The sequence below is a fragment of the Salminus brasiliensis genome, chromosome 2 (assembly GCF_030463535.1).
Source record: "Salminus brasiliensis chromosome 2, fSalBra1.hap2, whole genome shotgun sequence".
Taxonomy (NCBI): domain Eukaryota; kingdom Metazoa; phylum Chordata; class Actinopteri; order Characiformes; family Bryconidae; genus Salminus; species Salminus brasiliensis.
This window is the reverse complement of record NC_132879.1, coordinates 46,769,259-47,345,974: the sequence shown is the minus strand read 5'-3', so window position 1 is coordinate 47,345,974 and position 576,716 is coordinate 46,769,259. Positions and strand designations below refer to the sequence as shown.

The following is a 576,716-nucleotide window of genomic DNA, read 5'->3' as shown; positions in this document are numbered from 1 at the left end:
TACTGTAACACATTCACATGTTACAAATTAATTGTATAAATGGTTTTATTTCTGAACAAATAAGCACTTACTAACCAGATACAGCTGAGTTGGGATGTTACTCTGGGCCTTCTGTTCTATTTCTGGGGCAGAATGATTGTACAACATTAATTTTCAATAGAAAAACATGCATTCTGTTTTTTGTTTTTTTTTTAAATAATGAATGATATTATAAAATGACATACAGCACACCTAAGATTTGGTTAAATGTCCCTTAGCAAGTTGCTTCTTGACCACATGCTTTTGAGAGTCATCAACCAGCTTCTGCAGGATTCTGGTTGGATATTTGACCACTCTTCCTGGCATAGTAGACGTAGTTCAATTAAATCTGATCATTTCCTGGGATCATTATCTTGTTGGAACACCCAATATTGTCCATGTTTCTACTGTCTAACTGATTTGTCTAACAGATGACTGCTTTGCCAATATGCTGAGGGAATTCTGATGTAGTCCTTATTTGTTATAATTCCATCTGCTTTGCACACCAGCACCAGTGGAATATACCAGTTCCCCCGGCAGCAAAACAGCTCCAGATCATGTTGCTACCAACACCATGTTTAACAGTTGATACAGTGGTCTTGGGGTTTAATGCCTCACATTTACTCCTCCATACATATTTAACTCATATGACCATAAACCTTTCCTCCAGAAGATTTTCTCTTTGTCCATGTGATCAGCAGCAGCCTCTTGGACAGCTGCCTCTCAGTCCATGGTGTTGTAAAACACTCGTGTTCCAGCAGCTTCCAGCTAATCACAAGCCATATGCCTTAATAGCTCTTGGGTTGTTTCTGACCATTTGAACCAGATTACAAGATTATTATTATTATTATTATTATTATTATTATTATTATTGACAACTACTACGATTGTTGTTTTTTTAGATCTGCTCTGAGCTCATTGGGCTTTCCCTTTGTGCACTGCATGTTGGTTAATCCAGTGAGTGTGAACAAACCCTTTTTATGAAGGCACAGAGAAGCTAAAAGCTGTAGTCAATCATGATCACTAACAGGAAGTTAAGAGGCCTTGGTCATGTCAAATCACAAGACATTTTACAGCTTTCAGTACCACTGAATTTCTAATCTAAAAGGTTTGTATATTTTGACCCCGTATGTATATTTGTGACCCTGCAATGGTTTTAGAAACCCCCCAAAAACGGCTTCTACAAGACTTCTAGAAAATACTTTACCACAGCCAGGCATGAGCACTGGTGCAGAAAAGTGCATGCTTTTCATGGCAAAGCAGCATAGACGTTTTTTTTTTTTTTATGTTTTCATTAACTGCGCTCCTACTTTATCACAAGGCCAAAACTGATTGCTCCTCGTGTGCCTTTTCCACTCCTCCGCTGGGTGTGTAAGAAGTCTCATTTCGTCTTGTGGTTACTTTATCCTTACCAAAGCCTGGTGAACAGCTCAGATCTGTCCCATGGAAACCAAACAAAAAAGCAGAAAAGAGCAGGATCTCCTTCTGCTCTTACCTGTCTTAAAATAACCAGGCACCAGAGTCTTTCACACCCATCGGCTACACTCAGTACACACAGTCTAGGATATTAAAAAGACAATAAAGGCCGCTTACCCTGTTTAGGCTTTGGCTTTGGAGTGTGAGGACACTGTGACCAAATGTTTGAGGCACCCTGCACCTGAACGTGTCATGCTAAGCCCATGATCTTTTCCAAATGACAAGGGTCATAAGACTTGCATTGTGTTTGTTTTTGCTGTAAATGCAGTATAATAAACGGCTGGTCTCTATCTACAGCCAGCGTGTGAGGATAACACAGTGTCCTGTTACAGGGAGTTTGTGTTGTGATCTGGACAACAGCACAATGGTGAGGCTTCTCCCGAATGATGCAACCACAGCTTGACATTGCTACTGAACTGTTGGAGGAGAGTCAGCTGATTGGAAAGAGATGCAAATGTCAAGTGACTCAAGGACTACAGACACTTTCACCTGTGTTTAAGTAGTTATTCATGTTGTATTTGAAGGACATGACTGTGTGTTCCCTTGGGTTGGGGTGCCTTAGTGTTGGTTTTAGAAGCTGATTCAGACGGTGTAGCATGTTATTTCAGTTCAGGATGAATGAAGGAGTTGGGAGGAATAAAAAATTGACATGTCACATAAGGACATCTGGGTTCCTGCATGGGATTCTAGTGTTTTTTTCTTTTTTTGTTTTTGTCTTTGTCCTACTACACAAAAAGTCCACACTGCTAAATTAACACCTACAATGTGAGACCAGCCTAACTACACAGTACTCAGTGAAGAGCAGAGCAAATGTCAATTAAACACTGGTGATTTCGCTGTGTGGGAATGCATGACCTACGAGTCTGCATGTCTTTTTAAAGGGAGCGTCCAGTGGCTCTTTCTTTCACCATATTCCTTCACCAAATTAAGCCACATTTCATGAGGGGCCACTTGGGATGCTTTTTTTAACTGGATTTCAAGAGTTCCTACATATATTGAGCACTTGTTGGCTACGAAAAAAAACCTGCTTGGTGCCCATCATGCTTTTATTTACATTTTGGATATGGAAAAAATCCATAGGCCTACACCAATACAACCCATTTTAACCACATTTTTACCACCGTTAGTTTCATATCAAATAGTTCTGGGTGTGTCTTATTCAAAGTGTGTGCAGTTTGAGGTAGGATACTGCTGTGGACACTAGCTTACTGTGCTTACTGTGCTAAGTCAACATGCCTACATGCTATTATACACCATTAGGAGCTATTTAGAGCATAGCTAGATAGCTAACAAGCTTTCCAACACAACACAACATATCCAGAAAAGAAGACCTGCGTCTATGGTTGGATTTGAAATGTTCGAACATCTGCTCTTATCATTTTGTGGAGGGGATACCAACACCAGAACGCCCTTACACAGAGAAATGGCTCGGTTATGAAGCTCCGGTCAAGCAGATGCATCACAGGTTTGTGAGGCTAATAGGTAAGATCTTAGCATAAGCACCTGACACATCACCAGAGCGTCAAAACGAGCCAGGGTGTTCTGGTGTTGATGTCCCCTCTGAAAAACGGTAAGAGCAGACGTACGGACGTTTGGATGGGTGTTTGTTTTTAATTCAGCGCCTTCAATCATGGATGGGGTCCTATTCTCTGGAAAGCGGTGGATATAAGTTATATGGTGCCCCACATAACCAAAATTCTACTTATCCTCCAATTATTTTGACATCTTCTAATTGGGCATGTGATAATTATCACTGTATGGTTATCTTTATGGTTATCATCACTGTGGCTGTGATCTGTATTAAAGTATCCAGAAGTTCTATCACAAAGATTGCACCCTATTGTTGTCATGGAAAATATTGTCAATATGACCAAATTTCACATTTGGTGACACATCCTCTGTAGCTAATCCAACATAACACAAGTGATGTGCCACTGTCTTGTATTAGCTCAACTCCTGCAGGTTCTTTTCTGTGGGTTTTGACTTGTCTTTCTTACCAGCATATGAGCAGTTCTTTTGGACAGTTTTCTTGGTTTCCCAGATCTCATCTTGACTTCCACAATTTGCCGTTTCCCAATAACATTCCTCACTGTAAAAACCTCAAACCTCAAACTTCTCATAGCCATCCTCTGCCCTGAGGGATTGATCAGTTTTGTGATTGCTTAGAGGATCCTATGGTTGCTGAGTCTATAAAGCTTTGAAAATTTGACTCAGCTGACAGTTACTAATTACAGTTGGTGACATGCCTCAGGCCTGATTTGCTAATGACGAACTAAAACTTTGCAATGCTTAGGGTGTCCAAACATTTGAACAGGTCACATTGATTTTCTACAATATTTGTTTTCATGAAAGAAAACTTTGCATTAGAATTTACTGAAAATATATATTTGTAATGTTGGATTAGCTACAGCAGCTGTGTTTACTGCTTCTTATTTTTAAAAAAAAGTGGCATTTGGCCAAGGGCGCCCGAACCTTTTGCAGACATTAGGACCTTTGGCAATGTTGTAAATGCAGTCTAATGGAAGGCTTCTATGGCCTCTATCTCTAGCCAGTGAGAGACAGTGGATAGTAAGTCACCCCACCATCACAGTGAGTCAGGCTACAGACCCACCTCCTTTCCATCTGCCCCGCTTTTTCTAGAGTGGCAGTGGAAAGTCGTGTGACCGTGTGACTCTGCTGGTAGTCACTTATTAATACTCTCTGAAAGCCACCTGAGATGCCTCCACCTCCTACCCATTACGCCCCCCCAACTCCTTCTACATGCTCATATGTGTTTAAATGGCCTGCTCTCCAGCACATACAGCTGCACTGCAAACATATTTGTCTGGTTTAATGACTAACTTGTGTCTGATGTCCAGACATCCGCTTTCCCTGTATTTCTCCTTTCTACCGAGAATTCAGGGTGATGTTGTTGGTGTGGGGTATAGGGTAAGCAATACAGGCTGCTGTCATCATCACTGTGTCCTACAGATTCATTTTTATGGCAAAATCGTAAGTATGCCTAAAGACTGCAATTCAGTATTAATTAATTCATTCAATTTTTATTTTCAGACAGATCAGCTATAACATTAAAACCACCTGCCTAATACTGTGTAGGTCCCCTTCATGCCACCAAAACAGATCTGCCCCATCGAGGCATGGACCCCACAAAACCTCTGAAGGTGTCCTGTGGTATTTGGCACCAAGGTGTTAGCAGCAGATCCTGTAAGTCCTGAAAGTTGCAAGGTGGGGCCTCCATGGGTCAATGAGCCTTGCCCATGACCGTGTAGCTGGTTCACTGATATTCCTTATTCAGAGCACTTTTGGTAAGTATACTATATGGACAAATGTATTGTATCGTTTATTTATTGTTTCTTCTGAAATCAAGGGTACTGAAAAATAGTGTTTCCTGCTTTTGTTGGGGTAACTGTTTTTACTGTCCTGAGAAGGCTTTCTATTAGATTTTGAAGCTTTAATTGCTGTGAAGATTTGATTGCATCCAGCGACAAGAGCGTTAGTGAGGTCAGGATGTTGGATGATCACCCCTCTCACCTCATCCCCAACTTCCCAATTCATCATAAAGGTATTGGATGGCGTGCAGTCATTTTAGATGACACAGTTCCACTGCTTCACAGCTAAATGATGGGGGCCTTTATACCCCTCTCCTCTAGTTCACAATTGTGGACATGTTTATCTTCTCCAGCGAGTCCTATTCTATCAGCACTACTTCTTTACAGGTTCTAGACAAGCTGTCTGTGTGCATTTGCACATCTGTGTCAGCAATAGGTGCAACTTAAAGTAGCTGAATGCATTCTTTAGAAGAGGTGTCCGCAAACTTTTGTCTACCAGGACCTGCCCTTTTGGAGATGCTCTAGCTGTCACAACTTGGCCCCTGTCAAAGTCATTCAGATTTGTATGGTGGGATGTTTTTGCTGCTTCCAACACCTCAGCTTAGCTCAGACTCATTATATGGAGTCCCACAGGGTTCAGTTGTGGGGCCTATAAAACTAATAAGGTACTGTAGATTTAAGAGTGACAAAACTGTGTGATTACATTACATTCTGGGTCTAAGAGCTTAGTAGTAAAATATTCAGGGTTTTTGTTATGGTCTGTAAAGATTAAAAATCGAGTAGAGCAGCACTGAAGTATTGCATTTGACTTGTTTTCAGGATTCATTCACAGACTGAAAATTCATTTAAAAGCGTTCAAATGAGAGGGACACACATTATATTATCTTTCTACAGTACAGTGCTTTATTTGACATAGAATTAGAAGAACATTACGATGGTGAACACACTGTAACTAAATGGAAGGCTTCCTTCAAGAATGCTCTACCGTAAGAAAATTGCAAGTGATAAATAAAGTCTTTGGCAACATACAAATACATAAATACAGGACTTAAATAGTATAGCTAATAATATTCACAAAGTGTACAGGTACATAACCATGACTCCTTTTACGTTTTCTTTTCTCCAACATCCTTTATAATACATTCACACAGAGGCTTGTTACACTTACTAAACACAACTCAAGTTTCATAGACATAATTTAGTTCAAGTTAGGACATAAATAAAGATAGATTCCTGCTATAAAGTGCTTCATGTTGTGGTTTCAACACCAACTGACCTTTAGTAACACGGTGAAATGCTAGTCTGGAGTGTGGCCGTGGCCCATGTGTCTGTAGAATCTACGTAATACCACACTCTCTGCCTCTAATGGACATCATTCATAATCTTTAAAAGTCCCTCAAAAGTCCTGCACAAATTCACATGGCTAAGACCACAGGCAACTAGCAGTTTACGACAGCAGTGTGGGCAACTGAGGCAAAATGTTTCTCCTGCCAATCAAGAATGGAGGCTTTGCTGAGAGGGCAAAGGTCCCACAAATAAGCCGCTACAAGAGGTGGGCCCAGTTTTCACACAAACACAGACATACACAAGGAATGATCAGGGTCAGGCAGTGACGCAGCGATTACGTTAAAACCCCATGTCACCACGCATTTTACAGCAAGTAGTCCAAAATAAATAAATAGATATAAACATAACAACAAAGGAAAAAAAAAAGGAAGAAAAAAAAACAGGCTTGTGGTCGTAGTTTGCAGGATGGATTAAAGCAGTCTTTGTGCACACACACTTTTGCGTTAGGCTCTTTAAAAAGTACAGAGATTCACCACGTTCTCGGCATTTCAAAAGCATTTTAATGATCAGTCACGAGACATGGATATAGTATTGATTACAGCAGAAGAAAATGGGGTGTGTTTTTCAGATCAGCCCGAAAGCACAAAGGCAGGATTATAGCTAGAGCAAGCCCTTAGGATCATCATAGAACTAAATAGAACTAAAGTCACTGACCAAAGCAAATACTTCCCCTTCTAAGATACACGGGCAAATTAGGAAGAAGTGATCAATGATTTAAAAAAAAGAGAGAGAGAAAAGTCAATTACAGTATGAATCAAATCAAGCGAATAACGTAAGTGTCAAGTATCGTCAGGTTTTGGTAGATTCTCTGCCTTTTGGAATGATTAGAAAAGCTGTGCAGAACGAGAATAAAGCCCATGACAATGGTTAAGTTGGACTGAGCTGGACTGGCTAAGTAACATACATCATCATCGGTAGCGTATCGTTGCTGCCATGCAAAAACCTCCAATCTCCAAAATGACAGCTTCTTAACCTTAAATGGAAGTCAGGGTAAAAAGGTAGTTTATTCCAAGTCATTTTGGAGCATTTCTATTGGTCCATTCACCATGACATTTTGGCACAATGTGAAGACAGACAACTGGCAGATTCACATTATGTCAAAAAGTGAGAAACGCTTCTTTTTTTGCATGACCGCGACGATATGGTACTCAAGTGACAGCTCTTTGTGGAAACACTAATCCAAGGCCAGGGGCAGTGAGTAAGCTGTTTGACATTGCAGTTGGCTTGTGGGATTATTCGGACTGTTATTTCCTCAACACTTCACGTGGCTTAAAGCATTCGGCTATGTATTTGTTTAAGCGATGGCGAGCCATGGCATCAGCCTCTGGTTATTTTCAGGTCTGTTTTTTTACGCCCGAAAGGCACTGGCGGGGTATTTTCGGGGCCAGCACCCGCCCACGAATTCAGACACAATCATTATGAGAAAAGGGAATCCTTAAAATACACACCAAGCATTTAGAGTGTTTCTGGGGCATGTATGGCACTGCACGGTACTAACAAATTTGGCATGCTCTGTCTAAAATTCTGGTAGAACTATAATTTTATAATCTTTAATTAGTGCAACAATAGAGGTCAGAATCTGCTGAGCCTGCTCTTGCATGCATGGTAGTTAGGACAAAAGAGATTTGCTTATGTTTAAGAGGCCATTCTAAATCACTGAAGTCCAGAAATATGTTATTTCTATGTTGTACAGCTGTGAACATTAAGACTCAGTATAGGGGTTAAGTGCACTGTGTGTGCTTATGTGCATGAGTGTGTGTTTTTAATCACCTGTTAGGATTTTTTGGGAAAAGGCCTTCCTCTTGTTTATAAAGCTAACCCCAGTAGGATTCTAGGGCTATTGTAGTGGGAAAGAACTGAAGGGATTAAAACCTACTCATTAAGTAGCCCTCACTGTTTTATGGATATTGAGAAGACTTATTCAGTTGGGCCACAGCTGTGATAATCCATGTTTAGTATTATCGTGTGTTACAGCACACACGCTACTTTTGTTATATTCAATGTAATGTATATAAAATATACCTTTATATAAGGACAAAATGGCACAGAAGCTTCCCCCCCAACAAACAATTTTCCATCAAATAAAACCAACGTGTAAACCTTCATAGCTGAGCTATCACCTGTCGGACTTGTCCTCATAAGTAAAACCGATCAAGCCTGAGAGTGCTGAATAGGTGAGGTTGGTGGGTGACTGTGAGCTGCAAGGTCGCTTGCCGGTGGTCTGGAACTCAAAAGCTCTGTCTTATGTACTCAACATGGTCATTGCTCTGCCATGCTGTCTTTTGGGGGGTTCCTTGCTCCTTGTGCAATGGTGTGGGTTGGACGGGAGGAGGTGAGAGGGTTCAAAACCAGTCTCTTGTGGAATGCATTGACATTGATCTGACAGAAATCCCATCTCACTCCTGGATCAAATCCACATTAAAGGCTTAGAGGGTTTGATCAGCGGTGTAGAAGTTAACAGCCTTAAGTGGGGCCGCCTTGTGTTCTGTAGGTAGTTCAGTATTGTAGCCCAGAGATCAGAGTCTGGAATGGCATTGTAAGGCAGTGAAGACCAGGGATTACAATGTCAAAAAACTCTTTTCGCCTTTTGAGGACCACTGAGCAAACAACTATTCAAATCCAAAGTGAAAGTCCATGTTTTGAGGGCAGAGACTAAAAGACTTTTAGCCTTGTCAGTAACATAAGATCCTTCCTCACCAAAAAAAGGCACTGGATATTCTCCAAAAAACTCAAGGCACAAAGCAGGAGAAATGTGAAGCTGTACATCAATATCTAAGGTAAGGGCAATCAGCAAAAAAAAAGAGGCAGAACAGATGTAAATAATGCTGTTTATGCTGGGGTTTGCTGGCAGTTTAGACCAACATCCATCTCATCCATAACTATGTGGACTGCGAGGGTTTACTGGAGAGGAGTCTTCACGCCCAGTCTGGCCCACTAGCTGGTAGAGGCGGTGACTGAGGTTCTGCACTTGGCAGGTGCCCAGGACACACCCTACACGCATCAGCTGGCCATGGTGCTGGTGATGTTGACTGCGTATGTAGGCATGACGACGACTTCTTGAGCCTCTCTGGTCCGGCTCCTCCCCTTGTCCAGAGGATGCTCCTTCTAAAGGCCTAGCTTTTGGATCCTCAAATGGTGCAGGTGGATTTCTGATCAGTAGGGCTCTCCATAAAGCAGTTCTATCCAAAGCTACAGCTGGGCCAGCTGTGGGATCAACAGAGCCCGGATCAGAATCTGGGGAGACAAGGCTTCCTTCTTTCAGCTGATGCAGCCTTGTCATGAAGTCCAACCTGTAGAGAACAGAAACAGAAATGGGTTAAATGGGCCACTGGATCAGATCAGGAGTCAACAATGTTGAAGTGACAGAGCTCTTTCATCAGGGGGTAGGCAAGTCATGTTGGTGTATTCAGAAAATGAATGGTCTAAAGCACTGTGTGGAGTTAGAGGTCAACTGCAAATATTTAGTCTATGAAAATGAATGTATCCATTAATTTCTAATGGCTACTAAATGTACTCTTTGTTAAAAACAAACAGAGCATCCACTGGGAACAAACTCTGAAGCGAACCCGTGTGTATTTGCGGCCAGCGCTCAGCCAAGAGTATGGCTCTCTAGGACAGAGAGTACAGCAAACACTTCAAATTTATACTGCTCTTCATGTAGTAGCCATCTGCTCTCTGTTTGATGGTAACACTGGATTTTCGGACTCGGCCCCTGCAATTTGCCCACAGCCATTATGCTGTGTTTGCTCTGGACACTAGTTCAGGTCTCTGCCACATGGCAGGTTCATGCTAAGGCATTAGTCATTTTCACTCTACCCAAAATGGCACCTGGTGGTTATGCCATGCCAAAATAATAATTTTCTATCTCCAAGGTTCTCTTCTTCTCTCTCAACAACTAATTGTGACATGTCTATCAATTAAAACAATAGGCAAAACATTTACCATGCACATTTCGATGACTTGGACATATGGTAATAGACGAAGCCTGAAAAAAAACTACGCTAAATAAGGGGAAAGTTTATTTTTTTAATTTGAGAAACTTGGTGTTTGAGGTCACTGTTGTTGGGGTTGCATTTTCAAGAGTTCCACATTTCATCACAGCAAGCACCACAGCACAGTCAATCTTATCTGTGGATCTGATCAGTTATTCCTAAAGCCAGTTATAATCCCTGAATTAGCATAATTCACAAGACAGATATCCTTCCTCAACTGAGCATCACATCTCACAGGCTTTGTATGATCACAAAGCTCATGCAGCGATGCTTCGTTTCTCTTTGAGCTTGATCCAGAAGGTCCCTGGCCCTCAGTTTAGAAGCTTAAGAAGAGCTAATCTCCTCATCTACCTCATTCCTTGTTGCGCTTTCGCCTTTCCTGGAGAGCCATCAGTAATCATCAACGTTTCCTAAATTCCTAAAAGTCTTCCACTCAGACCACCTTGGGTGAAACTGATCCATCGGCCTGACTGAAGCAGCTTGAACTGTGTTCTCCTTACTCCAGATGTGCTTTGATCAGCATTAGCATCAATGATATTTGCTGATAGCAAAGGCAGACTTGAAAAGCGACTAATGTGAAACGTGATGCAAATGACTTGACTGACCATTTGGTGGGACATAGAGGGTGTGATTTCAGAAGCTGGACATCTCCTTGAGAAGAACACAGTCCAACCGTTCATTTTATGTTACCTGTGAGAAAATATTAAAGCAATCGGCTGTGTCAGCCTGCTCTGCTTTGCCTCAAATTGGCTGGATTACCTTCAGTACGCTTTCAGCCTTCTTATAATAAGCAAGGTTGTTGAAGCATAAAATTTTCTCAATTACCTTTCGCAAACCACAAGGAAATTTGATCTGTGGTTCTGGTGGATTTCTGCTTTGTGTAAAGCATTCAGCGGAGAAAATTGCCACCTGCATTGGGAAACCCAATCCATCTACAACATAATGGGAAACGTTCATGCAGAAACTTCATTTGCCAGTCTCTGAAAAGCCTTCCCCCGCAGAACCAGAGGAGAGGTACAAAAAAACAACTCTCTGCTGAATCACAGTGACCAGGTTCATAACTGTAACATGTTTCATCATGGCTGATGTGCCATTATTGTTTGTTTCATTTGACTGCGCATTGGTAGGCACGTGCATTGACACAAGCCCCACTCTTTAAGTGCATTTTAAATGTGCTGCGATGAAACATGTCCCTTGTAAATCTTCATCCGACGGCTGCTAAACTCTCATCTCGACTGGGGATGGCAAGCTGCCAAGGAAACCCTGTGATGTCTATAGGGTACAACTGCTCAAGAGAATTAGTAGCTCAAGTGGAAAAAAGTAAGGGTATCTGGCATTTAATTAGCCCTCACTCTCGGAGACCATTGTCTGAGAGAGGGATCACCTGCTCACACGGGTCACACACCCAGCTGTGCCTCTCAACTAGCAGTGTGAAGCTTTGTTATTTGCGTCTATTCTAAGTGGACAAGTTGACACATGGAAACTTTTGAAGGCAAACATTAACGTGTGTTAGTTTGAGGCTACCAGCTGGGCTACTAATACTGTACTTTGCGGTCTTTGACCAAAAATGTGACCATGAGTCACTCAGCTAATGGTCTTCTCCAGTTACCATGAGATATTTTTTACCATCTCCTTTCCTATCCTATTCTACATTTCTACAAGAGGTAAAGCTCAAGCAATTGGAAACTTAGGAACGTCTAAAACAATTCTCTTAACAGCTTTGTAAGATGTAGAAAATTTCCTAAGAGATGTAGAACTTTCCACACTGTTGTATACGAACTGGTAAAGCCATCTTTAAAAAAATATTTCTATGCCAACAGCAAAACACTTAGTCTTTGAGAACTGTCCACTTCTGGATTCCACACTGTTTACCGCAGACGTACCATACAATAAGCTAGTCTGGACTTGGACATCCATCGGAGCGGATGGAGGAAAAAAAAAAACCAAAAAACTGAAACATGAAACAGTTATGAGAGTCTGCCACTCTCATAACTGCCCCTCCTAGGACTTGAGACTTGAGAGCCAGAATCAGGAGCCAGGCGTGTGTTACCTGATTGCTCAGGGAGGGACGGGGTTTACAATGGCCAGTTTAATCCATCTAAATACAGCAAGCCACATGCTCCCACCCACCAGTAAACAGTGTCCTTATTGTTTGGATGGAGAAATCAAGTGAGGAAAGGTGATTTGTTGGAACTTGCGTATGGTGGTCCTTGTTAGCTACGGCTAAAGGTGAGTCTCTTGTATCCATAGGAAGAGAAGAATAGCTGCATTAACCTATGTGTGTTTAATAGGTAAGACTAGAAAATGTTTTTGAACTAGTTTATTGAAAGACGTTAACGTAAACCTCAAGACCCTGTATGTAAGCCTACACCTCAGTTCTTCACTCTAATATCTATAGTACTGTCATAATTAACATCAAGTTCATAGGCCCTACAATAGAACCCTGTGGGACACCACAAGATATGCTTAAGCAAATGGTTGCCAAGTCTCAATAGTTTGCGCAGTATGATTAAGAACTGAATAATGGACATGGTCTTATGCTTTTTCTTTGACTATGAAAGACACTGCCATAAAAGTTCTTTAGAACCAAAAGACTAATAAGAGCCTCTCATAGTTGTCCCTATATGTGAGAAAGCATGTCTTGCACAGTGTCTAAGTAAAAGCCTGGCCTCTTGTTTTGCGGTCCAGACCTCTTGCCATGCCTGGGTTTCTGTGTTGAACAGAAGCCTTTGCACTGGGGACGAAGAGAGTGGAATGTAGGTCTTAGCCGCTAATCCACAGTGGAATTCTGCCTGGCTGCTGAATATTTCGTCTACCCACATGGCTTGGCCCTGGCTATAATGACCCCTAGACCAGTGTGAAACGTATTTATGCTGTAAAACAGGGAGAGAGAGGACTCTACAACTCTACTTCCTTCACCAGACCAGAGTCCTACTCAAAGTTACCCAAAAAAGCTTTGGAAATCTGTATTTTAAACTCACTTCTGAGTGCCATGAACCTCCATCAGTCCAAAAAAATACTTACGTTCTGTTCTTAACGAATGCTTTCAGAATCACATTAAAGTCACTAACCTACATTAGCTAGAATGTGACTAACTGTACAGAGTGGCAATGTCTTTTGACCTTTCATCATCTCATCCTACTGAACAAACCCTGCTAAAAACATCATGGCTTAAGCTGTTCTGTCACAAGACAAACAATACCCTTGACCTCAGAGTGTAGTAAATATTGATTTTAGACACCGTTTGACGTTACTCTAGGTTATTTCAGCACAGGTTAACTAAACTGTTAATGATGCTTTGTGAAAGTCATAAAATGACATCTTTTCAGTCAACAGATACACACGCATTGTTGACCTTGGCACACGAAAGGCATCCACCCACAGTCAGACCCATGTCAGTCACAGCAGGCAGCAACCGCATGAGGCGAATTTCAGTCATGGCAGACCAGCAATCCAGCAAACTAAGATATACACCCTCACTTTCAACTTGTTGCTTGGCTCCAGCTTCCACATCTTCACTCGCAAACCTCAATATGTTACGCAAGGCAGACAGAGCTGCCTAGCAGGCCAACTTTCACAGACAGTTACACTTTTACAGCTCTAGAACAACCATCTTTAAAGTGGATCTCTATCCTTCAGACAGATCAGAGAACTAGGGGACTGGATGTTACGTGGGGGGGGGGGTGTTTCCTAAGATTAGGAAGATTTAGCTTTTTACCAAATGGCAGATTCAACCAAAGGAAAAGATGAAAGAACAAAAATGGAGGACATAATATATCTTCAGAAACTGCATTTAAAAGAACGTGTGAAAGACCAAAGCACGTGGCAGGCTTTGTATTCCCTTTCCTACAAAGTAAGAAGCACAGAAGAGAATTCTGGGAATGCCTCCTACACCCCACTTTCTCTACACGAACAGGACATTCAGTCTTCCATTCGTGGATATTCCCGCTCATCGAAGCACACTGTGCATTCCACTGACATGCTGTTACAGTGTCTGCACGCATCTCTTCTTAGCTTTCGGACCCGAGTCTTAAAAAATAAACATGCTTCAAATGGTTGAGCGATGCCATAGAAGAATCACTTTTAGTTCAGTATAGAACCATGTTTGTAAGGTCCATGTGAAGCTTCTTCACACACACACACACACACACACACACACACACATGCAACTCTGTTACAACCATAGTGACTCTCCTATGGCAGCACTCGAAGAACCTCCCAGGTGCTACAAAAGTGTACCATGGGGGCACTAGGCTTCTTGGTGATCTTGGTAATGTATGAAGTCTGCTTCACTTACATGTAGAGGGAGGCATTTACTCATGTCCTCTCATTTTAAACCCTGAGGTATAAAACTATAGGCTAATACAAATATGGCAAAATCAGAGCAATTCTTTTTCAGGAATAGTACTGAGTCATCCATGTCCATTCTGCCAACTCATACTACAGGTTCTTTACTTTATATAGCATTCTGCATATGCCCAGTCACAATGAAGAGAAAGGATGTTTACTCATCACAAGTTCGTGCCAGTCCGCAAACATTCAAGGCCCATGTAATTTGCTAGGAGTGGTTTTAAACTGACCTTAAAAGTTACTGTTAGCAGTTAAAGTCATTCTTAGAAGCATTATTTATTGTGAATATGAATATGAATATATATATATATATATATATATATATATATATATATATATATATATATATATATACACACACACACACACGTCCAGGGAAGCAAGAAAGTATCTTGGTGAAAGATTAACATGAAAGTACATCTGAAACCAAGACACATGAGCACAATATCTCTCAGCCAGAAGAGGGCACACAGGCACTGCACCTTTGCCACTTTCATTAAACTGCCGGTTTACACACAGCACATGTAATATAGTCTTCCTACCTGCCCTTGTTCAGCCATATTAATAACTGATTACTCCATTAGTCAATGTCTCATGTGGGAATGTGTCAAAACGTTCGAGCTCATATATAAGTCCACATAAAGCAATCCTTTACAGGGTAGTCACAACTGAGAGAACTAGTTTGGCCACCTGAGCAGAGGAGAACAAAAGTCACACTTCACAATATGAAAGGTTTATTAATTAATATTTCAGTCCAGAGAACCGTTTCCCACCTGCAGTTACGTACCTCCAAGGTAAACTAGGCTAGGCAAAGCGTTCCCATTAGCCCCTGCCCTTTAAAGGTGAGACGGACTCACTCTCAGTCTATAAAGCTGAAAAGGCGCTGCAGTGCAGTTTAATTAACAGTAAACTCTGTACGAATCAGTTGTGAGAGAAATGCAGCCACAGAGAAAAGAAAAGACAAAATGATAACTAATGAAATGAAGTGTGTGCTCCTGCTACTTCATACGCAGATAAGATTCAGGGACTCTAGGTTATGAGGTGATAGGTGAAACATGTTTTTTCCAGTTTAAAAATGGATTTTTGTTTTTTTGTCCAGCTAATTCTTAAGAGCACAGTGAATCAGCAAAGGCGACAGGAAACAGCTTGATCAATTATAAAGTGATTTCAGCAGGAAATTATTATAAATTATTAATTAAATTATTTATTTTATTATATATTTATATTTTGTTTTTGTTTTTTTGTAGAAACATATTGTTTTCTATGACTGCAAAGAAATACATATTGTCTTCAAATATGCTGGAAAATTAAAAAAGCATTTTTGTATCAGCAGTGTGTCAAAACTGACTTATTTCTGACTTAGTATCTCGATTTAATGACACTGTATGTTGCAATACTTGGCTACATGTCAATACTGACTTCTTTTGCAAACAAACGATGCTTTACTATGTCAAAATATTATTTTTTAAAACTTAAAAAAATACCTTCAATCTCAATTTCTTATATTATTTTTAAAAGTATTACTTACTGACTTTCTTGACAATAAGTCAACAGCCTTTTTCAACAGTGGGTATTTCCAAACAATAGCCTGGCACTATTTCGGGACAAAGTCATTATTTCGAGATACTTGGCCAAAATCCCGAGAAAAAAGTCACTATTTTGACACAGAAAAGTAATTATTTGAAGATGAGCCAACATTTGAAGAATATACCAGTAACCCAAGTCAAAATTTGGGAATGGTAAAACCCAGGTGGCCTCTTCTACCTCAGCAGGCTTTCCCCCCGCTATGCAGGCGAGAGCAGGTTTGGACGGAGAGGCGCGCGCGTTTCTACCGGCACGTCTCACTCGCTCACTCTCTCACTCTCTCACTCCCACCGCTCAGCCCGTGACCACCTCAGCCTCTCACTCAGCGACACCCGGCATCGTCCACAGAGACCAAATTACTACCAACAGAAAATCAGTAACCCAACTTTCTAAAACTTTTCCTGACTAGTTTTCCAACAGGTGGGAAGTTTGAACAGACAGCGCGAGCGCCGGGGAGACCCCCAAACCTCGGAAAAAGAAACAGTCCAAGTTAACCAGCAACCGACAGCATTCACTCGATCCCGCCAACACGACCCACTTCATCTCCTGCGAGAGCACTGAAGTGCCTTAGGAACCGCCGGCTCCTGAACCATTCCCTCTCTCCTTAAAGCCCCTTCTCTTCCTCCTTGTGGATCCGCAGGGATCTCGTGAGCGGATTTAACCCATAACACAGGCTACTGCTACTCTTTACAGAAGAAACAGGAGCAGTGGTTAGCATTCCTACCTGTCGCCCACAGGAAGCGCCTGGAGCTGGAGCGAGAGCAGGCTGATGCAATACAGACTTAGCGGGAGAAGAGCCTTCATGGTGGGCCACGCTCCCTCTCACACACCCCCCGGGCAGCAGGGGGCCTGCACAAAGCACCTGGAGGACACGCGCGCGCACTCCCTGCCGGAGAAAAGCTCCAAGTAGTTGCTGGACAGCAGTCCGGTCTGAGGACGCCCACCTTTAAGAAGGAAAAGGAAAATCAGCTCAGATGACAACTGTTATGGGCACGTTTCCCCAGTTCAGTGTATGCCAGGCAAGGCTGCATGACAACACATACAAATTTGGCTTAATTAGATCGCCCCCACCCCCCACCCACCCCCACCCGTGTCTTCCACTGCGCTCCTAGACAAGGCCATAAGTCTATACGTTTCCCCTCGTGTTATTTGGTGGCTAGATAATAATAATAATAATAATAATAATAATAATAAACGTATACATCTTTATGCATGTATATATGTATTATTAAAGTGTTATTAAAGTGTACTGAGCGGTACACTAACCTTTGTATCAGGTGAGATGTATCGTCCCGTGTGTAAAACAGGCTTCTGGAGGTTTTCCCCCTCTCCTTTCTCCTTTTTGTCCTACGACCACAAACGTGCCAGTCCAAAGCAAAGTGCTGAAGTCTGGGGCAGGCTGACATTTGCTCCTTAAATAGGGAGTGGGCGGAGCCTTTACACACTACTTCAAAGGTACTAAGATACGATATTCATTAGTAATAGAATTTACTCTAACCCCCAAAATGGGCGGAGCGTGGATGGAGTTTGCAGGAGCGCTTATACCCTCAGTTAGAGCTTCCCCTCTGTTGTATGTGTGTACAGGACTAAGCTTGGGCTGTAGTCTGGGAAGTAGGAGAGGGTCTGTTCAGGTGGACAGTGGCAGGTGAGGTTGAGGCCAGACTGCATCATGTTCATACAGTCAGCATGCGTGCAGATATCCAGTCACTCCCGTTTGATACTTTTTGAGGAGGAACCTTTTGTATGGCTGACATGCTTCAGAACGGTGGCAGCATTACAGGGGCACACTATTATTAGCACACTAAGCTGTCACCATACTTTATATGGAGATGAGCTAGTTAGCCACAGTGATCAACAATACACCCAAGGCAGAATGTGTGCATTGTACTCACAATTCTCCCAGTTTGATCGACTGAATTTCTGTAGAAACAGACTACGCCGTGCCCTAGGTCATTATCTATAGCTGTAAGAGTGAGTGTTGGGGGAGGATAAGGATCCTGGTGGACCACTCAGCTTCCCCAGAACTCAAAGAAGGACAAGACCCACCCACATTGAGCCCTGCTGAGCCGTTATATTCATTCATATGCCTTTCAGTGTAGAGACAGATTCCTCTGCTACTCTGAACATTTCTGGTCAAAGGGAAACTTACACTGTGCCATAGAGGAACCACTAATGCTTGTATAATAGAGATGCAGTATGTAAGTGTGAAGAACCCTTTAAAGGTCTAAAGAACCATCATATGCTGCAAAGGTTCTTCACACACACAAAAATAGGTTCTTTACTGAACCAAAAGTGGATCTTTTATGGCATCACTCAAATAACAATTAACTAACTAATTAACTAACTAAGCCTACAGTTCAGTTCTTCACCCTCATAACTGAATTAATGGCATTTAACACATTTAACATCAGTTTTATTGGCTCTAAAATAGAACCCTGTGGGACTCCACGAGACTGAACCAAATGTTTACTAACTTCATTTAGCTTAAAAAATATAAAGATTTGAATAAAGCATATGGATCAAGCACCATATGGATCAAGCAGACACTAACACAGTGCATCACCTTAATGACTTGCAAAAAAGACACCACAATGGCACCTCTTGCTATCTATTTCCTCCTGCAGATCAGAACTGAGACTCTTCTGTCATCTCTTCCTGTAGCTCAGCTTCAATCTATAAAAAGCTCACACTTGTTCTTAATGGGAGTATTTACCTTGAAATATTGCTGAAATCCTGAATACCTCTCTGTTTCAATATCTAGATTTTCAATGTGATCTTAAGTATGATAGGCTAAAGTAAATATTGTGCCAAGCTTAAACAAAGGTTAAAGAACTACGCAACAACACTGCAATGTGGAGAGATGGTAGGATGCTGCATGGCCTGGAAGAGTGTCCATATGAAAATGACCTGAAATCAAAATTTCTTTATAGCATGTCTTAAAGAAACATTATTCCAATGGACAATAAGCCTGGTCATTTCTAAATTAGGTAACCAAGGAAATAAAGTGTGCCTTTTCTAGCTTTCCTTGTTCCTTCTAAATAAATATTCCCAGACGTAACATGAAAACACAAAAAGCTAAAGTTCACACAGAGAGAACGAGACATCTGGCACTGTCAGCATTTACGTTGGACAAGAACCCTGGCATTCCCTAGAAGTCACTGAACGGTGGTATGATTTCATTAGTGACCATGGTGAACCAAGAGGTTTCAAATCAACAATAATCTGTTGCCAGGGACAGAAGTGTCTTCTGTGGGACAGCATTTTCTTTGGGACTGGTTGTACTGAACTGCCCTAGCATTCACTAGTAAATTACATCTCTGGATATGTTCAAGTTTACAGGTGGTTAACAAAGGGTGTAGGGCCTCAGTGGTAGCACTGGCTGTTTGAGGTTGACATACTGTGTGCATTGTGGTTTCTCGTGGGATGTGTAGCTTTTTTGTTTTTTTGGCTGCCTGGACTGATGAAGCCAGGCAGCCAAAGTGATATCCAACGCACGTTTACAGTACATGTCATAAGTGTGACTGTCAGGAGTGCATGAGGCAGTGACTGATTAATTCAGTGACTCTTGTTGACCAGCAATCTGGAATCTACTGGAATCTACAGGACGTGTGTTTGAAGAGTCTGGAAATTCCTAACCAGGTCAGTTGGTGCTCCCATAACATAACCACAAAGGGCCACGTGACATCAAGTTTGCGGGTGGGTGAGCCGAATTGTCCCAAAAAGATAACGATCACCACTCTTGATCTCTCACTCTCTCTTTGTAGTCACCATCCTGATTAGTCCACATGAGTAACTACGTTCTGTGGAGCACGTCGTCCCACAAGTCTACTGCTGAGCCACAGTGAGTCTTTTTTGTAAAGTTGTGAGTAAACTGGCCATGTTCAACCACATCTGATCTGGCCCTTAATGACTTCACTCTTGTTCTGCTGCCGGAGGACCGAGGTGACAATTCATCACATGTTGCCGATGCCTGTTGACATCTGATAGAGCAAAGTTGATCTCTATGAAGCAGAGCTGAAGGTGAGTGCCTGGTGCATCAGAAAAATGAAAGTACGAGAAAAGACGTATTGAAGAAGGTGAATAGGAGAGTTTCGGACTTCAGAGAGGCCTTTCTGCTCATTTAACAAAGCAGAAACAGCGAGGAGCCCCACAGAGAGAGACTGTAATGGGTGTAGGGCTTGCAATAATGAACTTGCATAACGTACATAAGGTCACACACTCAGCATTCTCAATGCTTTATACCCTACAGTCTTTCTTTTTTTTGAGCAATGCCATAGAAGAACCACTTATGTTTCCAAAAAGAGCCATGCTTCTAAGAGAGATACAGTATGTGAATGTGAAGAACAATCTCAGCGGTTCTTCTATGGCATTGCTCAACAAACCATTTGTTGCATCTTTATATTTGAGAGTGTAACCGTGTTAGACTGTCTGTAAGCATACACTGCAGTTCTTTACTCTCATAACTGCATTAAAGTCACATTTAACATGGGTTTCATTGGCCCTAAAATAGAACCTTGTGGGACTCCACAAGATATGCTATACAAAAGGGTTACTAAATTTACAATAGTTTCTGCATATGGATTAAACGCTGAAATAAAAACCTAGGGTAAAGGTAAAAAGGTAAAGGTAAAGGTGCACGTCACTGTACAGTGTACACTGCACAGCGAAATGTGTCCTCTGCATTTAACCCATCTGTGGTAGTGAACACACACACACACACACACACTAGTGACCTAGGGGCAGTGGGTACACACACACACTCAGAGCGGTGGGCAGCCAACTCCAGCGCCTGGGGAGCAGAGAGGGTAAAGGGCTTTGCCACCTTACATCCTCTCTCTCATAACTATAAAATTTCCATATTAGCCATTTTTGTTGTTGAGCAATAAGCTTCAAAAGAAATAACTGAATCACAAAGCCCACATTTTAAAGAGGCACTTAGTTGGAAGCAATGACCAAATCACAAGCATCACTGACCATAAATGATTGCAATTGCAGCGTCTCAGTGAAGTGTGGGAATGTATTTAGACCTGCAGTGTTTAGCCCAGACAGGCTGTAGTTTGACTGATATTTACCATGTGATATCTTCTGGTAAAAGAGGCCGAGTTTCACTATCATTCATGTGCTTCAAGTTGTAAAACATGATGTGGCTTTTGACCCTAGTGGCAGGCTCTTGTAATGCAGCAGCAAAGAAGCAGTTGACTCTCGTGTGCTGCCATCTAGTGAAGCTCAATACAGCAGGGAGCATACTCTTATCAGTACACTTCAAGGAGAGCTGATGTGTTGGGATAACGCAGAGAGAGGGACATGCCAAGCTGGACGCTCTCTCGTGGGATAAAACTGAGATTACCATCCAAAGAAAAACAAACATTATTTCTCAAGCATTTATAACATGAAAACAAACTCCTTAAACTAGGGGATTTACTCGTAATGCCTTTGAGTGCCCTTCTTACTGGTCGGATGCAGCATCAAATCCCTACACAAAATCAATGTGAAAACATGTTGTATTCCCACTGTGCTTGTCCTACCCCCAACTCCCCCAACCCCAACCCTAGAGTTTGTTTACATGATCCATTTGCGATGGCTCACAACCAAGTTTGCATGCAATGTTCATTACACCAGAACACGCAGTGCATGCTCGGGTTCGTCTGCAGGCCGCACGTTACTATAACACTGGCCGTAGGCTCATTTTGGGCATTGGCTGTGGATCTGTGTGGGAAAAGCGATCTGGTCGGGCAATTGTTGCTGGGTGTGACCACATGGGCACAATGGCTGGGTTTCCAGAAGAGACTGGGAGTGAATGGAGTTGGGTACATGTGAGGCTGTGGACAAGTGGATCAAATGAACAACAGGCATAAAAGATGAATGAGAATGATGTCAGTGTGGCTGTATACTTACTTGGAGGTGTGTGTGTGTGTAGGGGGTGTGGTGTGCATGCAAATCAAGAAACAACCTACCTCTTCATTCTTCTTCTTAACATTCTGCAGTACTTCTCATCTCAACGACTTTTGCTCAGACTGTGTAGGGTCTTGTTTTACATATGTTTAGGGACACTGGTGTCACTGGTGGGCCAGGTCTGCCTCAAACAAGGTGCATTCCAATATCTGCTTTTTTTATGTGTGCTTTTCTCATGACTCATATGAGGGTGTGTGAGCCTGGAGAGCTGACAGGCCTCGTTTCACTTTACCCTGATTCATATGTTTTATATTGTCGCTGTCATGCAAAAACCTTGGACCTCCATTTTTACAGTTTTTCACCTTTTGACATTGAGTTTGGTGGTTGTTCTGTGCATTGTGTGAAAATATCTAAGTAAACTGACCAGTAGAAATGCTCTAAAAGTTTTCCATTGACTTCTACTGAAAGTTGAGAAGGTTTTTTTTTTCCCTTAAGTTCCTATTTTGGAGATACAAAGTTTTGGCGTGACGGCAACAAAATATGTCTGTTCTGTACTCATCCTGCCAAGCCCAGTATGATGGCACACATACTTTAGATGGGATGTAATTACATTCCTTACACCAGGTACCCTTCAGGCAAGCCTTGATACTCCATATTTACAGTGACAACACAAAGTAACATTGTCCAGATAGCCTGTATTTACACTACACAAAGCATCCTCTTAGTTGCAGCATTGTTTAAATGGGCGGGAGAAGGCAGGTGAAGCAAGTTCAGTGTGAAATCTAGGTGGTGTATCTTCCCCTGGCAGAGCTCTGTAAATACGAGTTTAACAAATAAACACTATTCTGATGTTGTGAAGTGTCCACATGCTGTCCTTCATTCCTTTCAAAAGACCTATCTCCGACCTAGTCCTGCCTAACTGCTCAATCAATTTCTTAGAAAATGTGAAAAAGCCCAATATTTCAAAGCCCAAGGCTCTCGTCACATGTAGTAAGATATCATAACCAAGATGAGTAAAGATTTTTACAGAGCAAGCAAACCTCTTCCTGTCTGTTGGTTTGTCTACAGGATGTCATGTGACCTCTGCATCCGGCCAGACACAGTTGCTCTTTGTGCTCCCCGAAGATTGCGTGTCATGCGTGTCAGATTCAGAGCCATATGCTGACCTACACGCACACACGCATACCCACTTACTGTAGTAAACATGCGCATCCACATACACCTTCCTCACAGAGAGATCTGCCCCAGAGCGGGCCACGGCTCATCCTGCGAGGAGATCATAAGACCAAAGTTTCTCAACCCTACACGTTGGGGAAGCACCGCTGACTCTGTTTCTTCACACCTGAAACCCAGGAGACAAAACCAGAATTGGAGTATTAGTAACACTGCTTCCAATTCCAGTGCTGCTCTGAGACCAATAAGCTTAGTTTAGTTTAGTTTAGAGTCATATTTATACATTGACTGTAATGCAACATATTACTGCTGTATTCAGTCCTAAGTAAGTGAACCCTTTGAAATGACTTGGATTTCTGCATTGATTTCTAATAATATGTAGTCTGGTCATTGTGTAAGTTAGAGTTCTTTGAAAAACACAGTCTAACTAAACTAATAACACAAAACAGTTCATACTGTTCATGTCTTTTATTGAGCACACTGAGTAAATATCAATAGTGCAGGCTAGAAAAAGTAAGTGAACTTCTGTGTTTCAATTAAAGTGTCTAAATTAACGAGATGAAATTGAAAATTATGCATTATTACAGTGATTGTTCTATTAAATAAAGACACCCAATCTTCTCTGAAAAGATTAGCCTCAATGCCTTTCAGAAGACTTGACAGATGATGTGTTACAGAGATGTATGAAGCTGGAAAGACTAGAAAAGCATTGCTAAACACTCTGGGTGTTCATTAATTCATGGTTAGACAATCTGTCTACAAATGTGGAAAATTCATGACTGTTGCTACTCTCCCTAAGGCATGGGCGTCCCTTTAAGATCACTCAAAGATCAAAAGAAGACTCCTGAAAGTGGTAAAAAAAAAGAACCTAAGGGTAACAGCAAAAACTACAAAAACCTTTGTTCATGTGTCCACTATTAGAAAACCACTGAACAAGAATGGTAGTCATGGAAGGACACCACAAATGAAGCTACGGCTGGCAAAAAAAAACAAAAAACATTGTGGCCTGTCTCAAGTTAGCCCAAGATCACCTGGATGTTCCACAATGATCTCAGGAAAATGTTCTACGGACTGATGAGACAAAAATGCAACTTTTTTAGCATAAATGAGGAAGTGTTGGCTCAGTGGTTGGAACACTAGGTTACTGATCACAACATTGTGGGTTTGATACTTGAGTTTGTTAAGCTGCCACTGATCAAGGCCCTTAACCCTGTCTGCTCACTGGGAGCTGCAGCAAGGGCTTCCCACCGCTCTGAGCATGTGTCCTTCTGTCTCACTCTATGTGTGTGTGATGGGTTCACTGCACGTATGGTCAAATTCCACCTGTGTCCAACACAAATGGTGAATGTTGGTTGTCTTTGTCTTTGTCAGTGCTATGATTGGAGGATAAATAACTCAACACTTCACACAAACAAAAAAGCCCACCAATACCTCATCCCAACTGTGAAGCATGGTGGAGGGAGCATCGTGATTTGGGGATGCTTTGCCACATTTCATTGGTTATCAGGCAATGGATTCAATTATTTTTTTTTTTGCAACGGTATAGGCCAAAAAAGCCCACCAATACCTCATCCCAACTGTGAATCATGGTGGAGGGAGCATCGTGATTTGGGGATGCTTTGCCACATTTCATTGGTTATCAGGCAATGGATTCAATTTGGTTTTTTTGCAACGGTATAGGCCAAGGCTATTTTAGCAGACAAACCTCTGAGAGGAGCTACATAAACTGCTCGTCAAACATTTCAGGACACCTTGTCTCATTATATATATATATGGGTCTTTTTTTTTTAAAATGCCACACAAAACCGCTAGTAGCCAATGCTCAGAGTACCTTTTGCAACGCATCATTTGCAGTTGCATGTTAATCAAAGTATCTAGTATGGTAAAAAGAACAAATGCTGCCTAAGCAATGGACCGTTTACTTCCCAAAGACTTCTTTAACACACATATTGAAACTCTTTTGGTCCAAGGTGGTTTAAACAGCTGAAAGGAGTGCTGATGAGAGCTCACATCACAACATGAGGATCAAACATGTGCAGTATGTTGTCATTCCCAAAGCTTTACTTTAGAAGACAGGCTACTAACTTTAGTTTGAAGGCCAAGGCTTGGTGTCCCAAAACTTTTGACAGGCGATATATACAGTCCTCTTGTCCAGTGGCTTGCAGGTGCAGGAGTAGGATCTGGCAGATTACCAGTGAAAGCTTCTGCAGGGAATTGGATATGGAGACAGTCCAGCTGCATGCAGGACTTCGTTACGGCTAGTGCTGATTTTTTCCCAAGGCGTTGTTGGAAACTCAATCACTGTGTGCATTGTTAAGCAAGGAGAGCATGGCCTGTCTTTGTCCTCCCTTTCCCTCTCTGAGCATTGCACGGTGCCGAGCATCCTGATCTCCTGTAGCCCTGGTGAAATTGGACAAGCCTCGATCAACCCCTCTGCACCTCAACAACTACAACAACATGAAATCACACAGTCAGTCCATTTACACTGCACTGTAGAGCAGTCCGTGTTTGCTGATGGGGGGCTTACTTGGGATATTTGATTACTGTAGATTACGGTCCCTTATGGGCCCTCGGCTCTGTGCTACTGTAGAGTTTCAAACAGAACCAAAAGCCAGGGGTAGTAAGTGGACAACCACACACTGGAGCACAAAAGACTGGCCTAATAGTGTAACATGGTGCATGGCGATGTTTTGAATCCTGGAGCGATATGTACTTTGGGTCAAAGGACTCAAACACAGGAAGCGCTGGAATTCTTTTAGAGGTGTGTCTGCGCTGACAGACAAGGACAACGGGCCTCCAATTCGAGGGATATCCGGAGGGGGAGTTTCAGCTTCTTCCTCCTGTGCAAGAGCATGGCTGTTTAATCTATGTAAACGCCAGGCACGTCACCTGCTTTTGCCTATCTTGTTAACAACCCACGGCAAGCATGGTACAAGTTCCTGCAACAGTTCTGCCAGTCCTGGTGTGTGTCTGTACATAAGACAGTGATGACATATCGCAGAAGTCTGGTTTGGGCGTTGCAGTGTTACATAACAGTGAGATCAACTACACCAGAGGATCTTCAAGTCGTCGGGTAAGCTGTAAACGCAGGTTTACACTTTGATGGTTACCATGGACAAAGGTGTCAACAAAATAAAGGATATGTAAAAGTCATGTTCATTCATCAAGCATTAAAATGGCCCCACCCTAGCCCTGAAATCCTGTCCTGCAAGGGGTTCACAGATGTTAAATGATATAGGGTAAAAATAACATACTGCTCTGAAGGTTCTGGAGCAGTCAGAGAGCCTCAGTACTTTCCTAGCTGCCCTGAAATCAGCAGAGGTGACAAATATGCTTAGTCTGTCTAGTATTTGAAAATATTGCAAGCACGGCACCTGCATGGCACCTAATTTTCAAATGTAGATTTTGATTAATTTAAATAACAGTCTTAAGTCTTAAAGTGTTGTAGGCCATCTGTCCAATTCAGTGTTGTTGTCAAAACTAGAAGCTATGGGAAATCATAGGGAGACTTTATGTCTCCGTTCTCCTGAAGACTTCTGAGATGTGAAAAAATAAATAAAAAATTTTATGAGCAGGATTTCTAAGTTGCAAAAAAAAATGTTTGGAAATTCAGACTGATTTATCATTAATGTTTTCTCCATATCCTGTGTAGTTTTACAGCAACACATCTATTTAAGAAAAAAATATCTAGACTTTATTTTGAATGATATATATTTTTTTCATTTATTTTATATATATATTTTTTGCCATTACAAATGTTATGTAAGGTGGTCAAAGTATTTTATTTTATTTATTTATTATTTTACATTTTGTTTTATGTAAGGCTATGTATCCAGTTTTTAAATTAAATATATTATTAATGAATAAATGTGTGTATATGCATCCTCCCCACCTGCACACACTGCAAGGGTCTAATGGGCTCTTACAAGGCCTATTTGAAGCCCCCCAGCCACAACATCCGCACCACGGCAGACACCTGTGTGTCTCCAGTTCATCTTATTAGTGACCAACATATATATTCATATAATAACACTAAATAATGGGAAGAATAAAAATATGCTGTGCTAATTTACACAGCACACGTTTAAAAAACGTAACTTTTTGTTTGACTTTAGCTACTTGTTTTTTAAAACACTGAAATATTCCATGCTACTTACAAAATTATTTTTTCTATACAGCACGCTATAAAAATATTAGACAGCGACGTCTGAGATAAATTTTATTGTATTATTATTATTATTATTATGTATTATTTTCGTTTTCTCATCGTTAGCCAAACGCCAACGTTCGTCTTCACTGCGCAAGCGCGCGGCTCTCCGCTGTCAGGGCTCGGCACGGCGACAGTATGGCGGCGAGCTGCTGCTGGAAGGATGCTGCTGTCGCCCCTGCGCTTTCTGCTGCCTCCGGCATGTGAACGGACCCCCGGCAGCAAGCGGAGAGTCGACGAAGGGAAAGGCCCTTGGCCGTGAACAGCGAGGATGACCAGACTCGCGGATTATTTCGTGGTGGTGGGCTACGATCTCGACAAGAGAGGTGAGAGGACGGCTGTACAGCTCCTTCCCCCCCTCGCTAGGCTAAGCTATGGCTAAGGCTAAGGCTAGCTTGGTTCAACCATGGCCACGGTAAACAGGCGGGGAGGCGGAGGGAGAGCAGAAGGGAGAGGGAGAGGGAGAGGGAAAGGGAGGCGGGGACGGCCCTGCCCGGACCGGGACGCGGCCACCTCCCAACACGGGTATGCGTTCAACTCTCAGCCCGCGGATACCAAAGGCCTCTGGAGCTTACGAGGCAGAATATCAAACGGCTGCCTGCTCCCTTCGTAGGGTTCTAGCTAATGTTACTTGGGTCGTGGAATAGCGGGCGCTACACCCGCTGTAGTTCACTGTGTCTGTGAAAGGGAGGGATTTGGGACACGACCCAAAGCGAATCAGGTCGCGGATTGGGGCGATAGCAGACGTGTCGACGTAAAGCTGCTGACTGAAAGTTGGACGGAGTTTTGTTGTGGTTCGTGTTGGGCTTGTTGTAGAGACTGAACAGCTTTCAGATGAGTGTATAGATGTGAGCTGAGGTTAGAAGGGTTTAGTGCTTCAGTGGGCGATGTAGAGCCGGGTAGATGCTTGGTTTGGGCTGGGACTTTGCAAGCAGATCAGACCATGGTTGCTGTTTCCCATAAGTACGGTTAGTTAACGTTAACCTCGCAGCTGGTTCTTGTTGACTGGACCGTCCTGCGTTTTCCATGCATATGGTGAGAGAGAGAGGGAGAGAGAGAGAGAGAGAGAGAGAGACTCCTGCACTGCATCCTCTCCCACCCTGCCGTGCCAGTCTCAATCAAAGGCGGCCAGCTCCCTTTTCTGTGCTCTGTTGTTGAGAGGCTGATTGTTTGGGACCGTTATATGAGGCTCCCCCTGTTTGTGGCCTAGATTCGGGCTTATAATGTCCCGTTCAGCATGCATTATTCACACAGCCTCCTCTCAAGCAAGCAAGCAAGCAAGTCACTGGAAATTGGGAGCCAACCTTGGAGGTGCTTATTTATAGAGAAAGGCTTTGGTACATATCTTATTCATGAAGCGGATGGAAAATGTTAACATGGCAAGTCCCCAAAGGCTGGCAGGAGCGCGAGAGGTCTTTCTTTAATGCATTATTCTGCATTTTGTCTCTCTTTTCTTCTTCTCTGGCTTACGAAAGTCATCTCATGTGGTTGTCTTCAGCCCTGAGCGTGTGGCAGGATGTTATATGGCTGTGTTCTGCAGAAGGCCTTCCCTTCCTGTTTCTAGTCTGCTACCTTGTTTCCACACATGCACTCTCAGACTCACACACACACACACACACATCATCTGGTCTGCAGGCTTGTACATCTAGGTGCTGTGAGCTGGAAACCGCACTCATTTCACTTCTCGTTCATTTAGGGGAGTGAATATTCCACAAATAGAAGTTTCGGTGTAGAGAAGTCCAGTTTTCTCTAGGACAGGTGGACGTATATACTCATACGTTTAAAAATAGGGGGGCAGGACGCTCTAGAACCCTGTCCGGACATCAGCTATATGCGTCATCTGTTTCCAGTGAAATTACAGAGCGACGTGTTTGTGTTTAACACCTAACGCCGACCCTGCTTAGAAGAACTGCTAGCCTGAAAATGACACAGTCATGCTCTGATCAATATCTCTTCTGAGCGACTGAAGCTAGAGATGGAGAAAGAGCCGATGCTCGGGCAGTGCAGGGCAACACTCGTGACGTCATCGGTCACCGAGGTGGCTGGACTCTCACTGAGTGGTCTGACCTCTCTGCTGGAGGTCACCAAACAGAGCGGTGTGGGTCTAGCACAGGTGCGGAAGTGTTGCTAATTCGGATTTCTGCTCTGTGTGACATCACAGGAATGTCTTACGGGCGGAGGCGTTGACAGACATGCATGTTTTTCACAGCAGAGCTGTGCGCCTGGGCTGCAGGCCCAGTTATCTGTCTGTGTGTCTGCTCATCTGAGTTCTGGGTTGCATTGCTGTGATAGCTGTTGATGTCCTGTAGTCCACACTGGACTCTATCCACAGGCCTTTGATAAAGATCAGTGTAAACAGTGTCTACCTGCCACACAGGTGATTGAGTTTCTGTTCTGCTGTTCCCGGTCTGCAGCTACACGCCCTCTGAGACGGACACCTTGCCCGCTTTTGAAAGTGGAATTTAAACTTGTGATTTTTCAGTTATAGGGGCAAATATCATGCAAATCTACATTTTTCGTGCATTTCAAAAGATTTAAGAGAGGTCCGTAACATATTTATATAGTCCATATATGTTGTTATAGTCCATATGTGTCACACAAGCACATGTATTTGCATAAATCCACCTATTTAGCTTGCTCTTGTTGAGCCACGCCCACTCGCAGTAAGTTTATATAAGAGTGTTTTAGCCCCGGCTGCTTTTTAACAAGGCATAAAGCAGGGCAGCCAGTTGGAATAGAGGTCATTTGCATAACAGTACTGTACATAAAGACAGGTTAGAAAACAGTCATGTACAAATCCATTGGTTTTGCAACATAAACCTAAATACCATCAGACATGACCGACTATGAAAAATTCCTGTGAAGGTGGTGTTGACTCAACACTGTTGAGGTCTTGTGCCGATCAATTGTCTCCAATTGTTTCAACTCTGGACGCCCTGACACTTAACCCATCCCTGTTCCTATCCGTGTAAAAGTGTGTACAGTTTGTTAAGCAGGCTGAAGTGTCATCCTTGGTAATAAAAAGTAATGAAAATGGAAACTCCCTTTAAACAGGAGTGTGAGTGCTGACACTACAACAAGGGGATAAAATGCATGGACAAGGGCATTATTCCCAAGATGGCACTGTTACTGTTATTTTCACGAATGTGTATATCGTTGCTGTCCACTGAAAAACATGCAGAAGGTTTCCAAAATACCGACTCACAAAAATATAAATGGACTTTGAATGATAGTCATGTAAAATTAAACATAATTAAAGTAATTTGGAGCATTTCTGTTGGTCCATTTATCCAGAAGTACTTACGCAGTGTACTGAGCAGTTACAGGGTTCAAACCATGTCGATAACTAAAAATGGGCAAAAATGTGAATGGAGATTTTTTTATTGGACAACAGTGATATGTAATATTGGCTTATTAAAAGCCTTGGGTGAAACTTGGTTTCCCCAGGATTTTTACAGGCAGTGTCAGGTTTCTAATAATCCCTCGACACCCCCCAACCATCGTCACAGCTCCTCCACGACAAGACAGCACAACGGCAGTGGCGGGAGTCCAGTCAGAGTGGAGTTTGCAAAGCTGCTTGTTATGAAACCGCAGAACATTGCTTGGAGAGTCGTCCTCCAGTCCAGTTGTGATTGTGAATCTGACACTGTGTCCGATTCTTTTAGTCTCAGACGTAACCTGAATGGAAGGTTACTCTCCAGGAGGTTGGCTGGAGATAACTTTCAAAATTCCTGATTTCTATTTAAAGAAATGAGTGGTGGGCATCATTTGGTTTCCAGATCATTGGCTAAAGGATGGAGGAGGAAGCAATTGAGGAGGCTTTAGTTGGAGATATGAGATCTACCATATCCTCTGATCAAGGAGCTTTCTCCATTTCCACCCAGAAACAATGTGTTGCAGTGTGGGCCTTTTTGGGGTGGACCCTAAATATGCTGGAGGCCAAGCTTGGATGGAATGCCTCTTGGGGTTCTGCTGCACACTTGGCCCACCCTGCCCCCATCTCCCTCTCTCACTTCCCTCACAGAGGAGCTCCAGCTGAAAACAGTGAAGCCCCTAAACAAAGAGATGAGAGCAATTGTTCCTCCAGACCCTCTTTCGGAGAGCTATTCCAGGCTGAGCTTGCTTTTTTTTTCTTTCTTTCTTTCTTGTAGCACTGCTTTTGTTTTCTGCTAGAGACTACATAGATACATGTTCAGGTTTAGTACCGTCTTCTGGTGGAAAGAGCAGCCTTTGACTCTTAGCCACTTCTTCTGTTTGTTCATTTATATAGATACAAGCCTGTCAGTGTCAGAAACCACACGTGGGTGTCTAAGAGTACTTTAAGGCTTCCTCTCTTTGTTTGTAGGTTGGGCTTTTTCTCTAATACACACATACTGTTATACACTATGTTCAAATGTTTGTGGACACCCCTTCATTCAGCTACTTTAAGTTGGACCTGTTGTTGCTGGACCCCCCCCCCGTGGAGCAGCTGTGGAGCAGTCAAACTGTGTCCTCTGGAATGCTGGTGCTTCATCCATAATTTTGGGATGAGTTAGGGATGAGTTTTGGTGGGGATCATCCAACATCCTGATCTCACTAACACGCTTACCGCTGAATGCAATGAAAATCTCACAGCAATGCTCCAAAATCCAGTAGAAAGCCTTCTTCCCTGCACAGTCGAGACAGTTACTTCAACAACCCTTGATTTTTGGAAGGAATAATATATAAATAAGCAGGTGTCCCAGTACTTTTGTCCATGTAGTGTATGCATGCATTTAAACACAACCATTTTCCTTTATTTCTCTGAATTGAAGCTGCTGTTTCTGTTACGCTGATGTTAAGACCGAGACAAGATAAGTGGCCTTTGTTCTGATTGGCTGCTGTTCACTGTGCCTCATTCAAAAAGCCATGAGGGTTGAAACGCTCCTTAGACCTGCAGTGTGAACGGGTGGGGCTAAACATGATAGGATGAATAGGCCGAGATATGTAAATAAGTGGGTTCTAGGGCTATCAGAGAAACAGTACAGTCTAAAATGGGGTGTTTTTGTAGCGTCATTTACGAAAGCAGTGTTTATTTATTACCTCAGACTTCTGAATTATAATGAAACAATTTAGTTTTCCATGCTGGGGACCCAACTTCAGTGTGCATGGGTGGAGCTGAACTGCTGTATTCTGTATACATATTCAGATAAGTGAATGTGTGTGTATATATATATATATATATATATATATATATATATATATATATATATATATGTATGTATGTGTGTGTAAATTTAGATTTTGTAACATTGTAAACATTTTGCAGTTGTGTAAATTTTGCAGTATGAGTGAATGGGGAGTAAACTGTACATTTTTTATATTTTTTAGTGTTTTAAGATGTTTTTTTTAAGCATTTTGCTTATAAGCTCCAAAGTTTCAGCCCATATCCAAAGAAGCAAACCTCCAACACGGAAAAGTCATTGCTATTCCCAACCTGTTACTTTTTATTGCTCTGAAAGCTTTCCCCTCTACAGCACAGTTCGGCACAGCTCATGTACGAGCCTCTAGTACTTCATATGCTCTTGGTCATGCCAGCTGCCTGTCTTGGCCAGTCGTCCAGCGACGTCCCCCGAAGCCGAATCCAGACTTCCTTTCACGCAGCCCCTTTTGAATTCCGACTTTATTTCATGAGGATGAACACTGGGTAAATAAGGGGGTTGTATGGCATGATTATGGGGGCTGCGCTGTGTTGCCATGGCACCCAAGCCTCTGGCTGTTCTGCAGGGCTCTATAACAGGCCTGTGCGGTGGGAGGCCGGCTGCTTGCTGGATCCGGAGGCTCGCTCTGGCCTGGCCTACAGCGGATGGATGAGGCTTTCTGCGACTGCTGGCTGTCTGCTAGATGAATGCCTCTTATTCATGTGGCAGCTCCCGGGCATGCAGGGCACTGGAGGCAGCCCTCGGTCTGGGAGCTGACGGTGTTCAGTGTACACACGCACAGACACAGAGTGTGTGTGTGTGTGTGTGTATGTAGTTGTAATATGCCTTTTTGAAGCCTGCCTAGCCGTTTTAATGAGAAGATCAGTTGGCAGGATCACTGACTTAATGCTGCAGTTTTCATTCTTCTTGGAGTCTCAGCGTCATTCTGCACATTCTTTAATGTGCTTGGTGTGTTTCGTGTGCATGTGTGCATGCAAGCCATAGGGTCTTGCTAAGGGTCTCTGGGTCAAACGGCAGGCTCTGGCAGTGACCGAGGTGGGTCAGACCAGTGCAGAGGGAGTGAACGGCTTTCGGCTGCAAAGCTTTCATGGTCTTCCCTGGAATTTGGAGAATGTGAACAACCCCCCCCCCCCCTCAAAAGCCTAAAGGCAGACACTGAGGCAGTGTGTTTCTCACCATGCTGTGTTCAAGTAGTTTTTTTACTCATTGCTATGTTTTAAGATTTTATTAAATTTTATTAAAGCGTGCCCGCTTCTGCCGTCATGCTTTTAGGCTGTGTCTGTCTCTTGTCGGGCTGCTGAAACCTCTGCTTCCTTTTGATTGGTTGAGAGTTGTAACACAGGGCTTGTGTAGCAAGTTTGGTTTTAGGTGTGAAATAACTGCCCTCCTTCTTTAATTTGGTGTTAAGCCCTACAGAAACCAAGCGCATTGTTGGTAAACATCAGAGATTGACCCGTCAGCATTAGCCTGTGTGGTGTGTCCCACGTTGTTGGTTCTAGCTGGTCCTTGTCAGCGCTTGAGAATTCCTAAATGTGGCATGAGGAGTAAAACTGCAGGTTTGCAGTACTCTTAGGACTGTACACACCTCCTGTTTCAGTGCCAACATCCTAGTGCGATGTTGGTCAGCAGAGCCGTCTCTTCGATGTTGTATCGTAGCTTGGGAGCCATGCTGTCCCCAGAGTGCACTGGCTATCTACCGGCAGTTCGAAAAAAAAGCGGCGGCTAGTGTTTGGGGGTGTCCCTAGTAATGGGGAGAGCTCACATGAATGAGGGTTGGGTAATTGGCCCTCCAAATTGGGTAGAAATGGGGGAAAATTAGAAATGCATTATTTTTTAAAGAGTGAAAAACAAAAACAGAGAGCGAGCAGTCAGCATTAGTTGTCTTGGTGTGTCTGGGCCCTTTTTTTTAGGTTGTCTCTGGCCTTTGATTTCTTTCTCAGTCAGAACCAGGGTCCCTGGTGTACTTTCAGAGAGCAGCTTTTGGCCCCTGTATTAGAACTTTAGAGCTTCAAGTGGTGACGTTGGAGCTTGGTATGGCCTGGCAATGTTGTCATTAGACACCCATGCAATATAATCTTCTGATTTTAATACGCAATCTTTCCTGCACAACACATTTTAAGCCTACGATGCCCCTTAGAATGGGCAGATCCAAGGCTGTTCAATTTTGGGGAACTATTGATTTTGGAGTGCTATGTGTTACTTCTGAATTGAGCTGTTCGGTGTTGTGTTCATTTGGATCCAGGAGAAAACTGAATTTACTACAAACCCAAAACTCATTAAGCCTGGACGTTTTATGGAAAATGGAACCAATGCACACACACCCACACTCAGACTGTGCAACCGGAAGGAGCCAGGGAATCTGTTGGACTTGTGCTGAACTCCAGTGAGCGGAAAGATTAGATGTTGATTACTTTTCTATTGTCTTTCCGTTTCCTGAGCCTCTCCAGTGTTCACGTTCAAGCCGGTGTCATATGGAGGCTTACTAAATATATTATGCTGTGCTGATACCAATGAAGGCAGATCAGCCTTTACGGTGGCATACAAAAGCTTGGGGATCCAATCACAATTTGTTGCTGTAAATAGTGATCTTTTTTTTATTATTATTATAATTATTATTTTTTTTAAATAAGGAAATGGGCCCAAAGTGGCAGTCAGTATTTAGACCCCCCCTTTTGCCAAGTATCACAGCTTGTAAATGCTATTTGTAGATGGCTGAAAGTCTTTCAGTCCTTGTTTAGGGCATTATTGTCCACTTCTCCTGTAGAAAGCTTCTAGTTCTGAGAGATTCTTGGGCCATCTTGCACGCTCTGCTTTGTCCACAGGTATTCACTGATGTTTAGGTCAGGGTACTGTGAGGGGCCACAGAAAAGTGGTCTGTTATGAATTTCTAGGTGTGTTTAGTGTCATTAAGCTGCTGTGGAAGCCGTCCTTTTTTTCCAGAAGTTGCTGGTATTTAAGTGAATTTATTCTTCCATTTTCAATTGAAATTAAGTTTGTTAGCCATGCAGGCTAGAAGTGGAAGCAGTCACATGACAAAATGAACCAATCACGTAACCCCACATTTTGCATCGGGAGCGGATAACTTCCACACGAACCCCCAGGTTTCAGGGGAACCAGAGATTGGTTCTCTAGCCCCCTCCTGGGCTCGAAAACAGCTTCCACACTTGTACCGAGCTCTCAGCGCAAGCAAGGAAGCACCCATAGTCTAAAGAAGAGTGATTTCTGCTGTGATACGATCTGCTCTCTGATAGAGAGCACAGTGTATGAGCTTCTCCAGTTGAAGGGTTTGTTTGTGTGGCGTCATTTTAGTTTCAAACAGATTCCCACTGGATGTTAACAGCGTCGCATGCCATCTGTGAAGAATAGCCCTTGTCCCAGTGTAGTGTCATGTGGGGCATCTGTTGGCAGTGCTGGGCATCGTTCTTGCGTTCTCTGCTTGCGATTGCCTGTAATCTCAGAAGCCTGTGCTGTTTGTCACCAGTCAGTCCTTGCTTGAATTCCCCAGCCTATAATCTCTGTTGAGTAGACGGTAAACACAGGTCAAGGCTTGATGTCTGGTGACCTGCTCTCTAGGCCAGCCTTAAACACACTCTGACCTAATACCTGTTTCGCCACCCTTTCCAGTCTGCGGACTTTTAGATGGGACAGGCGGATTGCAGATGTACTCATCTCAGGTGGAATTGTTGCGATATGGACATTTTGTAAGGCGCCACATTAGTTGTGTAAGGCAAGTCCTGTTTTGATTATGCGGCAGTCCCATCATTTATGGAGGCAATCGGTCGCTGATTTGAAAGTAGGCCAGCTCAGCAAACGCTGGTCATTGACACAATTAGGCATGCTTTTGAAATGATAGTTCAGTCTCCTATCTACCAGATGGCTGGGTGTGGGTTTGTGCGAATGCCACAGAATGGTGTCGTTCGTATCAGTTGGGGTGTGTGTGTGTGTGTGTGTGTGTGTGCTGGTGTTTGAGCTGATTCAGATCTGAAATCAGAAGTGACATGTTTGGACTTGAATAGAAGAAACTGTACCTGTGTGGCTTCTTTGTGTTGGGAAGTGCTTTGAGGAAGCTGCTGGTGCTGCTCCTGTTGTTTGGGCCTGTTCTGAATTGGCCAGCAGAAGCTGCTTGACCACTCCTAGCAGAAAACAAAAGCATGGCTTAAAATGTCATACTGCTCGTCTTCGAAGAACATAGCGTTTTGGGACAGCGGTGACTTCTGTTTTCTCTAGGAAAGAGTGGAACTCTGTGCTTTTTTTGGTCCTGTATTGCCGGGGTTTTTTTATGGCGGTTTTAAGTGTGTGTGTGTGTGTTGCTGGTGTGCAGGAAGGATGTGAGCTTGTTGAAGAGCTTTTTTGCACAAAGAAAACGTCACTCATGGTCACCCCGAGCGACAGTGATTTTTTTTTTTTTTGGCCGATGCTTTCTCTGCACATCCACCCAGAGCGGCAGGGCCAAGGAGAGGCCGAGGGAGGCTGGGGCCAGAGCTTTTTGGAAGGGGGGAGCTGAGCTGGGCTTCTGCCTGCCTGCTCTGCTCTGCTTTTAATCAGAAAGAGTGCTGTGGGACTGTGACTCATTGGCTTTCAGTCTTACATCAGCACAGTCACATTCTGTCTCTCTCTCTTTGCCTCTCTCTCGCTCTCTCTCTGTGGGTGTGTCTGAGAGCGAGAGAGCGGGACAGGGAGAAAGAGGCACATTCTCTCAAACACACTCACTGTGTCAGTATTCTCATAAATATGCACGTGTCCCTGTAGTATGCATTTTCGCATTTCACATGCATTATCGGAAGCTGGACTGTTGGTTTCAGTCAGTGCGGTCACTGTGCTGTTTACTAGTGATCTATAGTGAACGTTAGCGGTCAGTCTACCAATTAATAGGACAGCTAATAGAGGTACAAGGAGGTTTTTAAAGCCTAATGTGTAAAAATAAGCTTAACTAAATGACAAACTGCCTACTTGACCCGTTGTTATATACGTACTGTGCAGAGATCAGCAGAAAATGCTTACCATTTTAAAACCTTAAGGCCTGTATGTGGACACATGCTTCAGTTCTTCACCTTCAAATAACCTGAGTCACATAGTAGATTCCTGTGAGTTAGTCGGGCGTTTGACAGGGGTGTAAGCGACTTTGCCGACTAAAATGTGTGACCAAATGCGCCAGCAACTCCTCAATAGTCGATTAGTTGGTGACGTCACACGTTTCTCATGCTAACTATGAACGGTTCACTCAGTCTGGACGGGCGCTGCAGTGGAAACATGCTGACTGAGCAGCTGTCCGTCCGTCTGTCTGTGACGTGAACGGAACGCGTGGATAAAACTGTTATGGAGCCCGAACGCAACATGGCTACACATCTGGAGCGACATCACTCACTGTGTGAGTGGACAGCAGAGTTCTATTAGTGTGAGGCGTGGGAGTCTCATGTGGACACATGCTGAGTGTGAAAAAGGTCTTAGATCTTCAAGTAAGTCAACCAGCAGACGTTACTGATCACTGGATGAAATATGAAGTTGTCATAATGCCCAGCATGGATAAAGTCCCACCCTTGAACGGAAAGAGCCAGTCAGCTTGCTGAACCCCCCCCCCCCACTGCAGCAAGAAACCAATCAGTTTGCTGAGGACAGTCGATGATGTGGTTCTGGCCAGACTTTGCAGACTTATACAAACTAAGTAGTAACACAGAAGGCTTTCAAACTAAAAGCTAAAATGAATATCTCAAATTTGTTTCTATTTTTTCTTTTTAGCTGATCTGTAAAATCACGAGGAAATGTTTTAGTGCTGTATTTTATTGCTTCTATTTTGCACATCCTTTTACGTTTTGACAGGTCGTCTTCAATGTCCCAAAATTTAGCCATGTCACTCCACTGCTGCGTTCTCTCCACTGGCTTCCTGTAGCTGCCCGCATCAGATTTAAAACCCTGACGCTGGCCTACAAAGCCAAGAACGGACCTGCCCCTCCGTATCTGATGGCAATGGTCAAAAGCCAAAATGTCAAAATGTAAATGTAATGTAATGTAAAAAATTAAGTTTGTTTTATATTAGCAGGAAAGTTCCATGACAACAGTGAATTTCTAAATAAGTTATTCAGCTTTATCGTCCATATTGTTCATAAAACACCCTCAAGCTAAATTTTAAATCTGAGTGACTCAATTAATTAAAATAATTGATTATTTGCTTCAGTAATCTGCACATTATTCCACTATCAAAATAGTCAGTTGTTGCAGCCCTGATGTTTGCGTAGTTTAAACTTTTATCTGTACCTTTTTAAAAGCTATACTTTTATTTTTTTAAATGCTTTTTATTTTAATGAAAAAATATACCAGATCATTATCAACCAATATGTGTGATTTCATTATTGATCTTGGAAAGGAAAATGTGGAATGAACATGAATATGATATGAATACATATAAAAAAAGAGACCATCTGGTCTGTGTGGTGTTTTTGAGTGATGCCATAGAGGAACCACACTTGGTTCCATAAAGAACCAAGTTTGTAATACACTGTTAAAAGTTCCTTGAGGATCTTTTAGGGATTATTTAGTTTGAAACTGTGGAGGAACCTCTTAAGGTGCTTTGAGCAACTTTTATGGTACCTTAATAAAGGTATTCTTAAAGGTTACTCCACAGTTTTAAACTAAAGAACCCTTAAAGGTTCATCAAGGAATTTCTTCTTTTAACAGTGTATTATAAACTCCTTCAACCTGTAATCTTCTTTTCATCAGTTGAACACATTGAATCTTCATTGGGTCTTTATTTATGGGTGTAGGAAATTGTAATGCATTGTCTTTTAAGCTGTTGTATGTCGTTGAAGATTCATTGAGAAGGTGAATTTTGTTCAGTCTTGGTATTGGTATCTCAAGGCTCTGTAATTTCAGGTTTAAATGATTTCACGATCATGCAGTGCATATTGTCTTCACAGAGCTTTGAAGCCCTGCATTGCAGAGGAGTTGGACTCTGATGGTAGCGTGGCTTTGCAGTTGTTGACAGACTGTGGTTTCTGGTTTTGATTTAAAGCCAAGCGCAATTTCCTTATCAGCCCCTCTCTGCGTCGTCCTGGTCCAAACTCACAGCGAGCTCTTAAAGAGACAGTGATGATTTTTATTGCACACTTTTTTTCATGGTCTCTTATAGTTGTTATTCCCCGGTCTTGGCCCTGGACTACCCCTGCTTTGCACGCTGTTGTGCTCTAACGCACACAGAGCTCAGGAAACAGGTGGGTTTGAGCAAGAAAGCCACTGAAATGTGCAGGACAAGGTTACTCCAGGACAAGGGTTGGGAACCACTATGCTGGGGTTATCTATGGAAGCTTAAATTATTAACATCCAATTTGGTTGATTATCAACCGTTAAGGCTAGCATCTACTATGAATTTAAACGGCGCGGTCTGACATTTGTATTGTATGTGAACTGTAGGGGTGTCACGATACAGTCGTGACCGTGCTGGAGTGGAGTATTGGTACGGGTTGTTTGCAATCTTTGGTGTTTAAACAGTGAAGCTGCATTAGGTACCTACAGTTCCAAGAAACCGTAAATGACCCTTACTATTATTACTAATAAAATATGGTCTGATTGTTAAAGGAGTCAGAGTTATAGACGGTCACAATCTGTCTAAACTAATAACACACAAAACAGTGACCTGTCTTTTATTGAGCATGTTGAGTAAACATCCACAGTTCAGGCTAGAAAAAGTAAGTGGACCGTTGAATTGAAGATCCTGTAGATCCTTCTTTAGCCGCAATCGATTCCACCAAATGTTTTCTGTAGCTGCACATAAGATTTGCACACCGTTGAGAATTGTTTGCAAATGTGTTCCAGTTCATCAATATTTCTGGGATGCCCTGCTTACACAATCCCTGTTCAGGCTCTTCAGGTCATGCCATAGCATCTCAAAAGGTGTTAAGGTCAGGACTCCAAAATACACATGATCATCTTCCTTGCCATTCTTTACATTGATATGTTGCCTCATCCAATATCTTTTCAGCTTTAGGTTGTGGACCTTACATTGTCCTGTAAAATATTTTTGATACACCTTTTGAATTAATTATTCCCTTATTTGACTGCAATCCGTCCACATCCTGAGGCCTTTTATGTTTCTGGTCTTGCATGCAGAATCAGTGTGTGTTTTGAGTACTATTTCAATTTGTTTAGTAGTAGGTTACATATCAGATACTCGGTTGGTCGAGTGGACCATCTTCACCAGCACCTAAACAGCATCGTCAGCTATGTGCTTCCCAACCTTGGTGCTTCAACTAGAGAAAGGCTGGTTAATAAGCTGATTAGTTGAATCAGACGTGTTGGAGCAAGGAAAACGGCAAAATGTACAGGATAAGGATTAGGAAACACTGGTTTAAGCCAGTAATACCTAACAGTCTCTGAAGCTTATCGTCACTGTTTCACAAAAACCTTGAATCTTCAAAAATGGTGGCTTTATTGGTGGAGGAAAAACCTTTTTATCAGCCCATCTATTGTGAAATTTTGACGCTGTATAAAGGACAAGTAAAGAGTTTTTAACAACAGCCACGATATGCTTTTTGTAATTAAAAATCAGTGATGACAGAATTCAATGGTGCAACCTACTTCCCAGAGCGCTGGGCTCAAAACGTGCAGTCTGATCTTATCTCAGCACTGTGTTGCATAACCTGGATAGCAGGTGAATTCCTGTGAGATGGATGTTTAGAAAGCGCATTAGAGTGGTTTCAGTTTGAGTGGTCACCCAGAATTCTGGGCATGCCCTCGGTAGTTCCTGGCTCTGTGCATCCATGTGAATGTGGCCTTCAACGTAATCACTGTCTGTGAATCCAGCTGTCTTGCTGTAGGCTTTCAGGTAAAAGGGGGAAAAACCTGTTGGAAGAGGCCGCAAACCCACTGCCTGTGCATCGTGTTTCATGCAGACTTGCTAGCAGTATATCAGTAACATTTGTGGGCGTAGGCCAGAAATGTCCAGTTCTGAATCCAAAGGGCTGGTGTGACTGCAGGCTTTCTTTTAAACCAGGCACGACCACATCTGACTTTATTTGGACATTCAATCATTTGTTTGTCTTGGTGATATTTGCAAAGGCAACAAAACAAAAAAGCTACCTACAGACCTTCATCATCCACAAAAACCTATAGCCTAAAAAATGGTTGGTTTGCGGTGTGAAAACAACACATTTTTTGGATGGATAACTGTAGATGAACCCTTATTTATAAAAGTAAAAAAAAAGGGCAATCTGTTACGCTCATTCTGCGGTGTGATGCGTGACTGATTCTGACACTGAGGCAGACTTTGGCGCCACACCTGGAAAGGTAACTTGCTGAATTGACAACATGCCAACATAAGACGCAAGCCCTTCTATAAACCAGTCAATGTCCCGTATAGGGAGATGCAGCCCACAAAGCTGATGACAACGGAAAATAGCAAAGTTCTTTAGTGCACTCGTGAAACTGCAGTATGAAGCCAAAGCGACCTGGCAGAAACGTATCCAATGCAAAACTAATTGCAAACCTTGGTTTAGACCTTTGTTTAGACTTCTGTGTTTGTTCAGGTGTGAAAATGTCCTAAAAAGACTGTAATAGACCAATCAATAACATTGATAGGCTGACTTAACAACTTATTTTTCCTGTTATAATAAAGCAAACGTAAATTATTATTTTCATTATGTAATTAGGTCTCATGTCAGCGGCCCACACCGAAACAGCCGGGTACCAGGCTTGTAAAGCAGTTCACCACATGTGAAAGGGCAATAACCAGGTGCTTGATGTCAGCGTGATCAGTAATCTGTTTTAATAATCTCCACTGTTGGTAGCATTTTGGAACCGTGTGGGATGTGCACTAGCGGCAGCCAACTTGTTACCCAGATAGCCGTGTATTTAATCCGTTCAGACACTGCTGCTTACATTATTTCATAAAGTTAGTCATCTAACCTGGTTAGATGGCTGATAGCGATGGCGTGTTTTTGACTTCTGAGCACAGTTTTGGCTCTGTTTTAGGATATGCATGCTACTAGGGGAGGATGATTATGGTAATATATATATAAAATATGATTATATTGTGATATTTGATTTCACGATACACACTATTTTGACATGCCGACAAAATGCATTAGTATCGACAGATACTTAAAGACCGCTATTAAAGTACTCTCATACTGAGCACATCTAATTAAGATGTGTAGTTGCCCAGTGTTCTTTAAGCATATCCACGATAAAAGTTATCACAGTTTTAATAAAATATTGTCATATTGTCCATTCCTGTATGCTACCATGCTAAGTGTCTTCTGTAGATGCTGTAGAAGGATGTTTACTAGGTGTTTCTCTGTCACGTTCCTGTGGTCGCCTGATGTAGGTGGTATGCACAACCATAATTGAGCTGATATTGATATTGACATTTGTCAAATAGTTGTTAGAGCCCTTTTAATCTTTTTAAATTTGTGGTCTCAGTTTTCAGGCAGTCGATCAGGTGTGCTCCTGCTTTGCTAGAATGGGAATATGTAACTACACTGGCACTTAGCAGACCTGGTTGGACATCTCTGACCTAATCTAATCTCTAGAGATGGGCAATATGAGGATATTTTAGTGTATCGTGATGCACTATATTTTTTTTGGAGCATATCATGGATGCCGGTGCTTAAAGAACCATGACCAACACCATGTTTCATTACAGATACTGTTATTAGTTTTACCAAATCTTGGATACAATTGCTGCAATTTATATAGGCTAGCATATTGTGTGTTGTGCAAGTCTTTAACCCTTTGTGCTTTGTGACTTTGATTACATCCTATGGATTACTATTGTTGCTTATAATTTTTGTTGATTTTTAATAAATTCCTTTTCATCTTCCCAGTTTGGTACTTCCAGTTAACCCACCCTTTCATAGCTCCCCCTAGCACTAGCAGTGCTCCTTACAGTAGGAGGGTAAGGACATAACACATGTCTTCTCTGACGCACACCAAGCCACCAAAGCTGCACCGCTCTAACAGGCACATGTGCCGGCCAACTTTGCGGTTAACTGATTCTGTTCATAGCTCTTACTCCTACTTAAGTATCAAAATGAGTTGGAATGCACATCTCTAGTATGTATCTGCACACACAGTCAAACCGCTTTAGTCATTTTAAAGAACCCTCACTAAAACCAGACGCTGGGGGCTGTGCTATATTCAGCTTTTGACTCTGGCCTCTGTGTCTCGCTCTGATGAAGTTCTGCCATGTATATTATGTATTTTCTGCTCATACATGACAGTGGCGCTTTCTTGCTAGGTGCGTTTGGCTGTACATGTGTGTGTAAAATATAGTTTTTCCTTCTTGGGCACCTTTAACCAGTAATCTCATCCTCAACCTCCCAACCTCAGCCTCTCACTACCCCACCTGTTATTGAGCTGAGACCTCACTCGCGTTGCAAATACCTCAGTTTTTGCAGGCTCAAATAAAAATGGCTTAACTCCTCCTACAAATCTCCCTACTAGCCTTCTGGCCTATTAGTTGTTCATCACCCTCACCCAGCGCTGAGGCCGATGTGTGGTGTTGTAGGAGGCGAGTGCTCCTCCATGATTGCCTCTTGCTTGATACGGGTACGATTTAGTATATTGCGTTATATTGTGTATAGAGTGAGCAAGATAATATATTGCTATAGCAAATAACTGCTATAACAAAAATATGTATAAAAGTTCACTTTTTATGCAGTCAGAACAGTGGGATCAGGGCTTAAATGCAAAACAAAATTCCCCACTGCCCTCCATCATTCTTTATGTGTAAAAATGTTTTTTAAGAGTTGGCACAATGTTGCAAAACATATCGCAATACTTTGATATATAGATTTTTTTTTTTCCTTACGCCACTAGACGAAACCCAACCCTAGTCCAGGGTTTCGCGTTGCTTATGTCTACAGTGGGTTTAGTACAAGCTTCACTGGCTGAGAGTTTCACTTCACCTGTTGATGAGTTGAGGCTGACAGTCTCGTGGCCTCCTTCTCTGATCTCTCTGACAATTTCCTCAGAACTCACAGTCTGCTCATATGAGTCACAAGTGTTGACCAGAGCAAGCACCATTTACCCTAGTTTTCACACTGTCAGCTTGTTGGTTTTCTGGTTTAGAGCTTCCCCCATTCCCCCATTGATTTGACTATTCAGTTAATCAGTAGATCTACGTCTGCATTTATGACCTGTTACACGGGCTGGTGAATGTAGTATTGGGAGTCTTGCCCAAGGACTCTCATTAGTTTTGTGTAGCCTAATGGCTGGCCAAGGAATCCAACCCTGATCTGCCCCTGGAAAGGTGGTGTCTTTACCTTCAGGTATAACACACTGGTTCTGATTCAATGTATTGCGATAATGCAGGCAAGATTATATATTGCTCTATTAGGTATTCTATATTCTGCAAGCAGAATTTGTGGCATCTGAAGGTAGAGTACAGTCTTTAATTAAAAATCAGTGCTGGGTCTTTGGGAATCGATACATATTGCAATACTCCAGTTTATCAATATTTTCTTACACCCTTGTCTTACCTCTGCAGTTCCTCTGGCTTGATTTAAAAAGGGTCTTCTCAGAATATGCAGCACGTATGTAGAAGCCATATTAGCACTACCTGTAGCACATTGCAGTCTGTAGTAATGATCAGGTTTGTCATATGAGCATTTTATTATATTCCATAATTGACATCATTGAGTATTTAGTGAATGTTTCGACAGATTAGGTCATCAGTTTAATTGAACTCTCTCCTATAAAGAGATTTTGATGAAGTGGATTGGAGCTTCAGAGGTTGCATGACTAGCCAAATTGTGCCTTTTGCACGGTGAGCATAAAAACGCTCACTGAATGTTCTTTGCCCTAGTGCTGTACACTTCACAGACAGCTGTGGTCCACTGGAGGACCACTTTAGAGAGCAGGAATGGAATTGTTGGGTATGCGAATGTTCTGATAGCTAGTACTCCATGCCAAACTCTCACCCTGCACCGATGCCAGCTGATCATCCGAGAACATTCCTCATGCCTGCCATGCCTGGCCTGACCCAGTAAGCAGTCACAGTCTCACCGGTGGCACTCTGCACTTGCACTGTACAGTCACCCCAGTTAAAGTTGGCCAAAAGGGCGATGAGTGCTCGTAAGCCATAGCCCGGCCCTTATAAGTACTGTATGTGATATTTTGGCAGTTTGTTGTGATGTAGGGTTGATTGCACCATTTGAATTGCAAAACCAGGTTGTTGGGGACTTTTTTTGCAAGGCTTTTCTACTCCAATCAGAAACTCTCCTTCAACTTGTTTTACTTTCAGTTTCTTTGAACAGAAAGCAGGTGATATTTTTTTCCTATCTAGCAATTTGCTGTGTGTGTGTGTGTGTGTGCGTGTGTGTGTGTGCGTGAGCCTGTGTTTAAGCAAGGAGTGTCCTGAAAAAGCACGACTGACACATACAAATATGAAATGCTTTTTCCAAAGTTTCTGTCGTATATGAAGAACAATTTATGGATTCGTTTGAGTTCTTTGAGTTGTATGACTCTGTGTAGAACCATTGCCTAGACCATGGGTGGAGAACTCCTGGAGGATTTGGGCAGTCCTCTGGATTTGTGCTTTTCTTGCTCAAGCAAACATGTTAATTGCCAGGTTTAGCAGATGTGTTGAAAAAAGGAAATCGTCAATCTCTGCTGGACTCCAGCCCTCGGTTCCCAACCTCTAGCCTAGACTAAAGAACCCTTGAGGAACCCCTTGAAGAGCCTCTTTCCTCACACATTTTTATAAGATAAGATAATCCTTTATTAGTCCCACAGTGTCCCAGCAGAAAGGGATAGCAAGACACTCGTAGATAAATAGATTACGTAGATAAATAAATTACACTATATAGACAATATAAATAAGAAGTAAAAAAGCAAAAACTATATAATAACTATATTATATACAGGTTACTGCAAATGACCATTAGTTTGGGGGGGGGGGGTATTGCACATAGTATTTTTACATTGAGGGACCTCTGTTCCCTGAACGTGTGTGTGTGTGTGTAGTTTAAGTGTGTGTGTATGTGGTCTGCTGGGAGCAGAGCTGGTTGTGCGGTCTGATGGCAGCAGGAAGGAAGGACCTGCGATACCGCTCCTTCCCACACTTGGGGTGAAGCAGCCTGTCACACTGCTGCCCAGTGCTGCCAGAGTCTCATGCATGGGGTGGGAGCGACTCTCCAGCATGGATGCCAGCTTGGCTGTCATCCTCCTGTCTCCCACCATCTGCACTGGATCTAAGAAGCATCCCCGGACATAACTGGCCCTCTGAGTTTGTTCAGTCTCTTCTTGTCTGCTGTCGAGATACTACTGCCCCAGCAGACCACTCCAAAAAAAGATGGCAGATGCCACCACTGTGTCGAAGAAAGTCCTCAGGAGTGCTCCCTGCACTCCAAAGGATCTCAATCTCCTCAGTAGTATACGGTGTATGGTCACATATAGCCTATATCAGTGTGCAGAATCAGTGCTTTCTGTGATCTACCATGTTTTATATCGCTGTATAAAAGATGTACAAGGCTTTGGATCTTGTTGGATGCACTGTTTTTTTATTTATTAGAGAGTGTGAGAGCTTATTCAGAACACAGGTTGCATCTAAATGAGAAATATGAGGCTTATTTTCCCATGTGTGTTTTCTCTTGTTCAAAATGAAAGTTTCTGACTAACAAAATAAACATCAATGAATTGTTACATTTGGCAGAGCCCATTCATTACATATCATATAAGTGCAAGTACAAAATCAGGGTTTAGGGAGGAAAAGCTGTAGTGTTAGAAGATACTGGATTGAAATGAATAAATCATGTGCAGTATGGACTTTATTTAAACTATAAGACGTGAACTTTTACTTTTGGTTTCTGAAAATGAAAATGGGGGAAATCAGATATTTTAGCAGGGGAAGCATTCCTTACTCCTATGCTTACTCCTAGGAGGAGAAGGGCTGCAGGAAAACGCCATCAGGCACTCGCTTGGCTGCTGTGGTTATAAGCACTTGTTTTAGACATGCTGGGATTTCAGATGGATATTGTGACCAGCAGTGATGTTTGAGCTGCAGGCTGGTTTTGTGTTCTGTGTTGTTTGTTTTTTTATGTGTTTTGCCTCCAGAATTCCCAAATTGGGTCAAGACAGCATTTTAAGATTTGGTGAAAACTGAGCTCTTGCCTATTCTGCAGAAGTCATATTTAGCTTATGGTTTATTTATGGGGTGTGTGTGTGTGTGTGCATGCATGTGAAAGAGATTGTGAGCCATTTACACACTTGGTACATTAAGGGGGCTCTTAAGAGCATGCAGGCCTGTTTGCCAACTCAGCAGTGATATCGGGGAGCTAAAGGCTGGAGGCTTGTGGAAACACAGTGAAGTGGAGTGTAGCAGAATGTTTCTGTTTTAGATTTCCCGGAAAAGTGTCTGCTTCTGGGATTGAGGGAGGAGAGATGAGAAAGAGAGGCTGAGGGATGGAGAGGAAAGGGACAGATTTGGATGAGGTTTCAGGTCGACTGATCTGAGAAGGTGTGTTTGTGTACAGTAGGGGTGTAATGATACAAAAGTGTACAGGCTACATAGAATTTTTGATCCATGTGTGTGTTAAAATGTCTACCGATTAGGGCTGGGCGATATGGTGTGTGTATGTGTGTGTGTATATATATATATATATATATATATATATATATATATATATATATATATATATATATATATATATATATATATATCACAACATATGTAATCACAGACTAAATACAGTATTAATCAGTAGCGACTGATCCTTAAAAACTACTATTCAGATTCTGTCCCATACTGAACACAGTGATTTATATTCAACATCTACTGCTCATCTAATTAAACCAGTCTAATTACACTGTAATGAAACCTGCAGTTGATCAGTGTCTATTAAGCTCTAACAGTATCTTCGATATGCTTAGAAAAGCATATTGTTATCATGATGACGAAATTGATCACAATATGATAAAATATGGTCATGTTGCCCAGCTCTACTACAGATATTAGTTTGGATAACTACAGTTTTTTTTCCAGTGCATGCTTTACTCCCCCAAATCAGCCCCCAAAATGACACTTCCATAGAATGTATAAGCAAACTCAGACGGGAAAGCCCAGGTGTTTGAGCATGGGTGTGTCTGTAGCATTAGATCTGCGGCCTCCCGCCCACTTCTGAGAGTCCACCTAGATGCCTTGTTTTGAGATTTGACAGCAGGCAGGTCAAGGGGTGGAAATAATGCATTAGGCTGTCGCACAAAAACCTTGTAACTCCAAAATGGTAACTTTGCATGAGAACGAAAAAACCTTAACCTTTAATGGCAGTCAATGGAAAAACATTTTGGAGCATTTCTATTGGTCCATTCATTATGAACTACCAGATTCACGTGCCTATATGTCTTAATCTATTGTGGTATGGTGCCGGTTATCAGAATTATGGAAGTTAGATGTGTACATGCCAAAAATGATGACACAGATGCCAGAAATGATGACACAACCCCTTCCCCAAAACCCCCGGCTCATCACACTCCATTTCCCTCTTATTTCCAGGTTTTGCTAACTGGACATGGAATATCCCTTCTACATCCGAGCCCCTGGGATCTATGACCTTTGCCTACAATCATATTTTTGACACGTCTTCCCAAAACCACATCCCCCACAAATAATGGCTTTACAGTTCAGGAACCGGTGTCTTCCCCTAACCTTTTACTGGAAGTGAGAGTAGTCAGTGTAGTAAGTGACCTGGAAGTGAGAGAGCTTAGCAGTAGCATAGCACTGCCCCCGAATGGACAGTGGCTTTCCTATAAATTACACAGCAGTGTAATTCACCTGACCTTATCTTTGCTCGTATGAATCATAGCAGATAGGGGAGTGGTCCAGCCACTACCTGGACATCCATCATTCTTCTTGAGGTGTAGTTTTGTTTTAAATAGTAGCTGCTGTTTCAGCTGCTGCTGTTCTTTTTTCAGACTGGGTTTATGTGTTTTGGTAATCCTGTGGGTATTGTCTTTTACAGCTTGTTACATGAACCTTGGCATGGTATTACGGATGTGCTGCACGGTTGCCGCCATTCATCCATTCATGCATCCAGAATTTGCAACTGATGTTTGTGGGGATTTCCAACACACACTCACAGACACACATTGGCAAGACACCTTCTGAAAGACCACAGGGATTTTTTCTGTTTTTTTTTTTTAATACATTTCTTATCAGGTGGAGATTTCCTAGCATGGAAAAGGAGTCTTCCTGCACGGCAAGGCTGTGTCATTGACTAGATCATGCTTGTCAAAGGTGGGACAGATGTGACCAAGTTGTCATGGAAAGGGAGGGCATATTTGTGATATTTAATGAATGTGATCTAAAAAAAATAATAATAAAATAAAATAAAAACATTGCACCTAAGAACAAGCTCAGCAGAACATCTACGGTGGTAGATGGTGATTATTACTGCCGATGACTCCAACTTTTGTATTTTACTTTTGCTATATTTTGCTTTAGTTAGACAAGTTACACAATTGGCCTTAAGGACCATGTTGTACCTTGGAGGGTATATTTACATAGTTTGTACCTTGTTGAACAAAAACCCTGGACCTTGGTGTTACCTGTCCTGTCCTTTTTTCTTTCCAGGTAGCGTCTAATTCCTGATCTGCTCAAACACAAATCTCCTCGTTACCCCAGTAGTTGAAGGAGCATGATCACATCAGTATAAAACAAGCTGTTTACACTATTTATTAAGCCAGTATATCAATGGTAAGTCTCAGTGTCAGCATTTCAGCCTAGGCGATTTTCATCAGATGCTCTTCATAGATCCTCATAAAGCCATGATGGTCAAAGTCAACCACATAATCACGTAAGGAGTGAGCCAGGAAGTTCAGTGAATTTTAAATAGGAAACACAAAGCAGGAATAGAACAATTCCGCAAGGCCAGTTTGACGAGAACTCGCAGGATTAAGACTGTGCAGCTGTGTGGCCGAAAGAAACCCACTTGTCATTGAGGTTAGTAAGAGAGAAAGGCTTTCAGTTAGCTAGGGATCATAAAGACTCTGTGACAACAGAAAAAGGCCATAAGGTCTGATGAGTCCAGATTCATCATATTCCAGAGCGAGGAACATGTTTGTGTAAGATGGGAAGTGCATGAAGCCATGCAATCAGTCAATCAATCAGTCAAGCATAGTGGCCACTGTGCAAGCCAGTGGCGGCAGTGTTATGGTCTGGGGTTGCATCAGTTGGTCAGATCTTAGATCAGCAAATTTATGTGGCAGTGAAAGGAAGTCAGCGGAGTACCCGAATGTGCCGAATGACCAGGTTATTCAATTAGTGACTGACTACTTTTTTTTTTTTTTTTTTTTTTTTTTTTTTTTTACTTTGCTGATTGTATGGGCGTATTCCTGGACGGCAGTGCCAAGGTTCATCAGGCTCAAATTGTGAAAGCCTGCCTCTGGTAGCATGAGGAACCATCACTCGTGAATTGGCTACCACAAGTACTCGTCCTGACCTTAACCCTACTGAAAGTCTTTGGAATGTGCTGGGGAGGACATTATGGAGTGCTTCTACTGGATTGAAGTCTGGATGTTGCATAAGGTCGTGGAAACAAAAGCTAAAGGCTGTCCTACAAAATGTTAGGGTGAGAGATTGGCAGGTCGTGTATATTCAAATTTTAAGTACATTGCAAAAGAATCACAGCGACGCTTATTTTTGACCATGTTCCAGATAAGTAGGGCACCCCCAGAAGCACACAGTGTGCATGTGCATAGTGCATGGTTGTGGTTGTGTGTGACTAATTATGCTGTTTTATGCTAGCAGCAGTTCCAGAGGTATTGAAACCATCCAGTATTCTAGTTTTTTTGACAGTTTAAACTGCTGTGTATTGAAGCTTTCTGTCTTTTTGCCAGTGTTGGCATCCACCACCATCCACTGATATCAAGTCCATGTAGACTTGAGCCCTGTTATGACATTTCCAACATTTTTAGCCTTAACACTTAAATGTGTTTCCTTGAGCCCTTCAATACAGCTCTCAGAATGTCATAAATGAATCATTAAGAACGTGGGTGGATCCTTCAGATCCTTCAGTTTTTCCATTAAACAGCAGCTCAGCAGCTCTTGACGTTGAAGATTTCTGGATTCTTTGGCAGCTTGAGGCACAGTGTCATTGTTTTGGAGGATGGAGGAGGTTTTTGTGACCAAATGATGTCATACCTCTGACTTTAATTTTCAGTTCCACAGATTTCAGGGTACTTTTATTTTGTTGCTTCATTAGCTTACAGAAGTAATGGGGAACGTCCTTTTCAGCTTACAGCAGCTAAGAGCACATGGTGGAAGCCGAGCATGCCTTGTCTATGATATTTGCAGAAGTTTGATTGAAAACTGGGGACTGTTGCCGGTGGCTGCACAGCTCCAGTGGCCTGGGGTTGTGGATTCAGTCCTTGCATGTTTGGTGTGTTTTCCTCCAGGTCCTCTGGTTTCCTCCCTCTCAAAAACACACATGGAAGGTGAATTGGCTATGCTCAGTCGCTCAACCCCTAGGTGTGAGTGAATGGGTGTGGGGTACCCTGCAATGTGTTGGCCCTGTCCGATTAAGTATACCTGCCTTGTGCCCGGTGATTCTGAATAGCATTGGACTCCCTACGACCCAGAAGCCGATACGAGAATGTGGCTGGCTGGTTGGTTGACTGAAAACAGGCGCTCTCTCAACTGAGATTCCTGCTAATCGCAAAAGGCAGTGGAATTCATCTTGAGGTGTTTACTTAAAAGTCCCATTGACGTCTACCTCTATTCCTGCTCAAGGTGCATTCGTAAGCGGGATTTACGGCACATCTGTCTGAGTCATGCTTGAGCAGACGGCACGTGTCGGAGGCTCTGGGGGTGATATCATAGACTGTAGGTGTGGCGTGCCTACCTGCTCGTAGTCCTGCAGCCATTTGCTGTGTGCAGGTGACCGTGTTGTGCCTGCAGTGAATGAAACATACGTGCGAGAGCTCACATACTGAAAGCACTTAAAGAAGTTTACGACCACCTGGAGTCGGCAGTTACTACTGAATGTTATCGGTTTGCCATTTAAGAGTTGGCGCCAGCCTATAGAGTCGGAGGACAATTCTAAACTTAGACCGGTGTTTGGGCTGATGTGTTTTTTGGTCTGCCATGTTTTGCTGCTTCAGCTCTGCTACAGAAATGTGCTTATGCTGGTTATGGCTGCACCACACTGTGCTTTAGCTGCGGTCAGTGCAGCGTCTTGCAGGGTCACTGTAACTCATTTAGACTGGTGGGGAGAAGGACAGCTGTCTAAATGGACTTAGGAACAGTCCCATGACTTTGCTTCGGCTGAGACAGCGCGCACTGTCCAGCACACAGACCCTCGCTGTTCTTCCAACACACAACGCTGGCCTTTCAGACTGTATGCCTTGTACTGTATGCCTGGCTTCTGTGTGTGCGCATGCATTTGTTTGATTACTAATAGGCTTCCCAACATAAAGCAGAGGTGGTTTTCGCTCCTGCTGATTCTATCTACAGGTACATATATAGAGGATTCAGGTAGGGGGTACTTATTAATGTGACAAGAGATTCCATCATTTTGATCAGCACTGTAAGCCTGAATTATGTGTATTAATTTGATTGGTTATTGCCTCACCAAGAACTTTATGAGGAATGTTGTGCTGACACTGGTTAAGGCCTTCCTTTTGCTGCATGACATGGGTCCACACAATGCTGCAATCATGTCAACATGGGCCAGAATTGTGGATCAGCAACATAGACACAATTCCTGCAGATTTGTCTGAAGCGTTTTACACTGTGGACACTGAACTCATTGTTCACAGTTCGGGATGACTTCGCTTTGAGACGTGGTGCATAAGCATGCTAGAAGTAGCCTTTAGAAGATGGGTAAATTGTGGTCATGAAGGGGTATACAAGATCAGCAGCAATACGCAATTAGGCGATAGTTGATTGGTATTAATAGGCCCAAAGTGTGCCAAGAAAACATTCCCACAGCATTACACCATCTCCACCAGCCTAGACATTTAACTCAAGGCAGGTTGGGCCCATGGATTTTAGAAAGATGCTGGCGAATAAAAAGCTAATTCCAATAAATGTTTGTTAGAACTAGTGTCTGAGATTTCTCTCAGGCTTGATGGAAATGCTGTACAGCAGTTAAAGCTACAACCAAATGAAACAATGGGCAGGGGAATCTTCAACTGTGCAGTATTTAGTTACAACACCGGACGGTCTCGATTTAATCCCCTGGACTGGCAGGAAGTTGAGACAGTGGGAGTGAAGGACAGCATAAATGGCTGAGGTGTTCCCTTGGGCAAGGCATTTAGCCACCCCAATTGCCCGACTGCTCACCACTCAGTGAGGTGGCTGAGCCAAAGAATACTTAGGACGTCTTGCGCGTGTCTCTTGCTTCCTGAAGCATGTTGGCTGCAGCTGCGCGTGTGTGTTGGGGAGGGGGGGACGTTGGGTCTAGTTGGGTAAGGACCCAGTCTCTGTTCTTTGGCAAAGTGTACTTGTGATTTGTGGATGAGGAGTCAGAGCTGACAGTGTTGTCCTCCTGTACTGCTGGCCAGTGTCTGCTGATGTGTTCACACTGGCCTCTCCTGAACAAGGAGAGATGTGTTGATTATCGGCCTAGTTTTTTTTTGTCACCCAGTCTCTTATTAAAGTTATTGTAAGGGGCTTTTTTTTAAACTATATCATAATTTATTTTTTGTTTAATTCGATTTCTGTTGTGATATTTGTTCCAAAAACCATACTAGTGTTTGTTTACATGACCTTTTCCAACCTCTCCTTACCCATAATTACTGTGCCTTTAAGACTAATGCATATAAATGGTCTCTTCTGATTGGTTGTCTTTGGTGTAGGAGGATATTTGTAAATTCACTTACTAAATATATATATATATATATTATATAATTTTTTTTTTTTTTTTTTTAAATACCATTGTTGGCCCATTGTTGGCCATTTGTTCATATTTAAGATATTCAAACTGCTGGTAAACATCTGGAAATCTACCTCAGTGCCAGACGTTATGGACAACCTGTTAACCTCACCTCTATGACGCTAAATGGAGCACAGCAGAGCAAGGAAGCACTGGAAATGGATGGGATTGAATGTAACCAACGTGATTCATATCTCTGAAAGGGCTCCAAAATCTTATAGCACGGATCAGGACATTCCTGCTCATTATCGTTGTGGTGTTTTCACTGAAAGAAGCTTTGTTGCGTCATACCTGCTTGGTGTTATCACTTCATGTCCGCTCCAGCATGTGTTTGGGCACTTGTTAAATGTTTTGCTTGTGTTAGATAAGCATATTTCAGTACTCTGCCTGCCTGACTGTCTCTTCTCCGTCTCTGTGTCTCTGTTTAGGGGGGAGTGAGGGTCAAGGTCGGATTCTCCAGCGATTCCCAGAGAAAGATTGGGAAGACAACCCCTTCCCACAGGGCATAGAGCTGGTGAGCATGCATAATACACGCACACATGCACACACATACACACACTGGAGGGGTCCGTTTAAGCCAGTATTCAGTATTTACAGAGATCATGCCCTCTCTCATAATTGAAATAAGCTTGATAAACCTCGTAAATTCTCTGTGAACATTTACATATTTACATGTTTCTGTTGTGCGTGCCACATACAAATATTTGTGCTTATTTGCAAAGCCATTTTAAATTCGTTGTTCATAGGATGGGAGCAGGGAATGAGTTCAAGCAGGCTTGTTTTTAGTATCTTCCCATATAACAAGAAAGGTCCGGACTCTTGAAATAATGGGCCTGGTTTTATATGTGCTGTAATATGACATTGTTACTTGCTCAGTAGGGCTGTAGAATATATTGCTGCAGCATTGACATTACAATGTGTAAACATGTAATAGTCACATGGTAGGACGTGCAGGGTAATGTAAGGCTAATAAAATAAAAAATGCTGTTCTACAAATTGGGAAATTTGCTGAAAGGATTCAAAAGGAAAATTCGTCCTGTTCTCGTTTTCCATTATATATCAACCGGAGTCTGCCCAATATAATTTATTTTACTTATTTTACTCCATTTACTCTATTTTGCACTATTAATATGAGATGTTGGATGATTGACTTTGGAGAAATCTGGTAAAAACAATTATTGTCTTTTTTTAATATTGCCCTATTACTCAGAATGGTTAATGTCTAAAATGTGTTAAATTCTCTCCTGTGTGTCTCTCTTTCTCTCTCAGTTCTGTCAGCCCAGTGGATGGCAGTTGGTTCCTGAAAGGCTGCCCGCCTCCTTCTTCGTTGCTGTTCTCACGGACATCAACTCGGATCGCCATTATTGTGCCTGCTTCACTTTCTGGGAGACTGTAGAGAACCCTCAGGTGAGGAGATTGAAAGCACAGAGAAACAAAGATAGAAGGAGGGGCGGTCATTGGCGTCCAGCTTTCACTTCAGATATTTAATATTCTTGGTTTTGGGTGATTCTGTTTGATATGCAGTACTGAGATTAAGTTCAGAATTTCTTTATGTGTATATCTAGCTGCCGAAGGAAGAGCCCAGCGAGGCAGACGAGGATGAGACCCCGGAGCTCCTCCTGCCAGCACAGCTCTATGCCCCCAAGAGTCTGGTGTTGGTGTCCCGCCTGGACCACACCGAGGTGTTCAGAGTAAGTCCGCCCACACACACAAATGCACACACCCACCAACACGCCTACACAGTTCTGCTAGTCCTCATTTAAAGCCACACTATGTAGCAGTTTCTCCATGACGATGCTTCACTGACTTGCAATTATAGAATAGCGCCTCTTCTGCACTGTGGATCTGTGTAGAAGTGTGTTTATGATTTTATGAATATGCACAATTACCTAAATTAGACACCCCCTGCCTCCTGCAATCCTGCTTTAACTTTTACTAAGCTATACAAAGCTCCAACGCTCCTCCCCCTTTTTACTGTAATTGCTCAGCTACACTGAAAATGAGGTATCACTCAATAACCTTCCAAGTGAAAATGAAGGTTAACTTATTGATTCATTGATTTAATGGATTGATTGATTCTCTGCAGAATTGCCTGGGACTCATCTACACCGTGCACGTGGACAGCCTTAACGTTCCCTTGGAAACGGTGATCGGGAACCTCCTAACCTGCGTCATTCCCATCGCTGGAGGATCTCAGGTAAGATACACACCTACACAAATGGTGTGTGCCCATCTGCAGTTTTCCCAGCATGTTAGTAGATGCGACATGCCAGGCAACTAGCAGACTGTGTGTCCCAGAGCCAGTGCAGCAGGGCAGCCAGCACACAGGGGCCGGAGAGAGCCTAATGCTTTTAGTCATACAGAAATTGAAACTTCAAGGTTTCTTCCTGCCTAAAATGTCTTCGTCTCCCCACCCTCTGTATGTGTGTGTGTGTGTGTGTGTGTGTGTGTGTGTGTCTGTATGTGTGCTTGCACATCAATACAAATTAAAGACACCATTTTTTAAAATGTTGGATTAATTCCTCTCCTCAGTGGATGACACAGTTTTCTCTTAATGCCATAGTCTTAATCTCCCCATCTCAGTGCTTTTCTTATTACACACAGATAAACCATAAATCGCCCAGTGTAATTCTAGTCCTTTTTAACTCCCACCCCCATGTCTGTAGTGGTAATATTAGAGGTACAGTCATGTGGAAACAAACAGGACACCCCATGATAACCTTTTGTTTGGTTTTTAGACATATCTAAGCATATGGACATATGGTCTTTATTTTAACAGAGTTGAGAGATTACATTAGTAAACTGTAATTAATAGAAATGCAATTTTCATGTGAGGAAAAAGTTAGTACACCCCCACATCTGTGCTTAAAATGAGAGAAATTAACATGATATAACCATATTTTGGTGAAGTTTGTCTTATTTCAGTCTCAGATATTTAGCTTGGTTTCTTTTTGACTGTTAAAGTGAGTGTTAACGTCATGACCAGACAAGATCCAAAAAGCTCTCTGAGGCCTTCAGAAAGTCTGAGAAGGATTCTGGGAAGGGATTTAAAACGATCTTAGAACAATTAGGAATCATGCGTTCCAATGTCCACAAACTTATTTAGAAGTGAAGAACATTTGGTAGACTCTTCTTCACTTTTATTGGCATATACCATCTCCATCATGAAGCTCAAATGTCCAAATATCCCAGTATGTTTAAAAGGACAAGGGTTTTTGTGAGGCTTCCTTATTTTTACATGGTTGTAGTTTTTCAGTCAGTGTAATTCTTAATAGTGTGTAAATCCTAGTTACACCAATAACACTGCAGAATTCATTTTTTTCTGTGCTATTGTTTGCTATTAACAAAGGATTTATTCCGTTAATGCCTGTTATTGAACAATGATGACGACCGATTGATGAAGAACTGATTGCTACTGGTTCCAGTTTGTCTCGTTGTGCTGTGGTTAATGGGTTAACAAATGCTTCCTTGAAGTTTAAACCCTCCTCCTGTGTGTTACAGATAAATGATCCCCCAGTCTGTAGTTTATCTGACTGGCTTCTGGGTTGTTTCCAGGTAACAGTTACCTTTTTAGCCGCTTCAACCAATCAGCTCATCATGATTCTGCCTGTCAGTGATCAGAAATATGATTTTTAAGGGACTTTTATTTTTAAGGGATATTTTTTGAATTGCTGCGGTTTGTGACTGATTTGTGTTTGTTCGCTATTTATTTTGCACTCAATCAGTCAATCAATCAACCAACCAACCAATCAATGAGCATTTTGAAATTAATATTTCCTATCTTTTTTTCCCCTCTTATTGAAGATGTTTTTTCATTGCTGGTCTATAAGAGGTTTGCTCTCCCCACAAAAACACACAATCTGTCCTACTACACTGTTTTTCCAACACACACACACACACACACACACACACACACACACAGGCTTATGAGGGCACTGTTTGTATCTTGGCCGGGTGGACAGTGGGGGTGAACATATGGGCTGGCAGGGTGGCAGATGGTGTCTAAGCAGGCCACGGTGTGTGTGTTTGAATGGCAGTCTCAGAAATGCACACACACACAAACGTACATACACACAACCCTGTTCTAAGCTCCCCTTTGGCCCAAACACGACCACACTCCATTTTTAGCACAGAAAATGTTCAGTGTCACACTGAAGTGTGAGATTTACTTTGGATACAACCTGGATTCTCTCTGGTCCTATTAGGCTGCATTGCCTTTACTCAGTCTGGGCTTGGGCTGTACACACGTCATGGCAATGTGCATATGATGTATGTATATAGACCAGAGTAATGATTTCCTAAAAGGGGATTCCTGAGGTATTTTAACACTCGTTGCTTATCACATTTGAACAACTTCCCTCTCAACTCTCTAGGGGTGTAACTCGACATGTATAGGACAGTATGATGCAGTGGAGATGCCAGGGGCATATTGCGCATACAGAGAATATACAGTATGTAGTAAGCTATAGACTAGTGCTGCTAGCTCCCAAAGGACCCCTTGGGCTGTTTTCACATCCCCCTGATTTACAGTGTAGAGGCACATGCTATAAGTCCTATAGGATCTTTGGGACAGATTGTCAACCAGCCGAGTGTGTGAGACACCGCAGCTGCAATCACATTGCATTGTTGGACAGTTGTAGGGTAGCTACATGCTGACATTTACATGCTACAGGCTGTTGCAGCTACCTCGAGAAGGGTGGCTATACCACTGTGGGCAGAACAAGCTATTAACCTGCATGACTTTTGCTGATCTGTGAGGTCTGAGCTGTGAACCATTACACCGTTACACATCTATTCAGTTATTGAAGCACAAAGACATATGCAGCTATATAGAAAGCCATACCATTCTCCACTAAGCACTCAATCCCAGGCTGTGCTCAGTGAGTAGCTATGCTAGCAGAAAGAAGCCAGCAAAGCTCAGTTCAGCAGGGCCTTCAAGCGCTTTACTGCATGCCGACCTTTGGCACGCGTCACAGCCTGCATTGTCTTGTTGCCCACATCTGGGCCTGCTCTGAGAGCGATGGGGGAAAACCACGAGAGAGGAAAAAAAAGAAAGTAGAAGCTAGATAGCAGCTCCTGAGTGAGCTGTGGTTTACTGACAGAAGGGAGGGAATGCAAGACTGTCTATTTGTGTCTGTGCCTGATAGGCGAGAGAGAGAGAAAGTGAAAGAGGGATATTTATTAGCATAGTGGATCTGCAAATCCAGTTAGTCTCCTCTGCGATTTTCAACATCCTGGAGGGCATTTTTTTTCTGCTCGTTTGCCAGCGCCAGAGTCAGGGAACTCATCTTCTGTTTGTTTTCCCATAGAATAGCTTATTATTCATATCATATTTTTATATCAAACCGTCTCTGTTGCACATTTACAAAGTTCCTCGACCTCACTGGGTTGTGTTTTTGTTGTCTTTTTTTATTTAATTTTTTATCTATTTTTATTTATTTATTTTTTTTAAATGAGCCATTTGTAAATGTATTAATTAATGGTTTACTGGTATTTCTTTGTAATCTGGGAAAGCCCAGCTGTGTCCTTTAGTGTCATTGAACCACTCGAATGTCATGTCTCGTTCATACACATTTGTTGTCACATTTGTTTGCTTTTTTGCCTTTATTTTTCTTATGTGATTTATTATATTAGTGTGTGTTTTCCCTCTTTATTCAAACCCTGGTGTGTGTTTAACTCTCTCCTATGGTCTTTTGTGGGTGTATGTTGTGTATGCGCGTGTGTGTGTGTGTGTGTGTGCTTGTGCATTGCTAATCTAGCCAGACCAGGAGGACAGAGAGGAGAGCTCGGTACGCCGAACTTGTTTCTGTTTAGCCCTACCTGTCACTTTCAATGCTGCTGCTGCCACTCTCTGGGGTTCTCTCCTCCAATCCCAAAAAATAAAAAAAGACACCTTCAGAATCACTGAACCAATCAGGTCGCTACACCTCTGATCAGTCCAATTCTTTGGTGCAGTCTCTGACTAGCATTTATTTATTTTTTTTAATAATGAAATTAACCAGCATACTTTCACTGACTGGATCAAAGGCTGGACGTGGGGGATATGGCAAAGGTGTCCGGCTTTACTCTCATTGCTGTAACTTCAGATGCATGTGCTGCTGCTAGCCTAGCTTCCGCAGCCACAGTGCTCTCTACTGCTGGGTCTGGTGCACGGATACGGCTTTATCTAGACACGTCAGTGTGTTGACTGAGTGTGTCTGTGTGAAAATCTCACGCTTAACAAAAACGTGACTAAAGTCACTTGATTACTCATGAGTGCTTATGTCAAAAGGTGGGGTGAGATTGGGGGTGGGGGGGTCAGATGCTTCATTTCATGGTGATGAACTGTCTACGCTACTGTCTGCTGTCTAAGCTGGTACGTAGATGTAAATAAATAATGAACGCAGCAATTTTTGTCACGGTTTACTACACGCAGTATCACATAGAATACATGGTACTTGTAACTTATAGGTCTGTGCAGAGATTGATGGACGTAATGCAGAACCAGATTTCACAAGCACAAGTTTCACCCATAAACCAATTCGCTGATTTTGCCGGTTATTGTCTGGTCACTGGTTGTACACCAGTTGAATCCAATGCAGACAGTAAAGGGTGATCAGATACAGAGCAGCCAACTGACCCTAATTCAGTTTCTCAACAGCTTCACAGTATTAAGGTAGCCTAAGTGGTAGAGAGAGTGTAAGATGCGATGCTCGCTCTACCATTTAAAGCCAATCTTTGGTTTCAGCGAAGAGGGAAACATAGCCCTGTAGCTGACAGCACAGATCAGAACAAGCGTATTATACGCAATATTAAAGCTGAACGAATCGCAAATAAGAGTCATTGATTTTATTGTTTTAAAAAGGAGCAGCAAACTAAGTAAATGTACAGGTGAGTCTTGGCAGGAAAACCAATGCCGTAAGCTGTTAGCAACATGCAAAGCTAATTGGGTCTAAAGTGAGGGGGGGGGGGGAAGTATAATAAAAAGAAAATAGCAAAAAACTACAATAAAAAGTATATTATATTATTTATTTATTTATTTATTTTTTTAATGAACATTCCAAACCAAACTGTGATGTCCAGACTGCATTGTGAACCGCACTGTGACTTTTATATACCAGAAGTCCGTAACTTTAAATGCCTTTTAAATAATTCCATGAGCATTTTTAGCCAACGACACTGAATCAGCAAACAGACAATAAACATCTAAAGCAACGTGGAGCTCCGGTTCACCTTGGGAGCCTCCACTCTATTGTTAAAGCAATAAAAAAATCATGTGTTTTAATCATATTTAACTACTTAAATAAATTGCATGAATAATTTAACAGCAGTGATATACATACATACATACATACATACATAAATAAACAAAAATTCAGACCTAGTCCCCCTTTTTCAGAATTGTCCCTGCTCTTCTTCACACATGCCTAATTACACAATTAATATTTTTCGATAACGATGGATCAGCTGTTCAGCTCTTGACATAAGCAGTTATGAATGTTGGTATCATGCCTTGTGAACCTGTCCTGTAGTGCCCAGCTGGTTCTGTGATCTTGATGCTTCAGTGTGCTGCACCAGGCTTGTTGTGTGTGCGCGCGCACTGATGAGCTAATGCTCAGCCATTACTCACTTCTCTGAATGTTTCTTGATAGGCCATCTAATGCCATCATTCACACCTGCAACTTCCTGTCTTAACTCGGCGCTTCCTCTTAAAAGGGGTTTTTTGGTTTGCCCGCTATCTGCCAGCGCCTTTTCCTTTTAATAACGAGCAAGTGTCTGCTATTGCTATCATAATTAAAATTTTCATTTTCAAACTGCAGTTTCACTGTAAAAATGACATCTGTTGGCCTCGTTACATTCTAGGTGCACATTAACATAGCATACATTATCAACAATGGGGAAATTTAACCCAGTAACCTGTAGAGGAATTAGGTCAATCAGACGCAACTAAGAGTGTTACGATTTCGACATGCGAAAATTATGTTGAAATTTAGAACCGCATTTTGGCCGCATCAGAGTGCCTCAGTCTGTGGGCAGGGATAGGAAGGGACTTAAGCTACACATGCACCCAATCTGCTTTAATGGCAGAAATCAGTTATTAAGTTCCAGAGGGGTTGATTCTTGGCTTCTTTGCCTTGCAATATTTTAATATTTAAATAAGATCATTCAGCCCTAGAATGTAGTAATGTGTGCTTTGTTGCATGACGTATTTCAGTTTTGCATTAATCTCATGCTTAAGCAGTGGTTTGACCTGTGTTCAGGGTTAACTGTGGGTAATATTACTAACACACAGACATTACACATTTTGTAAGCTTTGCTGATCTATGGAACGGGGCGACAGTCATGATCTTGCTTACCATCTACATGGTGTAACGTCACATGACTGTTTCTAATGGAAGTCTTTCTAACCCCCTCTATCTGATGATCTTGACACCAGACTAGTACTTCATTACTTCCTTACTTCTGTATTTCACAAACTTAAAGATGGCCTCTTTTTCCGTAAGCCTTTGATAATCACGAACAGAATAATGGTAGACAAATCTTGCCTGGACCTGTTATCTACTAAAGCTAGGGGCAATTCATCCAGAAGCATGGCTGACCCCGTGCTTTGAGTTATGAAACGGATGGCTGAATTGTGGTGTGCTAATTGGGGAATGGCTTGACTGACATGTTGTAGCGTACCTGCTAATCCTACGGTCTGATTAACCTCCATTCGTTGTGGGTGCTGATTTTCACACGTTGCACAAACACTAACCCAGAGCTCCTGTGTCATCACGGACCTGTTAAACCTGATCTCTTTTTTTTTTTTTTTTTTTTTTTTTTTTTTACCTATATTTGTGTGGTTCTCCATTCTGACCCCCTTCTCTCTCCACATCTTTCTATTCATCACTTTCTTCTTAAAGAGGACCATCACCTTGGGGGCAGGCGATAGACAGGTCATCCAGACACCCATCAACGACTCCCTCCCTGTGAGTGGCTGCAGTGTGGCCCAGCTCTTCAGGCAGCTTGGTAAGACAGACGTCAATAGGGCTTTTCAGCAGTCATTGCATGGATTTCTTAATGCTCAGTTTTGTAATTCTAACTATGAACATGCATATTGAAGCCTGTTCTTGTGTAGTATGCAAAAGTATTAAAAAAAACTGGCCAAATTGGCAAGACATACAGCTACCAAGCTGCCCGATTACCCTCAATTTGGGTATCTGGAAAGCTGTATAACTTTTCAGAGAATTACAATTAATAATACATTTGCTGCCCAGGCTGTGTGGCCTTTATTGCACTGACCCCCTATTCTGAGGTTTTCTGAGGTTTTCCTCAACTTCTGGTCTTGTTAAGGCTATGGCTGCTTCATAGTCATTGTTTAAAAAAGACCAGACGCTGTAAATTTCAAAGCTTTATAAGAACTCTGACTCCTCAACAATCAGCAGCCATGGGCTCCTCTGAGCAGCTGCCTAGCACTCTGAAATATCATTCAGAATTGGTAGTCAAATGGAACAGTGGAGGTCAGCAAGACCAAGAGAAACCACCCCAACAAACTGCTCTCAGGACAGCTAGAACTCTTATATGTCTACAAAAGACATCTTACACTCTGCATACCCGTGCAGTGACACCCTCATAAATATGCAAAAAAAATTTTTTTTACCGGTTGTGCCCACCCTTGGATGCCACTGCAGCATTTAATGATTTAAATGATTGTGTGACTTGTATTGTTATTTAATTTCGGAGGCGCTTTGTTTAGTAACCTTATTAAAAAGTGATTTGTTTGGATTGGCTCATGCCTGGTTTGATATACTGGCATTCATGCTCTTTATGCAACTCTGAACAGCCATATATGTCCAGCTTTGCTGGTATGTTTAAAACCACTGGGAGGAGAAGGCAACTCTGCTGTTGAATCATTTCTGCTCTTTAGAGATGGTCATTGTCATAAGGAACCGCACAGGTTGACTGCAAAATGATTCACACGTGCACCTTGATGATCTCTTTGTCTGCAGGCATTGTGAATGTTCTGTATCTGTTCTGTGCTGCTCTGACTGAGCACAAGATCCTCTTCCTGTCGAAGAGCTACCAGCGGCTCACCGACGCCTGCAGAGCCCTGCTGGCCATCATGTTCCCTCTTAAATACAGGTATGTTTGGGTGTGTTTTTGAATGATATACGGGGGAGCTCACTTTCGGGATTACCAAACACCCATATGTGCTCAACAGTTAGTATTGATATCACACGCAAACGTTGTATCTCTGAAATGGTGACCAAGTCATTTTGGGGCATTCCTATTGGTCCCTTCCATCATGAAATTCTGACACAATGTAAAGCTAAGTTAATGTTGCCTCACGTTGTTTTGTCTCACACCATTGAAATGTCTTTTTCAGTTTCACCTATGTTCCCATCCTGCCTGGAAAGCTGCTGGAAGTCCTCAGCACCCCGACACCCTTCATCATAGGGGTCAACTCCTTCTTTCGCTCTGAGACACAGGAGCTGGTATGATGCTGCTTCTCTTCTTACCCATCTGACCGTCCTAAAGAGAGTTTTGCTGTATTGCATGATAAAGTTGCCAAACGGTCATGCCAAACGGTCATGCCAAACGGTCATGCCAAACGCTCCTGAGAGTAGGACTGTCAAGGTCTTTCATGCTGACTGTAGACCCTGAGAGTAGGACTGTCGAGGTCTTTCCGGCTGACCGTAGACCCTGAGAGTAGTACTGTCGGCCTTCCAGGCTAACTGTAGACCCTAAGAGTATTGCAGTCAGCCTTCCAGGCTAACTGTAGTAGGAGAGGTAGAGGTCTTTCAGGCTGACTGTAGACCCTGAGAGTAGGACTGTCGAGGTCTTTCCGGCTGACTGTAGGCCCTGAGACTAGGCCTGTCGAGGTCTTTCAGGCTGACTGTAGGCCCTGAGACTAGGCCTGTCGAGGTCTTTCAGGCTGACCGTAGACCCTGAGACTAGGCCTGTCGAGGTCTTTCAGGCTGACCGTAGACCCTGAGAGTAGGATTGTCGAGGTCTTTCAGGCTGACCGTTGACCCTGAGAGTAGGACTGTCGGCCTTGCAGGCTAACTGTAGACCCTGAGAGTAGGACTGTCGGCCTTGCAGGCTAACTGTAGACCCTGAGAGTACGACTGTTGAGGTCTTCCAGGCTGACCGTAGACCCTGAGAGTAGGACTGTCGGCCTTGCAGGCTAACTGTAGACCCTGAGAGTAGGACTGTCGGCCTTGCAGGCTAACTGTAGACCCTGAGAGTACGACTGTTGAGGTCTTCCAGGCTGACTGTAGACCCTGAGAGTAGGACTGTCGGCCTTGCAGGCTAACTGTAGACCCTGAGAGTATGACTGTTGAGGTCTTCCAGGCTGACTGTAGACCCTGAGAGTAGTATTCTCGGCCTTACAGGCTAACTGTAGACCCTGAAAGTATGACTGTTGAGGTCTTCCAGGCTGACTGTAGACCCTGAGAGTAGGATTGTTGAGGTCTTCCAGGCTGACTGTAGACCCTGAGAGTAGGATTGTCGAGGTCTTTCAAGCTGACTGTAGACCCTGAGATTAAGACTGTCCAGGTCTTTCAGGCTGGCTGTAGACCCTGAGAGTAGGATTGTCGAGGTCTTTCAGGCTTATTGTAGACCCTGAGAGTACTTAGAGATGCATGTTTTTGGACTGCAACTATAGCCAGCATATCACGTCCAAACAAAAGCAGGGCAGTGTCATTTGTACAGAAAATAAGCTAGTTCATAGAACCACACAAAAGTGGCTTAGATATTGCTCAGTGCAATGATTAATGCGTTGAGTTGCTGTGCCATATCTTGCATGTTTACTCACTGTTTTTCACTTAGAGGCGTGGACCGTGGACTGCTAATCTAACCATAAGTGGCAGTTTACTGTAACCACAAACATAAAGACAAATAGTTGATGGAAACTGCCTTTGTTATGTAAGAGGTGCTGACCGTTCGCCAGTACTGAAGGCCATAAGGTTACTGTAATCTTTCCTATATTACTGGCTCAGAATTTTAAATATTAACCACACACAAATTTTCCTTTGCAGTTCCTGACCCAAATAGTTTAAAAACTTCTCTTGTTGAGGAAGCATGTCCTGCTGGGTTTGGCATTCTTTAGCAGGTCGTTTGCAGTTTTAATATGAGCCTAATTGATTCTAAATGAAAAACTCATGAAGGATAGTTGAGCTTGTGTTCCTTTCTTCTACTAGTCACTGTAATTTCCTGTGACATTATGTGAACCATGCACTATTTCCAAAGTAGATAACTTTTGTGACCCACATTCGTAGTACACTGATCACGTTCTTTTACATGGATATAACTTCAGGACAGGTTCAAAGTGCAAAGATAATCTATTGGGTAAAAGCCTTGAGTTGTCCATCCTAATGTGAAGGTCTGATGTGCTGTGGGCTTTAATGAAGAGGCGATAACTGAGCTGAGGGGTTCTATATCTGATCAAGACAGATGGGTTCTGTATGTGCACAGCATGATGGCTCTTTGAATGGTCTGATATGATCTATCTTTGTTTGGATAGACCGTTCAGACCAGTTCTTGTACCAGCAATGTGAGTGATAAGCAGTATTATGAATCAGGGCTGCTTGGGTAAGCATTCATTCTTGTTTCTGTGTTTGTGTGCATTCTACAGTTGGATGTGATCATTGCGGACTTGGACGGAGGCACCGTGACCATCCCGGAATGTGTCCACATATCTCTGCTGCCTGAGCCTCTCCTGCAGCACACACAGACTGCCCTCTCCATGGTAATCCAACCTTAAACTTTTACCCCGTTGCATCCGTTATTAGATCTAATAATAAGGCAGAATCATGCATTGATATTGCAATGATGTATTGTTCTAAATTGCTTTAAGGTTTTCTGTTTTTTCAGAGACGGTGGTGTTGAGGGAATGTAAATTATAGTTGAGAAGTGAAACCTGATCTAATTTTTAGCCATTTGCACTTGCACTTGGTAGTCAGATTCATCTCTGATTCGCCAGACTGAAATCTGATCACTGTGTGGGACGAAATGTCTAAATTCGCTCATTGTGGGGCAATTATTACTGCCGTTTCGGTTGTACCGGGAGAAGTTTGGGTTGTGGGATGCAGGTATAAATGGTATACGTAGAGTAAATGGAGTCTTGGACTGCAGCACAGAGATTAAGAGGTAAGTTCCTTCCAACACTGAGGGCCAAAGATGCTAAAGCAAAGAGAACTAGCCTTACAAGCGTGCTTAGGTTTTAATAAAGAGTGTATCAATAGTCTGGAACTCAAAAACCTAAGCTGCTCTGGCTTTTCCAGTTCTCCCAGGCTGGTCTGGCTTTTCCAGTTCTCCCAGGCTGGTCTGGCTTTTCCAGTTATACTAAGATGTTCTGGCTATTCCGGTGTTCCAGTGGCAAGAGTCCTCTCCTACCAATCGGTATTGATAAGCCATATTTTATCAGTAGTTCAGCTTTTGATGTCCTCCCTCAACTGTTTCAAGCTGTTTGGCAATAATGAGGGTATTCCAGAGTGGGTACTCCAGAGTGGGTAGGAGATCCACTCAGATCCACTCACCTTCACAGGATTGTGGGTGCGGTACCCGGGCTCAGCAAGTTGCCTTGCTCAAGGGCCCAACAGTGGCAGCTTGCTGAGCCAGGGTATCGCACCCACAATCTTGTCATTTGCATGTAAAATCCTGTGAAATCCCATGAAGTGAGCTTGAAGGGGAGTGGATCTGGGACAGCAGGATTTACAGTTGAACCTTCCGGAGGTGTCGTTGGCTGAATTCAGCGAAACACTGACGAAGGGAGGTGTTCGTCTTGCTGACCCCCTGTAAAGAGCTTGCGATGTAGTGGGTGATTTGAGTATGGTGGAGGGGAGTTTACTGGGCTATATGTGTAAGGTGTAGGATTTTGTCATCCTCCTGTATTGTTTCCCATGGGTCAGTGGTGGTGATGTGTTGCGTGATTGAGGAGAGATCTAGAGCAATGGACTAAAATTCGCTGAATTTTGGGAACTGAAGCTCAAGTAACAAGAAGTGTTCCAGACTACCTTCTGTGCTGATAGCTACTTCAGATGTGCCACCTCTGTTAATAGCAGGGGAAAACCCCTGGTTCCATAGAAACATGCCATGAAAATAGATTTGAAAATGCTTCCCTAAACAGGTGTTTATATCCATGCAGCATTTTATGGCAGTGCACATGACTTGGCTATTTCCACAATCTTTCCCTGTTTAAGTAGTTACTGTAAGTATGGTTGTAATTACGTAGCTTTATTGTCCCTTTATAGTTAGCTTCAAAGTTCAGGTTGCGGACATAACATTATCGAATTGTGGCATTGTGCAAACAAAGCACAGGCGCTTATCAAAATGCTTAAATGTGCACTGTAGAACTCAGGAATGTTTAAGGACATTTTAATGATTCTAACCTACACTGCTACTCACAGCACCATCGAAATACAGAGCATACCCGTTTCTGCACCAGTAGTTATCTCTTCACTATTACATACAATTACACAACTTCCAGACAAGCTCACAAGCCAATGACCTACCAAGGAGTAAACTAGTGAAGATCCAAGGAGTGAATAAAAATGCTGGTCTGAATTCCCTTACTTGTGAATAAATGGCTCCCCACTGTGTCTCCAGAGCATGAAAGGAAGGGTTATTTACCTTGGCATTGTGCTCATCTTAAATCCACAAGGCTTGGCCGCTTTGATATGGAATTACTCAAGGTCCTAAATGGCGTTTGTGAAATATATGAAAGCTGCCATATGGTGAATTGAATTCAAGCGTTTGCGTTCCTGATATTTGGAGTTGTGCAAGAGGCGGGATGAAATTGTTTGCTCGAACAGTCAACAGAGGGATTTATGAGGCGTTTGTCTCACTCATGAGGGGTTTTTCAGCTGTGCTTTAATTCATTTCCTGTTTTCTCGATGTAATTAGACTTTAACCTCACTTCACGAGTTTTATATGCCAGTTGATAACTGCTGTAAATGGTAATGGTGGTATGGGTGTAAGGATGGTCTCTGCCCAGCTGTCTGTAATTAGTCAGACTGATAGGAATTATGCCAGAGATCCCGGAATGCCTTGAATAGATGCATGTCTGCAAACTGAGAATGCCGACCTGCGTGACAACACTGTGTGTGTTTGTGAGTGAGTGAGTGAGTGAGTGAGTGAGTGAGTGAGTGAGTGAGTGAGTGAGTGAGTGAGTGAGTGAGTGAGTGAGTGAGTGAGTGAGTGAGTGAGTGAGTGAGTGAGTGAGTGAGTGAGTGAGTGAGTGTTTCTGGGTGGGGATTGGGTTTTGTTCATGTGGGCGTGAGCATGAATTGAGGGTGTGTGTGTTGAGGGGGTAAATTGTGCGACTATTTTTATTTATTTATTTTTTAAGTTAAGATTAGCTTGAGGATTTGGGTTTATGCTTAGGAATGTTTTAATTTGTATAATATATGGACAAAAGTATTGGGACACTCGTAGTGTCATGTAAAATCAAAGGTCAGGATGTTGGATGATTACCACCCCAACTCATCCCAAAAGTATTGGATGGAGCACCAACCATCATTCCAGAGAACACTGTTCTTCCACTGCTCCACAGCTCAGTGCTGGGGGGCCTTTTACCCTTCTAGCCCTCATCTGGTATTAGACAGGGTGCCAGTAGGTTGATACCTACATCAGAGCCCATAGGTTTAAGTTGATGCCACTAAATTCTGACCTTAATGTGTGTCTGTGTGCTAGGGCTGTCATAGAAAACCAGTATACAGTACTTCATCATTATTCTTCTTTTTCTTGTTGTTATTATACAATGTGTACAGATAGCAAAAGTAATAAGTCTCCATTCCCAAAATAAATAAAAAGCAAATAAATAAAGAGAGAGAACTTTTATGAACTTTATGTTTTGTATCTAGTGTATGGTTGTTTTCGTTGTGGGCTAGTCTGCTGATAATTGTATCCGTTAATCGTTTGGTTTACAAAACTCTCCAAGCCCAAATTAAGCACATGTCCATGCTTTAGTAACATCAATGTTCATACCGTAGTATGCCTAAAACCAGTACACCACTGCAACCCTATTGTTTGCCTCAACAGAAATCAAGATTCGCATGACCAGGCTCTGTAAGGCTCCCAGTCTTCATCTGCCCTGTGCCCACTGCAGCCTCAGCTTTCTGTTCTTGGCTGGCAGAAGTGGAACCTGACATGGCTTTTTGCAGTTATAGCACATTTAGCCGTTTTAGCCCGTCTGCCTCAAGATTGGTTGAATGTATGCGATGCTGTTTCTCTTCCCACAGTTGTAGAGAGTGGTACTGTAATGAGTTTCTGTAGCCTTTCTGTTCGCTTGAATCGGGCCGTTCTCTGTCGACCTCTCTCATCAACAAGGTGTTTCCATCCGCAGAGCTGCCGCTCACAGGATGCTTTTTCTTTATTGCACCATTCTAACTAAACTCTAAAGTCCCAGCAGATCAGCAGCAGTTTAAGAAATATTCAAGTCAGCATGACTGGCACCAGCAATTATGCTACGTTCCTAATAACGGACATTGCCTTTGTTCTTTATTCTGATGGTTGATCCAAACGTTACATGAAGCTGCTGGTTCTTATCTGCAATCTGCTTTGCATTTTATTCGTTGCGCTGCTGCTACACCATTGGCTGATAAGATTAGATAATTTATCTATCTTATTTTATGTTTTTTTTTCCTAATAAGGTGTTGGTATAAGAGAGTATAAGTGCACGTTAAGTGCAGATGATGAAAATGAAATGAAGGGCAAGATGGTGTTAATCTAGGTATTGCTTGAAGAATTGAGTCTTCAGACCCCAGCTGGAACTTGTTGTAGACTGACATACTTGCCCACTGGTTTGAGTCTCGTTCTGAACAATGTCTTGTGTATAAAGGCAGTTTTTGTTTCGTTTTCCTTTAAACTCTGCTGTAAGGAAAGCTAATTAATACCACAGACACCTCAGTGTTTTTAAACTATTAAACGTCTCAGCATTTCCAGAAAGCTCTTTCTGGATGTGCTTGTAAACAACGCTGTTAGTCTCTGACCTGGGAAACCCCCCTGCCTAGAGGACTTCAAAACATTAACTCTGTCGCTCTTCCACCCCACCTCCCCCCCACGCGTGACCCTGACCCTGGCAGCTTATTTCCATGTTTTGGAAATTCTATTACTGCCTTGAGGTGAAGAGACTCGAGTTCAGCCAAGGACTGCTTTACAATGAGCCAGATATTTTCAGTAACCCATGAATCACAGAATAAGATCTTGCAGGCCTTTGACCTCAATTCCTACTGTTCCAATGGTCCGTTTCCAATCAGTGATGAGCCCTATCCTAACCTCTGCTCTGGACGTCATGCAACACAGGCTTACTTAACAACCTTGAACATCTGCAATATAAAATTGGCACATTGATTCAGTTTGTCAGTTTAGATTGTCAAGTAAGCAGACAGACAAATTCTGTTGTATTCTATAAAGGCTTCCAGTGCAACATTGTTAACCTTGTGCTAAAGATTGGGTGTGGATATGTTTTACATGCTGTTTTAAACATGATGGCGTTTTGGAATCAGGTTCACCAGTTCATACTGTATTTCTGAGGGTTGTATAAACATCTGGTGATGTCCACCTCAGTAATCTCAGTGGAAAGTTGTAGGGATACATTCAGTAACCATTAAAACACCCATAATACCTTCCCATACTGTATAGGTTGGATTTTCTTAACATTTTCTTAACATCAACCCCCTGATATATCAATAAGAAAGCTAAGATCTATCTGATAGCCTAACCATTTCCTTGCAGTTAGCTGAGTGTGGTTTCTCAGGCCTGCATTTTGGGCGTATAAAGCATAGAGCTGCTGCAGTGAAGGACGGGGTGCTCCGTGGTTTAGTGGACTGGCTTGCATGTTTAATTTATGGATATTGCACTTTGCGTTGCAGCCATTCACAGCAATAATGTAGAGTACACATGATGATGTCTAAGGGATTGAATGTATTGGTCGTGTAATATATTTGTAGGCCACAGTCAAATCATGGCATGTCAGGTATTTAGTATGTGACCATGGAATATAGTATAGGTGCATTTAAAAGCCATGTCTGATGAGTTTGTGGTTTGTATAGGTACTGGATCCAGAACTAGAGGTGGCGGACCAGGCCTTCCCCCCTTCCTCCACCCAGCCCTCTGCTCTCAAGATCCAGGTATGTTTCCTTTAGCACCTTGCTGTTCTTTTTTTTTTTTACTCTTCTGTATTTTATTTAACACCATATTGTACTGAAAAATGCTGATTTTGATGAGAAATTGATTGTTTTTTACCTTTAATATCTTTTCTCCATTTCATCCACAATGTAAATGGATCAAATCTGCATTGGCTGATACTTGGCATTAAGGTGCTTCATTCGATTTAGATGGCTGAAAACAGGCTCTCAGGATTGGCTAAATGATTAGCTGATGACTAATCGCATGATTTGATGATGTTGGACTGGAAAATCAGCCGATACTCGTACATAGCAGCTCGATGCGATTGCCTTCCATCTCTTGTGGCACACAACAATAATTTCATTTATATGAATGTGGTTCAGTGTTTAGTGAGCCCCCTAGAGGGGAGCTTGGACCCCAATTTGAACTGCCAATTACCCAACCTGTACATAACACACAACCTCCCCCCTCACACCCATCACACGTGATGTCCTCTTTCAACAGTAAGGGCGGACTGGCACATGCCCCCCCCCCCCCCCCCCTTCTGAACATTTATATTGTTTTAATTATTATATTTTCTTTTTATGCGCCATGAATCACAGGTGGTGGTTGTTGCTGCTTACAGATATACTGGCAGTTGCTTCTGATCAGCCCTACATTTAAGCAATTAAACCTGATGCTTCAGTACATCTCTTGCTTTCGCTTGTTTTTTTTTGTTTTTTTTTGTTTTTTTTATGGCGCTTGATCATTGAACGTTCAGCATGTTGCAATCTGTCCTTGTTTGCCTTATTGTCTATATGGGTGGTAAATACTATTTCTGTGCTTTCATCTTAGGACAAAGAGATCCGTGCCGTGTTCTTGTGGCTTTTCGCCCAGCTCTTCCAGGGTTACCGCTGGTGTCTGCATATCATACGCATCCACCCAGAGCCAGTCATCCGCTTTCATAAGGTACCACTATATGTCTGACTCTATATTCACAGTGCTTAAAGAATGCCAGTGATATTGGTAATGAATTTAAACTAATAGGAACCAGGTAAACAGTGCAAATAGGCTTAAGTACTAATTGGTCCCAGATGCTTTTCACATGCTGCATAGTTGAGCATTTTTCAGTGAAGTATTGCTCTAAAGTGAAACCCTCTTCGTACTTGCCTGTTGTGCTCCTCCGTCAGGCTGCATTTTTGGGCCAGCGCGCGCTTTCAGAGGATGACTTCCTGATGAAGGTGCTGGATGGCATGGCATTCGCAGGTTTTGTTTCAGAGAGGGGTCCCCCCTACAGACCCACAGACCTGTTTGATGATGTAAGTTTCTGATTTCAGCCTACAGTTGAAGTAATTGCTAGGGCATGAAAAAATGTGGCATGATCTGATGTGTAGGATCTCTCTCTGTTTTTGCTCCTCTAACACGTTCCTCGCCTTTTGTTTTCTGTAGCTCATTGCTAACGAGGTGGAGCGGGTCCGGCAGGAGCAAGGCGATCCCCACAAAGTGATGGACCACATAAAAGAGCTGGCTGAGCAGCTCTTCAAAAACGTATGTCTTGTTTTCCATATTTGGCTTTATTGTGCCTACTGCATTGTTCCTACAGAGGCCACAGATGTTTAGTGGAATTTAAAATTTTATTTTATTATTTTGAATAATAATTCAATCATGAATTGCACAAGTATAACTAATTCCTCCCAAATAATCCAGGAAGACTTTTAATTCTGCAGTATATTCTGCAAAATTTCATTAGAAAAGTGTCTATCTGTGTTTTTGGGGCAGATGCAGAATGCATTTTTCCCCTCAATTGTCCGGTTGCCGACACAGGTCGAGGGTGGGGCTGGGTGCCACATTAACTTTCGAGGCAAAATGATTGGCTGATGAGTAATCGCATATTTTGAACTGGAAAATCAGCCGATCCTGATGCATAGTTGATCTATACGATAGTCTTCCATCTCTACTGGTCACACAACAATAATTTCATTTATACGAATGTGGTTTAGTGAGCCTCATAGAGGGGAATAATTCTGAGAACCACATGATTACAAATTACAACCACATGACTCCAGTTTTGAAGTCCTCCACCTAGAGAGTTGTTATTTTGCATCTATTCTGTTAGTAATTATTTCAAAGAACTGTATCCAATCTCAATTCTGTCTTGTCCTACTCCAATCTTTCTTCTCGTTCCAGGAGAACCCGTACCCGGCTGTGGCCATGCACAAAGTGCAACGGCCGTCAGACAGCCCTCTGTCTCGGCCTCATGCCTCCCAGACCTCTTTTCCACACATGGATGAAGTGACTGTACAGCTGTTTGTTGACCATGCTGCCGCTAAGCTCAAAACGGCCCCTCCCGTGGTCAAGTCTGAACTGAAGGAGATGGTGCCCTCCGGACCCCCACTGGGTGAGTATGAGCACTTTGTCTTTATCACCACATACAGAGGTTGGTCCCTGACAGAGGGATAGCGCCCTGTGATTAGGGCTGGGTTTACCAGTACTGACACTTTGACTTCAGTACTGATTCCTGAACATTACGCTTTTATACCTGCTTTCTTAGTAATACTTAGTAATAAATATTACAGATTACTTAAAAATTACTGATAAAATGAAATGATTACTTTTTTTGAAAATGACATTACACCTACAAAATCTCAAATCTGTTATTTTGTTAATAGGATTTAATAAGAATAAAATTAAACATATATAAAATGTCAAGTCAAAAAATCAAGTTTAAAAAAAATAATTACATTACAACTGTTGGTCAAAGCTTAAGATAGTGCTGCATCAAATTTCGGAAATGTTAACAATAATATGGAATGCAATTTAGACAGTTACCAGACTAGATGTTAGAATAACCGTGCTCATTTTTGCTGACTGATAAAGCCCACTGCTTGGGATTGTATAACATGGAATATTTAATACTCAGTAGTAGTGAAGTAATTCTGTCTTGTACCTCGAGGCTCAGTCCAAGTTTTGATGAGCTCTCTTCTTGTAAATGTCTTTCCAATAAAGATCTGCTCCATTTTTAATTTCTGTCTTCTCTCTCATTCGCCCCGCAGCTGACATTGTGGACAAGAATGGCAGTGTCCTGGCTAACAGTGCCCGGAGACTAGAAGTGGTCAGGAACTGTATCAATTACATCTTCGATAACAAAATGCTGGAGGCCAAGAAGGTACGCGTTACATTTAGTCATTCATTCTGAATCTTTCTCCACCAGTACTGCCGCCCTCTCAGCTAATGGCCAGACAGTGTTGTATTTCATACTGTTGATAGCTGTGATGGGTGATGTAGCGTCTATGCTGGATCACTGTGCTGTACTATTGCTTTTCTGTCCTAGCAGTATATTTAGTGATAGATATATAGATGTGATAGATAATGAGCATTGTACGCACAAAATCTGTCCAGAATGGCAGCTTTACAAGAGGAGGAATTAGCCTTCCTTACTTTCATTGGAAAGTTGAAAAGAGCAAGGCATGAGCTAGAGGGGTATAGAGCTCATTGAGGAGCTGTGAACTCTGTTCTCTGGAATCATGGTGCTCTATCCCATACTTTTAGGAGAAGTTACGGATGAGGTGGGGTGGTGATCATTCAATATTCTGACCTCACTTATACTCTTGTCGCTGCGTGTAAAAATCCTCACAGCAATGCTCCAGAATCTAGTAGAAAGCCTTCCCTGGACAGTAGAGACAGTTACTCCGAAGAAATAATGAATGAGGTGGTGTCCCAATACTTTTGTCTATATTGTAAATGGGATAATATTGATTTGGTTGTGCATAATTGTTTGTGTGTGTGCGTGTGTATCTACAGTTGATGCCGGCAGTGTTGCGAGCGCTGAAAGGGCGTGCAGCACGTGTGTGTTTAACTCAGGAGCTGAACCAGCATGTGCTGCAGAACAGAGCTGTGCTAGATGATCAGCAGTTCGACTACATCGTCCGCATGATGAACTGCACTCTACAGGTACTGCCAGAGTCTTGCTCAGCTACATTCAATTAGAACTGGTCTTCAGGTGTCTAATCATGCTCTTATATATACATTTATATAAGCAGATCCTTTACTATTAGAACTGTGATGACACTGTGATACTGTGATAACACTCATTTCCCACATTATTTGGTATTGGGGGTAATTCAAGTTGGTGATGGGGATATTAGGTGTGTAACTCCCCTCTGGTAACTTGATTGTTGTGCTTGCGTGCATTTAGGACTGCTCTCACATGGACGAACATGGCATTGCAGCAGCTCTCCTTCCCCTGGTCACCGCCTTCTGCCGGGTATGTTCACCACATTGACCACAACACAAGTGTTTGGATGATGCAACTTCCTAGACAACAGACAGCAGTACAAATTTGCATCTGTAAGGTTGAGTGTGTAGTTTGAGAGAATGTTTCTCATACATCTGTGTCACAAGATTTGCCTGCTGCTGTGTAAAACGGGAGTGTAAATCGTTTCAGTAAAAACAGACAGACAAGCACACATCCTACAGATAAATTGCCCTGCCCACCCTAGTAAACGTAAACCTAATTTAGACCTTGCGTTTATCCCTTTATTACTTTTACTCCTAAATTATGGAGGCTTAGTCTGTTCCCTAAAGTACTTAAACATCTGTTTGTAATATTTTGTTTGTGTGTGTGTGTGTGTGTGTGTGTGTGTGTGTGTGTGTGTGTGTGTGTGTGTGTGTGCTGCAGAAACTTGGTGGCGGAATCACTCAGTTTGCCTACAGCTGTGTACAGGAGCATATGGTGTGGACCAATATGCAGTTTTGGGAAGCCATGTTCTACAGTGACGTGCAGAACCATATACGGGCTCTCTACCTGGAGACGGAGGACACGCCCAGCCCTGTAAGAGCCTCTGTCTACACCTTATCTGCCTGTCGTACAAAAACATAATATCTCTAAAATGGCAATTTCTTAAAAGAAAAAAGAAAAAAAAAACTTTCAGTTGATGGCAATTTAGAAAGATTTAATTACAAGGTATTTTGAAGCATTTATGTTGGTCCGTTCATCATAATGTTTTGGCATGATGTAAAAACAATTGGCAGATTCAAATTCAGATTCAAAGTCAAAAACTTATAATTTTTACATATATTCCTTTTTTAAAATGTGGCCCTTTTTTGCAGTAATAAATTTCAGTCATGCACAGATCTGGTCCTGAAGTGTCATTGTATAGCATAGTTGGGGGATTTCCTGCTCTCCAGGACTAAAGTTGTGCATTCCAGCTGTAAATTAAATTTTAAAAACTACTAAAACCATGAAGGGTTTTGCCATGGTGTGTATAGGCCTGCATTGGAGCCTGTATTTCAATTAGCCTATATTTTATCCCATAAATTATTCCATTTATTAGCGTAATGCTACCGGACTTCGTGCAGTTGTCATTATATTTAGCAGCTTTAGTGTTTTGTCTGCCCCTTTAGTCGTTCCCTGCTTTTATCAAAAGTAATGTTTGCCCCTTTTTGTTAGGATGAGGAGGGCACGAGTGGGCCGGAGCAGGTGAGTGCTTTGGAGCTGGCGTCAGAGCAGACCCGTCTGTGGCCTACGCTAACCAAGGAGAGCCAGCAGGAGCGTGTGCAGAAGGAGGAGAGCACAGTCTTCAGCCAGGCCATTCACTACGCCAACCGCATGAGCTACCTGCTGCTACCGCTCGACACCAGCAAGAACCGCCTGCTCCGCACTACCGGCCTGGCCGAGGTGGAGAGCGTCAGCAACAGCTACGTCACCAACAGGTACGGATGTTCAGATCTTAGAATGCAAGTGTGCTGCCATCCTGAGTCTTTGTTAGTTAGATATGTACGTCCCCTGTTGCTTAGTGTATGAGTGTTTGTGCAGCATTGCAGGCAGCATGGCAGAAAGCTACGACACTGAGAGCGGCTTTGAGGATGCGGAGAGCTCAGACGTGGCCAATTCTGTGGTGCGCTTCATCAACCGTTTCGTTGATAAAGTGTGCAATGAGAGCGGGGTGACCAACGAACACCTGAAGGCCCTTCACACCATGATACCAGGTAGAGACCACTTCCAAAAACACAACCGAGGAACTTAAGATGTTTCACAAAGCACAGTAAGGTTGCATAGCCACATGTATTGACTGAATATACAGTCCCTTATTGGACATAGTAAGAACCGATTCTATTGGTCATGCTATACTGAAGACATTTGGGTTTGAGATCTAAAGATGACTAGGAGATGGCAGAACAGATATCAGCTATTATTTCCTATGTTAACAACATAGTAGTGGTTGGGCTGGGTTAACGATTACAGGCTTGTGAGTTCAATGCCTGTTTCAGTTAATGGGAGTCTTCGTATGGCTGGCCCTGCTTGTGGCTGACCCCAACCTTCTGAAAAAGCTGGGATATAAACCATAATATACAAATAACAAAAATTAATATAATTAAATTTCTCTTTACCCCAAGCATGGTCAACATCTCTGATTTTCAGAGTTCAGCTCTTTAGTTTGGACTGGAGCTGCGAGTCTAATGTAGCAAAAGCTTCTGTCTGAACAATTAGCACCATGAGGTTGGCATGCATAAATCATCGCACAAGACTAAGACTGTATCGAGCTACTTATATTTTATATAGTTTCTGAGTACACTTGGCATATTGTTAGCCAAAGGAAACAAACAGAATTGATCTGCAGTGTGTGTTGGGTAATTGTTGTAACTTGTATTTTCTATTTTGAGGTATTTGACTGGAAGTCCGAGTGTTGTAGTATTCATATATTCACTGTTGCACAAGCCTGCCCGCCCCCGTATTTACATTTTTGCCTTTTGCATTTATTTGCCTTATATTATGTCCAAGTTTCATGATGATTGAACCAATGGAAATGCTTCAGAATTACTTGGAATAAAGGCGTTTTACATTGATAGTAAGTTAAGACAGGGTTTTTTTTTCCCTTCTCCTCTGAAGTTTTTGTTTTGGACACAACAAATGCTGTCCATTGCAGTAGGAGAGAGCAGGGTACATTTTATTTTTTTGTTCTTATTAGGGGAAAAATTACCTATTTCTGCTGATAATGAAAATAAGTTGCCTTACAAAAGTTTCAAACTATGAATGGAAGTCAATTCCAATTAATTTAATCCAAGTAATTTAGAGCATTTCTGGTGGTCTATTCATTTAGAGTTTTTTTTACAGAGTGTATAGACCAGCTACAGGGTTCAAACTATGTAGAAAACTAAAAATAGAAAATGTTGGGTTTTTTTTTTTGGATTGGACAGCAGCAAAATGTTATGACCACATAGATCTCTTCTTGAGGATTGGGCTGTAACAGTTACTTAAAGGCTGATAAAATGATACAAAAATGTATAAACCACATATGCTTTCCACCAAGTTCCAAAAATGTTCTCTATCAAGCTAAACTTAATTAGTGGAATGTGTCGAATGTGCCACTAAGTTAAACTTAAAGTTAAACTAAGGTTTTTGTAACAGCTCTATTTTTCCATATTTAACATTCACACTACCTTTACCTATACTACAAAAAATGTTATAAATGTATATGAAGAGGGTTATAGACTTCTCTCACTGTTTTCATGGAGTGGCTTAGTGGAGTCTGTACTTTAGCCTGGCTAGCTCTCTCTGTGGCTTATTTACATACTTACATACCTTGTTCATAACAGACTGCTCTAGGCCCATGAGAAGATGACCAAAAGCATGTTCAACTTGAAACTTGTTTGTTTAACTCTCTCTCATACTTGGTATTAACAGTAACTGAACCGAACAGCGTCATCCATCATCTGCTGTGTGTCTCTTTCTGTGCAGATATTGTTCAGATGCACATCGAGACGTTGGACGCGGTCCACAGGGAGAGCAAGAGACTGCCTCCCATTCAAAAGGTAACCAACTCATATTTTTACATTGGGCTGGACTCCAAAGACAAGCTAGAACCCCAGGCAGGCCCGCCTATCCCACGCCTACACCCTACCTCACCCCCACCATGCCACGTCAGGTATGTCTGACTGACAGCACACTGAGTGGTGCATGCTGGTCTTTGTAGTCCTTCCCTTCACTCACCTCTGCACCCTGCTGGAAAAAGCAGCACAGTCTAACCTAATATTTGTGGTTTTGAAGATTTTTTTTTTGTCGAGCATCTCCCTTTTTGTAAACTAAAGAAGCACCCATTAGCAAACATATCTTGGCTAATCGACTGCATCTGTAATCAGTGATCAGTCTTGTTCGTTTTGTTATTTTTTTTGGCCTGGCTTCCGTGTGCTGTGATGTCAAGTCTCTGAAAAGCTTTTAACAAAACTGCAGGCGGGTGCAGTAAAGCGTGGCCGAGCCGCCACAAACCTGCACTTCCAACTCACTGGATCCAGCACAACTGCCTCTCATTCATTAATCATTACTGATACAGCATTGCCAAGCTGCCACTGCATTTACCACACACTCCCACCAAATAACACAACCCACAACTTACATCACTCTGAATGCTTGTGAGTGTGTGGACAGGCCCCATCTGATTGAAGCCCCTCTCAGATCTCAGATCATCCTGTAAAGCATTGACAGCAGTTGCACAATACCATCAGTGCTGAGATTTTTATTTGTTTATTTATAAGTGTGGCCACTCTGCTGGCCGTCACACAGCTGCCTGGGTGTCCCGCAGGACCAGTGGCACCAAAAGTGGAGAAAGACGTAGAATATCTGTCTTTTTTTCCCCTGGAGAATGTGAATAGTTCCTAGTGCACTGACTCACCAGTTGTAGGTTTATTTGAAAAGCTCTGAATTCATGTAAGAACAACAAGCAGTTTCTACCTTTCCCAGATAAAATGACTCCCCCTAGCTCTCTGTGTTTCGCTCGTTTATCTTAGAATGTGGGATAGAACATTTTATTTCAAAATCTGTAAACATTTTTACATGGAAAAACCAGCGTTGCTCCTGTTTTGCTTGTTTTTGTTATGTTGTATTTGGTGAGTGGTGCCAAGAAGCTAGCGTATGACGTCAGCAAACACAGAAGAATTGGAGCCTATTAGTGATGAATGCATTGGTTTCCTCCTTTCTGTGGTGTGTGTGTGTGTGTGTGTGTGTGTGTGTGTGTGTGTGTGTGTGTGTGTGTGTGTGTGTGTGTGTGTTGGTCTCATCATACCTCTTTGGAGTGCTTTTTGAGCATGCTAGAGTAATTCAGAAGTGCATATCTGCTCTGACAAGAACGTTGTTTGGTCTCTTTGTGGGCAAGGTTAAAATGTATGGTCCCTCTCTCTCACTCTCTGCAGCCCAAGCTCCTGAGGCCCACCCTGTTGGCAGGAGAGGAGTTTGTGATGGACGGGATGCGAGTCCATCTCCTGTCGGACGGCCGAGAGGAGGCCACAGGTGTGATGGGTGGACCACCCCTGCTACCAGCCGAGGGAGCCGTTTTCCTCACCACATACCGCATCATCTTCAAGGGCACGCCCAACGACCCTTTGGGTACTATATTATTACTCATTCAGCATCTGCTCATGGCTGTCAAGTTCCTATAAAGTCATCTTTACCCAGATTCTTTTCTAAAAATATCTTACATATCTTACATTGCTGCAAATCACAGTTTGTTCGATGAAGAAACAATGAAACCAGCACCAAAACTAATAATTGCTGCAGGTATTTAGTCAAAGGTGTATCTACATCATTCTAAAGTATTACCTAGGGCTGGGCGATATGGTAAAAATACTATGATATTTAAAGAAATTTTCACGACACATGATATTTATCACAATACATGTAAGTACAGACTAAATCCAGTATCAATCAGTAGCGTCAGATTCTTAACTGCTATTCAGAGACTCTCCCGTACTGAACACAGTGATTTTTATTCAGCATCTGCTGCTCTTCGTCTAATTAAACCAGTCTAATTACACAGTATGTAATGAACATGTAATAAAATAATGTAATGAAACCTGCAGCTGATCAGTGCTTATTAAGTACTAACAATATCCTTGATATTCTTATAAATACATATTGTGTATAACAAAATGATCACTACGATAAAATATCGTCATATTGCCCAGCTTTAGTGTAACTGTAAAGTGTTTATTTTTACAAGGTTAGTGCTGCTTCCACCAGATGTTTTATGTGTGTCACCACAGTTAAGTACATTCAGTAAACAATTAGGGAAAGGAAAAAAAAATAGTTTGAGGTTTAGCATGACCGTGCCTGAAAGAGAGGGAATTTGCTGTGTGAGTTAATATCATCTGAGAGGTCTTGATCTCAACTGTTTTCTCTGTTTCTGATGTGTTAGCGTGTAGACGGTCGTGATGTAAGGGGGGTATGAATTATGAGAATGACTCTCGTCTAGCCGAGATGTAGGTCACAGTAATGAGATCAGTGCGTGTGTTTTAGCCACTTTGCAAAACCGAAAAAATGAAATGTGCCTGGCTAAACATCACAAACCACATGCACACAGTCAGCCCCTATCAATGTTAGCTCTGTGTAGGAAGTACATGCTCTCCAATCAGTAGCACACTAATGATTTTGTGTATATACGTGTTTGTGTGTTTAGTCGGAGAACAGGTGGTGACACGTTCCTTTCCCATCGCCTCCCTCACTAAAGAGAAAAAGATCTCAGTTTCTTTGCCCATGGACCAGTTCATCCAGGAAGGCCTTCAGTTACGTTCCTGTACCTTCCAGGTATTGCATTAGCCTCGCTCTTTCTCTCTGTGTGTTTCTCTGCCCGTCTCACCTCTTATTCTATCACTCTCTCTCGCTCTCTTCCTCCCTTGCTCTCATGCTCTCTGCCTGTCTGTCCTGATCTCCCCCCCCCCCAAGTCACTTTGAAGTTTCATTTATCATTAATTGTGAGACGAACAACTTCCAAATTCTAAATATGTCAAAAAGTGAAAAATGGTGATACAAGGTTTTGTGGGGCAACGACGAGATGTATTTAATATTATTATATGTTTTGTTGTAGCCCAAGCCTAAAGTAAGATGTCTACCTGCCTTATTTATTTTTAAATAGATATCATTTTTTAGGATTGTTTTACATACACATGGCAAAATGTATGCAGACATCCAAACATCCATGAGCGCTTTTTGATTCTCTCTCTCTCATTGTCCTCTCTCTTGTTACTGTAGCTGATGAAGATAGCATTTGATGAAGAGGTGGCTTCAGACCTGGCTGAGGTGTTTAGGAAGCACATGCACAAGCTTCGCTACCCACAGCACGTACAGGGCACCTTCGCCTTCACTGTGGGTCAGTCAGCCAAGCTGGTGGTGGAGCACAAGACCAAGGACAAGAACCAGTCTCTAAAGTGAGTGTCCGTCTACTTTACTCTCTGATTCATGCTCGCTCTCTCTCCTTGGTTTTGGTTGGATGCAGCTCTGTTTCTGTTCAGGTAACTGACTGAGTCTTTTTATAAGTTTTGCTCCTGGTGATTCTGCAGCGCTGCTCAGATTCAGCTTATGATCCTGATGCTGTTCCAGGCCTGATGAACTTAATTAGGTGTATGCAAATGAAGAACTTTGAATTGTGTTCTAGTGTGTTGTATTGCTTGTTAGCAAATTGTCTAAATTATTGATTGATATTGAATATTTCTGTTTTTTCTTTAATCTATTAGCATTGACTTGCATTGAAAGCTGAGATTGTGTTTTTTTTTTTCTCTCTCTCCTGTGAAGTTACCATTTTGGACATACAAAATTTTGCGATAAAGTTCTTGGAGACACATTTGTATAATCAGTTTTCCCCCTTGTTTTCTTCCCCAATTTTCATGATTGCCAGTTGCCACTTTCACTGGCTAGAACTCCCCTGTCACATGGTGCCTCCTGCACTAGAACATGCCTAATCATACATGTGAAGCCAGGCAAACTGCATCTTTTTAAACTCCTGCTCATTGTTCATTCAGAGGATGCCAGTGTTTTGACTGATGTTGAGTGATGGGAGAGGGGAGACACTGGGGTGAACACTTAGACAGTTGTGCCACTCCCATGATCAGTCCTTGTTTAAATGTGTTTCTGAATATTACTAGAGAGTTGTTTCCTTAAGAACTGTAGGTGAGTCAGACGTCATCAAAGATTTACAACCATCTGTATGATATGAACATGTATGTGTATTTTTGCTCAACTATGAGCAATAGGCCTTTTTTTCCTCCCCTTCTCACTCCATCAGCCTGTTTCCTGTGTAGAGCATGTGAGTGAGATTGCTTTGTCTGTGTGAGTCCCTTATGTGGCTGGGAAAGAAAGAAAGAGGGAGCGAAGGAAAGAGAGGCGCAACACAAGCCCTGAATTATTTAGCACTGGAAAATGTGACTCACACTTGTACACATTCCCTGCGGCTACACCTAACTGGTGTCACGACAGACACAGACCTGCTCTTCATCCTTTCACTTGGAAACTGTTCTGGTCCCTCCCTAGTTAACCCACTTGACCTGGCTGTTTTCAGATTCTATTAGGTGGAAAAACATGAATGCGGTTACTATCATATGCATCAAAATCTATAAAATACCACACTACAATGAGAGATATCAACTTTGTACCAGATAGGACAATTTATGACATCACAACATGCATAACTGACTCATTAATGAGGACAGATATCCCACATATTCACTTTTAATGAGGCACCCAGTAACTAGGATATTGCATTAGTAATAATTCACTTTATCTTGGAAGAAGGGCAACATTAATACCAGTGATGTGCATCCATTTATCTTTTACTGTAATAACCAATTATGTTCACATAATGATTGTAAATAATTGATCAACTGCTCAGACCCAAAGAGGGGTACATGACAGATTCATACGAAGAAGAAATGCTCAGCTACAGCCCCGTCACACTGCACAAAATGAACTGCCAGTGTTGTAACCATTAACATGGGCAATGGGTAATATATCAGCAACACATGGCTTATTAATTCAACTGCACGTATTTGTGACGTACCTGAGACTTCCTTTTTTGTGTTTTATTTTAAAAAACGCACAAACTATGTTTACTCTCTTGTGTAAACTTTGTTTCACAAGTGGATTTTAGCATCTGTTGTTCGTCCTTCCAAGTTTAAAGTAACAGTTTGTACAGCGGGCTTTAAATCTGATTACCTTAAGGAATGACAGAAGCCAGCTTTGTTTGTTTGTTTTTTTTTTTGTTTTTTAGATGAACATGCTGGGTGAAGTGTTGTGCTGAGAGTTGTAGATGATCTGCTCTGACTAAATGGCCACATAAAAAAGATACCAAAAATAGCAAATTTGAGCTACCATTAGCTGCAGTATGAATGTGCCTTTAATTAAAAAAATATGCATCAACAGCACCTACAAACCTCTAAAACTAGGGGTAGTTTGGGTGTATGTAAAACACTGTCAGACTGTAGGTATGATCCTTTTTGTCCAATTTCTTTCAGAACACTCTCCAAAAACCTGGTGAAGACCGCCAAGCGGACCATTGGGCGGCAGTATGTCACCCGGAAGAAGTACACTCCTCCAACCTGGGAGAACCGGAGTAGCATGCAGTCTGAAATGGACGAGGATGAGATCTCAGGTGCCACACACAGACACATACACATGATCTCATTCAGTCATTTTGTGTTTTTTTTATATATCTAAGTGTACAGTTACATATAAACCTTTACACTCATGCCTACGAATGTAAATTAGAAATGACTAATGACAATCAATTCCGATTGAATGATACAGGGAGGTGTCTATCATTTTTACACCTTCAGTGATAAAACTCCCATCCAGACAGCAATTAAATTAACAGTGGTTGAGTGAGTTTAGAACCCAGATGTTTACATCGTGTGCTACCATGATCACATTAACAACCATTGCATCCCACAGGGATGCAAATCTGGACAGGACTTTAATATTCAGACCACCGAAAAACACAGACATAACTGATTCAAGCAGAAATTACCCCAGGACTCGAATCTGTCTGAATAGGGCTATTGTGTTACTAAAATTAGTTATTAATGCATCATTGCATGAGAATTGCCATTTCTTGCTCCTGAGCAAGTGTCACACTTTGAACAGCCACTAAAGGACAAGCTTTACATATGCATTTCGGGCAAGCTGAGAGATATAGAACCATCACTGAAGTAAAAGAAGGATATGACAGTAGGGCAGTATGGCAGTAGGGATACTAAGGCAGTAGAGTAATATTACAGGATTTTACGCAAATCTGGTCTGCTCTGGTCCCACAGCATTACGCAGTTCTCACAACACTGTCTCTCCCTGCTTCGCCGAGGCCAGCGCAGCAACAATAGAGACAATGTTCTCCCTTCTAATTTAAAAGCTGTTATTTTACGATAAAATGCTACATAATGTAGCTTTAAATTGGACAAGTGAGAATTAGTGTGGTGTAATGATTCCTGTGTCCCCAGCTCTAATGTGAGGATCCACTCATTTGATCAACAATCTCTAACTCAGCCTTTCTCTCTGACCAGTGTCCGAGGAACTGGAGCCGAGCGCGCTCACGCTTTCCTCCACCATTCGCTCATCCGACCGCCAAACCATGAGCAACGTGGTGGAGCGGGCCTGTTGCCGTGACTACCAGCGGCTGGGCCTGGGCACCCTCAGTAACAGCCTGACGCGCTCCAAGAACGAACCCTTCCGCATCTCCACCGTCAACCGCATGTACACAGTCTGCAGGAGGTGAGGTCCCACAAACAACCTTTCCTGAAAATTCCTGTAGGTCATGTACACAGTTCCCACAACAAGTTGTATGATCGTTTGAATAGCTATTGGATTTCACTGGAAATGTGACTTATAGGTTAGGCCATATCTTATTGTTATTATTATGATAAATTACTTTGGTGTGGTAGCTTTCATAAATATATTGATAGTATTGTCAGTGAGGGAGAGCTTGGAAATTATTATTATAATTAAATTATAATTAAATATCATTAAGATATTTTATAAAATCTAGTAGACTGATTCAAGTACAGTTCATTCAGTGCAGCTTTTATTTAAACCTGCTGAGCTTTCCAACCTAAATACAATCTAAAAATATGTGCGTCCAAATAAATATGATTAGTAAAAACAAAAAAAGTGAAACATGGCAAATTTAGTTTTGACCACAAAGTTGGTGAATTACTACCTGTGCAATCAAAATGGAATATATTTCCATGAGATTTATGATGCGTTTCTGATGTTGAGAAAAGCCTTCAAACATTAAACTAATATGAATGTGGGTTTTTCTCAGCGTTTCTTCAGGGAGGCTCAGTTGTAACAGTGTGTTTGTTAAAATTAATCCCACCGTGTGGAGGCTGTACTTTAGCCTGGCTAGCTCTCACTCAGAGCTGTTTACATGATTAAGTGGTGTTAAAGTAGTGTAAGAGTTAATTCTCCAGTACACACAACTCTGTAATCAAAACCAGGGCGAAGCTCAAGAAATACACAGTCATACCAGAATATTACGACCACCCCTGGTTTGGAAAGAACTCTGCCTGGGACGTTTCAGGTGCCATGTGACAGGGTTTCCTAGCAAACACACAAAGTTATCTACTCTCTTAGACCGTTGCTACAATGTTGTCCAAAGGTTGCAGTGTTTGTTTTCTTAACATTATTTGTCACAATGTTGCCACATCCTCATCATTATGTAACACTGCCTCTTTTAGTCACACAACTACCTTTGGACAACTTTTCAAAATCATTCTCCTTTCAATCATGTTCCTTTATCCATGACTATCATATATTTTAGTGCATTTCAACATTGTGACAATGTTGTGGGTGCCAAAGCAATAGGTTATCACAACGTTACAGTGTGCCCTGTGTTAGTTAGCTCTGTGCCCCAGTCTACCCTACTGAACAGTAGACTATATAAAAAAAAATACTTAAATGTGGACTAATTATAGGAAGCCTATATTAGTAACTGTGTGAATCCTCATAGTAACACATGGGGAGTTAGATATCAACTCATGGATATCAACCCTGTTCAAATATTTTATCTTTATCAAATAAATATCTGTTATCATGAAGATGTCTTAAAATATGTTTTTGCATGATGACCCACCTTTTAGTTCACTCTGATGAAATCTAGCATCTTTCATTTGGACGATAAATAAAGTGTTTCTTTTCCCTAGAATGTGTACCATTTGTTTGGTCCTCATTTTCATCTCTTTCCATATTTGTCAGTGTGTTTAACTCCCCCCTGTCGGTCCTGCAGTTACCCGGGCCTGCTGATTGTGCCCCAGAACATTCCGGACTCCACCATCCAGCGCATCTGCCGCTGCTACCGGCAGAACCGCTTCCCTGTGGTGTGCTGGAGGAACTCCCGCACAAAAGCTGTGCTGCTGCGCTCCGCTGGCCTGCACGCCAAGGGAGTGGTTGGCTTCTTCAAGTCCCCCAATGCTCCAACTGCAGGTCAGAACTGCCAGCAGGGCTTTTGCTGTCTCTGTGGATCTTCTGATCAGTGTCTGATTTTAGGCTAACTGATAATATGTATCAAGGTTAATCATGACAGATAGATAGAATAAAGGAAGGAAGTGAAAATGGGTCTTGTCTGACAGTGGAGCGTGTCTCTGGGTGTGTTTCTCAGGTCCGTCCCAGGCTGACTCCACCAGTCTGGAGCAGGAGAAGTACCTGCAGGCCATCATCAGCTCCATGCCCTCCTATAGTGAGGCCAGCGGCAGGAACACCCTCAGCGGCTTCGCATCCACACACATGAGCGCCTCAGGTCAGACATGCGCACACACACACAAACGGGGGAGATCCGTAATGAAATAATTCATAATTAATCCGGTTTAAATTATGATGGTGGGTGGGACTGCCCTCTGACAAGCTAATTCAGTGCAAAGCTACACTATTCATACAATAGCTTGTAGACACCTGTTTCTTCAGAGTTGTTTTTGAAATCAAGAGGTATTGGCTGAAGCGTCAGCACACCATAGAACAACAGCCCAGTTCTGCGTAGCTTTAAAACCCCTTTATCTAGCAGATGGCAATGGTCATTGTGACTGAGGGCATCGGGCATGGTGACATGGCTGCTCCAGAGCATTTTATGTTGGCAGTGCTTTTCAATGGCAGTTAAACAAGCTGTGCATGCGCAATGCCTGTGTCAGTAAGAGCTCTCCGAGGCCTTCAGAAAGAAGGTTGTAGACGCATATGAATGAGTCTGAGAAGGGATTTCAAAGGATCTCTAAACAATTTTAAATCGGCCGCTCCACTGTCCGCCAAATCATTTACAACTGAAGATCATTTAAAACAACTGCCAACATGACCAAAGAGACCTACAGGTAGCTCTCAACTACAGTTGATGTCGAAGCACATGCATTTGATGTTCATGGCAGGTGTGCAAGGAGGAAAACATCAGGGCAAGACGCAAAAACATTTGTCCGAAAGCACATTGTTCCAGAAGCTGTGGTCTTTGGCAGTATTTATTTATTTATATATTTGGTTTGTATTTGGCAGCAGTGGTTTCCTCCTTGAAAACCCAAACACGCTCTTAAAAATAAAGGTGCTACAAAGGTTGTCTGAATAACGCCATAGAACAACCACTGTCTGTTCTTGTACTGTTCATCACACTCCACACACATCTCTTTCACAAACATTATTATTAATGGAATAAGGTCCTTCTATGGTTTTGCTCAAAGAGCCAGTTGACACACCTTTATTTTGAAGAGTGTGCAGCTTGTTTTCTTTACTGTCTGACTGGTTTTTGCCTGTGCTTTAGACTCATCAGACAAACTAAGGCAGCCTAAAATTGGAGCTCTAATGAAGCAAGTTATGGGCACTAAAGAGGATGTACCTGGAACCTTCAGTCGAGGAGGTGAGAAAGCTTGTTAGTCTGTGTCAGTTTAAGAGATGGGTATTCTGTCTGTACTATCCAATCCAGCATTGGATCCAGCCTTTCCCAAAAATTCCTTTCCTGGGGACATATTTCCTGTTCTAATGATCTGAAATCTCCTATGGGGGGGGGGAAAAGGTGTGCAATACCCATCAGATGTTTCTTTCAAGTTCAACCAGGAGAGACGGTTTAGAAGAAGTTAGATGTTGACTGTTTTTCCTAGTGTAGCTGTGCTAGCATAGTAGTTGTAGGCTTTAGGCATATAGTACAGCTTGGATGGTGCTAGTCTTTGTGCTGACAGTAATGGGTCTCTCTGTGTTCTCTGACCCTAGCGCTGGGTCAGAGGGCAAGGGTCATCTCCCTCTCTCAGCCTAAAGTTTCAGGCAAGGCCCGCAGCTCACCCAGAGGTACAGTAGAGCCTGTCCCCCCTGCTCTCCAATCTAACCAATCAGGTCTCTTTAACAGTGATGTCAGCCTGTCGCCTGGCGCCTGCCCAGCATCTGTCCTTTTTTCCAGGGCTAACTTTCTCTTTGATCTGTGGTGTGTGTGTGCGTGTGCGCGTGTATGTGTTTGTTATTGACTTTCTCTGTTGTCTAGCCTGGCATCTCTTTGCATGTCACCCACCAGACTCTGATAGAGCTTTGTTGTCTGACATGCTGTTTGTGTTTGATTTTTTTTTTCCCTTGATGATCTGTGATTGCATAGAAACAAACTCAGCCTGAATGTACAGAGCGAGTCAGACGTCATGCACTGCCCAAGTATATGTAAGAAACGTAATGGTGCATTAGGTATTGTTAACACCCATTATACTTGATTGGTTCCTGGCTTTGACTCGCCCTATAGATATCAACTGAAAACCTGCTCACATCAGTCTGCCACTGGGAGTTGAGTCCAAGACCATTAAAATATGTCTGCTCTGTGTGTGTATGATTCAGGGAAGTGGGGCAGTATCCGAGGCAGTGGGCGTCTCAGTGCCTACAATCCAGACGTGGGCAACCGGCTGGCAGGGAAAGAGTCCCCCCAAGCCAATGGGGGCCCTGCCGAACCATACTTCCTCCGGCAGCAGCGTGCATACCTTTACATCATCGGAGACAAGTCCCAGCTCAAGGTACCTTATAATCTCTCATGATGATGTATTTCTGCATCAGAACCAAAACCGCGTAGTAACCAGGTTACTAGTTCATTCACACTGTGGTATGCATAGAGGCGTAAGACGAACTACAGTTACCATAACGATACTCGTAAATCCACTACAATCCCCACAATACTATGCATATCCAGACTTTACTTGCTTACAGCTTAAGGTTTCCAGGTGTAACTTTCGCTTGTGAAATTTGGTTCCACATTATGTTCATCAGTCTTCAGTGCGTCATGTAGACACTTTGTCTGTAGCGCACACTGTAATGTGTGTTCTTAGAGCGCATGTGCACAACAAAGCATGATGACAGACCAGTACAAATATTTACGTACTAGTTACATTTACAGTACATATACTTAGATAGAATTTTTTTTATGTTCTTTTATGCATAAGAACTTATTAGGAAAAATAATTGTTCCATTTTTTCTATTCTCACTGAGGTACTAAGGGTGCGTCCCAATTGTATACTAATTACTAATACTAACTAGCTTTTGACTATGAACTATGTAGTGTAGATCAAAGTGTCAGTGTTGAGTACAATCAAATATCCAAGATAAAGACTCAGAACCGGTCAGTTTTTGAGTGTGGTTACGATGGATACCGTATCCCACAGTGCAATGTGAAACGGAAAGAAAGGAGCTACTGGAGCCTGGAACAATTAGTAGGAGAAAATGGCGGATAATGATGCGAGGGCAGTGGTGCATGTTGGCATAGCAATGCTTCATTACATCCTGTTAGTAGAAAATGGTTTAGTTTGTTAATATTTTGTGTTCTAACCTGCCAAAGCCATATATGTTAAAATTTGTATATTATCTATACCATATGGTATTATGGTGTAGTATGCAATTGGGACACTAAGGGTACTAAGGTGTTTAAAAAAAAATCAAAGGCACTGCTTTACTGTTGGTCACACCATTTCTGGTGCTTTACATTTCTGTAACTTTTCATTATGTAACTTCTCAAGATTTCTGTTTGGGGGAACATTAGTGTTGTAGCTACCCATAAACTTCATATGGAGTTTATGCCATATCCTTGTTCAGCTAACCTTCTTCCTTTTGTATCTGCAGGGGGGAAAGCAGGACTCGTTTCAGCAGTGGGAGGTGGTGCCCATTGAAGTATTTGACGTGCGGCAGGTGAAGAACAGCTTCAAGAAGTTGATGAAGGCCTGCGTACCCTCTTCTGCCTCCAGTGATCCTAACATGTCTTTCCACCGCTGCCTGGAGGAATCGGAGTGGATGAACCTGGTAAAGCACACGCGCGTGCACACACACTCTCGTTTAGCCTTTTTGTGAAGTTTAGTCAGTTAGAGAGTACATTTTAGTGGCAGGTATGCTTATATTTTATGCCAAACAGTCAATTACAGGAAGTTTTATAGGATCTTAATAGGCTATATAAAATGGTTGCGCAATGGTTAGTAAGCAGTGTTACTGTGTGGATAGACATCTCTGTATGTTTAATTACAGTATTCCAGGGAATATCAGTACATGGAACTAATACAGTAGAGGGATGTTAGTGGACATTAATAGTTTGAAACTAAAATACAGGGGTAATTGCTGTGGAATTATTATTGCAGTTGTATTACAATTCATATATATATATATATATATATATATATATATATATATATATATATATATATATATATATATATATATATATATATATAATTGAGTTCAACAACTAATATGTTATGTCCAAACATTACATTGTTTTCTAGATGTTACATGTTGCTTATTATACCAAGGTCAATGTCTCAATCTTTTGAGACCCCATGTTAAAAATAGAGGCTGTCCTAAAACTTCATTTGTGCTCTACTGGCATCATATTTGCGCAGTGTGATTGGACCCCAATTATCACCACTTGCAGTGTAATTTGTAGACTGTACCAAACTCTCCTAGCACAGAAATCAACATGTTCTAGATCTATTTCAGACCAAACCAAACAGACGCTGATTGTTTTGGTTGCAAGTGATGATATTAATATTAAAGCAACTGTATGTAGCAATTACCTTAGAATAACTGGCTTGTAATGGGGGAAGAGTACACACATACAGTTAGCAACCTCAGATTCAGTAAATGTGTTCCTCTAATTGCTTCTTCTAGTTGATTTAATGTGTGTTTGTATGTATATTGTAGCTACACAGGGTTCTGCAGGTCTCTGTTCTGGTGGTTGAGCTGTTGGACAGTGGGTCCTCAGTTATGGTCAGCCTGGAGGATGGTTGGGACGTCACAACGCAGGTACTGCTCTATTTGCTCTACACAGCCCCTCCTACGTACCGCAGTGTGATGTTAATGCTGTTCTTTTGTGAGACTGTGCCAGCACTAATGTTTCTCTGATGTGTTTAGGTGGTGTCCCTGGTGCAGCTGTTGTCGGACCCATACTATCGGACGTTTGACGGCTTCCGGCTACTGGTGGAGAAAGAGTGGCTGTCGTTCGGCCATCGCTTCAGTCACCGCGGTGCCCAGACACTGGCTGGTCAAAGCAGCGGCTTCACGCCTGTCTTCCTCCAGTTCCTTGACTGTGTGCACCAGGTGCGTGGGTAGAGACGTGCACTTCTGTGCGTTCATGATAATAAACATTTGGCAGAAATTATTGTTTCTAGATAAGGGGGTGATTTAACTGTAAGTGTTTGGTTTTCCTGTGTTTGTGTGTGTGTGTGTTTCCTTTACTAATCTGACATGCATTTGGTTCCTTATCACATGTCGCTGTATAGTAAGACATTTATGAGGCTATTTTGACAGCAGTAAAGTCATTTAAATGTTATTATTTCAGGCTACATAAATGTTTATTTCAGGTGATATTTTGCATCATCATGACAAATTTCTAGGGACTGCAGGAGGGCCAGCTTTATTAGATTCCTAGAAGCTTGCTAGTGACGAAACTGGGATATGTTTGTGTAGTGCATTTGTATAGCATATTTTGCCCAGTGTTTTAGCTGTTATAAACCCTCTACCCTTTCATCTGAACAGATCCATCTTCAGTTCCCTATGGAATTTGAGTTCAGCCAATACTACCTGAAGTTCCTGGCCTATCACTATGTTTCCAACCGCTTCCGGACCTTCCTGCTGGACTCTGACTACGAACGCATTGAGCTGGGTGAGTCACTGTATTAGTCAAGCGGAACTTGGCTGCATGAGGATTAATTTTTAGCTTTCCATGCTATTATTGGTAAACGAGCGGTAAGTGTAGTGTAGCAGGTAACAACAGCACCTTCTCTGTTGTGTACTAATGGTGTATGCACACTACAGCGAAGCAAATCGCCTCCTTTGCCATTTGGGCCCCTTTAGGGCAAGCAGGTTTGTCTGTCTTGAAGAAAGTGTGTTTAGAGTTGTAGTCAAATGCTGTATCCGGATGGAACACTACAGGTTCCATTTCTGTTGCCTTTAACCAATGTTTTTATCACCCGCTGAATGTTGGTATGTGATTGTGGAAAATATATATATAGCCCACCAGTAGGACAATCAATTCCACCCCCCCTCCATGTCTGTATATTCATACTGAGACAGACAGGAAAGTCTGAAATAGCTACAATCAGCCTCTCCTCCATTTTTATAAACTTGAGTTTAGCTCGTGACTTGAGTCATGATGAATCCCTTTCCATGCAGTGCTTCCTGTTTTTGCCTCTTGCTTCGCCTCGTTCGCAGTCCTTTGCGCAAAACATTCACAGGCCTCATAGAAACAATGGGAGAAATGCTTCACTTTGCTGCAGTGTAAATGCCCTGTAAGGTGCAATTCCCCGATCAGACAAGCATGCCACACCACTAATAGTCCTTTTGACAAGACTCTTAATGCTACATTCACCTACCTGTGTAACATTACAGCACAACTCGCTCTGCATGAGACTGTCAGCCAAATGCCAAAAGTATAAATTTACGTTAAATAGAGCAGCTATTTACTTACAAGAAAACATACTTATTTTCTGATCCCCTTTTAGCGTTTGCTCTTTACCTTTAAATGTGTTAACCCTTGGTCACACTGGGTTTTTATCTGCATATCTGCATTCCATTAAATTTGTCAGGATTCACAGTAACAGGTGAATTTCACATATACTACTTTTGCCTGCGAACGTTGTGTAAAATTCAACTTGGGTGACAAACGAGTTTGCATCCCCGACCAAAAGCACTACTGCTCTAGCTGTGTGTCCTATAATGCACGACTGTACTGTCTCTTCTCTGTCTGAGCCCACATGGAGGGAGTGCTGATTGTTGCAGTTTTTATACAGCTCTTTTCGGACAAGATGAAGGTTGTTTACAGTACTGTAATCAAATTCAATAGATCAGTGCTTTCTATATTCTATATTACAGTTGTTGAAGTTAATATATGCTCACAAGAGACCACTGATAAATTAACTTAGGAGTAACTACAGGAAACTGGAAAGATCCTTATTTGGGTCAGGTTTGGGCAAATGATTAATCTGTGGCTTCTTTGTAGGGGTCCTGTATGAGGAGAAGGGAGAGAGGAGAACCCCTCAGGTATGCAAGTCTGTGTGGGATTACATTGACCGCCTGCACAAGAAGACCCCCATCTTCTACAACTACATGTTCTCTCCAGAGGAAGAGGAGGTATTAAAGGCCTTGGTCTGTACTTAGACCAGCATATTTGGAGGGTCATGTCTTAGAACAACTCTTAATTCCTGTTTGTTTGTCTTTAGGTCCTAAAGCCCTACAGCTTCATCTCCAATCTGAAGGTGTGGGACTTCTACACAGAGGAGACGCTGTCGGAAGGGCCGTCCTTCGACTGGGAGCTGGTGCGGGGGAGGGCCGAAGGGCCCACAGAAGAAGCAGCTGCTGACAGACCTGAGACGGCAGCACCCAAATCACAACGGCGTGTGGTCTGGCCCTGTTACGACAGCCTGAGTAAAGTGCTTCCAGATGCCATCACCAAACTGCTGCAGGTTGGTATCACTAGAGGTGGGAAAATAAATATGGACTATATATTAGTGCTTGTAGAACAGAGCACTTCCACAATAGTTTTCTTCATAACCAGGCCTTATATCTTCCCAAATGGATATGATGGACTAAAATATGTCGTTGCACATCTACAACCAAACTGGGTGGTTTGGAAAGCGTGGACAAAAATGTATGGAAACATGAAGAGTTTAAATCCTCCTCTTCTGACAGATTAACTAAAACTCTTTACCTGCTGCTATGTGAGCTGTTTGTTGTTGCTGCGTCACGTTAAGAGCGTGGCTCTAAGCGGAAGTTTTCTTCTTCCCTGGACTTTTCATTCCACCTTAGAGAATGGAGCAGTAAGGTTCTGCTGTTGAAATGTACACACTTTATTTGTGTCACTATTTAAGGTGGAATGGAGAATCAGGGTTAGAAGCCAACTTCAGCTTTTTGTTTTGGCTTCTAAATGGTAATGTGGCAGCACTTAACAGTTTGTCTGCTGCAGCTGAGGATCGAGTCTATTAATGGTGCCTAGAGGATGCCAGATAGCACCCTGCTATAGCAAACCAAAAGATCAGAAGTGGATTGGAACCTTAAAACCTGATACACAATCTATCAAAAATGCCTTGACTGCCCCTGATTATAAATGACTGGATCGGATTGGGACATCCCAATAACACAATCTTTATAGCCAAATATGTAAATGTAGTACTCAGTCTCTTCCTATGTTTGTACATGTGCTGGTGTATAGGATGTGCAAACCCTAGAGGCTGAGCTGGGACACGTCTCTGAGAAGTGGAAGGACACCTGGGACAAGATCAAGGCGACCCAACGCACTGAGACCAAACTGGAGAGCCGGGTATAGATTACCTTCCCACAAACTCCTCTTTGCTAGCAGTTCCTCCAGCTTAGTTCTTAAAAAAAACACTGTGCTGGGGATGTCCTGCACTGCACATTTGAATGTTGTTCGAACCACCAATGCATAATTGTGTAATACGCATTTACTTGATGAGTGCAAAAATAAATAAATATAAAAATATGTAAAAAAACAGAACCACCAAGCTATCTCTCGAAGAATCAACACTACTCATCTCTCCCCAGCACTCGTTCTCCAGCTCCCTCCTGATGTCGTCCAACCTAATCCACCAGAGGCGCTCTCAGGGCATGTACCTGCAGGAAAGCAGTGTGGGCTCTTCCATCAACCTAGCTCTGGACTGTGAGGCCAGCGCCACCTCCACGCCCGCCGCTGGCCGCCCTAGCACGAGCACGCTCTACTCCCAGTTCCAGAGCACTGAGAGTGAGAACAGGTACGTACTTGACTCCCATGGTTAACCAAGAGCACATTCCTTCATTGATCCATCTACTTGAAAAAATATGAATTTTCAAAAAGTGTCCTTTTTTTGTCCTCATGATATTTTATATTTTGTCGTATGTGCTCTTCTATCAGGAGCTTTGAGGGAATCTTGTATAAGAAAGGAGCGTTGTTGAAACCTTGGAAACCACGCTGGTTTGTGTTGGACAAGACCAAACACCAGGTGCATGCATTAACTAGACTTGTTCTCATAGACGGATTTACTGTTGCAATTATTTATTTAACATACATAGATGAAATGACCTAAAGAGGTATGCCACTTTGCAACATTGTTTTTTTTTTTCTTCCTCTGTGCTCAGTTGAGATACTACGACACGAGGCAGGATAAAGAATGCAAAGGTGTCATTGAGCTGGCTGAGGTGGAATCTGTCATTCCAGGCACACCCACGATGGGAGCCCCTAAAAACATGGAGGAGAAAGCCTTCTTTGATGTACGTATTTCTGGTTATCATTATTTGAGATTGTTATGGTTCATGGTAAAGGTAAATTCCACGTTTCTGAATAATTTTAGATTTTGATGTGAAATGGTCCATTAAAGAGAAATGTGCTGATTTTAAGTTCCAGGACTACCAGTGAACCTACACTGATCTAATTTTTAAATGGAATGTATGTAATGGTATATATACAGTGGGGTAAAAAAGTATTTAGTCAGTCACCAATTGTGCAAGTTCTCCCACTTAAAAAGATGAGAGAGGCCTGTAATTGACATCATAGGTAGACCTCAACCAGGAGAGACAAATTCAGAAAATCACAAAAAAAAAAAAAAATGTCTGATTTTTACAGAATTTATTTGCAAATAATGGTGGAAAATAAGTATTTGGTCAACAACAAAAGTTCATCTCAATACTTAGTTATATATCCTTTGTTGGCAATGACAGAGGTCAAACGTTTTCTGTAAGTCTTCACAAGGTTGGCACACACCGTTGCTGGTATGTTGGCCCATTCCTCCATGCAGATCTCCTCTAGAGCAGTGATGTTTTGGGGCTGTTGGCGGGCAACACAGACTTTAAACTCCCTCCAAAGGTTTTCTAAGGGGTTGAGATCTGGAGACTGGCTAGGCCACTCCAGGACCTTGAAATGCTTCTTACGAAGCCTCTCCTTTGTTGCCCTGGCAGTGTGCTTGGGATCATTGTCATGCTGAAAGACCCAGCCACATTTCATCTTCAATGCCCTTGCTGATGGAAGGAGGTTTGCACTCAAAATCTCACAATACATGGCCCCATTCATTCTTTCATGTACACGGACCAGTCGTGCTAGTCCCTTTGCAGAGAAACAGCCCCAAAGCATGATGTTGCCACCCCCATGCTTCACAGTTGGTATGGTGTTCTTTGGATGCAACTCAGCATTCACTCTCCACCAAACAGTTCTACTTTGGTTTCATCTGACCATAAGACATTCTCCCAATACTCTTCCAGAACATCCAAATGCTCTCTAGCAAACTTCAGACGCGCCCGGATATGTACTGGCTTCAGCAGGGGAACAATTCTGGCACTGCAAGATCTGAGTCCCTGGCGGCGTAGTGTGTTACTGACGGTAGCCTTTTTAACGTTGGTCCCAGCTTTCTGCAGGTCATTCACTAGGTCCCCCCGTGTGGTTCTGGGATTTTTGCTCACCGTTCTTGTGATCATTTTGACCCCACAGGCTGAGATCTTGCGTGGAGCCCCTGATGGAGGGAGATTAGCAGTGGTCTCCCATTTTCTGATTATTGCTCCCACAGTAGATTTCTTCACACCAAGCTGCTTGCCTATTGCAGATTCAGTCTTCCCAGTCTGGTGCAGGTCTACAATTTTGTTTCTGGTGTCCTTCGACAGCTTTTTGGTCTTCACCATAGTGGAGTTTGGAGTGTGACTGTTTGAGGTTGTGGGCAGGTGTCTTTTATACTGTTAACGAGTTCAAACAGGTGCCATTAATACAGGTAATGAGTGGAGGACAGAGAAGCCTCTTAAAGAAGAAGTTACAGGTCTGTGACAGCCAGAAATCTTGCTTGTTTGTAGGTGACCAAATACTTATTTTCCACCATTATTTGCAAATAAATTCTTTAAAAATCAGACAATGTGATTTTCTCTTTTTTTTTCTTTTCTCATTTTGTCTCTCATAGTTGAGGTCTACCTATGATGTCAATTACAGGCCTCTCTCATCTTTTTAAGTGGGAGAACTTGTACAATTGGTGACTGACTAAATACTTTTTTTCCCCACTGTGTGTGTGTGTGTGTGTGTGTGTGTGTGTGTGTGTGTATATATATATATATATATATATATATATATATATATATATATATATATATATATATTGCATCCAAATGTTTGTGGACACCCCTTCAAATGTATGTGTTTAGCTACTGTAAGTTGCACTCATTTCAACAAATGTGCACTCATGTTTAAATGCATTCTTTGACACCTTTTGAAAATTTCAGTACGGTATCGGCTCCAAAACTGGTCAAACTCACTGGGTCAGATATGTGGAAGTAGGGGATTAACGGTTAAGAGAGGAAAAAAGATGGTATCGGATTGTTATCGTCAGCAGATACTCAAGGTTGCAGTATCGTTATCTGGATCAAACATGAAAAAGTGGTATCACCCCTATTTACTATCCCACCTGTTGTTCTGTCCCCAAGTTTCTGTAGAGCGAAGCATTTCACATTCAATTTAAATGCCTTTTTATACAGCTAAGAGTGGAATTGGTATGTTGGTTGTTTGTGTGTATTGCCAGTTTATTTACCCGCTGTTAATCAAGCCTCACGTCTTTCTCTCCCCAGCTGAAAACGACCAAACGAGTGTACAACTTCTGTGCACAGGACAGCCAGAACGCACAGCTGTGGATGGACAGTATTCAGAGTTGCCTATCGGACGCGTAGAGGGAGAAGCAGGGGATTAGAGACTCTATTAGTATTGAAAGGATTTCTGCTGGGCCCCTGATGGACATGGCTCTCGGCCAATGACAGGGCTCCCCCCCAAGCAGAGAGGGAGAAGGGGTGTCTGCCTCCGTTCTGTGTTGCGGTATTGGTCTTTGGAAGAAGAAGAAAAAAAAAAGTTGCACCTCACCACATTTCAGTGTTTTTGTTTTAAAAAAATGTGTATAAAAAGGAAGAAAAAAAAATCTAAGAATCCCTTCAGAGACATTTGGTAGTAGTCTAACCACTATACAACCCCATCTGTTGTGCTCTGTGGATACAAGGCATGTCGTCTCCCTTCGTTGGGTCTTAAGGTCTGCGTCTTTTCATGCAAGTCAAAGTCAAATGCAAGTCACGGGCATGCCCAGCAACGACTAATCTCCCTGCCACCCTTCCCTTTATTCCCTCTCCAACATACTGCCAACTATATGAATGCTATGCAGGAGCCTGAAGTTGCCCAGTAAACAGCCACAGCCAAGCATCTGCCTGCCCGAAAGTTCCCTTATAGTTTCAGATCTACACTGTCACCAAGTCACTACTTTGGGTTTCGGTTTTGTGAGCTACATTCAGAGTCAATCAGGCCATAGCTTGTTCAGCACACGCCCACTGCCCTGCCAGCTAAATCTGCTGGTATAATGATATAACGCTTCCCTCTTTGACTACTTGTATTTTGTCTGACTCTTCACAGGGCCATATGTTTGTCAAAGCGAGCAAAGCAGGGTCTCCTTTCAACGGTTCATGAAGGATTTTTTTTTTACGTTACAGTTTACTGATTTCATGTACAGTGACCTATGAAAATAATATCAGTCCTTGCCACAGATTTGCCGATTTTACTTGCGCTAGAATTATTCATTTAACCTCTTGATCAGTTAATCAGAATGCCAGCTGGAGATTATGTTCTCAGATTAGCCTGTTTACAAGCAAAACTATACACAACTCTTGCTAGTTTTCTGTTTCTCGAACACAAGTGATAAGCGCCACTGTTCACCGTGAGAATTTAAGGGATGCTGAAGGAAAAGGAGGGATATATTTTGTTGTGGTGATGATTAATTTATGCACAAAAAAGATGATTGTGTGATTTTTACGGAGAGAAATAAATAGAGAGCAAGAAACGCATATAATCAGGATGGTGGATAGAGGGGTGTCTGGAGCCTCTCTGTTTCAACACATGTCTGTTTACACCGGTCAGGGGCTAGCGACCTGGCTGTCTTGACAAATGAGCCCCATATATTGTATTTGCCCCACATTTCAATGGTTTCTTCCAAATTGGTCCCAATGTACCGGCTTTTCCATATCTATTAAACTGTGTTCAGTACATTCTCACTGAAGAAGCCATCAGTGTATGGGGCTGGACTTAAGGTAGCTCCATCCAGGACCCTCAATGTAACCTGACGAACCTTGTAGTCTTTTACGAGAACTGCTTGGATGAGGCTCAGTGTCCTGTACAGCCAGGCTGCGGTCACCAGGCCCTGTCATTGTCAGAAGCAGTGTTTTAGCTAGAGTCTGTTACCTTCTGTTTTTGAATCCTGTACATAGAGGAGTTTGTATTATTCCTTTTATTCCTTTGGAGAGAGAGCGAGAGGGAGAGAAAGTCTATTTAGCTGGACTTGGTGAAAATGCTAAAAATTGTCATCGTCACCCCCTGTTTCTTTTTTATTACCACCCCCCAACCTGCTTTGTGGTCCCCAATACAAAAACTAACACACATATACATATATACATATATATATATATAAATACATATATATATCTACACACACACATACACACACACACTGTAAAATAGGGTAATACCGCTGTCTTGTTGAGCATAAAATTTGAATTGTAGATTTTTTTTTGTTCTGATAACTCCCTTTTGTATATAATATTCAGATTTCTATGTTTGTTAGTAATTTATTTAACTTTGTCTCCTGAATGACAGTCCTCAAAGTACCACTTAACTTTTCAATTAGTAATTCCAATATGTGCCATTGTTTTTTTTTTTGTTTGTTTGTTTGTTTTCTGCATTAACGTGACTAATGATAACCTTTTTTGAGGGGGGGGGGGTTCAGATATGACTCAAATAAATCCTCAATGCTCTTTTTTCTAACATGGTGGTCCTCTTCCAGTATGGGTCATTTAAGATGTGGAGGAGTATATTGTCTCCTGGGACAAACTGGCGTTATGTGAGAATGATAAGAACAGATGGTTTTGCTGTTAGAGACCCACGTTCACTCACACTCTCACTCTCACTCAAACAGCAGACCTATCGCTGCAATAGATGATAATCCAGCTTCCAGAATATCCTTCAGAGCAAAACTGTATAACCTTTTATTATTTATTTTTATGTTCCTTTCTTTCTTTCTTTTTCTTTTTTTTTTTTAATAGATTTTTTTTCTGAGCCGGGTTCTGTTGTCATTCATGTAATATATTTTTTAGGATTAAAAGAAACACTGTGGGTTTCATTGTCTCTTGACTTTGTTTGTGTTTTTTTTTTTTTTTTTTTTTTTCTCTTTCTCTCTCTTCAACCTCAAAACCATGTTTTACGTTTGTGTCAATCTGTGGTTGGCTGCAGGTTCAGTATGATAGAGATTTCACTGCATCATAATATATTACACTGTCATGCAAGTACCAGATCAAAGTGGCAAATGGACAGGAGGTAGAAACCTAAATACTTTCAATGGAAGTCGATGGGAAAAGATTTAATTCCAAGTCATTTTGGAGAATTTCAGTTCAGACCCAATCATTATAAAATTTTAAAATCAAAAAGTGAAAAACAAAAAAGTTTTTTGCATGACAGCGATTATATGTAATGATTTACTCACATGCATACTTTCTTTTGTAAGACTTGCGTTACCAGAGAACTGGAACTAAAGGGTGGTGAATTTTCTGGTCAGTCTAAGGGCCAGTTTACACTTGGCATTAACGTGTGTTTTTGGATTGGATCACAGTGTAAACACCCCCAAGATGCATTGTGATCAGATCATTCAACCCACATTTTGAGGTCGTCAGAGACAGATCTTGTCCACATTTAATACGAGTGAAAACGGAATGCGTTTGTGATCAGATTCCATCAGAAGAGCAGGAATACGCCTTTTGGGGGAAAAATGGTTTTCTCGTGCAGTGTTTTTTTGTGTGTTTGTGTGTAGATGAGGGCAGTATCAGTTGTGGTTCAAATTGTCACATTTTCAGATGGCGCTGTCACAGGACAGGATCTATTATGCCACATTGTTGTAGAACCACCACTATTGCTCTGAACTCTTCACAATCTCCTGGAGCAGGACAGTTTAGATGAGAACTTGTGTTTACAGAAAGTAAAATGGAAATGATTAGTGTGCAAGCAAAATCAGATCTCCTCTGGTCACGATGGGGATTTATTTTAATGTCAAGTCTAAACCAAATTCAGATATGTCCCCTACTGTTTCCCTTTGAATGTTCTGAATACTTCACAAAACAGTGCCATTCATTACCAGTTTCCTTATATCTTCAGAAAAAAGGTAAAAAAACAAACAAACAACAACTGACATAAAGCATGATAGTTCTCTTGGTAGTAAAAAGCAAGGCTGTACAGATCTTCCTTTCCTGAACACAGATAAGGGGGATGGTCTCTTTATAGTGAGAATGTTTAGAAAGTACACCAGAAAGTACACATCTAAATGGCAAGCCAATCAGAAATCAGTCTTTAGCGTATACGCCCACTCATTCTTTCACATTCATGTAGTTTTACAGCATGTGTGTGTAAGGTTTGACATTGAGAGTGAGAGGATTGAGTGTGTGTGTGTGTGAGGCATGCATGCAATTTGGCCTAAAGGGCCTGTTATAATCTACACATGCTCACACTCACTGAGCATTGTTTGAAGAACTGTACAGCTACTAATTCATGCAATTATCCAATCAACCAGTGGTGTGCCAGCAGTGCAATGCATCAAATCATGCAGATATGGCCCTGTAGCTTCAGGTGATGTTCACATCAAGCATCAGAATGGAGAAAAATGTGATCTTACTTGATTTGGAGTAGCATGATGGTGCTGGATGTGCTGGTTTGTGACTTGTGGTCATCTGGGTTTTTGGCCAAAAACAGAAAGCCGAGGCTGCAGTGGGCAGAGACTCACCAAAACTGGACAACTGAAGACTGGATAAACATAGCCTGGTCTGATGAGTCATGACAATATTAATTCTGTAATATAAATCATATTCTGTGATATTAAATATAATAAAACAATTTCACCCTTTAGTAATTAAGGTATTACAATGCAGATGTATAATCTTTTGTGACACTCATTTAGAATACAAAAATTCAGCGTTGTCTTCATGGTTATGAGGGCACAATCAGAGCAGATAGAAATGTCTGCATACTAAGAAGGATTTCTTTTTATAGTGTGAATTTGATCTGTGGGCGGTGTGGCAGGCCAGGAAGTCTGTGGTCAGAAAGAAGCAGATGACCTGGATGGGTTTGTTTCTTCAGTGTTTCAGTCCTGTGCGGGAATAGGCAAATATTATGGAATTAATTATCCCTCATTCCGACATTAGGAAAGAGGATGCAATGGTTTTGAGTTTTTGAATTTACTGTAGCTGAAATATGGATGTGCATTATATTAGTTCCAGCTCAAAACAAAAGGAGCAGGCATGTCATGGCTGATCTACTACCAGTGGGGTAAGGATGGAAACTTATTAAAGGCTAAAATGGTGGGACACTTGGGATGCTTGGGAGAAGATTCATTGTCTGACAACCGGTTAAGTGTATAGAAGCACTTATATACAACTGCTTGTTTCAGCTCTGGTCTTTTAACACGTGCATGTGTTCTTTCATGGCTAATGTATTGTATATCTTCTGAATGTGCTCGTCTGTCTCATCATTGATGGAAACACTGTCCTGTACCACCACCTGCTGGGCTGGGTGTATCTGTGTAGCATCATCTGCTCTGTCAGCAACTGCAAGTTTACTACCACGCTGCTATCATAGATTAAGACCCAGATTAAGTCTAGTCATGGACTAAATGTTTCCGTTCAGGCTTAAGCTTAATCTAAGTCCGGGGAACCGTCACTTTACCCCACATTCTCACTAGAGATTCTGTTTTTAAAAAAAGATGGTCCAGGGAAGTGATCCTAGGGGTTTCTAGATCATATCACTGGTCCAGTCAGCTTTGAATCCGGTCTTTAATGAATGATCTGTCTGCGCCTACTTCTGCTTTAGGCTAGCTTTGAATTTGTCTGTTTTAATATGCAGTTTCATACAGATTGAAAATGTAAATGGATATTTTGAACAGTGCTGATGTTTGATGATGCATTTTTTTAAACTCTAGGAGAGCACAATGTTTAGGCATGGCTGGACTGCTGCACTAAATCACCTACGTGTATTTTATTAATGTCACTGCATGTGCAAGTCTGATCCAGGTTGTTGTAGTTCCATATTCTATGCATCAGTGTATTTGGCATTGGCAGATACATGTGAAAATACCAGATATCAGCCTCATATTTCTCATGTTCAAGCATCTCTTCTGAGCACCTTGTTCGGGGAACCGCTGCCCTGCCTGATGAAGCTTGCTTCCTGCTCTTACACGCCCTGTTTACCTAATGAAGGGCTTGTAAACTGGTTCCTTAAGTGCAATGGTTTACGTATTTGTTTAAGAAGACAGGGACCTGGGGTAGTGGGTTGGATTCTCACTCTGATCACTGTCTGTAAAGAGTTTGGTGTATTCTCCCCATGCCATGGTAGATGAGCCTCACACTATGAAAAAAAGACAGGAAAAAGAAGATTGTAAAGAATGTCACCCTCTTCTAAACCTTCAGCAGACTCTGCCCTCCAGTCATAATAGTAGAGGAACAAAGCAACGGCCAAAACATTAGGCGATGTCACAGGCTGTATTAGTACTGTTAGGACCCTCTAGCAGGAACCCCAGTAGACTTCAACTAGTTAAAAATGCTGCAGCCAGGGTTCTTACTAAAACTAGAAAATATAACCTTATCAGTCCAGTCCTGTCAGCACTGCATTGGCTTCCAGGAAAATTATATTAATTATAAAAAAAAATATTATATTAACATACAACGCCCTACATAGCCTTGCTCCTGATTAATCTTTATATACACGTAATTTTGTAATAATTTAGCATTTAATTTGATATCACGGCAACACACACGTACTGCCAAAGCTGTTAAATATGAAAAACCTTCACGTGAAGATGAACTTTCTGTTTCGTATTCGCCAGCTCTGTATTCCAATAATCCGTCCGTCCTTAAAGACGCAGCAGCTCATGCCTTTTCTGATTGGCTGATATAATACAGTGTCTCAAACCACACAGTGTCCCCTTGTGCTACCTAGCTACCTTCCTAGCTACCTAGCAGCAGTCCTGCTGTGTTTAAAACACACGGTGTCCGAGGTTAGTGTACTTGTGTGCGGTTTGGGACGCCGTGCGAATTACAGCGTCTCCAGTATTTCGCTTTATTTATTTTTTTTAATGACTAAAGTTACAAATATGAATTATTTTATTTGTGTTTTACTTGTATATTTATAACGTTGCCGATTTGTTATGGCTGGTGTTTTTGTCTTGTAAGCGATGGCGCCGTTGCTAGGTTACATGTGTGCGGCGGAGTAATACATGAATCGCTTCGGTCAGAAATTATTAAAATAAAATTGTGGAAAAAAAGTGAAAAGATGAACATATATTTCAGATGAAAATCTTTTTTTTTTTTTTTTTACATTTTTATAAATTAATACTCTGGACAAAAAAAGCTTGGTTTATATGTCGGATTTATATTTTTGTCCAACGATGGACCCTCTGAGGTGGATACTTGAGGGTAGAGAGGGTTTTTTTTAGCTAGATAACTCTGTATATCACTCAAGTGCTTTGTTACACCGAGCTAGGCTGCAGCATCAGGACTGACCGGGCACTGTAGGGATTCGCAGCCTGTATGACGTTGCATTGGCGTAATGCATGCTGGGAATTGTAGTCCTGTTGATGGATGAAACACAAAGGCATAACAAAACATAAATTCTGCCAAAACTATCAGGTGGAGGGAAGCAGGCTGTCCTACTTAACATACTGCAACGGCAAGATAAAATAGTAGGTGTGATGGTGACCGGTATTTTGAAGCTGTCCTAACGTTTCCTACCGTGATCGACTTCACACACAGAGAGAGAGAGAGAGAGAGAGAGAGAGAGAGAGAGAGCGAGAGAGCGAGAGAGAGAGAGAGAGAGAGAGAGAGAGAGCTTTCATTTACTGAGAAGCGCAAGTAGGTCCTGTAGCCTGCAGCAGAAGGAGGGCGTCTGCAGAAGTTGAGAAGGAAAATGTCGAGCTATTCGAGGGTAATTCACCACGCCACCAGTATCTTATGCAGCCACAAAGGCTCCATGGACCTGGCGCAGCTGCACAGGAAGGTCTTCCAGCGCTTCGACATCAGCGACGAAGATTTCTGGTACATCGTCAAAAAATGTCCGAGGTTCGCTGTTGTCCGAAACGGGCAGAAGGCGGAGACCGTGGAGGCTGGATACGTTATTGTGGCCAAAACGTCTCTCCGCCTGTGTAAGAACTACGCGAAACAGGAGTGCTTTGGCTGCCAGGACCTGCATTTGTGTAAATATTTTGTGTACGGGAACTGTCGATATGGAAAAGGAAGGTAAGAACCAGGAAAAGGGCTGGGCAGTCTAACGATAGCCAGTCCGTCTATTGTAGCTACTGTAACACTAACCTCCTCCTCAGACATGGCGAGCTCACGATTAATAATAAAAAACATAACTATAACTATAAATATCCCATTCACACCACACCACTTTACATCTGAACCGGCTTTCAGTCCACTCTGAGGTCTGAAGTGAGACATACTGTAGATTAGACTAGACATGGACAGATACTGCACAGCACACACACAAGATTTGGGTTGGTCTGGGACTATTGAGGCGGGCGTGGCTTCTAGGGGTGGGGTAGGGTAGGGTAGGGTAGGGTGGGGTGGTGTAAGGTGGGGTGGGGTAAGGTTGGTCTGGTGGGAGATCAGGAAAAATACCCAGTGACAATTTTCGTGATGCACAGATCGTACACAGTATTTGTATTTCATGTATGTCATTTGTATTTTGTCCCACTAGCTGTCAAAATAATCCATTATTGCTGTAATGATGAATTATTTGTTTATTTTGTTTTATTATTCTGTCCTTGTAATTAAAATATGCACTATGTAAATGTGCTTAATATCAGTGTATTGGAAGAAAAATGAAACCGAACAGAGATGAACTGTTTCTTACTATTTTCTGAGTTTTAAAAACCAAACAATCAGTCGAAAATAATGTACAGAAAAATCTGTAATAATGATTAAAATCAAGAGCTGGAAACAAACAGTTTTGCATCTACATCCATTCATAAATTATTTCAATAAAAAATACCCTATTTTCATTCATTTAATTCATATATTGTAATGATGTTGCTATAATAATAATAATAATAATGATAATTAAAAGAACAAGACCTAGAGGAATAATTGTGAAAAATCGTAAACTGTGACACAGGCCTGGTACAATGTGACATTATTTTATCATATTGTGATAATGTATGTTATCGTGATGCACAGTATGCTTTTCTAAGCGAATGAAGGATCTTGTCAGTGCTTAGTAAACACTCATTTCATCACAAACTGTGCAATTAGACTGCTCTAATTAGATGAATTGCTGCAGATGTTGAAGAATGGAATGGAGTCTGAAAACCAAACAATCAGTTGATTAATGGAGAAAATAATCCACAGAAAAATCTATAATAATGATAAAATCGTGAGCTGGAAACAAAACTGACATCCTAGTCAGTATGTAGTGACACCTCCTATATTGGCAGGTATGAAAGCTTATTAGCACTTTGTTGTAGTCAGTCTTCATTTCTGATGCTCAGGTCAGGGGACTGTGTGTTTCTTGAAGTAATTCTTATTTTATTTTATTTTTGTCTTTGTATTACAGTCCTGCTGTAGAAGCCATCCCCTTTCCAGCTTCAGTTTTATCAGTTTTTTGATTTGTGTCACATTTACCTCCAGAATAGGGCTGGGCGATAGGACCTCAAATCAGTATCACAATTAATTGAACATTTGACCTTGATTACAATAGTAATCAATTACATAAGTCGATCAAGTTGCTCAGTTGACTCTGACTTTGAATTCTCCTCCATGTTGCTGCCGTGTTGCAGTAGTATGTTTTAAAGGAGACTGTACAAGGGGACACAAAACAAAATTGACATGAGCAAGATTGAATGTTAGTTTTGATTAATTTTCAGTAAATTGCTCAGCCTTACTCCAGAATTTGCTGATATTTAGTTAAATACTTTCCTCCATCTGTCAGTGCGTACTGTGCCACTGGCTGCCACACAACCCCAAAGCATGATGGAGCCACCTGTTGACAGGGGGGGTATTTATAAAGACTGAGCCTTTGTGTATCCAAACATACCTTTTTGTGATTGTGGCTCTATTCTTACTTCATTATCAGCCCACAGAACTTTAAAAACACTGTCAGACTTCAGATATTGACATATGTGATAAGGTTGTGAGGAAGGTTTCGTTCTGATGACTTTTTATTTAGTGCAGATAATGTTTATGCGTGCAGCGCTGCACAGTAAAACAGTGCACCATTCATGTGTCAACCAAACTTTCCTCAGGTTCTTGGTCATGGTCAGCTTTGCCTCTGTGGCGGCCATACAAGCAGTCCTATCTGAGAATTTGCTTGTTCCAGGTCTTACCTTGACAGTAGAGATTGTAAGGTGTGAGCGTGTTGATATCTTGTATATTTCTCTGTTCTGTCTTCCCCTGCTTTGTCGGCTCGTGTACACACTAGAGAGTGCATCAGCTCATACTAACTATAAGGGTGTTTAAACACTTGCACTTTTTTCCTGGTCCTGGTGTTATTTTTATTTGTTTATTTTTTTAATCAAAAGTAAAAAATTAACATTGGCAGAAAAGTTTACTTCAGAAATATGTCATTTGATCAGGGCTGTACAAGGTTACAAGGTCCAAATTTAGCACATATGGAGGTAATTTGATGTCATTGCTGATGGTATATATATATATATATATGTATATGTAGATGTGTATATATATATATGTAGATGTATATGTGTGTGTGTGTTGCCCATTTAGGAAGGAGTGCAGATTCTCTCATAATATACAGTCTGAGCATAATTACCCCCTGCTCCGGGAGTGCACCCTTCATGAACTTCACGAGGAAGACCTCTTCCTCCTCCTGCTGCAGAATGACCCCTCTCTACTGCCAGAGGTGAGAGCACACGTCCTTAAACACACACCTGTTTTTAGACATATGCTCAGCAGAAACCCAGTAAGCTTTATGTGATGATTTATGTTTCGACATCACTGTTGCTCCCAGAAGCAGGTGTTGGTTGTTTTATATGAAACAGTGCTCAGTAAAAACCCCTCAATCCAAGATGTCTACAACAGTAGACTTCTGTGTATATGTGGCTGATCAGTGTGTTTCCACACAAAGTAACACATCGTCATTGTCCAGTCCATCATGATTTCATGAATTGAAATAAGATGTTATGGCCAGAATATCTGTGAAATACCTGTTTATTTTCAGTCGTTCTGAATCGTAAAGGTGTGAACAGTGAGGGATACAGAATTTAAAGAGATAAGAACAAGCACCTGAGTCACTCTCTCTACATGCGGCAGCGAGAGAGAAGGAAGAGGAGGGGCGGAGGGCACAAAAGGCTACAGTTACCGTAGCAGTACTCCTAAACCACAACTGTTTCTACTATTCTGTAAAAATCCAAAGGCATAAGGCTCATTTATACTCCCTTCACGTGCAAAATTTAATACCTTCGTTTCAAATGTACAGGTGCTGTTCATAAAATCATGAACTCACTGAAATCATGAAAAGGTTTTTTTTTAAAGATTTATTTCAGTAATTCCATTCAAAAAGTTAAACTTGTTTATTATATTCATTCATTACACACAGACTAATATATTTCAAGTGTTTATTTCTTTTAATTTTGATGGTTATAACTGACAACTAATGAAAACCTCAAATTCAGTATCTTAGAAAATTAGAAGTTAGTTGCACCGGCACTGCCCACATACTTCTATGTGCCCTTTACCTGGCATAGATGTTAAACAATACCTTCACTAGAGGGCAGTGGAGGGCAACGGTGGGGGAAATTGTGATAATGTACTTACTATAATTATTACAAACTGCTGTTTGAATGCCCCAGAAGGTGCTGCACTTTATCCAGTTCAACAGCACTAATTACCCTCTCTGTGATGAAACAGGCAGTTGGTCAGTGTTTTTTAAGTGCTGGGGATGTTCAGAAAAGTATACTGTGTATTACAATAGCAAAACTTATCGTGATACATCTTCCTGATGTAAAAACTGCTATATCTCATCTTGTATGATACTCACAAAAGTCAGATGCATATGCTTTATAATTTATAATATAATCAATTCTAAACACAATTGTATTATTATTAAAAAAAAAGAACAAGACTTAACTGGGGGGCTGGAGCCAAAAAAAACAAACCTGAAATGTAAAAATGATTATGAATAATGTACATTTGTTATATATGGCTTTGTTTAGATATATATAAGTTTTATTCTTCCTATCCATGTTACAGTCGGCCAGCTAGCTTCTGAGTGCAGCAGTGATGTTGCTCTAGTTTAATTGTATGTTAATCCCTAAGCCGGGTGCAGCTAATACAAAGGCCAGTGAGCATATTTTAAATTCAAATGTTTGTGATCAGATTCTCCCCTGGAATTTTAACTGATAATATTGTTGCGTAATGTCTGTATGTTCCTATGTGTTTGACTTACCTTTGGACATTTATTTAAGTTTCATTTCAAGCTGGGATATTTCTGCATTCTAGGTACCGCTCCTGCTGTTTGAAACTCTCCTCCACATTTTGTCTCAGTGCACTGATGAGAAATATTGTTCCAATAAGGATAAATAAAGACTTAGAACCTAAAACAGACATGTTTAGCTAGTAGCCTTAGTCCCGAGCTGCCGCGGCTGTTATGAGTCTAAAGAAAAAGTCAGATGATTAATAAAAGAAGATGTCCAAGTTGCAGTGTAGGTCAGTCGGCAAGAGTTGCTTTAAATGAAACGGATTGGAACAGGGTGCAGCCACCAAGTTATCTGTCTGAGCTGAAATAGGTCATGGCCAGTTTGTAGTTACAGTGACATTGTAATTAATGTGAGTTAAAAAAGAAAGAAAGAAAAAGGAAACGAAAAAAATAAAGAAGGAAAGAAAGAAAATGAAAAAAAAAACAAACAAAAAAAACAAGGGGGTGACCGAGAGAAGGAAGGTCTGTTGTCCTCTTGGATGAAGAGTTGCAGATGAACGGATGTTGGTGGATGTTTCAGAGGGAAGGAGCTTCAACCTGGGGAATGAGTGGAAGTTCACATTCGACGATATAAAAAAAAAAAGAAAAAGAAAAGAAAAAAAAGGAAAAAAAAAAAAGACCTGTTAATTTGTCGAGAGGAAATGCCTGTAAGTCTTGAGGTAAAGTAGAACACTCTGGTTTGAGGAAGAATTCGAGCGAATGAGAAATTGTCTAATATTTGCGAGCACTGTGCTGTAAATGCTCTAACTTTTGCATTTACATTTTGGGTGTGTGTGTGGGAGTGTGTATTGGTATGAATGGGCGTGCATGTGAGTGAGTGTGTGGTTGTTGTTTTTTTTGTTTGTTTGTTTTGTTTTTTCTGTTCTGTATTATTTGTATACGAATATTGTGGCGCTTCACTGATATTCTGTGCTGTGTCCGTGTGCAGGTGTGTTCTCACTACAATAAGGGTTCTGGGCTGTTTGGGGCCTGCACCTTTAAGGAGGGCTGCACTAAGGTGCACATTTGTCAGCACTTTGTGCAGGACGACTGTATCTTCGGCACCAAGTGCAAGCGACTACACTGTGTAGACGAGTACAGCCGCAGGATGCTGGAGGAGAGGGGTCTCAGCATCGACATCATCCAGGATCTGCCCTACCTGTACCAGAACGTTTATCGCCTCAACTTTCAAGGGCAAGACAGAGGTAGATATGCTGCCACAGGGAAGGCCTGAAACAGCATGTTTTCATTACACTGGTGGGGGAGAGTGGGGTCCAACCTAATGTGGGGGAACATGAGGGGTAACAGATTTTTATGTTTTTAATCCTCTCCTAATCTCATATCATGATCATTATCTGCGGATTTGGACTTAAATTGGGCAGACATTTCTCAAGATTCACTCTGAAATGAATCGGGAAAGTTATCCAGGTTAAGGTACAGCCTCCACAAAATGGGGTTAGTTTTAAGACAGAGTTTAAACTACAATTGTGGTCGGATGTTCACATATACTCATAATAGACTTATTGTTAGTTTTGACAGCACTTACTGCATTGTCGAATACACAGTACAATGAGAAAGTCCAACATGATCAGTGCAGATCTGAGAAGGACAAGCCAGCAATGTCTGTTGAGGCCATTATTAAACAACTATAGGCCAAGATGAAGAACTGAGGTTATGCTGTAGATTCCAAGAACAAGCTTTCTAGAGGAAATATGTTTGGTAAAACTAAATGTGAAACATCTAACTCCATGAACACTGTGCTTGCTGTTAAGCATGGTGGCGGTAGCAACATGCGCTGGAGCTGTTTTTCTGCCAGTAGAACTTGTACATAAATGGATGGAATAATGAAGTAGGAAGAATTGACTGCTAAACTTCAGTTGGTTGTTCCAACATGACCGTCATCCAAACAGGCATCAAATGTGGTTGTGGAATGGCTTAAGGAAGCTAAAATGACCTTTCTCCGGTCCTGACACAGTCTTAACCCGTTCACAAATATGCGGATTGTGCTTAAAAGCCAGGTTCCTGCCAGGAAATCAACAAAATTCTACCAATCCTGCCAAGAAGGGTGATCAGTTTTCCAACCGGAATTATGCCTTATTTTAAAAAAAAAAGTAAACACTGTGAACCAAATACTTCAGTTTTGTCATCCTGATATTCATGTTTTCATCTGAGCAAAGACTGTTTGCTAGTGTTAGGTTGGAGTGTAGTGGAAAGCTGTAATTACACATCTCGCAAAAACTATTATGTAAAGACTAGTACATGTTAAAAATTTAATTTAATTTTGTTTTTCAATGTAAAAACTTATGAAGATATCTCTGTGTGTTTGTTTCAGAGCGAGTAATGAGCCTTTCAGAGAGATCTCTTTTACAGATGGAGGAGAAGAGTGAGATCTGTCTCCACTTTATCAGGCGGAATTGCAGGTTTCAAGGTCTGTGGCACTTCTCTTTCCGTCAATCTCTCTCATTCAGTCTTTCTGTCTTTTTCTCCATCATGATGAGTCACTTGTTCTGATATTGCTGATGTTTAGAGCAGTGCAAGCGGGTGCATTTTAACCTGCCATACAAGTGGGAGGTGTATGAGGGCGATGGCTGGAGAGACCTGCGGGGGATGGAGGAGATAGAGAGAGCCTACTGCAACCCCAAGAACTCACACAGGTGCACACTCATTCATCTGATACACACTTTTACAACTTCATAGAAAAGTGTCAGTTCCAGCTATTCTCTTTTTAAGTCTACCGCCATCTTACTGCTTTTCCTTTTTTATCCTGTTTTAGTACTTTCCATTTTTAATTCTGTGCGTCTTCATCCCATCCTCCTTCCCTCTATTGTCTCTGTTGGTTCAGTCCGGGCTCGAAGCCAGTGGACTTCCTGTCCATGACACGAGTGAGTGACCCGGTGCGGCGTCTCTCCACCGCATCCTCTGTCACCAAGCCTGCCCATTACATCCTGACCACGCAGTGGATGTGGTACTATAAGGGAGACCATGAGAACTGGATAGAATACGGCAGGCCGGTGAGACCATTGCACTGCATTGCCTCAGACTGTTCATGAGGCAGTGCTTGTTCTGTGCATTCTTTCTGATCTTTTAGTGCACATACAAATAGTCAAAACAGTTCTTACCATGAACACACACCTGCCTTTCAGAAGGATATGTGTAGTGTTCTGCTGTGTGGGTTTATTTTTGTGTTCTCAATCCAGTGTGTCTTCTTCAGGACGATAAGCAGCGTGTGACATCTGTAACATCCCGTGATCTGGAAGAAGCTTTTCTGACAGACAACACAGCAGAGGTCACAGTTATAAAGGGAAACAGGCATTACTATGTCAGTTTCCAAGGTAACTACACACACACACACACACACACACAAGCTTTCTGTTCAGCTATCTTAAAAAATGGTGATTTAATCAATTAAAAAAGCAGTATCATTTTATTTGCATGATCATTACAATCCTCTACAAGGCCTTATTAATATGAACATTAGCATTTTTTGCAGAGATGGCATTTTTCTTATCTGATACTGATATAAAATCTTTTTTGCTTAAAGGATGTTTTGTTTGTGTTTTTTTTCTTCAAATAAGAAAGTTTCATGTAGCATGCAAACGAGCACATGCTCCACCTCAAACCATTGAACTGAAACTATGCAAACCACAAGCATGCAAAGCATTTCCTGAAGGAAACACAGAATGTTTGAGCATCTAAATTGGTTCCCATTGGTTACTCTGCTGTTGCTAAGTGGTGGCTATTGTGTTGCTAGGTGGTTGCTATGGTATCCCAAGTGGTCACTATATTGTTGCCAGTTGGTTGCTATAATCTTGGTAGATGTTGATAAGTGATTGCTAAAAGACTTATTGTTGTGTTGTAAGGTGATTGCTATAGTATTTTAGATGGTTTCCATTATATGGATTAGTGGTTGCTAGGTGGTTGCTATGGTGTCTCAGGTGGTTACTCAGGCCATGTAGTTGCTGTGGTACTTTATGTGGGTGGTTGGGTGTTTCTAGTGTATTTGTATCATCATGGCATTTAATGCATGCCAAAACTTTTTCACCCCTTTTATTTCTCTAGGAAAAAAACTTCCATAAGCATCTGTTGCTAAGCGTAAACCCTGCATTCAAGCAAAAAAGCTGCTAACAAGCTTTGCAATACCCAACCATAATCACTTCATTTTGTGATGTCACACAAAGTGTATTTACATATACACACACTATACACGCGACCAACAGACGTTTATCCCCACCCATAATCATGTTGAAGTTATAGGGGTGTTTCAGCTGGTGTTTCACTGCTGCATGAACAACACTAAAGACAATACAGAGCAAAACAGAGGCTGGTTATATATTTCAGCCTACAGAAAAGAGAATGATAATTATCTTATGAAAATAATTATCATTATCTTTTAATGAAAAAGTCTGTAATTTTAAGTGATAGAGGTTGGAAAAAGGTCCTGTAAAAATGATTACTTTAACATAAGTACATCAAACCACACAACCATTACAAGATGGTCCTCAGGGATTGTTTGTTCAGTACTCTTGAAATTGGTGAATTTTAATTATTGCAATTTAATGTAAAGTACAAAATGATTACCAATTACTGAAACAACAAATAAAATAATCACTTTGACCACTTTGCATTATCAGCTAATTTGGTCTTAAGGGAAGGAAATGTTGTGATTCATTTCCAGCACAGAATGACTTTGCCCCGTGTTAATTATAGGCTGTCTTGTTAATGTTAATATGTTTTTACAATATAACGGCACTGCATCTGGTCTGTTTTTACATTTTGCTATCTTTCTAAAGCACACTGTGCCCTGTGTTGCAGATATGTACCAGAGGAACCCGAAGCACAACACAAAGAGGAGAGTACGCAGACGGCCACGCTTTGTTCCCATCAGTGAGGTGGAGAGCAAAGTAGCACAGTGAAGCAGTGCACACAGCTATACATACTGACATTGTTTGCATATACAACAAGAGATGGATCCAAAAATAGCACTGGGCACCAAATAGTCAATGGTGGATACATATGCAGTGTGTTTCCCATATACACTTACAATGATTATGACTGGTTGGTAAATACTGGAAACACTGGACTTTCTAATCATAAACAAAAAGGGACATATTAAAGAAATGTAGCTCATCATGTCACAGGCAAGACTTTAAATGCCTGTTAATTCTCATCATTTCGTGGTTTTGCCAGTATGTTTGTTTTTATGGAGCTTGTTTTGTACAACTATGGCAAAATGTCTCATTGGAAAACAGTTGCATTTGTGTTAGGTTTTCAAACCAGTTATTATTAAAAAGAGAATCTGTAAAAAGAAAAAAGAATAACGCTGTTAACAGGACGAAAAGGAAAGATCCTGTCAAGATGTTTGATGTTACTGACAGATGGTAGGTGATACACCTATGTATAGAGAGCTGGCATTGTAAAATTAAAACACTGTGCATTTGAATTTCACAGGCCATGTTTCACTGTTCAGCAAATAATAATATAATAGTGTTACATTTCTCTTTATTCATGCTTTTATTTGTAACCTGACGTGTTAGTCTGCTTCTTTCCTATGTTGTGCACTTTATTTTCTACGGTCTATATTCACAATCCTCATCAATAAATATATTTTATGTCCATGCTGACTCTTTTTGATGATCTGTCTTCTGTTGTAATGCTTATCCATTCTGCAGAAACGGGTGTCAAAGCAGGCATTTTTGTCACTTCGCTTTAATTATTTATTCTGACTCGTTATATAATCAGTAACTGTTATTTAAATGCCAAAATCTAAATAGAAAATGTTGGCCATCTGGTAACCAGTGGGTGTGACGAGAATTCACACACAGCTCGTAATGTCCAGTCGCAACCGGTAGGTGGCGACAGTGCATTAGGGGAATATGTGAAAGGCTCCACGGTGCGTTTTCTCCATTATATCCAGTCAAAGCGCTACAAATCAGTAGAGACTGTAAATGAGGACCTCCACTCTTCTTCTTGACCGCTTTACTGTCCGGAGCTGAGCTGTAGCTCTAATTCAGGCAGTATCTTGTTTGCCGTGTGCTCTCATGATGGAGCATCTAGGGCGAATGACCCGGCTGTCTACTAGTGCTGCTGTTCTCCGGCCATTAAAACCCCTAACATTCATGCTGTAGTCGTTTTCCTAGCTGTTCCCCGTGACCGTGAGACCGCCGCGCGGCTTCAGCGATGCATGCGAAATCAACTACAGACGCATGGAGCTCGTGTTTGATTGACAGCGCCGGGAGCCAATCGCAGCGCCGCCCTCCTCTATACATCGCTGTGAATAGGGTAAAGTGGGCGGGGTTCCGCGCCGGCCAGCGACCACACCAACACAGCGGAGCCGTTATTTTTTCCGCCTCTTTTCTTTCACCACGGGCCGAAATGGGAGCGGGCCCACGTCGCCTCCGTTTAACCGACAGCCCTCGTTTAACCTTTCAGCCTCGGTACGTGGGGGACGAGGAGCCGGAGATATCCACGGAGGCGCCGCGAATGTCCCGGAGCTCCAAGGCAACGAGCGGACCGAATCTCGGGTAGTGCCGCGGAGCTCGTTTACGCTGTACCGTGGGAGCGCCAGGATTTTAGGGGTTCGGCTCGTTGCCGTTACGCCCCCCTGTTCAGGCTGTTTGTGCCCGGTTTTCGCGCCCTTCTCGGTTCCGTTTCGGTGCTGTGGGCTGTCGGAGGGGCTAGCTGTGCAGAACCGGAGAGGAGTGATATGAGCCCGGCCCTCTGCTGCATCTCTGAACCCCAGGTAAGCGAAAATACCCCCTCCTCAGCCCCCCTCTCCCTCACTAACCAGCCTCTCTGTAGCGGTGACGCCTGGTGCTAAGCGGTATGCTGAAGGTTTATCTGTAAGACTGAAGGTGTGTGTGTGTGTGTGTGTGTGTGTGTGTGTGTGACCCTCACACTATCTGTGGCATCTGTATGCGGATGAAACGCCTCCCTCCACCCTTTTTCTACCTCGACGGTCACACTGATGGAAATCTATACCGGGTCTCTAACCGAGGGTCGTTTATCACAGTAGCCTACATTTCCTCTCTGCGGGAAAACCCTAACCCCCCGTTCTCAAGTTCTCACGGTTTCTGGAGGCCTCACATGTTAATCTGTGCCTTTGAGCAGCAGTGAATCAGGAGCCCCTTGTTTTAACCGTCAGACTCGACGTTCCTCCACTGAATGGATGCTCTCCTCTCCTCTCTTTCAGAGATGCCGGCGAGGAGAACTCACCCTTCGCGCGGGAACGCGGTCGGCCGTCGTGAAGGAATCGCGTGCGGCTCGTGAATGACGAGCGCGATGGAGAGGTCGCGAGGCGCGGGCGCGAGAACGGCGCTGCTCGGCTCCTGCGCGCTCCTCGTCTCCACGGTGATGCTCGTCTCCGTAGCGATGACGGGCACACCTGTGTCAGGTACGGAATGACGCGGTGGGAGTGACTGGAGAGACTCCAGAGACACGTGCGGAGGTTGTTTTGTAGGAGGGTCGACTGTACACCCCCCCCCCCCCCTTCCCTTTCATCCTGCTGTCCTTAACCCCAGTGTCTTGGTGCTTATCTACAGTAGTGAATAGACCTATTGGACACTGGCTCTGATTAGGTCTGGGTCAGTATTCTTCAATACTGTCATTCTCGTCCTGGTCAGGGTAGCGGTTGGTCCAGAGCCTACATGGATACATTGGGCACAAGGCAGTAATAGGCTTCACCATCACAGGGCAACATACACTCACACCCAGGGACAATTTAGCATAGCCAGTCCACCAACTATATGTTTTTGGGAGGTGGGGAGGGAACCCAAGTCTACAGAACACGGAGCAAGGATCAAACCCACAACCTCACCAGCCTGGACCTGTGCAGCACCTCAAAAAATGCACTGTCACTTAATACCCAATTCCAATACCTAAGCAGTCAGTCTCATCAGCTTCAGTAGACTTCCTCCAAAATCTAAACTGGCTGAATTATGTAAATGAACAGTGTGTTTAATTACTGGTAATCTATTTAACATTCCATATCAACATGTATGGCATTTGGCTGATGCTCTTATCCAGAGCGACCTACATCTGGATCATGTTACACAGGCAGGAGAATGGAGAGTTAGGAGTCTTGCTCATAGACTCTTACTGGTATAGTGTGGCGTGATTGCCATCAGTCCGCCATGGATGAGGCAGCGTTGTTACTATACTACACTACACCAGCTGTTACAGAGATGCGTTAGGCTGCAATGCATTGGGGCCAATAAATACACTCTGTTCCAGCACCAAATACTAATAATTGGGATAAACCACATCCATGTTTGGTTTCTAATGTTATAAACAGGTGTCAAAACAAGTCATTTTGGGCAGTTGAAGTCAAGGTTTGAGAAACAAGCAGTGACTTTGCTGGCCCAGCGGTTTAGGTGTATCTCAGTATAATCAATTAAATTAACTTTTATTTATTTGGCACTTCTTCAGGAGACATTATCACAAAGCAGCCCACCAGAAATGTGGTTCCACACTCCCACAAAGTAGGCTGACAGTGACAGTGACAATGACATGAAAGAAACATTGGCATAAGGCGAAAACATTGAGAGGCCCCAAGACTAAACATGTTCCTGCTCCTACTGATCGTGTTAGAATGTTCAGTATGAAAACATGTCAGGTAAGGAGGTTATCACCAGGAATCGACCCTCCTAAAATTCAGCAAAGCTGAAGATTTTTTTATTATTACGTTTAGTAATGGGATGATGTTGACTGAAGTGTTGCTACAGCCAAACATACAACCCTCCTTTCAGCACTTTTTCAGCTCCAAACACCTGAATGCTTGTGTTCACCGCAGTGTAACTGGTTGACACAAACATAGAGCCTTGCTAACATGATCTAGTTTGGACTAAGTTTTTCGGAGGCCAGAACCTATTTTTAATTTATCTGTAGATGCTGTCTATAACTACAATTTTAAGCTTGGTTCACACAATTGCAGCTACACAATTTAGAACACAATGTGTAATGCAAAATAATTACCTGTCTAGCAGATGTACAGTGATGTCAGCATCACACATCAAACCTATCATCTCCCCATCCCTCAAACAGATATACCTCTTTGCCCTTATTGGTTGACAGGCAAGTAGATACGTCTGCTTCTCCTGATTGATTCAATGTCAGCGGCCTGCTTTATTAGTTTTTCCCATTTACTGAGCATGTGGCAGCCACATAGTTGAGATTTTATACCACTTAGCGCATCAACGCTGTCACACAAAAATCATGTATCTCAGTTTTAGCAAATTTTCACTTTTTGACATAATTATATTTGAAATAATTGACATCTGGCAGTTGTTCTTCACAATGTATTAAAATGTTACGGCCCAAAATGACGTAATAAAATCTCGAAAACATGGACTTCCATCAAGTTTTTGCTTCTTCTGTAAAGTTGCTATTTTGGAGATAACAACCAATGATATTCTTGTAATGACAACGGCCAGAATATGAGGACAATTTCTTCAACTTTCAAACTCACCCCATTTTCTTCTAAGACTTTAATCAAAGGTTATTAACTTGTGCTCATTTCTGATTGGAGGTACATACTATACATCATATGTAAAAATAAAGGTTTTTTTTTATCACAATTACAGAAGGTATGTTTGGAAAAGATGATCAGCTTTTGATGGAAAGAACCCCTTAACAACTGTTAAGCATAGGGGTGGATCTGTTATGCTTTGTTGGTTGTCTGGCAGACAGTGACACTGAAGGTTTCATGCCCCAAAATGACTGAAATAGCAACGATTTACACTGACTTCCACTAAAGCTAAGAAGATTTTTTTTACCATTTAGGAGATGGAAGCGATGACATACTTGTACTGACAGCTGCCAGAATTTGAAGAGAATTTCTCCCACTATTCCAATTTACCATGTCTGTTTCTGACTGGAGTAGGCTGTTAGTGACAGTGTGTGAAATCTATAAACTAAATGTCATATGACATGCTGGACAGTGTATTTTATTATTTGGCGAGAATGTTGATGTTAGAAACAGTTGATTTCTGTGTTGATGTCTTGTGGGACAAAAAAAGTCCAGTTCTGAATTTTGATATCTAAGCCTGGGACTGTTTGTGTTTATAAATAGGTATCATAAAGTGTATGAAGTGGTTTTGTGAGGAGAGTGTGAGACTGTTGGCATGGGTTTTGAAGCTTTAACGCTCTCACACACAGCCAGACAGTCATGGAGACAGCTGAAGGAAGAGCGTTTATGAAGGCAGATGGCTTTGTGGCTCTAGATCAGACACCATGGTGGCTATATGGGAAGGATGAACTCTTTGGTCTTTTAGAGTGTGCCTCTGTACCCGCTGGGTTTTGGTGGGGAAGCGCACAGTAGGGGCAGCTAGCAGGGTGATCATAGGGAGCATGTTTACAGTGACTCTTTGTCCCACACACACACTTAGACACACAGATGGCTGAGTGTGCCATGCGCGTGCGCACACACAGACACATAAACACGCAGATGGTCGAGAATGCGTAACAGGTGAATTATGTTGTCAGTATTCGTTGGGTAAGTGAGAAGTGGGTTCCTCATCTGTCGTTTTTACACTGACTCAAACACATGGGCTACATACAATTGTAAAGTCTCCGAACACCTGACCAAATTATATATTTATTTATTATATATTGTTTTACCTATTAACCAAAAGTAATCAAAATATCTGCGGAACACTTTCCACAAAGTGCAAAAGAAATTCTATAGCATAACATATTTTATCTGGAAGAAAGTTACAATCATATCATAAGAAATTGTCATCTGATAAAGATAATTCCATAGAGAGCAATACATTTTTAGACTCCAGTTCCAGGAACTCAAAAACGTAAGAAAATTTGAATCTGGAACACCACAAAACTGTCAGAACAGTGCGTATGCTGGAAAAAACAGCATAACACAATCTGTATGAAAAAGTCATCAGAAGGAAACCATACCTATTGACCTCATTATAAACGTCTAATAAATGTCTAAAGTTTGAACACAATATCTAGATAACCCAGATGCATTTTAACAGCAAGTGTTGTGGACCGCAGTAAAAATCCAGGCATTTGACCACACTAACTAAAGGTATGTTTCAAAAAAGGATCTGCATTAAAAGAAAAGAACTCCTTGCCAACTGTTAAGCATAGGGGTGGATCTGTTATGTGGGTTATGTGGCAGCCAGTGATACCTCAAACATTGCATTGGTAGATAGAAGAAGGTATTTAACTAAATGTCAGCAAATAATGGAAGCAAAGATGACACAGTCAGCAGGACAACAGGACAAAAGACCAAAGCATACCTTAAAAACCGCCATGAACTATATCCCTTGTCCCTTAAATTGAACTTCACTGAAAATCTGTGGGTAGATCTTAAACCTGCACCATAAGTTCATCAAGTAATGTTATTTGCATTAGCATTTGCAGAAAGGTAAAGAGATTTACTTCAAGAAGATATTCATGCAGCTGTATAACATGTACAGTAGTTACACTGGAGGGGTTCATTAAAGTTATGTCTTATCCACATCTGAATTTCCATCCTATGGTGCTACAAGCTCTACAAGCTGTCCAGTAAAGTCATTGATCTATTTAGGTGTGTTTGTGCATCTGTGTGTGTGTGCATGTTTACTGTAGAAAAAAGTAAAAGCAGCATGATTGGAGATTTCCACACTTTTATTTGTAACCAATGCGTTTCACCTCATGAGCCTTCATCAGGGTACACGCTTACTGTCCATTTGATCTGACACTCCTATCTAGAGGTGGACTATCAGTACTGATAGTTATCAGTAGTAAACCAGTATCATCACACAATGCTGCATCAGATTAGTTGATATGGTATCTGATATAGTATTTTCTGCTGACAAATGCTGCATCCTGATTTTATCAGATCCAAATTTACCTGAAATAGCTCTGGGGTGGTAGAGGTTTTGAGTAGTTTGAGCATGATCATGAGAAAGTTTTTTATATTTAAAAATAAACATTTGGTTGGTATCAGCTGATCCTCAGGGTAGAAAGGAAAGAAAGAAGTGGTATCATGCCATCTCTACTCCCAACTGTATCACCTTGTAGAGACTATAGAGAGACTGTAGTTCATCTTTTTGCCATGTAGTTTGTGTTACTCATCTTCTAGTGGCCCTTCATATGTGGTAGGTGCACTGTTGTCTGGGTAGCTTCAGGCCTGCCATGCTAACTATTTTTTGGAATAAATATTGTCCTAGAAAATATGAAAGGCATTAAATGATATTATTGTCATTTTAAGATCATTTTATGCCACTGATATACTGATACTGTTTTTTCAACCATGTTTAATGGCATAATGTTTTTGGCTATAAAGTGAGTGATTTCTGAGCATGCACCTTTTTGTGTTGTCACATATGTATTTATACTGTCGAGTAGGGCTGGGCAATATGGGGAAAATGTTCAAATATCACAATATGTATTGACATTTTACAATACACAATATTAATCATAATATTTTGACACACAGACAAAATTCACCAGTAGCTGCAGATTTACAATCCATGCTAAGTACAGTGATTTGTATTACTTTATTCAATTATTATTATTATTATTATTATTTACTCCACCCTGGTAAATCACTCTCTGTATTGAAACATGCAGTTGGTCGGTGTTTTTAAGTACTGATGATTAAAAATGGGTGATATGGTAAAAACACTATATCATGATATTTAAAGACCTTTTCACGATACACAATATGTTTCCTGACGAGAACTAATTACACTCTCTGTACTGAAACATGCAGTTGGTCAGTGTTGTTTAAGCACTGATGATTTCTATGATATTCTCAGAAAAGTATATTGTGTGTCACGATAACAAAACATATCATGATACAATAAAATATTGTAAATTTGCCCACCCTACTGATTATATTCATGATATACTCATAATCAAGTATCATGATAACAAAATGTATTGTGAGTCGATAAAATATCGTCATATTGTCCACCAATACTGTTTAGCTAAAGCATGTGTAATGGCCAACGGTCAAGAAGGCCTCTTTTGAACTTTGGATGTTTTAGATGTTCTTTTAGGTTAGTTGTATTGCCACTGTTTTAAAGTTGTCATATCGGCTCATTCATGGGCTCTCCTCACTTATTCAGCTAAATGCTAAACTGTTCCCACACCGGAGCTGTGGAATGCTCCTGCTTTTCCAAGCTTTCTAGCTGGAATTATGCAGTCTTTGGGAAAACGCCATGTCATCATCTGTCACAGTCTGCTCTGTGTGTATAAAGACACTGTTATTGGTGTACTGGCCATTGCAGGCACTGCACTCTTTTCATACACAATGGATGTCGCTGTGTGCGCATAGACTGGTGACCCACCCCCAACAGGGAGCAGATTAGAACCAGAAGAGTGTGACTGGCTAAAGTATTAGAGATGCCCAATAGGCAGTATCGGGGTGAGGTCATGTCCATATATTGTACGATAAGTTGATTACGTAACTTTTGTGACAGGCCTAGGTACTTGTGTTTAGACTCTTCACAACCCAGCAGTTGTAAAAGTTTTGAAGATTCCAGCAACACACACTAACTCGTCACCGAGAGTGGTTTACCACCCAAATAAAACCTGGCCAGATTCTGGTCTTGTGTATTCTTGGTCACTTGTAATATCTGGATGGGGTAGAGAGGAGCTGATTTAATGCACAGCAACAGATGGGCTACTGTCTGTAATGGTAAACCTACATTTACACTATATGATAGGTGTACCTTGTAAAGTGACCAGTAAGTGGAGGTAGATTGATTCGATCTGGAAAGATGAGGATAAAAGCAGTGGCCTCGCAGACAGCGATAATGCCATTATCCAGTGCTATTCTTAGATGCTTCTATATTTCCTGTATCCTCCTTTTTCTACCTTTGTGTGTGAGTGTGTGTGAGAAAGAGAGATAGAGGGAGAACTGATTCTGCCGGCTTTCGGAGAGAGAAATGCCTGTGAGCTCGCTCTACCGTGTCTCTGGAATACTGATGAGGCACTCAGCACGTGACACACTACTGCAACGCACTCATTCGCACAGTATTACCATGGAAACACCTCGCCCGGCCACGCCGCTGAGCCATCTTCAACACCGAGTCCTACGTACACTGTGATGTACATGTGTGTGAGTGTGAGTGTGTGTTTAGAGTTGTAATTTCCATGAGGGACACTCTGAGAATTAAGTAAGACGGGAGCTAATTACTGGAGTTATTCGCTGCTGCGTTCCCAGGAGTCGTTCATCCTGCGGCCTCAAAGTCACCCGCTACATTCGTTATTGCTGAGCTCGTTTTGACATCCAGTATGAGATCAGTCATGGTAGGGAAATACAAAATATATATCCCATCCCTTTACATTTTCTAATCAGGCTCTTGGGCAGTGTTCACACAAAGCACAGACCAGGACAGATCTAAGCGCTAGCTCTAGCTAGAGCTCTAGATCTAGCTGAGGTTGTTGTTGATACCATACTTTGATTCAAAGCTGGAAAGCCTGTGTTTATCAGCTCATCCATCTGACCTGTGCTGATAATAGCTGTCTAAAACCATTCTGACAGCCCAGAGCAGATAGATGAGTTAGAGGCTGGCTGGCTGTCTCTTATCTGAAGGTTGAGGCGGAATGACACACTGGCCCACAAACAGAGCACGCCACTGCAAGCTTCCTACACTCTGCCTGCTTCATTCACAGAGCTGTACTATCCAGTAAACCTCAGACTCGATCAGCTCTCTCTCTCTCTATTTCTCTCCATGAATCACCATGCCAGGGAGGAAGAGACAGCGTGCAGGGCAAGTTCTGTTATAGCGCTTACCAAATACGGTGTAGCCAATGAAACAGTGAGACAAGTTTGAGTTCTTGACTTCTTATGCGTCATCTTGTTTCGATGTGCTGTCACAGAAAAAGCCAGAACTAGGGGCAGTTTAAAAATGAGCAAAGCCAGTTCACTAGTTTAGCAAAACTAGAATACATAAAACCCATGGCTTGCTTTCACATAACCAATCGTTCTTTATTATTTCACTGTATCTGACCAGTTATTCTGCCGTGTTGTCATCTGTTGTGCTGCCCGCTGTCGACCAGAGGAGGATGGGTCCTTCTTTTGAGTCTTGGTTCCTCTCAAGGTTTCTTCCTCTTGCTCTGAAGAGACTTGGACCAAAGAGGATCAGACCTAGATATCTGTAAAGCTGCTTTATGACAACATCCATTGTGAGCTCTTTATAAATACAATTTAATAGTTGTAAGTTAACATGATTGTGGGATCTATTCCATTTTACTGGCCTTAAACAAGGGATAGCTGGAGTAATAGGGATAATAGGAATAATTTGGCATTTTGGCTCCAATGCCGCTTTGCCATGAGCAGCTGGAGTCCGAGAGAGCAAAATTGGCCATGCCCACTCTAAATGGGTAGATGGCGCTCTCTCCCCTCATCACTCTGAAGTTGGTCTGCACAGACGTCTGTTAGCTGGTGTGGTGGAGCTGCACAGTGATGCTGCATCGGCGGCAGTTCGAAAAGTGGTGGCACGTATCTGAGGAGACAAGTATTAAGTCCTTACCCTCTTACTGTTCAGAGTATTTCTAGTGGTAGAGAGAGTTACAAACAAGTGGGTTAATTGGCAGTATCAAATTGTGAGAAATAAATTACAAACAAACAAATTATAATTAAAAACTGTTTTATACAACCCTTCACCACAGCACAGACCACAGTAGGGGAAAAAACAATGTTTCTCTAAAGTATCTAAAGTGATACTGTTTGGTGTTTTCAGGTTTTCAATTTTGGAAAATCAAAAAGATCAAGGATTAATGAATTCTTGGTTGGTGCCTGGCCACTGGACTCATTGTTTTTTTTTTTGTTTTTTTTAATCAAACAAAGCTGTGCTAATTTTTTGGAATGAATAGCATCACGCTAGCATTTTAGTGAATGTGCTTTGCATTAGTAGACCTAGCCAGCCTGACTACTTTGTATGGACGTATTGATTTATGTTGGTCCCGGTTTCATTTATATGCCAGGCTCATCTCTTTCTTCATTTCTTCCTCAGTAGAGCTCCCATCCAATCTATCCAAACGGGACCTTGGTGACTTCTTAGCTAAGGCACGATTACCTCCAGCTTCATCATCCTCATCACAGCGCTCTGAGAGCCCCAGACGCCGAGCTCATCCAACATCAGGTGCCAAGCATCCTGTTCGCCCTGGTCGCCATGACAACACATCCAGCATAGCTCCCACCCCATCCCTTGGTACTGAAGGTGGGTCTGGTAACCTAGGAGATGGCGCACATGGCATTCACCTGCTGTTACGCCCACCGGATCTTCTGACACCCAGTCAGATGCCTCCTCTCCATGGCCACAGTCCACCTACGCCTGCCCCTCCCACTCTGGTTGCACCTGAGGACCTGTACCCCGCCCACTCAGCGGAGGTAGACTGGGGTTCTGGAGATTACCTGGAGACTCTAACCTTTATGGGCTCTGAAGGGGAGGAATTTTCTATGGTCACCACCCTCCCCAATCACGGTTATGACCCTTATGACGATGATGACTTCAGCACCGGGGTCAGCTACAACACCGCCTTTCCCTCCCGGCCTGTTCCATCCCTGTCCTCCAGAGTCCTCCTCCCGAGTGTAACCGTGGGATTTGGCACCAACCTAAGGACTGCCCATCCTACTGACCCACGCCTCCCCCAAGCCCCTGACTCCACCCAGGACACTAATGAAGATCTGGATTTTGACTGGGCAGAACTATACCCTATTGAGCCCACTGAGATGCTGCTTCCAGACATGAACAGTATGGAGTACTACAACACCCTGCAGGCCAAAGAGAATGCCAGCGCTGCTGGAAATCGCACACACCCAACTCATCCCAACATCAAACCTACAGCCACCCACCCACATCCTGCTGGCCCCACACACCCGCCCAGTCCCTCTCTAGGTGCAAGTCCTGGGGGAGCACGTGACCAAGTGGACAGCCATCATTCCATATCTGGGGTTACCCCTACACCACCGCAAAAACCTGCCTCACACCCTGACTCCTCTACAGACCACCAGCAGACTGCTAGAGCCCCCTCTTTCCCAGGAAAGGCACCTCCCCGCCCGTCCTTGCCTGGCCCTAAGCCAAGTAGTGCCCAGCCAACACAGCCCTCGGCTCAGACACCACCAGTCATCTCACACGGTCCCCCCATTCAGGCTGTCACGCTCAAACCCCCGACTCCTCCAAAACTCCGCACAACAGCCAAACCTACCACAACAACTGCTAGTACATCCACAACAACCACCCTCTCTACCAAGCCTCTGCTTCCACCTACTCCCAGAATCCCTCTCTCCATTGCACCCCGGCAGTACGTCTGCAACATCACCAAGCCAGACATGTACTTGGTCAGAGTTGGTGAGTCACTATTTTTCAGTTCGTTCTGAAATAGTGTGTAATGCATTGTGCACTGAAGATCGATTTACATCTGCAGAAAAGAGCAATTTGACAGTTACAATCAGAGTCAGAAATGCTTTATTGATCCCAAGAGTGAAATTGCAAAAAAACAGTTTGTATAATGAACACTCTATAACATAAACACTCTATAAAATAAAATACATTTCTGACAAAGAGAGAAAAAAATGAGAAAAACTTGTGTACATATAATAAACAAAAACAAATGTACATATATATATAAATTATATAAATATAGTAAAGTGGCATATTGGTAATATATATATAAATATGAAAAATTGCGCACATTAAATGAAATTTCAGTACTATTACTATTGCACATATGAACAGTATAATTTAAGTATTGCACAGCTGAACCATAGTGTCACACACTGCGGGCAAAGTTATAGAGTTTGATGGCCACAGGTAGGATTGACCTCCTGTGGTGCTCTGTGGTGCATCTCGGTGGAATAAGTCTTGCACTGAATGTGCAATGCATGCATGTCCACATTGGCCATAGTAAAATATAACAGCATGTAGAATCAGTGCTTTCTGTGTGCTACAGTGTTTTGTATCACTATATAACATTTTTTAGGCTGCCTGTATTGTTGGATGCACTCAAATGTTTTCTGTGCATAACCTAAATGGTATGTGCGTGGTGCACGGCTAATGGGATGTCCTACACACAACCACGCTTGAAGCATGTGTCTGTGTAAAAAGACCCCATTTGTTGCATGCTGTGAGTTCCCTGACACTAGAATGAAATCTGCAGAGACTGGTTATTTCCCAGTTATATTAGGGATGCGCAGATCTGATGCTAGGATCGGATATCGGCCCTGATACTTACAAAATTAGCTGGATCTGGTATCGGATAATTAAGCCGGTCCACCTCAGGATCAGATTAACCTATTATTAGTTTGATAAAGTCAGTAAAGTCATATTTAAGTAAGTGATGATGCCTTAAGTCTCTACAGCATTGAGAAATCATGTTATTAAAGAATATATTTTTTTTTACTTTTGACCTCTGCAGTCATGCCCAGTGCGGCCTCTGTGCCTTTCGCTAAGGCTCATGTAAAAGAGATTCTGAGACGAGAGTTCAACCGCTCTGTTGAGCTGCAGGTAAGTCCAGCAGTTCTGACCCATGCAGAGAATATCTATAGTTCTCTCTCACACTCTTTCTACCCCTCTCCAGCTCACTAAATTCAACGTGGATGACTCTATCCCTCCTTGACCTGTAAAGGGTGACATCTATATATATTTATCTTTCCTAGGTCCTTAAAGCTCCGCCCAATTTTGTCTTTCGGACAGTATCTGGACCACTGGTATACACAGCCGTGTCAGTCATCAATGCACTTCGCCAGTCAGCACGCAGCACCTCTTCCTCCACCATCCTGACAGTCACACCCATATTTGCAGTGCCTGACTACAAATACCAAGTGCACTCAGGTGAGTGGTCTGTACGTGTGCCAGATTAAGTGTTTCTTAGTTGTGTGTTATCATAGTTCTGGTATAACTGTTACTAAGAATGTTGTACGTATGCCATGTGGGGTTCAGTGCTCCAGTTCGTGCCGAGTCACGTGGACGTGCGCGTATGCAGCTTTAGTGAACGCGTGGAGAGAGGGCTGCTCATGGCCTATGCAGAAGTGCGCAGGCGATCGCAGGAAAGCGGGAACTTCACTGTCCACGTAAGGTCCACTGTCAGTTGCATGACACTTCTTCAGTGTGTGTTAATGCTCTTTTGTCAAAAATGACTCAGGAGGCGTGTTTGCAGTGTTAGGAAAACATTCTAAACAACTTTGGTGCTGCACAGGAGTTTGATGCATGCTGTGGTCAAACGCCACTGCTTGTAGTTTTTGTTTCTAGCTAAAGGGAAAAGCGCTTCCAGTGTTGTTGTTTTCACCTACTTTACCACTAGAGGTCATGTCTCTTGAATCTTGACAAATGCTACTTTTATTTGGGTAACAAGTGACTTGATTTTTGCATATCTTCTTAAATTCCCCTGAAGGCACTTGCATATAAAATAATACTCACATATTTTACATAAAAATTAACAATCTCAGCCCTCTCTATGATGAGATCCCATGTGACCTAAAACACTGTGTGAAGACAAATCTGACCCTAAACCGGAAGATTAAAGTCATAAAAACATACCTTTACTCAAGTGGACGAATTGTTCTGGTGCTTGAAATGGGTTTACCAGATTCTCAGGTTCACAGAAGTAGTGGAATGTATAAATAAATAAGTATATATAAATGCGGGGCAGAGTGTCCATAGGTCAGTTAAACACAAAACATAGACATGCACGAATCCACCATTTACAGATGAGAGGCAGATAAAGAGTATCTCAACCGGCCTTCATAGCCTTGTAACTCCAGATGTGAGTTACGTACAATTGTGCAATAAGATGCAATCGAAAGGGCAGACTCCACTGGACTGTATTTATGTGCTGTATAATCGTAAAGATTTTAATAGAAACATTAAGATTCATCATATTTGATGCACAGGACTGCAAAGGATTTCGTGCCTTTACCATTCTCTGTTTGGGTTTTTTTACAATTCTTTTTTTTTTTTGCAAAACCTATTCCCTTATGACACTGTTGGTGGTCTATTATTTTTGTGGTCCAGATTGTCAACATTACCATAAGCATCACGAAAGGCCAGCGGCAGCAGAAGACTCCAGTGGAAATCACGTTTGCTATTCGTGATTCCCATGGCTTCCTCAAGGGTTCAGATGTCAGCACACACCTGAGGCAGCTTAATGTGGTGGAGTTCAGCTTCTACCTGGGCTTCCCTGCCCTGCAGATCGCAGAGCGTGAGTCCACACACACGTTTATACAGCACTTACACAATTCTCAGCAGTGCTTACTTGCTCAGATTTTCATTAGTTACAGGTTGAAAAAGCCAGTGGTTCTGAGGAGTTTAAGAGGTTAACTGAATCTTTGCATATTTTCTCTGTTCTGCTCTTCTTCTCATAGCTTTTCATTACCCGGAACTCAATATATCTCATATAATGCGCTCCTCCTGGGTGAAGACAGGTATGTCCAGTTGATCTCTGTATTACAGGCAATTCAAGTCTGATCATTTTATTTGACTTACATTTGGTGTCACTAATATTTGAAACTTTATTACATTTATCATTTTTACATACATTTATCATAAAAATGTCTCATATAAATTCAGGCATTTATTTATTTATGAATATTATCTGTGTATTACATGTGTATGCACATTCCTTGTTTATTTGTTACAGTGTTACTGGGTGTGTTAGATCAACGTGTTAATGAGAGGACATTCCAGGCTAAGATGGAGAGACGATTGGCTGTGTTAGTGGGGGAGGGTCTCGGACTAGGCAGTGCCCGTCGGTGGAGACGAGCCACTACAGTGGGCAACAACAGCGTGCAGGTACTGCAAAACATAAATACCATGAAGCCATCCATGTCCATGAATCCAAAAGAGTATCATTGGCCTCGCTGTCTCTGGGTGGGTAGGATGCCCCCCCCACACACACTCACACATCCAGTGCTCAGCATGATGCTAACCAGTGTAATGACCTCTCAGCTGATGTAACAGAACTGGCAGTTAATGTGCTCCTTACTTTAGCAGGAGTTCAGGCTTCATGTGATGCAGAGGATGCACATGCTAGCTTTCAGTTCTGGTGGCATTGTGTGATAGGGAGAGTCACAACAAGTGGGCAGGAATTGAAATAGACTAAATTGAGGAGAAAATTTGAGGGGGAAAATAGCACACACTTCTAAACTGTATTTACTTAATACTTACCTACTCTTACTTTTACCCACTCTGTCTTAATGTACATCAATCATCAACATGCCTGTGTGTGTATGCATGCGTGCCAGATCGTGCGAGCTTCACGGATGGATGGAGCAGATAACCCTCTGGAGTTGGTTTACTTTGTGGAGGGGGTGTCTGGAGAGAGGCTGCCAGCTCAGACCACTGCTGCCATGCTCAACAGGCTCAATCTGCAGAGGGCAGCCATCGTGCTAGGCTACCGTGTGCATGGACTGCTGGCCACACGTAAGTCTTACACAGTAAGACTTGCTAAAAATACACATGCGCACACACATAGAATTAATTAACTAGTGACAGACAAATGACCATGTGGATAATCTCCATATTCACAAAAAAGATCTGCAATAATACCAATTTAAAAACTGTACTGTGAAAAAAGTGAAAGAAAAACTTTACTTCTTTATCATTCTCATGGTACTGTCTTACCATGAGACAGTACCATGTAATTCGTAATTCATAGAACCTGCACAGGGTTGTTTAATAACCTTAATTACTTGTTAAAATGTATTATACGATTCTTAACAGAATTCTCTGTTATTTTTTACTGACTTTACTGTTGATTTTTACTAGCTTTAGTATTAAAGGTGCTGTATCTAATTTAGCAAACGTTTCCTCACAGTTCGCTAGCTCTCTGGTCTGTTTGCATGCTGGAAACACATTCGGTATGCATACTCAGCCTTGGCTCTGCAAATGGGAAACAAACAAAGCCATCTCTCCTTACACTATTTCAGCCAATCAGCAACAGGGTGTGTTTGTGCTCGTGCACAGGACGGAGGATAAGGAGGGGGCGAATACACACGTAAACATTGGTGAGGCAGTTGGACAGTGGAGAGACCTCTGAATGTTGAAAGGCATTAAAAGGATGAGGATGCTGCTCTATTCCTGCTCAATAGTTAGGGGACATTGACTTCTTTTTTTCTGTTGTTTCACAGAAATAGCTCAGTTTTGTTTGGTCCCATTGGCGAATGCAAACAGCAACAGCAATTGTAGCAACAGCCCAACCCATTAGCGGACGGTGCTTCTGAAAGAGCATTGATTGTTTGTTTTGCTGTTGAGTTCGAATATCAATAGTCATTCTCCAGAATTATATACAGTGCCTTTAACTTGAATTTGCTTGGTATTGTACTTCCAGCGTTTGTTTGTTTGTTCTGTAAATCTAACTTGTCCAAAGGGAATAACAGGGCTCAGATTAATCGGTTACAAAGCCAATGTCAAAACTAGACAGCGTGCAAACACATCCTGTAATTGCAAATAAAGTCACTAGAATAAAGAATCATCCAAACAGTATAAAGAAAGGCTCAAACATGGTAAACAATAGGGGTGAAATATGTTAAACATTTCTCCTTTAATGTGGCTAACTTGGTGTCTTTGTGTGTGTGTTGTGTGGTTAAGCGGTGGAGAAGCTGGCTCTTCCCCCGTCAGAGACGCAACCCAGTAATGTGTGGTTGATCGTTGGAGTGGTGGTCCCTGTGGTGGTTGTCATCCTCATCATCATCATCCTGTACTGGAAGCTGTGCCGCTCAGAGAAACTGGAGTTCCAGCCAGATGCCATGAGCACCATCCAACAGAGACAAAAGGTCTGGGTCAATCTGCTTCACTTAAAGGAGGTGAAGAGGTGGAAGAGACTGTATTTGAAGAGTTTGTGTGTGTGTGTGTGTGTGTGTGTGTGTGTGTGTGTGTGGATATGGGCCACTCGCCAGCATTAAAGGTAGAGTATGCACTTGACTGTGTTCAGTATCCTCCCCCAGTTAAGGCTGTTTTAATCTAAGTGCACTACTTAGTGAGGTAACTTTTATATTACCTTGTCTTTTGGACTTCATTGTAAGTGTATGTGTGTTTAGCTTCAGGCTCCAAGCGTGAAAGGTTTTGACTTTGCCAAGCTCCACCTCGGACAGCACAGTAAAGATGACATCATGGTGATCCAAGAGCCTGCTCCTTTACCACAGCCTGTCAAAGAGGCAACGCCCTCTGAGGGCGGAGAATTGAACACACCCAAATCCAAGAGTTCCTCTACTAAAGCGTCACGTGCAGCTAGACGAAGGGGCAGGTATGCTACTGAATGAGAGTGTGGGCACATTGTGGCTGTGTTTTATTACTGTGTATTAAGGCCTTACACATGTGCCTCTAAGTTTAATCAAAGATATATGTGTGGTAACCTGTGTGTGGTTGTGATTTAGATTGTCCCCTTCGGATGGTGATTCGCTGGGCAGTGAGGCATCTAGTGGCAGAGAGTCAGCAGAGGAAAGCACCAGACCTGCAGTTACACCCAGCGACAGCAAACCTCACCACCGCAAGAGCAAGCATGGTAACACGCACAACACAGATGTACTTACACAGACTGAGGCTGAGGCTAAAATGAATGTACTCTGTGATTTAATATTCAGAAAGCAATTCTATGCAAGTTATATTAATCCAGCAACAACAGAACAATTGTTGTACCAGTTATATCAAATAAATATCAAATATCTCACTTTTAAATCTTCTCTGTCTGCTTTTTTCTTTGTATTTCTATATATGTCAATTTGGATCACAGCAAAGAACAAACTTGGTAATCTGCTGTCTTTCTCATTGAGCTAGCACTATTATCATATCACACTCTCTTCTGCAATCTAAATTACTTTTGACCTCTATCCCACTGATATTAGGTGCAGCATCAGGCAGTGGAGTGGATGAACAGTTATCTTCTTCATCCATATTTGAGCATGTGGACCGCCTATCTCGAGGTTCATCTGATGGTACGCGGCGAGTGTCCAATAAGATCCAGCTAATCGCCATGCAGCCCATGCCAAGCCCACCTCCTCATTCACACAACCAAGCCCTAAGCCCCGCCCTCACAGAACGAGTGCCTGATGGAGCCAAAGTTAACTCCGAGGTGAGAAAAACACCTTCACTCAGACATGCACAGAAACATGCTCTTCTAGAATGGCATGTGTCCTGTGCAGTTGTGGTTGGACGTTTCCATACATTCACCATGGGCATGACTGTCATGATAATGTTGGGCTTTCAGTGAATTCTTTGAACTGTTCCTTTTCTGGGGGAAAATTAGTGTGCAACACACATTTTTAACAGATGAATAAAATAACATAATGTCTTAAAGGACTGCAATGGGGAAAGTCCAAAAAATGTTCAAATGCATAAAAAAAGATACTCTGATTGTTCAGAACACTTCAGGAGGTCGTGTGAGCCACATTTGAGCCACATATTATAGCAGTGTAAACACATTAGTTAACTGAAACACCAGTTCTGCCCTACACAGTAATCTGATTTCACTCTGACTAATCTGGAGACGCATTTGACCACCCAAGTGTAGATGCTAAAATCTTTCCAGGATACAATCCAGATACTTGTCAAGTGACCAGGTGCAAACAGGGTCAAAAACTGAGTTGTTAGGCCACAATGACCAACGGTATGTTTGGAGGATTAAAGGCCTGTCGTATGGTGTTGGTAGCAACATGCTATGGTGCTGTTTACTGCCAGTGGAACTGGTGCATTGCACAAAGTGAATGAAATAATGAAGAAGGAAGACTATGTCAGGATTCTATAGCAAAATCTCAAACTGTCAGCTAGACGTGAGTAACTTAACATTAAGCTTTTGAAATGGCCTTCCCTGTCAAAAACATGTTAAAGTCCGTCATGAAGAATGGTCAAATATCCAAACAGAATAATTACAGATACTTGTTGATGGCTGGCAAAAGCATCTGATCAAGATGATTCTCGCTAAGGAACATTTAACCAAGTATTAAGTGTACTGCATGTATATTTATGACCCTGTATGTATAATTTTGACCCTGAGTTTAAGTAAGCATCTGACCACAACTGTAGTATTAGAGCATTATATTACATTTTTAACCATGGCATTTTGTTTTTGGATTCTTGTGGTTCAAGATTCAGGTTGCTCTGAGGCATAAGTCTGAGATTGAGCACCACCGGAACAAGATACGGCTACGGGCAAAAAGAAAAGGCCACTATGATTTCCCTTCCATGGAGGACATTATGGCAGCATTCGGGGACACCTCAGAGCAACAGCGGGTGTACCAGCAAGCCCAGGAGCAGATACACAAGATTCTGCATCCTGATGCCCAAACACCTTCACCCAGCGGGGAGCTTCACAGGAGGTCAGCATAATGATTTCCGAGATTAAACAGCAACAACGAAAAAGCTGTTAAAACACTACGCTCTACAATGAATGTGTTGGTATGTGTATGTGTAGCTCCAGAGGCAGGCGATCTCCTAGACAGAGGCAAAGGCAGCATTTGAGCTGTAACGATAGTCTGACTGATAAGGATCGCCTTATTACTGATGGTGATGCCACATACAGGAAGTACCCAGGAGTCAACAATGTGGCCTACGTGGTAAAATCACACATTGTACTTAAAACTCTTATTTTATTTAAGTAATGTATATTCACACTAGCTTCTCGCTCTTTCTCCAGTCTGATGCAGATCAGCTCCCTGATGCCAGTAGCCCCTCCCCCACCGATGAAGTGTTTGTTGACCCAGGGTCTCCACCTCCTGGGCCGGCTCCTGGTCCACCCAGTTACGTCCCACCTCAGCCAACCATTGAGGAGGCACGCCAGCAAATGCACTCCCTATTGGATGATGCCTTTGCCCTGGTCTCACCCTCTTCACAAGGGAGCTCCGCACCTCTGACACTCACTGGAGTGACGGCGATTACTGGAGTGGGCGGAGTCAGCCCTGTTGCACCCTCTAGCCCACCACCACGGCCTGTTCGCCAATGGGGCTCCTCGTCCTACCCAGCAGCCCCTGCACACAGCCCCTTCTCTGCCGTGAGTATGAGAGACCGTGTAGCATGAATGGGCCCACATTTTAACAGTTCACACTTTTTTTACACCGATCAGCCATAACATTAACACTGGTGAAAAGCATTGGTGATCTTCATCTACAGAAGCATTTATTGAATGATTAGGCTGCAAGCAAACAATCAGTTATGGAAGGTGATGTGTTAAAAACAGGAAAAATGGGCAGGCATACAAATCTGAGCCACTTTGACAAGGACTAAATTGTGATGGCTAGATTACTTTTTCAGAGCATCTCCAAAACCTAAGACAGGTATTGTGGGGTGTTTCTGGTATGCAATGGTCAGTACCTACCAGAAGTGTTCTAAGGAAGGACAACCAGTGCACCAGCGACAGGGTCATGGGCACCTAAGACTCATTGATGCCATCCACCTCACAAAATACAGGACTTAAAGGACCTGCTGCTAACGTCTTGTGGAGTGTTGTGGTGGCACCAGGGGGACCTACTCAATATTAGGCATGTTGTGTTATGGCTGATTGTGTTATGGCTGATTGGTGTATCTCTATATAGCATCAATTTGAGAACAGATTAGGGCTAAACGATTTGGGGCTAGTATTTAGTTGGATGTCCTTCACAGCACACCAAGTTTTTGGTTGCTTCTCATTGGTCTAACGCATGTTCAGGCAATTGGCAAGCTCATGGTTTTTAGGCTAACTGTCTTTGCAGGCTGTAATTAAAACTGCAGTTTTTGAGATTTGAAAAATCACAATGCCCTCATAAAATGATTAATCATACAGACGTATTAGAGAAGCACAAAAGAAACATTTTGTGATTTGTGTCATCGTAATATTTTCCTGCTTCCTTTGTAGAGATATGCTGAATTAGGAATGTCCCCGACATCTGTCCAGGGCTTACTACAGAGGTGAGCTGATATGGAATAGGGTCTGATAACCTCTTTGAGGGATTACAAAGACTGCTGTAGTGTTTAGGATTTCTCTGTACTGATAGGGAGTGTTATGTCTGTTATCAACATACAATTGACTTGCTTGATTGATTGACTATTTTTTTTACATGAATTGGCAGGCAGGCGCTGGGCTCTGGCTATCAGGTATCGGGAGAGCTGCAGTCAGACCCAGGTTACTCCAATAGGGGGCATTATGGAGATGAACTACCATCCTCCTCACGACCACGACCAGTAGGGGGTAGCACAGGTACATTTGTCTTCTGTGACTTTGACAGTGTATTTAGCCTGTGGCTATTTTTTAGAACTATGGTGTGTCGGTGTGTGTGTGTAGGTGCACAACTACATCAGCTGACGCAGGTGGGCTTGTCAAGTCGAATCGCTGTGTACCCCGGGGTAGGCCGCAGTGTTTCTGGACCCTCAGGATCCAGCTGGGCCCAGTACCGCTCAGACGAAGAGGTCTTGAGGCCAGGAGCCAGCCGTGAAACTGTGAGCGCAGCAAATACACAACAGATATTGTATGTGTGTAACTATGATCTACACCACTTTACACACATCAAAGTCTGTGTTTAAATCTATGTGGTATATATATATATATATATATATATATATATATATATATATATAATGCATATATATATATATATATATATATATATATATATATATATATATATTATAAATTTTTTAAAGCATATTACGCCATTATTTTTTTATTATAATTTTCTCGCTCTCACTTTTCAAATGTTTAATGGATCAAGACTTGCAATAAAAATGCATTATTGCCACTATAATAGTGATGATATCATAAATAAACATGACAAAAATGATAAACAAGATGAAAGCGAAACTGTAGCATGTTAGGAGGCCACGACCAACTTAGTCTTAGTTCATACTAACAATAGAAGCAACATGACACATTGCTGTCGCTTGCTGTTTAGTCAATAGTGTGTGTGGGTGTTGACATCCACTGACCTTCAGGCTATGGCAGGCTCACAAAACTGGTTCCTAAAAAGGTTGTGTGTTGTTCTCATTCCTGAAATGACTTCTTCATTGATAAGTTTGTTGAAATGTCCAACAGAAATGTCTAAATATTTTTTTTATATATATATATATATACACAACTTTTTTTTTTTAAATAAAACACAACTTTTTCTCTCTCTGTTTCTTCCTTCTCCATACCTATATATATATATATATATATATATATATATATATATATAATTAAACCTATATATCTATACCCAATATCTCTTTCCGACAGATCCTGTCGTTCCCTGAGTACTCCTCATCTCCCGTATTCCAGATGCCTAGGACGTCCCTGAGAGACCCTCTCACCCCACAGGCCCACTTAGACCCTCCCACTCCAGGCTACGCCGCCCCGGAGGAATCCTCTCCGTCGCCTCAGTCCTCAGCCTCTCTCATCAAGGCCATCAGGGAGGAGCTACAGAGACTGTCCCAGAAGCAAGCTGCTGTGGCCAGCTACCACAGCTGAGATCCGCCCTACCCAATCCCCTTCCTGGGTAACCTCCATTCACAGCTGGCTAAGCTGTGCGACACTAGTTTAAACATGCTAAATTATCTACCACTGAACACAGCTGCCAGAGATGACACAGCTTTGTTTATACCTTGTCTCCGTAGCCAACTACAGCTTGGCTAGCTGGACTGATACACAAGGATATATACTACCCTTATGGAGACCTCACTTTAAGGCCCTCACTTCTAGCACATCCTCAAACCAGGTACCAGAGCTAAGGTACGTGGACCTCCCATCCCCAGTCACACTCATGTAAGCCTTCTGCTTCGTCGCTAAGGGGAAAAAAACAGTCCAAGTCCGTCACACCACAGAGCACTATAGACGTCTCCGGTTTAGTCCCCTCACTACCCTATAACACAAGGCACCCTCTCTCGAACAAATATCCAGTAGAAGCTTCTCTCTCTTAAATTGCATGCTTTGAGAGAGCAGTGAAACGAAAGGAGAACAACTATTGTGACACCCCTCCCCTTTCAGTGCCATTACTACATGTCCGTCAAAGTGCTTCCTACAGAAGGGTCATCGTCCAGCCCCTCGACTTCCTCTGGTGCTAAATCTCATTTCCTCGTTCCACAGTCATGCCATCCAGTGGCCATGCCCAAAAACTCTGAAGTAGTGTCCTGCCCTGCTTTGTTCTTGTTTTCTACTTCATTTGTAATCTTTTGCTGCTCTGAAATGGTTAGATCGGCTGGTACGTTGTCAGTGAGCAGCTGTCATCTGGCCCACCTGACATTTCAGAACAGTTAAAAGTTTGCACGGGCGCTGCCATTCTACAGTGGTTATCATCTCTCGTGTAGAGTTCAGTTCCAGGCCTATCAACTGCATCTAATCCAGAAGATCTTCCGTCTGATTCCCTCTGTGTTTAACATGCCTTCGCAGACTTTGTAGCACTAGAGCTTTTCAGTAGCAGCACAGTTGCCCTCAGTGACCTAATTAGCTGGCTTAAGTCTGGTAAAGCAACTTACAGTCGGGTCCATATGCATTTGGACAGTAATTTAATTTTGTAATTTTGCACGTGGACACCAGTAAATTTGAAATAAAGCAGTCAAAATGTGAGCAATGTTTAGCTTAAATTCACAGAGTTTAACAAAACTACTGCATTGGCCATTTAGGTTATTCATTTTCACAGTTATTATTTCATGGTAAATTAAGGATGTAGTTTATTCCTAGTGTTGATTTGGTAGCAAATCATCTGTCAAACATGATGGAGGCACTGGCATTGCATTGTTGTACTATGGGTTGTATTGTCTGCCAATGGAACTGGGTTGCTGGTGTTTATTGGTGATAGAAGTAATAGGATGAATTCTGAAGTATATAGAGCTATACCTTCTGCACATATACAGTCTAATTCCACAAAACTGATGAGATGCGACTTCACAGTACAGATGGTACAGTTGGAAACTGACCTAACACATACTATGAAAGCAACCCAAGGGTTTCTAAAGATTTCTATGTTCTTAAATGGTTGAGTCAGTCACCTAACCTCAACCTATTTAGGCAAGTTGTTTCACTTAAAAAAAGGTCAGCTATTGGTGATGTCAGTGGGGTCAAGACTTCAGGTAGCACTGATTGGATTTGCAACCAAGTTTTAAAAAGAAGCCTGTTATCACATTACATCCTTAACAGTTAATGCTGTATTTGCGTTAAACCCTGTGAATATAATCTATGTCAGACCCATCTTATTTGCTTCATTTGAAAACCATTGTGGTGGGGTATGGAAGCAAAATTGCTAAAGTTGTTATTGCTCAAATACTTGAACACGGACCTGACTGTACATGCCTAGAATGAGAACTGTGGTGTATACGGTTGTTGGGTATATGGTTAAGAAAGGGCACTTCAGGTGGTATTAAGGTGGAGTTTAAGTCAACGATGGCATGTTATATACAGCACTGAAACAGGGCTTATTTTGTTGACCCCTGGTGTGTTAAGGCCAGTCCAGTGAGCACATTTGTAGTATGTCGATATGGACATCGAAGACTCTGGTGGCTGCCAAAGTTACCTCCTGATAAACTAGTATCCATAGTTTGGTCAAACATGTAAATAACCTGGTTCTACACAGTTCTTTTTTGGAACAATGTCAGAGTCAGTCACGTTAGTCAGTGCTCAAAAGGGGAAGAACACAACAACCAACAAAAAAAGGAAAAATGTAATTGTTCTGATCATCCAGATTTGGCTCATCAGTTCTATTTTACAGACAATTTAAAGACAATCGTAAACATCAGAAGAACATTGGTGTTTGCTGTTGAATGTTTGTTTGGTGACTCTACAGGAGGGTAGATCTTCTGGAAGAGGGTTGGTATCCACTGCCTCACAGAGTTGTTGTCCATGGTCACAGCCTTCTGTCTCGACTGTAAATGAACAAGACCCTCTAGGTCTACTGGGTCCCCGGGGCTGCTGAGCAGGCGCCCTCAGTCGCGGCCACAGAAAGGACCATCACCCCCAAGTTCGTCAAGATGCCAAAACTTTCACTCATTCCAGAGCAGGATTCAGCCTCGAAGCGTGGGCCAGAGGAAAAGCGTTTGTTCGTCATTTCCAAGTTCACCATGCCATCCATCCGGGATGCTGGCGTGTTTTCTTTGCTGCGCTTGTTTTCTTTGCCTGTGGTTCGTGAGAGTTAGGCTGTGCCATGAGCCGGTGTGTGTTGGTTTAGAGTAGAGGCTCGAGTAGCGCTTTTCCCTCGAGTGGATATCTCTCAGTTTACAGCTGTTTGTTTTGCACATTCTTCATCTTTGCACATTATTATCATGGTGGCAATGCTATATGCTCGAGCGAGCAGAAATCATGTAAGGGTTTACCTGGAAAAAGAAAGGGAGAAAATTATATGGTACCTATATAGATATATACAGATTTAAATGCTTATTATATAAATATGTGAAGTACATATTGATGTATACCCTATGAGCACAATATTATTGTATGTGTACGACCATATTAGATTTGATTTATTTTTACTGCTATACAAATATGAAGTATTTAAAATATGTTGAAAATGAGAAAGTATTGGTATGGGATGTAAAAAAAAAAGAAAAAAAAAGACCAAAACACTGTTAAGGCGTATCGGTGGTTGAACTCAGTAATCCAGTAGACGATCTGTTTGTATTTCCATGTATACAATCATGTAGATTTTCGCTGAGATTATGTTCATGGTTGCTGTGGGGTTTATGTGATAAGGTGGTTTTAAGGCCCTGTTACGTATTGTGTTGTACACGAGGCCTAATCTCAAGCCTTTCCTGTCTAAATCTCCCACTCTCTTTCTCTTACTGTCTTTTTCTATCTCTATTTCTCTCCAACTTTCTCACTTTCTCATTCTGTTGATCTTTCTCGGTCACACTCAATCTCTCTCTCTCTTCCTTTCTTGATCTCTGCATCTATCTCTTTTTCTCAGTCTCTCTATATAACTGTCTTGGTTTTTTTCTTTCTCACTTCCTTTCTTGATCTCTGCCTCTATCTCAGTCTTTCTCAGTCTCTCTTTATAATCTCAGTCTTTCTCTTGCTCTTTTTCTTGACATCTGTCTCTTTTTCAGTATCTCTGTAGTCTCAGTCTCTCTTGCAGCAATCTCTATCTCCATGTCTCAATTTAAATCTTAATCTCGCTACATAACTCTCCAACTATCTCATTATCTGTCCTTATTACTCACTCTCTAGATTCTTTATCTCTCTTTTGATATCTCTCAGCCTATCACACTCTTAATCTCGATCTTACTACATAACTGCCTCTCTCTCTCTCAACAACTATAACTTTGTGTTTCCATCCACTACAGTTCTGCAAAGAAACTTTCGATGATTAGGAACCGCATCAGAACAAGCTGAATTAAGCAGAATCATCTTTACAGCTGTTTGCAGTTTCTTTTATGGCTGTGTTGTTTGCAGCTCAGAGACGCTGAGCAGGACGAGCAGTGGCTCTCCTAATAAAGGCTGAAGTCTTTATGGCACTCCAACAACGTCCACCAACCCTCTGGGAGCACAAACACACAACAGTTCCGGGAGAGCAGTGCAGAGCCATTTTTCAGACCAGCTTTGCATTTGAAATTTCATAATGTGGAAAGCAACCTTTGAAAAACCGCTTGTCAGAATTGGACCATCCGTAAAGCCAGACGTTTCACCAGTGGCAGCTCATGAGGGAATCATATGACTTACGACTTGAAACCCTTTTACATCACTCATTTTCCTGTTTTCAAAATTTGCGAAAACTTGGTGGATGGAAAACCCTCTACTCTCTCTCTCTTTCTCTCTCTCTGTCTCTGTCATCAGCTATCTCAGTATTTCTCTCAGTCTCACTTTTGCTCACTATCGCTCTCTATCTCTCTCTCCCCCTGTCTTGCTGAGATGGAGGTTAGAGAGGTCTCAGCAGGCCTGAAGGTAATGCGCATGTGGAGTTATACTTTTTTTTTTTTTTTTTGATTATTATTTATTGTGTTAATGTCTTGATGGGCATGCTGATATATATGCTTAAAAAGAATTGTTTAAAAAAGAAAAAAAGGTGATAACCAAGTTTGATAGATTTTGTTCAAAATGAGTAAATACTGTGTATCGGTATAAGAGACTAACCACGAGAGGTCAAAGCACAGACAAAACCATCTTCTAATCATCAGAAAAAAGGAGCTTCAGTATTTTGCCGTTTATAAACCTGAAGTGAATAGTATTTTTTGAAACCACTCTAAAGTCAGTATTTATGATTAAAGTATAAACTATAGAGAGAGTTATAATATGTATATGGACCTATATTTCTTCACATTTGAAAAAGACAACGTGTAGAGGCAAACGTCATTGCTAGGACCCTCTTCTTCATCTGCGTTCTGCGAAGACCACCAGGAGAATTTATTTTTTATTTTTCAGTTTTTTCTGCGGGCACCACACCTGTCCACCAGGAGCGTGTTCGTTCATAAGCAAAGGGTACACTGTTATTCCTTTGTTTATACTGTTACATGTAATGTTTCCAACCACTTGACCGATATGGTGCTATTCAACAGTGTGTGTGTTTGTGTGTGTGTGTGTGTGTGTGTGTGTGTGTGTGTGTGTGTGTGTACGACCATAGCAAATGTCAGCAAAAAGACCAGTGAAACCTTACCGCAACTAAACTAAATCATATCAACAGCAAGGAAAATGTATAAACTCTGTGAAGAGGTAAAACTCAATCAGACTGAAGATTTCTGTGTGTGTGTGTGTGTGTGTGTGTGTGTGTGTGTGTGTGTGTGTGTGTGTGTGTGTGTGTGGGGCAGTATTTGAGAAAAAAGAGTGAGAAATGTCTCCCTTGGTCCCTATATACGAGTGCCATAGAAGAGGCCATGGAAACTATAATGAAAACTTAAAGAATGTTCATTTTTAGTTTTTTGGTTTCAGAGACTCATAAAACATCTCTATTCTTCATCCATGTTCACAGATGTTTCCTTGCCAGCACCTAGGAAATCTCCTCCTTTCCTTTCGTTTCTCCCCACCCCCCACTGTCTCTCCATTCCATCTCTCTCTTGGTCCCTGCAAAACTGCATCCCTGTATTTGATGTGTACTGTCTCTAGATTGTTGTGTAAATTTAACATGGGATAATAAATTACGTGCATTAAAACTGAAGTGGAGTCCATGTAAAGTACTGCAGGTGTAGGTGTGACACATATTAAGCTTTTCATAGGTCAGCTGAGCAGGTACATGAGTTGACCACACCTGCTGTGAAGTGGATTGCTGAAAATGCCTTGTTGACTGAGCGCACCTAGATCAACAGAGTACAAGACAGAGTAAACATGTTTACTCCACTGCTTTACCGGCCTTTACTGTGACTTGCCCTGCTCTGTGTTCACCAAAGGCCAGGTTTACAAAAGCTTTCCTCAGAAGCAACTTAAAATGACCAACAATAAGGAGTTGGGCCTTATTCACCAACTGCTCTTAAAAAAAGAAATATCTTCTTTAATCCTGCTTATGCAGTGTTCACTACCTGAGTCTGACACTCACCAATGTTTTCTTATTTGGGACTGATTTGTTCACTTTACCAGGACAATAAGATCATTATACCATCATCATAAGAAAACATCTGCAAACATCTCAAAATCTCTTAAAAACACATCATGAATCAGACGCAGACTTTTTGTTGGGACTCAGAATAAATTTAAGGTAGTTCTTAGGACGATGTTGGTTCATAAATGTTCATAAACAGTTCTTAAAACAAAAACTTCTCTCTCATGTAGACTTTTATAGCGTGCTGCATTTTACAGCATAGAAAATGTAGACGTGGCGGTGGAGAAAACAGCCAACACGAACAAAACTGTCCTAGGAAAATCTGATTCATGTGGCCAAACTCAGAAAAGACGTTATATTTCTAATGTAGACACTAACAATATATAATAACTAAAAACACTCAGTTTTTACTCTCGTTAAATGCTAATTAAACTGCATTTTAGTCGCTTGCCTTTTGAACTTACAGTGTAGACCAGCGTGAGGTTATTATAAGCTTTTACAAATATTGTTTTAAGAATATTAATCTTTCTTAAGACAAAAGAGTTTCTAAAAATCTGAATAATAAGGAGTTTTACAGACTAGTTTGTCTGTGTTGAACAGTTGAGATCAATCTTGCCGCGTGACGTCAACGCCCGGCTAGCTCAGTCGGTAGAGCATGAGACTCTTAATCTCAGGGTCGTGGGTTCGAGCCCCACGTTGGGCGAAAACTATTTATGCTTTCCATTAAAAGTGAGGGATCTGATATTTTATTCGGCATGAATAAAGTGCTTTTACTTACTTTTTAGCCCTTACCCCAGGTTTACACCACCCGGTAGGTCTACAGAGAAAATGCAGAGCCCTGTAGGACTGGCTAGTTAACGCCTCAGAGGTGTAATACATCAGAGGAACAGGCAGGCTAGCTAGCTATCTGCTAGCTCCACAATAAACACGCGGCAGTGACACAGGCCTTCAGCTTTTATTTCTAATAAAGACAACCTTTAGGGAAGGAGGTGCCGGGCAGGTTATTACACATAAGATAAGCTAATAGCTAATAGTTACTAATAGTAACTAATAAAACGCACCGTGCTTTCTCTATTAAATGCAATTAAATAACCTATTTAACAAATCTCCTAACATCTTAATAAATGATAAAAAAAAAAAAAATAAAGCTATCAAGAGCCACTAGCTAGCTACCTGTCCAGATTCTGGGGGTTTAGAGGGGTCTGTGTATTTTTTTTAAGAAGGTGCTCCACCTCTCCCTCCATGCCCTCTTTAGTAAGGGGCCCTGCGGCATGCTGTTCCAGACACTCCGGTTAGCAGAGAGGAAAAGCTGGACAGACGAAGACAGACAGGCTTAAAGGAACCTGTTTTACAGCTTCACTCCACCTGTAGATATCTAATTCCTCACCACCACAACTCAGCTCAGCCCAGCCCTGTGCATTCAGCCCCACAATGAGCTACAGTAACTGGATCCCGATGAAAAGCTCCATGTATGTCCCTTTAAAGCCCAGCCCAGCCTCCGCCTGCTGCCCAGTGACGCGAGTTACCTGTCGGCAGGTACATTGCGCTCGGTCCTGAAAGAAATGGGTGACTGAAGATGAAGCTGAAGCGGGATTTTCTTGAACACTTCCAGAGACAATCTTGTCTTGTTTCGTAGCTCCTTGAAGAAGGTGGGTGGCCCCTGTGGGTTTTTACTGGACTCCGGTGTTTCCTGAACGCATCGTTTGCATATCAGCGCTTTTGGTGTTTGGAGTGTTTTGGTTGGTGGTAAAAGTCTGGAGTGATAGAGCTGATCTCAGTCCAGTGAGCACTTTAGGTTCACCTGTGATTATATGAAGCTTTTTCAAGGAAGTAATAGACTTTATTTATTTATTTATTTATTTATTTATTTATTTATTAATTAATTATAGCTCTGGTGCTAATATGACACCTGAGTTCTGTGTGTCCTGTGTTCGGCTGTAGTCTGAGGAGGAACAAGGGCCACAGCCGCAAATCACACGGGAAGGTGTATTGCTTGTTCCTGTTTGCAGTCAGGTTTTCGTCTGAGGGCAGTGTGAGTGAGGGAGATGATGGCGGGAGGGCGCAGGAGCTCTATGAAGACTCAGCTGGTGAACGCCATTCAGCTGCAGGAGGTGGAGGTGGAGGAGGAGGCGCCGCAGCCGCAGCCGCAGCAGCCGCAAGAGAACGAGCACGAGCAGGGCAAGAGACATGCAGCGCAGAGCACAGCCAACGGTGGGCAAGGTGAGCGCGACTAGAGATGGACGGGGTAGCTGTAACCCACCCTCAAGTCAAAATAGGAAGTTGCGGAGAAGTTCACAAGTATCAGACAAATCTGTAGTGTGTCCAGCATTAACAGCATACTTACAGTGTGTTATTAGATCTTCTTCTCTTTTAGTTGACAATAAAAAGAGTACAGTACAGATAATGAAGCAGAAAGAAAGGCTGGTAGCTGAATGTAAATGAGTAAAACGTAGATAGCTGTCCTCACTAATGTATCACTATATAGAAATGAGAGAATTATCATTTTAAAATACACAAGAATGCACGATTCTGGCAAAGTATTGCATCAATGCATGTAATATGTGTCTTTGCACTGGGGGTCTGTGCAAAAAGGGGCTATGGGTTAGTGGTCAGTCTCCCAGTCTGTTTTTCCGTCTGGTTGAATAGTTTTGGGGGGTTTTTTTGGCCTGTCTTGCGGCCTGTCCTGTCTTCTGTATATTTCTGTATCTGTATATTGTTGAAGGTGTCACTGCACAGTTGGAAAGTGCACCAGCAATTCTGCCAAGTCTGTAATTTAGTATTACTTTATCATGGACACTTTTTTAAAACATTTGAATCCAATTTTCAGTTTTCACCCTCCAAATTTTACCAATTCCTGCCCGGTAGTGAGGACATCCCCTATGAAACGATGCCACCAGTGCTGGGAGGGTGAAGACTAGCATGTGCTTCCTCCGAGACACGTGAAAGTCAGTTGCATCTTTTCTAACTGACGCTAACGCAACATCATTGGACAGCTGAACACACAGAGAGGATGGCATTAACTGCCCATGCTGTTACATTAGCTAACAGAGGCCTGCACTGACCAGCATCACGCTTAGTGTTGGGGAAGAGGGAGGGCCATGCTACCCACCCAGAGTGAGCGAGGCTAATATGCTCTCTGAGACTCTGAGGATACCTGATTTTTGGAGCATTGTGATTGGTCCATTCATCATGAAATTTGGACACCATATAAAGAAAAAAAGTGTTTTTAAGACATTATATTAAAAAGTATAAAATAGAAGATAAGATACAAGGCTTTTTGCATTACAGCGACACTCATGCCCCCCAATCTAGGAAAAGTGAGAGTGCAGCTTCTCCACTTGCTCCATTGCACAGGTGCTAATGTCTCTCTCTTGTCTTTCTATCATTTATACATTATTCAGATGCTACTACTACTAGGTGCTAGGAATAGCTATAAATACCATAGAGTACTTCAGAATGATACAATATTTATAGATTTTTATTGTAGCTTACTACTGAACGGAATATTAATTAATTGGGGTGTAAAATTTGCCCACTTTTACTGACAGCAGTGTAGCAGAGGCAGGATGATGGTGAGAAAAGTCCCCATTTTTTCAGTAATGTTTGCTAGGTTTAGGACAGTACAGTACAGTGCATAGTATTTTGGGCTAGTAGTACAACATTGGCAGTACGAGGACACGAGGACATACATTTACGACATACATGTACGATCATTCTGCGCTTGAAGCGGTAGCATGGGGCGAAATGCATTCTGGGATATTTGGCTGTCCCAGGTCCACACAAGTCACCTCCTAATGCATTCTCGATAACACAAGAGGAGCAAGAACATATCCGGGCATTTTGAATGGAACTGTACTCATTTTTTGACGTTTCACAAGTCCTCAAGAACGCAGATTAAGAAAGACAGCGTGAGATCTAGGCTTGCATCCAGTCTTGTCACCTGTAGTGTAGTATTTTTGTCTATGTCGTGTCTATTTTTATTCACAATGTAATTAAGTGTGCAAATTGTATATAGTAATTCAAGTGAATTATAAGAAGTGAAAAGGCTTTGTGCAGATTTGTCCTGTGTGTGTTTTTCTGATCAGCATCCTCTGACCCCGTGACTTCTGCTTTGCCCCTTTCTGTTCTCTCAGATCAGAAGTGCTACAGTGTGGAGGAGGCGGTGGAAAGCATCGGCTTTGGCCGCTTTCACATTCTACTCTTTGTTATAATGGGCAGTGCTAACGTAAGACGTTTACTTTACCTTGTGCTCGTGTGTGTTCTCTCTCCACTGAAATATTGTCTGTTGTTTCAGTCATCCTGTGCACTTCATAGAACACTTGCTGTTAGTTTACTGTGTGTGTACGCTCACGCATGTGTGTGGGATACAGATTGTAGAGGCGATGGAGATCATGTTGTTGGCTGTGGTTTCTCCTGAGATTCGATGTGAGTGGCGTCTGGAGGATTGGCAAGTGGCCCTGGTCTCCACGGTGAGATTTTTTTTTAAACCAATCAGAGATCAGCATGCTTTTGCACTCATGTATACTGTAGACATAGTCTATAATAAACACTTTACAGGCAGTTTACACCTGGATACTGTTTCATGTTTTATTGAATATGTTTGTGAATTTGTGTGTGTGTGTATGGGTGGGTGTATTTAGATGGTGTTCCTTGGCTTCATGGTATGCGGGGTGCTGTGTGGATATGTGGCAGACAAATACGGCCGCTGGAAGGTCAGTCACATTAACGCCTTCATCAACTCTGTCCATCAACACTGTTCTTTACCGCTCTTTATTTAGTTAGTTAAGCATGAATGGCCTGTTAGTATGAAACAGCTATTTTCTTTGAATATACAGTGGCATGCAAAAGTTTGGGTACCCTACATGGTCCATACCTAGTAATACCTCATTTGTCCACTGTCGCAGCTTGTACATGCTTTTTGTAACCAGCCAAAGTGTTTCAGTTTTTGTTTGGGGGATTTCTGCACACTTGTGCAAAGGAAGCTCTGTGCTTCTAGGTATTGTGCTGTCTTGGATGCACGGCTCTTTTAGGTCAGACTTTGAGGGACATGGCAAAACCTTCAGTTTGCGCCTCTTGAGGTACTCCACTGTGCATTTTGAGGTGTGTTTAGGATCATTATTCTGCTGTAGAAGCAGAATGACAAAGTCATGTTTGCTTCCAGAATCCATTCTCTACCAGTGAAATATGTTCTTCTACTGACTAATTTATGAAGGTCATATTTGTGCAGGTGTAACCGTGCAACACAACTCCATATGTGATCATTTTTCGCAATCATAGTCAGTTGTCTCAGAAAGTTCTCTTGGTCTCCCAAGTCAATCAACTTGACCATGCCATTTCTTCAGTGCATTTGGAACTGGGGAAACCGCTACCTGAAAACGGTTTGCTATCGTCTTATAGCTTCTCCTACTTTGTGGGAATCAATTAGTTGTTCCAAAAGTTCCAAAATGTGTAAGCCAGCTGCGTAGAGGATTTGAGATTGCTGCTACAAGGTTTGAGAGGAGTTTATAAAGCCTTAAGTATTTGCATCACCTGGCCTTTCTTAACAACAGTTGTAAACACACATCAGCCCTAACAAACTAGAGACCTTGGTAAAAAGTTATCGGAGAGCTCAAATCTGTTGGGGTGGTCATACATTTGCTTGGTTCTCCTTTTCTTTTTCACTTTAAGTTGTACCAAACAGATACTACTATAATCTTATTTGTTATCTTAATTTTAAATGTTGAAAAGAATGTGTCATCTTTAACTTCATGAGTTTTGGAGATTTTTTATCTTCTACTCACTGAAATATTCACAGTCAGGGGCGCTGCCAGGGATTTTGGGCCCCACAACTCTAACAATTTTGCCAAAATATCTGATTACTAAATTTTTAGGGCTCCTGTCACAGGCCCAAATAAGGCACCCATGTTCACAGTAACAGACATTTTGAGTAAAGGTGCCCAAATGTTTGCATGCCACTGTATTAACAGCATTAATCCATTTTCAAAGATGCTAGTTGATGCTGGAGTTTGTGTCCAGTCATTTATGCTGCATGTGTCTTGTTTGTGGGTGTTTGTTTGCATGTGCATGCAGGTGGTGTTTGGAGGCTTTGTGTGGGCAGCGTATTTCTCTATGCTCACGTCATTCGCGCCGTCCTACGGCTGGTTTATTTTCCTGCGCAGCATGGTGGGCTGTGGAGTAGCAGCCACATCGCAAGGGTACACACACGTACACACTCAGGCACAAATGAACCTATTATGAAATCATTTCTATCTACACACTTGTTTTTCACTGTCTTTCACCGACCTCAAACAGGCAAGAACTGTGTGTCTTGATGTGTCATTGATGTCTAAAGCAGGCTATGATTCATCTAATCTCTGTCTTCAAGGTTTGTGCTGAAGACTGAGTTCATTCCCGCCAAACACCGAGCATTCCTGCTGCCTCTTGCCTCTGTGAGTGAGGAGTCAGTGGACTGATATAATAGTGGTCTTATTCTGTGGTGGAATAATGCTGTTATTCTGCTTGTGTTGACCCATTGCTCTTTCTTAACTGTTGATAGATCTTCTGGATGGTCGGATCGTTACTCATCATCATTCTGGGCATGACCGTGGTGCCCACACTGGGCTGGCGGTGGATGATTCGGTTCTCCGTCATCCCTAGCCTCATACTCCTTGGACTGTTCCAGGTGAACCCACACTGACAGATATTATAGGCTAGATTAAATTGTATTAATAAGCAACATTAAATAATTTGCATAATTTAAGTTGTTTTTGGGGTGCTCTGAGTGGTCGAGTAGACCGCTATGAGCTTAGGATCATGCCATCAGCAGTCCGAGTTAGAGAGAGCGCAATTGGCTTTGCTCTTTTTGGGTTGTGTTGATGGCACTTACTCCCCACGTCACTCCTAGTGTGTTGTTGGTCATCACAGGCATCTGTGGAGCCACTCTTTCCTCCAAGTGTGCTGGCCACCTAGCGCTGCTGCATACAGCAGCAGTTCGAAAAGAGGCAGTGGCTGGCTTCACATGTGTTGGAGGAGACATGTGCTAGTCTTCACCCTCCTAGTGTTGGTGGTGGCATTTTTATTTATGGGGGAGTTTGGCCTCACACAGCCTCGCTACCAAATCAAACATACAACACAATAGTGTTAGAAAAGCCTAATGCACAGTTAATCTGTGCATTACTCCCCAACTCATCCCAAAGTATGGATGGAGTACCATAATTTCAGAGAACACCATTCCACTGCTCCACAGCTCAATGCTGGGGGCTTTGTATGCACATGTGTGTGCATGTGCATGTGTATTTGCACATCTGTGTCAGCAGTGGGTGCAACTTAAAGTATCTGAATGCATTAATTAGAAGGGGACACATGCCCAGTGCATTATTGGGTATAGTGGACTATTCTCAGCACAGCACTGACGCAGGTAGTGGCATGGTAGTGTGTTTTGCGCTGGTATGAGTGTATTGGGGTCAGCAGCCTTGCTGGGCTTTTCATCACTGTGTACTGGATTTTCATCTTGGCTCTTCCCTGGCATCGACCAGAAGGAAGCAGGTCAGACTTTGAGTAGAGAGAGAGAGGGAAGGATCTTTTAATTATACTATATGGCTTCCTGAGCACAGTGTTTTAAAAAAAAAAGTCTCACTGAGCTATTTTTGTGGCCTTCTAATCATGTCCCCTTTTTTAGGACTCTCGCTTTAGCTTTATACACTTTAGCTGCCAAACCATGCTAAGGAGTAGATAATCGATCAATAATTATAAGCCGAAGTTGTCATTTGATGTTTTTTTTTTCTTTTTATATTTTCTTTTAGTTCATACCTGAATCAGCGAGGTTCCAGGTCTCAGCGGGTAACGTAGAAGGTGCTGTTGCCACATTGAAATGGATCGCTAATATGAATGGAGCCAGTTTGCCAGATGGGGAGCTACGGGAACCTATAGTGGTGTGTAAGCTCTTTTATATGCGTGCACAGACACAGGCACACACATGCACTCGGAAACTCATATATATCCAGTGGATTGTATTTGGCTGTGTTGTGTGTTTCCAGGAAGAGAGAGGAAACGCGGCCACCCTAATCAGCCCAACCTTCAGGAGAACGTCTCTGCTGCTGTGGTACTCATGGTAAAGCTGCTACTGTTCCCAGTACAATAGACTACCCCAGACCTCCAGATCATTGAGTGTATTTGGGATGGTAAAAACAGAACATGCTCCAACTTCTAGGACAGAACTTTAGAGGTGTAAAAACCTTTCCCTGCAGACAAAGCATAGAACTTCTGTAAAAATACTGCACTCCTTAAAAGACTAGCTGAGTTGACCTCCAGTCAATTACACAGCACTACTGTTACATTATTGAAAGACTGGCTGAATCGATCTCCAGTCAGTGCAACAGCATAGCCTCCACCAGCATCACTCTCACTTCTTTACCCCTGGCTGTCTCTCTGCAGGTTTGTGGCCTCCTTCTCCTATTATGGCTCAGTGCTGAGCAGTTCAGAGCTGCTGGAGAAGAACCTGCTGTGTGTGACGGATGCTGATGCAGAGCACAACATCAAACACAACCAGGCAGAGGCGCTGTGCTACTGCATCCCCTTCAACATGGCAGACTACCAGACCCTCCTCATCAGCTGCCTGGGAGAGGTGGCATGTGAGTTCCCATTCTCCTTTTCTATGCAGGATGTTTTTTTTTTTTCAGTTCCTTTTTTACCTTCCAAATGTGGACAACTACTGCCAATAGAATAGGACATTTTCTGTAGCAGACAAACATGAACCTACTGACACCATGCCTAACAGCAGGCGTGGGCTAGAAGGGTATAAAGCCCCCCAGCACTGAGCTGTGGAGCAGTGAAACTCTATTCTCTGGAGTAATGGTGCGTCACTCAGTCTCATCCTGACCTCACCAACACTTCTACAATTAGCTGCACTACATATGTGCTATATTACCCACCTTTAAATGACCATTTGCAACTCCTTACCCCACCCATAGCTACGCCTCTGGAAATGTCCCATATCAACATGGAATCTAGAGCAATATATATATTTTGATATTTTGCATATCTGATAATGCCCTTCTTAGTCATAGGGGGTGTGCAGAGTAAACACTAAGATGTGCGGAGGCAGGGGGGAGGGGGTTGTTTCATTACAGTGCTTCGTTACATTTTTGTGTTGAATTGGTGATTTCTGTTGTGTTTTCTCTGCAGTGATCCCTCTGAACATCGGCTTGCTGAACGTGGTGGGCCGGAAGTGCAGCATGGTCATTCTGCTTGTTTTCTCCGCCATATTCTTCATGCTGGTTAATGTCTGCACTACCATGTAAGTACACGCACCCTGTGATTTACCAAATACATTATTTAGCATACTAAGCTGCACTATATAGACAAAAATATTGGGACATCTGCTTATTCCTTGTTTCTTCCCAAATCAAGAGTATTAAAAATGAGCTTATCCTGCTTTTGTTTGAGTAACTGTCTCCACTATCCAGGGAAGTCTTTCTGCTAGATTATGGAGCATTGCTGTCAGATAAAACTGTTAGAAAGACCGTTAGTGAGGTCAGTATGTTAGATGATCACCACCCCCCACCTCATTTCCAATTCCACAACTCATCCTAAAAGAACAGTTCTACTGGCATTAGGCATGGTGCCAATATGTTCATGTTGATCTGCTCCAGAGAGTCATATTCTATTGTCAATGCTTCTCTACAGAGACTAGACACCTTAAAGTACCTGAATGCATTTATTTAAAAGGGGTGTCCACAAACAGTTGTACATATAGTGTATATGTATAACATGATGATTAGTATCACAATGCAGCTGGAATTCAACTGTCCATAAAGATGCCATAGAATGCATTCTTTGTCTTTGTCTTTGTCATCTGTATAGAATTGGTCTGGCTTTAGTTGTGCCAAAGAAATTAGGTTTTACACTCCCAATTTATAACCCTACGATTTGGACTTAAAATGAAACCATGGTTTTCTTTTAATGATAATTTCATTGCATATAATATCTTCTAACATCTATCGTTTTTAAGTCTCACCAGATAGCGCTGCTATCCTGTCTGTGCCAACTCCATGAACTGAACTCCGATTTATTCAACTGTGCCAAGACAAATATAGGTTTCTAGTCTGGGGCACATTTAAAGTGATATTTTAATGTAAATATTTTACACTATTTCCCCATAAGTTAGCATTCTGCAAACACTTAGCTATCTCAATGTGCTACAAAGCCCCTGTCTACTCATTTTTATGATTCTATTATACATAGTTGTTGTGATTAATTTAATAAAAAAAAATCTGTTAGATTTTTCTTACCATTTCTTTTGTTGTTTCTTCTGTTGGATTTAAGTTGGGCCGGACTAAATTTAGTTAATCTGAGATTTAGATATTTACAACCAGTAGACCAGGGCTTTATAAACTGATCTCAAGACAAGACAACCATATTCACCATATTCATTGTGTTGCCTTTAAACCCATCCGTGCAGTGACCCCACCCACCCACCCACCCACGCACCCACCCACCCACGCACCCACCCACCCACGCACCCACCCACCCACGTGTGAAAACACAGACCGTGACGGTAAATGCACCTCCCTGAACCTAGTGACCAGAGAGGGTGAAGGGCCTTGCTCGAGGGCCCAACAGCTTGCCGAGCCCGGGTATCAAACCCACATCAATAGCCTAGAGCTCCAAGCCACCATGCTACTCATCTCTGATCTCAGATAGACCTCCGTAATTGGTTTCTGACATTGTGTGACTTAATGTTGTCTGTAAAACTGAACAAAAGGACACAGTTCAGGCTTCACAACGGCTGCTATTACCGCTCTTAGCTATGCAGGGTAATTTTGATTGGTGGGTGTTGTGTATGACTGATTTTTCCCCCCTAAACTATTCAATAAAGGAATCATATCAGACCTGTGTTTCCTAGATTAACTGTTCTTCAACATTTAGTCAAAATGTTTGACTGTTTAAGATCATAGAAATGTGGCCCTGTCATAATATTACACTGCTGTTACAGACAATATAGCCCCACTCTATACTGCCCTCTTCTGTTACACTGTTGTATTGCTGTGATTTTTTTTTTTCTCTTGCAGGTTTGGTTTCACTGTGCTGCTCTTCCTTCTTCGCTCACTGGTCTCAATGAATTTTAATGTGGTTTATATTTACACTGCAGAGGTGAGCCACAGCAGACTGCAATTTCATTTAGAGTCAATAATCTGGAGTGTTAAGTTCTTGGACTTTTGCCAGTTTTCTGAGGGTGTGAAGTTGTGTAAGTTACAGTAATATAAGGAAAAATTGCTGAGATGTATGTTGAGTTGCTCTGGCATGTTGTTCCAGGTCTACCCTACATCAGTGCGCTCTATAGGAATGGGCTTCTGCACATCATTCAGTCGAATCGGGGGGATGATTGCACCTTTTATAGCCCAGGTACTGTTGCAAAGCTCAGTAAGTTTGAATTGGCCACCTTGAAAGTAATTGTAATAGTAATTGTGAGTAATTGCTCTGTTGTGTGTTTGTGTTTGTCTCAGGTTTTAATGTCCAAGTCTGTGCTGCTAGCCTTGTGTCCATTTTCTGTGGCATGTTGCTTGTGTGCTGTCGGGACTGTCCTGTTACCCATTGAGACCAGAGGACGGGCTTTACTGGTAAACTATTTCTCTTAGTGGTGTGCCTGTGATGGATGTGATGGGTTGGCCTTTGTCTTTCAAAGGCTTTAGGTCTGTCTTTTTTAGCTTTGCTAATACATGCCATAGTCCACTAAGGCTTTCCACAGTTTTACCATTATTCACGGTAGTTTGGTCTGCTCTGTTCTGGAGAAACCTACTGAGTCACAGTTGTTCACAGTGTTGGTGACAGGAACCAGACATCTGACATCCAAAACCACTATATCTTAGGTATCGTTATATAATATCTGTGAGAATTGCGGCCTAAAAATCTTTTCACGCTACACAATCAACACTCAACCAACACACACTAGCAAGGAGCTGCCGCCAATTGTGCGTGGTGTACACTCAGTCGGATACAACCGTCCATCTGGAGGACTGCATTGAGTGCTGGGGGGTTCACCCAGGACACATTGCCAATCCATATCTGGGCATACAGACATACACGCATTTACACACATACAAACACACTCATTCACACACACACCAGGTTAAAAAAAAAAACACCCTGGTTCACAATAAAATAGCCCAGTATTAGACTTTTAGACACCTGATCTCCATGTTTTTGGACTGTGTGTGGAAACGGGGATACCCAGAGGCAACCCACACGGATGCAGGGAGAATATGGAAACTCCACCCAGGTAGGCTGTTAAACCCATGAACCCAGTGGTGAGAGGCAAACATGCTAGACATTAAGCCACCCTGCATAGCATGACCTAGCATAACCTTGTTTTTAGCACTGTACTGTGTGCTGTTAGCTACCTGAAGAAGTGGTAAACCGGTCGGCTAGAATTTTAGCATTTATCCTAGCACTGATACCTGCTTTCTTCCACGGCCTTCGCTATCTGATGCATAGCTTCAGACTCCCTCTTCCCAAATCAGCCCACTTGCAGAGCCGGGGTATTGAGGCCTGGCTTACTTAGCAATGTGTTCAACTCTAATGAATCAAGACTGTTACGTAATATTTTCTGACTTTGAAATAGGCCCCTTTTACAGCTCTTTCTTTGGTCAGCCCGGATTTTCTTTCAATAAAGAGGCAGCGTTTATAGTTGCGGTATGTCACTTCCATTGCTAAGTTTGTCTGGAACAGAGCATTTCACGCCAAACTACTGTTTACATCGTAATCTTGAAATTATGAAGGACTGATAAACGAATTGTGTAATTCTCTTTACATATGAAGTTTGTAACAGCTTACAGATTGACTGAACTGAGGTGAAATATTAACAAGTCCAACATTTCGCTCCAGATCACCTACTTTCATGTTAATCTACAATCCCATAACAGGTTCATTTATTTTAGGGTGCACTTAATAACAAGTTGTTTCTCTGTTATTTTTTTTATTACTGCTTACAGTTCATGCATTTATTTAATCAATGTTCTTACTCTTTTGCAGCAAAATGAATGATGCACACCAGCTGAAGAAAAAGGAGAAACTACTTTGTCACTTTGATAATTTTATTAAACCTGGTTATTCTACATTTTTGTGTAGAATTGTCTTTCATTGAGACAATCATGCTGTCCTGTAAGTCACATATCCTCCACCAGGTGGAGACATTACTCTAATGTTTTGCTAGGCTATGGCAGAGCAGCTTGTGACCAGGACACAGCCACTGCAGTTTAAGACTTCTGATTGCTGCTCTGTTGCTCTTTTTCTCAGCACCCCCCCTCCCCCCCACACTCAGTTAATCCTATTACAGGGTCTCAACACAGGTGTAAAAAAGGGGTTGATTAGGACGAGGGTTGCACTGTCTTTGACCCCCTCCTTTTAATTGCTAATAGAACACTTTGCTTCTACTGCAAACTAATAGAGAGGTGACATAATATAGACATAAGTATTTATGAATAGACATAAATAGTAGGTATATAAAACAAACATGTATTCATAAGCAAACACTCAAACGCTATATATATAAATTTTTGTAACTGAGTGTCCTGCTATCCCTTTCTGCTGTTACACTGTGAATTTCCCCACTGCGGGACTAATAAAGGACTATCTTATATAGGGGGAAAAAAACGTTAAGGTCATTTTGGACCATTTTCATCATTCTGTTCTTCATACTATAGTGGTCATTTTTTACATGATACTGAAATACAAAGCAGAATAAATGAAGTTACAAGGTTTCGAGGGTGCTGGGGAAACAATAGGGATGTGTGTGTGAGTGTGGGTGAGCTAGTGTGTGCACATGCGTGTGTGTGCTGCTGGAGTCAGCAGGTGCTTGCTGTGTAGGAGGAGTCAGTGAGTGCCTGGCAGATCCTTCTCCTGACCTTGCCAATGAGAGCGAAGGAGGACAGTGTGTCTGTGTGTGTGCGTGTGTGTGAGTGACAGAAGGAGCAGTCCTAGTTTCTGCACTGCAGTTCTCCTGCATGGCACTGGAGTAAATGTGGCTGTAAGAGCAGAAAGACCCGCCTGGCAATCTGCCAGAGAGAGAAGATAGGATGTCAGCAGTGTGTGTATACTGCAGGAAGCCAGCAGTGAGTGAGTATAATGACTGCTGTAATGTATGGGGCAATTTATATGCATGTTTATGGGCAGTAATGTGTAATTAATTGTAATAATTGTTTGTATGTGTGTGTGTATGTGTGTGTAGCCCTGTATGGTTTGTGTGTGGTGCTGCTCGGTTCTGAACAAGGCACATTGTTCTGTATGCTGAAGGAGTGCTGCTCATGTGATCGCTGGCTATTTGACATCATTTTTGACAGGCTACAATTGGTTCTGAGCATAAAGTAGAGTTCAAATGAATGGATTTTGTGGGTCTGTCCATGTTGGTCAATGTGCTTGTGTCATAATGTACATTTGTTGGGGGTGGGGGAATGGGCGGTGGGGGTTCTTGCACTCTCATCAGTTTGTGGAGTGTACATATAGCTGATTGGAAGGCTCCATGATCGATCCGTGTTCTGCAGAACAAGCCTTTATCCACTCTAATCTGTTCTTGGAGATGGCACGCTGTCAGTCACACTCAGGACCTGGACCTGAGATACACTATCCGTCCAAATGTTTGCGGACCCCCCTTGTAATGAATGATTTCAGCTGCTTTATGTTGCATCTACTGCTGGACACAGATGTACAGATTCACACACATGCAGCGTATTGCCAATATAATAATTGCCTAATTAGCCTGGTGTGGGCTAGAGGGGTATAAAGCCCCCCAGCACTGAGCTGTGGAGCTGTGGAATTGTTCTCAGGAATGATGGTGCGCCATCCAATAACTTTTGGGTGAGTGGGGATTATTACCTAGTATCCTGGGCAGAAGAGATACTTACTCCAACAAAGGCAGGATACACTATTTAATACCTTGATTTTGGAAGAGATGATGACCATGAATGAGCAGGTGTCCCAATACTTTTATCCTAATGTTATATACCATCATTATGTAGCATTTTAGCTTAAAAAAACAGCGCTCAAAATGACTGTAATGCTCCTTTGACTATAATAAGGAGAATGGCATCTCCAGCATTGCCAGTCTAGGCCAGAAGACTACTAACAGCACTATGTAACTCTGGTGAAGCGGGCAGAACAATGAACTGTGTAATGTTGCGTAAGCATATTTGTGTAAAATCATATTAGTCCACATGATTATTTTGCTCCAGACGCCGGCTCTGTATCTCTCAGCTTGTCCAGAAATGCATGTGTAGAGCTTGTACTCAAAATGCAATTTGCTGCTTTGCTGTGAATTGCAGTGAATTACACTTCCCTAGTGGGAACCTAGGAGCAAAAAATAGCAATTCTCGCACATAACCATTTTCATAACAATTGCTGCTAAGGGTACTGTTAAAAACCTGACAAGATTATGCAGATTTCTTTTTACAAAATCCAGAGAATTACACCCTTTCTCTCTTGGGAGGTAACCCGGGTGTTTATTCAGTCCCTCGTTGTCCCTAGACTGACGCTGGCTTATAAAAATGGACCAGAACCTCCATCCGTACCTGATGGCCATTGTCAAAACCCAGACCATACCAAGCTTTAACCGTCTTTTTAGGCTTCAGGTACAGCTCGGCTTGACCCACCATCCATTAAAATGTGTGGGAGACGAGCATTTAGACGTTTGCTTGTTCTGGCGTCAAGGTGGTCAGGCTGCTTTCTCCTGGGTGTCCCAAACCCATCTGTTTAAAGAGCAGTTAACTCAGCACTAATCCCACACTTATTAATGGCATATTCTTGTACTTTAAACTGTAGGTTTTGGCTTTAGGTTTTGGTACAGTATCTAGGTGGTGAGTTTTGTGCATCTTTACTTTCTATGTATCCAGACTGACTTTGTTTGGCACTATCTAAGTACCTTTGGACTCTGGCCTATTCACACTAGCCTAGAGAGAATGCTGGTGGACAGAAAAGTACTTTTTGTAAGTCACTCTGGCTAAGCATGTCTATTAAATGCAATGAATGTAAATGTTGATCAGCTCCATGGTAGCGTTTTGCAGCCGAGTCCCCAGACAACAGTGTTTGTAGGTCAGTTTGTAGCCTGCTTGTTTGACCTCTGGCCAGGCCAGCCAGGACCCAGCAGGTAATCTCAGCTCAAACCCAGTCATCCCATAAGACCGCAGCTCCCACCTGTTTCTGTGTTTTCGTGTGTGTGCATGCGTGCGTGCGTGTGCGGGTGTGTGTGCTTGAGTACGTGGGTTCATTCTAGACTCGGCAAAAATACACTCTTAAAAATAAAGGTCTCACAAAAAGTTGAGAGATGCCATAGAAGAACTTTAAGGAATCATTTGTAGTGTGTGAGTGTGAGAGAGAGACTTTCCACGCTGAATAGTGGCTTGTGTGTGACGGTCACTCTAGCTCACCCATAATCCCTCCTTTTGTCTCTCTCTTTGGATGGCACTTCCCGTGGTTAATGTCTGTCTCGCACCTGCCGTTAATTCAGGGTCAACCCAGACTATGCAGCCCAGAAAGTCTGTGTGTGCTGTAACCATACCTGTGTTGTGACACACACTTTCATGAATCTCATGAACTTATTTATATTTATATCTATTCACCTGAGTCAAATGACAAATATGGCCTTTACTAGGACTTTTTTGTATAATTTTTTATTATACCTATTCTTAATAGTTTAGAAATTCTTATTAAAAAGCATTATAATGTGCAGTCTCTACCTTTAAGAATCAGTTTATGTATTCACATCACAGCCACACACAAGTAAAAATACTGTTTACTGTTTAATAGTACAGAAAATGTGTATAAACATTGTATATGGAAACACACACACGCACATCTAAACCATTTTTGGAAATAAATAACATTTCTAATGTTACAAAAATGCAGTTTCATATTTTTCAGTTTTTAAATTTTTTTTTTGCGGGGGTCACACTACCTTACTTAGTAAACAGATCCAGTCTAACCATGACTGAAAATAATGCCATTATTTCTGAAAGGGCCTGGTATTGCAACATTTTCAGTTGGGGTCCTAGGGTCATCTTTTGTAATTATTTACCCTGTCTGTTAGAGCTGGGCAATATGCCTTTAAAAATCATGCTATAGTATTTTTACCACATAACCCAGCTCTACTGTCCATCCCCCTTAATGTTGTTGTTGTTGTCATCAGTTTCCACTAGCTAGAAAACCCTTTCAAAAGGCATGTACTAAGTTTCTTAATTATTCATGGGTGTGTTTTGGGCATAACGTGCAGTAAACCAATCAGCATATCACTTGTCAGATGCTGTCTGACTTTGGCGGATTGCTATTTCAATCGGGGGTGTACGCGCACTGAGCACGCGCCTGTGTTGACAATTTACTGCCAAGATAGCAATGACCGTTTGACTGTGGATGTCTGCTTAGGTTGTTTTTGGTCAGTGGTGCACCTGTGTTTTCCATTGCCAAGATACACAAGATAAAATAAGCAATACAGCAGAAACTTACCTGAACACATTTCGAGATCACCACACCCATCAGAGTAGATATATTAGCAAGACCCACTTGCTCTTTAAACGATGCAGAAGGAAGGCATAGGAAAATAGACCGTTGGCGGGGTGTAAGATAGCAATGTGCATCGGCCTATAGAGCCCCCTGGACTCCTGGCCTTTCATGGAACTTAGGCCTATTATTGGGAGATCATAACACTCAGCTGCACAACTTGGGACCCCCATTTTCCTAAATGCTTTTGAATAAAAGCCCTTTTCAGTCACTTGTGCCACAAAATTAACAACAAATTGTACAATATATGATTGTAAAGGTTACAAATGTAATATATATATATATATATATATATATAGTAAAAAAAAATATATATATATTGTGTGGTTTGTAATGTATTTTTTAAATATGAAATTGTGGACACACGGTCAGTAGTACTGCCATACAAATATTCAGACAGTGGAGCACCTTTAAGAAGAGCACCCAACAGAAGCTGCTCAAGACTGGAGTGTGTTCATGCTGCTGCTGCTGCTGCTGCAATATCTCTCCTGAGAGCGCCCTCATATAGAACTGGAGACGAGCTCCAGATAACCTGCATCCGGCTGCAGTCTCCCTCCCTCCTCACTGCATACAGGAATGATGCACGTGTGTGTTTCAATTGATTTGGAGCAATTGGTCCAAGTATAGCTCTCTGAAAGCAGCAGGGGAATGCGTTAAAGAGACCAGAGGCGGAAGTCTGAAGATCTGCTGTCACTGCTGGGACATACACACTAAGACTTTGCTTAGATTCCAGATATGGTGGATTAAGGCAGTGCCTTTAATACTCACACTGACTAGATGTTTAACATTTTTCTTTAAGACTAGTTGATGGACGTATTATCACTTCATGAACGTGCCACATGCATCAACACCTCAGAGGAGCTGGTAACCTTTCATGACCATGAGATGAACAGTTCACATAATGTGTTTTATACAGAGATGGTGGCTTTATTTTCAGTCAGCTGAGAAACATCTGGCTTGAAGCCGACCAAAGTTTATTTGTTTGATTTGAAATGTATTTTTGAAGTGTTATATTAACAAAGACATAAAAATTTCTGAAAACTCCCTACCTTCCATATTTATATAATTATAGCCCCCACAGAGATTGCACCTTGGCGAGACAAGACAAGACAACCCCATTCACCATTTCTGTCGGAATTTGGCCTCCTCCTTTAACCCATGAACACACACATACACACTAGTGATCAAACACACACAGTGACAGTAAGCACATGTTCCAGGAGCGGTGGACAGCCACTGCTGCAGCAACAGGTGAGCAGAGAGGACGATGGGCCTTGCTCAAGGGCCCAACAGTGGCTGCTTGATCATCCCAGGTATCAAACGGAAATGTAGCTGGACATCCAAGACACTCCTGACACCTACATATATTACTTGTTAGCTTGCTATATTAGCCTTGTAGCTCCAGTTTAGAACTGAAAAAAGAGATTATATAACAATGTTTAATGAGTAACAGTAAACATTTTTAAACGTGTAAATAATTCTGTTAATTATTCTTATAAATGAATCTCTTAAAGCATGTCAATCAGTCGTGGTCAGTCATGAATGTTTACTGTGTGTAACATTGCTGGAGCGCCATCATTGGTGCAGTGAACGTACCAGCAAAGAACGTAGCTCCATTACTTTCACAATCTGTGGTAGCATTGAAAGACATAAAACTGGAGAAGCAGAAGCAAAGTCAGAGGATTCCAGTGGAAGATACAAGACTGTTCTAAAGATAAACTGTCCTCTACTGACCTGGCTACAAAAACTTAAAATGCTGACCCTGCATTGCTGAATCTTCTTTACAGCATACGTGCTCAATAAACCTTTAAACAGTTCCAAAGCTAGACTGTATACTTTAGCGCTACATTTCGTCTGAAGGACCGAGACAGCTCAGTCCTAGTAGCTGAGGTCAGCTAGCTGTAGTCAGTTTGCTAGCTAACTTTGTGCTTAGCATAGCAGCCTTCACTTGCATTCAGTTTTCCTCCCATTAAAGCAAGATATTACAAACATACTAGTGCTGCAGCTTTAAGCTGTAAATGATGATATACAGAATCATTGTTCAACCCATATAAATAAGTAAACAAGAGCATTTTACCACCATAAAACAAACCAGGGTCTATAGATTTAGGGTCTGATGTAGGCCTAATGTAAAACATAAAGTAGACTGTATGACAATTTGCAGTTTCACCATAAACCAGATTAGCCCCTTTCCGCTGCACTGCTGGGGTGTCTGTTTGCTAGCGTGGCTTCTCCAAAATACCACTAGCTACTTTAGAAGACAGAAACACAGAACAACACAGCACGATCGTACCATTTCCCCTATACATATAAGCGAACGAAAAGGAAATAATCGAGAGTTCACTACAGAACAGCCCAGTTATTTATCTATGGCCAGTTGACTCTACTTTCTCCTCTAGAGGGCCAGTTATCAATCACGCTAATGCAGTAGGCCTACACTATCACTTTCAAACAGTAAAATATGGCTATATTACTATATCACTATTATTGTAATAATCTTTTACATTTCCATTTAAGGCATATAGCAGATGCTCTTATCCAGAGCGACTTACAAAAGTGCTTCACAGTTCATTTAGAAAATACTCTTAGCTAGTTTGTACCAGCTAGGATCCAAAAGATACCTCCAAGCCTAGATGCTATAAATACAAAAGTCAGTATGGAGACCACAATACACTACACTACACTACACTACGCCTAAATACTCTTGGAAGAGGTGGGTAATCAGTCTGCATTTGAAGACGAGCGAGCGACTCTGCTGTTCGGACACCCTGGTGAAGTTCGTTCCACCACTTCGGTTCCAGGACAGAAGAAAGCCTGGGTGCTTGTCTTCCGTGGATCGGGTCAAGCCGAACTGTACTTGAAGAGCTTGAAGAGCTCTTTTCATGCTCATTTATACCCATTTTACTGAAGTCACACTTTAAACCAGGAATGGTTGTTCATTTCTGAAAGGCAAGCAGACTCTTTATGTGCCTGTGGTTTTATATCTTTAATAAATGACAGATTACAGCAAATTATACTTCTAATCCAATGCACGTTAGTAGATAGAAAGATTATATGGAGACACCCCTTTTTCATTTTCGGACAATCAACAGAACCCACCCCTCGCCTGCAGATTGGTAGATGGCTTGTTAGAGAAAGATGCTACTTCTTATGGCAGTGTCAGAGTCAGTGTATTCTGCTCATGCTCAGCTGCCTAAGGTAAGTAGCTTTCCTCCATGTAAGGAATGGCAGTGTGGCTACCCCAATACCTCTCATGGGGGTATAACGCAGTGTTTCCTATCTCCAGTTCTATAACAGCAGGTTGTGTTTTCCTTGCACACTACAAAAAGTATGTAAGCTAAATTTCCGCCTTAGGAAACTCAGGCCAGGCCAGGCCTTTACTGTAGCTGCCTTCAGTTTCTGCTTGTTTCTGCTTTCTGCCTTCAGTAAGTGAAAAGCTCTTCGGTTTCTCTCAGCTTTCTTTAGTGGTATGCTTTGGGTCATTATCAGTCTGTACTGTGAAGCACCATCTTATCAGTTTTGCAGCATTTGACTGAACCAGAGCAGAAAGTATAGCCTCCTGTACACTTAAAAATTCACTCTGGTACTTCCATCATCACTCACATTACATCACGTCCATAAACACCAGTGACCCAGTTCCCCTTGTCAGCCATATGCGCTCATGCTACAACAGTGCCTCCACCATGTTTGACAGATGATGTGATATTACTTTATCTATTTGAGAACTATTGTACTTTTGTAATTCTTCCTGACAATGGAAATATTAGCATATTAAAATAAGGCGCATTTACAGTAATGCTGAAAATGCAGATCTCCAGCATTTCCAGCTGACAGATACAGAACAGCTCAGTCAGTGGAAAAATCAGCGAAAGACTGGACTGCTCTCTCTCTCTCTCTTCCTCATGCATCCCTGTTCTTTAGTCCTTTCACAGGAATTACAAATATGTAGGCCTGAACATGATTGACAATATTCAGAATTGGCCTTGATTTCATACGCTACAATAAAGACAACATATGGACATATGTATATGGACAAAGTATTGGGACACTAATACATAATATGGAGTTGGTCCCTCCGTTGCAGCTCTAACAGCAGGTTTGGAACTCTGCACTTCCTGAGTCAGCAGAGCGTCTACCACTTTTATGCACCATGCTCCTCAGCATTCTGCATCCCCACTCTGTAACTTTACATGGTCTACTGTGTAGCTGAGCTGCCGTGTTTCCTAAATGCTTCAACTTTTCAATAATCCCACTCACAGTTAATGGTGGAATATCTAAGAAGGAAAAATTTTCACCAGCTGACTTGATGCAAAGAGTGGCATCTTATTACAGTACCACGCTAGAACAGGATGCCACCATTATAAAAATGCATCCATTATAGGAATAGTATCACCCAATCTGTCACTAATGTGTGTAAAGGCTGACTGCATGGATAGGTATTTGATTTTACACACCTGTGGCAATGGGAGTGAATGAAACACCTGGATTCAATGATTGGTTAAGAGGTGTGTCCCAGTATTTAAGAGGTGTGTCCATATAGTGTGTGTTAGCCTGCCTATATTCGCATGTTCAGTTGATTACAGAATTCAATGTAATGAATATGTATAAAGAGTCATTTTAAACCTGACCAGCTCATGACAAGCACATTGACCAGCATGACCTGCTCGACATAACTAGCCCACCCATTCAATCACCCTGATGATCAACTTGGTCAAGTCGGTCATAGTGATAGACCAGCTAGTCCATCAGACAGAAAAAAACATACCATTGCTGTTACATAAAAACATAAAAATCTAAATTTTTGGTGCTTTTTTACATAATAATGAATCTGGCAGTTGTTTGTTACATTATATTAGGTTTTCTTGATAAATGGACCAATCCAAATGCTCCAAAATGATCTAAACTAAATACATTGATTTCCATTCACATTAAGAAAGTTATGTTTTTTCCTTAAAGCCGTCTACCAGCAAAAGCTGGTCTTGAGCACTACTGACCTGTGATAAAACATATCTAGAAACGTACATATATGAATGTGTGAGTGGTCCTGTGTGTCTTGATTTACTTCCCTGTCAGTTTCCACTGATTAGCAGTGTTGTGTTAGTGCTACTGAGTTGGACATGTGGTCTATATTTGGTCTTTTTTAAATTCTTATTTAATCCAATAAAGCTAATATAACTCTCTCTCTCTCTCTCTCTCTCTCTCTCTCTCTCTCTCTCTCTCTCAGGTGTGGTCTGAGTTTGGTGGGATGAGATGGGTGACGGGCAGCAGGAGGCGGTGGTGGGGGAGTGCAGACCCCATGCCCTGTTTGACAGCTTTGTGCAGGCGTCAACATGCAGAGAGACGCTACGGGCTTTTCAGGAACTGTGTGAAGAGCTGAAACTGCAGCCTGGAGGCAAAGCGCTCTTCTACCACACGCTGAGGAGCAGACTGCACTACTGGAAGGCCAAAGCCCTGTGGGCCAAGCTGGACAAGCGAGCCAGCCAGAGGGAGTACCAGAGGGGCCGGGCCTGCACTAACACCACAGTAAACAACCACACACATACACACTCACACATGCACAGTTGCACATAATGCAATCAATAATTGACTAAATTGACAGTGCAGTTGTGAAGGTATTCTGTGCAAATGCTATTCTGTTGGGGTGATTTTCTGTTATCTAGTGTAGGCGTTACCGCTATAATGTTAACTCTATATCCATGCACTGTTTAGGCAATAGGACATGAGTGGGTAGCCAAATCATGGCTATGATTTGTTCGCTTCACAACTGTGATGTTATTCACAATAACACGCAACCTCTACTGTTCTATTACTTTTATAAAATGTAATCTAAGAAGAAGCACTGAATTTCATACTGAATATGCCTTAGTACTGTCAATTTTATTCTCCAAAAAGTAGTTTTATAATAAATGAGTAATTGCTATTCAATGGTAACAGTTCCAAAACACCAGGACTGACTAAGTGGAGGTTTGTTAAGTTCAGCCAGAGACGTTATAAATGAGGAGATTGATGGTTGAAATATGTTCTTGTAACAGTCAACTTGACTGTTTACAGATAAAATCGATGTGGGAATCTGTGCAAGTGCAGTAGCCAGAACAAGGCAAAAAACAAAAGTCAGATGTTATAAAACAGTAATCTGACCTTCAGTTTCCAGTGTTTTGGTCTCTCTTCATTCATAGAGCTGGGAGTCTGTTTTTGTGTGACTGGAAATAACTGCCCGGCGGCATTGCAAAGATGGTAGCAGGGTACACAGACTTGCCTATAAAGACTTTGGTTCAGCTCAGCCTTTTCATTTGTTGTCAATACGAGTACGACAGCCTCAGTGTGAAAAGGCTTTGCAAGTTAGTACGCTTCTCAACCAATCAGATTGTGAGGTCGGAACTAAATGTTGTATCATTTAGATTAGCCATGCTAGCAAATGCTAGATGTTGGCAGTCTTTCAGTTGAAAGGGAAGCACCCAGGAAATTTCTGTAGGCGTTATAGCCTAGTTTCAGGTTATGAGGTTGCCAACTTTTTGCAGTCAGGACGTCTGGATCAGTTTTTTTAATAGATGACAGTTAATCTAAAGGACATTCTCTGGCAATCTTGCTGAGGTTGTCTTGGTCTGATGTCTTCTCACTTTGCTTCTCCTGTTCAGTTTTAATGCTTTCATTGCTACAAAAGATTATAACAGTAATGTAACACTGTAACAATATCTCCAACATGGCGCTTCTGCGACGTTACACACCGTAAACACACAGGAATGTCAAAGACAGAGACACAGCATTAAACGTGGTAAATTGTTTAATTGCTAACTCACAATGACCCATCTAAGGCGTAGAGTTTTTTTTTATATTTATGTAAGATCAGATCATAGTTATTTAAATGTAATTCCTGTCCCAAGGGTGGGGAAATCTGGCCCTGGAGGTGCTGTTCCTGCTTAAGCACTACTTATTCAACAGAGCAGGCATATCAGCAACCTGTGCTGGCCTCAAACCCTCAATTCCCCATCCCTGCAGCCTACATGTAGCCTACATGATTACACGGTTATGGGGACTGCACTTCTTAGTTTGCACTTCCAACAGTTTTGAAAATGACAATGGCTATAAAAAGTATGATCTGTTTGTGTGTGTCAGTCAAAAGCGAATGTGTTGTGTGTTGTTCAGTGTCTGATAATAGGTGCTGGGCCGTGTGGACTGCGCACAGCCATCGAGCTGAGTTTCCTGGGGGCGAGGGTGGTGCTGCTGGAGAAGAGAGATGCTTTCTCCCGCAACAATGTCCTCCATCTGTGGCCCTTCACCATCCAGGATCTGCGTGGCTTAGGAGCCAAGAAGTTTTATGGAAAGTTCTGTGCTGGGGCTATTGATCATATTAGTGAGTGAACTCTATTTTGCTTATACAGTTGCAACCAAAGTTATCCTGCTACCATTGCAAATTAGGTTTATTAGCTAAATGTACAAACTTTCAGCTGCTGGCAATAAACCAATCAAACTAGAACAATTTAAATAGCTTGGCACAACTAATAGAACGAATGCCTTCGCCAAATTCGCCAAATTAATGACGACTGCAGTCTCAGAATTAATTAACCTCTTTATGACATTTAAGCGTCTTCAGTACTTAGTAGAGACACTTTTACTGTTATGACCTACTGCAAACATAATGCATAGCCAGGCAACAACTTCTGGCAGCATTCCTGAGGAATCTTAGCCCATTCCTCGTGGACTTTGGCCTCCAGTTTACTAGAATTCTTGGGTTTGCCAGCTGTAAACGCTGGGTTCAAGTCAGGTGGCTGTGGTGACCGCTCCAGAATCCTTCAGGACTTCTTTTGAAGCCAAACTGTAGTGGGCTTTGAGACATGCTTGGGATAATTGTCTTGCTGGAAGGTACAATAACACCCAAGCTTCAGCTTCTTCACAAAAATGGTAGGAAAAAGGACAAAATGTTATGCTTGGCTGTCACTGGACCTTCTAACAGGGTAAACCAACAAGGCAGAGAGATTGGATAAGTGCAAAAATCTGAATTGAGCAGTAAGGCTTGCAATGTAAATATAACCTAAAATTTCGTAGTGTACATAAATGTGTATGTGTCTGTGTGTGTGTGTGAACAGGTATCCGACAGCTGCAGTTAATGCTGCTAAAGGTGGCCCTGCTCCTGGGTGTGGAGGTTCATGTAAATGTGGAGTTCCGGTGTTTACGGGAGCCTCCGGAGAACCAAGAGAAGCAAAGTACAATCACATCTATAATCCCAGAGCACATCACGTCATCTCTCACTCACTCTTACAATGGAGAAGATGGATTTCAGCACTAATTATTGGCATGTTTTTGTGTCTGTGTTTTGTGCAGGTATTGGCTGGAGGGCTGAGGTCCATCCCACTCCTCACCCAGTGAGCGAGCTGCAGTTTGATGTGGTTATCGGGGCAGATGGCAGGAGGAACACCTTACCTGGTGCTTACTTTGTGTTTTGTATTTGACAATGAGCACAACCCTGTTTTTTTTATAATTTTTTTTAGTTTATTGTGATAATAAATTTTAAACATCTTAATAACCAACTCAATAAGGGGCCTTCAATCAAAGGAAATTATCCAATTAGCAGTTTTTGGGAGGGGCATTGAGCTGTGGAGCGATGCTTTAGGGATGGGGGTGGGGTGGTGATCAGCCAACATCCTGACCTCACTAACCCTCTTATTTCAATCAGGTCCTCACATCAATGCTCCAAAATCTAGTAGAAAGCCTTCCCTGGACAGTAGAGGCTCAACAAAAACACAAAAACAGGAGAAACTCCTAATTTCCTTGATTTTGGAAGAAACAATAAATGAGCAAGTGTCCCAATACTTTTGTCCACATGGTGTAGCGCTTTATAAATGAGCAATAATAACAGCATTGTAGCGTGTAGAAGGTGCCTAGACCAATAAAATTGTACAACAGTGTGGGATCACACATGACAACATAGCGGGAGCTTGTGAAACCAGTGCTGCTCTGCGTATATGAAAAACCTCATGATGGTGGAAACAGGACTATGTTAGGTATTTAAGCTAAGAGCTATGAGTGTATTTTCTCAGAACACACAGCATGGCTTTTTACCCTTCCTTTACTTCTACAGTCAAAGCATTCACATTGACTGATAATAACAGTCTCAATTTAACAGTAATGCTGCCTGTGAGGAACAGATATCTCAATTCATAAACTTTAAAAAGGCCATATTGTGGAAGCAGGATCACTGGAACCAAGGCAGTTTGCATGCAGCCAGAAATGCTTCAGTCTGCACTTGTGGTTACAGTGGATTCATGAGAAGACGCGTGTGTGTCCAGGTTCGATAACTTCTGCAGCAAATTTGCAGCAAGTGACAAATCTGTCCCTGACCGCATGACCAATCACACGTCACATGCATCCAGTCGATGGCATGGATTTCACAATCCTTAGACAGTTCCTCAATTTTGGTACATGAACTTCTCTTGGATCCGCTTGCAGCTCCATTTCCTGTGTCTGTGTGAACTTTGCATTTAATGTAAGGAATACTCTCTCTCTCTCTCTCTCTCTCTCTCCCTCTTTCTCTCTCTCTTTCTTTCTCTCTCTCTCTCTCTTTCTGACTTTCTTTCTGTCTCTCTGTTTGTTCATCGAGTAGGCTTTCACAGGAAGGAGTTCCGGGGGAAATTGGCAATAGCCATTACGGCCAATTTCATCAACCGCAACACAACAGCAGAGGCCAAAGTGGAGGAGATCAGCGGTGTGGCCTTCATCTTCAACCAGAGATTCTTCCAGGATCTACGAAACGCCACAGGTACAGAAGAGTTGCAGTCGTTAATAATATGAAAAATCATTATTTTAATAATGTTATTGTATGGTATTTATTTATGTTTTATAATATTATTATTTAAAGATTACTGTAAAAAATCAGAACTATTCATTTTGTGTTATTAATCGTATTTGTGTCATATTACGTGTCCAAATTTGACTTTAATAAATACATAAACAGAATGCTTTGTATAAGTGTAGCAGTGAACTGAAATACTACTTCAGGAGAATGTGGGAGCAAGGCTGAAAGGCTAAAAGCTAACACTAGCCGACCAAGTGAATCACCATGGAGACGAGTCGCGCGGTGCAGGGAAGTCGGGGAAGCTGGCCGTTTGTTATGTTTGTCCAGGGAGCAAAGAGAAGCACAACAGTCAAGCTAAGCAATGCTTTGAGTCTGTGGGCAAAAAAAAAACAATACATGTCCAAATGTTTGTGGACACCCCTTTTAGTGAATTTAAGTTACACCTATTGCTATGTAAGCACACATGCAGCTTATCTAATCTCTACTACAACTCTTTCTAGCACATAAACATGAACCTATTGGAACCATGCCTAATGCCAGACGTGGGCTAGAGGGGTATAAAGCCCCCCACCAAAGCAGTGGAACTGTGTTCTACTGAATGATGGAGAGTTGGGGATGAGGTGGAGTGGTGATCATCCAACATCCTGACCTCATATCAGTGTTCCAAAATCTAGTAGAAAGCCTTCCCTGGACAGTAGAGACAGTTACTTAAAAAACTTTAACAGTTTACAAAAAACTGAATGAGCACATGTCCCATTACTTTTGTCCACCTACACATATCAACCTATTTGGCCTACTACTGTTTATCTCCGCCAGTTTACACAGAAGTTATAAGGAGTGTTTCAGTTCGAGGCTGGTTTTCAGATGTGGCACAATACAGAGCAGCAAGTGGGTCATGCTGCTTCGCCATCAGCAGCCAGAGCCAGGGACAGCACAACTGGTCAGCTCTCTCTGGGTGGGTAGATGCTGCTCTCTCTCTCACCCCTCGTCACTGCCATTGTGATGCTGGCCGGCACATGCGTCTGTTGGCTCATGTCTCAGAGCTGGGATGCTTTACTGGCTGGCTGACTTCACACATATCAGTGGAGGCATGTGCTTGTCTTCACCTAGTGTTGGGAGCATTGCAAATGTAAGGCACAGGCTCTTTCATGTAACCTTCCTATTCATTATGTTGTTTTTCTTCCTTCCAAGTGAAAAACAACAGTTGGATGTTTCAGCAGGGCTGTAAAAAGAGTTATGGGGTTTGTCAATTAGAAAAACTGTAAAGAACTCAGACCTCAGTACATACACGCAGTACACACAAGCTTCATTACAGATGTATGTACCTGCTGATTATGCTGACCAGTAGTATCTGGGTCTTACTCAGGTATTGACCTGGAGAACATTGTCTACTATAAGGATGACACTCATTACTTCGTCATGACGGCTAAGAAGCAGAGTCTGCTGGAGAAAGGAGTCATCCTGCGCGTGAGTTTTCATTCACCTCTTAAACTCTCTGTGATACAGTTTATATTTTCATATATACTCCAACTTTGTTGATGATGCTCCTGCAGGATTATGCAGACACAGAGATGTTGCTCTCCCGAGGCAACGTGGACCAGAATGCATTGCTGGCGTACGCCCGGCAAGCAGCGGACTTCTCCACCAATCATCAGCTGCCGACACTGGACTTTGCCATCAACCACTACGGGCAGCCGGACGTAGCAATGTTTGACTTCACCTGCATGTATGCCTCTGAGAATGCAGCGCTTGTGCGCCAGCGCAGGGGGCATCCTCTGCTGGTTGCACTGGTGGGGGACAGTCTGCTTGAGGTAAGAGGGAGCAAGCATATCTCTTGCCTGAGCATGATTCACAGCAATAGGAGGCTTAGGATAGAGTCAATGCAGGGACAATGGTCAGTTCTTTCAGAAATTGAATTTATGACTCTAAATAATGTAAGTTTGTACAGTTCATCAGTGAGTCTTAGATGCCCATGACCATGCTGCCCATTGTCCTTTCTTGGACCACGTTTGGTAGGTACCGACCACTGCATACCATGGGCACTTCACAAGACCTACCTGATGTTCTGGAGATGCTCTGACCATGTTGTCTAGCCATCACAATTGGGCTCTAGTCAAAGTGGCTCGGATTCTCATGTGTGCCCATTTCTTTTGCTTTTAACACATGACATTTAAGAACTGACTGTTCACTTGTTGCCTAATATGTAGATCCCACCCCTTGAGAGATGTCACTGTAGATAAAGATATTCAGTATTTTCACTTCACATACACACTCTACCATGTCCATCATATCAGTGTGCCTGCAGTCCACAACTCAAAAAATGTCTCATCAGCAGAGGTCCTGTGCTCAGGGACCAGTGTTGAATGGGATAGAGGATGTCTGACACTTTGTCCATGACAATAGATGGTCTGCTGTCTACATTTATGCACATTTAGGTGTTTCTAATAAAAGTGTTTTTAATAATGTGCATGCTGAGTGTATGTGTATTACTCTTTTCATTCAGCCTTTCTGGCCAATGGGGACCGGCATCGCCCGAGGTTTTCTGGCTGCAATGGACACAGGGTGGATGGTTCGCAGTTGGGGATTGGGTGCCTCCCCTTTAGAAGTGCTGGCGGAGAGGTTGAAGCAGTCCTTCAGTTTGCTGGAATGGTTTAAGAAGTGTATGTCTAAAAGTTTGATGTGAACGAATGATGGCCTTCCCCTTTTATCTTTCAGAGAGAGTGTGTACCGGTTGCTTCCTCAGACAACGCCGGAGAATGTCAGTAAGAACTACAGCCAGTACAGCCTGGACCCTTCCACACGCTACCCCAATATCAACACCCAGCTTATTGGTCCAGCTCAGGTGAGTTACATACACTGTTAATATGCATATGTTCATATGATGAGGATGATGATGAACACAATGAATGTGTTTTACACAGGTGTGCCACCTCATAGACACAGATGAAGGGCCACTTGTGGGAATGCATGTGGCCCTCTCTCCAGCATCATTGCTAAACCGGCAAGGTGACTAAACGCATACACACAAAATCATAAATACACAGGTTTTCATAATTATGAAAACGAGCCAAAGTAAAATGGTGAGTTTGTATATATATATATATGTGTGTGTGTGTGTGTGTGTGTGTGTGTGTGTGTGCAGATTCCACAGCTCGTTCAAATAAGCTGCTGAGCTGGTGCCAGGAGCAGACAGAGGGTTACAGGAGCGTGTGTGTGACTGACCTCACTACGTCCTGGAGGAATGGACTGGCCCTCTGTGCTCTCATACACAGATACAGGCCTGACCTCATGTGAGTACAGTGTAGCGAATGTGTGTGTGCGTGTTTATACTATAGTTGGAAATCATTCATTGGAACTGTAATAGAAACTGGTAATTTTGGATTTTCTAATTTAACAGGGAAGATGGAGCTTCCCAGCATTGCTACAGGCTTTATGAAAGGTGCCATAGAATGCATTCTGAAGCCAAAAGATGGCTGGAAGCTTGTGCAGTAGAGAATAATTGGAGCCAAAGCATGCGCGGTAGAGACGGGAGACAAGGCTGCGTGACTACCAAACCCTGGCCCTATTTCTTAGTGGCAAGCCATGCCTAGAATGGATACCCACTCACTTCCCTGGTTTCGTTTTCCTCACACAGCAATTTTTAATTTCCTATTTTAATGTGTGTTTAGCTACGGTCTGAGTTAGAGAGAAAAGCTGGTCAGCTAGGAATTTAGCCTAGCACGGATACGGATACGGCCTCGTTTGGCCGGCTTTAGCTTTCTCGCTCACAGAGTTTTAGTTACCCTAATGTAGACACTGGTATCTATGACATACACTATATGGACTAAAGCTCATTCATTGTTTCTACCCCTAGATAATTCCAGAGAACACAGTTCCACTGCTCCACAGCTCAATTGTGGGGGGCGTTATACCCCTCTAGGTCACGCCTGGCATTAGGCATGGTGCCAGTAGGTTCAGGAGTCCTGTTCTATTGGCAGTACTTTTGTCCAGGGACTAGACAAGCTGTGTGTGTGTGTGTGTGTGTGTGTGTGTGTGTGTGTGTGTGTGTGTGTGCATTTGCCATTTGTGTCAGCAATTAATGTAACTTAACATAGTTTAATTAGAAGGGGTGTCCACAAACATTCGGACATATAGAGTCTTCTGACCCAATGAGTTGCTACAAAATATTGAAATAGTCACAGTAACAGAAATGAACATTTCCAGGCTCCTTCAACTTCAGTCATCTTGTGTGTTTGGTGTGTCTTATCTGTCTCTTGCAGTGATTTCGACTCTCTGGAGGAGAGTGAGACTGAGCTGAACTGGCAGTTGGGTCTGGAAATAGCTGAACGAGAGTTTGGAGTCTCCCCTATCATGACCATCCAGGAGCTGAGCATGCTGGACGAAAGCGACTCTCTCTGCATGGTCATGTACCTCAGCCAGCTCCACGACCTCCTCAAAGACACAGTGCCGCTCAGTGGTGAGGAGTCAAATCTGTCACTTCATAAAATCAGAAAGCAAACTGTGTGACCTAGAGTGTATAGAGATCTCCTTTCACTCCTTTCAGAGAGTCTGAGTCCAGAGGAAAGAGCAGCATTGCTCTATAGCACCAAGTCTCCAATGTGTTTGCTCAACAGACTGGGACAGAGTCTTTCCCGTAAACGCAACCCCAAGGTACGCTACACATATACACACACACCACATACTGAGCTCTGCCATTTACCAGTGCATGATATAATACATGTGTATCTGTCAGGATAAGAAAGAAAAGGATGCTGATGGAGTGGGCAAGAGGAGGAGAACAAGCCAAGCCGGCCAGTCAGAAGATGTGAGTTCTTCTGTGATGGAGTTCACTTTGTTTAATTGTAACACCTACTATTCAGTACAAATTGATTATTCAGTACTTACTAATTATTCAATATGTCATAATTAGTGAGCGGCTACTAATAATTTAGTACATATTTAGTACGTACTGATTAATCATTAGGTACTATTTATCTAGTATCTACTAATTATTCAATGAGTAGTAATTAATCAGTAAATACTCATGATTTAGAGTTTATTCAGAAAGCAGTAATTAGTCTGTAACTAATACTTATTCAGTAGGTACTACTTATTTACTATACTGAATATTCAATGAGTAGTAAGTAGTAAGTAATTCCTAATAATTTAGTATTTAATTAGCAAGTACTAATTAGTAACTACAAATTATTCAGTAAGTACTATTTATTTACTGCCTACTAATTATTTCATTAGCAGTCGGTCGGCCATTAGTAGGTAACTGCTAATTATTTAGTACTTATTCTGTAAGTACTAATAGTCAGTAACTACTAATTATTCAATAAATACTATTTATTTAGAACCTTCTAATCATTCCGTATCTACTCTAGACATATTTCATTGTTGCAATTTTATAGTTCTTCTTATTCAGTCAGTACTATTATCCAGTACCTACTAATTATTCAGTGGCAATTAATTATTTAGAATCTACAGGGTAGTCTGACCTCAAGAATCAAAGTAAATGTTTCTAATAAATAAAAGTTTGAGGTAAGCTTCTGAAGTTTTTGTATTTTCTTCATTTCGCCACAACAGGAAGAAAGTCCCGAAGACCACCATGATGACCACACCCAGGAAGTGTCACCTCAATCAGAGTCGAGGATGGCGACTGTTGTGGGCGGTAACCAAAGCAGAGTCAGGTCGATGGCCACCCAGCTGTTGGCCAAGTTTGAAGAAAATGCCCCATCACCTTCGGTCGCTGCAATACGGAGACAGGTGTTTGTGTGTGTGTTGGCGTGTATGTACATGTTGGTGTGTTCTAGGTCAGTCTGTGCATTTGTGTGCATTTGCATAATTGTTTGGATTCGTGTGTTTGGTCTTTGATGGCTGTCAGTGCTATGGGTCTCGAAGTGCTCCAGCGCAGGACTAAAGGCTTTTAGAAGATTCTGGTTGAGGTTGGATAGAGCAGACCAGGCTTAGAATGGTGTGTGCTATATAGAATAAAGGTGAGACCGGGTGATCATTGCTGTACCTGTGGTAGTTGGGCAACTTTATCACAGACAGATGTTGTGTGGTGTTTGCTGTAATATAGAAATGTACTGTAGCCAAAGAATCATTATCTATGGAAGTATTATGACTTGGTTTATTATTCTGTAGTCATGGTTTCTATATATCATGGTTAGTATCTAATGTTAGGACAAAAGGGCCTATTTAAGCTATCTTTTGGCGAGCCATCAACCACACACAGCGCGTGCTGATTTAGGGTGTGTCAATGTGTCTTTGCTATCGCAACGTCAGGTGTGCATGTACTCTATCTAGTTTCTTTATTAATCTTGGGTGTGTTTTGGGCGTAACGTGAAATAAACCAATCAGCTTGTCAATTGCTATTCCCTTTAAGAGCCAGGTGTGGTCTGACTTTGGCGGATTGCCAATGTCAGTTGTGTGCGTGCGTTGGGCACGTGCCTGTGTTGACAGTTCACTGCCAAGGTAGCAATGAACATCTAACTGTTGACGTCTGCCTGGGTTGTTTTCAGTCAGTGGTGCACCTGTGTTTTCTGTTGCCAAGATAGCAATACGCCAGAAATTGACCTGAACACACCTCATTTCAAGACCACCACGCCCATCAGCTTAGATATATTCGCAAGCACCAACGCAGACGGAAGGCGTGAAAATAGACTGTTGGCAGGATGTGAGATAGCAATGACCATCGCAACGCTCCTTGTGCAGGGTGAAAGATAGGGCCTATAGTGTCTAAGTTCAAGAGGAAATGTTACATTTTTTAAGTATTTAATATCAGCTCTAAATGAACCAGTAGTCATACCCATAGATTCACTTTTTTCCAATTCCAAATGTATCTTTTCTTTAGTCTGTTTTGTTGTCTCTTCAGATTTTCTTGTTTTGTTTGTTTTTGACTTCAGCATTTGTTCACCATGATTTCGAGTTAGGCCCCTGACCCTGGAATTACAACTAAAGCTAAAATGAACCTTAAATAAAAATGCAAATGATTAAATAAATAATGCTCATTTCAATGTGCTGCCCTCCCCAACCATGCTATGTAAGTGCAGATGTTCATGAAGTTGAGCAGACAGGCTGATGAGGATGATGGTGATGAAAAAACAAAGCAACCAAACAAGCCTAAATAGAAAATTGAAATGTACATTTAATAAACAGTCTGGTAATGTTTGCTTCACCTACGGAACTGGCAGACAGATGTTCTAACATTCCACGTATGTGACTTTATAGGTTGCTGCAGGAGGTAGTTTAATACAAATAATGTATTTTCATATTTGCAGTCCACCTTAGACTCAGATGACACTAGTGAGACGGAAGGTGTTCATTGTAGAGGTAAACTGGTCCACAGTGGCTTATTGATTGCCCTGCACTGCTTGCCAGATTTGTCGCTTCCCTCTGGCATCAATGGCCATGCGGCACCACTGTTATACCATTGAGAGACACTTCATATGCATCCCACGAAGTTAGTGGTTTCTGAAATGCCACCACCCTTCACCTGGCACCCTATTATCATGTCTAATCGCATCCTTTGGCCATGTGCGTCAAACCTTGTCACATGGCATCTGTGATGTTCAATCCCAACCAGTGATGGTCATGATGTTCAGAAATGACTGTGACAGTGGTCGAAAGGTGGTAGCATCTCGGAAACCACCAACATCAAAGGATGTTCTAGAAGGTGAGACTGGGTGATCATTGCTGTACCTGTGGTAATTGGGCAACTTTATCACAGACAGATGTTGTGTGGTGTTTGCTGTAATATAGAAATGTACTGTAGCCAAAGAATCATTATCTATGGAAGTAGTATGACTTGGTTTATTTTTCAGTAGTCCTGGTTTCTATATATCATGGTTAGTATCTAATGTCAGGACAAGGGGCCCTATTTTAGCAATCTTTTGGCGAGCCATCCACCATCTGTGGTAGCATCTCAGAAACCACCAACATCAAAGGATGTTCTAGCCGCCATAGGGAGGGTGTACAGAGAATGGACTTCTTACACATTGAGTGCCTCCCATTGGCATAACAGCGGGGCCTCACTGACCATTGATACCAGAGGGGAAATGGCTCTGGCGAGTGGTACAGATCAATCAACTTGCCACAGTGAAGCTAGTCTCTCGCTGCTCTTGCTAGTGTCATCCAAGCCAAGGGTGGTAGTCCCACATCTGCAGGCTCAAATTCCCTCATCTCATGATGTCCCCAAACTGGGAGGCTTCTGACAGTGGAGCATTAAACTCTTGCCTGGATTTGAACTTATGATCCGGTTTCACAGTCCAGACATGTAAAATTAAACTACATAAAATATAGTTCTGAGTAAATGTACCAACATGTACATGGTTTCACAACTCAGGCACAACTGTCAAACTGCCTGTTTCTTGAGAGACAGAACATCAACAGTTCAAATCCCATCAACACTGCAGCTCTCCATGGTCAGGAGTCTGAGAATAGGAAGGCCTTTTTGAGGTCATAGGGGAGTCCTAAATTTCAGATGGGAACGGTAAACAGTCGTCTCAATTTAACATGTACCATTAACCCAACTGAGAAGCTGAGAAACTGAGAGGCTGAGAACTAAGCGAATCAAAAATGCTTTAATAATCAGTTATTTTTAGGTTGGCCTGACATTTATTATTGTGTTTTGTTCCTCAGGGACTGGGTCAGATGAGTTATAGTAAGGAACTTACTCCAGTGGCTCCCTGACATGACTTTGGGAACCACTGTTTTTAATAATTGAGCCCCAGATTTGTGTCCTTTTGTGTTTTCATTTCAGCGGGTCATTTCATTTGTTTACATGTATTAAAAATCAGGGCAAGACTAAAGACAAACTAGCGTGACATTTTGGAATTAAATGAAAAGTTTTAATTTCACTGTTAAACTCTCCCTGACCTTCCTATTAGAATGAGGATGAAACTTGATTTGTTCTACAATAAACCATTAGTTTAACAGCAATAGCTCGATTTGCAACACTCGATCAGTTTTAGAAAAAATGCATTCGTTATAGTGAATAATTTAGAACGATCTGGAGTCATGTTGCTTGAATGCTACAATGGTGCATCTGTTAAATGTTATTCATCAAATTATAAGAATTCAGAGAAGCTGTAGCATCTTTTCTAGAAATAGTGCACTTCTTTCACAGTGATATCTTCTCCATAGTTATACCATAAAGCCAGCAGCAGCTCCCACAGCTCTCTCTGGTCTTCTGTAGCTCTTCTTCTTCCTTACTCTTGCTCACTTGGTTTGTCCATGTGATCTGCCATGCCCATGCCAGAGTGGCTCCATGCCAAATCTGGAGCAAATCGTGTGTGCTTCTCCTCTGCCTGAACCTCCGAGCGCACCTGTGCCCCCGGTCCCAGTTCCTGCATGGAGAAAGGTATGCGCTGAATGCACCCCCTAAACCAGTTTAAGGCATTGTGTGCTTAGAGGCTTAGGAATGGGAAAAGTCCCCGGAGTCATTTTGGATAACGGTTGAATGCGTTGTGGAGCAGGTGTGATATTTCCATGTGCTCTGTCTAGAAAAAGCGTACACAGCAGCAGGAGCTGATGAGCTTCCGCTACAAGGAAATGATCAAGGTGCAATCTCTGCCCTGCAGGAGCGAGCAGGTAAAGACACCTGTGCTGTAGAGTGGGACGGGTAGCGTAGACTAGAAGTTCCACTAGTGTGTCGATCCCACGTCTGGTAGTACCGTGTGTGTATTTGTGTAATGTTGACTGGTATAAATGCTCATTAGTGGCCCATTACAGAACAATGTGCTCCTGTTTGTGCAGCTTTCCGACCGTTATTTCTGAGCTGCTTTTTTATGACCTGCAGTCATCAAATTGAGTGAATGCCTTGTGAGGGAGACTCTGTGTAAGTGTGTGTGTGAAGGCATGTGTGTGTGTGCTTTACAAGCCTGGGGTGCTTTAAGTTGCAGCGAAGGTTGTGTACTGTTTGTGTTTGTCATTGCTGACTGCAAGGCAGTGGACATGTGATACAGAGTATTTTAACCGAACGTTTTCCCAAACTGGGAACCGACTGGTGGTGTGATCAACTCAAGGAGTGTGCAGGACACAACCTCACCACTGATAGAACCACTGTAGACCTGTTCTAGATAGGGTTGCCGCGATACCATCATTTTTGATGAGGATACCAAGTGCTGCATCTGTGATGGATACTAGATGAAACAATACTTTGGCCTAGTCTGCCATTGGGAGGCCAGTGTTGTTATCCACTACGCTACATCAACCACCACATTTAGTGTATGTCTAGTTGTAGTCAAGCAAAAGTAAAATGAGTTGATATTAATAATAATATATTAACATTTTTGGTATTATGTCCAAATATTTGTGGACCCCCTTTCTAATGAATGCATTTAGCTACTGCCAACAGCCAAGAGAATAGGCTGCAATGCTAACAGCCGGGCTCAGTAGGGTTTGACCCGCAGTGCTAACAGGAGCAGCAGCCAGACTTAGCAGGGTTGGAGCGGGTTTAAACACGAGATGTTAAAAGCCAGGCTCAACAAGGTTGGAGCCGCGATGCTAACAGGAGCTACAGCCAGACGCATCAGAGTTGGAGCGTGACTGAATACGAAGCATTTGTTTTGGCCTGATTTGCTGGTGCTCTATTGCGACACCTAGTGGCAGAAAGGATATAAGGAAAGGATGCTATAGAGAACCCTTTTTGCTTTGAATACAGAAAAGTAAAAATTGTTTGGGGCCTGTCATTATGTATCACTTCCATCTCATGCAGTTGTTCTCCATGTGTGTTTCTCATTGCTAGAAATACATTAAGATGTACACAGGTGGAGTGAGCTCATTGGCTGAGCAGATAGCCAGTCAGCTCCACAGACAGCAGGACGACCCCAAGCCCCTTTTTGACAAGAGGGAGCTGGTAAGCTCTTACCTATAGAGCTGGCTTTAGAATTTGCTTAATACCGTGTGCAAAATGTGTGCAAAGCTTTACTAATAGAACACTTTAGCTTCCTGTGTGTGTGTGTGTGTGTGTGTGTGTGTGTTTCTTTGGGTGTGTGTCTAATCCAATTTCTCTACACAAACTCTGGCTTTGTGAGATTTTACTTGTGCATCCTGTGAGAGTGCTGTAATGATATTTGTAGGCCTTGTGTTCTGCCTGTCATGCTGTCATGTTATGTTTATTTTTTTGTATATCTAAAGTAGTAAATCTAAAGTAAAAATCATGGGCCTATTTAGATAAAACTGCCTTGAAACCGCTATTGTTATTTTTAGTCGGTCCAAAGCATGCTGAGAGGTGAGTGATAGGTGATCTGCATAACAGATTTAGTTTTTTTCCAATGCATTTCCACCACCTACTATTTGTGTTCAGCTGGAAATGACATTAGAAAAAATGTTACAACACTGATCAACCGTAACATTAGCACCACCTGCCTAATATTGAGTAGGTCCCCCTTGTGGTTCTTGTCAAAGTGGCTCTGATCCTTTTTTTGTTTTGTTTTTAACACATCACCTTCAACTTGCTGACAGATGCCTCTGTAGGTGGTGTTAATGTTATGGCTGATTGGTAAATACCACATTGGCGGGGTTAATTGTAAACAAACTGAAAGGGCTTGTAAGAGTCTGCAGGCAAATAATCAATGCAATTAACGCAGTCAGACCAGGCCTGAACCAGACAGCCCTTCCAACTCTAATACATTACAGTTGGAATACACATATCTTAGTCAAATAGTCAAAATAAATATAATAAGTGAAACCAGGCTATATCAAACCATATTTCGACCACAAAGAGCAAATACCACAACAGTAATTTCATTTATTTGAGTACATTGTTTGACTGTGCATCACTGAGGCTCAGTTCTAACAGTGTGTTGAAACTAACCCTGTTGTATGAAGGCTGTATTAGCCTAGTTAGTTTGCATACTGAGAGTTGTTTACATGCTTTCACATGATACTGTACTACAGGCATCTAGAGAGTGTAAATAAATAATTAAATAATAAATAAATACATAATAAAATAAGCTATTGGCACCGCAGCGATCAACAAGTTACTACTTTTGACATATTTTAAATGCAGTAGTTGTCCTTTACATTGTGTCCACAATTTTATGAGAAATTGACCAATAGATATGCTTAAAAATGGCTTGGGATTAAATCCTTTTACACTGATTAAAAAGGTTAAGGTTTTTTCCTTCTCCTGTGAAGTTGCTGGCTTGGAGATACAAGGCAGTGACGATGTTCAATTTGAAATTATTGGACCATAAAATGCCCATGCTCTATTTTCCCCACATTAGTTATTGTGTCCTGCTCTTTGCCCTACTTCAGCATGCTCCAGCATTTGTTCTTGATCTGCTACATCTGTAGCACACAGGCGATTACCCCAGGCAGCGATTTCGACACCTATCCCTCTACAGAAATAACTGAAAACCCATTGTCTTGCAGAGTTATTGCAGAGGTCAACGTTTACAGTGTACAGGGGGAAAAATGACTGTGTTTGGTAATCAACTTTTCACTTTTGGTGTTGCAAATAGACAGGATTTTTGAAAAATGCTAAGGAAAATGGACTCTGCATGGACTCTGCCCTAGTAACTGTCCTAACTGTACCCTTTGACTCTGTGGTCTGCAGGGCTCTCAGCGAAAGGAGTTTCCTGTGAGCGTGGGAGGTAGTGATGTGTGTTATTTTTGTGGCCGGCGTGTGTATGTGATGGAGAGACTGAGTGCCGAGGGGAAGTTCTTCCACAGAAGCTGCTTCCAGTGTGACCACTGCAGCTCTACACTACGCCTCTCCAACTACGCCTACGACCAGCTCCAAGGTGTGTAGTAGAAAAGGAATGTGTGTTTACTGTCTTAGAGGCAGATTTACCTAAAGGGGTCTGACATGTTTGTGGCCAGTTTAGCGGGTTATCTATAGTAAATTCAATATAATGATCTCCTCCCAATATTTTGTGCTCTGAGGGGGAAATATAAAGATAGTTGTGGGTGTGTTGGTGTGTGTGCACATGAAGGTAAAGTCTGTCATTCACCTTTTGTGAAAAAAACATGCAAGTGATAATTTAGCTAATTGCTCAGCCAGTTATCAAAGTATACAGCTTCTCCATAGCTGGACAAACACCACTCAGCCATAACATTAATATTGTATTAGCTCCCCTGGTACCACCAAAACAGCTAAGACTTAAGTGTCCTGCTGTGGTGCTGAGAAACTAGAGCTTGACCCTCTGGTTCCTCCATCACTAATATTTCCTGTAGCCCTGGAGTCCACACAAATTGCATACTTCAGTATATTCTCGAATTGTGTCTATTTCAATTCATCAGATGATCAATACGTTGTCTTTATGGGTGCCACATTACACCCCAGTTGTGTTCAGTAGTCCATGGGCAGTGTTGCATGGCTCAGGCGAGCCTGCTTTCCTTATTTTGCCATCTTTGTATGACTTACTGCCGCTCCATCTGTCAAACCTGCAGCTACAAGTCTTCAGTGATTCCTAAATTTGCCACTCCCTGAAGTGGTTTGAGTGATGGGATTTGTATCAGGATTAAATGTGTGTTGGGTGTGTTTATACTAGTATTTTTATGGGGCTTGGTCTTATCCAGATATAACCCTGATACTCAACACACACAAAGTAACACGGTATAAACAGGGTCTTCTGATACTGTTGTTGATTTAGATCCTGACCTCTTACTTTTTTTCCAGTTTTCTTTATTAATTATGTGTAATTTCTCTCAGTACTGCAGTAGAGAGTGCAGTATCACTGTCTGTTCCTGCATTGCTTTTATACAGAGAAAGGGTTTGTAAATTATAAATTGTTTGAACCATTGTTTGCAGCATTTGAGGTCACTCGACTTTTTTTGGCACCATTTCAGGTTATGTACTGATTAAGTACATAAATGTCAATAAAAACTGAAAGAATTGAGGGTGGTCCAAGACTTTTGACAAGTCTTTATGCCATAGGGAAAACCTATGCAACTTATGACCATAAATTACAGCATTTGGCACCCATACTGTACAGGAGGTCACTCTGACAATGCTTTGAGCAATAAAGCTAATCACACAGCACTTACTGTGTAACGCCCGTAGCTGCACTTATTTTCTGCCGTTGTTTCTGTAGTATTTCTGTAGCTGTTTTCACAAAGACGGCTGTTACACTGTGTCAGCTGGGTCTTGCCGTGGGCGACACTCGTCCCTTTGGACAAAACGCTCTGTTGTTTTGATTCTGCAGTCATAAGGTCTGGCGTGTGTGTTAGCGTGGTCAGGAGCTGTATTGTCAACCACAAGTGACACACACATCCACACACACACACACACACCACAATGAGAGCCCTTGGCAAGATTCGTTTTTTGAAAATAAAAAAACAAAACATCTTACAAACGTTCCACCAATGGACTCTTCTGAGTCACGTGGGCTGAAGGTTTGAAAAAGAGGCGGTTTTAGTGGGTCCTCAACTGCAATATAAATATGACCCTCAGTCTCACTTGCTTTTTCTACTATTTCTTTTTGTACCCTCTGTCTACATAGGGAAGTTCTACTGTAAGCAGCACTACAGCTACAGGCTGGCGGGATTGGCTCAGAGGAAGAGGCCGGCTCCGACCCCGGTCACTCGCCCTGTCCAGGTACTGCTACTGCTCTACTGCTGTCTTTGGCTTTCACCAGTGGTTCCCACACCTGGTCTGGAGTAGCCGTGCCCTGCTGCACATTTAGGAAAACATGAAAAAAGGGAAAAGTGCAGCTGTACTCCAGGACCAGAGCTGGGAACCACAGGCTTAGGCATGTGACATACTCAGGGCCATAGCTTTGCTTAGTTTATTTAACATACCTACTGAGATTACTACAATGATATAGTTATATCACATAAAATATCATGTAGCCTGAGCCTGGCATATGACTTCAGGCTGTGTCCACTGCACGGACAAAAGTATTGAGACACCTGCTCACCTATTGTTTCTTCTGAAATCAGGAGTACAAAGAGAGTTTTTCAACCCTTTTTTGTTGGAGTAACTGTTTCTACTGTCCAGGGAGGAAGGCTTTCTACTAGATTATAGAGCATTGCTGTAAGAAATTTGATTGCAGTCAGCGACAGGAGTGTCAGTTAGGCCAGTAGTTTAGATAATCACACCCTACCTCATCCCCAAACCCCCCATCTGATCAAACGCTTTGGATGGTCCACACCTGGCATAAGGCATGGTGCCAGTAAGTTCATGTTGATCTGCTTCAGAGAGTCCTATTGGCAGTGCCTTTTTGTTTGTGTATTTGCACATCTGTGTCAGCAATGAATGCAACGTAAAGTAACTTCATGCATTCATTAGAAGGGGTGTCCACAAATATTTGGACATATGGTGTATCAAACTGCAACTCTGAAGGCCACAGCATTGCATATTTCAGTTTAGGGTCTTGTCTAATTCAGCCGGCTAATTTAAGTCTTCACATAATAAATCAGGTGTTCTTGGAAAGGAAGTTGAAATGCAAGACACTGCAGTGCTGAGGCCCTCAGGAACCTGAGCTTCATGAAACTGGATGTGTGTAGGTTAGAACACTACAGTTATAGAAGAACACAGGTTTACTTTAATGAAGTTTAATGAACTAATTAGATAAACTAGGTGTCGGATGTAGAGTTGTCACAATCCCAAAAGTCAGACTTCAGTACAATACTATGAAAAATCCCATTTTCAAACTTTCAAAAAGTCCCAAAGTTTCAAAACTGGCATGTCCACAAATTGTCAGTCACATGTACATTTTTAAAAAATGACTGCTAGCATCAGATGCAAGTTCAGGTAAGCTTAGGCTCTGAGTGTCAAACGTATTTACATTTGGAATAAAATCCAAATACTATCATAAACTATGTGGAATATGTAAAATATGTGCAATTTGCCTACTGTCTTACTTTAACCATAATTTGGGAAGAAAATTCTCAGTATTCAATGCTGTGATTAATGAGTATTCAGAGTCAATGTGTATCGATATATGGATGCTTTTGACAACGCTAACTGAATGATAACTACAGGTGCTAGCTTTTCTCAAGAACAGCTTTGGGAAGTGGTTAAGCTAACATACTCACAAACATACAGTCCTAATCAAAAAAGTTAATGTTAGTTGTATGCTGGTATTTTTAGTTAAATAACCATTACATACCATTTTTTTTCAGATATGAGAAAATGCCAAGATCAGACTATACAAATTTAGCGTGATTTTGACATGAATTTGTCGGAGCCAACAAATTTCCAATGCCAGGTCTGAATATGAGCATTGCGAGCAAATGTCTGGGACATCACATGATGGCAGAATCTTTGTTTGTTTCCACCCAGTTTGACATGTTTCTTGAAATTGACCAATAGGAGGACAGACTGCTCTCTGGTGCACATATGTAAACATGGTGAAGAGAAGGAGGGATCTAAAATTGATCAGAATATTAAATTTATTTAATTCCCAAATCCCATTCATTTTGTCCTCCACAAGACCTTCTGTTTATGTACAGTGACCCTAATGGCTAGCTAGATTTATGTTATTGACATGTTACCTCAAGTTCTCTTTGAAGGACAGACAGTTCATAATGTCCTCCTTGTGAGACCCAGACACAGGACCTCAGTCCTTTTTTCATATTGTTATTTTTTCTCTTCTGAACACAAAACTGCACACAGAGCTTCTGTAGCCATGACTGACAGTTTCTTGACCCCCCTCCCTAAAGACGTACTAACTCACACAAGTACGATCATGAATAATGATTGGTCTATGTCAAACGAATAGTGTTGCCAGTCCCCCAGGCAAGACCCAGCATGACGACATCTGACATAGTGAACATTGTGAAAGACAAAAATATCTTGTAGCCTGAGCCTGGCATACGACTTCAGCTCAAGGCTGTGTCCACTATGTGGACAAAAGAATTGGGACACCTGCTCACGTTTTGTTTCTTCTGAAATCAAGAGAGCTTTTGTTGGAGTAACTGTCTCTACTGTCCAGGGAAAAAGGCTTCCTACTAGATTTTAGAGCAATGATGTGAGATTTGATTGCATTCAGCGACAGGAGCGTTAGTTAGACCAGGATGTCGGATGACCCCACCCCACCTCATCCCCAACTCCCCAGTTCTTCCCAAAATGTTTTGGATGGAGCACCATCCATCAGCCCAGAGAACACAGTTCCATTGCTTCACACCTGGCATTAGGCATGGTGCCAGTAGGTTCATGTTTAACGGCTCCAGAGAGTCCAATTGGCAGTGCTTTTTTGTGTCAGCAATGAGTGCAACTTAAAGCAACTGAATGCGTTCATTAGAAGGGGTGTCCATTAACATTTGCACATATGGTGTTTTAAACTGCAACCTTAAAGGCCACAGCATTGCATAGTTTAGTTTTGGGTCTTCACTAATTCAGCCAGCTAATTTAAGTCTTCACACAATAAATCAGGTGTTGTTGGACGGGACAATACAAAACGGTTCCCCCACAAGTGTGTAGGAGCTCCTTATTTTGGTTGTGTCAGCAGAAAAGTTTCAGCATGTATTATCACTGACAGGCAGCTGGTAGTACATGAGCAATTCCAACCAGTGATGTCAGCCTGCCCTGCATTTCCTTTATTTTGCACCAAATACTTTTTTTTTATCATGGCTAAATCTTTTTCAATCCCTCCAGGCACCTCCTGGCCCTCCTCCCACGCCCCTGTCCATCTCTTCCCATGGATCTGTGGACACAGACACTCCCCCGGACAACTGGTCCTCCAGCACTCCTCCTGACCTGGCAGCCAAGCTGGCCAAGCGGCTGTGTGGCACGCCGGAGCGCATAGAGCTGGAGAACTACAGGCCATGCCTGCAGGAGCAAGGTAGCCCCCTACAGGAGGTGCCGGAGGAGATGCAGGCACAGCATAACCTCAGCCTCAGCAAAGGGAGTGAGGAGCAGTCCAGGTACCAGACACATACTGTACATACAGTCACACACACACACACGTTTTGTAAGCTGGGGTAACTTCACATAAACAGTTCATAAAAAGCAGCTCATTTTTCAAACTGCCATCGTGCCTGGAGGGAAGATGAGCATAAAGATGAGCAGAGAGAGGTAGAGAGAGAGAGAGAGAGAGAGAGTTGTTAGAATAGCTCTGTTTATGTTCGGTGTGGCTGGACACAGCTCTCTTCACTGTGTCTCAGAGCTGCTGATTCACAACCTGTCCTCTCGTAATTGCAAGTTAGCCAACAGTTAGCTGACAGTAGTTTTAAATCAGGCAGACGGGAAAAGTGTGTGCAGTGTGTGTGCTCTCTGGAGCTAAGCTCACTCACGCCAGAAACATGTTAGTGCAAAGTGTTCGGACTGACTGTGATGCTTCTAAATTAAGCAGCCATGAATGTTTTTCTTGATGGAAACAGTGGTATTACGCTATGTGAGAAACACGGAGCATAGGACAGATTTTAAATGGGATGTAGCGTGTAGCACTAGTTATCAACTGTGCTCTTTTAATGATAGTATTTACGAGTGTGACAGACCTTTAACTCCATATATAACCTGTAGATTAAGTGAAGGATCAGGATTTCAGACCTTTAGAGTTTCTGTCCTCTTTCACATCTCTATTACAAATATTGTTCTATATGCACTGTTAAAAGTACTGAAACTGTGGAGGAACTGTGGAGGAACTGTGGAGGAACTGTGGCGGTGCGGTGAGGAACCTTCGAGGAACCTTTTTTGTCTAAAAACCACCTTAAGTGATTCCTCCACAGTTTCAAATTAAAGAACCTCCAAATGTTACTCAAGTATCCTATTCTTTCAATAGTGTGGAACTTAAAGTGGTTCTTCTACACCATTGCTGAAAGATCTCACCTTTAGTTTTTAAGAGTGTAGTGCATGCCGGTCAACTCAAATCTGAATAGTAGCCAATTTAGAATGTGTAAAAAAATACATGTGATCCCTGGTTGATTTAGTGCATGGTCATCTTTAAAAATCTGCCAAAGAAATTATTATGGATTTTAAAGGTTGTATGATCCTGTCACTTTCAGACATTACTAATAGTCTGACTCTTTGCTAATAACAGCTCTCTCTCTCACATGCTCTCTCTCTCACTCTCTCTCTCTGTCTTGCGCTCTATTGCACTCTTGTTTTTCCCAGTAGCTCAGAGTCAGAGCTAGAAGATCAGGGGGAGGCGTCCTGGAGGAGGAGTGAGGAGCCACAGGCCAGGACAAATGGAGTGAGGGAGTCAGACAGAGGGGCGGAACAAAGAGTGGAGGAAGAAGAGGACGATGAGGAGGAACGAGGAGAGGAAGAGGAAGAAGAGGAGGTTTCTGAAGAAGAGGAGAGTGACGAGGAATCCAGCGATGGTAGGAAAGTTCCACAGCTGTTTTCATTTGCATATTCAGTTGTTGGGGTGAAGTGTGTCCTGAGAGTAGTTTTTCAACTGTTCTGGGGGAGTCTGGACCAAAGCCATCTTGTTGTTGCTTTTACTAGTCTAGCTCTTACCGCCTCTCTCTCTCTCTCTCTCTCTCTGTGTGTCTCTCTCTCTAATTGTGTCTGTGTTTGTATGGATGTGTGTGGCATTTCTATGCACTATACATGCGTGTCTGTGTGTACTTGTCTTAATGGTGATGTGGGTGTATGTCTGGATGGGTTTGCTGATCTGTGTTTGTGTCTATGTGATTGCTCATTTGTGTGTGCTTGTGTGTGATTAGAGGGCGAATATTGCCCTTGGGAAAGGGAGCGGCTTACGGGGGTGTGGCTAGAGGAAGAGGAAACAGGTGTAATCAAAGGTAGCACCGCCCCTCCAGGCCTTGATGGACAACTCGCAGTTTTTTTTTCAGTTGCCTTAATTTTTAACAGTTCAGTTCGGCAAGCTTTGGCCGTGACAGCATGCATGAGCAGGGGAATAAGGCATGCCTTATTTTGCAGTGCAATTTTTTTTTTTTTTCCATCCAGTTGCATGTTATTCAATTCACTACTGAAGGTCAGCACAGCTTTACACAATGATAGGTAAAGGACAAAGTCCACTGACTGCATTACATACAGAATTCACTGTTAAATGGATAACGAAGGGTCCGCTCAATATGAAAACTTTGTGGTCTATACCAATACTGATGTAATGGGGATAACAATCAGTTATAAAAATAGATTTTTATACTTTAATTCAATGAATGTTTTCTATAGTCATTGATTTAATAGTTTTAGTTAACCAGAGCTTTACAAATGAATGATTAGCTCTCCATTGCTACGCTTCTTAATTTCTTAAATAACTCAAATAAAAACAAAATTCTTAAATATTAAACCACTGGGGGGCATAGTTACTCATAATCATTTGTGATTTTGGTTTTATTTATTGATTTGAGTTAGGGTTGGTTGTTATACCAGTAATACTGTACACCGCTGTATTTGAAAATGTTGACATGTCAAAATGAGGACGGTATTTTAAAATTGCGACGAATCTGATGTGTCAAATTTCCATTCTGTGTCTGTCTAGTACACAGCCAAATAACCCCCCAATCCCCCATGTGCATTTAAGAGAGCCACAGGTTGGAGGCACTGTGGGAGCTCACTGATTGGTCATGTCATGCTCTGGTTATGGTTAAAAAAGCAAAAAAAAAAAAAAAACAAGCATATCTGAGTTTTGACAACATGTGAGTTTGATTAAAAGGGAGAGGAGGCAAACCTGGATTGACCAGTCTACTAAATGTACCTGAAAACAGACAAGACCATTCACTCAACTTTGTGCTTTAAAGTATGAGGCTTTATCCTCTAAACATTTGCTGGAACACGGTCTGTTCTGTGGTGTTTAGCCTGCTAGCTAACCTATCTAAGCCTAGATGGCCAGCTACGAGCCCAAACACAGTCTCATTTCACCTTTTTCCCAACACCAGTTGCTAGATTTTGCTCTCTCTGACACAATTTCGGAGTTTGATCACTTCATTTCACTATAAAGGCAACAAAACATGTTAGTTGAACAGGAGTATTCTCACTTTCACAAATGACTGTATATTAAGTTTAGAATCACTGGTTCCACCACTATTGAATTCACACAGTTCAACAGAGGGGTGACTCATGTTCGGGAGGTCCTGGCAATACGACAGTCAAAATCAAAGTCAGGTATTATCAGTGATATTTTTGTAGAATGAGTGACAAATATTGACTAATATTATTAGCCAACCAATATATACACTACATGTCACTACATGTTTGCGGACACCCCTTCTAATGAATGTGTTTAGCTACTTTAGGTTTCACCTATTGCTGACAAAGCTGTGCAAATGCACACACAGCTTGTCTAGTTCCTGTAAATAAGTACTGTAAATAGAATAGGATCCTCTGGAGCAGGAAAACATGAACCTATTGGCACCCTGCCTAAGGCCAAGCATGGGCTAGAGGGTTAGGGCCCCCTCCCCAGGCACTGGAGCAGTGGAACAGTGTTCTCTGGAATGATGGTGCGATGCTCCAAATCTAGTGACAAGCCTTCTCAGGACAGTAACTCAGGACAGATTTTTTTATTACCAGAGTAACCTGTCATTTTACAATAGAAAACACATCAAATGTCAAATATGGCCAAATCAGTGTCAGGTTTATATGAAGTATGAAACATACAGAAAGTCTAAATGTTCATAATTATGGCAAAATAATTTTTTTTTTTTTGCTCACTGCCTTTACCCGCTTACATACTTGATTATTTTCCTTTTGCTTCTTGGCTATGTTGTATGATACCATGATGCTACTTCCATCTGATCATGAGTCCCGAGATTCCTCATGCCAATGTAACTCCATGCGCAATTCACCTTTTTCCAGAGTCTTCTGAGGAGCATCCTGATGAGCCTGAAGTGAAGCGCTGCTCAGACAGAAGGGGTAAATGCTGTGAATTACAGGACATGGAGCCCTGCATCCCCCATAGAGACTGTTCTTCTCCATCTGAAAGCCTGCATACACCTCTCACACGTTCTGTACACACGTTTACGCCCACATCCGACCTGCCTCTGACTCCAGAGGACCCACTAGCCAAGAGGACGGAGGTTATCGAGGAATTCTGGCTGAAGAGTGCTCAGATCAGAAAGAGTCTGGGGCTTACACCACTGCCTCGTGATCTGACGAGTAACGATGGCTCCTCTACGCACAGCTCTAGCACTGGAGACACATTTTACACCTCTTCTATACACACACCATCCCTTTACACTACCGCCTCCGACTCCCCCTCAAGCACCCCTCGCAAATGTGACTCAAGCAACCCAAGCACAGACACACACAATATGAGCACATGCACACGCAGTACCCAGACGCCTTCACTTACCGACTTTGAAAGTGCACACACGCATTCCTCATCTGGCACGCCCTTGTCCATTCGCTCCCAAGCCTCAGAAGCAGGTGAGCCAGGGGCCGTGCTAGAGCAGGTGGTAGCTCGCTGTTCTGTGGTCCACAGACTTAACATCACTCTTGAGGGTCACGTGACGGAGGACAAGGTGGGCTTGGCATCTAACCACGCCTCTAGGATCACTGCAAACAATCACAGAGACTCTGCGCCAGGCTCAGGCCTTTTAACTCCTCCCTGCAGTCCGCCTGTAGCCAGGTGTTATCAGCTAGCAGCAGAACCAGCGGTAGAGAGGGAAATTCTGTTAACTTCTGGGTCACATCCAGGTGTGCTACAGCAGGACAGGCTTAAGAAAGGCCTGGTTCATGCTCAGAGCCTCCCTCCAGACGAGGTGGAGGTTTTATGTGCAGATGAAGCTCTCCCCTGCCACGCCATGGAAAGTCAGCTGCCACCGAGAGCTAGTCTCATGGATCACAAGACATCTAGCTACCCCAACAAGACCGCTGCCCCAGAGCATGCTGGTAAGGACAAGAGGGAGGGCTGGAGGACGCTAACAGAGGGCCCCCTGCAGGTTGGTGGGGCTGAGGTGTGGCTACGAAGGCCAGAGGTCAAGACAGGGGCAGAGGAGAAGGAGAAGAAGCGGAGCTCTCTGTTCTCACCGCGGAAGAGCAGAAAGAGCGGGGAGGCTCAGCAGGAATCCGCCAAGCACAAGTCTCTGTGGAAGAGCGTCTTCTCCGGGTATAAAAGGGAGAAGAAGAGGAAGGAGGCTGCAGCACTGGCTGGCACTTTGCCAGCCGCCACTGACCTGGAGAGCAGGAGGAGAATGCCTGGCCTAAGCAGAACCACAGGTGAACAACAGCACACAGTATTATTAATGCAAAGCACCACTTAGAACCAACTCCTTTTTTCTGGGTGGTCTTTTACACAAGCTAGCTAATGAATCATTTCTCGAAATAAATATAATAAAAACATTTCCCATAGCAGTGAACAGCAGCAGCGAATACCTTATGTTTTAAGCTTTAGATCTTTTACACATGAGCTCCTGACAGTTTCTTGGTTTACTTATGTACTTATGTAAAATCTTCTAATAGCTTCAAAACCTCGTTATTCAAGCTAAATATATGAACTAGCTAAATAAACTAGATAAACATATACATAAATATCTAAACAAACTAAATACGAAAATATTACATATAAAACCTAAAAAAGTTTTATATGTAATATAAAATAACATTTGATTATATATAAAATCTCAATTAAATACCAAGGAAAACATTTGTTCAAATAAAATGTTAGCACTAGGCTACCGTGTGCATGCAAACATTTTTGGCCATTCTAGATTAAACACTGACATTTTAAAGCTTGTTTAAGACATTTCATAGCTTTACTTGAAGTTTCCAACTAGATCTTAACCATCTTGGAACAAATAGACAAACGCATTTTGTTTATATTTGTTGTATTGTGCATTTTAGCATCATAGCGTAGTGATTCATAAGAATCTTTCAACTAAGCAGTTGTAAAAAAGGTTTCCTATTTTCTAGACTTGCGCTTTAAGAAGAACTTTAGCTTCTCTGAAGACACTGACCTGTCCTGCAATGCTGTGCTAGAGAGATCCCCACTCAGAGCTCAGGTAAAAACAAAGTCTGCTCTGCATCACCTCTTTGCATGACTCCCTTTCTTTCTTGTTTTTCTTCTCCTTTCACATTCTTACGGGCTTAATGTAATTTCCCTTTGCGGTTCTGTTGGTGGAGAACAGCAGCTGATGACCTTTATTCGAAAAGCAAATTGCTTATACTTATACTTATGTTAGCATTTGTTAATTTGTTAGAATAAACATTTTTTTAAATTATACTCAAGTATTGTTGAAATTGGATACTTGTAGTTTTACTCAGAAAGAAAAAAAACTTATGTCCTAATTGCATTTTCATATAGACCTTCAGTACTTCAGAGTAATCTCAGAGACCAGGAAAGTGTTTTATGTTTATTGTCAGTTGAGTTTCCACACAATTTATTTTATTATTTATTTACTAATATAAGGTATTATTAGTATTATTAGTATTCAGTGTAATAATGCAGGAATATTATATCATTGTAAAACATGCCCACAACTATTCATCTCTGTGAAAGGAGCAGTGTGGAACTACACCACACCTGTGGCCTGCACTGCTTAGGAAGATGAGGGAGCAGGAGCACAGTGTGCTGCTGCAGGACAGCGCTTGAGGAATAATACTGTGCAGTATGGTGGTTGTGACAGTAGTACACTATTTATGCATACAGTTTAATCCTAATGTGTAGGTGTATTATGATAGAATAATAATAGTTAATAGTTTGTTATATATATGTTATATATATAACAAACAGTCTGTGTCTTTTACAACCTTGCATGTAGAAAGAGAGCAAATATCTTTTTTAGTTAGTGCCGCAGAGCAAAGCAAAGTATCTAAACTGAGAATGTTGTTGCATTGGGCGCTTAATTGCCATGTGGCCCTATTTTCAGCTGAGTCAGGAGTTGTCTGACATCATCAGGTCAGATGTTCAGAAAGAAGCAATCAGTGAAGAGGAGGGTGATGTGGAGGAGCCTCAGGAGGTATATTACACAGTGTCCTTGTGAGAACACCACTAGTACACTTGCTAGAGTGTGTGTTTTGCTCAGTGAGTAGTTTTGTGCTGTGTTCTGGGGCTTTTAGATGTTCCTGGGAGTGTGGTAGTGATGTTCTCTGTGGGGGTGATGTTCTCTGTGCAGTGTTTTGTAGGTGCTAGTGGTTTGTGACTTGATGTTTTGGGAGTAGGCAGCAGTTTTGTTTATTTTCTGATCTGACTGTTTCATTTAGACTCCAACTTTTCTCTCCCAAGTCTCTTTACGTGCCTCACGCACTGGCATTCAGGAGAGCATATGCCGTTAAGGTAGTCCTGCTGTTTCCCATTCGCACATCCTGCCCACATTTAGCTCCCATTGGTCGAGAAGGTAGCGCTCAGCCCGCCTCTTGGCTCTGTTGTCCAATAGAAGCGCAGAGTGAAGTCGCGGCAGCCGGCCAAGGTGGGGACCCGAGAGTCGTCATGCCCGACTGAGGTGCTGGGGGTGTGGGTGGTGTTCCAGGACCCCTCCAGTATAAGCCTGTCTTCCACGCTGTTTCAGAAAACAGGAGCAGAGGAGGAGCTGGATGCCAAGCTGACCCGCAGAGTGCAAAGAGCCGCACGCAGGCAGGCCAAACAGGAAGAGCTGAGGAGACTTCACCGTGCTCAGGTCAGTGTGTGTACTTGTGTTTGGAAGCACTCATGAATGATGTAGAATGATGAGTGTCTTGGGGCAACCCTGGCCTAAAGGTTAGGGACACATGCTTGGGACCAGAAGGTTGCTGGGTTGATCCCCTGGACTGGCAGGTAATAGTCATGATTCTCTTGAACTAGGCACTTTACCCTGCTCAACACAGGTGTGTTCTCACTGCCATTCTGCACTCATGTGTGTGTGTGTGTGTGTGTTCACTGCCATAGATGGGTTAAATGCTGAGGTTGAATTCTTTACTTTCTGTCGTGGCAATAAAGTGTGCTTTCCCTTTCTTGAGGCTTAAAATAGATATGGACAAAAGTATTGAGACACCTAATTATTCATTGTTTCTGACAAAGTCAAGGGTAGTTTAGAGTAAAGTTTATCCTGCTTTTGTTAGAGTAGCTGTCTCTACTGTCCAGAAAAGGATTTCTACCTTTTTCTTTTTGGAGCATTGCTGTGAGGATTTGATTGCATTCAACGACATGAATGTTGGATGGTCATCATCCCATCTCATCTCAAAAGTATTGTATGGAGCACCATAATTCCAGAGAACACAGTTCTATTCCTCCACAGCTCAATGCTGAAAGGCACTATACCCTTCTTGCACACACCTGGTCTAATGGCGCCAATAGATTAATAGGTTCAGGTTCAACTGTTTCAGGTCACAGGCACTTGACAGGCTATGTGTGTGCATTTGCACATCTGTGTCAGCAATGGATGCAACTAAAACTTGTAAACTTAGGTAGGTTAGTGCTTACTGCTTAGGCTAACGTCCTACCTATCAGCCTCACAAACACCTGAGGTGTCCATTTCACCAGGGGGTCATAACCGAGCCATTTCTCTGGGTAAATTTAGTGCCTTCAACCATAGACATGAGTCCTCTTCTTATTTGGATGCAGCACGCTAAATAACTAGCTAGCTATGCTCTAAATAGCTCTATAAGGCATTAAATAGCCTGTTGGCATGTTGGGTCAGCACAGCGAGCTACTTTCTGATCAGTGTCCACAGCAGCAGCCTACTTCAGGCTGCGTTCACTTTCATTTAAAAACATATTTTGAGTTTTTTTCAGATGTTAGATTGTGATGACATCTGCTATGTGGTCCTTTCATGTATTTCTTTCTCATTACATTCACACTTTTCTCTTATGAATGTGTGTGTCTGTGTCTGTACCACAGATAATTCAGCGACAGCTGGAGCAGGTAGAAGTGAAGCAGAGGCAGCTAGAGGAAAAGGGCATTGCTGTGGAGAAAGCTCTCAGAGGAGAAGCAGGTACCAGACATTACCAAGCACATGTAGCACTAAGGCAAAATAGATGCATCTGCATAGGTGCCTCTCTTTTACTCTGGGACACTGTCTCTGTCCATTATGGTACTGGTTGTGTCTGGTCTAGTCTGTGTGATTCATCAGTCTCATGAAAAATACACTATCACCATTTCTTTTAGTATTACATGCTGTTACATTACATTTGCCCCAGATCTGTGTGTGTGTGTGTGTGTGAGAGTAAGTGTGTGTGTGAGTTAACTCAGACGGTTGTTTGCTGTTGTAGACTACTGGGAAGACTCTAGTATCTCCGACCTTCTGGACATACACCTTGGTGGTATGTAGCTTAACAAGCTGAAGAGCTCTTCAGGCTAATAGCGCTAACAAGCCAACCTGCTTCCTTTTACAGAGAAACATGTTTCCAGGCGGAGAGATGGGCTTATTAACTAACCTCCTCACTAAATGCTAGAACCCTGCTTCTTCCAGACCTTGTTATGGCTTTAGCTTCCGTCTTGCATAGTCTTACCTTTTAGCATCAGAGAGCCTAAACCAGTAACTGGTCCTTGCAAACGTCCATTGACAAAAGTTTGCATATTTAAAAAGACACTCCTTTAGCATTGTGCATACTAACATTGTTAGGTGCCAACTTGCTTATGTCTGTCCTGTGTGTGTATGTACATGTGGTTGTGAGTGTTTGTGTGAGTGTAAAGTTGAATTATTGGGGGACATTCATCTTAATTTTTTCCCACACACTGTTTTAGGGAATTTACATTATGCTACTGAGGTTCTCTATTATGCTTCTCTTCATTTCTAGGTCCTTTTTTCTGAAGGGCTGTATCCAGTCCCTGTGTCTCAAGTCAAGGATTTCCTTATACCATGTTTGGCCCATATTAGGGCTTCCTGTTATTAAGCTGGAATTCTTGCATTTAAGGAATTGGCAGGATTTTGCCCTGTGTTAAATAAACGTTTTTAGGGTATTCATATAAAAGGTACATGGGGGAAAAACACTGTTTTTGAAACCATATTACGCAATATAGCCTAGTGTTTTATTTATTTATTTATTTAGTTTTTTATGTTTTTTTTGTTTTTAATTTTTCAATTTTTCAATTTTCTACCCAAGGCCAAATGCACAAGAAACACAAGAAAAATGAATACTATGAAGCCAGCCACCGCCTCTTTTTTAATCTCGTTAGATAGCCAGCTTGCTCGGAGGAAAGTGAGGCTCCTCAGCTCCAATATAACAGCTAACAAATGCCTGTGTTGACCAACAACACATTAGGAGTGAAGTGGGGAAGAAGTGCCATCAACCCACCTCAATTGTGCTCTCTTAGACTCTGGATGACCCGAGATTCGACCCGAGATTTGAACCAGCGATCCATATATCATAGTGGCAGGGCCTAAGTCCACTAGTTAGTTTTATTATTTATGTATATGAAACTATTTAAAAGCTATTAGCTGAACTGTGTCCACTTGTGTCAGATCATCTGACACTGAAGGAGTTGCTCATAGTCTCAGAGGTAAATATCAAATGTTAGAGGGCCACTAATCAGCTCGGGAGCATGATGGGAATGTTTTGTTGGTTTATTAGAGTATTTTTGTAGGCCTGGTTCTCTTACTTCAGTCTGAACTCCAGAACTCCAGAACCCCAGACCCTGTACAGTGAGGTACATATGTGTACAGTGAGGATCTAGCGCATAGTGCTTGAATTGAGACACAGGGAGAGTTTCCCCCTGCTGGGATCGGCCCATAGGTGAAGATGCATGCACAGCCAGTGAGCACCTGCCTCCTCAGCGGTTCAGTCACAGCCATTGCCAGTTCCTCTGCATCTCCCAGTCATTCTCTCATCTCATCCTCACTCTCGTTCTATTATTCTACCCTTCTCCTCTTCTCAGTGATCCCAACTATGTACCTGAATCCCTCCTTCTGTCTTTTTATTCCTGTCTGTCTCTTTCTTTGTCTCTTTTTCTCTTTGTCTTCCTGGGGTGGTAGTTGAACCCTTTCTTGGTTCCCCTCGTAGAAGACCCGTCTCCCTCTGTCCTTGTTGTTCCTCAGAAGGTAACCGGTCCTCCCCCTTCGTCTTTTTTGTACAGGTGTCACCTGTAGTCCCTGTAGTACTTTTTGTATTAAAGGATCCATTCTAACCACCTTGGGTGTGTTATAGCCAGCAGTTTTCTAAACCCTCTCATTTTATTCCTCCTCTTTCTCCTTTTTGCGCACAGCTAGAGCCAAAGGCACAGAGCACGACCACTCTGTTTACGTCTGTACCGTCTTTTTCCTTTATGTAGTGCACGAGCCTCCTCTCCACCAGCTAAGTGCGTCCCTCACTCTCTTTCCCTCACTCTCCTTCGTTAGACTGCATGGGTATGGCAGAACTGCATGGGTTGTATGTGTTCCTGGCATTAAAGAGAGGTCCAGCTTAGGCCAGTACCCCAGAGGTCTTTCATTTAGGACAGTGCAGTGTGTGTGTGTGTGTGTGTGTGTGTGTGTGTGTGTGTGTGTGCGCGTACTGTATGTGTATAGATCTCTTCCCATCTCCGTGCATGTTTCTCAGTATTCTCATTCTCTGCCTGCTCAGTCCATACCCTTCTTCCATTCTCTCTCTCATTGTCTCTGAACTCTGGTCATCTATGCTCCTGCATTAGGGATGGGGAAGAAGGATGACCCCAGTCTCATGCAGCAGTGGTTCAAACTGGTCCAGGAGAAGAACGCTCTAGTGCGCTACGAATCTGAACTCATGATTTTGTGAGTGCCTTTTGTTTGAGTTTTACTTTGAATGTATTTAATATTGCTTACCAAGCAGGGGTGATGCCATGCCATTGCACTTCCATTGTCCTGACCCTTGCGAATTCCCCACATGCGGGAATCTGGGCCCTTGATCAAGGCCCTTAACCCTCGCTGCTCTCTGGACGTCACAGCGATCATGTGCGCTTACTGTATCTCTGTGTGTGTGTGTGTTTGCTCACTAGTGTGTGTTCACTGCACGGATGGGTTATTGTGAATGCGGTTGTTTTCTTCAATGGTGATGATGCTAAGTTCTAGCCGTCCTATGGAATTTGTAATAGTATGTCAGCACTAAGACTAAAGATGTCTGGTACAGGAAAAGGTCTGACAGACTCACATCCACAACATCATCAGAAGTGTCTGCGAGTCAACACCTTGTGTGATAGGCAGCTCACATGACAACACCTGGTAGCAAGTTTCACTGGACCAGTGTGGACTTTTCACACTGGTAAAACAAGCAAAGCAGGCATGTGTGGGCCATGCAACACTGAAAAAATTAAGGGTGTTCTAAAACTTTTGACCAGTAGTGTGTGTATGTATGTATGTGGTGGTCATGTTTGCTCTATGATTGTCTGTCTGTGTGGTTTGTGTGCAGTGCAAGAGAGCTGGAACTGGAGGACAGGCAGAGTCGGCTGCAGCAGGAGCTGAGGGAACGTATGGCAGTGGACGGTCAGTGCCTTTAATATACATAATATATCGTGTCTTTTTAAACTGTTTAGAGTTTACTCACTCACTTTTTGATATTTCTTATAAGTGACGGCCAGCAGCATCATGCCACTAAGAGGGTGCTTGTCTCTCTTTCTTTCAGACCACCTGAAGGGGGAAGAGGAGCTGGAGGAGGAGAAACGTATCCTGGGGGAGATGCTGGATGTTGTAGAACAGAGAGATGCTCTGGTAGCTCTCCTGGAGGAGCAGAGAGTGAAGGAGAGGGAGGAGGACAGCGACCTAGAGGCAGTCATGCTGTCCAAGGGCTTCAGCCTGCACTGGGCCTAACACACACACACACACACACACAAGCATGCAGATTCGTCCATGTAGAGGAGGGGGATGCAATTGAAGAATTTTAAGAAAGGGCTTTCCTTAACTCTCAGTAGATCTGCATCTACGTTGTTCTGCTTTGGGCCATAATTATATAAATGTAAAATAATCAAAGGTATAATAGATTGTCTGAGGCTTTGGCAACTGCACAGTGTAAATAGTGTATCTATATTCAGAGAGAGAGACCACCCTAAGAAAATGTCTCTCAAAAAGCTGAAGGGCCAAATAAAACTCCTGTAGAAACAGAATGGAGATGCCTTGCTGCCAAATAGTCTTCTGCTAACTGAGCTATGTCACTATGCATATGTACACCTCGCACTTCTGCTTTTCTACTGTCTTATTTCTATTGTCTTTATTTTAAACATACAGAAGAGCAGTGCAGCTGTATTTGAACCCTACTGACCGATTCTATTTATTTTTGTTGAGTTTTTGAGAGAGAGAGAATGATGCGGACATGAATAATAAAGCCACTGTGAGAGTTCAGGGTATGGGCTTAGGTTGGAAAATCGAATGCTTAATCCTGTTGTTATGAACTGTGCTAGGAGGTGTTGTGAAACTGATCCACAGTAAAGACTAATATATATTGTCCTCCAGAAATATTATATAAGGCTAGCAGAAACAGCTAACAAAAAAGATTTTTTTATTTATCAACTTATTTACTCGAAAGAATATGAAAGAAATTTAACCAGAGTGAGATAAAATTATTCAAAGAAAAAAAATCTATATATATAAAATAAACATTTTTATCAAAATCATGTGTCCACACTTATTTGATGGTGACAGTGGTTTCATTTCAAAAAACAGCCCAAACCCCCGGCTTTCAAACCTTCTAGGAATCAGGATTTCCGCATACTTTTGGACATGTGGGGCTAGATTCATAAACCTCACCAGGAACTGCTGTACACCATGCAAGAGATACAGCACTGAGTGTTAGTTCATAAAGCTATTGTTTTGGCCCTGCAGGTTTTTTTTACACCTCCATTAAGCAAAAGCACATATCAATGAGCTAATGGCTGTTGATAACCAACTCTTAGAACCTGTCAGGGTGTGAAAATGGACTGAAGAATCCGATCAGATTCACAGATTCTAATAAAAGTGGATTCACAGGTTCTAAAAGCTAATGATTTGCTGGTTTACAGCACTGCAATGAGCCAAACAGCATATCTTAACTTTGTTTTTAGCAATACTAATCTTAATAGTGGAGGTTTGGGAGGTCGGTGCACAAAATATTAATATACTAACCCGGTTTGAACTAACAGGAGATGAACAAGCAGTGTTATGCCAAAAGCCATCACTGCAAGTTCTCTTGCCGTCATCGCCGCTACACTTGCATTATCTTCCATTGTTTTCAGAAATTCTCAGACGCGAGTAGTACCTCTCTTTCTGTTTCGCATTGCATTGTGGGATAATAGTGACCATCAGTGTCAATAAAAAACACACACTAAGGAGCTGCGTCTGAAGCCGCACCCTATTCACTATATAGTGCATTACTTTGGGGTTCCGCCAATATGTAGTGGTGTCAGAAAACGTGGTGCCGAATTTTCAGTGCACTGTAACAATCCCATAATGCATTGCAATATATAGTGTACAAATGATGCACACTAACAGACATGGAATTCCCAGAATCCACTGCGTTGTTTGTTTTAAAGATCGGTACAGAGCTTTTCTGAGGAAGGCCAACGTCCCCACGGTTTAAGCGACGCACTCCGCAGTCACTCAGCAGTGAGTTCACACACATAACGAGGTGTCCGACATCGTCCACTACCATGTCGAATTCTGTTCCCTAGAATTGTGCTCTACGTAGTGATCTGGATTTTCATATGTAAAATGGGGCACAGTATCAGACACAGCTCAAGACTAAGAGGGCAGTGCTGATATCCTGTTGTGCTGATGAATATGAATGGTACATGAAAAGTCATACTGTACATGGTTAAATTTGCAAAAACTCTTCTATAACGAATGGGCCCTATCTTACACCCTTCACACCTTCCGCCTGCGCCGTTTAAATAGCGACGGTGCTTGTGAATATATCTACACTGATAGGCGCGGTGGTCTTGAAATGAGGTGTGCTCAGGTAAATTTCTGGTGTATTGCTATCTTGGCAACAGAAAACACAGTTACACCACTGACTGAAAACAACCCAGGCAGACGTCAACAGTCAGACGTTCATTGCTATCTTGGCAGTGAACTGTCAACACAGGCGCGTGCCCAACGCACGTACACCCCCACTTTTCGCCAATGTCAGACAGTACCTGGCTCTTAAAGGGAATGGCAAGCGACACGCTGATTGGTGTTCTGCACGTTACGCCCAAAACACACCCATGATTAATTAAGAGACTTAGTACATGACTTTTGCACGTTTTAAGCCGAGCAAGACATACTTTTCCCAGCCGTCACAATAGCAAATACACACTGAGACTGACACAGTTCACCATTTAGTCACAGAGCTTTTATATATATATATATTGACATCTGAACTTTTCCTTGCATTTGAAACACACTCATTGAGCATTTTCTTAGGAATAATAAAACATCTATTATTATTATGTAAATTATATGTAATATAAATATTATTACAATTTATTAGGAGCTATAATACTGGACATGACCACTGTATATTAGCAACGTTTTAGTCTGGTATTTTGCTGAATAAGCTAGCTAGCAAATTAGCTGCTGGTAAAACAGTCAAATGGAGTAAGTTGCAAATATACAAAAGATTTTAATGAACTCTGAATTTAACGAATTCTTCATTTTAATGTTTAATGTCAGTTTAAGGACTTTGTGGAAGAGGGTTTTTATGTGATGCTAATTTTGCATTAACAGGGTTGTAGTTTGGTTGAGTAAACACCAGGGGGCGAAAGGCCGGTTTTCTTTGTAGCTACCATAATAAGACTGTAATGCCTTTCAGCGAGACCAGCACATATACTCTCTCTCCACACACACACACACACACACACACACACACATACACACATACAGCACACTCAGACACACCCAGTCCCTCTTAATCCCAGCTGGTGGTGTGTGTTGAGCCTGTGATTTTGGTTGATGATAGCTAGCAGAGCCCCTGTGGTGTGTGTGTGTGTGTGTGTGTGTGTGAGCGCGCGCGTTCCTCTCCTCTCCTCCCTTTAGCGGACAGCCCCGCCTCCTCTGCCCTCCACTATTTCCGTTCTCGTTGTCCCAGAAAAGTTTTCACGATGGAGATCATCTGAACCTTAAAAAGTCGAAGGTTTAGAGTCAACCCGCGAGGCCAGATCGCCCAGATCGTCTCATCGTCCGTTTCTGGAGTGTGTGAGAGTCGCTCGCACAGTTGAACTACATGAGGGCGCAAAGAGAGGCGAGTTAGCCGACCGAGTTATCTAGCTTATCTTATCTTCTGAAGTTGGAAAACTACAGGCGCTCGAGCTGGTTTAGGGAGCCTGCAGCGAGGTGAGTACTGCCAACAGCACTCCAGCTTAGGTCTGATTTCACTTTCCTTTTGGCTGCTGAAGCAAATCAGTCGAACACAAAAGAAAAAAACACCACTAGCTGAAGGAGTCTACGTTTCTAGACTTTAAGCTGGAGTGTCCAGCATTCTCAGTGCTCTTGGATCATCGTGCTCGGTTTTGGCTCCAGCCGGCCAAGCGCCCTTGACCGCTTCTGACTGCGTTCCTGATGGATGATGATGATGATGATGATGATGATGGAAAATCTGCCTCTGCAAAACACATCCACTTAGACAGAGTACACACAGCCAACACAGCCCTAGCAAGTCCCTACTTCAGTTAAAGGGAGATTCCAGGAGTGTTGTGGCTAATTTAAATATTTAAATATCTGCATAATTAAAACACTGAGATGAACACTGGAGAACCCCCATTCATGTTTTATAAAATGTAACTAGTAGTGGTGATAGGAATCAGGATCATAGTACCTACACTGCAAATCCAGACATTATTAAATATTTTAATTATGTAATTATAGCATCCAAAACAAGCAATAGAGCTTAGAGCTGTACGATCTGGTAAAAATACTATATCACAATATTTAAAGACATTTTCACGATATATATAATCACAGACTAAATGCATCAGATTCATCTGCTGCACTTCATCTAATTAAACCAGTCTAATTACACTGTCTGTGTTTATTAAGCACTAACAGGATCCTCCATATGCTTAGAAAAGCATATTGTTCATCACAATAACAACATTTATCACAATACCGTCACATTGCCCAGCCGTATCTGATAATACACACTTTCTCCGGAGACTATTTTGCCTCACTCCTCCCTTCGTGGAGCTTTCCACGCAAAATGGTTTAAAAACAACACTTTTTAGGCCCAAACCTTCTAACGTCTGGAGTAACACTTGGGCCTCAGGCAGCATATTCAGGTGCTTTCTGTGATGAAGCTTTTTAGAGGCATTAAACACCGTCAGACGTCTGGTTCCTATCACCACCCCTCTTGACTCATTTCGCACCAAACCACTCTGGATCACTTCTAAGAAGATTTTAATCATGTAATTATGCAGAGCTTTTGAACAACCAGTGGAATTCCCCTTCAAGTAGTGACTCAAGTATAAATCGGGTATAATAATAAAAAACAGCAAAAACAACCTGAGTCATGAAGCGTCATGTCCAGAAATTCCTGAGACTGATCTGCAGAAGGTGTGAGCAACAATAAAGCGGTCCAGGTTCTGAACCCACAAAACAGGACGAAAGTAAATTAGAAATATTACTTTAATAACTAACAAAAATGTAACTGAGTGAAAGGGGATTATTTCCCTCACAAGAATACTGCTTTGATTTGAATACTTTAGCTTTGATTTCAGTACTTTAAAGTGTGCACACACACACACACACACACACACACACACACACACACACACAGCTGAGCTGCTGAGGCACAATGCAGGAATGTGTGGAACTGGTGCACATTTTGCACGTGTGTGATTGATAGGGGGCAGCAGGGTGTAAAAGTCAGGACCTGGACCGTTTTTCCTCAAACACACTCAATTCAACTCTACATTATCATGTTAGTTCTAAATCAAAGTGATCATGTTTATTACTTTATTAACCTTCTTTAAGTCAAAATGATCATGTTTATTACTATATTAAAACTCTAAATCAAATTGATCATGTTTATTACTATATTAAACCTCTTTAAGTCAAAGTGATCATGTTTATTACTTTATTAAACCTCTTTAAGTCAAAGTGATCATGTTTATTACTATATTAAAACTCTAAATCAAATTGATCATGTTTATTACTTTATTAAACCTCTTTAACTCAAAGTGATCATGTTTATTACTATATTAAACCTCTTTAACTCAAAGTGATCATGTTTATTACTATATTAAAACTCTAAATCAAAGTGATCATGTTTATTACTATATTAAACCTCTTTAACTCAAAGTGATCATGTTTATTACTATATTAAAACTCTAAATCAAAGTGATCATGTTTATTACTATATTAAACCTCTAAATCAAAGTGATCATGTTTATTACTATATTAAACCTCTAAATCAAAGTGATCATGTTTATTACTATATTAAACCTCTTTAACTCAAGGTGATCATGTTTATTACTATATTAAACCTCTTTAACTCAAGGTGATCATGTTTATTACTATATTAAACCTCTTTAACTCAAAGTGATCATGTTTATTACTATATTAAAACTCTAAATCAAAGTGATCATGTTTATTACTATATTAAACCTCTTTAACTCAAAGTGATCATGTTTATTACTATATTAAAACTCTAAATCAAAGTGATCATGTTTATTACTATATTAAACCTCTTTAACTCAAGGTGATCATGTTTATTACTATATTAAACCTCTAAATCAAAGTGATCATGTTTATTACTATATTAAACCTCTTTAACTCAAAGTGATCATGTTTATTACTATATTAAACCTCTTTAACTCAAAGTGATCATGTTTATTACTATATTAAAACTCTAAATCAAAGTGATCATGTTTATTACTATATTAAACCTCTTTAACTCAAAGTGATCATGTTTATTACTATATTAAACCTCTTTAACTCAAAGTGATCATGTTTATTACTATATTAAACCTCTAACTCAAAGTGATCATGTTTATTACTATATTAACCTTCTTTAACTTAAAGTGATCATGTTTATTACTATATTAAACCTCTAAATCAAAGTGATCATGTTTATTACTATATTAAACCTCTAAATCAAAGTGATCATGTTTATTACTATATTAAACCTCTAAATCAAAGTGATCATGTTTATTACTATATTAAACCTCTTTAACTCAAAGTGATCATGTTTATTACTATATTAAACCTCTTTAACTCAAAGTGATCATGTTTATTACTATATTAAACCTCTTTAACTCAAAGTGATCATGTTTATTACTATATTAAACCTCTTTAACTCAAGGTGATCATGTTTATTACTATATTAAACCTCTTTAACTCAAAGTGATCATGTTTATTACTATATTAAACCTCTTTAACTCAAAGTGATCATGTTTATTACTATATTAAACCTCTTTAACTCAAGGTGATCATGTTTATTACTATATTAAACCTCTTTAACTCAAAGTGATCATGTTTATTACTATATTAAACCTCTTTAACTCAAAGTGATCATGTTTATTACTATATTAAACCTCTAACTCAAAGTGATCATGTTTATTACTATATTAACCTTCTTTAACTTAAAGTGATCATGTTTATTACTATATTAAACCTCTAAATCAAAGTGATCATGTTTATTACTATATTAAACCTCTAAATCAAAGTGATCATGTTTATTACTATATTAAACCTCTAAATCAAAGTGATCATGTTTATTACTATATTAAACCTCTTTAACTCAAAGTGATCATGTTTATTACTATATTAAAACTCTAAATCAAAGTGATCATGTTTATTACTATATTAAACCTCTTTAACTCAAAGTGATCATGTTTATTACTATATTAAACCTCTTTAACTCAAAGTGATCATGTTTATTACTATATTAAACCTCTTTAACTCAAAGTGATCATGTTTATTACTATATTAAACCTCTAACTCAAAGTGATCATGTTTATTACTATATTAACCTTCTTTAACTTAAAGTGATCCTGTTTATTACTATATTAAACCTCTAAATCAAAGTGATCCTGTTTATTACTATATTAAACCTCTAAATCAAAGTGATCATGTTTATTACTATATTAAACCTCTAAATCAAAGTGATCATGTTTATTACTATATTAAAACTCTAACTCAAAGTGATCATGTTTATTACTATATTAAACCTCTTTAACTCAAAGTGATCATGTTTATTACTATATTAAAACTCTAAATCAAAGTGATCATGTTTATTACTATATTAAACCTCTTTAACTCAAAGTGATCATGTTTGACACTGTATTAAAACAATTCAAATATGTCATTGTTTAACACAGAACTCATGATTAGTACTTTTTTTGCTGTCATGTTTATTACTATTTAAATACAAATTAATTCAACTTGATAATGTTTATGACTATAATAAAATGCTTCAGCTAATACTATGTTTAATCTATATTTAAAATATTTATATAAAAACATGCTTATTATTATTTTGTTATTATTTACAATATCAAAATGATTTTTAAAACTTAAATAATTACGTGTAATATATTAAAACACTAATTCAGGTCATGTTTGTTACTATGCAAAAGCAGTATAATGTAGTTTTTCTAAAAACACTTTACTCAAATGTACAGCCATTTTTAATACTGTATTAAAACTCTTAAAATCAAAACTATGCTTAATAGAAACATCAAACCTCTTTAACTTGGTCATCATGTTTGTTACTGTATAAAACACTTTGAGGTGTAGTCGTTTATTTCAGTAATAACTCCTTGGTTAGTGCATAATATGATATTTATATAATATTATAATATAATATTTTACCTCTTCTATGTTTGAAAGGGTATTTCTGGAAACCTTAAACATTAAATACTTAATTTGATATGTTTTCATTTTAGGGGGAAACATATTCTGTAAGAAATGTGTAATTGCCAGAACATACCACTAGGGGGCAATGCATTGCATTTGCAGTCGGCTGAGTAAAAGCGTCCATATGCCTGTAATTAAACTGTCTTTGAGGGGAAACATGAGCCCAGAGGAGGCAGGATCTGTCTGATTAAAGAGCTGGATAAAATGCTTGTGGCACAGCTGTGAGAACAACAACCAGTTTTGAGTGTGTGTAGGGGAGCAGGGGTTGTTGTGGGTAGTGTGTGAGGAAGTATGTGATTTTGTGATTGTCAAGAAATGCTTTTTGAACTATTGAGCTTTCAGTCTAATCTCAATCCCACAGCACCTGAATTATTAAGACCTTGTTTACACCCTAGTGTTTAATGCGCGTTAATCAGGATTATGTCTGAAAATAAATCGTGAAAATGCCGGTGTAACGGACTCATTCGCATTTCATCTGTTTTGGTTACACTACTGCACCGCCACATTGTCAGTTGAAACTCCAGACCATATTCTCAGACCATGTAACGATGATAAGTGAGAGTGCTGGCTAGCGAGCTGCTCAGAGCTGGGGGAAAATTAGGGTACTTTCACACCTACCTTGTTTAGTCCAGACTTTTCAGTTTGGAACAAACAGAATAGCAGGTGTGAAAGGTGTCTCAGATCACAGTCCGGACTATTTTGTCCAACCAAAAGATGGTGGTCTTTTTCGGATGGTGTGGACTTTTGGACCAATTACAAGGCAGAAAAAGAACCAGGACAAAAAAAACACAATTACATCGCAAGAATTTATTTTTGTTAGTCTCAAGTACAGTGGCTGAAGTTGGTGCTGCTGGTAGTAATACTGTAACAGTAGAGGTAAAGTGGCAACCAAATAAATATGTCCATTGTTTTTTTTTTCCCAGGAAAGGCTACCCATTGAACTGACAACACATCAACATGTCAGATGCATGTCAGTGTCATTGTCAATGTCAGTTAGAGGGAGATGCAGCCCATGTAGGTGATGGCGGCAGGACCAAGGTATAGGCCTGTCACAATAACTTTTTTTTGTAATAGAAATTATTGTGATAAACAATAATGTCATAAACAATCTTTTAAAGACCAATTAAGGCCACTGATATAATGATTATGTAAAAACATAATAATTCAATTGCAACTTTTTAAAGAGCAATTAACATTTGATCATTAATAATGATCAGACATAACAAAATAAAACCACTGTTTTAACAGCATACCAGTCGTTTACATTAATGGGCTCTCCTCAGATCACAAAACACACCGTTCAGAATGAATCACGGGTTGTGAGTCACGGATCGGATTATTTTTTGGATCAGCAAAAAAACAAAAAAGGCAAAATTTGCTTTCCACTGACAGTTAGTGGTGTTAAGCCTTGGCTCTGCCTCTTCAAAAGGCTTATTCGTTTTACACATTTTACAGAGGCTTCAGCTGAGTTTCAGTTAGTTATGGAAAAACCTAAAGACTGATGACATGTTTTCTATCTGAGCGCGCAGAAAAATCCAACACAGTGGTTCTGCAGCCGGCCTGCGAGACGAAAAAGGTTTCTATTTGTCTTGCATCAGAATATAAGATGCAGATGTCTGTGTATGGCCTGAACAAACAGTGTGAAAGACTTCAGCAGTAATACTGTATTCGACACTGTTATGTCTTAACTCTGGCAGTTAATCCCTGATTCACATGCCTGCATGCTCCGGTATAAAGTGGTTGGGAACATCTTGGACGTCCCTGTGTAAAAAGGTACTAAACTTCAGTGTCAGGCCTAAACAAGCTGCTGAAACTCTTTGCTTGAACTTTTGGTTTCAGACCTTTTTGTGGAAACAAAAAGTGTAAAAGTTAATTAAATGTCTGTTTAATTGTAATAACTATTATGACTAGCTTTTACTGGTTATTTAATTTGGTTTCATGATAAAGTATGCACACAAAAATGTTTAATTAAAAAATTGTATTGTGGTTTGTTGTGTAAGTGTTGTGTGGTTTGTCCATAGACATACATAGTGGTGATGATCCAGATGAGATGTGTGAGTGACAGGCTTTGGACTGATACTCTGCTACTGGCTGTTCAGCAGCCTGATGGCCTGGGGGTAGAAGCTGTCGGCTGGTTCTGGACTTGATGCTTCTGTATCTCCCGCCGGTGGGGAGTTATAAGAACTAACAGTGGCTTGGGAAGTTGGACAGTTCCTCTGACAGTGGCTAGTGAATAATTGCAGGAACTTAGGTGATGTGCTGGGCTTGTAATGTGAGTGTTAGTTAAGGGCAGAATTGTGATGGCTAGACGACTGGGTCAGAGCATCTCCAAAACATCAGGCAGCGGTTATTACCTATCAAACGTGGCCCACGAAAGGAACCATTGGTGAACATGACCATGGGCATCATGGGGATCATTGATGCGATCTATGGAGGCCCCTTCTCACAACGTAAAGGACTTAAAGAATCTGCTGCTAACAGGGGTCCTACTCAGTATTAGATAGAGGTGTTAATGTTATGGCTCATCAGTGTACGTATATATTTTTATAAGGGCTTTTACACTGCTTAAATACACAAATACACAATTTATTTTGTGTAAATGCACAAATACTAATGCTAGTATTTTGCTGGTAGCTAGTTTCAGATGGCCTAGGATGTTTTTTTGATGGTCAAGGTGGTTAAAAAAACTGTCCATCCAGGAGAAAACATCCCTTATGCTGGTAAGCTATCAAGTAAACCTTGACTAGCACAGTGTATGTTGCATTTGATTTTGGTCAGACATGGTCATGTTGGCCGATCAGCTTGGTCATACTAGTTGTCTAGCTTGGTTACCAGCTATACCACCAAACTCCAAGAGACACATACCCTATACCCTAAGAGCTAAGCTGGTCAACCAGCTTCTGGGCTTTCCCTTACAGTTGGGGAGTATAATCTACTTTTACTCCACTGCACTAAATACACTAATCTGACACTAATATGGCTATGCAGCGATACACAGCTCTCTCAAGAGGTCTCGTTTAGCCTTGTCAGAGTTACGTCAGAATTCAGCCTTTAGCCGATTTAACTTGTCCTGATACCAGTTATTATAAACCCTCTTTCCTGCTATAGTAACTAACAGGACAGTGTGTGTGTGTGTGTGTGTGTGTGTGTGTGTGTGCGTGTATGTGTGTGTGTGTTCGTTCTCTTTCATGCTGGGTGATAATGTGTGTGTTGACAGAGTTGTCAGCGTTATAAAAGCACATTACTAATGTAAGTGGTACGAGCCCAGGAGAACGCCTTCAAAGGGCTGGAGTGTGAGCACTCGTACATGTATGTGTTAAAAACTCATGAGTGTGTATGTTTAAGGCAGGCTTTTATCTCCACACACACACACATACACACACACACACACACACACACATATACACACACACACACACACATACACACACACACACACACACACTGGGGTTTCAGTTGAGAGAGTCGCTCTCTCTCTCTCTGCTGGGGTAGAAGACAGCGATGGTGAGGCTTTAGATATGGGAGACATGCTCTACTCCCTCACTTTAATAGATGTGAGTTTGTGTAAGTTTGTGTCTGTGTGTGAGAGAAAATTGGTAAAACATTTTTGTGACAGTGTGTGTGTGTGTGTGTGTGTGTGTGTTTATGTGTGTGTTTTAGAGAGAGAGAGAGAGAGAGAGAGAGAGAGAGAGAGAGAGAGAGTCTGGTAAACTGGTAGAACAGTAAATACAATTTTGCTTCCACCAATGATAGATGAGATGGTGTGTGTGTATATGTGTGTGTGTATAACAGAGTGTTTATACACACATACCTAATAATATTCTTGGGTGCTCCAGTTGTTCACCAGATGTTTTCAGTTGTTTCCTGTTGCCACAATTTTACCAGAAAGTTTGTCAACTTATTATTATTATTATTTTTAAATATTCTGATCATTATTTTCTTGCATTTTATTTTCTTATTTACGTAATCATTGTTTTTATGTACTGTTGTTATTATTTATATATTTTATATATTATTTACTGTTATTTTGTAATCACACTTTGATGTTACAGAGGTATCAAATATGATACACATTTTACACAAGTGTTAATGATCTAATGGAAATCGATGAAAAAATAAAATGCAAGAAAATAATGATCAGAATATTAAAAAATAATAATAATAAGTGGACGAACTTTCTGGTAAAATTTCTGGTAAAAAAAGGCTTATCCTTGCTTATGACTATGCTGTTTTTAATAAATGGGTTGAGTGATGTCATCATCTGTTTCATTTTATACTATATGGACAAAAAGTATTGGGTTTCTTTATCCTGCTGTTGTTGAAGTAACTCTCTCTACTGTCCAGGGAAGGCTTTCTACTAGATTCTGGAGGATTGCATTCAGTGACAAGAGTGTTGTTGAGATCAGTATGATGGAAGATCACCACTCCACCTCATCCCAGACTCCCCAGCGCATCTCAAAATTTTGGATGGAGCACTATCCATCATTCCAGAGGACAGTTCTACTGCTCCACAGCTCATTGCTGAGAGGCTTTATACCCCTCTAGCCCACACCTGGCATAAGGCATTGTGCCAATAGTTACATGCATATCTGCTCCAGAGGGTCCTATTCTATTCACAGTACTTTCTTCCCTACAGGGACTAGACAAGCTGTGAGTGTGTGTATTTGCACATCTGTGTCAGCAAAGGGTGCAACCTAAAGCAGCTGAAAGTATTCATTAAAAAGGGTGTCCACAAACATCATGTTATCTTCAAAGTCATGTTTTAGACACTGCAGATGCCCCCTTATCTTGCAGCATATATGTTAACTATTCCTTCAGTGTACATTAACATGAAGCTGTGTGGTTGAGCAGCTGGTTCGGTGGTAAAGGAGATCGTCAGTGTGTTATCAGCAGGGCTTTTTTCCAACACTGTGGTAATGTGTGCATTCATGACAGGTTGGAGTTGATGAGGTAAAATCTCCACAGGCAGTTGGTACCACACCAGAGGGGACTTTCAACAGTGATGGAGCTTAGATAACCTGTGCTGCAGGGATGGATTACTGATTGGGCCAGTGCCTAGAGTCCTCTGACTGCCATGGGCCCTGGGGGGTGAGTTGTGAGTGGGAACAGTCTATCAGGTGCAACATTTAAATAAAAAATCTATACTTTTCCAAAGTAAATATTAAAATAATTAATAATAATCTATCAGCTGGCTTCTTAGCTCACTACCTGTCACCTCCTAATTTGTATTATTGTAAATCTAACAGAAAATTAAAAGACCACAACACAATGTGTAGAAATGCAGCTGCAGTAAATCAGCAGCCTAATGCACATGAAATGTGTACTAAAGGTGTCAAAGGATGCATTTATTGAGTCTTTTTTATGTTGTTTTCTGCCTCTAAAATCAGAATTATTATGTGACTTTCAGTGAGGCAAAAGTGTTAAAAAGCTGAAAATCAAACATTTTTACCACCGTTATTTTGCTTTTACAGAGAGCTTGTGAAAAAAAATGATAAGCACTGCTTTTGTTGGCTGGTTTACGTCACCGAACACTTTTCAGAGCTGCATATTATAGCATAGTTTCAACACTGTAACAGATACGCTGTAATTATTCTAGCATTTCACCGGACATAGTTGACATCCTCTCTTTGTGTCCTCTCAGCGCAATATGCTGTAAGCAGGCTGAAGACATTGTAGCTGGTGAGCTTTTAACCCCATCCCCAGTCGTTTACCCGGGTGTGTCTTGCTTGAGTCTTACTGGTTTAAATATGATGTGTTCTGATGTGTGTTTTGCTCTTTATCTGAGGTACATCAGTGAGTTTTTTTTCGAGTGAGTGGACGATGGATGTTAGCTTTTAGGCAAGTGCAGGTCCCTGTCTGCTTTCGCCCTTTTTCGTTTTGTTGTATGCTGCGTTTGGGCTCTAGTTCTGCGGACACTGGCACTGAAAAAGCTGCGGTTACAAGGCCTGGTTGTGGCGGCAACCCATATTCCCACAACTAGCCGAGTCTGGAGGTGATGTGCCGCTCTACAGTATCAACACTCTATTTTCTCTATTTTCCCAAAGTCGTGTAGCGCTTCACTGTTTCGCCAGCTTTGACTAAGACTTTTAACAGTGGGCAGGGTGTATGTAAATTTCAGAGGTGTTACTGATTACTGACTGCAGTTTTAACCACTTTGAATACATTTTGAAAGTTAAGTACCCCCCCCCCCCCATCATACACACACACACACAGTCTCACACTGTTAGCAGAAGTATACTTTTGCCCTGACTTGTTGGGGTCGTGGTGAGCAGAACTCAAGATGTTCTCTTGCAGTTATATAAAGCACAGAGCGAACCGTCCCCTAGGAGTTCACACACACACACACACACTCACACAAACACACACACACACACACACTGTCTTGCAGCAGGAACACCTCCTCACACTCCGGCCTGGAGATACCACCGCACCCAAGAGCTTTTGTGGGGCTGTAAGAATTGATTAATTAGTAATGAGGGATGGGTGGGTGTGGATGTGTGTGTGTGTGTGGGTGGAGTGGAGGTGATCAATTAGTCATTAGGTAGTGCGTAGAACGTCCTGTTATCAGAAAACCAAATCAACGTTCATGTAAGTCTAGCGCGATTGCTCCGCACCTACTGAGCATGGTAGATGTTTCAGTGTTCAGGGATGCACAGTCGAGCGGGTTTTAATTGCTGTTGTGCTTCTAAGCCGCTCAAAAAGCTCCAATTAACACCTTCCTGTCTTCAGACATTACTGAACAGAAGTACTGAGCAGAGTGCTCTTCTAAACAAGCTGCGGTGAGGTTTCTGCTGAATGTGCGCTTAGCATGTAGCTATAAATCACAAGAGCGTAGATGTACATTAATGCAATAAATATTTCCTGCTTAAATGTAACCAGGGTTGCAAGTATGTGTATTTTTCTGCAGTCAAGTCATGGCCCTGCTAGTGTGAACGAGCGGTAAGATTGGGAAGAGAGCTCTGCAGTCACCTGAGCAGTTAGTCTCTTATGTCATAAATACCTGTTGCTACATTGGCCCATTTTAATGGAATTGGGGGCTGATGCACCCCTATACTGTGCCAGTTAATAGCTTTTCTAAGAACCATAAGTCCTGCTCTGATGTCATTTAGTAAAGCCAATATTGTCACAAGGCCTGCAAGAGGGTCGTAGTGGAAACACCAGTGTATGGAAACATCTCTGTTCCCTGAGAAAACTCATTACCCCCTCGTTTCAGAGTTCGTCAGAGTTGCATAGTCGCTGTGGTCCTTCCTGGCTGTGCTCATTTCTCTGTTCTGTTTCTGAACTGGTCGAAGGTGAGCAGCATGCTAGTGGAAGTTGAGCAACGGCTTCAGAGCAGCTACAAAACTGAAACTGCCACAGATTTCTTTTTTAGCTTTTAGTCTCCAGACTCAGGAACTATTTTCTCATATTAGGGGCCGCTATCATTGATGTCATGTAAGCAGATTTCTTGAGCTGAACAACCCTTAGGTGTTTTGGTGTCACAAAGACTCAAATGAATGACTGTAGTTACAGAGAAACGTGTATAGAGTCGAGCTCAGCTAGTTTTTCATTTATGTGGATAGTGTTTTCACCACTGCACTTTTTTTTCCGATTAAATGGGTCCCTTTACAACCTTGGTGCAATCTTTTTGGGCAGGTGCGAATATAGTAGGCAGAACGTCTGAGACCACCTCTTTTCTTCTCATCTCCAGTCCCAAACAAACTCTGGAGCGGTTCATTTATGGTGAGAACCTCAATGTGTAGCTTAAATGTTAACTAAAGTACTTAAGAAATTGTGCTGTGGAGGAAACACGATGGCCGCCGATTTGCTCAATTAAAGGTTCATTTATATTTGAATACGAATTTAAACATAAAGAAGGACTGCATGTCTGCCTGAAAAAGTTAATGGCAGGTTAATTGTAGGAGAGGGTCTGGAACAGAGACTCTCCCTGAGGAGCTCAGGCTGCCAGCTGTGCGTGAGAGCAGAGCAGCCACCATTGAACAAAAGAGTCAGATTACAGCTGTAATTTAGACGCAGACAAGCTTTGCACTTTCCAGACTTTTGTACCTTGTACTTTTGTATCATTTCACCATGTAGGGAATATACAAACAATGTAGACGTGATGCATTTTGAAGCATTTGTATTGGTCCATTTATCATTACATATTTTCATACATATTTGAAAAAAATCTAATGCCAGATTTAGATTAAGTCAAAAAGTGAAAAGTGGCAAAAATGGAGATACAAGGTTTAGTGTGATACTAATAACTTGGGGAAGGCTATAATTGAATTTGTAGGATGTGTGTTACCTTGTCATGCATTACTTCATGATGGTCTAAGCTGGTTTATGCTGAGCTGGCAGAGTCTGGTGCTGGATTAGCTGGTCAGCCAGCATAGCCGTGCTGTTTGACCAGCACACCAGCATTAAAAACATCAAATGGCCTGTTGGTGGTGATGAGCTAGTCCAGTCTATTCAATTTTGTTTTCTTTAGCAAGGAAAGATTTGTACGATTGTACTCTGTTGCCTGGGACTTTGACCTAGCTATACTGATAGCAAATGATATCCTATGCTGTTTTTGCACACATACAATTTTGTAATGCCTCGAGTGTGAAATAGCTAGCTGTTTAGCTATGACTAGCTTGCTAGTTTAATAATTAGCTGACATAAAATTACATACAGTACTGGGCTGTGCACACACACACTCACACAAAGGTCAAAGTTTGTTTTTACCCCTGGTTTGATTCATTTGGGCAGGTGTGAATACAGTAATTACTCGGATGCAGACCAAAACAACCGCACAGAGACCATTGAGAAGAAGTGGTCACTGCCCGGTCCCAAACAAACTCTGGAGTGGTTAGTTTGTGGTGACCTCGATCTGACCCAACCATCAGGTGTACACAGGTTTGAGCTAAACGGCTCCCATTGCCAGGTGTTAATCTGGTATACTGCCCAGATAATTAACTACTACAGCTATGAACAGATTCCATCTCTGCCGTTACTCCATATTAAACTAGTCCAGAACACAGGAACTTCTTTCTGTATTTACTTTCTTACTCCTGCCCCAGACAGGGGGTTTTCTCAATGCTCTCACATTATTTGTGGTGATGCATTTTGGTGCACTTGAATTTTTTCCCTGTGTGAAAACAGACCAAACCATGGGGAAATGCTTCACATTTACACTCTTTGATTGAATCGAACCAGAACAACCTATTTATAGGTGTGAAAAGGCTCTTAGACTGTGCAAATATGAGTAAAACACATGTTCAGTGGCTGTTTGCAGAAATGCTAATTCACTTAACAAGCTTATGACACATTATGACACTGTTTACAAAGTGATGGTAATAAAAATACTATTGAATACTATAGAAATACTATAAAAACACTATATAAATACTATAAAATACTATACAATACTATATAAATACTATACAATGCTATACAATACTATATAAATACTATAAAATACTATATAAACACAATAAAAATGTACTACTATAAATACTATAAAATGCACAAGAATACTATTCCAGTTCACATTGTAGTGTACAGATGGGCATGTACTCATTCTTGGTGAATGAATTCTCTGTAAGAGTAAAGAATTCACTCCATTGTCTTCAGCTGCAACCATTAACATAGACGGAAGCGGGCTTTGGAGGCGAAGTTCTTGAGTTTCTGTGACAATTCTCATGGAATGTGTTTTTAAAGCATTGACTTATACTGTATTCGGTAAATGTAAGACATATGACTCCAAATTTAAGCCCACATAAAAATGAATCTCTGTGTGTGTGTGTGTGTGTGCACATCTATGCAGGCAGACTGACAGGCAGATGTTCATTAGTGTGTTGTGTGGCAGTGGCACATTCTGCCATCCTCAGAGTCTCTTTAATTAATCGTCCTCAAACATACACACTCAGCGGGACTGCTGCTGTCAGTGATGTGTGTGTGGGTGGGCAGGTAGGTGGATTTCTTGGCATATGATTGTCAGAGAAACATAAAGTTGTTTCAGAAACAAATAGTCCGAGTCTAGATCCTGACAAGCTAATACACACACTCACACAGACACTCGAAGTGTACAGAAGTGTGTTAATGCTTATGCTAGCCGTTGCTGTGTAAATGCATAAGGACTGTAGATTGCTGAGTGTGGTATCCTGTTGTTGGGTACAGCATACACACACAAACACTCATACACAGTTGGAGCTTTGCTTGTTTCACACATTTTTGACATCACAGAGCAGGTTTAAAGGAATCATGGTCCAGAGGTTAATGGCATTGCAACCAGAAGCTGACAGAACATGTGTGTTCAGCTAACGGCCATCCTAGTCTATTGGCAGTACTTCTCTACAGGGACTAGATCAGCTGTGCGTTTGTGTGCATTTGCAGATCTGTCAGCAATGGGTGCAACATAAAGTAGATTCATTCATTAGAAGGGGTGTCCACAAATATTTGGACATATAGTGTCGATTCTGAAATCATATTTTTGGTTGTGTTACTACACTCCAAGTCTGGCACTCCTATTTTCACTGAGTTGCATTGTGCCGTTTAGTAGTGCCTAAAACGGGTAGCAGGTTGTGTGTGTGTGTGTGTGTGTATGTATGGGGGGGAGGGGGTTCAGCTGGCATAATCATGCATATTCAAACGTGTTTGCAATCTTCAACCTTAAATCCAGTTTTCAGACTAGAAGGTCCGGGGGTTGACATCTGATATAGAGCATTTTGCTTGATTCTTGTTTCTTGAGCATAAAATGATGAAGTGAATTAGAAGGTACAGTTCCTTCAGGAACTGCGAGTGTGATTGCAGCTCAGCAGTGTTGCTGTGTTAGGAGGTTAGGTGGTTGCTAAGGTGTTGCTATGGTATAGGTGTTGGTTGCTAAGGTGTTGCTGTTGTATAGTGGATGGTTGCTAAAGTCTTGCAAGGTGTTGCTAAACTTCTGCTATTGGTTGCTATGGTGTTGCTAGTTATTTTCTAATAAGATAAGATAAGGTAATCCTTTATTAGTCCCTTAGTGGGGAAATTCTCAGTGTCACAGCAGAAAGGGATAGCAAGACACTCAGTTACAAATAATGTAGATAAATAATTTACACTATATACACAAAATAAATAAGAAGTAAAAAAAGCAATAACAATATTATTTACAGATTATTGCAAATGACTCTTAAATGCACATGTGGGAGGGGGTGGGTATTGCACATAGTATTTTTACATTGAGGGACCTCTGTTCCCTGAACATGTGTGTGTAGTTTATGTGTAGTAATAACTGCTAAGTGGTTGCTAAGGTGTTGCTGTGGTTGTTGCTATAATGTTAAAGTATTTTATGCTAAGACATACATTTGGTTAAATGGTGGAATGCAAATGCATTTAGCTAATAAAATTGTGTCCACAAACTTTTGGTCCAAAAGCTCCTTCATTCACAGAAAGTACTGGAGAGCAATGGGGCTACACACATTCTCTCGGCTGGTGTTCGGGGAGACTGATGTTATGATATAATTTTCACAATTCATTCCTAAAAAATAAAACAAAACAAAAACCGTGAGTTGGATCCGTTCAAACAGCATAAAGCATAAAACTCTGTGTTTGTTGAATGAGATGGTTGCTAAGGTGTTGCTATGGTAAAGGTTTTGGTTGCTAAGGTGTTGCTAGGCAGTTGCTATGGTATAGCTTTTGGTTGCAAATGTGTTGCTATGTGGTTGCAAAAGTGTTGCTTTGGTATAGGTGACGGTTGCTAAGGTGTTTTTTCAAAACAAAACTTGTTTTGTTGAAATTTGACTTGTAGAGTTTTTGGGTAAAAAGTTTACAGACACATTTCAATGCATTCCTATGGGAGTGTTTTGGCCACAGTGCTTTTATTTTTGGACGCTTACTTTATGAATACTGTTGCACTTCTCAAACTTCCCAAAAGCACACTATTCCAGATCATGTTTGTAATCACACTAATTACATATATATATATATATATATATATATATATATATATATATATATATATTGTAATAAATTATGAATTACATGGAAATCAGAATTGATCTTCATAGGTTCTCATATCAGAATTAGTATCTGAATGAACATCAGGGACGAACACTGTATTGTGCTTAGGTTTCCTGTTTGTGTGTGTGTGTGTATGTGTCGGGTTGGGGGGGCTCTCAGAGGTGGAATGAATTAATGAATGACTCAGGCCTGTAATTGGGTGTACTAGAGTTCAGGGCTGATGTACAGTTTGCTTCTCAGTTCCAACAAAATTAGCAACTCGTCCTTTTCTAATGAGATCCCTGAGAACCCTTAGAGTCAGGAGAAGACAGCGAGTCAGCATTCTGCAATAACACATTTCAACACACACTAACTAAAAGACGGTAACTTGCTGTTCCCAACACAGGAAGATGTTTATCAAGGGCATGGACATTCACCCACTTCAGCGCATGCTTGTGTTAAATTAGCATTAACAGTTTTCATGGTAAAAGGTGAATAGAATAGTGAAGAAATGTGTGAAAGTGGTAAGATGGCCCTCAGCCTCATACCAGGTCTGCTCCGATGCTTTAAACTCCAGTGCTTTATGCAGAAATCTCAAAATAATGCCTCTGAACCTGCACTGTTCAGTGGTCTCGTCATCAGACATTAATCATTAGCTACAAACTAAAAGGCGTCATCTGGCAGAGCAGAGGGAGCTTCCCTTAAATTATACAGCAGTTCTAGTTACAAACCCAGCCAACTAAAGCTGACTTATTACCACCAAGAGCATACTATAAGATTGGAGAGTTTGTTGTGTGTGTATGTGTGTGTGTCTGTGTGTGTTTTTCTCTGCCCTCATTACAGAATATCAGTTCTGTAAGAAATAGAGGACTCACACATGACCATGACTCATTGCCATGGCAACACACTTTTACAGGTCAGCAGACATCCTTGCTAGCGGTCAGATTCTCTCTGTCTCTCTCTCCTGTGTACACACACACACACACACACACTAACACACACACGCACAGACTGAAGAATAACGAAGAAACAGAATCTCTGTTCAGCGTCTGTTAGGACACATTAGGACAGTGTTACATTGTTGGTTTGGTACATTGTAACATTAGGACAGTGTTACATTGTTGGTTTGGTACATTGTAACATTAGGACAGTGTTACATTGTTGGTTTGGTACATTGTAACATTAGGACAGTGTTACATTGTTGGTTTGGTATTTTTACATTAGGACAGTGTTACATTGTTGGTTTGGTGCATTGTAACATTAGGTAAGTGTTACATTGTTGTTTGGTATTTTTACATTGGGACTGTGTTACATTGTTGGTTTGGTATTTGTACATTGGGACTGTGTTACATTGTTGGTTTGGTACATTGTAACATTAGGAAAGTGTTACATTGTTGGTTTGGTACATTGTAGCATTAGGATAGTGTTACATTGTTGGTTTGGTACATTGTAGCATTAGGATAGTGTTACATTGTTGGTTTGGTATTTGTACATTGGGACTGTGTTACATTGTTGGTTTGGTATTTGTACATTGGGACTGTGTTACATTGTTGGTTTGGTATTTGTACATTGGGACTGTGTTACATTGTTGGTTTGGTACATTGTAACATTAGGAAAGTGTTACATTGTTGGTTTGGTACATTGTAGCATTAGGATAGTGTTACATTGTTGGTTTGGTATTTTTACATTGGGACTGTGTTACATTGTTGGTTTGGTACAGTGTAACATTAGGACTGTGTTACATTGTTGGTTTGGTACATTGTAACATTAGGAAAGTGTTACATTGTTGGTTTGGTACATTGTATCATTAGGACAGTGTTACATTATTGGTTTGATGCATAGTATCATTGTTACATTGTTGTACATAGTAACATGGTAACATTGTTGTTTTGGTACACATTAACATTGTTACATTGTTGTTTTGCTACATTGTAACATGGTTACGTTTTTGGCTTGGTACATAGTTACATTGTTGGCTTGGTACATTGTTACATTTTTAGATTTTGTTACATTTTTACATGACTGTACACACAGGAAAGGTGTGAGTGTGTGTTCCTCATCTCACTGGACCTACTCCGACTGGATAATTCATACTGGCCCCACCCACCTGTGCTCTGTTCCTTCAGCAGTAAGCTTGCCGATTTCCTCTGAGCTGCTGCTTTTTGCAGAGAGATTACATTTCTTTAATTTATTCAGCAGAAGGAGTGTGTGTGTTTGTATCTCTGTGTAGACGTGTACAGTTAAACAGGATCACATCATACTTGAGTGAATGGGTATAGAGTTACGTACTAAAAAGCGAGAAATAATTTACACACATTATGGGATGCATGCCAACCCAATCTGTCTGTACAGCGGGAGTCTGAGTGAAAGACAGGGTCAGACACATGCAAACAAATGCTACCTACTCACAATAGAAAGTGGGGCAGCACCATAGATTGTTAGTTGCTAATATACAGTAGATTGTTGTGTAATACTGCTGTTGCAGAAAGCTGCAAAATGCTAGCTAATGCATTTCTAACCAGTCACTGTTGCTGTGTTACTGTGAACATCATGACCAATCTGATGATAAAATAAGGTATTTAAGTCAATCAAAAGTCAAATTAATAACATGCATTGTTACAGTGTTTGTTTGGTGCATTGTTATGTTGTAGCTTTGGTACAGTGTTTTGTTGGTGTATTGTTACATAGTGTAATACACTGGTACTTGGTACAGTTTTACTGTATTATATTGTGTAGTACATTGTTACATTGGTACAGTGTTGGTTTGGTGCCTTGTTATGTTTTTGGTTTTGTTACATTGTTTGTGTAGTACATTGTTACATTGGTAAAGTGTTACTCTGTTGGTTTGAGGCATTGGTACATTGTTGTTTTGGTACAGTCTTACAATGGCACATTGTTTCAATGTTTGTGTAGTATATTGTTACTTTGATACAGTCGTTTGTTGGTATGGTACATTGGTGCAGTGTTACATTGTTGGTTTGGCACAGTGGTACATTGTGTAATAAACTGTATTGGTACAGTCTTACTGTGTTTGGCTGGTGCATTGTTATGTTGTGGGTTTGGTAGAGTGTTACATTGCGTTACATTACAGTGCGTTGTTACATTGTTACGGTTACTGTGTTGGTATGGTACATTGGTACAGTGCTACTGTGTTGGTTTGATCCATGTTACATTGTTGGTTCAGTACAGTGTTACATTGTTGCATTGTTACAGTGTGCAATAAACTGTTTTGGTTTGGTGCATTGTTACAGTGTGTGTTTGGTGCTTTGTTTTGTTGTTGGTTTGGTACAATGTTACATTTGTGTATTTTTACAGTGTTTGGTGCTTTGTTACGTTGTTGGTTTGGTACAGTGTTACATTGGTGCATGGCTACATTGTGCAGTAAATTGTTGTATTGGTACAGTGTTACTGTGTTGCACTGGAACATTGTTACAGTGTTGGTTTGATACAGTTCTTAGTAAGCTGAAGCATTAAGATTTCCCTTCACTGGAACTAGCGACCCCGCTGTGTAACTTTACGTGGTGTGAGTTACTGTGGTTCCTAAATGCTTTTCAGTAATAGCACTCACAGGAATACCCAAGAGGGAAGAAATCTCAGGACCTGACTTGTTACAACGGTGACATCATATTACAGCACCACGCTGGAGTTCAGTGAGCTCTTTAGAACCACCCATTCTTTCACTAATGTGTGTAAAGGCAGACTGCATGGCTAGGTGCTTGTTTTTTACACTTGTAGCAATTGGGACTGAATAAAACACCTGGATTCAGAGATCTGTCCGAATAATTGTGTCCATATAGTGTATAAAGTATTAGATTTTATGAGAATACCACTGAATACCCCCCCCAAAAAAAACCCTGCCTGTCAACAGAAATTTGCACCCCTGAGGTCATACATACATACACACTCACACACACACAACCTGCTTCCTAATCTCACAGCACACTGTTGTAATACTATGATGTCGTCCCTTAAAGCTATTTCATTCATTTGGCCGTTTGTCCTGACTCCCCTTTCTCACTGACAAAACACACACACACACACACACACAAACACAGCATGTAGATGAATCCCCTTTAAAATATGACGTACCTTCTGAAGAGTATACCAAACCCACCGTCCTGTTGGCTGACCCGCGGGAGGAGGAGAGACAAGCAGAGAGACAGAGAGAGAGAGGGAGGAGGAGAGTGCATTAGTTGGGATGGGAAGCTGTGAGAGCTGCTCACTAATAATAGCACGCTGAGAGAGCACACACAGCATACACACACACACTCCGGAGTTAGAAGAAGGACGGCGAATGAATGGACTGAGAGAGGGAGAGAGAGGGAGAGCGAGAGAGAGAGAAAGATAGAGAGAGTGAAAAGTTAAAAGCAGGTCGCATGTGACTGTGAAGAGAGGGACAGGAAGATGTGATAGCGGTACTTTTGACGAGGAACCAACGGCCGTGGATCAGACAGGATACACACGAAGTGTTTACAGCGCATCCAAAGGGTCTCGTGGGATTTTCTTGGATGTGTGTGTTGTGTTTACTCTGAAGACCTGCTGACTCTGTTGCTTTTGGGAGTGTGTGCTGCTGTGAAGCCGAGTGCTGCCTTGTGTTGAAATGCGAGTGTGTGAGTGTTAGTGAAGATGAGAGCATCTGTAGTTGTTTATGAGTGTGTATGTGCATGTGAATGAGTTTTTTATGGGCGTGTGTGTGTGCTGGTGTATGAGTGTTTATGGATATGAGTTTATGGGTGTGAGTGTGACCGTGTAAGTCATGTCCTCGGGACACTCCGTCTCTCATGATGGAGCAGTGTGAGGTCAACGCAGCCGCATCTGTCCAGCGGAGCCCCTCTCTGGACAGTGCCGAGTTGGAGTTCGCTCGGGCTGCCCACCGGGGTCAGCGCTTGGCTGTGGGAGCCTTCTACGGCTCGAGAGGTTCGGGGGGCCACAGTCAGCCGGTCAGTCCGCCGGCCGCCGAGGACGCAGTGCAGGCAGATGGGAAAGCAGGGACTCAGAGCAAATCACGCCGGGGAAAGTTTCTGGTGTTTTATCTGGACCTGTCCTTTGTCTTCCTGCTAGAGCTGGAGAAGCTGAGGATGGCGCGCGGATGCCTGTGCTGCGTCAAATACATGATGTTCCTCTTCAACCTGCTCTTCTGGGTGAGTGACCTACCTGTACACTACATATACACTCCTTGAGTTTTAGGCATAGTCCACATAAGTTTAATAAGGTTGAGGTCGAGGAAAGACAATTTTAAGGGCTAAATGTTTGCCTGCTTTGTCAATTCCGCAACCACTTTTTGTTGCGTGTTTGGGGTCAATGTCTTGCTGGAACACCCAAGTGTGTCCACGTTTCAGCCGTCTAGCTGATGGTTTGCGATGACTTCTGAGGAATTCTGAGGTAGTCCTCCTTCTTCATTATTCCATCCACTTTGTGCAGTGTGTGCCAGTTCCACTGGCAGCAAATCAACCCCAGAGCATGAGGCTACCACCACCATGCTTAACAGTTGTTGAAATGTGTTCTTGCGGCTGAATGCCTCACATTTACTCATCTAAACAACTGGTTCAACACACATGGCTGGGACCCACTGACTGACCAAAATCACCAGATCGCAAACCTAGTTTGTTGTTTGTAGTCAACTCTAACTGAAATATGCCTAAATTTCATGGGTTGTCTAAAATGGGCAGGATCCCAAGAAACTGTTGTAATCCATACCTGAATAGATTGACCCTGTTTGGAGATGTGTAGAATAAATTATGATTTGTCCTATCCTATATTACACTGAAAGGGGTTCACTACACTGTGAAATAGTGCAATGGTTTAAGAATTGCATTTCTCAGCATAAAATATTTCATCACCTCTCATCATCTACACTTCATAATACCATTAAAAGATTCAGAGAATCTGCAGAAATCTCTCTATACAAGGCACAAGGCCAAAACCAATATTGGATGGCCATGATCTTTGGTGCCTCAGGCGACACTGCATTAAAAATGAACATGATTCTGTGGTAGAAATCACTGCATGGGCTCATGAAGCCCTTTGATAACCATTATCTGTTAACATAGTTTGGCGCTACATCCGCAAATACAGATTAAAACTCGACCATGCAAAGAAGAAACCACATATTAACAAACATGCTGTCTTTAGAGTTTAGATTGTCTGCCTGAGGCCAGGTTCAAGAAAATGGTCTGTGACGTAGGCCTAGGTTTTTAATGCTATTTTTAAAATGTTATATAAAGCTGTGGCATGATGATCACAATATATAACAATACAAAGTTAGAATGTTATAATCACCCAACTCTGGCCTGCGCAGTGCGCCACTACAGCTCCTCCACCCGACAGTGTATTTTGCCGTTTTTGCACTTGGACTATACACTTCATATAAAAATCTTTGTTTGTTCAGAAAGTATTTTATATTCTTAGACCTTGTTAAATTACATTAGAGTAAAGTCAACCACACATCGTTTTTAGCCTATTTTGACGATGTTTAGGTGTGTTTTAATAATTAGGAGTTCCATTCTTTACAGTTTTAATAAAAGGACTATGCTTCTTCCATGTTGCACTGTTCAGATTTCGGGCATTCAAACAACTCAGAATTGTAGTTAAAAAGATCAGTGTTAACTTTCTACTTACTGAAAAAATGTCGGGTTTAAATCGGGCTCGGGCTCATAATGACAGTAGGGTGCACTGAATGCACATGGCATTGGTGGCTGTAACGCACGGTTGAACCATGCTGTCTTCTTTGGGATAAAGAGGAGATTGATCGGCCAGCTTGGTATCAGCTGTTTGCAATCACAGTTTGAAAGGCAGTATCTGTGATGGTATAAGGTGCATGGAATGCACAGGGCATTTGGTGGCTGTAATACACAGGCACTGTCAGCAATGAACAATATATACAGGGTTTGAAGCAACATATGCTGCCATCCAGACAAAATCGTTTTCAGTGAGGACCTTTCTTATTTGGAAAAGACAATATCAAACCTGTTCATGTTCTGCACGTATCACAACAGCATGGCTTCATAGTAAAAGGGAAAATAGTCTGAGTGCTAAACTAGCCTGCCTGTAGTCCAGACAGACCATTGGCACATGGTGAAATGTAAAATATAAAAAAGGAGACCTCAACCTGTTGAGCAGCTGTGTGTATCAAGTAACAATGGGAAAACATTTCACTTTTAAGTTACAGCAGTTGATCTCCTCAGTTCCCAAATGCTTACAGAGTGTTGCTGAAAGAAGAGGTGATGCAACACAGTGGTAAACATGCCCCTGCCCCAATCTTTTCAGAATGTATTGCTGGAAACAAATGCAAAATAGGCAGAAGAATGTAGAAGAATGCACAGTGTTTTTTTTACTGTGTGTTGTTAAAGGATCATTTATACTCCCTATGTACCAAAAAGAATATGCCAGTTTAAAGACATGTAATAGTCACTGCCTACATCCTTACATATGTCCTTTACACTGGTATAGATGTTAAGCTACATCCGCTAGACCACTAGAGGGCAGTTCAGAGAACTCTCACAAATAACGAACAAAAAAGTAATAAATGCAAAAAAAGTATGGACAGAAAGCATTAATTAACCGTAAGTCTGATTTGTTTTATGTTTGTTTTAGAAAAGCAGTCTGGACTGAAATGTAATAGTTAGTGAGAGGCTTAAATTTCAATGTTTTACTGAAGAAGTTTCTGCAAAACTGCAGCACACAAAGTGTAAGATATGAATATTATTTTAAAAAGACTTGCAGTCCGTGGGGCGGCGCAATACCGAGTACCTGACAGTGGGTACTATTAAAGCCAGTGTGGCAAGGTGAACATACAGCACTGTTAGCTTACTGCTAACTTCACATTAAAAACTATGTAGAAGCACAAATTTAACATTTCCGCCATAACGTTTCCTATTTGAGCTTTCTGACGGTACCAGTTACTGCTCTGGACACCATGTATGTATGTGACTAGATTAATCTAATCTAATCTAATCAATTAATTTAATTTATGTTGTATTTTTGTTTTTGTTAAGTTTAAATTATTTTAACGTTGCCTTGCAGTGGATTTGTTGTCTTTGCTGAAATTAAGAACCCCTTTGTTGTCAAACATTTCTGTCAGTAATTTAGCAGTAGTTTGGTAGGTTTCGAGGTTTGGAAAAAGTATAAAAGATTATAATTATGTACTGAAAATAAGTAAAGAATCAGAAATGTGTCTTGACACCTGTTAGAGAACTACCCAAATCTGATGTATGTGTTCACATGTGACACACAGGAGTGTGAGCAACAAAAACACAGTGAATGTCACATCTATCATTCCGATTTGGCCACTTTTATGTGTGACACTGAAATCTGATATAATCTGCAATAGGTTGTGGGGGTTTGGTTTTAGCGGGATGAGCGAGACAGCGCGGGTGGTGGTCGTGGCAGTGCTGGCTCAGCGGTTAGTGCTCCGGGCTATTGATGACAGAGTTGCGGGTTTGAATCTCGGGCCCGATACCGAGGCCCTTTACCCTCTCTGCTCCCCGGGTGCTGCAGCAACGGCTGCCCACCGCTCCGAGCCTGTGTGCTCACTGCCACTGTGTGTGTGTGTTTGTTCACTGCACAGATGGGTTAAAGGCAGAGGCCACATTCCATCTGTGTCCGACACTGATGCTGAATACGGTTGTGTTGTCTTGTGTAGTGTAAACAGAGTCATTACTCTGCTCTTCAGAATCTGGGTTACTTCAAGAAGGAAAAGAGAGAAGAAAAGAAGTCAAAGCAGCGTCTTCATCCAGATCAGGTCTCTGTAGGTCTTCTCTCTGAGTCTGTGTGCCTTTGTCAGCATTCTTCTCCACGGCAGGTATACAAAACAAATGGGGGCTCTGTGAGCTGTATTGAGCGCAGTCCTTTCAGTCTGTGCAGTTTATCCTTCAGCAAGTATAAAAGTAACATTAGAGGTTGGCTCGGCTCATTTTCGCATCACAACAGAGGACAGCTGTGTGTGTTTAGCAGCTGTGTGATCTTTTCACACCAAAATCAGATACAGGCCACATTAAGAACAAGACAGTGTGAACAAACAAAGCCAAAAATCTGATTTTTTCAAGACCATACGCTGATCTACATTACACATAGTTCTGTGTAGTGCTGAAAACGGCTACTTTGAACCCTTTTACATTTTACAAGGTTCTATAAAGCACCGTCTACAAAAAGCTTTTCCACCAAAGTGAAGAAGCATTTAATCATTTAAGAATTCAGTTGGAACCTTGGTTTTGTCCTGGTTTTATGTAGTACCACTACCATTACTATAGATCTCCAGTAAGGTCTTTGATAATAAAGCTTCGGTAATATGCTGTGGGAACGTAGCCAAAATGTCAGGAAACCGGCATAGAGTTGGAGATCAAGATCATATGCCGCTATCTACACCGCAGTTCTGTGTAGTACTAAAAAAAATGGATTCCTTCCCCAATTGAACCCTTCTAGGTGCTGTACATAACCATTTTACAAGGTTCTATAAAGCACTGTCTACAAAAAGCTTTTCCACCAAAGTGAAGAAGCATTTATTCAGGCAGAGAACCATTTAAGCATCCATGTGGTTCTTTAACTTCTATGTGGAACCGCTATCTTTGCTAAAGAACCCTATAAGAGTGAATATTTTCTCACTCCTAAATGCCAGTAAGGTCTCCTATAAGGAGATTTGGGTTTAAGATTAGGGTTAGATTAGGGAAGAGTGTGTGAGGCAGGAAGTGTCTGGGTGTGAGATTAAAGGGCGAATTTCAGTTCGGCTTGAGTGAGAAACTGTCTGTTTGATCTGCGCTGGTTTATTCCTCCTCCTGACGGAATGTGTTTATTTACAGAAATCACAGGCGGAAAACCTCTGTAGCCGAAATTCCCTCCTGATCTCCGGATTCCTCTCCGAAATGTCACAGAATGTTCTCACACACAGATGTGCATAGGAGCTAAATAAGAAAGTCTAGTTCAGCGGCGTAGCTCCCACAGTGTTACAGTGGTCTGTTTGGTCGGTTTAGTAATAGCAGCTTCAGAGATGCTTTTCTTCGCACACACACACATATATATATATATATATATATACACACACACACACACACACACACACAAACACAGACAGAAAGTGCATCAGATCATCCTACAAACAGGATTCATTAAGTCAGAGTGTCGTTTCGCTGACGTTTGCAGTGGACCTGTCATGCTTTGCTTGCACTGTGTCAGTGACCTAGTTTAACTCGGAGCCTCTGCCTGCAGGACTCCAAGACTTGATTTGTCCCTTTCAGCCTCATTCTTTAATGCACTGTTAGAAATGTGTGTGTGTGTGTGTGTGGAGGTATCCGTGTGTAGACTTACGGAGATTGAATATCAACAGAAATATGGAAGAAAAAAGAAATTTTTACATCACCATTTTCCAACCTCGTTTTCCATCTCTCAGAATATGACAAGCTGTGTTTGGTACTGTACCTTCAAGACTGACATATGTACATTAACTCTGATTCTGATTGGCTACCTCTATTTTTCCTTCTATCTGCATAAATTTTTACATACATACTTTGTAGTGATTTGTCCAACAAAATTAAAGATTTGTCCAAGATTTGTCCAAGAAATTAAAATTCTGATTATCCAAACTTGGCTAGAGTGCCCTCTAGAGGTTGCATATTCAGCTCTGCTGCTTCTGTAACTCCTCCTCAATTGATGATGCAAGAGTAGGGCATTTCTCCCTCTGTTTCATAGCAGTGGGCAGTGACTTTCTGAATGCTGGCGCTTCCACTAGTCTCCGCAGCGATGTACGAAGAGCTTCTGATTGGCTCCTTTCTTCCCTCCCCTGCTCCTAACTAAGCCCCACCTCTGCACGCTTGTTATTGAGGCTATGCTGAAAGAGCTGTTGTGCGATTAACTTTAGCAGGAATTCTGAGCTCTTCTTTTACAGACTGCTGAAAGACTAATGGATTGCCACAATTCACAGAAACACAGGTCACGCCCTGAAAACAGGGGGGGGGGGACCAAGCCCACTGTAGTTGGGAATTTAGCAACATGCTAAGTTCAAGTAAGGGAGTAAGCCAGCGAACCTGGATGAACCAGTCTACTAAATGTGCCTATAAGCGAGTGTGATTTGTGTGGCGTTTGGTTTTCGGTCTGATGAAAGGGGGCGTGTTCCAGCGGGAACGTGGCATGAGTGCATGCATTTTATTATATTTTATAAGTCTTTACACCGGATTTATCACTTAACCCAGATGCAGTTCATTAACCAAGACATGTTTGCTATCTGAAATTTGCTTCTTTAGTTTCCTGTGTAAGATGCTTGGCTAATGTTGCTAACAAACACTAGACTCTGGACACTGGAAGTCCAGGCCTTTTTTTAAACACTTAAGCATTCAGCTCTGTTGAGAAGTTGATTTTTGTCCTAGCACATTCTATACCACATCAACACTTCGAAGGATGCATGCATCCATAAAGAGCCGTTTTTGTAAGATCTATGAATGGGAACGGTATTACTTCTCTAACTATGTGCTTTTTTAAACCTCCAACAGGTTCTTCAAGCATACACTGATCAGCCATAACATGAACACCACCTGCCTAATATTGAGTAGGTCCCCGTTGTGCAGCCACAACAGATCTGACCATTCATGGCATGGACTCCACAAGACTTCTGAAGGTTCCTTGTGTTAGTAGAACATCCTTTAAGTTCTGTACATTGTGAGGTGGGCCCTCCACTGATGGCATAATTTAGGTGGTTCCTTTCTAGGTGAACCACTTTACACTTACTGACCACTGCATACCGGAAACACCCCTGACGTTTTGGAGATGCTTCTACATGACCCGGTTGTCTAGTCATCACAATTTTGTCCTTGTCAATATGGCTCAGATCTTTGTGCTTGCCTTTCCTGCTTTTAACACATCACCTTCAAGAACTGACTGTGATGCCTGATGCCGCTGTAGATGAGGACGATCAGTGTTTTTCACTTCACCTGCCACCTGTGGTGCTAATGTTATGGCTGATCGAGTTAGACTTAAGATAAAAATGGTGGGTTGATTTCTGTTTAGGTTTAAGATTACAGAAATGTCATTACGCTGACATTAGGTTAACACTTGCCCATATGTAACAAGTGTGTGTGTGTGTGTGTGTGGGCACCGCATCACTGAGAATTCATATTTCATGTGTTTGACATTAGTGAGCCTGATGGCTCTCTGCTTCATCTTTAATACATGAGTCATAAAGCAGCTCTCCACACTTGCCGACCGGACGCTGAGAATATGCACACACACACACACACACACACACACACACACACAGACACAGTGGTGATCTAGAGCTGTTATCTTCTTTGAAAATGTGTGTGTGTGTATGTGATGCATGTCATTGCTGTAGACTGCAGAATCAGCACTCTGTCTATGTATTGCCTTTTACCCTTTTCATTATTTATTCATCTGCAGACCTAAAGCTCACTTAGAGTTCACTGCTCTCGTCTCCTTTCTTCTCCTCTCCTCTCTTCTCCTCTCTTCTCTTCTCCTCTGCTCTCTTCTCCTCTCTTCTTTTCACCTCTCTTCTCCTCTCTTCTCTTCTCCTCTCTTCTCGTCTCCTTTCTTCTCCTCTCATCTCATCTCTTCTCCTCTCTTCTCTTCTCCTCTCCTCTCTTTTCTTCTCTTATCCTCTCTTCTCTTCTCCTCTCCTCTCTTTTCTTCTCTTCTCCTCTCTTTTCCTCTCTTCTCTTCTCCTCTCTTCTCTTCACCTCTCTTCTCCTCTCTTCTCTTCTCTTCTCCTCTCTTCTCTTCTCCTCTCTTCTCTTCTCTTCTCCTCTCTTCTCATCTCCTCTCTTCTACTCTCCTCTCTTCTCCTCTCTTCTCATCTCCTCTCCTCTCTTCTCCTCTCTTCTCTTCTCCTCTGCTCTCTTCTCCTCTCTTCTTTTCACCTCTCTTCTCCTCTCTTCTCTTCACCTCTCTTCTCTTATCCCCTCTTATCTCCTCTCTTCTCCTCTCCTCTCTTCTCTTCTCTTCTCCTCTCCTCTCCTCTCTTCTCTTCTCTTCTCCTCTCCTCTCCTCTCTTCTCCTCTCCTCTCCTCTCCTCTCCTCTCCTCTCCTCTCTTCTCCTCTCTTCTCCTCTCTTCTCATCTCATCTCCTCTCCTCTCTTCTCCTCTCTTCTCTTCTCCTCTCTTCCTCCTCCTCTATTCTCCTCTCTTCTCTTCTCCTCTCTTCTCCTCTCCTATCTTCTGTTCTCTTCTCATCTCCTCTCTTCTCCTCTCTTCTCTTCTCCTCTGCTCTCCTCTCTTCCTCCTCCTCTCTTCTCTTCTCCTCTCTTCTCCTCTCCTTTCTTTTCCTCTCCTCTCTTCTCTTCTCCTCTCCTCTCCTCTCTTCTCCTCTCCTCTCCTCTCTTCTCCTCTCCTCTCCTCTCTTCTCATCTCATCTCCTCTCCTCTCTTCTCCTCTCTTCTCTTCTCCTCTCTTCCTCCTCCTCTATTCTCCTCTTTTCTCTTCTCCTCTCTTCTCCTCTCCTATCTTCTGTTCTCTTCTCATCTCCTCTCTTCTCCTCTCTTCTCTTCTCCTCTGCTCTCCTCTCTTCCTCCTCCTCTCTTCTCTTCTCCTCTCTTCTCCTCTCCTTTCTTTTCCTCTCTTCTCTTCTCCTCTCCTCTCCTCTCCTCTCTTCTCCTCTCCTCTCCTCTCCTCTCTTCTCCTCTCCTCTCTTCTCATCTCATCTCATCTCCTCTCCTCTCTTCTCCTCTCTTCTCTTCTCCTCTCTTCCTCCTCCTCTATTCTCCTCTTTTCTCTTCTCCTCTCTTCTCCTCTCCTATCTTCTGTTCTCTTCTCATCTCCTCTCTTCTCCTCTCTTCTCTTCTCCTCTGCTCTCCTCTCTTCCTCCTCCTCTCTTCTCTTCACCTCTCTTCTCCTCTCCTCTCTTCTCCTCTCTTCTCCTCTCCTCTCTTCTCCTCTCCTCTCTTCTCATCTCATCTCCTCTCCTCTCTTCTCCTCTCTTCTCTTCTCCTCTCTTCTCCTCTCCTATCTTCTGTTCTCTTCTCATCTCTTCTATCCTCTCCTATCCTTTTCTTTCTTCTCCTATCCTTTTCTTTCTTCTCATCTCTTCTATCCTCTCATTATCTCTTCTTTCCTCTTTCCTTGTCTCTCCTCTCCTCTTAACTTCTCGTCTCTTCTCTCTTTCAATCTTCTCTCTGCTCAACTTATCTCTAATATAACTATAATCACCTGCCCTACATGATCCATCACCAGTTATTTTCCACATGCACTGACTGTTTCATACATACACATGGGAAAGTAGCATGTGCATGTGTGTGAGAGAGAGAGAAAGAGAGAGAAAGAAAGAGAAACACACTTAATGGTAAGCCTTCATTGATCCACAGTCAACAGTAATTCAGCTTAAAAAAATGCTCATTAGGCTGCTTTTTCCAAAGCCCTGCATCATATATTTAGCCCAAGGTGTGTGCCTGTCTGTGTGTGTGTTTGTGTGTCTGTGTATGTTTGTGCACCAGGGATGCTGACTGAATTCTAAATTTTTGGTTAAGACTGTTTATCATCCCGGCTAGAAACACACACTGATATATCACACACTCTTTTGTGTGCAAGGACAAACATAGGCTGTCTGAACTCCTCCTCTCTGACTCTCACTTTCTTTTCATTTCCTTCTCCTTTACATTTTTACACAGCATTTAGGAAGTCACTTTTTCTACCTCTCATTTTCATTTTTATGAGTTTTTTGTGGTAATCTCACACTCTCTCACATTCTCTCTTACATTCTCTCTCACCTCCTCTACATGCGATTAACGTCTCATCTCGGGGTGAGGGGTGAGAGTATGTGCTGGGTATTTGAAAATGTGGCTTTTCTCTGTCATAAAGACACAGTCACAGGCCTGAGGCACACTCAATCACATGCGTACACACTGCTGCAATGTCATTTTGTCTTGCTCCAATGTATCTACTGTGTTCGGTCATATATAAAGTTAAAACTGTCGGAGATGATATTTTCAAATCACTCATTCCTAATTTTTCTGATGAGCTACAGAGCCTTTCAGAATTTGCAAAATACATTGCAAAGATGTGTGTGGCTCCAGTCTGGCAACAGGAGTGAAGCATTCCGTCATTGACCTGTGACATCTTCTTGTGCTTTTCCCGATAAAAATGTCTGAATGTTTTGTATAGTATTGTTGGAGCCGTTAGCCATCTGGTAAGGCCTCTGTATTGTATACACATAACACCCAAACATTCTTATTGTGATTAACCCCTGTGAATCTAAGCTGTCTTATATTTTATCCAAAAACCAATCCTTTATTCTGCCCTCATTAAAATAGACAGATATTAGATAACATTGCTAGCTAGCTAACAAGGCTAAACTGCTTTAACATATGGAATCATCTTTTTAATAATCTTTTTAATAATAATCTGTTACTATTGAATCACACGCTTGAAAGCCACACTTATGCTAGACACAAGCATCAGGACAAGCATCATCGCTAGCATAATACAGAAATCCCTGTCCGCTCCTGCGACAGTTTCAAGCTTTCCTTGACTCGATACACCTGATTCCAATAACTATCCCTTCGAGAGCTGGATCAGGAACCTATATGGCAGCAGCATTATCTGAAACTGCACGGCTGTGGGCCTCTAGCTGGACTGAGAAACACTGTCTAAAGAAATCAATGTTACTACCGCTGTAGCAGACTAAATGGGCTATTTATACAACAACAGGTTTTACATTAAGCATTGCCATACCGTGTCTCTCTCAGTGTAAACAAAACCATAAAACCATGCCTTATTTATTATCCACCAGCACAGCAGTTTCAGCCGATCTCTCAATAAAGGTTGTAGATTATGTGTTGGTTTATTGTTGAGAAACAGGGGAACCAGTTTTCTAGAGCATTTAACTCTAACTAAAGACTCAAAATGACTGAATGAGAGAGGGCAACCAAGAGAACAGGAGGTAATTCCAGCATATTGGTTTCCCAATCTGCTGTCCCGTATGGACTTGGATAAAATTCAGCTGTTGTAAAGTGAGTTTGCTGATATAACTAAAATGAGATTCACTTGGCTCATCTGGTTTCCTTATGTTTACCCTATATTCCACTCTCATTGTTGAGACTTTTATTTGGACATTTCTTCAAATCAATAAATCCACTCATCTGTATAATCACTCAAAGTTTGAAAAGGTAAAACAGGACAATGTCACCAATGTTGTCATGTTGTTATTCTTGAAATTCATGATGTTAAAAAAGAGAAATCAACACAGTGGATCAGTGGAATAAATCTCAGCTTCCATTGCCCAGATGTGTGCCCATCTTTTTGGTGACGTTGCTCATGAAACCATCTAGGCTCCAAAACATGGACATTACATTTACACTTAAGGCATTTAGCAGATACTCTTATCCAGAGCGACCTATTAAAGTGCATCACTGTTGACTCAGAAAATACCCTTAGCTAGTTTGTGTTGGATAGAATCCAAAAGATCCCTCTAAGCGTAGACTGCTAAATACAAAAGTCAGCCTGGAGACCACAACACAACATACACTACACTACGCCTAAGTGGAAGCGGAGGGTCTTCAGTTGGCGTTGGAAGACAGCAGGCATAAAATTATTGAAACTGATTAACAGTGGTACAGTAAAAGAAAAGTAAAAGTAAGCCTTACACTCAATAAAAGATTAAACCAGGAGTGAAGCAGAATATATAAAACAAGTCAAATGACTATTACTGTAAAACCTCCTGCATGATCACCTAAACATAACTAAACTTTATCCTAATGACCAAATATATGATAACTTGACAACATCAACAATAGTCAACATATGGGGTGTCACAGGAGCCCCCTGTGAGTTCAGCTTCAGTGGCCGTTGATGACTCCACTGTGTCTCTTCTGCAGAGTCTAAAAAAAGTGCAAAGAATCCACAAAAATCTCTACGGCCCGTCAAGTGCTCATCCTAACACAACAAAAAAGAACAGTCTGACGTCTTATCCCCGGTTTGAGCAAGCCGCTTACTGTGGTGAGAAAAAACTCACCCCAAAAAGTGAGGAGAAATCTTGTGAGGAGCCAGACTCTAAATGTGGACCCTTTTACAGCTATCCAATTATTCCCATTGCATAAGTGGCAGTTTAAAAAGCTGTGATTGGCTGGCTTAGTTGGCTGTGTCTCAGAGGAAGCACATGCTAGCCTTCTTCCTTCTAGTGCTTGTAGGGTCATAATGATAAGGCGAGCTAGGTAGTGGGTGAGAACTGATATGACTAAACTGCAAAGAAAACACAGAGAAAAAAAAGATTTCATATGTTTCCATTTAGCAAGGAAGAGCTTTGGGTTACACATTGTGCCTTTCCAAATTATGACAACAGTTGATTAAGAAGATTTAATACATTGACAAATGTCAATGTCAAATATATACATTTAAGGCATACATGAGTGGGGGTGTGGGGTCTCTGATCACTCCCTTCAACATAATACCACAATGCCACAAGTTTTTGCCTCAAGCTTTAAACCCTTTATTAGTCATACTACAAAATACAATCACAGGAAAATCATTTATTGGTAAAATTATGTTCTTGGATCGCCCAATGATCCATTCATGAAGTAAATAACACAAGTCAATCAGTTGGTTGACCAGTTAGGGTAATAATAAATATGAACTAGTATTGTATTATAGAGGGGTCACTGTAATACTAATCAAGTTTACTGTGCTAAATGAAATCTGGAAAAGCACCTTCAACTACAGCCATAGACACATGTTATGAGTAAACTGTACAAAATGCTTATAGCTACCTACATCTGGAACATTAAATTCAATCTTTTTTTTTTCTTTTGTTAAGTGTTCAACTGTCATAATCTGCCACCCAGTGAATTAATCTGCCACCCAGTGAATTAATTTGCCGCCCAGTGGATATAATCTACTGAAGATGGGTTTTACACAGTTTTTGTTAAAGCAGTTTAATTTCATAAAAAGGTCTACCATGCAGTTACAATGCCTGAAGTAAGCTGTAGTTTAATTACACTCTTCCTTAAAGATAAGCAATAAAGGCTAGCATATGTACATAACTACTCCATATGAAGAAACACTGTTTCAGGCTGGATTTGTTACAGAATTGGATTGGATTCACTCTTTCTTTCCTCTGATGTCTATACTCATCCATACTGATATGTCATCTCTGTACAAATATATACTGCATGGAGATTTCACTAGATAATACTGCAGAGACTGCATGGCTGGTATGAACAATGAATATAAATTCTTTATTATTATCTGTCATGTGCTCTTGTGAGTCTTGTCTAAACTGTTTTGCTTGGCCAGGTCTTATTGCATTTTGGACATCTATATTGCATTAGCGTGAAATTACTTGTATAAGCTCCAAACGTGGATTTTTGCAAAACGCATAAATAGACTTGCTCTGTTTCCCACACAGGCTCAAACTCGCACCAACAGTGATGTGCCACCAAACGGCGCAAACTGTCATTAGCATTTATATAACTTGCAGCTGGGAGGTCTGACACAAGTATCTCTCCTTTTTCTGAAAGTCTGTGAAAAACTGAAAGTCACTCGCTCACACACACACGTATATCCTTTTTACATCCTATACAAATGTGTGTACAAATAAGCATGTAATTTGAGAAATCACATACCCTAAATTTACTCTTGTATCTCCATTATAACCACGTCGCTGATAAAAAGGGGATTCTGCCTGATCGTCTGTGTAAGTGAATAGCAGGGCTGTTGCTATTGATACTTGATTTATAGGGCTATAGGAACATGCCTGAAGGCCACCTCCTCCCAATCCGACGTCCTATAAATTCCATCTCTACCTTGTTCACACGTTCATGTTCAACCTACCACCACTCTGTCATCTCTCGTTAACTCAGCCATATATCTCATTCATAGCTCCACCTATTAGGGCAGGGTCCAACCTTCTGCCACAACCAGAAGCCACCCCAACTCCCCATCACCCAGCAACTCATTTAAACCGGACACCTTTATGTTTACTTAGCAGATACTCTTATCCAGAGCGACTTACAGAAGTGCTTCACTGTTTACTACTATCCTTGGCCAGTTTCTGTTGGCTAGAATCCAAAGATACCTCTAAGCTTAGATACTACTAAACAGTATAAGTCAGTATAGAGACCACAATACACTACACTACACTTCCCCCAAGTTCTCTTGGAAGAGGTGGATCTTCAGTCAGTGTTGGAAGACAGCGATTGACTCTGCCGTTCGGACACCCAGGGGGTCTCGGTACTGACCAGTTTTTTACTATTGCCATCAAGTACGGAGGGGGTGGTACTTGTCTTGTCTTTGTAGGCCAACATCAGGGTTTTGAATCTGATGCGGGACGCAGCTACTGAAAGCCAGTGAAGAGAGTGCAGCAGAGGAGTTACCACTTCAGATACAAATCCGATCACTCAAACCTCTTTAGCAGGTGGTCCGAGATGCATTAGAGCCACGTTATAGCAAGGTAAACGCATCCGCCTCTCCAAAACGCATCCCACAACCAAAACCCATCCCAGTACACCCAAAACACCAGTAATAATTGCTGCACAATGAGCACATTTGCATATTCCGTTCCACACAGCAATCAGGAGATGCATTTGACTACCTAGTGTAAATGCAAGTGGCTAAAATCTCATCAGGATATGATGTAGATACAAGTCACATGGAGTGACCTGGTGTGAACGAGGTCTAGATTTCATTGTTCCCCTCTGAGATAGTTGCTACTGCTTGTAGTGTATTAAGCAGTAAAATGTAAACAGTGAACACACTCTCACGTAGGGCATTTTTTATGTTGGGCTGATTAAGAAGAAACAAAACAAAAGGCAACAAATCACTTTCAGGCACTCGGTATCGGGCCTTCCCCCGGGGCGATTCCTAGTTGCCGCCCACAGGCCCAAATAAGAACTTCCGCCTCTTTTACGTTCATGTGTTTGGTTCAGTGTATCAATTCATGTTCATTTGGTTCATGTGTTACACCTGGGACTGGGGGTACTTAAGGAGCCTCAACACCGCCATTCAGTGCCAAGAACTAAACCTTTTGGAGCCTTCAGGTCAGCTCAAGTGATTCACCCTCGTTCAGGAGTAGGTTTTCCCGGTTACTCACACGTCAAGCGAGGTTCGCTCGCTTCAGGTCTGGATACTCAAGTCACCCACCTCCCAGCAAGGTGACCCAGGTTAGGTCGGCCTTGTTGTTTGGTCTAGCTGTTGGTTCCCCAGCTCTCCTTGTCTATGTATTGAACGCTGCTCTATTTCCCGCTCAGCTCCCAACTCCTCCCAGCCCCAGGTTTGTTATGTTCGTCATTTGTGTTGTCACGTTTCGGTTGTGTTCATGGTTTTGCCCTTGCTGCTAATGTATTTTTCGTTCCCTTGGTTTTTGTGTTTGTTTTGTTGAATAAACCCTTTTGCATTTGGTTTCATCTCTGCAAGTGTTCATCCCTTCACGTCTGGCCTAGCACGCCATGACAATCACTACAAAACTGAAAAGCATCTGTTATGGTATAAAAGTACAAAATAAATTATAAATATATATAAACCACTGCATTAAAAATATATATAAACCAATGCAGTGATTCCGCTTGTTTCACGTAGTCTAGAATTAAACACTCAAAGCTTAAGCCCAACCCTCTTGACTGAAAAGAAGCAGGAAGGTCTTCTAGCTCTTGTTTATCATTTGCACTTGCCATAATCAGACACCAGTCAGCTTGAGCTAAGCTTAGCATGACATGTTCCTAACTTGCTAATGACTTTGCAGGTTGTGAAATGTGGTTCCACGTTACGGTTATCAATCTTAGGCTACTGTGCGTTCTCTAACTGTATCCAACTGTAACACCTGTACTGTACACCCCTAAGTAGCGGTGACACAAGCTATTGTCCAGTTCAGCTCAAGTTTCCACAAACTTGGAGCACATTTCAGCTAGATTCCATGTTTGCCTATTTTAAACAGGTCACCTGCTGCTATATACTGAGAATTGGGATTGAGGTCTGCTGATTTAGCTGGTCAAAGCATCCCAGTGTTTCATCAATGTTGAATCGGTCACACACAGACTGGAATGTGGGAGTGTTACTGGACCAAAGTTTCTGTAAGACTAGACTAGACTCTGGAATCTGGTGTAATCCTTATCTGACAGGATGGGTGCGTAACCAAGTTCTAGAAAAGAAACAATGTAAGTTTTTGTTCGTGGAATTTACTCTACTGAAAAAAGATAATCCAGGAAGCTTTTAAAAATGTAAATATGCAGAAACACCAGAGCCGTGTCTCAGAGTCAAGGATGCATTTCTCAGCTGTCATGCCATTGAAGGCTGTCCTGTTTTCTGTGATCCTTCAAAAGCAGCTGAAAAATGTGTCCTTCATTTCTGAGAAATCGAAGCATGCTGCTGGTGTATCCTTTGAGACCTTCAGTCACCCACAATTCCTTTTGAAAAACACTAGAAACAGCTGCGAGGGTGCGAGGGAGTTTAAAATGAAATGTACATTTAACATTTTTTAGTATTCACCGATCAGCCATACCATTAAAACCACCTAGCTAATATTGTGTAGGTCCCCCTTGTGCCCCGAAACAGATCTGACCTGTCTGGTCATGGACCCCACAAAACATTAACGTTAGCCAGCATTAACCTTTTCAACGGTTTGTGCTACAGTAGCTCTTCTGTAGGATCGGAGCTGATGGGCTAGATCTTACTCCCTACGCTTATCAATGTGCCTTGACCCTGACCCTTGACCCTGTTGCCTGTTCACTGGTTGTTCTGGTAGGTACTGACCACTGCATCCCAGGAACATTCTGCAAGACCTGCCTAGTGTTTTGGAGATGTTCTGACCCAGTCGTCTAGCCATCACAATTGGGTCACTGTCAAAGTGGGTCAGATTTTTAAGCTTGTCCATTTTTCCTGCTTCCAACATATTAACTTCAGGAACTGACTGTTCACTTGCTGCATTTTATAACATATTATAACATATTATATATCATAATGTATATCATATATATAACATATGATATATATACCTAATAAGGTAATCAATGTTATTCACTTTATTTTTTTTACACAGGTTTTAATATTATGGCTGATTGATGTATTATTTACTGTATTTTAGTAAATTTTACTAGGGAGGCCCGGCAGAAGAATATGTTGTAAATGTTGTCTTTGATGTGTAAATACTATTTTGTGACTTGTGTGGTGAAAAATGCAGTTTTACAAGCCTGTTTACCACCTTGTTATTTAGTTTTGTTTTTGTTTTATTTTTTTTACATTTAAAAAAAATGTTAGTCATAGCTCCCCCCCAGCACTAGCAATACTCCCGATACTAGGAAGGTAAAAACTTGTCTCCTCCGATACGTGACAAGCCAGCCACCGCCCCTTATCAAACTGCTGCTGATGTAGCATTCCCAGGAAAGGTTCAATGTTTGTCACTTCAACTATCGTATTCAACTCTGCCAAGTACAAATACAGTTTTTTTTTATTCTAGGGCACCTTTAAAACTGTGCATTATCATTGCTGATCATAATTGAAAAGCCCTAGTCAATATCACACAGCATGTAACATTGCACAGATTGCTATGGTTGGTAGAATATTGGTAGGGTGTTTTTCAGTGCAACATTTCACCATTATACTGTAATAATCTGCTCTACATGATCCCTCACCCCTCCTCTCCACTGCTTTTAACTTTAGCTGACCTGCTGTGTTTGGAAATTAAACCATTACACTTCAGTAATAAATAGTAATACCCCTCTCTCTCTCTCTCTCTCTCTCTCTCTCTCTCTCTCTCTCTCTCTCTCTCTCTCTCTCTCTCTCTGTCTCTCTCTCTCTCTCTGTAGTTGTCTGGCTGTGGATTGCTGGGCGTGGGGATCTGGCTGTCCGTGTCTCAGGGCAGTTTCGCCACTTTCTCGCCCTCTTTCCCCTCCCTCTCTGCCGCCAACCTGGTCATCACTCTGGGCTCCATCGTCATGGTCACAGGATTCCTGGGCTGCATGGGTGCCATAAAGGAGAACAAGTGCCTGTTACTGAGCGTAAGTGGTGTCCCACGTAGCCCTCTAGGCTACTTAGTGGACATGAAAAAGTCATACAGTGTGCTTTGAACATACATGGCATAGATATAGCAATTTACATAATCCCAGTATTGCGAGTAGACTTCATTGTATAACTCCCTCAACTTCTCTCTCCCACTCTCCCTCCTCTCTCTTTATTCCCTGCAGTTCTTCATTGTCCTCTTGATAATTCTGCTGGCAGAGTTGATTCTCCTCATCTTGTTCTTTCTGTATACAGACAAGGTAAAGCAAAACACACGCATGCCAAGCAGCACACTCAGCCACAATGACGGAGAGACAGACATAAACAGCGTTACTGTAAAGGCTTTTTCAGACGGTGGTAATTGTGTGCTCTGTTGCAGGTGAGTGACAATGCAAAGCGGGATCTGAAGGAGGGTCTGCAACTGTACAACACTGACAACAACATCGGCCTCCGCAATGCATGGAACATCATACAGGCAGAGGTGTGTGTGTGTGTGTGTGTGTGTGTGTGTGTGTATAGTTACGAGCCAATTTGTTCTATTGCGTGCCTGTCAAAAGTTTGGGGACACTTAGCTTTTCTAAATGTTTTCTTTCGTCGCCTTGCAACAATTTGTCATATTTGATTTGATTACATTCATCTAATTTAACTAATCTAACATCCTATAAATTCCATCTTTACCTTTCATGTGTCTAAGACAACTCTGCGCAAAGCTCCATAACCTTGTCATCTCCCTTTTAACCCTGTCCTCTGTCATTCCTAGCTCCACTCATCATAGGGAGTACTGGCTTCATACCACAAAGCAGAAGCCACCCAAACTCCAGCCCAAAACTCCACAGAGCTCCTCCCAGATTATTTTAAGATGAAGACATGATCCAAAATAGCAAATGATGATTTATGTATTTGTGTACTGGAATAAATGTTCCAGTCTCTTTTATCATTTTAAATTGAATTAGGTTGTTTCTGTTCATGAACGTTTATTACTGATATGTGTCAGTGTCCTCTGTTCCGATTGGCTGTCCTGTGCCTTGTGCACACGTGTTGTTAAGTAAAAATGTTTGCATACTAAGTCAAACTATTTTAGGTTAAAAAATACACTTTTCCATGAAATTGGTTTATTGCAGATTTGATTGTGGTGTTGCTTGTTAATATTGAAGTATATTGCCAGTGTTACTTAAAAACCTCGCTCCCCATTGGTAACTTTACAGGAGAGGCATGAGTCACATGACTGGGGGGCCGTGCAAAGCTCAGAGACACCCACAAACAGTGATGCGACTATTTCTCTAAACCCGAGGCTCCGGGGTTGGCTCTCGCTATGTGGCCAGAAGGCTAGCATCCTCTCTATTGGCTTTCCGTGCTTAGCCATGAAGCTAGCGTCCCCTCGACTGGCTTTTACTACTTAGCCGGTAGGCTATCGCCCTCTCTACCGTCTTTCCCTGCATAGCTGTGAAGCTAGCATCCCCTCTGCTGGCTTTCACTGTATTGCTGGGAGGCTAGCATCCTTTCTCCCGTCTTCTGGAGAGCTTTTCTTTAAAAGGGGCTGAAAGCATCTTCGGGCTCCCAGCCCGGAATGGCAGGTGTAACGGTGACTCCTGTCTTCCTTCCACCACGCACCAGAAAGGTTTTTTGCGCAACAGCGTTGATTAGAAGTTTATACAAAATTATGACAAAAACATGAGATTTTGCTATGGACAAGTAGACGGGAATAGTTCCTTTAACAGATATAATAAATAATCAGAAATAAATAATAGAAGAGAAAAGATGGGACTTACTCTAATCTGTGTCCATGTTCCGAATATAGCAGTGCTATTTCCTCCAGCTTCTCCTTTATCGCTCTGTGGAGAGCGATCTTGTACAAGTCATCTTTTCAATGGATGTTGTTCCATAGTTGACAACTCCTATACATAGGTCCATGGCTCTTGGTGACTGCTTTTTTACATGCATCCAAGAGAATCTTTAGTAGACAGGCATCACCATTGCAGAAACCTTCATTGTTTTTGTAGTAATTCTAAAATTCTATCATCTCAGATGACTTTTGCACAGTACTGTGTGTGTGTGTCTAACCTGTGTGTCTGTGTAAGAGCAAGCCAGTGTAAATTTAAACTAGATTATATTATATTACTGCATCAGACGTGGGTAAGGGTCTCAGACATTAGACATTTTAATACTATTGATTAAGCAATATAACTGCATTACACTGCTGTTGATATTGATCCTGTATAAAGATCTCCAAATACCTTCTGCAGAGCCGTCTACCATCTTATATAGGCTTCTTAGCCTCCTGACCACTCTTCTTCCCCCCGTCTCCTTTATTTCAGCAAGCACAAACATTCCACCTGCAAAAACCTTACAGAGATTGCAGCCATTGCAAACCTGTTACTGCTGTTAAGAAATGTTCCTATAAATATTGGATGAAGCAATAATATCTCTCTGCCTCCCTCTCCCTCTCTCTCAGTGGCAGTGCTGCGGCGTGACTGGGCACACAGACTGGCATGATGCCCTGCCAGATAAGACAGTGCCAGACCGATGCTGTCAGGAGCATTATAAGGAGTGTGGGCGCAATGCCACTAATGTTTTCTGGTCCCGGGTGAGTTACTAGCTGAACAGAAGCAGAAAATCTGAGCAGTGTCTGCTGTGCTACAAGGCTGACCTAATCCTTTAATGCTGGAGCGAGAAAGGGGCATTTTCTGCCCTTTTATGAACTCTTTACCTTTAATAACATGGATTTTTAGATGCTGTCCTCAAGTGTATTTTTATATCTCAAGGCCATTGTGATCTAGATGGCAACATTTAGATATTGCAAATAAATGCGTTTAAATACACACTAAATGACCAAAGGTCAAAGGTGCTCATCCACAGTTTCTTTTGAAATTGAGGGTATCAGTACGGAGTCAGTAATCCTACGGAATTAATAGCCTGTACTCTTACAGGAAGTCTTCACACTAGATGTGCGAGCAAAAGCCAATTATTGACATCGGTACAGACATCCACACGCCCATCTTTGTCAGTTTTAAAGCCTTAAAATGTTTTAAAGCATTAAAAATCTAAAAAAAAGCTCAAATAAAATGGATAAAACCCGATACAGACGTTGCATTCTAGTCTGTGCTAGAATTTCAGCCCTGTTTTACACACACTACGCCTTGCAGTGGTAAAACGTCTGAGTGTTCTCACAGCCGTCAGTATGTCCCAGATGCTTGTCCCAGAAGAAGCATGGAATCTAGAGAATGGAAGCTCCGCCTTTTTCCCGGTGTCTACACTGAAGCTACGAAAACCAGTGAAACCAAAGAAACTCTGTGATTTATACCTGCCTAGTTCACCACATTGTGCTACTTACACATTTTCAAGTAGATCTGCAAGCTGAGCAAAGAAAAAATAACTGATTTGACTGTTTATCTGTTTGTGAGTTCAGTCCGTGCCCTCATGCCCTTCTGGTGTGGGTGGAGAAAGTATGACTGTATGGGGGAGGGAACTCTGAGAACTTAGGCTGGAGCTCAGACAGCTTCCACTTTGAGCTAGAAAGCTAGACCCCTCTTTGATAAATCGATCTAGGAGTGGGAGGAGTGACTGAGTTAAAGGGACCAGACGTGTAGTGGTGGGATGTGGAACGTTGGTCATAGGAAAATTTATAGGACGTGGGAGAAAAATTAGCTTCAGGTAGACTGTATGTCCAGATGTTTGTGGACACCACTTTTAATGAATGCATTCAGATACTTTTGGTTGCACCTATTGCACACATACACAGCTTGTCTTGTCCCTGTAGAGAAGTACTGCCAATAAAATATTAATCTCTGGAGCACATAAACATGATCCTTTTGGCACCATGCCTAATGCCAGGTGTGGTTTAGAGGGGTATAAAGCCCCCCAGTATTGAGCTGTGGCGCAGGCGAACTGTGTTCTCTGGAATGACAGAGCTCCATCCAATGTATTTTGGATGAGCTGGGGAGTTAGGGATGAGGTGGAGTGGTGATCATCCAGCATCCTGACCTTACTAACACTCTTGTCACTGAATGCAGTCAACAAATCATCACAGCAATGCTCCAGAATGTAGTAGAACGCCTTCTTGCCTGGACAATCGAGACAGTTACTCCAACAAAAGCAGAACTCTTTCTAATACCCTTGATTTCAGAAGAAACAATGAATGAGCAGGTGTCCCAATACTTTTTTATAACCCCATATTTTTGGACATGTGGTGAACGTCACAAATCAGTCACCTTTTATTACTAGTCTTATATAAGGTAAAGGAGACAAATCCTCTGAATATATTGCTATATATATAGGCCTTATTGTGACCTTGTGCTTTGACCACTAGGGGTGCTACGAGAAAGTTGTGGACTGGCTGGATGATAACAAGCACCTGTTGGGCACTATTGCTATGTGTGTCCTGGTCATACAGGTATTTGGAACAACACACACACACAAACCAGACTCACCCTGCTACACACATGGAAATGTGCTTGCGACATATTATCACTGTCACGCAAAAACCTTGTTTCTCCATTTTTGTTGTTTTTCTCTTTTTGTGATCATGTGAATCTGTTTGTGAATTTTATGATGAATGGACCAATAGAAATAATCCAAAATGGGTTGTTACACTGACTTCCATTAAAAGGTTGATTTCTACTGTAAACTTGCCATTTACTGTTCAAGGTTTTTGTGTGGCTGCGATGATTCATATGTAATTAATTGACACTGACATTATGCATTGATCTGTTTAATTACAAATCATCATCCAACAACTTAAAGTGACAGTGATATTTTAGCCAAAATTCAGTTTCAGGTTTGTTCTGGAATTGTAAGGCTAATGTAGCCAACAGGTAATGGAAGCTTATCCTCCAACAAATAGCTGTCTGCAGACTGTATTTACCTTGAGTAAGTTGAATGATCTCGGACACACAACAGTACAGACTAGTCAGGCTCTGAAATGACTGCTACCACTGTTTTTAGATGTGCAACATGCTTTTGTCTATTTTTTATATACATAACAATATGGCATACACAGGTCTGCTTGAGGTGACTTGTGGTGATGTAAGGAGTGTGTGATGGTTTAGGCATGTTTTTAACTACAATTACTATTACTATAACTTTGCTATGTTAGCTGCTGTAGCTTATCAAGATGATACATTTTGATTTGCTGAATGATGAATTAATTTTCTGAATTTCTCTTAACTTCAGTGGTTATGAGTGCTTTAACGTGCTAGTGATAGAGACCCTGGGTCGCAAGCTTTACAACACAAACATAAAATTCGAGTTATAATTTACAAAAATAGTAAAGTAGTAACAATCCAGAGCCCTGCATGTAATGTTTTAGGCCACAATTATCTTAAAACCATGATAAAACCAATTCCTTACTCAAAGCCAGCTTACTCAAAACCATTTCAATGACAGTAGCTTTCTGTGATGTAGCTTTTAGAGGCATTAAGAGGCTCTTCAGGCTTACAGTTTCTATCACAGTCATCATTAATTCTGACTAACATGGTGAGTTTCACGTCAAGAATAGGTGTAATTCTCCTTTAAATGTTATGTCTAATCTCTGCTCTGATGTCATTTTCCATGTCCTGCAGCTTCTCGGCATGGCGTTCTCCATGACCCTGTACCAGCAGATCCACAGAGCGGGGAAGAAGTATGATGCCTAGAAGAGCTGCCTAAGGTGTTAAAAAAACAAACAAAAAAAAACAACCAACACAAAAAACTACAACTCCCAGAGCCCCCGTATATGCCATTTCAATTCCTGCTTCTTTCCGTTCCTGGATATTTTACCATATCTGAGGAACGTAGTCTCTGAAATCCTGTAACTGTAATTTTTTTTAATACTGTACATTGAAAACTTATTTCAAAAACCGCTAAAGCGCTGTTCAAGGGCAGCAACGGCCTTTGAGGACTGTCGGGGGGGCGGGGAGAAATCCTAAATGAAAGGAATTTTAGAGAAGCAGAGATGGCTTCTGGTTCGCGGGAGGATTACATTGGGCATTGGGAGTTTTTCTGCTTTTATTAAAGTATTCTCTTGAACTTTGAAGTGACGTACCAGCCGAGGAGATGCAAGAGTTCCTAGATGACGCAGAAGTCTGTCCACCAGTAGAAGAATGTACCAAACACTCACATTCTCACTTTTTCTTTCTCTCTCTGTCTCTCATCCACACCCACACACACACACTCAGAATTTGCTTATATGTACAGTTTGGCACTTATTCACTTGACCTATGTATCCTATAAACATAAGATGAATATACTGCTGTTTATCATAAGCGCTGTGTGTCGGCTCGTTTGTCTGTGTGCATATGTCATGAGTAGGCAGACAGAAAGCGAGAGAGAGAGAGAGAGGTCTGCTGCACGCTGCTGCTGACTGACAATCATGTTGCCTCGGGCCTCTGTTGACCACTGACTCTCGCCGCAGCTCTTTTGTTCCTGCATTCACTGATCTTTTCAAAGTGCGCCTTCCCGGCTGGGGCCAACGAGCCATCCCAGCCTAGTCATTTGGAAGGACAGATCGTGAAACGCTTGGTGGAGAGAGCGAGATGGAGAGATCGATAGAGAGCTCTACTCAAAGCAAACATGAACAAACAGAATGACACTTAGGTATTGGGTATTATTAGAAATAGCCTCATGAGTTCATCTACCATGAACGCATTGAAATGCAGAGGACATATGGATTGGAAACTGTCCCCAGTGTGTTTGTGAAGTCAGTATCTGAGACCGGTCAAAGACACAGGCCTCCCCGGAGAGCGAAAACGATTTGTTTTCCCACTTCCTCGCTGATAATTTCTCCTTTGTTGGCTGCTCCTGAGCTGCGATCGTTTCGTCAGTTGTCTGAAGTAAGTGGAGTCAATAGAGGGATATAAAGGAGATCTATCTGGGAAGAGACTTCCAGTAAAACTTGAACTATGAGAAAAAACTCTAAAAGTTACAGGTGCTTGTTCATATAATGCTCATTTAGCCATTCATCATACTAGTGCTACTCAGAAAATGTAAAAAACGTAAAAAGACCACAATATAAATACAAATGTTTTATATTTATATATTTACACCTAAAGTGATGTATTTCAATCCTTTTTTCTTTTATTTATCCCTCATGAAAATCAAAAATCCAGTATCTCACATTATTATAACATTATATATACATATACACATTAGAAGACTTCAAGTTTGAGTAATTTACTATTCAAACAGTAGAAATACTTGAGTTGACAGTTACCCATGTGTTGTGCCAAGTATTCAGTATTAATGGACTGTTGTCTGGAAGAGGGAAACGTGGTAGGAAAGGGTGCACGAGCAACAGGGATGACCTCAGTTGTGAGAGGCTTGTCAAGAAAAGTTGATTAAAGAACTTGGACTGAGGCTGGCGGCAGTGTATCAATAGCCACCACACACAGACGTCTCCAGGAAATGGGCTACCACTGCCGCATTCCTAATAGCAAGCCACTCCTGAACCAGAGGCAGCGCCAGAAGCGACTTGCTTGGGCTGAGGAGGAAAAGGACCAGACTCTTAATGCTTCCATCTGTTGACGAGCTTTATGGAGATGCCACTTTCCTTTTTTCCAGTAGGACTACTCACGAGACCTGAACCCCATAAAGAATCTAAGCTGATTGCCTCCATGCCATGCTGCGCTGATTTAGTAAACTGTAGTAAAGGAGCACCTGTAATGTATGGGTTGAGGCAGGCTGTATGTGCAGAGAGGCTTCATTACAGCTAAAGCAATACTCTTATTATCAGGACAGGCAGAGTTTAGGAAACAGGGGAGTTTAGGGAACAGGCAAATCCATGATCCATACAAATCAGAGGGTCAAAACCAGAACAAACATGGAGCCGCAACCATTTCAGAGTAAGCAGGGTAACACGTCACAACGAACACCCAAAACTGAGATGCTTACGAGGAGGAGAGAGGGGAGAGATGAAAGGCGGAGCTTTGCTCATGCATAGTGTGGCATGAGCTCCCAACTCAGGCCAGCAGAGGGATACATCACAGTCCCAGCCAAGTATTTAGTGTATAAATGAACTCACTTGTCAGTGGCTGGACAGTTCTGTATTATACATAATTTTCTACTGGATCTTAAGAAATATTTGAATAATTTGAGATACTAGATTAATGATCTTTATAAGCTATACACAAAAAAGTCACTTCACGTGTAATGAAAATAAAATATGACAGTTTACCTTTTTTAATTAAATTATGAGCATTTAAAAAAACATTGCACTAGTATCATCACTGTCAAAAATGACCAATTGTTTGACAGTATCTCCAAAATAACAATTTACAGGAGAAAGAAGAAACCTTAACTTTCAATGAACGCCCATGTAAAAAGATTTTATTCCAGGTCATTTGGAGCATTTCTATTGATCTTTTCATGAATTTATGACAGCCAGATTCAAATTATGTTAAACAGTGAAAAATGGCAAAAAGATATATACCTTTTTTTTGACAGCGTGACAGCATATGCCTCTAAAATGTTGTATGATTTTTATATATCAGCATGCATCAAGTTGGAGGGAAAACACTTATTATGAACCAGTAATTATATGCTTTCCCTCCACTTCTCCAACTCCCCCAACCCATTATGAAGCAAAAACCTCCAGCACACATTTACGCTGACGTCATCTTTCAAAATGTCTGGATAGGGTGTTGTTGAGATGTAAACAGTCATTTCTTTGAGTGCTTTATTGTGAAATGGTTCATTATAGAGAAACTTGACTCAACTTATAGCAACTACCCCTATCCAACTATCCAACACTATCCAATAGTTCTACTGTATTCTGAGTGTCTATATGCAGTGTTGTTCATAGTAAAAGTGTTCAGTCTGAAAAAGGCACTGTTGTACATCTCCACCATGAACACATTTTAAAAATACAATTTCTGCTGCTGGGAAAGAGATGAGATCTTTAGAGTAACAGTGTTAGGATTGCCTGCTTCTTATTTATCTTCTCTGTACTGACAGGATCCTTCCTGTACCCGGCCCTGGTACTTCCTCCCTCCTTTGTGCTCGCTGGAGGACGTTTTCAGCTGTACCTAAAAAGAAGGCTTTTTACTAATTCATTTTTTAGAGGTTGCAACATACTCCACTGACTGTTTTGCTGGTGAATACTTGAGTTGCTTGCAGATGTGAGCAGAACATCTAGCAGCTGCTCTGCTTCAAGACTGACCTGAGCTTTTAAGGAGGCTCAAGTGGCCATTTCTGCCTTGTCCTTTAATAAATGTATTCCTCAATTCCATCATCACGTATATATTGCTATATGTTGCTGTCACTGTAGGCTTACATACATATATACAGCTGCCCAGCACTAACTGATGCCCACAAAGCAGAGAAGGCTATAAGAAGATAGCAAAGCCTTTTAGGAAGCTGTTATTCCTTTCATTTGTGATGTAATAAAGAAATGGCAGTTAACAGGAACTATGGAGGTCAAGTCGAGGTCTGGATAATAGGGGAAACCTCCTGAGAGAACTGCTCCTAGGATTGCTAAAAAGGCAAGATTTTGCACTCTCTTGAGTGGTGGTGGACTGTTTTAGTGTGCAGCATTTCCTGCATGAATATTACCTTTCTAAAAAAGTCTTCAAAAGAATGCCTTTTCTGCATCCTCACAACAAAACTCAGCACCTAAAGTTTAAAGTCTAATGCAGTAGGGAAACAAGCCCTGTTGACTGATGAAGTTTTTTCTCCTGCGCTGAGCAAATGCATGTTTGGGGAAAAATATTTTTTTTACTTTAATTACTTTTATGCAATTCCAGGTCAGGTCATTCTTTTACTTGTTTACCTATTCACAGTTACAAAACTGCAAGGGGTGGCGAAACGCTTGCATGCCACTGTATGTACAGCCACGCATATACACATGTGGACACCCCTTCTGTTGAATGCATTCAGCTACTTTAGGTTGCACCCATTGCTGACACACACACACAGCTTGTGTAGCCCTTGCAGAGAAGTACTGGCAATAGAATATGAAGCAGATAAACAGGAACCTATTGGCGCCATTCCTAATACCAGGCTTGGGCTAGAGGGGGTATAAAGCCCCCAGCATTGAGCTGTGGAGCAGTGGAACTGTGTGTTCTCTGGAATGATGGTGGTGCTCCATCCAGTTCTTTTGGGATGAGTTAGGGAACTGGAGAAGAGCTGTGATGGTGATCATCCAACATCCTGACCTCACTGACACGCTTGTGATCACTGAATGCAATCAGATCCTCACAGCAGTGCTCCATCTAGGCTCCAACATTCCCTGGACAGTAGAGACAGTTACTCCACCAAAAGCAGGACAAACTTTTTTTTTTTTTTTTTAAACATGAAACAATGAATGAGCAGGTGTCCCAATACTTTTGTCCATATAGAGTATACATTGACACTTGAATAAGGGAACGAAGATCATGATGCAAAGAAGTGTTCCCACATTGCATGTAAAACCTGAGACATTCTGTGGACTGTTTCAACCTAGTTAAAAGGCGTGGACGTTCAGTAGAGGGTAAAGCGCTCTAAAATTTATTAAAGCATTAGCTGAACTTTACTCAGGGAGGGGGAAAAAAACAATTAGAAATATTTTCAACAATAACTCTTTACAGCTCAAAATACACAACGATACAAAATAGAAAATAGAAAACAGTACTGGCTCTTGTCCTCCACAGTATCTATGGTAACAGAAGAGGGGTGGGGCTATGGGTGGAAGTGCAGCTTGCTGGGTTGAACCAGTGCTGCCTCTGCCGCCCTCTGTTGGCTGAATGCTGGATGTAGACTATGAGTGAGAACTAAAAGAGGGTTCCTTTAATCACCCCACCTGTTTCAGACACTCTTTTACAAGCCTGAGTTTCAGGTTTGAACATGCACACGGAAACAAAATGACTGGCATTTTTGGGAATGAGCGAAGACGTCTTCAGACGCATTTCAGCTCATGAGCCCTGACTGCTTGAAATATTCAAAAGTGACAGCCGTGTTCTGCAGTGGTTGCTAAAATGGGACTCAGAGAGGATTAGAAGTTATTGCACAGATTTTGCTTCAGATCATCTGATCTGTGTGACCATGCAAAAAAAATGAACAGCGTACTGAAGCAGCACACAGCAGGTTCTCTGAAATAACACACCGGTGTACTCTGCTGAGTTCTGTCATAAAGGGGAATCTAGGCTGTCTTGTAAGTACTCAATAATGGATTACGTTACTGTATATCGCTCATGTCATGCAAAAAGCTTGTATCTTTAAAATGAAGCATTTTGGAGCATTTCTATTGGTTGAGTCATCATGAACTTTTGACCCAATAAAACATAACTGCTAGATTCGAAATTGCCAGATTATTTCTAAGCGTGAAAAACAAAAATGTAGATACAAGGTTTTTGACAGCGACAATATGTTCATGTGTATGTATCCTGTTGAATGCAGGGCTACTTCGCGGCAAATGTGACTTCTGTGACAATCGACCTTGCGATTCTGTTTGTGGGCTCAACAAAACACACTGTTCCAGTTTCTGTTTTTAATTATTTTGGTGTTTTTGTTTTGTGAAATACATGCATTTCAAGTAAGCAAGAATAACCTCCAATAGATTTCCGTGGTACATAGGGCAACATTCTGGTCTTCTACAACTGTAATCAGTTAAATGAATCAGTTTATTTTGGAATTTAGTGTTTTTTTTTCAGTGTCTAAACTTGTTATTATAAACAGGATATTTGCTTGGTAGCTTATATGTATATAGTGAATACAAACACTTTAAACACAATTACCGATACTGCTCCAAATGAGAGGATGGAGTGATGTTAAGAACACCGGCACAAGACTCTGAAGCAGTAGAAGTGTATTTTGTGGGTTCTTCTCCATTTGGCAGTCTGATAGATATGTCTGGGTTTGGCAAAAGCCAGAAAAATATTACCTGCAAGACTGCTCTGTGTCCACAGTAAAGTTTGGTGGAGGAGGGATAATGCTCTGGGGTTTTATGGGGTTGGCCTATGAGCATCTTAGTTCCAGTGAAGGGAAATCTTACTGCAGCATCAGCAAGACATTGGACCGCTGTAAATTTCCAACTTAGTGGAAACAGTTTGGGGAAGGCCCTTTTCTATTCTGGCAAGTAAACAAAGTAAGGTCCATAAAGGCATGGTTGGGTGAGTTTGGTCTGGAGAACGTGACTGACCTGCACAGAGCCCTAACCCCAATCAACACCTTTGGGATAAACTAGGATGGAGATTGTGAGCTTGACTAACCTTAGTGTCTGGCCTCACAAATGCTCTTCTGGTTGAATGAGTAACACGTCAACAGCCACAATCCAAAATCTTGTAGAAAGCCTTCCCAGAGGAGCTGTTATAGCTCTAAAAGGGAGGATCGGCTCCTTGTTAATGCTTATGAATATAGAATGGGATGTCATAAAAGCACCCAATGTGTAGGTGTCCCAATACTTTTGTCCATTTAGTGTTGGCATGATGGCACAACTGAGGAAATATTGTGCTGTTTCCTAAACCGTGTTTACTCACTCATTCTATGTCCCCATTACAAACCTAGCATATTTACATAATCCTGCTGTGGACGCATGCATTTCACAATAAACCACCAAAACCATTAAAAATCTCTACAAACTGGATAAACTGGAAGTTTGAGGAAAGAATGTTACACTATTCGTGTAGAAAATCTATTTGTGCGTATGCAAATATATACACAGTAATGAATGCTTGGATTTGGGAGCCTCTTGCCTCTTGGGAGTCCTGAATTTAAAGTGTTCCCACGCTGCATATGGAACCTAAAGAGATATGTAAACAGTTAAGACATTTCTGAGGATTGTCCCCAGTTGGTCAAAGTGGGTTAGGACAAGTACAGAGAGATGTGGGAGTACAGAGATGTGGGAGAGCCCAGATGATCCCAGCAAGCAGAAGAGAGTCTCTGTCTCTGTCTCCTCCGTCCTGTGTGAAGTGTGACCTCCTCCTGCCTGCGGTGCACTATCCCCACACCCATCTCTCTGCCTGAGAGGACTTCAGCTGAACGGACTCACTGCTCTCGCCTTCTCCCTGCTTTCAGACAAAAAGAGTGTGTTGGTATGATGCTTATTGCATCCAGAATGAATGACACTTTCTGATATTTAATACAGATATTTAACAGAATGACCAGTTCCAGTCCATGTCCTCTAAAACGCCTCATTTGTTTCCTAAACTTCAACACAAAGTTTTTACATCTGAATGAGATGTACAAAACTGAATTTCATTGTATAATAATTGCTACACGGCAATATAGAAAGTTAACCATTTAAAAAAGAAAGTTAGACAAGTGAGACATCAGTGTGATAAATAAAATTAATTATCTTAAAAATATGTAATAATATATAAATAGTAATAATATATAATGAATAAATCAATGAGAAATAATTATATAGCATAAGAAAATTCTATCAGATGCATGTTTTTTGCTCCCTGGTGGATTATTTGTGCCTGGCATGCACCAGAAAAATACATACAGACTTTTATGTTTTAAAGACTTTTAAAGGCAACTTGTATAAATTCCTGTTGTATCAAATATAATACAAAATTGAAGTCATATATGCAAAGTGCTATTTCATTTCTTTTTCTAAATAGCTGGTCAGAAGGTCAAATAAACACTCCAGTTTTAAAGAATTTGAATTTTCTGGCAGTTATTTGATGGTTCAGGCTTTGAAGGGTTAAACGTGTACGTGTCAGCTACACCCCAGTGAATGAGTAGTATAACGCAGTGCAGTTTCTAACCTTGCTGGCAATGGCCTTCAGTTTTCCCAGTAACGATGGCGTGTTTGAGTAAACGACATCATCCTCGTTCTCCTCGCCCTCGCCTTCCACCAGTGCACAGCTGTCTGCGGCTGGCAACTCACACTCTTTATTAGCAGACATTACAAGGCGGGAATATTTATACTCCAGCCTGTTGGAAAGAGGCACAAGAAGTCAATGAGCAATTAAGCGAAAAAAAACAATTACATGAATTACTACTTTTTTTGACATGGGTTACTCACTTCTTGTTTTTCTTCCAGAAGTAACATGTGAGAGAGATGAGGAGGACAGCCATAAATGCCCCACCCCCTATCCCAACCTTCAACCACAGGGGGACTGCTTCACAGGGGGTGGAGCTCTTCTCAGGGAGGGAGACCCCTTTAGTGCAAAGCTTTGGCTCATTCCACACATACAGGGTGTCCTGGTGCCAAAGAGAAATTTCATAAGAGAATGACAGTTAAGGCTAGCTGGCATTATGTTAGCATGCTGACATGACTGGTTGAACTAATAAAGAATTGAATTTATTCACATAATCATGAATATTTTAATACATTAATATTATAAAACACACGCCGCTTAACATTAAAGCAGCATTATGGAGAATTAGTATTTGTGGCTCCTGGGCTCCCCCTACAGTCACAAAGTGTAATTTGCGCTTTAAGCCACCACCAAAGGACACAAAAGACAAGCTAAGTGATAAAGAACTTTACACAAATATGACTCGTGTTACGCAGTTTCTACAAGCGATCACCTGCACACTTTACCAATGTTACATAGTGCAATTGCTGGCGTGATGAGCCTGGAGGAGCAATGATAGTGTCGCTAGTCTCCGTTTTCGCTAACCAATTTGAGCCCCCTGCCTGATTTGTACCAAACACTTGTTTATCTGCCTTAAAATGAGAGCCAAAGGCATCAATGAGAGCATAGCAACAACAGTAAAACAGAGCACTAAAAAGTTAAACTAAAGAGTTGTCAGCTACCTGCATGCCTCCCTTGCACGCTCCCTCTATTGAGTGGTAGTCTGCTTCTGTGCAGATTGGACAGGCACTGGAACTCTCCCACAGAAAATAAAACATACATCCATCACAGGTACCTGCAGGACACTTACTGAACACACACACACACACACACACATACACATAAACACATTTTAAAGTCTAGTATATATATATGTATATATGTATATACACATACTACGTATGACCAGGCTTACACTAAAACACACACACACATACACACACACCTTGATACTGTCAGTTCTCCACGCTCTCCTTTCTCAGGGTTGCAGCGCAGAGTAATGACGGCACTGCGGCCGTGCTCACATGAAGCAGTGACCAGAGGAGAGCTTGGATAAAGAGCAAAGCACACTTAAATAAAGCAATCAATCTCTGGGATATGTATTATAAGCACTCATACACTCTTAAGAATAATGGTATTAATACTCAATATTTATTAAGAGTATCTTTCCATATACGCATCTTTTGTTTCTGTATTCTTTGTGTTCTACGTGTGTGTATTCGCAGTGTTTTCCTGCTGGCTGCGGGTGTTGTTTCCCCCATGGCTTTGAGTGTTTGCCAATCACAGTCATGAGGGTTTGTGTGTCGGCTACCAGAGTGACTTTACATTGCTAGAGGGCTTCCAGGCCAGCCGCTGGAGCTTTTCTGTGTTGTGTGTAAGTGGATTTGGAACTGGGTTGGCCGATTAAGTATTTCTTTTCTGGGCCCACCACTGGAGTCAGTCTACATCGTACCCCAGAGGACTGTTAAGTTTGGCCTTCTATGGTGACTCTTTACAGCAACTCAGAGGCTCTCTGGGCCTGCCACTCAGCTAGCAGTTTTTTTTGAGCTGATCATAGATTAGCCCCTTTTAGACATGCGCAGTTACCTGGAACTTCTCAGACTTTATCCTGCCAGGTGCCTAGTACAAAGTCCATGAAATGTTCGATTAAGCCCATGTATGAACAGAACACATCATTTTCCTGTTCAATGTTAATAGGTCATTATTATTGTGGACCATGGATTTTTTGGATCTCCTGCTACGAGAAAGTGAGAACCATCTATTGTTTCACCACACTGTAGAACCCCAGCTGTTAATCTAAGCTGTTCACAGTCTTCCTGAGCAGTCTCTCCAAGAGAGACTATTGCCGCCAGGTGTAAACAGGGCCTTTGCGTCATGCTGTACCGAAGCACTACACAGGCACTCACCTGTAGTGAGAACGTATCTGACACTAAAAATCTTTGCCTGTACGCTAAATGTGCGAAAAGGCCACTCAGGATAATGTCTGGACCTGATTCTCTAGATATTTTCAGAAGTTCACGTGTGAAAAGAACTTTATATGGTAGCGATCAGGCCTTTCAGACACCCCCCCCCCCCATAAGAATTCTATCTGGGCCAGCTAAGGACGCTTTATGCCAAGGCTAGGAGCCCAGGCTGTTTCACTCTTCCTGCTGGGAAATGTAAGTTTTTGTGTGTTGACTTTTGTTTTTGTTGTGGTTGCTAATGTAAAGCATCTTTGGGTTAGATAAAAGTGTTATATAAATGGTATTATTATTATTATTATAAATGACACAACTGACTCACCGAAAGAAAAAGTTGATGTCTGGAAGTTTGTGTGAGGTTCCAGGAAAGAGGTCTGGTCTTACACTCACTCCATCTAGAGTGCTATCCACTGTGGTTCCTGAGAGAGAGAGAGAGAGAGAGAGAGAGAGATAGAGAGAGAGAGAGAGATATTGATTGGCATAAAGAGAGAGAAAGAGAGGGAGAGACCCTTATTGGTGTATAAAGACGAGGCTCAGATTATGTCAGCTTAGAAACGATTAAGGCCCTCGCAGCAGGCTGTCCTGCAGGAACTGATAGCTCTGGATCCAGGCTCAGTGGCCTACTCCTTCTGACTCTATCTAACAAGGCTGACAACAGCTTCCTCAAATATTGTGTGTGGTGAAAAACAAACAATGTTGTCTGTAATAAACAAGCAACTGAATGCACAACTACACTAAAAATGAGCACTATTAAGAAACAGTGGGGATGGCACTTCTCCAGAGTAAGAAACACATACAGATGGAACTGCTGTAGGAAAGCAAACATAGCCAAATGTCTTCGATCCTTTTCAAATCTGAGATTGTGATGACTCTCTAATGTTTAAAATAAAAAATGGCAACTGGGGCATTATAATTACTACATTACTACATTACTGACAATACTGACCATTTTAATTCCAGTGTCACAATGGAGCTTCTGAAGCTGTATCTGTCAGAACAGGCTAAGGCCTGCCAGCTGGTTGTGTTATTAAAAACTTACTGAAAAATACGCCTTAGTGTGCAACAAGCCTTTCTGTGTTAAGGGGTTAAATTATATGAAATTATTAAATGATACTCAATCATGCTCCCACTCACCAAGGAAGGTGTCGGCCAGACTGATAGACTGAGAAGAGAGGGCCGTCCGGAAGCCCCGCCCATCTGCTGGGATGATTGTGGACTGGCAAACAAAAGTCTGCACGTAATTGTTGAGGCCAGCAGCCTCGCTCTGCAAGTCCTTGGTGGACAGATCTGTGACGTTGTCTGTACAGACAGCCACCTTCCTCCCCTGCAGTGAAGCGACACAGTGAAGTGACAGACAGATCGTCAAAAAGACTGAAACACTTCTGTGTTAGGGGTGGGTAATGTAAACTCAAATGTATGTGACAATATTTTTCATAATAAAGACCATCACAATAAAAGCCATATACAAGTTATTATTATTAGTTAGGAGTATTGGAGTTTAGTAGTAATATTCTTGTTGCTTTTATATTCAGATTTATTTAACCGTCAAAGTTGTATTAATTAATTTATTTATTGTGCTTAAATTACGCTTTTTTGAAGTCTATAAGAATTTACAATAAATTCTTTAGGCTGTTCCTGTGTCATGGATATGATTAAATCATTATAGTAGGATAAATCTTTAGATTCTTCATATGTTTTTCTTCTAGGAAAGCTTTGTGAATAGGCTTTCCACACATACTGTCTAAAACTGTCCACATTTGGGCACAGTATGTTTTGTTAAATCATTCTGCAAGAGTAAACTCTGTTGTCAGGCATACTCGAAGTACACAACCGCTTAGGGCCCCAAAGCTATCAGAGGGCCTCCAAAAGCAACAAGATATCATGATAAAAAATATATATTTTAAAAATCACATTGAATTCTAAAATGAAATGGTATTACACAGGTAAAATCCATTTTATATTAATTTATTCTCATTGTTGGCACACCAACACTAGGTTAATCAATTTCTGCTGCTGGCTGCTGCCACTGTTGGGCAAATGGAAATGTGCGCCGCTTGAGTGCTTAATAAAGGCCCGGGCGCTTCAGCATATTGCACAATATCTCTCTACCTATGGAATGAAAATAAAAATGAATGAATGAATAAAAATCTGGTGCTGAGGTAGTGGTATGGGGGGCCCCAAATGAAAATTTGCTTAGGGCCCCATTAAGGCTATACCTGTCTGTTGTAAGTCAAGCATGCACAAGTTAACTGCATGATCAACAGCATTTTCAGCATTTCCAAAAAGATGAACACCGAAAACAGATCTCAGAAATATGTACCTCTGCTCCACACAGGCTGATGTTAAACTGGTGGTAGTATTTGGTTCCCTTGGATGTGAAACTTGGCCCATTCATGATGGATCCCACCGAACTTAAGGCACTGAGGTCATAGGTCAACGTTCGGTTCTGATCAGTGTGGGAGAAGGAGCAGTCGTTGAAGCAAACCGAATGTTCCTGCAAACAAGAAACACACACACTTAGTGTACAGGTTTGTATCTACTCCTGTCTTATGGTCAAATCCATGTATTTAGACACACGCACCTTATTGCTTTTGCTTCCAGGGCCACATGACTGACAGGCCTCTTGGCCATAGATGTGGTGACCAGAGAGGAAGGTGTTGGGTGGGCACTCCTCGCACTGGTTGGTGTCTTTGTCTATGAAGTGGCCGGGGGGGCAAGGCACACAGGACGAGCCGCTCTCCTGACTCACCAGCGCACAGGCGTGGCAGGAAGAGGCTGAGCCGTCCAGAGCGTTCGTGACTGTGATGGAGTAGATCTTCACTATGTCATTCACGTAGTGACGCACCTGATACAGAGACAGAGAATGAAGGACCACTGATTGGGTAGAATCTTAACAGTTTGTAACTTGCACACTAACAGTTTTTAAAGGATTTTCATTAAGTGTTTATGTATGTGCTACTTGCACATCTTATCTTGTAATGTAAAGACAGTTTAACATGGGGAGGACGAGTAATGCAGTTACTGGTGTTTCTGAAATTACTGGTGTTACTCAGTTATTTTGGCCTCATCTGAATCTATCAGTACTAAAGAAATATGATCATAAACTAACACTTTTACATATTCTAAACAACGCTAGACTGCACATTTTTTTATTGAGTATATAAGTTTCTATTTGGTGTATAAACAATAAGTATGACTTTGGTTGATGTGAAAATGCTCAGATGTGGTTTTCCAAGCCTATTTACAACCCTGTTGTTTTGCCCTAGAATTAAACATGCTGATTTTCCTTTTATGGTGGAAAAAAAATGCCAAAAAAAATAGAAATATAGCTCTTCTTTTATTGGCTGGTTTACATCCCCAACACAACCCACAGCTGGGTAGTACAGTCTAGCTTAGTGTAGCCTAGCATAGCAAATGCTGTACAAACAAAAATCTTTTGCAATTAATACCGGACCGTGTTGTTGGATTGTAGCCTGTCAGCTGAGTTAGCTTTCAGCCTAGTACCTTTTCAGTCAGACCTTCCCCCTTTTCCAGCCAGCTTAGCGTTAGTTTTCAGCCTTTTTAGCCTGACTTCCATATTCTCCCTCAGTAGTTGTTGCATTTAACCTTAAAAAGCTTTCACTAGTGGGCTGGGCTTTTGTTAATTTTTTAACAGTGTGAATAAAATTAGCCAAGACTGTTACATAACAGTTTTGGAATTGGCCCATTTTCTTATTTCACAGATTTCAACAGCTGTTGTAAAATTACATTACCTTTGTATCCTCCTCATGTGAAACTAATTTAGTCTGAATAATGTGTGCGTGTGTAAAGAAGTAACTTACATCCGAAGGCTTGTTGGTGCGTTGGAAGGCCCATGTATAAGACACTGATGCATTCTTAGTCATGATGTGTGTGTATGCTCGTTTGGTTTTGGTGCCTTCCCACGACTCCACCACATTAGTGCTCTTCCTGTTCACATCCTGCAGCAAAGACCCAGAGGATCAAACACACCTGATACTAAACTGCTGGGATACACATAACAATTCATTTTGTTTTTTTATTCACTGCTATTGGACATACGTATATCCCTAGGGCTGCCACTTCTGAGACTATTTTCTATCAATTAATATATTGATTGTTTCATCAATTAGTCGATTAATCTAAAAAAATAATAAATTGAGCATTTAAAAATAATTTTAATGTAAATAAACATTTACATTAATCCATTACTGTAGGTTCAGCAAAAAATATTCAGCAGTGCAGTATTTATACAAAATGTATCTGGTCTACTGTATGTATACTATTCTCCACACAAACAAATGGGCTACAAATAATGGCAGAGTAGAGAAATTAGATATGGTTTATATCCAGTCAAACCCAAAGTGCACAAATACAGACATTGGCACAGTCAATCAACGTAAAGCTCACATACTAGTCTTAACATTTTCTCTTTGTCCCAAATTCACTGGACGAGCAGACAAATATATTGCTTAAATAGCAAACAGATTTAGCGGCTACAAGAACAAAGATCCCTACCAATAGTTACTAAAGGCTGGTCACAACTACTGCAGCCACAAGGCCAAAGTGACAAAAGGGTATGGACACAGAGCAATGCGGACGTCCGGCGCTGGTATCAACCAGCACTCAAATATGAATAGACAACAGTTATGGTGGTTCTGCTGTTTCTGTGGACCTATCGTCCAGAATAGCGCCTCTGTGTTTTTATCTAAATTCATCTAAAATAACAATGGGAATACGACTACCTTCACTCAAACACCATCTGGCAGTATAGTGATCGTTAGACAATGCCTGTCTTTCATCAAAAATGACCACTGACTTTACAGGAGAAAGAAAAAATGCCCTTAATTTTTAATAGAAGTTGATGTAAAATAAGAGTTTACGCAAAGCAATTCTATTGGTCCATTCATCCATTCGTTCATTCATCATTTTCATGGAGAAAACAGATGGAGATCATGGACATCTTTCATTGGACAGCAGGGATATAATAGTTGACGGGTGTGATGATTCATCAAATTCATAATTTAATAGCTAAAGTAAGCAGTGGATTTTTACTAAATCAGATTACTTTGGATACTGTGCTGTTATTATCCTTATCCAAATCAATTCCAGCCTGCACAATGAGTTTACCATCATAAAGTAGAGTTCACAGTCAGCACTGCAGATGGTCTCAAAAACAAATGTGATTCGGCCAAACTCGCTGGCTGTCACCCCAGCTATGGAAGTTGGGAGTCTGTGAAAGTAAAAGTGAGAGAGGAACAGTAAATGCATGTTGGCACAAGATGAGCCTGCAAACAACAGCAGCTGGGCCTCTATTGGTTCAAACTCTGTGTGACTATGTGTTTGGCTTATTTGAACAATTTAGAACCATTTTAATGAGCTGCACTTCGCAGGGGCTTTGTTTCGTCTTCAGTCAAAGAGGATTCAGACTCACTTAAATCCAGGCACTCGTAGACTCAGAATGAGATAATCATTATCGGAACCTCCAATTCCACTGTGGATGTGGTCCCCAGCCACCTCCCAACCTGAACACAAACTCATATGAATCAGTAACAGAAGGATTTTAGTACACTGACAGTCGACGGTCTCACCGAGTGATCATAGTAATTCTGTAAAAGTACACTAATTTTCAGATTCAATGCATTTAGAAATTCCAAGCATTCAGTTCTTCATTCATTCAAGATTTTTATGTATTAAAAACATCAATTGACAAAAAAAAAATAATAATAATAATATATATATACAAGTACGAGTAGTCCCGACTTGGCCTTGTGTCGGCCTCGTTTTCTAGTTGCGTCTCTATGCTCTACCTTTATCATGAGCTGTGTCTTTAACTGTTCCCTATTCGCAGTATCCTACATGTGAAAATCCAGATCACTATATAGAGAACTATCATAGGAAACAGAATCCGACAAGCTACTGGTCGATTTGAGCTGTGAGCACACTGCTGTGTAACTGCAGAAGGTTTTGCATGAACAGTCTGAACATCTGCCTTCCTCAGAGACGCTGCACACAAATCTTCAATCTTCTACATTTTCGGACATCACTACGAAATGGCGGAAACGCAGAAGTAGTGCACAATATAGTGAATAGGGCACAGTTTCAGACACAGCTATGGTCTAGCTGTTTGGGCCCTATCTCTGGCCTCTCCCTGCTTTCTCCTTAGTGGGTTTTGTTGCAAAACACATTAAGGTGTCCTAGAATGGAAAACTGTACTTATCTAGGCAGAGTTAAATAACGAGAGTTCGGTACATGGAAGTGGCATACCTTAAAACATTTAAACACTGTTGTCTCCTAATCCAAGCTAGGCTAGGCAATACTATGCAACTGTGGGTGTCATGATAATGTAAATCAGCAAATAAAAAAATCCACCAAAAGAAAAATCAGTGTCTTACATTCTAAGGCAAAATAACAGGGTTGTAAATAGGCTTATGAAACATTTTTATTCCAAAAATCATTTCTCTAAAAGCCACCAATTTCTTTGTTTTTTTTTGTCATAAAGTGGCCTTACACAAGATAGTTCAGTGCTATATAAGGGCTCTTTTTTAATTTCATTACAATTTCTGTGTATAATTAATAACCAGAATTGTAGTGAATAAATAGGCTATACCAAAATGTACCAGAAGTAAAATTAAAACACAGTATATGCTCAAATGTTTGTGGACACCAACAAAATCTTTTTAATATTCTTGATTTCTAAAGATACAATGAGGCGTCCCAATACTTTTTAAATATGCAATGAATTTATTTAACTTTCTTACCATTCATGTCATCACATTTGGAGTTTCCCACATTGAAGCAGGAAGTTTTCATGTTTCTGGGTAGAATGTTCCACCATTTGTACTCGTATGCCAGTGACGGCTCTGTTCCTGCAGGACATGCTTGGCACTCTGGACATAAAGGGTGGGCTTGTCAATTACACCACAATCTCATATGAAGTTGCATCAATGACTGTAGAAAAGCACAGACAGTGCAACGTCTCTCAAAATGAAGCCACCTCAGGTCTAATGCTTCTGCTGTCTGGTTGCAGTATGATGTGTAGTTCTGCCCAACCCCAAATGTTTCGATGACAGAACAGCCCTTTTTCTCATCTCATTTTTCCCTGCTAAACTGCTTTTCCATCTCTAGTGTCTAATTCCAACAGTTGTCCAACAGTCCTGGTCTAATATTGGCACATTTGTCATTTTCCCCAGAAATCAGTTTTTTTTATTCTGCTATATCATAAAAAGCGGAGTTACTTATTAGGTGGTGTTGTGCTGCTGGTTGCATTAACAGTCAAGGGTTTTTTTCAGATAAGTCTGATGTTAGTGTAAAATGGATAATGTGATCTAGTTAGTTGTTAGCCAGCCATCTAACGTTAGTGTACTTAGACCTGCTGGACTCTGTAGTATTTGTACTCCATCTGGTCAGCACTTCCGGCAAATTTATTTTCTGGTCTGGACAGAGTCCAAATTTTCTTTGAAACATAGCTTTGTCTTTGTCTTATTTTAATTGTCACTGGTGCGTGCTGACTGACTCTCTCGCAGCAGCGGTCCTTTGGCTGCACTCTAAACTGAGCTATCTGAGAGGCTTGCTCTGGGAGAAGAGGGCGGAACTACCAAATGTGTAGGTGAGTCTGGTTCAGCCTTTGGTCTCCACTGCGCAGGCTCTGGTTGCAAGTTTGACACCATGGCTGACAATTTTGGCTTCATTTCTATAGAACGAATGGGAATGGAACCATTGCGCCCATGTTTTCTTCAGTCATTGGCTTGCACAGCATGCCTAAATTATTGCACACTTGCCTTAAACTAGGCGGAGCTGCTTGGTGATCTTAAAAAGACTATGTATGACAAACTGATATCAGTAAAAATAACCAAAGGTATGCTGCACAGCTAAACACAGCAGTAACTGCCTTCTTGAAACCAGAATTATATTACTTTTGTCCTAAAGTAGAAACTTCAGCCACCGACCTTCATCTTGTTATTTGACTAGATCTAGGATATGGGCAAAACTGTGTAAAAAAACACTGACCTATATATAGTACATGCGCCACATGGATTGCTAAATGAATGTGTCTTTATACCTGTGGTGCCATCAGAAAACGTCCCAGGTGGGCAGGGTAAGCAGGTGGACGAGTTATGTGTGTAGAAGCCTGGGTTACAGGGCGGGCAGTCTTCTTTCTCCCCTGAAGGGGGCAGTGTCACTGCTCCTGTTACATTTTCTTCCACACAGACCTTCGGCTCCACCCATCGATACAGCACCTGTGTCTGAAATGATACCACAGCATTGAAAACATCGGAGCACTGATAAACAATAACCTGGTTTCATTTCTGTGTTTGCTTATGAATGCCCTACTTTGCCACTGCTGTCGCAGGCGGTGTGGATCTGAAAGTAATCTTTCTCTGAGCATGGTGGCCTCTCCTTACACTCCGCCCAGCCTTCCTCTAAAACACACAGAGATGGTACACTCACCACACACACTTACAAATACAGCACTCTGATGAATATGTAGTTATAAAATATACCCAAAAAACTAGGATGTCACTAGGATGTCACATGTTGAAAAACATATAGCACAAGAAATTTGACAAGATCATACACTGTATGATGTACACTATATGTCCAAATGTTTGTAATGAATGCATTTCACTACTTTATTTTGGACCCATTGCTGACACAGCTTATCTAGTCCCTGTAAAGAAGCACTGCTAATAGAATGGAACTCCCTGGAGCAGATAAACATGAACCTATTGGTACCATGTCTAATGCCAGGCGTGGGATAGAGGGGTGTAAATCCCCCCAGCTCCCCCCAGCTCTGAGTTGTGGAGCAGTGAAACTGTGTTCTCTGGAATGATGGTGCACCATTCAATTATTTTGGGATCAGTGTACACTATATGGACAAAAGTATTGAGACACCCACACATTATGTCTATAGACGTTTTTATGACACCCCATTCTAAATCTATTAGCACTGAAATGAAGTTGCCCCCTCTGCAGCTCTAACAGCAGGTTTGGAACTTGGCGACTCCACTCTGTAACTTTACGTGGTCTGCCACTGTGTTGCTGTGGCTCCTAACACTTTTCGGTAATGCTACTCACAGTTGATTATGGTTTATTTAGGAGAGAAGAAATTTTCCCAACTGCTTTGTTGCAACGGTGATATCCTATTACAGCACCACGCTGGAAGTTAGTGAGCTCTTTAGAACCACCCATTCTTTCACTACTGTGTGTAAAGGCAGACTGCATGGCTGGGTGCTTAATTTTATACACCTGTGGCAATGGGACTAACTAGAACACCTGCATTCAATGATTAAAAGGTGTGCCCAATAACTTTGTCCATATAGAGTATGTTGAAAAATGCTTTGTGTGTTTGTACCTACCTGCGTACTGTGTCCCTGGGCAGGGTGTGCATGAGCTTGCTCCTTTGTTGGAGTAGGTGTTTCTGGGGCAGAGATCACAAGACGAGGAGCCTGGAGTTTTACTGAAGGTGCCTGGTCTGCAAGGGAAACACTCTGACATGTATGCCACACCTGCAGATATCACACACACACACACACCGACATCTGACTAAATAAAATATAAACTCAGTTATCTGATCTTACATCACTTTGATACATGTAAAACAAATGCAAAAATGTGTAACTCTCTCACCTTCAATCTGGATATTCTTCAGCAAGACTGGCTTCACAGGTTTCCCTCCCAACAAAATACCAGTGGTTCTCCAGTACAGAATATTAGTGCCTGATTTCAGATTCACCTACAAAGAACACACATATAGAGACGTACAATCTGAAATCCCAGCCCTTTACATTGGTCTCTTTTCCACTCCAGGGCCAAATCAATACTAAGGTTGCACCGTTAGACCCCTTAGACTGATTACGGCTTGCTAACTTGCCGTATTTCATCTGTTAGCATCTACAATTTGCATGCATAAATCACACTGGTATCAAACCACATCAAGGAGGCCAATTTATAGATGTAGTACGCCAAATAGTTGGAATCCACTTAAAGCTGGAATCCACTTAAACAAGTCTGTTTGAAACTAACTCAATAAGTTTAGGCGAGGTATGAGGTTAGCACTATACTAACAGATAGCTATAGCCATGGTCCTGGTATATCCTTTGCGATATACAGATGCAAAAATTATGAACACAATCTATAACAGCTGTTACACATCAACTTTTAATACAGAAACATTGCAATTCACTTTTAAGGTAATGCTAGTTTCCACGAGCCGAGTGTAATGCTGGACAAGCCTGATAGCAATCATGTGGCATCTGTGATGTAGTGGACAAAGTCTATATTTTTGATGTATAATTTTGATTTCTGTAAAGCAGTAGAAAAAGCTGAAAGCTCACTCACTGTATGTGTTCCCCATTCACCATTAGAGGTGAGTTTGATCCACTTCTGGTCTGCTGTTTGGTCCATTTCCTGGCACTGGTCATTCTGAATCTGGATCAAGAAACAGGCCCTATTACATAGACCTACCATTTCCCTAAACCATACCGGTGCACTCTGTGGGTACATGGCACCCTCCGCTCCATTCCACTATAACCACTAATAGAAAAGAACACCAAAGAACTGCCACTGATCAGATGTCATCTGGATGCAGGGAAATTCTCAAGTGAAGAACATTCCACCAACAACATCCAGCCAACAGTGGTCCTAAAGAGTCATGAAGGGCTGCAGTCCAGCACAGTCAGGTTTAGTAGGTGTACTTGAGCACGAAAAGCTCCAAAATGTGCAGGGACAAGGAACCCTAATACTGGATCTAAACAGTGTATGAATAAAGTAGGTCAACAAAGTAGTGTGACACATAAGTTGGCTAGTAAGTGTTGTACACCAATATGCACACTACACACAAGACTCTCTCTTTGTCTCTGATCTATGTGAGCCTTTGCACATATGGACATAACACAGTGGCAAGAATGAAAATTTATATTTTTCTACTGCAACTGCCTATTAAATAATAAAAATATTTAAAAAAAAAAAACAGCAAATTAATGTTTTAAGAGGACTGTAAAATGTGACTGTTTTGCTCATATTTGAGAGTATGTATATTAAAGTGCCCCTATCATGGAAAGACTGCATTTCTTCACTTTTTAAAATAAAGAGTTTATTATAAAGTAATATGTAAATTCTCATTTTAAGGTTTCCTATTCACTGTTTCTTATTTAGCTTACCACAGTTTAGCACTGCCAAACTATATTGCAGTTCCCTGGAGTGTTTCAGCTCTGAGTGCTTTTTAAATGAGGCTCAATACAAGGCAGGCATTTGAAACAGACCTCATTTATCGCATATCAGTCTGAACAGCACAGTAATAGAAACAGCCTGTTTAAACCTGAAGGATAAATAGGGGCTGGAAACAGTCATATAAAAATTAATTTCCCTAAGTGGCACTTGAGGAAAATGATTAAATGCAAAAAATAAGATATGGGCCTTTTAATTTACACTCTTCTACTTCTACCGGTTCACCAGTATGTTAACATGAGCATGTAGGCTAAGACGCATTGTTAACCTCTTATGCACTGTTTTATTACATCCTAAGGATTACTATTCTGTAACTACATGGAAAGCAATGCAAACTGACTTTGCAAATTCCGAAATTAAACAGGTGAGGGGAAAAAAAGCCAGGCACCACTGGTGGCTCTGCAGAGTTTAAGGGGTAAAAGATGTGACTAAGTAGGCAGGGATGGCGCAGCTGTAATGACTCATGAGTTTTTATTTCTCTAACAAATTTACATGTTGGCATTTCATTCACTGAGGAGAAAATACTATGTATAAAAGACCTTAACTCCCTAACTTACAGTTACTTGAAGTTTGTCTGAATACAAATCCCTATATTGTCACTTTCTTTTTTTGCTGGTGAATGGAAAGAATGCAGACTAACTACTACCTGTTTCACCGGTCACATGACAATTAACTCAGGCAACTATCCTGGCTCTTCCCCAGTACTCTAAATGAAGGCTGTAGAGATCTGTGCTAAGTGTGTATTGCTGTTAAAAAGCATTCAGACTCACAAAGAACTCGAAGAACACGTTGTTGTCAACATATTGGTAGTCGAATGAGACAGAACCCTGTTTCATCAGATGAACTGCATACACCAGCGAAACCGTGCACTCGTCCCGATTCGACTCCAAGTGACTACCCTGAGGTGTCCACGACGAGCTGATATACACAAATATACAGTAGTAAGTACAAGAACTGAGTGAATGAGACTGATAATGATAATACAGTATTAGAGCAGATTAGTGTGTGGACATTTCAGAGTGACTGACTTGTTACAGGACAGAGACTCATCCCCAGATCCCTCAGGCTCCATGTAGGTGGCCAGACTGCTGAAGCCAGCAGGAATAGAGTCCCACTGGTCAAAGCGCACCCCACTGCCCAACGAATAGAAACCTTCAGTACAAGCTGTACACTGTTGCGAGGACATCTCCAAAAACTTTCCCACCTCACAGGAGAATGCTGCAAAATGCACACACACACACAGACACACACAAAAACAGGGTAAAATATCCCAACCTATTCCCATATTAGAACTGCATGAGTTCCAGCTTGGTAATAAAGTACTATACATCACACTGATTAAATTTATGCAAGATTGATGGAGCCCAGACCTACTTGATTGATTGTTAGTGTAAATCAAACAGGCTTGGCTCCATGTCACATTTTCTCTAAAACGCCCACTCACAAGCGGTTTGTGACTTACTGCAGTCAGTGCCTCTGACAGGCTCCGGGAGGCCACTGCAGCTGCCCTGTCTGTGAGGGATGGCCACTCTCCAGCGCGCGCCTGTACTGTCACACTCTGTGTACTTAAAGTGGTAGTCTGTCTGGAACACACACACACACACACACCAGTAAAGGTCACTGATCACAAGAAAGACAACACATTTGTGCATAGTTGGTTTGGGTTGAGTAACTGTAATAAGCTTTATGCTCCTTCAGCTCCGCAGCAGTAAGGAACGGTACAGGAGATCGTTTCTCCCAACAGCGATCTCGCTGTACAACGCCTCGTCACTGTGCCGGGACATTATTGTGCACTGAGTGTACTAATAGAACAGTCCCGCTGTTTCTCAATCGGACACTATTCTGTTCATCAGTATGTACTGCCACACAGCTCTGTCATCTGCACTGCCACTTTACAACTCTATACTGTAATGATACCCCAGGATGCCTTACATCACTACATTATATTAATGTAGTTACTGCACTGTTACATTACACATAATTCATTCTGTATATTACATTATATTAATGTAATTATTACTGCACTACAATCACTTTTTACGCTTTTATGCCTCTATCATGCTGCTCTCTTGTTTGATTTTGCTGCTGTAAAAACTGACTTTCCCTGTGGGATAAATAAAGTGATCTATCTATCTATCTATCTATATATACAAGAGGGACATAAGAAAATATTCATTTATCGAAATATCGCAATACTTAGTTTTGCAATACTGTATCGATTCTCAAATATACAGTATTGATTTTAATGTATTTAGTTTATATTCTTATAGTCTAATTTATATAGTTTATATGTAAATATTGGTGGCAAACAGTGGTTCATTTTGTGTTGTGTTTAAACCCGGACCGCTAGATAGCAGTGGATAAAATATTGGATAAAATCGTAACCCCTGTATCATCAGGTTCTTGCCAATACACAACCCTAATATATAATCTGAAAACAATGCCATTTGTTATTGTTGTGGCCCCTTTAACCCTTGTTTTTTTTATTCGGTTATTGATCCTTATGAAGAAACTATTCTAATTATATCTTCCCACACATCCCACAGGGCCTCTAAAAACTTTGTGTTTAAAATGTTAATTATGATAAAATCTGCGACTGCATCTCATTTTCCTCCTTGAGATTCCTGGTCAAATCTGGTCAGAATATCTGAATATCTGTATTTTTTTGTTTATCTGTTTTTTTTTCCAATATTGTGCAGCCCTATGCCGTGTTACATTATCCTGGTATCACATACATAAGGAAATCTTAAGGACCCAAATTTGAATGGAACAGTTTTGTCCTGTTCTCCTTCTCTTAACTGTAACTGTAATAAGCTTTATGTATATATTCCAAAGTGGTGTAAGAAAATATCAATATATCAAAGTATTGTGATATTATGTTTTGCAATACTGTATTCTCAAAAACATGATTTATTTTTAATTAATAGTTTACATGTAAAGATTGGTGGCAAAGTGTGGTGTGTTTAAACCCTGACCACTAGAAAGTGTTCTACATCTTAAGGACTTGAATTTGAATTTGTTTCTCCTGTTCTCCTTCTTTCAACCCTTTTACACCAAACCAAGTACAACACTAAAAACCACATTTACAAAAAGCCAAATAAATATTTCTTAATATTTATTACATATTGATACATCTAAAGCATACGAGGAAAGGCATACACTTTGTTTGTTACTATCAAATCATTAACACTGAAAATCAATTCCTTGTTGTGACACTAACACTGGTATACAGGTAGGGTTGCAGCAGTATGAGATCTTCACAGTATCATAACTCTCTTAGAAAATATCACAGTGTACAATATTTCACAATTTTTCCTCTTGTTGTTGTTGTTCTTCTTCTTATTATTATTATTATTATAGTTACTGCCCCTTAATTATAGTTAAAGCTTAAAGCAAATTATTGTTGGACGCAGATGTAAAACATTTGAAAGCTGCATGTGAGGTTGAGCTCTTTCGACATATTTTGTTTCCAGCAAATAATAAAAAGTTTTTTTTTGGATAGATTAATTTGCTTATTATTGTCTCTATGCTTGGTTTGTAATCTCTGAAAAAAGTATAGTATATTGTTCGGCACTAGTTGAAGAACCGACAGCAGTATACCTAAGACTATGGTAGTATCTGGAAGTATCTGACAAGCCAGAAATTCCTAGCTAGCCAGGTGATGTACTGTGGTAAAAAAAAGGCCTAATATAATTACCCTAAGCAAGCTACTTGAGAAATCTCTGCGATACATCAAGCACACACACTCTAACGCACCCTCTTTAGGAGAAGGGCGGGGAACAGTAGCCCATAGTCGCCAGGGAGACCACTGAGAGCCCTGTGACTGTTGTCATGACAATCACTCTCTTCTGTCGGCCAGTGAGCGAATGGTAATGAATTGGAGCCTGACTTTCACTGATAACAACCCTAAATAATGAGGCTACGGAGCACCTTGCTGCCGTACACACGCCTCACTGTGTGTGAGTAAATGTGGGGAGATAAGGCTAAGCTTTGTCATGCTAATAAGCGCTCCCTCCTGTAAAACAAACGGGAAAACTGGAAATACATTCTCCTACTCGTCCAGGTACACAAACCTGCAAACGGTGACAAACAGCAACTGACAAGCCTGATATACATCTCTCAGTGGGACAGTGGGGTTTATCTCAGTATACCACCACCACTTCATTCCAGAGATACGAATCAGAGGGGACACTTTTATATGGGTGTTGTAAGGAAAATATTCCATACTATACATTCAGCTTTCACACACTGATCACAGATTAGTGCAGTGATTGCACTGGTTTATGTAGCACTGAAACCAGATTGTTTCTGTGAATAGAGAAGTGGCTACCCAGAGATATCATTCATCGTAACATGATAACACACCATTCACAGACAGGTCATGCAGTCATTAGCAGTGTGTAACTAAGCTAAATGGCAAAAGCACTGCTAATGGCTTTCTCCCCTTTCACCAGAGAAACACAGATTACACAGAGCCAGGTGCTGCTCCCTGGGGAATGCTTGGTTACAGCACACCATGAAATGATGGGTGCATTGAACTCGCAGTGCACCTGCTGTTCCCCCTGCCCCCACCCAGGATGCATGTGTGCATGTGTCATCCAGAGAGACAGAGAGAGACAGAGAGCAATAATGAGAGAAATGTGCATAAGTATGAAAGGAGACCTTTGCCCTATATTAGTGTACACAATGCCTAAAACAATGGAAATGAGACAGAAGTGTGTGTCAACTTACTAATTTACATCTACAGCTATCAGATTTATCCACTAGCAGTGTGTGATCAGCAGCGTACACGCGTTTGTGCCATTTTACGCACATGCGTTTCCACTCACACACGTAGAGAACGTTGATTTTATGATTTTATTTATGAGTATAAATAAAAATAATAATAATAATAACATAAAACGTTCCCTAAATTTAACAATACATTTTTAGCATGGGCGCTTTAGTTAAATTAACGGGCTTTAAATCGAGGAAACGATTTATTTATTAATTTGTTAATGTCTGCTAAATATTATTTTTCTCCCTTAATACTTTTGGGCTCTTTCTCGCTGACACACACACACACACACACACACACACACATCACAACGTAAACACGATAGACAACAGCAGCTTTACCCGAGCTGTTCGCTGATTGGTCAGCCGCGCCGCGTCATCTTATGATAGGACCCTCGTTTTTATAGGCTTTCTATTTATTAATCCAACAACAACAAACCAGCCATGTCTATTTTCCACACTTTCAACACCACCCGTCCCTGTAAGTCTACTATAACAAGCTCGCTACGCCTTTCATCTCTCATTTGCACCGATTTAGGTTAGCTTAGCTTATTTCTTATCCTTTCCTAATTTCAGTCAACAGGCCCAACATTAATGCGTCTCCGTTTTATTCAGCCCTCTGACGCACAATAACACCATAAGGGCCAGCAGTGTGTGTGTGTGTTATAGACGGTAGCTAAATTCTCAGTAATCTTAGTGTCCGTTTACCTCCTGACACGGCGGCAGGTCTCCAGTCGCGTGCAGCCGCGGGAGCGCGCACAGGAGAAGCGTTACCCAATGACACACCAACCGGGGCTCCATCTTCTGAAGGAGAGGGAAAAGGAAGAAAGAGAGAGAGAGAGAGAGGCAGCAGGTGGAGAGCTGAATTAACACAGAATTAACGCCATGAGCTTGGTGCGGGTCCGTACAGCGCGAGCTCGGTGCCGTCTGTGTTCTCGGTGTTAAAGCTGCTGCCGCTCAAACGGCTCCGAGTGGCGGAGAGAGACGTCACGTGACGCAAGTGTGGCGTTGCTAATGGTGGAAGGGCCACATGGAGAGAGGGTTAAAACATTCATGTACATTAAATAGTTAATGTGGGGCTGGGGAAGACCAACACCTGAGCAGTTCAGATGTACACTGAACACGATTACAAATACGAGAAACTACAGATATGATGATACAGAAAAAAACAGAAACAGTCGAGACACTTGGCCTGGTATAGTGTGGGAAAGTGTCCATGCATTAAAATCCACCTTCAGTTATGAAGCTTATGTGTAGCCTATATACTAAATCCAGTGTATACCTTTTTACCATTTCATTTTATTTATTTATTTTTTTTACATTTTATCACCTTTCAGACTTTTTTTTTTTTACAACCGTTTGAGTGTTTTGTAAATTTATTAACAAATAAAAGATGTGTTGGTGCAGCATAGTGGGTAGCATAGGGTTTGATTCCCCAGCCAAGCATAGTGCACTACGCTACATCAACAACAGTCCTTGGGCACGACTCCTAACTCTGCATTCTCCTACCTGGGCAAAATGATCCAAATGTAAAGCACTCCGGATTAGAGCTTCTGCTAAATACTGTGAATCTGTGAAATCTTAAATATGTAAATATTCAATTTCCGAAAGTATTCAGACTCTTCTTAGGACCCTCACACTTGGGCTCTGGTGCATCCTACTTCTATTAGTGGTCCTTGAGGTGCTTGTACAACTTGATGGGAGTTCGCATGTGTTGTATGTAATTAAAGTATGGCACAGACCTATGTGTATAAGGTCTCATGTGGTGTATGTCAGAAGTGAAAAGCAAACCATGAGGTTGAGAGAATTGTCTGTAGGCCTGCGAGACAGGATTGTTCAAGGAACAGATCTGGGGACGGATACAAGGACATTTCTGCAGCATTGAAAGTGTCCAAGAGCACAGTAGTCTCCATCATTAAATCATAAAACGAAGAAGTTTGGAACTACCAGCAGTCTTTTTTAGATTTGGCCACCCAGCCAAACTGAGAAATCAGGGATGAAGGGCATTGGTAAGACAGGTAGCCAAGAACCCAATAATTAATATTAATGACATCCACATTTCTTTTTGGAGATGGGTGAACCTTGCAAGAAAATGGACAAGCACCAGTGCAGCACTCCACCAGTCAGGTCTTTATGGTTGAGTGGCCAGACCATAGCCATTCCTCACTAAAAGGTACATGCCAGCACTTTTGGGAGTTTGCCAGAAGTCACTTGAACTCCAGACTGTGAGGAGTAACACCCCCTGATAAAATGAAGTGGAGATTGACCACAATATTTAGCCATAGTTCCCAATAGTGTATTTTGGAGGAAACCATGCAGACACTTAGCATCACCTCATTAATTCCATCCCTGCAGTCAAACATGGTGGTGGTAGCATTCTGTTGTGGGGATGCTTTTCTGTCAGGCAAAAAGATGGCTACAGGCCTTGCTGCCCCACAGAGAGTATGCATTTTCTCTCCAGCAAACTCATTTCACTGTTCTAATTTCATTGCTTTGGCTTCAGAGATGAATAAGGCCTTCACTATGTTTCAGTTCTAACTGCATCTCATTAAAGAGATAATTACATTTTAAACTGAATTAGGCGTGTCTAAGCAGGAAGACACAAAAATGTGCAGTGCTGGTTCTGAACGTCACTGCCTACATCAAGAAAATTCAACTAAGGAGAGAGAGAGAGCCTGTCGCTACTCTGAAGGAGAAATCTGTTATATGAGGCCAGAGGTTCTCAATTTGGTTTAAATTTGGGCTTGGACAAAATAATATAATAGTTCAACATATATATATATATATATATATATATATATATATACACACATATATATATACATACATACATTTATTAGGGAACCCTACTTATTCATGCAGTTATCTAATCAACCAGTTTTGTTGCAGCAGTGCAATGCATAAAATCTTGCAGAATGGAGAAAAATGTAATCTGTGATTTTGTGTGGCATGATTGTTGCAAGATTGATGGGCTTTTAGTATATCTAGAACCTTTTAGTATATCTAGAATCCTCTCCTGGGAGTTTCATCACAACAGTCCCTAGAGTTTACTCAGAATGGTGTAATAACGAAAAAGCACCCAGTGAACAGCGGTTCTGCAGTTGTTGATGCAAGAGGTCAATGGTCAGACTGGTTGGAGCTGACAGAAAGGCTACAGTAACATCTCACACAATAACTGTACAACTGTGGTGAGCGGATCAGAAAAGCGATACAGAACACACATACCCAACCTTGAGGAGGAGGGACTACGACAGCAGGACATCATGTCAAGTTATGTCCATGTTAAGTACCTTATAAAGTGCTTAGTGAGTGTATTTCACACACGTTTGGGCTTTGAGAACAACATAATTGTCCTTATTCAGACTCTGTCTGCCATTATATCATAGCTATATACTGGTCATGAGTACGTAAGTTTGTATGTATACTTTCCTTGTCAAAGAGTTATGCATTGGAATTTTATTTTAGCTAAAAAAAAATAAAATAAAATAAATGTGTAGTGTAGGTGTCCCCTTTGACCCTTTTTGGCATCTTAAAAATGCGGCCACATAGGATTTTCAAAATTGTGTGAAATGTCCAGAATTTCACATTGATTTCATGTCAGCCCTGGACACAGATTCATACAGCTTTAAAGACGTCTCTATAAGTCACACCTTCTTACTGCCGCAACTAGTCTGAATATATCTGCACCTACATCCAACCATTGGTCAAACTGCCTCCCACGTCTAAAATGCAGTGTACATATACACACACCAGTTACAGAAAAACAAGCCTGTGGGCTCGTCATGATGGAACCAAGTGGAGCAAATATATTAAAAGATAAAAAATCAGTATATTTTCCAGTCAATAATCAAATCAGTCTTACACACACGATTACAGCGTATCGGACACACCAGGAGGACTGAAAAGTGTATTTTTTAAATACCAATTAGAAAAGTAACACTATTTTTTGCTAAGTTAAAACTGAAAGCAGATTATTTGGCAATCAAGCTTTATTAACATAGTTGCCTGATCCTCGAGTATTTAACTAGCTGCCTCCCACATCCTCGCTGCCACAGTCCTACAATTTAGGCAACATCCTGACCCCAGCGGGCACCCATATGTCCCCTTTTTTTTAAACCCAAAATACGATCGCCCTACTTTCTGTACTAAAAAATGTTGTGACACTCTCAGGCCTGGATACAATTGCGGCCTATTTCTGCCCCCCACACCGAACGGTCAGCCAGTGACCCCGTTCACTATCAGTAGACGGCGCTGTTGTCATACAAACGAGTTGAAGCTGTAGGCGGTATTAACCCTCGCGACCAGCTCACCCCCCGCGCGGTGTACGATCTCGCAGAGACTTTATTTTAACCCCACTCCCATCTAAAGTCAGGAGCTATAGTGCAAACCACCATTAGCAGGTTGTAGTAATGCTCATTTATCACAGCAGCGAGGCCACATTTGTGTCGGAAGTGAGCGGTGCTGGTTTCCGCCGTGGTGCTCCTCCATCCTGGCACTTGTCTCCATCCTGGTCCCTGTGAAGTGCCCGGACCCAAAACAGGAAGTAAGTAGCCCGTTCTATCTCTAAATTCGCTTTCTGTATCCGCGGGGAGACGCTCCGGCTCCGGCAGCCCCTCTCCGACACTAAGCTACTTTCTTTACACATTAAACTCCTCCGCAGCGGTTGAATGTCGCCGACATTGCTCAGCTCAACTTCCAAACGAAAATGGCGTCTGAATTTTCTCCTGTCTCTGCTACATTTTCTAAAAGCACAGAGATTAGAGGACAGTGGGACGCAGTTAGACACACAACACTGCCATTGGCTGAATGGACAGCTTTCCGATGACTGATCTCCATTAATTGTTTTAGCCATTCAGTCGTTCACAAAAATGACTTTAACTGACCTAGTTGTCGAGGTTGTAGAAAAGTAGCATTAGCTAATTGCAAAACTGTTCTTGGCTGGCGCTGCATCTCTGATCAGGACCGGCGTGATGACGTGAGGCCAGCCAGCAGAGCAGAGCAGAGCAGATTTCTCGCAAATATCTTGAATATTTACATTATCTGCATTTAGCTGACGCGACTTACAAGGTTACTCATATTACAGATGTGGGCTAGTGTAGTGTTAGGAGTCTTGCCCAGGGACTCTTACTGGTGTAGCGCAGCATAGTCACCCAGACTAGGACTCGAACCCCAGTCTCCCACATGATGTGGTAGCTCACTGGCCGGTAGTGGTGTTATCTGTTGCGCCACACCAACCACTAAATAAACCATTGACATGTCCTTCTTAGGCTGGTCCTTGCTGTGCCATCTGCCCGTTTTGTAACAAACAATGTCATTTGTATTCAGAAATGAAGAAAATAAAGTCAAAAAGTGCTGAACTTAATCCTGGAATTAGTGCCAGGCACCGTAGGACCACCAATTATATTATCTCTGATCGCCCACGGACTGATGGCAAGGCTAATATCTTGATGCCGATAACTTTAAAAGTCTTCTCATGCTTGGTGTTAAAAGAGGAAATCAATCTGTACTTGTGGATCTCAAAAATGTTATCCAAAAACCCTTTGCATTACAGTTAAACTGCCTAATAAACTCCATATTATCTTCCTCTATAGAGTGTCCTCGTTGTGTTATGAGACCTTCTGTGCCTGTGTGTGGGACACAGGAGGAGAGTAAGGATGGGAAAAGTAGTAACATCCTTTTTTATTACCTTTCAGTGCCAATGTCACGTTCAGTTTCATGACAGCTATTCAATTTACTGCTTAAAGAAAGTTCTTAGTATCCACATTTTCATGTGAGGATCAGTTCTCCAGAATAAACAGCAGGGTTGCATGTTTCGTTACTTAAGTAGCAATCCGGCCCATGCCTGATAAACACGTACTGTAGTCCAGTGATCAGCAGTAACTAGTCCTGCATGGTTTAGCGTTTTCCAGAACAGAAGGCCCCTGCTGTAGTCTGTAATCAGGTGTATTTCTTGTTTTCGTCTGTTGTTCTGGACACTGTATGCATACTGTAGACTGTTCATGTCTGTGAAATAAGCAACATTTCTTCTGACTTTCCAGGCTGAGCATGAACACAGGAGATGTCTCAGGTGCTGTGACTCTAGACTCTGTCAATTCTGTCACTTTCACCCAGGACACTGATGGCAACATCATCCTGCACTGCGCTCAGAACGGTGAGGGAACATTTTGTGGCTACAAATCCTGTGACTTACACAAGTTACATTTCACAGAATAGTTGTAGGTTAGCAGATAAGAAAAAAAAAACAGTGTACCAGATGAATCAAATCAGATTTAAGCAGCTGTGTAAGTTTTGAAGGATTCTTGGTTTAATCCCTGGTGATGCCACGGCCACCTGTGTCCACGAGTCTTAGAGAGTCCCAGAGAGCACAATTGCTTTAGCGACTGTTTGAAAAGAAGCTGTAATAAATCCTGACTTTCCCTCTGGGATTAATACTTAAAAAGTTATCTATCTAAGCTGTGGCTGGCAATATGTGACTCTGAGGAAGCTCATAGTAGCTGTCACCCTCCCAGCACTGTTTTTACCTTTTACATTTCTCTGTCCCTAGCGCCGCTAGAGGTTTATACCTTAACACAGAGTCAGACAGTAAATCTTTGTTAATGTGTATTGCTGTATTTTTATAATTAAAATGGCTTGAATACTATGGCACACATTTTGCATGTTTTATGAACCTGGCTTGGTTTTCTTGATGCTTGTCTGAAAGCTGTGGAATCACATGGCTAGGTGTAGCACATAGTTACGTGTTTCTATACATGGCACATGCAGATGATGGAGGCTTGGGATCAGATGAGGAAGCTGAGTCTACACCCAAGCGATTGCGGCTGTCCAAAGACGACACTGACGACTCCCCTGACACTCCATCCAGCTACTCCGTGCTCACGCTTCCAAGTGAGTACCCAGCAATGTGAATACACAGGGCACATGTGTAAAACGGGGCTAAATCGCTCAAAACACGTATTTCAGTTTCAGAGAGCGATGAGAGCTTTGAGGTGACAATGACTGCAACAGAGATGAAGGATGAGCTAGAGGAGCAGGCAAGCGAAGCTCAAACACAGGTACCATCCGCCTTGGCCACACAGCTCCTGTAAGAGTTGTTTTTAGGCTTTTAGACTTTTAAGCCAAGCGTGTGATGTGTATATTCTCAGGAGGATGAGAACCTGTCCTCCCCACGCAAAGGCAGTGACGTGTCCGCAGTAAGTCAAGCCTGGTTTACTACAAAAGAAGACAAAGACACACTAGTGAACAAAGGTACAATTCTCTGATGGGCTGTAAACAATAAGCAACAAAAGTGCATATTGGCAAGGAAGAAATTCACAAGATGTTCTTCTTTCTTCAGGTCACAAATGGAAACAGGGTATGTGGTCGAAGGAGGAGATCGATATATTGATGAATAACATTGACAGCTACCTCAAGGTAAGCATTCTTGGTTTAGAAAATAAGTTTTGGGCCAGACCAAAGAGATGTGCTGCTCATAAACAAAGAAAGCAAATTTACTTTTTAGTAGCAGTTTCTATAATAAGACATTCTAAACTGATTTGTTGAGTTTAGTTGAGACTTTTCTGAAAATGACTATAGGTCATTATACACTATAGGGTGTTTAATATCTTATAATCCAGTCTCACTCCCTCCCTGACCATTCAGCTCCCAGTTTACACTCTGGACTGATATCTGTTGTTGTTGGTCTACTGATGTGAAATAACTGGTTTATAGTGGGTGAATGTGCTATTATTTGCGTGTGTGTGTGTACTAACATTAGCGTTACTGTACTAATGTCCACTCGAATGTGTTCTTCAGTGCTGGTTTAAAAACAAAGAAAGGAAGGCGGTTGTCCTGCTTGTAAATCAGAATGTTTCAGTGATAGTTTTATTAAATGACCGATAAGACACTGCAGACTCTAAACTCTTCATTTACCTTCTGAAACCGCCCCCCAGTGTTGCCGACTGGGCAATGATATCCGTTAGTGGCGCCTTGAGGACACCAGGTGGCACTTTGAATTCTGTGGTTAAAACACAGATTCGGAACAGGATTGGGATTAACATAGCCAATACACGATCCATTAAAATATACCTGGATTGGCATAGATTAGGACATTTCTAGTTTTAATAAAAAACAGTGCTGTACTGATCAGGGGGGAGTGTCCCTAAAACAATGAATCATCTCCAATAAAAACAAATTAAGGAAAAATGTGAGAAAAGAATGAGTCAGTTTTGAGAGTTTTCCTGAAGGGATTCATAAACTGGAACATAACAAATTAAATTAACTCTGTTCTTCCAAATGCAGAACCGGGGCATCCAGGACCCCACAGAGATCATCTTTGAGATGTCCAAAGAGGAGAGGAAGGATTTCTACCGCAGCATTGCATGGGGTTTGAACCGCCCCCTTTTTGCTGTGTACCGGCGCGTGCTGCGAATGTATGACAATCGCAACCATGTAGGCAAGTAAGTATCCAGGTGTACAAACACTCTACTTTAATAATAATAACTATGTTTAAGCATTTTTTCGGACCTGTTTTTCAGATACACTCAAGAAGAGATTGAAAAACTAAAAGAGTGAGTCCCGTCTTAATAGTTCTCCTTTTGGACATAAACCCATTATTTAATTTTGCTGTTATTTTTTAAAATAAATGTAAGAGAGGTTTCTCTGTGTGTGTGAGAACAGGCTCAGACAGAAGCATGGAAATGACTGGGCCACCATTGGGGCAGCTCTTGGCCGCAGTGCTTCATCAGTGAAGGACCGCTGTAGACTCATGAAGGACACCTGCAATACAGGTCAGCCCACACCTAATCTACACTTAAATCGTAGCTCAGCTGAATGGCCCAGGCATGTCAGTTAAGTAAGTTAAGTACAGTTGTCGTTTAGAGCTGACTAACATTATCTGTGGGTTCAATTAAAGCCCCATGGCCCCTAAAACCATGTCTTTTGTCCATTCATTTGTCTGTCCATCCATTTATCTGTTTAACTGTACTTTAGTAGTGTCATACAAATCCCAAGGACTTTAGGGCAACTTCACACTGTTCCTGTCCAACTCAGGTAAATGGACAGAAGAGGAGGAGAGGAGGTTGGCGGAGGTGGTGCACGAACTGACCGGCACTGAGGCAGGTGACGTGGTGACTCAGGGTGTTTCGTGGGCATCTGTGGCTGATATGGTGGGCACACGCTCAGAAAAGCAGTGCCGCTCTAAATGGCTCAACTACCTGAACTGGAAACAGAGTGGAGGGACAGAATGGACCAAAGAGGATGACATTAACCTAATCCGTAGGTCTGTGCATGTGTATGACAAAATACATTAGATACAGTGAACAAGATGCTTCTTAGTCCTTGATAAAAGAATGAACTCACTTGTACAGCAGATGATGTCTTTGGGTATAAGCTAATAAATCTGAGCAGGATGGTCAGTGGTGGAGAAGAGCAAAGGTAAATGGCTTTCTGTTTGTGTAGGATAGTTGAGCTGGACGTGGAAGACGAGAATGACCTTAACTGGGATATTCTGGCTGAGGGGTGGAGCAGCGTTCGCTCACCTCAGTGGCTTCGCAGCAAGTGGTGGACGATCAAAAGACAAGTGGCTAATCACAAAGAACTTCCCTTTGCTGGTAAGCCAAGCTTGAAGTATAAACTTGTGTCTGTCAGACATTTGTGGGACACTGAGCATTTTAAAATGCTTTAAATAAATAAGCAGTGTTTATATATAAAAAACTAAATGCTTGATTTGACATAAATTAAAAATGGTTGAGTAGAAGCTAGTTTTGATATTGGCAGAAAGGGTCTCTGTCATTGCAACTTCACTATGTAACTTTAGATGAGCTGCATGAAACCCTGTCATGAGAAATGTGTGACACTGTGTAACCTGAGTGAGTCATACTTGTGTAAAATCCTGTGATATTACATGCAGGTTCTGTTTATCTGAGCTTGTCAACAACTACACGTTTGTAGCTGTCTATTCGGGGGAGCTCATAGCACGATTAGTATTTATGACAGCAATGTAAAAGCAAACTACCCAGGAGCAAAAATATAAATTATTATATGATTTAATTAGGGAATGAGGCCAAAATGGCTCAAAAATCTTTTTTTTTTTTTTTTTTTTTTTTTTTAGCAAAGTGTTGAGTTTGATTAAAGACCCTAGTCTACACTTCTAAGACTATTCACTCAACTTCAGATATGGGCCTTAACTCTCTTAACATGTGTGATTTGAGCCTCAGTAAGCTGAAACATGGTTTGTGCTTTGCTGTTTAGCCTGCTTATGGAACTTACGAGTTACAAGATTTTACTTATGTTTACTTATGTAAAGTTTCAAATTCAGTTGTCAGTCATTTTTAACAGCAGTCGCAGCTGTCATTCTCATTTATAAGTGGGCTTTCTGTCAGCCAGAATTGAATTTGTTTTGTGGTGGGTAGATTGATATCCTGCTAACTAAGCTAATGCTAATTAGCTTCTCTTTCCTGATTCAGAGCAGTTTAACATTTGGCGGGTTAACATTTTCGATTGGTTTGATTTAAAATTGCACACATTTGTTAACTTTCTTTGTTCCTGTAAGTAACCCGAGCCCCCTGACACCCTCCACCCGCTGCGGTACAACTGTGTATTGTGGAAATATTTAGAGATGGTATGACTATGAAAAAAGTGGATGCTGCCCCACCTTAAAGAGAAGTTAAGAAGTGCAGTGTTGCAAAATGTACCTAAAGTATAAAGGAATAGCTGCTTTATAGAAACAAAACCTTTGCAGCTATTCTTTGTACTTGAAAGTAACTGTGAACATCAAAACTGCTAAAAGAAGGCAAGGTGTCCTTGACGTTTTGACAGACAGTGTATGTGTCAATGTTCATTTAGTTATTACTGTGTGTGTGTGTGTGTGTGTTTGTGTGTGAGAAGTCTTATTGAAAGGACTGCAAGATGTTGTGGAAGCTCCATCGCCTCCAGTGAATAAGGTTGTGGTGGTGGGTTCTCGCTCTGCTAATGCCTCTCCCAGCCCTGTCACAGCACTGCAGATCCCTGTGCAGATCCCTGTACAGATTACACATGTCTGTGAGTACCAGTAGTCTTTGGGGTAGCTTTGTGTGTGTGTTTAACCCGTTTAATCACATCTCAGTTTCTCACACTCATAACTACAAAGCTTACGTTTGACCATATCAATTTCTAAAAGAACCTTCACTTGATACAAAGGTTCAGTTTAGACTTCACACTCTTTAGACTTGACGCTTCTATTACAAACGTGATCCTTTGTAGAACCAATCTTCTGAGGTCTTACAAATCTTGAATCTAGCTTCCAGTTATGGACTGTGTAACCCTTGGTAGGTGTGACTCTATGTGGCCAATAAGTTACATCAGTTGTTCCCTTAACTTTCAGTTTCCAGGACTGGAAACTGGATTCAAGGTCCAGATTTGAAGACCTGTGTTCTATGGCATAACCCAAAAAATCATTAGAAGCACCTTGTTTTTAAGTGTTTTTAAGAGTGTATTTAAGGGATAGTATTAAGCTTAGTATCTGAATAATAAGGGCTGAAGTTAAGATGTTAACTTGTGTCTCTGGTGTGTTTTAGCTTCTTCAGACAATGCGACTGGTACCTCTGAAAGTGGGACAATCACCCTAAACTCTGGAGCTCTGCAAGCCTTTGAACTTCTACCAGTGAGTGACAAGTACTATCATGTGCTGTCTCTCGGTCACTGTCAAATCAGAACCTCTTAACTCTTCATGTTATGTAACTATTTTAAAACAAATTGAATAGCGGCCTGGATATCTCTCCTCTTCCTCTGTAGTCTTTCCACTTGCAGCCCACTGGCACTCCCGGTACTTATTTCCTGCAGACAGGGTCCAATCAGAGCCTACCCCTCACGCTCACGGCCAATCCCACTGTGACTCTTACTGCTGCAGGATCGCCAGGCTCCCCAGACCAGATTATCTTACACAGCCTCTCTGTGAGTGTGATTGAGCTTATGTTGAGCTTATTGTGTGTATAAGCAGAAATGAATGAGACAGAACCAATTAATTAATTAATTAGTTAATTATTTGCTTTCTTACACACACAAATCTTGTGCCAACTGTCCAACAGACGGACAGTTTGAGTGAGAATGTTACAGTGCAGATGTCTCACCCTGGCATCATCATCCAAACGGTGACCTCAGAAGACCTCCCCGACCCGCTCAACCAATCGGAGTTGTCCACGGAGCAGGACTTGGCGAACGAAGAGCCTGCTGAGAGTCCAGACAGCTCAAAGCACGGGGGGGAGTCAAGTGAGCCAAGCTCAAAAGCCATAACAGATAAGGTACTGTAGATGGACCAGCAAGTTCAGAAATCATCACTGTACCCTTGTTTTTACTTACACAGCAGCGCTTCAGTACAAGTCTGTGGGCTTTATTTGACAGATTTTACTATAATGAGAGCTTTTTGAGACCAAAAAATGTTTTTTGTTTGTTTTGTTTTGTTTTTACGCACCCTTTTAAACTCACCACTGTGAAGTACATCACTTTCATGTTTTACAAGTGGCTACTCACAGCATGAGGGGAACAACAAGGAATGGATTTTTTTAATCAGAACACACTCAAACATGAGTCACAAAAAGGCAAAAAAGCCACATTTTATTAGAGATTATAAGACGTCCCTTATGGACCAAGATTTGTCAATCGTACTACTAGATATTTAAACAGAAGGAGAAAAATGAACACAGATCTTTCATGGGAATGATGGGAAACGTGTCAGTGTGTCATGGAGGGGTGTTTACAAGAGCTGTATGAGACTAGTCCCTTTATGGTCTGACTATAAAGCTAAATATATTTGTTTCAGTCCAGTTTCTTAGACTCACCAAGAACTTCTGGGCTATTAGATGCATGTAAATACCTACTTTTATGTGCTGCCATTATAAGCTTGTGGGAATCTGCCACATCTGTAGCACATGGCACACATCATGATGTGTTTCCCTGTACTTAGAAATAAACAGAAACCTACCTAACTGACCATTGGTTGCAGACCAAACAAATGAGAATCAAGACTCCAGCAGAACAGCTAATCTTGTTCATAGCACACAAAAGCTTATATGATGAGTTACACACTGAGGGGGGTGGACCTGAAAGGATGGGGAATGACTGTGAACTGCAAACTATATCTTCCCTCTCTAATGAGTACTCCTGTGGAGGAGGGGAATTAAAGAGAGCAAGTGGACAGGGAGTGGAATGAGGAAAAAATGTGAGCCTCACATTTTTATCCTCATTCTGATGGTTGATGTGAACATTACCTGAATCCGCTGACCCCTATCTGCATGATTTTATTAACTGTGCTGCAGCCACACGATTGGCTGATTAGACAATTGCATGAATAAGTAGGTGTACAGATCTTTTTAATAAAGTCATATCATTTAGTTTTTTGTCAATTCCGTTTCATGTGCTCTTTCCAGACTCAGGGATCTAAAGAGAAGGAGAACATATCTGGCATAAGTGAGGGTGCGGTGCTTATCGTCCCATCTCCAAGCAGTTTCATCCCAACCAGTGACATCACCACAGACTCGGTTCTTCCTGTTGGAACACTGACAGGTCAGAGTCTATAGCAGCTGCTGAGCTGAGCATGGAAGGTTGATACTTTCAACTAGATCTGCTCTTCCTAACATTTTCTTTCTCTTACTTACACCCACTAGATCCCATTCTGCAGAACCAAGAGGAAGGCTCAGACTAAGGGCTCCCATGGGCACGTGGAAATGTTTGTTGACCGTCATGAAAGCCGAGCCATAGATCAGTTATAACTCCAGTCCAGTACAGGAGAACACTGCGTATTATGGATGAGCAGGCAGCCATCTGTAATTCATCTTGCCGATATAGACATATTGTAGTTGGCAAGCATTAAGCACTAATGTCAAGGCTTTTAGCTTGCCCCTTGCCACATGCACAGGCTGTTGGTTAAAGCTAGAAGACAAGTGTGCGAAGTTGTTTCATTGAAATAGAAAAACCTCAGTTTTATACAGTCTTTGGCATCAGAACATTAGTTGCACCTGATTCTAACACCCATGAAAGAGTGTTAGAAGTTCACAAACTGACTATTCAAGTATTTTTTTTTTTAACATTATGAGCCAATTCCCACAACACAAGTAAAACTGTGGGGCACACATACAAACAGTTTACTTGTATACGTTCTTGTATTAATCTATTCATCAGTATAGTATCTGTACATTTGTCATAATACAGTTATGGACATGAAGGTACATAGAGCAAGACATTTTTTATGGTCCATTAAAAAGTAAATTCTTACACTGTTTTTGAAATATAACTATTTTAATGTATTTCAGAATACTGTTTTCCCAGTTATTATTATACATATTTTATGAAATGTGTCAAGATGCACTGGTTCCATGTTCGGGTATAGCACCAGGATGTTAGCCAAACTCTAAATGTATGGACATCTGTTAATTTATCAAAGGGTTACATTTTTTTCTATGTGAGTTTCTGCATTTGTGTTTATTTATTGAATAAACAAAATGTTATTCAGCATTTCATTAGGTGGCTGGTGTACATGTTTTCCACAGGATGCCATGCTGGGTCAAATAAGCTGAGTCTTAATTGTCCAATCTGTCTCCCAGACTCCCTCCATGCCTTGGGAGAGGCAGGCTTCCTTTGAGCTTTTATCTACAAAAGGGGGTTCTCATTTTTCTCAAGAATAGACGCTTATTCAGGTATTCTTTGCCTCCCTGCAAAGGTCAGTACAATTCCACTAATGAGCTCTTCTGAACAAAGAGTGGGGCCTAATCAGAGGGACTTTGTGGTGTTGGAAAATATATACCACTGAAAATCATTGCTGCTGACGGACTGGCCTTGATTCTAATGCTCATTGTTTCAGTCTTAAAATAAAATTAACATGATTACTTACCCCAGATATGGTCTATGAGCAAAGACACCAAGATTGCAGGTGCTAGGCTTATGTTGCTAACAAACACTGGGCTTAAACGTACTAACCTCCTTAGGGCCTCCTATTGGATAATTATTGCATGGGTGATCATGTTTAACCCTAACCACTCCTAAATTCCATGTATGTCGGACGCACATGGTGAATATGGTGGTCTTGTCTTGTATTGTCTTGATACAGTAAGTAGCTTCTAATTTGTTTAAACAACCATGTCCAAAAACCCTTCCTGTGGTAGTGGAAAAGAATTATTGGCCTGCATCAAGCAGAGACAACATCGTGGAAGGACAGTGGGGAAACATCATCTTCGAGGAAGAAATGTGGTCAAAAAAAATGTTGATCGTGATCAGCGATCACTTGAACATATGGTGAAATCAAATCATAGAAAAACAGTAGAAATCAGAGCAAGAGCATTTCCACACGCACAATGCGAAGGGAACTCAGGACTAAACAGTTGTGAACACCTAAGGAAATCTTTTGTCAGTGAGGCTAACCGGCAAAAACGGCTGTAATTTGCTACTTTGGAGCAATGGAAGTAATGGATTTACCCTGTAAATAAACTTTTGCATACAGCAGCTACGTCTGCAATAGCAGAGCTGTTGAAGGCAGCCAGTGGTTAAAACATGAATGGGAGTTGTCCTAACGCTCAACATGGCGTTCATTTGCAGATAAAGTCCTGCCTTTCCTTAAAAAGAGCCAGATTGTTGGTCACGCCACCAGCAGAGGAACCGCCAGGTTAACAGACTTGCCTAAAAGAACTTTGGCTATAGCACTGCATTCTTGCCTACGCAGGAAATCAAACCCCAGTCTGCCACATAGAGGGCAGTGATGCTATCCTCCACTAGGCAATACCAACTTATAAAAAAAAAAAAACAAAGTGAGCTGCTGAGTGAGTACAGCTTCTTACTAGAACTTTGTTTAGGTTATTTTGGCTGAGAAGATGAAATCTCACTTATTACCCAAAAGAGAAAATACATACACATATCAAACAATGGTAATACATATTTATTTTGTACATGTAAATGCACATTATATCAACTTATCAACAATCATTGATCTTTACCATATCAAATAACACAGTGTCCGGTGATTTGGAAACAGAGTCTGTTTTCATAAGTGCTAGAATTTCAAGATTGCTTTTTTTTATCCCCCATAATCAAAATCGCAAGTAATCTCAATTGGGAATGTATGTTTCTTGTGTAATGTACAACAAATATAAAAGCTTTATGCAGCATAACCATGGCTTATTCCAGAACTTGGTCTCGCAATTACATTGGCATTTTTAGCTATGCAAGCTGTGTACAGAAATCAGGGTGCAAAATACCTGCATAAGCTCCCAGAGTGCTATTGATTTATGCATATGTTTGCATCTATGATACATTGGTCCACTTCAGAAGGCAGACTGGCCTGGCCCCCCCAAGGGGCTGTAGGAAGAAATACTTCTCCTCCCCCCCCGCCCCCCCCAAAGACTTTTTTAAAACCCACACTTGAGAACTCTTCAGTTCTAAGTGTGGTGTTCTGGTCGACCCGCATGGATAGGAACGGTTCTCTACTGTGAAAAAGTTCATGTTCCCATCATAAGGCATTGCTCTGTTTGTCATGTCCCACATCGTGAAAGTACAAGTTGGCACAAATGCATAGCAAGATAATGGAACAGAGCATGTAGTAGATCAGGTTGCGGAACTTGGGCTCCAGTTCTCCCTGTCTGTACCAGAAGATCTGAGAGAGAAACAGAAATCGAATTTCTCAGTTACACATTTCAAAACACACACACACACATACATACACACAATTGTGTTTACATAGTTATCATCAAATATCAAGAACAACAACAACAACAACAAAAACGTATCCATGTGAAGAGATTATTAATGTTCCATTAAAGCTTCTGGGAACATTTTTTTGATATGCAGATTTTTTTGTATATTACTAAACTCGATTTCTGAGGTGTTCAGTGAGTCTTGCAGTTTAAACAATCCATCGCATTTTCTGATGGAGCCGTTTTAGAAATGCAAGAACCATCTACTTTTCCACAGCACTGCAGAAACCCCACTATAACTCTAAACTGTTTACAGTCTCCTGTGCTTGGGAAAGTAAAATCTGATCTCGTCTGGTTACCCTGGGGATGCATATACCCAGATATTATTTGAATGTTAAAAACTGATGTTAATACCAGGTCTTAAACAGGCCCTAAACTGACAGTACCACATATTCTTCCCTGGAAAAAACTACTGCTACTGCTTAACGCAGCATTATGCAAGAATTGTAATTGTTTTGCTCAGGCTTCCCTCTACAGTTGCACACCTGTTTGGTCAATACTAATCGTGCTTGGAGCCCCCTCCTATGGACATGCTCAACATTCATTTGTTGACAAGCTGAGAGATACACAACATCATCTGAAGTAAAAGAAGCAAGTGCCCATGAGAGCATTAGAGTAACAATACAGGATTTTTTACACAGTGTTACACAGTTCTCATTAGAGGTCCTGTGCAGCACCACCAACATTACACAGTGTAGTTGTAGATGTCCAGCCCAGAGTGGCAAAGATAAAGACCCCATTCTCCCTATTACAAGTCAGCGGACCATCAACATGATTTTGAAGCCGTTAAGATACATAATAACAAGGCTATAGTGTTTTTATAGGTACACTGAAATCCTTTAAGAATAGGAGCAGGTGTATTTTATGCATTTTACTTACCAGAACCATCACTGAGCCACACACCAGCAAGATACAGATGGCAAAGAAAATGTTCAGTGGCTTTGGTGGCAGCGAGGGAAATACAAAGGAACTAATTATGGTCACCTGTAGAAGAGTGGAAAAACAGGATTCATCAGAAGTTACATCATTTTACACAAAATCATACTTGTAATTTTTCAAAATATAATAGATAGAACTTACTATCACAAGTAAAGATGTAATTCCACCAAATACTAAATTGATGAGCCTATCCTGAAATACAAAGAAATACAGGGTGAAATACTGGTCTTCACCTGTCTTTACAGCTAACAGATTACGAATACAGAATACGATGGGCTCAATTTCATGGAATTGAGCCAAGCCTTCATTTCCTAGAATCAAGACTTTGAACCGGCTATTCCGCTGATATCAGTGCACAAAGACGACAACAAATCTGATGTGTTTTTAAGGTGGATCACCTAATGATCTACACACTGCCCAAGAAAACAAGTGGAATTTTCGAGAGACTTTTATTATTTATTTATTTAATTTTTTGCACCTACCCTTGCTGAGGTCTCCCCAAACAGAGGTCTGTCATCCAGGCCACTTGTGCCGTAGGTACGTGCATTAAAGTCATCCATGGCCTGATTTGTTCACTCCCAGCACCCTCTTTTCTTCTAGCAGCAGTGCCCCCTCCTGAGTGGAGGCTGGCACTGCATGCTCCTTTCTTCCACAGGCGGGTTAGCTCCACAGTGAGGTTTACTGCCAGCACATCACCTACTGGGGGCTACCTGATAAAGATGTCATATGACTATTTTACAAACAATTCAGAATAAAACACACTACAATACTGTTGATACAGATACAAATACACAAATTTCAATCCCAATCTAGTCTTTGTTTTAACAAAGGTGTTCAGAGCATCACCGGGTATCCTCAAAATGCCAATAACGAAAAATACTGCAGAGCAGACATTCTCAGAAGGTAAATAACAGAGTTTAGAGTCTGCAATGTGGAGCTATTTTCCAGAAGAATATAAAAACAGACTATAGTATCTGACACTTTATAATACTATCACTAAAACGCTCTGTTTTACCAGCGGGAGAACCACACACCTTTCCTTGTTTTGAAATCACAGCATTCACCCACAATAAAAAGTGACTTGACTGCATTTTGACTGGGAGCTGTATGGATTATAAGATATTAAACTTATAAAACAGTAATGTTAAGAAAAGATTAATCAGCCCAGGTCTCATTATAGAAAATGTTACTAAAAATACTGAACGAATTAATCATCAGCACATCTTATCTAAACTGTGTGGCTGTATTATTCATACTAACACAAATATTGGATTAGTATCAGCCGATACTCAGCATTTAGACACTTGGACAGGACCGGGGCGCAAAATAACCTGATTGAGCCAAATTAGCTTTACAACATAAATACATAAACATATCTGCATCCCAATTGAACACAATTACTGAAGATAATTGAAATTACTGAAAATGTTATATGTTATATATATAAACTTTACAAAAATTTTACATCTATAAAATCTGTGCATAAGACTTCCAAACTCTTTCTTTGCAAGGCTTGATTGTGAACTAACCCCACCGTGTGGAGGCTGTACTTTAGCTTGTATAGCCCTCTGTTATAGTTGTTTATGTGCCTGAAAATATTGCTATGTTACAGACACCAAAAGTGTGATTAAAATCAATAATGTTTTACACAATAATGTTTACACATTACACATTCTTTAATGGTTCAAAACAGTTTGCAAGGACATACGGCAGGAAAATGAGTGGAGACACAGTTAAGGAATGAGCTTCTGTGCAAAGACACCAACACTGCACCGGTTTCTCGGCTGACTAGAGCTGAAATCACTTTACAGTGGTTAAATACAAGGAAATATTTTCTGTGAGTGGCTTTAACTGTGCTGCATGTTTGGAATTTTGAGCTATAGTTATTCACTGTACCGCTGGTTTAATGAACAGCACAATATGTTTAACTGGGACGTTAATGGTCTTAGTTTTAGTTTATATTAGTGTGCACATAAAAACAAGACGTACATCTGCTTTCGCGTAAGGATCGTCATGTGAAAATTAGTATTCTAATAGTATTCGAATAGAGTACTATTGTCACCTTAATGTCTAAGCTTAAAGGTATCTTTGAATTATTAGTCTATTCTAACTAGCTAAGGTTTTCTTGAGTAAATAGCAAAGCACTTTGTAAGTCGCTCTGGATAAGAGCGTCTGCTAAATTCCGTAAATGTAAATTTATTCTAATTACTTTCTATTTTTATTGTTATAGTATTACTTATATCGCTAATGGGCTTGATCATTTGAATGTAAAAGAACATTTTTACGTTTTTTTAACTCACATACTTAAATGTACATGCTCGCCAATCAGACAAGAGTCTGATCATACATGTACACCAAAAATAAAAGTGATGCATGAATGTTAAAGGATTTTCACCATATACAACAGATGAATAAGGGCCGGTATGTAGTAATCCAATCCTAATATGGAGTTCTGCGCATACTGTGCAGCCATATCACACCATAACATCACCATCAAGCATGATGAAAAATGAATTATACACCAACATCCTCAGAGCAACATCCGTACACTTAGACAGGATTTCTGGAAACACTGCACAAACTCCCTTTTCTTAGGAAATATCTACAGTAATACAAAGGGGCTACTGACTCACAAAACAAGGGAGGGCTTTCTCCCAGCTGTTTGGCCGAGGGCTAGTTCTTGAGGAGTGGATCATGAAACCATAAGCGCAGCACTAAAACTGTGTGTGATCAGTCATGTGAGCAGCTGATCTGAATCAGCACAAAAGCTCTCCAAATTCTCTTCTGTTTGTCTTGTACAGTTGTAAAGTCCTGAATACTTGGCAGCATAACAGGGATCAGCTTGAACTACACAACTTAAGTAGCTAGCTAACGTCATATTCACAAACATGGTTCACACCCGTGAAGGATGCAGGGCTAGCCACTCAGTTTCACATGCATGTGCCCTGTTTACCATTATTGCCCTTCCACATTATATCAGCACTTACCTTGGAAAAGGATGAAGAACTTCATTTTAATGTAATTATTAAAGCACGGTGTATCGGAGCAATCCAAGGGAAGACCATTTCGTTAAAACCAGCGGCTCCAACACCTGGAAGCAACAAAAAAACAGTATTAACATTAACTGCTCGTTAAATGTGTGCTATAACCATATCGGGATAAATCTGATATGTCAGTTTTAACAAGCTTTTCCTCATCTTCCCAAACCAGCAGCAGCATATGAAGAGCACAGCCCGATATCGAGCTACATAAGCTGGCTAGCTAACTTTAGCGATACCTACTATTGCATTTAGGGTAGCGCATTTATTATGCAGCCAAGTTAATGAATTAATTAGCTAGATAAAATCAATATTCACTTTATTATTAACTTAAGGTGCGGGTATTCAAACAAATAGACTAATAAACGTGCATAATCCTCAAAATGTAACACGCTGTGTGTGAGTTGGCTGTCAGCAGCGCTGGTAGCTAAAACTGTTATTTGGTGTTTTGAGCAGAGCGGCTCAATCACTGTGGCGACCGTTAGCCACTCACCGTTAGCCACTCACCGTTAGCCACTCACAGTTAGCTAACGGGCTCACCGATGGCCGCATGAAAGCAGGAAAACTAAATAACACAGGGCAAAATCTGCCCGGTTAAAGCACTAAATAGAATGGCATCTTACTTACCCCCAAAAAAATTTAATAACCTCTAGCGGGCACGATATTAAAGCCTGGTAAACTTCTTAAAGCCTCGTTATGATCATAACTTCAAAGAGCAGAGTAAATCGCGGATGTATTGCAGCGAGAGGACATGACGTACTCTTAAAGGCACACTGTCCTAAACACGGGCTGTGAACACAGCATGTCTCCTATACTCATGGGGAAGATGTCAAGCAATCGATTACTGCGAATTCTTATCACGAAAGTATCAAATAAACACAATTTTTTTTTGTTATTTTTCTCACTAGCCTGGAGGTGTAACATAAACAGACAGATATCTGGAATTGGATGAGGAATCCATCATAGAAATGCAATGACTTTAGGATAATATTACACAGACTCGCTACCAGCACCATAAGTATTTGGACAGTGACACTCTTTTTATGAGTTTGACTCTGTTTCCTTTGTCATATATGATAAATTAAGGGGAAAAAAGGTCTAATGTTGATTCCAAGTGCTAAATTTTAGTCAATGCAACTGAAGGAGGCCATTATAAGACTGAAAAAAAAAGGTTTGGTATATTCTTACAAAGAAGAAATGCACTGGCAAGCTGGAATATCCTGGAGGACAACTAAAATGAATGAACACAGAATTATTTCCACTCTCGAGGAGGTAGGCGTATAGCTGTCAAAGTCTACAACGAAGAGGCACCTTCATGAAGGGTGTAGTTCAAGATGCAAACCACTGGTAACAGAACAGAACAGAAAGGCCACATTAGACTTAGCAAGAATACATCTAAAAGGGCCTGGCCAGTTAATGGACGGATGAACAAAATGAACATAGACCAGAATAATGGGGAAAAAACATATGAAGGAGGAAAGGAAGGGCTCAGGATCTGAAGCATACCACATCCTCTGTCAAACATGGTGAAGGCACTGTTATGACATGGGCATGTATGGCCGCTAATGGAACTGGGTCACTGGTGTTTACTGATGATGTGACTGCTGATAGAAGTAGCAGGGTGAATTCTGAAGAGTATAGAGCTATACCGTCAGCTCAGTCATTCAAATGCTGCAAAACTAATAAGGTGGATGGATACAAACCCAAAACATGCTGCAAAAGCAAAACAAGCGCATCTTAAAACAAAGAAGTGTTCAGAAATGGCAGATTCGGTCATCTGACCTTGACCCAACTGGGCATACTTTTCACTTACTGAAGACAAAACTAAAGGCAGAAAAACCCACAAACAAGCAGCAACTGAAGGCAGCTGAAGCAAAAGCGTGGCAAAACATCTCAACAGAGGAAACTCAGCACTTGGTGATGTCTATGGGTTCCAGACTTTTGACTGTTATTGACTGCAAAGATTTTGTGAGTGTTTTTTGTTAAACCCCTTGAAAGTAAAGCTGAAAGCTGAAAGGCATCTTGATTGATTCATTTATCTGCTGGAACTTTGCTTTGAAACTCTTGGTAGTCGGTAGGAGCTCTACCAACTTCCCACATTTTAACACAGACAGAATGGGCAATATCAAACTACAAGTTTATTTTCAGATAAATTCCTACTGTGATAAAGACAGATTCAAAATGATATATATATGTATAATGTAATAAAATAGTTTAAAAAGCAAGACAAGAGAAAAGACTGGAGAAAAGAGGAAGTGCTGTTGAGGTCAATGGTGTCAGTATGCATACACTTTGACTTTGTGAACCTCTCTGTCCTCACACTCCCTCTTTTTGTTATAGTAATAAAATGTGTTGTCTCGTCTCTGAAGCTTCTTCACAAACCCTGTTTCTGGCCACCGGTCAATCTGAAAGTACAAAATGGAGCATTTTACAGGCAATTTATATATATATATATATATATATATATATATATATATATATATATATATATATAAACAACCACTGCTTATGGCTAAACTATCAGCTAGGCCTGTTTGATACTGAAGTGAGTGATAGTTACCTCCACCTGTTTGATTTGTCTGTACTCCATCTCATCCCTGTATCCTGCCTGTTGGAATCTGTAGAGGTTCTCCACCTCATCCGTCCACTGCTTTGCTCGGCTCATGGACTTGGGTTTGGCGTTGCCGTCTAACAAAGCTGTGCAGGACATTCTGGATATTTGGACAGTTGGATATCTTCCTGTAGAAATATGGAGCTAGTCAGCACTACGTTTTATTTGGCAACATCTACACAGATTTTGCAGGTAACCAGATTATCTAGCCTTATTAACAATTAACACCAGAGCTTAAAACATATTTTCATTTAAGGAGGTATCTATAGCCAACTTCTTTAATTCTTTTAAAGTCCAATAATCCAGTCCTCAAATGGTTTAAAATGGCTTTGCACGATCTTTTTAACTAGCAAACACGATTTAGCAGGTAATGCTAGCTAGCTAGATAATCTTACTATAGCTATCACCTAGCACTAGATTGCACGCTAGATTATCACGTTTTTGGATTTAATTCAAGCCTATTTCACTATTTCACTTGATTTTCACTAGCTGGTTAGTTTGCTAGTGATCTAGAGTATCTGTTCGTGTGATTTTGATCATAAAACGATGTCTAAATAATAAACGTGAAGATATTTTCGTACTGGTAGAAGAACAGACCTGTATCAGCCTTGTTGTGATCTTGCAGGCTGTTGTAGGTTGCCTAGCAACACCAATGTAACAGGAAGTCTCCTGCTTGTGTTGGTGAACCATAAACGAACCAGGGGGTTACCAGCTGTTTTGAACAGAGGGAGATTTGGTATTTTCAGTACATCATCATCAGATGCCTCACAATGAAAACATGTACCCATTTAGTTTTCGTTCTTATGTTTTTGTCCTGATATTTTACAGCACCAGCTAAAATAATAGTGACAGAGCTAGACCGCTGGATGTCGCTGTACTGCGCGGTACTACTCGACACTCAGTGTCAGCCCGCCTCGATGCTGAAGTTCTCGGTCGATGATTTTGAGTTGTCTCCAAGGTTTATATTTCAGTATGGTTTTGGACGTGTGTGTGTTTCGATGACAAAGGGAAAGCGTGAACGTATTTCGGTGACATAGTTAACCGTTTCTCATTGCGCTGCTCAAAGACGGAAGCTAGAAGGGCTAGCTAGGCTAGCGTTAGTTGTCAAGATGAGCTCTTTTCCTGGTCGGATGAAAGAGTACTCAACCATCTCCATCGATCGTTTTGACAAAGAAAATCTACACGCCAGAGCTTACTTTCTGTCTCATTGCCATAAAGGTAACGTAGCTAACACATTTCTCACATACGCGTTACAGGCTTAGGGCATGTATTTATTGTTGCTTGAGAGGTGGATCCATGTGATTAGCCAGATGACCCAGATGTTTACATACTTTTGGTTCCCTGTCAGTGCTCTGGTGTGATATGACTCTGTTTCTACAGATCATATGAAAGGATTAAAGGGACCTTTGCTAAAAAGGAAACTAAAGTTTTGGTAGGTTGCAACCTATGTCTTTCCAGATCTTTCCAGATGTGATCTGCCTATTATTTGTTGTGAACCCTGCACTTTTCTGTTTCTGTAGTTTAACTGTGAAGCTGTACTGCTCGTTTGTCACAAAGGAGCTGCTGCTGAGTAATCGAAAATATAGATTCTGGGAAGACCACATTGTAAGTTGTAAGCTAGCTAATATACTTCTTGAACCTGTTTATAAATGTAGCTAGTTATGTCATGGAGCTGCGATCGGTGCGTCGTATGATTGTAACGTGCAATTTCAGGTCGCCCTTGAATTGGACAGTCCGACCCATATCTCGTTGATTGATGAAGTCACAGGGGAGGTGAGTGCTGCTCCTGCCTGATTCTGAGCAGATTATAGCATCTAGCTATATATGTATAGTGGGGCTGGGTGATATGGTCAACATACATCTGCTGCTCTTCATCTAATTAAACCAGTCTGATTACACTGTCTGTAATGAAACCTGCAGCTGATCAGTGTTCATTAAGCACTGACAGTATCCTCGATCTCCTTAGAAAAGCACATTGTTTATCACGATACGCTAAAATATCGTCATACTGGCCAGCCCTAATGTATAGTCACTATAAAAAACAACTTCACTGGGTGTAAAGAACAGCAGTGGGACTTGCATTGGTACTTCCAGCAGCAGTCAGCATCTCATCCCTGTATCCTGCCTGTTGGAATCTGTAGAGGTTCTCCACCTCATCCGTCCACTGCTTTGCTCGGCTCATGGACTTGGGTTTGGCGTTGCCGTCTAACAAAGCTGTGCAGGACATTCTGGATATTTGGACAGTTGGATATCTTCCTGTAGAAATATGGAGCTAGTCAGCACTACGTTTTATTTGGCAACATCTACACAGATTTTGCAGGTAACCAGATTATCTAGCCTTATTAACAATTAACACCAGAGCTTAAAACATATTTTCATTTAAGGAGGTATCTATAGCCAACTTCTTTAATTCTTTTAAAGTCCAATAATCCAGTCCTCAAATGGTTTAAAATGGCTTTGCACGATCTTTTTAACTAGCAAACACGATTTAGCAGGTAATGCTAGCTAGCTAGATAATCTTACTATAGCTATCACCTAGCACTAGATTGCACGCTAGATTATCACGTTTTTGGATTTAATTCAAGCCTATTTCACTATTTCACTTGATTTTCACTAGCTGGTTAGTTTGCTAGTGATCTAGAGTATCTGTTCGTGTGATTTTGATCATAAAACGATGTCTAAATAATAAACGTGAAGATATTTTCGTACTGGTAGAAGAACAGACCTGTATCAGCCTTGTTGTGATCTTGCAGGCTGTTGTAGGTTGCCTAGCAACACCAATGTAACAGGAAGTCTCCTGCTTGTGTTGGTGAACCATAAACGAACCAGGGGGTTACCAGCTGTTTTGAACAGAGGGAGATTTGGTATTTTCAGTACATCATCATCAGATGCCTCACAATGAAAACATGTACCCATTTAGTTTTCGTTCTTATGTTTTTGTCCTGATATTTTACAGCACCAGCTAAAATAATAGTGACAGAGCTAGACCGCTGGATGTCGCTGTACTGCGCGGTACTACTCGACACTCAGTGTCAGCCCGCCTCGATGCTGAAGTTCTCGGTCGATGATTTTGAGTTGTCTCCAAGGTTTATATTTCAGTATGGTTTTGGACGTGTGTGTGTTTCGATGACAAAGGGAAAGCGTGAACGTATTTCGGTGACATAGTTAACCGTTTCTCATTGCGCTGCTCAAAGACGGAAGCTAGAAGGGCTAGCTAGGCTAGCGTTAGTTGTCAAGATGAGCTCTTTTCCTGGTCGGATGAAAGAGTACTCAACCATCTCCATCGATCGTTTTGACAAAGAAAATCTACACGCCAGAGCTTACTTTCTGTCTCATTGCCATAAAGGTAACGTAGCTAACACATTTCTCACATACGCGTTACAGGCTTAGGGCATGTATTTATTGTTGCTTGAGAGGTGGATCCATGTGATTAGCCAGATGACCCAGATGTTTACATACTTTTGGTTCCCTGTCAGTGCTCTGGTGTGATATGACTCTGTTTCTACAGATCATATGAAAGGATTAAAGGGACCTTTGCTAAAAAGGAAACTAAAGTTTTGGTAGGTTGCAACCTATGTCTTTCCAGATCTTTCCAGATGTGATCTGCCTATTATTTGTTGTGAACCCTGCACTTTTCTGTTTCTGTAGTTTAACTGTGAAGCTGTACTGCTCGTTTGTCACAAAGGAGCTGCTGCTGAGTAATCGAAAATATAGATTCTGGGAAGACCACATTGTAAGTTGTAAGCTAGCTAATATACTTCTTGAACCTGTTTATAAATGTAGCTAGTTATGTCATGGAGCTGCGATCGGTGCGTCGTATGATTGTAACGTGCAATTTCAGGTCGCCCTTGAATTGGACAGTCCGACCCATATCTCGTTGATTGATGAAGTCACAGGAGAGGTGAGTGCTGCTCCTGCCTGATTCTGAGCAGATTATAGCATCTATATATGTATAGTGGGGCTGGGTGATATGGTCAACATACATCTGCTGCTCTTCATCTAATTAAACCAGTCTGATTACACTGTCTGTAATGAAACCTGCAGCTGATCAGTGTTCATTAAGCACTGACAGTATCCTCGATCAGCTTAGAAAAGCACATTGTTTATCACGATACGCTAAAATATCGTCATACTGGCCAGCCCTAATGTATAGTCACTATAAAAAACAACTTCACTGGGTGTAAAGAACAGCAGTGGGACTTGCATTGGTACTTCCAGCAGCAGTCAGCATCTCATCCCTGTATCCTGCCTGTTGAAATCTGTAGAGGTTCTCCACCTCATCCGTCCACTGCTTTGCTCGGCTCATGGACTTGGGTTTGGCGTTGCCGTCTAACAAAGCTGTGCAGGACATTCTGGATATTTGGACAGTTGGATATCTTCCTGTAGAAATATGGAGCTAGTCAGCACTACGTTTTATTTGGCAACATCTACACAGATTTTGCAGGTAACCAGATTATCTAGCCTTATTAACAATTAACACCAGAGCATAAAACATATTTTCATTTTAATGAAAGAATGGATTTGTCTGTAGGAATCTCCTTGGAGTTTGAATACAATGTGAAAGCTGAAAGTAAGAGATGTTTGCAGCAATGTTTAACAAAAAAAGAATAAATCTAAATGGACAGAAAATGACTTGGAGAAATAGAGTTGATTCCTTTTGTGGACAAAACATTGTATTGTTTTTTTTTTTGCCATCTTTTACTTTTTAACATAATTTTAATGTGGCAGTTTTAATATTTTGCATGTTGGACCAGTAAAATTTACATGTAATAATATATTTTGTACTTTGACTTCCATTGAAAGTTAAGTTAAAAGCAGCACATTTTGAATAGTATGGAAGAGTGTTTGAATATTAGTTTTTAAGACTCGCAACTGATGCATTTGGTCTGTGTTCACGTGTATTGTGACAATGTCTTTAAATCTCATGCTATAATATTTGTACCAAATCACCCAGCCCTAGATGACGGCCATGATTTATTATGTTCTTTACACACAGTGCTCGAGTTTATTCTGTATTATCAGCTGAAAATACTCATTCTTTATGGCATTTGGTGATGCTCTGATCCACAGTGAATGTAGTGTAATGTAGAGTCTTTCATAAGTGTAGCGTAGTGTTCTTGCCAGGCTGGAAAATGCCATGACTGCAATGTTACTTGCATGCTCTCTCTGTTTTTCAGTCAGAGGATGTAGTTGTCACTCTGCTTCCAGCTGGACACTGCCCTGGATCGGTTATGTAAGTAATTGCCATTCAGGGTTCCACATTTTGCACCTGACAGCCTTTTTTAGTGTGCAGATTTAAAGATATTGATCGTGCTTAGTTGTTTTACTTCCAAATCGACTTGTTAGCCAACTATGGCTTGATTTGCCAGTATATGCCCTTGTCCTTTGCAGGTTTCTCTTTGAGGGAGCTCAGGGCACAGTGCTGTACACCGGAGACTTCCGACTAGCTATGGGAGATGCAGCAAGGATGGAGCACCTGCACTCTGGAGACAGGTGTATAGCACAAAATTTTCACTTACTTTGGTGTGACCCATTTTTACATCCCCCTGTTCCACGTAACCTATTTATATGTAGCTTTGTTGTAATGTGTTAAAAAAAAAAAAAAAAAAAAACGTTACCAGTTTATATCCAAAGGCAACTCCCCAGATGTACTGAATTATTTCTAAAGCAGTTGTGCTGTACTTTAATATAAGTTGTCAGAACTACACTGTCTCTAAATGTCTTTCTCCTTCTTCTTTCAGAGTAAAAGACATTAAGAGCGTTTATTTGGACACTACTTTTTATGACCCCAAGTTCTATCAGATTCCTAGCAGGGTAAGCATTTGGGGCAGGGTCCTACACTCACAGGCCCATTTGTGTGGCTTTATGCCAATGTTATGAATGTTAATAGTTGTTATGTCATTATACCACATTGCTTTGATTTAGGAGGCTTGCTTGGTTGGTATAAGGGAGCTGATTCAAGATTGGATTACTCTAAGCCCATACCATGTAGTTTGGTTGAACTGCAAAGCAGCATATGGTTATGAATACCTCTTCACCAACCTGGGAGAGGAATTCACCTCACAGGTTAGTTTGTCTTGCAGAGAAACCTTTATAATCCTTTCCAAATACTACCTACTACCTAATAATAGGGCAGTGGTGGCTCGCTGCCCACCGCTCTGGGTGTGTGTACTCACTGCCCCTAGTGCACTAGTGTGTGTGTGTGAGTGTGTGTTCACTACCACAGATGGGTTAAATGTGGAGGACACATGTGTACACTGTACAGTGACAAATATGTGCACCGTTACCTTTTTACCTTTACCAATAAAGGAAAAGAAACAATGCATTAGGTATGTGGCTAAATATTGGCTAAATATTGATTGAATCTCTGTCTTTGTGCTGTAGGTGCATGTGAACAGCCTGGACACCTACAGGAAAATGCCAGAGATTCTGTGTCATGTGACCACCAATAGAACAACACAGATCCATGCCTGCAGGCACCCCAAGGCATGTTACCTTTCCTGCTCTACTAATCACCTTTCCTTATGTATCCCTCGGTGATGCTGATGTTGTGGTCTTGTTACCTTGGTTTTGTGACAGGATGAGGAGCTCTTCAGAGCAAACAGGCTGCCATGTGGCTGCACAGCTCCGGACGGCACACCGCTGCGCATTATCAGTATTAAGCCCTCTACCATGTGGTTTGGGGAAAGGACCAGGAAGACCAAGGTTATTGTACGGTAAATGCAATATTCAGCAGTAAAGTTATTTTCATTTATTTTTGTCATAAAACTGATAATGAAAGTTGACTCTCAAATTGATCTTCTATTTGTCAAAGCTATGTTTATATTCAGTCTTGGTGATTTCAAACCTTTTCTCTATGCTTACAAAAGAGCAGAAAATGTGAAAAACAAGAAGTCGTCACAGGGCCAATGTTTCAGCTTCATTGGACCATATAATTGACCATATAATGGGCCACTATGCGTTACATTGTGTCATGGTAAATGGATCAATAGAAATTGATTGCAGGCAGAGTTATGAGTTGACTACTGTAAACGTTTAAATAACATTAAGAATGCCTTACAGTTACAGAATTGCCTTGCCTTATTATCATAAGCTGAAGGCAAGGTAGAACATCAAAATAGCAATACTGTTTTTGCACTAACTCTGCCATGAGTGCAAAAACAGTATTGTTATTTTGATGTTCTTCCTTTGCTAGTTTGGACCTTGCCTTCAGCTTATGATAATTCAGAAGAAGGCTAAGGAGGGGGTCTCAGAGGACTTTGTGCTGGAGTTTGAGTGGCTTCTGCTTTGTGGTAATAAGCCCATCAAATAAGCGGAGCCAGTAATGCTAGATGGTAGGGATCAAACGGAGGAGGTCGGGTGGTGGAGGGCTGCGAAGACACATGACCAAAGTAGAAATGGAAGGAGGGGCTTCAGGCATGTTCCTATCCCAAGATTTTGTTCTTTCATGACACCACTTTGATGTTGTAGGTGCTAATTGCTGCATTTACATGAGTCCTGAGTACCTGCTGTATAGGCATATTTAATAGTCTGTCATGAGCCAAGTAACCTAGTTGTGAACTCTAGGCTACGCCTTCTTTTGAGACTACAGCTGTGCTCTGGATGATCATCAAAAAAACTTATTTTTTTATTATACAAAGTATAACTATAGTACGGCATTCTTAATGTTATTTAAACGTTTACGGTAGCCTAACATGTATTACAATACTGGTAAAGGGAGCACTCAATTTGTGTTTTCAGGATGGGTGGAAGTTCTTACAGGGCATGTTTTTCTTTCCACTCCTCGTACTCAGAGGTGAGAAACGTTTTAACACCAAGAACATCAAAGCACTACAGTATGTAATTTGTGCATTACTTGGGCCTAATCACTATGTTTCCATTGTTCTATTTTCAGATCAAAGATTTTCTCTCCTACATCGGTCCCGTGAATATTTACCCTAATGTAGTTCCACTGGGTCGAACAGTAGAGGAGGTTACTGAGCTGTAAGTATTCCCTGTTTTCTTTGTGTTGCACAGTTTGATCAGGTTGTTTACTCTAAGAGTTGCTTCGTTTGTTCAGGTTGAAGCCTATGTGCAGGAAACATACTGGAAGGAATGGGGTGATCTATAAGCCACTTGGAATGCTGAAACGAGCCAGGAAAGAGTGCACATCAGAAGGTATTACCACCCGTGTGTGTGTGTGTGTGTGTGTGTGTGTGTGTGTGTGTGTGTGTCATGCACCATAATCTTTTACTTTTGCCTTATTTCAACTGTTTTACCAATTACACAGTTTGAATAAGGTCTTTCATGCCTTTAATGAAACGAGTAAATTATGATAAGATAATGACTTTATCAGAACCCTTCATCTATCAATATGCAAATTCACTATGGCTGTGAAATAAAAGATCAGTCTCCATGAAAATGTAACCACACTATCATATCTATTTTGTGGTTGCTAATAATAGCATTGCAAGTCATTATAATAATAGCTTAAGAACAGCTCTCTAATGCCTTTTCAGTAGCCCTATAATGGCTTTATTATAGCACAGACACATAGCCTTCACATGGTGTCATTTCCTAATTAAATTTGATTATGTAACACTGAAGGATTTGAATACCAGATTTGAAAATGTTTGTTACATAATATGCCTTTAAAAAATTCACAAGACTTGTGTGTCTCAGGCTCGGACAGTGAAGACGAGCTGTTTGGGAAGGTTGCTGTGGCACCTAGGAGAAAGAAGCAGGCAGTGAATGAGGTCAGACTACACTGTAGCCTGGAAAAAACGGTTCCCAAAGACAACCAAGTGCCAACTCTTCCAGAGCTGGGGCCCATAGTGCAGTCGTCCAACTATATGGACTGCACTGAATCCAATGACGATGAAGAAGATGAAGATGAAGAGGAGGAGCTTTTAAATTCCAAACCTGCATACCACCCGTCTAGTGATGCCCCACCGACTCCAACTTCTTTGCAGTCAGACAGGCCTAGTTCGGAAATGGCCCCACCCCATTCTGATTCAGACCTGCCCCCTCCACCCTGCTGGGATACGTTCTTCAAAGCGGAGCCGGTTCTGACCGACGACAGCTGTGAACTGGACAACTGTCAGACCAGCCAGACGCGATCCTCATATTACACAACTTCACAATCTCCGGAACTCTTTGATGGCGATGAGGAGTCAGAATCTGTTCACATGGCGTCATCCCAGTCTACCCATATATCAGACGAAGGTATGGAAAATCCCAGTCAACTTGACACAATAGTGTTCCAACCAGATCACAACAGTGCCAGACAGTCCAGCAATCAATTTAACAGAAAGTCCAGCCACTCATCAGAAAATCGTTCTCACACGCCGCTTGAGACAGAACCAGCAATCAGTGAAGTTCGTAAGGACCAACCAGAAGGAGCGGGCTGCACAGAAGTGATGTCTGACTCGCAGGTGTCGTCTGATTTTGACCTGCCACAAACTCCAGGTTCCAAGGCCCCACATCCTGAAGAACTGAAGGAGCTGTACAAGAAGTTGGCGGCTGGAGAGGAGGTCATTATGCGAAGAGGTCAACAGGGCTCTATGTGAGAGGGTCTGAACTTGGTCACATCGTATGGTAACAAATTTCTAGTCCTACTTAAAGTTGGCATTCCAGAAAAAATGACAGCAGGACATCACTGTCTAGAACAGGGGCTTCCAACCCTACTTCTGAAGGGTCCACTGACTTGCACATTTTGGTGATTTCCTGCTCTAAGACTAATTATCTAATAAGCATTCCTATGTAATCAATGCTGTACAACTGAATTTAACTCATTTTGTTATTGCCATTTTCAGAGTAGACCCTTCAGGGTGCTCCTTATAATTCAGAAATGCTACTGGAACTTGCAATGAACTGTTAAAGCGTTTTGGGGGCCATCCAGTTCTTTTCAGTCATTCCTAGTGATGACTTATTCTCCCAGTCTTTTGTGTGCTTATTTTTAGATACTGCTATGTGGCAAATTATTAGTGACCAGTCTAACTTAGCACAGAGCAGAAGATGAGGAACAGTAATTACTTGAATGATTTAGTATAGTGAAGTAGTGCAAAGCAGGGGTCAGACATAGTGTTTGGGATTCAAACTGCTGCCCAGAAGTATTTTTAGCCCTGCTCTGATGCATGCAATTCACAATAAGCTGTCAAGCTAATTAAGAAAAACTAAACTGTGAACCAATTGTTGTCCCCAGGATTTGGAATTAAACTTGTTAAAGTTTCTGTGATGAACGAGATGTTAAAGTCAGTATATGTTCCAATTTATACTACAACCATGTTACCTCATTTTTTCCCCCTCTACAAAGCTATACATGTATGCACACCACATATACCGATCAGCCATAACATCACGCAACACCACCAATATTGAAAAGGGTCTCTCCTGTGCTAAAGGCAAGAACTCTGAAGGTGTTCTGTGGTATCTGGCACCAAGACATTAGCATCCTTTAAGTCCTGCAAGTTGTGCCGTGAGTCCTCCATGGACTGCATTCATGAACCCTTTCGCCTTTACAATGGTTGTCCTTCCGTGGACAACTTTTCTTGGGCATCGACCACTGCATACCACAACAAAACCCCCCAAGACCTGCCTGTTTTGGAGATGCTCTGACCCAGTTGTCTAGCCAACACAATTTGGCCCTTGGTCAGAGTGGCTCGGATTCTTATGCCTGCGTTTAACACATCACCTTCAAGAACTGACGGTTCTCTTGCTGCCTAATATGCAGAACCTACCACTTGACAGATGTCACTGTAGATGAAGCTAATCAAGGTTTTTCACTTCACGGGTCAGTGGTGCTAATGTCATGGCTGATCTGTGTATACATATTACATAATGAATCTCATATCCAATGTCCCTGTGCTTTAATATGATATTTAAAAAAAAAATTATATTATACACACTATTTGACCTGCATCAGAAGCAGTTTACAGAGCTCGGTCAGAGATCAGGAATTACACCTACATTTAGGTGGAAACTTAGATTGGTCACAGTCTGCTGAATTCCACATTAGGGTATTGGTCACAAATCACTTTTGTCCATGTTGGATAGGGGGGGGGGTGTTGATGATAGTCATATCATCAACATCATGATTACTGTTACTGTTATGAGCATTCTGGTATCTTCCGTGACCTTAGGAATGAGAGAGGCACCATGTGAAATATTTTGGTAAAAGACTTTTCATGCAGGTTTTCTACATTCAAATAAACTCAGAATATGCTGTGTTCTGTACAGAGTGGTGTTTGTATCTTGGATTACTACAAATACTTGCCATCCTAATCTAAGGTAAATGTTGCATCTGTTCAAAGTTGATGGTATCAGTAAACCACACACACACACACACACACCCTTACTGAGGGAACATCTGTTACTTAAGATAAACTCATATGTCAGCCCAGAACTAGAGCGCTCATAAACATGCGTATGCAAAGTATGCAGAAAGTCAGTGCTATACCTCATTTGTCTTTGTGATCACACAGATACTCCATCTCAATTCACTTGATACATATTCAATTTACACTTAATTTCATTTGTTAAAGCACCAGTACTCCACTCACTAATCAAGCAATCAAGCTGCAAGTGATTTCTTTTAGCTGTACTGCAGAATGGAACTGTGGCACAGTTATTCATTTTAAAGTAGTGCACCATCTGGGGTTTTTGTGTTTACTGTTAAATAATAGATGTTTAATGAAAAAAACATTTATTCAAATGTCAACACTGAAAGAACAGGGGCTTGAGTGAACATGTGATCATATGGAAAGCAAGACGTTGCTACTAGTCCCACACGTCACAGATGTTGTGGTTTTCAAGCCACTATAGTGGAAAACCTATGATGCTGCCGCAGCTGTTGCTATAGTAACAGCCTCTGATCTGCCGCTACATTGCTCTGTACAGGTAACATGTAGTGAGCCATCCCTGAAAAATCAAACAGATCAAAAAGTTAGTTAAAAAAAGGCTGCCAAGACACCCAAGTAACAGTGGTTTAACAACAGTGTATGTAAAGTGGAACTTTACCTCTTCATTGTAACCACTGTGACAATGTCATGCATCTCCTCCTTGGGTTCTAGGTCTCGAAGAATAATCTGCAGGACACAGAGGAGATGCTCTTAAATCCTGTTTTCAGCAATCAGGCTCATAAACACAAAATGTACTGGAGTCTAAGACAGTGTGTGGATGTAGGTGTCTAACCTGTGCTAGAGGTTTCTTGGCTTGGTACAGCTCAAGACACACCGATGCCAGACTGCCAGGGCCCTGTAGAGTGTGCTGTCGACGGGCAGGGAGGGGTGTGCCAGACGGAAACAAAACTGTGAAAATGTCGGCTCCTGACTCATCCACTTCCTGTGGGACAGAAGAATGCATCAGTCGGCTGTGTACATCATAAACTACTTTGGGATATCACAACTGTACTGGATTCTACCCTACTGGATAACTACAACCTACTGGTGGCAGACAGAAATTTCAGCAAGTGATTTATAGTTTACCTTGACCAGTATGTCACTGGCACAGCAGTCCACAGTGATGGAGTCCTCTCCCAAGACCAGACTCTCTTTGCCTACCAAGATTCCAGCTTGCATGGCAGCCCCCACTGGGATCACCTCATCAGGAGGGATAGAGCAAAGCAGCTCTACGTCCGTGAACATGTCTCGGATCATTTGCTGCAGTTTGGGAATCCGTGCCGAGCCGCCACTTAAGACCACCTGCAATACAGATTAGAGATGAGCATGAGTGCCAATTTAAATGATTGCACCTCTTGAAGATGGGTGGCTGATGGATAATCAACATTAATTATGAGCTCTATTCACACAAATTATGTAGTTGAGTTTTTCTTTGGGACTTGAAAATGACAATCTTTTCCTGCCTTTTAATGTGTTGAGGTGCTTAGCAAGCAATTTTAGCTCTGCTGACCCTTGAACAATACACTCTCTCTGGGAACTGAATCTAAATGCTCATCACGTATTGCGGCCTTGAGGTTTTTGTGTTTTTTTACAAAGCAGCATTTCCCATAAAACCAAAAAGTGTCAAATGTCCTGAACAAAATAATGGTATGTTCATAATTTTCACAATTTTAGCCTCACCCCAAACTTGTTCAAAATTACAAACAATAGACTTCCATTACATTAGCAACTTTAGCTTTGTAAGTCCAGTGCACAAGTAAAGAAGGAAGCTTTGGACACCTTACATGTATTGGCTGATCAACCAGGTTTGGTTGAAATTGTTTGTTTTTTTTCTCTTTTTTTTTTTTTTTTTTTTAAGTGAACCATGCATTTAAGGCAGAATTGTGTGTCCTCCTTGTGTGCTCCTGGGGTCCCACTACAGTTGGAGAGTGTAATTAAATTAAAATTAAATTAAATTGTAATTAAATTTTACATCACGGTCATAAATACACATCACACTTTTGAGTTCTTCCTCATGGACAGCTATAAACATGCATTTGTTAACAAGCTGAGAAACACATCACGGTAGGAGTTATATAACTGGCACAAAAATTACTTTACATAGTACATAGACATTATGCAGTTCTTTCAAGAGACACATGTCTGCTCTACCAGTAGCTGTGCTTTGGGCCGAGTGGAAATGACAGATGCAAACTTATAAGTAGAACATGAACATGATTTTAAAGTTGTTATTTTAAGTTTAAATTGCCACGTAATGTTTCCAAGTGTTTATTACCTTGTTGATATCTGTAGTGGAGAGGTTGACTTGCTCCAAGAGGATTCTGATTGGTTGGATGCTCTTACTGAAAAGGCTGGAGCAGATCAACTCAAAGCGAGCTCTGTGAACAAATAGACCACTTAGATCTACAAACAAGAGAAAGAACATCAATGTAGATAACTGTGTAGAATGACTGTGCACACCTTGATACATTACACTCAAAGTCCATGCCATCATAGAGAGAGTCCACAAAGCAGTTGGCGCTGCCCAGCGTTGAGAGGCTGTGTTTAGCAACGTCAGCACTGTTCATCAGTTTCATCATTGCTCTAGCGTTACTGCTCACATCTTGCTTATACAACCTGTACACATAGGTATGCACATCAGTTAGCATATACACACATAAATACACACAGATTTCCCTCCATATAAGCGGCCTACTGACTTTTTGAACTCAGCAGCCAGATGTTGTGCTAGTGCATGCGTGAAGCTCTCTCCCCCGGTGCTGTGGTCTGTGTGCGTGGCAAGGACTCTGTACATCCCACTGTTTACCTCCAGAGCTGTCACACTCAGCGACGTGCCACCAAGCTTATAAACCAGAGCATGACTAAAAGGAAGAACACAATGTTGGTTAGCTGAGAGCATAATTCAACTTAAAAACGAATGTAAACATCTACATTTGACTAAACTTCAAGTATGTTCTTAATGGAACGACTTTGTGCTCTAGAGTATGAGGCTTTATCCTTTAAACGTGTTTTAGCCGCCGTTAGCTGGAACACGGTCTGGTGTTTGGCCTGCTAGCCAACTTTTCCAAGCCTAGATAACTGGCTATAGGTCCAAACACGACAGCACTTAATTTACCTTTCTGTTACTCCCAACACCAGTTGTTCGACTTCACTCTGTCAGACAAAGCTCCGGCCGGTAATGCCGTATACCGTGGTAATATTTTGAGAAGGTATGAAAACAGTGAATACCATCCAACACTAATGGCATGGAGACCATGATACAGCTTGCCGAGTTTCCATATTTGGTAAACTAAGCATGCAAAAAATATTGCACAGTAACTGTAATCACAATACTGGCCTTTGTAATGCTAATATGGTAGAGATTTTAGAGAAAAGAAAATCATCTTCAAAAAACATGGGTTTCTGTAGCTGTTATGAGGAGCCATTGTGACAGTGATGCAACAAGCCAAAAAAAAATGGGTAAAATCATGTAATTTTTCCATGTGAACGCTTTATAAAGATACTGCAAGGTATATCTTGTATTAAAGGTCTATAGCATGAAGGCCTAACTTGAAATGGCTCAGCAGTTTAACTTATGACATAGCATCGGGTAAGAATAAATTCTCTACCTTTTCCCTGAAGGCGAGTCCTGACCAATGCCATAGGCCAGAAGGGCAGCAGAGGGTTCATGGATCAGCCGAAGCACGTTGAACCCAGCCCCCTCTGCAGCATTCCTGAAACAAAGCAACAAACACACAATTGCTTCACATACAGCCCTCCTCCCAAATGTTAATGCACAATATTTGCACAATACATCTGTTGAATGAGCTGAATAATTGTGTCCTTTAGTATCTACAACAGTACCACACCTTAGTGCATTTTTCTGCATCTCCCCAAATTCAAAAGGCACAGTGATGACTGCATCTTTAACATCAGAACCCAGAGCTGACTGGGCCGTCTCTGCAGAAAGAGGACAAACATCCCTGTCAGCTATACAAATATTACTACAGTTCTACTTTAGTTACAGTTTTGCATCTAAGGATTCCTTCCAACTTACCCTTCATTTTGTGGAAGACCAGTTTGGCTACCTCTTCAGGAGACACATACTTGGTTGTCTCTCCTGTGTCGAGTTCATACAAGGGCATATCACCTTTGCTGACAATCTTAAAAGTGACAGGGAGAGCATTACCCATTAATAAAGTTGAGGTTTGTGCATGCCTTTACAGGAAAAATATTGTATTCATCCCAGTGTAATCCAGCAGAGTTCTAAAGCAAGGTGTTTGCTGCTTCTACCAGTATTGCATGCCAACTTCAGTTTTGATACTTACTGTGCATTTGCTTTCCTCTCTGTGTGCCTTAGCCTCTGGGTCATCATACCTAAAACACCACAATGTGATAAATAATTAAAGGCAATTACACTACCAGTCAAATGTTTTGGAACACCCCCCCCCCTTTTTTTTTGTTCAGTGGTACACTGGCAGTGTTGCATGGCCCAGGCAAGCCTGCTTTTCTTATTTTGCCATTTTTGCAAGGACTTTTTGAATGCCATTCTACCTGCCAAACCTATAGCTCCAAGTTTTCTCTTTAAAGTTGAAACTGACAGCTGGTCCAGTGTTAAACTGAGCTACAATATGTTATGTGAGCCACCCATCAAACAAGCTTTTGCCTCTCAGAAACTGTTGTGGATTTGAGTCTGTCCAGGTTTAAGCTATTTCCACTCTCCCTGACATTCTTCCCTTTGAACCATTTGAGGTCACTACACTTTGTATTATTACAGGTTGGACTTGAAATACTTAAAAACTGAAAACAATGGTAGTGTTAGTAAAATGAAGAGCTATTAGTTCAAGGAAGCTGTGCATAACAGCATGCATAAAACAAAATCAAAAATTTTAAAAATATTCAATATGGCTGCTGCCAGTCCCTTTTGTAAGTGTTTGACTACCTTTTAAATAAATAGCAACCTTGTCTAAACACTCATGTTTTAAATTACACGAGTCATTTGTGTAGGGAGCAATGTGCGGCGTGACATACCTTCTGCCAAGAATCTGCTTCACTTTCACTACGGTATTTGCAGCGTTTCGTATTCTGCCCTGCTTTGCCGCAATGCCAACAATCTGTGAAAACGCAAGTTAAGAAAAATTAGAAGCATAAATAGAAGCATAAATGCTGCAGTGCTGCATGATAGGTAGGGGACAGATCTTTTCCTGCCAGGTGCCGGCCAGGATCCACTTGGCGCTTCAACCAGCAGTTGGGTGGTGTGCAAGATGTGGTGTGGCAGTTAAAGCAGCAGAAAAGGATTCAACCCCTTCCGTGATTTGTATAATTTTAACAACGAGAAATGGTCCTCATCCAGCGTTGTGTATTATGGAAGCATAAATGTGTTTATGTAAAAGTAAAGGAATCTCATATCATTTAAACTAGCTACATGTACTGCCTTCATTAAAACCAGGATTTTCCTGAGGAAACCTTATTATCTTATGTCTGAGCCTGGGTCTGTTACTGATGCTTCTCCAACATCACTCTAACGCAGGTAGTGGTCACCTTCTACCCCAGTGCCTTATGAAAAGCTTACCTGCTCGGTGTCTCTGTACGCCACTACAGCGGGCGTGACTCGGTCTCCTGCATCGTTGGCCACCACATCTGCTCGCCCGTCCTGAGAAAACGAGCCCAACTTCTTTATTAGCAAGCTACTGCAGCTGGAAACTTCATTTAGCCAAGATAACACCTTAAATATTGTTCTTTCTTCACTGAACGTAAGCGAGACAACTACTACAAGCTACGGTGAGCTCATTATTATGTCTTGCTAGTGTTCAGGAACACACATCACTGAAACCAATGACTGAGAGCGACCACACGGTTAGCCGGCGAACTCAATGCTAACTAGCCAGCTAACTAAAAGCACTCCGTTAGACAAGAAATTCAATCGGCAGAGTAAAACTGACACGTGGTTGTAGCTTTTTAAAGACTCACAATGAGAATTATTCAGAACGTAGCTACACAAATATACACACGCGTTACCTTAAACACTGCAACACAAGCACATGTGTAGCCAAAGTGCACCCCGATCGCAGCCATGTTCACTGTAAAACCCTCCCAGGCTACCGGAAACCAACCAGAGAAGGCGGAGACTTCTGGTTTAACTAAAACGCTCACATTTTTAACCGAATACGTTTTGCGTTTTTTGCGAATAATTTGGTAGCATTTTAATGGACTAGCTAATTGACTGAGTAGCGAATGTTCTGCTTTTATATATATATATATATATATATATATATATATATATATATATATATATATATATATATATATATATTTATTTATTTATTTATTTTTTTACTGATATTAAAAAGCTGCTTACATCACGCCCATCGTAACCATAGCAACAGAGCCCTACAACGAGATGAACTGTAACTCCAGTGTCGTGTGTTGAAATATGGCAGAGCTTACTAATGGAACTATTCACCTAAACTAAAACAACCTGTCAATTGGTACTCTTTACAGGGGTCTTTCTATGTTAGCTAGCATATCGTGGTCGACTCTTGGCCAATGAATCTGTTGGAGTCAATGAGTCAATTCAATTACCATCATTATGCTACACCGGTTCCACTCACCAGCAACTATGAGCAAAAAATTAGGACGCCTCATACGTATTTAAACTTTAAACGGGCATGTGATATTTGTTTTAACACGAGGTTTAGGTAATAACGCTAAACAAATTTAACTAAGTAAAGAGATGTCCTTTAAAAATAATTGTACAGTATAATGTTTTGCCATTTCTCGAAGGCACGTGGTTGGAATTGGCGCTGAATTCAGCAGCAGCTCGCGCGCATAATCACCCACTTCAAATTTAAAATTTAACGGACGTCTAACGGACGACCATTTGACCAGCGGCATGTAGGATAAATGACCGGCCTTTCTAATCATTATTCCCCCAAAATGCCGAGACATAGCTAAATAACTTATGTAATAATAACGTAGAATTACATATCATTAAGAGTATATATTTGTTAAATTAATATGAGCTGATTATCATCTTTAGTTTGTCAGCTAGCTATAATTGCTAAAATGGAAGACAACGGTAACGTCAGGTAAGGATCCCTTATAGCACTAGCTACAGCCAAGCTAGCTTAGACTAACATAGCAGGAGTTCATATTGAGGTAGCTATGATAGCTAAATACCAGTAAAATATATTTATTTGTTTGTGTGTTTGAAAAACATTTGCCGTAGTGGCTAACAAGTTAGCTAGTGTAGCTACGTGAGTTTTATACGGTTAATACAAACCGGATTCCAAAAAAGTTGGAATTATTCACAAATTGTGAATAAAAACTGAATGCAATGATGTGGAGATGGCAAATATCAATATTTTATTCGTAATAGAACATAGATGACAGATCAAAAGTTTAATCTAAGTAAATGTAACATTTTAAAGGAGAAATATGTTGATTCAAAATTTTATGGCATCAACAAATCCCAAAAAAGTTGGGACATGGCCATTTTTACCACTGTGTGGCATCCCCCCTTCTTCTTACAACACTCAACAGACGTCTGGGTACAGAGGAGACCAGTTTCTCAAGTTTAGAAATAGGAATGCTCTCCCATTCATGTCTAATACAGGCCTCTAACTGTTCAATCGTCTTGGGCCTTCTTTGTCGCACCTTCCTCTTTATGATGCGCCAAATATTCTCTATAGGTGAAAGATCTGGACTGCAGGCTGGCCATTTCAGTACCCGGATCCTTCTCCTATGTAGCCATGATGTTGTGATTACTGCAGAATGTGGTCTGGCATTATCTTGTTGAAAAATGCAGGGTCTTCCCTGAAAGAGATGACGTCTAGATGGGAGCATATGTTGTTCTAGAACCTGAACATAGTTCTCTGCATTAATGGTGCCTTTCCAGACATGCAAGCTGCCCATGCCACAAGCACTCATGCAACCCCATACCATCAGTGATGCAGGCTTCTGAACAGAGCGCTGATAACTTGGGTTATCCTTGTCCTCTCTGGTCCGGATGACATGGTGTTCCATAAAGAACTTCAAATCGTGACTCATCTGACCACAGAACAGTCTTCCATTTTGCCACACTCCATTTTAAAAGACCCACGGCCCAGTGCAAACGTCTGAGCTTGTGGAGCTTGCTTAGAAATGGCTTCCTCTTTGCACTGTAGAGTTTCAGCTGGCAACGGCGGATGGCACGGTGGATTGTGTTCACTGACAATGATTTCTGGAAGTATTCCTGAGCCCATTCTGTTATTTCCTTGACAGTGGCATTCCTGTTTGAGGTGCAGTGACGTTTAAGGGCCCGGAGATCACGAGTTTTACGGCCTTGACCCTTACGCATGATAACTTAAAAGTCTTTGCTATTTTACGCTGGGTAACACCATTCTGGTAATGCTACACTATCTTTCTGCGCAATAATGGTGAAATTGGTGATCCTCTTACCATCTTGGCTTCAGAGAGACACTGACACTCTGAGAAACTCTTTTTATACCCAATCATGTTGTCAGTTGACCTAATTAGTGTTAATTGGTCTTCCAGCTGTTCGTTATATGCTCAATTTCCTTTATCCAGCCACTTATTGCTACTTGTCCCAACTTTTTTGGGATTTGTTGACGCCATGAAATTTTGAATCAGCATATTTATTCTTTAAAATGTTACATTTACTCAGATTAAACTTTTGATCTGTCATCTATGTTCTATTACGAATAAGACATTGACATTTGTCATCTCCACATCATTGCATTCAGTTTTTATTCACAATTTGTTTAGTGTCCCAACTTTTTTGGAATCCGGTTTGTACAATCAATGAATGAGAACTTAACGTTAGGCTTCCTGGGTAGCTAGCACTAGCTATGTAGATAGCTAGCAAGCTAGCTAGACAGCACAGCTCGTTAGAAATGAGGAATAGGAATTAAAAAGCTGTTGTATTATGCGTGCAATGCAGCTTATGTGAAGACCATGAACGTATTTCGTATTTCTCTTACAGTCATTTCATATGTGATGTAGCTAGCTAGCTATTATATCCACCAGGGTTTCTAAACAGTGCCTTATATCCCCTACACAGTGTACTGTGTTAAAAACACGAAGATGTGCTAGCTCTCTTCCTACTGGACGTATTTAGCTACTCCCTATGGTTTGGAAAAACTATTGAACTCTGTAGTCTGCTTCGTAAATAAACGCACCACATGGGTGCGTCCAAAAAGGCATGCTACCACACTAAGGAGTATGCCAAAACTAAGTACGCAGTCGTTAGGGGTCTATTTAGAAGTGTAGTATGTGTAACATGTGGTTTTGGACGCACCCACGAAACTAGTGGCCGGAGATTGACAGCAATTTCAGCAAACCAAATCCCAGAGAAGGTGCGGCACTTGCTACAACCAGTGAATGACCAGCGCCGAATTTAGAAACAGATGATGATGGGAGCAGGTGGTCTAGGGGGTTTGGGAGCTGGAGTCCGTACCAAGTAGTCGGTGCGTCAGCTCGGAATAAACTTTAACCGCCATGTCTTTGACGAATACTGTCGCCGTCCTGTTACTGTCATGGGGTGTTTTCACAGTTACCGATGCGGAGGAATGCGAAGGTGAGGTGGACTTCTCAAACTCGCCGCGCATGAATATGCGTGTAAAAATAGCAACTCCGCAAGCGTGAATGTGGCACTGACTCTAGCTAAGTGCATCAAGTTTTAAAAGCAAAATGTGTACTTGTTAAACTGCTATTATGTTATTGTGAATATATGTGAAAGATGAAATCGTCTTAAATACAAACACACGTTCTTAGTAACATTTACTTAATTTAAATGGAAATTGCATTCAAGATTTGTGGAGAGTTATTGGCTGTTAAACGTGGGTTATATATGTATTATAAACGGAGGTGTGTAGTATCACTGTAGTTTGCAGGCTTTTGTTATTTACAATTAAAACAGAGCCTAACATTTGCTATGGTTTCTTCGACAAGCTTACACTGATTGCTAGTGTCAATTTAATATTTTGTAATGTGTGTATGTGTTTCATGCAGTGTGTGTGGGGTTCTTGGAGCGCCTCTACAGGTCTCTGGTGGCCACTCATAGGGAGCTGTCCGCAGCACTTGTGGAGGAAGAGCTCATGAAAGCATGTGCTGAAGCTACAGGGAAGGAGAACCGGCTAGTAAGAGCACATACATACGCTTCACTTAAATACACTGGAAGTCAAACATAATTGCTCTGATGCATGTGTCATACCCTAATAATAAATTTAGCTACTATTTAGAAGTTCATGTGATGTCATGGACGGTCACTAAATACCAATGAGAACATGTGTGACAATGTTGGGAAATGGTGTGAAGAAGTGATCTGTGGAAAGCAGTGAAGAATGTGTTAAAAGCAATTAATTACATTTCGGCAGTTAATTACATCAATTAATTAATTAATCATTTATAATAAAATGTTATGGAACCGTGTAATATTAGTCTTCGGTGCCCAAGGAGGATCATAAAATACTGACAGACAATTTTATTGACGGTGTTGGTGTTCATTTTAGACCTGTTTTCCCTTTGAGGTTTTGACGTTGGCAACTGACCACAGCCAGGGGTGCCATCAGGACAGTTCCAAGGGCCTGTGACTGACAGGGGCTTAAAAAGTATTAGAACATCAGATAATTTGTAAATGTCAAATTATTAAAGCAGCTTCATATTCAATCATGTTCCACTGACCTGTAATCGGTAGAATAGCATCTCTATCGTTGCTACTCCAGTCTCAACTTGATGCTAAATGCACTATGTAAGTTTGTAAGTATCCAAAAAGGGCACAAACAGAACTTGCTAGCATTGATTTGTGAGTGTGGAGTGGCATGTCCCAGCTTCCTAAAGATAAATCTGGCTTCCGAAAACATAATGAAAAACATTAGATAGAAAAGTAAGGGTGACAGTGTCTCACCCACCTTTGCCCCCCCCCCACCCATATTAATTACTGAATATCTTCACTGACAATTCTTCTTACATTTTACTTGCCTTTTTGTGAACATTTATTCTGTGCAGGAGAAAAGCTGTTCAGACAAAATCAGTTGTCCCTGCCCATAACCCAACCAATGAACCAGCTCTGTGTCCATATCCCCATAACCCTACCAGAGAACCAGTACTAGTGCCATTGTGTTAAAGGCGGTCAGTTGGCATAATTGCGGGAGTTTTACAAGAAATGCATTTTTAAATAATGTTAAGAGAATTTTTCATTCAATACATTTACTAATAAATTTACATTTAAACTGTGAAAGATGGTATTTTGCACATTATATTATGCTTATAGAGCAAAGCAGTCTTGCATCAAATAGTGAATTCAATTGTGTGCAGAAAGTGTATGCTATATGCCTGTACAGTGTTATATTTTTAGGGTTGGCATGGACTGCAGTGGTCCTGTATCTTCATTTTGGGACCCAAAATCCCTGCCGGCGCCCCTGATCACGGCCAATGCTCGTGATGACTGCTGTTGTAGTGTGATTAGTACAGTGATGCAATTTTGCCAGACTGTGAGCTGTCCAGCCAGCTCAATCAAATATTTTGGAAAATGTTGGCTCTGAAGTTAGTGTGAGCTCCTCCACAGTAAGCAGTAGGAGCAGTGATGAGTAGCAGCAAATGAGAGTTTGAGTAACCAAAACATTAGCAAACATGGCAAAGAAGATAAAAGTTGGGTGTAGGAAAATATATGCATACAAATTAGCTGAGACTGCCAGTCTCCACCACTGCTTGGGTTTGGAGCATTTGAGTAAATATTTAGCTTTCCCCCTGAGCTACTCACATGCAGTGTAAAGACCTAGGAAACAAAAATAGGGTTGGAAAGTGTATGAATCAGATTTTTGCTACTGTCATGTTCTTGGCCAGGGTAGGATGCAATGGATGGACGCATTTACTTCCCTGAGACAGCGGGATTTTGTGATCAGGCATGCTTTGTCTTGGATCTCTCTAAGTGAAAGGTTGTGATTCTTATCTGTAACCTCTTGTGTAGTGTGCACACCGCTACATCCACTTAACAACAGGCCACAGGCAATTCTAAGAATTTTAAAGTTGTGTAGTGCTTTTGTCCAGCCCTAAGCCGTTTTTTCTCTTTATCCCTCGCTGCCTCCCTCACTCTGTCTCACAGTGTTATTACCTTGGAGCCTCAAGTGACGCAGCTGCCAAAGTGACAGGGGAGGTGAGTCGGCCCCTCAGTGCCCATGTCCCGGTGCAGAAGATCTGCCAGCGCCTCCAGCACAGAGACCAGCAGATCTGTGAGCTACAATATGGTAAGTCCTCCTACTCCATCCCTCCCCCAGTCAGTGGCCTCAGAGAATGCTGGGTACAGTATAAGACATAATGCGAGACCAGGTGATTGCTTGTAAATGTGTCAGAATAGTTTCTGTTAATTTTTTATATTAGCAACACACATTTGACTAAACAATAGTGTAAATGCACAAGTTTCCTATAACCATCCAGCCTTTTCTGACATCGACTAAAATAATGTTTTTCACTCCACCATTCAGAATTCAAAATCTTCTTTAACAATGTTCTTATCATCTGCAGCTGATGTGCTGCATCTAATTCTAAGTATTGACATTTTAAGTAGTAATACATGTGGGAGCTTACTTATGTCCTTACTTTTTCTTCACAAAAAAAATAATTAATCACATTAATTAAAATAAAAATTATTTAATTAATTTAAAGATGTTTTCTGTTTTGTCTTGTTATTTATCCTCCATCCTTCAGTAATCTTGAAGATCAAATGTCCATATGTTTAAATGTGTTAACCCCTTAAACAGCCTATAGCCCACCAGCGGTCCTGAAGTGTTATTACAAACTTCTATTACCAAGGCGTAGCCCCAGCAGTTCGTACAGAAGTCCCGGTAGCTACTGAATAAAACAACTTAGTGTGTAATAAACCTTGCTGTGTTAAGGGTGTAATAAAGAAAAAGGTTTTGATTGGATGTCTTAGTTTGTTCACATAATTGTGCACAAACATTCTTTTAAACTAGTGTTCACGCATCCATCTAATGTGTTCTAGAGCAACAGGTGCTGGACTGGAGCCGTGAGGCACTGTCAAAGATGCGGGTATTGGAGCTTAAGCGGATGCTGGCTTCATGGGGAGAGGAATGCAGAGCGTGCCTGGAAAAGAGCGACCTTATAGATCTCATCCAGGAGGTGGCCCCCAAACACAACACAGCACAGCCTAGGATGCATTCGGATGAGCTCTGAGAGCCCCCTCATGCAGCTCTGTGCTGGGGACATATAAATGTAGATATGGAAGGGGGGACACACTGCTCCTTACATGTCTATACGGTTTTCAATTACATGTTGGTCTACTGTGATCTGAATATGCTATTTATTGGTGTGTGAAATTAGTGGTTTTACTGATCTCAAGAACACAAGCAGGAAGCTTCGAGGAAGCCCTGAATGGTTCTGTGACCCACATTGCCTTTTGGAATAAACAGAGGGAACACTATTGCTGTTTCTGATATACACGTATATATATTTATATAGATGTATACATGTCAGCTGTGTATGTGTACGAATATTCACCTGGGTTTTTGTGTCGTTAGTGTTGTTTTGTATGCACATGTTAAAGTGCATGTGTCAGTAGAAATTACATAATTGTGTGTCACACTTTTGACCTTCAGTGAGATTTGTATTGTTGTGATCAGAACATCACACACACACACACACACACACACACGCTGAAAGATTCACGCCCACACACCGGCAAACTGCTGATGTTTACATTTGGTGGGTTGCCATGGTGATGATTAGATATTTGATTTCCTATTTCTGATGATCTACCCATTCCTGCTGACAAAGTTTCTGTGTCACTGAGCCAGTCAGTCACTTCACCACTGCTTACCACTAACCTCTCTCTCTCTCTCTCTTATTCTCTCTCCATCTCCCCTTCTCTGCCCTCTTCTTTCTCATTCATTCCCCCTGTTGTTCTGACCAGTTCCTCTCCTCTCTTATTATAGCTGTTGAGAGAGTGAGAAGGAGGGAGAGAGAAAGAGAGAGAGAGGGAGAGAAAAGAGATGCAGGCCTTGCCCACGCAGTGGAGTGGGAGACTGAGCCTGCCTCTCTCTCTCTTGCTCTCTCTCTCTCACACTCGCTCTCTCTCTTTCTGAACAAGCACACACACTCACTCACACAGCTAGTCAGTGTATCATGCTTGCACTGTGTGGGCTGAGCTGAGCATTCCTGTCATACAGTAACAGTCTTTCTGCCTCCGCACTCACTCTCTCTCTCTCTCTCTCTCTCTCTCTCTCTCTCTCTCTCCCTCTCCCCCTCTCCCTCTCTCCCTTTCTCTCTGTTTCTCTTTCTTTGCTCTCTCTCTCCCTCTGTCTCTCTCCATCTTTCTCTCTCCCTTTCTCCCTCCCTTTCTCTCTGTTCCCCTCTCTCTCGCGCATACACACATACACTTACAAATACGTACACACTCACTTGCATGCGCGCACACACACACACACACACACACACACACACATTCACACACACATATACACACACACTCACATAAACACACATACACACATATAGTCACACAGAGCAGAGACGGATTCTCTGAGAGGAAGCCGAGATGGTATGCAATGAGAGTCCTGGTTATTTAGGGTAAGTTTTTCTGCACTTTGACTGATTTTAAGTTGCTTGTAGGTAATAGGTTTGTGTGTGTGTGTGTGTGTGTGTGTGTGTGTGTGTGTGTGTGTGTGTGTGTGAGCACGCGTGTGTGTGAAGGGAGAGATTGTGTGGATGTGATGGTGCTCCTTAGGACTGATTTTTACCATATACACGTTTGGTGGGTGTACACTGCCACATTATAAGACACTCTTACCCAGCAGGCGCCCTGTGCCAGTGTGTGTGGTGGGGGGAGTTCTAAATAGATTTTTAGTTCTTGTGACGAAGGCGCCAATCTTGTTAAAGGTTTGTTAGATATCCCTGCCGGCGTGAATGAATTTTACATGTTGGGGTTGTGTGTTTGCAGCATTTATCATGGTACAAAATGCTAACTCACACACTTCTGCTCTCTTCAGCCTCATTACCTACTGCTACCTTGTGTCTTCCTGAATTCTGTCGTGACTGAGGCCAATCCTCACAGCCCCAACGCCTACACACTCAACCGTCACTCTCCCCCTTTCCTATCCTTCCCCTCGCTCTCTCTCCCTCTCCCCTGCTCTTTTTCTCTTTCTTGCTCTCATTCTCCCTCCCTCACTCCCTTTCTATCTCTCACACTTACCTTCTCTTCTATCTCTCTTCTTTTTCTCTCTCTCTGTCCCTTCATTGCCTGCTCTTTCTTCCTCTCTCTCTCCCCCTCCTCATTTCCCCATCCTCTCTCTCTCTGACCACCCCCACTTTCAAGCATCTTCTCCATGCGTTCAACCGGTCTTCTGCATCTCTGCTGCGCGCGTTTGCTTCACATCGCCTCTTTGGCCCTTTAAAAGAGAGAGAGTGAGAGAGAGAGAGAGAGAGAGAGAGAGAGAAAGAAAAAAGAAAAAGCAGGCAAAGTTTCCCAGCTAACCATTTTTTCTCCCCGGTTGCCATAGCGATGAGCGAGCACTCGGAGAGGTGCGGCGGTATTGGGATGCAGTGACAGCACTTTGCTAGCATGTGAATTCACACGCACCGCGAGTGATGGAGGTTCTCCGCGCGCTGAGGTGAGACGCGCACGCCCACGCGCGCTCACAGCCCTGCCACAGCGCAAACCACTCTACATGGGCGTGTTAAAGGGGACACAAATTAAAGGAGCCCTGCTTCGGAGTGTGAGTAGGAGGGCGAAAATAGGGGGTATGGAGAGGGTGTGTGTGTGCATGTGTCGGTGTAGGCGTGCATGTGTGTAAAAATGCGGTGTAGTTGTGGTGACTTACAACATATAAGTCAGTCTGTGAAATTTCAGGTGTGTTGTTATGAGAACAGTATACTTCAATATTTCAGGGAGACAGCCCTCTAAAATCATTGGGCTTATTATTCAGTACTTCTTACATTATACATCAATTACAAATGGTTTAGTTACTTAAAACTGAATGTGTAAAACTGAATGCACACTATGCAGTTATAAGAGTGAGAAATTTAAATTGCATGTGAAGGGGTTAAGCAAATCACACATTAAATAACTGGATGGTTACATAACATATGCCATCTACTGAAGCCCTGCAAATGAATCATGTAATGTAACAGTCCAGATTGTCCTTAAAATGTTGCATTACCTTGAGAGTATATTTTATTTGTAGGTCATGATAGTCTCATTTGAAATGAAGGATTCAAGGCCCATTGATTTCAGTTAGCTTAGGTCTTGTAAGGACTCTGAGCAGGTGAAAAGAACAGGTGAAAGCATCAGCTGTTGGCAGGTGCAATGTTCTGCTTTAGAGAGGATCTCTCTGCCTATTTACCCCCCCACCCCTGAACGCTTTCACTGATTTCAAGGCAGTTCTTATGTAACAGAGTGTGCATGGCTGCTGCTATGACTTTCTCTGATAGCATTTTTAAATGAGCTTGTTAATGCTTCCTAAAGCAACATGTGAGAACCTGGTAACACTTGTAGAGATCCTGAAGATTTACCTATGCATAATATTGATGAGCGGACTTCGAAGCATCGCTTGATAGTAGAAATTGAGGCTGTAAGTGTGCTGTTGGACATGGACCTCTCTCTGCGGGTTTTCATGAATGTGCCACAGAGTACTCATGTGCTGCCCCTTCAGCCAGAGGAGATATTTTTAAGCCTGTCACTCTGTATGCATTTAGGATTGATCAGGGGTGTATGTGGGTGGGTGGCAGCCGCTTTTATTTCTGTCTTGCTGTCAGTGTGTGTGTGTGTGTGTGTGTGTGTGTGTGTGTGTGTATGAGGGGAATGTTTGCGCTGCTGAAGGAAAAGGCGAAGCTATCAGCAGAGCACAGCCTTTCCTTAACTTCCTGTCAAACATCCCGAGGAGCCTCGGCTCGGTCCAGCTGGGAAGAGGGACAGGAAGTGGTGCTGAGATCACAGGAAGTGAATTGCGTGGCTAGAAGGACTGAGGTTGAAAACAGGCCCAATGGAAGTTTCAAGAGACTAAGTTTTTGGGTGAATGGCCCAAAGCCTGCAAATATGGGTATTGGGCTTCTTTTCCAAGTAGTCATAACACGTTTCTTTTTTTGGGTGAATGTGGGAGAAAGGGTGTGTAAGTGAGTGGGTGTGCCTTTAATATATAAACAATGGACGGCCACTGAGCAATACTTTATATTCTTTATAATATACTACTTCTGCTATATGGACAAATGTATTGGGGTGCCTTCTTATTCATAGTTTCTTCTGAAATGGTAAGGTATTAAAAAATATATATTCTGCTTTTGTTGAGTAACTGTCTCTTGTCCAGTGATGGGTTTCTACTAGATTTTTTGGAACTGATTGCATTCAGCAACAAGAGCATTTGTGAGGTCAGGATGTTGGATGAACACCACTACACCTTATCCCTAACACCCCAGCTCATCCCAAAAGTATTGCATTGAGTTCCATCATTCCAGAGAACACCGTTCCACTGCTCTACAGCTTAATGGTGGGGGTCTTTACACCCCTCTAGAGAAAATATGAAGTTTGCAGCAGTAACATGTTCTACTTTTGAACTTATATTCTACTGCCTTTCAACTGGAAGGCATTGACCTGGCATTAGGCATGGTGCCAATAGACAAGCTGCATGTGGGTTTGTGCACATCTGTGTCAGAAGTGGGTGCCATCATTCCAGAGAACACCGTTCCACTGCTCCACAGCTCAATGGTGGGGGTCTTTACACCCCTCTAGTCAATGCCTGGCATTAGGCATGGTGCCAATAGGTTCATGTTTATCTTCTTCAGAGAGTCCCATTCTAATACGTGGGGCTACAGGAACTAGACAAGCTGCATGTGGGTTTGTGCACATTTGTGTCAGAAGTGGGTGCAATTTAAAGTAGTGGGTCCATACACATTTGGACACATGGTGTACCTAACCCATATAAACTGCATGTCCAAAATGATCTAGACACCTCAACTTATTAGAGAATTCAGCTACTTTAAGGTGAACCCATTGCTGACAGGTCCGTATATGCTATATAAACTAAATTTTGCAGCTCTAACAGTAGGTTAGTAAGTCAGCAGAGTATTGGTGACTTGTGTACACTATGCACCTCAGCACTTGTCGACCCCACTGTGTAACGCTATGTGGTTATGTGGTGAGTTACTGTGGATCCTAAACACTTCCACTTTTAAAAATACCATTCACAGTTGATGGTGAAATATCTAGGAGAGGAAGAACTTCCATGAACTGACATCCTAATATAGTATAACGCTGGAAGTCAGTCGAGCGCGTCACTTCTTTCACTAATGTTTGTAAAGGCAGACTGCATGCATGCATAGGTTCTTCATTGTATATGCCTGTGGCAAGGGGACTGAAAGAAACACCTGAACTCAGTGATTAAGAGGTGTGTCCCAATGCGTTTGTCTGTATAGTGTATGATCCCATAGAAACGTACTGCCAGCAGAATTAGCACAACCAAGTGCTGAAGCTAAAGATATACCTAAGTTTAGATGAGACCCAAGACCAATGCCAAATGTTGGCTAATGGGGGAACCTCCCATTGGCTGTGCAACTTCACAATTTTGAGATGTGTTGGAACGCTGTTTTGAACCTGAATGTTCACTAATATTCTTTACTAAAACACTTGAGGTTGAATGCAATCAAAGTCTTACAGCAATGTTCCAGCATCTGTTGAAAGGCAGTAGAATATAAGTTCAAAAGTAGAACATGTAACTGCTGCAAACATCATATTTGTGCCAATCTTTCTATTGACAATAGAAAACACATGAAAACATGAGTTTTTTACTCAAGCAACTTGTCAGCATTGTGCCATTATTTCACGTTTGAGACAAGCAGTAGCAAAAATGCCTGCTGCAGAATCTGAAATAAAATCTGTAAATTGCTCCGTAAACAGTTCCACTACAAATTTGAGAAGGCTGTAATGCTTTGTAATGATACTAGTAAAGAAGAAGAATCATCATTCTGCAGCATCCCTGAAGTGGCACAATTGGCCTTGCTATCTCCAGCGTGGGTAAATGACACTTTCTCCCCACATCATTCTAGTGCAATGCTGGCCAATGCATCAGAGCCGGGTACATGGTTCTTTCCTCTAAGCGTGTTAGTTGCCTGGTGGCGTTGCATCAGGTAACAGTTTGGAAAGAGAGGTGACAGAGGAGGCATGTGCACCCACTTTCGACCTACATTTTCGACCTTTACCCTCCCAGTGTCGGAGCATTGCATGTGGTAGGGGAAGAATATATATGGGTTGGCTAATTGGCGATCCAAATTGGGGAGAAAATTTGGAAAATAAATAAATAAATAAAGGTGCCAAAACGGCTTCTATGGAGTGATGTCATTGGAAACATTTGCCTAAAGAACATTTCAGCAGATGGCTCTTTGGGAAAAAAAATAATTTCACTTGACATAAGTTTGGTGCATAGAAAAAAAACATATAGGCAACATATAGGTATGCTCTGCAACTTTTCAGAAACCTGGTGCTAATGCTAATACCAACAAGAACCGCAGAAAAATTCATTATCACTTTATTAACAAACCACAGCCAGTCAGACATTCAACTAATGAACTAATTAAGCAAACATTTTACAGTGAGTAAAAGCAATAATGTTTTAGAAAACTGCCTGTGTATAGAAATGGCTCAGAAAGACATTCCTGACATTCTTGTGTAAATCTATGATCATCCTTCTCAGATCAGCTCTGAGCTTCTTGGACTTTCCCAGTAAACTGGGTGTTTGTCAGTCCAGTGAGTGCTGTCAAACAAACCTTTTTCATGTGGGCACTGAGAAGCAACAAGCTGTAGACAATCATGATAACTAATACGAAATTCAGGCCTGCAAGTAAAATACATTTTGGAACTTTAAGTACCACTAAAACAATTGAGTGTTGTATATGTATATTTCTGAACATGTTTATTTCATACTCCCCCCATGTTTTTTATAGAACCATACATTTAAGCCAATTTAGGAACCTAATGTATAGATCAGTACTCCCTAGTGCTTCACACAGGGTTATAGTAACATTGATTATTTGTCTGTGTACCTCATGTCCACTGAGTCATTAAATAGTGAAAAGTCATAGTCATAGAACCAGCCTCCAATGTAGCTGATGTACTGAAGCAGAGATTGGATAGTGGTCTGTTTTTTTCTGCAGGCATCGGTTATTGGTTAAAGTACCAAAAACAAAGTCTCTTATTGGCAGAGGTGTATGAATGGAGCCAGCTGGTTGGTTAAAGTGTGCAAAGCTGGGACTAAAGTGTTTCCTGTTCCAGTTTCCTTTTTCCTGCTAGTTTTCCTGCTCTCTACCATGCACCTTCAGGGTTGGGCTTTAAGCTTCCTGAAGTCTCAGAGTTCACAGGAATCACTGAGATATTCAGTTGTGCTACTTGTGACACGAAGACAGAATAACAGGCAGAAAACTGCAAAGACGCATTTGGGACGTTGGAGTTATCCTGGAATATTTTGGAGTTTTCTAAAGATTTCAGGGCTGCAGACATAGCCTTAATCCTTCGGTTGTCTACAGCAATCTTCATATGGGAAGCTCAAGTCAGAGGTGAATATAATGACATCCTTATGCAAAATTCTTGTAATTCTTAGCTGATATTAATTACTTGTTAATTAACATGTGAACATGATTCATGTGGTTATTGAAATTGGTGTGTCACAGTTGTTTTTAACTGTCAATAATCTGACAATCGTCTTCAGGGAGACGCGATATTCCAAGCTGAAAAATGCTGTGGGTGGTTCTGTCTGTCACACAGAGGTCCACATCATGACAAATAGGCCTATTAATATTATGACAGGATAAGTATGAGCATTTGTGGATGTTTTGAAGTGCTCACAAGTTCTCTCCAACTGTTGGGTGTATTTTTGGTAAGATAGTTATGAGCGGTAATGATGATGATGATGATGATGGCAGCTACTTATGATGAAGGCCAGCTCACCTCTTGGCCTTCTGTTTTTTTTTCCCTCTTCCCTGTTCTCCTGTTTCTGTCTGTTATATAATAGAGGACTTCCTCTCTGCCTTCCAGTACAATAGCGAGGGACTTTCTTGCATGGTGCTGGCGGGTGTGTGATTGCACATGTGAGAAAGTGTGGGTGGTGGGAGACATGGCTGTATGAGGTAATAGTGGCAGGAACAGGTGTGTGTGTGTGTGTGTGTATGAATTTAAATATTTCTGGTTGAATAGTGTGTTAGTGTATCTGTGTGTGTGTGGTGCATCAGTGCAATGTTCGGTGTCTGCTGGAGTGGTAGGGCCAGCACAGTGTGTGGCTTCTCAAAGGAGGAAGTGTAGGAGCCGTAGCTCAGCAGAACAAGCACAGTGCAGCGTTGCCATGGTAACATGGATACAGGGTTCCCTGAAATTCCATTATTCCCAAATGGATATGTTTCACAGTGTCCATGGCAACCACTCACAACCAGTGGACTTCAAGGCGGTCTTTCTTACAAACAAGCAAATGCAGACTCAAAGAAAAATTAAAATGTGCTGATCACTGTGAACATGCAAAAAAAAACGCAGTATGACCTATTTATAAGACACACTGAGAAGCTCTGTGTGTGCTATGTTTGTAGGGTTGTGAGGCCAGCGTGTTGAGCAGTGCACACACCCACCCACCCACACACACACTCGCATTCCCAGAGCATGCCTATGAGTCCACCTGCCGACGGCAAACATGAGGCTCCCGATCGGCCGCGGCAACAACACGCCCCTACCAACAGTAACCACGGAGACGACAGCATTCGGGCCTCTCCTGGGACCAAGTCCTCCTCTACCGAAACCATGGAGGATCTCCACGGAAACGCTGTCATTATCCGCATCGGAATCCCCGACCTTCAACAAACAGTGAGTGCTCCGCGTATTCTCTCTGATTAAAGTTTTGAGGCGTGGAGGAGATTGGCTGAAGTTCAGGAGAAGAAATGGCATCAGCATACTGCATAATGCTCTCTCTCTCGCGCTCTCTCGCCTCTATCTCTTTTATTCATGCACACACAGCGTAAATGTTTTCTATTCTATCCCTTGCTTGAAATGACAGACAAATGCAGAGAAAGTGCTCTCATGATGGGCAGAGACACAGCTGGTAGCTGTGTTTGTGTTTGTGTGTGTGGCTGCAGAATGCATGTTATTCCCTGAACAATATTACATCAGTTCTCTGAACATTTGCAGTTCTCTGAATATTTGGATTACTTCTGCAGTGTACAAAATCATTTTGTAGTGACAGAATATATAGTGACATGCTTTGGGTACCCCTGCTCAAAATATGTGTTTGTTTGCATAGGTAAGTGGGTAAAAGGAGAGTATATTTCCCAAAGGCATTTAGTTAAAGATGGCACATTTGTTAAAAATGTATGCAATATTTACCTTTACTTTCCAGCTTTTACAGTTTCAAAACAGCAAAAAAAAAAAAGGGCCTGAACAAAAGGTTCAGCACATAGTAACGCTCACTTTGGCAAGTATCACAGCTTGTAAATGCTTTTTGTTCCTGTTTGGGGGTTTCACCTATTTTTCCTGTCAAAAGACCTTGTTGGGAGATTGTTGGGCCTTTTTGCATGCACTGCTCTTTAGAGATTTATCTACAAATTGTTGGTGATGTTTAGGTCGGAGGCCTGTGAGGGCCATGGCAAAAACCTGCAGCTTGTGCTTGTTAAGGTAGTTCATTCTGAATTATCCGATTTGTTAAAGATCATTATCTTAGCCATCCACTTTTCACTTTCATCTTTTTTCATGTGTGATGTTTGCTTTGTGTGATGTTTCTATTTTAGTTTAACTTCATCAGTCCAGAGGATTTTCTTAAACACGTCAGGCTTGTTTAGATGTTGCTTTTAAAACATCTAATGCTAAACTTGTGGTGAGGATGCAGGAGAGGTTTTCTTCTGATGACTCTTACATGAAGGCCATATGTGCAAGTGCCACTATATAATAGAAATTTGTAATGACAGTTTCGGCCCGCCAACGGGCCATAGGTGTTTTAAGGAGTTAAACTTCAACTGTGCTACCTGAAAAAACTTTACTTTGTTGTTGTGGCCCTCTCCTCTTTTGCAAACATCAACTGTTTTCGTTGCCGTTCCTATTAATGATTGTGCATAGGCCATAGCCCTACCAAGCAAATAAAGGTCTGAGACCTTGGTAAAAGTTATATGAGAGCTCAGATCTCTTGGGGTGCCCAACATTTGCATAGTGCATCTTATACTCACTTAAACATAAACAGTTAATTGTGTCCAGGAGTGCACACTTTGTGCGCCTTTGTCAGTGTACATAGAATTCAATGTAGCATAAATCACTGCATAGTTTTATGTTTTCCTTGCTGCAACATACTTTAGAAATTGGCTAATAATTCAAAGGACTTCTTAAAGGCGTGGCACTTTTAGCAACTTTAGGCAAGTCATTATGTAGCGTAGTCTATAGCCTACATATGTGTTATGAACATGTAGCTGCTCATTTTCAATCTAAAATCTATTAGTTATGAACCAGGTCATGTTTTTTGGTGGTGGAGGTGACGGCAGTGCGTAAATCGAGTAGCCACTCCCATCTCATTTCTGCAGAGATTAATTTTCCTGTGCGAATCGGAATCCCTGGCATCGGTCATTAATTTTACAGATGTTTTGTGGTGAAATTACATTACTCCACCTGCAAAACTACTCCTGTTCGAATTAGGCATTAGAGACTGAACGATCTTCATGGCCAAATGGCAACTACCAAGTAAAGACAATCCAAACCCCACTCCTAACCCAGCACAAATTGAACCAATTGCTCTGTATCACTTTAAAAGTGTGTATGCATGTGTGTTTTGTTTTTACAGAAATGTCTGCGTTTGGACTTGGAGGCTCCGGTGTGGGTTTGCAAGCAGCGTGTCCTGGTCACTCTGACTCAGAGTCTGACAGACGTACTAAACTATGGCCTCTACCTCCCAGCTTTTAACGGCAGAGCTGGCAAGTTCTTGGATGAAGAGAGACTGCTCAGGGAGTACCCCCTCCCTACTGTCACACCTGTACCTTACTTAGAGGTATACACACACACACACCAATGTACTCTGCTCTTCTAAGTAAACATCTTACCTCAGCCTAGACTGCATTGTTATTCTACTATCAGCCATAGACAATGATTTAGATCTGTTTTCGAAACAAAGAAGTAAGGAAGAAAGGGACCTTAAAGCTATAATTCTTACACTCTAACAGTATCTCTAATCTCTTGGGACGGATCAGACATGGGAAAATGCTTTACCAAAGCTGTAAAAACAGGAGCAGTGTAAGAAATATCAGATTACTTACACTTACATTACTCCTACACTGTGACAATCTGTCAACAGCGGGGTTTTTTTTTCAAGTTTTTTTTTTATCATAACTACTGTTTCTTGATACTGCATCTCAAAACAAATCAGATTTTTATATGGTAAAAAAAATATGTATTACAATTTTGCTTAGATTATAAAGATTATAAAATAGAATTATGTAAAAAGGAAGGGGTCTAAATGCTTTCTCACAAAAGAATAATAAGAAACTTATTTAAAAGTGTATTTTTATTATAATTTATATTGAATGAATTCAGCAGTTGTCCATTGGCTTCTACTACAAGTGTGTTTTGCGTAAACAGGTTTTCCGTTCTTTTGTTAGGCATAGATGCTGCACAAAAAGATTAAGCCAAAAACATAATTGTATTAAAAACAGCTGTATTCCTTTAACACTTAACCTCCCTGGCATCTGTGTGTTTGTCTGTCTGTCTGCCTGCCTGCAGTTCCGCTATAAGAGACGTGTTTACACTCAGAGCCATGTGGATGACAAGCAATTAGCCAAACTTCATACTAAGGTAGGTTCACAAAGAAACTTTGAATTCAGATGGTAAACTTCTGTGTGTTATCAAAGCCTGAACAGTACATTCATTCCTTTCTTGTTAATTCTGTGTTTATATCTTTTAGGCCAATCTGAAAAAATTCATGGAGTACATTCAGCAAGGAAATGTGGAGAAAGTCTGCAGGTTCCTGGAAAAAGGGCTAGATCCCAACTTCCATGATACAGATAGTGGAGGTGAGAGGAGGGTTTATTTTTGTTATTTGGTATATAAAAGTAACATTGCACTATTCTTTATTCAAAACACCATGCCCAAAGCTTGTAAATGTTGAAACTGGGTCTGTCAGTTCACGGATTTTGCTATAAGTGATGTTTTTAGGTATTGCTGACTCCTGCTTTATTTATCCATCAAAGTCCACCCTTCAATCTAAGCCTAACTTCAAAGCCACTCTCTTTAAAGTGCACAGTACCAGAAAGTTACAGCGTAGCATCATAATCCACAAAGTCCCAGTGTAGTTGCAGAGTTTTTCACAAAAATACAGATTTTGCTAAGCACAGTTTACAAAGCGGAAGCATGTACAAACAAAACTAAGACTAAACCAATGGACCTGAGGTCCAGCATATTTTCTGCTCCCACAACTAGACTGTAGCTAATGTCAGCTCAGTAAAGTTAATGTTAGGCTGCATATTGGAAAACAGAACGTCTCGTGGAATAGACGAATGATTCACTGAAGTTAATTACAGTGTAATAAAATTAATGCTATACAGAGGGAGCAGTTCAGTAATGAAATGGTAAGGCTACAGACTTATGCCGTCCAGTCATCCCAAGCAGACTGAAAATAGCACACTGAACATTGTTATATCTGTTTTAGGATGCTTTTGCGACAACGCTGCTGTGTTCAAGCCAACTGTAAACATTAGTGTTTAATGCAGAACCCTTTAGCCAGTGATGAATGAGTTGTTGCCAAGACAGACAAGCCCAATTCAGAACCATAAACATCACATTTTGTAGCTCAGTTTAGTCAACAATGCATTTTAAATTAAGCCTCAAAAACACTGCTGCAGCTAAAATTGCTTAAATATTGTTGAAAGATTTTTAGCCCCTCCATCTGCAGGTCAGAACGTCCCCTATCACATGGGGAAGGCCCTCTTATTCTCAGACTCCTAATCATGGAGGCCTGTGGTGTTGGTGGGATTAGACCTTACTGATGTCCTGTTTCTTGTCAGTCAGAAGGTTGTGTCACTCTAGCGCTGTGAAACTATGTGCATATTTGTCTCTGAAAAAGAACAGAAAGGTAGATTTATTCAGAACTATGTTTTTATGTAGTGTAGTATTGCAGCTAGAGTGACACAGTGGTCTAACTGCCTGCTCATCAAATGTGAGAAGATCATAAGTTCAAATCCAAATAAGTTTAAACGTGTAATCAGTTACTTTTTCATTTTAAATGAATTTGACTTAAAATATTTTACAGTGTAATATTTTGGATAATTAATTTTTAAACACAGATTTCACTGCTCACAGAATCAACCTCTGCATTTAACCTAATTCGTGGTAGTGAACACACACATCACAAATTGGAGAATGAACCAGCAACCTTCTGGTTCCAGGCCTGCTTCTCTAACCTTTAGGCCATGGTTCCCGCTATGAATGGATAGCATTTCATAGTCATTTAATGTGAGTTAAATTCTCTCCATTAACTTCCAACTGACACAGATCAACTAAAAAAAAAAAGAAAAAAGGTAAAGATTCAAGTATTTGTCGTTGTACAATGTACAGTCAAATGTTTCCTCCACATTTGACCCATCCATGGTAGTGAACACACACACTAGTGCACTAGGGGCAGTGAGCACACACACCCGGAGTGGTGGGCAGCCAACTCCAGCGCCCGGAGAGCAGTTGGGGGTTAGGTGCCTTGCTCAAGTAGATTGAGGGAGGAGGCAGCCTTCACTCTCCCCACCCCCAATTCTTACCTGCCGGTAGATTCTGAACCAGTGATCTTCTCTAACCATTAGGCTATGACTGCCCCCTAGGTACTTAGGCACTATGGGAATGCTCTAGCCTCTCTTTTTGGTTGCAGGCCCTATAAAGTTATTCAGATACACAGACTGTAGACTGCTACCGTGTCTCCTTCAGTTTTTCTCTCCATCACCTTGTCTTTAGTAAGACAACCAAGATTTATTATTAACCTCAGGTTTACTTAGGTTCTTAGGTCCTCACCTGGGAAACTTTCTGAGCTGCCTCCTCTATTAAAGAGATTTCTTATATCCATCTACAGGTTGAGAAATGTAAAACTGTGTTATAATCAACACTGTGACCTTTTCACTGACATAAACTAAAAAGAGTCTCTGGCTACTGATGGGATTGTTTCAAAATACAGGAATAAAAGCGAGAAATGTAAAGTGCTGTCAGTAACATTATTTTTGTCTGTGGACTTTCAATTAGATTGCTAAATTAGCTGGCTTGCCATGTTAAAGTAAAGTTATCTAGCTAACAATCAGATAAGAACAGGGTTAAAACACTTGCTATATTGGTTTTAATTTGCCACAAGTTGATATTATTCTTCATAAAAACATTTTGATATGTATGCCTCTACACCCAACTTATATATATTTCAGATTTCAAATAAGTAAGGACCAGAAACTCTACAAGGAACAAAACAAAACCAGAAGCTAGCAATATGTTTAACCAAACATTGTGGACAGCAGTTACAAACTGGCAAATATGATTAATTGAAACTAAATAAATAGGATTACAACTAGAAAAAGACTTTCAGACTTTCTAGAGTTCACCGTTCTATCTTTGTATAAATGTTTGTTTATGATTATAAAGTACAGGTATTTAGCTGAAGAGCAATTAGGGGTGGTTAAGCCCAAAAGCCCTAAAACTAGCCTAGCGGTGTCTCTGAACATAATTGTTAGATTAGTGGATTTAAAAAAAAAATATGAATAGATATCGGTCAGCTGAAAGCTCTTTTAATTTGTTGTGTGTTTAAAGAATGAAGGACACATCAGTACATATAGCGCTGAATTGGATTGTACAAAACAAATGTTAATGCCAGGTGTAAACAGGCCCCTTTTAACACCTGACATTAACATGCGTTTTGAACCTGGATAGTATCTGGATCTACTTTGAATGGATTCTGTTTATACTTGTCATTAAAATGCCTTCCCACTGTGACCAAATGAGATCCGATTTTACTTTCTTATGTAGAAAGCACACCAATGCACAGTTTAGAGGAATGGTAGGGGTTCTACAATGCGGTGGAACAATAGATCACAAAATGTGACATACTACTAAAACCATAAAGGGAACAAACTCTGTAATACCGCTCTCACCAGTAAATAAGCATGGGCACAAGCATGCACATGCATACACACAAACAGTGTACCTACTGTATCATAGTTGTATCATGTCGTTCTACACACTTAGACTGATTCAGACACATGTGCAACTGCTTGGTTGGGTCAAAAGTACTTTCTGAAAGCTACATCCAAGCAAACAGCCCAGCTGAACACAGACAGATTTTGTCACTGTCACACAACAACATTGTATCTCAGTTTTAGCATTTTCCCCTTTTTTGACATAATGTGATTCTGGGAGTTGTTCATAATGAATGGACCAATAGAAATGCTCCAAAACTACTTTTATTATGGAATAAAATTGTTTTACATTGTTGGAAGCCAAGATGTGTTTTTTCCTTCAGTAAAATTTTGGAGATACAAGGTTTTTGTCTGACAGCAATGGTATGCAATGGTTTAGCTAATATAAATTAGAGCCTGATCATGATATTATTTCTCAGAGCATCTATTGTAGTTCAAGTGTGCACTATTATTTGTGAGAGGTAAAAATATATGTTTGTGTTGAATTTTGTGTTTGTGTGTCGTATACCAGAGTCCCCTCTCACCCTGGCAGCCCAGTTGGACTCGAGCGCTGAGCTGATTAAAATTTTGAGAAGTGGAGGATCTCATCTGGATTTCAGAACCAGAGATGGCATTACCGCATTGCACAAAGCAGTGCAGACGCACAATCACGTAGCTCTTACTGTGAGTTAATGGCAAAATTCAAATGTGTACTTGTAAACCATGTACGTGTAAATGGTTGTGTGAAAGAAATTCTTATGTGCTTAAGGTTCTTTCAGAAGGTATCTGTACTCCATGCGAACTGTTCCAATAGAAAGAGCTATGAAAAACATTTGGAATCTTGGAGATACATTTGTGAGAAGGTTGTTTTAGAGGTAGAATGTGGTCAGATCATTGTATTTTTATATAATATATTAAGCTGGGTGTTAAAGGTAGCAATCAAACAGTGTTTTTTTTATTTCCATTTACCTGTTTTTATTTCTGCTCCTCCTCCTTGGCAGACACTGCTGGATCTGGGTGCATCTCCAGACTATAAGGACAGTCGTGGACTGACTCCTCTGTACCACAGTGCCATGGTGGGGGGGGATCCTTACTGCTGTGAGCTCCTGCTGTACGACCACGCTCAGCTGGGCTATAGTGACGAGAACGGCTGGCAGGAGATCCACCAGGTAGTGCATTTAAGAACATATGCATGCTCCTTATTTTACCTAAAGCAGACAGCTAATGCCACTGGGTGTGTTTGGGTTTGCTTCTCAGGCTTGTCGCCATGGGAATGTGCAGCACCTTGAGCACCTGTTGTTCTACGGAGCAGAGATGAGTGCGCAGAATGCCTCAGGAAACACAGCACTGCACCTGTGTGCTCTCTACAACCAGGTACATGCACACTTACATACCAAAGGCCACATGTATGTGCACACCCATTCTAAACAGTGGGTTCAGCTCTTTTAATCACACTCATTGCTAACAGGTTTTATTACATATAAAATCATGTAGCCATGTAATCTCCATTCATATATAATTGAAGTAGAATGGGTAATTATATATATTAATAAAACAATAATATATTAATAAATCAATTAAATAAATGTATGTCCAGCTAGAGCTAGCCCAGTCAACTGTAAGTTATTGTGAACTGGAAAGTTGAGGAGCAACAACGGCTCAGCCTCAAAGCAGCAGCCCACATAAACTACCACATAGAACAGGACCACTGAGTGCTGAAATACATGATGAGAAAAAGGTCATTGGTTGGAGTACTCATCACAAGATCTAAACTGTATCTCAAAGCTGGGGATTTGGAAGCTTCTTTGGGTTTACATGGTCTACAAGCACAATGCCAAGCATTAGCTGGAGTGTAAAGCACACATCCGTTGGACTGTAGGAGCAGTGGAGATGTGTTCTCCAGAGTGATGAATCACAAAATCACGCTTAACCATCTGGCAGTCTGACTGGTGAATAAGGTTTTGGCAAATGCCAGGACAGTGCTTCCTGTCCAAGTAAAATGGTGCCATGTTTAAAGTTAGGTAGAGGTAGAATAATCATCTGGGGATGTTTTTATGTTTTGTGTTCCTGAGCTCCATTGAAGGAAAATTGTAACTGTCTAATAAGAGAATTGTGAGTTTCCAAATTTGTGGCAGCAGTTTGGGAAAGCAGTTTTTCTGTTTTACTACTATAATGCCCCTGTGCACAATATGAGATCCATAAAGAAATAGTTTGCCATATTTGGTATGGAAGTGTGGAACTTGACTGGCCCACACAGAGCCCCAGCCTTATTACCATTTGGATGTATTGAAAATGTAATGCATATTAGGCCTTGCCCAATACCAGTGCCTTACCTCACTAATGCTCTTGTGGGTGAAAGACAATGGAACCTAGCCACCATGTTCCGCAATCTAGTGAAAAGTCTTCCCAGAAGAGTGCAGATAGCAGGGACTAACTCCATATTAATGTCATTAAATTTAGAATTAGACCCTTAGCAAGCACATATGGATGTTATATTCTGGTGTCCACATACGTTTGCACTATGGCAATGGTATAAGCAATGGTTTGGAAAGAACATAATAGTTTTTGTACCTTGTCCCAATTTGCTTACCAAAGTTTGTCCAAAGTCTGAGACTAATGTAGATTTACACTATATTTAATGTAGTAATCTTGCCAACTGCATGTCTTTCGCCTAACCATGCTGAGTTAAGTAAACTCACCTCATTACTTAAATTTACCTAACTGTGAGAACACTACAGTCCTGTACATGCCTGTTCACATTTGATTCAATGTGTATGCCATATTTAACAAGATGTATATACATGTCTTCAACCCTACACCAGTATACCCTCTCCTCTCTCTGTGGTCTGCACCCGACCCTTTTCTCCCTTCACCTATCCCCTACCTCCAATCCCCCATCCCCTCCCTGCAGGACAGCTGTGCCAGAGTGCTGCTGTTTCGAGGTGCAAATAAAGAAATCAAGAACTACAACAACCAGACAGCATTCCAGGTAGCCTTTGGAGGAATTTTACCACTGCTTTCAACAGTTTTGTAAAGAAAAGATATTAAGCTTCAAACCTAAAGTGCATCAACTTGACACCTGAAAAATGGCTTAAGACTTAATAAGAATAAGGACAATAAGTGCAATCACAATTATCCTTATGCTTATTCTTGTCTGTCAATTAATAGGTGGCACTCTTAGCCAGAGTGCAACATGCATTACGTTTATCTCTTATTTGTAACTTTTCTTTGTTATTTGTATTTATTGCACAATATCTGAATGAGTTTCGTGAATATTTGTATCATGGTTCATAATATATGCCATAATACTACTAAAAAGCTTTAACTTGTAGGTGGCCATTATCGCAGGGAATTTTGACCTGGCAGAGATCATAAAGATCCATAAAACCTCAGATGTAGGTAAGTAAGACCTATTTTGACACACCTTGTCCTTATTACCTTAAAGACCTAGCATTCTGAGGTCAGAAAGTATTTACCAATGAACTCTCAAACACAAACTGCTCTCACAAGTGGCCCTTTCTACGTCGTTGGTAAATCTGACATGCACAGGTGAAAGCAATCAAAATGCTGCCTTTTGGCTGAGTTTCAATAATCCAGTTTGTTCCATTAAGTGGACCAGAACAGGGAGCCTTTTAACAATAATGGAATCGATGAGCACATAAAAAACACTCAAACATGTAATTGACTGCCTGGATTGCTGCATTAGTCCCCGTGTCAGAGAGAGCCAAACTGAAACCCCAAATCATCTGCCAGCTTCGCTGTTGGAGAGACTGTTAAAACTCTTACTCATGTTAGTGTCTTGATAGAGTCATGAACCAGATGGAATGTGTCTGAGAAAGACAACCCAAATCCATAAGTATGTGCCCTGACACCTCAGGCAGTGTATTCTAATATGTAAGTAAAAGAGTGTACTGCTTTTATAAAAGTTGCCTGATTGAATTATGTCTAATGGACAAAGTTAAATTTTGTTAAATGTTAAATGTATTATGCATTTTTAGGAACCCCATCAATCACAACCAATCCAATCTTCCCATCCCCCAATATGGCACCCCCCCACTACAAACTGTCATTTTTTAACTACACCAAGATAAATATATTTTTTCATTCTAGAGCACCTAAAACAGTCCAATATTATTCAAATTCATATTTTCATATCAAAAACTTAATCATTCTTGAAACTAAATAGGCTATTAATTTTTGCAGTGTCTTTATAATCTCTGTGTGCTCTCCTTGTAAATCAGTGCTCCTCTGTGTGATCTTGATGTAATCTGTGAGTCATCTGTTTGTAATCTCTATATGGTCTGTTTGTGTGTGACTGTGTGGGTGTGTGTATGTGTGTGTGAAATACTATATATGTATTTCTGTGTATTCTTTGTATCGTGAAGTTTTTTCTGCTCAATCTCTGGGTTGTCCATGAATCTTTTCTGTAACACCTGTTCAATCCCGTTTTTGTTACCCCTTTGTGTAATTTCTGAGTATGAAATGGGCATCATTCTTGGTGGCTTTAGACTATTCCAGACTATTTCATGACAACATGATATTTCAAATGACTAAATAGCATAATTATTACCCAGCCGTTTGTGATTTGCCCCTTATCACTTAAGGCATGCAGAATAATGCCCAAGTATTTCACATCTATGTCTACTTCTGTTTTTGAGTGTGCAGTTGATGTGTGTGTGTCTGTGTGTATGTGGTGTAAGTTCTTTGTTACCTGCATGTTTGCCCCTTCAACAAATGCTCGGTGTTGTGCACCGGGATCGCAGAGAATACACAGACACAGACTCTGTGTAAACGTACGTGACCCTGGGTCGATGGTGTGTATGTGTGTGAGACTGTCTCTCTGTCGCAGTGCCTTTCAGGGAGAGCCCCTCATATTCATCACGACGCCGCGGGGTGTGTGTGTCGCCGCGCCGCTCCCTGATGCGTTCGGCCAGTGACAACGCTCTGGATGAGAGTCTGCCAGCTCCCTCGCCAGCCCCCTCTTTGCACAGCCTGCCTCCGCTGGAACCTGACGACACATCACCTGTCCAGCGCAGCCCACAGGGCGCACACACACACACACGCAGCCTCAGGAGACAGACCCGTGGACACCTCAGGTGGGCCTAACCTGTCATATTGTGTCCATAAACATCACATCATAATACATGGTAAAGAAATCTTGCTTCTTAAATTTTGTTACAGGGGTCTGAGGGTATAGCTAACTGGTGGAAGCAGTGGTAACTTAGACCTCACCTATTAGTCTATTATAATTATAAAAAGCTTATTCTTAAATCATGAATGAATTGGATGGAAAAGGTCTGATTGACAATATTTGGAATAACCCTACCTAAACACCAGCGTTGTTTACTTTTACATACAGATATTTCACTTTCAGATATTGGCATCTACACTATATGGACAAAAGTATTGGGACCAAGCTGTTGAATAATTGAATTCAAGTGGGTTTAATTTGGTCCCATTGCTACAGGTGTATAAAATCAAGCACATTATCCCATGTCAGTTTGTGAAATTCTCCTCCTAGATATTCAACCATTAATTGTGAGTGATATAAATGAATGTCATAAACGCTCCTGTAGGTGTTCATAAATAAAGGATTTCATTTTATAACACTGTGGCAAGTTTTTACAGTTATTGCAGATACGCAGTGTGGTTCTGGTTTCAAGGTAGCAGTTTAGTAGTATTTTTGTTCGTATGTGTGTCTTTTGCAGCCCTGGCAGTCCTGTGCAGAGGGAGCCCAGTCCCCCTGCTGTATCGCGAGGGACAAAGCGGAGACTGTACAGTGCTGTACCTGGTCGTACCTTCATTGCTATCAGCTCACACACTCCGCAGGGTGAGGGTGAGATCACACTCAACCGCGGGGAGAGGGTCAAAGGTCAGTCTGTCTTACAATATGTTAGGGACACCCATATTGAGTGTTCCAAAACAGGTTGCCACTGAATATACGTTTTGTAAAGGATCTTATATAGGATCTTATCATATTAAATCCATATACTTAAAGTACAAAAAGGAATATACTGTGAATGAATCATGTTAGATGACTCATGATTCATACCTGCATGCTAAACATGAGTGGCATGTTTAGTAGCATCCATATTTAACATGCACCTTATTTTTAAAGGAATGTTTGAAATTGTCACAGTACTGCAGTAGACAGAAACTGCAACTGATGTAAAGATACAATAAGGAGAACATCTCATTAAAATATGAATACAAAATCAAATATTCTTCATGCACCATCATTAGCCATGCCACAAGACAACAACATGCAAGCTGCATGTATGGTGAAACATTGCCAAAATGTGAAAAGCTAGGTGCAACATTGGTCTCAGGAGCCGTTTTAAAATTTGAAAACCATGTTTGACAATCCCATTTGTCTCTCAGTGCTGAGCATAGGTGAGGGAGGATTCTGGGAAGGCTCAGTTAAAGGACGAACCGGTTGGTTCCCTGCCCACTGCGTCGAGGAGGTCCAGCTGAGACAATATGACCCACGGCTTGGTTAGAGCACACACACACACACACCATTTCACATATACTCATTGCTTTCTTGCTTTACACCCTAAAAAATGTTAGCTTTTTGATAACATACTCATCTATTTATCCTATAATATATGTTACAAATATATTGTTGCAACCAAATTACACCTAGATTACAGTTACATGTTAGTTACATGATTTATAACATATTTACATTTCATGATACTTACATACTGTAAGTATTATGATACACCATTTAAACATATATTGTTCCATGTGCTCACTTGTATTGCAGAGACAAGAGAGGATCGCACCAAGAGGCTTTTTAGGCATTACACTGTCGGCTCCTATGACAACTATACCTCCTACAGGTACGCAATCTCTGTTTTGGCTTTACTCATCATTTATTATTCGGGCTTATGATAGACATATGGGGGATTTAGCAGTATAAGAGTGTAAGGACAGAAAATTTATGTGTTACTGCTGACCTGCGCCTGTCCCCCAGTGATTATGTGATAGAGGAGAAAAGTGCCACGCTGCAGAAGAGAGACAGCGAAGGATTTGGTTTTGTTCTACGAGGGGCTAAAGGTTGGCTACTCCTGAAAACATATGCACTTATACTTTCATGTGCACTAATAAATGTGCAAGATACTGACATTTAGTGTGTACATTTTCTGTTATTAGCTGAAACTCCCATTGAAGAGTTTACACCGACTCCTGCATTCCCTGCCCTGCAATACTTGGAGTCAGTGGACCTGGAGGGAGTAGCATGGAGGGCAGGACTCAGAACGGGGGATTTCCTTATAGAGGTGAAGGCCTAAAGTGTTTGAACAGTCTGGGCATAGGAATTCTGAATCAACCTGGGATCACATAATATGTTTTTACATGTGTGTACAGACCATGCCCAACAACTTATTTTACTGAAATACAAGCAAAGGAAATTTTTTTAATGCATTTTTCTGCCAAACCCAATTACCATTCTAATAATACAGTATTAATTAGGGGGGGGGATCAGTAGGCATCACATAATTGGATTTGAAAATCTTTCAGAGGGCTGTGATGTGATGATAAAACAATTATCGTTGCATCAAGATGTACCCAGTTCGACAGCAGCAGCCACATTTGGTGTGTTATCAACTAAATTTTTCTTAGTGATCTGCAATTCCCCTGCTACATTCTTTAACAGCTCAGCCATATCTGCACCATGTAGCTCTAATTTACTGCTGTTGTTTGGAGCATATGAGACGCTAGTTGCCACTCATCAGTGATAAAATGCGCAGTTATGGTGAAGTGGATGTCCACACATTGCGTTACAGGTATCCTACCTGCTTTCTTCAGTTTTGGTTTTGTTGTAAAGTGTGTGGATGGCTGTGTCAGTAAAATATAGAGATGGGCTACTTTGGCTCCAAAGTGCACAATATCTAACTGAATATGAACCCAAATCCTTGGCAATAAACGTTGCAATAGAGCAATAGAATGTTGAAATAAATTTGTAATTGGCATCACCCTTTCCGAGTGGAAAAAAAATCAACCAACCAACCAGACACCTACTACCAACCAGAGATCGAGCAAGCAATATCAAAGCTTTTACCCAACTCCGTATAGAAGTCAAGTGCTTCCATAAACTAATTTTTAATGCAGATGGGAGCCCGTTGGATTTCTTGCCTTGTGATTGTGATTCACACTTTGCAGACTGTGCGTCCAAATCATTACACAGGTGTCTCAAACCATATTAGCTTGTTAAGTAATCTCAAGTAGATTTGCCCATGTAGTTTCTGACAGATATGGACACGAATAAATAAAGATGAATTATGAAGAATTAAATTAAATTAAATTACAATGAAATAAAAAGAAAATTAAATAAGTCTCTCTCTCTGTCACTTGCTCAGGTGAACGGGGTGAGTGTGGTAAAAGTGGGACACAGGCAGGTGGTCTCTCTGATTCGGCAGGGTGGGAGTCATCTCCTTATGAAAGTGGTGTCAGTCACTCGCAAACCTGACACTGGGGATGTTGTCCGCAAGAAGGGTAAATGTTCAGATGCCTTGTTAAAAATAAAGCCATAATACTTCATACACGGAACCATTGCTTACTGCAAATTGACGTTTCCCTTAGCTTTACCCCCTCATTCCAAACTATTCTGTTAAACTGTGGTCTATCTGTTCATGTCCCATTGCCTGCCTGATGACCATCCAGCTCCTCCACCTCCCAAGAGAGACCCCAGCACCAGTCTCACCCTGCGCTCCAAAAGCATGACTGCAGAGCTGGAAGAGATGGGTAAGATACACACATTAATACATACACACATACACATAATTTTACCATGTCTTTGCGTTTTACCAGAAAAGTTGATGGTGCTCCCCTTTTTCTAGCTGTACTTGGAAAGAAAACAGCCTAAAGGATGGCACACATGCTTGCAGAAATATTCTTGTCTTTATACAGCAAAGCACAAAGTGCTGTGTTTTATCTCATCTCCGTCTTCGGGGTGACTGAATGTGGCCCACTGGGAGCAATGCAGCTTCACAAGAAAACCCTAAGTACTTGCAGGTGGCAATTTTGACAAATTAGCTTAGATACTGAGAGCGACATCTTAGCAGAGAGCAGTAAAGTGGCAAATTGCATGTGAGACCAGCTGCAGTTGTCTGTGAATGTTTCCTGTTGGTCTAAGAAGTGTGAATTACAAAGGGACAGGTTGTTTTGGGTTTATTGTTGGTATAGGTAGATAATTCTATCACAAATCTCTAAAGACAGGATTTTGTTTTTCTGTTTGTTTTTCAGTTTAAGCTTTTTTTTTTTTTTTGTCTACAGTGCTGTATGTAAAATAAATTCAGCCATATTTTAATATTGTGTCATTTTATCAATAATTAGATTTATGGCATTTAGCTGATGCTCTTATCCAGAGCGACTTACAAGGTCACTTGTATTACAGAGGTGGGCCAGTGTAGTGTTAGGAGTTTTGCCCAAGTACTCTTATTGGTGTACCACTGCATAGTCAACCAGACCGGGAATCTAACCCTAGTCTCCCACATGGTGTGGTAGCTCACGGCAGGTAGTGGTGTTGTCTGTTGTGCCACACCAACCACATAATAATAATATGTATTACTCATAATTCATATTTAACCATTTAATACAGCCTACGGTAGATGTCTAAATTAGAACAAAGAAAATTTAAATATGAGAGATATTTGGTGTTATCATAATGGTATTTTTTGGTATTTAATTCTTATTCACAAAACTTCCAGATCATACATAATTTGATATTACAAGAACAATAACAAATGTACAAAACTATGTATCAATGTTGTGTTACTAATGAAAACAAAAAGTTCTGTTATGTAATACTAATAGTGACAAGGGAAAACACCTGTGGACTATAACATAGCCTAGTCACTGCGAGACTATTCTTTGCCAACACTGAACAATGCATCAAGCACACAGATTGTTGATTTCACAAGCTCAATCAGGCACTGTAGATTTGTTCCTGCTTCTTATCCACAAGCGTCAAGGAGAAGGAGGGGAGGTAAGACAAGACATTATCAACATGTCTTGATTCTAAGACTGGTTCTGTGTACTGGTGCTATTTGCTGTTCAGCATGTCATGTTGTGGGCATACTTCTCTTCATTTTGCTTGTGGGTGGTGTCAAGAATTGTGAAGTTTTTGTGTTAAGTATTTGTGTGTTGTTTCCTGAAACATGAGTAATAATGTGCGTTTGCAGACGTATGTGCTTGTATTCTTTGTTTTTGTATGTTTATTACTCCCAAGGGGATCTGTGAATGATCAGTGTTTTTTGTGAAGTTTGGGACTTTGTAAGGTGTGTGTTTCACAGGTGGTATGTCTTAGGATTTGTTTTTGAGTATGTGTTTGTGTGTATCCCTTACAGAGAAGTTGGATGAGATGCTGAGCTCACCAAAAGAGCCTGTAGTGGTAATGAGGCAACGGCCCTCAGAGGACTCCAGAGCAGCCACTGTGAAACAGAGACCGACCAGCCGACGCATCACGCAAGCCGAAATCAATGTAAGACACGCAAAAGAGAACATTTTCTTTAACTTTTTACTTTTTAATTGAATTTAATAAATTTAAATTTACTTATCACTATAACTATTTAATTGTGTGCGTGTGTGTGTGTGTAGAATTTGTTTGAGAGGCAAGGGATGCCAGTTCCTGCTGGAATGTCTCTAGGTATAGACAAAAGTCACATGCAACTGCCCCGAGGGATGTCCAGAACCAAATCGTTTGGTAAAACAGTTACAGAAATCATGCACATTCTCTTACCGTCCTTTTTTCACACAGTGTGTGTATAGGTCTAATTATTTAATAATTGCAATTCATTTTGTTCAGGTGCACCAGAAGATGAGAGAATATCTGCTTTGATTGGGGAGCATCGTTTCCCGAGAAGCTCTTCAATGACTGACAGCTTCCGACAAGACAGCATCCCTCCCCCTCCACAAACCGCACCACCTCCACCTCCGACACCTTACTTTCTGGACTCAGGTCCTCCTCCATCTTTCTTGCCACCTCCACCCCCAACACGCACAGCCAATCAGACCCGTTCAAGCTTTCGGCCTGGGGCAGAACCCAAGCTCCATGGTCCAGTCACAACGGACCGTCAGCGTAAAGCTCGCTCTATGATTATTCTTCAGGACACAGCCCACCTGCCAGTAGAGCCCGCTCCCATTCCCCGGCCAGCGACACCTACCTCTGGGGCTGTTCCTCCTGAGCGTGGTCGTAGGCGTGGCCAGCCTGTAGAGAACCCTTACGCCAATGTGGGCCGCTTAAGTGCAGTCTATACCCCTGCCAAGCCCCAACGCAGGAAGAGTCCATTGGTCAAACAAGGCCAGGTGGAGGAGGGGGCATCTGCCCAGGCTGGTCGGGATCCCTCTCCTCTAGGAGGACCACGGATCCCCCATAGCAGCCGAGCTGAGCAGTTCCAGCAACAAGTACTCTCTGAGAGAGCCAGGATAACACCTCCAGGGGCTCGACGCAGACCCAGCGTGTTCCTCTCTGTGGAGGGGAGCACCACAGAACCTCAAACTGCCCCCTTGCTGTCGCAGTCACATTCAGTGGATGAGCTTGCAGAGCTGCCTCCACCAGCACCCATGCTTTCCCCTGGCCCTCCACCTGGGGGTTCCACATTTATCCATCCTCTCACAGGCCGGCCTCTGGACCCCTCCTCTCCCTTAGCACTTGCACTGGCGGCGCGAGAGCGTGCCCTCAGCGGCCGAACCACGCCCACGCCCACGCCCACACCCTCACCATCACCCACTCAGGGCAGAGCAGTAGAGAGACCAGAGACAGAGGGAGGTGTCACGCCCCCTGCTGCTCTTGAGGCCCCATCCTCTGACACATGGAGGGAGGAACCTGTCAGTATTACCACAGAAACAGCTAGTCAGGTAACTAGTGGCAGCCCTGGATCTGGGCGAAGTTTGGAGGAGACGTTGGTGCCACCAACCGTGCAGATTGTCCAGCCAGCGCTAATGGACACAGAGCACAGTCAGCCTGCAGTTCCGCCTTCCATGCCTTCACCTGCCCCAACCCTCTCAACCCTGGCAGGGCGGAGCATGACCATGAGCTCCGAGGAGGAAGCTGAGCCCTACACAGTTACTTTGCCCCCTGCACTTCTCTCATCCAGCGATGAGGAAACTAGGGAGGAGCTCCGCAAGATTGGCATTGTCCCGCCCCCTCAACCCTTTGCCAACGGCCTTCTACTAAAAGAAGCACCCAAAGCCACTCTCAGCATTTCTCCAGGGGTGTCACGGCCTTCTATAGCCAAGACATCCTCTGGCAAAGCAAGCGATTCCACGGCAGACTCCGGCGTTGAGGACCCCCACATGGAGACCACGAGTACTGTATCCACAGTCTCCAGCATGTCTACTTTGTCTTCGGAAAGCACGGACTCTGCCCATGCCAGCAAGCCACGTTGCGGGGTGGGGCGTGGCCGCCCCGCCCATCTCAGGGACCCACTGCTTAAACAGTCATCAGACAGTGAGCTGCTTCCACATCCGCCCAGCACAGGCCCTGCCCGCCCACGTTACCTGTTCCAAAGACGCTCCAAACTCTGGGGCGAGGAGCCCAGGGCTCAGGTGGGCCTTGGGGATGATAGTAGACCAGCCGCAATGGGAGCAGAGTTACTGAGTAAAGACACACATTCTTTAGGAGAGGAGCCACCGATGGGAGCACCACTCGATCCTGGCAGGAGATCACCAGTGGGCGGCGCCAGGTAAGACATTCCTGTGAGTCACACAAATACCTGCACACATTTGGAGACAGTTGGCACACTTGCATGTAGCACAGCAAAACTTTCTACACCTTACATAGTTACATATCCTCAATGTACACAGCTGTTGAACTCCATCACACATATCTCGCCTTTAATTGTATAACACACTTGTGTGTGTCTCTATATGTGCTTGCAGATGTGAGGAGAATGGAGAAGAGAGTAAATCGTAGGTTTTTAGCTCTGTGGGTAAAAACAACTCTACGTCCAACTAACTTTCTATTTCACTAAAACTCCTTAACTAAACTGAAATAGTCAAGCACTGCTCTCACTGCAGGACTAATTAACTTGCGCTCTTAAAGCAATGCATTTATCATGTGTATCTACAGCTTACCCCATTAGGCCTTTCTGCCTAAGCGTACTGCAAAGTGCAGTATTTCACTAAATCTCGAGCTGAGGTGGGTTTTAACTTCTAGTTGATTTCATGTTTGCAAATTATATATGTAGTCTGTTTTAATCATAGATAGAACTGCATACTAACTTACATCACCGATTAAATGGGCTCTGCACAAAGGATGTAAGCAACTAAACCTCTTCTGCTTCCTGCACTTTAACTGGCTTTAACTGAGTATTTGTGTTCAACAGTCATACTTAAACCCCCTCTTTTTCACAACCAATTTGTGCCTGTCAGACTCTTCAGCAGCCTTGGAGAGCTTCACACCATCTCTCAGCGGAACTACGGCACCACTTTCACCATCCGTCCTGGCAGCCGGTATCCAGTGACTCGCAGGACACCCAGCCCTGGAGCCACGCCAGAACGGAGCGAACCCCTGGGACCTGTGCGCACTTTTGGCCCCCACCACCACCACCACCACCATACCATCCTCAAGTCGTCCAGCCTGAGCCTGCCACAGGAGCCCAAGGAAGTGCGCTTCGTCATGCGGAGTGCCAGCGCCCGCGCCCGCAGTCGTTCACCTTCCCCGTCACCCTGCGCCTCCCCTTGCCCTTCCCCAGTACTGGGCGCACCCCTCCTGGCCCTGCGGCCCTTCAGACAGCGTCCCCTGGCACTGTGGAGTAAGTATGACGTGGGTGAGTGGTTAGAAAGCGTGGGACTAGGGGAGCATCGTGCTCGCTTCTTGGAGCACGAGATCGAAGGTGCCCATCTACCAGCCCTCACCAAGGACGACTTGGCGGAATTGGGGGTGACACGAGTGGGCCACCGGATGAACATAGAGCGTGCACTCAAACAGCTGTTGGAGAGCTCAGGAGCATGATGTGTTCTAGAGTATTCTGTTGAACAAAGTTCTTTCCAAATTGTACCACTTTTACTTGCAGGCCACTTACAAATGTTCTACTCAAACCTCAGCTAAATGTGTCCTTAACTTTACACAGCCCCACCTTTTACTCACTTTACAAATTGCTTTCTATCAACTACCACACAATTGATCCACTACTGAATATCCACCCTACTTACCAAACTTAATTTTTTACTTAACACTGATATCAAAGCACATTTCCAAATCTGAAAGGCCTATTAAATCTGGAATGTGTATGCTGTGTTGTGGTCCACAGCTGCAGCTGGAAAACAATGTGACTAATGGGCATTGGAGCTAGGGATATTATGATTACAACTGAACAGACAGAATAGCCATTTTCAACTACCTTGACACATAATGTCAGCGGAATAGTATGTGTGATTATACTGAACAAAATACAAGTAGATAGTGGGTGCTGTATTGAAAAGGAGAAATTTATGGATATTTGTATTTCGAAAAATTTGGGAGCAAAAAAGCCTATATACCTGTATACCTATAATGCCAATGCTTCCAAGTGCCCAGGGTTTACAGTTTATGAGATTTACTTACAGTATTGTTGGTCAAAAAATAATGCCATGCTGGTACCTTCATAGACAGCATCTAGACTAGGCATGTAGTGTACATGTCAGAGCGTGAAAGAGTCAAGTGACAATCTCCCCTTAAAGGTGCACTATGTGGAAATATACTTCTAAGCATTGTTTTGCTTCCAGATTAAGTCATTGTTGTTGATAAAATGAGCTAATGTTCTGGTGTGTATGTTTGGTTAAACTGATTCCATAATAATTTACCGTTCATACATGATATTTGTAAAAATGCACACGTTTGTAGCATTGATAGAAATTTGCTAAAGAAATGTCCAGAGGCAGGAGCTGACTCTTAGTTCATTCCTTTGACAATTTATGATGTTTTAACTTTAGTGTACTTCAGTGTACAAATCCAACATAATGCACCTTTAATCCTGACACAACCTTTCATAATACAAGTGTGGCCTTGATATAATACTGCCGCCATCTAAATTTGATAAAGAAGAATATTTTCAGTGAATACAGTCAATTTTATATGTATATGATATATATGGGCTTATATATTCAAAGAGGAGAATGTATGAGTGTTATCGGAAATGTGTGTCTTATGCCATGTGCGATTGTGTTCATTTGGTCATATTTTATCTTTGTTATAATTAAATATTAAGTAATGACTTAAGCCCAAACATAGTTACTCTCTTCCCCATAGTATTCATTGTGATTTCTTAGAGCTAAAATATCTACAGTAAAGAAAACACATTTCTTCAACATGGAAATGCTTAATTTAAAAATGTTGAAACACCCTTTGGTTTTGTCATGTATGAATAAATGTGAGGTGAGATTGTATATTGACTACTTATTTATATCAGAGAGGCACTAAAATACTATGGGGAGTAGGTAGCACTTTTTGTTACCTTTTGTCTTCTTTATGGAATAACAAGGTAATTTACTGTCATGATTTAATGATAATTTGTAACACTTGATTAATGGAATGTTATTTTGTGTATTTGCTAAATTTGGAAATTTCATTTCAATATAGGCTTTGATTGAGATTAATTAAGGTTCTGCTACTTAAGGGCTTAAAAAGTAATAATCAGAAACCATGGTCGTTATTACAGTATTTTTATGCAGATGTGAACTGATACTTGGACAGCAGTGTCTCAGGAGAAAAGAAGGATGTGTGTATGGTATTCTGTTTAGGCTTATTACTAAACAAGAAAACTAAAGACATTTTTAGCTACCAGAGTCATGAATATAAGTAATGTCTGAAGAGCAATGTGAAGCTTTCAGTTTATGTTGGAAAAGAATCTAATTGAAACTGTGAAAATCAAGCTCTTTGTAATGATGTGTACATTAGAGCCATTCAAATCTAAAGGTAAACGTTATTATTGTTGATAATTCTGTGGATAGCCCTAAACTAGCTAACACTATTTTCGAAGACATCTGAAGTCCAGCGCAGTGATGTGCAAGTTTTCCAATCCTTTTACAATAACCAAAGTTCTTTGAGAGTTGTTCTTTAACTAGAGTAATTTAATCATAATGCTAAATACAGGACACATTCCACTTCAGATCTGTCCTTCCATCAGTTTGGCATCAGGATGCTACCACGTAAATCAATCAGACCCACACTTGTCTGTCGTCCAGATGATAAATTTGCACAACGTGGAGGGTGCTACTTTTTATAAGCCATCTGCATAGAACACTGCTGTTCTCTCTCTCACTCTCTCTTGCTCTCTCTATCTCTTCCTGTCAAATGCACGATCTGCTCAAGCACAGAACGAGACAGATTAGCTTCATCCACAGCACCAGTCAGTGGTTTGAACTTATTCAACTGTGTTTTTCATCATCATTTCGCAGTGGCCTATTACTAAAAGCTAAATGACAAGTATTCCACTAGAAGCATATACAGGTGTGGCCAGAAGTTAACATACGTTCATGTCATACCAATATTGAGCTTTCAGTGAACTGTTCTTTTTCTGGGGCAGAATGAGTGTACAACATCTTTAATAGAAACAAAACACAGAAAAACAGGGTCAGCAATATACATGCAGCACGCCTAATATTTGGTTATGTCCCTAGCATGTTGCCCCTTGACCAGATGCTTGTGGGAGCCATCAACCAGCTTCTGGCAAAATTCAGGTTTGATTATTATTATTCTTCTTGGCAGAACTTGTAAAGTTCAAATACATTTTGGCGTGGACCAGATTTTGAAGCACTGTCCACATGTTTTTGGTAGTGTTGAAGTCAGGACTTCCAAAAGAAGGAATATTATTTCTCTATGTGGTCAGCAGAAAACTGTTCAAACTTAAAGATGTCAATTTTGGAGCAGGGGCTTCTTTCTTGAATGGCAGCCTCTCAGTCCTTGGTGATGTTAAACCTGCTTTAGTGTAGACAGTGACACTGGTGTTCCAACGGCTTCCAGTTCGTTGGCTGGCTACATCTCCCAATAACTTGTAGTTACATATTAATAATCTTTGAATCTGCAGTTGTTTAGAAATGTCTAAGATCATCTTTCTGCTTATTGATCTTTTTGATCTCCTTCCCAGTGTACTGTGTGTTGATCAATCCAATGAGTGTAGGCACAGGGAAGTTAAGCGGACTTAGACGTAGATCTAGGTAAACCTAGATCTATACAATTTTAAGCTAAGCTAAGTGGGTGTATGTATATTATGTATATTTTTGACCCTGTGTTGTTTTCAAAGACCCCCAAAATTGAAACGTGTTTTAAATCATTTTTTTCCCTGTTAAAGATGTATGCTGTACTCTCAGTCTACCTCAGAAAAAGAACACTTCAAAGAAATCATTGAAAGCCCAATAGTTCCATGATATCCAGGTCCATGGTGAGGATATGTAAGCATCCGACCACAACTGTAAATATATATATTTCATTTCATTAACTTCATTAGGAGCCAACTGGGATGCCTATATATATATATATATATATATATATATATATATATATATATATATATATATATATAGGCATCCCAGTTGGCTCCTAATGAAGTTAGTTGTGGGATCTTTTTGGACATTTCCCTGTGTTTTAATATTATTACTTTTATAATACACTTTTATTCACAATTATTCACTATCAGTCAAAAAAAAAGACATTTTACTAAGTCCAAACTCCTGACTGCCACTGTATGTTTGCACCCCTGCCAGTTTTAGTACACAACTGTCAACCTTTGTATGTATGTATGTAATGCCTAGCAGGGTATGGAAGATCTCCACAACTCCAAGAGCTGATGAGCTGCTGAAACAACTACTAGGATAAACAGCCAGTGTGTGGCACCATCCGCACTATATTTAACAACTCAAAGGACAACTCCTCCTTTGGACTTTTGATGTTTTTGTATTTGTTGTACAAGTTCTGAACTTGTATAATTTCAGAGAATATTGTACCCTAATAATAAGTTGACTTGTTTAGCACTGACAGTTGCTCAGCCTGTGAAAGTAAAAAGTAAGTAGGTGATCTAGCACCCTCTTCTGGATGGAATGAAGGAGTCAGGTCCAATTTTTTTTTATGTTGTGTTAATCAAATTCCAAAGTTTCAGTCCTGGAGTACCACAGAATTGCATTGTGTTTGAACACACCGGATTCAGCTAATGAAGGGCTTGATAACTGGCTGGTGAGCTGGATTTGGTGTGTTAGAGCAGGGAAAAACACTACCTTTTGCAGTGTTCCGGATGGCCAGGACTGGAACTACAGAATCATATTCTAAAGCAATCAAGGAATTCAAGCAAAGAGCAAAATTGATGTTAATGAGTATGTCTGTGAACTGTAGTTGATCATGTTAGGTTTAAACGGTGTTGAAAGGTCAGTCACTTTCACTAGCAACAATTCAAATGTTTTACTTAGAAACTCTAGTAAGTAAGCGTGAGTAAAACATCATGGCCTTCAAGGACCGCTCAGTTTCTATCCATCTCCATTTCTATTTCATCTATCTATTCCATACTTAATTTATGACTCACAATCCAAGGGAGGTGTTTATGTTGCAAACACTGTCCCTACCCACCATGTAAAACAGTGTTTTTGATAAAGGAAACATGATGAAACCTTGATGAAAAGTCTGAATGCATTACCCTCTCATTTGGAGAAAAAGAGACTATTCAAGCTGCTGGGCAGAGTGTGTCCGTGATGATGCAGTATGAGTCATTGCTTGCTCCCCTCTGATGACGTATTTAAGTATTTCAACCAGTGACTGAAGAGTGCTTCATGTTCAATGAAATCAGCAGAATTAGCCTACATTAACACTTACATGCTGGGGTGTTATTCACATAGCATCTTAAAATAGGCCACAAGTCCAGGATCAGATTAGCTCCACTCTTTACAGACCTCCATCACAATGTGGTCAAAAACGTACTGGTCCAGAAACAGCACTCCTGAATGGAGGTGCTTTTTGAATACCACCACAGCCTCAAATCTAAACTACATGGTACAGTTAGAGCTACACAGTCATGTGATTGTATGTGTATGTGATTGTTGTTGGGTTTATTTTTGTTTTTTTGTTTTTTTCATTTTAATAACTTGAAACATAAATACAGAATCCAGTTTAGTTGGGGTGTGCAGCCATCTGGTACAGATCCATCTCTGTCACAATACATATACAGCCTTTTGCAAAAGTTTGCCGCCCTTGTTTAAGTGATACTTTATTTTAATTAAGATGTAGTAAAACTACTCAAACTAATCAAACAAACACAGTATTGTCAGCAAATCCTAATGCAGTTACTCTCAGTAATAACTTAAAAAAATGAAAAAATCATCAATGTAAACTTCCACCCTAAGCATTGCAGAGCCTTATATATAGGTCTCAGATCTTGATTAGCAAATCGCCCTGAGGCAAACGTGCACTCCTCTAAACAACTAAAGACCTGACAACAAAAGTCATTGATGCCCACAATTCAAATAATTTCAATTCATATTTTATTTATATAGCGCTTTACAGGGATCCGGGTCCACGTCTCTTATGAGCAAGCACCACAATGGAGATGGTAGCCACAGTGGCACAGAAAAACACCCTCATACTAAGAGAAAGAAACCTTAGGAGAAACCAAGACTCTACTAATCTCCTACTAATGTACGAACAGGTTATGAAGTATGAGTTGGTGCTGGACAGAGAGATAATGAAGAGCTGTAGCTAATGTAGGAACAGGTTATGAAGTGTGAGTAGGTGCTGGACAGAGAGATAATGAAGAGCTGTAGCTAATGTAGGAACAGGTTATGAAGTGTGAGTAGGTGCTGGACAGAGAGATAATGAAGAGCTGTAGCTAATGTAGGAACAGGTTATGAAGTATGAGTAGGTGCTGGACAGAGAGATAATGAAGAGCTGTAGCTAATGTAGGAACAGGTTATGAAGTGTGAGTAGGTGCTGGACAGAGAGATAATGAAGAGCTGTAGCTAATGTAGGAACAGGTTATGAAGTGTGAGTAGGTGCTGGACAGAGAGATAATGAAGAGCTGTAGCTAATGTAGGAACAGGTTATGAAGTGTGAGTAGGTGCTGGACAGAGAGATAATGAAGAGCTGTAGCTAATGTAGGAACAGGTTATGAAGTATGAGTAGGTGCTGGACAGAGAGATAATGAAGAGCTGTAGCTAATGTAGGAACAGGTTATGAAGTGTGAGTAGGTGCTGGACAGAGAGATAATGAAGAGCTGTAGCTAATGTAGGAACAGGTTATGAAGTATGAGTAGGTGCTGGACAGAGAGATAATGAAGAGCTGTAGCTAATGTAGGAACAGGTTATGAAGTGTGAGTAGGTGCTGGACAGAGAGATAATGAAGAGCTGTAGCTAATGTAGGAACAGGTTATGAAGTGTGAGTAGGTGCTGGACAGAGAGATAATGAAGAGCTGTAGCTAATGTAGGAACAGGTTATGAAGTGTGAGTAGGTGCTGGACAGAGAGATAATGAAGAGCTGTAGCTAATGTAGGAACAGGTTATGAAGTATGAGTAGGTGCTGGACAGAGAGATAATGAAGAGCTGTAGCTAATGTAGGAACAGGTTATGAAGTGTGAGTAGGTGCTGGACAGAGAGATAATGAAGAGCTGTAGCTAATGTAGGAACAGGTTATGAAGTATGAGTAGGTGCTGGACAGAGAGATAATGAAGAGCTGTAGCTAATGTAGGAACAGGTTATGAAGTATGAGTGTAAGTAGGTGCTGGACATATGGCTCAGTGCTAATGTTAAAGTCCATGCTGATTAAGTATGTGTATGTATAGCAGTGGAGTGTGGTAGGAGTGGAATATTGCAGAACTGTAACACAGCAGGGCAGTGGAGAGCCAGCCTGAGCGAACATCAGGGCGCAGCAGGAGGAGCAGGGCACCTCAGCACATGCAAAAGAGACTTGTGTCAAAAGCTCTGCTGAGGAGAGGAACAGGTCTGATTTCAGAAAATGGAGAAATGGACACCTCCAGACTGGACGACAGGGTATCTCAGTACATGTAAAAGAGAGAGAGAGAGAAAGGGGTTAGGGTGTCTGTGTTGGAACTCTGCTTTATAAGGCAGGTATAGGCAATAAGAAGGTAGTCAAGCATTTTAAGCTTATTATTTCTACAGTACAGATGTCATTGGGAAATGAGAGCTCAGACCTGTGCGGGTACATATGAAATCTGTAAGACCAAGAAAGAATTGCTTGTAAGTTGGTAAGAACCTACATGAATGTTTAGCATTAAGAGGGTGGTGCACTGTTCCACTGTGCAGTGTTGCTTCATGGAAGACTCATAAGAAGGAAATCTCACCTGTGAACTTGTCACAAACTACAGAACATCTAGAGATGAGTTTTGGATAGTGCCGTGAACTGATGAGTTCACTTTAGTAGAACTCTTTGGCAAAAATCAGCAAAAATGCATTTGGAAGAAAAAATGGAACTGCATTGCATGAAAAGAAAACCTTGCCAACTGTGAAGAACGGGGGTGGCGACAAGATTGGATTTCACAAATACCAGCAGATTCTGGATGCAAATGTCAAACCAAAAGACTAAAGCTGAAGAGAACAGCTTAAAATGCACCTCAAAACCACCATTAGCTACCTGAAGACACAGAAGCTTTTGAAATAGCACCCACTGTACTCTAAAGATAAGATAAGATTTTTAGCCACATGCATTGGTAGTCAAATGCACCTCTGGTTAGACAGACTGAAATCCAAATATATGACAATCCCTGGTTGTACAACAGTTGTGTTTCGGTTGTATTGGGAGGGGTTTTGGTTGTTGGATGCATCTTGGAGAGATGGATGTGTTTACACTGCTATAATGTGGCTCAAATGCGTCTCAGACCACCTAAATGTGTCTTGGGTGTGTTTACACTTGCATTTTTATGTGGCTTGGCCTTATCCAGATATAATCCTGATACTCAAGATACATGAAACATGGTCAGAGTAACTGTGCATTAGGATTTACTGAAGAAGTTGTGTTTTCTGGTTTTATGTTTTAATAGCCTCAGGGGCTTTGTTACTACGTCTCAATAAAAAAGTCTGTAGCCGTTTACACTTTTGGACCAAAGGACCAAAGTAAGTGTTCCATTTCTATATTATGTAACATGTATTACATCAGTCTCTTGTTGCATTCGTTAGACAAAATGTATCACATTCTTTTTCTTGTACATTGACTATAACAAATGTTTAGGTTTGGCCTGGCCAATATCTACAAATGATGATATTTGGTTAAATAATTAAGGATTATCAATAATATATAGCTTACTTCTTAACTTAAGATTTACAAAAAAAAACTGAAAGTTTATGGATACATAAAAAAACAATATGGATATCAGGTATGTTAACTTGGTCATCACCAAATCTATCTTCACTACTTTAAATAACTTTAAATAACAATATAATAATAAATATAAGCATTTAATGTTTAATGCTTAATACTATTTACACATAGAAATATACACATAAACATAAGCCACACCTAGAGACCAAGGTCTGTGGGCTGGGGTTTTTTTTGGGAGTAATGAAGCTCCTTCCAATATCTTTGAGTGAGTTGGAGTGGTGTGTGTGATCCAGAATGCTCTTGTGACTAAATGCAATCCAATTCTCACAGCAGTGTTCCAACATCTTGTTTAAAGCTTTCTCAGTAGAGGAACAAACTCCCTAATATATATTAAGATCCCCTCTAACAGGCTAAGGATGGGTGTACAACGTCTCACGGGGGACATCAAATCCATATTCTCCACTTTTACTTCAGCTCAGCCCTATGGGTACAGTGGTACATCATCCTCCCTATTGTGCTTTACTTCTCTATGTTTTTCACATATATCCTTATGGATCCTTATGGATAGGAAAACAGGAGCACAGACACAGCAGAGCACACCGTGATCCCCAGTCATGCCAAAGCCATCAGTGGCCAGGACCTTCTAGAAAGCATAAATGGCTTTGCTCTCTCTGGGTGGGTAGGATGGGAACAAACTCCTTATAATATCCTTGTTATTAAGATCCCCTCTAACATGCAGAGGACCTGGCAGTCCATCCCTTTGGATAGGAAAACACGAGTACAGATATAGCAGAGCACACCATGTAGAGCACAACCAACAGTGTATTTATTTATTTATTTAAAAGAAGAAATCAATATTCACAGCAGTGGATTGCTCAGAACTGGAAGTCTATGTATTATACATGCATGGGGAAACATGACAATGGTGCCATGGTAGCAGAGCCTGCACACTTTGCCAACCTGTCTCCCCATCATTTGTCCCTTAACTGACCCAGGAGCCTAATTAAATTTCTCAACAGCCGGAAAAAAACATTTTTTTTTTATTGTACCTTTAGAGAGCTTATTTCATTTACAGAAAGAAATTTCCACAGAAACATTGCATGGCTCCCTGCCTACATGGTAGATCCCAAACTCCCCTCTAGTGGTACGGTCGCGCTGGACAGCAGCACTGGCGACCGACTGTAAGACTTTTTTTCTTCCAAAATGTTCTGTTTTCACTTTGTTTGCAACTTAATCCGAAGTAAAACTCAGACTATAGACATATGGTGGGGCTACGCATTTTGTTTAAATGCAAGTTCAAAGCTTCGGAGGCGAATCGCGTTTCCAAAATGGACGGAATCGAGGAATCGACTCTTTTTTAAACGATTCCCTGCCCTGCTTACCAGAGAAGTGACTACAGACGGTATGTAGCATATTGGAGCAACGTACAGTAGTAAAATCAAGCAACAAAAGGGTTTGGACGGTCAGAATGGCTGTTTGTGTGTGTGTGTGTGTGAGAGAGAGAGAGAGAGAGAGAGAGAGGTGGACTCTCCACAGACGAGCTCTTGATCAACCTGTAGTTCAAATCAAAGATTCACTTTGAGACTCTTCCTAATGAATGGGCCAATCCGTGTCATCCTCAAGCTGCACCATTGCAGATGACTTGGCCAAATACAAGCCTTTGTTTGGGGCTATTATTATTCCTGGGTTACCATGAAATATGCATTGTGTAATTGTACAATGAGGAAAAGGAGTTTGTAACATCATGCATTTGAGGGTTATGCAGTTTTTGGCCTCATACTGCACATCTACTCAAGTTGTTTTTGAAAAGTGCTTTTGCTTGAGTCATTATTTTACCACACAGGGGCGTCGCGAGGCTATAGCCCACAGTCCCAAATCTTTATTAAATGATTATATTAAATGCATGTTCTCATTACTCTCCAAATTACAAGTACAAGAAAATGAGAGTAAGACCTGTGGGAGGCGCTGCTCGCTCTGTGGTACTGCGAGGGGACTCCTAGGAGTCGACTCCGACTCTCGACTCTTGCCGCTGGAGTGAACTAAACTGTTATTAAGCAGTGAAACGTTATTTTTTATTATTTGTTAAATTTTTAGGTAAGGTTTTCACTCCGGAGCATTTGGAAGTAATGTTGTTGCTTCGTCTGCGTGTTGTTGAAATCTTTTTTTGTTGGAATTTTTTCTTTTGCCAGCTGCTCCAGGTCTCTCAGATTTGAATGGTGCCTTTTCCCAGCTGCTGTTTTAGGATCTCTCCACAAATGTTCTTTAGGGTTTAGATCTGCACTCATTGCTTTGGGTCATTGTCCTGTTGGAAGACCCATGTCCACTGATGGAGGCCCAGCTGTCTGACACTGGACCCCACACTTCAGAGTTCATAAAGGCATGCATACAGTCATACAGTACAGGCCTCCAATACCAGAAGCAACAAAACAACCCCAAAACATCCTTCAACTTCCATCATGTTTGACCTTAAGGACCGTGTTCTTTTCTTTAAAGGCTGCAATGGTACAATGAAGTGCTTTACCAGAAAACTCGACATTGGTCTTATATGTCCACAGAATGTTCTCCCAAAAGTGTCTCTGTGTCAACAGTGGGTCCCTTCCATTTCGTTCAGAAATGTGATGGGTGGCACTGTACCTTGTGTCTGCAGCTTAGCTCGAATTTGTTTGAAAGTTGGCTGAGACAATTCCCTTGCAGTCATCCATCGCTTTTAGTCTTCCATCCACGTTCAGGGAGGTTAGCTACAGCGCAGAGGGCTGTTACCTTCTTACTTTGTTACTTTTACTGCTGCTTTCTTAATGATGCTGTACACAGACAGACTTGTAGCCTTGAGATTGTCTATACTTTTAGACAATTTTGGTTCTGACATCATCAGACAAATGGAGTCAGTCATTGTCTTCATGTGTGATTTCTATTCTATTATTTCTACAAATTAAAGAAGCATGATGGGATTGCACGTATGTATTATGAAGTTGAAAAGGTGCGGTTAGTTTTGGCCAGGCCATGTCTGGAGTTCTGTGGGAGTTGATGTCAGATTTCACTTTTTCCAGCTTTTTTGTGTTGTTCTGATGCAAACAAAAGAAAGAAACATGTTAATAACAAAGCATTTATTACTGCAGCAAATATCTGAGAAAAGACCATGGCCATGTCCATGACTATATCTCTAAGTTCCTTGACCTGTTGTTGGAGATATGATGTCATTGAGAAAATCTGACAAGTAAGCAGATTTGGTCCAGTCAACAAAAAAGCAAACAATATTACAAGACTCAAATTCTGGGCATCTGGGTGTCTAACACTGACAAGAAAAAACAGTCAAGTCTGGTTTTGCCGGACTGCCTTTGGCTGTATAGAATCATCAATGACATTTTAACAATGAAGAGTTTGAGACTGAAATATCTACTCTTAATTTTGACCCTGCCTGCAAAAAGAGACTCGAGCCTTGCCCTCAGAGCCTTAAGATGTGGACCATATATTTTTAACCTAGTTTTTAGATGTAAAGGGCCCAGAACCTCTGTATCGATGCTGGATGAGGCTGGCATCTGGTATAGTAGCAATGCTGGGCAAGGTCAGAGGCCGGCAGTTGGCGCTTACGCGCCAACGCGGCATCGCTAGGCCATCGCAAGGCCATGGCAGCTATGACATTATTTTGAACAATTATATATCAGTTGCTACTGTAAACAGTCATGATGAACAGGCTTTTTATTTATCCTGAGGGAGGCCCCTAGTAAAGGGTTCATCCCATCCATAAATCTCACTGTAATAATGCTTTTACTTGAGTACGGTTTAAACTACTCTACCTACCTCTGAGGGTGCTTTATTGTTCAGAAATAACATTAACAACGAGTATTGATGGAGCTTTAGTTTTTTTTTATATCACAAAAAAAGCCGCGACAGTCAAAGTGAAATTCACTTTTCATCGATGAGTTAAAAATGCCACGTCTGCTTAATTAAAAGGTGTATCTGACTGTGCTGTTCAGAACCTCACTTGCTCAGACATCTTGCTTTACAGGTCCCACAGGACAGTCCAGTTACTATAAGAAGCAGCAAGTGACCTTAACCTTCAAATTCTGAAACTGAGCTAGGTCTTCACCATTATATCAGCTGCCAGAGAGTTCAACACAGCAAGAAAAGTGTGGAGGAGTTTTCCTGCTTCTGGGAAGCATTTCAAAGCAGACTGAAGCAAGATCTCACAGTGATGCCCAGATGTGGGTTAAGAATAAACCAATGGAGGTTTTGTGCCGGATTTGGTACATATGAAGGCTGCTTTTTGGGAACTCTGCAGCCTTTTCGCTTAAGCTGTAGAGAACAGAAAAATTGCTGGGAGGGAAAATCAACAAAAGCTCAACTAGCTCTTTTGGTGATGTGGTTATTACTGATAAGACAGGTGTGGTTACTTTGTCCATCTGCTGAGGCCCTTTCAGAAGTCCAACTGATGGGAAATTTGTCTTATTTGGTGAAACTGATAAGCACAAGCTGATCACATTTCCTGGTGAGGTTACAGTTTCTTAATCGCTTTGGTGCAAACAAACAAAAGCCATCTGTAAAAAGTGGTTCTTGGGCTTGTGGAACCCTTAGTGGAACCCTTTTTCATACAGAAATCTACACCTTATTCATGCAATTATTTAATCAGCCAATCAAGTGGCAGCAATGCAATACATATGTTCATGCTACAATGGCCAACAACTTAATCTAATGTTCACATCAACCATCAGAATAGTGAGAAAATGTGATATCTGTGATTTTAAGTGTGAGACAGACTGGTTTGAATATTTCTAAAACTGGAAATCTTCTAGGGTTTTCAGAACTGGACATTTTCCAGGATTTTCAGAGGTAAAATTAAGAAAGATGGGAAGGATGGAAGGAGGGAAAAAAGCAAGAAAGCACATTAGAAAGTGTGTTTACCCTGTTGACAGGGTAGCAAAGGGTTTATGTCAGTTCAGTGTACACACCTGTACACTCATTTTTTAGTGCAGACGGGCAGTTCAGTATGTGTGTTAGAGCATGGGAATCACTAAAATGTGCTGGACTGTAGCTGTCCAAGACCAGTTTCTAGCACTAGTCATTCAATGGCAAACAGTCTATTTTTTTTATACAACTGAGTATAGTAAAAATAAAGCTTTCAAGCTCAAGGGGTCAAGGGTTTGGGAATTCATCAACAAAAACGATATTTTAAACCTACATAAAAAAGAGGTACCATAGAATGAATTTATTGAGTACTTTGTGTATGAATAGTAAGTATGTGACTTTGGTTGGGGTGAAAATGCTCAGACGTGATGTTGCAAGACAATTTACAACCCTGTTTTTGTGTCTTGTGAATGAAACACTGTTTTTCTTTTTAATGAGGGCTTTTAATTGGCTGGTAATCCGTACTACAACGGGTTAACACTGTAATTATTCTTGAATCTTACTGGATAGTGTTGCTGTCCTCTCTTTGTATCCTCTCAGCGTGATGTGCTGTTAGCAAGCTTTCCTGTCTAAAGTGTGTTTAGCTCCAGTTTGGGAGTCAGCTGAGGTTAGCCTAGCACAGATCTCTGTTTGCCTCCCTCTCATCTTTCACTTCACCGAGATTGAGCTCCACTTCTGCGGACACTAGTCCAGGAAAAGCCGCAGAGTCTGGAGGTAATGTGCTGTTATCTAGTATCAACAACACCATATTCTCCCCATGTCACAATCACACTTTACGGTTTCGCCACCTCTGACTAGGGACTAGTGTAAGCTAGGGTTATGTCAGTTTTGGTAAAAGTAACAAGTCAAGACTGTTAAGAAACAGTATTAGAGTTTTGGAATTGGTCCGTTCTTCAGCCTTGTTTTGGCTATGCTAGAAAGTACACAAGAGTGTTACATTTTTTATGTTGCAAACGCTCATATTGTTCAACTATGGAAGGACAGTTTTTTATTCTTGGGCTCCTAGGCAGCTTTATAGAAGTCAGTACACCTCACTAGCAAGGTGAGGCCAACAACTGCCACAAAAACACCCTTAGATGGTATGAAGAAACCTTGCAAGCTCTGACTCCAAAGGAGTGTCCTAGCTTACAGAAGTTCTTAAGGAGCTCTTGTGGGCGGCATCGGATAGTGAAGTTATAATAAGAGATGGAGCTTTATGAGTGGGATTTAACAGAGACGGTCATCGCTGAAGAAGGATCTGCAAGACAGTCAAGTTATCAGTGATAGAAGCCTATTAGAACTGACGTCTGGACTCGCAAGGAAGACAAAGAAGACTAAACAGCAGGTTTGGAGCTGACAGGGTCATTTGACAGTAGGCTATGATAAATGTTTCTCATGTCACATTAAATATTAAACATTAATCATTTGGAATTAAAAAAATAGAAGTACTGGCGGAGACCAAATCACTGTGTGGAGTATGAATCAATGTGCCTGTTCTATAGTTTAGTAATAATACGTTTGTGAAAAATGTCGCACCTGGAAACGGATTTTAATTTCAGTGGTTTTCTGTACTGTAGTGTTTACCTTGCTTAATGTTGTGCTTTACAAGATCAATTGTTCAGTTGCTGTGGTAATTAACAGCAAGCTTGTTTTGATGGCTGTTGTGCAACAATAAGAGTAGCAATAAAGGAATTAGAAAAGGATAAGACAAAGGAATAAAGTATTATGATTGGTGCCAAGCTTGGTGTTATGTGATGTAATTGAAGGTGTGGCCACAGCTTGCTTTATTATTCTTTAAAAGGGAATTCTATTCCTATTTCCACATAATTCAATGGTTAAGATGTAAACAATATGTAAACCATTTGCATTGGTTTGGTGTGAAATGCTATTATTTGGAGTAACTTACTGAGTGTGAATTGTTCACAGTGGTGCTGATACCACTGAGCCAGAAGAGACTGGAGTTATATATATTATATATATTATAATGCATTACATATTTTGAACATGTTTTACAGATCGCTTACAGAGCTTATCATATGTTATACATGATTTGTCACATTTTTGTGAAACAGATGGAATTTGGCTTTCGCTTTTAACCCATCCATGCAGTGAACACATGAACACACCCTTGAGCAAGGCCCTTTACCCACAACCCTGTTATCAATAGCCCGGTGCTCTAACAGCGAGTCACCACTGCCCCAAACTTGGTTGTGTGTATATATATATATATATATATATATATAGGACACAGATGGAATGTCGTATCTGCCTATCTGTCCTACCCATCCGTGCAGTGATCAAACACACACAGTGACTGTGAGCACACATGTCCGGAGCAGTGGGCAGCCATTGCTGCAGTTTCCAGGGAGCAGAGAAAGTAAGCCTTGCTTAAGGTCCCAACAGTGGCAGCTTACCGAGCCCGGGATTTGAACCCACAAAATTATCATCAATAGGCCCCTGCTCTCACCGCAACTGCTGAGCCACTACTGCCCAGAGAGAGAAAGAGAAAGAGAGACGTCTGGTTTAAGTTAGTCGAGTTTTATTATATTACAAGTATATTTACAACCCTGTTATTTCTCCTTTTATGGTGGTCTTGTGAAAAAAAAAAAAGATAAGCGCTGCTTTTATTGCTGGTTTATGGGATTGCGACAGCTTACAGAAGTCGCATGGCATAGCATAACATAGCACAACTTTGTTTTAGCACTGTAACAAGAACATTATTATTATTATTATTATTATTATTTCCTAGTGTTACCTGACAGCTTGGCAGTCCTCACCCATTCGGCTGTGGTTAGCTTTTAGCTGATATCTATGACAGTTTTCAGATTCATTCCCTTTGAGTTAGGCACTTTAGTGAGCAGTGCTCATGTAGCAACTCATTTTCAGATAACCTGGTGAGTCTGCTGGTGATGTGCATCCTGGGGAAAGATTTTTCAGAGAACTGTCTGCAAGAGAAATGTCAAAAACATCCCAAAGTGCTTTGGAATTGGCCTTTGTGACAGCCCAGTTTTAGTTATGCTAGATTTTTCTTTGGAAGAGAACACAACTGTGTTTGAGGTTCATGGTACGTCACTTCCAATCTCAGAGCTATCCCAAAGTAAATACAGTCATTCATTGTAGTGCACCTTTTAGGTTTAGCCATTACTTACTGAAGCCAGGTTGAGGAAACATTGATCACTTTAAACAGCTCATAGAGACATGGCTTTTAATTGATCCCATATTAAAATAAAGGATATAAAAAAAAAAAAGCTTGTGTTTTGGGAGATTTATGTTTGAAATGTGAAATATTGCTTCTCTTTAGAAGCTTTTGCAAAGTGGAGTCCGAAGTTCACAGATGCAGGAAGCGCAGTACATGCAGTACACTGAAGTCTGGTTATAACGGAAAGCTTGTGACTGCCATCGATTTGCTTTGTGTACTGTACATCAGCGGCATGTGTGTGTGTGTCTGTGACCCCAGAGAGCAAAGCGGTGGTTGACATGGTTAATGTGTGACTGACAGGTGGGCCTGAGAGACACAAGTGATTGGATGATAGGCCACTAGGGTTAGCACATGGTCTTGAACTTGAGATTTTCAGTCCTGTGGTGCACATTTTGCAGCCTTTTAAGAAATCTAAAGCTCTTTTTGGGTTAATCACTGAGTCTCACTACTTCTCAAGAAAACTAAGGTAAGGCTACACCTCTTTTTGGTTGAATCCCTAAATTAAACACAACCAATCCCTGCTGTTATAACTTTGTATTATGATTCATGCTTGGCTACTGCTACTCATAGTCAGTAAGCAACAGTGTTGATGAAACACTGGTTCTAAAACCGGTGCATCTTGCTCTGTGTCGTACACAGCTGACACTCCATAAGCTGAAGGATGGCACAGACGGAAAGTGTTGTCAACTACCAGGAGATGATCAGGCGGAAACGTGATGGTGGTCAGCTCAGTTCCGCGGAGATCCGTGCTTTTATCCAAGGAGTAACATTGAACACCATTCAGGAAAGTCAAATAGGTGGGTTCACACTGGGTAGGGATACTCCACACAAGTTGCCAGTCTCAACACAACTCAAGGTCATTTCTGTAAAATTTGAGGTTATGTCAAAGGTAAGACAGGTCAAAGGTAGGATCCGATATGATGTAGGAAGTTGGGCTGTATCATAATATTATTGGAATATTGGAATAATGTCCCTAATGTAGGGGGCAGGAGAATTCCATCCTTTTTTTAAAAACCTGCATAATTTAATCCAGTGGTCTCCTGGAGAGCTACCCTCCCGCAACGCAACAGCCTCTTTTAATTTTTTTTTTTGTAGTGATGACACCGGCTTCCTAGCTATGATGCACACTGAAGCAATGTGGGGTGAGAGAGCCATCTACCCACCCGAAGAAAGAGAGGAGAGGAGAGTTAAAAAAAAACACTGATTTAATTATTACTATATAAACAAAGACATTCAGAGTGGTTTTATGTGAATGATGTTCCAGAGAAATGCACCCTGTGATTATTGTAGACAGTGGTGGTGGCAGGAAGTTCAGTTCTTCTAAAAACAGCAATTAAAAAAGTTACAATTGGTTACAATTATGTTGCACAATTATCTACATTACATATAAAATTCAACTAAAATGAAATGACTACTTTTGCATTAGAAATCATGGTTCCTACCGTCACCATCATAAAGAAAATACAGTTGAAGGAAATACAATTCATAATGAAATACAATTCATCATTTCTTACAAAATCAAGGGTATTTAAAAGAGTTAATCCTGCATGGAGGTCAGGATGTTCGATGATCAGCACCCCACCTCATCCCAAACTCCCTAATTCATCTCATAAGCATTTGTTGGAGCACCATCATTTCAGAGGACACGGTTCCACTGCTCCACAGCTCTCTGCTGGGGGCTTTACACCCTTCTAGCCCACGCATGGCATTAGGCGTGACACCAACAGGTTCTCTCCTCCAGAGAGTCCTGTTCTATTGTAAGTATTTCTCAACAGGGCCTAGACATGCTGTGTGGGTGTGTGCATGTGTGCATCTTTGTCAGCAATGTGTGCAACCTTAGAATAGCTGACTGGATCCATAGAAAATATTTGGACAGATAGTGTATTTCAAGATGCAAAATCCATGGGATGGAGTAGAAAGGGTAGAGAGGTGATTACTGTTGATATGAACTGATTATTAATTTAGGAGCTCAGTTGAAACTTGAATTTATTCAATGGTGTATTTTGAAGGTGCCATGCTTATGGCCATGTGGATGAAGGGTATGGTGGCAGAGGAAACCCTAGCGCTGACAAAGGAAATGATGATGTCAGGGGATGTTTTCCATTGGCCTGAAGAGTGGGCGGGACTTGTGGTGGACAAACACTCAACAGGTGGAGTTGGAGACAAGGTCAGCCTGCCCCTGGCCCCTGCTTTGGCTGCCTGCGGATGCAAGGTAAGAAAGGGTGGTGGTTTCTTGTGAATGTACTGAAAGTAATGTAACAAAGATTATCACAAAGTAATGTCTTCTGTCCGGGTTCCTCTTCCGGCCAGTGTCCTCTCTCTTGTCACATGTGCAATTCAGCCCCTTTGTCTGATCTTGTCTGATCTCCTATCTGTCTCCATCCAGTCTCCCATTAATTTCCCATGCCCTATTCTCTCTAGGCTGACTCACTAGCTGGGTTTTATTTCCTGCCTTACCCCTGTCAGTACCCCTGACAGGCAAAGGGAAAAACATTGATTATCTTCATCTACAGTGGCATCTGTCAGAGGGTGGGATTTATTAGGTAGCAAGTCAGTTCTTGAAGGTGCAAGTCAAGACTGCAAAGCAGCAAAAATGACGGCTAGACGACTGGCTCAGAGCATCTCCAAAACATCAGGCAGGTCTTGTGTGGTGTTCCTGGTACGCAGTGGTCACTACCTGTTAAAAGTGATCTTATAAACGACAACCGCTGAACCGACAACAAGGTTCATGGGCTTTCAGGATTCACTGATGCGATCCATGCAGGACTTAAAGGATCTGCTGCCAACGTCTTGGTGCCAGATACAACCAGATGCCTTTAGAGGTCTTGTGGAGTCCATGCCTTGAATCTCGTCAGATCTGTTGTGGTGGCACAAAGGGAGACCTACTCATTATTAGGCAGGTGGTACTACTGTATTGGCTGAACGGTGTAGCTTCCCCTAGTCTTCGAGCATTTCGACATTTCCCCACAGGTGTTGGACTGGAGGCCGCTGATGTTAGATTAGGATTTGGTAAGATTGCACTCAAAGGCTTAAGGTGTATTACTTAGTAACTACATGGGTGTCTGTAGAAACTGGTGGAGCTTTTTTTTAATATAAGTTTGTAATAACACTTTTGGCCAACAAACAGGCCAGTGTTTCTAGACATTACCATTTAATAATATTGCTTATACTGCAATATTACCAGTCAATATATAGCAATAATTCTCTGTGTTCTAACAGCATCTATAGATGGTCATATTATATTATAATAGATGTACCAGTTTTATCATTTGCTGGATCCGGCAGGTCCCTATGATAAGTGGACGTGCACTAGCACATACTGGAGGCACACTGGACAAGCTGGAGTCCATCCCAGGGTTCAACATCCACCAGACTGTAGAGCAGGTACAGATCACACACACTTTCGAGAAACTGTTGTTGTTAGTTAATCTGTTACTAACTTTAACTGATGGTGCTTGTGAGCAATACTAGACATAAAATGTCATGTACTGACCTCTTGAGCAGTGCTCTTCCAAGACGCAATTCTGAACTAGCCTGTGTTTGTGTGGGTAGGTGAGGCAGATACTGCAGGATGTGGGCTGTTGCATTGTGGGTCAGACGGAGAATCTGGTGCCTGCAGACAGAGTTCTGTATGCTCTCCGAGACGCCACTGCTACCGTGGACAGTCTGCCACTTATTACGGGTGAGATCAGTTGCAAATTTTGTGCTGATGGAATAACACTTATCACAGAAGCCAACAGGCAGCTGCTGAGATTAGTTCCTAGGACTGATAAAAGTGCTCATGCAGACGGTCTAATCTCCATAGAAAACCATTACTAATAGAATGGGAAGCTCTGAGCAGCTCTCTGTAGACATGGAGTCCCATGGAATAGATCTGGGATGTGTTAGAGTGGCATTTGTGATCCAGAAGTAATTATCCAGCATCAGTACACTGACCTCACTAATCTTTTTGTCGCTGAATGCAATCAAATCATTACAGCAATGTTACAACATATAAGACTGGTTTCCTGGAGAGGGATTAAGTTTTGGTTCCAAAAAGAACCAGAGGTGTGTGGAAAAACCTTTTAAAAGCCTAAAGAAATCTTAACCAATTTAAAGGTTCTTCACACACACACACAAACACACACATCTCTATTACAAACATGGTTCTTTATGGAACCAAAGTGGTTCTTCTATGGCATCGCTCAACAAAATATCATTTAAATAACTTGTATTTTTAAGAGTGTGGTATTAAGCCTTCCCAAAAGGTGTAGAGGCTGCTATTGGGGCAAAGTGGAGACACACTATCTATGATTGCCCTTGATTTAGTAGAAAACACTGTAGGGGCAGATGTCTGCTCACATATATAAAACAGAGTTACTACTGAGTAATTACTGAGTATTATTATATATTTAATTTTAATAACATTTAATAGCGTAAATCTTCCCAGAATGCTCAAAATATAGAAAAATACCATTTGGCCTCTAGTTTATTATATTATATTTACTCCTGGATTGTACTCCTTATTGTAATAAAAAAACATATTTTAACAGCACCTCTTGTGTTTTTTTTAATCAGGCTCTATCATCTCAAAGAAAGGAGCTGAGCGTCTGTGTGCACTTTTGTTAGATGTGAAGTTCGGTAGGGCTGCCCTGTATAAAGACCTGAACAGCGCTCGGACCCTCGCCCAGTCACTGGTGAGACACAGTTAATCAGGTGTATGTGTGTGTCTGTGTGTGTGAACGTACTGTACTTTCACAGACAGTAGGGTACTCCCACAATTAGTGTACTTTATTTGCAGGTTACCGTGGGAAACAGTTTAGGTATGAAGACAGGGGCGGTGCTCAGCAGAATGGATGCTCCCATTGGCCATTGTGTGGGAAATGCTTTGGAGGTATGTGAAGCCTTGAAATGCCTCAAAGGGCAGGGCCCTGATGACCTGAAGGAACTGGTTAAATCATTAGGTAAGTAAGATAAGTATCAGCTGATTCCAATCCGATATCTGTATTTTCTGTACAAATTAGTATTCGTTTTAAAATAAGCTGTTTTTAACTGAAGCACTTCAGTTGTGCATCTCAAAGTTAGGCTGCTACTCACACACTTGACTACCTCACAGGAAGATCACAGTCTGCATGTGAGCTGTCTTATGTTAGATTTATGACATGGATCAGATTCATTCTTATTAATCTCTGATAGACAACACAGGATTTTCTGATTTTCAGCCCAATACCAATTCCCCCTGATGCCAGCTCCACTGGTTAAACTCCAGCCTAATACCAATTCCCTTTGATACTGATATGCCACCTATACTGGTTTGGCTCCAGCCCAATAACAATACTCAATACCTGTTTATGCAAATATGCCACCTTTACTGATCAGCTGGCTGTAGATAAGATGTTATTTCAAATATCTGGGAAAATCACTGTGAGTAAGCAAAGTAACCAAAGTTAGTGATGACACCTTTGGCCCTCTGGCTGTTTAGGGGTAAACATGAATAGGCTTGTACCTCCTAATACAGAAACAGGTAGAGGCTAATACACAGCCTATGGTCTTGATTCAAAATACAAAGACGGTGATATTGGCTCCTTAATGAAAAAAGATCTTTAATATTACATTTTCTAAATAAGAATCTTGTTTTCTGTAACTAATTAAACATTGTATCAGATTATCTTTATGTAAAATGTTGAATAAGATCAAGAGGATCACACTGAAAACTCTTGATTGAACCCTGATTGTACCTGTGTGCCTTATTGTTCTCATTTACTTTTTGCTGGTGACATTATTTTTAGAGGTGCTGATGTCTGATTTTTTCATCTGCACAAAATGTAGAAATTGGGAATAAACATATATGGATTAGTACTGTCTAGAAATATAACCTGGATTTCTATAAGGTAAAAGACCTCCAGTCAATCCTCAGTGATGTCACAGCCATCTGCGCCTGCAATCCCGAGAGAGTGTCATTGGCCTTGCTCTCTCTGAGTGGGTAGGGTGGTCCTCTCTCTTCGATAATGGTGCATTAGCAGCAGTTCAATGAGAAGGTGCACCAACCTAAAACAGCACCAGCAGCAATCGCTGGTGTATTCAGTGCCACAAAACGGTCTGTTCTGTCTTGCTTCTGTGTCTTGCTTTAGTAGCATTTGAAAAATCGGCCCCAGGTTCAGGACAAAACCTCAGGTGGGCTTAATACAAGTTGCAGAACAAGAAACAGCAGTGACTACTCACAGCATGTGGTTGTGTGTAGGTGGCTTCCTGCTGTGGATGAGCAATCGATCACCTACTCCAGAGAGAGGACAGATGATGATTGCAGAGGTCTTGACAAATGGGGCAGCCCTGCGCAAGTTCCAGGCCATGCTGGAGGCCCAAGGGGTGTCCACACATATTGCCCACTCCCTCTGCTCAGAAACGACTGATTACTCCAAACACCTAAGACCTGCAGAGTATCAGACGCAGCTTCAGGTTCTGGATGATGGTAATATGTCAAGAACACTCATTTGCTGTAAATCACTCACTTAATCACTGACTAATGTGGTACTGCTAGCACCATAGCCACCATCCAGAGGACAGTTGTTGTACTGAAAATAATCTATACATATATATATATATAATCTATACATAATTATTTTATATTGTTCATATAAAACCTCTTGAAATATAAAAACACTAGAAAATATAGAATATGGCCCCTTTTCAATACACCTGCTGTGAGGCGTTTTAATGCCCTAGCACAACCACTGTACAGCACACTAAGTGATTTTCTCAGCGGTCAGCATGGCACTATATGATTTCCAGGGACCGTTCTGGACATAGATGGCATGGTCATAGCCACAGTGCTGCACAGATTAGGAGCTGGCCGTACCAGGGCTGGGGAGTCAATCAACCACAGCGTGGGGGCGGAGCTTCTAGTGGACTTAGGTCAACAAGTACATAAAGGTGAGTATTAGGACCAGTCTGTGTGAGTATGTGTGTGTGTGTGTGCATATGTTTACCAGAAAAGACAATGACAAACATTGATTTGCTTGGCAGGTCAGTCCTGGATCAGGATCCATCATGACTGTCCAGTTCTGAGTCCAGATCAGCGCGCGGACCTGCAAGGAAGTTTGATTATTGGAAATGGAGACAGTTACCAGGCCAATGTCCGAGTGGTAGAGTTCATCCAACCGAACTGACCCTTGTCTTTTCCACTGCAGCCAGCTGGAAGAACAATGGAGTCACTGTGGTCGCTTTCTTTATTTCTGATAATTTGAAGAGCCTTTATGGAAGAGGATACAGTACTGTGTATTATATGCTTGGAAGAGAACATATATTTGAGCATGCTATTTTGAGGACTGCTGTTATTTTATTTAATAAGTTATACAGCGTAGATTGAAATACTACAGGTTAGAGACACTATTTTATTTTAAGACGTTTTATTCAATATTTTTAAGATCACCAAGAAGCCACTAACTGCTCAATCACACACTGTATTTTATCTAAAGATTTTAAAAGTTTATTGTCATTCTAGTTGTTACACACCTTTTATAATTAATTAAGAAATTATCTGTAGCTCATCATTCTGATCTCATTTGTTTAACAGCTCTAAAATATGAGTGGAACTCATTTATAGTATAGGGAGTCGTAGGGTGGATCACAATAAACTAAAGTTCTGAACCTTCAACAAACCGGCTCTGTATTTTGGGAAGCTTTTGGACAGTAGTGTGTTATTTTTCCTGCGCTTTAAACTGTTACTAACATGGTGTTATGGTGCCACCTGGTGGTAATATTTAACTCTTCAGATGCTTTATTATTATTGTGTTTGTTTGTGTGTTTTACTTGATGACTATTCATTCGTTTTGGTTTATTTTTGTTTATACAGTAAATGACAACTTTAATGTCACTTCATTTTCTGTGGGGTTTTAGCATATTATCACACAGTCAGAGTGAAGCCTATTGTGATTTTAGCATGTTCTGCTGTGGGGGAACAAATCTAAATATCAGATGACCAAAACAACTGCCCTGTGCTTTACTTTTCACTTGACCCAGTTTCATTTTTAGTATGCTTTTAAAGTTCTCCTGAAGATCTGGTGCCTTGTTCCAACACTCTAACGACTCAGAACTTACATTTAAGCATATGTGACAGACTACGACCAGGACTCAGCTCACATTGTCCTCACTAATCTCTTTCTCCATCTTTTTCTCTTCTGATAGCATGGTGGTCCACTGGCATTTTGCTCAGCCTTTTTCAGGGCAGCCCACAGGTGGTTAAGCAGAGTATTAGACATAATGCCACTTTTCATCACTTGTTTTTCACCAACAGTCAGTTTTTACTTGCCTTTCCTACTTTTGCTATCCTTAAAAAACTTTATACATATTTTTCTTCAGTTTCAGCAACATTTTCAACTAAATAATTTAATATCAGACCTGGTGAGAAGATTAAACTAGTGAGATCTTGAAGGCATGGCAATTATCTGGGTGGCTGAAGCTAGAACAGCAGTGGCAAACGGTCAGATGGGTCCATATATGCTCGCTATCTGGGTATGCTGTATGGACAAAGGTATCAAGACACCATTACTGGGTATGGTGCCAACAGGTTTGTGTTTATCTACTCGAAAGAGTATTGGCATGACCTTTCTACAGGGCCTAGAAAAAACGCATGTGCATTTGCACATCTGTGACAGCAATGGGTGCAAATTTTACCCAAACTGCTGCCAAAGACTTTTAAACAACATTCAAAATAAGACCAAAACACTGATCAGGGTGGAGGAGGACATAAAAGCAAATTCTTGTGAGCTGTTTTTGGATGAGGTGGTCTCTGCGGAGAAAAACTTCTCAGCATTACTGCTGGACTGAGAATTGTCTGTATATAATAATGAAATATTTAGCCAACAATGTCCTGTGACCACTAATGAAGGACTAGAGGATGTCCAACTCAAACTGCAGCAGCAGATGAGCTCCTGTCTGACTTTACATCTACAAAGTGGAGCAACGAGATATAAGTATCTAACGAAAGTGGACAGTGAGTGGAGTTAAAAAAAAACACTCCAGCAGCACAGCTGCACTAGCACAATACACACCAACACCACCATGTCAGCGTGTCGCTGCAGTGCTGAGTACCTACTCTGTGGTGGTCCTGTGGAGTCCTGACCAATGAAGAACAGGGTGAAAGGAGGCTAACAGAGTATGCAGAGAAACAGATGGACTACAGACAAACAGAACTACAAATGGCGCTGATCAAATGGCCCAAGCTCATTGAAACCAGGGTGGTCATAACATTCTGATTGGAATTGTGCTTAATATGACCAGGAAGAATTCACATTTGTGCAGAACTAAGCTCCATATAAAGAAAAGCATTGTTACACCAAATACTTCCACATTTTATTTTCTCTTTTTTTCCAAACACATAAAAAGTTAAGCATTAAAGTCTATTTTCTACAGATTAAAAAAAAAAAAAAGGAAAAGAAATGAAGCAAAATGGAAATGGTTTCTGCCCCACTGGGATAATCCACTGGTATGATGTTCAGTTGAGAGGAAGGAGGACCTACTCAGGCAAACATTTCCATTTTCTAACCTCAAGGAATGAGTCCTTTCTTTTACCCGCTTTGGGGAAAGTTAATGCACCACAGAGTTAAGTGGTTCTGCCCTTATGTTGCCGAGATCCAGCGCTGAGTCTGTTTCCTCATCGATTTCACCAATCACAGCCCTGCAACACATAGACAAGTGTTTTCACACGCAATCTCACTTGCTGAAAGAGGGGATAAACATCAAAAGAGATCAAGTGGCATTAAAATAGCCTGGCTTTAGTAATGTTGCATTCGCATTAACTTTCAGCCCAGCTTAATGATGCACTTTTCCTGTACACCTCTTCTGAGAACTCCATTTACATTTGTATGTCCAAAGATCTCCAGACACCCCTTCTAAGTAATGAATTCAGCATTAAGCCCCCAAGCAATGAACTGTGTTGCAGATGAACTACATTCTCTGTAATGATAGAGCTCCACTAAATAGCTCTGGCATGAGCTCCCAACATCAATAACTAACCTCACTCATGCTCTTCTGCTTAAATGCAATCAAATCTTCACAACAAATGTTTAAACACCTAGTGTAAAATCTTTATAGAAGAGTAGAGGCTGAGAATGTAGCAAATAAGGAACAAACTCTCTGTTAATACCCTTGATTTCAGAAGACACGTCGGATGAGCTGGTGTCTACAGACATGTAGCAAAGCAAAGGAGCAATGCAGTTCTTCTGCGGTTTATTTTTCTAAACATCCCCACCCTAAATTAGCCTCCTTTTCTCCTCCTTTCATCACAGCTTTAGACGAAAAAAAAAGGGAAAAAAGGAGACACTCATTTCCTCAGAGTTACTGATGTTCTTCATCTCCACTTTTTAAACAGCTTTACTGGAAATCTCTGTTTGCCCATTTGGTGTAGAATAATACTTGCAGATGTCGGGATCCATGTAAACATATGGCAGAGCCCTTTCATTGTGAATGACTTACACATTATCTCCTCGAACAATGTACAGTCCCAGCACAACCTGCTCCACTCCCTGGGTAGAGCTGAATACACGCTCGTGGCTTTCATCGAGGATAAGGTTGATTGTCTGGTCGAAGCCCTTCAGCGTTCCCTGAAAAGTACAAAAGACTTCTGAAGCTTTTGTCCTCTGACATTATCCAAACACACAGTCAGCTGTACTGATCATTCACATACACACTACTCTACTGACAAACCCTGAAAACTCTAAAGCTGTATTTGCATTGCAAGCCTCACTGCTCAGTTCCGATCTTCATAGGTCACATTTGTGTGGGTAAGTGACTTTGTATTAGGGGTGGTGCAACAACACTTTTTCATGTCCAATACAAACACTGCAACCTAGAGCATCTGCCAATACTGATAGCAGTCTAATACCATCTTTATCCTCTTTTAAACCCTAGAACAATTTTGTTTTGACCGTTTCACATGCCTTAATACACCTAAAAAAAAGAGAGATGCTAGGCTACTTAAATGTCTGAATCTGGAATGTAAATAAACACAAATTTACTTAACGCCTGCAACTGGAGGTGTTGATGGTAAAGACTACACAACCTCGGTTAGATAGGGTAGGTATTGCTACTTAGTGTAATACGAGCATCTGCCTGTACGTTACAAGGTTTGCAGGCTTGCATTGTGCATTTACAATTCAATGTTTTTGGCCAGTATCGGACGGAGTTTTAGTGACCTGGGTGTGCACAGGTCGTTTCAGGGTTCTAATTGCAGGTACAAAGTGGGAGTGTGCCGATCCAGTATACATATACATATACATCCAGTATATATAATCATGTGCATCAGCAAACGAGCAGCAAAAGCATTCGTCACAACGATATTTGCTTTGAACAGTTCTTAGCTGTAATTATTTGACTGGGAAAGGTTGGCACCACTGGTACATTAACACTGAATGACACAAAGTAGGGCTGCACGATAAGATCACGGTCATATTGGCATCAGTGGATAATTGCATTAAAATACATAAATACATAAACAAACAAAAAGTATTGGACAGATGATTTGATTGGCCTGGTATTAGATGAGGTATTGTCCTCCATAACAGCAGCATGTTTAGGTTATGCTGAACTACTGCACGAAAAAATCTGCTTTTTACTTTTTTTTGTAACTCTACAGAAATGTATCTGTAATGCTAACCTAGGTGGGTTCAGTCCAACTTCTTACATCTAGTCTTTATACAAACATTATGTTTATGCATCTGTATCAGCAGATATGTACATGAATAAGATCAGACATGCCATACTGACATCAACTGCCATATTGTTCCACTGCTGAGCAACTCTGACTAGGGTCAAGAGTGTGATGACTAGACGAGTGGATCAGAACATCTCCAAAACATCAGCCAGGTCTTGTGGGGTTTATCTGGTATGCATGGGTCAGTACCTACTAAGAGTGGTTCAAAAAAGGACGACCGGTGAACCAGTGACGGGATCAATGGCACCTCAGAACTCACAGGATACCTTCAGAAGTCTTTTGGAGTCCATGCCTCAGATAATCAAATCTGTTCTGGCGGCACAATGGGGACCTATTCAATATTATGAACGTATTGCTAATATGATCGCTGATCGGTGTACGAAAATGATCAGATCTGATCTGAAAAAACAACACATGTCCACACAGCTCTCTAAAAGCTAAACAGGGACGGAAAATTCTTGGCCAACAAAATCTTCCCAAACTGAGGACATCATGTACTGTGACAGCGATGATGGGTGTAATAAAGAATGAGTGGTTGGAAGTGCCACAATAATGCCAAAATTGGTGGAGAGCCTTTCACAACACAGTAATACCGTTATTTAGGCCATAGATGCTCTTACAGTAAAGTACAGCTTTTGCAACGAATGCCTGAAAGCACACACCGCATTGGTTCGGTAGGGTAATGTACAATAACAGTACACTTGCTTGAAAAAGTGAAAGATACTCACCACAATCATTCGTCCATCAGATGTGATGATGGCCACAGTTCCTTTAGAGACGAGTTAAGGTTGTTTAACACGTCAATTAACATATTTACTGCACAAATGACACTTCATTTCCTGCTTCTATGCAAACGGCTTGAAGGAAATACCAACTGGACAATAGAACTGTAGCTGTAAACTGCTCCACTACAAAATCTTCAGCTTCCACACAGAAGGCATAACTTTTTCTCCTAGAATTTCCTAATACTTGACAAAATCCATACACAAGCTGCTGGTTTCCAGGGCCAGAGGAAGCATATTAGCCCCAGAGCATTACTGAGCTTCACTGTTGGACATTGTGTACGTTTAAGCATATGCTTCGTTCTTCCTCCTCCAGACATACCGCTGATCCAAACTTATCAGAAAAGTTCCACAGAAGTTTTGGGATTCTGTTCTGCCGGAGCGAAGGAACAAAACTGGAACTTCTCAGGCCTAAAGATCAGAGGCATGTCTGGAGGATGAATAACACAGCACACACTGATAAGGAACACCCTGCGTACAGTGAAGCATGGCGGTGTCTCAGAGATACTCTGGGGCTACTTTGCTTCCTCTGGAAAACGTCATGCCTTGTCAGGAAGATGAAGCTCAGGGTATCAGTGGACCTTCCAACAGGACACAATCTCAAGACCACCAGTGCTTGGTTTCAGAAGACCTCCTGGAACCTCACAAAAAAATCTGTGGTGGGATTTGAAGATAGTTGCAGCACACAAATCAAAGAATATTAGTGACCTGGAAGTCACTGCTCATGAGGATGGGCTAGGATTACTCAGGAACGCTGTCTGGCTATGCATCACATTTGCAGCAGATCAAAACAGCAAACAGGTGCTTTATTATGAATCATTCTGAGACTGCAGTATGCAATAATGCCATTTTGTGCTGAATTGAGAGAAAGCATGTTCTATTACTTGTGTTGAGCTACTTAAATTGTTTGATTGGATTATTGCAAGAATAACTGTTACAGCATCTGAATGATGTGAGTACTGTCAAGTATCTCCTCTTCTACCTGACCCTCTCCTGGTGGGGTGGCCCTTAGTTGCATCAGACAAGGTAACAACTGTAAATCAATGTTAAATAAGTAAAAAAAACAACAAACATCTCAATGTAAGATTCTTACTATAAGCTGGGGGAAAGGATTAGTGTAGTAAAGTATTTAGTAAATTCTGTAACTTCAGTGCACATGTTGTGGACACAAGCATTCAGCTGCACACATAGTTTGTATGATCTCCTCAGAAAAGCACTGTCAACAGAATTAGACCCACTGGAGCAGCAACACCTAAAGTAACCATGTCCAAAGCCATGCACCAAACCCCCCCCCCCCAGCTCCGAGCTGCAGAACAGTGGATTCTGGGTTCTGTGGGATGATGGCGCTCCATCTAATAGCTAGCCTACCTTTTGGGATTAGCTGGAGTGTCGTTTAACGCTAATCCCAGACATCAGTACCTAATCCGGTAACCGTAACGTTAATGCTGCTGTGTTTTCTTGTGTAGGACGAGCAAGTGACTACAGTCCCCATTCAGCACTCTTACGAACACACAACGCAGCCGGCTAACGTAGCCAGCTAGCCAGCTAACTAGCACTGGCATGCTAACGGTAGCGCGCTACTATACTATCCAGCTATCTCAGATTTTAGACAATAATATTGCGTTTGCTATTTGACACAGCCAATGAGCCCCCTTAACATTCCCAAATAAACATCCAGAGCCACCTTAAAAAAACAGAGCCAACCGGAAGCTGGCTAACATTAGCAGGCTAGCGTAAGCCGGTGCCGGACGGCAAGCGAGTTAGCTAGCAGAGTTAGCACTAGCTTATCTTAGCTAAGCCCTGGGTGCGTAGTGCCGAGGCCGACTGCACGACATTCTGTGCGAGATCATTTGAGACCAGCTCGCAAAGGATACGGTTGATGTAACTCTCCAGAGCGGTAGACATCTCCACAGGCGTTTCTTCTTAATCACCAAAGCTCCTGTGTTTCTCCTACAACGCGCCTCCGACTCCGCAGCTACTGAAGAAGAGACTCTACTAGAGGATCATCGAGAGGTTACGGTGGGGCAGTGTGGAGTAACGGCAGGGGGCGCTCTTCACCTGCTGCTCATGAGCCCCACTGCCTCAGCCTGTCTGTTCACTAGCAGGTCTCCGCCTGCGCTGAAGACGTGTTTCTTAATTTCCCTTCTGATCAAGAGCAGCAAAATCACTGTTTTGCACATTTTGCACACTTTACATAAACCATGCTCATCTCTGTGTTGCACACCAGCTGTTCACTTCACCCATATTGCAATTGTCTATATGATCCACTGCATGTCTCAGATTTTAAAGGCCTTTTTATACCTGTATATTATGTGCATTTGCATTTTTGCCTGCTTGCACTTTATTGATGTTTACTGGTGTTTGCACTGATATGACAATGACAATAAAGACTCTATTCTGTCCTAAAAGTTTGTGGACACCCCTTCTAATAATTTAAGTTGCATCCATTGCTGACATAGATTTGCAAATGCACACAAACACACACACACAGATTGTCCAGTCCCTGTAGAGAAGTATTGCCAACAGAACAGCACCATACTTACAGCCAGGTGTGGGCTTGAGGGGTGTAAAGTCCCCCAGCAGTGAGTGTATGGAGCAGTGGAACTGTGTTCTCTGGAGTGATGGATGGTGCTCCTTCCAGTTCCTTTGGGATGAGTAAGCAAGTTGGGGATGAGGTGGGGTGGTGATCCTCCAGCATTCTGACCTCACTAATGCTTTTGTCACTGAATGCAATCAAATCCTTGTAGCAATGCTCCAAAGCCATCCCTGGACAGTACAGACAGTTGCTCCAACAAAAGCAGGATAAACTCTTTTTTTAATACCCTTGATTTCAGAAGAATGAATGGACAGGTGTCCCATTACTTTTGTCAATACATATGTATACAATATGTATACTCTTGATTTTAGCCCACATTTTCTACAAAGGCATGTGTCTGCACATTCTACGGCACAACTGCTGTTTATTTACAGACTTCAACTATTCCATACCAAAATGTTATGCATTTTTTCCCAATAAATATTTAATTTAGTAAATAAACAGGAATGTTTGCTGAATATTGTTACATTTTACATTTTAGCTAGTTTCTTTCAAAAGATTTATTCGCTCATTTTCACTTAAAAAATGTGGAAAATGTCTAATTTGACCAAGGGTACCAAAACAATGTGTAGACTTTATAATTTATTTACTTACTTATTTATTTATGTCTAATGACTGTAAAAAAAAAAAAAAAAAAAAAAAAAAAACAGTCATTGGTTGACAGGCACGTAAGTGAGGGGTTTACACAGATAAATAAACAGACTAAAACAAACAAAGGAACAGAAACCACATAAAGGGAAGGGAAAGAAGAGAGATCACACTTTGTGTGTGTGTGTGTGTGTGTGTGTGTGTGTGTGGTAGTGTGATGTAAAGTGAAGGGTTTCTAGTAAGTGGTTTGGCACGGGGGGGGGTGTGTAAAATTCTGGATAGATATATTATTGAAGTAGTTATACTCAATATTCTTAAAGAAATTCAGTTAATATTAATTTAATTTCATTATTATTTAAAAAATTAAATAAATAAAAGCTGTGACTCTTATTTATCTTCACAGATGACGATGCTAAGGATAGTAATTATGAGGCCACAACCATTAAAATCAGAACACACACACAGAGTGATGGTAAGAGGTTAATGATTGGTGTCGTTATCAGGAAGTGAACTTCAGTCTTAAGCTGTACTGGAGGGCTTCTGGTAAACTAATCCACAGAGAGCGGTGAAGACTTGATAAGGAGAAGGAAAGCTGAACATTAAGAAAACGTGAGCTTTTTCCTCAAGAAAATCGGTTTTCCTTTGAAAGACACCAAGGCCAACACAGTCAGGTAAAAACCCACTAAATTAACTGTAAACTTTTCTTTTATCACTTGTAGTCTAATGTTTTGAATAGAAGTTGCTAACCTTCATTGTTTGGGTTTGATCTTGGTTACCAGCTTTCGGTCTCCAACAACATGAAGGCAGAGGATAAACTTCAGATACTGACATTCCTTTTAATGCTGGTCAATTCCCTGTTTGTGGTAAGATGGAATAAATACTCAATCAATACTTTAACCCTTATTTATTTATTTACCTATGTCCCTACCTACCTACCTCTACCCATCTAACACGCCTGGGTACCCAAATGGGTACTTGACGTTTTATGTGGGATGTGTGGGATGCCCACCAAGGTCAGTGATGGGACATGGAGGGGTTAAACATGGGCCCCATCTGGGGCCTAGCTAGGACCCATGTGAGATTAAGGTAGGCTGTAATGACAGGGTTCATTATTGCTGGGTCCCAGTAATAATCCATGTACAAACCCACTCAGAGCTCATGCCCATCTGGAACCCGCCTAGACCATGTTCCATCCATGTGAGCCCCACATGGGCAAGTTGACTGGGTATTTATTTTGCAAATAGTCAAATAGGAAGTGAGGTATGGATAAACACTCTCATCAGCTGTTGTGATCATTTAGATATGAGCATATATGATATTTAGAATATGAATTATGAGAGTGAGAGATGTGGTTAAAGTAAGCCGATAAGATCTTTATTATTTATACTTCCAGCTCATTACACGTCTAAGTGCCATAAATACATTTACCTACTTACTGAACACGTAACAGACGTCATCATTCTTCACAGATTCTCGGTATCAGCCTTTTTGGATGTTCTGCATGGATCCTATTTGATAAAGACAACTTCATAACAGTTTTAAACAGTGGTAAGCTTCTGTTTTTTGTCCTGCTTGGAGTCTGGAATGTAGTAGTGTTAGTACTGCTTTTCACTTGCACACAAATAAGTGAGTGAAGAAGAGCCTGAGGGAGTGTGAGCTGATTGCTATTGGCAGTGGTTGGGAAAGTCGCTTTGTGTACAGCTCAGGCTGTGTTGGTATGAACACATTTAACTGTGTGCTGACTCATATTTTTGTGTGTGGTCACCAATCATCAATCACAGACGGTGACATCAGGGTGGTTGCTGGAGGGCTGTTTCTTATTGGCCTGGTGGTCGTGGGGGTCTCCGTGCTGGGCTGCATTGGGGTCTGCTTAGAAAATCGATGTTTCATTGCCTTTGTAAGTACTGTTGTATCAGTGTCACACAATACTATAAAATTCCTTCATAAATCAGTCACAGTTAAGGTCATGTGGTACACACATTACAGGGCCTACATACAATAAGGCTGTTAAGAAAGAGGAACATCTTAAATACAGTAAAGTAGATGTTTACAAAGCAGTGTGAACACAATCAAATAGGGGTTAAAAAATGATAATAGTCGGGTCACGCTGCCTGCCTTCAGCAACCAGAGCCCAAGAGAGCACAATCGGCCTTGCTCTCTCTGAGTGGGTAGATGGCTCTCCCTCTTTGCCCACGTCACTTCAGTGTTGTAAATTCCGATGCATCAGAGCTGGGTACCTGGTGCTGTGTCAGAGGAAGCATTACATGTGATAGGGGAGAGTACTAATAACAAGTAATAATAATAAGTGGGTTGGGTAAAATTTAAGGAGAAAAACTGGGTAAAAAATATAAGTAATAAAACAATAAAAGTTTAAGATACATTTCAGTGCCGTTGTCCTTTGGTCACAACTTCTATTTTCACATATGAAATGTTCTCTGTGTTTAGTTTACAACCTCATAATCTTCATTTCTTTTCCAGTACATGGGCATGTTAATTGCCATTGTCTGTGGTCAACTTTTCATCATCATTTTACTGTTGCTAAAAAGGAACAGAGTAAGTCTTTTCATCCAGCTTCACTTTTACATATTGCTATAAACTTACAGTATAGAGTGATCTGAAAAAGTATGGGCATCAAAAAGGCATTTCAGATCTGGATTAGCTTGTTATGGCTATAGAAAGTTTATAGCTGTCATTAATTTTTTTCTGTCATTAACTTTTTAAATACTGTCAAACATTGTCTGAACAATCCACAGTCATGTGCTCATCTGAGGCGCTGCCTAGCACTTTACAAATTAACGTATTTAATGCCCATAAAGCAGGAGAAGGTCATACAAAGATAGTAAAGTGATTGCATCCTCATCACAAACTTCATCTTTAGAAATAACATCTAGCCTGGTTCATTTAGGAAACAAGTCCTGTGAACTGATGAAGTTAAAATAAAATGTTTTGGCCACAATGAGAAAAAGTATGGGTTGGGAAAAAGTGCAGAATTTCATGTGAAGAACACCTTGCCAACTGTTAAGCACAGGCATGGACTGATCATGCTTTGGGACTGTGTTGCAGCCAGTGGCACAGGGAACATGTGTATATATATATATATATATATATATATATACATACTTAAAATAAAAAAAAAAAAAAAAAAAAAAAAATATATATATATATATATATATATATATATATATATATATATATATATATATATACTTAAAAAAAATGAGAGAGGCCTGTAATTGACATCATAGGTAGACCTCAACTATGAGAGACAAAATGAGAAAAGAAAATTCAGAAAATCACATTGTCTGATTTTTAAAGGATTTATTTGCAAATAATGGTGAAAAATAAGTATTTGGTCACCTACAAACAAGCAAGATTTCTGGCTGTCACAGACCTGTACCTTCTTCTTTAAGAGGCTTATCTGTCCTCCACTCATTACCTGTATTAATGGCATCTGTTTGAACTTGTTAACAGTATAAAAGACACCTGCCCACAATCTCAAACAGTCACACTCTCCACTATGGTGAAGACCAAAGAGCTGTCGAAGGACACCAGAAACAAAATTGTAGACCTGCACCAGGCTGGGAAGACTGAATCTGCAATAGGCAAGCAGCTTGGTGTGAAGAAATCTACTGTGGGAGCAATAATCAGAAAATGGGAGACCTACAAGACCACTGCTAACCTCCCTCAATCAGGGGCTCCACGCAAGATCTCAGCCCGTGGGGTCAAAATGATCACAAGAACAGTGAGCAAAAATCCCAGAACCACACGGGGGGGCCTAGTGAATGACCTGCAGAAAGCTTGGACCAACGTTACAAAGGCTATCGTCAGTAACACACTACGCCGCCAGGGACTCAGATCTTGCAGTGCCAGACGTGTTCCCCTGCTTAAGCCAGTACATATCCGGGCGCGTCTGAAGTTTGCTTGAGAGCATTTGGATGTTCTGGAAGAGTATTGGGAGAATGTCTTATGGTCAGATTAAACCAAAGTAGAACTGTTTGGTAGGAGAGTGAATGCTGAGTTGCATCCAAAGAACACCATACCAACTGTGAAGCATGGGGGTGGCAACATCATGCTTTGGGGCTGTTTCTCTGCAAAGGGGCTAGACGACTGGTCCGTGTACATGAAAGAATTAATTTTGAGTGCAAACTTCCTTCCATCAGCAAGGGCATTGAAGGTGAAACGTAGCTGGGTCTTTCAGCATGACAATGATCCCAAGCACACTGCCAGGGCAACAAAGGAGTGGCTTCGTAAGAAGCATTTCAAGGTCCTGGAGTGGCCTAGCCAGTCTCCAGATCTCAACCCCATAGAAAACCTTTGGAGGGAGTTGAAAGTCTGTGTTGCCCGCCGACAGCCCCAAAACATCACTGCTCTAGAGGAGATCTGCATGGAGGAATGGGCCAACATACCAGCAACGGTGTGTGCCAACCTTGTGAAGACTTACAGAAAACGTTTGACCTCTGTCATTGCCAACAAAGGATATATAACAAAGTATTGAGATGAACTTTTGTTATTGACCAAATACTTATTTTCCACCATTATTTGCAAATAAATTCTTTAAAATCAGACAATGTGATTTTCAGATTTTTTTTCTCATTTTGTCTCTCATAGTTGAGGTCTACCTATGATGTCAATTACAGGCCTCTCTCATCTTTTTAAGTGGGAGAACTTGCACAATTGGTGACTGACTAAATACTTTTTTCCCCACTGTAGAGAGAGAGAGAGATAGAGAGATAGATAGATAGATATAAGAGCAGTGCAGCAAGATGGCCCAAGACTCTCACAGAACTAGAAGTCTTTTGGAAGGAAAACATTCTTGGGCAAAAATCCCACAAGAACTAAAAGGTTCAAAAATTGAAGCTGTGATGATCGTTTTGTTGTTTCAAACTGTAAAAGCAGGAAATAAAAAGGTAAGCTTTCTTAAAATATTAAAGAAATGTGTAATTTTATACATTTTTATATGATAAAAAAACAGATCATCATCTACTCACTTAGCTATTCACAGTAGCAGATATTTTCCCAGGGCCGCCCAAACCTTTGCTTGGCACTGTATTTAATATTTAACTACCACAGAACGGCAGGGGAAAACATGAAAGTGGACTTCTCTTAAGCCATTCCTGCCAGATTAGTGTCACCACATTTCCCTGTTGACATTTCCCCACACACCCTGCAACATGTTTCCATTACATTTCAGCCAAAAGACCAAAAGAAAGCCAACAGTAAAAAGTGTTTTTTGTCTTAACAGATCGAGGTGGTTTTGATTGAAAGTATCGATGCCATCATCACTGAGTACGGTGGAAATAATTCAGAAACAACATGGAGACTTCTGGACAGCATGCAGCAGTCCGTACGTGTTATGTAACAGTAACCGCTGACCATCAGATCAACAGTAGAGACAAAAGTCTGCTAATAAATTGATCCTTTTTCATTTGTAATAAAAAAGCACAGCTGGGTTCCATCATCTGCTAGTTTGTGATGAATGTGTTTCTCTCCACAGGCCAAATGCTGTGGCAGAAAGGACGCCAGCGACTGGAAGACAAATAAACTTATTCAGACCCTGAACACGTCAGACGTTTACCCGTGCTCCTGCTTCAATGTTAGCTGCCCCGTATTCCTGCCTAGTAAGATGTACCCGTTAGGAAATGGCTCCGATATCTACACAACGGTATTCTAACACTTGGCACTGGGTTTGTTGTTTGCAAAGCGCTATTTACTCTGTGAGTAAAGTGACATCATATGTGGCCTCTGGGAACTCTGAACTGCATGATCTAACGTGTGCTGTTGTTTCTCACTGCAGGGCTGTGGGGTGAAACTAAAAGAATGGTCTGAAACTAATATATTTGTCATACTAGGTATGGACCTTGGACTTCTCGCCATTCAGGTAACTGTACAACCCTAGGAGAGTGATTTAACCACATCCCTTTGGGAATATGGTGATCAGTTTGGATCAATTGATATAATCAGCACAACAGTCCCTAGAGTTTACTCAGGAAGACCACAGTAATTCAGATAACCACTCTGTACAACTGCGGTGAGCAGAAAAGCATTTCAGAACAGCCAATACAATTCAACCTTGAGGTAGATGGGCTACAATAGCAAAAGCCCACACTGGTTTCCACATCTGTCAGCCAAAACCGAAAAGCTGAGGCTGCACCAAAATTGGACATTGGAGGAATGGAGAAATGTAGCCTGGTCTGATGAATCTCACAGACAGTAGGGTCAGAATATGGCTCGAGTCCATGGACGCAAACTGCGTTGTGTCAACAGTGGGGGAGGTCTAATGGCATGGGGAATGTTTTCAGGGTACACTATGGGCCTGTTGATACCAATTGCCACAGCCACAGCCTGTTTCAGCATATATTCAGTTTTTCATTCTTCAGTGGCCTTCCCAGTCACTGAATCTGAACCCAACAGAACACCTTTAGGGTTGCAGTAGAAATCATGGCAAAGAACAACATCTCAAATCAGATTGAGATTTATATGAGATTTAATGATATACTAAATTATTTTCGAAAGAACTGTGAGTAAATCAAATGTCTAAGCAAAATACCTAAATTGGAATTCCACAGTTATTTCCAAATTTCTATGTATTTAAATGGTTAAGATGCAAACACAGTCGTTCAGAATGATTTGGTGTAAAATGCTCTATTCTAGAGAAACTGACTTATGAAATATGGAATTGTTTACTTATGCAAATATGCTGCCTAATGTCAGATAATTGTTTTATATATAATTTAATTTGTTAATTTTTTTTAGTTTTTTCTACCAATTTAGTACTGCCAATTAACCCACATGTCAGTAACTCCTCCTAGCACTAGGAGGGTAAGGACTTAACATGTCTCCTCCGACCCACGCAAAGCCAGCCACTGCCTCTTTTAAAACTGTCGCCAGGCACCCCACACACTCTGGGGAAAGTGCTGGGTCACTAGCTCCACCACACCAGCTAACAGACGCCTGTGTCGGCCAACATTTTTTAAGGCCGATGATGAGAGGAGAGAGCGCCATCTACCTCCCCGGAAAGAGCATGGCCAGTTGTGCTCTCTTGGATGCTGGTCGCTGATGGCAAAGCGTCAGAGGCGTTGTTTTACGCTAGTTTTGGATAACTTTGTGGCCTTAGAAAGATTTTCAATTGATTCAGAGTAGAGTGGCACATGCAGGGCACTGTAGAGCAAAATAGTCTGTAAAGAGTAATTCTTTGTTATTATTTTATGATTATCATTATACATGAACTCGTTTAACAGCAAATCAAATAGCTATCTCTGCACTGTAGCTATTGCGACCACTTTTTCCTGTCACTTCACTGCTGTAATTTACTGTTTTTTACAGTGAGCAACAATTTGAACCACAAATTGAAGGAATTCCCCCTTTATGTGCATGATGCTAAAAAAATCCATATAATTTATTCATCTGTATACTATAGAACTCTTGCTTTTGCCTCCTTGTTCAGACTCTGCAGTTTACCTTGGGAGTTTACATCTACCGGACCATAGGTCTTAAGATCAAAAATCGTCATCCCAAGAACCTGCTGAATGCAACGGAAGAGACTCCTGACCTTCAGCAGAGTAATCAAGAGTACTACCAGCCTGCCAATCACACTTTCGACCAGCAGCTTCCCGGTGATTACGATCAGGAATACGCCAGACAGGGTTATCAGTACGAAGATCAACATTACCAACACTATCATGACCTTCAGGACAACAGTGACCTTTTTGACCAGCAACATTACGAGGCGTATGCTCCGGAGGATTCTGGACAGGTGTATGATCAGTACCAGCACCACCACTATGACCCTGAGCCTTCCAGTCACTCTTATGACTACAAACATGACCACGCTTCCGATCCAAAACACATTAGTCAGAGTTACGACCAGTCTCCAGACCAGTACAACACTGATCAGGCCTACCCACAGACAGGCAATTATAACCAGGGTTATGTTCACGATTATGACCCTAGGAATCAGTTTGATGATTACTAGTCTTGAACCCAGAGAACTCTTGTACATGTGGGGGGGGGGGGGGGGGGGAGTTTCACAACGTAATGTGGGGTAAAAAGTAACATTAGGTAGTTAAACAGGTTTGAGTAGAACATGCTTCTGATCACTTTCTCATATTTCACTCCAGTGTGCTGTCAACTACCTCAGTGACAATGTCCTGAGTGTATAAGTCACGTAAGTCACTCCTATATTACTTTAGTCACCTTCTTGGTGGCTGTGATAAAGCACTTTTTTAAAGCATGCAAACAACTCGGAGTGAAAGCTAGCCAGGCTAAAGTTTAACAGTTTTAACAGTTATAGCCTAAGCCTTCACAATGAGGAGACTATATCTTCCCATTAAATCACACCAGTTAATCTTTGGGAACCTTTCTTTGGGAACCTTTTATTCACATAGTATACCATCATACATCCCATAGATGTCATGTTATTAATAATATATATTGAAATCCACTGTTTTACTTAATTACATACATAATAATTTGCCTCATTTCACACAGCCACTTCTTTCTAATGCAAATGTTTTGTATTTAGGCTGAAAAGCTTATTTGCCTAAAATAACACTGGAAAGTACTGAAATTACTGTGTTTGCAGTCATCTACGTACCAAATGTCTCTAGTGACTGTTACAAGCAGCCCCTCAGTGGCTTTATGAACCTCATCTATGGGGTAAACTGTAACTGTATAGTTTGCACTCCATCCACTTTTTGCTGAATTGTTCGCAGGTAGAGTTGTGGTCGGACGTTTACATCATGGCAGTATGGTCATAATTTACTACAGCTGGTAGCTTCGCTGGATGGTCAGGAACAACCAAGGCACAGGCCATAAACTGGTAGCTCACTGGGCTGAAACTTACATTTTGAACATGCTCTGAAACTGACACCTTCAAGTCCGACTACACATTGCAGCTGACCACATGGGCAAAGAAGAGCTTACTGTCGGGGTGTTTTGTGGTCAGATGAACACTGTATCCACTGTTTTTTAATACATTATTTCAAATTTTATACTGTTGTCTCCCCCTATGATTAGCAATGCCCCCAACATTAGGATGGGGACTAGCACATATCTCCTTCGACACATAAAAAAAGCCACCCAGCGCCTCTTTTTTTTTAAAACTGCTACACCATCGCTAGGTAGCCAGCACGTTCTGAGGAAAACATGACTCCCAGACACCTGTGCTTACCAACATCACACTAGGAGTGATGAAGGGAGGAAGTGCCATCAACCCGCACATGAGAGAGCAAGGCCAAATGTGCTCTCTTGGACTCTGGCTGCTTATGGCAAGCAGCAAGACACAGTATGCTCTGGGACTGTTTAGCTGCCAGAGGAACTGGTACGTTGCACAGACTGGATTTAATAATATCTCAGAATTCTTCAGCACAACCTCAAACGTCAACTAGATGGTTGAAACAATTGTAACCCCAAACTCACATCACAGGTGGTTAATATTACTCTACCAATTCTGCCAAGCAGAGTGGTCAAACATCCAAACAGAGTTTGGCCAGAAGATTGTTGATGGCTAGCAAAAGCATTAGGTGTGCATTAGGTAGCAACTATTAGGTGTGCTGTATGTATAATTAAAAGACCCTGTGTTGATTTCAGAAAACCTCAAAAAATCATTCTTTCCCACATAAGCACAGATCATCATTGACATTCATGTCCATAATGAGAGTATGTAAACTCCGACCACAACTGTAGGTGCTGAAAACAACATTTACAATTGATTCATTTTAATAAAATACTTCAGAAAAAATGCGTTGGGCCTTGCTCCATGTGGAAATATACACTTGGAAATATCTGATTATTCATTTAGAAAAAACTACTTAATAAAAAACAATTATTATTTTTTATTGAATAACAATTAGTATTCTATAACAATTATCACCCAATTCCCATAAACCATTAGTTCATGATGTGTTATTTAACTTGGCAGAAGTCCAGGTATGCACTTTACAGTGCAGTTTTCAGTTCACTCGAGTTGGTTTCCCTTAGATTCACCGAACTGCCTGAGATAGCGTACACAATTAACAGGAGAATTTAAGGCTTCCTTAACTCAGTTTATTTACTTAATATAATACCCCCTTATTTGCTTACAAATACTGTAAAAATGTGACAACACTGGGTTTATTGACATGAGCAGTACATGAATCTGGATTAGTGCGATGAGAAACTAACACTGGCTTCAATTTAAGGAAGCTCTCATTTTAGCTGAACAAAATGTCACAAGTTACACCAGGTCTAATGTATCTACTGAATCCAGCTTTGTAGAATAACCTCCTAGTTACATAGCTATGGACATTACAATGAGATTTACAGTAAAACACATAATCGGTAGGATAAATAATGCATAAAGTCAAGTTTCAATGAAAATACTGTCCATGATGAAGAGAGTTACCCTTGAGGAAGTTGTATGAACATGATCATGGTTCCTGCGAAAAACGTACAACAGTCTATGTGCCAGAAACCCGTCAGCTTTTCTGTACATCATTAACACGCTCTCCGCTTTCACTGGGAATTAATAAATAAGTTCTACTCTAAATAATGTGCCTTTTGTCCTTTTAGCTCCTTTGGCTCACTTGGAACCTTTACACGAGCTATGATGTTGTAGTGAAGTTATCTTTGTGAATCACCGAGTTCTTTCCCTACTCAGCAACACGGCCTGACTCAGGAGGTACTTGGATGATGTTAGCATCATACGGTTTTGATTGTTAGTGTCTGGAGTGTGAGGGTACGGGCGGTGTATGTGTGCCTTTCTTGTGTGAAGCCTCACTGTTCAGAGTCGAGTTGGTGTGTGGAGAGTGGGCTTAGCCTAAAGTATGACTAATGACACTCTCTCCACCATAAAAAGCGGCAAGTCTGTGGGGATGAGAAGACCCTTTGTTAAAGTCTTGCTGCGGTTGATGATAGCCAGTCTGCCATACTGACCTCATATATCGTGAGCTGGAGGTCATGCTTTATGACAATGGTGGACAGCGCTCGCATTGATCGCTCTAGAGGGAGAGTGTTGATGAGTTATAGAGGAAGAAGATCTTCAGACTTCCCCCACCTAAACCTGAAAGATTCTTGAGCTGAGAATGCAGCTTTCTAATACCAGGACTAACAAGTCTGACTCAGTGAGCAATTACTCAGCACAACTTTGTGTGCTGGGGGTCTTTAGAGATATCCAAGAAATGCATGGCTGTGGTGCTTTTAATGGTGATGGAAGAGGACATCCTCATTTCATGCCATTTCCAGTGTAGCCTACAGGTTTCCAGACACAGATTAAGCCTAGTGCTGGACTATGAAGCATTTTTTAGATAAATCTGACATTTTTACGAAACTGACAACTTGGTAACCTAGTAATGCATTAATCTGTAAGCAAAAAAATAACCCTTAATATCCCATAATATTCACAGCAGGCCCTGCTCGCTGTAGGCTTTGGCCCAATCGCTGGGACCAAAACCATCATCAGAAGCAGAGACAGACACACAGAGTGAGAATCAAATTATGGGATATGACTCATGTTGGTATGACATCTTTATCATGTGACCTCAATTCTCAGGCTCTCTGACTCTCCCATTTATTGTCATGAAAACAAGCAGCTCTTTCTCCTCCTGCACAGATGTCTGTGGGATTGTTTCTGGACAGTTAAGTGTGTTTGTTAGTGAGTTAATCGGATGTAGGCCCGGACAGTGCCTACCAGGCTGCTTCATTGACAGCGAGGCCTAACCTCCGCTTCCCCTTCTGCCTAATGTTTAGTGTTTCTGAGCGGGAGTGAATTTCGGGTTAATGGGCAAATGCTTGGCTTTGAAAGCCGGGTCATTGGGTTGTTCACTGATGATCTCTGATGAGCTACGCAATAGCAATGTACAATGTAACTCTCGGCTTATTTTTCACAGTTATTAATGTTAATCTTAATTATTAAGCCAGTAGTATGAACTATTTGCTTAATGTTATGACACTATTATGTAAGCTATGCGAAGTTATGGGAGTTCTGAACTAAAGTATGGGTCCGCATAGTGCTGGGCGATACAGTATATTATTTATACCATGACACTGACATACTGTAATACTGTGGCTGGTCAATTAATCAAAAATATATAAAAAAGTACATTCAGAACCTCAAATCAGTGTAATCTTGCCCGTGTGGGTTATTTTGATGTTTTTTTTTAAATAATTAATTTTTTTATTAATTTATTATTGTAATTTTTGTTTTTCAATTCTGTTGGTACTTTTCCTATTGTGTATGTGTGTGTTCATATACTGTTCCTTTAACAACATAATACTGCGTGTGTGTAGTCATGTCACTCCGTGCCTTTCAGTCTGCGACTTGCAAACTCAAATACTGAGTCAGCTAAGTAACTTGAACAGCTTATATAATCATTCATTAATCGTCATTAAGATAAAATGTTCAATTAATCATGATACTGATTTGAGGTCATATCGCCCATTACTACGTAATACTGCTTTTTTAGTTGCGTGATAATGAATAAAAAAAATTACTGCAGTGTATTTTATTATATTGCATCATTACTAGCATGTTAGCGTGTGGCTACTCTGTTAACTAACTAGCCTATTAGCTTGTGGTTGAGGTATTAGATTGGGGCACTATAAGGAACAGCTTTTGTTTTAAAAATTGTATTTTTGTTATATGAACTAAAACTTAATTTATACAATATAGGTGACCATTACAAAAACAAATTCTGTGCATTTTATATGGCTTTCATTGGACTGGAATTTTACAATAACATTAATTCAGTTACAATATATATGTTATTGAAATTAAATTTAAAAAAACAATCCCAAATATATAATAATTAATATAATAATAACAGGTAAACCGTTTACATGATTACATGTAATCATGACAAGTGATTACACACAAATAAAATATCTTGCACCAACATATTTTCTATCTAAAAGTTAGATCTTTTTATCAAGAATTTTGTTAATGTAACATATTTTATTTATGCGCTACCCAACAGGGATTTGGGTACATTGGGTGCTTATGTACTGAATATGTACAAATGACTATAAAAATTATATTAAAAGAAAAAACTTCATCTGTTCTTGGACCCTGCACATTTTCTATTGACAATTTAGTATTACTGTTCCCTATAAAAGCAAAAAGTGTTATAAAGTAGACACATTAGTATATTGCACATTAATAACGCTAATTTTGTTTATTTCTAAAACAATCTTGGGGTTGTGGGGGGGTCCAAAGATGCTCAAGACCCTGGTCAGCAGGGAGAACCACCACTGCAGAAGCGTGAGTTCATTAACTAAATAACATCTGACACCAGAATACTGTGACACTAATTTTTATTATTTTATTATTATTTATTACTATTTATAATGCCCAGCACTAGGTCCACACACTGGCCTATAGGGGTTAACCTGCTCTGTAAAACGCATCTTCCACATGAAGTGACTTTGCCTTTACTATTCTCACCTCCTCGACTCCTCCACCCCTTCCAAAATCATCCAAACATCCGGTCATTAACAATGCAACCATCACCACACTCCATCTCTCAAATCATCAGTGGCTCCGTAACCACAGAAATCATACATAAAACTCAATGAATGAGTTGGAATCCCCCAGCAAATCTCGGTTCTGTCGTCCAGCGCACCCAACCGCACATACCTCAGGACAAGCATGCTCTCTGTTCTGCAGCAGTGTTTTGCTGCAACATGGAGTGAGCCCCGAGCCACCATGTCCATGCGGGACAGCGCGGGACACAAAAAAGCCATTTATCCTCCGAGCGGTGGCCTGCAGCTCCAGCGGCTGGCCTCAAAGGCACGGACCTGCCGCAGGCACTGCAGTGAACATGCCTCCACCACCCAGCGTCCTCTTCAAAAAGACCCGCGTTTCCTGTCTTGAAGACGCTGCCGGATCACCAAAGCGTTCCACCAGGCTGAACTAGTCTGTTTTCAAGGACGCCATCCTGTGCGTGCATTCTACGGAAATACAGATTCATTCATTATTTACTGGATGGCTGGGGGCTCAGGATGTCAGGCTTTTTGCAAGCAAAGTTATTCATTGTGTAACTGGAGACATGGCTAACTGCTTTAGCTCAAATGGTAATTAGAGTACAACAAAGATGATGTTCTCATTTGGTAAGAGCAGTAGGTCCAGTGCATCTGTATGTCCCACTGCCTTGGCACCGCTAAAAAGACAGAGCCTTGTGCAAATGAGCCCACAAGAGGCTGTTCTTTGCTTGTTTATGCACTTCATGAATCCAGAGACAGCCAACAAATGCTTTAGCTCTGATCGGCTCCCACAGGTGTGCTGGATTAAACTGCAGTGTCTTCTGAACCCAAAGTTTCCTGCTGCGCCCTGAGGGAAAGCAACAGGAATCAAAGAGAGGCATCTGTCAGGTCTTGCTTACAACACAGAAAACAAACAGTTGGTTTGTTGTTACTGAAAGCATTTTCTTCTGTGGTGATGTGTCCAAAAGAGACCTTACCTGCATTGACTGTTTAGGGGGGATGATTCAGGGTCATTGTGTGCGGCTCTGCTACCATCCTCAGGGTCACTCTGTGTCTCTGATCTCTCAGGTCCGGGAAATCTGCTCATGTCTGTTTCACATCTCCTTTCTGCACAGCACACTTTCCGGCGAAGCACCTACAAGAACGAGAAAACTGGCATTGAAATCAGATGTGCAAGACAGAGTGCCTAAGTGCAGGGAACTCCAGCTTTCACCACACACCAACATACTGTGGAAAAGGAAGCTTAACTGTTCTTAGAGCGAGTGCCAGCGCGGCAACACAGGGGACGACGAGCAGTGCCAGAAGGCTGGGAATCACAGCGTCATTCACATGCTTCTGGCTACTTTGTCCTGTCAACACATAGCAGCATAACACCCATTTAGTCACAGTGGAGTCGTGTATGGGCTTGAGGACTGATAGACATAATAGTGGTGGCGTTTGCATTATATCGTTGTCACACAAGCCACCATTTATAACTGGGTGTGTTTGTCATTAAGTTGGCTTGGTGTACTCCGCAAATGGTTTCAGTACAGCATGTGCATGTGTGCATACAAGACCCACCTGGTGTAATGGGTGGAACTGTAGGGCAGGGGGGAGGGGTACAATGAAACTGGCGAGGTGCCAAGGCAAACGTCACAAGAACCTCCTTAACATGGTCAAAATAGCGCCTGGTGGACCAGCTCACACTCTGGTAATGGCACTTGAAGACCTGCATTATTGCCTCCTGGGGAAAGACAAAAATAAGCTCATTTAAGTGCTGTTTCTTTGAAAGCTTTAACCATAGGCTGAACTGTAAACAGAAACTGAACTGAGTAAACAGAAATCAGACAGCTTTATTCGCAATCACATTTTGTGATCATAAGACAAAGATATATTTAAAGCTATTTAGGTTCAGTCGGTAAGAACATAGAACAGACAGGAAATCTAACAATCACAAAACAGTTGTCATCTTGCGTGTTTAAGGTGGTAGTAACATCAGGCTCCTCCAGATGCTGCTGCACAAAGGTGGTTGGGTTATAAATACCTGCAGGGTGTGCAACAGGATTCAAAGATTAAGACTGTAGACGGCAGAGTGCAACAAATGTCTTGTTCGATGTGTGTAAAATGGGTTGATCATGCAAAAGGACGCTGTGTGAAGGAAGTAGCGGAATTTGCAGGTGAAACGAAGTATGAGTCTACAAGCAGTGTCAGAAATCCTAGTCTACAAGACATTCTCATCAGAATTGTGGCTGAAATATGAAACTGACAGGCAGGGAATGCATGCATTGGGTTATGGCTTGTGGTAGAAAACTTAAGTCCTTGCAGAGTGTTCTTTTAGAAAATGGTTGTTGAGCACCTGCGTTGACTTCTAGAAACAATTCTTGCCTAGAAGACGAAACACATCAGTGGTCCCTGTCCGTCAGTTTCGTTTTACAACCACAATTCTGACGAGAGTTTCCTGTAGACTGGGATTTTCACCACTGCTGGTAGACCCATATGACTGTACACTTCGATATACATGCAAATTCAACTACTTCCTTCACATTATGGCCTTTCACACGTACAAACGAAATCACCTTTTTTTTGCCAATCATTACCATCTGCTTTGCGATCCATTTTCCTCACTTCCAACAAGACATTCACTGCACTGTGCCACCTCAATATATGAACCCTGTTGCACATCTCGCAGGGATTTATATCCCGAGCATCCTCGTGCAGTGCCATTAGCAGGAGCCTGAAGTTACTACCACCTTAAACATGCAAGGTGACTAATGTTCTGTCCGGGTTCACATAAACCACTTAATATAATAGAAACCCTTTACTTACCACACAAAAAGTAACTGTGACAGTGTGATTAAATGCAGAATGTATGATAATGTATGTCATGTACCCTGTGTATAGTGTGTATATCTTATTTATTTAGTACTGTGCTAATGTAACGGTATAGACACTTAAGCTTCTCTCTCCCCTTCCCACCTGTGATGTGATGTGAAGTAGCAGAATGTAGGGAGTGATGAATGTGAGTTACCAGCTCTTCGTTGTCAACGGTGAAGCGAAGCCCTTGCAACATGGTGATGAAAATGGTAATGTTTTCTCTGTTGGTGGACAGGTTGCCAAACTTGAGGGCTAGCATCTTTAAACTGCTCTCTACTGGATACAGGTTTAGATGAAGCCAGCACGTCCCTCCCTTACACAGTAGGACAAGAGAACAGACGTGAGAAAATCTGAAGCGCACCATAAGAAGCAATTTTGTGGTAACACTGGCATGTAGCTAAGATGATATCTGACAGTAAATACAGTACTGTCATTGTTACCGCTTTCTACCCCAGCAAACAAGCCTGTGAGTATAACTGCGAGCAAAACTTGTGGGTAGCATCTTCAGATACTTTAGTTCTAATCACGATGAATCATAAGAAATGAATCAATCAAACGTCAGCGCAGCTGGAAGACTCACCACGTCTTTGGAAACGTAACGAACAGGAATTTTGTAATCCTTTGGAAGATTTTCTCTCTGTCAGATGGCGCAGGAGACAAAAGCGTGTAAAATAAACAGCACTCGGACACTTATTCCTAAATACATGTCTACTAATGTGACATACTAATACTGAGAAGTGACAGGGAAGCCAAGACTCACAAGTGTGTCTAAAGTGGCCACATCATCTGTCAGAGGGCTCCCGAACACACCAGAACAGGTTACAAGGCTCGAAAACAGCAGGACTAACACACATGCACTTCCACTGATCTGTGGAGAAAGGTGAAGGAACAGTTATCAGACATATGAAAATAATTAGCAATGTCACATCATCCATAATTAAAGTGCTAGCACATCGCCTACTAGACCTAAATACCACAGGTGAGTACTCACAACTTTCACTTCCTCAGTTGCACGTAATTAAGTGAGGGTTTGAATTATTTTTTAAATGACGAGACTTTTATATGGTCATTTATGTCAAGAAATTGATCTGTTCACGTTTACCATATTTTCTTTTGGTTTTTATTTTTTTTATTTAATTCTATTTTGCAGGTTTAAAACATGGACTCTTTGCCTTAGCTTGAATCTCTCACTACTAAACTTTATCTACTTATTATTATTTAGTTATTTTAGATGAAAATGACCAACAACAAGAGACGAACCACACACTTCGGCTCCTGAGCTGATGTATGGCGGTACTAGAAAGTTCTACTGCAGTTTTTTAGCCTTGTCCCCGAACTCAGTACCTGCTCAGTTTCAGGACCTGAGGCTGTTTTTTCACTTCTACTTGAGTCACTATATTAACGACACCTCTAGAGTAAGCTTTTACGCTTCTCTGCCACCTGTAAGGATCTTCTTACCTCAGCACATAAGCAATAACTTAGCTGGGAACCAACAGAAGGCGCGTTTACGCGTTTACGAGCCAAAAAACAGGTCGAGCGTGTGCGTGAGAGTGCGCGCGTCCTCGCGCGGTGGTTCGCGCGGTGGTTCGCGCGCTCTCCAGCCCACTTACCTTAGCCTCCTTCATGTGGAACAGGGGATGTCAGGCCGAAGTTGGTCGAGCTCTTATTTCCTCCTCTTTCTCTGTCGGCGGAATGCAGGCATGATTCCACTTGCACGTGTTAAAGGCGGGTAGAAGCCAAGCGGGCCGGAACGTGGCGCGAGCGCAGCGCGAGCTCCACCGAGTTTCTGCCTCAAGGCGCCGCTTCAAACGTCAGACACACAACGTGTGTGTGTGTGTGTGTGCGTGCGTTCGTGTGCGCGCGCGCGTGTGTGTGTTTGCTGAAGGAGATGGACATGACTAATAGCGATGGGAGGCTCGATTCGGTTTAGCGAACCGATTCTTTTAGACCGTTCGGTCAACGACTCGTATGCTGATGAGCTACAAATGAGCGCGACTCCGTGTCGGTACTGAATCGGCTCTACCGGTTTAGAACCGGTTCGAAAAAAAAAACCAGTCAGGGTGAAAAATTCTGAGAGACGCTCATTACCAGTGCTTAAACTCCTCAAAAATGATGAAATATTAATCTGTACACAGATTGGAGAGTTGGGAGGTTCAAAACTCTTCAGCAGCCTGTGGAAAGTGGAAAATGGTTTTGGAAAATATATTTTTTCGTATGAAATATGGAGTTTCTAATCTTTAACACCAAATATCGCACACAAGTCTAACCCTAGTTCTCGCTCTTGTCCTAAATAGGAAATCTGGTAGAAGAGGAATTTCAGTTTAATCCTGTAGGGCTTAGTTTCTCTGATTTATGATGTGTTTAAGAGACACTAATATTACGTATGAAGTGTGTAAAGGGGGGCGTTGTAGATGCTGGTGGTGCTCACTTCGCTGTCAGTGTCACATAGCATTAAGGGACATGGCCTGTAGTCTCTAATCTGATTATAGCTTTCACTTATCTTTGTCAAAAAGCCTTTTTAGATTATCTTACCAACAGATAAGGACGTTTCTCTGGGGTGAAGTTAAGTGAACATGACATAAAAACGAATAGGCCTCCATTGAAAGGGGAGGGGGTTGCCATACTCTTGCCAAAAAATCCCTTTTCCTTTTAAAACTGCTTAAAATTCAGGTTAGGTGACAGATGCCTTGTTCTAACACATTTCTATTCCATCCAGAGTTACCTGCCAAGTTTCCACAGATGTTCTGTTATACAGGAAGGTAATAATTGAGGATTTTAAGCAGTTTCACATCATCTTCATTTCACTTCATAATTGTTTTATCTGTTGATCTGGAAAGGCTGCTGACCCCATCATTTACTTAATTATAAATTGCCAGTACCACCCACTGTACTGTCTCGCCTCTCTACTTCCATCTGGGTGTAGATACAGGACATGCAAGATTTGTTTCCTGTCATTTACATACTCATTCCCCACACTGCAGTTTAAAAAAGCACTCCTTGTTTAGTTCTCTTATTCTGAGATGATACTGTAACACTCTGGCCTCGTCACACCAATCAGCCGACCCATGTGCCACTGAAACAGCTCTGACCCATTAAGGCTTGGACACCACAGGACCTGTATTGGCATCCTATGGTACTTGGCATGAAGACATTAGCAGCAGATTCCTCTGAGATCCTGTACGTTGTAAGGTAGGGCCTCCACAGATCTCATGAGTGAGCTTTAAGTGTCCATGACCTGGTTGCGGATTCAACACGGGTTGTCTTTCCTTGTACCACTTTTGGTATGTACTAACCACTGCATACCAGGAACACCCCACAAGACTAAAGCCTGATGGTTTGAGGATGCTCTGGCCCAATAGTCTGGCCTTCACAATTTGTATCTTGTCAAAGTGGTGCAGAGCTTTTCACTTGCCCATTTTTCCGGCTTCCAACACATCAACTTCAAGAACAGACCGTTCACTTACTCCCTAATATGTATATCCTTCCCCTTGGCAAGTGCCATGGTAACCACATAATCAGTGTTATTCATGTCATTTGTCAGTGGTATGTTATGGCTGATCATGAATTATTTCGGTTGTGAATTATGCCTGTTTATGGAATCACTCGTATCTGCACTATGAAAGGAATTGCCTCCAAGGGGGGCAATAAACTGGACTGGGGGTACGGCCCCTCCCAGGGGTCAAACTAATCATTTCTTCAAAAACTCACAAGTGGCATGACTAAACAGCATGTTTGATCTCCTTCTTATAAGCCCCTAAGCCCGCTACACTTATACTGCCATCTAGTGGCGATTAGAAGATTCTCAAAATCTCAAGCACACTTGGACATGATTCCGACATCTCAAATTATTAAAGTCTGAAATGAATAATTTAGTAAGTTTTGATCACAAGCTGAAGAAGCAAGCACATATTCAATGAAAAACACTTGGTTATGAAATCACACTTTTATAGTTGTCAACCGTTTACAATGTGGGACAAAATTATACATCTCAACATTCATTTATGGGACACTTGTTACACAAAACCTTAGTAGAAACAGAAAAGTGCTTTTACACTTGATTACAAGCTATTTCTGATGATACATGTAACTTAAACATGGTAAGAAGACATCAATGGCTCAGTCTCTGAACCACTACAAAGACATGTGTAACAATTTTCCTAAGATAAGAAATCATTTAAGAGCCCCAGCACATTTTATCGCTGAGGAACAGGTCTAAACTGTCAGACAGAGAGTGATGTAAAGCCTGTGGTGGGCAGAGCAAAGTAACTTTGGGGACCACAGAAGGGTGATTAGGAACGTAATTTAAATGAATGTAAGGACTGGATGGCAACTGTGGCATTAGATAAACAAATACACGAGAGCAAGATCTTCCCTCGTGTCTTTTTTCCTGAGAAAGAGAGTGGTGAATTGCGGCTGTTGGAGCTCACTTTCTCTTGCGGGGGCTTCTGTCCGAGGAGTCCAGCTTCCTCTCTTCGGAGTTGTCCTTCTTTCCTCCTCGATTGTGAGACGCACGGCTTTTCTCAGAGGCCTCAGCGGCCTCTTTAGGTTTCTTACTCTTGTGCTCAGAGGCAGCAGGTTTTGACCTCGGGCCCTTAGGGGTGTGGGTCCGAGAGAAAAGGGCTTTCAGGAGCAAGATGGAGGCCACAGTGGCAAACAGGGTTAAAAGTACCAAGGGCCCAGAAATTCCCCTCACTTGCCCCCGCAGGACACTCAGGGCCTGGGATACAGGTGTGTCTGAGCTAGGCTGAACTGGGAATTTCTCCTAGATGCAGAAAAACACACAGACACACACATTCTCAGCAATTTGACATAAAAAATATATAACAGACATATATTGTTGCAGTCACACAAAACCTGTGCACTTGCAAAAAGACAGCTTTACAGGAACACAAAATATTTTGGAGGACTCCTACTGGTCAATTAATCATGAAACACTGAACACACACACACACACACACACACACACACACACACACACACACACACACACACACACACACACACACACACACACACACACGGTCAATCAAATTCCTGTATATAAATAAAAGCAACCTACACCTGTACTTAAACCAATAGAACATCCCAGTCAGATTAGTACTGAGAACCATCAAGAGCCTATGTTACCTTCAGTCCAGCCTCACTCAGCAGCCCCTCAAGTGTAGAGTCACCCAACTGCACTACAGGAAAGAACTCCCTCACATACTGCCTTTTCCACCAGGCCTGCGGATGAGTCCTGTCAGAGGCACACAACACAATTGCAAAATTTTGATATCACCCATCAGAGATGTGGAAGAGCATGACTAGTTTGTCATGTGTCTGAATTTTGTCTGGGCAGGTGTGAATACAGTAATCACACTCCAATGCGGACCAAAACAACCACACCGAAACCCTTGAGCAGAGGTGGTCTCGGTCTGGTCCCAAACAGACTCTGGATCTGTTTGCAAGTCGTGAGAATGTGATCTGACCTCGATCCAACCTAACCATCAGGTGTACTAAATCAGTTTGAGCTAAACGTCTCCCTTAGCCGGGTGTGAACCTGGTATGTTGCCCAGATAATTAGCTACTACAGCTATGAACAGATGCCACCTCTGACCTTACTCCTTGGTAAATTACACATAAATATGCACTAGTCCAGAACACAGCACCTTCTTTCTGTATTTACTTTTTTGCTCCTGCCCCAGACAGGTCGGACCAATAAGCGGAGACATTATTCTCATGTGGTTTGTTGTGACGCATCCGAATTTTTCCCTGTGTGAAAACAAACCAAACCAGGTGGAAACTGACCAAGTTTACAACCTCTTTAACGGACTCTGACCAGAACAAAGCAACTATAAGTGTAAAAATGACAGGCAGCAGGTTTATAAAATGTTTCAGTAATGTACAGCCCAGCAGTAATGGTCTTTATCATATGTCTATAGCTGCAACTACACATTGTGTTCTATACAGGTGCTCCAGAAAGTGTGTGCTCATTGTTCAAGCAGTGAATGTCTTTGCACTGGTGCTGTCCTCCACTTTCTCCTTTGTATGTTTTCGTTGTCAGACGGCATTTCAAGTTATTTATTTCAATCCTAAAAATATGTTAGGCTGCTAGCGATATTAAATTTGTGGTTAGTCACATAAACATGATACTGTGTTAGCAACAGTTCAAAAACAAGCAGTTGACTGGCTTCATGTGACTGAGAAAGAAAATGCAGGCCTTCATCCCCCCCAGGACTGATGGGGAGAATGCTAGCTACTCAGTGGGATTTGGAAGTGTATAATAATTGGAGTCAAAACTGGGTGCTAAAAAATAAATATATAAATAGACAGTTAAAGAACATTAAGCATTTTTCAGTCAACACACATTGTTTATATCCATTACTTGACATTACTAGAACCTTGTGTTGTACCATAATGTGTGTGTGAGATAAGGAATCTAAATATTTATGTATCAAAACAAGTTATTGTGTAAAAATACTACTCACCCATCCTCAGTGGTCTGGGTAAAGTGGTAGTGGTAAACCTTTGCTCTAATGAAAGCTGGAGGTGTTTGGCTAAAAGGGTACTGAGCTTCATCCACCTGCAGCAGACTCACCACTACAATAGAACAGAGACAGACAAAATGTAAACTTACTGAATGCAATTATAATCGATTCCAAAAGGGATGCAGTCGAATCGTCACATTCAGATTGATGAGTCAACCATGCATTTGTGCATATGCATTTTCACACCCCTAGTAAATTACACCTATTCAAACACAGCTTACCATCCCGTTTGCCCTGCAGCAGACGGTGCATTAGACCTGTAAACCAGGGGTTTTGGTCATGTTCCCCGCGAGCAGCCTCCCACAGCAGCCAGTCTAGCCGAGGCTGGTAGGGCCCAACAACTGGAGGAACTTCGCTCAGACTCTCCGGCTTGTAACTGAAGCTCAGTTCCTGCAGTGGGACAGGAAGACAGAGTGTGTGCATAACACAAAAAAAAACCCAAAACATTGGCAAAGGCAGTTTCCTGAAAGGCAGAGCAGGATACAGTGTGATTTTTATGTTCTCTCATGCCTACGTGAAGTTAAAATTACACACAAATAACTCAGTGCTGTGAATCGTGTTTAAGACGAAAAGGCTAAACGTGATGAAGTGGAATCAAGTCAGTTTTAGCACTGGTTTGAGCAGGGTTAAGTGGGCAGTTAGGGAGAACAGTGTATTTACTACTCAGGGCTCAGCACACTGCTACTGCACTGTGTAACTCTGGAGAAGAAGTCCGGAAAATGCTTACGTGAACAGCTTAACTGTATCTCTCAAAACTCCCGAAATGCAATGCAAGTGCATTCTTCTTCCCAACTGTAGGGGGAGCCCAGGAGCATGAAATACCAATTCAGTTTATCTACTGTGCAAGTTTATAAATCTTTTTTATGCTTGTTCTCCAATTGTACTACATTGGTTTATCACAGTTTAAACAGTATTTGACACACCCACACACCCACACCCCATGTGGCTGGAATTAAACTAGTTTAAAGCTTTGCTTGGAGACAATATTGCAGGAGAGCTTTTCTTCTTTTCATGACTTTCCACTGCGTTTTATTCTGATTGGGCCTCACTGGAAGCATACTTCGGTCTTTGCTGGGTATAAATGCCCATTCATAAAGACTATAAACAATGACACAGATGATAATGTATTAATCCATAATCTCTCTTTTAAGCCCTAGAGAACCTAACCAGCGCTTGGATTGTCCCCAGGTCTCATCTACACAGAGTTACAGGTGCTGTTATGATTATTAAAAAAATGTTTTATTGCACTCAAACCCACACAGCCTAGCACTAGAATTCCACAGCACAGGATGCTTGTTGTCGTTACAGTGCATTACAGGACATTGTACCATCCTCATTCAATGTCTCCCTTACCGTCCACGACTTCTTATCCGCGCTGCCTTCGATGATGAGCTCAGGCCGTCCTGCGGGAGGGACCATTCTGTGTTGGATGCCATACGCTGCAACCAGCTGATAGTTCTCCACAGCGCTGTAAGCCTTCCTCACCTCTGGGAAAATTTTGCCAGGCGGGCCTACCACGGCAGTGTATGGAACCTCAAGGTAAAAGACAGACAGCCAAATAAGTGACACTGAATATGAGGGATAATGTTTGTGAGAAAATAGAACATCTGTCTGACTGTCCGTTCTGAAAGATTGGTAGATAAGGTGTCTCCACAATAATCAGCAGAAAACATCCTTAATATGGCACCTCGGTAGAATGATCATGAGTATCAGTTCTAGAGCTACATATCAGTTTATTTTTGCACTTGAAACTATTAGAGCACAGGTTACTGTGGATACAAAGCCTTAATCAAAATAATGAATAAATAAACCCTACTTTGTAGACAAATCAGACTTCTATAATTACCAATGGGGCTGTAAAAAAAATATATATTGAGAGTATCGCCATGTTCTGCAGTACATTTAAAGATTGGTGGCAGACAGTGGTTTATTTAGTGTTGCGTCAACCTTGATCGACTGATAGCAGTGTTGGACTGTTCTCTACGGTCAGCTTCTTAAATTTTAATACTACACATTGTCTTGCTTACAGTACTGTAATATATTAAATTATACTCCCAAATAACCAAAGATGTCCCATTCTACCGTTTTTTGTAATGTTTCTATTTAGAAAACAAATAAGTAAAAACACTGCCCCCCAAAAAATCGTAATGCTCAAGTACTCAGTACATTGATATTCAATCTCCATTTAGTATTTTGAAAGATTTGGGAGGGAGGGGCAACACATGAGCCTCAACTACAAAACAGTTCATCAGCAAATGGCTCGATATAGGACACTAGTCATCACAGAAAATGTTACAAATTAATATATTACAGATGATTTAGCTGAATGCCCTTATTAATTCATGCACAATACCCCAGTTCAGAGTGCAACTACGTAAAAGCTTTAAAAGTAGATCTCCAGAGATCTCCATATTTATGCTGAAGACCAGCTGTATTTAAGTGTGTAAAAGTCACAGAACACATGTTGATACTATTTTATGAGCTGATTTCATTCTATTAAAAATAGTTTAAAGGTTTTAAGAAAAAGGAGGTGGGGTGGGTGATGTGATGGAATCTCTACAGAGCTTTTATAAAATAAATAAATAAATTAATTAAATTAAATTAAAAAGGAGCGCTTAGGAAATCATTCTAGCATGGAACTTTATTCCAGATCTTGTTTGGAAATAGCAAATACTTTTCGAAGCCTGTAAAAAGGCATCCAGGCCGGCTCTACTCTTCTGCATAAAGTGGGTCAGACATAACTGAATCTTTTCATGTGGCTACTTACTAGACTGAGGGCAAATACACCCACAGTAGCAGCAGTGAAGATGGCCCACTGAACGAGAGCCAAGAGCTTGTTCAGGATGCCTCGGGCACACACACATCTGCAACAGAGAACATTCGCAATGACTTGGTAACATTCTCACTAACTGTTAATAAAACCAGAAAAATAAACCAAACAGATCTTACTTAAGCATAGTGGCTACTGCTTCCCAAGTCAGGGAAAGCACTCCCACCCAAATGGTCAGAGCCTGGACATGCATCACAAACCCATCAAAGTCCTTACGACGGAAGTCTGTCGGAAAGAAATGGTTAAATCAGTATTGAATACGCATCGTTAATAACCAATGAATGAATAACCAATAAACATTTAGCAACTTTAAAATCACACCATCAACAACATGTAGTAGGGGACAGTTGGGGAAAGTAATATTTTTTATGTAGTCAATCAGATCCAAGTCGACTGTGCTTTTGGTCATCTTTTTAATTTCTCATGGCAACACCATCTGTGAAATCTGACTGCATTTGGGCAAACATGTCTACTGATTCACCCCGAAGACCATTTTAGAAGTTGCTTTTTTCAATTAGGTGTTTTTGGCTACTGCTATATTATTACATCCACGATACAAGAGGAAGATTTAAATAATATTTTAAGGCTGTAAACAGGGAGAGCTTGCCAAGCTAAAGTACAATCTCCACACAGCAGAGTTAGTTGGAACACATTGCTTCATAAAGCATTATAATATTTATTTGAACACAGACATTTGTACGTACTTAGGTTTAGCTCTTTCAGCTGGTACAACTGCGCTAAATTTAAGTGCGCTTGTAGCAATTTACCAGACTGTTTAGCCAGTTACAACTAGCCTCTGTTCCCACTTCCCCTGTCCACTGTATCTGATGAACATGTTGGGCTGCTACAGCTATTGTGACATTTGGACACACATTTACTGTTATTTGGCATATTTTTCATAAATGCTTGATTGTGAGTTTCCCTAAATACTTTTTTAAACCTTTATTATTATTTGGCAAAAAAACACAAACAAGGTTAGGTTGTGCCCTGCTCTATCCTATGCAAAATTCAAAAAATAAAATAAATAAAAGGTGCCAAAAGAGCACTATAAATGATCCCACACTTTTCTTACAAAAATAAAAAAGTATATTTATTTTTTAGAACAACCAAAAACTGCACACTGGCCCAATTCTGCAACTTAGTGTATACCAACGGATTTAGGAGACCCTGCACTGAATCGCTCAAATGTTAACTCACCTATTTTAGAGGAAACAAGCTTCTTTTCCCAGTTGATCTCCAGTTTGAAGAGTTTTATGGCAACAACCACAATAAAGATGTAGACAGCCAGCTTCACCAGAAACAACAGACCTGAGCTTAAAAACTGGCTCCAAGCTGAAAGTGGAATGCAAGCACAGAGAGAATTTAATAGAAGTTCTAGGAAGTCTGTTTCACACAATAATCTATCACCACAATTTAGCACATAACACCCACAACACTCCTCTTTCCAGCTCAACAGCACAAGTGTGGTCAACGGCACTTAGCTGTGGGCTCAAAATGACCACATTTACAGCAAAATCCATATTTCAGATAAGGGCATACTCTTAGTCTTAGCCTTTTTCTTGGGGCAGCTGAACTGCTCATCATCCAGCAGAGAAAAGCTCAGTGCAATGGTCAGCAAGTGCAACAGGCTGAAACCACCCAGGAGGATGAAACACAGCTGCAGAAACACCTAGAAGGAGAGAAAAAAAACCCCAATAACAAACACAAATACTGTGGTTTTGTTTAAATGAGAATAATGGCTGCCTGAAAACGTGTCTGTCTGTCTCTCTAGTGTGATGCTGTCTAAAAGCAGGCATCTGCAAGGTGGTGACTGGTTGCACATGTGTTGGAGGAGGCATGCATCAGTCCTCCCCTTCCCAATGTCAGAAGCATTACAGATAGGGGAAGAGAACGAGTGGACTGAGTAACTGGCTTACTAAAAGTATGGAGAACTGGGTAAAATAAATAAGTATATATAGCGCCAACATGGCGACTGTGGTTAGCATTGCGCACAGTGATCGGGAGGGCCATGAGACCCACTTGAGAGAGCCAGACCGATAATGCTCTCTGGGACTCCTGACTATTGATGGCTTTGACATCACCAGGAACCAAACTAACAAGGCCATGACAACAGGACCAGTTGGGCGGAAAAGTGTAAGGCGCACTCTTTAGCGAGGGAGGGTCTACTTGTGTAATGGCTATGGTGATGGAGACAGCATGCTAGCTTGCAAGTTTATTTCAGAGGTTACTTCCCCTTAGCTAGTTTAAATCCTGGTAACTACAAACCTGTAAGACCAACAGACACTTGCCTCCATGCTAAATCTTTTATAATCGGTCCCATCAGGTTTTCAGACTGGTATCGTACAGCTTGTGTTCAGAAACAGATAGCCTTTCCTCCATGTTGAAGGAAACTACCAGACACACCCACAGCTCTCCTACATCCCTCAGCTCGGCCGATGCTTGGCACGCCACAAGTTGAAAACGCCTGAACTTCATATGACCCTGTACGTCTGCTGTGGCAGAACATTTAATGCTGCACTTGCTGCTAAGTTGTACGCAGTGGAAATCTGCATCTGTGGTGAATTCTAAGCAGCTTTAAACAGTTGCACCACTTGGGAGCCCTAGGAAAAACGTTACACAAATAACTTACCTGGATGTAGAAGGCGGAGATTCTCAAACTACGAATTGGAGCAAAGAACATCAGCAGGGGAACGACAATCTCAGCTTCAATTATGCAAACTGCACCAAGCTTTGACAGCCAATCCGGGAGCTGGTGGGCATACCAGGCCAAAGGGGTGGGGCTAGCTTGAGTCTCATAATGCCGACCCAGTGCTGTAAATGAGGTTGGTAGATGGTGGATGATGAGAACCCCCTGGACTCAGAGTGAGGCTGAGGTAAAGTCTTTCACTGATCTGTGTAGATTATGTTTTGAATTCTGATCCTAGAGAATGTTTTAAGATTTTATTTTTTTTTACCAATAGTAGCAGGAAACAATAAGACCACATTCATCTTGAGCACAAAAATACACACCTGTGAGGTCCCACCAGGAAGGGTCACCGCTGGCTAGCTTGCTCACACCTGTACAAAACACAAGCCTGAAGAACAGCCAGCGGGTCAGCCAGAAGGTCACAGAATCGTGGTGCCCATGACTAGAGAATTTTCGGAGAAGGCCAAAGGGGGCTACCAGGAAGGCCAGAAACCCCGCCTCCAACAGCAGGCTGTCCCTGTAAGAGAAGAAGCTTTCTTTATTAAGGTACCTCAGGGCTGGTCCAGTGTTTTTCTCTCCAACACACTCACTTCCACTAAAAGGTTATTAGATGGATTAGTTCTTTAAGAGCAGGGAAAACCCTCATATTTGCATAACTACTATATTCTCATGCTTTTAATTCCTGCATTTCCCCTTAAAGCATCTAGTTCTGTGACCAAGCATATTTTATTTATTTATTTATATAAATAGTTGACTGTTTTCTTGTTTTTACATCACATTTGTTTATTTTAACTCTAGTCTAGTCTTTTAAACACACTCTAGAAATGGCAGTCCATACTTAATCCATTTGTATAAATATTATACAGAAAGCTATTGTGTGTTTCTGAAGGGTTAGACATGTAGTATAATCAAATTTCAGCATAGTTTTCTAAAGTCAAGGTAAATATTCTGCTCATCCAAAATCCACTAAACACAACAACAGATACCAGTTTTGAAATATCATAAGGGCAAACTGTGTGAAACTTGTGAAGGACAAGGTTACTGATTACTAGAGCAACAACTGCTCGATACACACACATAATATCTATTCACTAAGATTTGTATTTATGCAACTTGTTAACATAGCCAGGGTAGCATCTAATGTACTTTTGGGTTCTGCATAAAGCTAGGTAAACAGCCTGGGGCATGTGCAGACAAAAGAAAGTTATTCTCTGTCACACACACATGCGCAAACACAGCCTTGAACTGCTGCAGGTGTTGATCATTTCATTTGCAAATAATTCAATGGATTAGTGAGATTACAACTGGTTTCTAAAACCTGGCTGATGGATGCATCAATGACCTGGGGCAAATCCACAAGTGAAGCTCATTATCAACACTTAAAGGACAATACAGGACTTACCATTCAGAATGAAGGAAGTCTCCTCCAACCTATTAATAACAAAAAAGAAATTAAACCAGTTAACAGAAATAACGGAGACACAGAGGGAACGAACTGATGTTTACTAAAATTCATCATACATTTACAAATATCCTTGTTGTCACACAAAAACCTCAACTAAAAACAACGTAAAAGGATTTTATTCCAATATTGATCATTTTTATTCAGCAGGACATTCTGGCACAGTGTCGGATGGACATGATGGACTTGACAGATTTGCATCATGCCAGGAAGGTAAATAAATAATAATAATAAAAAAAGACAAAAAAGGATTTATGCAAGAATATGCTGGGGTCACTGTGGAGACTACAGAGTCTGAGGTCTAGCACATAACTCCAGGAGCTTTCAATCACTTTACTTCAGACTCTAGATGCTATAGTGGTCTGCAAAATAAACACACTGGATGAGGGTCAGAGAAACACTGTGATGGAGATGCTACTCACAGTGTAGAGAGAGAGGTAAAGGGCCCAGAGACAGAGGTAGACCAGGCTGTCTCTGAGTGCTCCTAGCAGTACGGCTCCCAGGCTCAGGAGCACCCCCAACAGGCAGATGATTTCCAGGCACTGCTGGGGTCCAAGGCCCAGGGTCGGACCCAGCCAGAAAAGGGACGGGGCGGCCTGCAGCTGCTCCAGCAGAGGACTCGGTGTACGGGGCACCAAGAGACGCACAGGCACCACACCATCATCTCCACATAGACCTGGATTCATACACACAAACACAGTTTTAAGCAACAGTGGACAACTTTCCATTTAACAGTTTACAAATGTAACCAATTTTGTTGTCAATCCTTTAAAAGATGAACAACTAGAGCTGGGCGATATGATCAAAATATTGTATCACGATATTTAAAGAAATTTTCACAATAACTGCGACAGACGTGATCGCAGAAATAATGCTTTGGTAGAGACAGGCTCTTAAAACTATTCAGATACTCTCTTGTACTGAGTACAGTGATTTCTACTCAAAATATGCAGCACTTCATCCAGTTAAACTAGACTAATTACATTGTTTGCAATGAAAATGTGAAGTTGATCAGTGTCCTTTAAGCGCTGATGATATCCTCAATATGCTTAGAAAAGCATCACGATAACATTTTTTACAATATGATAATTTGTCATGTAGCCCAGCCCTATAAACAATGGATTCAATTTTAGAGCTGCAACACCAGCAAAAATGAAATTTTAGAATTCATATAAGTGCAATTGTGGTTTTACTGAGGTTGTGTGAAACAGCACAAGCACAGGGATCATCACACACTGCGCATGCTGTGGAACAGCAAAAAGTTCGGAGGCCAGTTGCACAAAACCAGAGGCCAGAGCCAATTTTTTTGGGGTGGGCATATTTTTGTGGAGGATTCAGGTTAATCACTAAAAAAAAACCCAGACAACAACAACAACAACAACAACAACAAGGAAGCCATTCTTCCCCATTTTTGGCAACAGCATTCCGCGGCAGTAGTGACGCCTTTACGGAGAGTGTGTCTGGCAGCTTGGTACCAACGCACAAACATGTATACCGCGTCAAGGCCAACGTGTGAGTCATGCCGTTTTCATTCAGTTCTTGCTCTCTCTCTCTGACCTATTCACTATTCCTCTCTCCCTAATTCTCTGGCACAGGATCTTGCTCTGCCTTAAGCCACTCCGCCCAAGCAAGAGAAACGTACATTATAATCAGAGCGGAAGACTTTCAGCCCTCAGAGGAATGCAGCAGTAATTGTACAGCATGCGTAGTAGTAGTAGTCAAACCTTTAAGAGGTCGGACTACTTGACTGCTGAGATGCCAATGATTTTTCCCATAGCAGCTTGAGGATTACATATTAGGGGTGTAAATCTTTGCCCCAAGCAAGATGACTATGATTCATTAGGGAATGATTCAATGAATCACAAAATCTCAAATGATTTGATTCCGTTGCTTTCGGGTAATTCAGAGTTTTGCATATTAAACAAAAATGCACTGAATACGCAAATGTGACAAGAGGAAGTACTTAGCGTTGTGCAGTGCAGTAAGATATGAAGGGGAGGGAAAAAAAAAAGCAACAAAAAAAACAACACTTACATTAAATTACTTTTCCATAATTTCATTTTTTGTAATGCTGGTTTCTTTTAGTAGCTAATAATAAACCAAAAGACCAGATATCTGCATAGTTTTGTGCTTTTCCTGCTCAAGCTCACCTGTTTCAACTTGCCTAGTTCAGACTCACACCAACAAATTAAAGTAAAAGGATCGGTTCCATGGATCAGCCTAATTATCTGATCCCCGATCCAGCTAATTTTGTTAATATCGGGACCGATATCCGGTCATAATATCGGATCGGTGCATCACTATAAATAAATAGTGTAAATAAATAAATGTGGCGTGCACAGGTGCAATAGCACAGATGCAAATAGGCCTACATTGCTCCAAACTGTCAATCATTTGAACCAGGTGCCCAAACTAGCCCACAAATCACATACTGGTGCCATTGATTATAACAAATCCTAACATTCACAGGTCACAGAACTTAAACTGCCACCTTCAGACTGATGCATCATGGTGTATTATTTTACAGTTAACACACGCATAACACAGAGCAATCAGACCCAGTGCACCAGAACTAACAACTATTAGAACTAGACTGTCCATCTATATTAGATCAGAGCTGACAGGGGAGCACGTGGAAAGAGCAGAGTCTAACCCCAGTTGTGTCTTATATTGAAATGCAACCATTTTCTGCAGAGCCAACACCTCACCCTGATCTACCCTCTTGAAAACAGGTAGTTCCAGGTTAGTTTTGATTTCCTTTTCACTAACAGCTAACCGCCAAAGATAGAGGTGTATAAAGCAAGCAAACAGGAATGACAGCCTCCCCAACGTACGAGTGAGGTACTGTAAATCTCGGTCACTGTAACATCTTTGTGCATGCTCAATCCAAACAGCCCTGGGCAACCCCAGCTAAGCTATGTAAATCATTTGAGTTGTTTGTATATATGTATGTATGTATATCCCGATACATGTCTCTACGTAGTGTTGCTGTCCAATTAAAAATAAAAACAACAACAACAACAACAACAACAACATGCATCTCCAAAATGGTGAATTTACAGAGGAAGGCAAAAATGCTCTTAACTTTGAATAGAGGTCAATGTAAAATGTAATTAAAATCTTTCTATAATTTCTATTGGTCCATTTATCCAGCAATATATTTACATATTACACAGGCCAGCTACAGGTCTCAAATGATGGAGAAAACTAAAAACAGGCAAACGTCAAGATGCATGGTTTTATTGGACAGCAGTGCGCATTATGGCTAGTGCTCAGGGTTACGGTGCTATTAAGTTCTGCTTATGTTCAGTGTTTAGACACCGGTGTTAATAGAATAAGCATCTCTCATTATAAAGTTTACTACTGAACTAATGCTAGTGGATGACAGGTGGGTCAGTTCTGACAGTGACCGTTTTCTGGAATCACACAATATTTGGGCACAAGGCACAAATATTCCCTAGACAGAACGCTAGTCCATCATAGGGTACTGCACACATCCGCTGACTGACACACCCGCATGGGGCAATTTAGCATAGCCAATTCAACTACCATGTGTTTATGGGAGGTGGGAGGAAACCAGAGCACCCAGAGGAAACCCATATTCTGGTAACTGTAACTGGCAGGGACATTTTTAGGCATTCCTTATATATTTGCATTATATACTGCTTTTAAAAATTTGTATCCAATTGAATCAGGAGCTTTGTAGTTAGTTTTACTTATTTAAACGTTAATATTATTAATGTTTTGAAAGACGTTATTCAGAACTATGGCTTAATATTTAGAACCACCATTCTGCTTTCCTGGGGGCAGGGCTTGGTTGTGCCACTGCTCCTAGGGCAGCCTTTTCTATGCATGCCAGCACTGCCTGAACAAATACCGAGTGTTTTCAGTGTATCACGTTTATCACTCTGTTGTGTAGATTGGAGTTGTGGTGTTGGGTAACGTTGCTGAGAGACACTTATCCTCAGGCGATTTTTTTCTGGAAGAGGTCCTAAACAGTCACTGGGACACCTTGTTTGGGTGGTTATGGATCATACATCATCCTGTAGTCCATGACTTCGGTCTACAAGTTTATGAAAAACAGAGACACGCCGAGCTGTGATGAACCTACAGCTGGATAACTGTGAATTTCCATATATATATCCCACATATCACGGCTGCAATGCAACCCAGACGGCAAATGAGTCCGAGCCCATGTTAGGCCCACATTTATACATAAATACACCTTCGTCCAAATCTGGATGCCAGAACACAGCTGGCATAGTCGTGCCAGTTATGGTCCACAAAAATGCTCTACAAGCAATTTACATGGCCGGTTGCATATGGGCCACGTGTGACCCAGTGTGCAGATGACATTACAAGCCTTAAATGTGGCCTCTCCAGCTGGGCCTCAGTACACTTGCTGCTGCCATATCTGACCCGTAAGTGACTCCTTGCAATCAAGCGCTAGAAGGGGGAAAAAAAGCATTGACCGATCTCCAAAATTGCAGTGTTCCTCACTTTCTATGGAAGTTAACCACAAATGGCACAGTTGCCCAGAATGCTTACTGTACAAACAATATGCATGGTAGGTTGCTTGAGGGCCCAGAGCTCAAATGCCATTGGAAACCTTAAACGTGGCTGCTATTGGGGGCCAAAACTGGCCCAGCTATTTACTTGCTGTTGCCATAATGAACCACGGGGGCTTTAACTGGACCCAGGATCATCTCCTATTGAGGAAAAACGTTGCATCTCCAAAATGGCTACTTTACAGGAGGAGTAAGGAGCCTACTACAGCCTTCTTAACTTTCAATGGAAGTCAAAGTGGAAAGATTTTCTTCCAGTCATATTGCAGCAGCTCTTGAAAAACGGCAAAAACGGAGATACGTGTTTATTGCAAAGACAGCGGCTTTTGTTTTTACAGCAACGCGATTATATGCGCCCTGCTCCAGAGCCCATCTCTCTGTCTCCAGCTTCCGCTCTGTGCAGGATAGGAGGACACGTCTGGTTAAGGGGGTATAAACGTGGACACGGGGAGTGATGACGGGTCATTTTCGCACGTGCCGCAAGGGGATGCTGAGTCTCCTCCCCCCCCCCCCCCAATTTTCCGAAATCTGCTGAAGTGACTCGACTTTGCTTAAACTCTTCCACCACTACCGCTTTCGGTTAGAAGCAATGCCTTTCACAACCTACTCGGTCAAGGCGAGCTTCAGACCGCCAGCAGATGCCCTGGCTGTGGTCAGGTTACCAGCTGGCACCGGTCTGAGCGCTAGCATCAAGGCTGAGACCGCGGCTGCCACGAGGAAACAGAGAGAAGTTAGCTCGCCTCGGCAGGAATTTCAGTTAGTCAAACATTCAGCCACCCTCCGGTCCTTCCCTGGACCCCGTCCCCTCCATTAGGCAGAGGGGACCGGGTCAGCCGGGCGCGCGCACGGTTAGTAGCCCAGCTATTAGGTGTCTGCAACGCTCCTGAACAGCGGAGAAAGTTTGGTGTCGACTCTGCAGCCCGACCACGGCTATGAGCGCCGCGCCCAAGCCCCACTACCGCCCTCTGAAAGAAGTGACACTTCCTACCTGGTATCTGGATGTAGATGGATGCAAAGGCGAACAAATACACGATCGCCAGACTCCATAAAAACATCTGCGCTGGGATCCGGACTTCTCCCATTTTTCCAGACTTCACTCCGAGGACCGCGCTGACACTTTTTTCCCTCAGAAAGTCGAGGAATTTGAACGTCTGAGCGGGAGTTTGGGCTTTGAGGGGGAAAAGGCCAGTGGGAAGAGAGGGGTGGGGCTTATTCTGCACATGGAGCACATGCGTACAGGCCCGCCTGAGAAACGAAAGCAGCTCCTTCAGCGCTACGCAGAGAAGCGTCCAAATAGCCCGGAATGAATCTTGAATCTTCCTTGAAAGTCCATTGGCTTTGCTTGATCTGTGCCTAATGGGCTCAGATGACAAATATAGAGATGTTGGGATCCACATAGCTAATAGATCAGGCGAAAATACAGGAAACAAAATCTGAATCTATGATCTATTCGGGTCGGACTCTCTAGAGTCGGTTCTTTTCAGTGAATCGTTCGAGCCGAGTCTCACGGCAGATTAACAATTATTCACGTAAATAAATACATTGTAACGTCTGCGTAATGTGTTTACAGGTCCGAAAAAAGGTTTATTGAAAAATATAACAACTTTAAGCATATTTATATATTTATCCATAATGTCACACGGTGGAAAAAAGAAACACTACCCCGCTTAACAAGTAATTAATGAATAACTAGTATTTAATATTTGAATGAAATGAATGAATCTCGTGTTCGCTCAAAGTATGAACAGACAAACCACATTTATCGCAGTGTACGACGACTGCTAGCCGTATGCATGAAATTGTAGAAGAGTGTAAATGCCTGGTAGAACCTGGTAGAAGGTATAAATGGCCATGTCACTGCACAAGTGTAAGATGTCTATTTCTGTTGTGAGCTGCTGTAACTGCTGCAAATTCCTTAAAATAGCCTGCCTGTTGATTCCGACGTTCCGTTCATTTGAACGGTTCGAAGGAATCGGTTCCGTCAACTGAATCGAAACGTCATATCGCTTTTCTAGGGTGGTGTGGCACATTGTGACACAGCTGGCGGCGTCTACACGCTCAGAGGTCAGTCAAGGTCACTCCTGCGTCCGCGTTGTGGCCTAGCTTAACACATTAGACTAAAAGCAGTCATTTGGAAGACTGAAGTACTGAAGTAATGGTTAAATTAAATTCTTTAAACATATTTTGCATTTTATGTTTAATGCTTAGGCCTTAAAAGTGCACAGATCCAGGCCAGGAGATTTTGCTAAATTTCTCTTGATGATGTATGTTGCACATTTTATTTATTTGTTATTTGATTTTTAATGTAATATTTTTGCTTTAGTTAAAATAAACAACAAAACTAAAACTTGTAAAAGCTAAAACCGCATCATACTATCAAATAAAAAATAAATATGCTTATTTCACAAATTATCAACATGAGCATGTTTAAATATTGATTTAGGCAATATTTAAAGTCAATATTGAGTCCAGCGATACCTCCAAGCTTAGATACTGCCAAAAACGTCAGTATGGATACCTAAAGACTAAAGATGCACAATACTCAACAGCTACACTATATGGACAAAAGTATTGGGACACCTGCTCATTCATTGTTTCTTCTGAAATCAAGGGTTATAGTGTATCCTAAAGTCTATCCTGCTTTTTTTGTTGTTGTTTGCTGTCGTTTGCGGTCTCTGTAGGGAAGGCTTTCTACTAGATTTTAGAGCATAACATTACTGAGGTCAGGATATTTTGACGATAACCACCCCACCCCATCTTATCCCAAACTCCCCAACTCATCCCAAAAGTTTTGGATGACGCACATTTGGACGTACAACGTATATGCACTTCATACACAACACTGTGCTAAGACATATTAAGAGCAATAATCACAGGTATTAAGTGCAAGATTAGTGTTGACTTACAGTAAGTGCTCTTAAAAAGACATGGTATTCAGTCTGCATGTAAAGACAGCAAGTGACTCTGCTGTTCAGACACCCAGGGTACGTTGGGTGCCAGGACAGAGAAAGGTCTGGACTGAAGGATGGCAAGTCAAGCCGAGCTGTACTGGAAGCATAATGGATCAGGTTTTAACCATTGCCTTCAGGCCAGGGTCAGGGTTTAAATCTGATGTGGGCAGCTACAGAAAGCCAGGGAGGGGAATGCAGTGGGGGAAATACATGGCTCCATATTTCCACATTCCTTTTTTGAATGTAATATTTTGAATAGGGTATAATTTCTCTGAACTTTTTCCAGTCGTTGACTTTGAGTTTAATGGACTTACTTTCTTCACACAGCTCTGGAGTGAAGGTATAATGTCCATCATGCTGGGCTGGATGTTGAGGTGAGGGTAGCATCACAGTCATCCTAGGAGAATGAAATACTGATTAGAGAGACGGGGCACCTTCAGAAAACATAGAAAATACACCTACCTTCTATGATTTTGATCAGAAAAATGCACATGTATTGAGCTACTTAGTTTTCAGTTGGTTTAATAAGTTGGACCACTGCACCAGTGTCGCCATAGCAACATGAGTACAATGATTAGAAATCAGTGTTTCACAGACTGTACACTGACACGTCCGATTAAAACAGTATTATGCAGGATTTGGTATTTCTATGCTCCTGGGCTCCCCTTACAGTTGCAGAGTGTGGTTCATTTTTATTTCAAACTGAAATCAAATGTAATCTTTTTAATGTTAACCATCATTTACACACAATATGTCCAAATGTTTGTGGACATGTTTGTGTAAATGCACACACACAGCTTGTGTATTTTCTGTAGAGAGGTAATGGCAATAGATAGGACTCTCTGGAGCAGTTAAGAGCTGTGGAGCAGTGGAACTGTGTTCTCTGAAATGATGGATGGCGCTCCATCCAGTACCTTTGGGATAAGTTGGGGACGAGGTGGAGTGGTGATCATCCAACATCCTGACCTCACTAATGCTCTTGTTCTTAAATTATATCAAATCCTCACAGCAATGCTCCAAAAGGTATTAGAAAGCCTTTCCTAGACAGTTTCTAATACCCTTGATTTAGGATGAAACGATGAATAAGCAGGTGTCCCAATACTTTTGTCCATGTTTTTCCTTAACATTCCATCAAAACTGAATTATGTTTTTGTCACCTCTAAAACATCTTATGTTTGGTGCTTTGGTGCTTATGTTTGGTGTTTTTTATTGTAAGCTCTATTAGCTCTGGTAGCATTTCTTTTTCACCTTACAGGCTGAAGAAGCGTCTGCTTTTATAGACACAGGTGGGACTTACTGCTGAACTACCATCCCGAGTGAAACACCTCATCTATCTTCCTCACTCTGTTCACTGTCAGAGAGCTGCAAACCCGTAATGGCAGAGTTCCAGCTCAGGCTGCCTCTAACTGATCTCTCTCAGACGTCTGTGAAGAGAACAACAGACCATGCGGAATCTAGGTACGTATATCTGTGCTTTAAAGGATCAAGCATGTTCAAGCACAAGATGCTAATGGAATCATCCGGACATCTGCAGTGCCAAACAAGTGTGTGGGTTCTGAATGTTAATCAACATGAAGCCATTAATGCATTTCAGAAAAGTCTCTCAGAGGAAGCTTAAGCTGAAAGATAATAGACAGAAGTATTGAGACACCTGCTCATTCATGGTTTCTTCTTAAAATATAGTGAAGCAACTGTCTCGACTCGTCCAGTAATGGCTTTCTACTAGATTTTGGAGCATTGCTTTAAGGATTTGATTGCATTCAGTCACAAAATCATTTGTGAGGTCAGGATGGTCAGGAGGTCACCACCCTACCCCACCTCATCCCCAAAGTATCCCAAAAGTATTGGATGGAGTACCATCCATCAATCTATCAGTACACAGTTTCACTGCTTCACAGTGGACTCAATGCTCAATGCTGTCATATGCCCCTTTAGCCCACGCTTGGCATTAGTCATGGTGCCAATAGGTTCATGTTTATCTGCTTCAGAGAGTCCTATTCTATTGGCAGTACTTTTCTACAAAGACTAGACAAGCTGAATTCATTCATTAGAAGGGGGTGTCCACAAAATCTGGACAGATAAGGTATTGTAATTTTATCAGTTTTACCATATCAAGCCAATCAAAAAGATTAATGAAGATAATTAATTCATTCATTCATTCATGTTGTGGGTCAGGGTCGAGGTGGGTCCGGAGTCCTCCCAGAATCATCAGGCTCAAGGCCATTGCAGGGTACCCTACACAACCATTCACTCACTATTTTGCTCAAACAGCATCAGCATACCTAGAAGCTTATCTATCTTCTTTTCTGCCAATAGTAGAAGTAGACGCTGATTTCAGGGCATGCCCTCAGTCTACTCCGTATTGGCTTCCAAAATAATAATGTTACTCTGTTGGAGGGTGTTGACACAGGGGTTGTCTGAGAGTGTCTGACATTGCTATGATAACGAGTCTTGGCACAAAATTTATGATGGCAAAGAGTCACTATGGATGTTCTCCAACTATGTCAGTGGGAGAGAGCAGGGGGTGAGATGAGAACATCAATCAGTCTGCCAAGGCTGTCCAGTATCAAATGCGGAATATCAACAACAACATTCGGCTCAGTCCTGTATTCGTCTGGTGAATCACTTACTCTCTGATGGAGACTCGACAAGTTACAATACCTTTTAGTGTCCTTATTTTTTTGTTTATTGGATTTTTATTTTATTGTTTTGTATTTTATATTTTATTCATAAAATGTATATTTATGTTGTTATTTATTCATTTCATTATTATTTTACACATTTGTATTTTATCATTTATTTAGTTGTTTATTATTATGAATATTTTATTCCATTACTTGTTTTATATTTGATATTTTATTTTATAAGTGTATTTTATTACTATTTTTTAATTATTGAAAAAACAATCTGCACAAATGAGTGCAGATGCTGCGAGACAGGTGTACTGCATGATACAACGCTGTTGGTTTATGGTTATGCTGAAGATTTGTGAGAGTCCTCTTCTTCATTATTACATCCACAGTGCAGTGTACCAGTCCTAAAACAGGCCCAGAACGTTATTACCACCACCATGCTTAACAGTTTCTACCATGTTCATGGAGTCGAAATCCTCACATTTACTTCTCATCTTAGTCTCATCTGACCAGAAATTCTTCCTTCCTCCTTGTGTTCAGATGCAAACTGTAGTCGAGCTGGAAGATGTTGATTTTGGAGCAGGGCTTTCTTTTTTGGACGGCAGTCTCTCAGTCCATGGTGATGTAAAATTTGCTTGACTGCAGACAGCAGGAACACTGGTGTTCCAACAGTTTTCAGTTAATGTGTTACAGTGATATTACTAATAATAATTACAACAATAACAACAACAATAATAAGTAGTAATATTATTACTAACTTCAATCGGAAAATTATTGGGGAAGCAACGGGGTACAGCTGTGCCCCTTTAAATTCTGTGTGTAGTAATCTAATCTAGAAACGGCCATGGATCTGGCCCTTGGTTTCTGCATTTGTTATGGCCACATTCATTTAGACATACATACATAGACAATTAAGACATGCACGCTGTTTATTGTTTATATGCTCTTTTCTGTTTACAGCTCTTTTATTTTGATACACTGGCTGTTTTTTTTTTGTATTATTCCTCCTTTTTATGTGTTTTTATAGTTGTCTTTTTACAGTCTACTCTTTCCTAAAACACAGTTTGTAATTCCACACCCTCAAGGCCTGACCACACAACCCCTGCGAACAGAACCCCAAACTTCCATTAATGCAGGATTTTGCTACCACTATGTTTTGGGCACAGAATGTCAAAGTGTCAGAGAACAAACAGTCTCTAGCCCATGCGTCAGCTGGTGCTGATGGCACCCCGCCCACAGTTTGAGTTCATCGTCAAATGCTTCCTGTAGCATGGGCCACCAGTTTAATGTCGTGGACTGGCTTGGTTCTTTTTTTCAGGTTAAAGTCCCAAGATGTTAACCGAGGAATAATCTAGGAAATGTCTACAGACCCCTCCTTTCTATACGTACATTGAATACACCAATTTAGCCACAATTATATCCAAACCAGACCTTATTTTATCATCCTTTAGGCGGCATCATCTCAAAGTGAAGAATGCCTGAAAAATTAGCTTCTCGTTACATTCTTGGCTTAACGCACATTAGCATTAGCACTGGTTTAAGGGCTTTTACAATATAAGACTAAAAGACTGTTATGAGCTCAGAGTTAAAATCCATGCATTCACTATAGTGTGACCTTCATTTCACTCCCAAGAGACTCACACCATAGTAAACTCAGGGATTCTAATCTGGGCTCTTATCAGTTGAGTCTCTTCTATTGTTAATAGCCTACATTCAGTGTTTCACCTTTTTTATTACACCACTGGCTAAACACACAGACTCCAACACATAGACTCCAAGCACTGGAGAAAAGTCTACGAAGTGTAGTAAGATTATTTCAATAATAATAATAATAATAATAATAATAATACTCATTTGTACTATTTAATGACATTTAATCAGGGTAAATAGTTTCATTATATTTGCAGAGAACTTTTAGTGTTTTTTAGAAAATATCTCTTGCTAGAAATCAGCTGAATTATCTGTATAATATAAAACTGCCCTGAAATAAGTCAAATATTCCTAAAATTCCATAAAATAATCATAAAATTAGAAGTTGATAAACAGATTGATCATTCTAATGAATGCATTCAGATACTTTAAGTGGCACCCGTTGCTGGTTTGGTCCCTGTAGAGAAGTATCTGCAATAGAATAGGACTCTCTGCAGCAGATAAACATGACCCTCTTGGCACCATGCCTAATGCCAGGTGTGGGCTAGAGGGGTATAAAGCCCCCCAGCATTGAGCTGTGGAGCAGTGGAACTGTGCTCTCTGGAATAATGGTTGGTACTTCATCTGATACTTTTGGGAAGAGTTGGGGAGTTGGAGATGAGGTGAGGTGGTCATTATCCAACATCCTGGCCTCAGTAACACTATTGTCGCAGAAAGTAATCAAATCCAAACGAAGTAGAAAGCCTTCATCCCAACAAAAGCAGAATCAACTTTTTTTAATACCCTTGATTTAAGAAGAAACAACGAATGAGCAGGTGTCTCAATACTTTTGTCCATATAGTGTATCTGCTGTTAGCCAGTGGTAGAAATTCAGCTTTACGCCACAGTGGGGCAGCAAAACATTGTGTTATGGGCCTCCATCACTTTAAATGAATCAGATAATTAATGGAGACGTACACTATATATATATATATATATATATATATATATATATATATATATATATATATACACACACACACACACACACACATTGTTTTTATTGTATTTATGTTTACCTGCATCTGTTCTAGTGTAATCTGGAGCTTTAAATAGTGTATTTAGGTGCTTAAAACCTTTTTACTGTTTTAGCACGGCTATTCTGTTATTACTCCACATCAGACACCCCAAGTTAGAAGCATCATTCTGTGTTGTACATATTGGATGTATATATGTTTTTTATTAAATAATAATACAGCATTTCACATTGGCTTTTGTAATGACGTGAACTACTGAGAGAGCTGGGTGAAGATTCTGTAATGACAGCTGAAGGTTACAAATCATGAATATAATGATGGTGATGATTGCCATGGGTAAATTATGAATATCCTGATGGTGCACATCAAGCCTCTGGACATCTTTGAACTTTTTTCAACCATCTTCATCAGTATTGGGAAATAAGAGGTGCTTGATATGTCAGTCATTGCACAGGTCATAACATTATGCCTTTAGTCCTTTGGACATTCCACATCTAGAAGAACATTTACAGTAAAAAACAAACAAACAATCAAACAAAAAAAAAAACAGAAAGAAAAACTTCAAATTGAGTTGATCGGCATGAGAGTGGCATTCCTCTGGGAGAACAATGACACCATCATTTCTTTTTCACTGAGCAAATTTATGTACAACTGAAAGTCGCTCATTAACTCATGAAAAAACACACACAAAGCAAAACATCCAAAAGCACCCTCCCACCTTAGCATCCTACTGCATCAAATGGAAAAACAAGTGGCCATGTTCACAGAACACAGTTGGCGAGCATCTCCTATAGCTCCTGTTCTGAGATTCACAGTCACTGAAGCTGAGAGGAACCGGAAGATTTGGAGGACAGCTCCTACAGTATGGTTGAGAGCACAGCGTTTTAGAGCCAAGAGCCTCTCAGGGATCTGCTCTTCTGCATAAACTCACCACAATTAATCAAGTCCCACTCAACAGGGGGGCACTCGTTAAAACTCCTTCGCTTCTGATCAGAGACCAGATAAAGCTTTAAGAGGCTGGAGCAGGCTGAGCTTCAGATGAGTCGGTGGTACTGAATGTAACGCGGCTATCGAACGCAACCCCCTGTATTGCAGTATCAACGCTGACCTGAACGTTAGCCCTCAGATCAGTCTCTCCAGCTCGGGTCATGATCTCATCTTACAGATAACGAGGCACCATTGATTGTGAAGGAGGATTTTGAAGCAGCCACTTCTCCAGTCTAGTAGCTCTGTCTGGGTCTCTACCCACCAGTCTGTTATATGTGTCCCTGTGTGTTGGATCTTTTCTTGACGGTCTAGAGCCTGCCTTGCCCTTTAAGTCCCCTGCAGTTTCTTCTCCAGCCTGTCTAGCTTGGCTAGGTTCTCCTTAAGCAGTTTGGAGCCAGGTGAGAGGAGGAGAGCTCTTTGGTAGTACATTCTTGCCGCTGCATAGTCTCCCTGAAAGAGGTCAAATAAATGCAGATTATTTTAAAAAGGAATGTGTCTCCCAGGAGTTCCACTAAAAATCTATTTTAATAAAATTATACAATTTTCCAATCATCTTAAACCATGTGGTTTTGGGTAATCAGGAAATTTGACTGAAATAACTTTAAAAACCATGGTCAAAACCATGATAAACTGAGCTATTTTTCACAAAATTAAGCTAAAATACAGACAAAATAAGTAAATCTCTTGAGAAACTGGGTATGAGGTAATTATAAACAAGATAAAATAATATTAGACAAAATAAAATATTATTAGTTTTGACAAATGAAGCCATGAAATAAGCTTTTATTTCAAGATAAAGTCAAAATACGGAGAAAAAGTCATATAAAATAAATATCAAGACATTTAGGGCCTGTTTACACCTGGCATTAACATGCCTTGTTGGTGATCGGATCCTGTTTGGATTTCACTTGTCTGCATGACAAACTGTAACTGTAACTGTAAAGCTGTAAACACCCCCTAAAACCAATCAGATTATGGTGTCAGAGACGGGTCTTATCTACATTTTTTTGAAAAAGTATAAACGGAATGCTTTTCTGGGATCAGATTCCGCCAGGAAAGCGTAACAGCGTCTGTCGAAAAAATATATTAATTATTATTGTGGATCTTGGCTTCCTCTACCTCTTGGTCTATCTCCCTCGCTCTTGCTTGTGTGTGTTTGTGTGTTTGCGTGCTTGAGCCTACTGATAGATGATGGCTGTATTACAGGGTTTGTTCCCTTGCGGTTTCAATAGTCTGTGATATTTTCTGATAGAGCCATTACGCTGGTTAATGCCAGGTGTAAACAGGCCCTCAGTCAAAGTGTTGAGAAATTCCAAAGTTTTAGAGAAGTGATCAGACCATTGACTCTTTCATAAATAGTGGGTGAGTAAATCTTATGTTTCATGACATACAGCAATGGACAAAAGTATATACACATTAGTGAAAGTATGGGTGGTTCTTAAGTGCTCACTGAATTTCAGCGTTGTGCTGTAATAGGATGCCAACAAGTCAGTTGGTGAAATTTCTTCCTTTCAAATATTCCATGATCAACTATAATTGGTGTTATTCTGGAACAGTGGAACTGATTAGGAACCACATCAACAAAATTTTATGTAGGTGTCCCAATACTTTTGCCCATTTAGTGTATCCTGAAGCCTAACTTTTGTCTATACCTTTGTTGTCCATTATAACACATAACAGTCCTCAAGTGTCCGAAACCACATTAGCATGTCTATATGAGATGACTTAACAACACAATGGGTCTAGTGTGAGTGCTAATAAAGCTTTTCTTTATTTTTTCTTTATATTTCGATTAGTTTCACTGGTTAATCTCCTGTGACCTAGTACTATGCTTATTGTGTGCAGGACAGCATCCCTTAGTGTTAAAATACCTTACTCTGCAGGACTAAAGACAAGCTTTGCAAAGTCCTCATACCTTTATATGCTGGATCCCCCCCATGTTCATCCAAGCTTGTGATTGGTCCGGCTTGAGTTCAACAGCAAGCTTGTAGCTCTGTGGAGAACAATATATGACTACTGCTGCCAGTCTTAACCTGAGTTACAATACTAACACAAAGGACGTTAGCAGGACTATTTTTGCCTCTTTAAGTGCTTTGAAATATAATCTCTCCTCATGATCAGAATGACCTCCAGAACCTCGTTTCACAAATGTAATGCTCCCACAATGCTGGTATCAAAGTACACAGTAACTCACGGTATTGTTAATGCTTTTGTCCTGAGTCTGAACCCGCCTAACAGGATGTATATGTCTTAATTGTCAAAGGGTGAACCTGAAACCAGCCTTCTGTGGCCAAAATAAGACATGGACCAGGGGCCACAGAACAGCGAGAGAGTTGGCTCCTGTCCTGGGCAGGAGAGAACAGTGGAAAGAGCTGTATTTACAAGAAATGCGTGGGGATTAGAGATGAGGCCAGCCAAAGCAGCGCTATGAGGGGAAAACGAGGTAAACAGAGAACAATTCAACCATCTACTGGAGTGAGCTCTGCTAGGAGGAAGAGTATTTTTGTGTGTTCAGTGTTGCTTATCGGGATGAAGAAGACATCAAGAAGAGGAAGTCTGTTTGATGTGGCTGCTCTGTCTTTCTTTTGGACACCCTTATGAACTACCCCTCTGTGCATTGGAATTTTGCTGTGCTTGTTTTTGAAGGCAAGCTTAGCGCTTTTCCTCAGCAAAGGCTTATGTTTTTCTTTCATAAAATCCTTTGTATTCTGAGCTACATGAAAACTAGTCCGTTCATATTGGCCAACAAAGACAGACTTTGATTGTCTGGTACAGACAGTAGCAGGGATGAAAAGAAGGAAGAGAAGGAAAGGACGTTGAAGATGCGAGTAGAGAGGAGGAGAGCGAGAGAGCAGGGAGTGTGAAAAGAAAGAGGAGAGGAGAGCTAGACCATGAAAAGTGAGCACACCTCAAAGGCTCGGTCCAGCTCATTCATCTCTCGGAGCTGGTTGCCCATGGAGAAGAAAAGCTCCGCCTTCACTGCAGGGTCTGCTGGCTTCTGCTGCAGAGCCTTATCCAAAGCCTCCAAAGCCTGAAATGCACGCGCCCGCACACACACACACACACACACACACACAAACACAAACAAACAAACAAACAATAAAACACAATTTCTCCCCTATTCCATTTGCACCTCACTCCATTAAGAGGGCCTCTTCTTTCTAAGTGTCTGTATAAAGGTGGTCACAGTAATCCTCTGTAAGACTGAAAAGGAGAGAAATGGTGTGTAATTCATTCTCGCTTCAGAGACAACAGACCAAAGCTCCGCCCCCAAATCTGAGTGAAGCACAATTCCTAATTTGCTTTAAATGACAGGAAACATAAATGGTTGAAGACTAAGTGGATATTAATTGATTCAAGGTGTTTAAATGAGTGAGCGCATGCACCATTTAGCTCAGGCAAAGACACACAATCAGGATGGCGCACACACACACACACAGACCTCAGTGTGGTTTCCCTGCTTGCTGTAGATGGCGGACAGCAGGCGGTAACACTCTATGCAGCCGCTGCTTTTGGAAATTATGCCCAGAGTCATTTTCTCTGCTTCCTTAGAGCGGCCTGCCATAGCCAAGACCTGAGCCTGGAGGGAGGGAAAGAGAGAGAGAGAGTGAGAGAGAGAGAGAGAGAGAGAGAGAGAGAGAGAGAGAGAAGGGGGAAGGGAGAGAAGGAAGGGAGGGGGAAAGAGGGAGGGAGAGAATGAGGAAGAAAAAGATGGAGAGGTAGAGAGAGAAAGAGAGACAGAAAGAGGGAGGTAAAGAGAGGGAGAGAGAAGGAGAGGGAGACAGAGGTAGAAGAGAGACATAGAGAGGGATGATGGAGAGAGAAAGAGAGAGAGGAAGGGGAAGGGGGGAGAGATGGAGAGGGAGGGGGAAGAGCAATGGAGGGGTAGGATGAATGAAAAGTTGGAAGGGGAAGGGAGACAAAGAGAGGGATGATTGGGAGAGAGAGAGGGGGACAGGGAGAGGGAAGAGATGCAGAAGGAGGGAGGAAAAAGGAGAGAGAGAGAGAGAGAGTGAGAAGAGGGGTAGAGAGAGAGGGAAGGTGGAAGAGAGACAGAGAAGGGTGATGGGGAGAGAAAGAGAGGGAGGGAGAAGGAGAAGAGGGATGATGGGGAGAGAAAGAGAGGGAGGGAGAAGAGGGATGATGGGGAGAGAAAGAGAGGGAGGGAGAAGAGGGATGATGGGGAGAGAAAGAGAGACAGGGAGAGGGACGAAATTCAGAGGGAGAGAGGAAAAGGGCGAGAGAGAGATGGAGAGAGGGGGTGGAAAGGGGGGAGATTGAGGAAAAGGGGAAGAGGTAGACAGAAAGAAAGACAGAGAGAGAGGGGTAATGAGACAGAGGGAGAGTGAGAAGAGGGGTTAGGAATAGAGGGAAGGTGCAAGGGAGGGTGGGAGAGAGACATAGAGAGGGATGGGAGAGAGAGAGGAAGGGGGAGGAGGGGATAGATGGAGAGGGAGAGAGGGTGGGAAGGGGAGAGAACGAAGAAGAGAGATGGAGAGAAAAAGAGAGAGAGGAAAGAGAAAAGAGTAGGAGATGGGGAGGGAAACGAGGGGTAGGGAGAGAGGGTAGGTGAAAGGGGGAGGGTGGGGAGAGACATAGAAAGGGATGATGTGGAGAGAGAAGGACAGGGAGTGGGGAGAGGTGGAGAGGGAGGGAGGAAGAGGGAGAGGGAGGGATTGAGAGGGCAAGAGGGAGGGAGAGAAGGAGGGAAGGGAGGGAGGGAGAGAAGGAGGGAAGGGAGGGAGGGAAGGCGGGAGATGGAATAAAAAAGGTGGAGTGGAAAGAGTGAGAAAAAAAGAGTGCCAGAGACGGAAAGAACAGAAAAAGAAGACAGAGATGGTGACAGAGGACAGAGACAGGAGCAAAAGACAAAAGAAAAAGTGTGAGAGAGAGGCATAGAGAGAGAGAGAGAAGGAGAGAGGAACAGACGGTTTTGGTCTCAGTAGCTGTGACAGTGATGGGGATCACAGTGGAGGGTCTATGGAGACTTCATTATGCTGAACACAGAGCTCTGTGAGAACTCCAGGCTTACAGGCTCTGAGCCACTGGAGCCGTCAAATAACACACAGGTCTGCGGGCACACAGCCTTAACCATGACGCCAGACTGCTTTCCCTCCAAAGACAAAATCACTGCAGGAATTCCCCACCAGTGTCCACCCCGTTACATCAGATAACACATTTTAAAGCTTGGCCATGTAGGATCAATGTAAATCAGATCGGCTTTGTTTACCAGTGCTGACGAGCATGTTTTCCAAAACCATTATTAAAAGAAAATCTTTAAACCGTTGGACAACGTGCAGCACTGAAATGGGCCTGGACAAGGCAGTGCTAGTCTCACCAGAGCCAGCCAGATGTCAGAGTTTTCCGGCTGCAGGGTGGCAGCCTCTCTGTAAAGCTGCAGAGCCTCTTCGTATCTGCCTGTGTTATAATACAGCGCTCCCAGAGGAGTTAGGATATCCACCTTACGCACCACCTGCAAAGCCCTGTATTCAAACACACAAACACACACACACACAGAGACTTATATATATGGATATATGGGTCCGTGCTGAGAAATTTCCAGTTCAGCGGTGATGCGTGCTGTATTCAGAAATGAACATTAATGAAACTGGTGGTTTGCTAAGAGGGCTGTAGTTCATCAGCTCACCGCTTATACCACAGCTCAGCCTCCTTACTGCCGTTCGAGGAGCGCAGCAGACGGGCTAGATTCACCATGGCAACATAGTGAGACGGCTTCAGACGCACGGCATGCTGGTAATGAATGGCAGCTCCCTCCCCATCACCTGAAAAAAAAGAGAGAAAGGAGGAAGTGATTAGTATCATTCAATTTAAAAACCAATAACTACAATAACTATAATAACCATTTAATCCTGAAATATATATATATAAATGGTAAATTTTAGATGAGCCTTAATACATAATATAAATGTACAGAAGCTGTTTCACTGCAGCCAAGTGTGACAGCAGAGTTTCTACTGCTGTGAGATGATGTAAGCGATGTGCCACTGACCCGTGTCCACCAGGAACACGCCGTAGTTATTGTGGAGGTCTGAACTGTCTGGGCAGTTCTCAATTCCCTTTGTGTAAATCTCGTTTGCCTCTGCGACTCGCTTCTGTAATAAAACACATTCACACATTTACTTAAAATAGGTTGAGCTCATGGTTGGATTTCTTATGTGCTAATGATGAAGAAAACCAAGCCGAGAAAAGAGGACAGAAAATATAATAAACAGACTGCAGCACAAAACAAACAGTGACCTACAAATAGAAGTGGTCAGAGAAATCGCAAGGCAGAAAGAAGATGAGTAAAGCAGCAGAAAGAGGGAGAGTGACAGAGAGAGATTATTTACTACTGTCATCATTATTGTCATTATTATTGTGACTGTTGTTCTGATGCTTGGGCAAAACTGCACTCGAAACCTTTAATAAAGCAATGTTAAACTGATGTAAACTGACAGAGAGAGATATGGTGAGAGAGAAAGAAGAATAATAAGAAAGAGAAAAGCAAAAGAAAATGAGAGACAAAAAGACAATGTAAATAAGACAGAAAGAATACAAAAAAGGGACAGATGGGAAATGAGACAGAAAGACAGAAATGATTTATAGAAAGATAGACAATGAGACAGAAAGACAGAAATGATTTATAGAAAGATAGACAATGAGACAGAAAGACAGTAAAAAAGTGAGAGACAAAGACAAACAAAAACAAGGGATGCAAAGATGACAAATGAAATAGGACAAAAAAGGGACAGAAATACAAAAAATGAAACAGAAAGAAGATGAGGGATCAAAAGATAAAAAATGAGACAGAAAGACAGAAAATTAACAAATGAGACATGACAGAAAATAAAGGACAGAAAGATGAAATATTAGAAAAGGAAGACAGAAAATGAGGGATAAAAAGATGGACAGGGACAGAATGACAGAAAATGAGGGACAGGAAAATGACAAATGAGACAGGACAGAAAATAAGGGACAGAAAGACGAAAAATAAGACAAAAGGACAAACAATAAGGGACAGAAAGATAAAAAAATTACAAAAGGACAGAAAGACAGAAAACCAAATAAACCAAAAAAAGAGGGACGTAAAGATGAAAAATGAGAGACAGAAAGACAAAACAAGACAGAAGGACTGAAAATGACCAAAAAAAGAGACAAAAAGTAAATAGAACAGAATGAGAGAACATGAGACACAAAGAGTAAATAAGAGACAGACAGAAAAGAAGAAAACGAGACGAGTCAGAAAGAAAGAATAGGAGAAAGAAATGAATAGAGAGAGAGAGAGAGAGAGAGAGAGAGGGAGAGAGAGGTGGAGAGCGAAATTGGGAGGGGGAGAAAATGAGAGAGAGAGAGAGAGAGAGAGAGAGAGAAAGTATGTGTGAGAGAGATAGAAAGGAGAGCAAGTGAGAGAGAGAGAGAGACCTGGTCAGCGTAGAGCGAGGCTAAGCTTGAGTAGGCGTCAGCGAACTGCGGCCCGAAGCGTATCGATTCCTTCAGCATTCCCTCAGCCTCTTCCTCCTTCCCCTGGGACCTGCATAGCAGCAACATCATCATCATCATTTTCATCATCATCGCTAATGCAGAACAGAAGCTATAACGATGCACAGGGGTGTGTGCGTGTGTCTGTGTTACTTGAGAAGGTTGCCCAGGTTAAAGAGTGCTCGGTTGTGTTGGGGGTTGATGTCGAGAGCTTTCCTGTAGTAGAGTTCCGCCTCCTCTACGCTGTGAGTCAACGTGCCCAGGTTATTCATTGCGCTGGCATGCCGAGGGTACAGTCTACAGAGAGTGAGAGTGAGAGTGAGAGAGAGAGAGAGAGAGAGAGAGAGAGAGAGAGAGAGGGGAAGGAAATGTATAATCTAACTATAGAGTAAATACAACTGCTATGCAGCTCCGACGGTTTTGGTCTCAGTAGCTGTGATGGCGGTGGGGATCACAGTGGAGGGTCTATGGAGACTTCATTAGGCTGAACTCAGAGCTCCGAGAGAACGCTAGGCTTTCAGGCTCTGAGCCAGACAGCGTCAGCTCTCACCAGAGTCATCAAATAACACACACAGCACTGCACGCACGCATCCAGCTTCCACACTGAGACTCGCTGATGACAAGAGGGCCCTTTTATACATGCAAACTTTAGAACTAGATGACGGGGGAGGTGGGAAGGGGGAGTGAGCTCCAGAGAAATGAAAAACGGAAGAGCAGTAAGGATTACGTGTTCACTTTCACACATAATTTGAGGATTAAACGGATAAGGGATATCCAAACAAGGGAGGAGGTCCTGTCTAGGGCTTCCATAATTATTACAGAATTTGCCTGATCGCAATTATGCCTGATTATTCAGTGATATATCAGTTTTCGCAAGCCTATGTTACAATTGGGTGCAGTTCCATCTGCTAGGTTGTTGCAAATAAAAGCAAGCAGAAAACACATTTATTGAGGTCAAACAGGTCAATAGCAATAGTTCTTTAGGCTTGTCCTGTTACGAGCAAGCGACAATCGCGCATCCCTTGTTCAAGCTTGACCTGAGAAACCAAAGTGCAGATCAAGCTGCAGTCCGCCAATGACTTAGTTGAGTTACTGACAGGAAAACAGAAGGAGTGCCATACCCTTGGTGTCGGTGTCTCTCTGCTTTTGATATTTAGTGTTATCCATATTTCCAGTGTCATGTGATTCCTATTTTGATGTTCAAAGTTTACACTGGACAAGCATTACCATATGCTAATGTTGCAGTCACCATGGTAACCAAGCAAGAGACGTGAGAGGTTTTCTACCTTTCTACCTACAATTAACAAAAAGACAATTAAACCGCTAATTGCTATTGCTTGTGTAGCAATCAATCATCAACTAAAATGTCATGATCGTGACTCATTACAATACAATGTTCAGCCATAACATTAAAACCACCTCCCTAATATTGTATAGGTTCCCCTTGTGCTGCCAAAACAGCTCTGACCCAGCGAGGCAAGAACTGCCTCCCTGAAGGTGTCCTGTGGTATCTGGCACCCAGACGTTTGCAGCAGATGCTTTAGGTCGGTTGCCCTTTTGTAGAGCATCTTTGGTAGGCACTGACCATTGCATACCTGGAACATCCCACAAGACCTACCTGATGTTCAGTACCAAGAGCCCTTCCAGCTTCAAGTATGGCTTGGCTTGACCCGCCGTCTCTTAAGATCCACGTCCAGGCTTTTTTCTGTCCTGCACCGAAATTCTCCTGGGTGTCTGAACTCATCTCTTCCAAGATCATTTTTGTGTTTATTAGTATTAGTATCATTAGTATTTATTAGTATCTCGTTCATGTTTATTAGTATCTAAGCTTAAATATATCTTTTGGAACTGAGTCTATATAAACTAGCTAAGGGTATTTTCGGAATAAACAGTGAATCACTTTTGAAAGTGGCTCTGGAAAAGAGTGTCTGCTAAATGTCTTAAATGGAAATGGAAATTATGTTTTTGAGAAGCTCTGACCAAGTCATCAAGTCACCACAGTTCAGCCCTAGTCAGAGTGGCTCAGATCCTTATGCTTGCCCATTGTTCCTGCTTCCGACACATTAACGTCAAGAACTGTTTACTTGCTGCCTGATATTTCCTGTCCCTTGACAGGTGCCACTGTGATAAATCAATGTTATTCACTTTACCTGTCAGTGGATTTAATGTTATGGCTGATCGGTTGGGCTGTGTATTTGCAAGAACCTGGAGATACGATGCAGCGTGATACAGGGTTTACGATTTAATGAACTGCGATATTTTTGTGAAGTCAAATTGAAGGAAGTCATAGAATGAAAAACACACCATATGCACATATTTGAGTGGATCAAAAGCTTTTTATCCAATCAGAACAGTGGTACAGGTACAGCCCTGCTTTCTAGTGGTTCAAGGTTTAAACATAATGCAGAATGAACCAATGTCTGCCAACAATCTTTATATATAAACTAGAACATAGTATCATGATATGATATATCAATATTTTCTTACACCCCTGCTGATTGGTTCTTGGATGTTCTTTGCCTGAATGAACACATCTCTCTCTCTCTCTCTTTCTCTCTTTCTCTCTCAAACACAGCCACACACACTCCTACCTGAGAGCTGTTTTGTAGTGGTGAATAGCCTGCTCGTTTTGTCCTCTGTCCTTTAGGAAGTTGGCATAGTTGTAGTGAACTTTAGCATTGTGAGGTAACGTTTGAATTCCAGACCTGAGAGAACAGGAAAAAACAGAGATGAAAGAATTAGAGAACTATTTAAATCCTGGTCACGCACAGAAGGCCCACGGAACCCTCTCTCTAATACTGCAGCACAAAAACTCCCATCATCACAAATACAACACTCTTATTCATGTTCCCCAATAGCCTTCAGACAGATAAAGAACCTGACATCTTTTAAAAGCACACTCTCTATATTTCAGTTACACACACACACACACCTGAAGAGAGCCTCCCGGGAGAGCCAGATTTCGTTCTGCTGCACGGTCTTCCAGGAGAAGAGGAGGAGCAGCAGCAGCATAGAGACGGTGAGAGCAGCTGCACCCCAGCGACCCACCACTGCACACAGCCTGTTCACTCCATGCACCACCAGAATACAGTACCCCATACTGCAGAGAGAGAGCGAGAGCGAGAGATGTGAAAAACATAGAAATAAATAAAATGAGAAATAGGAAGACAAAATAAAGAAAAGGAAAGGGATAATGTTGTGGGAATGACTTAGTAAGATGTGGAAACAAAATAATAAAGTCACAGGAACGAGATCATTAAGTCATGGCCAATGGCATGGGAATGAGACAATTAGCTTGTGGCAACCAGATAATTAAGTTGTAGGCACTACATAGTAAGGTGTGAGAATGAGATAATTACGTTTTGGGAATGGCATAGTAAAGTGTGGGAACAAGTCATAGGAACAAGATAAGTTAAATCATGGTCAAAACGTAGTACAGTGTAGGAATGAGATAATTAAGTCATGGGCATGGCACTGTAAGGTATTTTAATTAAGTTAATAATTAAGTTGTGGGCACGGCACAGTAAGGTGTGGGAACAGGATAATTCAGTTGTGGGCATGGCATAATAAGGTGTAAGAATGAGATAATCACGTTTTGGGAATGGCATAGTAAAATGTGGGAACAAGTCATAGGAACAAGATAATTAAGTCATGTCCACGACTGAATAAGACACGGGAACAAGATCTCAGTCCGATGCCCCACGGCCCTGTGGCCAAAAATTATTTTTATTTATGCGGGATGTCACCTGCAGAGCTCTATGTAAAACTAGACCAGCTAAAGGCGCCAAATACTTGAGAAACAGTAATACGCAGATAGAGCTACATCTTGACTTGGTCATATGCTCATTAGTCTTGAGCAGAGTGATCTTTAGAGGCAAGAGGTGATACACTGTACAAAAAAAACCCAACAGAATAATCTGTAAATAGCATGGAAGTTCTAACCATTATCTTCTACTTCAAATATGTAAGTCACAAGGTGAGAGAAGTCATTAAAAGTATAAAAAGCTCCAAAATGTGTGTATATATTTATATATATGTGTGTGTGTGTGTGTGTCTCCTCATACTACTATCCCCATCTTGATAACAATCAGACTGCAGTGTGTGAGCGTGTGAAGTGTTCTTGAGATATATGTGAAGATAAATGGAACAGTCAGCATTTCTAGAAAGAGGAACTTAGATGATCGGAGCCTGATGCTGCCTGATTATCTTCAGACCCTGTGTAACCATGGAGACAAAGGGTGGTCCAGCCAGAACCAGACATCCATCCCACTCACTATAGCCTGCAGTTTCACTCCACATACAGTATATACAAGATATACAAACTGCTGCAGTCAGTTTGTTTCAGTGGGCTGTTACTGTCAGGTCCAGGATTACAGCTGGTCACGTTGCTAGGTGTTGAATTAAGAGCTAGGGTGAAGTTAGGTTAAATGAAACACATACTTAAATATAAAGCAAAGACAGTGGACTATTCAAATAAAATACTATTATCTAATAGCCTCACCACACCGGGTTACTTCTAACTCTAAATGCAAACCCTCCCAGCCTGATATCTCCACACTTTCTTCTCATCTCATTTCTTCCCACCTTTCCATTTCTTTCTACAGGATACTTATATTTGGAAGGTGTTTCCTCCCTTTTTTAATCAACACCTACTTCTCATCCACTAACCCATGAAATCTTGTGTTCTGGAGCTCTGGCAAGATTACCCAGCAGTTCCAGCTCCAGTTTAGGTTTGAATTCAGCAAAAAGGGGTTTGGAATGTAAACACACCGCCACTGGTCTCTGGAGCAGTGGACACCTGTTCTGTGGATTGACGAATCATGCTTCTCTATCTGGCAGTTTGATGGATGAGTCTGCCAGGAGAAAGTTACTTGCCTGACTGCACTGTGCCAACCGTAAAGTTTGGTGGAGGAGGGATAATGCTATGGGGTAGTTTTCAGGGGTTGGCCTGTAGGCTCCTTAGTTGCAGTGAAGGGAAACCTTAATGCTTTAGAAGACCAAGACTCTGTAGAAACAGTTAGGGGAAAGCTCTCTTCTGTTCTAGCATGACTATGCCCCCGTCCATAAAGGCATGGTTGAGTGAGTTGGTGTGGAAGAACTTGACTGGCCCACACAGATCCCTGTCCTCAACCCCATCTAACCCCTTTGCGATGAACTACAACAAAGACAAAGAGCCAGGCCCTCTGTTCCAACATCAGTGTCTGACCTCATAACCTTCCCACAGACACACTCCAAAATCCAGTGGTAACTGATATTGCTGAAAAGAGGGGGCTAATGGGATGTCACAAAAGCTCCTTTAGATGTAATGTAAGGGTGTCCAAATGCTTTTTTATTGCTATAGCGTACTTATTGTTTATACATTAAAGAACAATTCAAAATACTGAATAAATGCCTTCTTTGGCACATTTACGAGTACTCTCCTGTCTATCATACACAATTAACTAGAGCAGATAGAACAACAAATAAAGAGAGTAGAACAGAAAGAGAAGAGGCTGACATTCCTCTCATAGCTGCCTGCTGATTTAGCCTACACTGCGGAATGTGTGTGTGTATGTGTGTGTGCACATTTGCCCTCTCAGTTGAAACGGTCATCGCTTTGGTCTGATCTCTAGGATAACCGGTATTAACTGTTAATGTTATGGTAACTGCTATTACACTGTAGCAGTACCCCACTCTGCATGAGGCCTTGAACAGTTGCACTAATGGCAGCCTGATCCTACCAAAAGCTTTTAGAAAATACCCAGAGCATAAATCCTTCATTAGTAAACATGTCCTCTGGGAGCATCCTACTCTGTGTATATGTGTGTGTGTGTGTGGTTGTGTTTCAGGGTCATCGCTACCATCACAGTCAATGAGAAAATTGTCCACTGACCTTTTATTAAATGTCATGGCTCCCAGTTTAAATTACTGTGTAATTGTTGCACTTAGTCCCAATTACACACGTAGACATACACACAGGCTACGCCAACACTTCATAGTGGGAGATTAACACTGCACTAATAGAAGAGGCAGTGGACTTCTCTTGAACTAAGCTACATGTTTTTTCTTTTTTTTTTTTTGTCCTGGGAAGCATAGAAACAGGGCCCAGTAGAGCCAGATTAGGCTCCGCTATCACCAACGTGTTATCCCCACAGTGGACGGATAGAGGGAGGGAGGCTGGGAGGGAGAAAAGAAGGATGAGTGCTAAAGCCAAAAGCCGAAATTCATGCAGGACTAGGCTGCAAAAAAAATCCCTGTAGAGAGAAAAAAAAACTGCAGTAAAGATGATGTGCTAGGGCTAGGAGAGAGAGAAGAAGAGAGCAAGCCTTAGAGAGAGCGGTCAGTGAGCACAGTGTGGGACAACATGAAGCCTAACCAGAAAGCAGATGGACACTAGTGTAGAGGATAATAGACACGAGCAGATGTGGGATATTTAGAATTGTGAGCTTTTGGAAATATGTCAATTTTGGAAGTGGAGACCGGTATACAGGTAAATCCACAATAAAACACGGGCTACAGTGCAGGCAGGTTAAAAAAGGAAAGAGCTGGGTTCCATAATCATCGTTAGGTGACAGATTACATTACCCACAATGACACACACGGATGCAGACACGACAACAAACCTGGGCATGTAGAGGACTCTCTCTGCCACCACAAATCCCACACGGAAGAACAGATTAGTGGCAGGGATGAAAGGAAACACCAGGAACAGTATCCCCACCAGCACCTCCCTGCCCTCCATCTTCTACAGAGAGAAAGAAAGAAGCAGACAGATGAAATAAAGAAAGACAAAAAGAGAAAGAGAATTAGCAAAGCATAATAATTCACCATAAGCCCAGACAGCAGACAATAGGATGCTTCTATTCTAGCTTCAAATACTCCAACACTCCTCTACAGCAGATAAGCAGATAAAATGAACTCTGCTCTCTTTAAACACCGCAATGAAAGGAGCGTTGGAGAAGCAGAGAGAAAGTGTAGACTTCTCAGAACAAGTGTGACTCATTGAAAGTGTGAAAGTGCTTGCTTCAGAAAAGTAGCTGACAAGAATGGATAAATGAACGGATCGGCACATCACTACTTGCATAAATGAATAGATCTTATGCTACATTGGTGCAACTAGGTCTTATAGGAACTGGTTGCTATCATGGCTCACAGGCAAAGAAGCAGCCTTCTAGTTTCATCAAATTTGGCAGTATGGAACCATCGATAGAGCACCCTGTCTAGTCATTTTCCCAATTATTCACAATCAAACGATCACAATACTTTGAGCTGATTGAAATTATTGAATCAGACTGTAAGGTATTAGATTTCATCCCATTGGGTGCACCGTTCAGGCTCCGTTCACACTTGGTACTAACAAGCGTAAGTATTATTCACACCTAGCATTTAAAATTAAGTCTCCTGTGAGGTCACATCAATGATGTCAGTCTCTACTGCTTTTGTTTTGACACTGAAATGGCTGGTGAGCCCTTGTTCATGTTCCAGTTTGGGCTGTTTGAAGTTTTTCGATTGCGTGATCTTATCAACGACCAGTGACATGGTTAATGTGGACGGTGCTTTGCTGTTGGGGACGCATCGAGACGCGTCTCTGACCACCTCCGAATTTGCTTTCAGTGATTGGATTGGGACGCATTGTCTCCTATTCTCCCTGTACTTTGCGCTGGCCGCTTATGATCGGATCACCCAGGCTATGCATTTTGGCAATCGCTTGTGATCGGATCACCCGAGACACATGAGAATGGGATCTAAGAAAAAGGCAGACCCTGGCTGCTATGCCTAGGGAGCAGTTAGGAGTTGGGTGCCTTGCTTAAACGGCACTTAAGATGTGTCCTGACGGTTCAGGGGATCAAACCAGCAACCTTTCAGTCAGAAGATGACTTCTTTAACCACCATGTAAATAAAATAAAAGTATTTAGATATGTTATAGCTGCATAAAAAGTCCAAAAAAAGACCAGCAAAGACTTTTGGACTTGGCAAATGTGTTAAATGTAACAAAATCTAATGGTCTTTACTGATCACTTACCCCAGATCAGCCAGGACATTTGAAATCTATAATTTGCTTCATTAGTTTAGGATGGGAAATGCTAGGCTAACATAGCTAATAGACTTAATCAGACTTAAACTGTCACCCAGTTTGTCTCCATAAATACATGCAAATGAAATCTCTTTTAACCTGCTCCAAGTGATTTACTTTGGTCTATGAAACAGTCAAAAAAAAGCTTCTCCATAGAGCTGAATGGTGGGGCAGTTATTCTTAGAAAGCAGAATCACTTTTACCTCCTTCCATGCATTGAGGTACATTTTAAAAATGGTACTACAGAACAGTACTACAAAGCGGTATATGGTGTGAATGGTAACATACTATAGTTACAATTTTAGCTTAAAAGTTTAAATAAGGTCTATCCATACTGTTTTATTAAATATTTTTTTGTTTATTTACAGATATGATATTGGTGACAGCCTAGCATCTCCCATTGTAAACAAAGTAAGGACATGCCAGATATCAAACATTTCCTGACTAATTGACTGCATTGACGGCAAACTACCTCTACCAAACTACCTTAAGTACATTCTAAATGGAAATGTAGAAATCCCTAATAAAACAGATAGCTACAGCTCTAAATACAAGCAATAAAAAGATAATACTGGAGCCCCAACCCGGGTTTAGAAATGTGTTTATCAAATCCTTAGGCTCGAAGGGCTCAAGGGGTTGTAGATGATGTGTTTGCTGGCATAAATGAATGCCCTCTGAACAGGCTGGTGAATAGATCTGGCCTAGTGAACCTAATCTAACCCCCTTCAGTACTGCAGCCAGGATATGCTGTTAGAATCCCCACAGTAGCTGGTGTTACACAGTTGGATTAATGTGATGCAGTGTGGCGGCATCAGGCGTAGACATATGCATCTGTGTGAAAAAGAGACACACACACACACACACACAAGCGCACACATACACATATACGCTTAAAGCCTGATGTTTTATGTGCAACATTAAAGGCGTAGCGCAGGAATACTACAGACAATGATGATGATGATAATGATAACTTTGGCCTTATCCCTCTGCCTCAGCCCAGCCACCATCTGTTGTCATGGCAGCACAGACAGAGGTCATCTGCGCTCCATCCTAAAATGCCACCAGGCCAGGCCAGTGCCAGCTACCTTCTAGAAGCCACAGCCCTCCTCTCTTTCTCCTGCTCTCATTTGGGCTCAGAGGGCCCGGGCTATACCCCTATACTATGCTTTGACAGAGAGCTTACATTATAGATTGCTGTTATAAATCCCTGACCTCTTTATTCTGTGCATATCTCTGTTTTAGCACAAAGCCTGTGTCCCTTTAAGAGCCTTCTTCTTCATGGCGGGTAAATGACAGAAACTGAGCTTCCTTTGTGTGGCTGATCATCTTCCACAAAATAAACTTCTCCACACAGCCGAATGGTGGGGTGGCTATTGTGAGTACCCAGTGAGTCTAAGTCGTCTTAGCACAGAAAAGCAAGTGTTTTCCTTTATTATTAAGCCTATTCTTGGACTAAACTCTAGGGCCAATGGTGGAAACCAAAATTTTTATCTAGGTTTAGATGTCTTCTAAGTCTGTGAAACCAGCCAAGGCAAGACTCCTAACACTGTTTGTCCCACTTCTGTAATATGTGTAAGTCGCTTTGGATAAGAGCGTCAGCTAAATGCTATAAATATAAATATATCTACAATAGCAGTGACTTTGATGTCAAAAAGAGGTGTATTAGACATGTGGAATGCCAGAGGACAGCTGTGTTTGTTTGATACGCATGCTGGGCAGTTCAGGAGCATGATATGTTCAGACTAGTGACAGATTAAGAAGACAATATGAATGACCACACCTAACAATCAGAGCTGGACCACTTTGACCTGCAGCCTGGGCAAACTATTTACAAGTCACAACTAGTCAATATTGAATGTTATTATAATCTATAATCGACATCTGTTTGACCTCACTTAAGCCACACTGATGTGCCCCTGACCCTGCATGCCCATTTTACCCACCTCATTAAGACTGCTAGCCTCAGCTGGATGCCATGCAGACTTCAGTAAATAGCTCATCACTTTCCTTTCTGTGGAATGTTTAGGCCAGGGTCGGTTTACTTCTGCCCCGATCTTCTGTAGACGCTCTACACCTGCTTCTATCTATACAGAGTATAGGTTCCCACAGCAATCATAGATTCATTTCTCATTTCCGTTCTTGTTAGATAACCTCTTATAGACTTCCAACATCAGTCTCTGGTCTTCAATGCCTAATCTGAATGTTTTCGTCCTAGACTCACCTATTTTCTTATCTTGTCATTATTTGTCATTTACTTGTTCACTATATCAACACTTGTGTCAATGTTTAAGGGTTCCCCTTTAAAGGCCTAATGCTCCAAGGGTTTCTCCATTTTCCTCTAAAAGAGATTTCCTTGCCACCGTGGCCCTTGACTGCCTAACTAGGGGTTCGGAATTCAATCTGAATAAATGCTGACTTGATCATTGCGAAACAATCCAAAATCAATTCAGCTTCATCTCCACCTTCATACATCAATGCATCAGTGCACTTTTAGGCCCTAATTATACACTGATGAAGCAAAACATGATGACCACTAAAAGACAAAGAGAAAAGTGTTCTATCTCATATATCATAACAACAGTGCATGTAATGGTCTGGAATACACAGTGTCCTCCGTAATGTTTGGGATAAGGACACATTTATTTTCCATTAATGAGCTCACCAGTGCCTTCTTTCTTCCTAATGATATTACACACAGTTGATTTAGCTAATCCCAAGGTTTGACTGATGTCTCTAATGGTTTTATTCTTGTTCTTTTAGCCTCATAATAGTTTCTTTGACTTTCACTGGCACAGCTCTTGTTCTCATGTTGAACAATGACATCTACAGACTCAAAAGGTTTTTGAAAGCTTAGAAGCATCCATCCTAAAATGCCACCAGGCCAGGCCAGTGCCAGCTACCTTCTAGAAGCCACAGCCCTCCTCTCCTTCTCCTGCTCTTATTTTGGCTCAGAGGGCCCTGGCTATACCCCTATACTCTGCTTTGACAGAGAGCTTACATTATAGATTGCTGTTGTAAATCCCTGACCGGTCATATCTCTGTTTTAGCACAAAGCTTGTGTCCCTTTAAGAGCCTTCTTCTTCACGGCAGGTAAATGACAGAAACTGAGCTTCCTTTGTGTGGCTGATCATCTTCCACAAAATAAACTTCTCCACACAGCCGAATGGTGGGATGGCTATTGTGAGTACCCAGAGAGTCTAAGTCGTCATAGCACAGAAAACAGAAAAAGTGTTTTCCTTTATTATTAAATCTATTCTTAGACTAAACTGTCCAAGCTTAGAAGCAATGCCTGCACTAATGAAGCAATGTAACACACCTGAGTAAGCAGAAACACCTGTGAAGCCAAATGTCCTAAACATTATAGTGTCCTGAAATGTTGTAACTGTAACATGGGAAAACTAAAATGTCAACAGATAGATAAAAATCTAAACTGTGGAGCAGAGGGACATGTCAAGGAAAAATGTCTTTGTCCAAAACATTATGGAGAGCACTGTATTAGACATTTAGCGAGCAGTCGGTTCTTGTAGAAATAGCCAGGCTATAGTAAAGACTGCAGCCACTCTGGCAAGACTTCTGGGTCAGAGCATTTTCGAAACAGCAAGGCTTACAGAGTGCTCCCAGTCAGCAGTGGAGAGTGCGTACTGACAGAAAACCAAAGCAGGACAAAGTGCAGACCAGTGACAGCGTGTTGGATACCCAAAGCTCATCAGCGTGCAAAGGTAACAAAAGGCTATCCCATCTGGGTTGAATCGACAGAAGGCTTCCTGTGGAACAAGTCACAGGAATTACCATAATGATGGTTACAGGAGCCATGTGCCACAACACACAGTGCATCGCACCCTGCTGTGTATGAGGCTCACTCAGTAGGATAAAAGCTCTCTGCCACACTGCACGCATTGTTTGAGGAACATGATGAAGGTGTCGCTCCGGCCTCCACATTCCCCAGATCTCAATCCAACTGGGCAACTGTGGGATATGCTGGAACAAGTCCAATCTGTGGCAGCTCCAAATCGCAGCCGACAGAGCCAAAGAATCTGCTACCAACGTCTTGGGCGCCTTCATAGTCTATGCGGAAGAACCACAGCGTATTAGGCAGGTGGTCATGATTTTGAGGATGTATCCGAGATCTTCTGGTAAATGTTAAACACTTCTCAAATTACGAAGCAAATTCCGAATATTCCCAATTGCACGGGAAATCAAATAATTGGAACTTTGTCTTACCCCATTCAACCGTTTGGATGCAACAGCTGTGAATGTGATCATGTGACAATGTGATGCAAACATCTGGGTATTAAACCTGCTGAACCTCTGGTCATTTTATTGTTATCTAATCCAATCCAAACAGGGCTTTTTGGGAATAGGGCTTTCATGTGGAAAGACGGAGGACAGCTGTTTTTGTTGAATGAGATGGATGGACAGAGGGTCTTTTGCATGTACAGGTGCAAAGGCAAAAAGGCTAACCCATCTGGGTTGAATCAATATGGGTGCCAGATACCAATAGAACACCTTCAGTGGCCTTGTTAAGTCCATGCCTTAGCAGGTCTGACCTATTTTGTGGAAGCACTGGAAGAACAGCATATTAGGCAGTTATAATGCTTTGGCTCATCTGTGTTTATATACTACATTTCTTCCTACTGAAAAAAAGAGGGTGTTGTGCAATTGCAGATCAAACTCCACACTAATCCTAATCAGAATATGAAACCTGATTCTTCCATTGCTGGAATACCGCAAGCCTGTATGAAAGCAAGCAGTGACAAGTTAGACACTTACACAACCACTGGCAGCTTTCTGACACTGGTCTGACAGCCTGTGCCAGACACACAGTATGAATTATTCAAGCAGGGTATATGAGACCTGCTGATCAGAGAGAGTAAACCCCCCGAACACCACAGCTAACTACAGATAGTGGGCTGGATCCCACTTACCCACAGGACTTCAAGATGAGAAAACCTGCCTTAAAAGACTAACGGCTGCACACGCACACACGCACACACACTTCAGAGCTGCTGCACTGTGTTTTGAGAAGTCAAGGATGACTGACAGCTGACAGTTTTGCAAGGGCAAGCTACTTTTCCATCACTTCCCAGAGAAAACATCCACAGCTAGCATGAAAATGTATGTCATACTGAGACACACACACACACACACACACACACACAGCGTAGTCAACAGTAATCCTACAATACAATTTGTAAGCTTGAACAATAATGTACATTTAGAACAAGGATTAATGCTCAGTACAATGAACTGTATATACTGTAATACACATGTCTGCCATGGCAATGTGTAAATACAGTACATTGCAAAGGTTTTAGGTACCTGTGATCTTTAAGTAAAAGCACCTTATGTAGGCAGTAAGTGTTAGTGCTCATTATTAAAACATTAATATAAAAAAATAGCGATTTTACATCACTATGTTCATTAAAACATCTTCAAAGCTCTCCTCGTGGAAGTCTAGTTATTATCAAACCCCTAGTTTAGTGAATCAGTTCTTAATGATGTTAAACCTAAGTCTAAGGGCATTTTCTCAATTTTACATATATTCTGGAATTCTGGAAATCCTTTTAGAAATTCTTCATGTATGGTATGTCCTGTCAAAACGTACCTTTATTTATGTAGACTAATTGTTTTGGTGCTTGGTTTACCAGTAGAGGAATAATGTATGAATAAAAAAGACGAGTTTCTGAGTGTCCATTGGACAGCTTCACACAAACCCATTGACAGATGCACAAATCCATCAATTACAAATGAGAGGTAGATGAAAGACACAAATCCACCAGTTAGACACAGCAGGAGACAGAGACTCATCTTCACAGCCTTGTAACTCCGAGTGAGAGTCATGTACAACCTTGCAATGAGATACAATTGAAAGGACAGGCTCTACAGATTCAGGAAAGCTTTCCACTGTATTATCGCAAAGATATTAATAGAAATGTAGACTAACATCGAATGTGACGTGCCGGCATGTTCCGAGACTCCAGAAAGTTAAATCAGATGAGCTGGTGATGGAATTGAACACTGTGACAAAGACTGTGTCAGTGAACTGACTACAACTTTAACCACCATCATATTCTCCCAATGTGGCTGCTGCTCTTTTACCGCTTCACCAGTTTTGACTAGCGCTAGCCAGACTTCCACTAGTGAGCTGGGTTTCTGAGTCTAAAAATGAGTCAGGACTTTTTCATCACAGTCATAACAGTACTCTCATTATTCTGTATTACTCAGCCACGGAAAATACAGCTTTCCATTCTAGGATCCTTTTAACTGAAGGGTTTGTTGATTAGGAAAAGCCTTTAATTGGTGAAGAACCTTAATATTGTATTTTTTAAAGGTTCTTCACACATCTTACATCTTATTTACAACAATGACTCTTTGAGGAACCATCAGTTGTCTTTTCAAATTTCAATATTTCAACATTGCTAATGCAGCTAAAAAGTAGCTTAAACTGACACAGACAAGTAGACAGTATGTAGCTGCAGAGCTGACCAGCCCCCCTGTCTGGATCGATGCTGGTCAGTAGGACGTTGTCCTGCTGCCTGCTCTCCAGACCATCTTGGAGCCATGTGCCCTTCACCCTCTGCCCAACCCAGTGAACCCCGCCAGAATGCTCAATTCATCTTTATGACAGGACTGATCCCTGCACAGACTCTTACTAAACCCATTACTCATACTGAATTGTTCTTTACATATTCATATTTTTATGGCAACCATATATGTAATCTTTATTCCTCCTGATGAGACTGCTAACCTTAAAAACCTCTGTTTTTCAGTGCTTAAATCTGAGCATTCTGTGTAGTAGTAAGCCCACCTATACTCCATCCTTCGTTTTCATTGCTGTGTATCCAATAATTATTTCTGTATTTAATGCTTGTGGTGTTGTTTGTTTTGTTAACTGGTGTTGACCAGAGGAGGATGGGTTCCCCTTTTGAGTTATGATTCCTCTCAAGGTTTCTTCCTCTCACTCTGAGGGAGTTCTGATGCCAATGGCGCTATATAAATAAACGTGAACTTTTTTTATATTCCTTTGAGGGATAAATCCACTCACTCTCATTGACCTTGCAAAATGAAGAATACAAGTCTCAAGGCTCTTTTCACGCTTTGTGTGTGTGGGAGAAGACTGTGAAATGATCTGATCTGAGCTGATGCTATTTTCCACAAACTCATTACTGCACAGATAATCTATGGAGGCACAGGTTTCTAAGAAGTTGTTATTCTGTGTTTTATTTCTTTTCTTTTTTTTGCTACATGGTTTTGATCTCGTTTATAATGTATAGTGTCCATGTGAGTACTATTTTATGTGGCATTCACTGTCTTGGCTTTTACTGTCCATTCTGTAATGGATACACTAAAGAAAATCTTCAGCAACAAACGGGGTAATAAGAATAAAAATCTATACACTGAAAAAATGTCAACTGTGAAGCATAATGTGGGGATTGTGAGGAAAGTGCAAAGGCATTCACTCAAATGTGTTGAGTGTGTAGAGCCAGCGGCTGTCTGTGCATACGTGTGTGCTCACCTGTAGTGATGTAACGCAGTGCAGACAGAGAGCAAGCATGCCCAGTGCCAGCATCAGGGCAGCGACGTTGCGTGCGTCCCACAGAGACTCCACTAAAGGGATGCTGCCTACCTGCAATCGTAGTAAATCACAGGTATCAGTAATGATAGACTGTAGCTTTTACGACCCAAGAATGGACACTGCATTTTTGAAGAATTATTATGAAACATTATGGGGCTATAGTAGAATACTCTGACCACATCTTGTTTGGAATAACCTTGGCCCATTTTATCAGCTCTGCTGACCATATAGGAGCATTTTGTAGTCCTATAATTACAGACTGTAATCCATCTGATTCTCTGCATGGTTTGTTAGCCTCCTTTCACCATGTTCTTCAATGGTCAGGTTTCAAATTTGGATTTTTTATATATGATATGTTTTTTTTAGGATACAGGTTAAAATACAGCATATAACACACAGCATGTACTGCCATAATGTAACATTTTGGTTACCTCTGGCCAAATTGCATGTTCTGTGATTTCCTCCCCCACAGGGAAAACATTTTAATTCACAATAACTGATTAATTTGCTTAATTTAACATAATGGAATTTTACATAATGCTATGTTACTCTTTTTTGCAGTGTGTACAATACAAACTTAATTTCAATTAGAAAATTAACAAAGCATTTCATTTAAACAGGGGTACCCAAACCTTTTCACAGGTCTGTTCAGAATGTACCACTGGATGTAAATACTGTTTTTAGCAAGTGGTGAAATTCCATCAGTTTGTGTTCTGCACTTTAATTTACAGAGCATTCTTTAATAAGATTTTTTACAGGACGGAAATACTGAATGTTACCTGCCAGTCATAGCAGAGCACTATAGGAGCCAGCAGCAGCCAGGCATTGAAGGCCAGAAGATAACAGTAGGTGAGAAACCTAAACAAGGGAAAGAAGTGAGTCATATTAATGTACAAGACCTTGATACTCAACTACACTGTATGTCTAAATGTTTGTGGACACACCTTCGAATGACTGCATTCAGCTACAACTTTAAGTTGCCCATTTCTGACACAGAATACACACAGCTTGTCTAGTCCTTGTCGAGCAGTACTGTCAATAGGACAGGACTTTCTGGAGCACACAACCTATTGGCACCATGCCTAATGCCAGGCGTGGGCTAGAGGGGTATAAAGCCCCCAGCATTCAGCTGTGGGGCCGTGGAACTGTGTTCTCTGGAATGATAGTGGGGTGGTGATCATCCAACATCCCGATCTCACTAACATTCTTGCTGCTGAATGCAATCAATTCTTCACAGCAATGCTCCAAAGTCTAGTAGAAGGCTTTCCCTGGACAGTAGAGACAGTTACTCCAACTAATCTTTTTTAATACTCTGGATTTCAGAAGAAACCATGAATGAGCAGGTGTCCCAACACTTTTGTCCACATAATGTACATCTCAAAAACTGTCAAAATGACCATCTCGCTGATCGTTATATGAGTGTTAATGTACAGTGCTATTGCTTGCCTGGTGAGGAGGACTGGTGAGAAGGACGCTGGATTGTCCTGCTCTGAGAACAAAGGCATGGACCCACCCATCAACCACAAGCGAACAGACAGGATCAGCAGTACCTACAGAAAACACACACACATGCACAGCTCTAAGAACAAGCCATGTCTATATAAGTATGCAAAGCAATACTGTGATAAACACACTTACGTATACGCAGACCACGCAAGCTCGCTTGATGAAAGGCCAAGAGACTCGGATGAGCTCCTTCACTTTGGAGCGTGACAGGTGCCTGAAACGTTGCAATAAAAAAAAAAAAACAGCTGCTTAATCACTTGATGAATCCATGACTTAATCAGCTAATGAGCTCTGAGTGAGAGGAAGAAGCAATCAGATCATCCATCAGTAATTACTGTCATACAGTTACCTATGCTAAATTCTTACGCTCATTCATCCCACATTAATTCAGTAACTATGTTTCACACTGTGGTCACAGATTACACACCCTTCCAAGACAATCTAGAGGTGAAGCTAGGGGTCTCAACCAACCACATACGCACACAGATACACACACACACCAGCGCCAAAAAGACAAGCCGAAATTGAATAAACGCAGCCTTGTTTGTGAGGTGCGGCGTTTACAGTGAATATTAATACAGCGTGACAGCTGTGACAGAAGATGTGAAGTGAGATGAACGAGGGAGTGCTTGGAGGAGGGGCAGGACGAGCGCTCCCACAATTCACAGCACTTCTGCTGATTGATTCACCAAAGCGCAGGAGAGAGCTCTTCGTAATGGCTGTGTGTTTGTATGCACGTGTATATGTGTGTGTGTGTGTATCTGCCACGAACTCCATTATATACTCTAGGGATTCAGTTACAGCAACAGAAGACAAGACAGTATTCACCAAATTACCGTACAGCCCTCCCCCCCGTTCTCCTGATCTCATTGCCCTTCATTTTTCCTTCAGACTCACACAGATAAGAATCGTGATGAAGTTCGATCCAATTTACTCAATATATTCTTTCCAATGAAGCTTTTTAGTGAATTGAACTCCATGTGACAACACCATTAGGCTCTCAGGAAGATTGACTGAGCTTTACTGAGCGTACATTTTAAAAAATAAAGGTCCTTCAGATGTCTTTTTTCAAATGATGCCATAGACAAATTCGTTTTGGTTGAGATGTGTGAGTGTGAAGACCCTTTTAAAGGTCTAAAGAATGTTCACTTGATGTAAAGGTTCTTCACATACATATTTGTGGACAGCCACGCTAATGAATGCATTCAGCTACTTTAAGCAGCATCCATTGCTGACACAGATGTGCAAATGAACACACACAAACACACAGCTTGTCTTGGCCCTGAAGAGAAGTACTGCCGTGAAGTACTACAGTACATAAACCTATAGGCACCATGTCTAATGCCAGGCATGGGCTAGAGGGGTATAAAGCCCCCCCTCCAGGCATTGAGCTGTGTGTTCTCTGGAATGGTGGTGCTCTGTCTAATACTTTCGGGGATGAAGTGGGGTGGTGATCATCCGACATCCTGACCTCACTAACACTTTTGTCACTGAATGCAATCAAATCCTTACTGCAATGCTCCACAAATTAGCACAAAGCCATTCCTGGATAGTACATACAGTTACTTCAACAGAAGCAGGATAAACTCTTTTAATACCCTTGATTTTCAAGAGAAAGAAATTAATAAGCAGGTGTCCCAATACTTTCATCCATATAGCGTACCTCAATTACAACCTTGGTTCTTTATGGAACCAAAAGTGATTCTTCTATGCACTGTTAAAAGTATAAGATCCTTGAATTTATTTGAAACTGAGGAGAAACCTCTTAAGGTGCTTTGAGGAAGCTTCATGAAAAGGTTTTTAGAAGAAAAGTTTCAAACTGAAGAAAAACAAATAGTTCAAAAAGTTCCTTAAGAATCTTATAGTTTTACAGTGTGGCATTGCTGAAAGCACACAGTGAAGCGTTATTGTTTTTAAGAGTATTTGTTTTTTCATGATTGCATTCTTTACAACAGAGGTTTGGCTAAGATAATTAATCCACAGTCCAGCCTATCTGTGAATCCATGTAATCTACTACCAACGATGCAGCCCAACAATACTGGCAGTGCCTAATTTCATTTAGTCCCATTGTCTTAAGTAAATTGCTGAAATGCTGACCTGTGATGTACTAATTGACACATTGCATAGCTTTGTTTTTAGCACTCTAAAAAGAACATTGTAATAATTTGTGTAATTGGCCTATTCACATACTTTATCTGATAGTGTTGCTATCCTCTCACGGTCTTCTCTGCACTCTGTGCGGTTAGATAGCTGAAGATATTGTACACCATTTACCTTTTAGCCTAGCATTTACAAGTTTGGCTTTCTAGTGCTGTGCTATCCCTTCTATGTGTGGCTAGCTTAATATCTGAAATTGTGCCTGACTTTCTTTTCAGTGAAGAGACAACAGTGTTTGAGGTTCATGGTGTGTTACTTCCATTTACCGAACTCTCCTTCTCCTTCAGCTATGCCAAGGTAAATTCAGTTTTCCATACGTTTTTTTGAACAATATGGAAATCGTGAGCAATGATGAGCCATGAGTGATGGGGGAAAGGGAAAAAGCAAGGCCAACTGTGCTCTCCTGGCATCACTGTAGATCGAACCGGCTGGGTCAATGCTAAGAAGTTGACAATGCATTTCTAAAGCAATTATTCTGACTTCAGACTCAAAAACAAAAATTCAAGTCATTCCCATATCACCCATCATTACATGAGAGCCAGACAAACTGCAGACAAACTGAAATTTAATTCACTGAGAGCCTCAACTGACCACTCAAACACTTCAACCATTTTCCTGCATCAGAGCTTCAGTTTTTCAGTAGCCTTCTGGAAATCAAAGCTTTAAGAGAATATCAACCAGACCCGGTGAAGCAGCAGCACTCAGGCCTTTCCACCGCAGCAGAGTGCACATCACTTTTTCAGCTGAGCAGCTGTGTAACGAGAAAGGAGTGTGTTCGAAAGACATACTCGTTAATATTGCAGCGGTGTGGAATTACAGCGGGGGGAACATGAGACAGTCAAATCATTTAATATTAATCCTGCCCATCAGATCTGCTCCATCTAACTCACCATACACAAAGACTTACAGCCTACAGTCATTACTCCTTCAGTCAATCACACTGCTGTGGGTGTGGGTGCATGTGTGGAAATGTGTGTGTTACCTTCTCCAGGGCCGTGATGAGCAGAGAAGATTTATGTGCACTTCTGAAATTTTAACACAGTTACACAGCTTATGCTCTCTAGGGCAGACAGGGAATGTGTCACAGCATCATGACAGTCATTTAACTGTAACCTTTTAACAGTCAGGCTAGCGGCAGCTTTTAGTGTTTCCAGATGCTCTAATGGCATCTGCACTCCGGATAACAGCATTGGCATTTGCACTGATTGGTCTAGCGTTAGCTTTAAGCCTTTCCAGACGCTCCAGAGACACTGACGTGGCAGATAACTGCATCTCCACTTGCTACACTTGGCCTAGCATTAGCTTGAAGCCTATCCAGACGCTTCAGAGGCACTGACGTGACGGATAACTGCATTACCACTTGCTACACTTGGCATAGCGTTAGCTTTAAGCCAATGCAGCAGCTCTAGAGGCACTGACGTGACAGATAACTGCCAGCTAACAGCATTGCCACTTCCTAATTCCTACTTCCTAGAGATAGCTTTTACCCTTTCCAGCAATGCCAGAGTTGTCCACAAATGTTATTCTTATCATTTTTATTTTATTTTAATTTGTTTACCCAGTTTCCTACAGATCGTTAGATAGCCAATTACCCATCCCACTTTTTAGTACTCTCCCCTATCACATGTAATGCTCCTGACCCTAGGATGGTGATGGTTGACAAATGCTTCATTTTTTCACCACCTGTTTATAAATTGCCACAGATGCAATGTCACTGGCAACTAGCATGCTCAGAAAGAGGAAAGGGCAGGGTACCCAGCTCTGATGCACCGGCAAGTAGACAGCTGTGCCGGCCAGCATCTGACGAAAGTGATGTGGGGAGAGATAGAGGCATCTACCCTCCTGGTACAGAGCAAGGCCAATTGTGCTCTCTTTAGGCTCCAGCTGATGATGGCAGGCAGCAAAACAATTGTTATTTTTGATTTATGACTACTTTAACTAATTGCTGGCTCTCTCAACCAGGCTTGAGTGCTCATTTACTCTAAAGCCAGACAGTTGATTTATGGTGGTTGCTGTGGTATATACCTTGGAAATGCCTAGAATCTTGGATGTGTTGGTGCTCACTGAAGAAGTGCTGCTAATACCTACAGTTCTGAAGCAAAATATTCCAGGCTTTAACATTTTTTACCATTTAAGTCACTCAGAGATGAGCAGTGCAGACAATAAAAAGTGTACGTCGAAGATCAGAGTGCTTCTGCACTGCTCCCGGTGGACATCTAGATCTTCTATAACCACAGTAACAAAGTTACATTCATAATCAGTGTTCTTGTGCATTCTGAAGGCACTTCTGTACACTTCTAGCAGATATGAGTGACTGTGCTGTTTACAGAGTTCAAAAAGATCTCAATGGTGCTGTAGGCAGTCAAGGAGATGCACAGCAATACTGCAGATATGGCTGCAATAAATATCCTGGCAGAATTGATTAGCTTATGGATCCATAAAGTTAGAAAAAGGCAAAATCTAGTAAAGGATGCTTCAGTACTATTCAGATGTAGCTGGCCATCTATCAGCCTAACCTACATAGTGCCTCACTAATACATGAAACATATAAGAAATATTTTTTATTCACTGAATCTGAAATCTAATGATTTGCGTTTATTTGCTCAGTAGAATGCTAATATTAAAATAAATGTAAACGAATACAAAAATTGTGGTTTTATATATTTCACTATCATCCAGACCCTGGTTTGGTAAATCAGTGTTTAACGGTTGTTAAATCTGTGGAGATGGTGATGGGAATCCGCTGGCTGGAGGTGTCCAAGAGATATCTGGAACTAGCTCACAAGATCTCAACTACTTTCTTTAAACTTGGTAACATGCACAAAACACATCCTATCACTAAATGATAACTGCAATGATACATTTTCAAATGACAGTAAAAACCTTAAAATTAAGCTTAGTTAGTATCACTGCACCCCCCCCCCCCCCCGCACCCCCAAAAAACATCTGATCTGGAGACAGGCTCCTCCTAACAGTCTCGCACTGCCTACAGTGTCTTCCTGATATTATTCATCTAGGGCTGTCTTTAATAACAGAAGCAATAGCTGCATATCTCACCTTGCATCACATAATTCAGCAGATACAGTAATATCATATTTCAGTCACATCATCCGGCTTGAGCATATATCATTGACGCAGTGTCGACTCTTGAATGATACTGAGTTAATGAATCAGCACTGTGCATTTCCTTACCTGACTACAGCAAATCAAGACTATCAAGATCCTTTCAAACTCTTATAGTTTGATTAAATTCAGCAGTCACTCATTCCTGACAGAAGTACATAGAAATGCATGCAAAAAGCATGAGGCCACAGAACAGTAAATAAGAACATAACAAGTGGAAAAACACTCCTGATCTTCCATGTGAGCATTTAATTGTCTGCACTGCACATCACTGAGTGACTTAAAGGGTATATAAATTTAAAGACGAGAATAGTTTGCATTGGAGAGCGTAGGTATTAGCCATTGTGGTTATCACAAATAACAAACCATGGATGCCTCTGAAGGGTCTGGAAGGGCTAAAAGCTAATGCTAGTCCGATCGTAGCCAGCACTGATGTGGTTTTCAGCATGCGATTGCCTCTGGAGGCATTCAGAAGCCCTTGGATTAGACTGAAAAGGCTAAAAAAAGCTAGCCCAGCTAGCTGGCTAAAATTTCAGCCACCTCTCTGCACACTGTCCCAACACCAAGAGGACACAGCGAGGACAGTAACATTATCGGGTAAGGCCTGGGAATAATTACTAAGAAAATATGTTTGTTTTTTATTCTGTTCTTATTAGAGTTCTAAGCTAGGCTAAACTAGGGATCGCTTGGCTATGATACGTGTCTGTGGACTGTCTCATCTTTATTCATGAGTCCAGATAAAAAGAAGAATTAGCATTTGAGGCAAAATAACAGGGTTGTAAACAGGGTTGTACACCATATTAGTTCAGAAAGTCTAGCTAATTTTGCTCCTGGTTCATAAAAAAAAAATTAATATATATTTACACACACAGACACACACACACACACACACACACACACACATACACACTCTATGACCAAATGTTTGTGGACACTCCTTCTAATAAATGCATTCAGCTACTTTAAGTTGCACCTATTGCTGACACAGATGTGCAAACACACAGTGTGTCTAGTATTGTAGTATTACAGTAATGCCAATAGAATAGGACTCTATTGGCACCATGCCTAATGGCAGTCATGGGCTATAGGGGTATAGAGCATTGAGCTGTCGGACTGTGTTCTCTGGAATGATGGTGCTTGTCACTGTCACTGAATGCGATCATGCAATGCTCCAAAATCTAATGGACAGTAGAGACTCAGAAACAATGAATGAGCAAGTGTCCCAATACTTTTGTCCATATGGTGCATATTTGCATACATATGTACATAAAGTGTATAAATGTGCATGCAGTGTGCGGGAAAAAATGCGCCATGGCATGTCTGCTACTACAGTAGCCACACACTCGTTTTTGTGCTTGTGTGTGTGAACAGATGAAAATAGAAAGAGTGTTTGCAAGCAGAATGAAGCTGCTGGAGCATGTCGCTTTGCTGCGTCTCTAACTCCATCCCTTTCCTCTAAAGAGAACCTGCGCATCCCTGCGAATCACCATGTCACACTCCACTAAGCCTTACACTCGCTTGGACCTGAATTCGTCTGAAGACGTGTCACATGTTAAGTATCTGGGAACGTAATAGAAGTAAATGATTTTGAGAGAGAGAGAAAGAGAGAGAGAGAAAGAGAGAGAAAATGAGAGTGGGAGATAATGAGTGGCTGGAGCTGAGGGGGTGCAGTGAAGGAGTGAGGTGCTTGTTTGTTTCGCCTGATTGACTGTCTTTGTTTGCCAATTATGGGCGCGGCGGCAGGGAGCAGGCGAGGCGTAATTGGGAGATTGCTTTGTGCATTCTCTATCAGTGAGCTGTCTGCTGATCTTTGGCCGCCTCATTTGTTGCTGTAATTTGCCTGCTACCAGCCAATCGGGCCCAAGAACATCAAAGCACCTAATGAGACTTGCTTTAAGGACAGCTTAGACATTTTGGTCAAAATTGCCTCATAAGGCTTGTTCTGACTAGTGAAAGTGTTATTAGTCTTTCTTAAACGAGTGGGATAACAGCGTGTAGAAAGTAACACAATGAGCTACTTTATCCTGCTACAGTATTGTGCATGAGGCTCTGGAAGAAGTCGCAACACTTCCTCAGGGCTGCTATCAAACGCAAATGCGATAGAGAATCTAATGCGAATTCCTCTTTATTAAGTTCTGTGCTTGCTGCAGTGAGAATGCCCTATTAAATATGACTTCCTGATTAAAGGTTTCGCAATGAATCAGCCATAATAATTAGCGGGTTGTGATGATAGTGACTGATATTGATTATATCAATCTCCAATGTGTCTCTCTTACACAAACCGAGCCTAATGAACACACTCATTTACAATGGTGTGCAAAAATGTGGACACCTCTGTTCAAATGAAACATTTTGTCGATTTCCTATATGAAAATAAGTGAACAAATTCTCTGCAGGGAACATTTTAGAGCACAATTTTCATGTATATGCTGAACTTAAAGCAGCAGTATGCAGCAAAATTGTCTTAAAGCAACAGTATGTAGCATTTCTACCTTAAAATAACAGCTTTAAAATCATGATGATGCTCCTCTCTGATTTGTAATAGTGAGAACAGTGTCTCTGTCATTGCTACTCTGAACTCAGCACTATGTAACTCTGGTAAGGCGGGCAGGATACACTCATGAGAACCGTGTAAAGCTTAATAAGCCATGTCATATTCGTGTAAAATCATGTAATGCTACTCTACCACGTCAGTCCACATGCTTCTTTCACTTTCAGTGACTGTTCTCTATATCTCAGCTCCATCAGGAAAAAAAAGTGTCCTTCCGGGTTGGCTCAAAGCACAAATTACACTTCCTGGCTGTAGGGGGAGCCTAGGAGAAAGAAATGCCAATTTTCCATACTGTTGCTTTAAAATTAGAGCCTTAAAATCATGTTGACGGTACACCCTTTTGTAATAGGGAGAATGGCGTCTCGGTCATTCCCACTCCGGGCTCAGAATGCTGCTACTACACTATGTAACGTTGGAGGAGTGGTTACGACACTGCTTGTGGGAACTACATAAGACTATGCACTATTTGTGAAAAGTCCAGTAGTAATATTCTGCCTAATCAGTCATGGTTCTTTCACTTCAGATGGTGATCTCAGGTTTTAACGTACCGAAAATGTTCCCCACCAATATGTTAAATTAAGTAAATGGACAGAGATTTGAGATCTGAATGTGTCTTATTTAGTTTTTTTTTATAGTCTTTCTTATTTATTCATTTTCACAAAGCATTTTGTACAATGCACAGGATACACGCAGTGTGCTACTGGTCCGTTCTAACTGTATTTGTAATAATATATCCTTTTTTCCAGTCTGACTATGCAGCGTCAATTTAATCGTTAGATTAATCGATTATTAATATAACTGACAAAGACAGCGTCAACATCTTTTCCACAACAAAGTTATCTGAGCACAAACCGATCTGTTTTGGTTTCACAGTGAAAGAACACAGCCCAGCACACCCCCACCCTACAGGGGGGCTCACAGTGTAACCAATCTGATTGTTGTCTTTAGACACAGTGAACATTCAGTCCGCAAAAAATAAACTCCCTCATTGTTCTTAAAGTTAAACTCCCCCGTTTTCACCTTTTCTTCCCCTCTCTCTCCCTCCCTCGCCCTGTCTCTCTCTTTCTTTCTCGCCCTGCCTCTCTCTGGCTTACTGTCCGGCTTTCAGTTTGATGGAGAGCGGGTGGTAATTCATAGCTTCTCCCAGGCAGGAGTAGGATTGAAAGCATATGGCCCATCACTCTGCTAAGCTCCTCTGTGGAATTCTTCATAAACATTCCAGTCCAGTCCAGTTCACTCCAGACAGACAAAGAGGGCAATGTGCAGCAGCACTGCTGCTGTCAATTATTAGGTAAAAATAGATTGAATTTATCAATGCACTGATTAACGTAAATGATATAACTTCCTTAAAAAAAATAAACTATGTATTGTCACTGTCACATAATACGAAGCTTGCAGCTGTTCTTTACATTGTGTAAAGATTTCATGGATCAACAGAAATGCTGCAAGATGACCTGAAATAAAGTAGTTTTACACTGACTTCCACTGAAAGCCAAGAATTTTCTTTCCTTCTGTAAAGTTTACAGAAGGAGATACAAGGTTTTTGCATGACAGTGCTGATACGCTTCACCAACAATAATAATACTTTATTATACAGGATGTTTTAGCCATGTTATTTTGACCAAGATGCGTTTTTTTGGCTGTTCAAATTTATACATAATAAACTTACAGAAAAAACTATCAAACTATACCAAGCCCAAAGCCAGTCTACTAATTTGAGAACAGTAACACAAGCAGGTTTATTGTCTCTAGTATAAGCAGGCTTCTCTCTGGAATTTCCAGGTTACTTGTCATGCTGATAAGGGGTTACTTGAGAAGGGTACTGCAAACGTGAACTACAAGTTTCCCCAACTTAGTCCTCAGACACTGTGGTTTCTTGCTAATTCCATATGAAATTAGCTGTTTATGGGGAAGCCATACTGGTATACATAATAAGTTACTGTGGACGCTGATAATCAGTGCAGCAGGTCGGCTGCAATGTTAGTGCTCAGATACATCAGTACATACAAAAAAAAGTGTTTAAATATTCTAGGAGGTTGGTCTTGAGGACAAACACACCAACATCTAGGGATGCACCCATCCAATATTAAGATGGGATATCGGTCCCAATATTAACAAAAAATTAGCTGGATCGGGTATTAGATAATTAGGCCGATCCATGGATCTGATCCTTTCACTTTAGTTTGGTGGTGTAAGACTGCACTAAATGTGCAAATAAATAAATGACAAATGGCAATTTAGTACATTTATATCTGTGTTAATTTGTTCTATTATATAAAGTAATGTTTAAGTCAATCCTGATGCCTTAAGTCTCTCCCACATGGTGAGGTATATGGTTTATTAATTCAGCAATGGTATCGGACTGGTATTGGGTATCGACTGATATGCAAAGCTTATGTTTTGGAAATGAAAAGGCTGGATTGTGCATCCCTACCAACAACATGCTGCTTCCACACCCATACTTTATAACTGGGGTAATGTTTTTTGAGGAATGGTCAGTGTTATACATAGTGGTTTGAAATCGGACCAAAAAACGTTTTTCTCATCTCATCTGGCCACAAAACCTCATCCTACATTTTTGCAGTGTCACTCTGATGCTTTCTAGAAAGCTCTAGAAGTGGCTTGGAGTGTTTTTCCTCAGTAATTGATTCTTTATAGTCACTCTTTAGACCATTTAGACCAGCTGTATGCAGAGATATGGAAATTGCTGACTGGTGCACCTTCACTTGAGTATTATTCACTGAACTCTGTAGCTCCTTCAAAGTAATTGTTGGGCTCTTTGGGGGTTTCCTTACAATTTCCCTTCTTACCGACCATTCAAGCTCTGCGTCAAATAAGGTTATGGATACAGATATGGACTGAGTCTTCATTTGGTTTGTATTTATGCAGGTTCTCTGATTCTCAGCTTATGGATATGGACATAAAGGAACAGTACTAGGGCTGGGCAATATGACAACATTTTATTGTATCGTGATAAATGTTCTTATTGTGGTTCACAAAATGCTTTTCTAAGCATATTGAGGATATTACTGATTAAAAAACCCTGATCCACTGCATGTCCTACTTCATTATAAACAGTGTAATTAGACTGGTTTAATTAGATGAATAATAATCACTATACTCAGTTTGGGAGAGTAATGTGATGGGAATATCTGAATGGTAGGTTTTAAGAATCTGTCACTAATGATGTATTTAGTCTGTGTATACATGCATCCTGTCAAATATTGTGTATCGTGAAATAGTATGGTGAAATAGTATTTTTACCATATCGCCCAGTCCTAAACAGTACCACTAGAAATCGTGGGGGCAGTGAAGCCAAGGTTGAAGTGAAATGCGACCACTGCCATATGGACACAACAAAGAAGAAACACTGGCAGGAACAAAAATGCCCCCACAGACTATTGCTGTTTACATCGCTGCCTCTTTTTTGCGGTAAGTGTATTATCACAGCCTCCTCCACCATCAGCATGTTTGGAGTAAAGGGAGTATGGAGTAAGGTTTGAAAAGTTTTAAAGAGAAGTCTTGTCTAGGCAGTGTCTGGGTGGAATGATGCAGCTCTCTCACAATTGATCCAATAGTGATTATTAAGATGGATAAACATAAAAATGATATCATTTAGTCTTATCCTATCTTGTTCCAAATCTCTTATCTGTCTACTTGTACTGAATACTGATGGAAACAGAATTTTTCAGTTAATCATTTTTGACAGACTTTTTCTTGCATAAAACCAAAATCCCCTTGAGAGTCAGTCTTTTAAAACTAAGAAGGCAGCAAAAAGTAGTGTCATTTCTAATCCAGATAGACCTAGTGACTTTAAAGGGGGTTGACCACCTATGTAGGGCACTGTGTAAGTGACTACACCTGCACTCTTAGTACAAAGAACTGTTTCTTGGCATATACGTCATGGGGGAGCTAGAAGGGTTGAGCACGTATTCTGGCTAACACAGTACTACCGCAGTGCAGGTTCTGGTTAGGCAAAATATCCTCATATATTCCACTTGGCTGTGATGAATGGATTAGTCTGTAGCCTCTGACTCAGCAAGAGAGCAAGGGATGCAGGAAGCATTAGCATGGCACCTGCTGATGAGCATGAACACCCACCTGCTTCCCAGCCGCTCCCCGCTTTGAGCATTGAACCCCTTGCCAGGTCACCCCATTTATGCCAGTTTAGACTTCCACATGGTAGCAAACTGCACATAGACTGTTATAAAACACACACACACACACACACACACACACACAACACACGCAGCATATACATACAAGAAGAGAGGCTTGCGACAGAGCACCAGGCTGTCGTAGAGGACACAAACTCCGAAGACTGTGATGCCGGTTTCTTTGACAAGCATAGCACAGGTACCGAGGAACAGCGAGAGCGCTAGAGAACACGGAGACACTGTTGAGGGGAACGAGTCCACCGTGCTGCACTCTGACACACTCCTGGGAAAGGAACACACACACACACACAGAGACACTAACTCACCATGTGCATCTCGCTGCTGGGTATATTTCTGTCCAGGGCAGACTACATAATATTTATACCATTTGTCAAGAAATAACTGGAAATGTTGGATATGCCAAACCCAGAATGCTTGTGAGATTTGGAAAATAGAGCAGATAAGAGGGGAGGACATTCTTACCTAATATAGGAGAGAAAGGCCAGGAGGAACAACATACTGGCCAAGACATCTGCTCTCCCTACGATGCCAGTCACCTGAAACAAACACAAATATAACCAATCAGAAACTTTTTGAAGGGGGGTCTTTAGTTTGTCCAATTCTGTCAGTTATCCTGGTCTCCCCATAATAGGATGCTGCCACCAGTCTTTGCTGGTGAAGGCTTGCACATGCTTTTTTTGCAGCCCCGTAAAGCGACAGCTGATCGTGAAGCTAGCTGTCCCTTTCTGTTACTTGACCGAACTTGTGCCAGGGCCAAAGGGCCGAAGCTGGTTTTAATGTCTTGAACCCCTGGCCAAAAAGCATCGTTCCTCACAATCTCCCAACTATAGGGCCAATGCTTACATATATTCATATAACTGAATAGTGCATATAACTGGACTTCTAGGAGTTTAAAGGGGCCACAGAAAGTATCTATTCAGTATTTGAAATGATCTGATGTCTACCCTGAAGCGGATCCAGATGCGGTTGTATACACCCATTATTTACAACCCTGTTATTTTTTTTTTACATTTGTCTCAGAAAACGAAATACCAGCATCAACAACACTATACTGTTTTATTTCATATTTATATTATAAATAAGTGGCCATGGCTTTGCATTTTAATGCCACCTTCTGGACATTTGCCATTGCCAAGATTGGCAGCCATGGCCTTATAGTTAGAGAAGCTTGGTTCAAGCCCCTGATCTGACAGGGCCCGAATGAAGTGCCCTTGAGCAAGGCACCAAACCCCCAACGTCTCCCCAGGCACCACAACAAGGGCTCACGGTATGTCACGTCCATGTATTGAACTAATTATTGAACTACAAGGTAAATACAGTCCTAGTGCACCTTCAACTCTTAACCGAACCAAAAGCCCCTTTGCTCTGTCAGTTTCAAAAACTTCCCTGAAGACAAATCGGGAATTCGTTTAGTTGAAATCATAATCACCAAGGAAAATAATAATAATACTCATGCATTCAATGATGTACATAAAAAGGACGTTTTAAGGACGTTCTGTAAGAGGCGGGTCTTTGTTCTGTCAAATATAACCATTCTTCACACTTCGCTAAATAATTCAGAACCGTTTGGTGTCCCTCCAGATATGGAAACATGTGGTCGGCTGAAGGGTAGTCAAAACATCAGAAGGACAGATGAAAACAGCAGTAAAAAAGCAGTCATAAATCTGAGCGTTAGCTGCTTCCTCCAGCCAAAGCCTGAGATAGAGGTCAAAGAGGAGAAGGCGGATGTGTATTCTTGTCCACAGCGTGCCTTGAGGATTACACTTTAAAAGACATCTGATTGACATTCCCGAGGACAGAGGGAGAAAGACAGAGGGATTTTCATTGACTGTTTACTGTCCTCTGCACATCCTTTCATCACTTCCATCCCCTTCTTCAAAATGCAAAGAATTCTTTATTTCTCTCTCACTCTTTCTCTTTCCATCCTCCCTCTTCCCCATATTTCACCCCATCATCTCTGCCACAGGGACAACTGTTTAAATGATCTGAAAATACACTTTCCACTCCCAACATCTGAGGGCTCTGAAGCCCATCCCCCCTGCAAGCTGAATTCCACAACAGCTCATCACACACACACACACACACACAAGCCCTGCAGAGAGACCTGCTGCATACTACTGCTTACACACTGCGTGCTCTGCATGTAGCCATCATCTGTTCTAACACCAGCCCATGACCTTAAAGGAATCCTACACCCAAAACCAAGCTTGCACTGCTAATACTGAACATAATAGCACATGTAGCATTATGTCAATAGCAATATGCTAACTGATCTCCAGTCTTTTATATTTGCCACACTAGCATGGTTGCTCCTCTATATGTCAATATACCTGCTCCTACCATGTTGCGGAGGGGAAACCGACACCAGATCATCCTTACCCATCCTTACTCTGGTGAAGCAGACACACTGGGTGCTTGCGTGGCTTTTTGGCTAGCTCTAGCCAAAGCTCTGGCTAAGCTAACATCTTACCCGACAGCCTCACAAGCACCAAACACGTGCGCTTCACCAGAACGTCATGACCGAGATTTCCCTCCTCAAAATGGTCAAAGCAGACTTATGCATGTTTGGGTAGATGTTTTAAACGTAGCACTTTTTTAACCCTTTGTTTGGAAGGCGATGGATGGCATTTTATATGGTGCCCCACATCACCCACAGTGCCAGGATCTTTTTGTGTTGTGTTCTCTAGCTGGCTAGCTAGTTAGCTATGTTCTAAATAGCTCTACATTACGGTAAATAGCCTGTTGGAATATTGAGTTAGCCCAGCTGGCTGCACTGTGTGATCAGTGTCCACAACATTAACCTACATCAGACTGCATTCACTTTGAATACGACACAACCACAAACCATTGATATGAAATAGCCAGAAATGACTCGGGGAGTGGTTTCTTGGCACACTTTGAGCCTGTAAATACCAATGAATCATTGCTTGAATGCTTTAACCCACTTGAGTATTGTTGGTGACCATGTGCATCCCTTCATGGTCTAATTTACCCGTCTTCAAAAGGCTACCTCCAGCATGATAATGCACCATGACGCAAGTCATTTCACACTGGGTTCATTTTACTGGCCTTCCCAATCACCGGATCTGAACCCAGTAGAAGGGATGTGGTGGAATGGGAGATTCACAGCATGAAAGTTGTATTATGTGATGCAATCATGTCCAAATGGACCAGAATCTCAAAGAACTGGCAGACAGGCCAGGAAGAATAAAAGCCTACCAGTGCAAGAACAGCATTTCTAATGATAATGCTTGGTGTAAATTTAAATACGCACAATGAAAGATAAGCACCACTGTCTATAACGATGACACGTTTTACTGCAATTAACGTTATAGGTAATGGCGCAAGTCCAACAGCTAATAGAAGCAGGATGAGGGAGCTGGAAGCGCCAAGAAAAGATGAATCGAGACCTAATTTATTAATTTTTTTACTTATTATTTTCTTGTTTGCTAGAAACTGCGGCTCAATCAAAAAGCAACTAGACATACACCAGTCACGTTTTACTAGAAACTATAAAACATCTGCCCTCCAATGAATGTTCACACACCTTCGTGAATTGCTCCTGTGTCCTTGTAAGGTTCGCCTTGCCACTGCCCTTCAGCAGCCTATTTTTTTCCGAGCAGAAGGCAATTACCGGTCCTTCCAGAGGGCAAGTCGCTCTGATTCCTGACAGCTCACCTCAGAATTTAAAAGCTATTCAAAGGTAGAAGAAAGCGAAATCACAGAACAGCGGTGCCAATACCGCAGTAGAAATTCGCTACCTCGACGCGTCCGTCTAAGCCCATGGGGAACAGTTTGTGTTCAAAGTCATTAGCTTCTGGTGCCACAAACTGAAGACGCAGCCTCATCGGTGGTGTGACGTGAGTTTGAGAGCACCCAGGTCAGCGGCCTACACACCGTATTTCATGCTCAGAGTCTATGAGAAGAAAGGAGCTGATGATTAAAAAGAACTGCTGTGAAAGGCCAAGGCTGAAACTGAAAAGCCTTCGTCAGACATCATTCATCAGTATAAAGCAGGACTCATGACTGCTGGAGCACGTGGCAAAGAATCATAATCGCTTCTTTGTTTACAGTTTATTAGATACTGACGCACTGCTAAATGCTCTCGGTAAGCATGGTGAGCTTTAAACTGGGCTACACACTGGGCAACCCTGATCAGTGTCATACAGATTTCAATTTGATCTGTTTCAACAGTCCGATTTCAATAATATTTTTTACAGCATGTACTGTTACCAGGCAAGTATATGTTTGTTTGTTTTTGTTGTTGTTGACATTATTGTGAGTGATGCACTGCTTCATTACTGCTACATTAAGCTATACAGCACAAGTGGTCCCTTTTTAAAGGCAACAGCACACCAATATCAACTCCCTTCAACTATTGCTTAAGCTTAGTCAAGCCATTGTTAAGTAAAGACATAGCAGCGTTGTCCAAATCCTACATATTTAGCTACAAGGAGGACTGATGTAGCTAACAAATGGTAGAAGTGAATAGTCACCCAGATCTTAGCCATAAACACAGGGCCAAAATCAACAAAACTTCCAATGTGTAGCAGAACGCCAGGAACAGCTAAACTATATGGACAAAAGTGTCTGGACACCTGTTCATCAGGGCTATTAAAAAGGTTTATTCTGCTTTTGCTGGTGTAACTTTCTACTAGTTTAGGGTTTGACTACATTCAGATACAGGAGTGTTAGTGAGGTCAGGGTGTTGGATGATCACCACCCCATCACATCCCCCAAACCATTCCTCAACCATTTCTTCTTATCTTAAGTGCAGTCAACCAGCCAGTAAACGTTGGTTGCTGGAGCTACAAAGCTAAAACAGCTAACAACATGTCGCAAAGCTCATAAATAGCTGAAGCCTGAATTTCTGATTAGCAAAAATTAACAATTGTTAATTAAAAATCTTAACAATTCAACAGTTCAAACAGTCTGAGGCAAGTGTGTGTGATGATTTATGTGTGCCATTAATGTTAACTGGTGGCTTATAAGATTGCATTATTTGTTAGCCTTGTTAGCTCCAGTGCAAAACTGATAGAATTAGCTACTTGTTAGCTATATTAGCCTCATAGTTACAGTGTAAAACTGATAGAATTAGCTACTTGTTAGCTATATTAGCCTCATAGTTACAGTGTAAAACTGATAGAATTAGCTACTTGTTAGCTATATTAGCCTCATAGTTACAGTGTAAAACTGATAGAATTAGCTACTTGTTAGCTATATTAGCCTCATAGTTACAGTGTAAAACTGATAGAATTAGCTACTTGTTAGCTATATTAGCCTCATAGTTACAGTGTAAAACTGATAGAATTAGCTACTTGTTAGCTATATTAGCCTCATAGTTACAGTGCAAAACTGATAGAATTAGCTACTTGTTAGCTATATTAGCCTCATAGTTACAGTGTAAAACTGATAGAATTAGCTACTTGTTAGCTATATTAGCCTCATAGTTACAGTGTAAAACTGATAGAATTAGCTACTTGTTAGCTATATTAGCCTCATAGTTACAGTGTAAAACTGATATAATTAGCTACTTGTTAGCTATATTAGCCTCATAGTTACAGTGTAAAACTGATATAATTAGCTACTTGTTAGCTATATTAGCCTCATAGTTACAGTGTAAAACTGATATAATTAGCTACTTGTTAGCTATATTAGCCTCATAGTTACAGTGTAAAACTGATAAAATTAGCTACTTGTTAGCTATATTAGCCTCATAGCTCCAGTGCAAAACTGCTAGAATTAGCTACTTGTTAGCTATATTAGCCTCATAGTTACAGTGTAAAACTGCTAGAATTAGCTACTTGTTAGCTATATTAGCCTCATAGTTACAGTGTAAAACTGATAGAATTAGCTACTTGTTAGCTATATTAGCCTCATAGTTACAGTGTAAAACTGATAGAATTAGCTACTTGTTAGCTATATTAGCCTCATAGTTACAGTGTAAAACTGATAGAATTAGCTACTTGTTAGCTATATTAGCCTCATAGTTACAGTGTAAAACTGATAGAATTAGCTACTTGTTAGCTATATTAGCCTCATAGTTACAGTGTAAAACTGATAGAATTAGCTACTTGTTAGCTATATTAGCCTCATAGTTACAGTGTAAAACTGATAAATAACTTAAGATATTAACTTTAGACATTAGACATGAGGTAAGGTAGACATCTGAGGTAAAGTACAAACTGTGTACATTTGAACTGACCAAACATTATCTTAACAACTCGACACAGACTGAGGTAAGCGTGGGATTAAGGTTTGCCATTTGCGTGATGCTAACTGGTGGCTCATAAGTTAGCATTACTTGTTAGCTATATTAGCCTCATAGCTCCAAAGTAAAACGGACAAAAAATGTAAGATGTCATCAAATCAAGTCAAGTTTATTGTCACAGGTGTAACAATATGGTGCATCGACCCTCAAAGTAGTAAAAAAAAAAACCCACATACTTAAAATAGGAATGCTAAATTAACTTATTAACTTATACTATACATATACACACACACTATACAGTGGGGAGTGGGGAGAGGTCTCTGTGGGTGCTGTGTGACTGTGCATAGGAGCTCCAGTAGTAAGTGCAGGGTGCAGAGTGAGTTTGTATGGTGTGGAGGTGCGACGATAGCTTGTGGACCTTATTAAACACGTCTTGGTTTATGGACAACACTTAAGGAGGGAATCCAGTAAATTTTACTGTTGGGTAAACTCTCGCTTTAAACTACAGAGCACAATGCTAGACATCTGACAGTGCATTTTCACAATATCAGTGCTAGTGCTCAGATAGGAGTGAGTTACCGTGGGGTTCTGTAAAGGGAGAGGGGGTTCCCTGCACTGTGTACAGTAATGGCATGCATATACCACCCCACACCCCCCCACACACACGGTGGAGTGGTAATTGTATATCGAGCTGAGGATCTGAAACACTTGAGCTTTTCATTTCAGCCAATTACCTAATTCTGCAAGAATTCCACCACAGCAGCTGCAGTTTAGTCCTGTCCTGCCTGCAGTGGGTCTACAGCACACGCACACAGCCAGGAGCACGGTTAAAAGGCACACGTACCTAAACAAGCAGCTATGTGGACAATGTAAAGGCCTATTTACCTTTACATCTTACTTTCAGTCTGTCTTTCCTCACTCTCTCTTTCTCTCTCTCTCTCACACACACAGCTGCGTTCTGCTGTTTATATTCTCCTGAAAGAGGATCCTGTGCCAGAGACATTCCTGTGTTTCAGTGCACCAAGAAAGTTTTACTCACCAAAACAGGCAGAGAGAGAGAGAGAGAGAGAGAGAGAGGGCGAGTGTATGTGTGTGTGTGTGTGTGTGTGTGTAAAAGGTAGAAATCAGGAAAAACTGGATTTATTCTACCCAAACAATAAGACTTTGTGTTAATCTGTGATCTAGTGGGTTGTACAAAAGAGAATGATTCAGTTACAAACCCAACCCAGTGCAGGAGCTGTGAAAACATCAAACTCATATCAGTCAATTTATCTTCTATTTACTGAATCTTCAGTTTTCCTCCTCAATTTTAGATTAGCCAATTACCCAATCCACTTGCCAGTACTCTCCTCCTATCACATCCAGCACATTCGCAACCAGTCAGCACCTCTTTTTGAACTGCCGCCGCCACTAGGCAACTGGTGACCCGCTCAGAGGCTAGCAGACGCCCATGCTGGCGTGCATCACACTGAAGTGATGTAGGGAGAAAGAGAGAGTACGGCCAATTGTGCTCTCTCTGCCTCCGGCTGCTGATGGCAGCCAACATGACCCAACAGTGATCCTCAGGTCATAGTGGCAGCACACATCTTCTGTCACATCTTCTAAACATTCAGCAGAACACTGCATCTGAAACAGATGCTCAGGGAACCCAAAACAGCCCATATTTTAATTCAATAATAAAAATAAATATGATTTGGTATGTTGTGAGTTGGACTGGAGCGAGAATCTGGACTGATAGGGGTTCCCTGAGGAACGGTTTAAAAACCTATGCAAAAGAATACAACAGAGAGGTGCGCTGGCTGACCCGTTACGACTAATTTTCTCATACATTGGACTCTCTCTCTCTCTCTCTCTCTCTCACACACACACCCTGTTGCCCTTTCTCTTGTGCACTCTTTCTGTCTCTTAGGTTTGTGGTTTGCAAGTTGACTAATACCAGGCATGCCTGATGGGCTCATCGATGCATTTTCACAGGACTGAAGAACAATACGGACAAGACGAAAACCACTGTCTCCTCTCCCCCCGCCGTGACATCATCATCAGTGACTGGTGCTGAGCGCTGCTTGGCAGCAGTGGTGGGAGCGGCCGGGGAGGAAGTGAGACAGATGGTCAGCGGGTTGTGTGCCGAGGCCAGCGCATTCTCCAAGGGGGGACCGAGTGTCAGTGAATAGAGGCTTTTCAGTCTGCCTCAGGAACCCCACACAAGTGTAAAGTGATGCCTTTACTCCCATAGCAACGACCTAGCAGCTCCTGATCTGAAGATAAGCCTTTAACGCGTTTGCTAGTTGAACTCTAAACCGCCAGCTGCATTTATTACTTACATTCACATTAAGATTTAGTATACAGTAACTGAATATACTCCAACCTTATTAATCATTCATATTAAGACTTATTATCCAGTAACTGAATATACCCCAACCTTATTACTCCGTTTTTCAAATTAAGACTGAGATCTGTGAATCACTCAGCAATTATTATGAAATGAATATGTAAGGTATGTAGTTATAACAGTGAGGAGTGTGGACTAGCTGAAATGTTAAATGGCATTTTGATGAGACAAGTTTTACATGGGGTTTTGGAGTAGTGTAATTTTTCAGGTCTCAGTGATCTCAGCGATTTTAGTCACTCTTGAATCAAATTCATTCATTTTCAGGGCCGCACACTCATGTTTAACCTTCTATAAAATGACCTATAAAAATAACCATGTTATACACTATATGTCCAACTGTCTGAGAACATCCCTTCTAATTAATCCATTTCGCTGCTTTAAGTGAACCCATTGCTGATGCACAGCTTTTATCATTTATAGTTTTATAGGTAGAGAAGAGAATGCCAATGAAATAGGACACCCTGAAGCAGATAAACATGACCCTATTGGCAACATGGCTAATGTCAGGTGTGTACTAGAGGGGTATGAAGTCCCCCAGCATTGGAAGTTGCGGAGCAGTGGAACATCCAGGGTTCTCAGTAATGATGGGCATCCATCTACTTTTGGGATAAGTTGGGGAGTTGGGCATAAGGTCCGAATGAGCAGGTGTCCCAATACTTTTGTCCATAGTTTATTAAACCAAATAATGGTCCACCCAGAGTGAGTTTTTGCTTGAGTGCTGCTGCAGCTAAACATCTGCTTCAGAGGAATGGACAACTGCGTTTTAGGAATGCGCTGTATGTTGTGGGAAGACTAACAGGTGGATGATTAGTCTGTAGAATTAGAATTAAACGGATTCTTACGTCAAGCTCAAAGCTGAATGTTCAAATCCCACACAGGTTTGTATGGTACCTGCGAAAGGGTTCATTTCTATGTGAACTGACATGTTGGTAATTGTTCCATCACATCCTTAGGAAAAAGAGTTTTTCACTGGTTTCCTCAAGTATGGAGACCCTGAAGCGGGCGTGTACGTGTGGCAACGTCAAAGTAAACCTGCAACATCTGGCACAAAACAAGCAGTATGTACAAGTCTGTGGGGAATGTGAGAAATCTCAAGTGCTGGGCGACACAACATTCAAATCTAGAAGATTTTCCAAAGGACTTCTGAGAGGAGCCACGCCTCTGACAGCTGTAGTGAAAGTTTAGTACACTCAAAACCATCACAGTTTGTTTTTGGTGTGATCATGCTGCATAATTCGAGGACCTACTTTCATCACTGTCATTCATACCTAGATTTTTTAACACAAGAGAATTCAACTTTACCATAATAAACATCCTGTGGTACAACAGCATTACCTCACCTCCCCACACTCCTAGTTCATGTCCATGTGTATCAGGATATTTTTTTAAAAAGGAGATTTCTCTCACATGCTAGCCCTGTATGGACTGATAGTACCTCAATAGTACACCTCAAAGTTGTGTACTATGCAAGTTAGAAAATTACAGATTCTGATTCTAATTCTAAATACAGCATCTGTATATATCTATATCTGTAATAGAACAGTATTTACATCTGTGTGTAGACGTTGGGAGTTTTAGGACTTATGCAGCTGTATATATATAACTATACCTTGGGGAGCAAGGAGGTGTTTGGGTTATTTGAGCTCTGTTTTCCCAATCCACACATCAACACTGAAAACTGGGTTTTCAAAAAGCGTCACATTGGGGAACCTTTTTATAAATATCCAGATACATGTGGACAGGGCTTGAAATGCGCTTCATAAGGTTCTTCAAATGATGCCTCAGAAGAACCACTGTTCATAAAGATCCATGTTCGTAACAGAGATGTGCGAATGTGAAGAACCTAGGCTAATATAAAGGTTCTTAACCAATTTAAAGGTTCTTCACGCTTACACACCTCTGCTACAAACATGTATCTTCATAGAACCAGAATACAGAACAGTGGTTCTTCTACTGATTCGCTCAAAGAACCTTTTAAAGCACCTTTATTTTTAAGAGTGCATGTAAAACAGCCCTAGTCTGTAATGAACCCGAGGGAAGCGATGAATGGTACTGAATATCGTATCGAAGCAGAACTTCTGAGGACATGCCAGCGGGACGTCTGGATTGATTAAACAGGAGAGGGATTAATCGAGTGAGGAGTGAGTGCTGGTTTTGGATGGAAAACGTGGCTCCGTTCCAGCATCAATCCTAATGTAATTGGATATCATGTTTCACAGCTTGTGGAATATTTGTCATAGGTTTCTGCATTCTACACTGAGCACTTAAAAAGATGCTGACGCCGCACTTGGACACACTCATGCACACAGACATGGGCAGCCTGGAGGTAAATGTTTATCTTCTGACTGAAGATGTTTGTGCAGACAGTAATTAAATTTCTGCCTGATCGATCAAAACCGAGTGTAGGAAGATACAGCGAGGAAGTTTGCTGTTGCGCGTGAGCAAGTGCCCGAGTGCGTGTGTGAGAGAGTGTGTTTCTCATTAGTATAAGTGGAATTAGTTGCAGCTGCTGTTCTGTGCCGATGATGTAAGGTGTTTATTTAGAGCCGATCAGACTCAGACACACCCATCCAACGCCACACATACAAAATACATAGCAAGCTGCTTGAAAACTCAGCCCCAGCCTCTCTCGTCCTCATATCCTCTCAGCGGTTTGCCTCTAGCCTAACACTACGAGGAGGAAAGACCAAAGATCAGTAGAAAGTATAAAACCACAACATCAGATAAATGACTCTGCAGGAATAACAGTCAGATTTAGTGGCTTTTTATAAATGACAGTTTCTGAATAAGGGCAGACTGAACTTGCTTCTGTCTACACTAAAACATGAGAATGGAACTAGTGGGATGTGAGCAGTCGTGAAGACTCACCGCTTCCGTGTGTATGGGGTGGACGGCGAAGAGGAGCGCGGTGAGGAAGGCCAGGCGGACGTTCTTGAACACGAAGCGTTCACACGTGTGCATAAGAAGGGCGGTCACTGTGCAGTGCAAACACATGTTCACCAAGTGAAAATAAAACGGAGTCATCCCGCCCAGCAGAACGTTCAACCTGCAGAGAGAGAGACAGGAGAGAAGACATTAAGAGATAGCAGGAGAGAGGAAAGTGAGAGAGAGAGATAAAAAGAGCAAGAGATATATGGCAGGCGAGAACAGAGAGTGAGAGAAAGGGATAAGAGAGAATGGAAAGAGATAGCAGGTGAGAGGAGAGGGAGAGATAAAGAGAGTGAGAAAGACACAGCGAGAGAAAATAGCATGAGAGAGAGAGAAAGAGAAATATTACAAACATCAAATATGTTTGTAACTATATATATATATATATATATATATATATATATATATATATATATGCAAATATATATAACTATGATATGCAAATACTATATGTATCATATAAACAAGAATAAAAGTTGAAGCTGAAAGAAATCAGGTCCTAAAAGCAAAACATGTATATTCAGAGCAAAGCAGTGTAAGCAGTGAATCCCAGAATACGCCGACAACACAGCACCACCTCACAACATCTAATACACACTAACTGAGTTTAGCATGTGCTCACAGCTCAAACGCAATCTTAAACCACACTATAGGATATACTGGCCGCAGGGACCATTTACAGAGAGCGAGAGAGCACGAGACTGAGGGAGAGAGAGAGAGAACACTAAATAAAAGAGTCACAGATAGAGGCAGAGCCTCAGCAGAGAGGTAAAAACAATTAGCCTAACTGAGTCCTGCAACAGCACGATAATGAGGGACCGTAGGTCACCTTGGCTTGCAGCTAGACTGGGGGCTGTGCACATGTGTAATGCAAAGAGCATGTGCAGAGCTGAGAGCATCATCATCATCATCATCATTACCATTATCGCCATAAGCAGCAGCAAGTGACCAACCTTTAAAGGTCATACTGTTTTCGTCCCTGTCACAGACGAATGCAGAGAGATCAGCGCATGGACGTGTCATACTGTGACCCTCAAACGCTGTTGTCTCTTCATTATAAAGAAAATCAAGCAAGCCAAGTGCAAGCCACAGTTAAAGCTGGCGAAATGGTAAACCGTGATGGCAGTGGGAGAATATGGTGTTGTTCATACTGGAGAGCAGCACATCACCTCCAGATATGAGTTGCGATGCTAACCAGGCTTTGCGACCGCAGTATTTCCTGTGCCAGTGTCCAAAGGGGAGCTTCAACTGACGACAAAGCAAAAGCCAGAGTTGAAATGGGGTTCTGTGCTAGGCTAAAAGCTAGCTTTTACCATCCCCTCTCTCCAAAGTTCACTGACTCCCAAACTGGAGCTTTCAAAAGGGAAAGGCTTATTTTTACCTGTAAGACTTCTTTTTACCTGGGAAAGCAAGTGGAGGCAAGGCTAAAAGCTAGCCGGCTGAAATCTCTTCAGCTTAGTAAACTTACTCTGCGCTGAGAAGACACAACAGGTGGACACAACGGGAGGACACAACGGGCCACGAGGGCACAAATGGCCAGTGTTCTCTCTGGGAGTCCTAGTGAGTGAGTGAGCTAATCAGCTCAGCTAAAACTGGAAAAATAAATAAATCAAATAAAAAATGAAAAATCAAATAAATAACAGGCGGTGAATGGGTGGTGGACTTATGTTAAACTACATCTACATTTGTTTCACAAACTTACTTAAAATACTCCACTAGTGCACTTTTTAGGACCTACTAAAAGTCTCGGTCCCATAAGTGAGCTGATGCTGAATGATGGCACAGTTGGGACAGTTAAGGACATACTTAGTTATAAACCTATTGCCCTCATACCACTGCCTGCACTGCATGAGTCAGAGAGCATACCTGTCACTGGACATTTAGTTCTACACTAGCCTCACGTTGCCTCCAAGGCAGAGACAGAGAGAGGGGATAGATAGAGAGAGAGAGACAGAGAGACAGAGCAAGCAAATGAACGACAAATGACAGCACTCTAACTGGGGCCAGAGACAGTGCTGGAGTTGGCGGGCGGGTGTTCCTGACGCCAATCTGCATGCGCGCAGTCAGCCAAGGCCTGTGTGTGTGAGAAAGAGAGGGAGAGGGGAGCGAGAGTGTATGCATTACAATCACTGCAGGACAACGGGAGAATACATCCCAGCAGCCGGCCACATCAGAGTGTGGCAAAACAGGCCGTGTTTACTGATCGTTGCCTCTCAGCAAAGAACAGCCGGTCACAGAACGACGGAAAAGCTTTCAGCCCCAATTAACATCACCCACACGTGCAGCACTGTCTGAACAAACTGAACTGAGAGATAACAGTGCTTTAGGGTGACCACAACAAAGGCAACATAACAACAGCGCAGATCCATGCAGGGCTTTTTCCCAGGTAGGCTCTGTACTTTGCTAGACTGAAGGAAAAAAGGTCAGAGAGGAAAACTGTTGGTAACCACATTGGCTACAATGGCTGCTGTATTGCACACGTTTACTGAAGGTCCGTTTACGATGTTTCTATGGTTTGATTCAAACCTAGGGCTGGACACTAGGACGACATTTAATTGTTTTGTCAATAAACTCAGAAATATGCTTTGATTTGAACACTGAATAAAAACTCATGATGGACACATGTGTCCAAATGTTTGTGGACACCCTTGGTGGACACCTAATGAATGCATTCAGCTACTTTAGGTTGCACCAATTGCTGACATAGATGTGTGATTGGTGTGGCGCAACAGATAACACCACTACCTGCCACTGAGCTACCACACCCTGTGGGAGACTGGGGTTCGATTCCCAGTCTGGGTGACTGTGCTGCGCTACGCCAATAAAAGTCCTTGGGCAAGACTCCTAACACTACACTGGCCCACCTCTGTAATATAAGTAACCTTGTAAGTCGCTCTGGATTTAGCGTTTGCTAAATGCCATAAATGTAAATGTTTACACACACACAAAGCTTGTCTTGTCCCTGTGGAGAAACACTGAATATAATGACAACTAAATCTTTGAGCAGATGAACATGAGCATTTTCACACCATGCCTTAAGCTAGGCGTGGGCTACAGGGGTATAAATCCCTGATGGTGCTCCTTCCAATACTTTTGTTTGAGGAGTTGAGTTGAGATGAGGCGAGATAGTAATCATCCAAAAGTCTGACCCCACTGATGCTCTTGTCCTAGAGTGCAATCAAATCCTTGCTGCAAAGCTCCAAAATCTAGTAGATAGCCATCCCTAGACAGTAGACACAGTCCCTTCAACAAAAGCAGGATATGCTATTTTTAAGGCGTCCCAATACTTTTGTCCATACAGTGTTGGTAAAATCGCAAAACAAACCAAAAACAAACAAACTTTTATTACGTGTAAGTTTGGACCATTTCTGTCAATCATTCTGGTTTTGAAGCGCTAGCAAGGACATAAAACATTTAAGACCATACCTCTAGTTGTTTGTTTCCTTAACGCCACATGTTGACTTTGCTTCCTCTTGGACTCCTAAACGTAAGCAGCAGGCCTCTGAGTGACCTCTTCTGGTGTTTGACCTGGCAATTGGCCAAGTTGTGAAGATTACAGCATAACCAGATGCTGCTAATGGAACAGGAAGCCCTCCAGCTAATGAAGGCTAAACCTTTTCACTGTTTGTAACCGACGGGGTGCACAGTGCTCTGCTACGACCGATGGCTGAAACCTTCAGGCTACACATGAATATTGAGTGGTGTGCTGAAATGAGCATTATTAAAGCAATAGGTTACCCTATAGCCTATCTTACACATTAAAATCCAGCTGTAGTTTTGATTCTTGGTGACAATCACTTCAATCAATAAAAAAGCCGGCCAGTAGGTAAGATGTGTCTTACCAAAAAAAAATGTTTCAATGAGACACACCAGCACAGGCAACACAGAAAGAGGCTCTTTAAAGGTTGTTTAGTAAAGTCAATGGCTCTGTACCCGAAGAACAATATCTGGGTGATAACTGTTTTCTGCATGTCTAAACTAGGGCTGCCACTAAAGATTTACACTATTTTTTTTTACTATTCATCAACCTGTCGACTATTTTATTGATAATGCGGTGTTAATAATGGAATAATAAGGGAACACGTTTGCTTTGAAGCTCTAAATACCGTCCAATTAATGAGAAAAGCCCTGATGTCTCGGCTTAACATTATTAATGCTGGTGCCTTTTCAGTGTCAACGTCATCAATTTGCATAGACCTAATTGCGGTATTCCTAGTATAAACGCATCCAGGCCAAAACACAGAGCTACAAAGCTCGAAACTTGTGTCTGCATCTTTTGTTCAATCTTATCCACAACAGGCTGGTGTGTCTAAAAAAAGCCGGGGAACACCTGACTCCACTCATTTAATCAGTTAATCTCTTGTCTCTCAATCTTATAACACTAGTGGTGTGCTGGGATGATTGCCTGCACCTGTACTGACCATTTACATTTACATTTACATTTACGGCATTTAGCAGACGAAGCTCGAAGGGCTCGAGGTGCGGATCGGCTTTTGACCATTGCCTTTTGACCCTTTGCACATAAGACTGGACATCACTGGTTTGCATCTTTAGGGGCCAACTGTCATTCTGCTTTCAGATCAGTCATAGTCCTGAAGACTAAAATACTGACTGCAAACCCCATATTTGAATCTGTATTTTGTGCTGTATCTGTATCTTCATCTTTTGCCAATGGACCGTTGATGGGCCACTAGTGTAACTACACACTTCTATTGCCAAAGAATAGCTCCAGCAGTTAGTACAGAAGTGCCTGTAGTTACTGAGTAATGCACATTAGTGTGTAATAAGCCTCAGAGTGTTAAGGGGTTTAACCCTGTTCTCACAGGGTTTTGTTTGTCAGATGCGTCTTGGAGAGACAGATGCATTTCACAGTGCTCTAACATGTGGCTCAAATGCATCTCAGACCACCTCCTGAAGTGGTTCGAGTGATCGGACTTTAAATGCGTCATTGGGTGTGTTTACACTGCCGTTGTTACCCAGATCGTCCCGATACTTATAATGGATGAAGCGGGCAACTTTTACACAATAGATAAAAGTAGCCCAAATCCGATCTTTTTAGTCATGTGACACAGCTGTGTTATCTGTGTGGCAGTGCGTACAGCATAGGACTTTTTCGGTTCTGATTTGGGTCACTTTCATACGTGGTGCTGAAATCCGATGCATATCTGATGCACGGCAATGTGACTTGACATTAGTTGAGAAGAAGGAAAAATGGATGTCAGCAGTGATGGAGGTTTTCAGGGGCGGGACAGTGAGGTAACTGACCTCATAATTTTTTGGGGTGATCTCTGTTCAATCTAAGTTAGAAGGCAGTTATCGCAACAACCGCTCTGTGGTTGAAGGAATTTCTAAATGATTGAACGCGGCCACAGGAGGAAAAGAAAATAAAAAGCTTAAGAAAATGAACAAACGCATTATTGGTGATAAGCCCAGCTGTCAGCCAGTTTAGGAGCGTAAACTGTTCAGACGAATGACGAGTAGACTTACTGTATAATAAAGGCCCATAAGCAGCTGCTTCAGCATCACAATGTCAATAGGTTTCCTGTCCTTTTTAACATGGATTACTCCAAAAGAGGGTTCCCTTTTATGACAATTCATTTTTTAGCTTTTAAAAAAAGGATCTGTGGGCAAGTTTTCACCCGGACACGCGGACAAACATGACTGCCAAACCTTGGCAGAGTGGTTGGAACAGTGGTTGGGAGCTCTACCTTCTCCTTTTAAAATCAGGCTGAGCCGTGATTTCTCCTTCTCAGAGTAGCGGTGCAGAACATGAGAGAAACCTCCCCAAAGCCTGAGCCAGACCTGCCTCAAAGCCCAGATAAAAGTCTTGAGGTGCAAAGCCAGGCTGAGGATCTGAGACACATGACTTCTCTCGCTGGCAAACGCACCCACACGCGTACAGAGACTTCTCTACAAGGCTTAGGCTTCAGTCACTCATGAAAATATATACACACACACATACACACACATTCCTTACTATACTTACAAGGGCACTTCTCTTTCTCTTCCTCGCACTAACATCCATGGCCCATTAACCGATATGCTTCGGGGCAGGCAGACTTGAAGACGGGACAAAGCACACAGTCACAGGCCACAGCCATAAGGAGAACAGCTGGTGCATGGAACCAACTGGATCTCTGACGTTTCGTTATTGTGAACAATCTGTTCTTTTTTTTTTGTGCTTTTTAAAAGCAATGTGAGTATTAAAATAAGTCTCTTAAATAAGAGGTTACGTTAGTCCAGGGTCACAATGTTCTGCTGCATGTTCTCTGTACGCTAAGATAGGAAAACCCTGACAGATTCTGCAGAACGAGATAATCTCCTTATTTTTCAATTTTAGCAAACAAAGACGCTCCTAAAGTAATAACCGCAGCCCCACAATGCAGAAAAAATGGCCTTCCGTGATCCGAGCACATGCCGTGACTGCAATACGACAAAGCGCGAGGCCAAAACTGGTGATGTTTCCCCATGACACGGTTGAAGGACAGGGCTGCTTCATGCTGACAAAAATCGAGCGCATCCTGTCGAGCTGCACGCATGAATACCTGTCACTTGTCAGCCGGCTCAGAGCACAATCATCGGCGGCAGCCGGGTTGGCTCAGCATTCGCACGCAGGACGCTATGGAAATGGCTTTGGCCTTTTAGAGCACTGTGCTGGAACCAGAAACCCTTGATTCTGAAGCATGATAAGCCAGGACAGGCCCTAAACGCCAGCCTTTTGAGTTTTGCAGTATCACACTGCAGAGAACAGTACTGTCATGATTATTCATGTGTGTAACACTGAGCAAGCCCAAAACAGATTTATCAAAAATGAACAACAGATATTTGTATATAATACTGCTGTGAATTACATGTTATATGATCACGTGATTCACAGCAATGATGCCACAATGCAGCCTGACTTTGTTATGTAGGAGTCTTATTCACATGTATCATTCAGCGTTATTGCTGCACACACTAAAACTGCAGGCTTTTTTCTACCCTGGGTGCTGGGTTAGGCCTGTTGGTTAGATTACTGGGCGATTTCCACTGTGCTTGAGTGTTTTTGGGTGCTGTTTGTGTAGCCCAATGCCTTCAGGTGTCTTAAGGGCAGACGTGACCTAAAGGTTAGAGAAGTGAGCTTGGGCCTGGAAGGTCGCCAGCTGAGGCACCCATGAGTAAGGCACCTAAGCCCCCTAGCTCCCCAGGCACTAAGGTGTCTGCCTGTGGCTCTAGGTGTGTGTTCTTATTGCCCTAATTCTCTAGCGTGTGTGGGTGCATGTGTGTGTGTTTGAGAGAGTATTCATTGCCACAGATGGGTTAAATGAGGAGGTTGAAATTCGTTGTATTGCTGGCAGTTGCTGTAGAAATGCTACAATGTTTGTTTCCATTGTTTAACTGGAGGAGCACTGGTAGATGTAGCTTGTAGTTCGTCAATTTATTGCTAAACAATAAGTAATTGCAAGCTGATAATGTCAGCGTGAACGATACTTTTGTTGGCTTACATTAGCCTAGCAGCTGACTTTGTTACTTACCATACTTACTTAACTAGCTAGCTAACTGAAGAAACTTGGAGCATCAGGTATTTTTTTGTTTGAGGTTGATGGTTTAACTGGTCTACAAGCATGTTCAACATAATACCCATATAACCAAGCTCAATAATGCCGGTTGACCAGCATGAATAACCGGGTTGACCAGCAAGAACAAGCTGTTAGAACATTATGATCAAGTTGGTTAACCAGCATGACCAACAAGACCAAGCTGTTTGACCAGCTGGACCAAGCTGGTCCACCAGTATGACCAGCTAGACCAAGCAGTTTGACCAGCATGACCGAGTTGTTAGACCATCATGATCAAAATGGTTGACTAGCATGACCAGAAAGGTCAAGCTGGTCAGGAGCCGCACTCTACAAAATAAGGGTGCTACAAATGGTTATCTGAGCAATGCCATAAAAGAACCACCTTTGGTTCCATAAAGAACCGTTTTTGTAATCGAGATGTGGCCTTTAAATTGATAAAGAACCTTTACATCAAGATACTCACATACCTCTATGACAAGCATGGTTCTCTATGCAACCAACAGTGCTTCTTCTATGGCATTGCTCAAAAAACCATCAGTAGCACCTTTATTTTTAAGAGTGTGGTTAACCAGCTAGCCGGGATGACCAGCTGATGACCAGATGACCATTATTCAACAGACTGTTAGTGAAGTAGTTATTTCAATAGTGAATATTTGCTGGTTTTAGTACAGAACAAATCCAGAAAAGGATCATAATGATGGCAGAGAAAAAATACCCTGCTTATTATTTTACAATTGAGTACAAAGGTGGGCAAAGGTACATTTCTCACAGGCGAATATTAGCTATAGGCTAACACAAAAGGCTTCTGGCATTGCAAGAGGGGTGGCCAGGGTGGGCGCCACCCCAAACCTTTCATAAATGGCTCACGAGAATGCTTTCCCCATGTCCTCCATTTCCTCCCTGTGTTGATGAGTAGCTTTCACCTGCGTTCCCGTACAAGAACGCAGACAAGAAATGCAAGCAGACAGAACAGCCGTACCAGCGAGCTGCTAGTAAAGGTCAGCTGGTCTTTCAGGGGCTTGTACAGGAATTTATCAAATATTTTGCTTCCATTTTTAAAAATCATTTTACAGGTGTGTGTATGAGTATATTTGAGATACAGTACATGTAAGACACATAAACAAGAATTAGATTTCTTATTATTCCTATTTATTACGGTAGCAGTCCCAACAGAAGTGTTGTCATGATTAAGAAGTCAATTAGAATAAATTCGGCATGTTTAAAGATGTAATATTCAAGGTAAGGCCGGTGCTTTCACAACTCTATCGCAATACTGTGTGTTTAAAAATAGGCTTCGGCTGTGATGCTCATTCACACATCATTTCAGTCTACAGACTCTGGGCCCCTAGAGCTGTCACACAATGGCCAATCCGTCCTAGCCAACATGCTGATGTGGAGCTCACATGGGTGGACCGTAGGATGGGTGGGTTCCAGGTGGGCATGGGCTCTGTTACACCCTAACAGAGTCAGCAGATCCGCTTCGGCATACAGAACTCAATCTCTCTCCATCTCAACTAGCTAGGCCACGAGAGTTCAATTCACAGTTCAGAGAATCGGTTCTTCAAAGAACCGAATGTCCGATTCAGTACCGCTTTGAATAAATGTAGGAATTTTGAGCTATGATTAACGATTATTACTGGAGTTTAATTACCTGGACTTTTATTACTCATAATTAGTAAATGAACTGGAATTTCATTAGTTGGACTCGTGAACCAGGAAGAAGAGTCGAGGAGAGACGCCCTTCGCTCACTGTCCCAGTGGAGTTTCCATAAGCACTGAGGCTAATGGAGACACACAAACACAAACACAGCCCCTACTCCAGGATCCGCAGCCTACACTTGGACCGGCGTTGACTGGAAATACCGGATAACAGCAGAAAAGTGGAAAAGCGTCCTTAACAAACTCCCCGCAGCCTCCAGTTCAGTACTGCGCAACAAGTGTGTTAGTCCTCCAGCGCTCAGCCGCGCTCAGCCGCACAGCCTGAACACACCGCTGCTGAACTGCTGAAAACGGCGCACCTCAACTCTTTATAGGGTTGGAAACACACCCCCCCCCCTTTTTTTTTTTTTTTTTTTTTAGTTTATCAGTGTATAAACACTTCACAGCGTTGTTATAACGGGTGTTATTACTACCACAAAGTGAAAGGCTTTAGAGTTGTAGCTATTCAGGTAAAGCTCATCTGACACTTTTTCGTTCAGGCGGGCAGAAATACAGAGATACCGTCCGCTGAGGTGGGAGCGCGCGCGCGCTTGTGTGTGTGTGTGTGTGTGAGAGAGAGAGAGAGACAGAGAAAGTGGGCGGGAGAGTGAAGGGAAGGGGTCTGAAGTGAACTTACTTGAAGGTGAGGATGCAGAGCGGACGGTAGGACTTGTGGCTCGTGTTGTCGGCCATCCTCTTGCCCCAGAAGTCGTTGGTGAAGATGCTCCGCAGGCTGGACCCCGCTCTCACGTCCGGGTTGTTCACGATGGCCCACACGTCGTCGTGCACGAACTCTCCGCGCAGGGAGTTGCGGTAGCAGAGCGCGCACGCCGCCAGCAGCGCGCCGTAACCCAGCAGCCTGGCGCCCGGCCTGGGCAGCGCGGAGAGGCGCGGCCGTGCCGCCCTCGGCCCCCTGCCGCTGGAGGTCATGTCACCCTCCTAGCGTAGGGCCTGAGGCGAACGAACAGCGGACGAGCATCCTCTGCCATGTTCGGTGTTTTAGGGGGTGTGATACAAAGACGCCCAGTGGAGGAGCACTGAACACTGAGAGCAGGCGAGCTATGGCAGAGCAGAAAAAGGCAAGAAACCGCCTCCTCGCGCATGCGCAGAGGGAGAGGGAGCGGGAGAGCGAGAGAGAGAGAGAGAGAGCGAGGAGAGGGAACGGGAGAGAGGAGCAAGCGAGGGCGACAGCACAGGAGAGTGAGAGAGAGAGAGAGAGAGAGAGAGAGAGAGAGAGAGAGAGAGGAGAGGGAACGGGAGAGAGGAGCAAGCGAGGGCGACAGCACAGGAGAGTGAGAGAGAGAGAGAGAGAGAGAGAGGAGAGGGAACGGGAGAGCGAGAGAGAGCGAGGAGAGGGAACGGGAGAGCGAGAGAGAGCGAGGAGAGGGAACGGGAGAGCGAGAGAGAGAGAGAGAGAGCGAGGAGAGGGAACGGGAGAGAGGAGCAAGCGAGGGCGACAGCACAGGAGAGTGAGAGAGAGAGAGAGAGAGAGAGAGAGAGAGGAGAGGGAACGGGAGAGAGGAGCAAGCGAGGGCGACAGCACAGGAGAGTGAGAGAGAGAGAGAGAGAGAGAGAGGAGAGGGAACGGGAGAGCGAGAGAGAGCGAGGAGAGGGAACGGGAGAGCGAGAGAGAGAGAGAGAGAGAGCGAGGAGAGGGAACGGGAGAGAGGAGCAAGCGAGGGCGACAGCACAGGAGAGTGAGAGAGAGAGAGAAAGAGAGAGAGAGAGGGGTAAATGGAGAGAGAATGTGGAAAGAAGAGAGAGGTAGAGAGAGTGCAAAAGAAAGAAGGAGAGAGAAGGAGTGAGGGAGACAGATAGGGAAAGAGAGAGAGAGAGAAGTAGAGAAAGAAAAGAAATGAGAGAGAGGGAGACAGAAAGAGGCAAGCAGAAAGCGAGATAGAGGGGAGTGAGGGAGACAGGCGGAGAGATAAGAGAGAGAAGTAGAGAAAGAGATAGAATGAATGAGAGGGGGGCATAAAGAGAAAGAGTAAGGAAGAGAGAGAGAGATAGAGTATCAAAGAGAGATAGAGGAGGTAGAGAGCAAGAGGAAGTAAGAAAGAGAGGTAAGGAGTGAGTGAGGGATGTAGAGAAGGAGCAAGCCAAAGAGAGATGAGTGAGAGAGAAGGGAGAGCAAGAGAAAGTAAGGAAGAGAGACAAGGGCAGGGAGTGAGAAAGAGAAGTAGGGAGAGAGAGGTACAGAGAGAGTAAGAGTGAAGGGAGAGAGGGAGAGAGAGGTGTAGGTAAAGGGGGGAGAGATGCGAGAGTGAGTGGTAGGTAAAGAGGCAGGAAATAAATGAGAGGTGCAAGAAGGAGAGAGAGAGAGAGAGAGAGGTAGGGAAGGAGGGAGGGAGGCAGAGAGAAAGCGACGATTCCTCAGCTCTGTCGGGACAGAAAATCAATAAAGACCAGCAGGATATTTTAGACAATGATTGTAAAGCCTCCAGTGTGACCTTTGTCAAATGATGATAGCCAGTCATAAACTACCGTCCTTTCTGTGAAGGGACAATAAATACAAATCTGTTCCCTAAAGTAAACTTAAGTAGACTTCATTAAAACTCCTGTAGGCTACAGCTGGTTAAAAAGGGGTTCTTTCTGGAAGTCTCCACCTAAAGAAAACATCTGGTGGCCCTCTGTGGTTGAATGTGTGAATTACACCATTTGCACAAAAGTGGAGATGGAGAGTTTAGCTAGTCCTTATGGGCGGGTCTGTTCACTCGCCGACCATCTTTGCAACACCACCGGGCAGTTATTTCCAGTCATACGAGACCAGGCATTGATCTCTGACTGAGGAGCACTAAAACATGCTGGAAACGTGGGCCTCCATGAACAGGGTTGGGAAAACTGATTGAGGAAACAGGCAGAAACAGCAAAGCAGTGCAGGTAATCTCACAAACCTAACAGAATAAAACCTAAAAGAGGAAACAGGACCTAAATGAAACCAACCCTGAAAATGCCCAATATAGTGCTTTTTCTTTCTTTTGTTTAGATCACCACTACATACAAAACCGTACACCTGCTGACGAACATCTGAACACCTGTAGCTGCACTGGGGGTTTTTGGGTAGGAGAGAAAAGGGCTGCGTTTGTGTTTAAGTTTCTTTGAGTTGAAGATTTAGTTTGGTTGATTATTCAGGACATTTGTATGCATATATGTCCAAATGTTGTGGTCTCGCGGATGACACCAGCGAGACGTTGTGGCATGGACTGTTTTAGGTCCATTACTAAGTGCCTCCTAGTGGCATAACGGCAGTGCTTCATAGGGTGCCAGAGGGAAATGACAGCTCCAGTGAGTGCCACAAAGCAATCACTGTGGACCAGCTAACCTTCATAATGAACACCTTCCCTCACCTGATACAGTCCATGCTACGATGCCATGCAACGTGTCACTCCGAGCCACTGGTTGTCCCCCAGTAAATAATAAATAATGCCTGGGCAAACTCTGGAGTGGTGGTGCACTGTTCTACTGTGTAAAAAGCAAAAGTTTGTTTGGAGGAAACAGGGTGCAGAATTTCATGGAAAGCACACCTTTCCTACTGTTAATGCTTTGGGCTTGTGTAGCAGCCAGTGGCACAGGAGATAATTAACATTTAAGTAACATGGAGCACTGCATGCACACAGAACCTAAAGCCTTTTGCAAGGAAGAATGGGCAAAAATCTCAAAAGCGTTTATATGTGGTCACACTTGCCAAAGGGGGTGTGTTACTAAATACTGGCTATGCAAGGCATCCAAACTTTGCTTATTTTGAAACTAAAAGATGGAAATAATACAGTAGTCTTGCTTAAAATATGAAGGAAATGTGTTATACCTAAACTGTGCAATTGGTAATACGTTAGAAATAATCTTTTGTGTGTTGGTTATTATAGGTTATAACTTGCTCCATCACACACACACACACACACACACACAATCCCCCAATGAAGAAATGAGACACAAGAAATAGTGTTAGACTAATTTTATGACTTAAGTTAATTCTCAAAACATACTGTTACAAAAAACAAAATCAAAACATACAAACATGTAACAAATATAGAGCACAGTCTTCCTCAGTGTGTAGATCACAAGCTAGACAGGAACACACCTATGAAACACTGAAAGCCCAGAGCAACTCTGTCAAACCCACCAGCTTTTCTATATCTGCATTTGTCCATCTGTCCATAAATCTCTGAGCCTGTGAGACAGTGTGTCTATGTCTGTGTGTGTGTGTGTGTGTGTGTGTGTGTGTCTTGCTAGGCTTCACACACCTCTCATCATACTCTGGCCCATGAAAGCCAAGAAAGAATGGAGAGGTGAGGAGGATCAGCAGACTGTATGGAAATGGTTGAGTTACTCGCTCACACATAGCCGATATTGTCACACATACATACACACACATCTCTCCCTCTCACTCACTTACTCACTCACTCACACACCCCAATACAGAACTCATCACTGATTCAGGCTGTGCTAGACCCAGAGCAACCTCTGCAGCCTCACTAGAACAAGGCATCTTCGTCCGAGTATTGAAGTGTTTCAGTGGTCCTTCTAGGATTCTGGATTTGGAAAGCCTGCTTTGGGTCCTGGCTCGTTCTCTCTCTCTCTCTCTCCCTCCCCGAAAATCCCCTCTTGTCCTTGTTGAAATGGCTCGCTCCGGTGGGAGTTCTTGATCAGGTACATCCGTGTAAAATGGGGGCCGGTTCCAGGGTTCAAACAGTCGCAGATCCAAACCCACAGTCTTTTTTTTTTTTTTTTCTCCCGTCCAACCACTGTGGCACCTTCCACACTGAGCACAGCAAATCTCTTCAAGAGAAAAAGGGAACAGGAAAAAAAAAACCCAAAGCATCACCTGAAACCGTGTTAACCTTTAAACTCAGCAGGAGGAGGAACATTTACATAACTCTCTGCTGTTGGAATATTTCGAAAAACAAATCACAGCATCTCATGCATAAATTAATACAAAAGTTACACTACTAAGATTGCGGATATCGGTGTCCCCCCCTCACATAGCTAACCCCACCCCCCACCCCTCCCAAACATACGGACAGCCGGACATCCGCAAATTCCGAAGAAAAAGAATTTTACCTTGCTATGAAAGCACTGTGAGGACACAGCGTCATTGGAACAAAGCAACATTCTTTTGGCCATAATGTCACTCCCACAATCTGAGCCTTCACTTTAGCCTAGTCGAGCGAATGAATGAATTATTATTTTTTTTTAACATTTTACTGTAAAACAGTTCAACACTGCAGACTCTAAACCGTGTTATTACCTTCTGAGAACGCTCCTCATTGCTGTGGGCTGAGGATAATGTTGGTTTATTGAGTCTAGAGGACACCACTTTTTTTTTAACTTTTAATTTACTCTATTTTTAAATAAAGTAGCTTTGGAATTGACAGTCTATTCATACAAAAAAGAGAAATGTATATAATATAATGTTTTTAGTAGGCTATGAACTGCTGTGACCTGCTCTGTAGCTAACAAAAATGCTACTTCACATATGCTATTAAGCAGATGTAAATTATTAGAATTTATTTATTTATTTATTTTAGCATGTTCTATAATTTGCATGATTTCTCTACACACATGTGAGCGTGTACACAAGTGTGGAGAATGGGATTTGGATCAGTAACTGCGTATTATTAAGATTCCTGACATGCAACAACTGCAGTGAGACATCACGTGATTAGATAAAAGCAGAAATTAAAATTGCAGAAATAGCCTCTTTTGGAGCTTTGGCTTTCATGGCTTGAACAGAGAGAGCTGGGGCTGCTCACCACAGGCCTTTGCCTCCTGCACTCCTCCTCTGCTGGGCCAGGCTGTAGATCTCCTGCAGCTGTTTCTTCTGATCATCACTCAGAGTCTGGGTCAGTGACTGGTACCAGCTCGCATCTGAGCTCTGCACTCCTGCAATGCCACACAGTTTTCACACTGTTACTTACAGTAACACCGCATAGGTATAGCAGTTCTGAAATGTACATTAGAACATTTGTGCCATTCGAATTTGCACAAACAGGTTTAGTCATGGTGCATTTTTAATTATAATAAAAACATATCTATTTTGGCCCACAAACATACATCCACCTTACTGTACATGCAAACAAACAATATCTACTTGGTGTCTGGGGTTTGTTTTCATTATTTTGCACTGGAGCAAGAAATACTAATGTAATCAATGTAATCAATGTAATCAAGCAAGTAATGCTTATATTCCAACAATTAGCATTATGAGAACTGCATACCTAAATGAGAGTGGTAAAGCGTGAATGCCAAACACTCAAAACAGGTCGCTATGCATAAGTGGCCTTGTGACAACAACCTTTCCTGTGCAAGTGTTCGCAGAAAGGCAACCAGGGGAAGTGAGTGGCAGTCACTGCACTGTACTATCTGTACTGTGCTAAAAGCTAACCCTAGCTGACTGGCTTTTACCATCCCCCAATAACAGCTGAACCAGCGGCCTAATGCGCTACCACTATGGCCTGGGAGTCGCGAGTTTGAATCCTGAGCCTTGTCACTTTGCCATCAGTGGTCAGAGTCTGAAAGAGCACAACTGGCGGTGCCAGAACAGGCGTTTGTTAGCAGATGCGGTGGAGCTGGAGACCTGGTGCTTTCATCAGTGGTCAGTGTTAAGTTTTTACCCTCCTAGTGTCGGAGGCACTGCTAGTGCTAGAGGAGTTCTGAACATGGAGGGTTAATTGGCAGTACCAAAGTGGGGAAAAAAGTCATCATTTGTTTGAGCCCACAATAAATAGAAATCAGCAGGTGTCATCACACAGGAAAAAGAACAGGGTGGTAAACAGGGTTGTAAAACCACATCTGCCCATTTGCCCATAATTTGCCCAAACCAAAGTCACAGTCTTACTATTAATACATGAAAGCAACTTAAAATAAAAACAGCAATGTGAAATAGACTTGCTTTCTTTGCATTCTAAAACTATTACACCTATGGACTAAAGTATGGACACAATTCAGGCTTAACCATGGCTTGTTATTTGTTAGTAGGGCTGTGTATTGGAAAGAAGCTAGCGGTATGATATCTATCACAATACAGAACTTACTTCTTAATATATTGCAATAACATAAGCAACATGATATACTGCAAGCTTTAAAAATAATATTTTAGTAAAACCATTATAGAAACGGTCATTTTCAATCCAAACAGTGGGATCTAAAGAAGTTAACACTGCTAACACTAAATTAACCACTGTCTGCCACTAATCTTTGCAGTTTAACTACTAATTAAATCATCAATAAGAAATACTGTGTTTTTAAGAATCAGTATTGCTAAAAATAAATAATATTGCAATACTTCAATATATTTTCTTATACCCCTACTTCCGAATAGCATTAGTCTTGCCGCTCAAGTGCAAATCTCACAGCAAACCTCAAAGTCTTAACTGGTGGACTGCATTGAAGGTGGGGGAAAATGTTATTTCTAATGTTTTTTGTTTTTGTTTTTTTGGTTGGTTGGTTGTTTTTTTTTTGCAAAACGATCACTTAATGATTTGGAGAAGCGGCCTCTGGAATAAGTTTCACTTGGTACAGGAATATGGTGTGGTATGCCTAGCATGAGAAAAAGGCAATGGTACTTACGAAGCAGGGAGGCAGAAAAGAACTGATACTCGTCTTCTCCGTTGTCGTAGTCCAGCGGGGTACTGTATTCCTCCAAGGCGGTGCCCTCCAGACCTTCGTCGCCCCAGTAATCATCATCGTCGTCGTCGTCATCATCGTCATCTTCGTTGTCATTGCCAGTGGAAGCACTGGCTGACTGCATGCTGGAACTCTTCTCTCTCACCTCATCCTCATCACTTGGAATCTCCTCTAAGAAATGAAATCTCCCAGTAAATGCGTTATCCTATTTAGCGGTCACTGAACTCAGACTTCAAGCACACCATCATATCCGCACTGTAGTTCAGAGCAGTTAATCATTTCAAAAGAGCCAAGAAGAGGCAGAATCGTGCTTGTTTTGGCACACAGTGGACCTTATTCATCAACCGTTATTAAAGCCCCTAGGGAACACATTTTGATATATTGATTTTTTTGCATATTACTAAATTAGGATGTTCAGTGAAGCGTTCAGCAAAGTTTCAACAGAAAACACAAAGCAAAAATATGATAAATCATCAATATGCACTCATCAGACCTCTGATTCGGCATGATCCTAATATTCTAATAAACATGGGTGACTGACATTCCTCTAACACTGGCGAACAAAACCATGGCAACGCACACTGCCCTGATAGAGAGAAGATGTGATTTTAGCTTTTTACTTTGAACTGCAGGTTGTGATTTCACACATCTTTAAGGTTTACTGACGTTATGATATCTGAAATATCAGCAGCTGCCCTGCGTTCCCAATTGTCCCTCTTGTCCGAGGCCTGACGCGCCTATCTCTGCTTTGGTGGCCGGCTACATGCTGTGCCAGTAGGATGGGGCACGGGTGGGTGGTATAGTGGATCTCCCTGGCTACACTGCTGCCCGACACCAAGTCGCTAAATTCCACACTGAAGTGGAAAGACACCGGATGCCGGATGAGATGGACAGCGGGGCACACAGGGCAGTGGCACCCAAAGTTGTGGCTCAGACTTTAGCTCACCAGGTTTAGCTTTAGCTCCACACGTTGCTTAGACTGGAAGACAGGGTGGAGCCATGATAGCCTTGTGATTGGTCAGGGGTATGCGGGGGTATAAACCTGACCCACTTTTGAGACCACCCGTTCCACAATGAGCGGAGAGCAATATTAGGGAAATACAGCAGACATTTATTAGACTTTGGGAAGATATTCATAACACATCAGGAATCTGACCTTTTGTTAGGACTTTTCTAACTGACGAAGAGATTGGCGAATAAGGCCCAGTGGTATTTGTGGGCATAGCAATTCAGTGAAGCTGAAATTTAAACTGGGGGATACAAGGAGGGTACAGGTAAACAAGATGAAGAATTCCAGCTTGGAAAATACAGCCAGGCATCTGTGGCTACCTTAAAAGTATGTCTGTACACTTGACTACACATGAACATTGGAGAGCTTCAGGGGGCTGTAGGGAAATGCAGAGTAATTAATTCAAATTTTTTTCAGTCAGCGGCCGGATGCCTCCGGTTTTTCAAGTGCTAATGATAAACCAATAGACTGCGTGTGAAGGCTGGAGAGACAGAAATAAGCAGAACTACACTATCTTTGGAAACTCTGGAGAAAGAGGAATAATTGTGTATTTCAGAGTCGATGCGCTACTCTACACACACAGCTCCAGCCCTGAGGGCCAAAACAAGGCACAGTTCAGCGTTGTCCACACTGGTTGCAACCAATCAGCTTATTGAGCCCCATATGAGTTGAATCAGGTGTGACGGAGGAGAGAAATCATCAAGCCCTATAGGACTATTACCCCTCCAGGACTAGAGCTGCACAGCTCTCTTTACTAAAGATAGAAACCACAGCAAAGCAAGAAAACACCTCTTCTTGCTGGCCTCTTACCGTTCTCATCCTCATCTGTGCCCTGCGCTCGGGATAGCTGCTCAGGCTTGTTAAGGACCCGTGAGGCGTAGATGTGTTTGAGGCCCAAGAAGAGGAGCAGAATGGAGGGGATGATCTGACCGGCCACTCCTACCAAAACCGCTGGCCTGCTGGACAGCTCCATGAGCAGACTCAGGCCTATGATGCACATTTTACGGTCATGCAGTCTGCACACAAAAGACACCACAGTGATTAAACTAGGGTCATCCCATTGGGTCATTCGTTAAAAGAGTGCAGTTTCCCACCAACAAAGGAGCTAATAATAACCGATGAAAGGTAGAGGTAGGGAGAGTCAGTTGCAGTTATGCCACAGACGTCATGCAAACTTGCTGCCAAAAGCCTTTCATTCTTGGTTAGTCATAATATCATTTCAAGTCAGCAAAGCAGGCAAGGGAACCAATATATGACCCAGAATTCTGTTTTAAGAAGCTTTGCACTATTTAAAATGAAATTAATTTAAAGCAGCATTATGTGAGAATTGGTTTTTCTTGCTCCTGGGCAAGACTGTAGGGCCCCCTACAGTCAGAAAGTGTGTCTCACTCTTTGAGCGTTCTCTTAAAAAGAACATGCTAACATGCATTTCTGGGCTTCTGAAGAAATAGATGAAATACAGAACCGTCACAGAAAATGAAAGAATCATGTGGACCAAGGCGGTAGATTACTATTACAAAGGTACAAAGTGTGTCGATTCCAGAGTAGCAATGATAGAGATGCTATTCTTCTTATTACAAGTCAATGGATCATCACAGTCATTTTGAAGCTGTTATTTTAAGGTGAAAATGCTACATAGTATTGCCTTAATATGACATCTTGTTGTCACCATCAAGAACATTAGCAAAAGTCAAACTGAAGAATAAATCAACAGGATCCAGTTGCAGCAATAGGGCTTACATTTGGCAAGTAGACTGTGAATTATAAACTGGTCGTACCTCACTGATTGTAGCTGTAAGACCAACCTGACTTAATTTGCAAATTAATGTAACAAAAGGACATACAGACAGCAGACATACAATCAAACTGTAGATAATATCTATATCTAGGCTATGATAACTGCTTTAACATGCTAGATCACTGTATGACCTTGTACCAGGTAGAGAGACTTAGCAGAACCCCCCCTCCCCCCTCCCCCCAAAAAAACTAATGGCACAGTGTGCAGCATTTAAAGCAGCATTATGTGAGAATGGGCATTTCTTGTTCCTGGGCTCCCCCTACAGCTGGAAAAATTGGCACTTTGAGTCATCCCTAAAGGACATGCATATTTCACATGCAACTAAATGGTTCTTAAATGCAACTAAACTCCAAGTTGAATGTAAATGATGATTGTCTATTGAATGTAACCTCACACCTAACCTTAACCTTACTCTTTTAGGGTTAGGTTAAGGGATTAGGTTAAGGTTAGGGTGAGGATTAAGATTTAGGGTTGATTTGAGGGTATGGTTAAGGGTTGGGTTAGATGTAGGGTGATATTCAATACACAGTCATTAAAATTCAACTTGAATTTAATAGATGTTCAGCTGAATGTTAGCTGAATGATAGGTGAACATCTATGAGGCATCTATAATGGACCATCTAAGTGATACTCAATATTATTGTAATACAAATTCAATTGTAAAGTATCTCATGCGTGTTCGAGTTAAGCACTATAGCTTCATTATAACAATTGATGTTAATTACTATAAAAATGACCGACTGGGCTAGCTTCGAATATTACTTCTGTGGTGGCATGCAACACTGAAAATATGTTGGTTTCCAACCCAACAAACATGAAGAATCGATGGATATTAACAGACTGGCACACTGGTCTTCACAATGCTCTCACTGCAAACGCCAAACTGGACTAACACACTCGATTTTAAAACATCATTTAAATATCACTCATCACGTTTTAAAGGCACTTCAGATGTACTGAGGGTTTGTGGGGGCATTTTGGGGGCATACCCAAGAAAGAACTCTGTGTCGTTCATCCACTGGTTGATGAACTGGGCAGTGATGGGCTCAGGGCTGTGGGGGAAGCGGATGTTCTCCAATGTGTGCATCAGCAGTGAGGGGCTGTAGTACAGCGCAGCAATGGCCACCTGCAGGCACATGGTGCGTAGCTCCGTCGACTTCACACCCCGAGTCAGTCGCTCCAACACCGCTTCCACGAACAAAGGAATGCACTGAGAGACACATACACAAACACGAAAAGTCTGAATAGACTCAAAGTATTTTCAGGACTTTGTCTCCCTGTTCACATACGATTTATTTATTCAAAATGCTACTTTTTTTGTACAATTTTAGGATTTGTGTGCGTTCCTCATTTTGACTTACCACCCTGTTACACCAAATTATACCACCTCGCAATGCAAAATAATAGGAATAAAACATAACAATATTGATGCAAAATAAAATTATACTTCACTTAACCACAAAAAAAACTGCGACCAGAATTACATTTACCACCCAGTCACATTTTATTCTCAAAAACAAGGATAACATTATCCGTATTAAGAGTGTTATGTCTAAGGTAAGAAAATATATATATTTTGGAGCAGTGAACATATCTTTCATGTTGTGGATTAAAAAATATATATATACATTTTTTTCTCTTGTTAAAAATGTTGAAAACTGCAACATGAAACTGGCACCTGTTCCGTAGAACGGCTCATGTTTAACTGGCTGTTATGAGAGGAATTAAACAGGACTAAACTAGAATTGATTATCTACACTGATCGGCTGCGTGGGTTAGAAGTAACGGAGTCTTTGTAATTAAACCAGATTCATCATTTATCACAATCTGCCACACCATCCGACTCTCCAACTGGCTGACCTGGTCAATGCCCCGGCCACGACACTGCAAGATGATGACCTCCAGCAGCTTGGCAGCATGGCACTCTGCGTCCTCCCCTGCATCACTGGTTAGGACCTGGCAGTCAGAGAGCAAGGAAGGTCAAAAATGAAAAAGCTTCTCAACGCTTTAAAAACTTTAGTAACACTAATAATGATAATAATAAAAAAAAAGATAACCTTTTTGCACATGGTGTAAATGACCTCCAGGTGTTTGGGATTGGTGAGGAGTGTGTCTGTGTCCACAGTTACATAATTGTGCAAGAGAGGCATCATATCTGCAGGTACATACATAGCAAATGCATCATGATCATTATCACCAGTACAGCATTTGCACTGTACTGTATAGTACAGTATGGTTATATCAGGGTTATCCCCTCTAAACTGAGCAGTGTACTAATTAATCTTGGTTAAGGCGGTTTCCACACTTCCACAGTTTGTTTGCTTAAGTCCAAACTCGAGTTTGAATTAGTCTTCTCAAGTGTATTTATATAAGCATGCCAGTGGCGACAGTGGCAAGAAAACCTTGAGAGGAAGCAAGACTCAAAATAGATGCCCTCCTTTTGTGGTTGCCCCAATCAGGATACCAAAGATTAGCAGATGGGCACAAAGCAGGAAAAGGCTATAGGAATGTTCAGGTAGCAGTTTTCACAGTTCGTAATGCAATTAGGAAATGGCATGAATGACGGGTGAGTTCAAAGGTAAATTTAAGGCTCAGAGGACAATTAACATTTTGGGAGGACTGCTTTTAGGAATGCCACTTGCATGAATGTTTGACTGCAAAGGTTCTTCAGGAAGATTTAGCAGAGCCTGTAATGGTGCACTATTCTACTACTCTACAAATCCATCAGAGGAAAACTTTCCTTGTGTTCACAATTCTAAACCAAGGGAGTCACTTCAACGGCCACTTTCTGTCCAGGATAGACAGACATGCGGTCATTAGTTGGGTTGTGGTGAAGTGTGGTCTAACCTGTGAAGTAGTCGAAGCAATCATGCTGGAAGACATCATAAAGCACCCCCAGCAACTGCCACATTTGAGGGGAGATAGTCTGGCAGGTGAGACCAAATGCCAGCGACAGAATCTCTTCATAGAACTCTGAGAGAGACAGAGACATATCGTTTTTGAGTGTGGATTCAGACATTACCCACTCTCGCTGTATTTGTTGTGATATAAACTACACCTTTCCTAACCTTTAAAGCAGTACAAGAACATGGGCATCAGTCAAACATGTGGACACACCTACTTACAGTAGAGTTTACCAGACTGAATGAAAAACATAATTCTACACAAAAGAAAATAATACAGTCGTTCTTAAGTATGTGCCCTATGCAAAACCAGCACCCGATTGTGTTGCCAGGGTCAGACATCTCTCAGCTGACCCTCACTTTGGAAGCTCACCAACATCTTTGAACCAAGATACCGTATAAAATATGTCCGAGTCAAAGTCTTGTATTTTCTGTTACAGGTTTTGCATGTTTGCATTTGCTAATGGTTAATTAACAACTGTAAGAAAATTTCATAACCTCATAGACTATAAAGACAAAAGTAATGGGACACACCTCTTTCAGTTCTTAATCGATTCAGTCCCATTGGCACAGGTGCCCAAGCCATGCAGTCTGCCTGGACTCGTGTTCTGTGAAGTAATGAATCTCACTTCATCTGGCAGTCTGATGAACGAGTCTGGGTTTGGTAAATGCCAGAAGAACGTCACCTGCTTAACAGCACTGTGCCCACTGTAAAGTTCGATGGAGGAGGGATAATGCTAAGGGGTTGTTTTTCAAGGGTTCACCTATTGGTCCTTTAGTTCCAATAAAAGGAAACTGAAGGGAGTTGAAGCTGAAAAAGGAAACCAACTCCATGTTGACGCCTTTGGATTTGGAATGGGAAGTCATAAAAAGCTCTAGTAGGTGTCCCAATACTTTTGTCCATGTAGTGTATTTGTCTTGGATACAAAATTTAAGCTTTTAAAGCCTGAGATTTAGATTGAAATGCTTTTAATATCTGAATTAACAAAATATCCAATCAGGTGTGTCCACGTTTGAATGGTAGCCAACAAAATGCTAAAAGGTAAAACCGAGGCCGCCACCGTGTGGCCAAACAGTTTTAGTACATAAACAGTCAGAAATGGAGCTCAGGGGGGTGAAAAGTGAAATACAAGGAAAAGCTGAATAAGGGCCCTTTTATGCTATTATAGTTTTATATACAAAAGCAACTCCACAGACACACCTGCCATACCTATGATGGGCTTCTGAAGCACAAGACCAATCACCTGCAGGCAGATTCCCTCCAACTGCTGAGTGATCTACGATGTAAGAGAGAGAACGCATTCTTGTGACCAACTGACTGCATATCTACAACTAAGATGTGCTGAGATGGTATCTGAGCGTGCTCATGTCTGCATGTGTGTGCAAGTGTAGACCTCTTTGTGGTCCTCCATGACGGTGAGAATGGTGTCTATGGTGCTGAGGATACCCAGGGCCATCACGGTCTTATCTTCACTCTCCTCGTACTCCTCACTCTGCAGAACCTTGCTGAAGATCTCTGCCTGCACAGAGGAGATCCTGCACTTACATCACTGTTCTACTCTTGTTGCAATTTGTGCCGTAAACACTGTAGTGCACCACCATAGTGTGCTGAACATGCCCATCACAACTTCAACACAGCATTTGGAAATACAGCACATTTATGCAATGGAGTTTTCCATTAGGAATTTGCCACAGAGAGCTAATTTGGTAATGCAGATCATTTTCGGGATGTCTGAACATAATCGCTTTGTTTTAGAACAGTGGTGGGTTGCCTTTCAATGCCACTGTGTAGACTTTAGAATAAAAATATTAAAACATACTAAACAGGGCAGGACAATTAATAAAAAAAATAATAGAACCTGACATTTAGAATCCATAATCAACAAAATCTTGCTCATAACAGTTCTTGTACTTTTTTTTTTTTTTGCATTCTAAAGCCTAAGCTGCAGCAGAGGCAGTGCTCATCTTTGGCAGGACTGTCCTACAAAGACTTCTTGTAAGTAGCCTATTGGTCTCACAAATGAAACAAATGAAACAGTCTGACGAGGCAACAGGGTGATATCTTCAAAAAGGCCCTGCCTCTTGCAATTGTGGCACAAAGCGTGTGAGGGGGAACTACAAAAACGAACAATTTAATGTTTGATTTTCAATCAATGTTTAATTTGCCTTACGTGACATTTTATGTCCTGCGACGTGACTATTGCGCATTCTCACATTGCAATGATGATGAAATGATCAGTTGTGCAGCCCTACATCACAATATGTGCCTTCTGTGTGTGGCAGCGGAACTGCAGGCTCAAGACTGAGGAGTACCTCTATAGCTGAACACCTCAAAATACTAACAAGAAGTAAGATTCTGAGAAAAGAGCACATATCTATATACAGACAGACAACGTACCAGGTTCTGAGTCATGTCCACTGCAATCACTGCCACTTCTTGATTGTATTCGCAGATCATCTTCTGGATGACACTTGTGAGGTCATCATTTTCTGTCTCTTTGATGACATGCAGCAGCTCCTGCATCACAGGCCTGATAAACGGCCTGATATAGATCTTTGCTACACACACACACACACACACACACACACACACACACACACACGACAGATGAAAAGCTTCTTAATGCTCTAAAAGGACAAAAAGAAGAAGTCTAAGCTCTGAAAGACAGTTAGCAAATTCCAAGTTCCTAGTGGTCAAGGAAAACTAGGAATTGCCAGAACTTACTACCTCATTTTAAAACATGCTACAAATGTAAGAGACTGACCTTGCTCCTGGTTGCTGACCAGAGTCTGCAGGGCAATGGCTGCCTCCACTTTGACAGGCATCTCCTTGTCAGCGATGAGGTCTTGCTTGACTAACTCCACAGCATTCCTCAGTACCAGCTCATTATGAAACTTCAGAGGGCTGAAACAGTGCAGAACCCAGCAGGACTGGACACAAGACAAAACAACAAAGCAACATTGTCTTTAGCATCTAGAACATCCAAACCGTTACGCCACAGTATTGACTTATTTTATTTGCGCCCAAAAGTGCACTAGCAAAAGCCTTTCAAAGCTAAAAGCAACACCTACTTTGGGAGAATATGGAAGCAAAAGGTTCTGGAGGGGCTAAAAGTCAACACCAGGCCAATCGAAGAAGACCTTGATGCTGTTATTTAGCGCAAGGACACATCTGGAGTAGCTAACAGCTAAAACTAGGCCAAATAAATCAGACACCAATGCTGTTATCTAGCAAGAGGACACCCCTGGACACCATTGGAGCAGCAAAAACCTAATGCTAGGCAGACCAGCGCAGAATTGCATGGGATTTTGAGCCTCTCAAACCTCACCAATCAATTCATCCCACATACGTTCATACTCACCCTGGCCCGCAGGTAGCCCAGGTTCGAGTTGAGCAGAGGAAACACATAATTCTGTAACATGAGCTCCATCTGATCTCTATATATTCTCTTCTACAGAGACAGAGAAACAAAAACAGATGAAATATGTATATAAGAATTACATTGCGCACACACACACACAATTATATATATATATATATTTATTTATTTTTTTTATATTTATTTTATTTTATTTATTTATTTATTTTGTGTATATAGGGTTGGTATATATAGTATTTAAACCTTTAGTAATGGGTCAGCTAAGGCACCAATGACATGCAGTGCTCCATCCTTCCTGCGGGGGTCAGCGTTGGGATCCATCAATATCTGATGGCAGAATTCCATCATCTGAGGAAGGACCTTATGTAGAAATTAAATATGGTCAAAGCTTGTACAGAGGCTGGAGTACTGCATTTCTAAACTGATACAATCAACCCAATAATGCACTTTATTTAACACAAGGGAACGTGAAGCTGTTGTACACACCTCCTTCCTCATTCTGGAAGCCTTGCACAGTAAAGTCTGGGCGGCAGTAGCGGGGAACACATGGTCATCAAACATATCTACAGAAAGAAAGCAACAGCACCTCAGCCTCACGTTTACAGCCGGTAATAACAGCACAAGGTGCTCAAGATGCTTGTCATGAGCGGGTCATTAACTGTAGCAGTCAATTGCATCTGTAGCTAACGAGTAATGGATGAATAATTCTGCACTGTACAAACTACGCTTCCTTCACTTATTTATGCGACAGCAACGAAACAAAGCACGAGAGTGAGAGTAAGCGAGAGAACACTAACTGAATTTCATGCGAATGTACTCGTATGGATCTTCCTGCCACAGCTTCTCATCCTCATCCTTATAGCACATGAGAGGGAACACCACCTCCCGAGTTAAAGTCTGACAAGGGGAGAAAGACCGGTATACAGGTGCGTCAGAGAAAACAGTGTATATTACCATGTGAATACAGCACAGGATTCATTGGCATTATCTGCAGACCTGCATGTGAGGCTTCATCTGTTTCCACGTGATGGAGTGAGAGATGCTCTGGGTCAGGTAGTTCAGAGTTTGCTGTAGCACACGTGGACTTACATACTGCTTCTGCCTGTGCTGCTCCACCACCTTTAACAACACCTGCAGTAACAGTAAAGTGTAACAGAATCAGAAAAATGTTTTTAAATAATTCTGCATGTAAGATGTAAACTATCAGAACTGACCACAGTGGTGGTGATAGGTACCAGAGGGCTGCTAAATACTACACCCCAGCAAATCATTATATAAAGTGGTTTCAAATACAGTGTTGGATGCCTGAGACACTGCTTAATAATATCGTTTAGAGCAAGTTCTGGCTAGAGCTTGGCAATATGACAATATTTTATCATATTGTAATAAACTTTGTGGCTCAAAGGGACCAATAGAAAATCCAAATCCAAAATTGCTTGGAATAAAAATCTTTTTATAATGACTTCCATTAAACGTTTAGAAGGTTTTTTCCTTTTCCGGTAGAGTTACCATTTTGGATATTCATGTTTTCGCGTGACAGTGACAGTATATTCATATATGGATTTGATATTATGCATCAAAACATGTAAATTCACAGATTATACTTTTTTTTATGAATTAAAACGATATATTTTTAATTACATTCCACAATTCTCAGATTCACACACACATCTCAACAATTAAATTGGTGAAAATCATGTTCAATGCCTCTGCATTTTTCACTTAATATATAACTTTTATTATTACTAAATACAAAATCTGATTGGCCTTCAGTTTTGCCTCGAAAGAATACATTCATTGTTTACCTGTTGAATTCCAACAGCGTACATCTTCAGAAAGAAATCAGCAAACTCAAAGTATTCCTTAGTCACGTTGCCTGGGCTTCCATACCTATGGACAGACCACATAAAAAAAGGCATAAAACGAGAAGCAGACGTGAGTCAGAGACACTCTACATATGAGAATACAACAGGTTTCAAGCTTCAGGCAGTAAGGTCACCTCTCAAACAGCCTGGTGATGATGTGTAGAGCCCACTTCTTGCACTTCCACCAAATCAACTCTGGCCGATCATCTTCATCCACCTCCAGAGTCTCCTATATGGAAAGAAGGAAACCCACAGTGAGCCTTCAAGGCAACATCTACAGGTTATCTCTGCAAAGCTGGAAACAAAAGCTCCAGCCTTTACCCTAATTCATTTTACCTTCTCTTTAGATAAAAACATCGTCACTGTCATATGGAAAACCTTCTAATTACAGTTTTAAACATTTATGGTGCCCAAGTGTTTACATAGGCTTTATATAAAATTGTTTATTTTAATGTTGTAAAAGACAATACATGTGCATTAGGATTTGTTGACAATATTGCATTTTATGTATGATGAGCTATAGAAGCTGTTTACTATTTCTCAATTTAAAAACAAAGCAAACCAAATAAATTAATAAAAAGTCATTTGTCCAAAGGTTCCTAAACAAAACTATTGGCCCATCTGATCAGACTGCATGTGTTTTTCAAGTGAAAATAAGTGTATTTTCTGCAGAAAATACAGTTCTGCACAGCACTATGAATCTGCTTAATTTACGTTATTTTTTTTTTCATTTTTATTTAAAAAATGTATTTAAATTAATATGGCAAATATATTTAAACTAATTTATAATTATTTATCATATATATTTATATCATATTATTTTCCCAATATACAGAATATCAAAATACAGTTTATTTTCTGTATTTTCCAAATCATGTGTTCATTATAACATCTTCAAAGCTCTCCTCTTGGGAGATTAATGATGTTAATTTAGGTGAGTTGGTGATCGACTGGCTGAAGGTGCCTGGACTCTGGAACCATGTTTTGTTATTAGCTCACAAGATCTCAAAAACTTTCTTGAACATAAGAAACTCTTGTTACTTTTTACTGTTTTTATGTTTATCTGCATCTGTCTTAGTGTGATCTGAAGAAAAACACTAGATAAATGGTTTAAATAATGTGCTTTGGTGCCCTAAACCCCTGTACAGTACTGTCCATAAACAAAGTACACAACTTACTGGGGGAACATCACGATCCACAACTGCTCTCAGGATCTCCATCCACTGGGTCATGACTGTGTTACTGAGCAGCTGAAGAGGCAGGGAATACTACACAAACACACACACACACACACACCAAACTTTTAAAAACAGCACTACAGAATGCAAGACCAGCAAAGCAATATTCCAGTTAAAACGATCAGAAGGGCTTTCTATGAACACTGTATATAAAAATGCAGAATGCACAAGGCACACCTGCACAAGTGCGTGGAATATCTTGAGGATCTGTTTCTGGATGAGCACAGAGAAGACTGTGGCGTCGACCATAAGCTGTGTGAGGAGCTGCTGGATACGGGGCAGGAAAAGCTGCATGGCGGCCAGCAGTGGAGCCCTCTCCTCTGCCTTTCTGAACCTGTAAACAGAAGCATCACCACACTGACATTGGCAACAACACACTGTGATTAACACTGCAGCTGAGGATAATATAGAGAGCAAGTAATGAAAGTCTGGATCCATTCAATTAACCTATTCAGACGGGATCAGTTTTAAATAGGGAGGTTGGGTAATGTAATGATGATGAGGTGGTCCTGTCCAAATCTGCCATGTTAGTCATTTTTACAGACTGTGTGCTCCCATATACATAAAGATTCTGATGCCTTTATCTGCTAAAAATGGCCCCAAGTCATACTAATCCCAGGTCAATTGGCATGTTTGGTAATTACACAATCACATCCTGTTTTTGTTGGTTTTCTCAGGTATTGAGGCATTTGTCAGGTGTTTAGCGGTGCTATGTATGTGTGGTCAGCAGTTTGTCTCTGGTGGAGATTTTCCAAAAGACTTCTGAGAGGAGCTGTGCCTCTGGCAGCTTTAATCAGAGCCAACAGCAACATTATGTAGCAATGCTAACTAAAAGAACAGCTTCAAAACCATTTTGGTGCTATGCTGACTAATAATAGGGAGAATGGCATCTCTTATCATTGCCACCCCAGGCAGCTACTGCGCTATGTAACTTTGTTGGAACGTGCACAAGAAAGCGAGAACTGTATAATGATAAGTCATATTTCTGCAAAATCCTGTAATATTACTCTACTACCTCAGTCCACATGTTTTTTCTCTCAGCTTGTCCAGAAATGCATGTGTAAAGTGTGTCCTTCAGTGAGAGCTTGAAGCACTACATGATGAGTAAAAGTGAATTACACTCCCTCACTATAGGGGGAGCCCAGGAGCAAAAACATAAATTCTCACATCAAGGCACTTACTCATAGGTCTTAACCAGCTGATAGAGCGCGAGCAGGCTTCCATACCAGCTCCCACTGTTCTGTGACTGCAGGTACAAGCTGATCTTATCTACGATGCCAGTCCAGCGGCCAGGGAAATCATGCTTTATTATAGCTCGCAAGCAGACCGTCAGCTGGGCCCTGCCATTTGAAACACACAGTGATTTATGCTTACACAAACACACAGAATCAAATCACAGAATCACCGAAATACCATATACTGTCAACTTCTGCAAACTACAATGCCATATTAAATGCGTGCAAGTTACTGACTGACCGTATGGACTCCGGGCACTGAATAATTGCCTCCACCATGTTCTCTCGGATCTGGCCACGATCGTTCTCGTGGATGTTGAAGGGGAATACCACCTCCCCCAAAGTGGGTTCCCTGTCCTGCCAGTACTGACTCACCATGTTCTTCAGGTAGATGGCAGCTAGTGTAGACAAACATGATATCATTAATCCTATTTCTCCCAGATATCTCACTGGAGAATTTACCTTGGTAAGATCATTTTTTTAAACAAATGCAGTCACTCAAGTAGGCACAGCATATGTGCATAGGTTCTCACCTGCCTGCCGCACAGGAAACTCAACCTGGTCCGACACAATGATCTGCAGCAGAGTTGGAGCGAAGTTGATGATCTTGTAGGACTGGAAAGCACAAGAGAACATTTCAGTTCAGTGCTGTTTAAAGTTCTCCATTTTGTGATTGTGATAACACTTGTCTTCCCGGAAGATGAACATCACAGAAACAATCGAACAACAATGTCAGAACCAGAATGCTTCCATTATAAGCAATGATGTCGTTTACATCAGTCATCTGCTCTATACCCCCGACAGTCTGTGTAAATATGTAAATTTTTTATAATAATTCTTTTGTCAAATCTTCCCCCCCTTTTCTCCCAATTTGGCACTGCAAATTAACCCAGCCATTCATATCTGCCTGTAGCACTAGCAACGATCCCAACAATAGGAGAGGAAGGACACATCTCCTCCGACACACTTGGAGGAAAGTGTCGGGTCCCCAGCTCCACCACACCATCTAAAGTGGCATGACTCAGGATTCGAATTCGGGACCCCCAGGCCATAGTGAAAGTGCATTAAACTGCTGAGCCACTTGGGGGCCCCCTCAAATAAGTACATTTTTAAAAGCTTATTTAAACTGAAGATAAGTCACATGGCAATTATGCTAGAAGGGCCATCATTTTGACAAGGGCATGGCTGGATGCATCATATATGGGCGGGCTGGGCCACAATCCAAGGGTACCCAATGTCCAGAGGAGCCAAAAGATCCAATATTAACAACTGCTCGATTGTTGGGAAGAGGATAGATCATTCAGCGTGTGTGTGTGACTGCGTGACTGCATGTACACAGTGTCTTCTTCCCAGAGACACGATATTGATACACAGACTGTGATCCACAGGTCATCCAATCAAGTACAAGCATCAAGCCAATGAAGCAAATCTAATTTCATGTCAAACGCAGCCATTGGAGGACAAATCTAGTGCAAGCAAGGAAACTTTCAGCTACCTTACTGGCCTGAACCCAATTTTGCCATAGACCTAGATAATCTTTTTAAATATAGCCCAATCATTTCAACACGCCACCTGCTTCTGGGTGGCTGCAGATTAGGAGAAACTTTTATCTCACAGGAACACTCACAGCTCTCCAAAATACTGGGACAATGTCTCAAGTTTATTTTTGCTGTATGTTAACAGACTGTTGAAGTACTGAGTGAGTGAAATACCGTTTTAATGAAACGCAGATCAGAGAGGTTCTGCTCGGTCTTGTGTTTCACTCACAGCACAAAAACACCTTTCTGTAGCATTGCTGCAGGTGTAGGATTGCTGGTTATCAGGCATGCCTCACATCAGAGAGGGTGTCTTTGCTGGTTTCTTCAACAGACATTTGAAGTTAACATGCTGGCACTAAAAAATGGAAAAAAGCTTCATGTAATTGCATGCTCCATGGCATGCAGTCATGTAAATGCTGCCACACTGATAGCATTACTGGAATAACAGTGTGGCTCTTGCATGTTTGTGGGACACATGGTGTTAGCCACTTTGTTTTGTCAGTGTTCTGAACACATTCTGATGTATCTGATGGCATATAGGTAATTACACATTGCATATTAGAAAATATGGATATGGGTATCCAGCTGAAAACAGTAAAAACTGCTGGGAAATTGGAGGAGGAGGAGGAGGAGAAAAAGCTTATGAATCCAATCTTGTAACAAACTTCAATTGATAAATTGATATATAGATCAATTTCAATATCAGTTTTCGAATAAAAGAAATATCACCATGCTATCGCTACTATGTTCGTGTAGTATAGCGATTTTAGCACCTGAAAATGTTTTGCATTGCAAGTTGCATCCGAACTATTTCTAATTTAATTTAGTTTCAACAATTATTTGTTTTTATGTGTTTGATAACTGCCAACTTTCTTAAGATATCTTTTACATGTTCTGGGAGATCAAATACACTGTACCAGAGGCCAAAAACTAGAGCTGGGCAATATGGCGATATTTTATCATATCTCTGTGGATTTCGTTACAGTAATACACAATATGATATTCTAAGCATATGGATCAGATGTTACATATAAATCACTGTATCATTTTGTGATTGTGATAACACTTGTCTTCCCGGAAGATGAACATCACAGAAACAATCGAACAACAATGTCAGAACCAGAATGCTTCCATTATAAGCAATGATGTCGTTTACATCAGTCATCTGCTCTATACCCCCGACAGTCTGTGTAAATATGTACATTTTTTATAATAATTCTTTTGTCAAATCTTCCCCCCTTTTCTCCCAATCTGGCACTGCAAATTAACCCAGCCATTCATATCTGCCTGTAGCACTAGCAACGATCCCAATACTAGGAGAAGAAGGACACGTCTCCTCCGACACACTTGGAGAAAAGTGTCGGGTCCCCAGCTCCACCACACCATCTAAAGTGGCATGACTCAGGATTCGAATTCGGGACCCCCAGGCCTTAGTGAAAGTGCAGTAAACTCAGTACGGGAGTGTCTGAATAGTAGTTTGTATAAATCTGTCGCTACTGATGTATTTAGTCTGCGATTAAATATGTCGTGAAAAATACTGTGCATCATGAAATAGCTTTAAATATCATGATGCAGTATTTTTGCCATATTGCCTTGATGTGACATCTGTTTGGAAAGTCACAGCAGTTTTTTCACTACACCTACTCTGCAGCTGCGACCCATCTCTGCAAATTATCGCTGCCACTGCTTCAGAATTTACTGAAGGCTTTTCATTTGAAACGACAGATACAGGAAGTAGGAACATGTGATATTGTTTCTGTAATGTCATGAAATTGGACACATTTACATATCTCTGCCTATTCAGCCTACCACAGTTTAGCCCCGCCCCCTCACACTGAAGTTACAAGGAGTATTTCACAGCCTGCTTTTTTTTAATGAGATCCAATACAGGGCAGCTAATCAGAGCCTAGGTCATTTACATACATCAGTCATGTACATGTAAAGGCACGGGAACAACAGACAGCCTGTTTTACTGTAAGGGAGGTTAGAAAATCTTAGTGTACAGATTAGTTATGCCTGGTTTTGGTCCACAGACCCACATAAACATCACAAGTGGACCTCAAGGGAAAACCATAACTACAATAAAAAAAACTGGGGGTTAAAAATCTCCGTTTCTGCACATTCTACTATATTCAATTGTTTTAAAATACACATCTCAATTATGTGACAGAACGATGGGTGTAATCAGACGTCTGCAGCTTCAAGGCCTTTTAAAACATCCAAAAATCACAATTGAAAAGGTGTATCTTTACAGCACTGTGGATCTGACAGCCCTGCGCACACACTCGCCACTCAAACCGGGAGTAATAGACTATTACCCTGTGGTTAACGGCTCAGAGGCTGAGACCCGTACTTAGCAAGCCTTGTGGTCTCTCACCGACTCAGGTCACCTGCCACATCCTTCTGGATATGTTACACAATGTAATGAATACACTCTTTAATGAAGCAGGGTGCCGAGATGAAGGAGCTCTGGTCAGGGCCTTGGCCATGTACTTCACATGCACACACTGACAGACTCCCTAAGGTTAAATACACCGCACTGATTGATACTGGGGGTCAGTCAACAGAGAATGATGGCACAGAGCGGATTTAACGTTAGTTGCTTATGAGGCACAGAGAGAAATGCCCGTACAGCCATAGCTACAGACCATGTTTCTGAGTGCAAGTTAGTGTAAATGAGCGAGTAAAAACAATGTTAGCCAATAAGCAATTTCGTCAGACTGGGGAGTAAACGACTGATTCAGTAGACATACTTTTACAGCCTGATTTCGTGTCTCCACTATTGTCTACTGTAGTGTAGCTCATTGACCGGTTTAGCCAGCTAGCGGAGCTACACGGCAACGATTACAGAAACGAGGCAAAATAGCCACAACTGATACGACGCGATGATTTGGGACACAGCGGGAAGTTTTATTTCCCTCCGTGGCCAAATTCTGCATCCGTGTGAATCTAAGGCATAAAGGTTGTGAATAAAGCCCCCCAGGCTGTTCGGTGGGAAACAGAAACAGTAAAGTTCCCCCCACCTGGTTGAGCTCATTCTCCGCCGCTATCCTCAGGTTTGGGTCTATGGTGCCTTTCAAGGCCTGTATGATTCGGTTGGGATCCATGGAAGCCAGGAGAGCGGGCTGATGGTAACTTTTGAGCGGTGCCTGAGCTGGCCGGTCTACAGCAGGCAGCAGAACGGCCGCTGGGCCACTTCCACACGGTCCTGCCCCGTTTACCGGCAAGAGACGGCCCACCGCCGCAAAAGCTGGTAAACATCAACGGTTCACGACAGCTCGGTGATGGCATGGAAACGACAGGCCAATCAGAGCAGAGCTGAAGCCGGCAGCGTCTGCGTCCAACTCCCTTTCCTGTCTGCCCGCCTCGAATTTTACCCGATCTGTAGATCATACCTTCACTCAGCTCACTGGCGGAGCCGAGCTGCACATGATTATCAGAGCGGTGAAGATCAGGACACGCTGATAAGAAAGGAAGTTCCACACAGCAAGTAGTACACGAGGAAACATCTCAGGGGGCCCAGACTCTTTGTCTTTTGGAGGCCAAATGCAATTTTATTATTCCTGGTGGGTCAAGAGACAAACACTAAATAAAAACAAGAAATAAGGGAAGAAGGTAGTCTTCATATTACATTACAAAAATATTTGTAATAACATTCTACTATATTTGACCAAAAAAATTTGAATACAAGTCAAACTATGTTTTCCTTCAAAAGGAAATGAAGTATTTAAAAAGTCAAGAAAGCTCTTTTCAAAAAAAGATTTGAATAAGATGTACTGTTTTTTCTGGTGTGATTTCTAGTTTTTACTATCTTAGTATTCTTTCTTAAGCATTAACAACAACATTACATTTACATTTAAGGCATTTAGCTGACGCTCTTATCCAGAGCAACTTACAAAAGTGTTTTGATATTTACCCAAGGATAACCTCAGCTAGTTTGAATAGGCTAAACATTCAAAGATACCTCTACTACAATAACAACAAACTCCCTTTAGATCAGCAATGATGTACAGAATTAGCTAGTGTTATATGAAGGTAAAGGAGGTGCTGCTCAATCTGTCATAACCCTCTCAAAGAGCACTATATTGTGGAGGAACGGGGAGTGGCGTGCTGCGTTCAGGTGCTGTTGGAATACAGTAAAATAATTGCAAGACAAAACAAAGACAAGACAAGCATGTTCACCATTTATGTCAGCCACAGATGGAATTTAACCCCTCCGTGCAGTGAACACACACACACACACACACACACACACACACACACACAGTGACTGTGAGCACACGTGTCCGGAGCGGTGGGCTGGCGTTACTGCAGCGTCTAGGTGTAGCAGAGAGGGCACCCACTGCCCATCACTGCACATGAACACCCCCTGAAGTCCTGATTTCTAGTGAGAAATTCTGAGATAATTTGATAATTTGATTGATTTGATTCCTAAGCTCCCGAGTTGAGGTGACCTTAACCCTGAATTAACATGCCGGAAAAGACAGAATCAGTATTGGGTGGTATATATACTATTTTATTCTGAATAGTGCAGCTGCTGTAAGTGGCTGTTTGTGCTCGTTTTAATCTGTAATCTGTGTGCATTGTAACATGATATGAAGGCATGCTGTTTATCGTTATATCTAGAGAGGTGCAACAAAGCACGTGAACGTGACGTGCTCGTAATTCCGACTTCACAAAATCTTCCGACTAGCGCGTGAACGCTGCACTGGACGCGTTGCTTTCAGCAGCTTGCTAACCGTCAGTATGGTTATCGCTGGAAATACCATGGCCCTGACACTTTTTTGGGAACAGGCGTCTTGCAAAAACGTATGATTTAATGCAACCCTTTTTTCACGAGGCGTATTAAAGCGACGAGGTCGATAATATATAAAGCAACGTTCAAAATGTTTATTTTGTGATTTCCGATTCACATTTGACCAACTCAATTAGATAGTATTTTGACTGAACGTAAACATAAAAAATGTTTAACGTTACCCTGCACTCAAATTCGACTAAAAAAAAAGACTAATATTGACTGAATATTGGACACGCTAACGAAAACGCGCAATCGCATTATTTGGGGGGGGGGTGTCCCTTCTCTCTCGCCATACTGTTGTCATGGGAAAGTGTCATGATGGTGGTTGATTCAGTGACTGCTGGACTTATTTACCCTTTAAACTGGTCTTTCACTGAAATTCACATTTCTCGTTGTTAATCATGTGGCCCAGGAGTAGTGCTGTAACTCTACAGTGTTGAGGTTGAATGCAGCGGCTTAGCTGCCTGAGCCGCGGCGCCTCCCGCTGACTGATGCAGCCCCGCTGATCCCTCACTGTGGTCCGCAGGCTGTAGACATCATGACCGAGGCCCTGCGCGACGAGGAGCTGCGGCCCGTCCCGAAGGAGAGGGCCATTCTGGAGAGTTTCTTCACGCAGCTCGGCATGTTCTCCTTCGACAGGGCAAAAGACTACGTGGAGAAGGAGAAGGATGGTAGCAAGAGCGCAGGAGCCATCTGGGCCTCGCTGCTGGCTGCCCTGGCCCACCTGGCCGCGGCGGAGAAAGCCTACCACAACATGACTTTCCTCGGGCAAAAGCTGGGTAAGCTAAACCAGAATTTCATCCCCTACAGATCTCCTTTTTCTGATATCTGATATCAGTAAAAATCTCCACTAGCATTTAATATTTGAGCGCTGTTTTTATTTATATATGTGCTGTAAAGTACGAAATAGATAAAAAAAAAAAGCAGAAGTATCCATGAAACATTAACATGCTAGCTAATGGTGATGGAAGTGCCTTAAAGGACACATACCCGGGATAAAGCTCATTTCCCTCACTTCTGTAAATAGGACAGTGGGGCAGTGTAAATAGTGGGGCAGTGGTGGCTCAGCGGTTAGAGCGCCGGGTTATCGATAACAGGGTTGTGGGTTCGATTCCCGGGCTTGGCAAGCTGCCACTGTTGGGCCCTTGAGCAAGGCCCTTTACCCTCTCTGCTCCCCGGGCGCTGGAGTTGGCTGCCCACCGCTCTGGGTGTGTGTGTGTACTCACTGCCCCTAGCTCACTAGTGTGTGTGTGAGTGTGTGTTCACTACCACAGATGGGTTAAATGCGGAGGACCCATTTCGCTGTACAGTGTACACTGTACAATGACAAATACGTGCACCTTTACCTTTAGGATTTTGATGTAGTATGTAAACATTGACACTTAATCATTCAATATATAGAAACTTGTTACTTTCTGAATTCATTGTTTTTGTGATCTCAGAAAAAACAGCACTTTTAAACATCCACTTATTTAGCCCTCATCAGCTTAGCCTCACCTATTCACACTGAAGTTATAGGGAGTGGATAAGAAATGGATCAGCTCTGAATGCAGCACAATACAGCCAATCGGAACAAAAGTCATTTACATGTCAGTCCTGAAAGCATTAAAAAAAACTCCCACACCTGCACCACAACTAGATCTCACATAAGAGACAAAAAAAACCCAAAACATAGGACGCACCCCATTTCAACACCTGTCCTAGTCTGGTAGTGTAGTGGGTAACGGTGTCTTTCCGTGTAGACTAGGATTCGACTCCCTGGCTGGGCAAGCACATCACACTACAAGCTAATACGAGTCCTTGGACAAGTCCTAGTCCCTAATACTACACTGGCCTACCTATGTAACTTGATTCAGTTGTAAGCCTTTCTTGATAAGAAAGTTAGCCAAAGTATGAAAGTCGCCATAAATGTAAATATATGAAAGCTTTTGTTACATGATGACAGCGTAAATGTGTGGTGAATCATAGCCAAACCTACCAGAATAAAACACCAATTTTTTTTTTGCAGTGTTGGCGCGTTCCTAGAAACCCACTCTTAACCCAAAACGATCATAACTGATTCCTTCTCTCACAAATGTTTCTTTCTTTTTGAAACAGGTTCTAGGTTTTGTGTAGTCTGTAAACACTGATAAAGTTTCCAAACTTAGCATCAACTTCTCATCTCAACCCTGAATGGAAACAGAGCTACGAAACAGCCGATCTTTTCATTCATTATTATAAAAAACATTCAAGCATTCACAGATTGTCGCCATAAGTAGACACCAAGGAGCAAAATGTAGAATAATGCAGCCTTTAAGGAAGTTAGCTGGTGTCCTTAAACGGTTTCAGTTTGCTTTGGTTTTGTACAGCAGATGGCACCAGAGAGCCACACTTCGAGGGCACTGAATCGTCACTGTATCAGCACACCTTCCTGATGTATTACTGATGTGAGTCTCAAGGGAGGCGACTTCAGATTGCTTTGTTATCCATGTGCTATTGTGATTTTATTGTTTGTTAGGTGGGCAGTCATTCTTCAGCAGGAAGGATTCCATCAGGACCATTTACACATCTTTACACAATGAACTGAAGAAGGTGGTATCCATGGGCCGTCATCCCCCCGCAGGCTCCAGCCCTTACCTGGAAGAGCTGCTCTCCCATCTGTCCGAGCAGCTGTGCCACTTCACGCAGGCCAGGATGGAGATAGCCGACCTCTATGAGAAGATGCATTCTCTCGGCAGCCAGAAAACAGTCAACTCTGAGGAACTGGTGAGCACGTTGGAGAGTATCCTGCAGAAGTACAGTTCCAGGTCAGTACAGAGTTAGTTGCTGGTGGACAGTGGGGGGGCTTAAATCCAAAATTTAAAATGTCACCAGTATATTTTTGGTAAACCTGGACACGCTTATTAAGGTGTTTAGAAGTGGGGATTGACTGTCACCAATCTTATAGTTGTAAATGCATGCCCAAAAATGTGGACCAGCTCAACATGCATCCAGATCTTCATTTGTTTGGCTCAAGGCTGAATGGTATGGCCAAAACTGTGTAACACAGTGTTTGTTAAGATTATGGTGGTTTTACAGTATATCACAGTATTGTGATTGTGACTTGTGGGTGTGGCTTATTCATGTGTCGAGTACATGAAATTCATATTTATCAATTTTTTTTAATTCTATCATGTATATAATGAAGACGTTAACCCAGTTTTTGCTGTAGGGCTCATGTTAGCTTTGGCCCAGTGTATGAAACGGCGACGTTAGCTGGTTAACAGCCTCTCCTCTAATATCGCAATAGTGAGCTTGCAGACAGTAGCAGTAGTTTTATTTTAAACCAGGGTGATGCGAAAACAGCCTAGGGGCCTTTGTGTGTGCGAGCCTACTTTTGTAGAAATGGATTTACCACTTGAGTCTCTAATGTCTTCCGGGTTAGTTAGACATTAGAGGGCGCCTCGGAGCGAGTCCAAAATGATTGTTAATATGAAGCATTTGGGCAAAATCAGTTAATAAATGTCAGATCATTTTATTTATATACTGAAAAGTTCCTTTATTTCCTGTTTCATCACCTGATCAGACAGATTTCTAAAAGCTTCTCAACTCCAGTTATAAGACTTGGTAGAAGTGCCTTATTTGTAATGATTACATTAGTGAGTGTGAACCGTTTTACGGCAGCCCCCCTAAAGAGACAGGGGAGAACACAGTGATGTAATAATTAATACCTTTATATAGCATTAGCTGGCCAGGACGTTAATTGCTGGCCATCGATACCATCAAACAAAGCTGTTGTGTTGTAGATATCCGTAACTCCTGTGTCCGCTCGCCAACCAGTCAGTACTCTGTACCAATAATGCTAGCTGAAGAAAAATGGAGCTATCCAGGTTTGTGTTCTTTGCTTTTCCGTTTAAATATGTCTTTCTACTTTCCAAAATTAAAGGAAGATCCTGGGCAAGTGGTTAGACACTATTTTAACTTTCAGTTTCTAGCCGTTTAGCTCCATTAATCTTTGTTTATTGAGGACTGCTTCATGGGCTCCCTCTGGCGTTTTGCTTGACGGTGGGGAAATGGGAAGCGGCCAGGCTCTTCATAAACTCTGGCATACTGTTGCAGATTAGGGCTAAGTGTTTGTGCTGTTTGTGATGCATGTGGCACAGACAAATTGATGTGATTAGAGAACATAATGTGTTTAACCCTGAAGAGAAATGATGCCAGCCATACTAGTTTCAGTTCAAATGTTTAAATAAAGTCTGTTCACATAACCTGTGCACATAGATTATTGAAGAAAGGGATGAATTTACATAGAAGAGATTGGTGACTGTCTAAATTCAGTCTTTGTTAGCCTAGCATGTGCATTATACCAAGCATGTATTGTCTGATTGATTGACTGCATCTGAGGTCAGTGATAAATCAGTAGCTCCGAAATTGTGCCCTATTCACTATCCCTCACATGAGAAAATCCAGATCACTGTATAGAAGCACTACTATAGGGAACAAATCTGAAGCTCACTGATGTTTGATAGCAGAGTGTGTGCATAAACAGTCTGAGCGTTGGTTATCTTCAGAGAGACTGTGCACAAATCTTCTAACAAACAAAGCAGAAGAATTGTGGATATCCAATGTACAGTAAAGAGACATGGTCTGAACACTGTGTAGTACGAGGCGCTACAGGATGGTTGCAGTGCACTAAAAATTTGGCACTTCGTTTTCAGACACCAAAACCCAAGTAGTGCACTATATAGTGAATAGGGCGCAGTGTCGGATACAGCGAGTGTCACTACATCTATAATGCTTTACGCCTGCCCTGTTCTTACTGATTAAGGTCAGTGCCTAATGAAGTAGTTCTGTGGTTTTGTACAGTGCCACAGAGCTATTAGCTATTGACTAGGGAAACGGTGTTATTTACAATGCCAGCTGTTCCAATATCAGCTGTACAAGTGATCGTGTGGCAGGAGAATCGTTCTGTTGGGTGTCTGTCTGGAAAAGACTGGCAGAGAGTAAAGGGAGTTGGAGAGAGAGATATGCAGACGCCCAGTATTTTCGCTGCCAGTATCCATCATTTCCTCCCACGGGAGGAGTTTCTCCCCTATCTCTACGCTGGGGTCACTGTGCACAGGCTTTCCTCTTTAACATTGAGCTTTCTATGCTATTTGTTCATGTGCTGTAGCTGAAAGCTGTTCGGAAAGCAAGTGGTAGTGTGTTATTTAAATAAAAATAAATAAGTAATAGAAGATAATCCACTTGTTTTAGGTCCAGTTATGTCCAACCAATAAAACGAGGGTTAAACTGAACTGGAGTGAACGCAGGGCTGAACTGTGGGACAGATTTACTCCTGTTTGTGATTAAAAATGCTAAACCTGCTGATGTTGGTACTGTTTACACGGACGTAGTGGAAGAATTCACCCTGCCGGATTTTTCGTCCTCAGCACAGCAAGTGCTAATTTCTTTAGTCTGTTCGTTCAGAGATGTGAGGTGGTGTTGAACATAGACGCTATGCTGTGCAAAACTCGTCACCTGATTTCTCACCGATCAGACCCATATGCTTTGTTAAACGGAGCAGGCGGAAGGTTGATAGCGCTATTTTTAAGAGCTGAAGGTGATGGTGCACAAGTGTAAATGTGACCGGAGCAGATTCTGTTTTATGAGCGTGGCCGGCTGGTCACTGGTTATGGTCCATCATATCGATAACCATCCGATTCCAGTCATCGGCCGAGTGATCGGTGCATCTCTAATTGAAAGATATGTCTCTGTCTCTTCACCTCTATCTAAATGTTACAGTTTAAATCAGTGTATTCATTGTTTGGAAGCTGACTGAGATCAGTTGCCTGTTTGTTTGTTTGTTTATTTATTTCTTTATTTATTCCTCTTCCTTCTCCCTCCCATGTGTTTCTTCCATGTGGATGTCTGTATTGATTATCTACACTGTTACTGGCATAACTTTGATATTAGCGAACTCAGTGAAACATTGGTCAGTGATGTGATGTCCATCATTGATATAAGCCACACAGCACAGCAGTGAAATAGAGGCTGCTGCTTTGCTTTGAGACAGGACTTGGCGGACTTGGCAGCCAAAAGAAAATGGCTGCAAGCTTTTTGTTGTTTGTTAGCTGCATTAACCTTGTGCATTCAGCCTAAAACTCTAGATTTGGTGACAATTTGACTGACTACATTTGGGGTGAGGAGGAAACTCTGCACTTGACAGCTGGGCTTGGTTATTAGTTATTTAGATATGTGATTATTATTGATAATAATATATAACTGTTGTTTTAAGGCTGCATAGAAAGGGCAAATATGCCAGTAGTTAAATAGCTACATTATACAGACCAACTCAGAAGGTTTGTAGATGTACAGGTTAGGTAGTATTTTCTAGTCGATACTTGCATTCAGAAGCAGCTCATGTTAACAGAACCCTCTTGTTTTTTCCAGCTTTCAAAAGCAGAGGTTAAAATGGGCTAGAGCTGTGGGCCTTCCTGCTGTTTCATGATGTTTTAACTTGCTGAGTAAATCCAGTGTTCTGTTTGCAGTGAAACGACTGAAAACACTTGAGTGGCAGACGTGTGTGAAGAGAATTGATCGTATATGAACCATCCTCTTTCCACAAGAGAGATGGAGAGGAGGAGGGGATGGGGAGGACACTTGTAATTCCATTACAACTCCCACAATACCATGCAAATCCAGACTTTACTTTCTAACGGCTTAAGTTTTCTCGGTGGAACTCTTGCTTGGGAAATTTGGTCCCGCCGCATGTTCATCAGTCTTCGTCCACAGCTTACTGTGTACCATATATTTTCCTTGACAGGCGCGAATACATGTACTGTTACACATCTAGTGTCAGCAACTCTAGGTTGTGAAATTGAATATGTAGATCTACACAATGCCTGGATATTGGAAGATTGAGTAGATGCACAGATTGCAGTTTTCCTGGCTGATTCAGATTTCTGATTGATCGTTTATTTATTTATTTATTAACATGACTGCTCGATTCAGATTTTCTTAGAATCATAAATGACAGCATACAGAAACATTGTTGTTAATTGCTATTGTAGATTAGGCACAGATACACACCCGTAATTCAGCCAAACACACTTCACTATAAACTTAACTGTTAAACTGAACTGGAGTGAACACAGGCCTTATCAGTGGCACAGATTCGCTCATTTCTCTCTAACGTTGCTAATGTTTACACAGACAAAGTGGAAGAATTGAACCTGCCGGATTTGACTGCTTATTGATCTCGCTGCTGAGCTCCGTGCCGCAGTAGACATGCAAGGTCACACAAATGTTTTGAACTTTCCAGCGAGGGGCTTTGGCCAAGACAAACTACCCTTTGGTCTGTGTTGGAGGGACTGCCCTCCTGTTGGCTGTGCTGAAGCCCGGTGAAGACTTTTGAGGAATGTACAAGTCTGGCAAGTGCACTGTTAAATGGTGCAGATGAGAGCCGTTTGGGTCAAAGCCACAACCGTGGTTGTGTTTGTGTTGCTGTTGCCTATATGTGGTGTAAATATGATGAGCACAGAATCAGTTATATGAGACTGATCAGTCACCGATCCATTTCAGTCGCTTGTTGCATTTCTGATATGTAGTCAAAAGATAATCAGTGCTATTGAAAAAAGCAGTTTGTAATTGTGCTGTGATGCTGATGTGTCCTACACTGATCATCTTGCACTCTTTGTTCATGTAGCATTCCCTCACAGAACACACTGAATCTCTGACAGATGAAACGCTCACCAGAAACATAATTTCTGTGCTTTGTCAGAACACACATATGCTAATTACCCTGTAGCCTCTTGGCTGTGGTGTCCAGAGCAGCATTACATGAGAATTGGCCTCTTCTACTCCTGGACTCAGAAAGTGGAATTCGCTTGCTTACATGCATTTCTGTATCTGAAAGTGAAAGAATCATGTGTGACATTTGCGAAATACCATATATAGACAAACGTGACTTTTCTCGTGAGCGTTGTCCTGCCCGCTTCACCAGACTTACTTACTGCAGTTACGAGTAAGCCAAGCCCGGAAGTAGCAATCCTTGAGATGCTATGTTCCCTATTGCAAGTCAGTGGTATATCAACAATATGCTACATAATGTTGCTTTAATGACCTCAAATTTAAAACCACAGGAGATGACCTGCACTTGAAAAAGCATGAAGGCCATAAGCCCAGCAGGACTGTTGTGAGCTTGTGTGCGAAGCGGAAAAGGTATACTGCTGTACGGTACAGCTGTGCATGAGTTCAGTACCTGACAAATGGCTTGTGCAGCTTTGAGCTCTCCCACTGCCTGCTCAAGGTGAACTCTGCACTCCTGCTGAAGGGAGGCAGCGATGGATAGAGCCAGATAGAGAGGAAGGCAAGGAAGAAGGATGGATAGAGAGAGAGAGAGATGGCGAGGAAAGATGCCAAGCCGTGAGTAATCACTGGAGGAAGACGTAGGGAGAGAGACCTGATCTTTGCGGCGTTATCTGATCAGTTAATCAGGTAGCGGTGAGCTCTGCTGTCTGACGGCTGCTTGGAGAAGCTTGACCTTGAAATGTGAAGAGTGGACTTCTTGATCAAGCCCCCACTGACCTGCAGAGAAGACGCAACAAAGCAGTCTCTGCTTGTGTGGTTAAAACAGCTATTAGTGTCTCTCTCTCTTTCTCTCTCTCTCTCGCTTCTCTCCCATTCTAGTTCGTCTTTTCTCTCCTTCGCCCGCCTTGCTCGTTCACCCTCGCTCTCGCCCTCTCGCTCACTTTCCCTCACTCTCGCTAAGACGTGTAATTAATGTTCAGTCAGGGGTGAAAAATTCACACGCTGGTGCTGAATACAGAGGTGATGTAATGAGCTATAAGCGTGCTGTATTCATGACTCCAGTCTGTGGCACTAATGAGCCTGGAGAAGCAAGCTGGCATTACAACCTCAACCTCACACATGCGTTTCAGGCAGCATGAGAGGGCTGCTGACTAGATTTTCATGCCATTTTGTCCACTCCATCTGCTGGAACGGCATTTCTTGGGTTAGAGTCTCCACAAACCATCTCGGTCATGGTTCTCGTCGTCCATTTTGTGTTGATATTTGACGGCCATTTTAGCTTCTTTTCCACTGCAGAGCTAAATGGTGACCGTTCCAAGGCCGTTCCCATCTGGACCCAGTTGGGAATGGAGCCCCCTTAGAAACGGTGCCCGGCGTGGTTTTCTCGATAGATGGTTAGAGAACTGGAATCAGTATGGCTGAACTGTTCAGGTGGGGTGACTTGATTTGCGTAGAGTTTGGTTTTGTGTTTGGTAACCGCTCAAGATTTAACAAAAAAAGAAAGCGTGGGAGAGGCTCTGGACATCTCCTGCGTCCTGCAGCGCTGGACCAGAAATTAGACCAGGGACCGCCATTGTATAAGGACGTGTCGGTGTTGTGAATGTGCTCAAGAGGAGATTTTCACAACACCTAGTCACATGTCTGTCCTGTGTGGTAGTGTTATTTTAAATTTAGCTGGAGCATGACACATGCACTATATAGACAAAACTATTTGGACGCCTGCTTTTTCTTCACTTCTTCCTAAATCAAGAGTATTGAAAGAGTTTATCCTGATTTTGTTGGGGCAACTGTTTCAAGAATGGTTCTGGAGCATTGCTGTGAGGATTTGGTTGCATTCAGTGACTAGCGTTATATCAGAAACCTCAACTCATCTCAGGGATTTTGGATAGAGAACCATAGCTCCATAGCTCAATGCTTTATACACCACCCCCCAAGCCCACACCTGGCATTAGGTGTGGTGCCAATAGGCTCATATTTGTCTGCTCCAGAGAGTCCTATTCTATTGGTTGGTACATCTGTGTCAGAAACGGGTGCAACTTCAAGTAGCTGAATGCATCATTTGATGGGATGGCAGAGGAAATGTTTATTATTAGCAGGTCTTGTAAGCCCAGTTGCACGTGATGAAGGGGATGACTGTGTTAAAGACATCTTATTTAGTCCTGTACTTGCATCTGCTCCCCACATCTTCAGTGGGAGGAGCTAGGAAAAGGGAAACGAGAGCGCACAGCTGAAGATACCTCCCCCTTTCCATACCGTTCACGCAGTCTGTGTTGTGGGTTTTATTGCAACACAAAGAGGAAATTGCTTTGTCGCAGAGGTAGAACTTTGCCAGGGGTAAAGTGAGAGGAAGCCACAGAAAGCACAGTGGTTTGATGGAAAGACTGTGGTATGGAATGATGTTAGTTGCAGCTGAGAATGGGCAATGCAGTGAAAATGCTGTGCATGTGTATAATGATAGCAGTATTTAGTTAGGCTACACCAATACTAAATCATTTAGTACATCTTGCCCCATATGGACAAAAGTATTGGGGCATCTGCTCATTCCTGTTTTCTTTTGAAATCAGGGATGTTAAAAAAAAAAAAAATAATAATAATCCTGATTTTGTTGAAGTAACTGTCTCCAGGAAAGGCTTGCTAATAGATCTTGGAGCATTGCTGTGAGGATATGACTGCATTCAGTGCAAACACATTAGTAAGGTCAGGATGATCACCACCTCACCTCATCCCAACTCATTTCAAACACTTTCATTCCAGAGAACACAGTTCCATTACTCCACAGCTGAATGCTGCAACTTAAAGTAGCTGAATGCAGACATTTGGACATAGAGTGCACCTTTATGCTCCGTATCGCCTTATATTGATCCAATCTTTGCATTTCTATAAATAATCCAGCCAGTCAGCTCAGGTTAGATGTGCTACTAATTCAAATGTCATAGGTAACATCACTTATACGTATAACATTCTGGACTAACTTACTTGGTGTTGTTACCTTTTGAATGTTCCTCATTGCTGTGGGATGTGAGTAATGTCCATTAAGTAATGCCACTGAACAGGGCAGTGTGCTAATAGACAGTAATAAACAGTGGTCAGTACAAAGGATCCGAATGGGATCCAGCTTAAACTAGCCAAAACCTGATCCATTAATATCCACTGGATCAGATCTGAACATGTTTACTTTCTATTAACTATAAGTAATATAATTTTCTGTTGTACTGGTCAGCGTTCAAGTACGAACAATATCCATGGTATGTTTATTGTGGCATCAATAACAATATCATGTTGTCCAACACGAGTTGCTGCCTTAACTGTTTTGTCGTTTTTAATTTCTCTCTCTATGCCGCAGGTTCCACCACCCAATCCTGAGCCGACTAGAGGGCAGCTTCCAGGTGGAGGTGGACGTCCTGACGCAGCTGCTGCGTTGCCAGGCCCAGATCTCAGAGTGGCACTTCTTGCCCTCGCTCCTTAACTTGCATGGAGCCCACTCCAAGCTACAGGCATGGGGCCAGGCCTTCGAGCGGCAGCGCGAGACTCGGAAGCACCTGTTCGGCGGCCAGTCACAGCGAGCCACGCAACCTCCGCACCTGTACCTGTGGTTACAACGGCTGCAAGGCGCATTGCTGGCTAAGTTCACCTTCTACTTCCATGAGGCGCTGAGTCGGCAGGCACCCCCGGCTGAGATGAAGGCCCTGACGGCCCGTGCCTCGCCCGACTACTTCGGCAAGGTGTCTGCCTTCATCCGCAAGCATGACGCCTCCAGCGTGTCGCTGGTCTTCGACAACCGCGGCTCCGAGAGCTTCCAGGGCCATGGCTACCATCATCCGCACTCGTACCGCGAGGCACCCAAGGGAGTGGACCAGTTCCCGGCTGTTGTGTCGCTTCCTGGGGGTGAGAGGCCACTCACGCACTGGCCCAACGTCATCATGATCATGAGCGACCGTGCGGCCGAACTCAACTCGCTGGACAAGGTCATGCACTTCTACGATGACAAGGTCCAGAGCACCTATTTCCTGGCTCGACCTGAGCCCCACTTCACCTTGGTGGTGATCTTTGACGGGAGGAAGTCAGAGAAGGACTCGCATGTTGTGGCCTTTCTGCAGGAGATCTCCACATCTCTGAGGAACAACAAACCCTTTAGCACGCTCAAGCCAGGCTCCAAAGGTTGAACTGACCATGTCTAGCGTGTTTAACGGACGCTGCCAGAAACTTCCCTTGCTGACTGCAGGGGGTGCTAATGGCCAAGATTAGGTTCTGATGCCACGAGTAAAACCACCCTTTAGCTAAAGAACCTAAACAAGTGCCTAACCAAAACTGCACAGTAAAAAAGTATAGACTGATCTTAGCTTTCCTTGCCAAACGTCAGTTCATTTTGTTATGTCTAGACCTGAGTTCATACGTTATGGTCCAGATGGGCTGGTATTTATGAAAGTGTGGTAATTTCCCTAGCTCAAACACACACCTTTATTCAAATCATGTGTTGGCTAACAGCCTTAGTAGGTGTGTATGTGTGAACAGGGGACTCCAAACAGACTGGAAACAGGCCCTCCTCCCACCTCTTTATGGATCATCCAAACTAAACTCTTGCAGTTGCTCTCCTCCTTATGCTGCTGAAGCTATTTTAATATGTAAACTTTTAATATTTAATCTAAAAAGTGAAACACCAGAGGTCCAGCACTAATGCTAATATTTTTCTCTTACTGTGAATGTTGTGACCAATTACAATCAGACCAAAATGCCCCTCGTCACCCCCAAGCTTGCTGTGACTAGACTGAGTCCTGCTACTGTGATACCCCCCCTTTTTAATTTGCAGTACATAAACCGTTTTAACAGTTAGGTGTTTGATTTTATCCTAAATCCTTTGTGTATTGCAGTTATTCACTGAAATAAAATTTATTTTAAAAGGTTTGAATTACGTTGTATCATTTTCAGTATGTGATGTAATGACGCACGTTTCCTGTGAGGTAGCAGAGCGTATGCCAACTTTTTAGCTTCAGCAGCTCATTTTAAATGTTGGGAATCAGAGATTTTTTTGACAAGTTTTGACAAGATGCATGCAGGCTGCCATGTCCCCCTGCTGGCGAAAGGGATGAAGATTCTACCATATCCTGACATTTGGATTCTAAGCACCCCCTCCAGAGAACAGGTGCTCAGAGACATGAGCAGGTTGTTGGACTTTAGTTCTCACAGCGAACAATTTGGGACAAATGTCAGTTATCCCTGTCACAGACTACACAGTTTGTAGGCATATCCCTAGACTTCTGGACGATGATGCTCCTGCACCTGGACCTCGCACTGACCAAACTGCTCTTCGTTTGCGGCCTCAAGCTAGGCATGATGGCGAAGCCACATGTAGAGTTGTTACTGATTCAGGGCTGGCTCACAATTCACCCCACAATGGCCATATCAGCTTTGTTTTTCCATGCTGTCCATATTGCCCTGTGAGAGCTCTTGATGTGAAAGGACCTTGTCTCCCAGGTTTTAGTGTGGAGCCCATGCCTGGAACTCCTCCGGCTATGGCTGTGACCTTAAGGCCTCCTTTGATCTAGCGTCTGAGGTCAGGAACAGTATCCTGAATAGCCAAAGTTTCTTCCACCTGTGCATTGTACGAGAGCAAATGGTGGACAAGCAGACCCAATAGCTGCCACAATGCACAGTATTGTCTTTTTTTTTTTCTGTAATTGCTGCTGGAGAGAGTTGATCCCCTTCAACACTGAAGCTGCCTGGCCTTGACTGAGGCTCACACAAGATCGTTGAAGTATAATTATTGAAAAGGGGGAAAAAAAAAATCCCAATCATTAAGGCCTTCATTCTGGGGTTACTTCATGGTCTGAAACCCCTTTGAGCTGAAAGCATGGGGATGCCTAAAAACTGCGCTTCTGTTAAAAGTGTCTGCAAGTAGCATGCACTCGTTGTTAACCCCCTGTGTCTTCAGTGTGGTCTAGTGTGATCTAGAGCTGATTAGTGTGCTCTAATCAGCTCATAATCAAGTCCTTTCAAAATTGCAGGAGGCGTGTTAAAGCAGAGAGTCCACTAAAATGTGCAGGGGAGGCGGCTTCTAGGACCATTGTTGAGAAACCCTGTGTGTTCTTTTGAGACCCAACACAACGGTCTGGCATAGGCCAACCAGTTGCAACCAGACAACATATGCTGTGCCCTGTACGGGCACTGAGGGAATGTGTAAGTGCTGAAAACTTACTGCCGAGGTCGGACTCTCGCATTGGCTATTGGAAGTGATTCAATGGGCATATAAGGCTCCCGGCTGCATAATGCCACTTCTGTTTTTCATGGGTTTAGAACATCAGTGTTGCTGAGTCTATAATACTGGACCCAGCAGTTTGTCAGCAGACACTGCCAAAGCCCTGCCCCTGGTGGTCAGCAGTTATAAAACTTAACACTAGTAACTGATGTAACTAATGTGAATAGTAGAACCGCCAGGGTTTCTGGATGGGTTTTGTCTTGGAGGAAGGGTTTCTGGTCATGCTTCACAAGAAGATATAACCGAAAAAAGGAGATATAGATGTGTTGACCTATGCAGTGTCCCTCATATAGGGAGTGTTTTGGTATTTTACTTTGTGTCTGCAGTTGGCTCAGCACTAATTCAAATGAAGCTTCATAGTTGGAGCTTGGGCCACTGGAGAGGGCCCTATTTGTAGGTCTAGGTAATTCATTTTTAAAACTGCTGCCAGCTCCAAGAAGCATCGATTCCAAAAATGGCTTGAAATGACTGTGCTAATGATCATATGGGTGTCTAGCCTAATGGCCATTGCTGTTCATTTGCCTGGTTTCAGGAAACAAGTAGACAGTCACTGGTAGTGGTTAGAATGAGCAGATCAGTACAACATTGGCAGTGACTATGTGTGAGGGATCTCGAAAAGGTCAAACATTTCATCACATCGAGGCTGCTGGCAATTTGCTGACCAGGTTTATGTAATTCAATGACTTATTCTCATATATTTTACATTAATCTCTGCCTATAAAGTTAGAATAATAATAGAATCATTTCGAGTCAGTCCTAGTTCTACAAATGCAGACCTTGCAAAATTTACAGTCTCATGCCCCATGCCATCTGCTGCTGGGAGTTAAATAGGAAATACCAAGAACCGTGGTCATCAACACAACATTTAAAACATAAGATAATAATTCTAATAACAATAAAGCTACTACTAGTGTACATGTGCAGTCGTGTTCACAAACGTATTGATCTGACTGTGTTTTGAAGAGCATTCTGTTGTAGTTTAGTATATAGATCTGATCCAGCAGTGTAAATTAACACATTAACAAAAGACATTTAAAGACATTTAAACTTCTTTCAATCTCAAAAAGATTTTTCTAAATGTGTGACAGTGTAGGTCTGAAGATGTAAACAAATACATTCATTGCGGTTTAAAGAGGAAAGCACTGGTCTTGTTCATGTAGTGGTGAACCAGACATCTGAAGCAAGACAGTTTTGAGAGATTTTAGGCTTAAAATACATATTTTTCATTACATCCACAGGATCAAGGTACATGCAGGGTGTTGTAACAAGAAATAGTGCCCAAAAAAGGTTCTTTTTTCAGATGTACCATCACTAATATGAAATATTAAACTCTAGACATACTGTGTGTCACATCTATATCCATGGAGAGGGGGGACATAGAGTTCTACATCCTCCATCAAGCGTTCCACACACATACACTCCCTCCACTCACGTGCCGCCTGGCTTCAGAACCCATGTGAGGTCTAAATGCATCTTCAGCCCTTTTGCATTTTTAACACGAGCCCTGCTGCTTTGCAGGAAGAACATGGGTTACATTATCAGTGGATCTGCACACTGTGTGAATTCAAAGCTCCAGCTCTGTCTGTGATTCTTCAAATGGGGGGCTCTTTTTAACACTCGTAACTTTTGAGGAATGAAACTGGCAACGATTTTGTTTGAATTATATTAAGACTGTGTTTACATGCTTTACAGTAAAGACTTGGCCAAGAAATGATGGCCAAGACTGAGCTTATATAGAATCAAAGTATTGTGCAGAACTCCAGGTTATTCCACAGAGTTCACTTTTACTTTTTAATCCTTTACTTATTTTCTGTATTCTCTAGAGCTCTCTACTGATGTCGTGAAGCCATATTGACAAATTGAAAAACTGTCGTACAACAGTTGGAAAAAAAAAAAAAAAAAAGAGACTGATGGTGAAAATAAAAACCTGTATTTACCATTGTTGGTAATGATGTTCACTTTTTCAGGAAAAAAGGTTGTATACCACCTGAAATGCATATAAATAATGTTAAAATGAGTGGCTGAGTGCTATTAACGCTTAGTATGTTTAGGATTAGGAGGAAGGCATGATAAAATTACTCACTTTTCCAGACACTTTTCTTTTCTCATGGTGGACATGTGCTCCCATCAGTCTTTGTGTCCATGGCTGCAACATAAGCAAGTGTTACCTCTAAATAATTCCTTACAGAAATCACAGGCCGTTACGGAAATGACATCAACGTTTGTTGTATAAAATATGCAAGTTAGGATGTTTTTTTAAACATGATGTTTAAAAATTTAATACGTAGTATTTCTAATATGAAATTAAAACCTGGGCACTGAAAATTTCCCCTAATTGACGAATCACCCCTGCGGATGATATTTGTTTTCCCTGCTCCTGACTCTAATCATTAAGGGCTGGGTAATTAGCTGACTGGAGTTGGAACAGGTGTGTTAGTGCAAGGAAAGTGTTCAACTCTGCAGAGCAGGAGAAGGAGGAGGGGAGGCCCAAACACTAAGGATGAATACTAAGTGGATCTGAAGCACATGTATGGGCACGGATGCGAAAAGAGCACTGGACCCTAAAGAGTGAGACATACGAACTTACTTTATTTCAAAGACATTCAGTTCTTGACACCTTTTTAAAATGCACTGGAACATGATATAATGCTACATGCCAAATACAGTCCTATACGTGGAAAGTGCAACATCACGATGGGTTCAAATGTACATCATTTAGGATTCCTTCAAAGGTGGTTCAACGGTTTGGAAAGAGCTCTAGTCGCAGTGTTTCATTCTTGGAACGACGCTTCAGAGAAAGACAGGAGCACGCATCCCTAACAGAACAGGCTCCTTCGCTCGACACACGTCCTGAAAAGGCACTTTCGCGTGAACACACAGCGTGTATGTGGGTGGGAGAGGGAGTGGTGGTGGTTGGGGAAGGAGAAGGAGGGGAAGAGTTCGGAGTGTGGAATGGCAGCAAGCGCACACACACACACGCGCCGTCACGCGAGAGAGCACCAGTAGAAACGAGAACCATCAAATAAAAAAAACAAAAACAAAGAAAACATCTACAGCCACTTAAAACCAGAATCAATAAATAAGTATAAAATATTGCAGGTAGAAAAGAAAAGTTCAAGAGAGGAACAATCTGGAAAGTGATCATCATTTCCTATTTGTGCATAAAAAAGAGATGGCTGTTTAGTAGACGCATGGCCTCACGCTGTCACCTTCCAACACGTCTGCACACTTGGACAGTTGCTCTTCAACACACACACACACACACACACACACACACACACACACAGTCAGTCTTGTTTATTAATACACATTCACATTCTCGGCACTCTCTCTTTTAACCCACAGAAATTCAGCCTGTGTGATTCTGCACATGCTCAGTTCGCTCTCGTTCTCACTCTCAGAACAGGCAAGGCATGAATAATCCATTGCCTCTTCAGCACTCAGCACCGGGCCCTAAAACTGAGCACAGCCAACTGTGTCTACTTCGACATGGAAACACACAGAGCGAGAGCATGCTAACACACGCGAGAGCCAGTCAAACATGAAGTATTAAAGTGTGTTCCAAAAGAGAGTGTCTCCCCCTCCCCCCACAAACACACACACACATACGCACACACATACTGGAAGTACAGGCTGAAAACTCAGAATGGCGATCACTACTGGGCCTCTAACAGAGCAGCAGTGGCAGAATGGAAGCGTTACCATGACAACCTGAGGGAGGGCGTGGCCTGATGGCTGAGGTCATGCTGTCCCAGGGTCTTACGCACCCGTCCCGTTCCTCTGCTGGCGCTGTTGGTCACCTCCACCGTCGCCTTCTTTGTTGGGAAGGGGGTCCTCCCTGTTTCCACAGCGAGCGCTGTCTCATAACATCTCATTAAAGCTATAAGTGCCCTCAGAATATCTGGTCTCTGGTCGCTGCCCTTTTCCTGCAGCATCCAATCAGGCCTTGGGTTGCTTACCACGGTAAAGGGGGAGGTTTATCCGGTGATAAAGGCTCGGTGTGGTATTAGAGTGAAAAACAAAGTGGAACATTCAGTTAAAGGAGCACTAAGTAGGTTGTTTTGTTTATGTTCTGTTCGTTGCGACATCGTAATATGAAGCGTCCCATGGATTCGAACTGCCCACGTTCCACAAGCGAAAGGCATTTCCCTATGGTTGGGTTACCACTGACATAAGATTGCACACCAAAACACTATAATATCACATTATGCTTCAGCAGACGCTTCTACTTACTGCTCCTTTAATACATTCGGTGTTCTTTTAAATCGCCTCTGCCCTCTCTTGGGAGGCTATAGGTGCACTGTGTGGCTTAAAAACTACATTCACCATCGAGACGCCTAACATGTGAAGAACCCTTTTCCCATGAGGCACCTGTGTCACGTCCTACAACTCAGGTAACTGACTTAAAAAACATTAAAGAAAGCAGCAGCAACTTCATTTTTTAAAGAATGGCCCTGTTTTTGGCAGGGAAAACACATCCCTCTGTGGTAATAAGGCCTAACAAATCAAAGCACTGAAAATTACATTGCACCGAAGGAGGACTCAAAAAACGACATTTCCCATAGCCAGACTCCCGAAAAACAGTCGGTTAACAGTACTTCCTGTACATGAAATCACAAGCAGTCTCGCTCCTCCACACTCTCCGCAGTCTCTGAATGTGTTCCTCATAAACGTATCTACACACAGACACAATTGAAGTCCTATTCACTTTAGAGAATATGCACACACGCACACGTCACCCTGACGACACATTAAATGATTAATATATCTTAGACTAACTCTATCTGACCTTTCTTTTGCGTTTAAGCTAGCTGTCGGCCATACCGTGTATTCGCTTATTAACAGAATCACCCTGTCTAACCCCTCTCATATACTAATTCAATCCTCAGGCTTTTTAGTCTGGACCCTGTTTCCTCCGGGTTTCGGCCCCTGCAGGGCCGGGCTCACATGGTGCCGGACTTGTCGGCTGGATAGTTCTGGGGTGGGGTGGGGGGTTGCTGCTGTGAAGGAGGAGGGTTGGCTTTGGGAAGCACCGGGGGCTTGGGGCGTAGGGCTGGGGGACGCAGCGTCACACCCATACGGGGTGAGGCGGCTGGCAGGAAGGACGCTGGAGGCTCGTTGGGGCAGCGGCGAGAGGAGGGCCCGGGCAGTGGGGGCAGAGGGGGGAGGGGGCTGTGGGGGCTTAGCGGGCTTGGGGAGTCGCTTGGGCTGGATAGGCTGGATGGGGTAGAGCCTGAGGGCAGTGAGGGGCTGCTCTTCACCTGCTCCAGGGTGTCCAACACCAGGTCCGGGGCTGCTGGCTTCCCGCTCTGTCGCTCCAGCTCACGCAGCTCGTTCAAGGCAAGGCTCATGGTCTCCTCAATGTCCTGTACAAGCACACACACACACACAAACAACATAACAAATAATTAGGGTGTGCGCCACAAATGTATGGTATAGATCTTTCTGAAAAATGTTGTTCATATAAGTATCATAAGCTTCCATGAATTCGTTCACAAAGGGCTGATCATTTTTAATCACTTGCATGACATTTTGTTTTATTGAACTTTTGTACATCCTTGGTGTTATCAGACAAAAATAACTGTATATAAAATGGGGTTAAGACATGGACGCTGTTTCTCGCTCACACCCTCACATGCATGTGTGTACAACAGGTTTGTGGTGTGGATTCCAGATTGTTTGGTCTGATTGTGAGATTTGGGATTATACATTTTCCCCATAGGAATAAATGAAGTGCAAAAGTTTATGCACCCCTCCTGTGTGCAGATGATACAAATACACAAGTAACACTTTACAAAGTACATGAGGTACCACAGAAACTACTTAGCAACATCTAATCAACTACCTGACACACCATAGCAACTTGTGACACCAGATCAACTGCTTAGAATCACTAAGGAATTCCATAGCAACGGTTTCAAAAACGAATATTCTGGTTAACAAAGTAGTCTGTAATAAATAGCTGAATATGTTTCATCTGAGTATTTGTTATAATCAAAATAATAAAAAACAAGGAACACCAAGGAAAGAAAATCTCCATAGCCATACAGGACATATATAGCAAATAGAAGTTAGAATATTTACATGAACTTAAGATGATTACAGAGCAATCACAACAATAGGTGATAATCTATGTATTATTATGGATATATAATTTGGTTTAATGGGCTAGTAACATGAAATGAACACAACAGGGGGGTTAAGTGTCACTAATAACTGTTGTTACACATTATAAATGTATGTGATCATGTAAATACTGGTGATTAATTTGCTACTACAGATATTACAGTATTACAGCTTATGTAATTACATAGAAGTCTCAACCTCTGCAGTTTTAAGTCGTACTTACATGTGTCTTGATAGCTGTTCATATAAATACAACTTCCCTCATCTTATTACACATGTATAATCACAAATGAGAGAACACGCTGTTGTAGCTATTGAGCTACATATACTTGTGCAAATTCATGAGTCAGAACTAAAGTTGATACACTTGTATTAACATAAGTTGTTCTACAGTAAACTATAATAACCGTGAATAGATCACCAGTAGCTTGTGTTGTTGTCTAGATTTCTAACTACACAGTTACTAAGGACACTTAACAGAAAAATTGGAACAATTACATAATGATATTAGTGTAATATATACACCCCTCCCATGCTCATTACTGACCTGTGCCATGGTATGTGGGTTGAGTGTGCGTGTCCTCTGCTCAGGCAGGCTGCAGTGCAGAGCGGATGGTGACTGCCGGATGGGGGGGCTCTCCCGTTCCCTCTCCCTGCGCAGAGACTCGTGGCGGCTGATGCTGGAGGTCAGTGTGCCGTTGGTGGTGGTGGTGTTGGTAGGTGTTGTGGTGGTGGGGTGAACCCCGCGCCGGCGCATCTGTTCGGGGCTGTCCTGGGGCCCAGTGTGACCACGCAGCAGCTCCCGCGGGCTAAAGTGACCAGTCACAGTCACTGTAACTGGGGGAGAGCTGCGCTCCAGCCCGTTACCATGGCAGTGTCCATCGCTAAGGCGTCCAGGCACACGGCGCAGCAAGGCTTCCGTCCTCTTCCTGTGACTGGTGGGTGGCAAAGAAGATGAAGAAGACGATTATGATGGGTTACATAGCAAAAACAAGGTCATGATGTGAGCAGTCTGAACTCCAGAGGAAAGGCAAGGTATGGAATCAGTGTTGCGCATTCGTTTTTTCACACCTGTACACCTACCTAATGCAATTACCTTATCAGCCAATCATGTGGCAGTGCATAAAATATACAGATATGCATCAGCGTCTCAAGGTAATGTATAGGTCAACCCTCAGAATGGGGAAAAAATGTCATGGCATGATTGTTGGTGACTGATGGGCTGGTTTAAGTATTTGTAGAACTGCTGATCTCCTGGGATTTTCAGCACAACTGTCTCTAAAGTTTAGTGAGTGGCAGTTTTGCAGACGGAAATGCCTTGTTGGTGAGAGAGGTCATCTGAGAATTACCAGACTGGTTTGAGCTGACAGGGATAAGTAACTCAGATAACCTCAAACCTTGAGGTTGGTGAGCTACAACAGCAAAAGACCATGTCAGGTTCCATTTCTGTCAGCCAAGAAAAAAAGATAGAGAGATAGAGATATGGGTGTGGGAAATGGGCCTGTTAATTCCTTGGGCCTGTTAATTCCAATTAAACAATGGTTGAATGCCACAGCATATTTGAGTATTGTTACTGACCACGTCCATTCTTTTATAATCATAATTTACTTCCAGCATGAAAATGCACCATGTCACAAATCAAACATCACCTCTAAATGGTTTCATAAACATGACAATAAGTTCAGTGTTCTTCAGTGGTCGTCCGAGTCACCAGATCTGAATCCAATAGCACTTTTTTTTGATGTGGTGGAATGGGAGAGTCACAACATAAAAAGTGCTCCAGGATCATAATTTCAAAGGAATGTTTCCAGCATCATGTGTAATCCATTCCATGAATAACAAAGGCTGTTTTTTCTCCTAATGACTTTCTCAAAGTTTTTGACTTTTTTTTAAATAATAAATTTGTCTCATGTTGTGGACATCCTTAACACCCCCTCAACCCCACATATACATGCATGCTCGTGAGTCAATGTTCTATTTTATTCTATTTAAACAACTGAAGAATGTCTCAAAGCATCCACGTGTGGGTGTACTTACCGGCTGATGAAGGTTTCTGGCAGTCTGGGTTCAGTGGGGGAGGTCAGGGACCTCCTGGAGCTTACTTCATCCGAGGGAGTGCTGCTGACCTCACTGTCTGCCTTCTGACTCAGAGTGTCTGACATGGCCTCCTCCCTGAGAGAGACCACAATCACCCCATTAGCTTATCTGTCCATTACACGGTCCCTCCATATGTCCATTCATCCATCATTAACTCATCAGCTAACTAGCCGATGAATCAGTTAGCAGATCAATCCATTCAGTACTTTGATTGCTCCAGTAATTAGAACTCTAACTCAACAGAAATTAACCTACTGTAGAATAATCAATAAAATGAACAACAATATAGCGTCCAAGTGATAACACAGTCTTATTCATGCAGTCTAAGTCATCAGAGCAGCCTGTGCAAATTTGGACACCCTAGAGCCCTTTTCAGACATGCACGGTATCCCAAAAACTTGGAAGGACATAATTTATACAGACATACCGGACATCACAGTACTTTATCCTAATAGCCCCTACTACAAAGTCTGAGTAATGAGTCTAAGTATAAGTGAGCCCATGTGTGAACAGAGCAGGTAATCTTCTGGAGAATTCACAGTGGCCGTGTTGATGATCATTTTCGAGTCAGTAGCCTCACTGTAAACAAAAAACTCTGCTATTTTCGCGATGTACTTTTTGCGTTCCGCTGTGCCTCCTACATGTGCTACACAGGTGCCGGCCCTTGCCTAAACCACATTTAACATGCCTGACACAGGAAATCTCCAGCTGTACAATATGTATGTTTCACATACACTATATGTGAAAAAGTAACTCTAGATAATGTCCGGACCTGATTCTCCATTCTTTTGTGAATACGACATAAGTGTTTCAAAGATGGCTCAGATTTTGTTTTAGACAAGGTTTCAGGCCTTGATTAGTAAATCAGACCTGAGGCATGTCACCAGTTGTAATTAGGAATTCTCTCACTCCTTCAAACCTTGTGCCAACACTACATGAAGAGACACAAACTAAAGCTTTTGGAATGGCCCTCCTCATCCTATGACCGGTGTTTTATATGTTTTTGTTTTTTTAAAAACACCTGATATGTTAACCCTTACTGTGTTGAAACATTCACTCACTCTTGCAGTGTGATGTACTGGTGTGGTATGAGTCCGTCAGTGCCATTGTGTCGTCCCTCCCACCAGTCTTCTGAGGCTCTTTGGAAGAGAAGCAGAGTCGCCCCCTTCTTAAAGGACAGTTCACGGCCTGAGCGCCCCACATAATCAAACTTAGCTATGGCCTCCACTGGCTCCCCTTCTAAAAAAAACAACAACAACAAACAAACAAACAAAAAATGATTTCAAATGACAGTCAATAGATTTTCATTAAGAAGTATTTATTACTGGATTTACTGTGTGAACAGACAATTAAAAGTACATTAAATAGTTTACAAAGAAATTTGTCTGGAAAGATTTTCAATTGGTAGAAAATCTGTATGTGGAGCCAGTTGAAAGGTTCTAGAGATTGATATAGTTATTTCTGTGTGAAGGATTTGTTTCGTCACATGTTTTTGTCACTTCTTAACATTGAGTGAAGACACAAACTTGCTGGCAGAGGAAGTAAATCCAGTCTATTGTAATTATGCAACTGCCTATTTATTCTCTATGTAATTTTGTGCATAATCTCAATGCATAACTGCAGTAAAAATATACAAATAAAGCTGTTGTTTGTCATTTAAACAGAACATGTGACAAAGCCCTTACAGTATGTAGACTACAGTATATACAATATGTGCCATGAGAAAATGTTTCAACCATGTTGATGATATGTGATGTTAGGCACATGAGCGTATATGGAGTTTTTTTTATTTGATTTGATTTTTATTTTTTTTGCTGATAAAATAATCTGATCTGTGACTCTATACCTTGATACGATTGGAACCTAGGCTGTGAAGGACCATGAGGGATTGAATTCAGCAAAGTGTAAAACAATACAGCAATTAAAACAAATAAAACAAGGAGACAAACATGCACAGACATGATCTAGCATTTCAAAGGTTCTAGAGCATCACCGAATCACAAATAAATAACTACACAACTCCCCTATGCAATTACACAGCAAAATTAAGAGTTCCAAAGATTTTTAAAAAAGAAATACTCTTTGAATGTGATTCACCCTCTTCACTGGTCTGTGTCTCGGTGCCACCATCTTGCTCTCCCTCCTCAAATGCTCCTGGCTCACTGTAGGGACTCTCACTGGTGGGTAGAGGGAGAGGTAGAGAGTAGACTATTAACTAATAACTATTGTTACTAATCAAACCATTGTGCCTTTTAATGCTTTTCCTCCCACTTTATACTCGGCCACAATGCCGGCATCATCTCCCGCAGAGCTTCCTGCAGTGTATGATATGAACATTACACAAATATATATATTTTTATGTAAACAAATCAGTTACCATAATTGACATCAATGGATAATCAACAATCGACTAATTGTTGTAGCCCTTGCTCTCCCATACCCACACACACACTTACCAGTACTCTGTGCTGCTCATGCACTTCTCATAGACAGGCCCCTCCAGCTCTTTGGCGTCAGGAAAGATGGTCTCATGGTGGATGATGATGGTCTTGACGACCTCGTTGACATGGGCCTGGCAGGAGACCTGGTCCAGCAGGTCCGGCGTGGGCATCAGGGTCGGCCCAAAACAGATGGCCAGGTTCCCAGGGTCCATCATGTTCTCGTCACTGTACTGAGACAGGCTGGGGATACAGAGATGGAGGTTACTGCACAACTTCAACTACAAAGAAATACTGGAACATGTAGTGCTTGTGACTGGTCGTGCAAATAACCTTAAATCTACACACACTTTATGTCCAAATAATATCCAATGAAATGTTCATAAAGATAGTATTACTGATTTGCACTGGCTTGTTTTTCAGGATGAGCAGACCTGTGCATTTTCCAAAAGAGAAAAGCAGGATGAGGGTGAGATCACAGAGCAGCAAATCGCACCTTCTCTCTTTTCACCTCTACTCATCCTTTCACACACGCCCCCTCTCTCCCTCCCTCCCTCTGTCTTTCACACTGCCTCTATTCTCTCTCTCTCCTTTTCTATGTCTCTCTTGGCACAGAGCAGGCAGTGGATTTAATTTCCGGTGTGAAAGCTGGCACTTAGTTTAGCTGCATGGCTCTGCTCAAGAGACATTTTCTCTACCGATGAGGATGATGATGATGAGGATGGTGATGTGAGGTGTGTACATTATTTAAAACCTTTTATCTCAGTCATAAAAGTGTTTTTGCTTGAATCTAAATGTCCAAATGTTTGTGGACACACCTTCAATTCAATGAATATTTAGCTACTTTAACTGGCACCCGTAGCTGACACAGATGTGCAAATGCACACACATCTTGTCTAGTCCCTGTAGAGATGTACTGCCAACAGAATAGGACTCTCTAGAGCAGATAAACATGAACCCACTGGCACCATGCCTACTGCCAGGCGTGGGCTAGAGGGGTACCAGATTTGTTGAAGTTGCACAGAATTTCACGCTTGCCCATTTGACCTGTTTCCAATACAACACCTTTAGGACATTTATTAATATGTATAACCCACTCATTGATAGATGCTGATGTAACTGTAAATATTATGGCTGTTCTGTATATGTGCACTTACTGGTTGAGGAAAGCAAAAAGGTATCTCATGATCACGAGTGTGGGCCGTGGTGATGACATCAGGATCTTCCGGATAGACAGTGAACGCTCATACAGATTCTCTGTTCCTGGGGAGAGTTTAGAACATACACACATCTGTGAAGCACAGAAATTATCACAGGGGTGACTGACACATGACCATTGCACACAATGGTCTTGAAAATGTGGTTCTTCATAGAACCAAATGTGGATCTTCTATGTGTCCAGGTACTCAGCATGAACTTTTGTGGCTAAATTGCTCTGATATTATAAGAATGCTGCATTAACATAAATGTGTATTCATTTTTTTTTTGGTAAAAAAATAAAAAACCCCACAAAATTAAATAATAAAAACAAAACAAAACATAACATAACATATATGCTAGTTTTACTCACACCCACACCCACCAGCTGTCCTACCTCCCTAGGAATTTAGCACAATCATATCCTGAATGTTTTCCTCTTTCCTTTCTCTCTCTGCCTGTTCCTTTCATACACCTCTCTTTTCCTTCCTCGACACACCACACGCACGCTGCAGAGAGGTCATACTCACGGACGCAGGCGATGAGGTCGTTGAACTTCTCTTTGGGGAAGAGCGAGTTGTCCAGGTTACGGAAGTACATCTTCAACACACCCGCCACAGAGTTGATGTCGTGGTTGTTCTCCTCGTCCGTCAGAGGGTCGTTGCCTTGGAAACAGACAGGACGGCAGCTAGGAACCTCGTAATTGCACAAATCGGCGTTTCTCGCACTGCTGCCAAAAGCAACTGGGCATGTTAAAGAAAATCGGGCGTGCTGCGGTCAGGGTGAATTTGCTTTGAGCGACGCTACACTAGCACAACAGATGCTTTCTGTGTGCGTCTTTATTCTGCCTTCTGTTTCGTGGGCATGGAAGTGCATCCCAACAAAACAGACACTGCATTTGGGATGTGCAAGACTAGCATAGCCAAAATCTACTGACATGGTATGGTCACTGTGATACATTTTGACGCACTGTAATTTATGGTTATCATCACTACTTCAGTAATGCTGAACCACCTACATCATAAACACACAAATGTGGCTCAACGTTTAGTTGGTGCATTTTGTCAGTTAATACTCATTAGATATCACAATGTTATATTTTTTGCCATAGTGCCCATCTTTAGTGCACAAAATGCGGCATCTAAAACTTCACAAACCTCTCTCGAAAGAGTTCTTGATGTCGTTGACCTCCACCTGAGAGCCCGACACCCTGAAAATACCCTGGTGTTGCAAACCTGGGGAAGCAATCACAGTAGCACACTTTAACACACTGTGTTCATTCACTTGCCAAATCTCTGAATCATCAGCTACTCGGCACAAATTCATAACCACAGCTCACCGTAAAGGTTAATGTAGCGGATGCAGCTCTCTACAATCAGTGGAATGGCCTTCGCAGCATCCTGAACACAAATGAGACACTTAGCTTTCAGAACAGGTCAAGGGTAAAGGAAAAGTACTGTGGCAACTAGAAGCTCAGACAGACAGACAGACAGAGATGCTACCTGGTGCCTGCTGTGGGAGTTCCGGCGACGACTACGGAAGAGAGAGACAAAAATCAACACATCGAACAATCTGTTCAGCAAAGGCATCACAACAGCACAAGGTCAATGTTCAGACTAGATATACAGAAAGGCTTACCTTGTGGTCATTATGTCTGCTCTATATCCTGTGGGGGAAAAAAAAAACATCCTTTTAAAAGTCTCAAAGATTATTGTGACAGAAGCTGAGACACAGGGAGATAGATACGAACATAGACAATAAGAGTATGAATTTCTTCATACTCAGTGTCGGTGACACAAAGTCCAGCAGAAAATGACGAAAAAATTCAAACAAAAAGTGGCAAAAATGGTGAATGACACAGTATACATGACATCAATATACAGAGCAAGACTGCGAGTCTCTACTTCCTCCGGAAGCTGAGAAAGGCCCGTCTCCCTCCACCCATCCTCACCCTCTTTTATAGAACGCATTGTGAGGACAGCTGAGAAGATCATCAGTTTCTCTCCCCTCCGTCATAGACATTTACACTGCCTGCTTCATCCGCAAAGCAACCAGCATTGTGGATGACTCCACCAACTCTTCACACAGACTGTTCTCCCTCCTGCCTTCAGGAAGAAGGTACTGCAGCATCCGGTCCAACACGACCAGACTCTGCAATAGCTTCTTCCCCCAAGCCATTAGACTTCTCAACTCAACTCAACCTCTGAACTGATGTCTATTCTGTTACATTCTGTTACATTCTGTTACATTCTCTCTCTCTCTCTCTCTCTCTCTCTCTCTCTCTCTCTCACTCTCTCTCTCACTCTCACTCTCACTCTCACTCTCTCTCTCACTCTCTCTCTCACTCTCTCTCTCACTCTCTCTCTCACTCTCTCTCTCTCTCTCTCTCACCATTTACCCCAGATAAAATGGGAAGCATTTTTGCACAAAGCATTTTGCACTAATAACTTTACTACCTCACTGGACTCAATATTATTACACATTGCATAATTTGCACACTACCCCCAATTATTTATTATTCTCTGTCTGTACTGTGTTTTGTTGTCTGTCTGCACTTGTACTGGGTTGCACTTGTGTTTTGTATGCACTGTGTCTATGTTGCACCATGGTCCTGGAGGAACGTTGTTTTGTTTCACTGGGTCCTCTGTATGTAGTTGAAATGACAATAAAACCCACTTGACTTGACTTGAGTAAATTAAACTATAAAACTTGGACTCCAAACATGTCTTGGCTGATTGACTACTTCACCAAACCATTTTTAAGACAGTGGTTCCCAGCCCTGGTACTGGAGGTTAATTAGCTGAATAGCTAAATCAGGTGTGTTGGGAGCAGGGTAAAACACTACAATGTGCAGGGTAGAGGGTATTTTAGGACCAGGGATGGGAACCACTGCAGGCACAGTAGGCTATAGTTATGACAGTAGCTACAAAAACTGAAATTCATGTACAGATATTAAAGATCAGTTTTATTGAAACAGATTTATAACATTTTAAATTATTTATAACAGCTAGTACACTCGTTATCGCACCTTCGGCTATGCTCCTCTTCAGTAGATCGTGCTTGGCCTGCAGTTTGGAAATGAGGTTACTGCCTTCCAGATACTCGCGCAGTTTCTGTGCAACACACAAAGTCAATTCCAATGTAATCAGACCAATAATTAAATGATCTAATTACTACTGGCTAGCACTCACAGGTCCCTTATTGGGTAAATACTGCTACTGCTTGAAACTATGACCAGCAGAACGCTTGAGCGTTAAGCCTCTGATCTATGCATTTAGTGAGACACTGGAAAGCCTATAGTGCTGATACCACTGCCAGGGTGATACAAATTACACATTAGATTAGACACTTTATTAAGGAGATAAAGTGAATTCAATATATTGTCTTAAGCTGGGTTGTGAGTGGAAGTGATTCTCACAGTAAAGTAAAAGAGCTCTGTTTCCTGCTGGTTGGCCCTCCGCTTGGCCAGGCTGGGTTTACTGAGGTAGGTGTCAGACACGCTCGATTTGACGGACTCTGTAGAGCGGCTGTGCTGGAAGCTCTCGGACACGTCATAGTCCTCCATGTTCAGCATGTCCTGGATGGTGCTCAGAGTGGCCTCCGACGTCTTCTTTACCTAGCGAGGAGGTGAAAGGAGGAAGTTTAAGCCTTGTTCACATGGCATTTTTCTATGTGTAATAAATGCATGAATTGGCACTGATTTCAATATGAACGATGCATTGATGAACAGCAGACACCAGCACACACCAATGCTTCAAAATTACACTTTGCTTGCCGTTAGCAAGATTTAGCAGAGTTGACAATTTGAGAGAGCTTAGTCCAACGTATCCATGTGCCAGGCAACAAGAGACTGTGTGTGGGTGGGGCTTGGAGGAAATACTAATAGCTGCTTCCAGCTCACATCCTGATCCGCACAATCCAGCAATAAAAGACATAGAAAGCAAGCGACCAGTTTGATTAAAACTTGCATATGCCTTTTTGACTGCCTTTGACAGTTTTTGCTAATGATTTTTTATGTTTGAATGAGTTGTATGCTTGCATCGACCTCAACTGCAACAAGCAAGGAAGTAGGTGGTGTGAAGGAACAGCGCATTCCCCAACATTCCCAACTAAGGTGCACCCAGGGTGCTGAGGTGGCTAATTACCACTCCAGTTGTGTGTGCTTACTGCTTAACATAATTTCACCAGTTCAGAACCTTTAACTGCAAAATTTTAAGAAGTGGGTGTCTAACCAGTACCAGGGTTGCTGTAGCCCTATAACACCTTATTATAATGGCATACGCTAAAATCTATTTTATTTAACCAGATTGGCTGAAATTCAAACATGGATCTAAACTGGAAACTTAACACTTATAAAACACATACGCATGCATTTCACACATATGCATTGCATATGGAGCTGAAACTGAATCTGTAATGCTGAGAAATCTACCCAGAGACAAGAGACTGCGAGGGAATGTGTGAGTGAGGCGGAGTGTTGAGAGGGAGGAACTCAAAGCAAGGATAAAACCTTCATCAGCACTTCGGCTCTGCCCTTCACACGGCAAGAGCTATAGGAAACAGCTGGCCTGCCACCAAGCAGCAACAACAAAACTCCTTTCTAGCAGCAAGAGAGAGGAAAGTGTATGTGTGTGTGTGTGTGTGTGTGAGAGAGAGAGAAAAAGAGGCAGAGAGAGCTGTAGGAAACAGTTGGTCTGCCACCAACCAGCAACAACAATCCTCCACTCCAACAGGGTAGAGGAAAGGTATGTGTGTGTACGTGTGAGAGAGGAAGGCAGTGAGAGAGAGAGAAAAGAGGGAGAGAATGACAGATTCTGTATGTATGTATGTATGTATGTGCGTGTACGTGTATCCAGTGGCGGGAGGATTGGAGAAATTAAGAGAGCGCAAGTGTGTGTCATCTCATTCTTTATTCTCAGTGGGGGAACTGCAGCTGCTAAGGTGCCTGTTCGTGAGCATATGTGTGTGTATGAGTGTGTGCGAGTGTATGAATGTGTCTCACCTCCTCGTTCTCTATCTTCAGTGTGGAGAGACGTGACTGGAGCTGCTGGTAGCGGAGCAGAAGCTCAGCCTGCACCTGCGGCACTGCTGTGAGCTGACTCACCTTCCAGCACACACACACACATACATGCAGATTTAGGGAAACAACTTGCATTGGTATCAGTAGTGACCTATGCACCTATACCTTCCTATACAGTTAGATGTCTTTTGGTCACTAGGTGACATCTGACCTGGTCGCCCATATGTGACTGAAAGGTGAAGCGTGCTGGAGGGGTAAAAGCAGTAGGGTGGGTCTCCATGAAACGCTGGCGGTCACTGCGGGGGTCGAGGCTTTCTACTGCCCCCTCCAGGATGTCCAGACCCTCGTGCCGGGACGTCTCCAGACTATATTCCGCTGAAAGGTATGTACGCAGCGCTCGGCTCAGGCTAGCATGGTAGCCCAGGTCACAGCACTGTTGAAAACACACACACACACAAAGTTTGCATGACTATAAAGATAAGTAGTTATTTGAATAAATAGTTTCTAACTATTCTAATAATTTATTCTCCAATTACTTGATAAGTAGTCTCTTTGTCTTAAAGACAGCACTAGTCCTATCAGGTAAGGATTACACCTTAAGACCCACTCCTGGTGGTTCACATTTAAGCGATGTTGATGCGGTCCTTCCGTCCCTCTCACACATGATCTTTTTTAATGTTTTTGAGAGTTGTGCAAAAGGGGTGCTGATGTCTCAGGGAACACTAACTTCTGTGCTCCCGCCTGGCTCTACCTTTTTACCTAAGCTGTTCTAGGTAGGCCTGGCCAGAGTCACTTTACTTCCCATATTGTGTCCATTGACCTCAAAGCCCAATCTTACTGTCAGTGTTTCTCTTTCTGCTGAGCTGAACCAGACTCCACCGCCACAGAGCTGCCTGCATGTGCCATTCACTCTCCAGCCGAGGCAGAAAACCCCACCAACATGCTCTACTCATCCCCCTGATAAGACTGACACCTTTGAATTTGAATTTGACCTGCCTACTCTGAAACCATTAATATTAACATAACTGATCATACAGATTTATTTACATATTCATATTAAACAATGTACATACTCGATGATTGGAAGACTGCTGGTCAGGACTTAATTACTGAATTATCACATTTACAAAGGGAATTCCAAATTTCTTGTGTAGATAAATGGTTTGCTATACGGTACAAGGATGCCATTCAAATGGTTGATTATCAACATAGAGGAACAGCCAAATGCTTAATTTAAAGCTTTTATCTCTACACTGTCCTTCACGAGGCTCTTTAAGGTTAATTCAAAGCTATTCTCATCACGCATTTCCACAAGCGCACTCTCTACCTCTCTATCTCTCGCTCTCTCTCGCGCTCTCTCATAAGCGCACACCCACGCACACACATGCTCACACTGGTCCTCCCGCTGTCTTTATCTCCACTTCGGGAGAGAGCGCGGATGACCTCTGTGAAGGTCAGAAAGACGCTGTGCTCCTCACGGCTGAATTTTGCTGACCACATTCAGCCTGCCGCTGGCTCTAATGAACAGAATACTGCACACAGCAAACCCCTCACACTGGAGACATGGCTCACTGCATGCGTGCATGTGCTTGTTCATGGGTTGCATCTGTGTGTGTATGGGAGTGTCCGTTTTAGTGGGTAAGCTTGTCCTTCCCTTTACTGTACCACATCGTTGCTCAGTTGTTTTTTCTATTTACAAATGTATCATAAAGGAAGTTTTCATTACAAAACTAAGGTAAGGGTGCCAAGTGGCTCAGCAGTCTAATGTGCAGCTACTATGGCCCAGAGGTTGTGAGTTCAAATCCCGAGCCATGTAGCTTTGTCATCAAACGGCCGGTGTCTGATAGGACACAATTAGCTGTACTAGATGGCATTCTCTCCTCATCACTTAAGAGATGTTGGCCAGCACAGGTGTCTTTTAGCTGGTGTGGTGGGGCTGGGGACCTTGCACTTTCCTCCGAGCATGTTGGCTGCGGATTGCTGTGCATGTACCGGAGGAGACATGTGTTAAGACCATACCCTCCTATTGTTGGGAGCATTGCTAGAGCTAAGGGGAGCTACAAACGGGTGGGTTAACTGCCAGTACCATATTGGGAGGAAAAAAGGGGGGGGGTTGCTAAATTATTTAAAAAATAAAAATAAAAATATTGTCACTGTGACACTTAGCTCAATTTTTTATCTTTTGACATAATGGAAATCTGGCAGTTGTTCTTTATATTACAGTTCATGAATGAACCAACAGAAATGTTCTAAAATGACCTGGAGTAAAATATTTCTACATTGACTTTAAGAAGATTTAATTTAATTTAAGAAGATTTCCTTTTCCTGTACTATTTTGTCAGCAACATCTGCAATATGAGGTCTTGCAGATCACTGTAACAACATGCCATGTACAAAATAAGAAATGTTTGTTGTGTTGGAGGCAGTGAGCAAACTGTGTGTTTGCTTTCTCTGCTTCCTCAGCTCTCGCTGTGTTCTCCACCACTTCACAGAGGCTGTGTAAACCACATCAGTGATTGTGTGCCCACGTTTGTGTATGCAATTAAAGTCTTAAGCTCCATCCCTTCCTCTGTGTTATACAGAGTATTTGTCTCTAATTGAGAGCGTTGGAGACTACCCTAATTACTGAACATTAATTAAGACTACAATTCCTCATTGCTTAGTGAGGTGGTGGCAGCTGAGGGAACAATAACGCCACGCTGGTGGTTCGCCACTCACGTCAATCAAATGGGACAGGTCCTGGATGTAGTACTTAAACAGAGCTGCGTTTGCAGCTTCCAGAGTCAACAGATACTCGTTGCGAGCCTTCATAACCTTCAGCTTGTTCTCAGAGTACTTTGCCTGGCGCTGTGGAGGAAAAAAAAGAAAAAGAGGTGAGAGAAACAGAGGGTGGGGAGGAAGGGGGGAGGAAGAGAGAGAGAGAGAGAGAGAGAGAGAGAGAGAAAAGGTAAAGCGAAGGCTTCTACAGCTTTATTACGGAATATGAATTGCTTATATTGATAAACATATCCCTAATGAGAGTATAATCTCAGATGTGTATTCTTAGTGCTGGTATAATAATGGCTGCACAGTATATTAGCCTAAGTCTTAGCCTGGTTCAGCTGAAACGCCCTGCTCAATTTGTAATTGCTGCTTTCATTAAGCCCATTCAGCCAGAGCCATAGTCCACTAATGGAAAAAGAGGAAAAGAAAAAAAGAGGGGGACCCGGCAAAGCTACTCACAAACTGACAAACAAGTCACATACAGAACACGTTATGGATACACACTACATATTGTCACTGTCAAGCAATGCAAAAAATAGCAAAAATGAGCCAATTTTGACTTAGACATCATTTGAATCTAGCAGAATTTTTGTATGAATGGACCAATAGAAATGCTCCAAAATGACTTAAAAATAAAGCATTAAACAATGACTTCCACTACACACACACACACACACACACACACAGACTGTGTAAAAAATCACTAATACAAACAAAGCAGTAACATAAAATAAAAAGCAAATGCTACTGGCTCACAATTGTTTCCCTTATTTTGCAGATTTGAAATTCTGGGAAAAACTGATTTACATTTGTTATATTTTATTGCTGCTACTTTGCACATCCTTAGTTTTATCTTTTATATTAGCAGGAGAGTTCATTAAAATAGGGTTTTTTCACATTTTTGACTTAGCTATTCATCATTGTGTTCATTGTTAGTTAGCATGTGCATAAAACAACCTCAAGCTAAATTTAAAGTTAATAGCTACATAAAAGCTATTTAGTAATTGATTAATCATTTCAATAATCAACAGATTATTCAGCTACAAAATAGTTGTTTGCTGCAGCCCAAATAATCACCTCTATATGTGCTTGTTGAACATCATTCCAAAACCAGGGATCATAAATCTGGAGTTGGTCCTCCTCAATCTCCACTCTTTTGGGACAGCTTTCCACTAGATTCTAAAACATGGCTGCAAGGTAATTAAAAATTTGCTAGTTACAGAAATGTATTTATTTGTATTTCTTTTCCAGGTTTTCAGTTTCTGGTTAGTTTCAGTTAGATGTAAGAGTCACTTGTTCCCTCTGTTGTCACTGACCTCTTCAGTATGACCCATTCTATTGCCAGTAGTTGTCTAGTTGACTGCCTGGCCATATGCCTGATTTAATGCACCTGTTAGAAATAAGTAAACCTACAATTTAAAAGCTGTGTTTCCAAATATCTTTGGTCATGTGACAAGTGCACCCCCCCCCCCATTATAACAAGCATATTACAGTTTTGTACCTTTTCCTTCATTTTCTGGATTTTGCGGGCAGCGTTACGGCGCTGATGGCGCTCCTCATTTCGCAGGCCAAAGACCTCACCTCCACGTCCCTGTCTCTCACCCTGCCGCTCCGCCTCTTTAAGCTTCGTCTCCGCACTCAGGGTCTCAGTGTGGTACATGTGGTAGGTCTTCATTACCTGCAAAGGTACCATGCCATCAAGGCTTGTATAGACATGCAAACTACTGCCTTCCTCTGGGAGATCAGAGATCAGATTCCTCATGCAGAATTCTGTTCCAACTCAGATTTAGCATCTACTTAATAAAGATCTTCTAAAGACACAGATGTGGTCTTGCACAGGAGTTGAAAATTGTAAACAGTAAACACACTAAAAAATTCCAATTATTGTATTATGAAAAGGCCGAACAATTAAAAAAGAAATGTAAAACTTAAGGTAAAAATAGCTTGCATCATTGGGAGGTTGCTGGTTCAATCCCCAATGATGCCCCAGAGTCCCAGAGAGCATAATTAGCCTCAATCTCTCTGGATGAGTAGAATGGCCCTCTCTCACCTACATCACTCAACACAGTGCTAGCCAGTGTAAGCATCTGTTGGCTGACGTATCAGACCTGGCAACTAGTGCTCTCCTCCAAGTGTGATGGCTGTACAATGAAATTGCATTAGCAGCAGTTCAAAAAGAAGTGGTAGTTGGCTACATGTGACTTGCTAGCCTTCACTTTCCCAGCACCAGCACTGGAAATGCCGTACTCGATCGGTACTGGTACTTACTCCCAGCACTGATAACACCATCACTGGTAACACAGTCAGTATGTTAAACAAGAAGGCAGATCTTCAGAAAGATGGTTGCTTTTCAAAATCAGACTATGGGCAATGTGTTAGTGTGGTTTGGACTAATAACACATAGCTCATACCTCCTTATAGTAATTCTGAGCCCTTGGACATATTCAGTGTCAATGAACCCTTCACGGTAATAGCATAGAAGCAAAAGCAATTGTCTGCATTCCTTTAGGTTCTTCTCTCACATCTGTGAATGACTAGAGAAGCCTTATTTAAAAAGGAAGTGAGTCTTCCCACATCCGCAGTGTTTTCATATACCCACACTGAGATAATCACACAGTTAAGACACAAGCCATCATACACAGACCATCTGTGTGTTTAATGGCTGTCATGTGTGCATGTGGGGAATACACACATGCATGTGTGTGCATGTATGTGTAAAAGGAAAAATTATAGTAGTATATGCAAATGACTCCTGCATAGTTTGGCCTTAGGCCACATTGAGATTAGTTGCGATTAATTTCTAACAAGCACACACACACATCCACATACACTCCCCTCAACACCAGCACCCCCCCTGCCACCCCCAACCAACAGATCAAATGCTTTACAAATATGCAGCTTCTCACAGTGCCGAGTGGGTTATTTGTGTTCATGTGCGTTAGCATGTACGCTTGTCTGTCCATCTGCTGACGCAAAGACAGCAATGCACAAAACCATCAGTGGTTCAAAGCAGAGGGACTTTGTTTGGGGCTATGTTCCCAAACCACAGCGTTTTCTTCTTTAAATCTGTTCTGTGTGAAGGATGTACAGCTCTCTTCCTGTTAGCCAGCAGCTTGGCTGCCATAGCTAATGTGTACCGCATGTCTTTGTTTAATAGGGTTTATTTATTTAAGAGCCGCTGGCTTTTAAGGAGTCACATCCAGTCAGATGACTTTAAAATCAGGGCAAATGTTCATGCAACTGGAGGAGGACAACAAAGTTTGGGCAGTGTTTGAGAAACTTTCTGGGAACTGCGGATACATACTGGAGCACTGTTCTATCGAGGATGATATAAGATTCTGAAATATGCCTCTCTAAAGCGTTCACACTTCAGAGTCAAGCTAAACATATGAACGCTACACCCTGAAAATGAAAGCTGGCAAGGATTGGCATGGCGACAGCGTGACAGAAGCATGGGACTGACAAAACGAGTAGATGGAAAAACTGATGAGGCTGATGGAGTTGAGTTATAGAGTGATCGAAGAACCAAGTGGTGATAGAGTGGGTGACTCATGTATTGATGGAATGATAAAACGAGAGAGGTAGACTGAGCGGGTGAAGGAGAACTGGGATGAAATTGTAATTTACAGAAGCGAAGGAGACAATGAAAGAATGATGAGAAGAGCGCGAGCGAGCAAGAGACGTCCTCACCGTGTAGAGTTCATTAAGAATCTTCATCAGGTCCTCCTGCAACTGGAAAGTGATCTCTTTACTCTACACAGAAGAGAGGGGGGAAAAGAAAACACAAGGGTGTATTAGTGAAAAGAATACAAAGGGGCAAGCTTGGGTCAAACTCATATCTAAAGCAATGAAACACTGGCCTTTGTGACACCTGATCTGAACGGAATAGATGGATCAAAAGCCACTTTGAGAGCAGCTCCCCTAAATGCCACTGCTTCCATCTGCCAAATTCATTCAGGCTTGGAGTCAAGACTGCATGGAAGTAGACAAAGCTATTTGTGAGTACCAAGTCATGGACAATAACGCAGGAAAACGTTTTATAACAGAGCAACTTTATTAACTATTCTCAAGGGGATGCATGACTGTTAAGACACACACTGTGATTGATGCAAAGCACGGACAGCTATTGAGTACGGACAGCGCTGCCTTGTGGAGAAGGCATGCTAAACGCTAAACGTGAGTGAGTTACAAGCCATGTCCAGGAGGTGTTTTGCGTCTAATCAATCTACTCATAGGTTGCAACTGTTGCACTATATATGACATACAGTGGCCTCCTTAATGTTCGGGACAAAGACATATTTTTAAATTGTTTGACCTCTGTACTGAATAGTGTTACTTTTTCTTTTAATACCTGAGTGTCAGGTCATTTGTCTCAGAGCTAAAGCTGAAGCGAAGTTGGGTCATGTAACAAGACAATGACCCAAAGCACATAAACAAGTAAGTAAAAAGGAAAGTTTAACTTTTGGAATGTCTAGTTCCAATCTAAACCCCACTGAAACGTTGTAGCAGGACCTGAAAGACGTAGTTCAAGCTTGAAAGCCTACAGATGTCACAGAGCTGTGGCAGTTCTATCAGAAAAATAAAAGTTGGCCAAAAGTCCTCCATGGCACTGAGACACACTAATTAACAGCTACAGAAAGCCGTTGGCTGCAGTTTGGTTGCTAAGGAGTGTGCAACCAGCTACTAATAGGGAGGGGACAAATCCGTTTTTCATACGGGGGAATGGGCGTTGGATTTATTTTCTTAACAAATACAAAAAATTTGTTTGCTGTGTTTCTTGTCCACGCAGGGTGCATTTTATATAAGTTTATGTATTGGTTTAAGATGTTTGAAATGTGCACAATTTCAAGAATTCATTTGGGGAAAAACATTTTTTACAGCACTGTAGTATCTGAATCCACTCAGAGAGCTGATACACTGGGATTACTAGAACTCAACTGGAATGGAAAACGGTTCAAATAAAATGTCTTCAAGAAAACTAATATTGCCATATCAACAGAGGGAGTGCAATATACAGTACTGCTGAGCATCAGTAAGACAGAAAGGTGGAAAGAAAAAAAACAACTATGTCTTTATAAACCTCATCATGGAAACTATTTTCTGAAAACACTTAATCAGACAAAACACAACTCTCTGATTTTCTTTATTCTAACCCATAGCATGTGCTCTGCATCATGAGCTGGTGCAATGCCAGCAACAATGGAGAACTGAGGTGTCAGTGTATGGGAAAGGAACTTCTCTGTCCATGAATAAACCAACAGTGTGCAAAGTTCTGCACAAAGACAGGCAGAACCCATTAATAATAAACTACGAAGCTACAAAAAACTACTGTATGTCTGCTTCATGCGCACACATGCTCAACTGAAGTGGAAGGTTTCATACACATCCTCTTCAGTTCTGTGTGTTTTAATAGAGTTGGTGAGACTGAAGGAGAGCAGCTATAGAAATTTATACTCAGCTAAATCACTTTTCAGAATCCATTACTGTCCGTGAGCATCAGATTGCGTTGGCTGCAGGTATTCATGCCAGGGTAAAGACTAACCATAGCCAACCAGCTACTTATCTCCCCCTGCACCAAGTGCACAACAAGACTATCCAGTAAGACTCAGGAGTAATTACAAAAGCTTTGCTATGACAAGCTCTGCTATGCTACATGGTTTCTGCGTAAGCCCCTGCGGTGCCATGAACCAGCCAATCAGGGCAGAGCTCATCAAATTATAAACAAGCCCACCATTAAAGGAAAACTTCGCCCCAACCAAAAGCACATACCTCACCATTTATACATTAAGGAACAACTTAAAATACTTAGTAAATGCATTCTTTGGCACATTTAAAGTGATACCTTCAGCAGACTATGTTGGACCGTGCTTACAGGAGGGCTATGGATAAATAAACTAGCAATAAAAAAGTGGATTCTGCGTTTGCTCTATGGAAATACAATGATTGATACTGTTCATGTTCAATTGAATGCATGAAAATAATAATAATACCACATTACTGATCACAATGCACAACATGCACAGCTTTTTAAATGGAAATCATTCAAATAATAGGTAGGGTAAGATAATTACAAACTAATCCGATGGTTCGTATTTTAATCATTCGACAGTTCTAATATGTACACTATACAAATATACAGGTCATACTAGCACAGTAATGTGTGTACAAACTCCTAACAAGGGTGCCATTACCTTCTTCAGCAGGCGCGTGTTGTCCTCGCTGACATGCGAGATGCGTGTGATGACGTTATTGAGGTAGAGGTCGCTGAGCGTGGCGTGGTCTTTGCTCTCTCTCCTCACCTGGTTCAGTAGCAAGTACCAGCAGTTCACAGGAGACAGCAGGTTCTGGTCCTTCCTATGGAAAATACCACAAACTACACATGAGCCCTGGAGGAAGCAGGTCTGTACAGAGATTCAAGTTTTTTTTTTTGTTTTTTTTTAAAGAGGCCAAGAACATGACCTCAGACTTAATTACTTAATCATTAAATCTCATTTGAATAAGATTTAATTACATTTCACAAAGGAAAGTATAAATTCCACCCTGTAGTATCCTTCCAAACCAGATTAAGCATTACAGGGACTTGGTTACAGCATTTTCTTCAGCAACCACACCAATAGTGGTCCAAAACTTGCTGGGTGGCCTCAATGTCTGCCATTTTCTGAGGCTGTTTTGTGGGTTTGCCTTGCCAGTCTTGCAAAACCCACTAATGAACCTATTTACTTGCATCTCCTCAGGAAATTTCCAGCCTTTAACAGGCTTTTCTACTGTGACTGATGCTGGTTTAAAAGGAAAAAAAGGCTGTTGCTGGGTAAAAGCAGCTCATACCCATTCCTGAAAACTTCATCAAACCCACAGCTATCACAGGAAGCTGAGGAAATGTATCTCAGCCCAGAGGAACCATATGCACGACCCCACTAGACACATTCACAGACGCACATACAAGCAAAGAATAGTTAGGAAACATTCCTGGTGTGGCCAAATGTGGCAAATAGCATCAGATGAACAGTTCTGAGATTTCTAGATGCAAGCAAACACACACACACACACACACACACACACACACACACACACACACACACACACACACACACACACACAAACACAAACACAAACACAAACACACACAAACACAAACACACACACACACAGTGCAAAAAGCTACCACATCAACAACTGTCCTTCTCTGGTGTGCCTATCCCTGACCCTTTCCCATCTCTTCCCAGCTCTTCGTTAAGACGTGTTAGATAAATTGGCTAATTACGAAATTAAGAGTTTGATTTAATAAACACAAAATTCGAGGTTTGAATACGAGACTATGTAGGATTGACTTTCTCGCGCTCCAGACTGGCCGAGTTTGTCTTTAAGGATATTGATCAAATATGACCACCTGCAGAGTTATATGTCTGGGTGCCATTTTGTTTCAACGACATGAGACTTGCACATTAGGAAGAACTGGCAAAAGGACAAGGAAGCCATTTTGGAGCTGAAATGCTCAGCAGTCATTGACTAATAGCACGGCTCTCAGCAGGCATGCAGTGGGACAGCCCTGTGAGGACCTGCACAACAGCAGCGGCCAACAGCTGTGCGGTACGGAGAGAAAGACCAAGAGGAGAGAGAATGAATAGTCTCTTAGTATCTCCTACTCTTCCTTTTCTCTCTGTTCTTTTTCTTCTTTGCTGGAGAATGCTATCTGCATTAATGAGAATGTGATTGCAAACACACACACACACACACACACACACACACACAGATGATGAGCAGAATACATAAAGAAAGCAGAAGCAGTTATCTCCTAGTGTCTCTCTGCCAATTCTGCTTTTTCAGACATTAAGCGGAGGGAGGGAGGGGCAATATGTGTAAAACACTCTCAGAGTCGCCCTTGCCTTTATAGAGAAGCATGACCAATCGAGGGAGGGAGAGAGAGAGAGAGTAAAGAGATGGATGACTGCTTGCTCTTTCTACAACAATGGATGGTTGGTCAAAAAGAACAGGTTCCCAGATACATAGCAATACTCCAAGCCACTAAGTCTTGCCCCCAGCCGCGCTCACTTGTACTGCTGGTGGTCCTTGGTGCTGCGTGTTTTGGCCATGAAGCGTTCGGCCAGTTTCTCCAGGTTCCGTGAGTACTCGCTCTCGATCTCGGATTTCTTGCGGAAGAAATCCTGCAGGTCCTGCAGCAGCTGCACCCGCATTTCCGTCTGCTGCTCCAGACATTTCTGCTGCTCCACCAGCTGACAGCGTATTTCTGCACAAACACACAGATACATACCAGTGATTAGGAAAACACGGAGTGACCATTAAGAGTGGGTACTATAGATAAAACACCACCAGACTTTAAGACAATTACATGATTTCAATCAATATGGGTCATGGTTAAAGCATGTGTAGTATTTTTATAGTACCAACCAAATTACAGCATTTCAAAGCCAATGAACATAAAAAAATACAATGTGGGGTTGTAATTATAAAGAAGGCATCAAAAAGGTATACATCTGCATCAGGCTTTGTATTTACAAAAATCATGAGACAGGGGTTACGATTCAATACATTGCACTATATTTCTATATTGTAACCAAGGCAATGTATAGCAATATTTTTACATTAAATGACTGAGGTCATCAAAGTACAGCACTGCTGTGTAGTGGTTGGGGCTTAAACACAAAATGAGCATCTGTCTGCCACGGATATGTGCATGTAAACTATTTATTAAAAATCGATACAGTATTGCAAAACATAATATTGCAATACTTTGATATATCAATATTTTATTACACCCCTTCAATCAGCACACGTATCAACATATTTCAAATGATACCCAGATCGAATCAGGCTAATCATGCATTTTTAGAAATTATAGAAAAAGGGCAAGATGCACTTACATCCAACCAGCTATTGGCTACTATGTAGTTCATGTAGTTACACTGGTTGTTGTTTGGAAGCTCTCTATAGAATTGCCCTAAATCTGTCTTAATGTCCAGACACCTCTGTTAATTAGTGAATTCAGCTAAGGCTCCGGTTGTGCACAGCCAGTTTAAAATCTCGGTCAACAAAACAGGTTGCTTTGGAGGAGCCGAACATCATCTTGAGGTGACTCTGCCCATTGCTAAGTGTTAGAGGTTGCCTTTGGGTTTGAATCTAGAACAAATGACCCAACATCAGTACTGGACCACAAGGTCTAAAGCAAGTAGTGTGCAGTCCTGTCTGATTGGATTTAGAAAGTGCATTGTGTAAAACACTGAAAATAAACTATAAACTGTATTTTTTAAAAACATGCCACTACTGGGTTTTTTCTGTGAACCAACTTAACCAGAAAAATGAATGATCATCATATACATTATGTATTGTGGCATGTTATGCTTTTCTGTGCATGTAAATCCTCACAGCAAGTCTGACCTAAAGAGCGGAGGCTGTTGCCGCACAAACTCCCTGTTAATACCCTTGATTAACACCTTATCTCATTTTCTCTTATCTGATTTCATTAGAAAGCTTGGATGAGAATATGTCTACAACTTGACCATAAAGGGTCAGATTTGCAATGTAATTAAGAGGAGAAGCTTATGGTAACACAATTGCTTATTCATTAACAAGGATTACCAACATGGTTTACTGTGTGCATGTGTGCGAGTGTTTCCAGTGCAAATATGCTGGCGCAAATTGGCTGCCACTTTTCATTGGTTTTGTTTGGGGGGTTTTGTAGCGTTTTGTAACTTTTCTAATATGCCTCTGAATTGTAGCATTGCCGCAACGAGACTTCTCGGTTTGGCTTCCTGACTCTACATTGCAGCTAGGATGTTTCCACGGCCGGCTGCTAGAGTGACTCTACACCACGGCTTAGGTGATTCCTTCGGAATTGCCTTGCATCATAGCTGGCGTGTTTCCTGTACTAGCAAGGTCTCTGTGTTGCAGCTTGGGGCCCTTCTATGTCAGCTGTTGTGGCAGTGCTTTGTGGCTCTTATGCCTCTCTGACTGAGCGGGGTTTTTCCAGCTCATAAAGACACAATCAGGGGCAGATTAGTGACTTTAAGTCTATGTGAATTTAGGTGGGAGTTTGCATATGTTGTTAGCAATTCATACCACCACACTGTAATGCAAAAAAAAAAAAAAAACATATATAAAAACTAATGCATATCTGGAAATCTTTTTTTTTGTCTTGAAACTGCTTTTGATGGTTATATGCAACTTTGAAAGTTACTGTAACCTTTGATAGCATTTGATGATGATTTTTTTCTGTTGCTTACTCATTACTGTATTTTATTTCTGCTTTATTTTTTAGCATCTGTGGCTGTGATTCTGAGATCTTTGGTAGAAGTGGACTTCAAAATGATTAGCTCATTAACATGTTGATATTAATTTATATATTTATATATTATGTTAATTGAGGTGATATTATGTACAACTACTGCAGTGCTAAGGCAAGAGTGGGGTGCTGAGAACCAGTACCATTATTTTGTGACCTGGACATGCACATATTACAATTTTTCAGTGTTCTGATAGCACTGGACTCAATACTCACAATACATGTAGTTTGTTGCCACAGCATTTTTCCAGCAGCACCCACTTCTAACAGAACGTGCTACAGTGACACCCACACCGATTGCACCTGATACTTCGGTGACACATTCGACCACACAGTACAGGACAAGCAGTGGTGAAGGGTATGGTCTCGTGCTTGGATCTACAGATCTATGCTAAGCTGCAAAATCTAAGCACAGGGCAGTTTTTCTGCCTCTCCCAACCCTGCCGACATTCATCCTCCACAACACACCGCCATCACAACTCGCTGCCGTTGCCAAGACAACAGGTAGTGGAGTATCCCATGGGGATTAGAGTGTGTGTGTGTCTGTCTGCGTGTGTGTGAGCATGTGTGCATTCCGGATTCTTGCCCTCTCCTCTTTTGCTGCACCCCTTTTTTTCCCATGATCTTGCTTTTCTCTCCTTTTCTCCCCCACCCTGTTTCTCCCTCTCTCCCTTCCTCGCTCGCTCACTCACTTGCTCTCCAACAGACCAACTGCTTAATGTCACACTGTCTCCCCATCTCCCCACCAGTGCTGAATCTCAGATGAGATGGCTGGCAGTCTGCATGCTCTGTGTGTGTGTGTGTGTGTGTGTGTGTGTGTGTGTGTGTGATGGCGGGCAGGAGTGTGAGTATTGAAGAGTGATCATGTTAATCGGTATGTGTGTGTGTGCGCATGCGCGTGTGTGTGCGCACACTCTGCATTGTGATGGTGGTCTGCATTTCTCAGAGGAGAATTGGATTGTGACCAAGGTGACTCTTAGCAATGCAAGGCAGATAAATGAGGAGAATGAGAGAAATGAGAATTAAAAATGAGCAGCGATGTATGAGAGTGGAACTTCATCCTTTTACTGAAAGGGGGAAATGAAATGGAGCAGCATCAGGGTAGAACACACCTGCACTTCAGAACTGAAAGGACTATTATACTGAACTACTGGTTCAGATACTGTATTTAGTGGCTCATTGTCACTATGAGCCTTAAATCGCTGCTGTCCAGTTGAAAAACACATCTTCATTTTTGTCCGTTTTTGATTTTCTCCATCATTTGAACCCTGTAGCTGTTCTGTACACTGTGTAAATAATTCTGGACAAATAGACCGATAGAAATGCTTTAAAACTGCTTTTAGAAACTCGCATTTTACATTGACAGTGATGATATACAGACGGGAAGAAGATAAACTATAGCATGACCGAAGCCATGGAGGAAGAGAGCCTTGTGTTATTGCAAAGCTAGAAGGTTTCACTGCTACTGTTGCATGCACTGCTGCACACCATACTGCTGGAATGTATATTAGTGGAACAAGCATCATCTCTTGGAGGAGGCCACTAGCAAGTAGCAGTAGCAGTATTGATTCTTAGATGCATCTGGATGCAGATGTGGACGATTCTGAATCGATTCACGAGCAGCAAAAACTATTTTCTAAACATTAATGGATAATGTGAATGTTGACGGAAGGGTGGAAGTGTGAAAGCATTTGGACACTCTCGCGTGCACATAACAGAGACACAAGATGGATAAGCGAGGAAACTGACCTCTGCACCCATTGCATTAAAAGCTAACTAAAATATTTTGAAAACATGACCTGGGTAAATTCCTACATGTGATATGCTATGCCCACATGCTGAACCTGGCCTCCCAGCACGTGTTGTCAAGGCGTAATTGTGTTACCATCACTGAATCGAATCGTGAGATGCCTAGTGATTCCCACCCCTACTAAAAGCTAACCCAGGTTTAGCAGCATTCCGGATGAGGCCATTCAGCGGACCACCCCGATAGTAGCACTACTGGGTAGGCTTGTGTTAGCAGGAATAATTCAATAAAATGATATTGCTGATGTTCCTGTTACAAGGATAAAAACAAAGCTGTGATCATGCTACCATTGTGGCTAGACATGTGATTGTGTGAGCTGCCATGGTGTCTCACTGTAAATTGAGGTATTTTACAGTAAGAAATTTACAATGAGTTGTTAATGGGTGTGTAAAGCTGCATCTGGGTGTTTTTTCTCCACATGACTTCTATATCTGCAACAGAGAACAATTTAAACTACTGAGCATATGCATTATGGCACCATTGAGAAGCATGTTAAGTGGTAGAATTTCACTACTATTATGTTTTTCATTACCACTACTACCCATCCTGAACATGCTACTCTCTGGATTACATGTTAAACTGGGTTCTTATAGATCTGGATTTTGGTGTTAATGACCATAAACAATAAATAAATAAATAAATAAAAGCCATAAACAAAAAACCCACAAAACAACAACTATCTGCTTTATCTTGATCATTGTCAGGCATCGCAGTTGGTCTGGAGCTTTCCTAAAAGGACTGCGCACAAGGTAGGAATACACTCTCAACAGGGCGCCAGTCAATCACAGAGTACCACACACACACACACCCCCCCAAATGTCAATTTTGCACAGCCAGGGAGTAGCCAGAGGAAAATCAACATGGACATGGGAGAATACACCAAAACTCTTACAGACAGTGACTGGAGGAGTAAACCCACAACCCCAGGTCCCTCTCCAGGCCCTTGCCAACTCTCCAACCCAGCTTGCAACATATAAAAAAATAAGAAATATAGACATGTGGTTTAGGAAGCACCAAGCATCTTCATGATGGCATTGCTCCAGAGAAAATCTACTGGCATCTGTGTGGAGTCAGAATCACTGTACGCTTCATCCTTTGTGTTCATATTTGGCCATAAAGACTTTCCTTGAAGTATTGCCAATAGAATAGGACTCTCTAAAGCAGATAAACACCTATTGGCACCATTCCTAATGAAAGATATGGGCTAGAGCGGTATAAAGACCCCCAGCATTGAGCTGTGGAGTAGTGGAACTGTGTTCTCTGGAAGGTTGCTTGGTGCTCCAACCAATACTTTAAGGACGAGTTTGGGAGTTCGAAGTGTTCGAAGTGAGGTGGTGATCAACCCACATTCTGACCTCACTAACACTCTTGCACTCCAAAATCTAGCAGAAAGCCTTCCGTGGACAGTTGAGACAGTTACTCCAACAAAAGCAGGATAAACTTAATACCCTTGAATTTGGAAGAAACAATGAATGAGCAGGTGTCCCAATACTTTTGTCTATATAGTGTAGAAGTAATGGAAAGAGAAATGTATAAATATGAGGCAGGTTAGAAAGCAAGCACATTAACACACTCGCTTCTGAAGAGTCTGTGAAACATTTTCACTTCTTGACACAGATCAAACTTGCTCTTTTTTTTTGGAGTCACTGTCAAGTTGCTCATATTTGACCTTTGAACTTGTGACCCGTGTAAGCTTGTCTGTTTCCCAGAGGCGTGAGCACGAGCCCGACCCAGACTGTCACCATGGCAACAAGGCATCTGCTCCTCAACCTGAGAGAGTGAGTGTAGGCATGCTGTACGGCATTGCTAACAATCCACACAATCTCGCTCACACACACACACAGGACCAGACTCCAAACCACAACTGCATGGAACCTCAAAACAAACACACAAGCACACACACACACACACACACACACACACACACACACACACACACACACACACACAGACACGCACACGATAAGCATCAGCATATAAATAAGCAAAGGTGCTCTCTAATGCGATAGTGCACCACCCTCCATCCTGAACTTTTACACACACATACTATTATTTTTTCTTATCAATTTATCAATTTCATTTTCTTCTTATTTATTTACACTCTGTGCACCCTTCCCATTCTTCATAAGCTCTCTTCCCTTTATCCTCTCCATCTCTCACTTCATCCAACGCTCCCCACTATGCTCTCACTCTTTTGCTCGCCATCTAAAATTCTCACTGGATTTTGGCATCTCTGCCCATGTCTCAAGAATCATTATCATACGTCAAAGTGGTTCTGCTCAATGCACTCATTTTACAGTGTGTGAGTGTGGGTAGCTGTGTGTGTGTGTGTGTGTGTGTGTGTGTGTGTGTGTGTACGTATGTACAAGACAGACTGCTGCTCATCACACAAATGCTGTTACTGCAGGAAATCACATTCTGCTCATTAAGTTAGACAGAGAGACTCAAAACGACAGAAAGGAAGGAAGGAAGAATGAAAAGAAGAGAGACAGGAGCCTCTTTAAAGTCTGCGGGTTTGACTCAGTTGTTAGTCTTGCTTCCAGCTCTCTTTCACACCACAGATCTCGGGGTGACTGTTTCTAATCAGCAACCGCTTCAAAAACTCTTTCTTTCTCTCTCTATCTCGGCACCAGGAATGGAAGGAACTTGCTTCAAAGCAGCCTCGTGCATACAATGCTTCGGCCTAATCGACGAAGTTTATTCAAAACAGTATGGAACAGTTTTACTGCCACTTACTTGTTACTTTTACATCTGGACGCAAAGGCTGCAGTAAAAAATACAGACGGAGTCTGTCCGTCACATGAACGGAATACTTTTAATGGAAGCTAACATTACTATCTCACATTTGTCTCCCTTTTTTCTTTCTGTGCTGATCTGAAAAACTGAAAAATTCAAAAACTGATTCGTGAGTTTTGTGATCCACCACTACTCCAATATATATATATTAGTGTACCAGTTCAACACCATATGAAGCAGACACAATCTAGAGCAATATTTTCAAGCCAATAACTAGAGATGAAAAAAAAATCAATCGGCTATGTATTAGTATCTGCCAATTTTCAGCCAAAATATGCAATCGGTGATTGGCTGATATTTCTGTAATTAGCTGATCCTGAGAGACGATCAAATCACATAGACGAGTTCAGGATCACAGGTCACAAGACACTGGGGGTTCAACTGCTGTGTGGAACTACGAAGCTTGCACATGGCTGGCTTAAACCCAGTGTTGACTCAAACTCCAGTATTTGTAGAATGTGTAACACTAACATGCCTCGTGGATGAGACTCAATTAAGACTAAACACTTCAACACCACTAACCAGACACCTATCTCCAGAGCACATGACTCAACCCCGTACAGTGACCATCAGAACACAACAGAGCTAATAAGCACCGCTAACCACACACAAAAAAAAGCATTCGTACACTTTAAATCAACATACTTTGCTGTTGTGTCCTCACTACTTTCTGTACCTGGCAAGTAGGGATGTAATGATATACTCAGTGTGGGACTCGATCTGATCTAGGATACTGGTTTTATGATACGATACTTAAAACTTTAAACAAAACCTAAATGACGTCTGTACACATACTGTTGCATAATGTATAATGTTGCATAATACTAATACTACTAATGAGATTAGAGCTGGGGGGGGTGTTGATTTGTGATGTTTGCTTGCATTAACTTTAATGTTCAAACAATGCAACGGCATTAAACATAAACAGGATGCATTTTCCCCACATTTGTACGATGCCCACTGTCACATTATTTGCACTGTTTTAATGCACTGTTACTAGAAATGACAATACCACATTTTTAACTGAAACCATGAGAATTGTCTTATAATTCCACACAGAAGAATCCTACAATTCTTTTAATAAAACTATAAAACTACTAAGCTTTAAAATGAGCCATTATTATTAGTACACTTCGCTAAAGGTAAGCATCTAATAATTTCATACCACTATCAAACTACTCAAACACTCTACTACCTCCATGATGTTACACAGCGTTTGCATGTGTTATTTCAGGCTGGATTTGTAACAGGATTGGTACGCATTTATTAACTTGATGTCTGATCTATCATTTTCTGCTGGTAATGGATCAGTTACCTGCTAGCACTGTGCATCTTCAGCTTCAGGAAAATAACAGGATCTGGCACAACCTCATGGTACTGAACCTGGCACCATTTACTGTGAGCTTTATAGATAGGTGCCGCCGCTTCTTTTTACAGCTGCTCACTTTTTGAGGTAGTGCTGAGCATGACTGATCGATTCAGTATCATGATATTCTCACTGTATCACAGTGAGGTTAGCATTAATAACATTAGTGAGCTCATGACTCTCCAGTACTATCGGTTATATGAATGTCAGCTTGCTGTGATGAGCTTGTTGTACTGTTTTCTTCTCTTTAAATGTCTCCAAAGGGACCCTAATGTCTGGGCCACACTACAGGATAATCAGACCGCTTTCCAGGCTGATTTGCCCCTCCTGAGAATCGTAAAAGGCTGCCTGGTCTTAAACAATTATCTTCTCTGGTCTTAAACAATTGGTCTTAAACAATTATCTTCCCAGACTATCCTGTAGTGTGGGGGTGTGTATAATCCTTTTATTACCTCGCTGATCTGCTCACAGTCCAACTTTTTTTGGACCACTTTGGCCAGGTGCTGACCACTGCATACCAACAAAACTAACTACTAAACTAAAAACAAATACTGCAGCCCTATTTGGACGGAATTCATTTTCCACAGAGAGGCGGGTTCATAACATTTTCCAAAGATTTTCCAAAGGATCCACGATTCTCACTCTAGTCAGACTTTAGTTTCCGATGCTCAGATAAAAAGTACTGAACTGTTACAAGGATTTATTTAGCGTTATGATGCATTAATTGATGGCCTAATTTCATCGCTCATCATTTAAACCAAGATTTTTCTTATCCTGTGCGAATCATTCATTAAAATCATTATTCTACCTCCAAAAGCAAAGCTAATCTAGCCCGACTAAGGCTTTAGAAGAAACCAAGCCCACTTGTTACCACCTGAAGTCATTTTTTAGATTGTCTCTTTTTAAAGTGTAGCACAGCAATCTGTGTCTTGCCATCATCTGCCGCCAGTTTGTTTTATTGTATCATTTAGGAACTTCACGAGAAATGATGTGAGATCTCAGGTTCTGAGAGAGATATCTGCTAGTCAGAACTCCTGTGAGCATCGGAAAGTGTGTGGTGTTTTATTCTGGGTAAATCTTGTTGTGTGGGAGCTGTGATAACTCTTTGGTGGAATCTGTTGTTATGTGTGGGGTCTTGTGCAATTCTGAGATCAGCTAAGACATACAAAAGCCTGAAGTGTAAGCCAGGCATTACTTGGATTGGTAAACAGCAAAACTGACAGACCGAACCCAGACAGAAGATAACCTAAAGAAGCCCCAGAAACACATTACACACATTTCTGTTAACTGCAAGATCTTCGCAGGCAAATGATGTGAGTGAATAAGCTGATACTCAGAGTACTTGCTACTAGAAATGGCTATTCTATCCTTAACCAGCTTGACTCATCTCCGGTAGTAAGATATATCCAGGCCATGCTTTTACCTGCAAATCAAGGCTGATCCTTAAAACTGCACTCACTGCAGCAGTGTGGATCGGCCCAATGATTGGGAGCTTTTAAAAAACAAGCATAATGAGCAAAACAGTGTCCAGCTGAGCTCAAAAACGCAGGGCTAGCCTACAGTCCAGCTTAAGCTGCACAGGCTTCTATGCATCAGTATCCAGCTGTCCCACTGTCATTCCAAGAACAGTGGTTATACGCAGTCCAATCCCCTGCAGGCCACACTGCACATAAATAGATTAGCAGATCAATATTTATTCTTGATTAATGGGTCTTTGCAGGGCTCACTTAATACATGCAGACCAATCTAAAGAGCCACTTCTCTGGAGGGGACTGATGCTTAGACTTTTTTGGGAATATTTTAACTGAATGAAGGTGGACGAGCTGCAATTTAGAGCTTGTTTATTCACAAGCAACAAAATAAAGAACACACATCGCTGACAAGCGCTGACAAGCGCTACAGACGGACAAGCCCAAGATCACAGTGATTTTCAGAGACTAAATGGTAGGTTGCTTTCTGTCTCATCAGACAAACGCAAACATACACACCGATTTGCCTGCCATGTCTGTTCCTTGTCCACCTCTCAGTACTCAGTTATCTAACGCGGCTAGTCGTGCGGTGTTCCCAGTAAATGAATGTCCGTCTTATCAGTGCGCCGCTGTCCCACTGAGTGCTGGGCTGCATCTAAAAAAAGCTGTTGCTCTGGTCAGAATCTTCAAAAACACATTCCTTGGCCAACTGTATGATGGTATTGTTCACTTTAATGCAGCGTGGTGAACACTTTAAAGCGAACAGCCGTCATTCTGAAGTTTTGCATCCTTGCAGGTTTCACCTCCAAGCCCAGATCTAACACCTCATTCAGGCAACATAGCACTTCTCATTGCAGTAATTAGATGGATCAGGTGGGGCAGATTACACAGCTATAGTTGGCTTCTTTTTAGAATTTTCCATGTCACCTTAAATGGTGCAGCAATTACATTCCGGCGCCTGAGAGCATTCAAATTTAAAGCCAGCTACAGCTTTGTGTGTGGATTAGGGTTGCAGAAGTCTGCAGAAAATAGAAAAGTGACCACAGATGTAAAAAACACTCCATTCCAACCTAATCTCTTTCTGATGCATCTGTAGCACCTAGTAAATGATTATGGACAGTACCTTCAATTTCATCAACAGGACTTGAATACACTGATATACTGAATACACGGATATACTTCCAGTAGAATTCTGGCCTGTAGAAACACCCACCTGAATGAAAGGCTCTGTATGTAGATCCAGACAGATAATGGTATATTTGTCCCTGAAAGCCTATTGCAGCATCTTTTAAAGGTGACCAGGGATGGAAAACTGTAACATGGCATAGTTGAATATGAATAATGAGAGTTTGGTACATGCAATAACATAAGTGACATAATGTGAACCTCAAACATTGCTGTGCCCTCGTTCAAAAGAAAATACAGCTCAATCTTTAGCTTTTTTAGGTCTAAAAACACTTCAGTACACATAACAAATACTTTTCCTCTTTACCACTATGTCACTGCTCCATGAGGTCAGTCATTTCTGACTCCAGCCTGGTCGGCTCTGTTTAACGTTTTTTCAGTTTCCATAGACTCAAGACATCGAAAGTGTAAGAGAACCTGAAATTAGCATGACACAAAAAGGTTGTTTGTACACTGAGAAAAGTTCCGAAGGTGTACCACAGCAGCTCTTGCACAATGCACGAACACCTGAAGAGAAAACACACGAGTCACCACGCTGACCACATTGCTTAACATTTGTGAACAGTAGTGCACGCGCCCTTACATTTCTTTGGTGCTGTGTCTGCAGTAGGTATAAACCAGCCTTTATTAACCACTGGTGGTGAAGCTTTTTTAATTTGTCAAAACAAAAGAATTATAAATGCTTAATATAACTTGAGATTAATTGTTTAATTGACTAATTAACAAAATAATTGATCGATTAATTGATAAAAATATAGTTACATTTACATTTACATTTATGGCAATTAGCAGACGCTCTTATCCAGAGCGACTTACAAAGTGACTTATAATAGTTGTTAGTGGCAGCCCTACAAATGTTTACAAAAGCTTTTTTTAAGAAGCTGAACACAGCGTCTACTTCTGGAAAATAAGGAAGTGAGGCTAAAAAGGTTAAAACCGTAGGAAGCGCCACTGCACGTACCTGTGAAGGGAAGCACCCTGCCGAGTGCCAGGTGACTGCGCAGGGAAGCCAGTGAACGCAGTTGCTAAGCTATGGCTAACCCAGCCGACCAGCTACAATCTCCTCAGCTAGCTAACTGCACGCCGCGTTGAGAGGACACAGAAAGGACAGCAACTCTATCCAGTACAGCTTAGAAATAATTACAAAAAATAATTACAATGTCATCTTTGCAGTGCTAATAAGCTGTAATGAGGTATTGGAATCATTTAATATTTGGGGTTGATTTATGAACTAATCACGTATTTAAAGGATTTTAAACTCGAACAGCGTTCATGGATCCTTAAATGACCAACAGAATTTAACAAATAAGGTCTCTATGTTCTGTACATCTCTGCAAGTTGCTACTTTGAGTGATCATGTATGTTGTGTGTGTATATAACTGCGTATGTCGCCCCAGAATACAGGCTTTCAGGCTGGCACTACAACCCAACATCAAATCTCATTACGACCAAACACACTAAAACAGAGCACTGAGACACTGTCGCATTGGTTTCTGTCTGCCTGTTTCTCATGCCCACTCTTCGGCAAAAAGCCTACAAAACACACACACACACACACACACACACACACACACACACACACACACACACACACAAATCCCATAGACTCTCTCTCACTTTCCTTGGACAGAATAAGGGTGGGAGTAGCTCCCATGTGTCCTCGCTTTTACTGAATACACTTCACACTGTTGGACTGCTTCTAGCTGATAGGGCAAAAATGTGTCTTTATAATTAATACCCAGAGCACACTGACACATGCATGCACACGCACGCACACACACACTCACAACGCTTGTGTGCATTTTTGGTCTCTAATCCAGACCCTTCCTGAATCAGCATGTTTGAGCAATTGTGTGCATGTACACATTTGTCGCTGTCATAACATAACCTCTCTGAAACGAACAAGGAAAAAGGCTCCTAACATCAAAATCCTGTTTAATGTCCTCAGAAAATTTGGATCATTCCTATTGGTTAATTCCACATGAAATCCTCATCCAATAACTACGCTTACATGCACATCAATAGTTTAGTCAGACTAAGACTGATAGTCCATGATCATGGTCTTGGTTGAGCTCCAGACTGATATTGGCTGGGCTTGGCCAGATAGACTCAGCCATGAAAGAGATTTGATTGTCACACTGGAGCTTTTATGCCATTTTGCGGCATTTTCCATTATAGCACTTAAGCCTTGAAATGTTCACCGACCCCAGCACCACCCCTGCTTCTACTATTACTACTACATCTAAAACTACTACCACCTCCTCTACAACTACTACTATTAGTGCTTTTACACCCAAAACCGCCACTACTGCTACCTCTATAACTACTACTACTAATTCTTCTAAAACAATTATTACTGATACTGTTACTACATCTAAAACTGCTTCTACCGCTACCACCTCTACAAGCACTACTACTGATGTGACACCTTGAACCACTACCACCACCTCTACAATTACTACTGATAATGCTACTACATCTAAAACTACCACTATTACTGCTACCACATCTAACATACATAGTACTGCTCCCTTACAACTTCTACTGATACTGCTACTACATCTAAATCTACTACCGCTACAACTACTACTGATGTTACATCTAAAACTACTACATCATCTACAAATATTACTACTACTACTACTACTACATCTACAGCTACTACTACAACAATAACATCTACAACTACTAGTTACACTGGTACAACATCTAAAACTACTACTGATATTGCTACCACATATAAAACTAGTACTACCTTGGACACTGCAGCCACACCTGTGGCCACAGAAATTTCAGAGTGCTAACGATCTGTGCCTTCGAATTTAGTTTGGACAAAAACAGGCTGTTCAGACTGAGTCGCTTATCGGATGGGTGTCTCAAGTGTTTCAAATCGGCACTGAAAAGGTTAGATTGAATGTGTTTTTGTCATTCACACTGCCACACAAGTAACACATCTAGGTCACATATGACAAAAAAGATTGGATTTGGGCCATTTCTACCCGCTGTGTGAATGTAGCTTAATTGTCCATAATCATGTAAACAGCATGGTTCGAGTGTCATTGTCTGATTCTGGTCTTAGTTGAGCTCCAGGTTGATACTGGAAGGACTATTCAAGATGAACATGAAAAGACATGACACTGTTCCACTGAGTTGGTGACATTCTGCCATTTTTTTCAGTAGCACCACATGTGCAATGACAGCGTCTTGACACCAAACCATTTAGTTGACCCCATGATGCTCCAGCATGAGTACTGTGTTTGTCCCTGTCACTGCTTCACAGTCAGAGGGTGAAAACTAGCAGTGGTAAAATTGCTCATATTAAACTTCTCACATAAATACATTTATTGCTGCCCATAGGCACATCAGTGATTAGGTGTCGAAAAGCAACAGATACTACTACTCACATGCTGAGCTTACAGGGCTTAAGTCCTTAATCTTTTATCACCTTTGCTTCATCAGTTTCATGGTTTCACTTCATTTCCTGTCTGCATTCCCTGCATTTCCCTGACCTTTAGCTTAGAGCAGCACTAAATATTGGCATGCTTTGACTAGCATGTTGATCCACATAGCTACCAGATCAGGCAAAATCAAGAACAGCAGACAGGAGCGAGAGCTTCAGTCAATTATTCAAACGCAGCCAAACAGGACGGCACTGGATTAGACAAATGTGACTGGATAAATCTAAAGTATCTGTTTAGGTGTGTTTACAGTAAATCTCCTTGGAGGTAAGTGCTTGCATACACACCATCATGCTGAAGGGTATAAATGTGAGTCTATATGAAGACTCCTAGCACTTCAGAATCGAGTTGACTCCAAAACTTTCTCTATTCCACACAGAGATGTTTTCATGCACATCACGGGAAGCATCACCACCACCAGCACCACCACTACTACTACTACTACAAAAACAGTCACAGTTTCAGACTGCTTAGCTTATGTATCAAGTTCTACTTTATATTATGCAGTAGTTAACTTAAATAGTGTGTAAGTGCCAGGACATAAATGCCAATTCAGTTAAGGTGAAACGGAAAAACAGAAGAAGCTGGAAGCCTTCAGAACAACAACAAGAATTTTAGCTTCATGTGTAGCTTCTTCTATGAAGCCATTTCCCCTAAGGCCATTTTAAATTAGCATGTGCCACCTGAGGTACAAGAGCTGAAGCGGTTTAGTCTTACAGTTGCGAGAAACAGTAAGTGAATCCTTTGGAATTGCCTGGATTTTTGCATTGATTACTAATAAAATGATCACCTGATTGTTATCCAAGTCCCTATTATAGACAAAAACAATTTAATTCAACTGTTGGACTGTTCGTCTTTTATTTAGCACACTGTGCAAACATCCACAGTGCAGGCTAGAAAAAGTAAGTGGACCTTTAAATGACAGTTTTAAAGGACACTTTCATGACACTGTTGTCTGTGTATGCCATAAAATGTAAACTCTGTCATATGATTAGTTTTTTGAACAGGCATAATATCTGGCGCAATCTCATCCATTAGGGACAGTAAATGTGGTATAAATGTAGAGTATCCGTTCACTCTGCATGCAACAAAATATCAAATACATTTATATGGGAGAATATTAGTGTTTTGCTTGCTGGGCACAGGCCTAGCTTTACAACAATAACAATCCACTCCAGCATGTTTATGTCCTGCACCACACACCTCCAGCTTCTCAGATCTTGTCTGATCAGTAGATTCTGCAACAAATGCATTGATCTTCATTCCAAAAAAAAATAGCATTAGAAGGTTTTGACATGACAGCAACAATATGTATGTGCAGGTGGTGCCGAGGTCATACTCCTTACTTTCCTCCCCACCTCCTCCCAGTGTAAAACCTATTTCCTGTTCAGGCACTGACCGGCTCAAAAACATTGAACAAATGGCAGTGTGTGTGTGTGTGTGTGTTCTGATGCGTTTCAGACTGGGAAGCTTATGGGAAATCCACACACAGACAGCTCCCTTTAAGGAGACACCTCATGCCTCCCAGCAGGATTCACCCCCTCCACCCCACACAAAGACACAAATCCGCTTTCAGACAGTGGAAGACGAACGCACAAAGGAAAAGGTCACCGGCACAGCAGCCCACTTACATAGCGAAAGCACAGAATTAACAAACGTACCCACAGACAAGCACACCATAAATGAGTATACAGCGCAGGGCCACAGGCAGTGGTGTAATGCTCACTGAGTAAGTGCCTACAGCGTGTGAGTAAGAGTGTGTGAGGTTTCTGAAAATAGCACAGCTTGCCCTTATGACCATAAATCACTCATCTCTCAGACCTGCTCGTACTTAAACCGCTGCCTCGACCAGGGGCACACACACACACACTCACACACCCACACTCCGCTACGTGCGCTCCATACTAAACAGCACTACCGCTGCTGCAGCAGAAGGATTCCCTGAACCTGCTCCTGTCTGGCTCTCTGTGCTCCCTGACATACACACACACACACACATTCATATACACAGCACTGTCAGAAGTCCCTCCGTCCCCTACAGACAGACACACAGCCTGGCTGGTGGCCAGGTATCCATGGAAACGAATACAGTGCAGCAAATGCCTGTTGCCAGTGTTTTGTGAAAGAGGCACATGCCGACAAGCACCATCACCATACCACCCACCCTACACACACAGGTGTCAGGGGCTGCACTACTGCTGAAACACATGGACATTCGGAGCAGGACATTTTTTCTGGTGTGCATCTACCTCACTCTATACTGAGGGAGGTCGCTGTAAAAAACACGGCATTAAGGTTCCACACAGTTGTGATCCAGAGCTGCCAGAGCCCACCCTCACTCGCTCGCTCAGGCGACAGAGCCGATGAATAGCTGCTGACACAGCAGGTATGAGCCTCCATATTCACCCTGCATGAATAAAGATGCGCGTCTCGGTAAACATGCAAACTTCACGCTGTGACCGCAATGAAGAGAAATGAATCTGCTTACAATGGCAAAGAGGTGTGTGTGTCCCACTATGAGCGCACCAGCCTTTTCAGCGTAGGGCAGGCAGGCTGGGTACTGCGTCAACCTGCACACACACACACACATGTGCTCGCACGAAGATACTCACTGACACACAAGCACACACATACACGTTTACAAAAGAAAAAAAAACACACACACACACACTACACACTACCACAACAGTAACACAGGTACCAGGTACACACTCAAGCAACATCCACATTTCCACACAGACACTCATTTGGACACAGACAGAGAGGCAGACAGACACTTGGATAAGCATACCAGCTATACCACAGCTCCCTATTCCCTACATAGTGCACTGCAATTAATCAAATAAACAAACAATCATGCTTACAGATCTAGTATTAAGTCATTTATATTCAGCCAAAGCTTACAACACTCCCTATTTGACACTATTTAACCTTCAGTTCACTTCTCAGGTGTACAACCCCCCCGTTTCCAGGACTTCTATAGTGTCCTGTACAGGGAGTGGTGAGCCATTTGGGATTCACCTAGTGCTGCACCTATTCACGCACCTGCCTACAGACAGAGGGGAGGTTAAACGGGGTTGCTATGGATTCCGCGCGCTGCGCGGGTCCCCGCTTTTACGGATGAAGCGCGCGCTACCCTCCCTCGCGCCGCCCTGCGCTTTTCTGGCGAGAGACGAGATGAGCGCGCGGCAGCAGAAAGACGGCACGAGACAAGCTCAAAACATTATGAACACACACACACACACACACACACGTGTAATGTAATATACGTTGTAGTCTAACACTGAAAACAGCATGAGTAGGAATGGGTAAGACCTCGAGCACGAGCCCAGCACGGGCTCTCCAGGTAGTGGCCAGGTGTGTATATACGTGTCTATGTGTGTGTGTGAAGCTTATACAGCACCCCTCCCTCGCTCCCTCACCTTTCACTTGGCTCTCATACTCCGTGAGGATCTCCTTCTCCTTTTTGAACTTGGCAGTGTTCGCCATGCTGGTTCTCCTCCGCCTGCTCTCTGACTGAACCCTCGAGCTCGAGCTGCTCCACCACCAAGTCGACCGACCGACCGACCGACCGACCGAGCGACCTATCTGCCGCCCTCCCTCCCTAATGAGACTGAGCCGGCATGGCCCCCCTCAGGCTCGCCTCCAGCGGCGACAACGGAGAAGTCGAGTCCGGGCTGGTGTGAATTGGCATTAAACCCCAACGTGCTGAGCTGTTTTAGCGCTAAACGTCGCGTTTTAAACAAAACTTGAAAAGTGTAGCGGCTGCCGGCTCGGCTGTTAGCATCTGTTCTGAGGCGAGAAGGATAAACACAACTAACGTTACAACTGTCTTAGCACACGAGGTACTGGGCAATTCGTGCGGCACGCGCTGCCTCACTGTGGGTATGGGTGTGTGAAGGTGGGTGTGTGTGTGTGTGTGTGTGTGTGTGTGGAACGAGCGGCGTTCACGCCTCCCAGCCCGGTTCTCTCACGCCACAGCCTCCACCATGGTCAATGAGGATGGGCGTGTCCGAGGGGTGTGGTCTGTGGTAACTGGGCAGAATTGACAGCCACCCATTCCAACGGCGGTGTCACGTGTTCACGATGCTCGAGGAGACCGCCGATTGGCACGCGGTTACCAATTACGCGTTGATTGGTTAATTGGTGTCATTTGCTGCGTTTAGTCACAACAGAGGCGCGGCAGCCAAAATGAAGGGGGCGTTTGGAGCCCGGAGCGGTAAAGACGCGAGTTACACATAAAATTAACAGCATTTGCACAGACATTGAAGAACGTTTACCGGTGAAATGAAGAAAATGAAAAGCCCCGGCGCGTTTGGAGCTCTTCTGAAGATATTCAGCTCCTTCAGAGAGGCGTGCTGTTGATTTTTGTGTCAAGCTTGGAAACTCATTTTTATAGACAGTAAACGGCGACTAAGAGGTGAGAGCATTTAGTGACAGGAGG

The 576,716-nt window shown here is 41.7% G+C and overlaps 24 protein-coding genes and 1 non-coding gene across 71 annotated transcripts; 14 read left to right on the top strand and 11 right to left on the bottom strand.

Annotated features, from left to right (window-relative positions):
• Positions 1-5,730: 5,730 nt before the first annotated feature.
• Positions 5,731-17,450, bottom strand: adm2a (adrenomedullin 2a). Its single transcript, XM_072673939.1, has 3 exons — positions 17,363-17,450; positions 16,821-17,040; positions 5,731-9,460 (listed from the first exon to the last, which is right to left on the bottom strand). The coding sequence occupies exons 2-3, from the start codon at positions 16,898-16,900 to the stop codon at positions 9,040-9,042; spliced, it is 501 nt and encodes a 166-aa protein (XP_072530040.1). The 5' UTR covers positions 16,901-17,040; positions 17,363-17,450; the 3' UTR covers positions 5,731-9,039.
• Positions 17,451-27,492: 10,042 nt separating this feature from the next.
• On the top strand, positions 27,493-102,869 carry sbf1 (SET binding factor 1). 6 transcript variants are annotated; one of them, XM_072673010.1, is made up of 44 exons: positions 27,493-27,694; positions 54,840-54,925; positions 55,681-55,818; positions 55,977-56,102; positions 56,498-56,608; positions 57,913-57,966; positions 60,171-60,200; positions 63,294-63,399; positions 64,380-64,512; positions 64,757-64,865; positions 67,007-67,120; positions 72,426-72,503; positions 73,336-73,449; positions 73,671-73,799; positions 73,930-74,028; positions 74,668-74,878; positions 75,534-75,646; positions 76,282-76,431; positions 76,676-76,744; positions 77,159-77,311; positions 77,930-78,192; positions 78,296-78,468; positions 80,219-80,292; positions 81,667-81,859; positions 82,929-83,056; positions 83,501-83,676; positions 85,756-85,892; positions 86,797-87,004; positions 88,518-88,714; positions 88,890-89,027; positions 90,024-90,119; positions 90,470-90,544; positions 91,073-91,245; positions 92,343-92,519; positions 93,411-93,512; positions 93,621-93,806; positions 94,245-94,371; positions 95,707-95,837; positions 95,927-96,169; positions 96,916-97,023; positions 97,266-97,471; positions 97,612-97,699; positions 97,836-97,967; positions 100,293-102,869. In XM_072673010.1, the coding sequence occupies exons 1-44, from the start codon at positions 27,640-27,642 to the stop codon at positions 100,389-100,391; spliced, it is 5,808 nt and encodes a 1,935-aa protein (XP_072529111.1). In that variant the 5' UTR covers positions 27,493-27,639; the 3' UTR covers positions 100,392-102,869. The 6 variants fall into 6 exon arrangements, with proteins under 6 accessions (XP_072529111.1, XP_072529112.1, XP_072529114.1 ...); XM_072673011.1 differs by lacking the exon at positions 57,913-57,966; XM_072673013.1 differs by lacking the exon at positions 90,470-90,544.
• A 4,730-nt stretch (positions 102,870-107,599) lies between these two features.
• On the top strand, positions 107,600-117,807 carry parp12b (poly (ADP-ribose) polymerase family, member 12b). The gene is made up of 8 exons (XM_072673008.1): positions 107,600-108,020; positions 110,505-110,640; positions 113,144-113,399; positions 114,527-114,622; positions 114,722-114,848; positions 115,037-115,205; positions 115,406-115,526; positions 117,007-117,807. Exons 1-8 carry the CDS (start codon positions 107,692-107,694, stop codon positions 117,105-117,107), a joined length of 1,335 nt encoding a protein of 444 aa, XP_072529109.1. The 5' UTR covers positions 107,600-107,691; the 3' UTR covers positions 117,108-117,807.
• Positions 117,808-118,298: 491 nt separating this feature from the next.
• LOC140549396 (UPF0606 protein KIAA1549) lies at positions 118,299-146,161 on the top strand. 2 transcript variants are annotated; one of them, XM_072673007.1, is made up of 22 exons: positions 118,299-118,933; positions 119,384-119,584; positions 128,166-129,500; positions 130,567-130,655; positions 130,808-130,982; positions 131,091-131,221; positions 132,162-132,348; positions 132,512-132,571; positions 132,787-132,938; positions 133,391-133,568; positions 134,736-134,920; positions 135,185-135,390; positions 135,521-135,648; positions 135,877-135,891; positions 135,989-136,215; positions 137,229-137,458; positions 137,554-137,695; positions 137,776-138,129; positions 138,970-139,022; positions 139,184-139,311; positions 139,396-139,550; positions 140,326-146,161. In XM_072673007.1, exons 2-22 carry the CDS (start codon positions 119,461-119,463, stop codon positions 140,554-140,556), a joined length of 4,485 nt encoding a protein of 1,494 aa, XP_072529108.1. In that variant the 5' UTR covers positions 118,299-118,933; positions 119,384-119,460; the 3' UTR covers positions 140,557-146,161. The 2 variants fall into 2 exon arrangements, with proteins under 2 accessions (XP_072529108.1, XP_072529107.1); XM_072673006.1 differs by having other exon boundaries at positions 128,163-129,500.
• Positions 146,162-147,169: 1,008 nt separating this feature from the next.
• Positions 147,170-147,242, top strand: trnak-cuu (transfer RNA lysine (anticodon CUU)). The gene has a single exon. It is a non-coding gene; the product is annotated as a tRNA-Lys (tRNA).
• An 883-nt stretch (positions 147,243-148,125) lies between these two features.
• On the top strand, positions 148,126-159,619 carry svopl (SVOP-like). 3 transcript variants are annotated; one of them, XM_072673937.1, is made up of 16 exons: positions 148,126-148,188; positions 148,549-148,759; positions 150,673-150,764; positions 150,910-151,008; positions 151,180-151,251; positions 152,609-152,733; positions 152,904-152,967; positions 153,075-153,200; positions 154,321-154,449; positions 154,555-154,628; positions 154,952-155,148; positions 155,702-155,813; positions 157,588-157,669; positions 157,832-157,921; positions 158,023-158,136; positions 159,548-159,619. In XM_072673937.1, exons 2-16 carry the CDS (start codon positions 148,585-148,587, stop codon positions 159,557-159,559), a joined length of 1,563 nt encoding a protein of 520 aa, XP_072530038.1. In that variant the 5' UTR covers positions 148,126-148,188; positions 148,549-148,584; the 3' UTR covers positions 159,560-159,619. The 3 variants fall into 3 exon arrangements, with proteins under 3 accessions (XP_072530038.1, XP_072530037.1, XP_072530039.1); XM_072673936.1 differs by lacking the exon at positions 159,548-159,619 and having other exon boundaries at positions 158,023-158,165; XM_072673938.1 differs by lacking the exons at positions 148,126-148,188; positions 148,549-148,759; positions 150,673-150,764; positions 152,609-152,733; positions 159,548-159,619 and having other exon boundaries at positions 150,929-151,008; positions 158,023-158,165.
• An 865-nt stretch (positions 159,620-160,484) lies between these two features.
• mical3b (microtubule associated monooxygenase, calponin and LIM domain containing 3b) lies at positions 160,485-205,105 on the top strand. Of its 11 annotated transcripts, XM_072673003.1 has the most exons (36): positions 160,485-160,630; positions 169,284-169,582; positions 171,203-171,410; positions 172,144-172,260; positions 172,379-172,480; positions 173,658-173,813; positions 175,216-175,316; positions 175,403-175,660; positions 176,353-176,468; positions 176,565-176,691; positions 176,771-176,855; positions 176,992-177,139; positions 178,109-178,305; positions 178,393-178,499; positions 178,582-178,653; positions 179,418-179,597; positions 183,094-183,195; positions 183,339-183,425; positions 184,582-184,692; positions 186,397-186,583; positions 188,285-188,379; positions 191,383-191,651; positions 192,841-193,049; positions 193,398-193,475; positions 195,493-196,854; positions 197,548-197,636; positions 198,504-198,593; positions 198,860-198,910; positions 199,011-199,043; positions 199,143-199,250; positions 200,450-200,543; positions 202,524-202,589; positions 202,754-202,846; positions 203,177-203,276; positions 203,911-203,984; positions 204,124-205,105. In XM_072673003.1, the coding sequence occupies exons 2-36, from the start codon at positions 169,310-169,312 to the stop codon at positions 204,306-204,308; spliced, it is 5,730 nt and encodes a 1,909-aa protein (XP_072529104.1). In that variant the 5' UTR covers positions 160,485-160,630; positions 169,284-169,309; the 3' UTR covers positions 204,309-205,105. The 11 variants fall into 11 exon arrangements, with proteins under 11 accessions (XP_072529104.1, XP_072529097.1, XP_072529106.1 ...); XM_072672996.1 differs by lacking the exons at positions 183,094-183,195; positions 183,339-183,425; positions 198,504-198,593; ... (2 more) ...; positions 202,524-202,589; positions 202,754-202,846 and adding an exon at positions 200,821-200,871; XM_072673005.1 differs by lacking the exons at positions 183,094-183,195; positions 183,339-183,425; positions 184,582-184,692; ... (3 more) ...; positions 202,524-202,589; positions 202,754-202,846 and adding an exon at positions 200,821-200,871.
• A 2,436-nt stretch (positions 205,106-207,541) lies between these two features.
• tspan9b (tetraspanin 9b) lies at positions 207,542-253,396 on the top strand. Of its 3 annotated transcripts, none has more exons than XM_072672993.1 (8): positions 207,542-207,690; positions 229,305-229,384; positions 246,965-247,156; positions 247,343-247,417; positions 247,537-247,638; positions 249,610-249,741; positions 251,464-251,547; positions 252,716-253,396. In XM_072672993.1, the coding sequence occupies exons 2-8, from the start codon at positions 229,322-229,324 to the stop codon at positions 252,785-252,787; spliced, it is 720 nt and encodes a 239-aa protein (XP_072529094.1). In that variant the 5' UTR covers positions 207,542-207,690; positions 229,305-229,321; the 3' UTR covers positions 252,788-253,396. The 3 variants fall into 3 exon arrangements, with proteins under 3 accessions (XP_072529094.1, XP_072529093.1, XP_072529092.1); XM_072672992.1 differs by having other exon boundaries at positions 207,542-207,782; XM_072672991.1 differs by lacking the exon at positions 207,542-207,690 and having other exon boundaries at positions 228,423-229,384.
• A 4,193-nt stretch (positions 253,397-257,589) lies between these two features.
• elapor2b (endosome-lysosome associated apoptosis and autophagy regulator family member 2b) lies at positions 257,590-280,118 on the bottom strand. 2 transcript variants are annotated; one of them, XM_072672990.1, is made up of 22 exons: positions 279,802-280,118; positions 275,780-275,900; positions 275,346-275,535; positions 275,088-275,235; positions 273,430-273,519; positions 272,719-272,824; positions 272,448-272,597; positions 271,423-271,511; positions 271,151-271,334; positions 269,850-269,978; positions 268,523-268,613; positions 268,219-268,321; positions 266,913-267,050; positions 265,673-265,936; positions 265,412-265,585; positions 264,226-264,415; positions 263,414-263,510; positions 262,077-262,178; positions 261,814-261,940; positions 261,076-261,254; positions 260,816-260,984; positions 257,590-260,107 (listed from the first exon to the last, which is right to left on the bottom strand). In XM_072672990.1, exons 1-22 carry the CDS (start codon positions 279,892-279,894, stop codon positions 260,039-260,041), a joined length of 3,003 nt encoding a protein of 1,000 aa, XP_072529091.1. In that variant the 5' UTR covers positions 279,895-280,118; the 3' UTR covers positions 257,590-260,038. The 2 variants fall into 2 exon arrangements, with proteins under 2 accessions (XP_072529091.1, XP_072529090.1); XM_072672989.1 differs by having other exon boundaries at positions 257,590-260,110; positions 279,802-280,117.
• Positions 280,119-283,388: 3,270 nt separating this feature from the next.
• Positions 283,389-293,556, top strand: dmtf1 (cyclin D binding myb-like transcription factor 1). 2 transcript variants are annotated; one of them, XM_072672986.1, is made up of 17 exons: positions 283,389-283,636; positions 285,132-285,244; positions 285,856-285,978; positions 286,054-286,145; positions 286,236-286,338; positions 286,427-286,503; positions 287,371-287,528; positions 287,607-287,639; positions 287,749-287,858; positions 288,121-288,349; positions 288,529-288,680; positions 289,954-290,109; positions 290,625-290,710; positions 290,842-291,000; positions 291,135-291,347; positions 292,473-292,608; positions 292,710-293,556. In XM_072672986.1, exons 2-17 carry the CDS (start codon positions 285,139-285,141, stop codon positions 292,745-292,747), a joined length of 1,971 nt encoding a protein of 656 aa, XP_072529087.1. In that variant the 5' UTR covers positions 283,389-283,636; positions 285,132-285,138; the 3' UTR covers positions 292,748-293,556. The 2 variants fall into 2 exon arrangements, with proteins under 2 accessions (XP_072529087.1, XP_072529088.1); XM_072672987.1 differs by having other exon boundaries at positions 283,390-283,636; positions 289,957-290,109.
• A 1,396-nt stretch (positions 293,557-294,952) lies between these two features.
• tmem243b (transmembrane protein 243, mitochondrial b) lies at positions 294,953-300,538 on the bottom strand. Of its 3 annotated transcripts, none has more exons than XM_072673932.1 (6): positions 300,389-300,538; positions 299,711-299,814; positions 297,206-297,433; positions 296,865-296,915; positions 296,664-296,768; positions 294,953-295,684 (listed from the first exon to the last, which is right to left on the bottom strand). In XM_072673932.1, exons 3-6 carry the CDS (start codon positions 297,281-297,283, stop codon positions 295,541-295,543), a joined length of 378 nt encoding a protein of 125 aa, XP_072530033.1. In that variant the 5' UTR covers positions 297,284-297,433; positions 299,711-299,814; positions 300,389-300,538; the 3' UTR covers positions 294,953-295,540. The 3 variants fall into 3 exon arrangements, with proteins under 3 accessions (XP_072530033.1, XP_072530034.1, XP_072530036.1); XM_072673933.1 differs by lacking the exon at positions 300,389-300,538 and adding an exon at positions 300,241-300,347; XM_072673935.1 differs by lacking the exon at positions 300,389-300,538 and adding an exon at positions 300,255-300,347.
• A 1,341-nt stretch (positions 300,539-301,879) lies between these two features.
• meig1 (meiosis/spermiogenesis associated 1) lies at positions 301,880-303,071 on the bottom strand. Its single transcript, XM_072672985.1, has 3 exons — positions 302,970-303,071; positions 302,322-302,500; positions 301,880-302,166 (listed from the first exon to the last, which is right to left on the bottom strand). The coding sequence occupies exons 2-3, from the start codon at positions 302,469-302,471 to the stop codon at positions 302,038-302,040; spliced, it is 279 nt and encodes a 92-aa protein (XP_072529086.1). The 5' UTR covers positions 302,472-302,500; positions 302,970-303,071; the 3' UTR covers positions 301,880-302,037.
• Positions 302,357-313,575, top strand: dclre1c (DNA cross-link repair 1C, PSO2 homolog (S. cerevisiae)). 5 transcript variants are annotated; one of them, XM_072672981.1, is made up of 15 exons: positions 303,962-303,977; positions 304,086-304,145; positions 305,881-305,932; positions 306,021-306,105; positions 306,214-306,273; positions 307,550-307,605; positions 307,764-307,865; positions 308,114-308,186; positions 308,298-308,438; positions 308,757-308,858; positions 308,952-309,088; positions 310,113-310,167; positions 310,267-310,355; positions 310,432-310,529; positions 311,034-313,575. In XM_072672981.1, the coding sequence occupies exons 3-15, from the start codon at positions 305,886-305,888 to the stop codon at positions 311,918-311,920; spliced, it is 1,932 nt and encodes a 643-aa protein (XP_072529082.1). In that variant the 5' UTR covers positions 303,962-303,977; positions 304,086-304,145; positions 305,881-305,885; the 3' UTR covers positions 311,921-313,575. The 5 variants fall into 5 exon arrangements, with proteins under 5 accessions (XP_072529081.1, XP_072529082.1, XP_072529083.1 ...); XM_072672980.1 differs by lacking the exons at positions 305,881-305,932; positions 306,021-306,105; positions 306,214-306,273 and adding exons at positions 302,357-303,590; positions 303,753-303,804 and having other exon boundaries at positions 303,893-303,977; XM_072672982.1 differs by lacking the exons at positions 303,962-303,977; positions 304,086-304,145 and adding an exon at positions 304,164-304,692.
• Positions 313,576-314,038: 463 nt separating this feature from the next.
• On the bottom strand, positions 314,039-319,805 carry hspa14 (heat shock protein 14). The gene is made up of 14 exons (XM_072672984.1): positions 319,748-319,805; positions 319,302-319,382; positions 318,761-318,843; positions 318,058-318,106; positions 317,787-317,892; positions 317,599-317,689; positions 317,359-317,463; positions 316,450-316,611; positions 316,211-316,366; positions 316,026-316,128; positions 314,837-315,052; positions 314,544-314,693; positions 314,370-314,437; positions 314,039-314,270 (listed from the first exon to the last, which is right to left on the bottom strand). The coding sequence occupies exons 1-14, from the start codon at positions 319,802-319,804 to the stop codon at positions 314,183-314,185; spliced, it is 1,515 nt and encodes a 504-aa protein (XP_072529085.1). The 5' UTR covers position 319,805; the 3' UTR covers positions 314,039-314,182.
• Positions 319,806-323,164: 3,359 nt separating this feature from the next.
• Positions 323,165-327,603, top strand: cdnf (cerebral dopamine neurotrophic factor). Its single transcript, XM_072673931.1, has 4 exons — positions 323,165-323,306; positions 323,741-323,868; positions 325,833-325,974; positions 326,730-327,603. Exons 1-4 carry the CDS (start codon positions 323,228-323,230, stop codon positions 326,918-326,920), a joined length of 540 nt encoding a protein of 179 aa, XP_072530032.1. The 5' UTR covers positions 323,165-323,227; the 3' UTR covers positions 326,921-327,603.
• Positions 327,604-327,862: 259 nt separating this feature from the next.
• On the top strand, positions 327,863-357,244 carry shank3b (SH3 and multiple ankyrin repeat domains 3b). Of its 16 annotated transcripts, none has more exons than XM_072672973.1 (25): positions 327,863-328,312; positions 328,732-329,457; positions 335,303-335,573; positions 337,528-337,731; positions 338,460-338,531; positions 338,641-338,749; positions 342,405-342,556; positions 342,874-343,041; positions 343,130-343,246; positions 344,784-344,861; positions 345,205-345,271; positions 346,704-346,968; positions 347,581-347,744; positions 348,254-348,367; positions 348,642-348,717; positions 348,852-348,934; positions 349,031-349,155; positions 350,236-350,371; positions 350,540-350,620; positions 351,843-351,863; positions 352,225-352,358; positions 352,475-352,580; positions 352,683-354,561; positions 354,758-354,803; positions 355,250-355,333. In XM_072672973.1, exons 3-24 carry the CDS (start codon positions 335,373-335,375, stop codon positions 354,789-354,791), a joined length of 4,386 nt encoding a protein of 1,461 aa, XP_072529074.1. In that variant the 5' UTR covers positions 327,863-328,312; positions 328,732-329,457; positions 335,303-335,372; the 3' UTR covers positions 354,792-354,803; positions 355,250-355,333. The 16 variants fall into 16 exon arrangements, with proteins under 16 accessions (XP_072529074.1, XP_072529075.1, XP_072529065.1 ...); XM_072672964.1 differs by having other exon boundaries at positions 327,864-328,312; positions 329,242-329,457; positions 354,758-354,787; positions 355,250-357,244; XM_072672966.1 differs by having other exon boundaries at positions 327,864-328,312; positions 328,732-329,352; positions 354,758-354,787; positions 355,250-357,244.
• An 8,176-nt stretch (positions 357,245-365,420) lies between these two features.
• tymp (thymidine phosphorylase) lies at positions 365,421-379,643 on the top strand. Its single transcript, XM_072673930.1, has 10 exons — positions 365,421-365,508; positions 372,826-372,983; positions 374,196-374,398; positions 375,472-375,570; positions 375,739-375,868; positions 376,744-376,862; positions 376,967-377,129; positions 378,407-378,634; positions 378,955-379,095; positions 379,189-379,643. Exons 2-10 carry the CDS (start codon positions 372,848-372,850, stop codon positions 379,329-379,331), a joined length of 1,362 nt encoding a protein of 453 aa, XP_072530031.1. The 5' UTR covers positions 365,421-365,508; positions 372,826-372,847; the 3' UTR covers positions 379,332-379,643.
• A 1,848-nt stretch (positions 379,644-381,491) lies between these two features.
• On the bottom strand, positions 381,492-386,679 carry lsm8 (LSM8 homolog, U6 small nuclear RNA associated). Its single transcript, XM_072672960.1, has 4 exons — positions 386,532-386,679; positions 384,604-384,644; positions 382,639-382,766; positions 381,492-381,841 (listed from the first exon to the last, which is right to left on the bottom strand). Exons 1-4 carry the CDS (start codon positions 386,560-386,562, stop codon positions 381,751-381,753), a joined length of 291 nt encoding a protein of 96 aa, XP_072529061.1. The 5' UTR covers positions 386,563-386,679; the 3' UTR covers positions 381,492-381,750.
• A 1,733-nt stretch (positions 386,680-388,412) lies between these two features.
• Positions 388,413-395,841, top strand: LOC140550112 (tetraspanin-19). The gene is made up of 9 exons (XM_072673929.1): positions 388,413-388,512; positions 388,621-388,704; positions 389,311-389,389; positions 389,623-389,738; positions 390,320-390,394; positions 393,084-393,185; positions 393,336-393,503; positions 393,636-393,719; positions 395,286-395,841. Exons 2-9 carry the CDS (start codon positions 388,639-388,641, stop codon positions 395,811-395,813), a joined length of 1,218 nt encoding a protein of 405 aa, XP_072530030.1. The 5' UTR covers positions 388,413-388,512; positions 388,621-388,638; the 3' UTR covers positions 395,814-395,841.
• A 4,877-nt stretch (positions 395,842-400,718) lies between these two features.
• kitlgb (kit ligand b) lies at positions 400,719-405,944 on the bottom strand. The gene is made up of 8 exons (XM_072673928.1): positions 405,760-405,944; positions 404,910-405,017; positions 404,730-404,786; positions 404,304-404,462; positions 402,857-403,019; positions 402,545-402,645; positions 402,274-402,431; positions 400,719-402,143 (listed from the first exon to the last, which is right to left on the bottom strand). The coding sequence occupies exons 1-8, from the start codon at positions 405,772-405,774 to the stop codon at positions 402,101-402,103; spliced, it is 804 nt and encodes a 267-aa protein (XP_072530029.1). The 5' UTR covers positions 405,775-405,944; the 3' UTR covers positions 400,719-402,100.
• A 2,133-nt stretch (positions 405,945-408,077) lies between these two features.
• On the bottom strand, positions 408,078-423,654 carry lmf2b (lipase maturation factor 2b). Its single transcript, XM_072672959.1, has 14 exons — positions 423,208-423,654; positions 418,077-418,330; positions 417,595-417,623; positions 416,516-416,709; positions 416,136-416,317; positions 415,046-415,175; positions 414,704-414,838; positions 413,626-413,731; positions 413,444-413,540; positions 412,030-412,209; positions 410,898-411,066; positions 410,617-410,728; positions 409,277-409,385; positions 408,078-408,911 (listed from the first exon to the last, which is right to left on the bottom strand). The coding sequence occupies exons 1-14, from the start codon at positions 423,614-423,616 to the stop codon at positions 408,573-408,575; spliced, it is 2,445 nt and encodes an 814-aa protein (XP_072529060.1). The 5' UTR covers positions 423,617-423,654; the 3' UTR covers positions 408,078-408,572.
• A 6,998-nt stretch (positions 423,655-430,652) lies between these two features.
• On the bottom strand, positions 430,653-489,984 carry tmtc1 (transmembrane O-mannosyltransferase targeting cadherins 1). Its single transcript, XM_072672958.1, has 20 exons — positions 489,502-489,984; positions 479,548-479,725; positions 468,542-468,615; positions 468,165-468,341; positions 456,203-456,284; positions 456,011-456,114; positions 455,344-455,422; positions 454,505-454,615; positions 445,538-445,659; positions 441,868-442,035; positions 441,527-441,640; positions 439,089-439,232; positions 438,879-438,987; positions 437,467-437,569; positions 437,104-437,239; positions 436,795-436,939; positions 434,899-435,036; positions 434,365-434,487; positions 433,372-433,449; positions 430,653-431,906 (listed from the first exon to the last, which is right to left on the bottom strand). The coding sequence occupies exons 1-20, from the start codon at positions 489,792-489,794 to the stop codon at positions 431,784-431,786; spliced, it is 2,601 nt and encodes an 866-aa protein (XP_072529059.1). The 5' UTR covers positions 489,795-489,984; the 3' UTR covers positions 430,653-431,783.
• Positions 489,985-492,801: 2,817 nt separating this feature from the next.
• ipo8 (importin 8) lies at positions 492,802-514,663 on the bottom strand. 2 transcript variants are annotated; one of them, XM_072672956.1, is made up of 25 exons: positions 514,477-514,663; positions 510,449-510,530; positions 510,157-510,313; positions 509,862-510,020; positions 508,858-509,014; positions 508,621-508,710; positions 507,577-507,671; positions 507,383-507,467; positions 506,574-506,708; positions 506,375-506,474; positions 506,064-506,140; positions 505,821-505,937; positions 505,560-505,649; positions 504,963-505,128; positions 504,596-504,756; positions 503,592-503,717; positions 503,399-503,474; positions 502,142-502,267; positions 501,352-501,449; positions 501,155-501,250; positions 500,284-500,504; positions 498,307-498,512; positions 496,431-496,658; positions 494,615-494,744; positions 492,802-493,640 (listed from the first exon to the last, which is right to left on the bottom strand). In XM_072672956.1, coding segments are annotated over exons 1-25 (3,063 nt in total). In that variant the 5' UTR covers positions 514,561-514,663; the 3' UTR covers positions 492,802-493,639. The 2 variants fall into 2 exon arrangements, with proteins under 2 accessions (XP_072529057.1, XP_072529058.1); XM_072672957.1 differs by having other exon boundaries at positions 503,408-503,474.
• A 1,893-nt stretch (positions 514,664-516,556) lies between these two features.
• kics2 (KICSTOR subunit 2) lies at positions 516,557-528,899 on the top strand. Its single transcript, XM_072673927.1, has 3 exons — positions 516,557-517,030; positions 518,749-519,037; positions 527,344-528,899. Exons 1-3 carry the CDS (start codon positions 516,790-516,792, stop codon positions 528,161-528,163), a joined length of 1,350 nt encoding a protein of 449 aa, XP_072530028.1. The 5' UTR covers positions 516,557-516,789; the 3' UTR covers positions 528,164-528,899.
• A 3,923-nt stretch (positions 528,900-532,822) lies between these two features.
• srgap1b (SLIT-ROBO Rho GTPase activating protein 1b) lies at positions 532,823-576,257 on the bottom strand. Of its 3 annotated transcripts, none has more exons than XM_072672953.1 (22): positions 575,695-576,257; positions 557,944-558,139; positions 556,086-556,248; positions 553,585-553,647; positions 551,396-551,572; positions 549,850-549,978; positions 547,343-547,564; positions 547,114-547,215; positions 545,530-545,727; positions 545,140-545,224; positions 543,750-543,777; positions 543,614-543,644; positions 543,451-543,511; positions 543,269-543,346; positions 542,642-542,776; positions 542,072-542,177; positions 540,933-541,157; positions 540,556-540,653; positions 539,538-539,715; positions 538,417-538,551; positions 536,927-537,314; positions 532,823-535,619 (listed from the first exon to the last, which is right to left on the bottom strand). In XM_072672953.1, the coding sequence occupies exons 1-22, from the start codon at positions 575,759-575,761 to the stop codon at positions 535,197-535,199; spliced, it is 3,288 nt and encodes a 1,095-aa protein (XP_072529054.1). In that variant the 5' UTR covers positions 575,762-576,257; the 3' UTR covers positions 532,823-535,196. The 3 variants fall into 3 exon arrangements, with proteins under 3 accessions (XP_072529054.1, XP_072529055.1, XP_072529056.1); XM_072672954.1 differs by having other exon boundaries at positions 540,574-540,653; XM_072672955.1 differs by lacking the exon at positions 575,695-576,257 and adding an exon at positions 574,761-574,830.
• Positions 576,258-576,716: the final 459 nt, after the last annotated feature.

Bases quoted from the DNA above. Each gene is read 5' to 3' on its own strand.
- tspan9b (XM_072672991.1), top strand. From the start codon at position 229,025: ATGATGGAGCAGTGTGAGGTCAACGCAGCCGCATCTGTCCAGCGGAGC. The intron at 247,157-247,342 runs GTAAGTGGTGTC...TATTCCCTGCAG, and splicing joins ACAAGTGCCTGTTACTGAGC to TTCTTCATTGTCCTCTTGAT. The intron at 251,548-252,715 runs GTATTTGGAACA...CATGTCCTGCAG, and splicing joins TGTGTGTCCTGGTCATACAG to CTTCTCGGCATGGCGTTCTC.
- LOC140549396 (XM_072673006.1), top strand. From the start codon at position 119,461: ATGACGAGCGCGATGGAGAGGTCGCGAGGCGCGGGCGCGAGAACGGCG. The intron at 139,312-139,395 runs GTACATTTGTCT...GTGTGTGTGTAG, and splicing joins ACCAGTAGGGGGTAGCACAG to GTGCACAACTACATCAGCTG. The intron at 139,551-140,325 runs GTGAGCGCAGCA...TCTTTCCGACAG, and splicing joins CAGGAGCCAGCCGTGAAACT to ATCCTGTCGTTCCCTGAGTA.
- dclre1c (XM_072672980.1), top strand. From the start codon at position 303,482: ATGAGCTCTTTTCCTGGTCGGATGAAAGAGTACTCAACCATCTCCATC. The intron at 304,146-307,549 runs GTGAGTGCTGCT...TCTGTTTTTCAG, and splicing joins TTGATGAAGTCACAGGGGAG to TCAGAGGATGTAGTTGTCAC. The intron at 308,439-308,756 runs GTTAGTTTGTCT...TTTGTGCTGTAG, and splicing joins GAGAGGAATTCACCTCACAG to GTGCATGTGAACAGCCTGGA.
- mical3b (XM_072673003.1), top strand. From the start codon at position 169,310: ATGGGTGACGGGCAGCAGGAGGCGGTGGTGGGGGAGTGCAGACCCCAT. The intron at 171,411-172,143 runs GTGAGTGAACTC...GTGTGTGAACAG, and splicing joins TGGGGCTATTGATCATATTA to GTATCCGACAGCTGCAGTTA. The intron at 203,985-204,123 runs GTCAGTGCCTTT...TCTTTCTTTCAG, and splicing joins GGAACGTATGGCAGTGGACG to ACCACCTGAAGGGGGAAGAG.
- parp12b (XM_072673008.1), top strand. From the start codon at position 107,692: ATGTCGAGCTATTCGAGGGTAATTCACCACGCCACCAGTATCTTATGC. The intron at 110,641-113,143 runs GTGAGAGCACAC...GTCCGTGTGCAG, and splicing joins ACCCCTCTCTACTGCCAGAG to GTGTGTTCTCACTACAATAA. The intron at 115,206-115,405 runs GTGAGACCATTG...TGTCTTCTTCAG, and splicing joins GGATAGAATACGGCAGGCCG to GACGATAAGCAGCGTGTGAC.
- kitlgb (XM_072673928.1), bottom strand. The intron at 404,463-404,729 runs GTGAGTCTTCCA...CTACTGTGTAAG, and splicing joins GTTACGTTTCCAAAGACGTG to GGAGGGACGTGCTGGCTTCA. The intron at 402,646-402,856 runs GTGGGTCTTGTA...ATGTGTTGACAG, and splicing joins AGTTCCACCCATTACACCAG to GACAAAGTAGCCAGAAGCAT.
- LOC140550112 (XM_072673929.1), top strand. From the start codon at position 388,639: ATGAAGGCAGAGGATAAACTTCAGATACTGACATTCCTTTTAATGCTG. The intron at 388,705-389,310 runs GTAAGATGGAAT...CATTCTTCACAG, and splicing joins TGGTCAATTCCCTGTTTGTG to ATTCTCGGTATCAGCCTTTT. The intron at 389,390-389,622 runs GTAAGCTTCTGT...CATCAATCACAG, and splicing joins CATAACAGTTTTAAACAGTG to ACGGTGACATCAGGGTGGTT.
- tmem243b (XM_072673932.1), bottom strand. From the start codon at position 297,283: ATGGATGACTTTAATGCACGTACCTACGGCACAAGTGGCCTGGATGAC. The intron at 296,769-296,864 runs GTAAGTTCTATC...ACTCTTCTACAG, and splicing joins TTACATCTTTACTTGTGATA to GTGACCATAATTAGTTCCTT. The intron at 295,685-296,663 runs GTAAGTAAAATG...TTTCTCTCTCAG, and splicing joins GTGGCTCAGTGATGGTTCTG to ATCTTCTGGTACAGACAGGG.
- srgap1b (XM_072672953.1), bottom strand. From the start codon at position 575,761: ATGGCGAACACTGCCAAGTTCAAAAAGGAGAAGGAGATCCTCACGGAG. The intron at 543,778-545,139 runs GTGCGATAACGA...TTTCCCCCACAG, and splicing joins GAAGAGGAGCATAGCCGAAG to GATATAGAGCAGACATAATG. The intron at 543,512-543,613 runs GTAGCATCTCTG...ATTTGTGTTCAG, and splicing joins ACTCCCACAGCAGGCACCAG to GATGCTGCGAAGGCCATTCC.
- svopl (XM_072673936.1), top strand. From the start codon at position 148,585: ATGATGGCGGGAGGGCGCAGGAGCTCTATGAAGACTCAGCTGGTGAAC. The intron at 151,252-152,608 runs GTCAGTCACATT...ATGTGCATGCAG, and splicing joins ACAAATACGGCCGCTGGAAG to GTGGTGTTTGGAGGCTTTGT. The intron at 157,670-157,831 runs GTGAGCCACAGC...ATGTTGTTCCAG, and splicing joins TTTATATTTACACTGCAGAG to GTCTACCCTACATCAGTGCG.
- lmf2b (XM_072672959.1), bottom strand. From the start codon at position 423,616: ATGTGGATCCCAACATCTCTATATTTGTCATCTGAGCCCATTAGGCAC. The intron at 417,624-418,076 runs GTGAGTAGCATC...TGTTATTAATAG, and splicing joins TTTACCTCTCTCTCTACACT to GTTGGAGGAGACTTCCTTCA. The intron at 410,729-410,897 runs GTAAGCTGTGTT...GTTCTATTGTAG, and splicing joins GCTGCAGGGCAAACGGGATG to TGGTGAGTCTGCTGCAGGTG.
- tymp (XM_072673930.1), top strand. From the start codon at position 372,848: ATGGCACAGACGGAAAGTGTTGTCAACTACCAGGAGATGATCAGGCGG. The intron at 375,571-375,738 runs GTACAGATCACA...TTGTGTGGGTAG, and splicing joins TCCACCAGACTGTAGAGCAG to GTGAGGCAGATACTGCAGGA. The intron at 379,096-379,188 runs GTGAGTATTAGG...TTTGCTTGGCAG, and splicing joins AGGTCAACAAGTACATAAAG to GTCAGTCCTGGATCAGGATC.
- adm2a (XM_072673939.1), bottom strand. From the start codon at position 16,900: ATGAAGGCTCTTCTCCCGCTAAGTCTGTATTGCATCAGCCTGCTCTCG. The intron at 9,461-16,820 runs GTAGGAATGCTA...TGTTCTCTACAG, and splicing joins GCGCTTCCTGTGGGCGACAG to GTTGGACTTCATGACAAGGC.
- cdnf (XM_072673931.1), top strand. From the start codon at position 323,228: ATGTCTTTGACGAATACTGTCGCCGTCCTGTTACTGTCATGGGGTGTT. The intron at 323,307-323,740 runs GTGAGGTGGACT...TGTTTCATGCAG, and splicing joins CGATGCGGAGGAATGCGAAG to TGTGTGTGGGGTTCTTGGAG. The intron at 325,975-326,729 runs GTAAGTCCTCCT...AATGTGTTCTAG, and splicing joins GATCTGTGAGCTACAATATG to AGCAACAGGTGCTGGACTGG.
- shank3b (XM_072672967.1), top strand. From the start codon at position 335,373: ATGCCTATGAGTCCACCTGCCGACGGCAAACATGAGGCTCCCGATCGG. The intron at 350,372-350,539 runs GTAAATGTTCAG...ATGACCATCCAG, and splicing joins GGATGTTGTCCGCAAGAAGG to CTCCTCCACCTCCCAAGAGA. The intron at 352,581-352,682 runs GTAAAACAGTTA...CATTTTGTTCAG, and splicing joins GTCCAGAACCAAATCGTTTG to GTGCACCAGAAGATGAGAGA.
- ipo8 (XM_072672956.1), bottom strand. From the start codon at position 514,560: ATGGATCCCAACCGAATCATACAGGCCTTGAAAGGCACCATAGACCCA. The intron at 510,531-514,476 runs GTGGGGGGAACT...TGTGCTTTCCAG, and splicing joins CGGAGAATGAGCTCAACCAG to TCCTACAAGATCATCAACTT. The intron at 500,505-501,154 runs GTCAGCCAGTTG...TGTGTCTCTCAG, and splicing joins GTGGCCGGGGCATTGACCAG to TGCATTCCTTTGTTCGTGGA.
- lsm8 (XM_072672960.1), bottom strand. From the start codon at position 386,562: ATGTCTACCGCTCTGGAGAGTTACATCAACC. The intron at 384,645-386,531 runs GTATCCTTTGCG...TCGTCTCTAAAG, and splicing joins TCTGGAGAGTTACATCAACC to GAACTGTGGCCATCATCACA. The intron at 381,842-382,638 runs GTAAGTCATTCA...TATGTGTTGCAG, and splicing joins ATTGTTCGAGGAGATAATGT to GGCTGTGATTGGTGAAATCG.
- sbf1 (XM_072673010.1), top strand. From the start codon at position 27,640: ATGACCAGACTCGCGGATTATTTCGTGGTGGTGGGCTACGATCTCGAC. The intron at 67,121-72,425 runs GTAATCCAACCT...TGGTTTGTATAG, and splicing joins CACAGACTGCCCTCTCCATG to GTACTGGATCCAGAACTAGA. The intron at 81,860-82,928 runs GTACTATATTAT...TTGTGTGTTTAG, and splicing joins CACGCCCAACGACCCTTTGG to TCGGAGAACAGGTGGTGACA.
- meig1 (XM_072672985.1), bottom strand. From the start codon at position 302,471: ATGTCCTGCACAGCTTTGTTAGACGGCAACGCCAAACCCAAGTCCATG. The intron at 302,167-302,321 runs GTAACTATCACT...TTGTACTTTCAG, and splicing joins GACAAATCAAACAGGTGGAG to ATTGACCGGTGGCCAGAAAC.
- tmtc1 (XM_072672958.1), bottom strand. From the start codon at position 489,794: ATGACCTCCAGCGGCAGGGGGCCGAGGGCGGCACGGCCGCGCCTCTCC. The intron at 456,285-468,164 runs GTATGTATATGC...GCAACGTTTCAG, and splicing joins TGTCGCAAGCCTCTCTTCTT to GCACCTGTCACGCTCCAAAG. The intron at 454,616-455,343 runs GTAACATTCAGT...CTACGATTGCAG, and splicing joins TGCTCTGCTATGACTGGCAG to GTAGGCAGCATCCCTTTAGT.
- dmtf1 (XM_072672986.1), top strand. From the start codon at position 285,139: ATGAACACAGGAGATGTCTCAGGTGCTGTGACTCTAGACTCTGTCAAT. The intron at 286,504-287,370 runs GTAAGCATTCTT...TTCCAAATGCAG, and splicing joins ACATTGACAGCTACCTCAAG to AACCGGGGCATCCAGGACCC. The intron at 287,859-288,120 runs GTCAGCCCACAC...TGTCCAACTCAG, and splicing joins GAAGGACACCTGCAATACAG to GTAAATGGACAGAAGAGGAG.
- hspa14 (XM_072672984.1), bottom strand. From the start codon at position 319,804: ATGGCTGCGATCGGGGTGCACTTTGGCTACACATGTGCTTGTGTTGCA. The intron at 318,844-319,301 runs GTAAGCTTTTCA...GCGTTTTCACAG, and splicing joins CGTACAGAGACACCGAGCAG to ATTGTTGGCATTGCGGCAAA. The intron at 314,694-314,836 runs GTAAACTATAAA...TCTGTCCCACAG, and splicing joins CCAGTGACATACTGGTCAAG to GAAGTGGATGAGTCAGGAGC.
- elapor2b (XM_072672989.1), bottom strand. From the start codon at position 279,894: ATGGAGCCCCGGTTGGTGTGTCATTGGGTAACGCTTCTCCTGTGCGCG. The intron at 275,236-275,345 runs GTCAGTCACTCT...TGTGTATATCAG, and splicing joins GAGTCTCTGTCCTGTAACAA to CTCGTCGTGGACACCTCAGG. The intron at 267,051-268,218 runs GTAAACTCATTG...TCTTTGCTGCAG, and splicing joins GTGAACTCTACTTTATGATG to GATGTGAACAGGAAGAGCAC.
- kics2 (XM_072673927.1), top strand. From the start codon at position 516,790: ATGACCGAGGCCCTGCGCGACGAGGAGCTGCGGCCCGTCCCGAAGGAG. The intron at 517,031-518,748 runs GTAAGCTAAACC...ATTGTTTGTTAG, and splicing joins TTTCCTCGGGCAAAAGCTGG to GTGGGCAGTCATTCTTCAGC. The intron at 519,038-527,343 runs GTCAGTACAGAG...TCTATGCCGCAG, and splicing joins CTGCAGAAGTACAGTTCCAG to GTTCCACCACCCAATCCTGA.